This window comes from Mauremys mutica, chromosome 3 (genome assembly GCF_020497125.1).
Source record: "Mauremys mutica isolate MM-2020 ecotype Southern chromosome 3, ASM2049712v1, whole genome shotgun sequence".
In the NCBI taxonomy this organism is placed as follows: domain Eukaryota; kingdom Metazoa; phylum Chordata; order Testudines; family Geoemydidae; genus Mauremys; species Mauremys mutica.
In genome coordinates this window covers 9,289,630-9,866,345 of record NC_059074.1, presented here as the reverse complement: position 1 = coordinate 9,866,345, position 576,716 = coordinate 9,289,630, and the positions used below count along the sequence as shown (strand labels likewise).

General features: G+C 43.9%; 3 protein-coding genes and 1 long non-coding RNA gene across 14 annotated transcripts; 2 read left to right on the top strand and 2 right to left on the bottom strand.

Moving 5' to 3' along the window:
• The first annotated feature begins 32,812 nt into the window (after positions 1-32,812).
• On the top strand, positions 32,813-244,485 carry KIF13B (kinesin family member 13B). The gene is made up of 41 exons (XM_045010266.1): positions 32,813-32,857; positions 44,595-44,688; positions 116,287-116,299; positions 116,951-117,011; positions 122,071-122,163; positions 122,850-123,030; positions 123,520-123,607; positions 126,958-127,092; positions 131,740-131,852; positions 139,084-139,195; positions 148,910-149,122; positions 152,622-152,732; positions 158,634-158,768; positions 161,509-161,639; positions 162,742-162,828; positions 164,522-164,712; positions 165,490-165,700; positions 167,521-167,683; positions 171,847-171,993; positions 172,801-172,950; positions 173,537-173,665; positions 178,370-178,540; positions 181,759-181,916; positions 183,646-183,778; positions 184,984-185,130; positions 188,781-188,810; positions 190,334-190,433; positions 190,804-190,930; positions 192,537-192,592; positions 194,715-194,839; positions 201,990-202,166; positions 204,371-204,463; positions 206,579-206,731; positions 207,783-207,860; positions 208,577-208,630; positions 215,923-216,040; positions 217,253-217,386; positions 225,557-225,625; positions 234,633-234,695; positions 237,040-238,081; positions 241,138-244,485. The coding sequence occupies exons 1-41, from the start codon at positions 32,845-32,847 to the stop codon at positions 241,425-241,427; spliced, it is 5,889 nt and encodes a 1,962-aa protein (XP_044866201.1). The 5' UTR covers positions 32,813-32,844; the 3' UTR covers positions 241,428-244,485.
• Positions 244,486-278,287: 33,802 nt separating this feature from the next.
• On the bottom strand, positions 278,288-433,311 carry HMBOX1 (homeobox containing 1). 10 transcript variants are annotated; one of them, XM_045008504.1, is made up of 12 exons: positions 433,160-433,311; positions 401,204-401,308; positions 369,166-369,249; positions 342,967-343,446; positions 340,833-340,918; positions 332,111-332,221; positions 322,222-322,375; positions 286,590-286,672; positions 284,681-284,776; positions 283,358-283,452; positions 283,044-283,145; positions 278,289-279,693 (listed from the first exon to the last, which is right to left on the bottom strand). In XM_045008504.1, exons 3-12 carry the CDS (start codon positions 369,186-369,188, stop codon positions 279,556-279,558), a joined length of 1,368 nt encoding a protein of 455 aa, XP_044864439.1. In that variant the 5' UTR covers positions 369,189-369,249; positions 401,204-401,308; positions 433,160-433,311; the 3' UTR covers positions 278,289-279,555. The 10 variants fall into 10 exon arrangements, with proteins under 10 accessions (XP_044864442.1, XP_044864443.1, XP_044864444.1 ...); XM_045008507.1 differs by lacking the exon at positions 401,204-401,308 and having other exon boundaries at positions 278,288-279,693; positions 283,077-283,145; XM_045008508.1 differs by lacking the exon at positions 401,204-401,308 and having other exon boundaries at positions 278,288-279,693; positions 283,077-283,145; positions 283,358-283,449.
• A 306-nt stretch (positions 433,312-433,617) lies between these two features.
• INTS9 (integrator complex subunit 9) lies at positions 433,618-522,200 on the top strand. 2 transcript variants are annotated; one of them, XM_045011890.1, is made up of 17 exons: positions 433,618-433,758; positions 442,447-442,574; positions 450,392-450,452; positions 453,420-453,482; positions 460,494-460,633; positions 467,261-467,347; positions 472,548-472,668; positions 474,772-474,906; positions 482,076-482,187; positions 487,051-487,231; positions 489,355-489,415; positions 501,840-502,011; positions 504,953-505,077; positions 506,886-507,053; positions 518,233-518,331; positions 520,011-520,148; positions 521,727-522,200. In XM_045011890.1, the coding sequence occupies exons 1-17, from the start codon at positions 433,750-433,752 to the stop codon at positions 521,901-521,903; spliced, it is 1,977 nt and encodes a 658-aa protein (XP_044867825.1). In that variant the 5' UTR covers positions 433,618-433,749; the 3' UTR covers positions 521,904-522,200. The 2 variants fall into 2 exon arrangements, with proteins under 2 accessions (XP_044867825.1, XP_044867826.1); XM_045011891.1 differs by lacking the exon at positions 433,618-433,758 and adding an exon at positions 434,311-434,418.
• An 8,204-nt stretch (positions 522,201-530,404) lies between these two features.
• LOC123367186 lies at positions 530,405-534,703 on the bottom strand. Its single transcript, XR_006578343.1, has 3 exons — positions 534,687-534,703; positions 533,193-533,235; positions 530,405-530,544 (listed from the first exon to the last, which is right to left on the bottom strand). It is a non-coding gene; the product is annotated as an uncharacterized LOC123367186 (long non-coding RNA).
• Between the last annotated feature and the right edge of the window lie 42,013 nt (positions 534,704-576,716).

The window sequence follows — 576,716 nt, the reverse complement described above, 5'->3', positions numbered from 1 at the left end:
GAGCTAATATCTGGCTGGATAATCTCACTGTTAATAGGGATTTGCCTGGGTGAAGTTGCTCTACTGGTAATATCTAACATGGAGAAGACAGAAGAAATATGTGTGTTGGTGTGTGTGTGTGTGTGTAGTTTTCTGTGTCAATTTGTTCCACTGTTAGTGTGAACCTTAAAGTTATTTAATTTATTACAATAACACATAAAGCCTTTTAGAGCTGCAGACTTAGAAGAGGAAATTATGCACATAGGTTAATAACCTACAGCGATATGACCGAGAACTAAAATTAGACAAACACAGCAGAGTGATATGCTAAAGGTGGTCACATTATGGGGGTTCAAATCCAGACTGATGGGGGGTTGTGTCACCACTTCCCCTGCAACCCAGGGTGCTTTACAATACTTGGCTGCTGTAACTCTCTGCCTAGGATGCTCCTAGGCAGCCTACACAAGCATGCAGGTCAGGTCACACCCTGAATGGTGGACAATCCTGGCTCAGCAGATCTGACCCCAGCAGCAGACCAACTCTCAGACTTCCACCAGCCTTGGTTGCAAGGAGCCCAACACACTCAGTCCCGATTTTCCCCCCAAAATGTCCATTCTGAAGTGTCCAGCCCTCTCCTGGATAGCTCAACATAATAAGGTTCAATGATCCCGTAAAGAGTCAATATACACAGCACCTTATCATTTTAACTAGAGTTAATGCTCACTTTAGTTAAACAGCACTGCGTTGGCTCATAATAAAAAACAAACAATTTTATTAACAAAAGAACCTGGATTAAGTGGTTTAAGTATAAGAAAAGAAACAAAACATGCTCTGAACGGCTGAGACTTAACTTAAGCTACTGTCTGGGTTCAAGGTAAAATCTTATTAAGTGCTCCCAGCAAGATGACTCAAAATGACTGACCACACCTTTGGCGACGAGGACCTCTTCACAGAAGAACAAATGGCTGGCTTCCCTTGTGTCTCCAAGTGAAAGATCTTAGGGGCTCTCTTCTCCTTACTCTATAGTTCAGTTCTCAAAGACTCCAACCACCCCCACCACTTGGGCTGAAGGACTCATCTTTCTCAGCTTGCAAAAGCACTCCCCTCCTGCCTCTGTCCCATGATGGATGCCAAAGGTGGCTTCTGTCCTTCCTTGTTATAGCTCCCAAAGTTCAATGCCTTGCTGCAGGAGGCAGGAAGCTCTCCTGTGTGCTCAGCTTGCTGTCACCACCAGGAAGCTGGCCTCCCATGCTGTGGGCTTCCCATCCCCAGGCATGTAAATGGGGCGTCCATTGATTTGATTCTGCCATGCTTAATTTACACAGGAGACAGGTAAATAGCTGCCTCCCTCCTGTCTGAGTGGGAAATGCTCCTTCCTTGGTTTGGCCACACACTTTCAAACATAGTATCAATGAGTATTCATAATTCCACACATAGTGTTCATATGGACATTTCACAGTGATATTAATCACCAGCGTGTTACAGGCATTCATAAATAGAGTCCTGCGCGGATACAAATTTATACTGGCAGATGCGGATATCCGCAGACAGTAATCGGTATCAGTGGAACCGCAGGGCTCTCCAGGGAACTGCAGTGGCAAAAGGAGCCAAATGTGGGGCCGCCACTCCCAGAAGTCAGCACCCCGTTCCAGCAGCTCCTCCAGTGTGGCTGTGCTGCCCCCAGCCCCGTCCTCTGGGGCGGGCACCACGCTCACCAGGAGCTCCTGTGTTCATGCAGTGCACATGCCCCCAGACAGGAGATGCAAATAGCTGCGTGGAAGGGATGGGGGCAGGGCTGGGAGCGGTACAGCCGTGCCAGAGGAGCTGCTGGCTCCTGGGAACAGTGGCCCCACGTTCTGCTCCTTTCGCCGCTGGAGTTCCTGGGAGAGCCCTGTGGGTCCATGGATACCGATTTATATCTGCGGATATCCACATCTGCGGGTATACAATTGTATCCATTTAGGGTTCTATTAATAAAAGACCTTACAATATACAATAATATTGTATTCAATCAGTTGATTCAATTGCTTATTATGTGAGGTTTAGGCCCCCTGGTTTCTCTTCCCTTCTGGGGTGTTGCCACACTGCCCACCTTGTTAGCTTGCTGGCTTTGCTGATCTGATATATAAATACATTCCCATTGTCTTTCAAAGTGCTTTGGAAGTAACTCCCCTTGGAGAACCACATTCCTGTGTTTATGGTGGGGTAACTTCTCTTCGACTGACATTCAAACACATTAAGAATTTTAAGAATTATAATTTCAGTCAGTGGCCATAACTTTTCATCATTTGCTTGCTCCCACCTTACCAGTGAGATGCTCCGAGAGAACCTGTTTCAATACAGAAATAAAACCCCCTCCAACCACTAGGGTGATCAGATGACCCAATTTTATAGGGACAGCCCCAATATTCAGAGCTTTTTCTTATATAGGCGCCTATTACCCCCTCACTCCCATCCTGATTTTTCACGCTTGCTGTCTGGTCACCCTACCGACCACACACCCCTACTTACCACCTACCACCCTACACTGGAACCCCTGTGGGGTATCATCAAACAACTATAACCCATGCCCAATGGGGACCTCATCCTTAAAGAAATCTTTCCTGAACCTCCACTACTGGCCTTCAGACAGACAATCCCCCAACCTCTCCAAGCTCATCATCAGAAGCCAGCTCCCGCAGACCAGGATACACCAACTCAAAGCGGCATCAGACCCTGCCAGAACAGATGCAAAACCTGCAGCTCAGAAACATAATAAGGTTCATATTTCCCATATCTCCACTGCTACAATGATCAACACCCCCCCAAAAACACATCTTTCAAGATCCATGGGTGCTACACATGCCTATCACAACATGTGGCAGAGGCAACTTGTGGGAGGGTCCTGGGGGGGGTCAAATGTCCCCCCAGATTGGCCTGCCAGGGGCAGGGAGGGAGAAGGGCTCTGTCCTCCTCTCCCTGTGTTGCCCTCTCAGCATGTTTGGCCACTCTTCCTGGCAGCAAGGTGGGGAGCGGGATGAAGCCGCTTCTGCCTGAGAGAGCCTGGCTGGGAGGCAGGGGAGCCCACTCCCCACCCAGGACCTGCTGCCAGGGACAAGTGAGCCCGATGCTTGGCCACTATCACGGGCAGCCAAACCCAGGCAAGAAGCGGGCTGCTGTGGCCTCCCAGCCAGCAGGGCGAGGCAGGGGTCACTGGGCAGAGGATACGTGGGGCAATCATATGTCATCCTCTTTAGATTGAGCCCTCCCAGTATGGGGAGACACCAGTTGTCTATGATATATGGTGTACCTTATCCAGTGAATTAAATACCCCCAGAACAACTATGTGGGTGAAACAAGATCATCACTATGCTCTCAGATGAACTCAGGAAAATGATAAAAGACAAAAACACCTTGTCACCTGGGGGTGATCATTCTACATCTGATCTCTCAGTCCTCATCCTCAGAGCAAACCTGCCCTACACTTTCAAAAGACAAGCCTGGGAACTTAAATTCATAACTTTGCTAGACACTAAAAAGCATGGGTTTTAATAAAGGTTCTGGATTTATAGCTTATTACAACTATCTGTAACCCACAAATCCCTCTGCCTCCCCCATTTTGTTCTATGACTCCAGGGGTGTTATAGGGCCACTTCACCTTGAATGTTCCTTTCAGAATAACTACTCGTGGTCGACAATTTGTTCCACCTTGTATTTAGCCGTGACACTGAGTTCCTTTCCTAGACCTGAAGAAGAGCTCTGTGTAGCTCGAAAGCATGACTGTCTCATCAACTGAAGTCGCTCAATAAAAGATATTACCTCACCCACCTTGTCTCTCTAATATCGTGGGACTGACACGGCTACAGATACACTGCATATGACACCTACACACTGCATATGACACCTTTTAGATATAGATTCTAACAGTGAGTTGGGGTACACCAGGCTGGTCAGGCCAGCTGAAACTCGCTTCTAGAAATCAGAGTGCCTCTTGCTCTCATCCCTTGGGCTGTTCTTAATGTCACAAAGGCATATTACTAAAACTATGGCTGGGGATTTGTTCAAAATACCAGTCACATACTTTTCCTGGTCAAATATTTATAGATCATAGAATATCAGGGTTGGAAGGAACCTCAGGAGGTCATCAGGACCAATCCTCAAATGGCCAAATACTGTTGCCTATTCTATATATTTTTTGTTGCATTTCCTTCTCTCCTCCCCTCCCCTAATATTGAGATTTTACATAGCAAAGAACTAATATGGTCAAACATTACCAAGGAGAAGGCAAATGCTCTGCTCTAAAGAAAAAGTCTTTGTCGGCCTAACAAAAGACGGATAGGAACCAGGTATAGATTAATGTACAGGGCTACTACACCAATTGTGTTTTCTTAGCCCTGGTCTACACTGGGGAGGGGGGAATCAATCTAAGTTACGCAACTTCAGCTACGTGAATAATGTAGCTGAAGTCGATGTACTTAGATCGACTTACCGTGGTGTCTTCACCGCAGTGAGTCGACTGCTGCTGCTCCCCGGTCAACTCCGCCTGCGCCTCTCGCAGCGGTGGAGTACAGGAGTTGACGGGAGAACACTCAGGGGTCAATTTATCATGTCTAGACTAGACATGATAAATCGATTCCCACTGGATCAATCGCTGCCCGCCAATCTGGCGGGTAGTGAAGACATACCCTTAGGTTGGTGTGAAATTTACCTGTAATGTGGAAGTTCGAGGCAAGCCCTTCTCTGCTATTTGAGCACAGCACACGGGCTATGAAAAGGGACTGTAGGTAGAACCAGCTGTGGAGAGGTACCTGTTGATGCATCCTCTGTGTGCCATTGAAAGCATGCCCATGCTAGCCCTGCACTGATCAGTGCAGAAGACTGTTTGTTAGGGCTATGCAGAGGGCAGGCCAAGGGAGGAGCCACAGGCCTGGATCCAAGAAAACACATAAAAATGTGCCTTTAACTTTAACTACATACTAGCCTCATTGAAGTCACATTCTTAAAGTTAAGCATGTGCTTAAGTGCTTTGCTGGCTTTAGGCCTTACAAGGATTCATTGGCTCCACATTGGCTGGGCCTAATAATTAAACAGCCCATCTGACTTCAGCTAGGAGGGTCACCGATCCATCAGAGGGGAGCCTGGGCCCCGCACTCTTTAAAGGGCCAACCTTATCAAGTCAAACTTGGGTCTACAGAAATTTGTATTCAAAACTGAAGAGGTTCAGATAAGAATTTAATCTACAGGAGGTTACAGTTTAGTTGATTGATAGCTTTAGACTCGCAAAATGGAATTATTGTCTTAGGGCCTGATTCTGATCTCATGCTGCTTTTACACCAGTGAAACTCCAGTGACTTTTAATGGAGTTACTCCAAACTCAGACCTGAGTGGCTAAGAGTATAACCAGGCCCTGCAATGGGCCAATAGGCATATTTGTTGAAAGATACTATAAATGATTATATTATATTATTCTTCCTCATCTGATGCTTTGCCTTTAAAACAGGAACTGCTTTCAAACTGGAATTTTCAATAGGACTTTCCACCCCATGGTCTTTTAGGCCTTTATACTTTCTCCTTTTATTCAAGTTATTTAATTGGTAGTTCACAATAGAGCCAATTTGGCTTTTTTAAAGGTCCATGTAGCCCAGTATCCTGTCTTCTGACAGTGGCCAATGCCAGGTGCTTCAGAGGGAATGAACAGAACAGGTGATCATCGTGATCCATCCCCTGTCACCCATTTCCAGCTTCTGGCAAACAGAGGCTAGGGACACTATCCCTGCCCATCCTGGCTAATAGCCATTGATGGACCTAATCTCCATGAACTTATCTAGTTCTTTTTTGAACCATGTTATAGTCTTGGCCTTCACAACATCCTTTGAGCAGGGGGTTGGACTAGATGACCTCCTGAGGTCCCTTCCAACCCTGATAATCTATGATTCTATGACAGCCGGAACCACCTCGCCTGGGACAGACAAACTAGAGCCCCACCACCGAGGGCTGGGGGTCCGAGCCCCACCTCCCAAGCTCTGGCTTTGCTCCCTCACCTCTCAGTCCTTCACCAGGAGGCAGCCCAGGCTTGGGATCTCCTTCCCTCCTCTCCCCCAATCCCTGCCCAGGAGGTGGCGGTGGGGCTCTGGCTGTCAGCCTCGGGTGGCAGCAGCAGTGCAGAAGGAAGGGTGGCAATGGGGCGGTAAGTCTGCTGTGAACGGTGACCCTTACTTCTGTGCTGCTGCTGGCACAGCGCTGCCTTCAGAGCTGGGTGCCTGATGTGTACTTGTGTGGGAGGGAGCATGTGAAAAAGTACAGACACAAAGAAGGGGGGCACGAGAATACAAGTGTGAGGACCACTGCCATAGTGTATTGAAACAAAGAATTTTAAAAGCCACAATTGGATGTCCTGAGCCTGCAAAGGGCATTTGCACTGCGGGACATATATGACCACACAACATCCCATTGACTTCTATAAGACTTTGCCTGCCGGGATCCCTTTTTACTGTTGCTGTGTGTTTTCCTTCTGCCTTTTTCTCAGATTGGACACTAGTCAGAGGCGCTCCCGCACCTGTTTCAATCCTTTTGCAACCAGCTTCAAGGGCTAGATCCTGGACTGGACAGGGCACACCAGCCAGTCATTCACCTAGGAATATGGCCCCTAGTTTCTAGGACAGTGGCTCTCAAACTTTTTTACTGGTGACCCCTTTCACATAGCAAGCCTCTGAGTGCGACCCCCCTTATACACTTTTATATATTTAACACCATTGTAAATGCTGGAGGCAAAGCAGGGGTTGGGGTGGAGGCTGACAGTTTGTGACCCCCCCATGTAATAACCTCATGACCCCCTGAGGGGTCCCAACCCCCAGTTTGAGAATCCCTGTTCTAGGAAGTTATTATCAAAAAGGAAAAAGTTGTTTTTTCATTAAACACTTGAGGGGGGAAAGCCCTTGCCAGTGTCCTTTATACAAATAAAGCCAGAACCAGTGTCATGGTCTAAACATCACATTATGAAAGCTCGGAAACTTTTTGGCAGCCTTCCACTCTGCCATGTTAGGGAGGACACCAGACCTTGAATTCATTCCGGGAATACCAGTCAATGGGTCTGATGCTGCAGACCCTTATTAATGGAAAACTCTAACTGACCGCAAGATCAGGCCCCTGTCTTGGGTCTTGGCATATCACAGAGCTGGCAGCACTAATGGAAAGGGTGTCACCCCCCACCATTCTCAAAGCAACTTCTGCCAGATTTACAGAGCAGCAGCACTGATGGCAGCTTGGGAGGAAAAAGTGCCAAGACATCAATTAACAAGAGGCGTGTGTGGGGGAAGCATTGTGGGCACAGAATCAACACCGGGCCACTCAACTTGGTTAAAACGCCTGTGGGAGAAGAGGAATTTTTTTTTTTAAGTCAAAGTTTTATAATAATTTATTTGTCAGGCGTTTACCGTGTGATTGATACATTCACAACGAGAGAACAATTCCTGTAAAGGATCGGCTTTTAAGGCATGACAGAGGAGAACTCTGAAACGGTTTGGTGAAATGTAAGAGTCCAGTCCTTGGCCTCACCCAATCTCATTTAACAAGATGTGTGTGTGTGTGTGAGTGTGAGTGTATGTGCATGTAAAATCCAGGAGGCTGGTCATATGAGGGATCTGGAATGACAGTGCTGGTTAGCTGAGTGAAAGTTTGCCCTCCCACTCCCAGAAACACAACAGCCGTATACCAATCCAATCTCCTAGAACTGGAAGAGACCTTGAAAGGTCATCAAGTCCAGCCCCCTGCCTTCACTAGCAGGACCAATTTTTGCCCCAGATCCCTACGTAGTCCCCTCAAGGATTGAACTCACAACCCTGGGTTTAGCAGGCCAATGCTCAAACCACTGAGCTATCCCTCCCACCTACATTGGGGATAGGTGGTGTGACAGGGTGTATAGGCCCCATGCTGACCATGAAGATGTCAGAGGGGTTCTGGGGGCAGAACTAGTCTCACTGCTCTCGCCCTGTCAATCAGGTTGGGAGGAGGTCTTTAAAAGAGAGGAAACTGCAGTCAGCTGTTGGGGGAGTTGCTGTGGCTGCCATGGCCTCAGCTGGAGACTGCTGGAGTGACTCCTAGAGCCACAACGACATTGTGAGGATGTGAGGGAGATTCCCAAACCTGAACAATTCTTTTTAGGTGACAAATCTGAGGAACTGCCCCAGATTAAGGTGTCATTAGAGGAGATGTTGGAACAAATTGAGAAACTAACAGTAATAAGTCACCATGACCAGATGGTATTCATGCAAAAGTTCTGAAGGAACTCAAATCTGAAATTGCAGAACTACTGGACTGTGGTTTGTAACCCATCATTTAAATCAAATGATTGGAGGATAGCTAATGTGACACCAATTTTTAAAAAGGGCTCTAGAGGTGATCCCAGCAATTACAGGCCAGTAAGCCTGGCTTCAGTACTGGGCAAAGTGGTTGAAACTATAGTAAAGAACAAGATTGTCAGACACAGAGATGAACATAATTTGTTGGGGAAGAGTCAACTTGGTTTTAGTAAAGGGAAATCATGCCTCACCAATCTACTAGAATTCTTTGAGCGGGTCAACAAGCATGTGGATGAGGGGGATCCAGTGGATATAGTGTACTTAGATTTTCAGAAAGACTTTGACAAGGTCCCTCATCAAAGGCTCTTACACAAAGTAAGTTGTCATGGGATAAGAGGGAATGTCCTCTCATGAATCACTAACTGGTAGGAAACAAAGGGTAGGAATAAATGGTCAGTTTTCAGAATGGAGAGTGGTAAATAGTGGTGTCCCCCAGGGGTCTGTACTGGGCCCAGTCCTATTCATCATAATCATAAATGATCTAGAAAAAGGGGTAAACAGTGAGCTGGCAAAATTTGTAGATGATACAAAACTACTCAAGATAGTTAAGTCCCAAGCAGACTGCGAAGATCTACAAAAGGATCTCTCAAAACTGGGTGACTGGGCAACAAAATGGCAGATGAAATTCAATGTTGATAAATGCAAAGTAATGCACACTGGAAAACATAATCCCAACTATACATATAAAATGATGCGGCCTTAATTAGCAGTTACCACTCAAGAAAGAGCTCTTGAAGTCATTGTGGATAGGTCTCTGAAAACATCCACTCAATGTGCAGCTGCAGGCAAAAAAGCAAACAGAATATTGGGAATCATTAAGAAAGGGATAGATAATAAGCCTTTTCTCTTCTGTGTTGTTTTTTTCCAAATGACAGTATTAAGAACATTGCGTCTATATAAATCCATGCTACACCCACATCTTGAATACTGCGTGCAGATGTGGTCGCCCCTTCTCAAAAATGATATATTGGAATTGGAAAAGGTTCAGAAAAAGGCAACAAAAATGATTAGGGGTATGGAACAGCTTCCATATGAGGAGAGAGTAATAAGACTGGAACTTTTCAGCTTGGAAAACAGATGACTAAGGGGGGGATATAAAATCATGACTGGTGTGGAGAAAGTAAATAAGGAAGTATTATTTATTCCTTCAAATAACACACAAACTAGGGGTCACCAAATGACATTAATAAGTAGCAGGTTTAAAACAAATAAAAGGAAGTATTTTTTCATACAACATTCAGTCAACCTGTGGAACTACTTGTCAAAGGATGTTGTGAAGGCCAAGACTATAACATGGTTCAAAAAAGAATTAGATAAGTTCATGGAGGATAGGTCCATCAATGGCTATTAGTCAGGATGGGCAGGGATAGTGTCCCTAGCCTCTGTTTGCCAGAAGCTGGAAATGGGTGACAGGGGATGGATCACGATGATTACCTGTTCTGTTCATTCCCTCTGAAGCACCTGGCATTGGCCACTGTCAGAAGACAGGATACTGGGCTACATGGACCTTTAAAAAAGCCAAATTGGCTCTATTGTGAACTACCAATTAAATAACTTGAATAAAAGGAGAAAGTATAAAGGCCTAAAAGACCATGGGATGGAAAGTCCTATGAAAATTCCAGCTTGAAGGCAGTTCCTGTTTTAAAGGCAAAGCATTAGATGAGGAAGAATAATGTAATATAATCATTTATAGTATCTTTCAACAAATATGCCTATTGGCCCATTGCAGGGCCTGGTTATACTCTTAGCCACACAGGTATGAGTCTGGAGTAACTCCATTAAAAGTCACTGGAGTTTCACTGGTGTAAAAGCAGCATGAGATCAGAATCAGGCCCTAAGACAATAATTCCATTTTGTGAGTCTAAAGCTATCAATCAACTAAACTGTAACCTCCTGTAGATTAAATTCTTATCTGAACCTCTTCAGTTTGGAATACAAATTTCTGTAGACCCAAGTTTGACTTGATAAGGTTGGCCCTTTAAAGAGTGCGGGGCCCAGGCTCCCCTCTGATGGATCGGTGACCCTCCTAGCTGAAGTCAGATGGGCTGTTTAATTATTAGGCCCAACTGGGAAGTGGTCATGAGATGCTTACAAAAAGGGTTAAGTGGGGTGAATTGTGGAGAGGAGCTGCTGTTAGTTTGATCTCTCTCATCACACGAGTTGTCCTGATGTAGAAGGAGAGGGCTGAAGAGTGAAAGGGCCTCTGAGATCCACAAAACTGCTTTGATTGTGAGTTTTTTATTACCTTGTGAGTTTTTGTTTGAACTAATAAAAATGTGTCCTGGAAGAAAGGCCTGAAAGACTGGGTATGGTAGTGAGACCTTCATGGTCTGAGGAGACAGGCCAGCTGCCTACAACACATCAGTGAGATTCCAGGTGTGCTGTTCTAGCTCTAAAATAATGAGACAGACTTAATGTAAAGAGGGGGGTGTCCAGCTCTTCACTTGTGTAACTAGGAAGAGGAAATGACAAAGGGTAAACTTACAAACTAGTTTAAAAGCAGGAAAACCAATGAAGTAAGGAGCTTCTCTGTAATTTATTTTTATATATATATTAGGGCTGTTGATTAATTGCACTGTTAAACAATAGAATACCAATTGAAATTTATTCAACATTTTGGGTGTTTTTCTACATTTTCATATGTATTGCATTCTATGTTGTAATTGAAATCAAGGTGTATATTATTGTTTATTACAAATATTTGCAATGTAAAAATGATAAACAAAAGAAATAGTATTTTTCATTTCACTCATACAAGTACTGTAGTGCAATCTCTTTGTTGAGAAAGTACAACTTACAAATGTAGGGTTTTTTTGTTACATAACTTCACTCAAAAACAAAGCAATGTAAAACTTCAGAGCCTACAAGTCCACTCAGTCCTACTTCTTGTTCAGCCAATCGCTAAGACAAACAAATTTGTTTACATTTACAGGAGATAGTGCTGCCTGCTTCTTGTTTACAATGTCACCAGAAAGTGAGAACAGGCATTTGCATGGCACTTTTGTAGTTGGCATTGTAAGGTCTTTACGTGCCAGATATGCTAAACATTTGTATGCCCCTTCATGCTTTTGCCACCATTCCAGAGGACATGCTTCCATGCTGATGATGCTTGTTTAAAAAAAATGTATTAATTAAATTTGTGACTGAACTCCTTGGGGGAGAATTGTTTGTTCCCTGCTCTGTATTACCTGCCTTCTGCCATGTATTTCATGTTATAGCAGTCTTGGATGACCCAGCACATGTTCTTCATTTTAAGAACACTTTCACTGCAGATTTGACAAAATGCAAAGAAGGTACCAATGTGAGATTTTCAAAGATAGCTACAGCACTCGACCCAACGTTTAAGAATCTGAAGTGCCGTCCAAAATTTGAGCGGGACAAGGTATGGAGCATCCTTTCAGAAGTCTTAAAAGAGCAACACTCCGATGCGGAAACTACAGAACCCGAACCACCAAAAAAGAAAATCAACCTTCTGCTGGTGGCATCTGACTCAACTAATGAAAATGAACATGTCAGTCTGCACTGCTTTGGATTGTTATCAAGCACAACTCGTTATCAGCATGGACGCATGTCCTTGGAATGCTGGCTGAAACATGAAGGGACATAAATCATTAGCGCATCTGGCACGTAAATATCTTGAGATGCCGGCTACAACAGTGCCATGAGAACGCCTGTTCTCACTTTCAGGTGACATTGTAAACAAGAAGCAGACAGCATTATCTCCTGCAAATGTAAACAAACTTGTTTGTCTGAGCAATTGGCTGAACAAGAAGTAGGACTGAGTGGACATGCAGGCTCTAAAATTTTACATTGTTTTATTTTTAATGCAGTTTTTTTAACATAATTCTACATTAGTAAGTTCAACTTTCATGATAAAGAGATTACACTACAGTACTTGTATTAGGTGAATTGAAAAATACTATTTTTCTTTTGTTTTTTTTACAGTGCAAACACTTGTAATCAAAAATAAATATAAAGTGAGCACTGCACACTTTTTATTCTGTGTTGTAATGGAAATTAATATATTTGAAAATGTAGAAAACATCCAAAAACACACAATAGTATGTATATGTATGTATGTATACACTAGTGTAGATATGTTGCACCCTAGTGATACAAGGCTTGCACCCATGTAGATTATCCTGGTTTCAAACCAGTGTCAGCTATATCTGTGCAAGTCACTTTACATGCTGGAGCAGCGTGCCCCTTCTAGGGATTGCACTGGTACAGCACCAGTGTAGCTAGACCCAGGGGCGGCTCTAGCAATTTTGCTGCCCCAAGCACGGCGGCACACCGCGGGGGGCGCTCTGGCGGTCGCCAGTCCCGCGGCTCCGGTGGACTTCCTGCAGACGTGCCTGCGGAGGGTCCGCTGGTCCCGCGGCTCCAGCGGACCCTCCGCAGGCACGCCTGCGGGAGGTCCACCGGAGCCGCCTGCCACCCTCCCGGCGACAGGCAGAGCGCCCCCCGCGGCATGCCGCCCCAAGCACACGCTTGGCGCCCTGGGGTCTGGAGCTGGCCCTGGCTGGACCTGTATGTGCAAAAAAACAATGAACAAAAAACTACTGTAGAGACTCCCATAAGAGACTGAAAGGCAAAGCCAAACTGTTACATGGGATTTGTCCTGTGAGTAAAGTTAATTGTGTGTAAGTGTTTGCAAGATTAGGTCTTTAGGGCTTGCTTGTATCGGAAATCTTTACCTGTTATATCAGTGCAGTTAAACCACTAATTATACTGGTTTAACTCCCCATGTGGACACTCTTATTCTGGTATAAGAGTGGGGTTTTGGGGTTAGATTAAACCCCTTCCAAAGCAACAAACTATGTCAAAAAAGGCATTGGAATAAGGGTGTCAACACAGGGAGTTAAGTTGATATAACTCATCATTGGCAACCGGGTATCCAAATTGGATTATGGTATATGCGTAAGAGGTCTAATCAGTAGTAAACTATGTAGGTTCATATTCACACCTGAGTTTATAATGATATAACTTTCCTGTATAAACAAGCCCTTAGGTTGTAAACTCTTCAGGGTAGAGTCCTTGTTTGTTGTTCTGAAAGGTGCTAATGGCTGGCAGCAGCTGTCTAAATCAATGGCTACACTTGCTCATGTAGCACTCCGGGAGTTAAACCGCCCTTGGCGACAGCAGCAGGGAAAGCGCTGCTGTGTGTTCACACTGTGCTCCTTGTGACTGTGGAGCATGTCCACATTAGCAGCACTTGCAAGGCCACAGAGAGCAGTGCATTGTGGTAGCTATCCCAGCGTGCAAGTGGCTGCAGCGTGCTTTGGAAAGGGTTTGCAATGCGTAATGGGGAAGGCACAGCAACACATGTTGCAGGTTTCTCAATCCCATTGTTCCCTGGGCATCCTACTAGATTGCCAGCTGTTTTTCAAATGAGGGGGTGGGGAGTGTGACGGAGCGTGTTGTGTGTATGTGGGGGGAGAGACCGTGTGTGTTTTAGGGGCAGAGTGTGTCAGCATGCTATCATCTTGTAAGTTCAGACAGTGGCAGCGGGAAGGGAGAAGCCCAGCATCAGCCCTCACCACCCTGCCTCTCTCTGTCACTCACTCACACACACACACATGCATGCACAAACGCCTGCCTCTACAGCAGCAGCATTCCACAGTAATGGCTTGCTTTGTGTCCTGGGGCAGATAAGCATGCTGGCTGTCAGAAACAGAGCTTTGAAAGGGGATAGCAGCACGCTGGCAGCCAGTTCAAAACAATGACCAGAGTGGCCACTTGACTTCAGGGGATTATGGGATGCTTCCAGAGGCCAATCACAGCGCAGTAATGCAACACACTGACACCCCGGTGCTCCAGCCGGAGCACAGCAAGCTCTATGCTTCTCGTGGAGGTGGATTACCAGGCGCACTCCAGCTGCAGAGTCCAGGCGCTCTACGTGCCTTGCCACTGTGGACACCTCAGGAGTTAGGGCGCCCGGGGCCGATTTAATGCGTTCTAACTTGCACGTGTAGCCAAGCCCTAAGGCTAGGTCTACACAATAAACTTAAATCGATATAACTATGTTGCTCAGGGATGTAAAATCCACACCCCTAAGCGATTCAGCTACTCCTACCTAACCCCCAGTGTAGAAAGCACTACATCAACAGGGGAGCTTTTCCCCGCCAACATAGCTACTGCCCCGCAGAGGTGGATTAACTGCACCAATGAGAGAAGCTCTCCCGTCAGTGTAGTAGCATCTCCACTGAAGCACTAGTGGCACGGTTGTGCTACTGCACCGTGTTAAGTGTAGACCTGCCGTTAGATCCAAAGACAATCCCAAACCTTGTTAAAGCCAATGAGTGGGCCATGCACTCTTTCACACTCATCAGAAGGAGCACTCAAGCCCCTTTATGTAGTAAAAGCAATTGCAGACCACAGGGAAGGAGGCGAGGGACACGGGGCAAGTCAGAATTAAAATGGACCAAGAAGCTTCCCTGGTTCCAAATGCAGAGATTAGTTGCAGGCTGTAGGGCTGGGAGAGAAAAGCCAAAAGGAGGAGTTGTAAGGGTGAGTGTGAGAGGAAGCAGAGGGCCTGAGCTGCTTGGGCACAGAGCTTGCTAGAGTGGCAGACTCGCGGAAATTGAGGCAGAGAAACAGGGCTTCCTGTAGGTGTTTCTGATTGCACCAAGAACATTGCTGATTCATAGCACTGATTCCTCCCCACCCCCATCCTGATGGGAACAATGCTGCAATGCCCTGAATTTTGGCTAACAGTTAGACCAAACGGGCAACCTTTACTTAAGTGTTCAGAAAGCATCATGTACACAATCCTATATAAATAATAAACCTAGTACTGTCATTTATTTCTTCTGAAGTCCCACTGGGTATGCAATTAAGTTTGCAAAAATAAATGTCATTGTAATTCTTTTTTTAACAAACATTTGGTGTAGAGGGGAGACATGCAATCTCATTAAAGACATGCAAGGAGTGAAAGACTATACAAATAAAAAACATTTCAATCAGCCTATTTAGATCTTATATTTTACCGAGTATTAAATGGTTATAATGGAATAATAAGTGTGATCTTGATTGTAAGGGGTCTGCTATCCCCTAGATGGGATGTGTGTAACTTCTACTAGAGAAAATCTTTTATTTTTTTAAAAGCTACCAGTTTGTCAGATTTTTTTGTGTGAATCCCCACTAGTCTGATATTACACCAAAAAAGTCTGAGCTCCCCCTTCTGTCCAACAGCAGCAGTGCACGCAGAAGCACAGCTGGTATGATTTTTCAGAGGTGCTATGTACTCTCAACTTCTCCTGGTGTCAACAGAAAGGGGAGGGAGCTCAGCACCTCTGGAAAAACAAGGGCCATGTGTTCCCAAAGCTGTGCATCTCCTCACTAAGCACGTCAGGGATCCCAGGAAATAAAGAAAAGGCAGATGTGTTGGTTTCTGCTGCACTATAAAGATGGCAGCAAAGAACTTTTTTAAACGTCGTCCTGTAATAATTCCCTATTGAACAATATACAAAACCGTGGAAACTAAAAATGGAAGGGAAAAGATCTGGGATACTCTAAGGTCTGGTCCAACTCCTTCTAACTCTCGGTGGGAGCTGGGTCAAGCCCCTAGCCCATCCCTCAAGCTGTCTTTAGGAAAACGGGAGAAGGTGGGGAAACTTTGAAATTATTTAAAAGACAAAGCAGATGATAAGGGCAGAACGAGATCCAGTGGCTGGAAGCTAAAGTTTGACAAACTCAAACTGGAAATAAGGCACAATGTTTAAGAGTGAGAAATTAATCATTTACCAAGGGATGTGGTGAATTCACCATCACTCGAAGTCTTCACGTCAAGATTGGATGTCTTTCTGTAAAATGTGCTTTAGCTCAACCAGAAGTTATGGGTATGAAGCAGGAATCAGTGGGTGAAATTCTAGGCTGTGTTATAGAGCAGGTTGGACTAGATGATCGTAATGGTCTCTTCTGGATTTAGAACGGGGTGGGCAAACTACGGCCCGGATCCAGCCGATCAGCCCAGGGGCTGCAGAGACGTGGTGCCAGCCGCTTCCGGGAGCAGCGCGGGGCCAGGGCAGGCAGGGAGCCCTAGTGCACACCACTGCCATCCTGGAACTGCTCCAGGTAAGCGGTGCCGGGCCGGAGCCTGCACCCTGAACCTCTCCTGCACCGCAACCCCCTGCCCTGAGCCCCCTGCCGCACCCTGCCTGCACCCCAACCCTCTGCATCCCTCCTGCACCGCAACCCCCTGCCCTGAGCCCCCTGCCACACCCCACCCCCTAACCCCCTGCCCTGAGCCCCCTGCCACACCCCACCCCCTAACCCCCTGCCCTGAGCCCCCTGCCACACCCTGCCTGCACCCCAACCCTCTGCATCCCTCCTGCACCCCAACCCCCTACCCTGAGCCCCCTGCCACACCCTAACCCCCTACCCTGAGCCCCCTCCCGCACTCTGCACCCTCTCCTGCACCCCAACCCTGTTCCCTGAGCCCCTCGTACATCCCACACCCCCTCCTTTGCCCCAACCCCTTGCCCTGAGCCCCTTCCTGCACACCGCACCCCCTCCCACACCCCAACTCCCTGCCCCAGCCCTACATTCATGGCCCTGTATGCAATTTCCCCACCCAGATGTGGCCCTTGGGCCAAAAAGTTTGCCCACCCCTGCCTTAGAATCTATGGATCAGTTAAAATATTTTTCTGGCGCTAGGTGATTTATTAAGCAAAATCCTAGGAACACTTAACGTGCAGATAAACATTACTGACCAAGTTCAGCCCTCAGATACATGTGCACCATTCGTCATGAACTGAAATAACTTGTGGGGTAGTGGTGGCAGGGACTAGATAAAGTACTTGGCACACTACAGAGAGCAATCTTGCACTAGCCAAGCAGCGATGGACTAAGTAGGGGTTAAAAGCAGCTTTCAGTGAAGTCAGTAGGAAAAAATCACACTGACTTCAATATGAATTGGATCAGATCTTTGGGAACCTATTGGTAAAGTATGAGGCCTTTCTTGTTTATTTTTAAATATTTTTATAGCAGATTTAGTCATTCCAAAATGTCCTTTTCTAGCAATGATTCTACACTTGGGACGTGTACTCTCCAACCACTTATCCACTATTCGATGCTTCTGTGCTTCATCTCTTAGACCACAGACAATGGAGGCTGAAGATAATTCTGGAGGAAAGCTGATTATACAGTTGCTATTGGTTTCCCCAAACACCATCAAATTCAAAATTTACCAGAGGAAATACTTTTTCACACAATGGGTAATTAAACTGTGGAACTGATTGCCACAGGATTTCACTGAAACCAAGAATCCAGAGGGACTGGGAATTTACACAGTGAATACTAACAAAAAGAGTGTTGGAAGGGAGATAAAACCTCATGTTTGAGATCTGAAGCCATCTTCTAACATCTTCAAGGAGGGGGGGCAGATTATTCCACATGTGCTTACTGTGGAGTTCTTGTACCTTTCTTTGGAGCATCTGGTACTGGCCGCTATCAGATGGACCGCTGATCTGATCTAGTCTGGCGATTCCTATGTCCGTCACCGGAACTGGCTCTCTGGAGACATTCCTGCAGTACAAAAGGACAGGAAGGAGGTAAGTGCTAGACAAGTGGCATCGGAGAGTAGAGGCAATTCCCACTAAAATTGTGGTTTACATCTTCCTGAGTGTTGTGTATTTGGTTGTCATGGTTTTGTTGCTATGGCAACCGAGTTAGATTATTATGGGTTAGCTCAACCGGTTTCAACCGGCTGAGAAGCTCTCTGTAGATATGTAAATAAAATGGAGGTTTTGGTTAGCTGCCTGCTCTCTGGCCTCAAGTGATTGCTTCCTACACTGGCTGCCCCAAGGATATAACACTGGCGACGAGGATGGGATCCTGGTGCTGCTCCAGTAACAGAAGGAAGTAGAAGTTAAGGTAAAGACCAAACAAAGAAAAAAAGCTGCTTCTTTGCACTGACTGTGAAAGTGAAACTAAAAATCATGGCTACTCTGACCAGGCCCCTGGAGCCTTTTGATGAGAATACAGAGCAGTGGCATGTGTATACTGAGCGTTTTGAGCTTTTTTTTATTGCAAATGACATTACAGAAGCGAAGAAGGTGCCAATATTCTTAAGTGTTGTAGGGGCTAAAACCTACTCCCTGCTACACAGCTTACTACACCCTGTTAAGCCAGCAACTAAATCTTACAGTGACATTGTGGAAATCCTGGGGTCTCATTTCTCCCCAAAACCACTGGTAATTGCTGAAAGATATAGGTTCCACAAAAGAGACCAAAAGGAAGATGAAACAGTTGTACAATTTGTAGCCATTTTAAAAAAGCTAGCAGAACACTGTGAATTTAAAGAAATGTTACATGATGCCCTGCGTGACAGGTTAGTGTGTGGCCTGTACAGTGAAGCTATACGGAAGCGCCTACTGACAGAGGCTCAGCTTACCTTACAGAAGGCTGTTGATATTGCTGTCTCCATGGAACTGGCTACAAGGGAGGCACAATACATCGGTGCACCCCCTAGGGTGCAAAAAGTGTCACAAGAACCGACCCACAAAACTGTGCAGATTCAAGAATGTTACCGCTGTGGTAAGCCGGGTCACCAGGCATCAGAATGCTGGTGTAAGGACCTGGTGTGTCGACACTGTGGCAAAAAGGGACACATTGAGTGTGCCTGTAAACAAAAGAAAAAGAGGCCTGTGGTCTGGCCGACAAAAAGAGGAACCCTGCATACCCTAGAGCAGACCCAGGATGATCAAGGTGACACCTCATCGCAAGAGAAAGTGCCACTGCATGTTTTGTCTTTGGCAATGGGCTCACATGAATACTGGGTAACCCCGTTATTGGATGGCAAACGTATACGCATGGAACTGGACACCGGTGCAGCCGTCTCACTGATCTCCGAGACTGTGTATAAAGAAAAGCTACAGCATCTTCCGCTTAAGGCAACAAAAACTGTTCTGAAGACGTATACGGGAGAAGCTGTGCCTATGCTGGGCACTATTGATGTTAAGGTGGAGCTCAATGGACAGGTGGCTAAATTGCCACTGTTTGTGGTGAGAGGTAACTACCCAGCCTTAATGGGTAGGTCTTGGCTTGGGAAGATTCAACTGAACTGGGCAGAAGTGCACCGGTTGACTAAGGAAGAAACCAGTCTAACCCCTATACTAAGGAAACATGCTGCTGTTTTTGGAGATGATTTGGGAAGTATGAAGGGAATCACTGTGACATTGAACATTAAACCTGGCAGTCCACCAAAATATCTGAAAGCCCGAACTGTGCCATATGCCATCAGGCCAAAAGTTGAAGCAGACCTGGAGCGCCTGGTCACCAATGGAGTCCTAATACCAGTTACCCATAGCTCATGGGCCACTCCTATCGTTCCAATCGTGAAGAAAGATGGCTCTCTCCGGATTTGCGGTGATTTTAAAGTCACTGTCAACCCAGTGTTGTGTGCAGAGCAATACCCGCTTCCCCGCATTGATGACCTCTTCGCGGGCCTGGCTGGGGGACAAAAGTTCAGTAAGATTGATCTGAGTCAAGCATATTTACAGGTGCACGTCGATGAAAAGTCCCAAGAGCTGTTGACTATTGTGACTCATAAGGGGCTTTATCGATACTGTCGTCTACCCTTCGGAATAACATCTGCTCCCGCCCTGTTCCAGAGGGCTATGGATCAGATCTTGTGTGGCTTGTCAGGAGTTCAGTGCTATCTGGATGATATCCTGGTCACTGGAAGAAATGAAGAGGATCACTTAAAGAATTTAGAGGCTACCCTACAAAGACTGGAAGAGTATGGCCTACGAGTTCGCAAAGACAAGTGTGAATTCTTCAAGCCCTCTGTTGAATATTTGGGTCACATCATTGATTCTGCAGGTCTTCATAAGGCCCCTGCAAAAGTTAAAGCTATTGTGGAGGCTCCCCCACCTCGAAATGTAAGCCAGCTGTGCTCGTTTCTAGGACTCCTGAACTATTATGGAAAGTTCATCTCACAGTTAGCCACACTGCTAAAACCACTTCATGAGCTCCTTGGGCAGAACAAGGCCTGGAAGTGGACTGAAGCCTGTGATGTTGCGTTTAACAAAGCTAAGGATGCATTGCTAAATTCTGAAGTTCTAACGCACTTTGATCCATCCTTACCACTGCAATTGGCCTGCGATGCCTCCCCTTATGGAGTGGGAGCAGTCGTGTCACATATTATGCCTTCAGGAGAAGAGAGACCTATTGCTTTTGCTTCACGCACTCTAAGCAAAGCAGAAACTAACTACGCCCAAATCGAACGTGAGGCATTAGGAATTGTTTTTGGAATTCGGAAGTTTCATCAGTACCTGTTTGGGCGAAAATTTACTCTTCTCACAGACCATCGACCTCTGACATCAATTTTTGGACCTTACACAGGCATTCCCCCATTAGCTGCTAGTCGTATGCAACGTTGGGCATTGTTACTTTCAGCACACACATATGAAATCAAATATCGGAAATCCACTCTACACGGCAATGCAGATGGCCTCTCAAGGTTGCCTTTGCCGGTCAAACACCAAGATAGTGCCCACAAGGAAATCTTCTACTTTGAACAGGTAGAGAATACACCCATCACTGCTACTCAGATAAAGAAGGCAACTCGCGTTGACCCAGTATTGTCCCACGTTATGGACCTGGTGATGCATGGAACATCTCGACAAACCTCTCCGGTCTCATCCGACCTTGTTCCCTACATGTCCAAGCGGACGGAGTTATCGGTCCAATCTGGTTGTTTGTTGTGGGGGAGACGTGTCATTATTCCACCACCACTGAGATCACAGATGTTAGAACAGCTACATTCCGGTCACTGTGGAATAGTGCGCATGAAGGAAATTGCACGAAGCTATTTTTGGTGGCCTGGACTGGACAGCGCTATTGAAGAGAAGGCAAAAGCTTGTATGTCATGTCAGGGTGTGAGGAATGCACCCCAGTGGGCACCCCTACACCCATGGGACTGGCCTGAAAACCTGTGGCAACGTATTCATGTTGACTTTGCTGGCCCCCTTGAAGGAAGCATGTTCTTGGTGGCAATAGATGCCCATTCTAAATGGCCAGAAGTCTCTGTAATGCAGTCCACTTCTGCAGAGAGTACTATCCAAAAACTACGAGGACTCTTTAGTCGTTTTGGTCTGCCAGAACAACTTGTGAGCGACAACGGACCGCAGTTCGTTTCTCAGGAGTTTCAAAATTTTATGAAAGCAAATGGGATACACCACATCACGTCAGCACCATATCATCCGTCCACCAATGGATTAGCTGAAAGATTTGTGCAGACAATGAAAAACGCTTTGAAATCAGCAAGGGGACAACACTCCATTCAAAAGCGTCTGGATACCTTTTTACTTTCCTACAGAAACACACCTCATGCTACGACCCACGCATCTCCGGCCTTTCTAATGATGGGACGACAGCTGCGCACTTGCTTTGATCTGCTGAAACCTTCTGAACCCCGACAAATTGTGCAAAATCAGCAGCAATATCAAGTCATCAGACGGGCACCCAGAGCAAAAGACCGAACCTTTAGCCCGGGACAGCCAGTTTTGGCTCGGAATTATACTTCCAGAGCTAAATGGGTTCCGGCCACAGTCATCACTCAAACAGGACCTGTTTCCTACACAGTCCGGACTGCAGAGAATCTTACCTGGCGGCGACATGTAGATCAGCTGTTGCCAGGTCATGCCAGTCCTCAGGACCCATCTGCAGTTGAGGGGTCTGACTTCACCTCTTCTGGTGAGGGATCGAATCACGAGTCACCTGTTTCTGACTGTTCTCCTCCATTACCGCCGGCAGCTGAGATACCCCTTTGCCCAGCACGAGCTGATACCACCTCCTCACCTGTTCGTGCTGCGGACCCTGAGCCCCTAGTGCTTTCGGGTGCAATAACACCAGTAGTTCGCCGTAATCCACCTAGAGACAGAAGGCCTCCTCATCGGCTGGATCTTTAGCTAGGGCGAACCCACGGTTATGGGGCAAAATAATCCCCAGGGTTTAGCCGGGAATGGAGGCAGTCTACCCTCCTTCTCTAGTCTAGTGTGTGTTTTATTTAGGGGATGTTCTTATTAGGGGGGGAGGAATATGTTGTGTATTTGGTTGTCATGGTTTTGTTGCTATGGCAACCGAGTTAGATTATTATGGGTTAGCTCAACCGGTTTCAACCGGCTGAGAAGCTCTCTGTAGATATGTAAATAAAATGGAGGTTTTGGTTAGCTGCCTGCTCTCTGGCCTCAAGTGATTGCTTCCTACACTGGCTGCCCCAAGGATATAACACTGAGCCTAAATAAATATGAACTAATTCAGATAAGGGCTGAACAATATTAGAACTGGATCCCAAAGTAAATTGAAGTATAGTTGCTTGATACATAAAAATCATGCAGTGCCCACATCTGCACTAAGGATGTGTTTCTTGATGACTCTTTTCACAATACATCACATTTTTTGTGCCTCTGTTCTATATTATAGGCGTGTATATATATTTATTCCAGGAACTAAGCAGAAGAATAAATTGTCTAGGGAGGTTGTGGAATTTCCATCACTGGAGAGTTTTAAGAGCAGGTTAGACAAACACCTGTCAGGGATGGTCTAGAATTCAGGGGATCTCAAACAGTGGGTCGGGAACCCAACATGGGACAGGACCCCATTTTAATGGGGTCACCAGGGTTGATATTAGACTTGCTGGGGCCTGAAGTCTGAGCCTCCCTGCCCAGGGCCAGAGCCGAAGCCCGAGGTCTTCAGCCTGGGTGATGGGGCTCAGGTTACAGGCCCCCACCTAGGGCTGAAACCCTTGAGCTTCTACTTTGGTCCTCCACCCTGGATGGTGGGGCTTTGGCCCCGATATGGGGCGGTGAGGCTTGGGAAGGCTCAGGCTTCAGTCCCCACCTCCTGGGGTCATGTAGTAATTTTTCTTGTTAGAAGGGGGTCGCAATGCAACGAAGTTTGAGAATCCCTAGTCTAGATAATAATTAGTTCGCCATGAGTGCAGGGGACTGGACTAGATGACTTCTTGAGGTCCCTTCCAGTCATATGATTCTATGATTTATATTCAGCACATGATGGAAAGGATGATCTTGTGGTTAAGGAACAGGACAGAAAGCTTGTCTACAAGAACACTTAGTTCATGCCATGGAGTATGAATCAACCCCACACTAGCCTCCCTCGGATGAACTATCCGGGTGCACCCTGCTGACGTGTATTAACAGGTGGTTAATGCACTCTGAGGTATTCCTCTTTCAAAGAGGCCTAATCAAAGTGCATTAACGGACTGTGCACTGGACAGTTGGTCCAAGGCAGGCTCATGAGAAGGAGATTCACAGCCCTGCTTGCTGTGAACTAAATATTTGTGTAGACAAGGAGGACATGAGTTCTATTTCCAGCCCTGTTGGATATTTGCTCCATGACCCTAGGAGGAGTCATTTCCAATCGGAGCTTTCCACAATTCAGAGTTTTGGCTTTTCTCTGCTAATAACATACAATGAGGTGAAACTGTTAAAAGGGAAAAGTCATAGAACGACTAGAACCCAAACTCCCCATCCATACCCCTCTGAACTTTGTGACATTTTGGATCTGGATCCAGATTTAGTGTCTCCGTCCCATCTCTACTGAGCGTCAGGAACAACATTGTAGCAATAAAATGTATTTGGCTGTGGAATAGTCTCTCCAGGGAGGTGGCAGAAGCCTCATCACTTTAAAAGAGAGACTGGAAAAAGCAATACAAAGATATATTCTAAGGATAAATTTTGCACCAGGGGGTCGAGCTCAATGGTTTGAGCATTGGCCTGTTAAACCCAGGGTTGTGAGTTCAATCCTTGAGGAGGCCACTTAGGGATCTGGGGCAAAAAAAATTGGTCCTGCTAGTGAAGGCAGGGGGCTGGACTCGATGACCTTTCGAGGTCCCTTCCAGTTCTAGGAGATTGGTATATCTCTTTATATTACCTTAAGTGGGATGGACTAATGAGGTGAAGACAAGTGACTAGATGACCTTGTGACTCTGGCATCTACCCCAGCAGCACTATTCTTTGCCTCTCTGGCTAGGTCTAGTCCTGTGCAATGATAATTAGCTCCACCAGAGGTCAGTAGCTGACTTATTTTGCTCATTGTAATGTGGTTCCTTTTCTTTTTGGATACTTTGGAAATTAAATGAGAGAGAGCCAAATGTCTCACTCTTCCTATGCCAGGCGGTCCTATTTAGGAGGGACACCCATTTATTTTTTAATATTTATGCTTTCATAGTTTCTTAATGTTTAATATTACCACCCATCACCATCGTGTCTGAGCACATCACTTTGTCTCTCCAAAAAGGTCCCCCACTACTCCAAAGTATTTCAGTTAGACACGGTGGATTAAGCAAAACTCCCAGACGCAAACTCCACAAACTTCAGTGAGGGAGGGGATTGGGATTGGAACCAGGATCAAGATCTGAATTTCAGAGCAGGGCCATAGCTCTACAATGGGAGTTCAGATCTGGATCAGAACTAGGCTACGAACTCCTAATTCATTTCAATGGAATTAAAAAAAGAAAAGAAAAGTGTTCCTGTTTCTTCACTTCCTGCCCTCATCCCTAACTTCCCCTGTTTAACGCATCCAAATATTGGCAGGTACCTTATGGTAATATCAAGGATCAGTTACAGAAGAAATGTCATGGGGGCTGTTGATTTTTAGTAGCCAAGCTGCTTTATACCTTAGGAGATAGGGTAGGGCTGAGATGCCAGCTTCCAGGGGCTGCGTTGCCAACTCTTGTGATGTTTAGCATGAGTCTCGTGGTGTTAGGCATCTTTCTGAAAGCTGCAACTCCTGGAGTGATGTTACTACATGAGCATCTCAGCTATCATTTAAAAAATACAAAACAAAGTGATTTCTAGCCCTTATGGTTGTGGAGGAAAGCTAGAATATGTAAATCCTAAAGGCTTAAAAATCAGAAGGCAAATAAAAGGACCCAAAATGTATTGTCTTAAAGCCAGTCTCGTGACTTTTGGGAGCCTGACTCATGATTTTGAATGCTTCGGGTTGGCAGGACTGCAGGGGGTGTCTAAATAAACTTTTTTAAATGTCCAGTTAATGTATTAACAATTGACTCAAGGTAATTAACATGTTTGTAGAGGCTGGTTAATAATAATCAATTAACTCAATGTTAAGAATTGGGCATTCTTGGGGCATGTCCATACTGCAATTAAAAACCTGCAGCTGTTCCATGCCAGCTGACATGGGCTCACAGGGCTTGGGCTGCAGGCTATTTAATTGCAGTGTTGATTTTCAAAGGTTTAGGCTGCAGTTCTGGGATCCTGCCACCTCTTCGAGTCCTAGAGCCTTGGCCCCCGCTTGATCTCAGAGGTCTACGCTGTAATTAAACAGCCCCACAGCCCAAGCCCTGTGGGCCTGAGTCAGCTGGCATGGGCCAGCCATGGGTGTCTAATTGCAATGTAGACATACCCTTGGACAAGGCAAGGGGGGAACCTAGGGTTTACCGCTAACACAGGGTAAAACTACCACTGCCTTGTTCACCCTGGTAATTTACCATGTGTCAGTTATCATGTTAGCTAAAACATGATAAAAAACCCACCGTTTTGACTTATGAAGACAAGGCCCAGGTGTAGACAAGCCTAGTGAAGCCTCACTTAAGTACTGTAAGTGAAACCCTTTCTCCACTGAAGTCTAGGGAAAAACTTGCATTGATTTCCAGGGGGCCAAGATTTCACCCTGTGCATCCAACTTGCCTTCAGCACTTTGGGGAGTTACTTTGCATGGAGTTTAGACACAGGCCCCCACATTGGGTATGCCAACACTGCAATTAAAAACCCATGGCTGGCCTATCCCAGCTGACTTGGGCTTGCAGGGTTGGGCCTAGTGGGCTGCTGAACAGCAGTGCAGACATTTGGGCTCAGGCTGGAGCCCAGGCTCAGGTGGGCATGTATGCTGGCTGGGGTCATGAGTGTAATTTGGGTGACATGGGGGTGACATGCCCACCCAAACTGCAAGCCTTGGGAAGGCATGGAATTTCCCCCCTCCCCAACACGTGTGGCCTCATTGGCCTGGCTGGAGCTCCCCCCACCCACCAATATAGAAGCCAAATTACACCTGTGGCTATGATCCCTTTGCTCTTTGCCCTTTCACAGGGAAGCGAGGCAGAGCTCACTGGAGCCAGCCGTCCCAGAGCAGAAAGGTGGTGTTTATGTTACAAGGAAGGGAGGCAAATCCCCACCTGACTTTAAAAAAGTTTCCCCTCTCTATTACTTTGGTAAATATTCCCTGCCAAGCAAGGGAGCTGTCACTCTGGCCCGCAGCTACAAGGAGAGTCAGTTACCCTTTCCACTCCACCAGGAAACAAACCTAACACAGGCAGGGTTCAAATGAGAATCACCTTTCTCCCCTCCAGCAGTACCTTTGCTACTTATGTGAGTTCTGTTGCTGATGTAACCTCATGTGCCTAAAACAAGAGTAGATTTGTCCTTCTTTTGCTATAAGGTTTGTGGAAGATGTTTATTTTTCCTTAAAAGAAGCTAATAAAATGACAGTATTTAAAAACGGGAACAGAAAAGAAAACTGCAGGCACCAGAGACCTGAATTCACCCATGCTCCTCAGCCACTAGGTGTCAATCTTGTCTGCTGAGTTTGCTATTGGCCATTTTTAAACTCTGAATTTATTAATAAATTCTGTAACTTTACCAGGTGAAGGTAACATCAATGTTTTTAAGACTCTCCTAGGTCTGAATGTCAAACCACCAACCGTCTAAATGTAGTGGTGTTTGGCTCTAGTGTTTTAATCTAGCCCATTATTTGCTACATACGTGCAACATATTATTAATACAATATTATTATTAATTAATATAGAGGCAGCTGGAAAATTGAGATCTGGATTTGGACTTTGACCTTAACATCCCCTCCAAATCCTGAAGGTCTTTGAATCCAGTATTTTAGCTTGAGTCTATCTCTATTCTGCAAAAGAAACCCTGGCTCTTGCAAGTCATTCCTGCTCTGCTGATGTGAAACAATAATGTGATTCAGCAGATAAGGCTATAAAATATGCCAGTCTTTGGTGACAAGGGAATTCGTCTCTCACAGAAAACCAAGGGAATAAATGCTGCAAACTTTGGCATAATTTTAGAGAATCGCTCATTCACTTGTTCTATGTTTCAGTGGATGTCTTTGTGCTTTCTTCTTGTGTTTCCAGAATTGCAACTTTTTCTTGACTTCCCATCACATAATTTTCTGCTAATTCTGTTTTTTTACTGTCGTTCAAACATCTTTAAAGATACCAAATCCAATTTATCATCAAATGAATCAAATCAAAATTTCAAGCCTTTAATGGGAGAAAGAGAATAATTTCTAACAAAATCTGAGAAACCAGTTGTGTTGAATAAGAAAGGTTATCAGCAAATTGAACAGCTGATAAAAACAAAATAATTCTTGATCCATAAAGTAGAGACATTAAATCTAACTCATAAGGCCTCCTCCTGCAAACACTTAAATGTATCAACTACATGGGGGAATCTTAATACGTGCATATGCTCTAGTGGTAGGGTCCTGTATTGCTATTCAGAAGGATGGACTTGTATTAGAAGATAAAGGGCCCCAATTCTGCAATGGATCAAAAGAACCCCATTTCTGCAAAGAGTACCATCATACCAGAACCCTGGACCCATGCGGAGGCTTTAATGGGGCTCCATTTAGGTGCAGGGATCTACCTTCATGGTTCTTTTTGTAGGACTGAAGAGAAGAGTGAGGAGGGATTTGATAGCAGCCTTCAGTGACCTGAAGGGGGGTTCCAAAGAAGATGGAGCTAGGCTGTTCTCAGTGGTGGCAGATGACAGAACAAGGAACAATGGTCTCAAGTTGCAGTGGGGGAGGTCTAGGTTGGATATTAGGAAACACTATTTCACTAGGATGGTGGTGAAGCACTGGAATGGGTTACCTAGGGAGGTGGTGGAATCTCCATCTTTAGAGGTTTTAAGGCCTGGCTTGACAAAGCTCTGGCTGGGATGATTTAGTTGGCACTGGTCCTGCTTTGAGCAGGGGGTTGGACTAGATGACCTCCTGAGGTCTCTTCCAACCCTAATCGTCTATGATTCTATGACTGGAGTCCACATATGGATTTTGGGATTAATTCTGGATAATAATCCAAAATATAGGATTCTGTAATGCTCTGGATATACCCGCCTCAAAATTCCCAATGAGGACTTTGGAATAAACAAAGAAGGGTGTTCTACAGATAATCCATCTCAGTTTTTGCTCTGAACCCTGTGAACGCTGCAATATGAGTTCCGTTGTTTCTTTGTATTACCCATGAAATGAGAACGTGATCAATAAAGCTCTGCACTATGTATCTCCCTAGAGCGTCTCAGTGCCTTGATTCTACAAACCTCCCCATGACAGGGAACACAGGGAATGCTTCTCCAAAGCATACAAGAACCTCTTGAACCTGTAAACTTGTACAAATTGTCTCATTAAATTTCTGCTTGTGAATTGGCTAGAAATGTTGCTACAAGCTGACTTTTTTGCAGGACTTTGGTACATAAATACATAACAAACTTGTCTTCAAGAGATTTCAGGGCTTTAGAGTTATTTCCACTTGTTTGTCACAGAAAGATCAATTACAGTATATTTATATCGTCATATCTCCTTCAAATCAGACTGACGAATGAAAGGAAGATAAATTGCATATTAGAAGCTAACTTCAGAGTTGGTATAATTACCAGTGCACTATCCCAGGAACTGCATCGAAAGCCTATGACAATATTCACAGCATCCAGAAGTCTTATCTTATGAATGTTTTATAGTAGGTCTTTTGTTCTGACTAAAGGTTTGATCCTGAAGGATGCTGAGTACCCCCTGAGGAGTGCTGAAAGCCTTTAACTCCTGCTGATGTTGAAGGAAACTGATGAAGGGTGCTCTGTAGCTGGCAGGACTGGGCCCCTAATGCCGTTTAACAGTGTGTATGGCACCAACAAGATCCTCTGCTTTAGCTTTCCAAAGCCTGAATGATTTATGGACAGGAACTAGGTCTATAGCATATTAATAATTGATGCTGATCTTTTGATATGCGCTCTCACAAATGATGATGTGAGTTTAAAATAGGCCTGACGTTTTTTGGTTATATTTCCACTCTGGATGAGGACAGAAATCTGCAGTGTTTTCCACTGTGCAGTAAAATATAATTCTGTCCAATCAAAGAAGAGTGCTAGTCCCCTTTCATAATCATACAATGACTCTCTAAAAAATGAAGGCCTCTCCCTCCTTTTGAACAGATTGCTAGGATGGGTCCCAGGCAAATCTGCAGATATTCTCACCCCCATTCAGCATGGCTAGTGTGGATAAAGGGGGTCCTTGGTGGTGCTTCGATTGGCTCAAAACAACCATTGTAACTTTGTCCCTGTTAAAGCCATGGGTCATGTCTACACTACGGGCACAGTGCCACTGTAGTGCCCATAATGTGAATACTTCCACAAGCAATGGAAAGGGATTTTTCATCAATTGTAGGTAACCCACTTCCTTGAGTGGCAATAGCTAGAGCAACAGAAGAATTCTTCCATGACCTAGGCTCATCTGTACTGGGGGTTAGGTTGGCTTAACTTTGGTGCTCATGGGTGTGAATTTTTCACATCCTTGAGCAAGGTAGACCAGGCCGTGGACAGTCCAGTCACAGTGATTAAAGCAGCTTGTGATTAGGTGGCATAACAAGAGCAACTGGACTCTTTGACTTGGGTATGATAGTGTTGAAGACAGGAGCTAATTAAATGAATGGGAGGGGAAAGTAATGTCTTCCCCTCGTGGTTGTTTGTTACTTAATTACATTAATATTTAAATAGCTGGAGCTAATCCTTGAATCATTATAATGAATAGGGTGGGGAAGGAGTATAATTAACACATACTATTGTATAGTTACAGACAATTCTCTACAAGGTGAGGCTAAAAGGTTTGTCCTGGGTTATGTCTACACTATGAGTGCTACAGTAGTGTAAACACTTCCTACACTGGTGGAAGAGGTTTTTCTGTTGATGTAAGTAATCTACTTCTCCAAGAGGCAGTGGCTAGGTTGACAGAAATTATTTATCAGAGAATATCAGGGACCTCAGGAGGTCATCTAGTCCAACCCCCTGCTTAAGGGGAGAACTAATCCCCAGACAGATTTTTACCCCAGTTCCCTAAATGGCCCCTTCAAGGATTGAACTCACAACCCTGGGTTTAGCAGGCCAATACTCAAACCACTGAGAATAATTGTTCTATTGACTTAGCTGTGTCTACACTGGGGGTTAGGTCAAGCTAACTATGTCGCATAGGACACAATTTTTCACAGCCTTGAACAATGTAGCTAGGTCAACCTGCATTTTAAGGGTGGACCAGATTTAGATTAGGGAAATTCTCAGTGGTACTAGATTAGGGAAATTCTCACTGGAGTAACTACATTGATGTAACTGCACTAGTATAAACCCCTAGTGCAACTGATTGTTGTACAGCATGTCTACATTAGGGAAATTTTGACAGGTGCTACTGCATAGAATCATAGGACTGGAAGGGACCTCGAGAGGTCATCTAGTCCAGTCCCCTGCCCTCATGGCAGGACTAAGTATTATTTAGTAAATCTTGTAGTATAGCCAGGTCCGTTGTTTCACCCCTATCTCTAAGCAGCAGGCATATGCCAAAATATTATATATCTCCAAACTATTAATCCTCAAACTTTTCCATTTCCTATATATTCTTTATATCGGTGTACTTCTCCTTGGTACCTTTATATGAAGCTATTATACACCATTTATAAATCATTGGCTTCCCATGTTAAATGTTATAATAAAAAAAACCCTCATATTTGTATTTGTAAAGATTTTTATGGGAAAACTCAAACTTTGCAAACCTCTCAGAAAGATTCACTGGGATATTGCTGCCCCCAGATGGAGAATTTATTTTCTAAACAAATATGACTAGTAAAAAGAGCATACAGGAAGCACTTTATAGTCTATAATGTGCAGATTTCCTGGTGCTTGAAGGGAGTGAATATGAGGTGAAGCAGGGGAATACAGTGATATAAATAATTTATATTTTTACAATTGCATTTCCATAGTGAGTAGGGGCCCTAGTCATGGACTGGGAGCCTATTGGGCTAAGCACTGTACAAAAACAGAAGAAAAAGACAGTCCCTGCTCTAAGGAGCTTACAATCTAAGTATAAAACAAAAGACAACAGATGGATGTAGACAGACGGGGGAGTACAAGTAAACAATGAGACAGTATTGGTCAGTACAAGAGGTAGTGGTTTCTGCACAGCAACAGCCTAACCGTTGTCATGTTTTTGTAGGCATCACAGCAAAGGAGAGCACTGAGGAGCAATTTGAAGGTGGATGATCAGGTGGCTACATACTACAGCCATGGATCTCTAGCTTGAGGTGGGCAGTATGTATTATTATATAGCAAAACACAGGGAGGTGGCGTGACAGTCCAAAATCAGGTGTGCAGTCACCACCACACCACCTGGCCCTTCCAGAGCCAGGAACACCACTCAGCAGCAGTTCTGACGTTCTCCCAGTCTCTTGTATCAATCACTAGACTGAATGTGTTTTCCAGAGCTGGGAACAGAACACTGTCTATTTAGGTATGTGCTAATATGGCTCTGTTCTTGTCTGAGCTCTTCACAAGCTTTCAAAAATACAAATAAGTTGATCACTCTTTTTCCCCCTACTTCATCTTAGCCTGTAGGCAAAATAGCCTGATTAATTCAGAGGGGTTATTTCTTGCTTGTTTGTTTGAAGCGGGAGAGTTGTATGTGTCTGAAAAACTAATTGAGAAAATAAATTGAAGAAATTTTGGATTAATGCAGAAAATGGTATTGTTCTGATGTCCTGCTCCAACCAGTAGACTGTGCTCTCCCCCCAGAAGGAAGTACCAGTATTATCCATGTACTTTGAAGAAGGGTGACTTTCATTCTCCCTGGCATAGACAGGGAACTGAGATACAGAGGGGTGGAAAGGCTTGCCCAAGGTCAGTGCCAGAGCTAGGAATGGAGCACAGCTGCCCTGACATCTCTCCCCTGACCCTCACCACTGGAGCCCATGCCCTACACCCCGCCAAGCTAGAAATGGAACCCAGGAGTGCTGATGCCTCAGCTCCCCAGTTCCCTCTCCTAGAAATGAGGCCCTGCTCTGCCTGCTGCACCACACTAGCTCAGAGCTGGGCAGCCATGACCTCCCAACCCTCTCACATGTTACCCCACCAATCTGCCCAGAACCCGCTGGCTAGAGGGAGCCAGAAGGCAGGGGTCATCACCTAATAGGATCCCTGCCTGCTCAAGGGACTACATGTCCCAGCATGCAACGCTCTACGTTGAGTCACAGGGACCCGCGGGACTACGCTTCCCAGCACGCATCACGTCCTGCTGACCCGCGCGTGGCCCGCTGGGGGCTGTAGTCCCCTTCCCTCCCGCATGGAGTCCCGAGGCTCCTCCCTCCGCTTCCCCCTGCCGGCAGGGTGTCCCGTGCCTCCTTGGAAGACGGAAGCCGAGGAGGAGGGAGAGTCGGAGGAGCGGCGGCGGCGGCGGGATGGGTGACTCCAAAGTGAAGGTGGCGGTGCGGGTCCGTCCCATGAACAGGAGAGGTGAGTGCGGCCCGGCCCGGCCCGGCCCGGGGGGGGAGAGGGAGAGGGAGAGAAGTGGGAAGAGACACCGACCGACCCTGCTCCTCGCTGGGGGGGAGAGACACCGACACACACCCCCCGCCCCGAGTGGGGAGACACTGACCGCCCCCCCCCCGCCCCGAGTGGGGAGACACTGACCGCCCCCCCCCGCCCCGAGTGGGGAGACACCGACACACACCCCCCGCCCCGAGTGGGGAGACACCGACACACACACCCCGCCCCGAGTGGGGAGACACTGACCGACACCCCCCCCGCCCCGAGTGGGGAGACACTGACCGAGCCCCACCGCCCCGAGTGGGGAGAGAGACCGACAGACACCCTCCCCGCCTCGAGTGGGGACACTGACCGACACTGCTCCCTGCCCCTCGCTGAGGGGCGAGATGTTGACCGACAGCCTCCCCCATCTGAGGGGTGGAGGGGAGACATCGACCGACCCCCCGTCTTCTCTGCGGGGGGGGGGGGAAGACAGTGACCGGCCAGTGCCCCCCACACTCCCTTCGCTGAGGGGGGGGGAGAGAGATAGTGACTGGTCGACACCCCCTGGGGGGAGACACCCACCCACCCACTGGGGAGGGAGACACCGACCCTCCGTGTCCCCCACACATACCGATCGCTGATGGCGGAGTGACACCCCCGCCGACTGACACCCCACAACAAACACCGCTTGCTGGGGTGGGGAGAGAGGCCCACCTATCCCACCCCACTCCCTATAGGGCTGGGGAGAGCGGGAGATGGTGGAGTGACCCCCCCACTGCCCCCTGAAGAGAGAGGGTCACCCCTCGCTGAGGAAAGCCCGCACCGAGCCAAGCACTGTGTATGGGGGGGGGAGGGATTTACTGCCCTTCTCCCCCAGGGAGCCTGGCAGCAGGTAGCACCAGGGTGAGGGAGGAACAGACCGTGCTGTTGTGGAGGTTGAGTGGGGTTAAGCAGCCTCCACAGGGGAGGAGTTACCCCCCACCCGACTAATTCACGTTCCCCTTGTAACTACTCCACATTTCTATCCTTTATGATTCTCGTTCCTTCTAAGGTCTCCCCTTCATAATCTTCCTCCTTCCTCTCTTCCCCCACCTCTTGCACCCATTTGACAATGGGTCTCCTTCCTTGTCTCTTCACTTCCTTCCCACTCAGATTCCTTCCTTCCTTGTCCCCCCCCCTCATTCTCCCCCCCATCAGCTTTCCCTTCTCCCTTCCATGAAATGACTCCTCCCCCCACATGTGAGAGTGACCCAACGTGTCCCAGACTATGGGGACATGAGGATAAAAGTAGCTGGAAGAGGAAGGGTGAATCGATGGGGGAATTTTTAAAAATAATACACCCCATAGGCAAGTTTCAGTTACAGACTGGATATTTTTCTTTTCTTTTCTTTTACTTTTTTTTTGTTTTAAATGAGAAAAATTCAGTTGCTGCAGCTGGTTGAGAAACGAATTTACAAAAGGAAATATAGCATTTAAAAAAATCAGGAAATAAATTAAGGAAAAAATATACATGCACGCACAATTAGTATCTTAATACAACACTTCTGATGCATCTGAAACTTACTGTAGTGAACAATGAGGTAATGCCAAGTTTGTGTACTACTGAGGTAAATGAGGGTTGCCCCTCATAATGTTGCAATTGAGGTATGTGTTTTGCAGTCTTAAAGTCTGACTGTCTCAGGGATCATCCTCTGGTAACACTTTAAAAGTTGTTCTTGTGGTTTTATTTTTTTAACAAACCTAAAGGCTAGAGAGTGATTTTTAAAAACCTGTGTTGTAATTTGCATTTCATTTTTAGTAACATTAGTATGAATCTTGGGAGGTCTTTGGATGTGAAATGAGAAATAAGTGAATTCTGTTCGGGGTCATTGCTCGTGACCCCCAAAAGGAGACTTTAAAATATTATAAACCTGTTCCTAGTCAGACTGTAGACACTTAACCTTTGAAATATTCTTGATGTCTACATGCTGTTATTGTCTTTGAACTGTAAATTCCTCAGGGCAGGGAGCTTTCTGCTGTAGATCTATAAAGTGGCATATAAATCTATTTGTTACACTTCTAGGCATTGTATAAATACGTAGTAATAGGTTCTTTGCAGAAGTAGTACAAGGATCTCTGTGCTGAAAAGGTTACCATTTTATCTATTGTATTATTGGACCGATCAAGCTCCCATTATAGCTAATGGGAGTTGGATTGGGCCCCATATAAATAACTACATCTTCCTCCTTGCAAGACAGGTTTACCACACTAACTTCTTGCATTGAAGTGGGTGTTTGAGTAAACATTCATTGGTCCACTTATGTTGCTCATTTGTTGCATCTTGTCTCAGATTGCATCCCAATACTATAAACACTTATGTGTGTAATCTCATTGAGTTCTGTGGAACTACTCACATGAGTGAGGACCTGATAGTCTTCTGGGCAAGAACCATATCTTCGTTGTTGTGTATTTAGCAACTAACAATGAAACCCTGAACCTTTTTGGGGTGCTACCAAAGTATCTTCTTCTTCTTCTTCTTATTATTATTACTATTATTCACAGCTGTTTTCTTCAATTGACTAGGACTATGTTGGGGTGTCTTAGTTCCAATGTAGTTCATTTTACTAAGGAATATTCACAAGCTCTCAATTTCATCATGATGCCAATCTGTAACTCCAAGTGAAGTGACATTTACTTTTATGGTAGCTAGGGTGAGTGCTTTACTTTACTTTATAAAAGTGTGTGATGTGATCCAGTTAAATGTCAACTGCACCCATAAAAACAAATAAGGGAAATTTAATGGCAGACAATTTGAGCTCTTAAAATTTATTTTTACACTTCTGTCTTCAAGTTTATTTTTCATTCCAAATAGTATTGATAGATACACTAATGTTTGATTCATATATAAATCCTTTCAGTTATCTAGTGATGTACCATGCCTATATATTAGTGTAGAGGGATCTTAACTATAGCATACCTTTGTTTATCTTAACAACCACCTTATCTGGAAAAGATGGTTTAGTGATCTCTGCTTCAAATTTGAAGTACCTAGATTCTTTGGAACCATATGTTTAAATCTGTCATGTTAACTCAGACCTTCCTCTTTCCAAGGTAGATAAATTGAGTACCACCCAGCATGTTGAATGTAAGAACAAGGATTCTTGCGTCAGTTTGGATATTAAGGCCTTCTTTTCAAGAGAAGGAATTTTCCTTAGGGCTTGTCTACACTGGCAATTTACAGTGCTGCAACTTTCTTGCTCAGGGGTGTGAAAAAACACCCCCCTGAGCGCAGCGAGTTTCAGCGCTGTAAAGTGCCAGTGTAGACAGTGCACCAGCACTGGAAGCCATGCCCCTCATGGAGGTGGGTTTTTTTTAGAGCGCTGGGAGAGCTCTCTCACGGCGCTCTGCCGCAACCACACAAGCCACGTTAAAGCGCTGCCGTGGCAGTGTAGACTAGCCCTTAGTGTCCTTGCTGTATATTTTCTACTATTATGCAATGTCCTGTGCACCAACTTTTTGTTGCCCTGCACTTTGGAGGTGGTTGCATTTCCACTATGTTATGAATATATTGTTTGTGAAATGTTCTGGATGAAAGGTGCTACAGAAATATAAAAGATGTATCTGAGAATTGAAGTTTATTATGCATGATTAATCTTATTGTTATAGCATAACTAGTTTCACAAATGAAGTGGTAAATGTCACATCTTGATGACAGTATGTGAAGAACAATGAATTTTATTCTCCATTATCCTTTTAAAAGTGAATGGTTAGAGTATATTAATATTAAACTCTCATAGTATAAACAATAATAAACATGGGTATCACTGTGGAAAACTATGCAATGACACATAGATAAAGCATGTGGTTCTAGTTTGTTTCAGCTTGCTTAAAATATAATTGCATAACTGAGAAATGCTTGTAACACCTTGGGTGTGCTTAGCATTTACTCTCAAAGAGGTAAATAATTATGAGTTTGGCTCAGAATTTGTCACAGATATTTTTAGTATAAACTATGGACAGGTTTCAGGCAATAAACAAAAATTCAGGGAATCCCGTGACCTGCCCTTGATTTTTACTAAAAATATCCCTGACAAAATGGGGAGGGTGGAGGTTCCAGCTCCCAAAGGGGCTCTGGGGCCTGCCTACCCGCCACAGCTGGGCCGCTTCGGGGGGAGGGAGGGAGGGAACCTGCTGTCCGCAGGGGCTGGGAGCTCTGGGGTCCCTCTGCTGCCTGGCAGCTAGGAGCTGCTGGGGGCCTGCTGACAGCTGCAGCTGAGAGCTGCGGTGCTGCTTGCTGACAGTTCCAGCCCCAGGCAGAAAATGTCTCTGGAAGTCACAGATTCTGTAACTTCTGTGACCTCCTTGACGTAATCGTAGCCTTAATTCTGAGCAATCACTGTTGAGTCAAATGTGTATACTGCAAAGGAAAATAATTTGTTAAACTAAGTAAATGTACTCTTAAGCCTAGTTTTGTATGAGATTACCTTGCTGTTTTGGCTTTATGTTTACTTGATCATTTTGAAGTCAACAAATGATCAGATATAGTCAAAGAGTAAACTCTGCTAAAACTGGTTTCTGGTTAGCATGTTTATGGGAGAGTAAACGCCATTGCACTAAGATTTGAGTGTAACTTTAAAGCAGCCATTACTTCAATGAAGCAGAGAAGTTATGCAGTCTTGCACACTGTACTTCCACCAGAGTACTTGCTGGATCAGAAACTTTCCAGACTAATTAATTTACTTAAAATATTTGTGCAATGAACAGTATATGCAACAGCAGAAATCTCTGTAAAAAAGAATGCACTGCCACATGGAATGCCTTTATGAGGAACATTTGGCAGGCTTTCTTTTCTTGTATATCAGATTGAACAGCAGAAGACAAAAGGAACACTTCCGATGGGTTTTCAACAACTTGTCATTAATTCTCGTGATGCTCATGCACATATAGTACACATGCACATCTCTTTGATTTCTAACTTATCTAGCTGATGTGATCACAATACAGTATTGTGCTCTTCCTGATGCACTCATACATATTAAACAATCTATAATTACTGCAAACTGATAATTTTACGAATTGTTCTTACAGAATTATGTAACAGAGGAAACTTGAAAGAGGACTGTCTAGAAATAAAGGGATGTTAGGTTGAAGGAACATATCACCTTAAATCACACTGCTGTCTGTTTTAAATAACTGTTGTACAAGGAATGCCTACATTTGCTATAACTTTGCGCAGATTTTTTTCTTCTTACTTTGTGCAGTTGACAGTACTTTGTATATAATCATTTGGTTTTCCCTTTGTGTGGGCCTTTCACATAGCAAAGAAATAATGACTTTTCAGATTTTTCTAAAACAAAAGATGGCAGAGAGCATATGTGGTATCTGAAACTACTTTCAAATTTAAAAAGAAACCAAACTAATTTTTAAGATGATGGTGCTTCTTTAAAAATTTTTATTTTTTTTTTGTGTTATAAAACTTCAAAATTTAAAAAACAAATGCTTTCAAAACTCTTCACATTTAATGCTATTTAGATTTCTGCATTTTTTCAGCTTGGACAAACTTTAGTAAACAAAAATCTAACTTCACATTTAGGTTCTCATGCAGTAGCATAATAGACTCATAGACTTTAAGGTCAGAAGGGACCATTATGATCATCTAGTCCAGGGGTCTCAAACATGCGGCCCGAGGGCCGCATGCGGCCCGCGGAGCTCTTCCCTGCGGCCCGCGGAGCTCCCCAGGGGAGCTCCGCAGGGGCCCCCAAGAGAAAAGCGGAGGCTCCCGCCTCCGCCCCTCTCCTGGAGCCTCGGCGCATAGAGCGCCGAGTCTCCGTCCGAGCGCCTGAGCCCCGCCCCGATCCGAGCCGCGTGGGGAGGGGGCGGGGCTGGGAGCTCTGGGCTGAGCGCTGCGCTCGGCGTGGAGCTCCCAGCCCCGCCCCCTCACCACGCGGCTCTGAGCGGGACGGAGCTCAGGCCTCGCCGGAGACGCGCTCGGGTAAGGGGGGGGGGAAAGCGGGACCTGCCGGGGCCGGGGGAAGGGAAGCGGGACCCGCCGGGGCCGGGCCCGGACCCGGGCCCGGGCCGTGGGGGGGGGGGGAAGGGAAGCGAGACCCGCCGGGCCGGGGGGGGGGGGGGGGAAGCGGGACCCGCCGGGGCCGGGCCGGGGGAAGGGAAGCGGGACCCGCCGGGCCCGGGCCGTGGGGGGGGGGGGAGGGAAGCGAGACCCGCCGGGCCGGGGGGTGGGGGCGGGAAGCGGGACCCGCCGGGGCCGGGCTGGGGGGGGGGAAGGGAAGCGAGACCCGCCGGGGCCGGGCCGGGGGGCATGGGCGGCAGGTTATATACTTGTGTGGGGCCCAGGCCCCAGCAATATTCAGGGCTGGGCGCCCTGCTCCAGCAATAGTTGGAGCTGGGTCTCTTCCCGCCCCCCCACCCCCCCCGGTCCTGCCTGGATCGGCCCCGGCCACCGCAGGTGTCCCCCCGCCGCCGCGACCCTGCCTGGAGCAGGTCCCAGCCCCCTCCTGCCACCCCCCCTCCGCGTGTTCCCCCCCCCCCCTCTGCCGCGTTGTGTTGCGTCCCTGCCTGACAGAACGCAGCGCGCCTCTCCCCTGCCTGCTGCCCGGAGGGCTCCCAGCAGATTTGCTGTTTGCTGCCGCAGGGTCCTAGTGCCTGCCCTCCGCCAGTACTGGCAAGGCAGGCTGCCCTTACCCTGAGCCTCTCCAACCCCAAACCCTCAGCCCCAGCCAGAGCCCTCATTCCCCCCGCACCCTAATCCTCAGCCCCAGCCCTGAGCACCCCCACATCATGAACCCCTCATCCCCCTGCACCCTAATCCTCTGCCCCAGCCAGAGCCCTCATCCCCCCACACCCTAATCCTCTGCCCCAGCCCTGAGCGCCCCCACATCATGAACCCCTCATCCCCCCGCACCCTAATCCTCTGCCCCAGCCCTGAGCGCCCCCACATCATGAACCCCTCATCCACAGCCCTCACCCCACACTCCAAACCTCTTCCCTAGCCCTGAGCCCCCTCGCATCATGAACCCCTCATCCACAGCCCTCACCCCACAGCCCAACCCTCTTCCCTAGCCCTGAGCCCCCTCGCATCATGAACCCCTCATCCACAGCCCTCACCCCACAGCCCAACCCTCTTCCCTAGCCCTGAGCCCCCTCCTGCATCATGTACCCCTCACCCTCAGCCCCACAGCCCTCACCCCTGCACTCCCTCCTATCCCCAAACTCCGTCCCAAAGCCTGCACCCCCACCCCCTGCCGCAGCCTGGAGCCTGCATCGAGCACAGAGCCTGCATCCAGACCCCCTCCCCCACCCAAACTCCCTCCCAGAGCCTTAGGCAGTAAATCTAAGTGCGTGTTTTGTCCTTTGAGTGAGGTGCATTACTGAGTGTATATATTTATTAAAACTGCGCGCGCTTAGGGGAGGAGGTGGAGAAGAGACAGGGCAGGGGCGGGGCCTCATGGAAGGGGTGGATTGGGGGTGGGGCCAGGGGCAGCAAGGGGGCGTGTCAGTGATGCGGCCCTCGGGCCAATGCACTAGTCCTCATGCGGCCCTCGGGGTCATTTGAGTTTGAGACCCCTGATCTAGTCTGACCTCCTGCACAAAGCAGGCCATAGAATCTTACCCATCCACTTCTATAACAAACCCCTAACCTATGTCTGAGTTATTGAAGTCTTCAAATAATACCAAAACGTACAGTTGTAAACTCTGCAGAGTAATGTTAATCTGTTTTAAATTGGAAAAAAGAAATTCCACTGGCATTTAAAAAAAAAAAATCAGGTAAAACTTCTATTGGTCTCAAACTTTGTGAAAGCTTATTTTGAACTTATATATTTTGGGCCAAATTTGACCTAGCAATGTTGCATTTTTAAATAAAAGCTTTAGTTATTTATACAGTTAATACCATTTTCATGTTTCATAGTTTTCATACTTCAGTTATTCTGTATAAACCACATAAAATATACCTTTTAGTCATTATAGCCAACAGATTTAATAAAACTGAAATAGTTGTTTTAAAAGGCAACATAACTCCTCAATGTTGACCAACATTTTGATAAATTGCAGACATACAAGTTTTACTTTAGTATCGCACTTTTCCTTTAGAATTACCATAAAGCACTTCTTACAAACTGTATATTAGGATCACTTTGTCTACCATTGAACTATAGCCACCTCAGAGGTAGCTATTTAAAAATACCCCACATCAGTATCAGAAATTTCCACATATGCCTGATTTCTTGAGTCCCAGATCCAATCTATAAAATCCCCTGAAGGTTGTATCTGCCTTAGAACTGGTAAGTTAGGTGTGGGCCTAAAGTTGTATTTATCTACAAAATTTGAGGTGAAATTGGACATGCAGTTCCTTAATTTTCACCCTAAATAAAGAAGTAGAGTTTACATAACCCCACAAGCTCTTCGGGCTAGTCACAGGGCTAAAAGCATAAGGCCTGTGTATGGGATTTCTTATCAGACTCATAAGGGTTGCCAGGGGGTTGATGCACTTAGGTGAAGCCCCACTCCGATGCAGCTCCTCAGATCTTCAGGACCTGGGCTCTTCTTCTAATGATTTTAAGAAGATGAGTCTCCCCTTATGCACACCTTGGAGGAATCAAGAAAAAGGTCGGGAGAGAGGAAATGCCCACCATTTTCCTTCATGCCTCAGTTGCACAGTAAGAATTCATTCATTCAAATGAAGGTAACATACCAGCATGTATGAGTGGTGAGTGCACATTATCTAACAGTTATTCACATGACTTTGTTAAACACCTGATGCAAGTCCAAAAGGTAAATTTGGATACGTGGCAAAGATATTTTTGATTTCTTTTGTTTTCGGAGTAGATGTCCCAGTTCCCATGCTCTGCAGCTCTGAAATAGGCTTTTGTTACTCTATAGTAAATATTTTCCAAGATGATGAAACTGTGAAGTCTCAAATTCTCTAAAAGTAGTCATTACTGTATCCTGATAGTATTCTTCTGCCTTTAGTGAAACAAGTGGTTGTTGATTGTGCTTCATCCATTAATGCTGTATCTAGTCCCAGTAAATCTGGTAGCATTAATCAGTATTGCCAGCCCCAAGCAGTCAATCAAGAGTCAGTCTTTAAAAAATAATCATAAGATTGGTTTAAAAATCATGAGACTTAAAAAAATTAGCTTTTGCTCTTTGCATTCTGGTGTCTGAGCCTTCACATCCGTCATAGCACATAAGCTATTACATATTGTAAACAAAACACAATCAATGTAATATGAACGTGATCTACTTGAAGGCTAAATTCCAGCCACTCTTTTTTAGGGTTAAGGTGTAGGCTATCATATACGCAAGGTAGGTTGGATAGGTAGCCTTAATGCTCTTAATTTCTCCTTCCAACATATCAAATAATGTATAATTGTTTCTCGAGGTCCTGTTTGCCTGTCTAACACATACCAGTCTGTCTGCAGGATTTCTAGCATAGAGGGTGGTTTTACGATATCTTTGTAACTGTCAAAAGATAGTATCAGAGGGGTAGCCGTGTTAGTCTGGATCTGTAAAAGCAGCAAAGAATCCTGTGGCACCTTATAGACTAACTGACGTTTTGCAGCATGAGCTTTCGTGGGTGAATACCCACTTGCATCCGAAGAAGTGGGTATTCACCCACGAAAGCTCATGCTGCAAAACGTCAGTTAGTCTATAAGGTGCCACAGGATTCTTTGTCAAAAGATAGTGTGTATAATATGTGCTAAACCTGCTGGCAGGTTTTTTTTTCCTTCCTTTTTCCTGAGGACATGTGGTTTTGAGGAGCTATCCCATCTTCCTTACAAACTTGCTGAATGTACTTCCCAAACAGATCTCTCTAAATTTCACTGAGACCCTGAGCGGGTGGGGAGCCCCAAACAGGAAGCACTTCATTGCCCTTTAATCTCAGGGGCTAGAGGAGGACTATTGGCTCCAGACACAACATTGATAGACCTACTGTCCAAGGCTGGGTTGAACATAAGTCATCTCTTGTTCCACTTTGTGCTTTACACTAGAAATGTAAATATTTTTTGTAATTGTGAGGAATAAGCTGCTTATTAAAAATCTTGAAATGCAATTACTAGCCAACCAGACCAAGAAAATTTGGCATTTCATGGCTGGAGAGCATAAATATAAACTCAGTTAAACTGACAGTACTGTATAATAATGATAGGCAAACTGATTGTCAGTATGTGGAGGAAGGAGTCAAAACTAATATTAGAAGAGCTTCAGAAATTTGCCTGGTTGAAAATTTTTCAGAACAAAACTATCTCTCTGCTCTTTACTGGTGATTTATATAATGCATTCGACAGGAACAATTATATGGTTGGGTCACATTAGATTAATTGCAACTAGCGCTCTCCAAACGAATAAAATCTGGTTCTTGCACCCTTGCACCTTGGCTTTCTGTTTTGTGCTTATTCATAGGATGACAAAGACACAGGTCATTCTCACACACACATGCATAGGGTTGTTTTTAACCTTTTTTTGATAAGGTAAAAAACAAATCTATTCATAGATGGCTACATGGAAAATGAAAGAAACCTGCGTCTACTATGTTACTTGTGTAGTGCCCAGAAGTGCTAGGTGTTTCACAGAATGAAGTGAAACACATGGTCCTTGCCTCAAAGAGTTTACAGTCTGAATTTGAGATGTTATGCAAAGAGTGGAGGTGGAGATGAGGATTACAGTAAATATGTTTAGTCAGTTTAGGTATGAACACATCTTGGTGACTCAAATAAGGTTTTTTTAGCATGTAAAAGTGAGGATATTCTGTTCAGGTTCAGCTTTCATCATCTGAGCATCTGAGCATTTTTCAGAAGTGATTTAAGCAATATGATTAGTATCTGTCATGAATAAAGAATATATTGGCCTCAGGGGAGGGATAGCTCAGTGGTTTGAGCATTGGCCTGCTAAACCCAGGGTTGTGAGTTCAGTCCTTGAGGGGGCCACTTAGGGATCTGGGGCAAAAATCAGTACTTGGTCCTGCTAGCAAAGGCAGGGGGCTGGACTCCATAACCTTTCAAGGTCCCTTCCAGTTCTAGGAGATAGGTATATCTCCAATTATTAAATTAAATACTATTTACTCATTTGGGGCCTTGTAAAAGTGGGTTTTCTTATATACTGTCATAATATTGCTCCTATGTCACCCTATCGACAACTCCACCTGTTGGTTAGTAAGCGCTTCAGTCTTGCTTCACTTCTGCCAAAAACTTGTTTTAGTACTTGAGGTGGAGAGTATTCCCATACTCTCCTAACGGTTTTATTACCCGCACCAGCTGGCCTATTACTTCCAGGGATGTCACCCCTCTTGTCTCTAGTAGTTGGTCTGGAATCTGCTGGTGTCTCAGTGCTGGCAACTGGCACAAGATCTCTGTGTCACACCAGTGGATGAGTACGTAACTGGAAACTTGCCTCATACTAGGGCCAGCCTGCCCCCGAGTAGATATGCGGAACTGTGACAGCAGCAAGGAGAGCTGTCAAGATGGTACTATGCTAATGGTTACTTCCCTAAAATAAGTCTCGTATTGCCTTCAACAAAACTTAAACACTACTTTCATTTTGAAAAGAATAAATGCTTTTAAATCAGACTAAATCAATCACAATAGAATATCTCTGGCACTGAAGTTTAACACTAGTTCTCTTTTTATTGTGTGGCTAGTGGGGAGCTTGGTGGCTAGAGGAAGCAATGGTGCATAAAATCTGGTACATTAAGAATAGCATTTGACACTTTTTTATTTCTTTATAGAGTTTGATCTGCATACAAAATGTGTGGTGGATGTGGACACAAACAAGGTTATTCTTCACCCTGTAAACACCAATCTTGCAAAGGGAGATGCCAGGTAAGACTTTTAAACTAAGAAGCACTCGTCTACTACATTAGGTATGGACCTAGCAACTGGGAGAATTTGGTTTCGACATGTGACCTTGGGCACATTTCTTAAATTCTCCAATATAGTTACCCCCATCTTTAAAATGAGGCCAATAATGTGTATCCACCTCAGTAAGGTACTCTTGAGATCTACAGATTTCAGAGTAGCAGCCGTGTTAGTCTGTATCTGCAAAAAGGACAGGAGTACTTGTGGTACCTTAGAGACTAACAGATTTATTAGTCTCTAATGTGCCACAAGTACTCCTGTTCTTTTTGAGATCTATAGGTGATTCTAGAGTGAATACTTGCTCACCACCCTTCCCAGCTAATATTTCAACCCATAATGCCGTTAGTTACCTTTTCATTTATTCATTTCTGTACTCCTGTCTGGGTTGTTTTAGATGTGACAGCTGATTTCAGAGCAGGGCAAAGTCTCCCTCATTTTTGGAAGAAGGAAATTTGCTCATACTTTTTCATCCAACTCTGCTTGTCTGGTCAGTAAGGGAAAAAGGGCATGTAGGCATTTTGGAGAGCTCTATAGCTATAGTAGGTGCCTAGATATTGAGCGTATTAGATGCATTAGGAATCCTTAGCATGGAGATGACAGTTGAAGGCAGGGACTAACTTTTGTGTAGAAAATGTCCAAGAGACTGCAAATTTATTAACCCCTAAATGCCAAAGGTCCTGGTGATGTTTGAAAGAGGTGGGGAGTGACTAGCTTATTTGTTGTTTGCTCTCAGGAGAAGAAAGGAGAAACAGAAAACAAAGTGGGCTGAAAGAAAGAAGGGTGAAGTGTAGAGAGAGACCAGTGAAAATGTACTGAAAACAATACAGCAAAAGAGATGACATTATCCATTATTTAAAAAAAGAGCAAAACCAGGAGTTAGGAAGTATATTGATGCTAGGAAGGTAAGGAAAGAATAACAGGTGAGAATTGTAGTTCTTTACATTTCAAAAAACGTACTTAAAGTTGGTTGACAGTGTTAAATACAATGCATAACTACTTTTTTCTTAAAAAATTACAGTGGTTTTGGGAGTATAGTGGTACAGTAATTCATCCTGTCCAGTAGACTTAGTCTTTGGGCTAGATGAGGTCATGTAAACTTCTGAAGCCCTAAGTAGCATGTGGAAAAGTGAGGCAAGAGGAGATTAAGGAGACCCTATGCAAACTTCCATTGATGTCAATGAAAAGGCTTCTACTGAAGTCAGTGGAAGCTGGTTCAGGGCTTTTGTGACTTGCCTGAAGTCAAATAGGAAGTCTGGCAGAGCTAGGTATAGAACCCATATTATTTAGCTCATGACTCCAGTCCTCGGCTCTAGCCACAAGACCAACTAATTCTGTCTTGAAAGTTGTCTAAACTATTCATGTCACTGGTAGTGGGTAAGGAACATGTCGTTAAAATACCTGTTGTGGGTGGGGAATTCAGTCACGAGGTGGAAGTGCTTTCGCTTCCCTGGACTGAGTCAGCTCACTAAATAATGGGCAAAGTTCAAATTTGCTAGACTGTTATATTGGGATTACAGGGTGTGTATCCCCTGTGAAAGGAAAACTAGTATTCCTCCCACTTCTAAGTAAAGAGACTGAAGGCCTAAGTACAAAACTGAGAACCATATAATTGCAGCAAAGCCAGATGGAGGTTGTTGGTGTGGAACACAGTAGTTCATATTCATTGTTGGTTTTTTATGGATTACGTGGCTACCTCATCCCTGTCCTTTACCTGTGACATTGGCCAGTCTGTTTAAAGTTCTGCATTACACATCCCTCCATCCACAAATGTCAGAAAATCTGGTACTGTGGCCAAGTCAACAGGCAAGCATTTTCCATTTCCCAGTTTCCACAGTCTGTGAAATATTACTTTAGGGACAAATACAGTCCTGCATAACTGAAAAGGGTAGCAGAGAGTCAGAGAAATTTGTCTGTGGCACGATGGTTGAGGGAACATATCTGTATCTAGCAGATTTATACCAAAACATCTGCACTGTCCCTACATCCTCCCCACACAAATTCCTCGAGGCCAGGCCCATGAGTGTGTGGAAAATTCCTCACTGCTTTGTTCAAGTTTTAGGTAGAAGGTTTCAGGCAGTAACGAAAATTCAGTTGATAAGGTGTCCTAGTTTGGGGTAAGGGACCATGAAGTGAGGTTGTACGTGAACAAGGCAATTTATAAGTCAGTTATTAGTAACTCTTGGGATCCTTGTATTCTGTATTAAAGGAGGCTTTCTCCCCACTTGCCTTTCACCTGCATCACAAAATAATCAACTGTAGAGTTTGGAAGGTTTGACTCCCTGTTTTGTTTTATTTTTTATTTTATTTTAAGCGTTAAACAATCCAGCAAGTCAACTGTTCTGGCTGCTTTATGGCTTTACTTACGTATGACTGGATGTTCAGTGACTAATCTTTTAATAATACTCTAGATTTGTAAAGCAAAACTTCATACTTAGGAGTGTTGTTTAAAAGAAAATTTGAGACTCCTGAATTCTATTTCAACTCTTAATGGATATCTTGAAAACTTGGACTTTTAACATCTCTGTTTCTGGTTTTCCCCATCTGCAGGATGGATCTTGTATTTACCTACTTCATTAGAGCTGGTGAAAATTAATGAATGCTACTCAAATGATTTGAAAGCCTTAGACGAAGTGTGTCTGACTCTGTGTGTTTTTGAACAGGTTACACCTTGAAGACACTTATTACCCCTGCTAGCCTTCCTTAACCCAGGAGTGGTCTTACATGGGACAGAGAAATCTAGTCAGTTACTGTATTGAGTAGCCCTTATTATGGCTTTGCTGGTAGTGTCAGTAATCTGCTCATGTAAAGTAGATCAACTTCAAAATCTACAGAATAACCTCCAAGGTGGTATGCTACAGTACTGGCTCCAATCTTATTTTGGTTTTGGATGTGTTTTCTCCCTTGTAAAGAAGGAAGCTGTATTTTATTTATATATATATATATATATTCACACACCTGTTCCGTAACGCTCTCTGCAAAGGCCTACCAGGAACAACTTCTCTAAAGCTGCTGTCATAAAAAATGCTTTGCTATAGATCCTTAGAAGTTGATCTTCCGTCTCGCTCCTCCCATCTCCACACTTACTGCACTTCGTGAATACGCTACCTATGCCAACAGGAGAGTTTCTCCCATCAGCATAGGTACTCCACCTCCCTGAGTGGCAGTAGCTATGTCAACCGGAGAAGCCTTTCCATTGACATAGCCTACACTGCCTACACTGGGGTTAGGTTCACAAGCGCTGGCTTTTGTTTTTGATGGTGGATTCCCCACCCTCACCCCATCCTGCCACTTGGCCTCTTCCTGCTCCTGCTCTGCCCCCTCCCCCGAAACCCCCCCGCAAGTGTCTCTGCTGCTCGCTCCTCTCTGCCCTCTTCCCTGAGTGCCTCCCACCCACTGTTTGTTCCTTTCTGCCCCCTCCTGCCTTAAGGACGAATGACGGGAGAAGGGGGCAGAGAGGAGCAAACGGCCATGGCCTTGGGGGAAGAGGCACAGCACGGATGGGGCCCAAGGGGAAGAGGTCAAGCAGGGGCGGGGCCTCAGGGCGGAGTGTGGGCCAGGCAATGGGCCGGGGTGCTGAGCTCCTCCGATTTTTTTTCTGTGGGTGCTTGAGCCCTGGGGCACTCACAAAGTTGGCGTCTGTGGTTATGTTGATATAACTGTGTCGCCTGAAAATCCCACCCCTGAGCCATGTAGTTATACCAAGATAAAGTTCCTAGTGTAGACCAAGCCTAATTTTATTTTATGGAGCTGTTTGTGTTCTCTCTGTTGCAGAAGGTCAGGGCTCATATTTCCTCACCAACATAAAATTTTACAGTGCACTGCAAGCATTAGTCAAAAGTTTATTAGTTTTGTGGTTGGCATGGTGAGAGGGTGTGAATTCATTTTGATAAGGGTGAAAAGATAATATCTGCATAACAACTGGGATGTCTGTAAGAACTAAGTTTTTGAATAACCCATAAATAGATGGCACTTCCTGAAGCTTCTAAGTCTTCTTGATTCTAGACTTTTTTGTTTTGTTTTTTTGTTTAGAAAACATTATATTTAAAAAGACTGAGATTATTTTTTTTAAAAGGCTAGAAATTAACTACTTTTGACCAATTAGGGAAGGGGAGTTAAATTACAGGGCATAACTGTAATTGTGTGTAAATGATAAACCCTTGGTTAATTTGCATAGTGGTCAAACCCAGGGTTATGAACAAGGAAGGATGGTTGTAAATTACAGCACTTACTAAATCTGTCCAATAGAAGCCAGCGTTACAAAGAGTATTGTACTTTTTTTTTTACTATGTGCCTTTATTAAGCGCTAAAAGTACTTTCAGATACTATGCATGTTCTTCAGTTCCAGTCCCTATTTATGATTTTATAGTCACATAACTGTTTTCAAAATCCCCCCCTTCCCTATTATTGTATGACAGACTGACAAGCAAGGGACCTTCCAGGGTAAATTGTGCAACTGACTACTTTATGCATTTGATAATTTTTGTATATAAACAAAAACATACAAACAAAAATGATCTTTTGGCTATACTAATATTAGGTAAAAACTGTTCAGTTAGAAGTGTCGTTGACAGTGACCCTCAAATATCTAACAACCCTCAAATATCTAACACTGCTCTTAGTAATAATAAATAATTTAATTAATTAAAAAACCCTAAATCATGGTTGGTTTGTTTTTAGTGTTCAAAATGACAGCAGTGTCTGTTGCTAAGGAAACTGGGTTGCGTAAAGAATTTACACAATTTTCACTATCCCCTGAGGATTTTCAGAAAGCTGAAGATGGAATCAGCTGGCATCTTATTCAACTGAGATTTTTTTGCATCCTCAGTATACATGTTTGGAATTCATGGGTTATCTCCTTTGCTCACTTGATAAGCAACAGCCCAACCAATTATAAGCACGAACATTTTAGTGCCTTTATAGGATTCTTCAGCCACTCACCTTCCGCAGGTTTTTCTGAGGCAGATGTGGCAGCTCCTACTGAGACTTGAGCGGAAGATGGCAAACAATTATGGGCTACAACCTTTGCCAGTAGAGATTCTTAACAAGCTCTACTCTGAGAGTCATGGAGACATGGCAACTGGATCATTATGGCTACCGCTAACCACTGGGTAATATCCCTTAGGAGATAAATCTTATCTAGGTGAACTTGACAGGGTATTGAGAAAGCAGAACTAATTTCTATGGAGCTCAGCAAACAGCCTAGCTGTTCTAGAGCAGGGTGAGTTTTTCATAGACCGCAGTTTTGAAATGAGTGGCTGATTTAATAAGTTTGAGATGAAACAGTAGATAATCCAGTATGCTGAACTCTTCAACTCTTTCTCTGTGTTGGGACTGATTGTTTTTAATGAAGTTAAGAGCTCTTTGTTCCTGTTCCAGAAGAGAGGGAGATGGGGTTTTCCCCAGACCTGTTCTTTTCAGGTAATAAAGATGAGATAGTGTAAGAGATTGATGTATCAAAAGACATGGTGCTGGAAAATAATGATCTTTGAGTCCAGAGTACTAAGTAGCATACAACCAAGAGTTCTAAAGGGACTACAGAGTGAAGTGGCTGAACTGCTAACTAAAATATGCAATCTGTAGCATAGTAATTGATTTGAACTTGTCCACAGAATAGCAGATTAAGGAAAACTAGCTGATATAATATTATTTGGATTTTTAAAAAAAGCCTTTGGCAAAATCCCTTAAGAAACTAAGTAGTCAAGGGGTGAGAAGTAATCGCTGTTATAGGTTTAAAAACCAGCTAAGAGATGAGAGAGGAGGAATAAATGGTCAACTTTTTCCCATATTGAATATTGACATTGGGGTGCCCCCAGGACACTATTAGAACCAGAATTTTACTTTTATGAATTACCTGGAAAACACCTGAATAATGAGATGACAACATTTGCAAGTGAGAAGAAATTATTTAGGCTAGTCGTGACTAGAGAAAACTGAGGAACTCCAGAGGGACTTAATACATCTACGTGAACTAGGTAGCATGATGGCAGATGAAATTTTATGTTGACAAATGCAAAGTAATGTTGTACTCAGGGAAAAGGACCTGAGAAGTTCAATGAAAACATCTGATCGTTGTTTAACGTTGGTTTTAAAGGAGTGTGAATATAGTGCCATTGTATTTAAAAAAAAAAAACAGCAGTTCATCCTAGCATAAAATAATGAAGTCTTCAGTTCTGGTCACTCCATCTGAAAAACTGAGCAGAAACTGGAGATTTCCAGAGTTGGGATGCCAAAATGATTAGAGACGCATACACAAAGGTGAAAAATTGGGACTGTTTAGAGAGGAGATGGAATGATTTGTAAAATAATGAATGGTGCAGAAAAGGCAAAGGGTGACTTCTTATGTACTCTCATAATATAAGAACAAGAGGTCATTCAGTGAAGTATTAGAAAGGCAACACAATGCATAATTACTCTGTAGATCTCATTGCCACAATATATCACTAAAGCCTAAAGCTTAATAGGATTCATAAAAGGATTATCCATTTATATTGATGATGGGAACATACACAGTTACATTAAGTAGGATGACTTTCTTTTAGAAATCATATCAGCCTCATGATTCAGGGCATAAGCCGTGACCACTTGTTTCTTGAGGTTACGCAGAAGCTTCCTTTATTGGGCAGGTTCCATAACTATTCAGTATGTGGTTTCCTGAACTTTACTCTGAAGCATCTGGTACTGAACGTGGCCAGAGACTGAATATTGGACTAGATGGATCACTGGTCAGGTCTGGTCCTGCAATTCTTATGTTGCTATCTGACCTCAAGCCTGCTGGGGAAGGAAATGTTTCTATGCCTGAAGATGAAAAGAGAATAAGTTACAATTTACAGCCTTTTTCTTTCCCCTTTCCTCTCTGTTGCTAGCTCCTATTTTACTTTTGCTTGGGATGGCATCAATTCCCAATTGATGTTCTGTGGGTGTAGAAACAGAACTTGTTAGTTAATTGGCTCTGTGCACATCAGGATGCTGTTGAGGAATTTCTTGCCGTATGGATGAACGTTCATATTCACTTCTAAAGCTCCAATTGTGAGTGGAATTCATGAGTTACATATTCAGTTTAGTCTCACACTAAACAAGTCTTCATACTGTGTCTTGTAATATGAAAGCATCCACTAAGGAAGATGGAATGGACATAGCATTTATGGAAAAGTTCCAAAAAATCCTGGACTGTGACTGGTTGGCCTGTTGACAACGAGCTGAGGGGAAGCCTGCAGCTCACAAGATCCATATTGGTGTACTGAGGGTGTGGAAATACAGCTAACCAGTAATTCTAGTGAGCAAAAAGAGCCTTGTGAGACCGATGTTTCCTGTATGACTAGTATTGCCTGTGTAGCTCTGTTGCCTGAGTGTTTGAAAACAGTATTTAACAGATGTGTTCAGTAAGATCACCTGTAGATCTTTCTTATGAAATTCTTCCATGCAAACTCTTGCTGACTTTTATAGATCAACTTCCTAAGCAAGCTTAAAGTTTAGCTGTAAAATAGTTCCTCTAATCCAGGCCTTTGTCATTTAAAATTATGACTTAACTATTTGAATGGTTGCACAGATTTTTGGCAAAACCAATTACTTTTTAAGTCAGTTATTAGTAGGACTTATTGTATTACAAGGCATATTAGACCTAAATTACGTAGCATATTTCCTGATTTATGCAGTAGAGCTGAACTGTATTTTGTACTCAAAAGGGATCTTTAATTTTACTGAAATAATTCTCTGTGTGTGTGTGTGTTTATGTGTGTGTGTATGTGTATGTACACGCTCCTGAGATGCTTGGGCACTCTGCATGGCAGCTGACTACCCATCCTGCATGGAACTTAAGATGGGTAAGTGTGGGAACAGGCAGAGGTAGAAGGATTTGAAATACTATCTTGAGGACAGCAGAAGGAGGCTTCCAAGAGTATGCAGCTGCCATCTAAGACTCATAAACCACACAGAAGTGGAGGTTCCACTCTTATGTGGTTTAGGAGTTGATCAGCCTGGGGAGGTGGCTGCCATGTGAAACACCTACCACGTGCAGGACTTGGACGTTTAGGAGCTGTGCCAGAAAGGAAGGTGGCTGTTGTACAGAAAATGGTAGGTGTCTATACTAAGGAACTGGAAGGTGGCAGTAACATGAGAATTTTTGTGGATTTGTGATATGTGGATTAATGTAGCATCCTGGCAAAAATGCAAATATATTCAGCCATTTGGGAGGCTAAATAACTGCATAATGTCCAGGGCCTTAAGTATTAATTTATGAAACTAGACAAATATGGTCATCACATGACAGCCTATGAGCTGAAGAGCAGTGTCTGGTGTGAGAGACAAAACAAGGATTCAGAAATTCCTACAGTTGTCAAATGAAACCTACTATAGTTATTTTAATCTTTTTTTATTTTTAGAACAAAAAGTTGAAATGACATTTTAAATGTGTGACTGGAATAAGAATCTTTTGGTTCTGCATTTGAAAGACAACCAGTTTGGGACTGAGAATGTAATCAGGCTGTAAAATAGTTTCATACTAACTCAAGACTAAAAATGAAAATGCAGAATTTAATCAAAAACTCTTGCTATGGAGAAAATGTAATAAAGAGAACCTGTAACTATCCCTGCAGGCTTGTGTGCGTAATAGGGCTATAAAAAGAAACTGCTGTATTTTCTCAAGCAAAACATGAAATAAACTTAGTTAAAAATAAAATTTTACAATTATGTAAATGTCTAAAGGATAAATATGTTCTTCCCATCCCTCTTTCCTCTCCCCAGTTTGGCTCTTTGCTAGTCAATCTTCCCTTCATTGTGACCATCCAATTCAGAGCTATGAAAAGTTTTGTAAATTCTATACTGTGGACTATAATGTACGTGAAAACTGTTTTTAATTCAAGCCAGGTCTTGAGCACCTCTCAGCTCCCCTGTTTTCAGTGGGAGTTACAGGTGCTGAGCACCACTAAGAATGAGTTCTTGAATATGCCAGTTGTCTTCATGCAGCTCTGTAGCGTGTCACGAGCTATAGACTTTGTCACTGAGACTCACAAAGAAAATGGATTTTGAAGGCAGATTATAATAGGATAAGTTTGCAGTCTACAGTGGGAGGTAAAACAAGTTTCTTTTTAGTCTTGTTAATCTGGCAAAATCTATAATAACCTACGCTGTTTGCAAAGAAGGGAAGGGAAGGTGGCATCCATATGTGAACAATTATTGTCTGAGAAGTGCAAGCCCTACTCTGCATTTCAGATGTGTTTTTCTTTTTTTTTTTTTTACACTACTTTTCAGGATGTTATGGATATCATCAAACCACCTGTAATATGCCTGCAACCTTAAGTTCACCTTACATAAAGGTGTGTTTGTTTTTTACAGGATATGTAATACAGCTTCAAGTTATAGAATATCTTTTAACATTGTTGACCTACTTGCAAACTGTCTTCTGCTTTCTATGGCCTGGTGATGTTAGTTGTTAAGCAGCTTGCTGTTCAGGCAAACGTCTCTCAATAGTTGGAGAAGGTTTTTAATTGAGGAACAAGTCTACTTGTAGATGACATGCAAGAAGTATATCGTTCATAGGCCAGTCTCAGTGCAAATTGACAGTAGTAAAGATGAATCATCATTTGTGATTTACAAACAAACGAGTCTTTATATATGGCATACGACAGCTAGAAAAATCATCTACATGAAAATATTCAAATGGGAGTCAGGTTTTTATGTCAACATAGCAATTTACAAAGAACTGCCCACAACTCCCCCCCCGCCCTTTGGAAAAGTTAATCTACATCAAAAGCTTAGTATACCAGGTCATGGATTTCCTTTTAAGGCTGTAAATGTAATACAGATACAGTCATCTTGGTGTCTTAGCATGTTTTAATTTGCCATTTCCTTCAATAGTTTCATGTAATTAATATCACTGTCCTGAAGTCCAAGCAAAATGTGTGAAATTCTGCTTTCATTTGTCAGTTTGTTGCAGTGAAGATAAAGTACCTTTCAAGGAATCCACATTTCTAAATAAGAAAAGAATGAAGATGTTCCAGCTTGACTATGGAACAAGCTACTCTCTGGTAACTGTTTTCCAACCAGTTATGCACCCACCTTATAGTAGCTCCATCTAGGATATATTTCTGTTTTGTTTATGAGGAGGTCATGCGAGACGCTATCAAAAGTCTTACTACAGTCAAGATATACCACATCTGCCACTTCCCCCCCATCCACAAGACTTATTACCCTGTTGAGAGTGGTGGTCGCAATCCTCCCAGCCTTGGAGATACAGAGCTTCTCCTCCACCTTTGGGAGCAATTCCTCATCTCCTCTTGCAAGGGCAGCATAATGGTTCTCCATCATCACTGTGGTTGTTGTGTTAAGAGCGGGGTGGATCACTGCCTGCTACTAGAGGTAAGTAGCAGCCAGTGTCCTCCCTGTGACAAAGTTGCATCCTCCTCCCCCAGTGGTGCGAGAGCAGGCCTCTCTAGGTGGATATTTTCCTTAACCTTGGAGGTCTCCATATGACATGGGCACAGATGCTTATCAACCTAGCCACCTCCTCCTGTTGCTTTCCCACCTGCTTCCTGAGAGATTCCGCCAGCAGACTCCTTTCACATTGGATAGTCTCCCCAGCTTGGCTTTCTATGAAGTCAAATACAGGCCACAGTATCTGCAAATCCACATCTGGGTAGAGGCATCCATGGTCAGGTTCTCTGTCTGGATGCAGGTGCAGGTGGAGGAGACAGGAGCAGCACTGGCACTGGTTATGCGGCCTTTCCTAACCATAGTGATTATATTACGTCTCCCTCCTACAAACTTCCTCTCAAACTTCCCTGTTTGCTAGTTCCCTTCGGTCGCTTAGCCTCTGGCTTTTAATCCCTTCCCTTCTAGGTCAACCCTACCCACTTGTTAATCACACAGGTGATCATAAGGCTGATTGAGGATGACGAAGGGAACAAAGGCTCAAAAAATATCCAGACACGCAATCTCAACTGACACTGTGACTGTGACTTTAACCTAAAAGACAGAGAACCAAACAAGCTCACTCACCCCAAGATTAGTACTCACACCTTGCTCAGCAGGGAGTTGTTCTTCTCTCCCTCTCAAACTTCCCTGTATGCTAACATGACCAATAATTGTAGTTAAAGAAGCTTTGTGCATTCTTATGGGAGTTCATAGCTTTTTGGTGAGGAAGGACTGAAGTATACACATTGAAATATTGTATATAGTCTTCTAAATATTATTCTATACCTGCTGTGGAAAGGAAAGTGCCTATGATTGTTTTCTACGTGGTTTGTAGTCTCATTAAGGGATATTGAGTCAGAGATGAATTTCATATACACCTCTACCCCGTTATAATGCCACCCGATATAACACGAATTTGGATATAACGCGGTAAAGCCACGCTCCGGGGGAGCGGGGCTGTGCGCTTCGGGGGGGTGGGGCTGCGCGCTCCCGCGGATCAAATCAAGTTCGATATAATGCTGTTTAACCTATAACGTGGTAAGATTTTTTGGCTCCCGAGGACAGCGTTATGTTGAGGTAGAGGTGTATGTTAATGTAGTGGTGTCTTCATTGTTCTGAGGAATTTTAAACTCGGCACACAATATAATTTAGAATTTGTAACTCTTAATTTGAGGTGTTTGGAAGATTCCTGGGGAGGTAATAATTTTATAGCTCTCAAAAGTTAAATTGCCTCTTGCAATTTAATTTTTGATGTACTTAATTCTCCATTACATCCAGACAGCCCAAGTAAGGGTCATTGATCTGATTCTGCCGTCACTTACACAAATGTAAAATTGGTGGAAAACAGATTTGAGATCAGAACTGGGGACTTTTATTTCCAACCCTTAACTATATAGGGAAGATCTTAATTAATGGGAATCTTGAGTGGGTTAAGGTACTTTTCTTGGTTTTGTTGTTCTAGTTTTGTCAGTCAGGGCTTTGGAGCTGTGCTCCAGCTCCAGGCAAAAACCTGCAGCTCCACTGCTCCGGAGCTGCTCCACGCTCCGCTCCGGGCTCCGCTCCAAAGCCCTGTTGTCAATGACCCTTAGGCAAACAACAGAGGAAAAGACCATTTTCTCTCTTCCCTGCCTACATAATCCAGCATTTTATAGGTGTTTTTGTTGTTTTTTTATAAACTTGTTATACAGGAATGCAGTATCTGCTGTTAATTGTTCAAAAAGCAGCACCCTTCCCTCTGGGCTGGAATATCTGTCCTCACAGTAGAAAAAACAGTAAGGTTTGCCAGTTCATGGCACTCTTCTTTTTAAAGGGACACATTACAGTTTTTAAATTGATGGTTTAAAAACCTACTTTACCTGCTGCAACTGAGATTATTACAACTGAAAATTTGTAATCCAGGTTTTGTCGCTTTCATGTAGTTTTATTGGCATCCCTTCAGCATGGACAATAAAAACAGATTGCCCGTATTAGCTTTGTTTCTTGTGCATTAGTATTGTTTCTTGTGCATTGAGTAGTGGCACCAAATCTTATGTAAAGGGGGTCATATAAGGTGTCTAAGACCAGGTTATGGATTGCTGGTTATGATTATGCTGTCTATATGTATGTATCATTTTGTAGTTGAAGTTATGAGTATTGGCTCTATACTGTCTGTATTTCAAATTTGCTGTGCTTCTGGTTGACACCACAGACAAGTTGGCTAGCCTGCTAGTCTGCCTAGCCTGCTTGATGGCTCATTAAGGACCATCAGCTATACTATTGACCCATTGAGAGAAGGCAGATATGCCTTGTAACTCAGCAAAGTATGCAGGAACTTGCCCATGTGACTCCAGACTCCATTTTGCTGTAATTTTCCACAATAAGGACAAAGAGGTTCTTACACCTGGAAAAAAAACTATAAAAGGCTGATGCCTCATCTCCATCTGGTCTTCAGTCCTGCTTCTTACCTCTGGAGGGACTTTGCTACAAACGGAAGCTCTGAACAAAGGACTGATAACCCATCCCAGCGGGGGATGTACTCCAGAGACTTGATTTGAACCTGCAGTTTACTCCATCACTGCTACAAGCCTGAACTAAGAACTTTGCCATTACTGTATGTAACTGATTCCATTTAACCAATTCTAGCTCTCATCTATATCTTTTTCCTTTTATGAATAAACCTTTAGATTTTAGATTCTAAAGGATTGGTAACAGCGTGATTTGTGGGTAAGATCTGATTTGTATATTGACCTGGGCCTGGGGCTTGATTCTTTGGGATCGAGAGGACCTTTTTCTTTTATTGGGGTTGGTTTTCATAACCATTCATCCCCAGGACGAGTGGGACAGGTGGTGATACTGGAAAACTGGAGGGTCTAAGGAAATTGCTTGTGTAACTTGTGGTTAGCCAGTGGGATGAAACTAAAGTCCTCTTTGGCTGGCTGGTTTGGTTTGCCGAGGAAAACCCCAGCCTTGGGCTGTAACTGCCCTGTTTTAAGCAATTAGTCCTGAATTGACACTCAGTTGGGTCCCGCCAGAACTGGATCGTCACACCAATTTACTTAGCAGTCTTTAAAGTTCCCCCTCTAGTCACTTTGCTATTTGAATTCTAACAATGGGCGCAGTAGTGTCTGTTTTGGTGTCTCTCCTCAACATGCATATGCATGGTCTCCCTGCCATGCTTTCTCTGTTTACCTTTCTGCAGAAATAGCCCTATAGAAGTTTTCAGAACCATAAAGTGACCAGATTAGCAAAATGAAGAAAAAGTGGAACATCTGTCACTCACCTGTGATCAAAGGCAGAAAGGAGCTAAGAATTAGAGCTTTATAAATAAGCAAAAAAAAAAACACCCCAAACCCCACCCCTTTAGTTTATATAAACTACTCTTGGGGGAATACTGTACCACGGTGCAAGTGCAGAATTAATATCCCCTGCAGATTTTCCCCCCTCCTCCCCTGGCAGAATAATTGTTTCTGACAGGGAGGCAAAGGGAAGCTGCAATTACACATTTTTCCCACCAGCGGCTGATGTGGCACCAGAAGAGAGGGCAGCTGACTCATGGGCTGGAGTAGCCAGCTATGGAGAGGGAGGGGGCAGAGGCTGCCTTTGTCACAGTGCCCTGTCCATGGGGCCAGGTGAGGAGGCACGGGATAAGGGGACGGGGGTGTGGACAGAACAGGACACATGAGGCTGCAGGGGGGATCACACAGACTGGGGTTCAGAAGGGCTAGTGGAGGGGAGAGACCGACTTGGGCACAGGCATAGGAACTAGTGAGGTGACAATGTTGACCGGGGCTGAATGGGAGTGAGGGTCTGGGGCCACGTGGGGATGGGGGAAGAGGGTGCAGGGACATGGGGGCGAGGGGGTGGCTGAGTGTGGGTTCAGGGACACATGGAGATGGGCAGCTGTCTGGCTGAGTGAAGATGCAGAGATAGATGAGGATGTGGGGAGTGAGGGTGCAGGGCCACATAGGGACAGGGGCAGATACGCCTGGCTGAATGGGAGAGACTAGGTATCTGCCAGGGTGTGGCATTAGGGAGGCTCCCAAACTACCTAACAATCTCTCCACCTCCTCTTTTCCCCCTCCAAAAAAAAAAAAAAAACCCAACCAAACAAAAAAACCCCAAACCTTGTTCAATACTTCTGCCCACACCCAGCAACCCTCGAGGTTCACTCCCAGGCTCGTTCCCAGCAATTCTTCCCTCTTCCGCAGCTTCTCCGTTACCTGACTCCCCAAAGCATTTGCACTGCTTCTGAGGAGTGTGGGAAATACGTTTCTGTATTGTAGTTTAAAGGAATTATTACTCGAAGTTCTGTACTAATATTCCTAGTAAGGAATCTATTGGTCAACAAAACATTTTCTGAATCTTTTTTGTTGTCTGCATTGTTACAGACATACTTGTTGACAGGTATTTTGAAAGAGATTACAAAAAAATAATTGAAACTGTAATGATTATATTGTTGTTTTGACAAATAAAATATGCAGAATTTTAAAATATTGTGCGCAGAAGTTTTAATTTTTGGCACAACATTTTTAATTTGTTGGTGCAGAATTCCCCTGACAGTAATAAAGATTGATATACAGTACTTCCATTATTTAAAAAAATGTTTTGTAACATAGATTTCACAATAAAATTAATAATGTAATTAAAAATTCAGCCTAAAATAGAGTAATCCTATAATACAAAATACTAAATTACAATAAATTGGTCTTTCTCAACTCCCACTACTCTTCTCTCCTCCGTGCTCTTCCCCTTCCCGGTCAGGGCCCTGGGACCTCTTTCTGTCCACCCCATTGCCGCCACTGCCCAGGTTCCACTCTGCCAGCCTGGATGGTGCTAGCTTTTGCCTGGAAGTGCTGCTGGAGAGAATGGGTTCCCAGGGCCTGCAGCACTTGCACTACTAAGGAGGAGTGTGGGAAGCAGTTGAGTATAAAATGGAACATAAGGTGTTCTGTATTAAGCCTTCAGACTTCTGGAGAAAGATCGGGACTGTTCTGGGAGGACAGGATGGTCGTTCTACTGATTCACTGAAAATTATTACTGATGAAAAAGTAGCAGCCAAGAGCTGAGTGGTGAACTCCATCTAGCTTGGAACTCAAACTGCCAACAGCAAATAAGCTATATAGCTGACTCCAGAGTGGTGTCTTATGGCCTGTGCACTTTGACCCCAGTAGCAGTCATCTGCATGGTTTCCCTCTACAGAATGTCTTGTCTTTCTCCCTGCCCCTCACTCCAAAATATGAATTCCTTTGACCGTAATTTCCTGTCAATAGCCATTGCAGAAGTAATACTGTTAATTCTTAGCACTCTATACAAGAGCTGTGCCAAACTGATATGCTGTTAACTTTTCAGGGCTGTAAGGCACAAGTAGGTGTAGCACAGAAGACGCACATTACTGTATGCTGAATCATAGCTGCAATACGTCATGATAGTGCCTTGGGAGTAGGCAGAGGACAGCCCTTCATGACTCAACCTCCACTGACTGCAGCAGTAAATACAATAGAGTAGTCTCATGCTAACTACTAAGGGTATGTCTACACTACCCGCCGGATCGGCAGTCAGTGATCGATCCAGTGGGGATCGATTTATCGCAGCTAGTCTAGACACAATAAATCGACCCCTGAGCGCTCTCCCGTCAATTCCTGTACTCCAGCACCGCGAGAGGCGCAGGCAGAGTTGACAGGGGAGCGGAAGCAGTCGACTCAACCCGGTGAAGACACCACAGTAAGTCGAGCTAAGTACGTCGACTTCAGCTACGTGTAGACCAGGCTAAGGTGCTTAACTTGTGAAATCAGTTGCAAGGTGAAACTGATTAGGTTCACCAATAGTCTGACACATTTATTGATGTTTAATATCAGAGGGGTAGCCATGTTAGTCTGGATCTGTAAAAGCAGCAATGCTTCCGACGAAGTGGGTATTCACCCACGAAAGCTCATGCTCCAATACGTCTGTTAGTCTATAAGGTGCCACAGGACTCTTTGCTGCTTTTATTGATGTTTGTGATTTCTTGTGGAACTTTGAAATGAGAATATTTGACTACTTTTTGTAGTCTTTATTCTGGCTCTGTCTGTCTAATCTTATTTTTCTCCTTTTCCTCTTCTCCAGCTCTTGTTGCCGTTTCCCTTATGATACTTCACTGTTATCAGGTGGTCACTAGCCCACTCCAGAGGAATTTGCATACTAACAGGGAGTTCTTAGGACTTCTGTGCCGGATGTTCTGTTCACTAGAGTGGTCAGCTGGCTTTTTCCATCAGACTTTTTTTTTTTTTTAAGAACTACTTTCATGGGTATAATAAGCTCACCAGTTTCAATACTAGGCCATAGTAATATATATGCAACTCTGGTATTACAGCCTTTTCCTTTCCTTCCTCCCACCTCCTTCAGGTTCATCTTCAGAAGGGGAAGAAGTAAAATAGTTTTAAAGAAATATTTCACTCCCCTAAAATATAGATTGCTGTAAGTTTGATATGCAGGCGTGCTCAGAACTACATTTCTTTTGCACTTCAGTTTCTTTTCATTCTCCAGTTTGCCTGGAGTACACAGATATGAATGAAATTTTGGCTTCTTTATACAGTGAAGGCAGTAACCTTATTTGGAATTAAAATCTTTGGAAAACATTCTAGGGGTTAAGATGCAGTGAGTAACTAAGGGCTTCTGGACACTGGCACTTTACAGCGCTGCAACGTTCTCACTCAGGAGTGTGAAAAAACACTCCCCTGAGTGCTGCATGTTTCAGCACTGTAAAATGGCAGTGTAGACAGTGCCCTAGTGCTGGGAGCTATTCCCCTTGTGGAGGTGCCTTTTTTTTTTAAATAAAAACCCAGCACTATGCCACAACTACACAAGCCATGTTAAAGCGTTGCTAGTGAAGATGTGTCCTAAGTCTAGACTGTATTTAGCATAAACACTAACTAGAGGTCACTGTATTATTGTGTCCATAATTAACGTGCTTGCAGGAACGTGAGAGACAGATTAATCTGCAAGGTGGTAAGGAAGTCAGTACCCCTATTCTCTTATGAGTTAGGCTTATTAATAAACAAATCAAAATTCTGTATCATCTAGAAGAGATGTGAAAGAATGAATAATGGCCTTAAAGACGGATTTATAGAAAGCATTCCATATGTAAGGGATAGTGTCAATGAAAGCATGATGTTGAATAGAGATTAAGGTAAAGCAAAACTATTCAACTTCTAATTTAGATTACTTACAGTACAGTTCCTGAGGCAGTGTTGTCAAATGGTTGAGTAGACAATTAGAAGTTAGGAATTCCTGGATTCTGTTCCCACCTGTGTCTTAGACTTGCTGTGACCTCAAATTTGAAATTCTTCATTGACATGACAAGCTATAAAAGTCTTGCAAAAGTGATTACATTAACCCTGGGTTTGTCAGGCTTAATGTTTGGAAAAAGCCTGTAAGATCCTTAGTAAAAAGAGTTTTGGGGAAGCACATGTGTTGTGAAAAATGAAGCTTATTTTCTCATCACAAATTGGGCTTTAAGTTTGTGGTGCTTTAATGATTAATTTAGGGTGTTTGTGTCTCCAGACAAACAGCAACTAATTGCAATATAAATGCTCTTATGAAGTTGTTTACCGTCTTCCTCTGTATCTGCATTCAGAGACCTATAGAATATAATAAAAACAATTCAAAAGGACACCGTTTACTTAAATCAAATTGCTATTTGAAAGGCTAAACCTAATAAGATTACTAGGACTAGCTGAAAAATTAGTTGAAAAGCATGTATATTTAAAATATTCTGTTATAGTGAATTCAGTTTCTCTCATTTAAAAAAATCTTTTATAAAATGTATATTAACCCCTAGACGGCAACAAAAATCCCCCATTAAAACAATTTCTAAAGGAATTTAAAAAATAAAAACCTCACACTGTTATTTAGAGTGCTATCAGAAATTGATTATTTTTCATATTTAGTCAATTAAAAATACAGTACTATAACCACCATATAAAATTTAAAACAGATAAAAACAGTTTATGTATAGAAGATCTTTGTCTCTTTTAAAGAAAACCTATTACAGGTATATTATAGCTTGAATTTTGAGCAGCTGTGGAGTATTCTTATGTATGTCTTTGTAGCCTTTGTCGGTTTGTATTTAAGCTGTAACTGCATGTTTAATATTGTGGGAGAATTATAGCAACATTGTTTTGGATGGGGTTTTTGCCAATCCGGGACTCTCTATGCTTCTCTAAACTCCTGCTGTTTGAAATTATCGTGAGTGGCAGACCTGAAGGGAAGCCCATGAGGGTCTTAAACTAACCCCAAGGTGACTCTGCACAGTTGCCATGGTATTGTCTTTGACCAAGAAGAGTGTTGTCACTTGGCCACCTACTAAACACAAAGCAAACCTGTAATGGGTGATTACCTTGTAGCTTAATGTTGCTAACCCTTAAAAAGAAGACAGCTTGTAGCAGTTGTGAAGCAGAAAGTGATATCTGTTTTCAAAGGGGTTTGTGTGTTTGCACGGTATCCTGAGATTTACTCCAGAGAAACTTTTTTCCTCTCCCCAGTCCTCTCCTTTCCATTTCATCTGGATGGAATGCTGCATAAATATCATAAAGCAGACTGTTAGAACAAAACATTGTTTGTTTCTTTGCATTGCAGCTGTGCATAATTTGAAATTACTCATTCTGGAGGCATAGGATTTAGCAGATAGGTGCCAGATATTATAGGTGGCAGATGGCATTAATATTTTTGAGCTCAACTATTTTGTGCTGTAATTATTTCATACCTGCAGAAACTACTTTACTGGTGAATGAACTCAAAACAATGATGGCTCTGAGTCAGTGAATTGGTAGTGGGAGACTGAAAAAGTGCTTTCCTTTTCAATATGAATTTGCTGGTAGCATTAGTAGTGAGTACATCCAGTTCCTTGCACAAGAAAAAGCAACTTTGCAAACATGGTCTGTTTCAGATTGTAAACTGATGTGTTTGGGTTTAGAATTCTCAGTGTCATTGTCGGCGATCCCTCAAGGTCGAGGATGATCTCTTTCACGGGTTTTATTTTGTATGGGTCCTTTGGTGACTGAGGAGTTCGATCCTTGAGCCGCAGGCTCATTGGCAGATGTTGCAAGTGGTAGTGAAAGTCAGGGTTGGGCCATGATTGCTGTGTGACAGTCGTCTGTCCTTTCTTTTCTGGCATTTTTCTGTGACCAGGGCAAGGAGATTTTCCTCAAAAGTGGACCTTTCTTCTCTGACAAGTCTTCACCAGTTATTCCTATCTTGGGCTACCGTCTCCCAGTGTGTGGTGTCGATGCCACATCTCCTGATGTTTGTCTTGAAGAGGTCTTCAAAGCGTTTCTTTTGAGCTCCGTGTTTCCTTTCTCCTTTGGTGAGTTGGGTGTACAATTGTTTTGGTGAGGGTAGATCAGGTATGCACACACAGTGCCCACTCCACCTCAGCTGGTATTGGATAATCAGGGCCACAACACTGAAGATGTTGGCCTCTGTGAGGACACTGACATTAGTGTGGCGATCCTCCCACTTTATGTTGAGGATCATCTGAAGAAAGTGCTGGTGCTTGGTGTCTCAGGTTTTTCAGGTGTTTTCTATAGGTCACCCAAGTCTCATAGCCGTAGAGGAGAGTTGGGATTACTATTGCGTTATAAACTAAAAGTCTAGTGTGTGTTCTGATGTTGTGATTGTTGAACACTCACCTGGTGAGACAGTTTGCCAAAGGCAAGGCTGGCACAGCGGATTTTGTGCTGAATCTCGATGTCTATATCTGCCCTCTGTGAGAGATGGCTGCCAAGATAGGCAAAGTATTCTACGTTTTCCAGTTCTTCTTTGTTGAGGTAGATCTTCCTTTCTGGAGCTGATGATCGACTGGGAGCTGGCTGGTGGAGAACTTTTGTTTTGCCGTTGTTCAGCATTAGACCTAGGGTTTTGTAAGCTTCAGAGAAGCAATTAAGGGCTGTTTGTAAATCCTCCTTTGAGTGTGCAACTTCAGCACAATCATCTGCTTACTGGAGTTTGATTATTGTTGCCGATATTACCTTAGTTCTGGCACGGAGACGAGAAAGGTTGAAGAGGTTGCCATCAGTCCGATATTGGATGCCAGTGCCCTATGGTAGACAGTCTTGGGTTAGCGTTTTCATAGTTGCTAAGAAAATGGAGAAAAGAATGGGTGCTAGTACACAACCTTGTTTTATGCCAGTTCGGATGACAAAGGGCTCAGAGGTAGAGCCACTGCACAGGATGGAGGCAGTCATCTCATTGTGGAGTCATCTTACAATGATGGCAAATTAGCTTGGGCAGCCAAACTTTGACATGATTTTCCACAGAGCGTCATGGTTGACAGAGTCAAAGGCTTTGGTCAGATCGATAAAGGCCATATACACTCCTGGTGGTGTTCTTGACATTTTTGCTGGATCTGTCTGCCTGTTGGTGGTGCCATGTGATGGTCTGAAGCCACACTGGGACTCTGGAAGTACTCCCTCTGCAAGAAAGAGCAGGCGATTCAATAAGATTCTAGCAAGAATCTTCCCAGTGAGGGAGAGGGGGGTAATGCTTGATAGGGCCGACTGTGGCAACTAGCTCCCTTTTTGAAAATGGTGACAATGTTAGCGTTACGTAAATCAGCAGGGATTTCTTCGATGGGCCAGATTTTGAGGAGCAGCAAATTAAGCTTATTATTCAGTGTCTGTCCTGTCCTCCGTCTCTTCCCCCCCCCCCCATTTTCAGTTGTTGTCAGTAGCCTGGAGTTGATTGTTGTAGTCAGTCACAGGTGATTTTTGATTTAGAAGCTTTTGGTAGTGTTCCTTCCAGTGTTCTTTGTTGGATTCATTACCTTTAAGAAGGGTACTACCATCTTCAGATCTCAGATGAGGCCACATGAGCTTGGCCGTACAGGGTCTTTGTCTCAAAAAAAGCTCTGCATATCATGTCATACAACTCTCACTGTGTTGAGTTAATGCACCACACCGTCATGCTGGTCTTGTAAGATCAATATTTTTTTAGTGTGTAAACAGTATCCATTTTAGTAAACATTCAGATTCTTCCAAATGTTCAGAGTAGAACAGCTTTTGACATTAGAGTTAAAACAAAACAACCCCACAGCCCTGTCAAATAATCTAGTGCATAATTGTTCTTTAAGTATTTTCTCTAGTGCTTTCTCCAGTATGCTTTATTTGCAAATTTGTTTGCATGTATTAAATAAAGTTTTCAGTAATACAGAAACATAGTCATTTGTACATTCGTTATTTGACCCCAGAAAACAGGTGATCTGATGTTTCTCCTCTTGTATAATTGTGTGTGCATGTGTGGGAGGGAGGATTCTGAGCTGGCACATGTAAGGGAAGAGCTTGTTACAGAAAGTTTGCAAGCAAAATATCAAGTCTTCAAATTAAAAGGGACCTCTTTCGGCCCAATCTACCTTCCAAATTTAAATGTCAGGTAACCTGATTAAAAAACGTTTAAAATGTGCTGTTATAAGTGGGTTAATGGCTTGCATATGTAGCGTAACTATTGAATCTGGAAAGAGTTGCACACTTTACTTTTCTGTTACAGGTGGGATAGACTCATCTGCAAATAAGATGGTGATTATTTCTTATGGACTGTTGGGAGTGTTCAGTAAATTAGATTAGCACCTGCGAATGCTTTCTCTGGAGGAGTGTAGTCCAATGGTTATTACTTATTCAGTATATCAGGGGTGGCCAACCTGTGGCTCTGGAGCCGCATGCAGCTCTTCAGAAGTTAATATGCGGCTCCTTGTATAGACACCGACTCTGGGACTGGAGCTACAGGGGCCAACTTTCCAATGTGCCGGGGGTGCTCACTGCTCTGCCCCAGGTCCTGACCCCGCTCCACCCCTTCCCCCAAGGCTCCTGCCCCTTCCCCCTAGCCTGCCGTGCTCTCGCTCCTCCCCCTTTCCGCCCAGAGCCTCCTGCATGCCATGAAACAGCTGACTGCAGTGGGCAGGAGGAAGGGGGAGGTGCTGATCGGTGGGGCTGCCGGCGAGAGGAGGCACTGGGGGAGGGAGGGAGGAGCTGATGGGGGACTGCTGACATATTACTGTGGCTCTTTGGCAACGTATGTTGGTAAATTCTGGCTCCTTCTCAGGCGCAGGTTGGCCCCCCCTGCAGTACATGGTATGCCAGTTTTTAACTATGAAGGATCATCATTTAAAACAAAACAAAAACCCAACTCTTTCCTACCGAGCCAGATTAACCTTTTGTGGGCCCGGCGCCAAACATATTAGAGGCCCCCCCATGTGGGCAATGGAGCATGGCATAGGAAGGTTGGTCCCAGAGCGAGGAGCAGGCCAGGGGCAATGGGGCATGGAATGTCAGGCCAGCCCCGTTCAGCTCAGGCCAGCGCAAGGGCATTGTTTACAAACTGGCAGTCACCAGACGTGCACTGGCTAGCCAGGCCTTGTGCTGCCAGCATGCCCCTTTCCCTTGGGAGTAGGCCTGTGTTGTGCAACAGAGCCCCCCCGCCTAACACCCCCGACTCCCTATGCCCAATGCCTCCCGTACCTGCCATGCCCAGTGCCCACCCCCACAGATCCCCTTCCACAAATGCACAGTGCCCTGCACACCACCACACCTGCCCAGTGACCCCAGGCCTACAGCCCCACCACACCTGCCCAGTACCTCCCCAATTACACAGTGCCACACACAGACTCTCCACTAGCGCCTCCACACGCACAGATCTCCCCAACCCCTCAGTGCTCTTCCCCACAGTCCCATCACCACAACTACACAGCGCCCCACAGACCTCCCCACTGCCCAGCACCCTAACACACACACACACACACACACACACACACACACCCCTTCCCCACTGCCTAGCACCCCAAAACACACCTCCCCCAGGGCCCCCCACCCCCTCACAGCCCAGCACCCTACATACCCCCCCTCAGACCCACTCCTCCACACTCTGCACCCTGGCTGCACTCACTGGCCCTGGTGAGCCAGCACAGAGCATGGATTCCCCCTTCCCAGCACAGTGCTAGGGGACAGGACAGCTGAAGCTCAGGAGCACAGAGTGTCCACCTGGCGCTGGTGGTGCCCGCGGCAGAGAGGAGGCGTTTCCTTGCAAGGGTGTGGGGGGAGCTGCCGACTTCCCCAGCCCCCAGCTTCTGCAGAGGGGCAGGGAGAGGTGGGCCCCACCCCCGGGGAGCCTGAGATGGATGGTCACCGGCCCGGAGGCTCAGAGCGGCAGCGGCTCAGCTGGCCGGCTGCTGGCCGAGAGCAGTGAGCAGTTGACCTGGGAGAAGGGACCATGGGTGAGGAGGAGCTGGTGGGCGGGGCCGAGAGGTGGAGAGAAGCCCTGGGCTAGCTGGCCGAGAGGAGTGAGCGGTGGAGAGGGAGGGATCAGGGGGGTGGATTGGAGCCAGCAGCTTGGGGCGCAGCACAGGAGCAGCAGGCCAGGTCAGGCCGGGGCCCCCTTTGAGCATGGGCCCAGCGCCACTGTAAACCCAGTACTGCTTTCCTTCAGTAAGGCATGGTGTCCTACTCTTCTTCCTTTTCCTGTTAGTTTGTGGATCCCAAGCATCAAACTACTTCCAGTGTTGCTGTGCGGGTTTTTTTTTTCTTTTCTTTAACTACACTATGAAGGCTGCTATTGGGTGTTTTATGGAGGCCAGGGGAATACAGCTTGCAGTTTCGCTGAGAACAGGGTTTTTATCTGGCAGATCATCTTACTGCTACCAAGGCTGGTATTAAATACATTAGTGGCTTTGTGGTTTATAGCTAGCCATAGAGTGCTCTAGAACATTTTGGAATTGTGAGCTCAAATTGGTTTGTGAGCTGTTTTCAGTAGGTTTCTACTGACTCCAAACTTTATCCTCTTGATTGGGGGAGGAATTCTAGGCGTTCTGGCTGCAGCGATAACCCTTTAAATGTAATGGCGTTGTGAAAAATGCCTTTCAGACAACTTTTAGTAAGAATGTATCAATTATGCATTGTTTGTCTTAGTCATTGTGACATATATCGGTTGACATCCAGTGCTTACAGTTTAAAATGTCAAACAACTTGCAAAAGTTTGAGCCTACGCTGAAACAGCACAAACAATTCTGGGACATGGAATCAAAGGAGAGAGAAGCGGGTGTGTGACAGTACTCACAGCTTGCTGGTGTTCATCCACTAAGTCACATCACAGTTGTAAGTCTTCGAGCTCTATTTTTAAACTCCCTGAAAGGTTTATCTTGCCTCAAAATGTTCCTGGTTCTCCAGGGAATGCTACAACCACACTGTCCCCAAACAGTCCAACTTCAGTTACTTATCCTTCATATTGCTGTGGTCTGGGCAGAGCATGTTTCTCCTTGTGAACAAGGATCACTGCCAAGACTCAAAATGTTTCTTTTTAGAGGCCTACTTAGGCAGAACTGTCAACCTTTCCTTCCAAGATTTCACAGCTGGTAATTCCTCTAGCAGCATGACAGGTGCTTTTCCTCACTTCCAAAGAAGCTCAGCTCATTTTTCCTCTTACACGGGCATGGGAAGGGCATGACAAGTTAATACTGTAGTTACTTGTTGGGGTTTTCTGTACACTCATTGTTAAAGCTGCGAGTTTGTCATGGAAAGTCACGGATTCCGTGACTTTCTGTGACTTCTGCAGTGGCCGGTGCGCCTGGCTCAGGGGCAGCTCAGGCAGCCCCTGTGTCAGGCCCCCCAGTCTCAGGCCCCCACCTTCCCTCTAGCAGCAGAGTTTGGGTGTGGAAGGGGGCAGGGCTCTGGGTGGCGCTTACCTGGGGGGGCTTCCTGGAAGCGGGGACATCCCCCTCGCTCAGCTGCTAGGTGGAGGCGTGGCCAGGCAGCTCTGCATGCTGCCTTTGCCAAAAATGCTGACTTTGCAGCTCCCGTTGGCCCATTTTATTTATTTTGACCAATGAGTGAGCGTGACCTTCCTTATGACTATACAGTGAACCAACCCTGTAGATAGAGTGTGTGTATCATGAGTCAGTGCCTTGGAAGAACTTATGTACTGTTGTTTTTTTCAAGAAGGGTTAGTACAATGGATGTGGATTCATGCACTGATGCTGAACGCCCTATACAGGTGAAAAACAAGTCTTGGGTTGTGTGTGATTGACCAAGATTGCTTATTGCAATGGAAAACTTCTTTCTCAATTGCAGCTTGCTGTGATGGAACAGAAAGCTGAATTGGTATCAGTAGACATGCAGGTGATTGCAAACCATGCCATTGAGTGTTGCTTATCTGCTGTTATCGGTCACGGAAGAGAGACTATAAATAGGAGTGTATGAAGTTGGTAAGAATGGCAAGATTATCTTATTCTTCTTTCCCACCTTGTCTCATTTGCAGAGCAATACTGGTATCTTCCTATATATCATTACCTGGGACCTTATCAATTCCACGAAGAGGTTTTAATTCAGGATAATTGCCGCCATAATTTGAGATTCCCTTGAGGGGTTCCTGTTTCTTCACATATTGAAAATTACACTTTCAGTTTTCACAATAATAGGCTTCCAACATGCACTACTTTTTTCTAACAGTATATGTGATTGTATAGCCAAGTGGTTCCTAATAAGGTGTGGTAATTACCTAATGTTGGACTGATGTATGTCATCCCTCTTTTTTTAAAAGAAATTGGGTTCTGATTTTTATCACATGCCAAACAAATTCTGACTTTCTTTTGCTCTGATCTTGAAAAATGAGATTTCTCCACCACCATTCTCATTTCTGTATAGTAAAGAGTTCTTGAAAGCAGGACCATTGTCAAGTCTGAAAACTGATTGTCCTCATTCTTTGCTAGGAATTTTTGTTTCTTTCTGTGACTTGGCTTTTACAGTCGTAAATTACATTTGTTCCCATTAGCAACAGAGTTGTTGGTCATTCAACTTTAACAAAACAAAATATATTTTATAATTACTTTAGCTGGCTTATTCCTTGTATCTTAATTCATTTAACTGATTTTGTTAGTGTAGTGAGCTCATTACATAATGGTTAGGATGTCTGGAACAGCCTATAGTCAAATAAGTATCATCCTCTGCTTACAAACAAAAGGCCTTCTTTGTTGTGCCTAGATACCATGGTGACTTGTACCTTTATACATGTAGACTTGAGCTGTATTGTGACCATATGTGCATTTAAACTGTAGGTCCTTAAGGCAATTCATTCATTCATTCATTCATTCATTCATTCATTCATGCCCGTCACCCCAATCAGGGTATGGGCTGCCAACTACAGATCTCCAGAGTCCTTTATCCTGGGCCATTCGCTCTAGCTAGTTCCAGGTATAGCCCATTTTTTTGCTATCAGCCTGAAGGTCGCGTCGCCAGGTGTTTCTTGGACAGCCTCTTTTCCGCTTGCCTTGGGGTTCCACCGCAGTGCCTGTCTGGTGGTGATAGTTGGCTGCTTGCGTAGTGTATGTCCTATCCAGCCCCACCTTCTCCTTCTGATTTCTTCCTCTGCTGGGAGTTGACGGGTCCTCTCCAGGAGGTGGATGTTACTGATGGTGTCTGGCCTCCCAACCAATCAGTGCTCTCTGTGCCTGCTTGGACAACATGAAGCCTACTCCCTGTGTGTGGGGTGTGTCGCTCTCTTCATGTCCTGAATACAGCAACAGCTCTCCTGTCAACAGTCGTCTCTGTCCAGCTTGCGTCCATCTTGTCTCGCTAATGCCTAGTAGGGTCAGGTTGTTGATTCTCATCTCTGCTGCAACCTGCACCATCTTTCCTGACTCGTACATGGTCCTCACGTTCCATGTGCCGATGGTAATCCTCCTGGTTGCAAGAAGGGTAATCGGCTTTGTGGCTTCCTCACGGCTTTCACCACCCAGCATCATGCGTCTTCGAGTTGAAGACCCTTCTTTTTCCAGGCTAAAAGTCTCTGTTATCTCTATTGTTGGCGTTTCTGTAGCAAGTTGATTTTTTTACGGGGTGAAGTTGCTAGCCCCATGCCCAACCCTCCTCCTTTACCCTGACTTGGGACAGGCAGATGGCCCCAAAGTACCTCTCTGGTGGAGTTCCTTAAGGCAAGGGGTTCCATTATTTTGTGGATCATCCAACTTATTGTAAAGCATTCTGCACACCATGAAGTACTGCAGGCAGCTGTGGCACTATAAAGAATGCAGCCAGCCTCAAGAGTTGAATGGTGGGGAGAAAAAGATACAACAAGAATGAATGATTGAGAGTTTAAAGCCAGACAAATTCAAATTGGAAGTAAAGCACAAATTTGGAATAGTGAAGATGGAGAAATCTACTGGAGCAAACTACCAAGGGCATGGAGGATTCTCCATCTGTTATGTCTTGAAATCAAGACTGGATGCCTTTCTGGAAGATGTATACTTTAATGAAACACACATTATTGGACTGAATAGAGGGGCAACCAATTGAGATTTGGAACCCTGTGTTATACAGGAGATCAGACTAAATGATGGTCACTTCTGGCCTTAGAATGAGAGAGTGGGTATTCATTCATCCGGTACTTGGATATCAGCATGATGGGCGCAGTATAGTGATACATTTCAGTGGTAAAGGATATGATGATTTGATGCATTTTAGGAGATCTGGATTTGTCTTTATCTCCTGTTCTAGGTAATCTCATACTACTGCTTGACACAGTAGCATCTAAGTGCTACTTACACAGGCTACGCAAATGATTGAGTTTGGTAGCTTTTCTTATCTCCATTTGAGTTTATTCCAAAACCACTATACAGGCTCGCATGATTGTTAATGCAGGACTATAGGATTGATATGGGGAAGCTGTGAAGAATTGCACCATATCTATCTGCTCTAACCGTTAGCTCACTGTCATGAGCTTGAAAAATATAGTCTCTACCCCTCTACTACTACTTAATCTATTCCCACCGTTTATCTCCTGTTTCCAAACGTGCCTCCTTGTACCCTCAGATAGATAGTGCATAAGAGCCTGATCATGCTCCCATTGTAGTTAGTTGAAGTTCTGCCACTGGAAGCAGGAACAGGCCCAAAGTGACACACCGCAATCAGACCTTTGACAAAATTATGCTGGTAGCTGATAGCAATGGAAGGAGTCTTTCTTAAATGGGCAGAAGAAGCAGTGTGTTAGTGGACTGAGCACAGGGCCAGAAGTCAGGTCTCCTAAATTCTAATCAGGGCTGTACCACTGATTTGGGTGTGTGGCTTTGGGCAAGTTATTTAAAATCTGTTTACCCAGTCCAAAAAAAAAAAAGGCGGGGGATTGTATGGAGGTGCCTGGTGTCTTTTTTTCTTTTCTCTTGACAAACCCCAAACCCAAACTTAAATCCCATTGAAATCCAAATGCTTTTTTGTCATTCTGGCCTGAGAGTACAGCCTTCATTGAAAACGCAGGTGGTGCAGTAGCACTGCTAATTACTCGGCACTGTCAGTCAAGATGACTAGCACACTTCTCAATGCAATTATTGCCAAATCAAGGGCCTGATGTAGATTTTAATTGAATTGCTATGCACCTAGATACTGTAGTGATCTAAGATATTGAACACACCTAAGCAATAGACTTTACTCTTCAGTGTATCTAAATCGCACTTTAAACAAATTAACTACAGTAATCTTGAATACAGTTGCCTTTCTCTCAATTTTACCAAGATTTTGAAATGAAGCCTATTAAGAGCTTTGTAAAATCAGGGTTCCACTTCTACTTAGCAGGTGTGTTGTGAGGCTTAATGTATGTTCAGTGTTTTGAAAACTTAAAGCACTACGCAAAAAGCTGAGTAAGATAATAGGCTACCTTTAGGCCAGTGGTACTTCATTGTAAATTACTAGTAAATATATGTGGTTTCCAGGCTGAGGTCAACCCAGCTGGTTTACTCTACAATGAAAATGACATGTGTTGTTTGTATATGGAATTAAGCAATATCTGTATGTATACTTAATTGTGAATTCATTCATTGATATCCCAAATATGTACTGAGAGAGACTTCACACCTTAGCTGAAGGGGCTGTTTGTTGAATCTTTCACAAAGGCATCCTTTCTACCAAGTGTTTATAAGTCATTGGAGTCAAATAGGTGTTGAGCAAAAAATAATACTTTAAATATTTTGTCTAAAAACCCCATCCTCTTTGAGTGGATAGAGCAATGGACTGGGACTTAGTTCTATTGCTGACTGCCATTGGCTTGCCTGGTGACCTTAGACAAGTCACATCACTTCTCTGTGCCTTAATTTCCCCCTCAGTAAAATGAGGATAGCTGCCTCCTTTGGTAAAGTGTGTTAAGATCCATGAGCGAAAGGTATCAGGAGCTAGGTGATGTACTAATTTCTAATGAACTCTTTTAAAAAAAAAAAAAAAAAAAAAAAAGGAGGAAAAAAAAGAAAATCTCTTTGATGTTGTTGATGTTGACAGTCTTTCAAGCCAAATTTAATACATCATAGTTTTAAAACCCTTATCTTTTCCTTCCCCCTCTCCTGTGTGTGGTGTGTGTGTTTTATCCAGGGGTTTTTTTTTTGTTTTGTTTTTTCTTCCAGTTTTGGCACGGGATACAACTGATTTTTTGTTTTTTTGTTTGTTTTTAATGCTGTGCTTTGTTTGGAGCAGCAGTGTTTTCCATTAGTCCTGTGGAACAATTAATGGAAACTTGTGTGTTTGAATTGCACAGCCCAACTCTTCCTCTGGCAGCATTCAGTCATTAAATTGCTAATGTGAAAATTAAAGTTCAAGGGGAAAAAATAGTCGGGGGTGAGGAGGCAGGATGACTCTGCAGCACTCATTTTACTGCCCACGTTGTTGAGAACAATCATTTTCTGAACTTTTCTATTGGGGGGTGGGGGAAAATCTGATTAATTCTCCCCCCTATTCTTGAGGGCCTCAACTTCCAGTCTCACATCAGCTGTGCTAGTCTTGCATAAATGTTAATTTGTGGATTGTCTGTTTGGGAGTAAAATGCATGGCTGCTTTTCCTTTGGTTTAAAATTCTAGTTCTTACATAAGGTGCTAGATGAACATTGGAAACTGACATCCTCTCTCCGTGGACCCAGTAGAGCAGCAAAAGAGCTTCAAGTGCTAGTCCATATACATGTTCCACATTAGGAGGTTGAACCTCCAGTACGCTTGAGTTGGAAAATTTTCCAGTCAGCAATATCTAATCAGGATGGTGCATGTGCTCTTCTTGTCCTCGTGCATGTCGAATGCGTATAAAGGGCAGAATCAACCCACCACATCCAGTTCCTTCTCTACCACTTATGGTATATGTCAGAGCAAATCTCTCTTCTTCAGTGATTACTTAGATAGACATTTCAAGTATTTAGGTAGGTCTTCACCACCTTTAGAGAAGAAGGGCTCTTCTCTCTCCGTGGTTGTCAGTGGTGCCAGCTGCCATGGCTGACTTCAGCAGATTCCCAGTTTTTAAGAACTTCCTGTCCTGTTTGGGAGTAACAGCAAAGCACAAGCTGTCTGTTTAGCCTCAGTCAAGGACATGTCCCTGAGCACTCTGAAATGTGCAGGTCTTTCTCAAAACAGACCTGGTGCTTAAGGGAGGTGTGGCTGAGGGCTTTCCTTATGGAGCAGGTGATAGGGTCAGTCTCCGAACCAAGACTCCAGGTATATAGGCCCTTGGAAGACTGAAGGCTGTCGAACTGTGCCCCAGCTTCAATGTCCAAACTGGCTGAAGAGTGCCTCAGGTGGGCTCTTTCTTCATCTGGGTAGCATAGAGAGAGATTGGTTCTGACCTCGAGTCCTCAAAGGAGAAAAGGTGAAAATCACCCTTTCCAGATCTGACTTTGAGGCTGCATAAAGCCACCAGACAATCGGACATTAAAGGTACTTCAAAACTTAGAAAAAGTTCTCTGAGCACTGGATACCCACTGAGGTGGTACAGAATGTGCTACGCAAACTCATTATTTTACATTCACCAGTACTGGAATGCATAGTCACCTGCATAGGCTCTTGTTTGCCTTGCTTGCTTTTAAAGAAGCCAGATATAGAATTATGGATTAGACGTTAGATACTAAGTGATAAATGCCATAGAAATGAGGTATTTTAATGTGTCCCTGTAGACACGCCCCGGGGCAGACATCAGTATCAGCCACTCATCATAGGCAAAGGGGTTTGGACCTGCTGCCTTTGCCTACCTCTGGGCTACCCCTCTATAGCTCCAGTACCTGTCCTGGCCTTTATCAAGGCTGCAGCCTGGGGCTTTCCCGGCTGGAGCTCCCCAGCTCCTCTGCCTTTCCCCAGCCCTGCTCCACTCTAGGTACCTTGTCTCTAGCTTCTAAGCAGCCAGGCCCTTCTCCCTCTACAGGCAGAGGGAGACTGACTGGGCTTCTGGCTCACAGCCTCTTATAGGGGCCAGCTGGGCCTGATTGGGACCTGGCCACAGCTGAGACTGCTTTCCCCAATCAGCCCAGGCTTCTTGCCCCAGCCAGAGCCCTCTCCTGGGCTCTTTTAAGCCTCGAAGGGCTGGAGCAGGTAACCACCCCACTACAGTCCCATTGATGTAGGATCAAATGACATAACTGAACATACAACACCTGCTGCATAGACTTGTTTAGTCAGCTGCATGGGTGAATACTTAAGGATTTTATTTGCCATACTGTGCAGGTTATGGTAATTGGACATCTTGTCTATTTTGTCATCTTTGCTGCAGAACATTGATGGGTTTAAAGTAACATTGTCAAGTTAATTAGGGCACAAAATTGACTTACCTAAAAAGTTGTCACATATTATATGCTACCTTGTACCTCTGAATATTTCCTGATGTGGCATTAAAAAAAAAAATCAATGTTCCATTTGCATGTGTGTTCTTATTTGCACGTCATTCAAACATGAAATATTCCATGCATGTGGAATAGTGCAAGTGAAAGGCATTATGTAGGACCTACAAGAAGTTAATCGCACTTCAATAAGTGATATGGAAACCTCAGAGTAATCCTTGTTCTGTACAGTCATTTGATTTTGTTGGCTTTGGAAATACGTGATGACTTCCACTTGTGATGGAAAATATAGAAAACTATGTGAAACTGAATTTAACAAGGGAGTAGCAACCAGTTGGTCTCGGTTCAAGATATTGCGGGTTATGAATTCTGTTTTTAAATCCTGGTATTAATCTGCCTAATTTCTAGTCTGCAGTCCTTTCTAAAAATAATTCCATGTTTGCCCTTTCTTCTTTGTGTTTGATTTAAAAACCTCAATGAGCTCAGCTTGAATGGCATGGTGATTGTGAGACACAATTGCTCTCTGCAGTGACTTTGTCATCAAGGTTCTCCTTGATGCCCTTGTGAAGAGACTCTTTTGTTAACGGTGTGTGTATATGTGAGGAAGAGTAAACTAAGACATTTTGGTGGGTGAGAACTCTTATACTATAGATCCCCATATTGGAAGCACCTTTAATGAAAGACTGTTGTTGGATTTTATTTTCTTCTTGAGGCCATTTTGATGCTGAACACTTTAGGCTTAAAACTGGACCCGTGTTCAAAGTGAAACTGACACTTCTTTAAAGCAAATCACATTCTGCTGAAGCTCAAGTTTGATTAACTTTATTTTTAAGATCAGATGTTAGAAGTTGAGTGAAGTTCCCCTCATTCCCTTTTTCTCCTATGTGCTTTAACAGCCAGAACTTTATCAGCTATATTTAGCTCCTCCTTGTTGCTTGCTTTTTTGTGGAAGTCTGATAATATTTAACATGTATTAAGTGTTTTAATCAAAGTAGAAATCAGATTGCTTCAAGATGGGAGTGGGCTTGGGGCATAGAGGAGGACATCTCTTATTGCACCCGCGCTATATTCTTTGATGGCCTGAGTTGCTGGGAAGCATCTGTGAGCTAGTTGATCCTTTTGCAATATGAATGTCATCCTGGAGCTCTAGACGACTTGCATTGTCTGATCTCATTGCTTACCTCTATATTAGCTTTTTTCCTTCAGACTTTCCACTGTTTTATTACCACAGATTTAGCACCATTGTTAGCGGTGTAGTTGAAGCACTAGTGTAGACTCCTCTTTGTTTCTGTTGTTTTAAGTACCACGTCTTGTAACCCTTAACAGGTCTAGCTGATATAGCTGCTAAAATATATTTGTGTCCGTGTTACACTAGAGCTCCACCACTGCTAACAATGGTGCTAGCAATGGTGGGAAATCTGAAGAAAAATGCTAGTGTAGGCGAGGATGTTTAGGTGGCCTTTTAATTATGACATTTGCCTGGTACCTTACTCTTAATTTTCTTGTCCAAAATTCTTTCCAGTAATGATAGAACAAATGGAGAACAACATGCTAGTTTGCCAAGATCATCTTTGCAAGCTGACATAGTAGTTGAATTTCTATCCTGTAGAATGCAGAGGAAAGGGAGAACCAACTGTCAACTGTATTTTTGTTTGCTTGTTTTCTTTGTTCATGCTTATGCTTAGTCATAGAAAGTAGTCATATTCCTTCTCAGCCTTCTTTTTGCTACACTAAACAAGCCAAGCTCTTCTAATCTCCTCTCAAAAGATAGGCCCTCCACTCCTCTGATGATCCCAGTAGCTTTTTCTCAGCACCTGTACTAATTTAAATTTATTTTTCTTGAACATGCGTGACCAGAACTGTACACAGTATTCTAAATTGGGTCTTACCAGTTCTTTGTACAATGGTATTAATACTTCTGTCTCTACTAGAAATACCTTCCCTGATGTATCCTAGGGTCACGTTTTCTTTTTTCACAGCCGCATCACACTGGCTCAGTCATCCTGTGGTCAACCCACAAATGAAGTGGTCTCTCTCCTCCTCTGTCACTTCCAACTGATGAGCCCCCAGCTTGTAGCAGAAATTCTTCTTCTTAGACTGTGTGCATGACTTTGCACTTTGTTCTCTTGATTTTCACCCCATTTTTGTCACTTCTGTCTTTAATGTCAATCCAGATCTTTCTGTATAGTATTCTGATCCTTATCCACTTTACAATTCTTGTCCTAGTCCCCCATCTTATCCAATTTAATTAATAATTTCCCATGTGGTACCATGTCAAATGCTTCACTGAAGTTCAAGGGTATTAGATCTACTGCGTTCCCCTTATCTAAAAAAATCAGTTATTTTCTCAAAGCAGGAAATCAGATTAGTCAGGCATCATCTACTTTTGGTAAACATGTAGCATTACACCCTTTTATCATGTACCTGCATGAACTTAATTATTCTTTCCTTCACAATTTTGTTCTAAAGTCTTGCAAACTACTGAGGTCAGACTAATAGGTCTGTAATTGCCCTGATCACTCTCTTCTCCCCTTTCTTAAATATAGGTACAACATTAGCTATTCTCCAATCATCTGGTACTTCCCCTGAATAGATAATTCATGAAAAACCCTTGCTACCAAACTAGCAAGCTTATGTGTCAGTTCTTTCAGTAGTATAGTGTGGAAATTATCCAGTCCCCCCAATTTGAGTGCATTAAGCTCTTTGTTCTTCTTTGAGGAGTGTCCCTGTGAGCGCTCCACTTCAGGTGTTGGTGGATCCCTGTGCCTTTGACTGGAAAATTTCAGTAGCAGTCATCATTAAACCCCGTTCAGAAGTTAGACTTCATTGGGGCCCATCTTGACTCTCTGGAGAGTCATTGCCAACTAGTGCCAGAATGTCTTTACCAACTAACAGGTTCATCACTCTAACTAACCTCATTTCTTCATCACTGAACTGGTCACCCATATTGGCACGAACCTCCCTCCAACTATTAGCACATTTATGATACGACATGCATGTCTTCACATGTGCTGTCTTCAGGGCTGGACAAGAACTGTGTTACATACCACACAAACACAGCCTAAACAGACACCTTGCAATGCCTATCAAAATCAATCTCTACACTGGTGGACGCAACCCAAAACAATGTGTGCATGTCCCTTTCACCCAGACTCCCATCTTCAATAATAATCACAACTGATGTTTCCTTGATAGGCTGGGGAGCCCATCTGCAATACCACATGATTCAGGGCTGGTGGTCTTCTGAGACTATTACACATAAACTTCTTAAAACTGCATGCAGTTTGCAATGCATGCTTGCACTTCCTGCCACTGATCAGGAAAGAGAATATATGGGTAATGATGGACAGCATTGCCTGTATGTTTTATATAAACCAACAGGGAGGTGCACATTCACACTCCTTAGGCACTGAAGCCATGAAACTATGGAACTGGTGTATCTGGCACAATGTCAACATCTCAGCCTCGTACCTCCCAGGTCATCAAAATACTACAGCAGATATGCTGAGCAGAGAATTTTCCTAGGATTACAAATGGGACCTAAACAATGCGGTCCTACAAAACTTATTTAGACTTTGGGGTCACCTATCTATTGACTTCTTCGCAACATCCCAGAACTACAAATGCCCACAGTTCTGCTTGAGAGCAGGTTTGGTGCCCCAATCCCTGGGGGATGTCTTCCTCCTCAAATGGGATGCCCATCTGTTATACACATTCCCTCTGACCCCCTGTTATCGAGGCCGATACACAAAATATGTACTGACAGAGCCAAATTCGTATTGATAGCCCCAAAGTGTCTCAGACAGACTTGATACTTGTACCTATTGCTGATGGACACACGCAGTACTCCGTAATTACATACACTAGACATCAGCCATGCACTAGAGTTCTACCTCGACAGAACTAAGTCTTTCAGAAAATCTCTGAGGCTTTTCAGTTCCACTACAGAGCATTTTAAAGATTCCACTATCTCTACGCAAGAGACTATCTAAATGGATCTCTGGGTGCATCCACCTCTGTTATCAACAAAAGAACCTGCAACCCCCGCCAGGGATCAGAACTCACTCTACCAGATACTTTTCAACTTCAGTAGCCTTTCTAAACAACACATCAATCATGGACATATGTAGAGCAGCCACTTGGGCTTCCATACACTCGTTTACAAAACACTACACAATCAACCAGAGATCAAGATTGGATGTATTGCTAGGTCATAGTGTTATCACTTACATAGGCAACTCCGAAGCCCCTTCCATCCAATGTGGGGCACTGCTTGACAGTCACCTGAAGTGGCGCTCCTACAGGCACACTCCTCGAAAAAGAAGAGAACGTTACACACCCTCTGCAGTAACTGATATTCTTCAAGATGGGTGTCCCTGTGTGTGCTCCATTACTCACCCTTCTCTCCTCTACTTTGGTTCAATTTCGGAACTCTGTGGTAGAAAAAGAACTGAGGTGTGTCGGGTTGCACGTACTAGATAGGTGCCAACAACGGCATGAGACTGGGTCAGTGCATGCACGACCTGGATGGACACTTCTGCTGAAATTCTCTGATCAAAGATGCAGGGACATAACAACACCTGAAATGGAGCACTCACAGGGAGAACCATCTCGAAGAACTTCAGTTACTGCACAGGGTGAGTAACATTTTTTTTTTCCTTCCACCTCAGGTATGGCAACTTCCATTTCTTGACACTCATTTCCATCAGCCATCTCACCTTCATGCCCATGTTCCATATTATCATCCCGATTGAAAACTGAGGCAAAGTATTCAATGACTACTTGATTTATTCTGCTTTTTAAAAGGTACCAATATTGGGTCAGTGAGTACAGTTTTGAGTACAATTTGTTGCAATTCTGTAATTGCTATTGCATTCTGCACGGCATACATTACTCTATCAAGCAGGACAGGGAAGCACATTTGGTGCTGTTTTGACCTCTACCCTACATCACAAGGGAAAAGGGAGATCCTAATTTAGCCCAATCATCTGAGTCCGTTGCCATTTGCATGGAAAACTTGCACCTGTTAAAAAGGACATTTGCTTTGTGGCTCAGTGCACACAGCTGACTTTTATTATTAAAACAAAACAAAACTTTTGAAGCTAGTTTGTCTGATTTCATATTTCCAAACTGTAATTAAGCAATACACTTACTGCTGTTCATATAATCTTTCCACATATTTGACTGCATGTTCTCTTGTTAGAACAGGGAAGGGGTGTGTGTGTGTATCTCTCTATCTGTAGGTAAAATTCTTCTAGTATCTAACTTTTTTTCTTTTTCTGTGGCAGCCCCAGTGCTATGCCAATCAAACTATTAGCTACAGTAAATGCCAAATGACTAGTACGTTAACTGGTAGCACTCCTGGGTTTGTAGGTTTGTTTGATGTTCCTTTTGTGGGCTTTTATTTTTTTTTTGGTAGCTTTTTGTTAGGGTTTTTTTGTTAGCTAATCCAAACACTCTTAAAGAAAATTGCTCTAGCTTTGCTTGTACTTTTGACAGTGACAGTGCTTGTACTTTTTATAGACTGGACAGCTGACTTTCTTCCCCTGCCAGCACATGACCCTCTTTCCTGTTTTCACAGTTAACCTCTCTTCTGAAGGAGTGAAAACGTAGATTTTTTTTTTCATTTTTCAGGGAAACTTTTTTCTAAAAGAAACATGAATTGTCTCATCCATCTACATCTGTCTGAGTATAGTTATGATCAGAAATATGACTAGGTGAGAATTAAACCTATGAATTCTAGGGAGGGATAGCTCAGTGTTTGAGCATTGGCCTGCTAAACCCAGGATTGCGAGTTCAATCCTTGAGGGGGCCACTTAGGGATCTGGGGCAAAAATTGGTCCTGCTAGTGAAGGCAGCGGGCTGGACTCGGTGACCTTTCAAGGTCCCTCCAGTTCTAGGAGATTGGTATATCTCCAATTATTATTAATTCAACTGTTCTGCTCCCTGTATCTGTTAAGAATTGCACCTGCTGTCTTTCCCCACAAAAATAATTTTCTTTTCTGATTCGTGCATCACCAAAATTAACTACACTCCTTTTGCAAAATTTCTGACTGGTAGTGATGCAGGAGTCAGAAACAGAGCATCTCTGCTTTTGAATTCCAGACTGAGTTTGTTGGACTAGCACTTACAATTTGCGTGTGTGAAATTTTATCTTATGAACTATCAAATGTGATCCTGAGTAACCAAGACAACAAACATGGAAACTGATAATGGCATTTTTAGAGTGGCTTTTCAGAACAGAATTTTTGTGTGTGATTAGTGGATCGTGGTTTAATATCTATGATCACATTTCTAGCATACCACTAGCTATGCTACATGGTTGAGATGGGGTACAGACATGATTAGTCTGAAAGATTTCTGGAACTATCACCATATGGCGTGAATGTGGTGCCTAGGAATATTTTCATATGGCTAGAATAGATGCAATTTAATTCACCAAGAGGATTGACTTTTTTTTTCTTTTTTTTTTTAAGTGTTAAGCATTGGGGTAGAGGATGCATTTTTCATAAGCTAAGAATTTTTTTTACCATAATTCTGCACAAGGATAATTCAAAACTGTTTTTGTTTCTAACTGAAACTTGACAGAGATTTTCTTAAGTGCCTTTGCCATGTTTCAATTTGATTCACAATTAATAAAATTAATGCTTTCATTAGCGGTGTGCTGCTCATGTGCAATATAATTTTTCTTCTCAAAAATACTTTGAGATGCTATTTTCCAGATAACTACACATTGAAACAAACTCTTCTACATTTATTATTTGCTTGCAGTGCCATAGCACTGTTCTTACAGTACTTATTCAGTCACACTTTTGAATGTACAATAGAATGTCTTTGAATATGGGATCACTTGTGAATATGCAGTCAAACAGCGCAATGAATCACATCTAAAAGCAAGGACATTTTAAATGGAAGACTAATTTATTTGGTAGATGTGAGAAATTCAAAGTTGTGGTTTTTTTATAGATAGTGTAACGTGGCTCCCTTGGACCTACTGTGTATTAAAAGCTTAAATTTCAATACCATTTATATGAATGCAGCATACTATGTGTACAGCCTACGCTTGTGGAGTGAAAATATCCTCTCTATCAAGGACAGCTGGAACGAAGAAGTTATAAACTATTTAAGATCACCCTTGCATACACATTACCAAAATTGATGGTTCTTCAACATGGATAAGCTCCTACTGGATTTATGCTTTGAACTCTCATGTTGTCAAGGAAATTATTTTTGACCCCACAAAATATTAAACATCTCTCTGTGGTGCAAACCACATGTCACTGCAGCCAAGTGAATCAGAATAGCGAGAATTTAAATGAAGCCAGCTGACTTCTAGTACTATATATCCAGTGATGGGGGTTATAGTGTGAAACAATGAAACTGAGGCTGGAGCTGAGATTTAGTTCAAATTTTAGATCCAACTTCTCATTTAAATTCTCTTGAAAACCCAATTAGAGGTTTCAGGTTTCAAGGACTCATTTCTTACAAAGAGTGGCATGCCAAAAATATATCAAAACCCACACTGAAATGTTTGACTGCATCCTCCTCCATTTAACTTCATTAAAGGCAAAAACTTACCATTGCAATTGGTCCCACTTGGAGACTTTGATAATAGTACTCTAAAAACCTGCTTTAAGCTGCCCAATTAGATGCGAAAGTTATTGATAGCTATGAACAAGAGACTTCACCAAAATTAAGCTTTGCAATATGGCAGCTTGATTCCTTGGCTTGTTTTTTCTTTACTTACAAAGTTTTGTATTATTGTGAGCAAAAATGAGAGTTGTCTCTTCAGGAAATGTTATATTCTGTGGAGTTTAGTAAAGAGGCCATATGTGTAGTCCAAACAAAAAAGGTAACTCTTAAACTCAACTGGGGAGCTGGAAGGGATTCTTCTAGGTCACTTAGGCCATTCTCCAACCCCTGTTAAGACAGGATTAAGTGTACCTAGACTGTCTCTGACAGGTGTTTGTCTAATCCGTTTTTAAACCTCCAATGATGGTGATTCCATAACCTCCCAAAGTAGCCTGTTCCAGTGTCTAACTATCCTTGCAGTTAGGTTAGATATTAAGAAATTTTCTAAATGTCCTTGGCCGCAAATTAACCAGTTTAATTTTGTCTTCAGTGAACACAGAGAACAATTGATCACTATCCCCTTCATAACAGCCTTTTACATATTTCACAACTGTCATCATGTCCCTCAGCCTTCTTTTCGCTAAACCAGCCATGCCTAATTCTTTCAACCTTTCTTCATAGGTGATGTTTTTCTAAACATTTTATCACCTTTGTTGCTGTCCTTTGGACTCTCTCCAGTTTATCCACATTTTTCTTAAAGTGTGGTGCCCAAAACTGGTACAGTGATCCAGCTGAAGCCTCACCAGTGCCAAATAAAATCAAACTGTTACCTCCTATTTCTTCCTTATGACACACCAGTTAATACACCCTAAGTAACATTTGCCTTTTTTGCAACAGCATAACACTGACTCACATTCAATTTGTGATATATTATAATCTCTAAATCCTTTTCTGCTGCCCAGCCATCTCTTCCCATTTTGCATTTGTGCATGTGATTTTTTTTCTTCCTAAGTGAAATACCTTGCACTTCACTGAATTACATCTTGTTGATTTCAGATCATTTCTCCAATTTGTCAAAGTCCTTTTGAATTCTGATCCTGTCCTCCAAAGTGCTTGCAACCCCTCCCAGCTTGGTGTCATCTGCAGATTTTATAAGCATACTCTCTACTCCAGCATCCAAGTCATTAATGAAAATATTGAATAGTTCCAGACCCAGGACTCCACTTGATATCTCGTTCCAGTTTGATAGTGAATTATTGATAGCTACACTTTGAGTATAGTCTTTTAACCAGTTGAGCACCCACCTTATAATAATTTCATCTAGACTGTATTTTCCTAGTTTGTGAGAATGTCCTGGGGATTGTTACAAGCCTTACTAAAATCAAGATATCATGTCTACTGCTTCCCACTAGGGCAGTTACTCTGTCAAAGAAGAAATTTAATTTTTCCTCTGATTAACAAATGATTGTTCATTTTGTACAGTAACTTGGTTTTACAAAACAACCCCCCTCATTAAACATATGTTTAATAGGCACAAGATCTAGTTCAGATGGCCTGTATATGTTTGTATTGGGAAATAAACCATGTCTTGAGAAAGGAGTACAAATGCATATCTTAGTCCTATATATACTGGCTTGTGTTTTTAAATCTTATTAAAATTGGTTCATAGTTGGCAATCTGAACATGTGAAACGTGAGGTCTAGGATACTTCAGTGAAGGGTCAATTTATGGTCCACTTATAAATCCTTTGAAAATAAGTGTTTTGTAACTGAAACAGCACTACGTGTAGTCGTGTTTAATTTGATCACATAGTGCTGTTCATGATTAAGTTATTTGTAGGCACTGGTGCTGAAATAGTTCTGTGATTTGAGCGTATACAATGTAATCAGCACTCTACAAGTCAAATATTTGGTGCCGCAGATGATCTTTCAGAGGGATCGTTGAAGGACTTCTCATTTTTTAAAGGAGGGGTTTGAAAAGAGAAGGTGGTGTGATGTGTAAGAGACAGTTCGATGTGTAAGGAGCAGCATAAAATGTGAAGGTGTTATTTTGGGAAGGAGGCTTGAGAGGAGTATAGAGAGAAGAGTGGGAGCAGGAAGAAATTAAGAGTTGGCAGCTATTGTGTATTCATAGGCACTTAAAATCTGTTGTTGTGAAAGGCTATGCTGCTTGAACTGCCGGGGTTGTCCTTAATTCCTCTTGAAAAAGTGTTAATGACCTACCTCTACCAGAGACTTACAAGAAGGTGTTGGTGTAACTTCTCAACAAAACACCATTTCTCTAGAAGTCCAGCACCTGTTCTCTGTCAGTACTGCTCAGTAAACATCTGGTATAACGTTTATACATGAAAAAAGAACAGGAGTACTTGTGGCACCTTAGAGACTAACAAATTTATTTGAGCATAAGTTTTCGTGGGCTACAGCCTACTTCATCGGATGCATGCAGTGGAAAATACAGTAGACACACACACACACACACACACACACCATGAAACAATGGGTGTTATCATACACACTCTAACGAGAGTGATCAGTTAAGGTGAGCTATTTATACATGAACGTTTTAGTCAGGGACTCAAATCTACAACTTTCTAGCTGCATGGTGAGTATACCAGCAACTGTGCTATGTGAGTTCTTTCACAGAAGGCTGGAATTGTACCCTGCTTGCGAACTGTTAAAGAACAAGATGACCTACCCCATGGTGGAGCAGGCGCAGAGTCAGCAACAAGGAGTACACCATTGGCTGAAGCCCTGATGATGTTTGGCAGGAAAGAGAATGGGGTTTCATTTGACAATTTTAGACAAAATGGATACACATCACCTTGCTAAATAGCTGAAACCTACTGCCAGAGCTGTATCGTATCTTGGCTGATCAATTATTTCTTTGCTATGGGCAGTAGTCTTCAGAAGACGGTGTCATATTCAGCCAGAATTGATCATTGGCAGCTCAAGTTTGCCATTCGGGATATCCAGTGTAACTTTAGAACTGAAGTAATTTGTCGCCAAATACTCTTTACCTTGTCTACCTTACAGCTTCTGCTACCACTAGTTGAATTGCACGTGTATAGAAACATGCTTCCCAATTTTTATAGTATGAACAAGGCCCTAAATAGTTATAGTGTTAAACAGTTGTCAAATTTGTTTTTAGTTGGCTGCATTTCAGTGTGTGTGTGAGGGGGGGAGGTTGTATGTAAGTGTACAAAGAGCTTTGCAATAAGAGGTACAATATAAAAACAAGAATATCAAAATGAAGCTTTCTCCATTAAATGTTTTAAGTCTTTCTTATTACTTATTTCCCAAATGAGGGCTTGTTAAGTCCTAGGGGCAGCCGGTGTAGGAAGCAATCACTTGAGGCCAGAGAGCAGACAGCTAACCAAAACCTCCATTTTATTTACAGAAACAGAGAGCTCACTCAGCCGGTTGAAACCGGCTGAGCTATCCCTTAATAGTCTAACTCAGTTGCCATAGTAACAAAACCCATGACAACCAAATACACAACATATTCCTCCCCCCCTAATAAGAACCTCCCCTAAATAAAACACACACTAAACTAGAGAAGGAGGGTAGACTGCCTCCATTCCCGGCTAAACCCTGGGGATTATTTTGCCCCATAACCGTGGGTTCGCCCTAACTAAAGATGCAGCCGATGAGGAGGCCTTCTGTCTCTAGGTGGATTACGGCGAACTTCTGGTGTTGTTGCACCCGAAAGTACTAGGGGCTCAGGGTCCGCAGCACGAATAGGTGAGGAGGTGGTATCAGCTCGTGCTGGGCAAAGGGGTATCTCAGCTGCCGGCAGTAATGGAGGAGAACAGTCAGGAACAGGTGACTCATGATTCGGTGTCTCACCAGGAGGGGTGAAGTCAGACCCCTCAACTGCAGATGGGTCCTGAAGACTGGCATGACCTGGCAACAGCTGATCTACATGTCGCCGCCAGGTAAGATTCTCTGCAGTCCGGACTGTATAGGAAACAGGTCCTGTTTGAGTGATGACTGTGGCCGGGACCCATTTAGCTCTGGAAGTATAATTCCGAGCCAAAACTGGCCGCCCTGGGCTAAAGGTTCGGTCTTTTGCTCTGGGTGCCCGTCTGATTACTTGATATTGCTGCTGATGTTGCACAGTTTGTCTGGGTTCAGAAGGTTTCAGCAGATCAAAGCAAGTGCGCAGCTGTCCCATCAGAAAGGCTGGGGAAGCCTGGGTCGTAGCATGAGGTGTGTTTCTATAGGAAAGTAAGAAGGTATCCAGATGCTTTTGAATGGAGTGTTGTCCCTTTGCTGATTTCAAAGCGTTTTTCATTGTCTGCACAAATCTTTCAGCTAATCCGTTGGTGGACGGATGATATGGTGCTGACGTGATGTGGTGTATCCCATTTGCCTTCATAAAATTTTGAAACTCCTGAGAGACGAACTGCAGTCCGTTGTCGCTCACAAGTTCTGGCAGACCAAAACGACTAAAGAGTCCTCGTAGTTTTTGGATAGTACTCTCTGCAGTAGTGGACTGCATTATAGAGACTTCTGGCCATTTAGAATGGGCATCTACTGCCACCAAGAACATGCTTCCTTCAAGGGGGCCAGCAAAGTCAACGTGAATACGTTGCCACGGGTTTTCAGGCCAGTCCCATGGGTGTAGGGGTGTCCACTGGGGTGCATTTCTTACACTCTGACATGACATACAAGCTTTTGCCTTCTCTTCAATAGCGCTGTCCAGTCCAGGCCACCAAAAATAGCTTCGTGCAATTTCCTTCATGCGCACTATTCCACAGTGACCGGAATGTAGCTGTTCTAACATCTGTGATCTCAGGGGTGGTGGAATAATGACACGCCTCCCCCACAACAAACAACCAGATTGGACCGATAACTCCGTCCGCCTGGACATGTAGGGAACAAGGTCGGGTGAGACTGGAGAGGTTTGTCGAGATTTTCCATGCATCACCAGGTCCATAACTTGGGATAATACTGGGTCAACGCGGGTTGCCTTCTTTATCTGAGTAGCAGTGATGGGTGTATTCTCTACCTGTTCAAAGTAGAAGATTTCCTTTTGGGCACTATCTTGATGTTTGACCGGTAAAGGCAACCTTGAGAGGCCATCTGCATTGCCGTGCAGAGTGGATTTCCGATATTTGATTTCATATGTGTGTGCAGAAAGTATCAATGCCCAACGTTGCATATGACTAGCAGCTAATGGGGGAATGCCTGTGTAGGGTCCAAAAATTGATGTCAGAGGTCGATGGTCTGTAAGAAGAGTAAACTTTCGCCCAAACAGGTACTGATGAAACTTCCTAATTCCAAAAACAATTCCTAATGCCTCACGTTCGATTTGGGCGTAGTTAGTTTCTGCTTTGCTTAGAGTGCGTGAAGCAAAAGCAATAGGTCTTTCTTCTCCCGAAGGCATAATGTGTAACACGACCGCTCCCACTCCATAAGGGGAAGCATCGCAGGCCAATTGCAGGGGTAAGGATGGATCAAAGTGCGTTAGAACTTCAGAATTTAACAATGCATCCTTAGCTTTGTTAAATGCAACATCACAGGCTTCAGTCCACTTCCAGGCCTTGTTCTGCCCAAGGAGCTCATGAAGTGGTTTTAGCAGTGTGGCTAACTGTGAGATGAACTTTCCATAATAGTTCAGTAGTCCTAGAAATGAGCGTAGCTGGCTTACATTTCGAGGTGGGGGAGCCTCCACAATAGCTTTAACTTTTGCAGGGGCCTTATGAAGACCTGCAGAATCGATGATGTGTCCCAAATATTCAACAGAGGGCTTGAAGAATTCACACTTGTCTTTGCGAACTCGTAGGCCATACTCTTCCAGTCTTTGTAGGGTAGCCTCTAAATTCTTTAAGTGATCCTCTTCATTTCTTCCAGTGACCAGGATATCATCCAGATAGCACTGAACTCCTGACAAGCCACACAAGATCTGGTCCATAGCCCTCTGGAACAGGGCGGGAGCCGATGTGATTCCGAAGGGTAGGCGACAGTATCGATAAAGCCCCTTATGAGTCACAATAGTCAACAGCTCTTGGGACTTTTCATCGACGTGCATCTGTAAATATGCTTGACTCAGATCAATCTTACTGAACTTTTGTCCCCCAGCCAGGCCTGCGAAGAGGTCATCGATGCGGGGAAGCGGGTATTGCTCTGCACACAACACTGGGTTGACAGTGACTTTAAAATCACCGCAAATTCGGAGAGAGCCATCTTTCTTCACTATTGGAACGATAGGAGTGGCCCATGAGCTATGGGTAACTGGTATTAGGACTCCATTGGTGACCAGGCGCTCCAGGTCTGCTTCAACTTTTGGCCTGATGGCATATGGCACAGTTCGGGCTTTCAGATATTTTGGTGGACTGCCAGGTTTAATGTTCAATGTCACAGTGATTCCCTTCATACTTCCCAAATCATCTCCAAAAACAGCAGCATGTTTCCTTAGTATAGGGGTTAGACTGGTTTCTTCTTTAGTCATCCGGTGCACTTCTGCCCAGTTCAGCTGAATCTTCCCAAGCCAAGACCTACCCATTAAGGCTGGGTAGTCACCTCTCACCACAAACAGTGGCAATTTAGCCGCCTGTCCATTGAGCTCCACCTTAACATCAATAGTGCCCAACATGGGCACAGCTTCACCTGTATACGTCTTCAGAACAGTTTTTGTTGCCTTAAGCGGAAGATGCTGTAGCTTTTCCTTATACACAGTCTCAGGAACCAGCGAGACAGCTGCACCGGTGTCTAGTTCCATGCATATAGGTTTGCCCTCCAATAAGGGGGTTACCCAGTATTCATGTGAGCCCGCTGCCAAAGACAAAACATGCAGTGGCACTTCCTCTTGTGAGGAGGTGTCACCTTGATCATCCTGGGTCTGCTCTAGGGTATGCAAGGTTCCTCTTTTTGTTGGCCAGACCACAGGCCTCTTTTTCTTTTGTTTACAGGCATACTCAATGTGTCCCTTTTTGCCACAGTGTCGACACACCAGGTCCTTACACCAGCATTCCGATGCCTGGTGACCCGGCTTACCACAGCGGTAACATTCTTGACTCTGCACCGTTTTGTGGGTCAGTTCTTGTGACACTTTTTGCACCCTAGGGGATGCACCGATGTATTGTGCCTCCCTTGTAGCCAGTTCCATGGAGACAGCAATATCAACAGCCTTCTGTAATGTAAGCTGAGCCTCTGTCAGTAGGCGCTTCCGTATAGCTTCACTGCAGAGGCCACACACTAACCTGTCACGCAGGGCATCATTTAACATCTCTTTAAATTCACAGTGTTCTGCTAGCTTTTTTAAAATGGCTACAAATTGTACAACTGTTTCATCTTCCTTTTGGTCTCTTTTGTGGAACCTATATCTTTCAACAATTACCAGTGGTTTTGGGGAGAAATGAGACCCCAGGATTTCCACAATGTCACTGTAAGATTTAGTCTCAGGCTTAACAGGGTGTAGTAAGCTGCGTAGCAGAGAGTAGGTTTTAGCCCCTACAACAGTTAAGAATATTGGCACCTTCTTCGCTTCTGTAATGTCATTTGCAATACCAAAAAGCTCAAAACGCTCAGTATACACATGCCACTGCTCTGTATTCTCATCAAAAGGCTCCAGGGGCCTGGTCAGAGTAGCCATGATTTTTAGTTTCACTTTCACAGTCAGTGCAAACAAGCAGCTTTTTTTCTTTGTTTGGTCTTTACCTTGACTTCTACTTCCTTCTGTTACTGGAGCAGCACCGGAATCCCACCCTCGTCGCCAGTGTTATGTCCTAGGGGCAGCCGGTGTAGGAAGCAATCACTTGAGGCCAGAGAGCAGACAGCTAACCAAAACCTCCATTTTATTTACAGAAACAGAGAGCTCACTCAGCCGGTTGAAACCGGCTGAGCTATCCCTTAATAGTCTAACTCAGTTGCCATAGTAACAAAACCCATGACAACCAAATACACAACAGGGCTTTTAGTGAATTATAATGAACATAGGAGCATATATGATAACTACAGTGCTTCAGAATACTAAAGTTATGTAGTATGCTATTTTGAGTTGAGTATTTCAAAAAATTATTCAGATTTGAAAATAGCCACATGGTTAACTGTGGCTAGAGAGAGAATAACAGACGCTACTCAGGCAAGGGTTGATATTAGGAAATTACTTGATTCTAAGGCTACAAGAAAAGGCTAAGGTGGGATGGTGGTAAGTAAATCCATTTATTGGTGTCTGAATATCTGTGACCTCAAAGCAGAATTTTCAAAGCCTTTGTGATCCATCTCTAACATTGAGCAGTCAGCAGCTGAGCTTCCAGTGATCTGCCCTACATCATCCATCCATTTTTGTGCTCATTGTCCCCTATTACAATGACCTTCCACCATTCCTCCCATAGTAACTTTCTCAAGGTCATTTCCCTCTCTATGCCTAATGTGACCAAAATATGTTTGTTTGCGCCTGTTCATTTCTGATTGGAGAGTCTGCTTCTCTCCAATAATATTTCTAGCCCAGGCATTTGTCTCTTTGTCCATCAAGGAGATGTGTGAGAGTCTTCACCAGCACCACATTTCAAAAGCTTCAGTTTTCTTCTTGTCAGCAGCATTAACTTCCCATGATTGACATCCATAAATAGGTATTGAAAAAGTTAGGCTTTTTACCAGTCGCACTGTTGCACATTTCAAGATGCCATGTTTTTCCATGCATTCTTAAGGAAGGCTATAGCTAAGTGAGCCATCCCTAGTCGTCTTCCCATTTCTTTGGAACAGCCTCCTTGGTTGTGGCGTGTGGCTTAATGTGGCTTGTGTAGTCGAGGCAGAGCTCTCCCAGTGCTCTAAAAAACTCACCTGCACGAAGGGCGTAGCTACTAGTACTAGTGCACTGTCTACACTTGCACTTTACAGCGCTGAAACTTACGCTCGGGGGGGGTGTTTTTTCACACCCTTGAGCAAGAAAATTGCAGCACTGTAAATTGCCAGTGTAGACAAGCCCTAGAATGACAGCAATGGGAGGGTTTCTTCAATCACTGCAGTTAGTCCACCTTCCGGACAATGGAAGAATTCTTACGTCTGCCTAGTATTGTCTACACTGGAGTTTAGTTTGGCATGGCTACGTTTCTGAGGGGGGTGAATTTTCCACTTGCCTGGGAGACTTAGCTATGCCAGTGCAAGTTTTCAATGTAAACCAGCCCTTAGTAGTTGTAATGGGCCATAAAAAGTCCATGGTTTTTAGTGTCCAGCAGAGTTATGAATTTAAGGGTATGTCTACACTATGGGATTATTCCGATTTTACAGAAACCGGTTTTTTAAAACAGATTGTATAAAGTCGAGTGCACGCGGCCACACTAAGCACATTAATTCAGCAGTGTGCGTTCATGTACCAAGGCTAGCGTCGATTTCCAGAGCGTTGCACTGTGGGTAGCTATCCCATAGCTATCCCATTGTTCCCGCAGTCTCCCCCGCCCATTGGAATTCTGGGTTGAGATCCCAATGCATGATGGAGCAAAAACAGTGTCGCGGGTGATTCTGGGTAAATGTCGTCACTCAATCCTTCCTCCATGAAAGCAACGGCAGACAATCATTTCACGCCCTTTTTCCCTGGATTTCCCTGGCAGACGCCATAGCATGGCAACCATGGAGCCTGTTTTGCCTTTTGTCACTGTCACTGTATGTGTACTGGATGCTGCTGACAGACACGGTACTGCAGTGCTACCCAGCAGCATTCATTTGCCTTTGCAAGGTAGCAGAGACGTTTACCATCCCTATTGCACCGTCTGCCATTGTAAATTGGTGATGAGATGATGGTTATCAGTCATTTTGCACCGTTTGCATTTGGAAATTGGCGATGATGGTTATCAATCCTTTTGTACCGTCTGCTGCTGTCATAGGTGCTCCTGGCTGGCCTCGCTGAGGTCGGCCGGGGGCGCATGGACAAAAATGGGAATGACTCCCCGGGTCATTCCCTTCTTTGTTTTGTCTAAAAATAGTCAATTCTGCCTAGAATATGGGGCAAGTGTACTAGAGAACCAGAGAGCACAGCTGCTCCGGGTCAGAGCCCCAGAGATCCCGCAGAAATGATGAGCTGCATGCCATTCTAGGGGGTGCCCCTGTAACAACCCCACCCATTGCTTCCCTCCTCCCCCAACCCTCCTGGGCTACCGTGGCAGTGTCCCCCCATTTGTGTGATGAAGTAATAAAGAATGCAGGAATAAGAAACACTGACTTTTTAGTGAGATAAAATGAGGGGGAGGCAGCCTCCAGTTGCTATGATAGTCCAGGCAGTACAGAATCTTCTTTAGACATGAAAGGGGGGGGTGGGGCTGATGGAGCTCAGCCTCCAGCTGCTATGATGAGGACGGTTACCAAGCCTTCTGTACCGTCTGCCGGGAATGACCGGCATTTTTACCCAGGCGCCCCCAGCCGACCTCACCGAGGCCAGCCAGGAGCACTCACGGGCTGATGATGACGATGGATACCAATCATTTTGCACTGTCTGCCACCGGGAAGGGGATGCTGGTGTTCAGCGCTGCAGCACCCCGTCTACCAGCAGCATGCAGTAGACATAGGGTGACATTGAAAAAAGGCGAGAAACAATTTTTTTCCCTTTTCTTTCGGGGGTGGGGGGGAGGATGTAAATTGACAACATACACCCTGAAACACCCGGGAAAATGTTTTTGACCCTTCAGGCATTGGGAGCTCAGCCAAGAATGCAAATACTTTTCGGAGACTGCGGGGACTGTGGGATAGCTGGAGTCCTCAGTGCCCCCTCCCTCCCTCCATGAGCACCCATTTGATTCTTTGGCTTTCCGTTACGCTTCTCACGCAGCACTGTGCTGAGTCCCTGCTGTGGCCTATGTCTATCATAGCCTGGAGATTTTTTCAAATGCTTTGTCATTTCGTCTTCTGTAACGGAGCTCAGATAGAACAGATTTGTCTCTCCATACAGCGATCAGATCCAGTATCTCCTGTACGGTCCATGCTGGAGCTCTTTTTGGATTTGGGACTGCATCGCCACCCATGCTGATCAGAGCTCCATGCTGGGCAAACAGGAAATGAAATTCAGAAGTTCGCGGGGCTTTTCCTGTCTACCTGGCCAGTGCATCTGAGTTCAGATTGCTTTCCAGAGCGGTCACAATGGTGCACTGTGGGATACTGCCCGGAGGCCAATACCGTCGAATTGTGGCCACACTAACCCTAATCCGACATGGCAATACTGATTTCAGCGCTACTCCCCTCGTTGGGGAGGAGTACAGAAATCGGTTTAAAGAGCCCTTTATATCAATGTAAAGGGCTTCGTTGTGTGGACGGGTGCAGGGTTAAATCAGTTTAACGCTGCTAAATTCGGTTTAAACGCGTAGTGTAGACCAGACCTAAGTTCGCAGACTAGTCTTTTTTTGAAGGTGTGCAGGTTTCCTTTGAGAATGACTACTGAGAGCTCAGATATGGAATGAATGCTTGTGAGAAGTGTTCACTCACGGGCAATGGAGTGTTTTTTTCCTCGAATGAACTCACGCAGGGAAAAGTTGGAGGTTTTTTGAGCCCTTCAGGTACAAATTAAATTGTACATGTATTCTTGTAGCATGCATAGACAGGCTCTGTGTAGTAGTAGGCACATGAAGTTCATGTTCTTACATTACCTAATTTCTGGAGGGATAGGTTATTGAAACAAGAGCAAGCAGCAGGCACCATTACTGATAAATGTCATATTGAATACAGGATCCATAGCACAGTGCAAATGATGGATTCTTTATTATAGTAGCTAACATCTAAAATTGTTGTTTTGGAGTAGCAGGAGGAAATGGAAATGGAGTTTGTACCTGAAAATGGGTAATCTGTTTCAAATAATTGAACCCAAATTAATGTTTAAATATTTGCAGGGACAGGTTTTTTTCTTCTAAGCTCTGAACTCTGCTATACTAGTGCTTCTCAAACTTATTTAATTTCACCCCACTTCTTTGCGTCTGTAGTAGTTTATGCATCCCCCTTCTGCCACACAAGTACATATACCGATATATGCGGCGGCGGTGCTTCACTAGAATCAGTTTCAGCTTCTTTGGTTTTTTTACTCCTTTTTTTTTTCTGTTGCACAAATGATCCATTGAACAAAAGCAAAACTGCGATTGTGGTCCGTGCTTACAATTAAATGTGCGCACCACATCATAGCGAATGGATTAAAGTACAGATGGCAATGACTTTGTATAATGCTTTGCAAACTTAAGAGAAATCTTTCAGAATGCACGGTGCCATCTGAGGATCTGATGTTTCTGGAGGAATCAAAGTTGCTAGTTATTCACTGTGGTGGGTAAAGTGTGTGCAGTAATTTTTTTTTTTTTTTTTTACCCTCCAAAAGCTTCTCACAAGTCCCCCCCCAATACATGCCATGTCCCCCTGCAGGGTCCTGTTCCCCCGTTTGAGAACCTCTGTGCTCTACTACCCTTATATGTACCATTAAATGCTTGTGAGCCTGCCAAACCTTGCACCCACCCCCACCACCAACCACTGCTACCGCCGCACAACTCCTTCCTTTCTCTCCCACGCTTCATTTGCCAATGTGGCATCTTTAAGGGGCTTACCCTCCCGTTGACTCTTAAGCAGACCAGCTTGATTTGAGGGGCAGCTGGCCCTTTGCAATTTCTACCTGATATCTGAAGAATGATCTTGGGCTTAAAAGTATGCAATTTGAGTTAAGAGATCTGGGTTATATTCCTGGCTGTGCCACACAGTTTATTTTTTAAATGATATTTTCAGGGCCAAATCCTGCTTGCCTTTTGAGGGTGTCATATCTAATTTCAGTAGATCAACTTATGTGGGTAAGGTGAGAAGGATTTGGCGCCCACTCTGATGCCATATGGCATCAGAATTCTTTACCCACTCGAATCATGCTAGTCACAAAACAGATTTCTATGTTACATGATGATGCAAATATCTTGGTAATCAACAATGAAGGGAAAATAAAAACAGAAGCTGCATGGCACTTTAAAGTGAATTTAATGCACTTGCAGGTTGGGGTAAGCACATTTAATAAACATTGTGTTTGGAGGCTAAAGGGACTTATTAAATGGTGGCTGCTTTTTAAAATGCAAAATAGTTCGCCACAAGTCACTCAGTGTTACTAGATGTCTCTGTGTTCTGTTGGGTTATAGAGTCCTTGGTGTAGTTTCTAGAATAACTTTCCATGAATGCAAAAAGAGCAGGAGTACTTGTGGCGCCTTAGAGACTAACACATTTATTTGAGCATAAGCTTTCGTGGGCTACAGCCCACTTCATCGGCTGCATGCAGTGGAAAATACAGTAGGAAGATAGATAGATATAGATATATATAGATACACACACACACACAACATGAAACAATGGGTGTTACCATACACACTCTAACGAGAGTGATCAGTGAAGGTGGGCTATTACCAGCGGGAGAGAAAAAAACTTTTTGTAGTGGTAATCAAAATGGTCCATTTGCAGCAGTTGACAAGAAGGTGTGAGGAACGGGGTGGGAGGGGGGGAATAAACATGGGGAAATAGTTTTACTTTGTGTAATGACCCATCCACTCCCAGTCTTTATTTAAGCCTAATTTAATGGTGTCCATTTTGCAAATTAATTCCAATTCAGCAGTCTCTCGTTGGAGTCTGTTTTTTGAAGTTTTTTTGTTGTAATATTGCGACTTTTAGGTCTGTAATTGAGTGACCAGGGAGATTGAAGTGTTCTCCGACTGGTTTTTGAATGTTATAGTTCTTGATGTCTGATTTGTGTCCATTTATTCTTTTACGTAGAAACTGTCTGGTTTGGCCAATGTACATGGCAGTGGGACATTGCTGGCACATGATGGCATATATCACATTGGTAGATGTGCAGGTGAACAAGCCTCTGATAGTGTGGCTGATGTGATTAGGTCCTATGATGGTGTCCCCTGAACAGATATGTGGACAGAGTTGGCAATGGGCTTTGTTGCAAGGATAGGTTCCTGGGTTAGTGTTTTTGTTGTGTGGTCTGTGGTTGCTGGTGAGTATTTGCTTCAGGTTGGGGGCTATCAGTAAGCAAGGACTGGACTGTCTCCCAAGATCTGTGAGAGTGAGGGATAGTCTTTCAGGATAGGTTGTAGATCCTTGATGATGCACTGGAGAGGTTTTAGTGCTGAAGGTGACGGCTAGTGGTGTTCTGTTACTTTCTTTGTTGGGTCTGTCCTGTAGTAGGTGACTTCTGGGTACTCTTCTGGCACTATCAATCTGTTTCTTTACTTCAGCGGGTGGGTATTGTAGTTGTAAGAATGCTTGATAGAGATCTTTAGGTGTTTGTCTCTGTCTGAGGGGTTGGAGCTAATGCAATTGTATTGTAGAGCTTGACGGTAGACAACGGATCGTGTGGTGTGGTCTGGATGAAAGCTGGAGGCATGTAGGTAAGTATAGCGGTCAGTAGGTTTCCGGTATAGTGTGGTGCTTGTGACCATTGCTTATTAGCACTGTAGAGTCCAGGAAGTGGATCTCTTGTGTGGACTGGTCCAGGCTGAGGTTGATGGTGGGGTGGAAATTGTTGAAATCATGGTGGAATTCCTCAAGGGCTTCTTTTCCATGGGTCCAGATGATGAAGATGTCATCAGTGTAGCGCAAGTAGAGCAGGGGCGTTAGGGGGCGAGAGCTGAGGAAGCGTTGTTCTAAGTCAGCCATAAAAATGTTGGCATACTGTGGGGCCATGCAGGTACCCATAGTAGTGCCACTGATTTGAAGGTATACGTTGTCCCCAAATGTGAAATAGTTATAGTTAAAGTCACAAAGTTCTGCCCCCAGGTTTGCCATGACATTATCGGGGATACTGTTCCTGATGGCTTGTAGTCCATCTTTGTGTGGAATGTTGATGTAGAGGGCTTCTACATCCATAGTGCCTAGGATGGTGTTTTCAGGAAGATCACCAATGGGTTGTAGTTTCCTCAGGAAGTCAGTGATGTCTCGAAGATAGGTGGGAGTGCTGGTAGCGTTGGGCCTGAGGAGAGAGTCCACATAGCCAGACAATCCTGCCGTCAGGGTGCCAATGCCTGAGATGATGGGGCGTCCAGGATTTCCAGTTTACGGATCTTGGGTAGCGCAGAGAATACCCCTGGTCGGGATACTAGGGGTGTGTCTGTGCGGATTTGTTCTTGTGCTTTTTCAGGAAGTTTCTTGAGCAGATGATATAGGGTTTTTTTAAATGAATGCGTACTTCATTTGAGAATGAAAAGGTTGTTGTCTGCTTAATAAGCCTTGTGCATGTGTTTGCTAGCAGTTTTCTTTTCGCTTTCTTTTGAATGGCTGTTGCTCTTTATCCTGGACTAGTTTTCTCATTTCTTTGAAGTGAATTGGTGCTCAAACAGATTTCTCTTTCTCGTGTCGCTATAGTGTATTTTAAGGGAGGAAAATACAGAGAGAGTAGTTAGGAAACCACTCCCTCCACCCCAAAAAACAACAACAACAACAAACTGTTTTAGCTAATGTGGTTTTTACCTTAAATGTGAAAGGGTATACCGTAAAGTGTTTTCAAAAACTATTATCAAGACAGTTAAAATGGGAAACTATTTTAAAAAATCTGTTCTTAAAAATGGTTTTCTCACACACTCTCCTCTTTGTATTGTGTTTATAGGGCTTAATTAAAATAAATCAGTCATGGAATAAGAGGGAAGGTTCTCTCATGGATTGGTAACTGGTTAAAAGATAGGAAACAAAGGGTAGGAATAGTCAGGTTTCAGAATAGAGAGAGGTAAATAGTGGTGTCCCCCAGGGGTCTGTTCTGGGCCCAGTCCTATTCAACATATTCATAAATGATCTGGAAAAAGCAGTAAACAGTGGGGTGGAAAAATTTGCAGAAGATACAACACTGCTCAAGATAGTTAAGTCCCTGGCAGACTGAAAAGAGCTACAAAAGGATCTCTCAAAACTGACTGGGCAACAAAATGGCAGATGAAATTCAATGTTGATAAATCCAAAGTAATGCACGTTGGAAAACGTAATCCCAACTATACATATAAAAGTTAAGGGGTCTAAATTAGCTGTTACTACTCAAAAAAGAGATCTTGGAGTGATTGTGGATAGTTCTCTGACAACATCCACTCAATGTGCAGCGGCAGTCAAAAAAGCAAACATATATAATCATGACTGGTGTGGAGAAAGTAAATAAGGAAGTGTTATTTACTCCTTCTCATAACACAAGAACTAGGGGCCACCAAATGAAATTAAAAGGCAGCAGGTTTAAAACAAACAAAAGAAAGTCTTTTTTTCACACAACACGCAGTTAACCTGTGGAACTCTTATTGCCAGAAGATGTTCTGAAGGCCAAGACTATAACAGGCTTCAAAAAAAAACAACTAGATAAATTCATGGAGGATAGGTCCATCAGTGGCTATTAGCCAGAATGGGCAGGGATGGTGTCCCTAGCCTCTGTTTGCCAGAAGCTGGGAGTGGGCGACAGGGGATGTATCATTTGATTATCTGTTCTGTTCATTCGCTCTAGAGCACCTAGGATTGGCCACTGTTGGAAGACAGGATACTGGGCTAGATGGACATAAGAACATAAGAAAGGCCGTACCGGGTCAGACCAAAGGTCCATCTAGCCCAGTATCTGTCTACCGACAGTGGCCAATGCCAGGTGCCCCTGAGGGAGTGAACCTAACAGGCAATGATCAAGTGATCTCTCTCCTGCCATCCATCTCCATCCTCTGACGAGCAGAGGCTAGGGACACCATTCTTACCCATCCTGGCTAATAGCCATTTATGGACTTAGCCACCATGAATTTATCCAGTCCCCTTTTAAACATTGTTATAGTCCTAGCCTTCACAACCTCCTCAGGTAAGGAGTTCCACAAGTTGACTGTGCGCTGCGTGAAGAAGAACTTCCTTTTATTTGTTTTAAACCTGCTGCCTATTAATTTCATTTGGTGACCCCTAGTTCTTATATTATGGGAATAAGTAAATAACTTTTCCTTATCCACTTTCTCAACATCACTCATGATTTTATATACCTCTATCATGTCCCCCCTTAGTCTTCTCTTTTCCAAACTGAAGAGTCCTAGCCTCTTTAATCTTTCCTCATATGGGACCCTCTCTAAACCCCTAATCATTTTAGTTGCTCTTTTCTGAACCTTTTCTAGTGCTAGAATATCTTTTTTGAGGTGAGGAGTCCACATCTGTACACAGTATTCGAGATGTGGGCGTACCATGGATTTATATAAGGGCAATAATATATTCTCAGTCTTATTCTCTATCCCCTTTTTAATGATTCCTAACATCCTGTTTGCTTTTTTGACCGCCTCTGCACACTGCGTGGACATCTTCAGAGAACTATCCACGATAACTCCAAGATCTTTTTCCTGACTCGTTGTAGCTAAATTAGCCCCCATCATGTTGTATGTATAGTTGGGGTTATTTTTTCCAATGTGCATTACTTTACATTTATTTACATTACTTTACATTTACACAATAGCAGATCTTAAGGTGGCCATCCTGCAGCAAAAAAACTTCAGGACCAGACTTCAAAGAGAAACTGCTGAGCTCCAGTTCATCTGCAAATTTGACACCATCAGCTCAGGATTAAACAAAGACTGTGAATGGCTTGCCAATTACAGAACCAGTTTCTCCTCCCTTGGTTTTCACACCTCAACTGCTAGAACAGGGCCCCATCCTCCCTGATTGATCTAACCTCGTTATCTCTAGCTTGCTTCTTGCTTGCATATATAAACCTGCCCCTGGAAATTTCCACCACTTGCATCTGAAGAAGTGGGTATTCACCCACGAAAGCTCATGCTGCAAAACGTCTGTTAGTCTATAAGGTGTCACAGGATTCTTTGTTGCTTTTACAGATCCAGACTAACACGGCTACCCCTCTGATACTTTACATTTATCCACATTAAATTTCATTTGCCATTTTGTTGCCCAATCACTTAGTTTTGTGAGATCTTTTTGAAGTTCTTCACAATCTGCTTTGGTCTTAACTATCTTGAGTAGTTTAGTATCATCTGCAAACTTTGCCACCTCACTGTTTACCCCTTTCTCCAGATCATTTATGAATAAATTGAATAGGATTGGTCCTAGGACTGACCCTTGGGGAACACCACTAGTTACCCCTCTCCATTCTGAGAATTTACCATTAATTCCTACCCTTTGTTCCCTGTCCATTAACCAGTTCTCAATCCATGAAAGGACCTTTCCTTTTATCCCATGACAGCTTAATTTACGTAAGAGCCTTTGGTGAGGGACCTTGTCAAAGGCTTTCTGGAAATCTAAGTACACTATGTCCACCGGATCCCCCTTGTCCACATGTTTGTTGACCCCTTCAAAGAACTCTAATAGATTAGTAAGACACGATTTCCCTTTACAGAAACCATGTTGACTATTGCTCAAGAGTTTATGTTTTTCTATGTGTCTGACAATTTTATTCTTTACTATTGTTTCAACCTTTGGTCTGACCCAGTACGGCCATTCTTATGTAATTGGCCTGAACTAGACTAATCTGGCTGTTGCTTCTAAATTCAAAATGATCATTGCGCACCTCCCTCTGCTACTTCACCCACCAATAAGTTCTCCTTAAAAGCTTCACAGCCGTAGTGAGAGCGGGAGGAAGGGTGTGGGGGAACATTGTGCAAACAGTTAAAGGAGTCTTCATTAGGATAATTGCGACCTGTGAATTCATTTGGCAGTAGCAGGTGTGGAAGTGGTAGTGCAGATTTGGCCTGGGTGTTTCCTGCCACTGTCCTTTATAGTGGTTTAAAAGCTCTTGAATCCTGTCTGCCTTACAGCACTGCAACTAGTGGAGTTGCAGTGGTGATGAACTATGAGCCTGTTTTCTTATTACAGACTTTGCTCAACTGGAACTTCATTCTACAACTGGAATGTGAAAGTCAGAGTAACATTCAGAGGAAGGTTACAGAGCAGTCCTGAGCCTTCAGTTGAATTTAGGCTTCCATTGTAACAAACAATTGAACAGGTTTCATACACAGAATCCAAAGTTACTGTAATTTCTTAACCAAAAGTCTAAATTTATCAGTAGTATAAAGCACTGTTCATCCGTTGACTTGCTTAAAGTTACACAAAGGATGCACTTAGCCTCTGGTAACTATAGCAGTGAAGGAGAAAAAAAGATGTTTGACAAACAAAAGTGTGAAAGGTGTTTACTGTTCACGTTTTAAAATAATTTTCTACTAGAATTGCTCATATACAAACCATAGGGGTTTTTGAAGTCTGTCTCTTATAAAACGTAGCCTTCACTCTTTCTGTACAAGTTGCAGAAGTGATTCATGAGTAGTTCATGCAGGGAGGAAGTGTAACCCACACCTCTGCTGGATGTGGTGCTCTGTACCATGTAGTGGCGCTGAGACCACTTAGAGATTAATGAGTTTGCTACAGCCCTAGCTAACAGCCATGTGGCTTTTAGCTCATGCAGCAGAGGCTCATGCACTGAATGCACTAAGCTCCAGAGGCCCCAGGTTCAATCTTGCCCGCTGATGACCAGGGGCTGTTGGTGTTACAGAAGCATGGTCTGTTGGTGAAAACAGGATCTTAATTGGGAGATCTGGGTTTTTTTCTGGTCCTGTTATTTATTCCTTGTGACCTGCAGAAAATGAGGGGTAGAGGTTAAGTTCCCCAGTTTGTAAAGTGAGGATACAGCCTGATGTTTCCTGGGGGTATCTAGGGTTCTGAGGCACCTCGGTACCACCTGGCCTTGGAGTGAGGAAGCCTTGTCTGTGCTTGCCATGGGTCAGCTCCCCAATTCCACTGGCAACACAAATGCTCCCCTTTCAGCCTATGCAGGCTTTGCTGTCCCTCTGGAGGTTAGTGACCTCTGAGCGTCCCCCTGGAATGTCTAGTCCCTATACCACTAGACACTCAGAGTATTCATAGATTCACTTCTCCCAAAGGAACAGTACACCCCAGCTTACTAGATGTGGCTCAGTTCATTGCTCTGCTTAACCCTTAGCACTTAAGAGCAGTTGAGACAGTGAAAGTAAATGAAAGTTTATTTAACAAAATGTAGAAATTCAAGTGATAGCAAGCAGAAATACTGGAAACAAATGGTTACATATAAAATAAAGTCATAACATGCGTTTTAGAACCTAGACTTAACTAATTACTGTCTTGTCTTGTAGGGGAAGCTCACTTAAAATCCTTTCAGCATATTACAGCCAGGCTTCCATTCATGAGACAAGCCACACTTTCAGCTTGCTTCTTCCTCTGTGGAAAAGATTCAGGGTGCTTTTGTAATCCCAGTTATACTCCCCAAACCATTCTTTACTTGGAAACAGGATGCCCCCTACTGGCTATTTTTTCCTGCGTGCCTCTTGTCTGTTTCGCAGCTCAGACTGTAGATAGGCCTCCATTGTGAAGCAGATAACAGATACGTGATCAGCCCAGATACATGACGGATAAGCATCTCTTCCATCTTAACTTCACCGGAGCATGTTTATCAGCTTCTGGTGACCTGCCATAACTCACATACTTTAAGAACATAATTATCAATACAGATACATAATTCCTTAAACATTATCCGTACAAAGAACAGGAGTACTTGTGGCACCTTAGAGACTAACAAATTTGTTAGTCTCTAAGGTGCCACAAGTACTCCTGTTCTTTTTGCGGATACAGACTAACACGGCTGCTACTCTGAAACCTGTCATTATCAGTACATACATTTCTCAGTTATTATGATGACCAGTGGGCTCTTGTATCAGAGGGGTAGCCGTGTTAGTCTGGATCTGTAAAAGCAGCAAAGAGTCTTGTGGCACCTCATAGACTAACAGACGTATTGGAGCATGAGCTTTCGTGGATGAATACCCACTTCGTCAGATGCATGTGAATGGGTTCTTGGGTCTTTTGAAGAGACGTCACATGCCACCCTTTGGTAAATTTAATATGCATATATCAGACCCAGGGGATTCCTGCAAAATTCTATGACACCATGTGCCCTCTGCCAAGAAGGTCTTGAGTCACACCTGGCTCTTTAATAATAATAATAATAATTATTATTATTATTAATTTATTTATTATAAAAGACAAGTTATTTGAATGAAGAGTGTTATATAAATGTATTTTACTAGGAAATAATCCAGTCACAGGAAAGACATTAAGCACTATATTCTGATGTCAAAAACAAAAAATACCATTTACTTTCTTAGGAAGAAGGGAGAAAGGCATAAAACAAGTTATTTTAAAGCAGTGTCAGTGGGTGCAGGCTTCTGATGTTGAACAGTGAAAGAAGTAAAAACATGTTGCCTGACTTCGTGACCTGCTAATCTTTCCTTCCATTCTTTCTGATTTGGCAATGAATGAAAAACACTGCCTTGCTTAGGCCTGGGCCATGCATTATTTTGTACCGGTATAACTATTTTGTTTAATGTGAATGTTTTTAATGGAACTAGGTATACTGGTACAACTGCTAGCATGAATGGTTATGTTGGTATAAATGTGCTATATAACAATATAATTTATTCCTCTTCCGTTACATGAATAAGTTATATTGGTGTAAGCATCTCTATACTTGTATAACGATCTACACTAGGAGGGTTCTACTGCTTTAACTATGCCAGTATAGTTAGTAGTGCAACTTTTGTGTGTAGACAAAGCCTTATTTTTCCTCCTTAATGATTTTTCAGTGATGGTTCTTGTGGTCTACTTTTTTGTGGTATTGTTCTGCAATTTAGGCCTATGTGCCAGTGTGGCTTTTGTAGGTGGTTAAATGGTTGCTTTAATTTAAACTAATTGCTTTATATTTTAGTGAGCAGTTATACAATTACATTATAGATCACTCTGGGTTAAATCCTGTATATTAAGGTTTTTTTTTCCCAAGATACCATTACTTCACCAGTATTGGACTCTCTAACCCATCGCTTTGAATTACTTTTTATGCTGATTTCATGTATTGTGCACTAAGGAACTATAGTAGTTGGTGGTGTATTGAGAGATTGTCAGATTCCTCCAGCATTTCCCTTTTGTTCTCATCCCCACAAAAGTCTCGTGCTGTTGCTTTTGGAGCTGATCATTGCTGCTGGTGGGTTGGCTAAAGGACATCACTTCTGAGTAAAGTAATCTTTGCAATTGTCCCAGAGGCAGAGTACACTGTTTGTGCCAAGACCCATGCCTGGGACCTTTTCATTGCCATGTGGAGCCCTGTCTACATATGAGATTTCATACATGTGTTTTTAAAAATGTTAGTCACATCAATATTTATGGAAATTTGGGATAATTCACATTAAAACTGTAAATTTGGATTGGTGCTCTGAGGCAGTGGCTCTGAACCTTTCCAAGCTACTATATCCCTTTCAGGAGTCTGATTTGTCTGGTGTACCCCCAAGTTTCACCTCACTTAAAAATTACTTGCTTACAAAATCAAACATAAAAATACATAAGTGTCACAGCACACTGTTGCTAACAAATTACTTACTTTCTCATTTTTACCATATAATTATAAAATAAATCAACTGGAATATAAATATTGTACTTACATTTCAATCAAGTATAGAGCAGTATAAACAAGTCATTGTCTATATGAACATTTAGTTTGTACTGACTTTGCTAGCGTTTTTTATGTTGCCTGTTGTAAAAATAGGCAAATATCCAGATTAGTTGATGTACCCCCAAGGGTATGCATACCTCTGGTTGAGAACCACTGCTCTGCGGCATAGCAGTACACCAGCATCTAAATGTCTACTGACAAAAGGATAACATTTTAATCCTTTTGTCATAACACAAGCTTTATGGGATACTCCAAGAGCTCAAATGTGACGAGGGACTAAGCAGATTACACCATACTGAGACTAATAATTCAGAAAATGTATCTTCAACCAGATAATACTAAAAGCCCACAAAACTGCTCTTCTACATCTGACTTTGAAAAATGAACTAGCAGAAATTAGTCCTCAGTAGAAACTAAGTAACTTCAAATTATGCTTGGAATGCATTGCAGTTATTAAGGAATTTAAGTAACAGTGATTTCTTTTGTTTTTGCTAGCTAAACAGTTTTAGGATTTGAACTGCATATAAACTTTCACATTTACTCTGGCTTTTTTGCTTTAAAGAGCATATTTAGTTCTAAAAAGGAAAACTTTGCCAAGCTTATGAGAAAAAAAAAATCTCCCAAAATGTTCAATATTAACATGAAGTGATATGTGGGAGGGAGTGTAGTCTAGGGTACTGATAGCCAGGATTCTGTGTAATGCTATTGTGCCTTAGTTTACGTACATGTAAGGAGGAGGAAAGTTTATAAAAATTGAAACCTAGCAACCCCTTTAAAGCACTTTGCAGTCCTCTGAAATGTGCTAGGAAATAAGTGTTAAATGTGGTAGGCTACAGAAACCTAAAGTGAACAGAGTTTCCTTAGTGGACACTTCCTATCTCAGGCATATCTTGCTGCAGTTAGATGCAGCACTAGTTGTATACCTTAAGTACCATGAAGAAACAAGAGGAAAAATCATCTTAATGAAATCCTCTTATATATGCTGGGCATAGCCAAAATATCTTCTTAGTAAGCCAATATATTTTCTTGGGGTAAATGGTTTTGAAAGATTTGGAGAAATCGTTTAACCTGATCTGTTGCTTGCTTTCCATTTAAGCCTGGAAACAGAGTCTGCAGCTGGTGTCTAGACCATGAAGTTTCGACATGAGAATGTATCCTCTCTCTGTTGGGACTTCTAAACATCGTGTACACTTTTTTCTGAACTTCATCTGTTGATTACTCAGAGTAAGAAAGGGCAGAGTGAACTTAATCTTGGTACCAGATGGGCCGGATAAAAAGATCTGCTTGAGATGGAGTACAACCAGCTCATTTATCTCAAGTCAGTGCGAGGGCTTCTCTTATACAGGCTGTGGCTGCATCCTTGTCCAGCACAGCTCAAGCTATCTGCATGCTTTGTGATGGGGCATCGCTAGTGATGTTCAGTAGGCTCCTGGATACCTTACCTGCTTTTTGTAAGTGGGAAGCCTCTGTAGTATATAGTGATGGTGAAATATAAACGTAAACCCCACAAATCCATTGTCATACCCCTCAGTGAAGTACCTGCAAAAAACAGTTCAGTAAAGTTTTGCCACTAATGTTCTAAAGGTGTAGGATCCATTTCTTAATGTCAATAGAAGAAAAACTGACTTGAACCAAGCTGCACTAATCCTTTAGCATTTGGATTTCTGTAGGGGTGACCCTAAGCTTCTCCCCAGTACTGCCCAAGGAAACATCTTTGGCCAGTATCCAAGCTTGAAATTCACCTTTTCAAGCTGAAATGCTTCTTAGGTCCACAGAAGATCCTTTCCCTTCACCTTTGGACCCACAGTCCCTCAATCTGGGCTTTATTTAGTCATTCCCTCCCTTATAGTTCTAGATTAGCTCTGCTTGCTGTCCTTTCCTGGAAGGTGGCATTCCCAGTTTCCTTTTCACTGGCTTTGAGAATTAATGATCTGGATGATGGGATGAATTGCACCCTCAGCAAGTTCACATATGACACTAAACTGGGGGGAGAGGTGGATATGTTGGAGGGTAGGGATAGGGCCCAGATTGACCTAGACAAATTGGAGGATTGGGACAAAAGAAATCTGATGAGGTTCAACAAGGACAAGTGCAGAGTCCTGCACTTAGGACAGAAGAATCCCATGCACTGCTACAGGCTGGGGACCGACTGTCTAAGCAGCAGTTCTGCAGAGAACGACGTGGGGATTACAGTGGAGGAGAAGCTGGATATGAATCAGCAGTGTGCCCTTGTTGCCAAGAAGGCTAACGGCATATTGGGCTGCACTGTTAGGAGTATTGCCAGCAGATCGTGGGCAGTGATTATTCTCCTCTATTTGGCACTCATGAGGCCACATCTGGAGTATTGCATCCAGTTTTGAGCCTCCAACTACAGAAAGGATGTGGACAAACTGGAGAGAGTCCAGCGGAGGGCAATGAAAATATTTAGGGGTTTGGGGGCACATGACTTATGAGAGGCTGAAGGAACTGGGCTTATTTAGTCTTGAGAAGAGTGAGGGGGGATTTGATAGCAGCCTTCAGCTACCTGAAGGGGGGTTCCAAAGAAGATGGAGCTCGGCTGTTCTCAGTGGAGGCAGATGACAGAACAAGGAGCAATGGTCTCAAGTTGCAGTGGGAGAGGTCTAGATTGGATATTAGGAAAAACTATTTCACTAGGAGGGTGGTGAAGCACTGGAATGGGTTACCTAGGGAGGTGGTGGAATCTCCATCCTTAGAGGTTTTTAAGGCCCAGCTTGACAAAGCCCAGGCTGGGATGATTTAGCTGGGGTTGGTCCTGCTTTGAGTAGGGAGTTGGACTAGATGACCTCCTGAGGTCCCTTCCAACCCTAATCTTCTATGATTCGTGGCCTTTGCTATGCCTTTTTTCCTAAGCTTCTATCAAGATAAGGTGGACCTATGTACCTGACTTAGTCTTCTGCTTAAAGTGGTTATCCACAGGTCCAAAGACTTACAGGAAGACCAAGCTGCTGTTTGGGAATGCAAAGCAAAGGTCAGCAACATCTAGGTTCATGCTGAAGACTGAGACAGCCTTGCCCAATGAAAATCAACTCATTCCACAAAAGCTTTTTTTTTTTTTTTTTTTTTTTATTAAAAAGGGAAATTTACTCAAGATGGCCTTCATAAACAGCCACCATGTGTTCCCTGTATAACTTCTCAAGCCATTGCAGACTCAATGGCACAGGCTTAGCTTGATATAGATTTGGCTTCGTGGCACTTATGCAAGTAGTTATAGAATCCCTTTTCTTGCCCTGGAGCACCACACAACTTATTTTCTGTCTTCCTAGATATAGCTATTTATAAGGTATTCTGTTGACAGAGACTACTGAGAGCATCCACATGACTGAAAAGGGGTCTTACTTTCTACAAGAAAGAGAGGCTAATTTTAACCAGGTCCTGACATACTTCTCTTGAGGTAGTGGAGGTGGATTAGGTGTTGGAAAGATTGATAATAGGAATTGCTTGTAATTTGTGTGGGCTTTTTCTCCATTTTATGTTTGTCATGTGATTTGCTCTTCTCCTCCCACCCCCCTATCTTGACTCACTAATTGTTACTGTAGCTTAACTTTGGAACAACTTTTACAAATTTGCCTGAATGACTAAATGCTCTGATTCCATACATTCAAGCACTTTGATACTTTGGTGTCACTAAGTATCAGCAACAGATTGGAAACGGATCCACTTGTAGTCTGAATGTTGCATTCAGCACTTGTTTAGGAAGTGGCCTAAAGAAAAAAGAAAAGGAATGTGATTTTAAGATGGAGCAAAAATAACTTTTAAAATGTCACTGCTGGTGTCAGGTTAAGTAGGTGTAAACATTAAACATGATTTAATTTTCTGAGATTCGTGATTTTAATGAATGGGAATAAGAAATGCAGGAATCTAATCTCATAGGCATATACTCTGACCCCCAATGTTGAAAACTAGGGTCTCTTTTGATTTGATACTTAGTGTGCTAAATATCTGTGTAACCTGCCTTCTCTCATTTCTAGTGAGAATAGGTGCATGTGGGTCAAGAATCATGTATGGTGCAAGGGTTTTAGGTTCAAAATAAATGATTACGCAGGGCTGCATATCTTTTGTCATTCTCAAACACCATACAGATTCCCCTACCTACAGTATATAAAACTAGTAATAAACAAAACTGGTTTAACAGTATATTTAACATAAATGGGTATGGAGTTGCTAGGATTTAGTTAAAGATATAAGGAATTTGTGTAGCATATTCACCGAGCTGTAGCATTCTCACTCTAAAGTCACTCCTATGCAGAGCAGTTACTAATACCTAAAAGTAAATGTGAAAAAAACCCTCTGCTTATCAATTTGAGACGACCTGGACTATCTAAGGTACATTTCACTGTTTTATGTATAAGCACAATAGCACCTGATCACCACTCCGTTGCGCAAAGGTTTTGAATCCCAATGCATTGAAGTCGATAATCTGTGAATTCAGGTTTTTTTGCTCACCATATGGTCCTCATGACAGTGCGCGCCAACCTCATTTTATGCAATGATTCAGCCCATCTAATGCAGGAAGACAAAAAACTCTTTTGATCTTTATTCACTGCAGAGCTAGCCTGTGTGCCTGGAGCGTCCCCATAGCAAAGTCCAAGCCATGTTACTGTATCCTTGCAGTTTCTGCACTTGGCTGTGAGAGTCTAGGGGCATAGCCAATGGTTGTTTGTGCTGAGACGCTGTTGGTTTTTTCTCCAGTCGATTATGTTAGTTGCAGGAGAACTTGTTGGTCCTCCAGGAGAAAGGGCATTGGAGGATTATCAGCACCAGAGTGATTTTTTTTGTTTGTTTTTGTTTTGCCTGTCTCTTCACTGCAAAATATCTGGTTCTAGCCATAGCTGAAGTGGAGCTTATGCTCTAACCTATCCCCCCAAGCTGAGTAAGCTAGCCCAGGCTTAAAGCGCTCCAAACCTGGATCGGATGTTTTCTATGTGCATGGTGGGGGTGGGAGACGGGGATTGGTTGGGGGAGGTTGTGCTAAAACCTGCGTAAGAGCCCGAGTTAACATTGTAATGTAGGCCTATCCTTGCTTATGCTTCAACAACATTGCAACTGATACTATCTGCAAATTTAGCTGTGAAACTTGTTTGACTGCTCTTATGTCTCTTCCTGCTCTGCTGCATGTGTACTCTGCCACTGCAGCATTGGGTATCTTAAAGCTACGCACCACAAACAAATATTTAATTTAAAACAGAGATATAGAGATAAGGGTTTATAGCTGTATAGATTTCTCTGTGGTAGAGTGTGGTGTGACACAGTATAATACAAGAATGCAAAGCAAGTTTGTAAATGAATAGGCTTCTTAAAATAGTTAATTATGTGTCTTATGAGTGGAGCAACATGGCAGGAGCAAAGAAAAGGTCCAGTCATGAAGACAATCTTGAAGGGAGGATAGGGAATTCAGTGAGTGTACAAAAAAAAGTTGGAGTGCTCAGCTGCAGGAAAGTATGGCAACGTGCACAGAGGGGTATAGAAAACTAAAAATGTGTTGGGTTTTTTGGGGTTTTTTTTAAGGGAAATAATTCCATGAGTTCTGGTAACTGCATAAACAGCTCAAACTATGCTCTAAGCAGTGACTTCCCTTTCAAGAGTCTGATTTGACTTGTGTACTCCCAAGTTTTACCTCACTTAAAAACTACTTGCTTATAAAATCAGACATAGAAATACAAGTGTCCCAGCACACTATTACTGAAAAATTGCTGATTTTCTCATTTTACCATATAATTATAAAATACATCAATGGGAATATAAATATTGTACTTATATTTCAGCGTATAGTATATAGAGCAGAATAGACAAGTCATTGACTTCATGAAATTTTAGTTTGTACTGACTTTGCTAGTGCTTTTTATGTAACTAGGCAAATATCTAGGGGAGTTGTACATGTACCCTTGGTTGAGAACCACTGCTCTAGAGGTCTGAAGTCCACAGAGCCAGGGCTAAAATTATGGCTCCAAACTTTGGTTTCTTTTTTATACCAATCTCCTAGAACTGGAAGGGACCTTGAAAGGCCATTGAGTCCAGCCCCCTGCCTTCTCTAGCAGGACCAAGTACTGATTTTGCCCCAGATCCCTAAGTGGCCCCGTCTAGGATTGAGCTCACAACCCTGGATTTAGCAGGCCAGTGCTCAGACCACTGAGCTATCCCTCCCACTTTTGTATACTGTGAATGCAGTATACTATGTTCCTATGAGCCGTTCTCAGTAGGTAGTGAATTATGCTTTATGTTCTTTGATTTAGGTCTTCTCTTTATGTACAGTCAGATTAACAGTAACTGAGGCTACAAACATTACAGGATATAATGTGCATATGCATATCTCTAAAGAGAACAAGGTGATTATTTAGTATCAAGCCTTTAGTCCATATTAAGCTTGATGTTTTATGCAGCCTAGTGTAATCCCGGTTCTGAAAACTACAGATGTGGTGTATGACTTCTGAGATTATATCATTATTGCTACTTTAATCCAAACACTGAATAATATGTGCTCCAGCAAGGCCTGAAAGTTTAAGTACGATGTGATAACATAATCCTGCTTTGAAATTCAAGACAGGATAAAACAAACATAAATGCTTCTGGGTTTACGGTAGAGTCATTTCTTCTCATAAATTCAAACTCAGTGTTCAGATTTGCAAAGAAGGTGAGAATTTTTGGGTGGCACCCTTTAGAAACCCATTATGCCTTTAGTGTAAATAAGAGTTCCTGCAAAAGCCTATGAGGAACCTCCAGTAAAATAGCATACACATTTTAGAGGCCAGAGAGCAGAACTGTAAATGTGCTTTGTTTACTTTTGAACATTCAAAAATCTGATATGAGGATCCTAGAGGATCACTCCCCATAACTTTATACCCTCTCTCTGGTCTTGAATCAGTTTGTCCTATGTCAGGCTCCCCTATCTCTGACCAACTGAAGAGTGATATAGGATAAGTGCCACTATCTACCTGTGGGTCTGATCATGCTTCCTGTGATGAACTCTGTATCCAAGTTTTGATTTTTGTTTGGCAGACAAACTGTTACTGCTCTCTTGCGTTATCTTGTTTTTGGTGCATATTCTGCTGTAGCAAGAGTGAGTAACTCTCTTGACTTGAACATGCGCCAACCTGCCAGAAGGGTCACACTCTGACTCTGCTCCTGACCCAAGGCTGCTGTCATTACTGTTTGGTCGGAACAAATGCTAATATTTGATCTGAACCAGAGCCAGATAGAAAAGTTTTTCTCCGTGATGGACTGATAAGCAAACCTTCATTCTTTGAGGCAGACCCAGTGACACAAAAATAACCATGAATCTAGATTAGCTTCCCGGCCCAAATTGACCAGTAAGAAATATATCTTATTCTCATCTCATTACCCTTCTCTTCCCTGCCAAAAGAAATAAATGTGATGTGTCAGAACAGCTTTCTGATTTCATTTGTAAGGTTCTGGAGAGGAGGAGGCTGGTTGTTTCCAAAGTCATGTATTTTCTATACTTCTCAAGTCTTCTGTATGGTGGGTTGTGGGTGGGGGGAGAGTCCTTAAATTGATGCCAGTCTACATATTTACATTTTTTAATCTGATGTTCTTATTTACTGTATTGAATAATATGGTACGATGTTTTCTGAATTGACCAACCTTCTTGAAAACATTTATACCATCGTTTCTCCCCTGGAGAAAAGTGCCAAGAAGAGTCACACTGGATCTTGCTGTTGTGTATAAAGCCCTTAACCTAGGTCTGAGACACTCGGGAGAGTGCTCCTTTTCTCTACTCACCCTTTCAAGGCAACCTAGATTGGCTAGGTTGTTGATGGATTCTTGAGACTGAGATCAGAACTGGGTATGGGTAAAAGCTACCTTTGGTTCATGGACAGAGGCTGTGTCTATACTTAAACCTGTACAGCACTTCAGTGTAGACGCTCACTACAGTGATGGGAGGGGTTCTCCTGTCACTGTAGAAGCAGCAAAGAATCCTGTGGCACCTTATAGACTAACAGACGTTTTGCAGCATGAGCTTTCGTGGGTGAATACCCACTTCTTCGGATGCAAGCAGTGGAAATTTCCAGGGGCTGCCCCTGGAAATTTCCACTGCTTGCATCCGAAGAAGTGGGTATTCACCCACGAAAGCTCATGCTGCAAAACATCTGTTAGTCTATAAGGTGCCACAGGATTCTTTGCTGCTTCTACAGAACCAGACTAACACGGCTACCCCTCTGATACCTGTCACTGTAGTTAATCCACCTCCCTGAGAGGCAGTAGCTAGGTTGACAGAAGATTTCCTAGTGCTGTCTACATTGCGGATTATGTCAAAATAGCTATGTCTTTCGGGTGTGGATTTTTCACACACTTGAGAGACATAGCTATGCCAATATATGTTTTCAGTGTAGACCAGTCCAGAGTCTGTGCAATTCCTTCTTAGTCTGTCTGCTAGACTTCATTTGCAACTATTTTCACGGCTTACTAAAAGGCACTTCTGTTTGGGTATTTATAATTAAGGCCCTACCAATTTCATGACTGTGAAAAACATGTCACAGACCGTGAAATAAGTCCTTTCCTGTGAAATCTGATCTCCCCATGATTCTGGGGACTCCTAGCTGCTAGTCCAGGCTGGGCTGAGGAGGGACAGGACTTGTTCTTCTCCTGCACGGTCTCTCTTGGTGGGGAGATCAGACATACCTCCAGAGGCAGCACAGAAGTGAGGGTGGTAGACCCTCACTTCTGTGCTGCAGCAGCCCTGGAACTGGGCTTGGGGCTCCCGCGCCCCCCACCCCACCCCACCGCTCCTGCTGTGGCTCAGGGCGCCTGGTCACGGGGCTTCTGACCCCTGCGGCTCCCGGAGTCCCCATGTGCTAATCCACCACTGGCTAGGGCTAGCAGCTAGGAGTCCCTGGCTGGGGTGCTCACAGCTACACGGGCAGATCGGCTTCACATCCATCTCTGCAAGCCTCCTCCTGCTGCAGGAACCTTCGGGGCTGCTGCGCAGCTGTGAAGGCATCTCAGAACTGAGGATGCAATCCCAGGAACCCCCTATAACAGCTTTGTGACTTCCCCTCCCTGCCACCATGATCACCTTTTGGGTCGGACCCCCATGGTTACAACATCGTGATAGTTCAGATCCAAACAGCTGAAATAGTGAAATTGACAAAATTTAAAACCCTCTGAATGTGAAATTGACCAAAAATGGACCTTGAATTTGGTAGGGCCCTACTTGTGACCATATTGTCCCCATCCCTATTTGTACTATCATAGTGCCTACTAGCCCTAGTTATTGACAAGCACCCTATTGTGCTAGATATGTCCTGAGAGACTTCTGCCCCGTTTTGTTGGTATGGTTGGCTCCTTTAAGAATTAAGCTTCGTTTAATTTGAATTTTTTTTTTTGAAGTTAGGTTACTGTGGAAAATATCCCAGATGCTGCTTTTCGAAAGGGTGCTTCATAAGCTTTAGTTCCTATATTTGAAAGTGATTTTGAACTTGAAGCTGAAAGGGGAGTTATGGGGAAAGTTGAAGTTTCTAGTTAATATGTAATCTTCAATTTCATATTTAATTGGTTGTATTATAATTAACTGTATTTTTGTCTGTTTTTTTTCTTACATGTGCCCCTTCTCATTTGTCCCCTCATGATGATTCCTCTGGGAACTGCAGGAGCCAGCCAAAGGTAAGTTTTTGATTTCATTTTAAACCAGTGTTGTGAAAAGCTGTGGTATATTACTTGTTCAGCCTTTAAATATCCAAATATTTACTATCTTTTTAAAAAGTGCAGTTGATCAGCTGTAGTTTCTCAAAAGAAAAACAAAAAAACTCCAAACCACACATTCCTCAAAGAATCTCCTTGCTGCAGAAGACCATTGTATATGTCTAGCCAAAAAATGAGTCTCAGAAACAAGTGAGAGCATAGTTGCGTATTAGGCATTGAGGACTGTGAATGAATGGGCTGCTTGTTTTAAAGCATTTTCTGGTCTCTGCATTAGAGCAAACTCATTGCTGCTGACTTGTGTTCCCTTCATTTTTTGCATTCTATATGCAGATGCCTCTTATCTCCTTTTCCCACCTTTAAAAATGTAGTTTATTGGCATGTTTATATAATCATGACTTATTGTTTTAAACAACTTGTAAATGGGATTGATAGAATAAACCATATAAAAATTACAGTAAAGTAAATTAGCTTGAATTTGATTAAGCACAAAAATAGAAAGCAAATAAAGGTGTATACATCAGCTAACCATCACTAACAAAATAAGGATAAATTTTTTGGTTTGTTTTGACTATAGTTTTTTATAAGATGTCCTGTTGGTTTGTTTTACTACAGGTGTTTGCTTATGATCACTGTTTCTGGTCTTTGGATGAATCTGTAAAAGAAAAATATGCAGGTAATATTTACTGTAGTTTTGTGATTGCACTCTATTTACATGACAGCTATGAAAAGGAAAGTATCTAACTTCTGTTCCCGGAAAGATAATGCAGCAAATAATTAAGAAATCAGTTTGCAAACACCTAGAAGATAATGAGGTGATAAGGAACAGTCAGCATGGATTTGTCAAGAACAAATCATGTCAAACCAATCTGATAGCTTTCTTTGACAGGGTAACAAGCTTTGTGGATGGGGGGAAAGCGGTAGATGTGGTATATCTTGACTTTAGTGAGGCTTTTGATACTGTCTTGCATGACCTTCTCATAAACAAACTAGGGAAATACAACCTAGATGGAGCTACTGTAAGGTGGGTGCATAACTGGTTGGAAAATTGTTCCAAGAGAGTAGTTATCATTGGTTCACAGTCATGCTGGAGGGGCATAATGAGTGGGGTCCCTCAGGGATCGGTTCTGGGTCCAGTTCTATTCAATATCTTCATCAGTGATTTAAATAATGACAGAGAGAGTACACTTATAAAATTTGCGGATGATACCAAACTGGGAGGGGTTGCAAGTGCTTTGGAGGATAGGATTAAAATTCAAAATGATCTGGACAAACTGGAGAAATGATCTGAAGTAAGTAGGATGAAATTCAATAAGGACAAATGCAAAGTACTCCACTTAGGAAGGAGCAATCAGTTGCACACATACAAAATCGGAAATGACTGCCTAGAAAGGAGTACTGTGGAAAGGGGTCTGGGGCTCATAGTGGATCATAAGCTACATATGAGTCAACAATGTAACGTTGTTGCAAAAAAAGCAAACCTCATTCTGGGATTTATTAGCAGGAGTATTGTAAGCAAGATACGAGACGTAATTCTTCTGCTGTACTCTGCGCTGATTAGGCCTCAACTGGAGTGTTGTGTCTAGTTCTCAGTGCCACATTTCAAGAAAGAAGTGGACAAATTGGAGAAAGTCCAGAGAAGTGCAACAAAAATGATTAAAGATCTAGAAAACATGACCTATGAGGGAAGATTGAAAAAATTGGGTTTGTTTAGTCTGGAGAAGAGACGACTAAGAGGGGACAGGGTAACAGTTTTCAAGTACATAAAAGGTTGTTACAAGGAGGAGGGAGAAAAATTGTTGTTCTTAACCTCTGAGGATTGGACAAGAAGCAATGGACTTAAACTTCAGCAAGGGCGGTTTAGGTTGGACATTAGGAAAAACTTCCTAATTGTCAGGGTGGTTAAGCACTGGAATAAATTGACTAGAAAGGTTGTGGAATCTCCATCACTGGGGATTTTTAAGAGCAGGTTGGACAAACATCTGTCAGGGATGGTCTAGATAATACTTAATCCTGCCTTGAGTGCAAGGGACTGGACTAGATGATCTCTCAAGGTCCCTTCCACTTCTGTGATGCTATGAAAATTACAATCCTGTATTTGGTAAAGGGAAAAGACCATATGGCATGGGGGGAGGGATAGCTCAGTGGTTTGAGCATTGGCCTGCTAAACCCAGGGTTGTGAGTTCAATCCTTGAGGGGGCCACTTAGGGATCTGGGGCAAAAATTGGTCCTGCTAGTGAAGGCAGGGGGCTGGACTTGATGACCTTTCAAGGTCCCTTCCAGTTCTAGGAGATTGGTATATCTCCAATTATTATTATTATTATTATTATATTTAAAACCTTTTCTCTATGTGATTGCCCATTGTCAAGAGAGAAGGCAAAGTCTTAAAACTGCTACCTTAATCCTTCCTTCTTTCTAGTCAAACATAATATTTAGAGTAGTGGCAGCCAATAAACATGCATTACAATCTATATACAAAAAAAACCAGGAGTACTTGTGGCACCTTAAAGACTAACAAATTTATTGTAGCATGAGCTTTCGTGAGCTAAAGCTCACTTCACGAAAGCTCATGCTACAATAAATTTGTTAGTCTTTAAGGTGCCACAAGTACTCCTGTTTTTTTTGCGGATACAGACTAACACGGCTGCTACTCTGAAATCTATATACAGTATAGGTAATTGATGAATGTAACTAATTTGCCGTTTTGATTCATACAGATATCTCCATTAAAATACTTAATCCAGATATATGAATTAAAAGATTTCTATTCCTATTTCTGTCCATAATTTGAGGATCAATGCCAAAGTTCACCTTTGTGGTAAAGCTTGCCCCCACTCAGGCCAGTTCAGCAACACACGAGTAATTTCACTGTAGTACCTTTCAGAATTGGGACCTAATTCTTTAGTGGTTTAGGTTGCAGTGGTTTAAAAGGTCCAATCCTGCTCCCACTGAAGTCAGTGTGAGTTTTATTGATCTGAATGGGAGCAAGACCAGTCTTGTACACCCAAACATAGGCCCTGATCCTACAGTTCAGTGCTGTATGTGAAGAAAAGCCCTTAGATGCTTTTGAAAATTTTACCCATAGTCTGTAGTCAGGCAAAATTCCTATTAAGTTCAAATGGAATCTTCTGTGTGTGATTGAAGAGCAGGCCTTAAATTTATAGCAGTACAGTATAACTAAATTCATGGACTACTTTGGTCATTGAGTGAAAGAAATTTTTCAGGAAAGGGGAAACTTTTTGAGGGAAGAGTTCTGAATATTTGATGTATGATTTAAAGTATCTTGCCATCTGCCTGTGTGTTGCATAATTATCAGAATGACACATTCGTTGACAGGATAACATGACTTGTGGATGGGGGGAAGCAGTAGATGTGATACATCTCGAATTTAGTAAGGTTTTTGATAACTGTCTCACACGACCTTCTCGTAAACAAACTAGGGCAGCGTAGCATAGGTGGACAACTGATTGCAAAATTGTACTCAAGAGAAGTTCCTCAGTGGGTTCATAGTAGAGCTGGAAGAGCATATCGAGTGGGGGGCATCTCAGGGATCTGTCCTGGTTCCAGTTCTATTCAATATCTTCCAAAATGATTTGGATAATGGCATCGAGAGTACCCTTACAAAGTTTGCACATGATACCAAGCTGGGAGGGATTGCAAATATTTTGGAGAACAGGATTAGGCTTCAAAACGGATCTTGACAAATTGGAGAAATGGTCTGAAATAAATAGGATGAAATTCAATAAGGACAAATGCAAAGTACTGCACTTATGAAGGACGAATCAGTTGCACAAATACAAAATGGGAAATGACTGCCTAGGAAGGAGGACTGCAGAAAAGGATATGGGGGCTATATATGAATCATCAGCATAATACTGTTATAAAAAACGTATCATTTTGGAATGTATTATCAGTAGTGTTGAAAGCAAGACGCAGGAATTCTTTCCACTCTACTCAGCACTGACCAGGCTTCAACTAGAGCAGGGGTAGGCAACCTATGGCACGGGTGCCAAAGGCGGCACGTGAGCTGATTTTTAGTGGCACTCACACTGCCCGGGTCCTGGCCACCGGTCCGGGGGACGCTGCATTTTAATTTAATTTTAAATGAAGCTTCTTAAACATTTTAAAAGCCTTATTTACTTTACATACAACAATAGTTTAGTTATATATTATAGACTTATAGAAAGAGACCTTCTGAAAACGTTAAAAATGTATTACTGGCACGCGGAACCTTAAATTAGAGTGAATAAATGAAGACTCGGCACAGCACTTCTGAAAGGTTGCTGACCCCTGAACTAGAGCATCGTGTCCCATTCCGGGCACCACATTTTGGGAAAGATGTGGAGAAAGTCAAGAGGAGAGCAACAAAAATGATTTAAGGTGTAGAAAACATGACCTATGAGGAAAAATTGAAAAAATTGGGCTTGTTTAGTCTGGAGAAGAGACGACTGAGGGGGTACATAACAGTCTTCAAGTAGGTAAAAGGCTGTTATAAACAGGAAGGTGATAAGTTGTTCTCTTTAACCACTGATGGCAGGACAAGAAGTAATGAGCTTAAATTGCAGCAAGGGAGATTTAGGTTAGCCATTAGGAAAAACTTCCTAACTGTAAGAGTAATTAAGCATTGGATTAAACTACCTGGGGAGATTGTGGAATCTCCATCATTGGAGGCAAGTATCAGAGGGGTAGCTGTGTTAGTCTGGATCTGTAAAAGCAGCAAAGAGCCCTGTGGCACCTTATAGACTAACAGACGTTTTGGAGCATGAGCTTTCGTGGGTGAATACCCACTTTGTCGGATGCATCTGACGAAGTGGGTATTCACCCACAAAAGCTCATGCTCCAAAACGTCTGTTAGTCTATAAGGTGCCACAGGACTCTTTGCTGCTTTTACATCATTGGAGGGTTTATTAACAGGTTAGACAAACACCTCTCGGAGTGGTCTGAGTAATACTTTGCCCTGCCTCAGTGCAGAGGACTGAATTAATTGACTCTATCGAGGTCCCTTCCAGTCGTACATTTCTATGATTCTGTGATTCGCTGTATTACTGCTTTAAACAAAATCAAATTGACAAACGTTCCCCCACTCTAGTTGGAAAAGAGGCAAGCAAAAATTTTAAGGGTGGCTAGGTGTTACAGTAGAAAAACTATCCTATATTTTGCTGATCCGCATGCCTTATACTGTAATTCTCTCCAACATAATTACACTCTCTTCTCTGCAAAGATTTAATAACAGTGTAATGGCAAAGTCTATTACTATATTTTCACTTATTTTACAGAATACTGTAAAGTACACTTCCTAGTAGACCATAAAGTATTACCTTAAATTTAAAATTAAACTGCAGTTGTCAAAATAAATGAATAAGGTACATTTTGTGGGTCTTTCTTTGTTTTGCTGATGCACAAAATTCTGTGATTGTCAATAGATGGTAGTTGAGGTTCTAGTGGGCCTGTGGATTGCTAATATTGTGTTAATAGAAAACACAGATACAGAACCAGTTTCTAGCTTAATTTGTAGCACTATAAATCAGGAGTAACACCACAGACTTCAGTGTAGTTGTTCTAGATTTATATCCATTGTCCCTCTCTCAAACACCCTACTATCTAATTGAGATACACTATGAAAGATGTAAATCTTTCATACAGTTAGTTCTTTTCGCCTGATTTGGAGTCTGAAGGGCATGACTGTAAAAGCAGTTGTTTTTTTCCCTGAACGTCAGCTTTTATTTTATTTTTAGGTCAAGATGTTGTTTTCAAGTGCCTTGGAGAGAATATTCTTCAGAATGCCTTTGAGGGCTACAACGCATGTATCTTTGCCTATGGACAGACTGGTAAGTCGTTGCAGAGTGTAAAAAGTGCTGTTGATGAGAAACGTATTGTGACAGAAATAATTGTTCTTGGGCTAGATTTTGACATGGGAAAAACCTAGCCATGTAGATAAGATGTGGGCTTTTTTCTGTTTGTTTTGTTAGGGGGCTGAGGTGAGAAGGCATTTTGGAATAACATTGCTAATTTCTGGTGCCCTGCTACCCTGCTTTCCCACGCTGTGGATAAGTGTCTCCTGAATGTTCTGTGTTCATGACTGTCCTTGGGTTTGTTGTATTTTTACATTCTGTAATGGAAGATCCCTGACTCTGCATTTAGATAGTCATTGCTCATCATTTTTTAATTTGATAAACAAAGATGACTTGGCTTGTTCAGTTGGCTTACTTGCACTGTGTAGGTATGAAACTCAGGTAGGCATTAAATTGACGTCCATGATAAGGATGCATCTCTCTAAGTGCTTTCAATCAATTTAAGTAGCTTGGCTTTTCCTTTTCAGCTTGATTTAATAAGTAGGCCGCCCTTTTTACTTTGTCCTTTAATTGGTGTCTTGGTTCCTTTATATATAGAAAATTGTGTTTAAAGAATATTCAGTGAAAAGTTCCAAACCATTCTTTGCCCTTTACTTCCCCCTTATTCCCATCACCTAAAAAAATTGGTTGTAAAAACACTAACACTAGTTTCAAATGCACAGGGTCTGGAAAATCTTATACAATGATGGGTACAGCCGACCAGCCTGGATTAATCCCGAGACTCTGCAGTGGTCTCTTTGAAAGAGCACAGAAAGAGGAAAACGAAGAACAGAGTTTCAAAGTGGAAGTTTCCTACATGGAGATTTACAATGAGAAAGTTAGAGATCTCCTTGACCCCAAAGGGTAAGCAGTATACATATAGCGGATGCTTGACCTCGGACAATGTAACATGATCTTGTTTCCATGAGCTAAGGCTGTCTTCCTACCTTGCCCTAATGGACTCCCTCTCAGGCATCCTATCAGGGTACAAGACTTATCCCTGTTATGGGATAGTGTTGTCTTCCTTCTGCCCCTTAGACCCCCCCACAAATAGCTGCTATATTATTATTTAAAGCCCAATATGTGCCAAACACTGACTCTCATGCGCACATTGATTTTCATGAAGTGAGGTATGGGGAAATGCCAACACTGTATGTATGGACAGGTGGGTTTTTTGTCTAGTGCACTATAACACTAAACCATTCCTGCTTTGAATACTAGAAGGTCTCGTCATCTTGTCTATTGCTTTGAATGGTAAGTTGATACAAATTGTGGTTTTACTAAAAACCTTATTGTACTTGGATAGCTGCACTTTTATAAGTACAAATCTTTTTTCTTTTTTTTTTTAAACAGAAGCCGTCAGTCATTAAAAGTTAGAGAGCACAACGTCTTTGGTCCTTATGTAGATGGACTATCTAAACTGGCTGTCGCCAGCTACAAGGTAAGGGACAATTTTAGGGACGGAATAGATCTTGAAACTGGTAATTCTTATAGTTGCTGCTCAAGTGTTGTTTATAGTAGCGAGATTATTTTTATATTATGTTTCTGTAATTAAGGGATTAAGAGAGAATATGCTTAAAGAAATCCTTTATGAAAGTCCTAAACATGTGAGTACCGCTCTTACCACCTAACATTGGGAAGAGAAAAAAAAAGGAAGTGGGAGATTTACAAGGCTGGTTTAATAGTTCTTCCTTACTGCAACCTTAACTTGTAGTCTCAGTAACCTAGGCTATACAAACAAATTCCAGGGCCTGCTGGTGGGCCTCCCTCTGGAGCTCCAACGCCCTCCTGTGGTCAGCCTCTCTGGCTTGTTGCTTCTCCATGTCTTTCTTGTGGTTAGCTGTTTGACTGGTACTCATGTCTTTGTGCTTTCTGGTGCTGGCCACACCCCTCTGCAGTCAGTGAATTTACTGGGTTGCTTGCTTCAGTTCCTAACCCTGTCTATCCTGGACTAAACAAGGAGAAATCAAATCTATTGTTTTGCAAATTGTGTTCTGCGGGAGTGACTGTTCACAGCCACTGACTGTGCTTTTGACCGAGAAAGAAAAAAAAAATTTCCCCCCCTCTCTTCAAGAGTAAGACAAACTGGTTTAACCAGTGTCTCTCGCCTTTGCTAAGTAGCTCTCAGTATGGGGTCTCCTATAACAAAGCCTTGCCAGAAAACCTAATTCCCTCCAGCCAACCTTGCTGAAGATGCCTTCTAACAATACCAGTTAGAAACTGAATACTTCTACCCCCCTCTCTTCACAGCACTAACCAAACCGGTCTAGCAAGTGCCTGTAGCAATTCCAAGTACCTCTCAGTAGGGGGTGTCTTCTAACAAAAGCCTTGTTAGAAAACCTAATTTCCTCCAGCCAACCTAGCTGAAGATTTCTTCCAACCCTGAAAACTGCTTCAAAACTCCCTTTGGTAGAAAAGCCTTGCCTCTGTATGGCTCTCAGGTTCGTCACCGCTGCCAACCATGTCATAGGTCTCACTCCCACTTGGAGCTGTTGGGTTCACAAGGTGGGGACCTGCATGGATCCTTCTAAACTTAAATCCTAGTTTAGATCTGGTAAAAGCTGCCACCACCCAATAATGTACGTGTATTGGGACACAGTCCTTCCCCAAAATCCCTGGGGATCCCGAGCCCCAAATCCATGGAGTTCTTACACCTAGGAGAAATAAACCATTCCCCCCCTGCTTCCTCCCCCCTCCCTTTTCCTAGGAGAGATACCGGGATCCAACTACAGAGGGATGCCTCCCTCCTCCCCTTTCCCTGAGAATCCACCCAAGGAAAGATCAACCAAGTCCTTAACAGAAAAGATTTATTAAAGAATAAAAAGAAAGTAACTATCTCTGTAATACCAAAATGAAAAAATACACAGGGTCTAAACTTATTAATCTCTGGAGAGAATCCCCCCTCCTTTCTTTCTCAGTAAAAGCAATAACAGTACAGCATTAAAGAAATTCTATAGCAAACACACAATTACAAATGTAGAAATCAAATTATAAGACTAATCCGCCTTTCTAATTAATACTCACTATTGGATAGTAGGAACTACTCCAGGAGAACTTGGAGACATGTCTGGCCTCTCTTAGATCCAAAAAGAGAACACTCTAACAAAGAACACAGACAAAGGCTTCCCTCCACAGAGATTTGAAATTATCTTGTCTCTGATTGGTCCTCTGGTCAGGTGTTTCTCAGGTTACTGAGCTTGTTAACCCTTTACAGGTAAAAGAGACCTTAACCCTTAACTATCTGTTTATGACACCACCTAACATTGAGAAGAGAAAAAAAAAGGAAATGGGAGATTTACAAGGCTGGTTTAATAGTTCTTCCTTACTGCAACCTTAACTTGTAGTCTCAGTAACCTAGGCTATACAAACAAAAACAGTTTGGACATGTAACAGGCTCACAGGGAAGGTTGGTGCATTGCCTTTGCTGGAGAAAGTAAAGACCAGATACCCAGCTATGTGCTTTGAGGGTTGATTAGGTCATTTCATCTCTCTGTGCCTCCATTTCCTCAGATGGGAACACAGGATTAACTAGTTAGTATTTGTAAAGCACTTAAGATCCTTGGATGGAATGTACTAAATAAAGGAAGAGTATTATTAATAATCATGTAGCAACCCTATGTTCAACCTAAGTAATTCAGATTCTAAGGATTGTGCAGCACAATGTCTTCATGAAGCTATTTGATATGCTGTCAGAAAAGCTAGTAAATATAAGATGGAATTACAAAACTCTTATGCCTCTAAGCAGACACATTTGCAATACAGAGGTTGGTTCATGAGTACTGTTATGAGCACCCTGTTAATTCTTCCAGTCCTTACTACTGGTTTCTATAAATAAAATTATTTCATGTACATTTTTCATACACACTACACAGCAGTCTTGCAAAATTCCACACACACAGCGCAGGAAAGCATTGTGGTTTTGTTTTGCTTTTTCCTTCCCCAGCATCATCCTGCTAAAGGTTGGGTGAATAGATTTTGTGTAGGGGCAGAAAGTCTGTGACCATTTTGTAAGATTGACATACAACATGCAGCTCCTATGCCTCAGGGTGTCTCTGAGGCCACTGATGAATTGTGGCATTCTAGGGCTTCCCAAGCTTTTGTCCAGGAGAGAAACATCATAACCTGTTCTGTTGATTGTTTTGCTTTTATAAAATTTAAGGTTCTAGGCATGAATTAAAAATGCATGTTAATGAAAAGCTCAAACTACTGAGTGAGCTAAAATGCTGCAGTATTGGGGGGAGGGATAGCTCAGTGGTTTGAGCATTGGCCTGCTAAACCCAGGGTTGTGAGTTCAATCTTTGAGGGGGCCACTTAGTGATCTGGGGCAAAAATCTGTCTGGGGATTGATCCTGCAAAGCAGGGAGTTGGACAATATAACCTCCTGAGATATCTTCCAACCCTGATGTTCTATGATTTCACAAATGAAATGCCATTTTACTTTGTTCATTGCAGTAAATTAATGTTTTGTTCAGCCAGCCAGCCAATAAAAAGGAATACTGTATCCCCCACCTTGAGACCCAAATAAAGTTAATGGATAACATACAAATAGTGATGTTGTTTAAATTGCGTTAGGCTCAGTGACTGTTTACTGCTTACTCTTGAACTTAAAATAGCACAATATTGTGATTTAATCTTTAGATACTTTAAAAAAAAATCAAACCCAGGGAGAAAGTTGTCTATTTTACATTTAACAAAATTATTTTTACTATCTATTGAAGTAGTTTAGTGAAAGCAATGTTTGTGCAGATAGTGCCTAGTACATATTATTAAAGGCCTTACGATTTTATTTAGGACATAGAGTCTTTGATGTCAGAGGGTAACAAATCTCGAACAGTGGCTGCAACCAATATGAATGAAGAGAGCAGTCGGTCACATGCAGTCTTCAAGATCACCCTCACACACACACTGTATGATGTACAATCAGGGGTAAGTAATAGTGGGAGATTTGCAGGTAGAGACTTTGACCTCTGATGTCTAATCCAAGCTACAGATTCTAATCATGGCTTTTGTAATGTTTCAATAGACTGCTGTGTTTGTGCACATGTGTAATGAAGCTAGGTTTTTGTAGATGTTTTGATGGACGTGTAAGATTGAAATCTGGCTTTTGAAATGCAATGATACAAGGGTGCAAGCCCAAAGCTGCAGTAGATTTAATGAGGATTCCTCAATCCTAATATCTGAAGCAATAAAACATGTATTTTAAAACAAAAGTTTGTAATATAGATTTGGGGGCTAGATGGAAAGTAAAACTTCTGCAAAACTGACTCAGTATCCTCCAGATCCCTCCTTAAAGCACCTTTGCCACGGTGCCTATAAAAAGCTTGACAATGGTCAGGCTGCTGACGTGCTGAAACCAGTGCCTATCACACTAACCAGTATTGTCTGTTTTCTTGTACTCGCCTATTGGTCAGTCTGTATCCATCTGTTGCCTCTTTTCTTATATTTAGATTGTAATCTCTTTGGGCACAGACTCTTGTTTTGTGCTGTTTGTACTGCACCTAACACAGTGGGGTCCTGTTCCATGACTGGGGCTCCTAAGTGCTACAGTAATACTAGGGTAATAATAATAATGTGGGAGGGTGGGAAACTGAAGTGTTGGAAGAGTGTTTGAATGTAAAACTGGCTTTGTCCTTTACGAGAAAATATTTGATGGAGATATTTTGTGATGGTAGACTTCAGAATGAAGAAACCTTTGTGCAGGTATGAAGATTTCAGGTTGTAACTTTTTCATGGACTATTTCCAAATGTATGTTTGCTAAAAATGTTACAAAGATTTCACCTTCTCAGTCAGGAGTACTTTCTTTCCTTTAATTTTGTTTACCTGTTTTTGATGAGAAAAGTATTTACTTTTCCGTTTTCTTAACCTCGGCAACCTAGCAGTGACGGCATAACAAATTTAACTTGAAAATACAAAAATTTGAGAGAACTTCTGCAGACAAACTTAAAACAAGTTTGATTAATCTTATTAAGCTACATTTGTCTTTTTCCTGTTAGCCATGTGGTAAGCCTGTGGCCTTTCTAAAGGCAAAGCTAAAAATGATCAGGTAACCAGTCTTGAGACAAAAGGAGTTGTGAAGCTTATCAGTCCCTAGGAGTCAGTAAAATAATCAGATGTAGGAATAGAGAGCATACTGACCAAATTTTCAGATAACACAAAGCTGGAGGTGAGGGGGTTGCAAACACTTGAGATGATAGAACAAAAATTCAAAGGGATCTTGATAAATTGGAGAACTGGGCTATAGACGACAAAATGAAATCCAGCAAAGACAAATGTAAGGTGCTACACTTAAGAAAAAACAAATGCACAAATACAGAATGGGGGATAACTGACCTGGCATCTGCCCTGCAGAGAAGTATCTGGGAGTTGTGGTTGATCAGAACTTCAACATGAGTCAACATGCTGCTGCTGCAAAAAAAACCCCAAACCAAATGCAATTGTGGGTTGCATTAACAGAGACATAGGATGCAAATCACAGGAAGTGATAGTACTGCTGAGTAGACCTCAGCTGTACTACTGTGTCCAATTTTGGTCACCGCTGTATAGAAAGGATGTAGAGAAACTGGAAAGGATACAGAGGTGAACGACAAAGATGGAATGCAATCTGTATGAGCAAAGACTGAAGGAACTGGGTATGCTTAGTTTGGAAAAGAGGAGATTAAGAGGGATATGATAGCGATCTTCAAATACCTGAAAAGCTGCCATAAAATAGATGGAGAAAAATTGTTCTCTCTTGCCCCAGAGGACAGGCCAAGAGGCAATGGGTTCAAACTACAGCATTAGCAGATTTAGATTACAGCTCAGGAAAAATGTCCTCACTGTAAGAACAGTAGGACAATGGAGCAAACTGCCTAGGGAAGTCGTGGAAGGGTCTTCACTGGAGATTTTTCAAGAAGAGGCTGGATAGCCATCTGTCATGGTTTGTTTAGACACAAGAAGTCCTGCATCTTGGCAGAGGGTTAGACTAGATGACACTTTTGGTCCCTTCTAACTCTATGGTTCTATGATTCTATGAAAAGTGAACAATGTAATGCCAGCTGAGCATCCAACATCACTGGTCAAATTTCCCCCTCACTTTGAGGAGAGTGTGGAAAAACAAATTATACTGAATGTAGAATTAACATAAAGCATTTAGCTTAAATGAGTTTTATTCTTTGGTTTCACACACACCCCCAATTCGCATCCCTCTGTCCCCCCAGATATGGGAGTGCTTGGGGTCTGGGACAAGGCAGGAAATAGGTCTTTTCCGCTTGTGCTCTGTTTGCAGTCCCCATGGTTAATGGCTGAACAAGGAAGAACCAGAAAAAAAACCAAAAACTACTAATCACGTTCTGTATTTTTTTGTTGATTAAGCTATTTTGGGTTTTAAATAAGGGTTTTGTCCCTCTCAGCTCCACTGCTTTTATCTGATTCCCTTGATGAAATTTGAATTCTGGCCACATTTTACCAGTTTGTTGTGGAAATATGTCACAGATTCAGTGTTATGACTCCACTGCTTTATCTAATATGGGTTCGTGTGTGTGTGTGTGTGTGTGTGTGTTCACGTCACCTGCATAATTTAGTGAGATTTTGTCTGCCTTATATTTGCTGACTGTTGAGTGCCTAAAAGTGGTATTCATCTGAATAGCTGATCTATACAGTAGGGTTTTCCCCCAAAGTGCTCTCCAACTCCTGTTCTCCATTTCCTTATTTCCCTCTCCTCACATCCTTAATCTTTTTCTTATTGTCTAACCATTTTCTCTTTTTCATTCTTTAACTCCCCTCATCCCCACCCACCATGCTCTATTTCTCTCTCAATTCTATCTCCCCCCGCCCCCCAGCCTCCAGATCACTCTCTTTGCTATGTCACATTCCCTACAATGCTGTACTTTTCATGGTTCTCTAGTTTTTCTGTTGCTACGTTGCATTTCTGGTTTCTTTGATGCTTCTGGTTAGGCTTGGCCCAAGATAGTTGTTTTGCTTTCCTCTTTCCCTTCTTGTCCTCCAGTTACCACCCTGCTGACTATGCAGCTATATGAATTTCTGGAACACTGGGCTTCTGGCCTGGCTTTTTTTTCTGCTGTCTTCAGGTTGTGAAATTAGATGATCCAACATGCCACTGTGCTATGAGATAGAAGAGCAGCGTGCTTGGAGACAGTTTCATTTTCAAAAGTACCTATATTCCAGTGGAAAAAAATAATCTAATTGATTTTTTTTCCAATGAGACACAAGTACTTTTGAAAATGTAATTATACTCTTAGCATTTGCATACTATGGTTTTGGGAGCTAAGAAAAAGCTTAAGATACTTATTAATTTAAGAGAAGTCCAAATCCCAGGTTGAATGTTTGAAAAATTTATTTTTGGTCCAGCTATAACTGGCAAGAGTAACAAGAATTTATGATAAAACTTCTATTGGGTTAAAGTTGAGAGTTGAAAGTTTTTTAATCAGCTTGAAATTCCTTCTTTAAGGAGAAGGTCTTTGGAGAGGACGCGAGAAACCTTCCCTGTCATCTTAGTATTTTTGTAAATATCTGCCCTTTATAAAATGTGGGATTATTACATACTTCCTGCTTTGCTCATTCTTATTTTCAGAGTGATGGAATCTGAACACTGGACTGGGAATCAGTGTCAAAACTGAGGGGCTGTTTATGCTACAAGCACTACAGCAGCACAGCCATGGTACTATAGCTACGTTGCTGTAGTGTGTGGGTTATTTATGTCACTGTAGTAAATCCACCTTCTTAAGAGGCAGTAGCTAGGTTGCTGGAAAAATTCATTTGTCAACCTAAAGGTGTCTATAGCAGGACTAAAGTCAGCCTGTCTATATCTCTCAAGGGTAAGAATTTTTCACACCTCTGACTGGCATAGCTAAGTCATTCTAAGGTTTAAGTGTACAGCAGACCTGAGATTGGCATTCAGGAGTCCCTGACTCCCACTGTCGCTTTGGACAAGCAACAGTTTTCTCATCTTGAAAATAGGAATCAAAGTTAGAGATGTTGCCCCCGATTAGATTGAGCATCCTGATCTGTGACTCCTGGTCCATTGCCTGTGTTCCCTCTTCCCACTCTTCTTGCTTTATACCTGTCTGATACTGGCTGCATTCCTCCTTTCTGGTACTTAGGTGTCCAGCTAGTGGTCTTGGAGTTCTTGATGCATCCCACATTACCACTTTTGAGGCAGCAACTAAAGTAATAGAAAGATTATTTTTTATTCAAAACGCTATGTTTTAATGTTCAGTACTTGTTATAATATTTATTTTAAAATCCTGTGGCACCTTATAGACTAACAGACGTTTTGGAGCATGAGCTTTCGTGGGTGACTTGCATCCGACGAAGTGGGCATTCACCCACGAAAGCTCATGCTCCAATATGTCTGTTAGTCTATAAGGTGCCACAGGATTCTTTGCTGCTTTTACAGATCCAGACTAACACGGCTACCCCTCTGATACTTATTTTAAAATGTGTCAGATAAAAGGTCGGAAGTAATGAATAGAACCTGCATTCTTATTTGAAAACGTGGCAAACTGTGAAACTTAACTAGAAGTTTGAGTGAGTAAAATCTTTTAACAGTAACTCTTCTCTTGTCCATTCCTCAGACATCGGGTGAGAAAGTGGGCAAGCTGAGTCTGGTGGACTTAGCAGGCAGCGAAAGGGCAACTAAGACTGGTGCTGCAGGTGACAGGCTGAAGGAAGGAAGCAACATTAACAAGTAAGGCTTTTAATGATTTTTCTGGCTGCTGTTTTTGTTAAAATAGGCAATAAAGGAAAGCTACATCAAACTTCTAATGCACTGTTTAATCAATAAGATTTCTGCAAGGTACTTGTAACCAGTTCAGGCTTTTCTGAGGTAGTTTTGTATTTCAGTGTTATTTCTATAGGAATTCTCAAGTGATCTGTGCACATTTTAAGTATTTAAGATGTGTTTTATGCTGGTTTATACTCCCTGCAACAGTTATGCATGTAATTTGTGTTGCAAGGACATGATTATAAAGGCTGAAAACTTTTTATTTTATGAGTTTCTCACATATAAAATTGATACATTGCTAAGCAATGTAGCTTGTGTTGGAAGAGAATATTAGTGGAAATGCCACTGGCTAACTTTTTTTTTTTTATAGCTGCTTTTTTGGAAAAGCAGGGTCTTGCCTTACTTCTGACACTCCTGCACTTGCAGTTATCTTCATGAATAGAGACTAATAATTATGGCAAATTGATGTGTACAAAAAGGGGACTAGATGGAGGCCACCAAACTAAATTTCATTTGTCTGAAGTGGGTGTTGGATGGGCAAGGGCTGTTACTGCTTTAGGTATTTGTTACACTGAAGATGTAGCTACTAATCAGATAAACATTAATTCTGTGAACCTGAGATAAAGTTACACAACTGAAATGACAATGGTTGGAAGGCTTTTGTTCTTCTTTGAGTGATTACACATGCATTCCACTCTTGGTGTGTGCCATGAGCACAATGGTCAGAAATTTTCCCCTTGGCAGTACCCATCAGACCAGCTCAAGTGCCCTCTGCTGCCACACAGCACCACATGCACCCTCGATAATCTGTATGTTATTCCCTGATAACCAGAAACTTCTATGCTTAAACTGTGTGCCATTCACTTTGGTTTTTTAACATTATCTTAATAAAAGGCAAAGCCACTCCTGGCCCCCCTCAGTTCCTTCTTGCTGCCCATGACAGTTGTTAGAATCTGGTCTTGCTTTAGCAAGTTCTCGGTGTGTTTTTCTTGTATATAGTTACCTAGTTACATAGTTCTTGGTGTGTGTTAGTGATAGATAAGTTTGTTTAGTATCCGTTAGTTTTTTCTCAGTCCCCCAATTTTGGGGTTCCGTTTGTCAGTACCAAGGAATTCCTCAGTCCCAGGCTTCAGGCCCTGTCTTTCTTACTCAAAGCTGATGCCTACAAGCAAGCTGCGCTCTAGTTGTTTAAAGTGTTTTGGTGAGACTCACGTTAGGGATCTGTGCCAGATTGAAAAGGACTTCAAGCCAAGAACCAAAAGAGATGGAGAGGCCAGGCTGAAGTATCTTTTGATGGAGGCTGCTCTGAGCACACCTTCAGAGTCTTCTCGGTCAGAGAGGGTACTGAGCACTTTGGCATGTGTGAGCAGTACATCTCCATTGCTGACTGAGTCCTGGCACCGCTCATCCTTGTGGGTGCCCAGGAAGAAACAGAAGCCTTCCAAAGACATTGCTGGGAGAGGTAGATCTCTGATCCCTAAGTCTGCCAAGAGACGGGGCAAAGTGATGAATAGAGTGCAATCAAAATCGAAGCACTCCTCCACTCACTTTTTGGATAAAATGACACCATTGATTCAGGCATTGAGGCAAACAACATTGAGTCCAGGGCCCAGAGCGGCACATTTATCATCTGCAGCATCAACTTAGTCTCTTGTGTACTGGTCAGTGACTGTTCCAGTACCATCCATGCCAGAGGCATTTGCAGCTGCAAGGAACTTGTTGAGCTTATCGGCACTGCTGTCCCCAGTGGGGCAGGAGATCTCTCCTACAGTATAGGTAGACTGTTCAGCATCAGCCTCTTCAATGCAGCACTCGGTATCAAATCAACCTCCCATGTCCCTAAGCTATCATCTGCCTTTACCATCCAGAGGGAAGCCAGTGATGATGGCTTCTCTTTGTTCTTCTCTGGACTCTTGGCAGCAATCTCCAGCACCAACTGAAGTGGCCCCTCCATGGTCAGGAGATGCCGATTCTTCTTACTTGGAGGTTGGCTCTTATGTCTCTCAGCCACAGTGTGTGGCTCGCCGCTCCTCTCCTATACTTTACCAGCGAGGATACTGTGGAACAACTATCAGAGGGGGCCCAGCCTTAACCTGTGCTAGCTTCCTCCCATCCCCCACACATACCCCATTAAGCAGTTCCTCGGGAGTGTCTTTGCCCCCTCCTGATGACTACAGGGCTCTCCAAGGGATCCTAAAATGGGTGTTCTCAGCATTGGACATTCAAGTAGAGGAGGTTAAGGAGTTTTCTCACTGCATCATTGACATTCTGGCCCCAGCTATGCCATCTCAGGTGGCACTACCAATCGATAAGGGGATTTTAGCATCCATCAAGGCTCTAGAACATAAGAATGGCCATACTAGGTCAGACCAAAGGTCCATCTAATCCAGTATCCTGTCTTCCGACAATGGCTAATGCTAGGTGCTTCAGAGGGAATGAACAGAACAGGTAATCAAGTGATCCATCCCCTGTCGCCCGTTCTCAGCTTCTGGCAAACAGAGGCTAGGGACACCATCCCTGGCCATCCTGACTAATAGCCATTGATGGACCTATCCTCCATGAACTCTATCATATCCTCTCCCCCCCGTTCCCACTTAGGCCTGGGCTACACTAGACTTCGAAGTATCTTGGTTCGACTTACCTGGCCGTCCTCAGGGCAGCAAGTCGACTGCCGCAGCTCCCCTGTCGACTCTGCTTGCTCCTCCTGTCGAGGTGGAGTACACGCATTGATTAGCGGATTGATTTATCGTGTCCAGACGAGACGCAATAAATCAATCCCCGATACATCGAACAATCCGGCGGGTAGTGTAGACGTACCCTTAGTCATCTCTTTTCCAAGCTGAAAAGTCCCAGGCTTATTAATCTCTCCTCATATGGAAGTTGTTCCATATGCCTAATCATTTTTGTTGCCCTTTTCTGTATCTTTTCCAATTCCAATATATCTTTTTTGAGATGGGGTGACCACATCTGCATGCAGAATTCAAGATGTGGGCGTACCATGGGTTTATATAGAGGCAATATGATATTTTCAGTTTTATTAACTATCCCTTAATGATTCCCAACATTCTGTTTGCTTTTTTGACTGCTGCTGCACATTGAGGGGATGTTTTCAGAGAACTATCCACAATGACTTCAAGATCTCTTTCTTGCATGGTAACAGCTAATTCAGACCCCATCATTGTGGCTGTGGCAACTCCCTCCCACATCAAAACCAGTGGGAAGGAGCTTAGATATTATGTTCCCTCACAAGGCTTTGAGCATTTTTATTCCTACCCCTTTCTGGGATCACTCATTCTCTCGGCTGCCAAAGAGAGGGAAGTCATGGGACTGCAGGCCGCTATCCCTACGCCAAAGGGTGCCAAAAAGCTGGACTTGTTTGGTAGAAAAATTTATTCTGTGGTAAGTGTACAGCTTTGAATTGCCATCCAGCAGGCCTTATTGGGCGATATGACTTTAACATCTGAGATGTTGTCCTGAAATTTATGGAAAAGTGTCTGAGGACACTAAACAGGAGTTCCTTTCACAGGTGGATGAAGGGAAGTTAGTGGCAAAAATGTTGCTTCAGGCTGGTTTGGATGTCGCTAACTTGGCTGGTAAGACCATGGCCTCTGCCACAGCCGTGCTCGTGGTTACAGTCTTCAGGGCCCCAGGAAGCTCAGCAGGTTCATCCCTCTTTTCAGCTCAGACGGATTATATACTTCACAGCTTAAAGGACTCAAGGGCAACTCTGAAGTCATTGGTCATGTATACTCTTGCCCCTTCGAGAAAGCACTTTTGTCCTCAGCAGTCCCGCAAATACCCATTCTTGCACCTCACCAGTACCTGTTGAGGAAAAAGAGTAGGAATTATAGGTGCAGGCCAACTCCTTCCCCTCCAGTTCCTCCTGGTCCCTCTAGGTGCCCTGGGGGTACTAAGCAACCATTCTTATAATTCAATTGAGGATGTCAGATGAGTCTTCCTGATTCTAGTCTCTCTTTCCCTTTTGTTTGCAAACCATCTCTTCTGTTTCTTCAGTGCGTGGTCCCAAATTACTTCAGACCAATTGGTCTTATGTACCATGGAAGTAGGGTACACTCTGCAGTTTTTCTTTCCGTATTCAAGGACCACTCTCACTAGGTGCTCCTCCTTCAGGAGGTTCAAACTCTCATCTGGGTGGTAGCCATAGAAGAGGTTCCTCAATGTCACAGAGGAACAGGGATTTCATCCTGCTATTTTATAATACTGAAAGCAAAGGGATGTCTCAGGCCAACTTTAGAACCACATCAGCTCAACAGATATCTAAAAAAAATAATTTTGTATTATGTCACTAGCTTCCATTTTCCCCCTCTCTGTATCCTGGAGACTGCTATGCTACCCTCGACTTAAATGATGCCTGTTTCCATTTGAGGATTTATCAAGACCATAGTAAGTATGTCAGATTCTTGGTAAACCAATTTTGCTACCAGTGCTGCCTTTCGGCCTGTTGGCAGCTCCCTGGATTTTCACAAAATGTATGGGACTGGTAGCTGCCTTCCTGGGAAAGTTAGGAGTATAAATCTATCCCTATCTGGACTACTGGCTTGCGAGAGGCCATTTCAGGATTCAGGTACTGTAATTCTTATCCAGTCAAATTGTAAGGCACTGGGACTGTTGAGCGACTCAGAAAAGTCTGTCCTCTCACTCGTTCAGAGGATAGAGTTTATAGGGGCTGAACTGGATGCGCACACACCAAGAGTGGAATGGATATGTGCAACACATCTCCAAGAACAACAGTTACAGAACAGATAAGTAAGCTGCTTCTTCGGGTAGTGTCCCTATGGGTGCTCCACTGTAGGTGTGCCTGCGTCCTTGCACTGTTGATCAGACAATTTTGGTAGCCATCTGTCCCACCCATGCATGCATTGCTCCTCACCTGCCACGAAGCTAGCCAGCATGTGTGAGCAATCCCTCTGCAGTTCCTTCTGAACAGCCCCTGGCAAGAGATAGAGCTTCAGCTGTCCATTCATGGATCTTTAAATCCCTTTAGATTTGCTCATTTTAGCTTCCCTTGAAGCTTTCTTTCATTGTTATTTCATTTGTATTTTTGTTTGGCCATGTCTAAAAAAGTAGTAGTAGTAAGAGTTTGCTTCCCACCAACCCTGGTGGGGGTGAACCCCTGGACAAGGGTGTGCCCGGCTCCCCGGGCTTCAAAAAGTGCCTCAGTTGCATGGAATCTATCCCAGTGACCGATGGACACTCGCAGTGTGTTCGCTGCCTGGGAGAAAAGCACATTCCACAAAAGTGTGGCTTGTGCTGGCAGCTGAAGCCTAGGCCCAGGAAAGACAGGGAGTTAATTCTCAAACTCCTGCTCATGGAGTCAGCCTTTCAACCTTTGAGTCCCTGCAGGAACTCTCACCACAACCCTCTACATCGAAGGGAGCTGAGCCTAGAGAGATAAGCCACTCACACAAGGCCTCTAAGAGAAGGTCTGTGAGTCCCCGTAGCGAGCCCTGATGGAGCTGAAAACTATTTCCAGCTTCATTAGTATCATTGGTACCAACAGCACCAAAGTCATCTAAAACTGGTACCCAGGGTACAAGCAGTACCATATGACAGAGAAATTTGACTGCCCAAAGACCCAATAGGCATGGGCAAAGAAGCATCGGTACTGCAGGGGCATGAAAAATATAGAAGATCCGCCCTGGGGAAGGCTTCATCGGTACGGATATCAGCACCAGTACCGACTCCGGTGCATCTGGCATCAATGGACTTTGTGGCCAAGTCCACAGCTCCAACTCCATCGGTGCAAGCCTCTCTGCACTAACAACTATCGGCAGTACCGATGCCATCTGCACCACTGGCTTTCCAGTGCACGACAGATCTTTCAGTGTGCAATACACCTGACTCACCCCTACTCAGTATCAGGGCCCCAATACCAAGTTTTCCCAGAGACCTGGACCCACTGACATCTCCCTGCCGTGCGCTGCTTTTCTCATCATCAGAGTCAGAAAGTGAGTGAGAAAACGTGGGTTCCCGCCACTCTTCTCACCTGGGGTTCAATTTTACTATGAGCATCAGGCATATCATCCACCCAATCCACAGCCTCCCTGGTTTGGTCAGCCATGGTACCAACCAGACAAGACAGTGATGCCCCCTGTGCCATCAGTGGCTGATTTCACATTATTCCAGGGCCTGGCACAATGGGTGGCAGAAGCCCTACAAATACCTTTGCAGGAGAATACCAAATCTTACCACAATCTGGTGAACATTTTACATTCCTCCTCCTCCTCCAGAGTGGCCCTCCCTATTATTGAGGCATTCCTGGATCCTGCCAAAGTCATATAGAAGACCCCTGCATCTGTCCAGCCAATATGCAAGCAGGCAGACAAAAAGTATTACGTGCTAGCAAAGAACACAGAATTTCTCTTTTCCCATCCGCCTCCTAATTCCATCATTTTGGATGCAGTTAACTGTAGGGGCTGCCAGCACCAGTTCAGATCCACCCCTTATGACCGGGTGGACTGGAAATGTTTGGATCTGTTCGTCAGGAAGCCATATTTATCAGCTATTCTCCAGTTCCGTGTAGCAAACTACCAAGTCTTATTGGCAAAATATGACTACCAAAACTACACGAAACTCAGTGCCTTTATTGAGCAACTGCCTGATTCTCACAAAGAACAATTCAAGGCAATAGTCAGTGAGGGCCAGCTGTTGGCTAAAGTGTCCCCCCAATCCACGCAAGATGCAGCTGACACCGTGGCGCACTCGATTTCTGTGGCCATTGTGATGAGACATGCTTTGTGGTTTTACTTGTCTGGCTTCCCTGAAGAGGTCCAAACTATCGTGGAACGACCTTGCTTTTGAAGGGACAAGTTATTTGCTGAGAAGACTGACGCATCCATTCACACGTTGAAGGATTCTAGGGCAACTCTTTGGTCCCTTGGGATCTGTACTCCTGAGGAGGGATTTCCCACACATGCTGGCTAGCCTTGTGGCAAGTGAGGAATAGTGCATGGCAAGCGGGATAGACTGCTACCAAAGTTCTCCGATCAACAGCACAGGGACGCAGACACACCTACAGCGAAATGTCCATAGGGGGGCACATCTTGAAGAACCATAGTTACTGCACAAGGTGAGTAACTTCTTCAGTTTATTTGGGCATCCATCACATTTAAAAGGGCTTTTTGGATTATAGATCTCTTCACTTGTTCATGGGTTGGTTACTTTCTCCATGCAGGTCCCTTACAACTCTGGGGCTGGTTATTTCTGCTCTAGCGGATCAGGCTGCTGGCAAGAACAAGAACAAATTTGTTCCATATCGTGATTCTGTGCTCACTTGGTTACTTAAGGTAAGTGAACTTCTCATACATCTTTGGAGTGGGTGGCATGAGGACAGAGAGAGAGAAGAATTTTTCCTTCGGAACGTGTAAAATACAATTGTTCCATCATCTAACCCTAGTTTTATATACAGCAGCCTCATCTTTGAAGAATTAGAAGGGTATTAGCCATTAGAGTCTCTACAGGATACATTCTATCTCCTGTGCTTATTGGGAAAAAAGTATAGGCCAAAAGTATAGGGCATATTTTTTTAAGTGATCTAATAAGTATTTCGGTCCAGCTTTTTGAATCAACTCACTAACAGCTACACTTAGAACTCTGGGGCTGATTTAGCCTCGACCATCTCCTTATGACCTAAGTTTACCCAATGCCATGGGTGACACGATTAACTTCAGAGATTTTAGATAAGATGTTTAGCCCTTTGCGTCAACTCAGCAGAGGTGTATTCACAAAACATATCCCAGTCTGCAGTCCAATTGGAGTCATATTGTCATGCTTATGTGAAATGAGCAGTTATGGAGTCAGTTTCTATACTGCAGATCATTCTGATTTGAAGTTTACTGTTGCAAAAAGAAACTAGGAGGACTTTAAATGAAGCTCACTGATATCTAAATGTTTTGTTTTGTTTTTTTTTGCTCCTGCTGCCTCCTTTTATATATAGTGGTTATAAAAGGACCGTAAGCTGTGGTTAACCAAAAAGAGAGTAGTTTGGGCAGTGACTGGGTAGTTTCACTTAAAGAAAATCCTGTTTTCTCCTGGTCTTTGAATATGCTACCTTTAGAGCTACCTGTTTGCTTTCATATCTAAAGCCAAAGAGGCAAGTGCTTTCCTTATAATGAGATGGATTTTCCCTACATTGGTACTGATTGAGTGACTGACAGGCAGATTGGCTAGGTTTTAAAATAACTGCATTATAGAGGTGCAGACCCAATAGGGGCATCAGGACTAGGGTATCCCATAATGTTTATTACATTTTTTTTTCTGTTTTTCCACATCAAAATTGTGAAGTTCAAAATGTTGCTATCAGACTTAGTTATGAATCTTGGCAAGCTGGTATCTCTTCCTTCCTTACCTTTGTCCTCTGCTTCCTTGATATCAAGAGGTAATTATGATATTTATTGGTATAAAGAAATAAGCTGGAAAAGAAACAGATTTCTTCAGACCCGCAACCATTTATGTCAGCTCTATTACCCGGTGATTGCTAAAGCTAGATTCTATCCTTTTGTAGACTGCACCCAGCCTAACCACCTGCACATTATCCCTAGGTGATCTCTTTAAACATAATGTGATGTGAATCCTCCATTCCCATAGTTTACTTACAAGTGTAAAAAAAAAAAAGTGAACTGCAGGATATAGAGATACTTAAAACGCTTAAACCTTTTCCTATAATGAAATTTGGAGAGAAAACAAACACAAACCCACCCCCCAATAGTTGACCTTCAGTGCAGTTCATTACCTCTTGGGCTAGATACTGTAGGGAAATAAAAGGTCAACTGATGTAGCCTCTTAGCACTATGAGTCTTGATTTTCCCAGTAGTTACCTTTAACAAACCTTCCCACAATATTGTTTTGTAATAGTTAACATTGGGAAATTCAGTTAACAAGCGGCAAAGAGTTCTGTGGCACCTTATAGACTAACAAACGTATTGGAGCATGAGCTTTCGTGGGTGAATACCCACTTCGTGGGATGTAAGTTAACCTTGTAGATACGAAGATTTTAAACATCACATACTGCGGTGATGAAGCTGTATAAAAGTTTGAATAGAATAGCAGAGGTGATGAATTTTATTTTTCTTTTCACAATGCTGCCCCACACAACACTTTTTATCTATGCTAAAATATAGCCTTGCCTTTATATTCACTGTCTTGAAGTTTGTTGAAACAAATATACTTTGCTTCTCTGCAGTGTTGTAATCAACTATGCTTGGTTTGTTTCAGTTTACTGCCATAGTGACACCTATGTATGGGTAACAGAATCTGAGGAAGCAGAAATAGAAACCTTTTCAGAGGCTTTCCCATGTTGGTGTTAGAATTAGTTATGCGGATCCTTTTCTAAACATAATCCAGCAAATAGATTGAAATTCATGTTTAGCACCTGCCCGATACATTGTAGCAAAGATGGCAATGGCATGCATGGTGAGTGCAAGCTCAGAAACAGTTTTGTTATGCCTTTCTCCAAGCAACTCATTTCCTTTGTCCTGTTCATGTTCAGCCATGTTAAAATCCTAACAAAGGCTTAATTTGAAAAACAAGCTAATTTAAGTGAAACTCAAGAACAAAATTTTTAACTAATACCTAGTGAAAAAGATAATTTGATCATATTAAAAGAGTGCTCAAATTAAAAATTCATCAATTAAAGATATCCAAGCTTGTTTTTAAACTCTTTAAGCATTTGGGGATTGTTATTATACAATGTGCCTCTCCTTTTCAATGTGGTGCAGTAGAGAGAATGTATTCTAGGATACTAGGAGTACTTAGGAATAATCTATATTTTAGAACAGTGGTTTTCAACCTATTTTCATTTGTGGACCCCTAGAACATTTAGAATGGAGATGCAGATCCCTTTGGAAATCTTAGAACTAGTCTGTGGACCTCCAGGGATCTGTGGACCACAGGTTGGAAGCCACTGTTGTAGAGCAAATTTGAATAACCATTGACATAATCAAGACTTTGTATTGCAAGATGGGCCATCTACTAGCTTTACTACTTGTATGTTGCCTGTGTCCTCTTTTCATCTATTTTCCTGTCCTGGTCTTTTTATCTTGGATTCTAAACTCTTCAGAGCAGGGACCATACGCCTCTATCTTCGGAAAGCTCCTTGTCTATTGTGGGCACTACTGGAAACAAACTTTAATAACAATGCCAGTTGCAGCTTCTGGGTTCTGTACCCAGTTGTGTGACCTTGGGCAAGTCCATTCAGTATTTCTGTGCCCGTCTTCCCCATTGTAAAACAGATATAACAACAGTTATTTATGTCACAGGAATGTTGTGAATCTCAGAACCAGGCCCTTCATGTTTATAACTTACTTGAAGATCCTTGGATAACAGATGGTAGGGGAACAATTCTGTTCACATTGAAGCCATTAGGAGCAGCACCAGAACCTAAATGCCAGTGAGAACTTGGTCGAAAATAATAACCAATCTTTTTACCAACTTATCAGGCTTTTGGTGTGTTTTATCAATTATACATTTATATTTACCCTGCCTTCTGTATGGGTGTTCTGCAGTTTGAGGCACATTAAAATGAAAAAATATATCAGCTGAGAACAGTTCTAGTTCTAGGTGTTGGTTAGGAAAGTAATGTCTAAATTTTCACATTCCAATAGTGTGCTCACAATAATTTTAGTGCCGACACATAGTTGGCTGGTTTTAGTCTTTTTTTTCCTTAGTTATTTCCATTCTGTTCTTGTCTCTGCCATACTAAGCCCCCCATCTTTTGCAAACTTACTCTTTTACATTATGAGAGTCTACCTTATACTCCATTCACCCTTCCCACCGTGCAATAAAGGAACCAGTGCCATTATACAACAGAGAATTATTTATACAAATAATTTGGATGCCCTCGAGCTGGGCATGAGCAGCCAACACAGTAATGGAGGGACCATTAGAAAATGAATAATGGATAGGTTATGAACCATGGTGGCGTATCACTAATAGCAAGCCCAGCCTCTGATGGAGAAGAGTTCCGATTTAGTGGTTTTAGTATAAGCTCTGCTTTGGAGCTAATTGATGCAATGGAAATTTTCAAAGTGTAAACTATGAACATTTTCTGTGGATTCCAAAAAGTGTCTGATTTTGGACATACTGTATATACAAACCTGGGATCATTTGCCAGTTGCTTCAAGTTTTTTAAAGTGTTTGGGAGAGGAAAAAAAGTCCCTGGCTTAAGGAAAAAAAACCCACATTGAACATGACCAGTTCACGCTGGATCCCATATAGTCTTCAATGGCTGCGATGTGAGTACATTGCTATTTTACTTGGAGTGGGCCCTGCAAGACAAAGTAATTTGCAGACATGTAGGGATGGGACAAAAAGTGTATTTCCCATAAGCTAGTGGTATTTATTCTGTGAATTTAAACACGTTGAGGATTGTTATGGAAAGCTTCAATGCGTTCTCCTGAATGAAATGATTAGACAAATAGTTTTAATGATGCCCAGTGGCAATCTTTGACCTACATTTCATGGATTACTTAAGATTAGAGCTCGTTGGGAATTTTCCATTAGAATGATTTTCTGATAGGAAAATATAGTTTCCACAAAATTTAAATTGTCCATGAGAAAATTAAAATAAATATTTCATTTTCAGATCAGTTCCACCCAAACTGGAATATTTAGTTTTTATTTTACAGATCTGAAATATTATATTTCTGACAAGTTCAACAAAACATTAGACTGCATTTCTCTATCAGGGCATTGCCTTATGGGAATTGTAGTTCAGGCCCCCATTCTATTATATGGGCCAGGCTCCTGGAGGACTACATCTCCTATAATGCAATCCAGATTTCCCTCTGACTGATCTGTGTGGTGGGTCATGGAAGTCCCATGTAGAAGTATTTGCCACCATCACAAATAAAACCAGTTATACCGTTAAACTCTAGGGCTCTGTCTACAGTACAACAGTGCATTTAGCTGTTAATATAAAAGAAATGGTTTGTAAAAAAAAAAAAATGTTGTTCAGAAAAGGGCAACAAAAATGATTAGGGGTCTGGAACAGCTTCCATATGAGGAGAGATTAATAAGACTGGGACTTTTCAGCTTGGAGAAGAGACTACTAAGGGGGGGATATGATAGAGGTCTATAAAATCATGACTAGTGTGGAGAAAATAAATAAGGATGTGTTATTTGCTCCTTCTCATAACACGAACTAGGGGGTCACCAAATGAAATTAATAGCCAGCAGATTTAAAACAAACAAAAGAGTATTTTTTCACACAACGTACAATCAACCTGTGGAACTCCTTGCAGGAGGACGTTGTGAAGGCCAAGACTATAACAGGGTTAAAAAAGGAACTAGATAAGTTCATGGAGGATAGGTCCATCAATGGCTTTTAGCCAGGTTGGGCAGGGATGGTGTCCCTAGCCTCTGTTTGCCAGAAGCTGGGACTGGGCAACAGGGGAGGGGTCACTTGATAATTAGGTGTTCTTTTCATTCCCTTTGGGGCACCTGGCATTAGCAACTGTCAGTAGACAGAATACTGGGCTTAATGGATCTTTGGTCTGACACAGTATGGCCGTTCTTATGTCCTCCTCCTTGTTCGGCCAATCGCTAAGACAAGTTTGTTTACATTTATGAGAGATAATGCTGCCTGCTTCTTACTTACAATGTCACCTGAAATTGTAAATTGCACTTTCATGGTAGAGAGTATACTACAGTACTTGTATGAGGTGAATAAAGTTAAATTGGTATTCTGTTGTTTAACAGTGTGGTTAAAACTGATTAATCGCGACTATTTTTTTAATCTCATGATTTAATTGCAATTATTTTCTTCAGTCCTTAACAGCCCTAATTAAATCATTTTATACGTCAGTTTAAATGCAACCACCTTTTCAATTCCTATGACTTAAAATATTCGCCTTCTGTGAATACTGAAGTGGATAATATTGCACTAGCTAAGGAGGGGGTGGACAATCTGATTTAGTGGGTCATGTTCATATTGAATATCTGTAGTAAACTGGAAGAAAGCCTTAGCAATTGAAACCAGCAAAATGGCCACTGAATCCTCAAAATTATTTCATTTTGTAACTGGCCCATAACTGATTGTGGGTTGTGTGGTATTACATTTAACTTAGTGCTGCACATGCCGTGTTGGTTACATTTACACAAAGGCAGGGGTTCTCAACCTCAGGATCAAGACCACCCTGTCCTTCCTATCTTGCAGGATAAGAGAGGAGCACCAATATGTAAAAAGGGTCACAGAATGGAATAGATGAAGAACTATTGCACTAAAAGGTTTTTTCCCTTTGGCTCAGAGAATATGGATATAGGACCTCAATAACTGTAGCTCCTAGGTGGGGTTATCTTTGACACCTTTTAAAGTGATGTCCACTTTTTGAGGAACGCCTTCGTTTTTCTTTTGTGGCATGATTTTCCTTTTTGGAAGATCTATTCCTGTTGTGTTAAACAGTTTAGATTCCATTCTGAGTGTAGCAAATTCAAGCTACAACTTGCTGTATTTTAAAAAAAAAAAAAATCTTGACCAATTTGTCATACAAAGGTTTAAGTGCAACATTTTTTATCTTTTTTGTTTGTTTGTTTTTAAACAGCCTTAAGCTATTTACCTTCTAGGACAAATATTTTGTTTGGTATTTTTACAAAGCCTTCTGTATTGAACAAGCATTTATTAGCCTGCTCTCCAATTTGCTGATTAAAATGATGCACAGTAATATACTGTTTTCTTGCTGGTGTAACTTTTGTTGCAAACATTTTATAGCTGTCTGCTTCTGTATCCTATATGGGCTCATCATAGATGTTCTTGTTAGAGGAGGACACCCCACCAATGAGTTTAACTAGAACACAGCGCTAAGGCCAGAAAAGCAGACATGAGAATGGATAAATTGCATCATCTCCTGCCTGTCGCATCATATCCATTGACTCAAAGTTTAATTTCTGTGGATGGCAGGAGATGCTGCTGGTTTGCTTCACTGGAGTTGTCCCAGTGATAGGAAGCAGCTTTAAATACTAGTAGAACAGTTTTGAAAAGCTGCTTAATCAGCAGTTCTTGCTATATTGGCTTATGCCTCATTTAGAGCTGGGTTGCATTAGTCTCTCATGATCTCTTTTCCCACCCCCTCCCCACCCCCAAAAATGGAGTAATAGCCATTTTGTGCCACTGCAACATGCTTCCTGCATCAAGGGACCTCTACCAGAGCTTGCTGATGTAAACAACTACTGAATGTAACCTACAAAATACACAGATTGGATGAGGTCCTACGTTTCTGTCTTAAATAGTCCCTGACAATCATCCCTGGCATGCAGTTGCTGATGTGAGGTTTCCAGATACATTAGAATTACTTTTTTTAAATCTACACTCAGTATTTGTAAAAGTTGCCAGACTATTTGTGTCAAGTATCAGAGGGGTAGCCGTGTTAGATCAATCAGGGAGGATGAGGCCCTGATCTAGCAGTTGAAGTGTGAAAACCAAGGGAGGAGAAACTGGTTCTGTAATTGGCAAGCCATTCACAGTCTTTGTTTAGTCCTGAGCTGATGGTGTCAAATTTGCAGATGAACTGGAGCTCAGCAGTTTCTCTTTGACTGTAGTCTTGAGAATGCTTGGTGGAGATTTTCTAGGTGTTGGTCTCTGTCTGCGGGGTTAGAGCAGATACGGTTGTACCTCAGTGCTTGGCTGTAGACAATGGATCTTGTGGTGTGTCCGGGATGGAAGCTGGAGGCATGAAGGTAGGCATAGCGGTCGGTAGGTTTTCGGTATAGGGTGGTGTTGATGTGACCATCACTTATTTGCACCGTGGTGTCTAGGAAGTGGACCTCCCGTGTAGATTGGTCCAGGCTGAGGTTGATGGAGGGGTGAAAGCTGTTGAAATCGTGGTGGAATTTTTCCAGAGTCTCCTTCCCATGGGTCCAGATGATGAAGATGTCATCGATGTAGCGTAGGTAGAGAAGGGGCGTGAGTGGACGGGAGCTGAGGAAGCGTTGTTCCCAGGTCGGCCATAAAAATATTGGCAATATTGTGGGGCCATACGGGTGCCCCATAGCGGTGCCACTGATCTGGAGATATATATTGTCAGCAAATTTTAAATAGTTTGTGTGTGAGGATAAAGCCACAGAGCTCAGCAACCAGGTGTGCTGTGGCATCATCAGGGATACTGTTCCTGACAGCTTGTATTCCATCAGTGTGTGGGATGTTTGTGTAGAGAGCCTCTACATCCATGGTGGCCAGGATGGTGTTTTCTGGAAGGTCACCAATGCATTGTATGTTTTTCCTCAGGAAATCAGTGTGTCACGGAGATAGCTGGGAGTGCTGGTAGCATAGGGTCTGAGTAGAGAGAGTCTACATATCCAGACAGTCCTTCAGTGAGAGTTCCAATGCCCGAGATGATGGGGTATCCAGGATTTCCGGGTTTGTGGAATCTTGGGTAGTAGATAGAATAACCCTGTTCGGGCTCTAAGGGTATGTTGATTAGTTCTGGTGTTAGTGTAGGGAGTGTCCTGAGTAGATGGTGCAGTTTCTTAGTGTATTCCTCAGTGGGATCTGAGGGAAGTAGCCTGTAAAATTTAGTATTGGAGAGTTGTCTGGCGGCCTTCTTTTGGTAGTCAGACCTGTTCATGATGACAACAGCACCTCCTTTATCAGCCTCTTTTGATTATAATGTCAGGATGGTTTCTGAGGCTGTGGATGGCATTGCGGTCTGCACGACTTAGGTTGTGAGGCAAGCGATGTTGTTTTTCAACAATTTCTGCCTGTGCACGTCGGCGGAAGCATTCAATGTATAGGTCCAGACTGTCATTTCGACCCTCAGGAGGAGTCCATGTGGAGTTCTTCTTCTTGTGCTGTTGGTGGGAGGGTAACTGTGTATCCATGCGCTGTTCAGTGTTGTCCTGAAAGAATTCTTTGAGTCGGAGACGGCGAAAGTAGGCTTCCAGATCACCGCAGAACTGTATCATATTGGGGGGGGTGGCAGGGCAGAAAAAGAGTCCCCGAGATAGGACAGACTGTTCTTCTGGGCTGAGTGTGTGGTTGGATAGATTGTGTGGTTGGATAGATAGATTTCAATCTATCCAACCACACACTCAGCCCAGAAGAACAGTCTGTCCTATCTCGGGTTTCTCAGTTTCTCCTCCCTTGGTTTTCACACTTCAACTTCTAGAACAGGGCCTCATCCTCCCTGATTGATCTAAACTCGTTATCTCTAGCTTGCTTCTTGCTTGCTTATATATACCTGCCCCAGGAAATTTCCACCACTTGCATCCGAAGAAGTGGGTATTCACCCACGAAAGCTCATGCTGCAAAACGTCTGTTAGTCTATAAGGTCTATAAGGTGCTTTTACAGACTATTTGTGAACATGGAATAGTAGACAGATCTCACTAAAACAATAAAAGTCCCATGCCCTCAGATGAGTGGAGGCCACTGATACCCCGAGATGAACTTGGCAGCTCTGAAGATAAGTCCTCTGTGTCAACCATAGAACAAATACAGCACAGATAACAACCATGCAACTTTCCCTCACCCTTGGTCAGGAGGGACTGCATCTAGGGACAAGAAAGTAGCTTAGCCTCCATGATACAGTCCTTGGCCAGTCTGTTTAGATGGACAATGATGCTGTCAGCAATTACAGGCCTGACTTTTCAGAAATCTCAATCAGATTGGCTTAATCTACCTGAAAGATGTGGTCTCTCTCTCCTTCCTGTCCTCTCTTGCTTCATTCTGCTTTAACACTGACACTCTGGACCAGTGAGGAAGGCTCATGAGTGCCTGAAAGAGAATATTCACAAGTGGCTTTTTTCCTGGGGGAGGCACTCAGATATTATAGAGAGAGGTACCAATAGAAGACCTAAAGAGGCCACCAACCCAGTATACATAGGCCACCAAATAGCCTTCAGATGCAAACAACTTTTAGTTACTACCTACATGGACTGGAGTTGAACTGGTGGGCTTGGGGTGAAAGGCTCTCTCATTACCACTCCCCTCCTTTATTATTTGGTGATCTTTTTAAAAAAAACAAATGAACAAAAAATCCTGCCTGAATTTTTTTCCTTTGCTCTCCTACAGGACAGCCTTGGTGGTAACAGCAAGACTGCTATGGTGGCAACAGTCAGCCCAGCAGCAGATAACTACGATGAGACCCTTTCCACATTGAGGTATGCAGACCGGGCCAAGAACATAGTTAATCATGCCGTGGTGAATGAAGACCCCAATGCCCGCATCATCCGAGAACTCCGAGAAGAGGTGGAGAAGCTCCGAGAACAGCTCACCAAAGCAGAGGTACAGTATACTAGCTGTTCAAGGCTCCTTTGGGGGGTGTTCTTCATGCTGCTGCAATCCTGTGAAGACACTGATTGGATATTTTGTCTGGGCTTGAAGATAAACATCAGTAAGGCAATACTAGACGGTATTTATGGGAAAAATCCACTTAATCTTTCTTCACCTCAGCTTTCTTCCTCTCCCCATTTTTCCTCGTATCCATATGAGGCTGTGCTGAGTGTTGACTAGTGGGGATGGTAATGTGAGAGGCAAGCTTCCCCTGGAATGTTTCATTGAGTGGTCACATTGTAGTGTCCGAGCTTAGGCAGAGATCATACAGATAGAACTAAGGACACAGACATGTGCTTGCTATTGGGAGGGCTTTACCTAACTACCCAGGAATACAGCAGAATTACAACACTTTCTTCAAGATGTAAATATATTCACATGACTTCTGTTTACCTTACAACTTTCAAAAACATTTAACAATATTTATTATGAATGTATCCCCTATTTCAGGTTTTGAAGACAAGATACTTGTGATTAATTTGTGCCTCAAACTGAAGCATGCAGGAGCATGATCTAATGGTTAGAAAACAGAGCTAGGAGTTAGGGTAGTTTTTCGGTTCTCTTCCCAGAACCTCCAAAGAAGTTGTTGTGATTATGGCCCCAGCCAAGTTATTTAGTCTGTCTGTTTCTCATTCTGGAAAATTGGGATAATAACCCTTCTCTGATGGAAGTAGTATGGGGCTCAATGGTTGAGGCTTTCAAAAGTAACTAATGATTTTTTTGGTGCTTCAGTGTTGGGGTGTTTAAGTTGAGACACGTGAACTTGCTGAGCATCGCCCCACCCCCTGTGAAAATTAATCCCTTTTAAGGTATCTCAAGCCAGGCACCCAAAATCAGTAGTCACTCTTGAGAACAAAAACAAACACCAACAAAAAACGCACACATGCCAAAATTTTCAAATCTTTGGAGATCCTTTGAGAAGTACTATGTGTTTATTTTAAGGTTTTGTTTTCATTTTCTAGCTGGTTGTTGATAGAAAGGGATTAGTGCCCAAATAATGGAAGCCAGCTCTCTAAAACAATGTAATATAAGTGATGATTCCTTTCCTGTGTGTTAAATCCTACCCCCACCATCGTCTCAATGGAATTGACACAAAAGACAAAAATGCTATACAGCTTGTAGCTAAAAATCTGCACTGTAAAGATCATAAGCTGTATTGTATCCTCTCTTCCCCTCCAGCTTATTGCATTTGTATATGACCTATTTATCTTCATAAAATAATCGCTTACACATATTTCTAAAAAAAAAAAAAAATGTTTAGTGACCCATATGGACAGTTGCAGAATTACATTCTGAAGTTCCCGTCTAAATTTAGACCTTACAGTGTATTTTTCCTCTTGGCGTCAGTGTCTCTCACTTTCTCTCTCAAATAGCTGTAAGCAGAGCAATATCTGACGCTTTCATTTTTTAGTGGACAATAAGATTCATTCCTCTCTTTTGATCTTTTTATTTTATCTATACTAGTTGAGTCAAGTTAACCTAACTCTTCTGGAACTAATTCCAAAACGTGGTACGGTGTCTACACTATGTCTACCAACATTTCTGTGCTGATCTTGGAAACTAAACAACCAACTAATTCAGACTCTCTGGGGATGCGCCTGCTTTCCTACATTCTGGTTTTGGTCCTGTGTATCTGAGAGTTTTGTATTTTGTTCTAATAAATATGCAATGTTGTGTCACCTGCGTGTCAAAATAAGGTTAATAATGCTTAGCGCTAATTTTATACATCTCATGCACATACGCTATCCAAACAGCAACCAAAAAATCCTCCTTGTGTACATATAATTGATCTCCAAGCTGATGGAGAAGCAGACACAGATGTTAAGTGATTTGTCTAAGATCATGTGAAATAACCAAAGCAGATTTAGAAGCTGAAAATAACTTATTTCCAACTTTGTGCTTTGCTCACTAGATCCCATTGCCTTTGCTTAATTAATACTTCATTAGAATTAGGCATATTAGACCTTTGTTCTAGAGACTGCACTGGCTTCCCTTTCCTTCGCGGATAAAATCTGTGCCATTGGTTTATGAGCTATGAATTCCTTATGATTTAGATATATAAAAGGTGGCCTTTCTGCAGGCTTTATCTGGACAGTTGATCTGCTGAGATGCTCCAGCTGACAGTCCCTAGACTACTATATCTGGGGGCTGGGGAAACTCCAGTACAGAGGAGGAACCTACACTCTTAGCTCTTGCTTCTGCTCTTGGTCAAAGAGATCTGGAGTCTGTTCAAGGCATGCAGTGAAGTCTCTGTGCTTACCTTGGATTCTTCTTGAAGGAATTATGGTTGTGGGTTAGGAAGTTGGTCCAATGAGGAGCTATGTTTCACAGAATCATAGAAATGAAAGGTCAGAAGTGACCTCGAGAAGTCATCTAGTCCAGACCCCTCTGCTGAGGCAGGACTAAGTATACCTAAAGCATCCCTGACAGGTGCTTGTCTAACCTGTTCTTAAAAACCTCCAATGATGGGGATTCCACAACCTTGCTTGGAAACCTATTCCAGTGCTTAATTATCCTTATAGTTAGAAAGCTTTTCCTAATATCTAACCTAAATCTCCCTTGCTTGCATTGATTGACATTGTGTAAACACCAAGTGGTTGACAGTATTTTCATTTTGTAAATGGAAATGATACACAAATAAGCATAAATTATTATAACAAATCTACTTCCTATCGAAGATAGTATAAGAAGAATACCCCAGTACTAGTACTGGTGGACATTACATATGATACAGAAACATCAGCCCTATGCCAATCTCATGGGGAAAATATCTATCCACTTGCCTCCTTGAATAAGCATGAGGCTCTCACTCGGTCATGAAGGCCAACTAACTTGATGAATTGACAATGGGATAGAATTCCAGTGTTAAGCATTAAGTTAGGATCACCCTGCCTGCAGCTTTGCAAAATACAAACAGCAGTGTTTCAGCTGTCTGAGTGATCCATGTGGAGAAAAGTGATCTCTTAGGAGCCGAACCCCGGACCATGCAAAAACAAATCTCTGCAATAATGACCATGTTAATAATCATTGGGACCCTAACTGCCCTTTTGTGGGGAAAATCATTGAGAAAGTGATGGCAGGCCAACCCCAGCATTTCTGACAGTCTCTCTGATTCTTTTAGATACCAACCAGTGAGGCTTCGGAATTGAACATGGCAACAAAATGGGCTTAGTATATGGTTGATCTCTTCATGGCAATGGAAAGACTTATTGTAATTGATTTACATTAGGACAGATAAACTCTCTCTTTTGAGGGTTTGTATTTGGAACTAGCAGTACATGAGAGAAGTGGTGGTGATAAGTGATTTGGTTAATCGAGGGAGATGAATTCTTTCTGCGGTAGGAGTGTGGGTTAAGTTTCCTTTATTGACCTGTCAAATTGATGTCTAATCAATATGGATAATCTAGGCTCTAATATCAAGGAATTCAGTGTCTTGTTTTTGCATTTACAGGCGATGAAATCACCAGAACTAAAGGATCGGTTGGAGGAATCTGAGAAATTGATCCAGGAAATGACTGTCACCTGGGAAGAGAAATTAAGAAAAACAGAGGAGATAGCACAGGTTTGCATTTTCTTTGATTTTGGCAGTTAGGAAGAAAATCTTATTACTTAGTTCCTTTGTTTATCTCTTCGTAATAGTTGTCATGATAGCCCTTCACGTTTATGGGTAAGTAGGCCAAGTTCATTGCCCTTTTAAAGGGCTGCTGCTTAATTCCTGGGATAGCAGGTTACATCACAGATTACTGCTCTGGGGACAATAATAAACCTTCAAACTCTATGTAAATTGAGAGATTGCGTTGAAAAAATCCGTGGATGTAGAGGATTAGAGGGTTTTTATACCTTTCAGACAGTGAAATCGTTGACTGTGATTAAAGATAGAGTGTGACTGCATTAAATACAGGGTTATGTGCTGAATACCTCAAAAACAAAGTTAAGGAGCATTCAGAATATTAAAAAATAATTGTACTTGTCTTTTTTCCTTTTTGTAACTTCAAAATCCCCCTGTATGCTCAATACTGCTCTTATCCCTGATGTTTAGAGCATTCGGCACATAACAGCAAACAATAAAGTTGAAAGTTTGTGCAGTTCACCATGACGCTTTCCATCCTTACCAAACAAGTGTTGATGTAAGCACTTGCACTGAAAAACCTATTGAAAGCTCATGTAGATAGCATATTAAATAGTGAGAAAATATAACCCTGTGGTACAAAAGTGCTGTTGTGGGTGACGTGATCAGAAACAAGGTTAGCCTCAGACCTCTTGAAAGAAATGTTATTTACCTTTTTTTCTTTCTGCTCCTAAATTCTTGACCTGTTATAACATGTTTACAGAGCTGAGATCTTCAAGAGCCTTATCATAGTTTCTGGAAAAAAAAGTGAAATGTTGGCAGTGAAAGAATAAGAACTAGTGCTTGTGCAATGCTAAGTTTAAAAGGTTTAATTGTTAAGCTGTGTCAAGTGGAGTGATTTATTTTTGGTCTTGTGGCTTATGTCCAACCTGCATTTTAAAGTGGGGGAAAATGTAAATGTGCAAAACCTCACTTCCATATCAAACCTTCTACTGACTATCTTGGTTTGCTAAAGACGAATACTTTCGCTTTTGCTGCATCAAGTCTTTTAATTGTAAAGTCTTAAGGTTTTTTTTTTTCTAATGCTATCTTATGGTAAAACCATGTTTTCAACTGCTGGAATTCTTTTGTAAAATGGTGTGAGGTTTTTTGTTTGTCTCATTTTTTATTAGAAATAAAGTGTTAGCTTATCAGGTTATTTAATACAAACTTTACATCTTCACCTACCGTAATATTTCTTTCACATCAGGAAGCATTAATAATATAAATGTACATCTCCAAGAACAGAGATGATTCAATACAATGGAACTTTCGAGAATCCACCTTGTCCTTTCTAGGAGCATGAGGGAAGGAAATATTAAAAATCCCCAATATCAGATACAAAAGCGCAGGGTTGAAAAGAAAAGCAGCGAGCTGTGGTGATGAGGAAAAAAAAGTTATCAAAGCATTACGGGCAACTAAATAAATGTCCATTCTCTCAAAACTTTAGAAGCGTACAATAGGAAAAGCACAAGTTATAAAAATTACTTAGACAAGTTAGATGGCTGCAAGTCACCAGATTCTGTTGTAATATCTTAGAATATTCAAGGACCTGACTGAGGAGATATCTGAGACATTAGCAATTATCTTTGAAAAGTCATGGAAGATTGGAGAGATTCCAGAGGACTGGAAAAGGGCAAATATAGTGCACATATATAAAAAGAGGAATAAGGACAACCCAGGAATTACAGACTAGTCAGCTTAATTTCAGTACCCACAAAATGGAGCAATAATTAAGCAATCAATTTGTGAACACCTAGAAGATAATAAGGTGATAAGTAACAGTCAGCATGGATTTGTCAAGAACAAATTGTGTCAAACCAACATAATATCTTTCCTTGACAGGGTAGCAAGCTTTGTTGATAACGGGGAAGTGGTAGATGAGGTATATCTTGACTTTAGCAAGGCTTTTGATACTGTCTCACATGACTTCTCATAAACAAACTAGGTAAATGCAACCTAGATGGAGCTACTACAAGGTGCATAACTAGTTGGAAAACCATTCCCAGGAGAGTAGTTATCAGTGGTTCACAATCAAGCTGGAAGGGCATATCCCTTCCCTTCGGGGGGAGGGATAGCTCAGTGGTTTGAGCATTGGCCTGCTAAACCTAGGGTTGTGAGTTCAATCCTTGAGGAGGCCATTTGGGGGAACTGAGGTAAAAATCTGGGGATTGGTCCTGTTTTGAGCAGGGGGTTGGACTAGATGACTTCCTGAGGTCCTTTCCAACTCTAAGATTCTGTGATCAAGTGGGGTCCTGCAGGGATTGGTTCTGTTCAATATCTTCATCAATGATTTAGAAAATAGCACAGAAAGTACACACATAAAGTTTTCCATAGATTCTAGGACTGGAAGGGACCTTGAGAGGTCATCGAGTCCAGTCCCCTGCCCTCATGGCAGGACCAAATACTGTCTAGACCATCCCTGATAGACATTTATCTAACCTACTCTTAAATATCTCCAGAGATGGAGATTCCACAACCTCCCTAGGCAATTTATTCCAGTGTTTAACCATCCTGACAGTTAGGAACTTTTTCCTAATGTCCAACCTAAACCTCCCTTGCTGCAGTTTAAGCCCACTGCTTCTTGTTCTATCCTTAGAGGCTAAGGTGAACAAGTGTTCTCCCTCCTCCTGATGACACCCTTTTAGATACCTGAAAACTGCTATCATGTCCCCTCTGTCTTCTCTTTTCCAAACTAAACAAACCCAATACTTTCAGCCTTGCTTCACAGGTCATGTTCTCAAGACCTTTAATCATTCTCGTTGCTCTTCTCGGACCCTCTCCAGTTTCTCCACATCTTTCTTGAAATGCGGTGCCCAGAACTGGTCACAATACTCCAGTTGAGGCCTAACCAGCGCAGAGTAGAGTGGAAGAGTGACTTCTCGTGTCTTGCTTCCAACACACCTGTTAATGCATCCCAGAATCATGTTTGCTTTTTTTTTTTTTTTTTTTTTGCAACAGCATCACACTGTTGACTCATATTTAGCTTGTGGTCCACTATAACCCCTAGATCCCTTTCTGCCGTACTCCTTCCTAGACAGTCTCTTCCCATTCTGTATGTGTGAAACTGATTGTTCCTTCCTAAGTGGAGCACTTTGCATTTGTCTTTGTTAAACTTCATCCTGTTTACCTCAGACCATTTCTCCAATTTGTCCAGATCATTTTGAATTGTGACCCTGTCCTCCAAAGCAGTTGCAATCCCTCCCAGTTTGGTATCATCTGCAAACTTAAGCGTACTTTCTATGCCAATATCTTAAGTCGTTGATGAAGATATTGAACAAAGCCGGTCCCAAAACAGACCCTTGCGGAACCCCACTTGTTATACCTTTCCAGCAGGATTGGGAACCATTAATAACTACTCTCTGAGTACGGTTATCCAGCCAGTTATGCATCGACCTTATACTAGCCCCATCTAAGTTGTATTTGCCTAGTTTATCGATAAGAATATCATGTGTGACCATATCAAATGCCTTACTAAAGTCTAGGTGTACCACATCCACTGCTTCTCCTTTATCCACAAGACTCGTTATCCTATCAAAGAAAGCTTTTTTTTGCGGACAATTTACGGACAATACCAACCTGGGTGGGGTTACAAGTGCTTTGGAGGATAGGATTAATACTCAAAATTATCTGGACAAACTGGAGTAATGGTCTGAAGTAAACAGGATGAAATTTAACAAGGACAAAGTACTCCTTAAGAAGGAACAATCAGTTGCACACCTACAAAATGGGAAATGACCGACTAGGAAGGAGTACTGTGGAAAGGGGTCTGGGGCTCATAGTGGATCATAAACTAACTATGAGTCAACAGTGTAACACTGTTGCAAAAAAAAAAAAACCCCCAAAACATCATTCTGGGATGTATTAACAGGAGCATTGTAAGCAGGACACAAGAAGTAATTCTTATGCACTGATTAGGCCTCAACTGGAGTATTATGTCTAGTTCTGGGTGCCACATTTCAGGAAAGATGAGGACAAATTGGAGAAATTCCAGATAAGAGCAACAAAAATTATTAAAGGTGTAGAAAGCATGACTTGTGAGGGAAGATTGAAAAAATTGGATTTGTTTAGTCCGGAGAAGAAAAGACTGAGAGGGAACATTACAGTTTTCAAGTACATAAAAGGTTGTTACAAGGAGGAGGGAGAAAAATTGTTCTCCTTAACCTCTGAGGAATGGACAAGAAGCAATGGGCTTAAATTGCAGCAAGGGCGGTTTAGGCTGGACATTAGGAAAAACTTCCTAACTGTCAGGATAGTTAAGCACTGGAATAAATTGCCTAGGGAGGTTGTGGAATCTGTGATTAGAGATTTTTAAGGGCAGGTTAGACAAAAACCTGACAGGGATGGTCTAGATAATACTTAGTCCAGCCCTGAGTGCTGGGGACTAGACTAGATGACTTTATGAGGTCCCTTCTGGTCCTATGATTCTATGATTGTTTGTTATACTATTGACGATTTTAGTTTAATTTTTTCCCTGGGCCTATGCACGTAATTTTTTTTGCATAATACAGAAACTCTGGCTCTCATATTTTTTTAAAGAAAATCTTGCATGATTCAGACCAGGAATCAACCCTTTCTTTGGCCTATGGGTCCTGTGTCTACCAATAGGTTATAGAGAACGACAGCCTTGAGTTTATAGAATGGAACTGAGTGAGGAAATCGTGATTTTAATCATGGTTCTGCCGTGGACTTCTTGTACAAGTTACTTAACCCTTCTATTTCTCAATTGCCCCTCTGCTTAAAAAAAAAAAAAAGGTAGGGGGATTACTTCTTTTGCTCACATGAGGCAAGACTATAACAGTTCTAAAAAGAACTAGATAAGTTCACGGAGGATAGGTCCATCAATAGCTATTTACCCAGGATGGGCAGGGATGGTGTCCCTAGCTTCAGTTTGCCAGAAGCTGAGAATGGGCGACAGGGGATGGATCATTTGATAATTAGCTGGGGCACCTGGCATTGGCCATTGTTGGAAGACAGGATACTGGGCTAGATGGACCTTTGGTCTGACCCAGTATGTCTGTACTTACGTTTTTATGAGCATTGTGAGACAACTCTGGGAAATGATTTGTATTACGGTGGTGGGGAATTCTCTCCTTTGCAATCCTAGCTTTAGTAGATGATGGACCCTCACCCGATCCTCAGTTTTCTGTTTAATTTCTGAGCTAGGTGGTGGTATTAACCAAACTGTGGCCATTCTTTTAGAAAAGGATGGCAAGATAGAAAGATATCTGTCCACTACAAAGCCAAAAATGTTTGGGTGAAGAGTGGAATACTGGGAGAAAAACTTTTAACATTTCCCTGTAAAAGATGTACACTTTTAATAAAGTACTGCTTTGTTGTTGCACTCTAAGAAGTCAGTTGATGAGAATAATATACCATCTTAAATGCTACTGTTTTTGTTTAGCAGGAAATCTTTCCTGCATTACTTAAATAGAATGTCAATTCTTTTGGTGTTCAGTTTCTATGGGACAAAGATGAACAGAGTTTGACTTGGCAAGGATTTGCCTGAATTTGTTGCCTCCTAGCTAAGAATGGGAAACAAAAGGCTGTAGAGATGGCTTCGTGTTGCTCTTTCACTATTTCAAGGAGGCTATATTGAAGCCCAGGCAGATCTACAGTGTGATCCTCACAACTATACTCGTCTTTCGCTAACAAGTTGTAACCCTCTGAGACTATAGGGTTCCAACATGCAGTGGCAAGAGGCCCATCAAAATTAGTTTCCTGGATACCTTGTTTAATCTAATAAATTGCTGCCTGTTATGTTGGTTTGATTTCTTAGCAGGTAGTAATGTGTACTGTGGTGTATCTGTTTCTTAAACATCTTAAACATTAATATTTTGGAGGTTTCTCTTACAGGAGCGGCAGAAACAACTGGAAAGTCTTGGCATATCTCTTCAGTCTTCTGGAATCAAAGTTGGGGATAACAAGTGCTTCCTCGTTAATTTGAATGCAGATCCTGCTCTCAATGAACTTCTGGTCTACTACTTAAAGGTGAAATAACACTTTGTTTCAGCATGTTTAAGTGGATCATTTAACCCTGTGAAAATGCATATGGGTAGAGTTTTCTTTATGAGAAACAGACTACAGAGGCATTGTTTAGTGTCCAGTGGTTAGCAAAAATGGCACAAATACAGCTTTTTTTTAATTGCAGGTCATCTTTACTGTTACAGAGAACCAGAAAGCAGTGTAAATGTGTCTTAGTAGCAATTTGTATCTTTAGAAATTTTCCCTTTTACAAGCAGGTTTCTGGTCTTTACAGCTGTCTTTGTGTAGCTTTACTCAGAAAAGTGATTATGCAAAAATGGTATCTTACTAAATCAATTTGCTTTTCCATGTATGTTCACAGTTATATCTACTGACTTCTAAAATGAGTTTTTACTTCTTTTACCACTGCAGAATCAATATGGCTCTGGGGAGAGAGTTGGGTTCTGTTGCCATGCAACTTCCGATTGTAGAATTCCATATTATTGGTGATGGGTGCAAAAGAATGAACCCAGCTTAAGTCTTGGATTCTGGGCTAGTTTGTGAATTGAGCAGGTTTGATCTGGAGGCAGAGTGACAAAACTGCAGCATAGATTCCATTTAAGTCACTCTTCAGAGTAGAGCAGCAATTTAATATTAAGTTCAAGTGCCAAAGTTCTCACATTGTTGGTTGTTAATGATTTCCCTCCCACTGAAGTGGAATACAGTAATTTGTCTCGAGGCAGCCACATGATTAGCATTTGGGCTAAAAGTGGTTTTGTGCTGCCTCTCTTAGGAGATGTATCTTATCTTCTTTTTAGATCAGTCATTGTATATCACAGAGCAAACCGCTACCCAAAGAATTAAAACAGAAGAAAAAACCCTTATTCATCACTGCCCCTTATAACCCTTAATAAACAACAAAAGAGCTGATTCAGGATTTTTGGAGAGGAGTCAAAGCATTTCCAGACACCTTGTATGTAGGAGTCTGGCTTCTGATTCATACTGCTAAGTCAGCCTCAACTCTGACAGCTATTGAGACTGTGGTGATTTCTTTGTTGCTTAATGTGAATACATAACAAGAATACATTAGTGACAAAGCACATTCAGAAGGATGACCTCAGTCCATGTACAAAATGCACTCATTGTTATGTGGTGTAGGATAGGGAAACTAGTAAAAATAATACTCAATGTTCTTGCAATTCCCTTTCAGATAGAACCAGAACTATCTATCCTAGAGTTGTATTTTGCTTCTCATTACTGTTACAGTCACTAAAAATCAAATTTAGAAGCCATGTAATGCTCGACTCCTCCCATTTTGGGGTAAAAATCTCAGCCTAGACTGCGGTTTGTGTTTGGGTTATTTTTTAGATTTTTTTTAGATTTTTTTTTTATTTCGGATTGATTTGTTTCAGACTTTCTTTTTGGGTAATTTCGGATTTCTGAGTAGAATGGGGTTTCCGTTTTGTGTCATTCTTGTGGAGAAAAGGCTTTTTCAAAGAGGAAAGTTTTTGCAGAATTTCTTGAAGATGATCAGAATTTGGATCCACCAGATCTCAAAGCCAACTCCCTTTTGTCCGACTAGCAGTCATCTTCGACCTCTTTTGTGTTGAGCCATTTGAGCTCTGCAAGAGCTGGGTAGCACTGTCTGGAGCAGGGGTTCTCAAACTGGGGGTCTCGACCCCTCAGGAGGTCGTTAGGTTATTATGTGGGAGGGTCACGAGCTGTCAGCCTCCACCCCAAACCCTGCTTTCCTCCAGCATTTATAATGGTGTTAAATATATAAAAAAGTGTTTTTAATTTATAAAGGGGATCGCACTCAGAGGCTTGTTATGTGAAAGGGGTCACCAGTACAAAAGTTTGAGAATCACTGGTGTAGAGCTCCCTTTGGTTGATGGAGAGCTCTATTCTAGGGTGTAAAGAGAAGCTGTGCCCAATTGTTCTGGGTATTCCACATGTAGACTTGCGGCATACTGTAAGTGGTCTGTATGCTACCGTTATCTGTTCTTAACTAGTAGTCCCTTGTTAGCCTCTTACCATTGCTACTGTCACTTCTTTACATTGAAGATACGTCTACCTGCTGCCAAAAGAAGCTTGCAGTGTAGAGTACACATCCGTGTAGGTGCCCTAGCAGGGATATAAGTAACATTGCAGCTGGTGAGGCATGGCTTAGGCAAGTAAAGAAACATCTGAAGGGTGGAGGTAAGTAAGTAGGGGAAGACTCTGGTAGCGGGGCAGGGCTCTCCCAGCTCCCTATTGCTGGAGCCTTTCCCTGCCGCAGAAAAAAACTCTGTCAGGGGAGGCAGCAAGGAAAGGCTTAGCCATTCCTGTCAGCCTCTCCACTGCCAGAGCCTTTCCCAGGCAACTGTAGCTACACACTGAAGTGTGGATGCAGCTTGCTTTCCACTGCAGCATGTAGCTACATGCTGCTGCTGGTGTGTAGTGTAGTGTAGATGTAGCTCAGCATAGTACTTCTCAGTTGCTAAAGGATTCCAGAGTGTGGGCCTTGTTCACTCTTTGACATGAAGGTTTAGTTCAATCTAAAATTTGTTATTAATGTCTCTTATAAATCAGTTCAATTCCATTTCTCTAATTGTTTCTAGTTATGTCTCCTTCCCCTTTTTTAAAAATTACTAAGTAGCTTTCAAAACTTCAATAATTAATGTCCAAAAGGTAGGATGTAATAGTGTGAGGTGTGCACGCACTATAGAGTAATCAGAGGGAAATTTCTGCTGCCTGTTGCTTACATCTGAATTTGATTCTTCCACAGGAGCACACATTAATAGGGTCAGATGACTCCCAAGATATCCAGTTATGTGGAATGGGAATTCTTCCTGAACACTGTATTATAGAAATAACATCAGAAGGACAGGTTATGCTAACACCCCAGAAAAATACTAGGTAATGTTATAAAATATTGTAAAGTCAGTTCCATAACTTTAATTTTAGTAAATATATTAGCATGAATGGTGCATGAAGATGATTTCTAAATAAGCTTAATCTCAAGATAAAATGCTACTTGGCTTCTGTTTAGATTTTAATTAGCTTGCTGTGTTCCCCATGAACAGCTCTGTCAGTGCACCGCATTCCTAATATATAGTATCCTTGCTCTTCCAGTTCTGGGTCTTTCTGGATTAGATTTCAAACAGAATATCTGGTGTATGTGTGTCTTTTTTTTCTTAATGATGATACAGAAGTAAATTATAGTTTCAGCAAACACATGCTAACTTATTTGCACTTGTCTAAATTTAGCTGTGAGTGTCAAGATTTAAACTAATCTTCTGTAAACACTGTTCATATGTGAAATTTTATTGAAGCCCTTGCTATGTTATCCGATTAAGTAACGGTGCTTGGAAAGTAAATGCTATGTTCTAACGAACCACAAAATGCCATGCACCTTTGGGGTCTCTAACAAAAGCTTAATGTTCCATATAATTTGGTGATGAACACGTAATGGGCATGAAATTCCTGTACTTTCTCAAGGTTCAGTATGTGCAGGCCTAGGAGCATGGACTATTTTAGAAATCAGCAGTATAAAAGTACAGTTTTTGTCAGTATGAACCATAACACTGGAGTTGATGATGTCTCCAGTAAACCATACATATAGCCAAGATCTTCAACATTTTCTTTACGTGGTGTACCTTTATTCTCTCTGTATTTCTAAACAATGTAAAAATAGCTGTGTTTGCTTCCAATAGGCTATATTCAAAGCTGTACACTTTTTTAGGCCCAATAGATTTGTTTTCAATAATGCTCTTCAAGTACAGTCTGTGTTAAAAAATACTAAATATTATGGAGCTTAAATGAGAGTTTAAATCAGTTCAGGGATTGGTGAAACAGTGCCAAGTTACAGGAGACATGCTTGCATATTAATTTGTAATCCTCAAACCTGCTTTCCTTCCCCAAACTAATTGAGAGAATGAAACAAACTATTCTTTCCCTACAAAAAATAAAACCTATCTGGATGTATTTGTATTAGCTTTTCTTCTTTTTTTTCTCACAGAACATTTGTAAATGGTTCTGCTGTTGTGAGTCCTACACAGCTACACCATGGAGACAGAATACTGTGGGGAAACAACCACTTCTTCAGGTATAAAAGGTCTTAATTCAGTTATGAGCTTGAGCCAGTTTTGCTTTAGCTTCAAGCACAAAGAATAATTATGGGCCTCTACCCGAGCTCTCAAGATGCAGATGGACCATCTGCTGCCCGTTCTATGGGTTTGTAGAGGCAATGCTGTCTAGAGGATGTTTTTGAATGACCAGTGTCATAGCCGCTGTGCACAGTCTTGGCTTGGTTGTATTGTGCTGAGGATGATTTTAATTTATGTATTTCCAGGAGGTTGTGGCCCATTTTGATGTGGACCATGCTACCGTCATTAGCACCTTTGTCATCTCCAGATTAGATTATTACAGTGCACTGTATTTGGGGCTACAGTTTACATTTTTCTTAAAGCTGAGGTTGGTGTGGAATTTTGAAGCATCCTTGGCAAACAGTATGTCTCGTGAGCATATAACGCTGATCTGCAGTGTCTGCCTCTTGGTTTCTGGATGGAGTTTAAAGTGATTGACTTTGACTTATCATTTTCTAAGTGACATGGGACGTACCTACCCAAAAGAGCACCATGCTTTGTGGCATATTGCTGCAGTTCTGGTCATTGGAGACCCTCAGAATGGAGTTCCCTCTGTCTGAAAAAAGAAAAGTGATGATTGCTGGCAGGTGTTCTCTGGGAAGGGCCTCTCATCTTTGTAACTCGCTCTCCACCCTTGGTCTGAAATGGCCCAACTCTTTTGACCTGTAGGGCATGCTGTAAAACCAAATTATTCTCCTTCCCTTTTGGAAAGGGGGAGGCTTGTGAAAGGGGAAGAAGAGGGAGATAACTTCAGTGTCACCAGACAGTTTGCTGGTTAATGAAATTGATGGGGTTGTAAATTATATCTGTATTTTTAAATGCTGTCAGAGGTGCCTAGGGCCATAGATAATCAGTGGATTATCAGATGAACACAGGCTCCCAGTTTGACACTGTGGCCAAAAGAGCTAATGTGATCCTGGATACATAAACAAGGAAATCTTGAGCAGGAGTAGAGAGATTATATTGCTTCTATATATGGCACTGGTGAAACTGCTGCTGGAATACTGTATCCAGTTCTAGTGCCCACACTTCAAGAAGGATGTTGATAAATTGGAGAGGGTTCAGAGAAGAGCCATGAGAATAATTAAAGGATTGGAAAAACATGCCTTATATAGTTATAGACTCAAGGATCTCGGTCTATTTAGCTAAGAAAGATGAGGTTAAGGAGTGACTTGATTACAGTCTATAAGTATTTACATAGGGAACAAATATTTAATATGGGCTCATCAGTCTAGCAGAGAAAGGTGTAACATGGATGTTTTTTAAAAATATGTGTTCTTGGAATTATTTGGGGTAAATTCTCTGGCCTGTGTTATATAGGAGGTCAGTGTAGAGGATCACAATGGTCGCTTCTGGCTTTAGAATCTTTGAATAGATAGGTGTCCATCTGGTATAAATGGCTGTATCTGAAGGAGAGGAGAGAGGGGATGTTGCACTTCCAGTGTGATGTAGTGGTCCTGGTTAGGGTGCTTTGAAACCTTTATTTTGACTCTATTGAGGAAGGCACCACCTTCATCCACACAATATTTTAAAAGGAAAATCTATGGATTGTGGATTTTACAAGAATCTTGTAAAAGCAACACTTTTATTACTGAGGCAGGGGATAAAAATTGTTTGTTTGTTAGACTGCTTTTCCCCCCTCTTTTTTTAAAGATTGAGTTTGCCAAAAAAGAAAAAGAAAGTAGAGCATGAGGATGAAGAGCAAGACAATTCTATGGGGTGCAGCAACAGTGTTGAGCAGCTAGATATAGATGGAGACAGTTCCAGTGAAGTGTCCAGTGAAATGAACTTCAGCTATGAATATGCCCAAATGGAAGTTATCATGAAGGCACTCAGTGGCAATGGTAAGAGGCAACAGATATATTAAGAATACAAGCAGGGAATAGGATTACATCCTGAGTACCTTGTAACTCAGGAATCATTTTCCTTTATAGCTTCCTACTGAATACACTTTCTTCTGTTAGTCACTTTGCCCTTGAAGGGGGAAAAAAACTACAAAACTTGTTAGAATTCACAGTTTCTGTTCAGGCGAGACCCAGAACTAGAACATTGGGGATATCATGGTCTAACATTGAGGTATTTGAGCAGAGCTGAGTACTGTCTGATCCTGCAACTGACTTTGAAGTCAAGTTTTTTGGTTTCAGTAGCCTAATATAGCTGCCAAAGGTGTCCCACTTTGCAAAGGTGAGGGGAATTGATTCAACCTGACCGTGTCCATCTCTAACTTCCATTAGGTCACCTACCTATCCCTCTCTGATTTCTAATGCTAAACCATAGAACAAAACACTTGGTTTATTATACTTTGACAAAATATAATAGTCCATCTCTTCTAGTTATTTTTCACCTTTAGAGTATACTTTATCCATTGAGCTGAGAGCTTTACAAAGGCGGAGAACTAGCAGTATCCCTGTTTTATCGATGAGGACTGAGCCATAGAAAAGTAGTAACTTGTTCAAGATCATGTGATAAATTCACGGCAGAGCCAGGAATACAGTCCAGGTCCCCTTAGTCCCAAACTCTGTGCCCTGTTCAGTGGATCACTGCTTCCCTCTGATAGCTCTGCACACAGAGAGTGTCCAAACATTTCACTACTAGCTTCTTTATTTTCAACACCTGTTTAGACCCGATGCAGTCAATCTTGCAGAGCGTGGAACAGCAGTACGAAGAGGAGAAGCAATCTGCACTGGAGCGGCAGAGATTAATGTATGAGCATGAACTAGAGCAGTTGCGAAGGCGGCTGTCTCCAGAGAAACAACACTTCCGCAGCATGGACAAGTTCTCCTCTCACTCGCCCAGTGCTCAGCAGCGCATACGCCAGTGGGCAGAAGAGAGGTGGGTGATGAGAACATACAGCATTTCTCAAGCAGTGGTGGTCAGGCATGAGGTCCTCTAATGCCAGTGAAGTCTCTTATAGATTTAAGATACATTTGACTACAACACATGTCCTTGGCTCCCCAGAAGAGCCCTGCAGAGAAGCAACAATGTTGTGGGGATACCATCAGCCAAGAGGAAATGTCAGTGTAAGGATTATCAGACCACGCAGTTTGTTCCAATAAATCCTCGAAAATAAAGGTGGAAAAGAACTATTTTGTCACCTTATCTAGTTATGTGGGAATGCTACCTACAGTGTATTCTCAAATGGCTCATCCATTTTAATTTTAAGTGAAGAATAGGAGATGGGGGAAGTTTATGGACTCCTCTCTAAACTATAGCACAGGGTTGGCCAATCTTATTGACCTTCCAAGCCACATAGGATAATCTTCAGAAACTTGAGTTCTGGGTCATGCCGGCTGGGGCTCAGGGCTTCAACCCTGCAGCGGGGTGGTGGGGCTAGAGGCTTCTGTCCCTTGCGAGAGGGGGATATCGGGGCTTCTGCTCTGCCGGAGGTGCCTGCCTGGGCTTGAGGCTTTGCAGCTGAAGCCCCGAGCCCTGACAGGCACTTCCTGTGGGGTTGAAGTCCCGAGCTCTCGCAGAATCCCTGAGCTCCTCCTCCACAGTCTGGTAGGTGGAAATTGGGGGGAGCATGGGGAACTCTGTGAGCTTCACTTTAACTGTAAAAGAGCCATATGCAGCTTGCGAGCCATGGTTTGACCATCCCTGCTATAGCAACAGTTATCCCAAGAGTGTCCACCCTGGAAGCAACTCCTTTCAGAGGCTGCAAACCTACCCTTACAGCCACTGCATTTCTTCCACTCATGTTCAAATATCTGACCTGAGCAGTCCTACGGTAGAGAGTGGAATAGCACTAGATGAAGGGGGGATTGTCCCACAGTCCCTGCAAGAGTTGGTCGCTGGCTCTAGTAATTCATTTTAGGTCCATGAGGGGGATCCTCCTGCCCCTTCCTAGAAAATTAGAGTGAAGGTGCTCAGGACTTCTGCCTCCTGTCATAACAGAATCACTGACAGTGTTTCTGACAGTAACAGCAGCCTTATGGTGAAAGTGGTGCTTTGCCTAAAGCAGAGAGTGAGGCGGAAGACACTGAATATAGTAGTAATTAAAACACACACACAGGCACAACCCAAAAAACCAATAATTCACTGTTAAACTGCCAAAGAAACATTTTTTGAAAAAATAAGTATTGTAATGAAGGATGGAGCATTTCATCTCTAGGCCACAGGTTCAAATCCAGCCCAGATCAGTTGTGACCATCTCATAATATTTTGGTGGCTTGTGTAGAAGGACTTTGGTGTCAGCATATATCCCTGTGAAGAGTTTTCAGTATCACAGTAGGCACTAATTGTTGCACTCTTCTCAGAGAACAAATGTTGACTGGATCATGGAGACTGAATTATCCTTTCATCTTAACGCAGTTCTTACACTTCTGGGTGGGAAAGGTGTGGAATAGCTCACACAGATGCTGCCTGTTCTATGGATACAGGGTCTCTAGACTTGGCAGCCTGGCAACTTTTGTATTCACTAAATTCATATAAATTTCAAATATCTTTTTTTCAAAAAGACCAAGTTAGTGTTTAACTAATCTTTCTATTTTAAAATCCGTTTCTTTGGATATTGATTCCTATGAATACGCTACCTACATGGTAGTGATCAGCCAGATGGTCCTTTTGTGTTCTACTGCAAATCTAGTTGAAAGTTTCCTCACTAAAACAATTTATTGATTGTCCTCTTCTTTTTTTTTCCCCCTCTTTAAAAGAGAAGAAATGTTGAACCACAGCCTGAGGAAGCTGAGAGCGCAAATTGTTAAAGCTAATTTGTATGTGAGAGAAGCCAGTTTAATCTCAGAGGAATTGGACAAGAGCACGGAGTATAAAGTCACTCTGCAGATCCCAGCTTCAAGCCTTAATGCTAACAGAAAGGTGAGGCAGCAGCTCACTGAGCTTAACCATTGTTCAGTAAAGGGTTGCCTCGTGGAGCACTTCACACTGTGATCCAATGGCTCTAATGATCCAGATAATTTGCCAACATGTTCACATTTGTGAATGGTGATGTTGGAAGAGCATGTGGCGTGTTTATTGTATCTGATAACATGAAAGTATGGAAATATGCCAGTTTATGGACATGTGATGTGGTGCAAGTTTAACATCAGTTTCTACAGCAATGTTGCCAGAGTTTAAAAACACCAAGGATCAGTTCTTAAAAACAATGAAACATGCTCTTAAGTTTGCCTGCTAACCATGGTCATTTGACCCAACTGCCAGTAATAGGGGAGTCCCTCCATGTTAATCCCATTACGTTGTGATCACCTGATATAATGGCCATAAAAGTAACATTTCCTTTTTGTGGCTGTTCATGAAAAGCTTTATTGTGCGGTTACATTTCACATAAGATGACAAAAGCCAAGAAATCCAAAGGTATCATTTAAAATTTCAATTTATACCTCTACCCCGATATAACGCGACCCAATATTACGCGGGTTCGCATACAATGCGGTAAAGCTCTGACACACTGCTCTGTGTCCGAGCAGTGGGCGGTCAGGGGCTCCCCCTCAGGGTCTGGGAGGCAGGAGCTGTGGGGTGGTACTTTTGGGGGCCCCGCAGTCCCAGAGTGGCCCTGGGGATTAGCTGGGGGCCGGGAGCAGTCCGCTCTGCTTCCTTTGCCTCAGCCCCAGCCGTGTCGCTCGGGGGAGGGGGATTGGGGGAAGGGATCCCCCCTGCACTCACCGGCAGCAGCAGAAGCGGAGCAGCCCGGCCCCAGCCCGCTCCACTCTGCCCCTTCCCGCTGCAGGTGAGTATGGGGGCTGTCCTTTGTCTATAAAAATAATCTTTCAATAGGCTTAAAAATACAAAGGAAACTTTAATTTCTTTTTTATTGTTAACAGCTAGACTTTGTATTGCACGTTATTGGAAAAATGTGACCTCTCCTCCCAGGGAACTGTGGTATAATAAAATATGGACTGTCCTTGTAATAGTAGAATTTTTACACCAAGCATGTACACAAGAGAAGCACCGAAAAGAGCATGGTATTGAAAAATGTGCTTACTCTTCTTAGCAAACTCAGAGGAGGACAGCTTCCCAGTCAGCAAGCCATAATCTTTAGCCAGGTTCTTTGAATACTAACCTGATCCTGAATAAAAAAACGTACGCTGTAGTAGAAAACAATAGCCCCATCCTCACTAATTATTTAGATGTAATAATGAATAAGTAATGTAGATATATTAGAAAAGAATAGCACAAGCATTTAGGAACAAAAGGAGAGAGGATAAGGCACAAATTGAGTTGCATGTTGCAGGGGACATAAAAGGCAATAAGAAGAGGCTTTATAAGTACATTAAGAGCAAGAGAGACGCTATGAAAATGTCGGTTCCCTACTTAGTGAAGAAGGAGAGCTAATAACTGACTGAGCTAATAACCGATTGATCCTGCTTTGAGCTGGGGGTTAGACTAGATGACCTCCCTTCCAACTCTGATATTCTATGATCAGGAAGGTTGAGGTGTTTAATGCGCGGTTTGCTTCAGTTTTCACTAAAAAGGTTAATGGTGGCCAGATACTCAACCCAAGTAATATTAACAACAAGGGGGGAAGGAACATAAACCAAAATAGGGAAAGAACAGGTTAAAGAATATTTAGATAAGCTAGGTGTAGTCAAGTTGGCAATGCCTGGTGAAATTTTTTCTAGGGTACTTAAGGAACTAGCTGAAGCAATCTCAGAACTGTTAGCAGTGATCTTCAAGAATGGATGGAACAGTGAGGTCCCAAAGGACTGGAGAAGGGCAAATGTAGTATCTATCTATGAAAAGTGGAACAAAGAGGACCCTGGGAAATTATCAACCTAACTTTGATACCTGGACCTTAACAAATCATTAAACAGTTTGTAAGCACCTAAAGGATAATAGTGTTATAAGGAATAGCTAACATGGATTTGTCAAGAACAAATTATGCCAAACCAACCTAATTTCCTTCTTTGACAGTGTTATTTGCCTAGTGGATAGCGGGGAAGCAACAGATGTGATATATCTTGATTTGAGTAAGGCTTTTGAGACAGTCCCACATGAAAGTCTCATAAGCAAACTCGGGAAATATGGTCTAGATGAAGTTCCTATAGGGTGGGACCACAACTGTCTGAAAGACCGTGCTCAGATTATTTATCAATGGTGTGTTGTCAAACTGGGAGAATTTTTATCTAGTGAGGTCTCACAGGAGCCATTCCTAGGTCCAGTACTAGTCAATATTTTCATCAATGGCTTGGATAATGTAAAAAGTATGCTTATAAAATTTGCAAGCTGGAAGGTTTACAAGCACTTTTGGAGGACAGGATTAGAATTGAACATGACTGTCACAAATTGAAGAATTGGTCTGAAACAAGATGAAATTCAATAAAGACAAGTGCAAAGTTTTCACTTACGAAGGAAAAATCAAATGCACATCTACAAAATGGGGAATAACTGGCTATGTGGTAAGGATTGGAGGGTTATAGTGGGTCACAAATTGAATATGAGTCAATAGTATGGTGCAGTTTCAAAAAAGGCTAATATTATTCTGGGTTGTATTAGCAGGAGTGTTGTTTGTAAGATCCAGCAGGCAATTGTCCTGCTCTGCTCGACACTGGTAAGGCTCAGCTGGAGTGCTGTGTCCAGTTCGAGTGCCACACTTTAGCAAAGATATGGACAAATTGGAGAGAGAGTTCAAAGGAGAGCAACAAAATGATAAAAGGTTTAGAAAACCTGTGAGGAAAGGTTTAAAAAAAAACAAAAAACTAGTCATGTTTAGTCTTGAGAAAAGAAGATGGTGGGAGGAAGCAGACCTGATCAGTCTTCAGATATGTTAAGGGCTGCTATAAAGAGAACTATGATCAGTTTTCCATGTCCCCTGAAGGTAGGACAAGAAGTAATAGGTTTAATCTGCAACAAAGGAGATATAGGTTAGATATGACAAAAAACTTACAAACCATAAGGGTAGTTCAGTTCTGGAATAGGCTTCCAAGTGAGGTTGTGGAATCCCCGTCATTGGAGGTTTTTAAGAACAGGTTAGAACAGTGGTTCTGAAGCTTATTTGATCACGCCCCACTTCTTTGTGTCTGTAATAGTTTACTCTCTCCCTCCCACCACACAAGTATATATACATTACAAAAGAAATCAACATACAACTCTCACTACCTATTAAAAACAGTAAGGCGGGCATTGATTCGAACAGAGACAACGATCCATTGTAATAAGAGCAAAAGCAAAACTGTGATTGCTTACAATTAAAAACTTACAATTAAATGTGCACACCACGTTGTAGCAAACGGATTAACGTACAGATGGCAACGACTTTGTATAATGCTGTGAAAGTTTAACAGATCCATCAAAATGGACAGCGCCATCTGAGGACCTGATGTGTCTGGAGGAATCAGCTTTGCTAGCAATTCATTGCTGTGGGTAAAATGTGCACAGTACGTTTTTTTGTTCGTTTTCCCCCGCCCCAAAGCTTCTCTCTCATTACACACGCACACTCTTTCTCTCACGCACCCAGGGTCCTCTCCTCATTTTGAGAACCTCTGGGTTAAAATACCTATTAGGGATGGTGTAGGTTTGCTTGGTCCTGCCTCAGGACAGGTGGAGGGACTTAATGACTTCTCAAGGGACCTTTCAGCCCTACATTTTTATGATTCTATGTTAAACATTTTATTGTAATTTTGCCTTAATAAAAAGTTATAAGGAAATAAATAAAAGGAAGGAAATGATTAAGCAACTGCATGTGTTTGGACACTGTTGGTGGAAATAATCTTACTTTGAATTTACAGCTTCTTTCATTTGAGGCTCTTTATGAAATACTTAAATATTCATCCTTGAAACACTTTTTTGTAAAAGAAGGGATCTATGAAATCTCTGCCATTGTTACTGGGATAAAATGTGACCGTTTAATAGGACATGGCCATGCTATGTTGACAGTTGGACTTGGATTCTACTACTTCAAATTTGTCTGCTTAAACGAGAGGGGTTTTTTAATAAAAAAGTTACTTTCTGTTTAACTGTGTTCCAGTTGTCATGACATGGATTCCTTACTCAGGCCGCCTTCTCTAATTGTTTTGTTTCTGCAGCGAGGTGCAGTTCTCAGTGAGCCTGCTGTTCAGGTGAGAAGGAAAGGGAAAGGCAAACAGATCTGGTCACTGGAGAAATTGGAAAACCGGCTGATAGATATGAGGGATCTTTATCAAGAGTGGCAGAAGCGCGAGGAGGATGACCCAGTAAGTAAGAATGGGGGAGAGAGACCAGTAATGTGGTGATAAAATTAAGTGCCTGTTATGTTTTTAAAACAAAAAAAGGATGGGAAACTATTGGCTGAGGAGAGGGTTGGCAAAAAGATGCCAGTTATCTTGAAACCTTGTTTATTTCTAATATTGAACAGAGACTCTGTTCTTTAATATTTCATTAACCTGCTGTATCTTATCACTTTCATATTTCTTTCCTCTTGTGGTTTGACAGTGGATCCTAGAAGGAATAGGATTACGAGGAGAGAAACTAAGTCGAGAGAACAAGGGTTGTGCTCCTGGTCAACTTTTTGAATGGTGTGAATTTAAAATGGTTAATATAACCTGGCTGAAGATAGGCCGCAAATTTATCTTACCGTAAGCCCTGGTCTACGCTACAAAATTACTTTGATATAACTACATTGCTCAGAGGTGTGACTAATCCACACCCCTGAACGAGATAGTTAAACCAACCCTATGCACCAGTGTAGAAGCACTATGTTGGTGAGCACATAGCTACTGCTTTTTGTGGAGGTGGAGTTATTAAATCTATGGGAGAGCTCTCTCCCTTAGTGTCGTCACCAGACGTAGTACAGCAGCACAGCTACAGATTTGTACTGTAGACTTGCCCTGACAGTTACCATGATTGTTCGGACCACTCTGATCAATTTTCATTTCTTGCCTATGTCAGACACTCTAGAAGAAGAGAACAAAAACCTGTGACGCCTCACCAGTTCATCGGTGCTGTGAAAATGACATTCTATTATAAACTTAGTTTTTACATTATTTTGAATTTGATTCAAGTTAACTAGGTCTTACTTCAAGCGAGCTGATCCATTCTATGATGAACAAGAAAACCATAGTCTCATCGGAGTGGCCAATGTTTTTCTTGAGTCCCTGTTTTATGATGTGAAGCTGCAATATGCTGTCCCTATCATCAATCAGAAGGGAGAGGTTTGTCATTCCTATACATCGTACTTTTTAGCTGTTTAATGGAAGTCATTAGGGCTTTTCAGTATTGCACGAAAGGTGTTCCCCAGCCACCGGCACATGCTGCTAATGATATTTCAGGATCGAGTGGCTAGTCCTTTACCTTCTCCCTCTGGTATCTTAATGATGCACCTGTGTGTTACTTGGGCAGCTACAGACTCCAGTCTCATAATAATGATGGATATGAAGTCATGTAAGCTCCAGTTCCAGGTAGAGCATAAATGAGTGTGAGGCAACTGGGTACAGCCAAAGTAATGCCTTGCTAATGGTAATGCTCAGAGGTCCCAGTTGGGATTGAGGCTCCACTGTGGTAGGTTCTGTACAAGCTCATAGGAAGGCTGTCCTTTCCCCAAAGAGCTTGCAGTCTAAAACAAGATAAGTGAATGGGACAAAACAATAGAAGGGGAGTGGAGAAGGGAGGAAGAGGTCCCATGATGACAGATTAGGTATGCTTATAACATAGCAGTGCACTAGCATGGCTACCTGAAAAGGTTAGAAACCATTGTCTGGCGGCACCTGATAATCTTTCCCACCCACCCTTTTTCATTAGGTGTCAGGTCGTCTTCATGTCGAAGTGGTGCGAGTGAGTGGAGCGATTGGGGAGAGAATCGTAGGAGGTGATGATAGCACAGACTGTTCAAGAGAGAACGACATACAGGAGAACAAACTAGTTTGCATGGTGAGTTCTAGATGCATGCAATAAAAGCTATTGTCACATCCTCAATATTGAGCCAACTTCTTCCTTTCTGATACTACCCAAGTGTAAAAAACGTGATTAAATGTTTGTGGTGCATTAGCTTCCATGTTGGTGATAAATTACACTGTATATCCTTTTGTTTACCACCTATGTTCAGTTATACTATCATTATCCTACCTCGTGAATTGTTCAGTTTGTGCAGCTTATTTGAAAGAATCTTGGTGTTTCAAGATTTAAAGAAAACAAATAGCTATGAATGCTCAGTGATGTGTGCAGTCTAGTATGCTGGTTGTATTTTTCATGAGCTTGCTTAATGCCCTGGGGTTCATAATTGGCCCTGAAATATCTCTGTCTTTTCTCTTCTCAAAGAATTTCATTTTCGGAATGGTGGAAATAATGCAAGAAGACTGATCTTGTGACCCTTTGGTCCCATAATGGCATTTTTCTGGTCCCTGTGGCATTTATTAAAAAGGAAAACAAAAAAACAAAGATTTACCCTCAAACATTTTTATCAGCCTTATTTGGGGCCCTAATAAAACCAAATGTGTAGTCTTCTTCTTATATTCAACTGAAAAAAGATTTTGAGTCAAATAACCCGGGTCTCTCGCATATATATATGGGAAAGGTGGGGAGGGCGGGGGGACTTGTTCTCTTGTGCGTGGTCGAGGTGGGACAGGAGGGAAAGCATGGTGGATGCCAGAAGAGGGAGCTAAGTAGGCAACAGCTCTAAATGGTGTCTGTGTGCAAATGAAAGGCACTGGTGGCCACTAGCATGTCATGATACACACAAATTACATGATCCAGAAATTAGGAAGCTACAATTATATAGGGGGGAGGGATAGCTCAGTGGTTTGAGCATTGGCCTGCTAAATCCAGGGTTATGAGTTCAATCCTTGAGGGGGCCACTTAGGGATCTGGGGCAAAAATCAGTACTTGGTCCTGCTAGTGAAGGCAGGGGGGCTGGACTCAATGACCTTTCAAGATCCCTTCCAGTTCTAGGAGATTGTATATCTCCAATTATTATTATTATTGTTAATTATCTAGAAAATCCTAATTCAGTTGAACTTAGTTCTACTAGTAAAAAGGGAAACTTACTTTGCAAAATATTACAACCTGTTTAAAATAATGGATTGTACATTTAGAACAGAATATGAATTTGAAGTTAAGGTTCCACTGGGCCTTGGTAAAACATGCAAAACACTTCAAGAGAGGTGGCAGTTTTTCAGAGAGACATTACTAAGGGCACAAGAGCAAACTCTCCCACTGCGTAGGAAAAAAAGAAAGTATCGCAAGAGACCACCCTGGCTTAACCAGGAGATCTTCAATGATCTGAAACTAAAAAAGGAACCCTACAAAAAGTAGAAACTAGGTCAAATTATAAAGAATGAATATAAACAAATAACATAAGTTTGTAGGGACAAAATTAGAAAGTCTAAGGCACAAAATGAGACTAAATTAGCTAGAGACATAAAGGGTAACAAGAAAACATTCTATAAATACATTACAAGCAAGAGGAAGACCAAGGACAGAGTAGGCCCATTACGTAGTGAAGGGGGGAAAACAATAACAGAAAATGTGGAAATGGCAGAAGTGTTAAATGACTTTTTTGTTTCAGTTTTCACCAAGAAGGTTAGTAGCAGTTGAACATCTAACATAAAATTAGATATCTTCAAATCGCCAGGATGGGATGAAATCCATCTTAGAATACTTAAGGAGCTGACTGAGTGTGGTATTTGAGCCATTAGCGATTATCTTTGAAAAGTCATGGATGATGGGGAGATTCCAGAGGACTAGAAAAGGGTAAATATAATGCCCATCTATAAAAAGAGGAATAAGGACAACCCGGGAATTACTGACCTGTCAGCTTAACGTCAGTACCCGGAAAGACAAGGGAGCAAATAATTAAGCAATCAGTTTGCAAATACCCGGAGGATAATAAGGTGAAAAGTAATAGTCAACATGGATTTGTCAAGAACAATCAAACCAACTTGATAGCTTTCTTTGACAGGGTAATAAGCCTTGTGGATAGGGGGGAAGCGGTAGATGTGGTATATCTTAACTTTAGTAAGGCTTTTGATACTGTCTCACATGACCTTCTCATAAACAAACTAGTAAAATACAACCTAGATGGGGCTACTATAAGGTGAGTGCATAACTGGTTGGAAAAGCCTTCCCAGAGAGTAGTTATCAGTGGTTCACAGTCATGCTGGAAGTGCCTAACAAGTGGGGTCCCACAGGGATCAGTTTTGTTTTGTTCAATATCTTAATCAATGATTTGGATAATGGCATAGAGAGTACACTTATAAAGTTTGCGGACAGTACCAAGATGGGAGGGGAATGCAAGTGCTTTGGACGATAGGATTATAATTCAAAATGATCTGGACAAACTGGAGAAATGGTCTGAAGTAAATAGGATGAAATTCAATAAGGACAAATGCAAAGTACTCCACTTAGGAAAGAACAATCAGTGCACACCTACAAAATGGAAAATAACTGCCTAGGAAGGAGTACTGCAGAAAGGGATCTGGGGCTTATAGTAGATCACAAGCTAAATATGAGTCAACAGTGTAACACTATTGCAAAAAACCAAACCTCATTCTGGGGTATATTAGCAAGTAATTCTTCCGCTCTACCTCACACTGATTAGGCCTCAACTGGAGTATTGTATCTAGAAATTATGATCTATGAGGAAAGATTAGAAAAAAATGGGTTTGTTTAATCTGGAGAAGAGAAGACTGAGAGGGGACATCATAACAATTTTCAAGTACATAAAAGGTTGTTACAAGGAGGAAGGGGGAAAATTGTTCTCCTTAACCTCTGATGATAGGTCAAGAAGCAATAGTCTTAAATTGCAGCAAGGGCGGTTTAGGCTGAACATTAGGAAAAACTTCCTAGCTGTCAGAGTAGTTAAGCACTGGAATAAATTGCCTAGGGAAGTTGTGGAATCTCAGTCATTAGAGATTTTTAAGGGCAGGTTAGACAAACACCTGACAGGGATGGTCTAGATCAGTGGTTCCCAAACTGGGGTTCACAAAATGTTACGGGGGTCCTCGGGGGGGGGGGAATTCCCTAATGGCGGACAGGGCTGTCCATAGGGACTCTGAACAGCACGGGGCCAGCAGCCCGGATCCTTGGGGACTTCCAGGAGCTAAGCAGATCAAAGCAAGCGTCTCTATCACACCGAGGAGATTTCAACTTCAAAACTCCTAATACAAAATAGAAAAGGAGGTGGATATTTTTTGCTGTTTTTAATATTAAATAGGCTGCTAGTGTTGTTTTTAAATTATTATGAAGAAGAAGTTTAAGCTTTGTTGTAACGTTCATTGTTTGCCTGGACTGCTCAAGACCTGAATGCTTGTGTAGGAGGAACTCTTTGAGTTGGCTTCTTAAATACTTTCATGCTGTTTCACATCTGATACTCCTTGATGAAACATAGGAGCCAGAGGTGCCAGTACAGGGGGGAGATGAGGGTCACGTGCTGCCCCCGCGGGTCCCTCTCTTTTTTTTCCAGCAGCCCCCGCGGGCCCCCTCACTTTTCCGGCAGTGCCCCCCAGGCCCCGGGGTGCAGAGGGGCTTTGCCCCGTGTTGCTTTTTTCTACTGACGCCTCTGATAGGAGCCTTGTCTTGTAACAGCTTTAATCAAAAGTGATGCAAGCTACAAAAGTGAGATCTTGGAAGAGTGTTGCCATTTTCATAATGTAATAAAAATACTGTAATGGTGATAATAAATAGTGTGTAATAAGCATGTCATACAAACAAATTTTATATTTCCAAGTTCACTGCTTTTATAATTTATGCTGAGGTAAGGGAGAAAATCCCTGAAAATATTTATTTTTAGGAAGAGGTTCACGAGACTTGACATTCTAGTGAAAGGGGTTTGCGGGTTGTTAAAGTTTGGGAACCACTGGTCTAGATAATACTTAGTCCTGCCTTGAGTGCAGGGGAGTGGACTAGATGACCTCTGGCGGTCCCTTCCAGTCCTATGAGTATATGAGTTCTTGGGTGGGCATGGCTTTTCACTTTATGCTGTTCCTAGCATCCTACAAGCAGTTGTGCTGGAACAATTTGTATTGTAGGGGGGCTGAGAGCCATTGAACCACACTGTAAACCATGTATAATGGAAACCATTTCAGGCCAGGGGGTATGGCAGCACCTCCAGCACCAGGGCCGGCTCCAGGAACCAGCTAAAGAAGCAGGTGCTTGGGGCGGCCAATACCAAGGGGTGGCCCTCCGGCCGCTATTGGGGCGGGTCCCTCAGTCCCTCTTGGAGCGAAGGATCTGCTGCCGAATTTCTGCCGAATTGCTGTCCAGCACCCCCAGTTCTAGCACCCATACCTACAGATAGGGCAAGAATTACTTGAACAGGATGTTTGTAGAACAAAGGAAGTTTTCAGATAACCCATAGCATTCTTTTTTACTCCCAAAAGTCAGTTGTTCAATGACACCTAGTGGTGACTTCCAGCTGGTTCAGCCAAAGCATTTTATTTGCAAATATTTCAAGGCAGACAAGTCTTCTTTTGTTAAGATTTTTGTGTCAAAGTAACTGTTTAATAATTTTTAGCCTCCAGTTGAGCAAGAAGATGTTCTTTTAACAAACTGGCTTTCTTTTGTGTTATGCTTGACTGTTTCAATTAAAATTGTTTACTCATTTAAAACGTGCTTTTCTCTGCTTTTTCCTTCCTCTAGATTAAAATACTTCAGGCTACCGGTTTGCCTCAGCATCTTTCTAACTTTGTGTTCTGCAAATACACCTTCTGGGATCAACTGGAGCCAGTTACGGTTGCCCCTGAGATGGACCCCTCTTTATCCCCCATCAGCAAGGAGCCGCAGTGCATGGTTGTCTTCGATCACTGCAATGTAATTTTTGTTTTATTTATGATTGCAGTTGCAGACAGGCAGAGCAAGATAGTTAAATTAGTCTGCCACTGGCCTAGATACTAAACTTTGTATCATTACACTAGAACCTCCCAGTTACGAATACCTCAGGAATGGCGGTTGTTTGTAATCCTGAAATGTTCGTAATTCTGAACAAAACATTAGTGGTGTTCTTTCAAAAGGTAACAGCTGAACATTGACTTTAATACAGCTTTGAAACTTGATTATGCAGAAGAAAAATGCTGCTTTTTACCATCTTAATTTAAGTGAAACAAGAAAAAATAGGTTTCTTTACCTTGTCAGATTTTTTTTTAAACTTTCCCTTTATATTTTTAGTACTTTACATTTAACACAGTATTGGACTGTATTTGCTTTTTTTTCTCTCTGCTGCTGCCTGATTGCATACTTCTGGTTCCAAATGAGGTGTGTGACAGATCGGTTAGTTCGTAACTCTGAGATTATACTGTATAGTCATTTCTAGTAACTTAATACAGTCACTGAATTTGTAGTCTTTCACTTGCAAGCTGTTTTTATAAGCACTGTTTACCAAAACCATCATATAGAATAAAATGAACTAGTAATAAAGAAAAATGGAAGAGACTGTATGAGAGATGTGCAAGTAGTCAGACTACATGATTATGGTGGTCTCTTCTGGCCTTAGGCTTTCGTGGGTGAATACCCACTTAGTCAGACCCTGCAGAGCCAGCCGGCATCCCCGGACCCTTGCTATGTGGGGCCGTCCGGCGACCCTGATCCCGCTGCGCAGGCCTTGGCGGCCTTTAGCACACAGCTGGGCCGCAGCTGTGTGTTAATTGGACCGCATGCGGGCTGCGGGTTGAAAACCGCTGGGCAAGTCAGATAATTGCTCTGCCTGACTTCTGCATCTAAAAAATAGGGGTAATAACGCTTCCTTTCTCACACCTTCTTTGTTTTATTAATTTAGATTTTAAGCTCTTGGGGTCAGGGACTGTTTTACTACATGTACGTGTAGCGTCTAGTACAATAGGCTCCAACCTCTTCTGTAGGTTCTAGGTGCCTCCCTAGGTGCTACTGTAATACAAATAGTTTGACCAGGGAAAGCACTAGTAATAATTGGAGATATACCAATCTCCTTGAACTGGAAGGGACCTTGAAAGGTCATCTAGTCCAGCCCCCTGCCTTCACTAGCAGGACCAATTTTTGCCCCAGATCCCTAAGTGGCCCCCTCAAGGATTGAACTCACAACCTTGGGTTTAGTAGGCCAATGCTCAAACCACTGAGCTATCCCACCCCCCTGCCAAGTATTCATTTTTACCATATGCAGAAACTGAATGTAATTTGCAGGTAGAAGTAGGTACAAAAATCAGGATACATCAGCCTAGTGCTTCTGAGTGGAGAACCTTAAATGCCAGTGTCAAAAGCCTTTGATTTAGGCAAAAAAGCAGTCAATGAAATAATAGACTTGGATGAATGGGATTATGTAGCTTGTCTGATCTAGAGTTCAATGTATAGAGTGTATCAAACTAGTTAAATAGTCAAACTGGGAAAGAGCCCTCGTGTACTAAGTGCTTCGCCATAAATATCTCCATTGATGAACTCCTTTGTGAGAAGAGAGTAGCATGCAGAGTGAAAGCAAAAAGTCACCTCCAGAACTGTGGGTATAATGGGGGGTTATTAATATAGAAGGAATGTATGGGCCCAAAGAGTTAAAGGTGTTAACATGACCCTGTAACTGTCAACAGTAAGCAGTTTTAAACAAGTTTTGGGGATTGGTATTCAGAGACCTCAGCCTACTTAATACCTTGGCAAACACATAATTAAAAATCCTTTTAACCTTTTATTGAAGGTACAGTGGGGGAGGGAAAATGGTTAAAGCATTTGAAATGTTAAGTATTAAATAAGGCTTTAATCTTAACATCTCCTGTTCGCTGTCCCTTTAGTTGGAGAGAGTTCTCAAATAACCCCCACCATGTTTGATAAGTCTCTTAGTTGGTAACTGTCCTTTTAAGGGAAAAGAGAAGTTAGTTGAGATGTCATTGCTGTTAAATCCAATCCTGTTTCCTAAAAGAGGAAGGGGGGGAGGGAGAGCTCAGTGGTTTGAGCATTGGCCTGCTAAACCCAGGGTTGTGAGTTCAATCCTTGAGGAGGCCACTTAGGGATCTGGGGCAAAAATTGGTCCTGCTAGTGAAGGCAGGGGGCTGGACTCGATGACCTTTCGAGGTCCCTTCCAGTTCTAGGAGATTGGTATATCTCCAATTATTATATTATACACAACAAGACAGCAGACACGCACAAGGAGAAAGAAAAGAACAGCAAAGATAGAAAATGCAACTTCTTCCTCACTTGCAACCTCTCTGCTGGAAAAACATAGGCACAGCACACGATCTTATCAGCCACTCTAAGACCTGGCAATCTTGTATCAGCACTGGGCTATTTAGGGCATTGCATTTAGCTGCCCTTCTGGTAACAGGCTTATGGCAAAGTATGCAGTCTTGGCCGGCTAAGACAGACTCTTATTAGACAGAAGAAAAAAAGAAAGAGAGGAAAGAGAAGTAATAAGGTAGAGAAGAAAAAGAATACATTGTGGGGGAGAGGGAGGAGACAATATCTCATATCCCATGTGGTGTTTGGGGTGTAGCTGGACCTGGTGGGTATGGCAGTGTCATCTGGGGCCCTCTCTCTGACCCAGACCGGTCAAGACATCTTTCAGGATTAGGATGATGAAGGCATAGTGGTGTCACTCTGAACCCTAGGGTTCAGAGGAAACAGAGTGGGCAGCAGTTATGATGCTGAAGCTTGCTCCTTCCCCTTCTCTTCTCTTCCAGTCAGCCAGCATTGCAGTAGCTAGCTTTTCCTTCTAGCCTCTTTTTGAGGACCCTAAAGGGACTAGTGGGCGGAACAGCCTATCCCCTCATTCTCATTGTTCACCAATTGGTCTGTTGACTTCTGGTTGCACGCTTTTCTTGCTTACAAGTCAGGACCTTAGCACGGTCCTTGATTTATATCAGGAGGCCTTTTTGTTTGGACTGATGCCATGTTTCTGTTGCCCTTATGCACCTTTTTCCATCAGCATTTATTGTTGAAGGTTGTGATGTTTTGTGAACTTTCACTGACTTCTCACAGTTGAGCTCACAATTAGGGTAAATGTGTAGGTCCAACTATCACAATAGTTAACAACTTATTCTTTTTAATGTTTCACTAGTTTTGTCATTTCCACATAGGAGTTTTCGGTAAATATTTCTGAAGACTTCATGGAGCATCTTTACGAAGGGGCTTTGGCAATTGAAGTGTACGGGCACAAGCAAATTGATCCTCGCAAAAATTCAGCCGTGTGGGATTTGGGAATAATTCAAGCCAAAACGCGAAGCCTTCGTGACAGGTAACTGCAGGCAGCAAACTCCTCCCACACAGTTTTAAAATCCAGCCTCCCAGGCACAGTATATTTTTCTGGATTCTAGAGTGGGTTAGAGACCAGCAGTCAAATCCTGGGTTAAGTAAAAATGAATCTGATGTTTGGGTCTTTGTAACCCTCTGTGCTCATTGCAAAACCACCACACAGGTTGGTAATGTAGGTAAAAATTATTGATAAATGCTCATTCATATTGTTTATAGTTTTGATTAAAAGAAGAAAAACCTGAAGAATAAGACTGGATGATATCATATTATTTAGGCAACACCATATGTGTGTGTATGGTTCTTTGCAAAGAAACAAACCATAGTGGGGCTGATTTAACTGTAACTTTGAAATCAATAGACAGGAGCATTTCTTTGGTTACGTACCGATGTACTGGAGATCAGTCCATGCCATGAAGCGTTTACAATCTAAGGACCTGCTCCTACTTTCACTGGAGACAATTGTGGTTTTGCCATTGACTTTAGTGGCAACAGAATAGGATTGTAAGTTAAGACATGGCACGGGATGGTAACAAACACTGGGAAAAATAAGGAGAAGGGAGAATCGACAAGGGTGTTACAGAATTTCCTACTTCCAAAATTCAAGCTGATGGGACGAGCCCTTTTGCACGTTGCCCTGTTCTTGATTTTTAATGGGGGCAATTAACAAAGTCTTTGTAAGCTGCCCCATTTAGTTTTGAGAGATGTTCTTGATGGACAGGAGACCATCCCTCCTGACTAGCGTCACAGTTTCAGAGCAAATGTTTTTTAGTTATAAAGCAAAAACTTAAATATTACCTTATAGCATATGATAAAGAAATTATAAGTGAGATTAATGTATGCTGCAATTTCCATGCATTTCATTTCATAAAGTCTAAACCAGTGGTTCTCAACCTATTTACCACTGTGGGCCCCTGTGTGTTACGTGGGCCGCATCCACACTATGTATACTATCTGTGTAGCCCTGAGGATGTCACTTGGGCCGCAGCTGTGTGCTGATTGGGCCGCAAGTGAGCCACGAGTTGAGAACCATTGGTCTAAATCCAGTACCCATCTTTACTAACACACAGGTGAAACAAAATGGTTTCCAGCAATTAATTTGTCAGTGCTGGGCTGAGGTCTAGAGCCGTGGCAAGAGCTGGCACCTGGTCTGCCAGTGTCACACATGGGTCTTGCAGAATAAGTTTGTTCTTTTCAGTTTAGGGTTTTCAAAGAAGGGAGGACTAATTTTATAGGCTTTGTGGAAGAAGTGCATTTTAGGGGTAAACTTGAAGGAAGAGAGGATGGTAGTGATGGAGAAAGTCAGGATAGGGGGCCACATGAAACCAGAATAACCTTAATTCGGTAATGCTGGTTCAATAGCACTGAAGTCAATGGGATTGGATGGGTATAACAGAGAACAGAATTTGACCTTGATGTTTAATTGGCACTCGTTTGATATCAAACCAGTATGAAGAGGTCTTGTGTCTACAAAAGTTTTAGGCCAAAGTGTCATCGCTAGTTGTTAGCTCAGAAGGAGCAATGGGTAACTAAAAATCTTTTCCAGGCATAAATTACACTTGAAAAGTATCTCCCCTTCCCCTGCCTGCGACCTTTGCAAATATTGAGCAGTCATGTAGCTTGGCTCAGCAATTAAAAAAAAAAAAAAAAAGAGTGAGAGAGAGAGAAGGGGGAAAAAACGTAAATTGTGAAATGGTATTTGGTATGTTTTCCAGATGGAGTGAGGTAACCCGAAAAGTGGAGCTCTGGGTTCAGATTCTGGAACTTAATGAGAACGGGGAGTACTGTCCAGTTGAGGTGATTCCCGCCAAGGACATAAATACTGGTGGCATCTTTCAGCTCAGACAGGTAAGATGGCAACTGCAGGAGTCATCTGTGAAAAGAGACCAGCTTTAACATTCTGAAGGAAGCAGGGAATCTTGTATGTTGTACTGGTTCATGGAATTTTAATAGTGGGCTTATGACAAAGGAGCCATCAAACTCAGGCCCAGTATTCAATCAGCTTTAAAGCAGTTACAGTCTAGAGGGAAATGCATTGGATACCTTCTATATTTTGTGTAGGTATTTAGAGACCCTTAGCATACTAAGGTCCTCTATTACCCATCAGACAGGCATAGTGTGGGTAACAGCAGCAGAAGCTTTCTCCACACTGCTCTGCCAGTGTGTTTCAGCCCTTACCCGGAGGGGACCATGGATGCTGGAGGATAGGTCATTCTCAATTGTCTACTTAGTGTTTTGGCCACTGTGCTGAGACTGTAAACTGAGGAACCAGTTGACAGGATACTTGTTTAAAGATATGGATACCTGGAAACTGGACTGGACCAAATTCTCAAATCAGACTCCTCTCACACAGGATGTAGAACAGCCATCAGAAAACTACTTTTAGTTACTATCAACCCAGGCAGAACTTGATTGAAAACCTGATGCTAAAGTTCCCGTTATCTTACTACTAATCCTCTTAGCCAGCTACTCTCCCTTTCTCTGGTTCCTGCACAGTTAATATTTTAAAATATAGTCCACTGGTCAGAGAACTCTATAAAATTAGTATCTGTTAAATACATATTGTACCTCCTGAACTCCCAAACTACTATGATTTCCTATTCTGCACTGTTCCTAGAGCTGTGCTGACAACCTCAGTGGTGAGGGTTTACAATCAGGGAATCCAGTCCCACAAAAAGTTAATTTCAGCTTCAGTAACATTTGCTAAGTTACATTCTCTCCCCTCAAGTGTACAAAGTCAAAACAGATGGGGGGGAAATCCTATTTTCAGTGGTTTTGAGTATTTTTTTTAAACCTTTGAAAAGCTTTCATCAAAAGCAAATTGTTGGGCTCACTGAATGTCCCACGTTTTCTTGTGGATTTAGACCTTGCACCAGAGTGGTAGTTCAACATAACCAATGTCATGTCTCACATTAAAGCTTGCAGTTTCTATGTAGTGAACAATCACCAGATTCATATTGACTATATATAAAGCCACCACCAGTAGAGGTCTCTCTGTCACTAAGTTTTCACCATTCAAGACTTTTATTTCTTCAAATTGTTCCCTTGTGAAGGGGCAGTCACGGCGAATCCAGGCCGAAGTGAAGTCGGTGCAGGAATCTGGGACCTTGCCTCTAATGGAAGAAGCCCTACTATCTGTTGGAGTTGGCTGTGTTCAAATAAGGCATGTCAAGTCACAAAAAGTTCATGAGACTCATCAGGTAAGATCCTGTCTCATTAAAAGATCTTTAGCGGGAAGGAAAAATGATAATTCAGAGGCTTGCGGATACACCTGGAAAGCTCTTTTGGGACAAATTTGCTTCTGGAGCAACTCCACTGGCTGTAAATTACCCTACTCTGTGTGAAACAGTGACTTCTAAACACTGTTTTGACAATACTCTTCCAGTTAATATATTTAGCGGGTAAATCTAGATTCTGACTTGCTCTAGGAAATGCTACCCAAAAAACCTTTCCTCAGTATTCTTGCCGGCAACTTAAAGAAATATGGGCTGGATGAATAGACTATAAGGTGGATAGAAAGCTGGCTAGATCATCAGGCTCAATGGGTAGTGAGCAATGGCTCCATGTCTAGTTGGCAGCCGGTATCAAGCAGAGTGCCCCAAGGGTCAGTCCTGGGGCTGGTTTTGTTCAGTATCTTCATTAATGATCTGAAGGATGGTGTGGAGTGTACCCTGAGCAAGTTTGCAGATGACACTAAACTGGGAGGAGTGGTAAATATGCTGGAGGGTAGGGTTAGGATACAGAGGGACCTAGACAAATTAGAGGATTGGGCCAAAAGAAATCTGATGAGGTTCAACAAGGACAAGTGCAGAGTCCTGCACTTAGGATGGAAGAATCTCATGCACTGCTACAGACTAGGGACCGAGTGGCTAGGCAGCAGTTCTGCAGAAAAGGACCTAGGGGTTGCAGTGGACAAGAAGCTGGATATAAGAACAGCTGTACTGGGTCAGACCAAAGGTCCATCTAGCCCAGTATCCTGTATACTGACAGTGGCCAATGCCAGGTGTCTCAGATGGAGTGAACCTAACAGGTGTAATGATCAAGTGATCTCTCTCCTACCGTCCATCTCCACCCTCTGACAAACAGAGTCAAGAGTGAGTCAGCAGTGTGCCCTTGTTGCCAAGAAAGCTAATGGCATATTGGGCTGTATAAGTAGGAGCATTGCCAGCAGATCGAGGAACGTGATCATTCCCCTCTATTTGGCATTGATGAGGACTCATCTGGAGAATGAGGGGGGATTTGATAGCTACTTTCAACTACCTGAAAGGGGGTTCCAAAGAGGATGGATCTAGACTGTTCTCAGTGGTACCTGATGACAGAACAAGGAGTAATGGTCTCAAGTTGCAGTGCGGGAGGTTTAGGTTGGATATAAGGAAAAACTTTTTCACTAGGAGGGTTGTGAAGCCCTGGAATGGGTTACCTAGGGAGGTGGTGGAATCTCCTTCCTTAGAGGTTTTTAAGGTCAGGCTTGACAAAGCCCTGGCTGGGATGATTTAGTTGGAGTTGGTCCTGCTTTGAGCAGGGGGTTGGACTAGATGACCTCCTGAGGTCCCTTCCAACTCTGAGATTCTATGATTCTATTATAAGGACTTCCACTTTAAGAAGAATGAGAGTTGCAATACTAACACACACTTTCGCTTTACCCTCTTCCTCCTCTTTATTTAAAAAAAACTCTACTAAATGAATACAAACATAAACACTCTTCTTGAAAAGGGGTTATACACCCCAAAAAGGTAGAAAAGCCAGACTCTCCATGAAGTCTGCTAGGAGCTTTCTTTTTGGTAATTGATTTTACTTAACATAACATAAGAACATAAGAAAGGCCGTACCGGGTCAGACCAAAGGTCCATCTAGCCCAGTATCTGTCTACCGACAGTGGCCAATGCCAGGTGCCCCTGAGGGAGTGAACCTAACAGGCAATGATCAAGTGATCTCTCTCCTGCCATCCATCTCCATCCTCTGACGAACAGAGGCTAGGGACACCATTCTTACCCATCCTGGCTAATAGCCATTTATGGACTTAGCCACCATGAATTTATCCAGTCCCCTTTTAAACATTGTTATAGTCCTAGCCTTCACAACCTCCTCAGGTAAGGAGTTCCACAAGTTGACTGTGCGCTGCGTGAAGAAGAACTTCCTTTTATTTGTTTTAAACCTGCTGCCTACTTGGAAGACAGTTGGATACAACAGCGATGGGCAGCAGTATCAAACCCTAAGAAATTATAATGTGTCAGTGGGGATTGTACTTAAATAATGGCTAATGTGATTTTGGAAAAGTTTTAAAATTTAAAGGAGCAAAACTTCAGTTATTTATTTTTAGTTTTAGGAGAGCAGAGACGTATGTTGCTTTTGCATTTTAAAATCACCCTAACGCCCCTTGTCATCGGTTAGAAGTTCAGTGTGGGTGGGGATGAATGAAATGGGCTTGTGACATAGCAGCTGCCTCAGTTTCCCCACTTTGGTTGAATGTCTCTTCACAGTGGTCCTCCAGCTCCCAGCATGGTTGGTTGACTTAATGGTTTGGCTAAACTTTATGGAAGGAGAGTCTTCTTTCACGTCTTCGTCCCATAACTAAACTGAGCAAGCTCTCAAATCTATCTCAAAGCTCAGCGCTGGGGTGGCAGCTAACAAGGCAGGGGTGGACTGAGCCCAACTCCCTTAAAAGGCCACTCCATCCTGTGACCAGGCCTTAAGGCTTTTCGTTTTACAATTTTTTTGAAAGCTATAATCCACAAAATTAAATAAGCTTTTTTATTAAAGTGACATAACCATCTACTTTGAACCTCTAGGTTCTTGTTCTCCATATCTGCAACTCTAATTTATTTATCTTTCATTTGTATCAAATTTTCCAAAGACCTTGAACTTAAGAAAATGTATGCCTTTTTCATTTTAACTTTCACTTACCTAAAATTTGCTTTTATTACTTAACTCATCACTGGAGTTCCCCTTTATCCCTTAAGTAGCTAGATAAATATTTACTCAATGAGACTGTAAGTATAGGAATGAATTTCCAAAAAATTTTTGGAAATCCTTTGCTTTCTTTCTTTCTTCTTCATTCAGTGAATGGTGCTTTGTGTCTCACTCCTGATTGGCATCGTGATGATACTTTCTAGCAAGGGGCCCAGTTTGATGTAGGTCATTTTGATGAAAGGTTCTGTGTCCCATCAGAAAGGACTGAAAATCAAGGTGTCAGAGCTTTTGTGTGGTGACCACTAATGTGACTTTTGTTTTAACTTTTGGTTTAAGAATGGGTTTAATATGTTAACATTTTCCCCCACTAAATGGCTTGCCTTAAAACTAATCTTTTGTCAAACGTTGGTTTCCCATGCTTGCTATAACAATTCCTGCCTCTTACTAATAAGACAGTAGGTTCTTCCTCTAGTCCTATCATGTATCCATCAGAATGGATAGATTGCAAGTTCCTTTTCACTGTAATTATTCATTCTTATTTAAACCACTCAAATGTTTTGGCAGTCACTTCTTGGCAATTAGATGTAGTGATTAGAATCCTTTATTACTGGAGCTTTCCTTTAATTGCTATGTAAACTATGAAAATACATTCCAGTTGTTTATACTAAGTGATATAAATCTTCCATTACAATACTCTTCCAAACAAGATTTATAAAGGAAAAATAAATAGTGGGTGCAAGTGGCACTGCTATCCACTATTAATACTGTGAAACTGGTCTACCAGTATCTGTCCCCAGTGTACTACATTGCTAGACATTTTAATCAGAATTACACATACCGCTGGTAATATTTTAACCATAAATACTGCTTTTGCACTTAATGTATTTTCTAGTATAAAAGTGTTTTATGAATGACTTAGATTTGTTTTTGTTTTGCCTAGGAAGGAGAGGATGATATGGACAGTTATCAGGTAAATAGAGCAACATTTATCTTACTTCAAATATAAATATTTGTAGGTCAGATTGCCTGGTCTAATTTTCAGTATTAGATAGACATCAACATTGTATATCCCACTGTATGAGGCATGAATATCTAAACAGTCGCTGTCCCGAACACTGTAAAATCTTACACAAATTTTTACACTATATAATATCTGACCCAGAATTAAGAGGCATTTTTCTCTCTGAAAGAATGGGACACATTAATGTACGTTTCCTGAACAAGGCATAGTTCCTTTTATCTTCTCTGCTCTGTGTCATGCTTCCCCTCTGTATCTACAGCCTGTGAATTAGGATTGGCTGTGCTCAGAGCAGTCATGGGTATAATGTTTAAAATGCATAGAAGCAAAATAATTCACACTATTTTATGTTATGAACATGGTTTATATTGGACCTGGGAATAAAATATTGGCTAGTGATCAAAATGTGCCTACTAGTCAGGACAGGGATTCTATTCCTAGGACCACCACTCACTGTGACTTTGGGCTAGGTATTTAACCTCTGTTTTCTCTCTCACACACGAAAATGGAGATTTTTTTAAACTTCACAGAGTTATTGGTGTGGCATAATATTTGTGATACATTGTCATTAAAAGTACACAAAAGTAGGCAAAAAACACCTCATGCTCATTGTTGCTGTTACCAGTAGTATAAGCCTATAAGGATAGCAACAAGAGATCCTGTGTTTAATTTTGTCTTTGGAGGGCTGGAGATGCATTTCTACAAGACTATAGATGTTCAAAACCATGCAGGTTACGGTTTGCTTCAGTCCTTTTCTCTTGATTGATTAAATGCCTAACAAAGGAGAAGAAATATTTAAGGAAGTCTTAGGGGGATGGTACAATGAAGAATAATAGAATCAAATTAGGCAAGGGGGAATTCACATATAATGTCAGGAACAATATCTTACCAAAAATAGCATGGCCCCAGTCCGGCATTATCATCTGTGCAGCAGCCCACCCATAATGCAGGATTGGATCCTTAGACTAGAAACTGTGTAAGACAGACTGGTTCTTACTATGTGTTTGTAAAGCACTTAGCACAGATGGAGGCTCTAATCCTGATTGTACTTTCCAGGCCCTGTCACAGTATTAGTGTTAACAATAAAGTGATGCTGTGGGACAGTCTAAATCCTGTAAATTTCCTATTTCCACGTTAATGTTGCCTAAATGAGTAGTAGGGAATATAAAATAACTGGAGAGAGAGATTTGCCAGATCAAGTCAAGACTTGCAAGGATGTGACTGAATGTGAGGATGTGGATGTGACTGAATGTGAGGAACAATCCTGTAATAAAGGAGAATAATGGGTAGACTAGATGATTTAATGGAGATCTTTTTCATATCTCATTTCTATAGTCCCCAGGGCACTAATTCAGGGGGGAAAGTGGCCAAAAATAAAAAGTACGAGCAGATGGATTGAAAGCTACATATATTTACAAATCGGAAACACTGGTGTTGTTGGATCAGGACTTACACAGCTTTCTTCATTTACATAGGACAGGGATTTGGAGAGACTGCGTCGGAAATGGCTGAACGCATTGACTAAACGTCAGGAATACCTAGATCAACAGCTGCAAAAACTCGACAGCAAACCTGGTAGGTGAAGCATTATTGGTAGTGGGAGGAGTGAGAGTGTATGTCGGTGTTTTTGTTTTTGTAATGTGTGTGAAATTAAGTAGCCAGGGGAAGGAACAGCTGAATCTTTGAAATCGTCAGTTTGGGGAGAATAATGAGAACAAGATTCTGACATGCACTCAAGTCACAAATAGAGAGCTCTATAGAGAAAATCTGTGTATACTTAGAGTAATAGGTGTTTTTATTGAAACTGCCAGCAGGGTGACTAGATGAGGTGGGTTTTTTTTTATAAAGTCAGTGGCCCACTAACATGTGGGTTGAGACCACCAATATGCATCACAAAGATAGCATTTTTTCATTGCATCTTGTTCTGACTATCCTACTTTTCCAGATAAAACAGAAGATGATACAGATCGGGAGGCACAACTGTTAGAAATGAGGCTCACCCTTACTGAAGAAAGGAATGCTGTAATGGTTCCTTCTGCTGGCAGTGGGATCCCTGGAGCTCCAGCAGAGTGGTATGAATGTTACTATATGCCACAGTGAATATAAAAAAGATGGGCAGCCTGTTCCTGGCTTGGATTGCTGCCATTTTCTGCGCCACCAAATGTGGATTATGTACGTCATATGACAAAAGTGGTTAAATTATGAGTGTTAGTGTGAATTAATTTCTTGGTCTCAATAACTGAAACCCAGAAACACTCTTTAGTAAATGATACTGTTATTGACCAAAATGTAAATATGACTTTTGAAAAAAAAAAATTATTACCACTGCACTTAGCATTAAAAAAAAATTAGTTAATATGTTATTATGTAGTTCCTTCACTTAAAAGGCTGCTCTGTCATAATAAAACTCCATCTGCAGGAGCCTTGTGTGCTTCTGGTTTAAGCATAGAGTCTGTTTAGTCAGCAGGTGTTGCACATAATTTTCTAAATATTAAAACCAATAAATTACACCGGACTGCGATTGCAATACTATAGCAGCTGTGGGTAACAACTGCAGTAAGGGATGCAAATCAGTTTCTATTCTAAGCCACTGTATTCACTTGCTTCTAACTTGGGATGAAGTTTTTTGTGCTTGGTCTCTGCTTTGGAGGAAAAGCTGATCAGCATTTGAGTTGTTTGGGGAGGGAGCATGGTAGTGAAGAAGGGAGCACAAGATATATTGTGCAGAGTGTGTGGAAAACCTCTAACCACACTTGCTGACTGGACCCTGTTTGTTTGTTTTTTAAGTTGAACTTTGTTAAAACTAATGCTTTTGAAGCATAGGAAAGTCCTCACTCCTTACTGAGGACTTCTTGTATGCTATCTTTTCAAATATTCACAGCTTTTTAACTTGAAACATGCACAGCAGAAAACAGTGTAGTTGTAAGATACATACTTCAGAAGAAATGTATTGTGAATGCATGTTCATCTAGGGAAATGTGCAAAGGCTGATTCAAGTAACTTACTAACTTTTTTCTAATTTTTTTCCTTACAAAATCTTTCTAAAATGCATTATAAAAAATAGGAAATTAAAGGGATAATATAGAATAAAGCATTAAGGTTGCGCCTTTAAATCACAACATATCAGGAAGTTTAAAAGTTAAAAATATAAACACCTGTGTTAATTTGGACATGCTGCACATATGTACTATTTCCTATTCCTATTTTTATTTGTGGGTGTTTAACAACCAGCATAATAGTTGTGCAATGTGGGAGAGTTAACTTTGCTTTTGGAACTTAATATTTGCATTTCCTGACTTTTCACGACTAACCGTCCAACCTTCAGTCGCATTACTAATGCAGAGGTTTTTGCATTAATACATGGACATGTCAGTGTAAATAAAGAAACTTTAAATTTGCTATTAGCAGTTTAGAGGCAAGAAAACATTTCTGAAAGCAGAGGTCAAATAATGTAATAATTTGTGAGGGAGCTAGTGTAAAAGAAGTACCAATTTAGTTTGAGTCCCTCTGTATCTGCAAGAGTAAATTAAAATAAAGCCATTTGCCAAGGTTATTGGCTTGACCTACAATCGCAGCTGTGCAGAATGTATTATACTGTTGGCTTGTATCTTAAGGTACGTGTGCTGGATAAATCTGCTTCAGTTTAAATGCCACCATTGTCAATATCTTATGTTTTAGGACTCCAGTGCCTGGTATGGAAACCCATATTCCAGTTGTTTTCCTTGACTTAAATGGTAAGAGAGGACAGAGAGCATTTGAAATAAACTTTGTCTAGCCAATAACATTATAGGAACTAAGAAGCAAACTAATAAAATGAAGAAATTCTTTGAGTGGCAGGTTTATTAATGTGAAAGGACTATTAGAATTACATTTATTTCATCCAACTATATTGTTTAATGCTCCAGAATACACAGCAATTACATACAGAATGAACAATACATTTTTATCCTCCTTATGTTTTGCAGCCCTTAAATAAGGGAAAAGACAGGAAGAAGGGAGGTATAAAATAACCAAGGGAATAAAACTTAGAAGCTAACAATAAAAGCCAGTTGTAAATGCGGAATAATCATTCAGAAAGAATGGTTCTAGTGGAGTCCCACAGGGATCTGTTCTTGGCCGGTGCTCTTCAATATCTTTATCAAAGATCTGGAAAAAAATTGCTGATAAAGTTTGCATATGACGCAAATGGGTGGAATGGTAAGTGAGGGTAGGTTAGTTATGCAGATTGATCTTTATCACTTGGTATACTGGGCTCACTTGCCTTTTAATACATCCAGATACAAGATCATACATATAGGGACAAGGAATGCAGGCCACACCTACAGAACGGGGGACTGTATCCTGGAAAATAGTGACTCTGAACAGGACGTAAAGGTCCTAGTGGATAACCAGTGGAACATGAGCTGCTAGTGTGATGATGTGGCTAAGAGGGACTAACGTCGTCCTTGGATGTGTAAGCATCAAATAAGAGTACAGAGGTGGTGTTATCGCTATATACAGCATTGCTGTGACCATTAGTGTTATACCATGTCCAGTTGGGGTGTCCACACTTTAAAAAGGATAATGACAGATTTTGTAAGGGTTCAGAAAACAATTACCAGAATGATTCTGGGAAAACTTTCTTATAGTGAGAGACTTCAGAAGCTCAGACTATTAGCTTGCCAGAGAGAATGTTAGGAAGTTACTTGATCATGGTCTGTAGGTACATGGGAAGATTTATGATTGTAGGGAGCTCTTTAGTTTAGCTGGCAAAGGTAGGAAAAGATCCAGTGGCTGGAAGCTGAAGCTTGATAAACTCAAGACTATAAATATGGCACCGGATTTTTATTTTTTTGAGAGGAATTAACCATTGTAACCACTTACCAAGGATGTAGTGGATTCTCTATCATGTGCAGTTTTAAAATCAACATTGGATGTCTTTCTAAAAGATGTATGGTCTAGGTCAACCAAAAGTTATGGGGCTTGCTACAGGAATTATTGGATGAAATGATCTGGCCTTTGTTATGCAGAAAGTCATATTAGATTATCATAATTGTCCTTTCTAGCTGAAAATCAATGCAAATAAAATTGTGCTGGGATTTCGAAGGGAGTTGGGCACATAGCTCTTCGGTTTCTTTGAAAATCCCAGCCTAGATGAATAGTAGACTCAAGGAATTCACCAGCTGAGAAGTGTCTGATAAGGGATGTAAAGAAGGAGGGAGATAAACTGTTTCAAATATATAATATAATTGAATAAATGTAAGTGTGCTTTGATATTGGCGCTGGTAAGTACTAGAATGACTACCTAAGCTGAGGCCCTGCTCACATGACCACAGTTCAGTGACTGACCACATGTAGCTTGACCAGAATTGTGTTTGAGAGCACTTTTCCAACATACGTTGGCTGTTAGCCCAAGCAACACAGGAACACATTGTTTTTTAAATTGTTCCAGCTGAAACTGCTATAGAGTCCTTGCCCTAGATAGCCCACACTGAAGTTCTAAACAAGGGTGTGACACAATTTGTAACCACATTAGCTGTGGATGCAAGTAATGTAACTGCTTTTCTGTAACCAAGTCTATAACGATTTCAAACACTGCCACAAGTCCAAGGGTAGGAAGGACCTCATATAGCTTCATACCAAAGGCTCCCAAACTACAAGCACACTCCCTGTACAGTGCAACACAGCAGTTTCAGGCAAGGTGTAAAGGATACCCTATTGAAATGAAACTATGGTGGAATTTTACTTAGGCAGAAAATAATTGTCCAAACTGCCATTTGGCCAGTACACAAAAATTAATGCCGCTACTCTTGTGCTGTTTTGAATGGAGTACAGTTCTTGTTTCTTTTAACGTTTTTGAGTCTTCTGTGCTCCTAGCGGATGACTTTAGCTCTCAAGATAACCTTGATGACCCAGAACCTGGTGGATGGGATGCTACTCTCACCGGGGAAGAGGAAGAGGAATTCTTTGAATTGCAGATTGTGAAACACCATGAGAGTGAGGTAAGCAAATGCATAGCCCAGAATGCTTAAGATCAGGAGTCTTCTCATCTCTTTAACCTCTTCTTAACAGGGCTTGTCTACAGAGCGAGTTATTCCAGAATAACTATTCCATTTCCAGAGTGGATTAAGATCATTCACAATAAGGCACACTCTTATTCTAAAATAAAAGCGTTCACACATGGAGTTAATCTGTTTTTAATTCATACCATACCTAAATCTGGATTAGTTTTCATGTGTAGGCAAACTCTTACCTAGACATCCCAGGAGTGCATCTAGACTGACATATCAAGTATACAGCTCTTGTACTTCCTAAGGCTGATTGTTTTTAAATTGTTCTCTAGGAATGGAACTTTATTATATTCCCCCCCAAAAAAACTACATTAAAGTGGAGTTGCAGTTGTTTGGGTGCCTTAACTGTGCTTTTCCATTTCTCAACATGTTTTGATTTTTTTTCAGTGTAACCTTAACTTTGAATTTATTGGTTTTGGGATAATTGCAACATTCCTCTAACTACCTTTTTTTTTTAAACTTTAAATTACTGGCACAGTGAAACCCCGCTATAACGGGATGTTTGGGGTCCAAAAAATTCCATTGCGATAAATGCAGGGTCGTGGTATAGTGGGGTTTCAAGCTGGTCAGTTTAAGTCAGCGGTCCCCAACACGGTGCATTGATGTGCGCCGCCTAGTGCCCCTAGTGCCTACTGCCCAGCAAGGGAGAGAAGCCGCAGCCCCGCACTTGCCGGGGACAGAGAACTCCAAGGCTGCGGGCGCCGGTACTCTGTCCCCGGCAGGCACGGGGCCACAGCTCCTCTTGAAGCCAGAGAGAAGCCGCGGCCCCGTGCCTGTCGGGGACAGAGAGCACCGGCGCCTGCAGCCTCGGAGTTCTGTCCCTGGCAGGTGCTGGGCCGCACAGTGAGCACCGGCGCCCACAGCCTTGAAGTTCTCTGTCCCCGGCAGGCGCGGGGCCGCAGTTTCTCTCCCCTGCTGGGCACTAGGCGGGGGCACATCAATGTCCCGGCGGGCGCCATGGCGTTGCGGACCACTGGTATTAGGCCTTAAAGGGGAGCCAACTTATGATCGCGTTATATGTGATTTCGCGTTATGGCAGGGAGCGTTATTGCGAGATTTGACTGTACGTACTCTAAACTTTAACTCCAACTTAACACAGTTGTTTTTGTCTGGGAATTTCCTCAGACTTCTAAAATTATTAAAAATTTTCTGCATGCACTTTAAACAAGAAACCCAAAGAGAGTGCTACCATGTGATATTTCTAATTATTTGAAGATATGTAGTATCAACTTTCAATAATTTTATTTTTATTTTATGAGCAGAGAAATTCCTTCTTTTCCCTCAAGCCTAATAGGATTTCTGTATTTTACGAATAACTTTAACACTGTTCAGGCAAAATATTTCTCAGCTATCAAGCAAAAAATGGGTGTTTTTTAAGTGAAGTATACTGAAATTTGTCTTCCAAAGACTCACGTAATCAGTTCTGCTCTTTCTGGAGTGTTTTCATCATTAGCAAGATTGAATGGTCCTGTCCTCTTAAAATGTATAGTCCAGAAATCTAGGAGGTTTGTAGCTCTTTTTCAAAGAGAAATGGCCTTGAGTTTTAAAGAAGTCTCAATTCTTCTTTGGATGCTGGTCCCTATGTGTGTTCGACACTTGGGTGCACATGTGCCTGACTCCATACATTCTAACAAGCAGTGTCGGTTGCTGCATGTGCCTGACTCCATACATTCTAACAAGCAATGTCAGGTGCGCATTAATTCTCCTTGTGCTCCAGACCAAGGGCATAAGAGGCAGTACTGACCGACACCTCTCCAGTTCCTCCTTACCCATCGCAGATTTCTCCAACTTTTCTCTTTGGTAGCCTGTAACTAGATATTGTAAATAGTTTTATAGTAGTTTAGTTAGTTAGTACAGCTTGTTCTTTCCTCATACCAAAGACACTATCCCTGAGATCTGGGGCTATGCCCAGAGCCTCAGGGTTCAAGAACTGTCTCTTGCAGTCACTCCTTCTCTGTGAGCACTGATCACCAACACTGTCTCTACTACTTGGGTAAGTTTCACATTCCGGCAAAGTGCAGCATCTGTTGCTTGTTTCCACCACAACCATGTGAAGCTCATGACCTTCACTTAAGGAAACACCTTATGAAGAAGGCAATGAGACCTCACTCTGATCCAGGCCACGGAGACACCCACACATGCTGTACATTGGCTCCATCAGATGAGCAGTGCCCCCGACATAAGCCTAGAAGCGGAGTCTACAGATTCTAAGCCCAAGGACTCTTCTTCCACGGCTTTCCATAGGAGTAGAGGGCACTCTCATAGTTGCAAGGACAGGCCCCTGTCCAGGTGGGTTCATAAGATATTCCTCCCAAAGCCCATCAAGGCTGGGTGAGCCTTCGTGGATCCTATAGGTCCAGGATTTTGGAGGTCAAAGTGTGCAAGAAAAAGGATCTGTGTCTGGATCTGGCTTTGAAAAACAAGGACTGACATCGGTTGGTTCCGTCCAGAAGTGCTGCAACTAACTCTTCATTAATACCAGCCCTCCCTTCAGAGGACAACCCAACTACAGTTTCCTGGGACATGTCACAACCAATGGTTCTGACCATTGGAATACCCAAAATGCCAGGACATACAGACACCTACACAATACCAGAGGATATATTCCTCCCTTACCCTCAGCCTCCTCTCTCCAGCCCAGTCCTCCAGAGGAAAATTGCTTTACAGGAGGACAAAACTGTTTTGGTGACACAAAAACCATCCCCTCTCTAACCCATAGGCAGGAGCATCTACCCTCATATACTGTCCACCTCACCAATGAGGAGAGAGCAGTTCTCAGACTCAGATAAGTCAGGCACCCCAGCCAGTCCATCTCCTCCTAGATATCTGAGCCCTGATAGGGAGTCGAGGAGACCTGGATGTCATCCTCCTAGATATTACTTCCCTAGGAACCACTGGTATCCAGTGCTGTGAGGTCTCCCCCATCTGATTGATCCCTCCTTTTGGCTTTATTGGAGCCCGTGTAAACTCTGTGGCAGACCCCCCAGATCCATCCAAGAGTCATACAACACCTCTCCTCAACACCCACCAGATCTGTCATAGTATGAGGAGGAGGAGGACACTGATTCGGATCCATGGGCACCAATGGGAATCTCATCCTAGCTCCAAATGAAGCTGTCACTCCATCCTCACCATCTCTGCTGGACTACCATAGGCATACCAGGAGCTACTGCAGAGGATAGCCAATGGCCTCCATATAATACTGGAGGAGATCCATGATTTCCAATACCATCTTCAAGATATTCTGTAGGCTGCAGGTCCAAGCAAGATGATGCTATCATGGAGCCAGCCATAGTGGTCTGGCATACCTCCACCTCATGAGTCCCCATGCCTAAGAGGGCTGAGAGATACTATTTTGTTCCCTGCCAAAGAAGCTGTATGTCTTTTTTCTCCCACCCAGCACTCAAATCCCTGGTGGTACAGGCAGCCACAAAGAGAGCAAGGTTACAACATCCCAAGACCAATCCAGCTCACAAGGGCTTAAAGAGGTTGGACTCCAGGCTGGCTGACTTTAAGGACAAGCTTCCCCCTGAGGACAGAGACCAATTTCAGTCTTTGATAGAGGAAGGCAAGTTGTTGGCAAAGGCATTTCTTCTAGATGCAGTGGATGCTGCAGAGGCTTGACCACTGGCATAGTTGTGAAGCATGAGTCTTGGCTTCACTCTTCAGGGCACCCCAAGGAGGTCCAGAACGCCATACAGGACCTGCCTTTTGACAGGCTAAATTTGTTTAATGGAGAGCGAATGAGTCCCTATACTTGCTGAAAGACTTTCGGTCAACGCTACACTCCGTGGGAATTTACACTCCAGCCCTGAGGAGATAACACCAGAGGCAGATGTATAGGCCAAGACCCAACCTCTCCACAGACATTATACCACCCACATCCAACCACATCCCCCGTAAACATCAGGCTTCAGAGACATCAATTTTCAGCTACCATAATCTCTGCCTACTCTCAGCCACCAGTTAAGGGCTACTTTTGACCTCAGTTGATATCCTTCACTGCTATTGATGCCACCTACCTTTACTCACTTTATCTTTGGGGGCCATCTCTCACTTTTCACCCACAATTGGGACTCTATCACGACTGAGAATTGGGTCCTAGGATTTGTCCATTAAGGATATTCCACAGAGTTTCTCTCTTCCTCCCCACAAATCCCTTTCCTGATCCCCTTCAGGGACCACTCTCATGAGGTGATTCTTAAACAGGAGGCGGACTCCCCCCCTCCAACAAGGGGCAATAGAATGAGTGCCATCTTAGTATCAAGAAAGTTCCTTTGGTTTCTAGTGGATCTGGAACATTTCCAGTTCATAATCCTTCCCGTAAGACTAGCAACAGCACCCAGAGTATTCATGAAGGTCTTCTCTGTGGTTGCAGCCCAAATGAGATGTCAGGGTACACAGTTTTCCCGTATCTTAACAACTGGCTCTTAGCAGGTGGCCCCACCAAGATGTCAGATCGGCATCTTTGTTCCTGCTCCATCTTCTAGCAGCGCTGGATGTCTGTGCGAAAAAAGAAAAGTCCGTTTTATCACCCACACAGACAATAAAGTTTGTCAGAGCAGTCTCTATTTCAGCAAGAGCTTTCCTCTCCCGAGAAAGATTTCAGTTAATGAGCAATCTGATAGCACAGATTACCAAGGACTATGGTCAAAGTATGCCTTTCTCTTCTGGACACATGGTCTTGTGCACTTACGTGACACCATTCACCAGACTTCATCTACAATGCCAACAGGTCTGGCTTTGGTTGGTCTACTCACCAGATGAGGATCGCACCAACACCAGAGTGACCGTTCCCATCAGGATCATTGCCTGTCTTACCTGGTGGTTGAATCCAGAACAAGTGATAGTAGAAATCCCCTTCAGCGCTCCTGCCCCCAGTCCGCTTTTCTAACAGATTCGTCCCTTATGGGTTAGAGTCCTCACATGAACAACCACACTGTAAAAGGTCCCTGGACCCCACAAGAGGCCAGACTGCACATCAGTCTACTGGAACTGAGGGCAGTCTGCTAAATCTGCTTATACATTTACTTCTATATCCAAGTAACATCAGACAACAGCAACATGGTCTTTTACATAAACAAACAGGGCAAAGCAAGATCTCTTCCTAGAAGCAGTCAGACTTTGGATTGGTACATCAGAAACCACATCACCATCCAAGCCACATACCTTCCAAGTGCTCAAAACTCTTTAGCAGACAGACTGAGCAAACATTTCTCTGCAGACCCTGTGTGGGGAACACCTCAGTTGGGATGTGAAGGGATCCCAGTGAACAGGAAATTTCCCCTGTACTGCTCCAGAGGAGCTACGAGTCACTACCACAGGTCTTGAGAAAGATCCATCACAACAGTGCCAGAGTTGTTCTTGTAGCACCTAATTGGCCCAGACAGTTTTGGTTCCCAGAACTCTTGAGAATGTCAGTCCCTCCTCCTATCAGGATCCACCCCTTTTCAGATCTCCTTACCCAGGAAGAAGGCAGAATCAGACCCTGCAATCCAGAACCACTCCACCTCATGGCCTGGTGTTTGTATGGGCATCAGAACTAGAACGCTTTTGCTCAGCACCGCTCAAAGTAGGAATGCTACCTAACTAAATGGAGATGCTTCTCTACCTTGGCTCAGCATAATCAGCCTTCTCCTAGCTTCATAGATGTCCCCGTTGTTTTAGATTCTCCTGTTTTTTAAAAAAAACAACCTCAGGTCTTTCTATTAGCTCACTGCAGGTTCATCTTGCAGCGATCAGTGTCTTCCTTCCTCCAGTAGATGGACATTCCATTTTCACTCACTCAGTGACAGTGAGATTCATGAAAAGGCTAGTCAGGATTTTTCCGCTAGTGGTCAAACCTACACCTCAGTGGGGCCACAATCTTGTCCTGTCTACGCTCACCAGACCCCCATTAGAACGCTTGGCAACATGCCCTATGTCCTACTTGTCCATGAAAGTGGAATTTTTAGTTGCTGTTTCCTCAGCAAAAAGGTTGTGGAAGATGGGAATCCTCATGGCAGACCCACCCTATACTGTTTCTCACAAGGAAAAAGGTCTCTTTTCACCGCCATCCTAAATTCCTGCCCAGTTATTTCTGAATTCCATGTCAACCAAGCCATCCACTTATCTGTTTTCTTCCTGAAACTCCATGCCTCTGCTGAAGAGAGCAGCCTTCATTCCCTCAATGTCGGACATGCCTTGGCATTCTACCTGAAAAGGACCAAACCTATCAGAAAATCACCAAGGCTATTTCTCGTCATAGCAGAAAGGTTGCAAGGACAAGCTCTATCCTCTCAGAGAGTCTAGGTGGATTTCTGGGGGAAACATCGAGTTCTACCAATTAACGTATATCCTTCCAACTGATGGGGTAAGGGCACAATCCATGAGAGCACAAGATGCTGCTACAGCATCTCTGCAAGAAGTACTGATACTGGACATATGTAGAATGGCTACCTGGAGTTCCATTCACACACATACAAAACATTTTGTACACTAGTTCAAGCGGGTACAACAGTGGGAACTACAGTAATTCAAGCATCTTTGCTGCCAGCATGCTTGCACCCTCCTCAGTCTGAATACTCCTAGTCAGTCACCCATGTGTGGAACAATCAGAGGGACCAGCACTCCAAGAATTGGAGGTCACTTACCTGTAACTGGATGTTCTTTCAGATGTGTGGTCCATATCAATATCCCCCTCCATCCCCTTTGCTTCGGATCCTACTGGATTCACAGTAAGAAGAACTGGACAGGCGTCAGCCCACGCTGTCTCTTATGCCCTGGGTCTGGAGCATAAGGAGAGCTGCTGCACATGTGTGAGCCAATGGACACTGCTTGTTAGAATTTACAGACTCAAGCGCATGATGTGCATGCACACCTACATGTGGAATACAGATAGGGACCACAGATCTCCAAGAACTTGCACTTACAGGTAAATAACCTCCATTTTTAAACTCAGATATCTTTGTTGGTAGACCAGTGTTGATTGTAAAATGATCTCTTATAAAACAGATGTTTGTTTTTTACCAGTTCTAGGTGAACTGGACATTTTTTGAGTTAAAATGTATGTATTAGAGGAGATGCTTTTTTTTCTTTGCAGGTGAAAGTAGAAGCCTCCTGGGATTCCACAGTCCATAACTGCCTTCAGCTCAGTAAAGGAACAGCAACAGATGAAAGGGTTTTCCTTATTGTGAGAGTGACAGTCCAGCTCAGCCATCCTGCAGAAATGCAGCTAGTGCTACGCAAACGTATCTGCGTTAATGTCTACGGGAGACAGGTACATCTTTTAAAACCCTCCAGTGAGTTTTATCTCCCTGTCAAAGTGATGAGAGACCTGAGGCAAAGACCTTTTGACTTGCTTGACACCAGAGTTCAGTAATTCCTGGCCCCCAGTCCTATGCTCAGACTCTTAGTCTGTGCCTCACTTCACTGCAGCATTTTAACACTGGCGTGCCCCTTTTTTTTTGGTGGATTTGATAGGTTACCAACATCGGGTTGAGATGGAGGTGCGTATTTTTAAATGTTTTATGGGAGCTGTGTGTTTGTAATTCTGAGCCTGACAGGTGTCCCTTGAGGAAAAATGAAATTAACAGTGGCCTTCTAAAAAGAGTCTTTAAACAAACGCTTAGCCAGAAGCATCTATAGAACAAAAAGAAATTATAGACTTATAGAAAGAGACCTTCTAAAAATGTTAAAATGTGTTACTGGCATGCAAAACCTTAAATCAGAGTGAATAAATGAGGACTCGGCACAGCACTTCTGAAAGGTTGCCGACCCCTGGTCTATAATATATAACTAAATGATGGTTGTATGTAAAGTATATAAGGTTTTGAAAATGTTTAAGAAGCTTCATTTAAAATTAAATTAAAATGCAGAGCCCCCCGGACCAGTGGCCAGGACCCAGGCAGTTTGAGTGCCACTGAAAATCAGCTCGCGGGCCGCCTTTGGCACCCATGCCATAGGTTGCCTCCTCTGAACTAGAGGCTTCACGCTGCTAATAGTCTGTGTGATAACTTCAGTGTCTTGGAAGATTATTTGATTATTTTTTTTCATAGCTTTTGTGTGATGCTGCTGAATACTGGAGAGAATTTTTGTTTCAATATAATTAATCTGTATTAAAAGTATTAATCTGGTGAATATTCTCTCTAATCCCAATCATTTAACATTGGCTGGAGTTTAGTAGGTGTTATCCTCATGGCCAGGAGCTCGTTTTGTAGATTAGTGAAATTTGTCTAATTTGCCTATGTATCCTAAGTGAAACTTGAATTATGTTTTTCCCGTCAGTAATGTTCACTACATCTGTTTCTGGATACTGACCTCTCTCCCAGTCTGAGACATTTAGGGGTATGCTAGCAGCAGTTGTGGTACACGTTGCCCTCTGTAGCTTTTCAGAACGAGAGTCCCACTTGACCTTTTATTTTCTCCATTTGGCCTGTTCTGCCATGATGGAAGGTGCAGGGGGAGGAACAAATGGAAGGCAGGAGCTCAATGAATGGTCCCATTCAGGGAATGATCCCTGAAAATCTTCATTCCTTGATGAAGATGGTGGGAGCAGGGAGAATTCTGCTCAACACTGCTCCAAAATTTGGCTTTCCATGCCGGTGACAGTATCAGATAAGGCGGGGGTGCTGAGCTGCTCCTCTGTTGGCACTACAGGAGGCAGAGTCTGGAGTGAGGCCAGAAGGGGCATGGCCAACCTCCAGGCAGAGAGCCCTGTGGACACAACTGAGCTGCTGATAGTATTTGGAGGAAGAGAGGCACAGCACTAGATGTCTGGCTAGGTGTGAAGTCATTCCCAGAAAGGAAACAGTGAAGCAAATTTTCCATTATCTAGAACTGGGGGAAACCCATTTCACAGAAATCATTTGCAGGCTCCATTTATCATACAGATTGTACTGAGTCTCCAACAAGGCTGATTTCAACCACAAGCTGAGTCTATTTGCCAACACAAAAATTCAGCCTTCTCACAAGGTTTTTTTTAATCCCCGGTGATAACCTTTCCAGGCTGTTCAGACTCAGCAGCATCTTTCAATGACTCATCTCTGCATTAATTCAAGAATCCAATTCTTAACACTGCACAGTGCCAAGTCAGCATAAACAATGACCATGCCCTCTTAAATCATTCTTCATAACGATCTCTTTGGTCAAGAATTTAATGTCTGTACATGTCAATATTCAAGAAAAGTCACCCTGGGCTCTCCCAAAAAAAAAAATTGGCTGGTTCTAGATTTTGTTTTCTAGTTAAGAGGTCATCTTGCTGTGTACAAAGATAATCCCCTTTTTATGTCTGTAATGAAGACAGAAATAACTGATTTTTGTTTTCATTTGGACTAAAGTCCTTTGAATGCTGCCTGCTTGTTTTGTCTGTTCTGTTATTTGCCATATACAAACATTTGCTTATGTTGAAAATGTTATTTTAAAATACCTTTTAAAAAAAAACTGAAACAACCATTTTTTTCCCTTTTCCTTCTTCCTCTCTAGGGTTTTGCACAGAGCTTCCTGAGAAGAATGTCTCCCCGAAGTTCCATTCCTGGCTGTGGAGTCACCTTTGAGATAGTCTCTAATATTCCAGAGGTGAATAACTAGGAATTGAAAATATCTGAAACTGTCAAAGGGTCACCAACTTCTTGAAATCTCACATCTGTTTGAATATTCATTGCCTGTTGTAGCTACAACTAATAACTAAGATTCCTAGAACAGAAAGAGATTAGACAAATTGGTTTTTTTTCCACGTTGCGTATTTGGCAGCAATCTGCATTGTTTACCCTGTTTAGTCAGTTTTCCCTCCGTGTTTGTGTGGGTCTTTCATACAGCAATGGGGAAGAGAAATATTGTAAGAAACCTTGTCTTGGGACTTGGGAGCAAGTTTGGTACCTGATTACTTTTACATTTTTTTTAATAGAATCTAAATTTCAAGTTGAGGCTTTCCCTTAATAAATAATGCCTTGCTTTTTAACCCTTCAAGCACTGAGCCTTATCATACATTCCTTCATTGCCTCCACTCTTGCCTTCGTTCAGTCAAAACAGATACCCAGTAACAGCCTCCAAGAAAGCATTGCGAGAGACAGACACCCCTCACACCCGAAGTGCGTCTGAAGCTGTAGTCTCTGTTTTGTCAACTTCCTTCGTTTTATTTCCCTTCATATGATAGCTTAGTATGTTGTAGGGAGCAGGCAAAGACCCAAACGTGGCTCACTTTAGTGTTATAAAATGTCTGAAGACAGACATTTTACTCCTGGGGGAATTCTGTGCACAATATATAAAAATTCTGCATATTTTACTTGTCAAAATAACACAATATAATCATGCCAGTTTCAATTATTTTGGTAATTTATTTCAAAATACCTGTCAGCAAGTATGTCTGTAACAATACAGAAAACAAAAAAGATTAAGGAAATGATTTTGACAAATAGATTTCTTACTAGGCATATTAGTACAGAACTTTGAATAATAATTCATTTAAACTACAATACAGAATTGTATTTCCCACCCCTCAGAAGCAATGCAAAGGGTTGGGAGAGTCAGGGGTAATGGAGGAGCTGAGGGAGAGGGAAGTAATTGCTGGGAAAGAGCCCGGGAGTGAACCTGGAGGGTTGTGACGTGTGGGTGGGAGAAGTATGGAACAGGTTTTTGTGGAGGGAGGGATTGTTAGGGAGTTGGGGAGCTTTTCCCATGCAGACCCTGGCTGACCTCAACCTCTCTCATTTAATCAGGCACATCTGTCCCAATCTCTGTTTGTCCTGCACCCCAACTTCCTGCTATACCCATGTGGCTCTGCACCTTCACTCAGCCAGGCATGGCTGCCACATCCCCATGAGGCAGTGCACTCCCTCACCCTTGTCCCCAAGTGGCCCTGCAGCCCCACTCCCACTCAGTGTTGTCACACTACTAGCTCCTGTGTCCCTGCCCCAGTTTGTCATTCTCTCCCCCCCTCCCCCCAACTAGCCCTTCTGAACTCCAGTCAGGGTGACCACCACCCCCAGCAGCTCTGGGTGCCCTGCTCTGTTCCCCCCGCCCCATCCCATGCCTCCTCACCTGGCCCTACAGGCAGGGTATTGTGAGGTAGGCAGCCTCTGCCCCCTCCCTCTCCATGGCTGGCTGCTCCAGCATGTGAGTCAGCTGCCCTCTCTTCTGGCACCACATTAGCCCCTGGCGAGCAAAAGGTATAATTGCAGCATGACCCCTCTTGTGGCTTCCCTTCACCCCTCGAGACCCCATCAGAGTCAATTATTCTGCAGGGAGAAAAATATCTGTGAGAGATGTTAATGCTGTGCTTGCGCAGTGGTGCAGAATTCCCCCACGAATAGCATTTACATTGCTTGATGGTGATATCTCCCCATGAAACTCTGCTGACAAGAAAAGAGAACCATAACTGCATTTACAGCTGAAGGGTTGGACTCATCAAAAACAATAGAAGGACTCATCTAGCTTCTATGTTGCAGGAGCTCCTAAAAAGTCTTTGTTGGGGATTCCTGCACATGCTGCAGAAGTAGGTTCATTTCTTATCTAATTTAGGGGAAGATTCAATGTTGAATCAACATCATCCATTTTTTCAAAGCCTTCCTGTGGTCTGTACAGGAAAGAGATGTACTGTTTTTTGGTTGGTTGGCTGTATTTTGGGTTGTTTGGGGTTTTTTTAATTGGAAATATTTCCTTTAAACTAGGCAGCCTTTCTTTCCTTCTTCCCAGGATGCTCAGGGAGCTGAGGAGCGGGAAGCACTAGCAAGGATGGCAGCTAATGTTGAAAACGCAGCTTCAGCTGACTCAGAAGCCTATATTGAAAAGTACCTGCGGAGTGTGCTGGCAGTGGAGAACATTCTCACCCTGGATCGTCTTCGCCAGGTGTCTCTCTTTTTCCAATGCCAGAGTTGACATCAATAAATATACTGACTGAGAACACTGTTGTGATAGAAATCTTTTTAGAAGTGCATGCAATGGCTTGATAAACAAGAGGGTCACTTCAGTATATGGCTCAGCTCTTCAGAGTGTCCTGTGACAGACGTCCAAGGAAGAAAGTGCAGGAAGCTCTTTAGTTACTCCTAAATTGTATGCAGTACAGGTGGGATTGAAGGCTTGATATCAGTTTCACTGTTCATTCTGGGTTTCTCTGTGTGTTTTAAAACACACTGTGCACTGCCGGAATTGTATTTCAAAAAAGATCGTTTTGTGTGGAGTTGACTTTAAAATTAAACCCAGAGTTTCAGAAAGCAAGTTTTCTGAAGTGATTATGAAACCTTGTGTCATCTTGTACATACTATGCACTGGAGTAACCAAGCCTGTTTTATCAATAAGTGAGACATTGATTAGGTTAATCGTAAGTATTGTAACTTGATCTGTTTACCAGGAAAAACGCAGGAGAGGGACACATTTATGGAAAATTGTATTTCTGGGTATAAGTTTTATGCAAGCAAGAGGGATAAAGTTATCTAAAACAAATCTGAGCATGTGCTTGCCCCCTATAAATTAACAAGAAAGTGTGCTGCACTCTTAAGTATTGAAAGCAAGTTCTCTGTCAAATATAATTACATTCAAGGATTAAAATAAGAGCTCAGCTAGGAAAAGGAGTCTCACTGTTCACATCTGTTAGAGATATAGCCCTCTCTTAGATTCAGGGCTATAGATGCTCAGTGACCTTCTAAAGATTATATAAAATTCTAGCCTACCACTGAGCAAACAGTTACTAGTGGACCAAACTTGCCCACTCCCTGTAGACTTCCTACTATCAGCATACGATATGAGACATTAAAAATTAAATTATGAAGTCTCCTTTCTTCTATGGTGCATTAGGGCTATATAGAAATATTTTCATGTACTGTATATGCAAAATTTCACTTGGATCACGGTTTAGATGCTTGTAAAGTGTTTCTGTCCTGATGTCTTGACTGGTCTGCAGGAGGTTGCGGTGAAAGAGCAGTTAACGGGGAAAGGAAAACTTAACAGGAGGAGTCTGAGCTCTCCCAATGTCAATCGGGTAAGTATGCCACAGTTGCATCGATAGATCCATGAGGAGGGCAGACCATACAACTGACAGGGCCTTAAGCTATCCAGATGGGAGAATAAAACAATGAGTTGCCTCTGGTCTGATCCCCCAATTGCACCATTGGTGGTGGGGGAGATAAGCCAGCACGTGAATTCCTGAGCAGAGACAAAACCCAGAAATTTCCATATCCTGATCACATAGGCTAGTGTTCTAAACACCCAGACCTATGCAGACTATGTAAAAATAGCCATGTGACATGTACTTCTGTACACACTATTCTTTTGTGAAACATGGAAGGTTTTTCATCCAATTATCAAGTTAATATTTTGTGCTTACAACTTTTTGTCTGAAGATCTCAAGGCATGTTATAAATACTAATACTAATGAATTAAGCCTCATACATGCCTGAGTTGTAGAAATTATATTTTCTGTTTAACACATGAAGGAACTGAGACCGAGATTTTGACTTGACCAAAATCACACAGTAAATCTCTGGCAGAGCTAGAGATTGAACCTAAGGGTCCAATCAGTGGAAATTCTGCCATAGACTTCAGTGGGGACAGCATTTTACCCTAAACTGCTTGACTCCCAGTTTGTGCTATAACTGCAAGGCCATCTTTCCTGCTTTTATGTATTTTCAAGACACATTTATTAGAAGTACTTAACATTTTGCAGAAACTACTCTGTTTTTACTTTAATCATTTCAGATATCTGGAAGCCGTCAAGATTTAGCTCCCCCATACAACCTTGGCAGTCACAAGGTAAATATTTAAAGCAATTTGTGGCCTTTGGAGAGACGATTAGGGAGAATCTCCTCTTCCTTTTTGTGGTGTGTGGCCCCAGAATCAATCCCATCACTGACTATAAAAAAATATCATCGGGACATGGTTCAAAAGTAATCTTGTTTAAAGATTAAAGAATTACTTTTGAGAGACTTTGCAAGGCCTAGCTAGACGACAGGGCCTTCCCATGACCTGCACAGTTTGAGTGTGTGCATAAATATATATATGCATATGGAGAATAGGGGGTGAGAAAGGAGTTTTAATGCAATGGTATGAAGAAATCGAGTTTTCATATACGGTCTAGTGTCGATAGTTAAATATCTGTTCCATGTAGGAAATGCTAAAACATCTGCAAGTAATGAATTGCTTATAGCCACATCCATAGAAATGTCCCACAGTTTCTCATTAAAATACTGTACTTCATTTAAGCATTGACAGAAAAATTCATTATCTGAATTTTTACTGTTTTTTGTTTCCCACTCCCTCCCCCTCATGATATCCCACATTGCATGCTTCAGAGTCCAAAGGTCCCAGCAGAGGTAACAAATGCATTAGGTCCACCTAATGAGTGAGATAAAATTATTATCCCACTATAGTTACTATATTGTTCTTACTTTAAATTCCTTTGCTTTAAAATATTTCTGCTTTGAAAATACAGCCATTATGCCTCATTTTCATAAGAACGGCCATACTGGTCTCTCTAGTGCGCAGTGCCCAGTACTTCAGAGGGAATGAACCAAACATGATAATTATCGAGTGATCCATCCCCTGTCATCCACTCCCAGAGCATGGGATTGCATCTCTGACCATCTTGGCGAATAGCCATTGATGGACCTATTCTCCATGAATTTATCTAGTTCTTTTTTGAACCTAGTTATGGCCTTCACAGCATCTCCTGGCAACAAATTCCACAGTTTGGCTGTGTTTTGTGCCTTTTCTTTTAAACCTGTCACCTATTAATTTCATTGGATCACCCCTAGTTCTTGTGTTATGAGAAGGAATAACACTCTCCATACCATTTATGATTTTATAGACCTCTGTCATATTCCTGTCTTAGTCATCTCTTTTCCAAGCTGAAAATTCCCAGTCTTTTTAATCTCTCCTCATACAGAAGCTGTTCCATACCCTTAATCATTTTTGTTGACCTTCTCTGTACCTTTTCCAATTCTAATATATCTCTTTCGAGATGGGGTGACCAGAACTGTATGCAGTATTCATGGTGTGGGCATACCATGAATTTATATAGTGGCATTATGATATTTATTGTCTTCTTATCTATCTCTTTCCTAATGGTTCCTAACACTCTGTTTGACTGCCACTTCACACTGAGCAATGTTTTCAGAGAACTATCCACAATGACTCCAGGAGCTTTCTTGAGTAGTAACAGCTAATTTAGATCCCATCACTTTGTATGTGTAGTTGGGATTATGTTTTCCAATGTGCTTTACTTTGCATTTATCAACATTATTTGTATGGGCCATTTTGTTGCCTAGTCACCCAGTTTTGTGAGATCCCTTTGTACAGTAACTGTTTGCTGCCTGTTTTGGGCTTAGCTATCTTGAGTAATTGTGTATCGTCTGCAAATTTTGCCACCTCACTGTTTACCCATTTTTCCAGATCTTTTAAGAATATGTTGAACAGCACAAGTCCCAGGACAGATCTTTGGGGGACCCTGCCATTTATCTCTCTCCATTGTGAAAACTAACTTTTTATTCCTACCCTTTATTTCCTGTCTTTTAACCAGTTATTGATCTATGAGAGGATCTTCCCTCTTATCCCATGACAGCTTACCTTGCTTAAGAGTCATTGGTGAGGGACTTTATCAAAGTCCTTCTGAAAAGTCCAAGTACACTATATCCGCTGGCTCACCCTTTTGTACGTGTTTGTTGACCCCCTCAAGATAGATTGGTGAGGCATGATTTCCCTTTAAAAAAGCCATCTAGACTCTTCGCCAACAAATTATGTTCATCTGTGTGTTCATGCTACACTGATGCCAATGAGTAACTCCATTGAAAACAACAGTGTTATATCAACATGAAACTGTTGCAACTGAGCCTGTTGGATGCATCTTTCTTTTTATGTTGTCACAAAGCTCCAGCTGTTCAGGAACAGCTGTTTCATAGTTTCCTAGAAATGTGTAACTTGTGGCATGGTGAAGTGATCCACAGGCCTCTTCTTACTAGTTGAAACTAACTAGATGGGCATGAAACAAGCAAATGTGTTACAATCCTGTAATGGCAGCTGGGCAATGAATTAGAAGACATCACAGGTCTTTTCTACATCTAACCTCTGAGATTCTGTAAGGTTTCCATGGAATAGTCTTTCATTGTTTAGTATCCAGATGGCTCGCTCTCCCCCACCCTCACTCACTTTCATTGGGCTGGGGTAGGGGCTTGGGGTGCAGGAGGGGGTGCGGGCTCTGGGGTGGGGCCAGGGATGAGGGGTTTGGGGTGCAGGAGGGGGATCCAGGTTGGGGGGGGAGCTCGAGGCTGGGGTTTGTGTGTGAGGGCTCTGGGCTAGGCCTGGGGATGAGGACTTTGAGATGCAGGGGGTGTGTTCAGGGCTGGGGCAGTGGGTTGGGGCGCAGGCTTACCTGGGGCAGTTCTTGGTCAGCGGGGGAGGCCTAAGGCAGTCTGCCTGCCTGTCCTGACACCGCGTTGCACATACCCCAGAAGTAGCGAGCAGATCCGCCACTAGCAGGTGGGGGGACAAGAGGTTCCACGTGCTGCTTTCGCCTCCCATAGTCACTGCCCAGCCAATGGGAGTTCAGAGCTGGTGCTTGGGGCGGGGTCAGTGTGTGGAGGCCCATCCCGCCGCCCCCCCCCGCCTAGCAGCCAGACCTGCTGGCCGCTTCTGGGGCGGAGTGTGGAGCCAGGACAGGTAGGGACTAGCCTGCTTTAGCACTGGTGACCGAACCTTAAACAGCCCAGTCAGCGGTGCTGACCGGAGCTGCCAGGGTCCCTTTTCGACCAGGTGTTCCAGTCAAAAAACAGACACGTGTGGTCTTCATATTTTTTTAACGATGCATCATAGAATTAAACCATCCAGTCGAGATAGGGAGGAGGGAGACACCACTGTCCTAACATCAAAAGACAATAGTTACTCCAGCTTTATACCCTGATAACAGAGCTGCATTTGGTCCCATCTCTGTCTTTGAGTTACATCTGCTTACTTTAGAGAGGACAAGCCAATTTTCTACTACAGAGCTGATATGGTTTTGGAGGGAGAGAGGAATTCTATTATAGCTTACACATCAATACAAGTGCCAGATGAGTTATGATTTTAGAATCTTTCACTGGCGATATAAGATACATCTGGATTTTTAGATCCCAAGTCACTTGCACCAGCTGTTAACTCTGGGGCTTTTTGTCTTGTAAATTGAGCAAATTGGATATGGAGTCAATGAGAGGGACCAAATATGGAGTCTGATCCATTTTACAGTCATTCCTCTGACTATAACCACACAGTGATAAAATTCTTTACAAGTAGGTCCGAAAATATGTTGTTAATGATATCCATTCTATCCTGGTCATGTCTGTCTCCCTTTGAAATCTGTGGGAAGCTGCTGCCTATGTTGTATCTCAAAGGCGTGTGAGAAGGCAGGGCCACTTGAGCCTAAACCCCAGTTGGCACCAGTGATAGTTCTCTAGATTGTATCAAAGTAGATCAGTGCAGATTAGTGCGCTCTCCTATTTATTACAGCAGACAGGGATAGGAATGGGGCTATGGTAGTATTTAAAAACAGTGACTACTTTTTCGTCAAGTTCTTTCTGAAAGCCTTGGATAGATGAGACACTAAGGCTTTCATTTCTGTAGTCTAGTGGCAGCATTTTAATAGCCTGCCAACTGGGAAAAATAGCTGAGGCTGGTGAAGCCTAGAGAAGATTTTTAGGGAATGATAACTCCTGTGCACATTGAGGCTGACTCCAAATAAGCTTCTTAGGATTCTTTCTGGAGGATAGAGTGCTACATTGTCAAGTACAGCAAAGAAGAAAGCAAGCAATGGGAAAATATTCCAGAAATCAATGGGACATTTTAGAAACAACCTTGTATCAAAACATGGCAGGGAAATGTGTTCTTCCAGTGGCCATTTTTGATTTGCTAAATTAAGTCCATTGACTGGTGTTTAGTCATTTGGCAGTGACCATTGTGACAGGGTCAGGCCAGATGGATACAGGAGAATGTTAGAAGGCAGATATATTAGTCCCAGGTTAAGTAGATCCCTTTTCCCTGGGTAGGGTAACAGGGGCAGTTCCAGAAGCAGGAACTTGCTGGAACCAATTAAGGCAGGCAGGCTAATTAGAACACCTGGAGCCAAATAAGAAGAAACTGCTAGAATCAATTAGGACAGGCTGGCTAATCAGGGCTCCTGAGTTTAAAAAGGACCTCACTTCAGTTTGTAGTGTGCCTGCGAGGATCTGGGAGCAAGAGGCACTAGGAGCTGAGAGTGGGAAGGCATATTTCTGGAGGATTGAAGAGTACCAGCATTATCAGACACCAGGAGAAAGGTCCTGTGGTGAGGATAAAGAAGGTGTTGGGAGGAGGCCATGTGGAAGTAGCCCAGGGAGTTGTAGCTGTCGCGCAGCTGTTCCAGGAGGCACTCTAGCCAGTACACAGGGCCCTGGGCTGGAACCCAGAGTAGACGGCGGGCCCGGGTTCCCCCCAAACCTCCCAACTCCTGATCAGACACAGGAGAAATTGACCTGGACTGTGGGTTCTACCAGAGGGGAAGGTCTCTGGGCTGTTCCCTGACCCACATGGTGAATCTCTGAGGTGAACAAATCTGCCAGTAAGCACAGGACCCACCAAGATAGAGGAGGAACTTTGTCACACCATGTACTGTGTACATGGAGCTACAGCTCCTTCAGACAAAGGATGTATAAGCACTTTTCCCTTCGCCTGCCACCGTTCTTGATGGAAACTAAAGTTTCATGGCCCTGAGTCTAACCAGTTGGCATTAGTTACAAATTTAGATGTTTGTCAGTAAATGTACAAAACAAGTGAGAGCCATGTCTAATAAACATACATGAAACTTGGAAACTGCATCAAGTTAATATATAATATACTCTTGCTTTTTTTTCTGTCCATGGTACAAATCTCTAAATAGCTTTTGGTCACTGAACACGTTTATATTCATATTGTATAGGTCTTTTGCCGTTCATTGACAGCTGATCATTCTTTTCCCCCCTCCTTTTACCTCTGTACTCTTTGGGGAATATTATTTGGTCCCTTGGGTTCTGTTATCCACTCTATACTGATCTGTTCTGTTGGCAATACACCTCTTAACTCTGACCATTAGAGTTAGCTCCACCTGCCACTAGAATATCTCCTCTTGGATGGCTTGCTGGCACCTCAAAGTCAGTGGGTCATAGTAGTCCTGATTAATCTTGCCTCGTGTCCAAAACCGACAAATCAATGAAGGGCACTTTTGACCCAGGGAATCCTGAGTTGAAAGATGATTCAGCTATTCATAAACTGCATTTGACCAATGCTCTGATGAGTTGTCCCTGGTACCTATGTCTCCATAGCTACCAAAAGGCCTCAGACCTTGTCTAGAGGTAGCAAATGATCAGTACAGACCTCCATGGGTCAGTCAGTTGCTCCTGCTGACTGGCAGAAATGAGCACTATTCTAAGACCCAAACATAGGATCAATCACCTTTCCTGGTACCATCAAAGCACAGTTCCTTCTTCAAAGCCTGACCTGCAAGCTGGATCAGTTCTACTGCCTGATGCATGCTCTTTGGCACAGGCACCATGGCAACTGAGCTCTGGCATCAACCTTTCTCTATTGGTACCAGCTACCTCGTTACCATCTTCACTGATGATGTTCTCACTGGTGTGAGAGATGAGACCCTCACTGGCCTTGATCTCTATGGTACCCCTTTCCTCAGTAGCACCTTCTTCAGTACTGTCTGTATTTACAATTTCTAGAGACCTAGCTATCATGCCTGAACTAAAATCTCCTCTTAATTAAATAAATTAGCCCCAACATCTCACATTAAGTCATGATCTACTAGGGCCCAAGCAACCTCACTGGCATACTTGAGGAATATTTCTGTATCAAAAATTTGCAGGGCTGTCAGAGGCTCAGTGCGTATTGTTATTCAGCACTCTTTGTTACAGATACCAGTTCTGGTGTCCAGTTTGGTAAGGTGGTCCTGCAATCTTTATTTAAGTAGGACTCCAAGCTCCCACCTCCTTAGGGCGATAAATGCTAGCTGATCACGTAGGGTGGGATTTATGTGGACAAAAACTTGAAAAAAAATGGTCACTTATGGTAACTGTGGGTGTTTGAGATTTTGTATCCACGTGGATTCCACAACCTGTCCTCCTTTCCCACTACTGTGGAGTCTTTTAGCTTTGGGGGTTCTGTATTGGCAAAGGAACTGAAGCAGTTGGGCCTGCTCCACCATTTATGCTTGGGGGGGCGGGTGCACACAAGTCTGTGGTGAGCTGACATCATACCAAAGTGCACATAGGGTGCATGCAACCCTAAATGGGATCCAGGTGAACAGAACTTCTCTAAGAACACTTACTGTACAGCAAGTCATCTTTCCCCTTCAACGTCTTCCTTCCTTTAGTGCAAGCCCTCTCTAGATCCTGCCACTTAGTATCTCCACATTTATCCCCATCTGCAATGCTAAAACACTAACCCGTTCTCTAATTACTTCTCTCCTTGACTGCTGGGTATCGGCCATAATCCAGTTTCTTTTTCTTCCATCTCTCTTCCTTTCAGCATATAGAACACAACAAGCCAAGGTCATCTTCATTTCTTGTGATCTTATCTCCTGTCATACTACTTGAACCTATGCACTACATTCCCTTCAGCCCAAAGATCAAGCCTGTCCACATCCATCTGTTCTCATTATCTCCTGCTCTCCCTCCCTTTCATGCAAACTTCAGTCTTGAATGCTACTTTAGAAGGCCACAAAGTCTTCCTAGATTTTTGGGTTAAAAGGTGCCAGTATGATCATCTAGTCAGACCTATGCATAATGATAGAATTTCACTCAGTGATTCTTGCAATTAGCCCTCAGTGGTTGTAAGCGGACAAAGGGGTCTGTCAGCATCAATGGGAGCTGACGATGCCCAGCATCTTGTGAGATTGGGCATTCAATTCAACCGAAAACATTTTGGAGCATGGGTTCTGTCCTTAGTTTTGCACATTCTGCATACTGCGAAGCGTTGCACATGCTGGCATGCTGTATAAGTATTAGCAGACTCCTACTCTGCACAATACTTTTGAAAATATAAACTTACTTTTCTTCTAGGGTCGATGGGAGAGCCAGCAAGATATATCCCAAATTTCAACACATTCTGGTAGTGGGATGACCCCATCTCATACATCTTTGTCAGGCTCTGCTCAGCAAAACCATTCCAATGATCCAGGTAACAGCTTTCCCAAAGCTAAATCTGCTATGGTAAAAGTTTAGAGTGAAATATTCTATTTGGAACTGCAGGAGAAAAGGGGGTGGAGGTAGTCCCTCTGGATGGACAGTTGGAATTTTTTTTTTAAAGAATATCTATTGAGTTCTACCATTGTGTTCTGTACCGTGCAAACACACACTGAGCATCAGGAAGAACTTGACATTCACTGTCCTGAGTATCTGCCTTAACCGTTGTCTTTCTTTACTTTGCTATGGGGAAACTGCAGCTCTGCAAACCCTGGCTGGTATGCAAAGTGTTCAGTGGTGCCCACTGTTTGTGAAGACGCTGTCCTTGCCTCCAGAAGCTTAAATTCTTAAATAACAGACAAAGCAATTCAGACGCATAGTAATATACCATATGTTATGCAAGTAAAATTGCAAAGGCTGCAAAGCTACCAATGTATTAGAAAATAACGAAGAAAGTGCAGATTGGGGTGGATATTTTGCATATAGAGCCCAATGTGTAATGGAAGAGTGCAGTGATAAAGTTGTCTGTTTTTATGCATCCGATGAAGTGGGCTGTAGCCCACAAAAGCTTATGCTGAAATAAATTTGTTAGTCTCTAAGGTGCCACAAGTATGCCTGTTCTTTTTATGTACTGGTTATAACTAGTGTTTCTCAAGGGGGATGAGGGCAGAGTGACAGCAGTAGAGTAAAGGAACAGGTGTGAGCTGGGAGAGCTGCATGACCCTGGTTATGTACCGATACAGTCAAGATTACTTAATTCTAATCCATGTTGCTATTTCTAGGGTGTGATTTAGTAATCAAGTAACCTTGTTAAAGTTTTGCACTTGCATAGTGATATTTTATCATCTGTGTTGCTTGTTTCTGGATTTTTAAATTCTACTACTGCAATTCTTAAAGCATTTAGTGTTTCCAAATCCTTGTAGGCATATTAAGCCTTGGCATCCTATGTGAGAGAGGGAGCTCTTACCCCTGTTTTACAGAAGGGCAAACTGAGCCTCAGAGAGTTTGTGACTTGCTCAAGATCACACGTTAATTCAGTGGAAGAGCTGGAACTAGGAACAGGAGTCCTGACAGGTCCTTTGTTGTTCTGACCTCTAGTCAACTCCCTCCCTAGGGCTGATTACAACATTCGAAAGTTCATAGATGTTCTGTTGTGAAAGAACTGAAGCTGTTGATTACACTTTTTTAAAAAAAACTTTGTTGACAGGACTCAGTAGCCTGGCTGCCTCCTACCTGAATCCAGTAAAATCCTTCGTGCCTCAGATGCCAAAGCTGCTTAAGTCTCTCTTTCCTGCTAGAGATGAGAAAAAGGGCAGGCAGACCTCTCCTCTTGCCCAGCAGGTAAAAAAAAAAAAATCTCTCTCTCTCTCTCTCTCTCTCTCGGTGAGCACTGTTATAATAACTTGCTGGCAGAAAGCTGTTTGGTATGTTGCTGCAGGGCAAACCAAGCTTTTAGTCATAGTAAAAAGCTTATATGATAAGTATTCAGAGATAGTGGAGCTGTTTTAACTTATTGATACTCTCAGCCCACTTGGCTTTTTAAAAGTGCCAAGTGCGCTACTAATGTGATTTATGATAATACCACTTGCAGCAACAATAGTAAAATTTATGAAGTGCACTTAGTGTTGTTTCTATATTGCCAAGTGGAAAATGTAATTCTATTTTTAATTCCTGATTTCATTTCCCATCACCCACCCTTTAGCACCTTTTCCCTCTGACTTGTGCAATGTACTTGGAGCAGTAGTTTTTATTTCTATCCCAGTCTGTTCCACAGGCCAGAGATGCAACTCATCTTTTTCATATGCTGTGTAAGTCTCCACCTGTTCCAGATTCAGCCCTTGTGCTCCAGGTAGCAACCAATGCAGTCAAATATCAGAAAACATTATCCTTTACTTTAGATAGAGACAGACTTGTTGAAAATGAGATCTTCAACTTTATAGGCATTATCTTATTTTATATAAATAGCTGGAGTTGTTTTTAAAAAAAAAAAGCCTCTTCATTGTGTGTGACTCATGTAGTATGAGAGACTTTGCAGGAGTGAAAAGAATAGAGTTCCATGTATTTATTTTAAACAAAAACCTGGAGCCAGGTCTTCAGTTGCTATAAATCAGTGAAGCTCAGTTTGGCCTATGGTCTGTTAGGGTACTTCTATAATGCAAAAAAAATTAATCCATGGTAGCGAGACTCAGAGCCCAGATCTACAGACTCAGGCTCATGTTACAGCACTGAAAATAGCTGTGTAGACGTTCCACCTCAGGTCTGAGACCCACCGTACTTATCGGGATTCAGAATCTGAGTTCCAGCCCAAGCAGGAATATTTTCATGGCTATTTTAGCACTGTAGCATGAAACCCGCAAGACTGAGTCCATAGACTCAGGTTCTGAGACTCCCTGATACAGGGTTGGTTTGTTTTGTTTTTCGGTGTATACATACCCTGAAGTTGGAGGGCTCTGTTGTCCTCTCGGATTTGGTGCTTCAGGCTTAAACTCTCAGATAGCTTAGAACTCCAAATTTAGGTTTAGTTTGAAAATATGCATGGACAGGTAGTGAGAGTGTGTGAAAAGACGTATACTAGAGAGACAAGGTGGGTGAGGTAATATCTTCTATTACCTCGCCCACTTTGTCTCTAATATCCTGGGACAGACACAGTTACAATGACACTGCGTACGCACACTTTCAGAAATGTTTTCATGAATTTTGTTTAACTTCCATGAAAAGCTTTTTGTGGTAGGGATTCAAACATTCCTGAGAAATGGAAAATCAGAAAGTGAAATTAACCACATTCTTCTCTTTGTTCAAGCCAAGAGAAATACAGCAAGGAAGTGAAGAGCATAAATGGTGGAAAAATACATTAAAATATTAAATATTCTTTCTGTTTTAACAATCTTAGATGATACAAACACAGATAAGGATGTCTTTAAAAAATAACCTTTTTAATGAGAATGTTCCTTTAAGCAGTCACATTGCATAATATGTCTTTTCTGCCTAAAATAATGAAAACAAATAAAAAAAACGTATTTTACTCCCAGTTTTTATCCTAATAATAATGTTTCACCTGTACACTACCTTTCATCCAAGAGTGTCGAAGTGCTTTACAACAGCCGTGGCAAGGAGATAACCATTCTAACCTCAGTTTGTTTACCTGTCTGTAAAATGGGGATATAATAAAACTTAGAGGGCCAAATTTTTAAAAGTATTTTAGGTGCCTAAAAATGTAAATAGGTTCCTATTGAGATTTGTAAAGATGCCTAAGGGCTTGTACGCTCGGGGGCACTCAGGAACGTTAATCTGAGTTAACTAAAAGAGTGAATTTTAAATGGGTTAAACGCTCTTAAATCCCTGTGTGGACATTCTCATCCAGAATTAAAGATAAAATAGCTAAATTAAACTAAACTGAATTAAGGTCACTTTAATTCTCAATGAGAGTGTATACACAGTTCAACGAATCCGCTTAAAATTCACACCTTTAATTAATTTGGATTAATTTTCGAGCTTGTCCCTGGTTAAACAAGCCTTAAGTGAATTGCCGGAAGTTGCACTGAATCAATGGCAGAGTCAGAATTAGAACTCCGAAGTCCCAATTTCCTAACCCCTACTCAAGTTTCTTGTCTGCACTCCCTCCTACAGATCAAGATCAGTTGGTTACATTATTTGTTTGAAGTAGTTTTTTTTAACTATAAAGCCAGCAGTTTAAAGAAGCTTTGCCTTTAAATTATAGCCTAATAGAAGAGCTCAGATACCCCAGTGATGGGCGCAGCACAGGGACTTGAATGTGAGAAAATATTATTTCTGACTATAAAAATAAATAAAATGCTAATGCATAAATAGGAATGTACAGAGTTTCTAACGTTTGGTTATATTGGAGAGCAACCCAAGATTTTCCAAGACCATTGGATCAATATAATAAAATGAAATGATAAAATTAATACAAGCTTAATGCTTTTAGTTTTCTTAATGTAACAAATCAGCTGCATTACAAAGTCAGGTCACCTGCTGTCCATAAGAAACATACGTATATTCTTCATTGCTCTATCAGTAAATGAACTGAGCTTCCTAATCCCCATTGGGAACCGCAATACATAGAAGAAAAAGCAGTAACTGAAGTAGAGCTATAGAGCTAGCTTCCTCCTGTATTGCACCAACAGATAAATATCAACTGTTGGAGTAAGACTTGTTTTTGAAAACGTAAATGATATTGTGACTCGCATGATCTTACTTGCACTTCATTTGTTATGGGCCTGATATGAACATGGTCTCCTGGGTTAAATGCAGGCTGAAGGAATGTAAACCAAAGGCATTAGTGATAAATGGCAGTGTATTGAGCAGGAGGTGCTACAGGGATCAGTGTCAGGTGTTCAGCTGGAAGCCCTTTTTAATCTGCCAGAGGCAAATGGTAAATTTGCTAACTCCTGCAGATGTTACTGAAGTGGGAGGTGTTGCACATTCCACCAAATACTAAAACACAATAAAAAGGATATGGCCAGGGAATAAAATTATACTGAACCTAGAAAAATACCAGCTGGTGCAGTGGCAGGACAAAACTCTGATGTCCAATGGCAAGGAAGATCATGGAAATGGTGTAATGCCAGCGGTGGTAGCAAATGGCCAACTAGAAAATATTGCTTTAAAAAAAAAAAGGCAAAGTGAAATTCTGCTGGCACTTGCAAAGGAATTTCATCACTTAAAATGATGCATCTGAAGAAGTGTTTTTTTACCAACGAAAGCTTATGCCCAAATAAATCTGTTAGTCTTTAAGGTGCCACCAGACTCCTTCTTGTTTTTGTGGATACAGACTAACACGGCTACCTCCGATACATCCCTTAAAAGGGAACTGATGGGCTTCTTTCTGGTACAGAGTGCACCTTGAATATTGCGTGCAGTGAATAGGGTGCCCCTTAGGTGCCGTATAAATACACAATTATTATTATCAGAAAGCAATCAACAAATTGGAGAGAATTAGAGAAGAGCAACAAAAATGACTAAAAGGCTGGAGGGATTGATTTACGAGGGAAGAGTAAAATATCTAAACCAGATTAGCTTCACTAAAGGAAAAATAAAGGGTAAAGATCTGATACGTCTACAAGCATTTGAATGTAAATAATGAAGAGGGAGACTGGTTGCTTAGGAGAGTTCTGGGGGATATAAATAGAAGATGAGAGATGAAATTAAGCAAAGGGAAACTTCAGAAATTTTTGTTAATACTAATTGAAAAGTGAGATCTATTAGACAATAGAGTCTAATAGATTCTGAAAGGAAGTGGAAGGCCTTATCTCAAAAATCCAAATCAGTGCACAGACATTAACAAGAAATTGCTTTCAATTACTTGGACATGTGACAGCTTGCACCTTTGTGACACAATATGCCAAGTCATGCCTTGATATTTCCTGGACTGGCTAAGGATAGTTTATACCCTGAACAAACACAACCTGAAGAAGCTGGTGTCAGTCCCTTATCAAGTATGAGACTCCTAAGGGGTGGAAAGGCCTACAGAATGTTTGTGCAGGTGTTCCATTCATCCAGGTCTTCCCAACCATCATCATAATGACAGCTGCATCTCCGGTAGGTGGGGAGTTCATTTAGGGATCCATACCATTCAGGGTACAGTTACACATCAACCTCCTGGAGGTGAAGGCAGTAAGGAATGCCTGTATCCACTTCCATCCATTAGTCCGCAACAAATCCACAAAAATCATGACAATGTAGTCTGCATGTTCTATATCAGTTGGCAGGGGGAATGAGATACTCCTCTTTGTGCTGAAGCAGTGAGGCTATGGAATTGGTGTATAGCCAACCACGTCCTAATTTCAGCAGCCTGCTTCCTGGGCTTACAAAACACTAAAGCCAATGACCTCAGCAGGCACCTCTTCCAGGACTACGAATGGGAGTTCGACTCCCAGATTCTCAATCACATTTTCATGACTTGGGGAATTCCAAAAGTGGATCTCTTTGCCACAGTTACGAACAGGAAGTGCAAACTATTTTGCTTGAAAGGGGGTTTGGGCCCTCACTCACTGGGAGATGCTTTCCTCATTTGTGGATGAGAGGCCTTCTGTATGCATTTCTTCCAGTGGCCCTAAGATTGAAAGTGGTAAAGAAGATCAAGCAAGACAAAGCTAAGATCATAGTAATAGTTCAAATGTGGCCCAGACAACCCTGCTACTCTTCCTGGTGTGTCCAGCTACGAGTCTTTCCTCCATTTCTAACCTTCCCGCCGCCCCCAAGATACCAGTCAGACTCTCTGTCCCAACCTGGGAATTCTTCACCTCCGGGCTTGTTTAATGAATGGTTCACAAGAATAGAGATTTCCTGTTCTGCAGAGGTATAGCAGATGTTATTAAATAGTAGGAAAAGATCTATGCATCATACTTACTTGCAGAAATGGAAAAGATTTCACCACTGGTGTGATCAGTGACATCTGTTGTCCGTTCATTCTTCACTTTCTGCTGCCCTTGAATATCTCCTGGAATTAGTCAGAATTATCTATGAGTTCTGTCAGGGTTCGCTTGGTGGTTCTCACAGTCTTTCATTCCCCAATTGAGGGATTCTCAGTGTTTGCTCATTCACCATGACAAAATTCATTATGGGATTGAGGAACCTTTATCCTTACATCAGAGAACCCACTCCTGTATGAGATTTAAACTTCATACTCAAATTTTCTTATGAAATCCCCTTTCAAATCTATTCCCTTCTTCATCTAGCCATGAAAATGGCTTTCTTGGTGGCCATCACTTCTGCTCGAAGAGTTGGGGAAATGGGATCTTTATTATTGAATCCTCTCTTTACAGCAGGGGTCGGCAACCTTTCAGAAGTGCTGTGCCGAGTCTTCATTTCTTCACTCTAATTTAAGGTTTCATGTGCCAATAATACATTTTAACATTTTTAGAAGGTCTCTTTCTATAAGTCTATAATATATAACTAAACTAGTGTTGTATGTAAAGTAAATAAGTTTTTAAAAACGTTTAAGAAACTTCATTTAAAATTAAATAAAAATGCAGAGCCCCCCCGGACCGTTGGCCAGGACCCGGGCAGTGTGAGTGCCACTGAAAATCAGCCCGCGTGCCGCCTTTAGCACACGTGCCATAGGTTGCCTACCCCTGATTTACAGTGTCTTTGAAAGGTGGTCTCATCACATTCACATCTTAAACTTCTACCTAAGGTATTGTTTGAATTTCATATCAATCAAGTCATCCATCTCCCAGTTTTCTTCCTGAAACTGCACCAGAGCGGGGAGGATGCTGCCTTGCATACCCTAGGCATCAGGTGGGTGTTGGCCTTTTATTTGAGCAGAACCGGATCATTTAAAAAAGTCTCCAAGACTGTTTGTGTCAATAGCTGACAGATCCAAATGTCCACAGTCTCCATGTAGAGACTTGCCAGATGGATTTCAGGGTGTATTATTTCTTCTTAGGAATATGCCAGTTTCCCTCTTCTTAGAGTGTTAGCCCATTCCATGAGGTGTGTCTCTGCCTCGTTCACATTGTTGAGATCTGCAAGGCTGCAACTTGGTCTTCAGTACATACATTTTCCAAGTGCCACGCAGTGGTTCATTCTTCCTGGTCAATACTTCTCTTCAGTATTGGACTTGACTCTGAAGCTCCTTCCTCCTGTTGAGGATACTGCTCTGAAGTCAGCTGAAGAGAAGCACCCTTAGGGACACTACTCAAAGGAGGAGAGGTTACTCATTCTGTGCAATAATTGGAGTTCTTCAAGATGGGGGGGGAGGGATAGCTCAGTGGTTTGAGCATTGGCCTGTTAAACCCAGGGTTGTGAGTTCAATCCTTGAGGAGGCCACTTAGGGATCTGGGGCAAAAATTGGTCCTGCTAGTGAAGGCAGGGGGCTGGACTAGATGACCTTTCAAGGTCCCTTCCAGTTCTAGGAGATTGGTATATCTCCAATTATTACCTTTATGAGTGTCCCTCCATTTTGTTTTGGAGTTTTCTCTACAGAACTCTTTGGTGGAGAAGGAACTGAGGTCAGTTTGCCTGTACAGCCCTATATGTCCTTAGTGCAGAACACCACGGTGTGTAGGGCATGTGCGCAGGCCAAATGGCCACTACTACCAAAAATCTCCGATCAAAGGTGCCTGGGGTATAAGCATAATTGAAGTGGAGCACCCATCTCAAACTCCAGTTACTGCACAAGGTGAGTACCTCTCCGTCGCCATGACTAAGCAGGCTTCAGAGGGTGGATAAGTGTTTGTTCCCAAAGCTCAACATATTTTCTTTGGATGAAGCCATAATTTGAAAAGCTCTAATACTAATCTACAGCAAAAACAGAAGTTTTTGAGTACTTGTTCTGAAAATTATCAAAAATTATCTTAACAGTAGATTCTTATTTCCTCCATATGCTTTTGCTTAAGTAGGCATCTGCCTTAAAGTAAGATACGTTTTTGTATGTGTTCCCTTAGCAAGATGGTCTCTTACAGTTCCATTTTTTGTTTGTAATCAGTAGCTCTCTGGGTTCCAGAAACGCAAAGACATTACAGTGAAGCTGGTGGCAGCTGACAAAATTGCAGTCTTTGACCTTCTGATGCAAGTTTAGTAACTAATCTGGAGAATAATGAACCGCAATTAATGAAATCTGCTCTCGTATTCAAGTGTGTTTCTCAGACAGCACATAAAATAATTGAAAGAACTTCCTGCTCTCTAATTAGTTAGATTGAATTAATTTGGCATAATAGGATTCTTCATGTAACTAGCAGATCAGCTTCCGATGAAGCTGTTTATATACCTAAAAGATTGGCTGCTGATGAACCTGTTTATATACTTTTAAGTTAGAAAATACACATTCTCTCTGACTAATCTGGTGCCTTTAAATTAATTGCCAGTATTTTGTAAATTAAAAAGCGGCTATATTCTTTAACCATTTGTGATTACTTGACTCTCTCTTTACTTTCCATTGTTCATTCTTAAAACAAGTTAGTGATGCCACGTGCAGAATTTATGGCTTTTTCCAGTCTTATTGTTGATGGGGAGAATTAATTATTTTAAACTCCACATGTGTGGAGGAGGAAGGGATGGGGGTTGCATCTTTCTAGTTTCTAGCTATATATATGCTTAGTTATATTATGTGCATGCAGTTGAAGCTTTATTTCTTTATTAGCGTATTGTTGATTCCATAGTCTGAACAAGACAGATTTATTCTTCGTCTTGTGACCGTTTTGGTCTCTCTGAACTGCTCATGTAATGGCATTTTATGGTATCATTGTGTGTTGATATTTACAATGTATATATCAAAGTGCAGTCCATACCTTTTATCATTGCAGTAGCAAAAGCAGACTCCTCAGACCAGTGTGAACTTATTCAATGGTTTTTAAATATTTATGAAGACTCATTTCTTGCTCTCTCTAGATACTAATATGAGGGGGGCCATAGAAGTATCTGAGTGCCTAGGTGAATAGATTTTTGTTAACATATTGCTGAAATAAACTTATTTTTGTGTCAGAAGAATCTCTTGTCTGAGTTTCTGTATTCTAATGTCATAATTCATTGCTGTCTGGTTGTGTTCCAGAAATGCAGCGATATGGCACAGGAGAGGAGGGCAGCTAACAAAATTGTTGTCTTTGACCTTCTGACACAGGTTTAGTAACTAATCTAGAAAATAATGAACTGCAATTAATGAAACCCACCCAGAGAGGCTTTCTCTGGCATACATACAATTATTTATGTAGTGCCATAGATGTGCATGATGCTTAGCATGATTAAAAGGAATTCTGTCCCCTAATCAAATATAAATAATTTGACATCATAGAATCCTTTTTTAAACATATGTCTGAAAGGCTTTTTTCAGGGTTTCTAATAATAATTTGTGTGCTTTAATCAGCACAGCTCAACAGATCCTTCATGGCCAACTGAGCTAATATGCATCTAATTCTTGTTGACTGAGTTGTTAAGGCTTCAGTTTCTTGCCTAATTCAGCTTCCCATATCATCCTTTTAAATACAATTTTAATTAGAATGATTATGTAAAGCTAATTTTTAAAGCAAACTAGTAAAACTCAAAAAATCTGAAACTTTTAAAAATCCTGTTACAAATTACCCTTTTAATCTTTCTGCTTGGAATTGGGAATGAAATAAATTAATTGCGCAAGAAACAATGTATATTTAATGTAGCACTAAATACATGTGTGTAGCTCATGAAAGTAAATCTTAGGTTCTCAAACTGACTAATTTACATGTAATGAAATTATTATTGCATGTTATACCCTAGTAAAGAATTTTGCAGTAGCTTTTTTGAAATGGCTGTGTGAATGTAGTACTGTCAGACTGACTATCCTTGCAGCTGAAGTCCATCCCCCTCTTCAGAGAAGGTGCAGCATAGGCAACAGCAATGGAAACTCCCTGATTAATGCCCTGTTAGTGTGCTTTAAACTATGACCTCAAGGGCCAACCTCTAAATTGGAGGGTAATTCTAGGATCTCTGGCCCAATCAGTCCTTGCCTTCTCTTCTGATACAGTGAGTAGGCAAACAAGTGCCTATCATGGTGGAAGGTTTTGTGATACGATCACCTGCCTGCTGGGATCTGGTGTTCTCAGTCCAACTCACTTCACGTAGGTCTACAAACCTTGCAGAATCAAGCCCCAGATTAATAGTAAAATCTGGAGCACTCAAGCCTCAGTCCAGCAAAGCACATAAGTATCTGTTTAACAGGTCTACTTGTGTGCTTAAAGTTAACTTCAGTGGTGCTAATCACATGCTTAAAACTAAGCATTTTAGGATTTAATCCAGTGATCTAGAGTTGAAAGGTTTCAGAGTAGCAGCCGTGTTAGTCTGTATCTGCAAAAAGAACAGGAGTATTTGTGGCACCTTAGAGACTAACAAATTTATTTGAGCATAAGCTTATTTATGCTCAAATAAATTTGTTAGTCTCTAAGGTGCCACAAGTACTCCTGTTCTTTTTTCTAGAGTTGAAAAGCTCTGTTTTTCATTACCAGTCCCCAAAGCCATCCTATCTCCTTTCAAACAACTTTTTAAAGAAGTGACTTAATATTTCTTTTTATCATTGTAAATCTCTTAATTGTTAGAATTCATCTGATATTTAAATGTATGAACTAGAGAACTGTTTAATAGGACATATATAGTAGATTTTTCTAGGTCACAATATAGTGATTGGCTACCCAGCTGTGAAGTCTCTAAATGTCCTATTATTTATTTTTATTTATTATTTATATTTTTAACATTAATAACTCTTTTTATAAAATCTAAACCAAATTGTGTTTAGCAACTCTTATTGTGAACCTGTTACCAAACTGGGTGCTTCGACATTCTCTTTCGGTCCAGGTTTGTCAATTCATTGCAGATCATATGCCAGAAATTATCTCTCTGGGAGGCCTGAATGAATAGACCAAGGACCAAATTCTGCCTCTCAGATGTATGTGCAGCCACTTTTTACTTCAGTGGGAACTATGCTCATGCATTTGAATACAGAATGTGGCGCTGGATGCAGAACCCTATATTTCATCCATGTGTGTCTTTTCACAAACACAAGTTGTTATAACAAATTGCATTAATACTTATTTCCCCCAACTAACTTGACTACAGTTCATAACAAATATTTGTTTTAATACCTTTACTACCTGACGAGAGTAAAAAGCATCTTGCCTATCTGTTTCCTGTCAACAGCAAAGTTGGTTAAGTGCCACTTTTTATAATTGCTTTTTTGTTCCATACTTCTTTTAACGTTGTCTGGCAAAGGTATCTTAAGAGTTTTTGTGTGTGTCATGCTTTCAGGAGGAGAATGGTATTTTAGCAGTTGATGAGGAATGATTAAAGTATAACCGTTTTATTTCTTTTGTTGTTTGATATCAACAAGGCTTTTACATTTTATGGGTTTACATGCTGTAAGACTGAAGGTTTTTGATAAAATACAGGAAAGTGTGGGGTTTTCTGGTTTTGTTTTTTTTTGAAGGCCAGGTGAATAATGCTAAAAATAAAGGAACTGGGAAATATCAAAATAAGAAAACTATTTAAGATCATTGTGATCACTTCTATAGCATTTTTTGTCTATAGACCTCAAAGCACTTTCCAAAAGAGGATAGTATAACATCTGTATTTTATAGATGGGGAAACTGAGGCAGAGGTTGTGACACATGGGGTCACTGCCAGATAGAGAACAGACTGCCTGTCTGTTGGAACACGCTGCCTCTCCAAGACCCTAAATCGCTAGCAGTACTTGTGTAGATTTATAATTGTAACTCCCAGTGGTAAGCCCTATGCTCTAGTAAATACTTCAAAGGTTAAGCCAGGAATGAGGAGGGAAAAATGATGCCATTCTCCCTAGCTGCTCCTGCTTGAGATGCCACTCACAGTAGATTGTAAGGAATAGAGATGTTAAATATGATTACTAGTCTTCTGGTGGGTTCCCCAGATTTGGCTTCCCCCTCAGAGAGGTTCAGATGCAGACAGTCTCCAGCAGAAGGAGCAGCAGTTGCCATTAAAGCCAGGGAGGGGGCTACCTGGCCTCTCACCAATCAGACCAGGCCCTGCTGTTGTGGAGGAGACCGAGCTTGGTTGGGGGAGAGGAGGGTTTAGGTGCCCTGCTGGGCTTTTCCGGATTGGGTCCTCCTTGGTGAGGCTCAGATGACTTCCTGGGCTTTACTCCTTGGCTTTTTAGTTCCAGGGATCAGGTTGGTGGGTGGAGAGGAGAGACTCTCCTAAATGCCACCATATTTATGACACCAAAATGAGCCATTGCTCACCATAAAAAGTGCAGTTTTTATGCATAATTTAAAGATAGTCCCTTTCCTTTTTAATATGCCTTGATCAGAAGTGAAACACTTAACAATGACAACAATTAAATAATCATTACTTCATAGAGATGAATGGGAGTAGTTCTCACTTCTTCGAGTGATGATCCCTATTGTATTTCACTGAGGGTTTACATATGCACACCATGCGTTCAGAGCTGGAGATTTTTCAAGTAGTAGTCTCCACTGGTCCACTCATGTGCCCTTGCCTTACCTCATGGTTTTGTCCAAAGTGATAAAGGGCGGGACAGACCAACCACGTCACCAGTTCCTTCTCACCGCCTCATGGTCCAGATCAAAACTACCACTGTCCTCTTGTGTGTCACACACCTTTTAAAAAGAGTTTAGTTATACAGTATATAGTCTTAGTAGTCCTATGCTGTTTTACTGTGTTAGTAGTTATTTGGAGTAGAATTAGGACTTTGGGGGAATCTGTTTCCGGGTAAACACCCAACACACATACATATGGTTACTGGACTATGCTGAAGACCCTAGGCTTTAAAATCTGTGCCTCCTTCCCGTGTTCCTCTTTGGTCAGCGATAAACATCAATGCTGTTTGGGAGAAGCCCACATTTCATCTTGGTGAAGCATCTGCCAGTCCTTCCCTAGCCATACCTGAGAAGAGCGGGCTTTCTGCTTCAAGAAGCATCTCATGGAAGTCACCATAAGACCTCATTTGGATCGAGGCTGGGACTCCCCTGTACATCACCTGATACAGCCAGGATTAACGCTGCTGGCTATGGAGACTGAGTCTGGCTCTGTCAGTACCACCGCTATGGACCCCATGTCGGGGCCTAGTCTGGAGGTAAGGAAGCATGCACATAAACATGGCAGTAAGTCTTCCTCCAAACCAAAGAAATTGGATGTTTTTTTCCACAAGCACCAGCCACAGGGAAGCAGCGCACTCAGAGATGCATAAACATGACAAGAATCCGCACAAACCAGCAGATCTGTTCGTACCGAGCCCAACACACCGTCAATGTCGGCCCCCTTTAAGGCACGGGATCCGCCCACTCTGGGAAATTCCACCACTCTGGTGCCAGTTCCCACTATAGAAAGAGTACCATTAAGGCCAGGGAAATCAGGAAGGGCTCCAGAGCCCCAGGAACTGTTTGCTGTGGGAGAGCCAAGATTTCCATGCCTTCTGCTACCATTCACCTCTAGGGAGGCCAGATCTCCCACCCAGGACATGCCACAGTGAAGACACCCTTCACCACATCCTCCAATGGTCTACATTGGGGTGGCCAAACTTTTTGCCCCGAGGGCCACATCTGGGTAGGGAAGTTGTATGGTGGGCCATGAATGCTTAAGAAATTGGGAGGTGGGGTTCAGGTGGGGGTGTGGGCTCTGGGGTGGGGCCAGAAATGAGGAGTTCAGGGTGCAGGAGAGGGCTCCAGGATGGGGCAGGGGGGTAGGGTGAGGGCTCTGGCTGGGGGGGGTAGGCTCTGGGGTGGGGCTGGGTATGAGGGGTTGGGGGTGCAGGAGGGAGCTCCAGTCTGGGACCAAGGGGTTTGGAGAGTGGGAGGGGGATCAGGGCTGGGCAGGGGGTTGAGGCACAGGAGGGGTCGGGGTGCAGGCTCCGGGGGTGCTTACCTCAAGCAGCTCCTGGAAGCAGCAGCATGTCCCTCCTTGGGCTCCTACGTGGAGGCGCAGCCAGGCGGCTCTGCGCACTGTGCTATCCCTGAAGCTCCCATTGCCCTTGGTTCCCAGCCAATGGGAGCTGCGGCAGCGGCGCTTGGGGCAGGGGCAGCGTGCGGAGCCCCCTGGCTGCCCATATGTGTAGGAGCTGGAGGAAGGACATGCCGCTGCTTCCAGGAGCCGCACAGAGTCATGGCACGCGCAGAGTGGGGCAAACCTCGACCCCGTTCCCTGGCTGGAGCGCTGGAGCGGGTGCTCGAGGCCCAGATTAAAACATCAGAAGGGTCAGATGCAGCTCCCGGGCCATCGTTTGCCCACCCCTGGTCTACATGCTTCCTCTGGCTTCAATAGTACTGTTGATGGAACCAGTGTCCGAATTTTCCTATTCGGGATTCAGATGAAGTGCAGGGGCTGCCCATCCCTTACTGCCACTATGAGTACCCGAAGAGGCCATCCACTTCGTGGCAATATCCTCCACTCCAACCACAGAGGATCCACTGGTTCCCTATGCCCTGGGGCCCACCGCAGCACCTTCCAAATCTGTCATGCTGGCCCCTTTTCTGGACTCTGGCCCCAATACCCACCCTCAGAACTCACCCATTCTGTGAGGGAGACTTTTCCTCTCTCCCTGTCTAGAGCACCCTCAAGTAGACGCTCCGAGCCAATCATGGAGGAGGAACCACTGAATCCGGTTCCAGAAGCACAGCTGGAGCAGGACTGTTTTTTGTCGTCCTCACCAGATGCTGCAGAGACTTCGTCTAACCTCTCACCCCGGATGACTTTCAGCAATTCCAAGATCTCCTGTGAAGGGTGGGAGGTGAACTTCACCTCCCCCTGGAGGAGGTACAAGACACAAAACATCAACTCCTGCACATCCTTCACTCATCAGTACCAGCTTGCTCTGCCAGTCAACAATGCCATCCTCCAACCAGCTCAAACAATTTGACATACTCTGGCCACATGTGCACCTACCCCCAAGGGGGCAGAAAAGAAATACTATGTACCAGCTAAGGGGTCTGAATTTCTTTTTTCACTCCACACCCCAATTCCCTTGTGGTACAGGCTGTGACGGAGCGGTCCAAACAGCAGCTCCCACACTCCACTCCGGTGGATTAGAGCTTCTGGGATACAAATCTTCTCCTCAGCTAGCCTCCAGTTCAGGATTTCGAATTATCAAGCATTGCTTGCCATATACAACTTTCTGAACTACAGCAAACTGGAGGACTTTGCTGAAGAACTACCTCAACAAGATGGGGTCCAGTTCCAGTCAATCTTGGAGGAAGGCATACTGGTGGCAAGGACAGTGTTTCAATCAGTTGTAGACAAAGCAGACACTTCCTCGTGCTCGATGGCTACGAGCATTGTCATGCGGAGGGAATCGTGGCTTCATTCCTCTGGTTTGCCCAGGAGGTACAAAATACCATTGGGGACCTCCCTTTTGATGAATTCCATCTTTTTAATCAGAAAACGGATGATTCTCTCCACACCCTCAAGGATTCAAGAGCCACAGTTTCTTCGCTGGGTATATACACACCTGCACCCAAGCGTAAATTCTATCACCCACCATCCACACAGCAGTACAGGACTTCCCAGCTTTTCCATCAAAGGCCTCACGAACCACCACACAAGCACCAGAAGACCCAATGATATCGTCCTCCAGGTGTGCCTTCACAGCCTTCCTCATCACACACATGCATGTGGTTTACGGCTCTCGATATGCAGAACACCTATTTTCACATAGACATTGATCTGACCCACACATCGTTCCTGAGGCTCACAGTAGGCCCTTAGCATTTTCAATACAGGGTCCTGCCATTTGGACTCACCATTGCTCCAAAGGTCTTCACCAAAGTTCTCACTGTTATGGTGACCCACCTCAGATATTACGGGATTCTTGTATTCACACTGGCTGCTAGCAGTGTGATCCAGGGACAAAACCCAGATCTTGACCTCCATGTTGCTCAGACTCTGTTCCTCCCTCGGAGTCAGCATAAATGTTGAACAATCAGATTTGGACCCCACACAGCCCCTGGGCCTCCATCAACTCAGTTACAGCACAAACTTACCTACCAAGGGACAGATTCTAGTCTCTGCAAGAACTCGTCACCCGTGGAGCCAACAGTCCTCCTGTCCCAGCCAGGATTTGCCTCTCTCTCCTGGGCCACATGGCCTCATGCACATACATCACCACCTTCACCTTTGCTGCCTCCAGATGTGGCTTCAGAGAGTTTACTCACCCATGCAACATGCCATGAACCTTATGCTGACAGTTTCCCCCCAAGGTACTCTCATCCCTCCAGTGATGGATGGACCCACGACAGATCTGTGTGGGGATCCCTTTTCTCCTATCCTCCCCGGACAGAATGATCATCACTGACTTGTCCCTGGAACAGTGGAGGAGCGCACATGGGAAAGCATATATGACAGTTGAACATGGACCCCGCGGGAATCCAGGATGCACATCAGCATTCTGGAGCTCCCAGCTGTAAGGAAGGCATTCCAAGCATTTCTCCCATCTGTTCTCATTATGTTCTTACATAGGACAATGCTATTGGACCATTTAGAGCACTGGATGAGGTACGGGCCACCCAATACCCCAAGAGAACCTGCTTCAATACAGAAGTAAAATCCCCTCTGACCACAAACCTCTAGTTGCCAGCTATCACCCCACTCTGGAACCCATATGGGGTATCATCAAACAGGTACAACCCACACTCAGTGGGGACCCCAGCCTGAAATAATTTTTTCCTGAACCCCTCTTCTGGCCTTCAAACAACCTCCCAACCTCTCTAAGCTCATCAGAAGCAAGCTCCCCACAGACCAGGACACACCAAGTCAAAGCAGCACCAGATCCTGCCAGAAAAACAGATGCAAAACCTGCAGACCATATCTCCACTGCTACAATGATCAACACCCCCCACAATACATGTTTCAAGATCCATAGGTCCTGCACATGCCTATCGCCACACGTGGTGTACCTCATCCAGTGCGCTAAATGCCCCCAGAGCAACTGTGTCGGGGGAACCAAACAATTACTATGCTCTCGAATGAGCTCACAGGAAAATAAGACACAGACACCACATCACCTGTAGATGAACACTTTTCACAAAGTGATTACTCTGAATCTGACCCCATGAGTCCTCATCTTCAAAGGAAACCTGCACAACACTTTCAAAAGATGAACCTGAGAGCTTAAATTTATTACTCTGCTAGACAGTACAAATCATGGACTAAACAGACACTGGATTTATGGCATTTTACAATAATCTGTAACCCATTAACACACACCCTGCCACCAAACTGGCACCCCCCCGCACCCTACTTTCCTCCCTATGACTAGAGGGATGTTAACATCACCTTGAATGGACCCTTGAAATATGTGTTAACTACTTATGTTAAACATTCTGTTCAAATGTTCTGTTTAGCAGTGACATTTTGTTAGTTTCCCAGACCTGAAGGAGAGCTCTGTGTAAGCTTGAAAGCCTCTCTCTCTCTCTCTCTCTCTCTCTCTCTAAACAACAGAAGTTGGTCCAATAAAAGAGAGAACCTCACCCACTTTGCACATATTTTTCAGTTTAGCATCCTGCATGTTGTAAGTTATGGTGCCTCTTTTCAAAATGAACTTCTGTGGATGTAGTTTCTTACAGACAGAGAGAGCACACAGTGTTGAAAATCTTGTAAGACTCGTGTTGTAGATGGGGAGAATATTTTGGCAGGGGACATAAGTAGGTTGAAATCTCTAATGAATTTTGGCCACTTCTAATAGCGAATCTGTCTGCTTGTTCAGTGATGTCAGCTGAAGTAGCATAGGCAACTCCTCTTCCTTTTACTTCCAACCGTGATCTGTTCAATGGTCAGCCTGGCAGAGAAACAGCTGTTCTGTGGCCACACCACAAAAATCTTTTTTATTTACACTTTAAAACCTTGCCCTATGTAGTTCTCTCTGTTGCGTGTGTGTGGAAATGCAGGGACGTTCTCGTTACCTGGGTTAAGACAACATTCATTTGTCCCCTCTTGGTATAGCGTGGGTCAGCAGAGTCCATTTTAAAAAAAAGCAAAGCCCAGTTTGTCACTAAAGACCATTTGTTATCTCAGAATTTTAAATACATATTTTAAAGGTTTTCCTCTTCAGTTAAACCAGTTCAGCAATATTTAATCCTATAAGTGAATAATGCTGCTTTTTTTTTCTCCCTATCCTGCAGCCTGTCCCACGAATTATGGTTCAGTCTGCCAGCATTGATGCCAGTGCTACAAAGTTAAAACAGGTAGGCACACTACATTGTCCACAATATCTTGTGACTGGAAACCAATGGAAACAGCAACAGTGCTATATGCAATGGCTACTGCTGGCATCGTTACATCAAACCTCTTCCATTTTTATTGTTGCTTCGCTTAGACAATTAACTATAATGTAGGTTGGAATGGGTTTTTTATGTCCCGCTAAATTCTCCTCTTATGTTGCTTGTTACACTTCTATATTTGAAAACCTTGCTAATCATATGATTGCATTAGCAGGTAAGTATCTGAAGTTTAGCTGCCTGCTGCTTTAAAAAGCAAAGTGCTGGACTGGGGTGCTTTCTATAAACAGAATATATCCCTTATTCTGAACGTTTAATTTGATTCTCAGTTTTACATTTCATTCTAATTCATGTTATCGACATGAAAAAGACTAGCACTTACCTGCAGAGAAAACACTCTTATGATCTCCCACAGTTCAGCAGAATTTCAAACTTATGAGTAGCAGATCAGTTTTCTCCTATTGTGCTTATATTGTCTTAACAAAATGTGTGTTAAAGCTTATGTAAAAGGGAAAACCCAAGGAAATGATAGAGCTTCTAAATCTACAGTACAGCACCCTTCCCTATAAAAGAGCTAAAAATATATTTTAATTGACCATAACGTTTTCAGAAACTTTTCTGTAGTACATTTCACTCAGCAGTAGAAGGTTAGCCTTTGATTCTAACGCACCAGTAATTCAATCAAATTCCGCTTTCTCTAAATGCCACTTATATTTCCTTTAGAACAGTCTCCTCAAGGGAGAGCGAAAGTCCCATCACTTGGGACACTTAAAACTAGATTGAGCAAAGCACTAGAAAATATCTTGAAAAGAAACAAAAAGAAAAAAGGTGAGTGAGACAATGTCATAGGTCTCTAGATTATGAAAGGAATTTTTAAAAAATCTTGGCTTGCAGATTGAAAAAGAAATTAATTTGCTTACAGAAAGCTACCCACTACGCTCAGTCAGCATATGGCTTATGAAATCTTTTGTTGGAACTCCCCTTTCCCCATGGCACACCTTGATGGATGATTGATGGATCATGCCTATCACAACATGTGGTACACCTTATCCAGTGCACTAAATGCCCCAATAGCAACTATGTGGGTGAAACCAGACAATTGCTATGCTCTTGAATGAACTCACACAGGAAAATGATAAAAGGCAAAAACAACACATCACCTGTGGTGAACACTTAGATCACTCTATATCTGACCTATCAGCCCTCATCCTGAAAGGAAACCTGCACAACTCTTTCAAAAGAGGAGCTTGGGAGCTTAAATTCATTACTCTGCTAGATAGTACGAGTCATGGACTGAACAGAGACACTGTATTTATGGCTTATTAGAAAAATCTGTAAACCAGTAACCCTCTCTTTTTTGTCCTATGACTGCAGAGGTATTAACGGGCCACTGTACCTTGAATAGTCCTTTACAACATTTGCTAACTACTTATGCCAAACAATGTGTTTCACTTTGTATTTTGCTGTGATGCTGGGAGTACCTGTCCCAGACCTGAAGAAGAGCTTAGTTGGCTCCAGAGCTTGTCTCATCAACAGAAGTTGATCTAATAAAACATATTACATCACTCACTTTGTCTCTCTAAATCTGAAAACTCAAGGTAACTTTCCACTCCAATGGATACCAATTTAGAACAGAAAACAAAAATAAACACAGGTGAGTTAGTAGATAGAATATGTACAAGTTTGCCTTCCTCATTCACCCCTCCCCCCCCCCCGACAAAGATTTAAAGACATCCTAATCTTTTAGAGTACATTTGCTGGCAAAAGATATTGATCCATCCTATATAGTAAACTGTACAGCCAAGAAATACATCACTAAAATGGGCTGTTAATCTCGGTGGTGCAGTTAATTTCATACTCTGAAAGTATGTGGTGGTGGCACTACTGAGAGGGGAATGGCATTTGGAATCGGGGATATAAATGACAGTTTACTTAGAAATGCATGATTTATCAATCCTGAGTTAAGCCAGATAACTGTAAGAGACTTATAGATCATGGCTGTTTCACATTTCAAATAAATCCTGACGTTCAAAAGGCAAATGACCATTCCTGTGATATAAATAATCTTTCAGTAAATATTGGGGAACATATTTCTTTTGCTGGACACTATTTTTTTATTAATGGAAGAAATGCACTGATAATCCCACCAGGTTTGTAAAACTGGCTATAAATCAACAAGCACCCGTCCAGCTCTGCAAATGTGCAGGGATTTGGATAAAGCTGAGATTTAGATAGTTCCAGAAGGCCATATGTCAGCATTATCAGCCCAGATGTTTTGAATACCATAACCCCATACTTGTCATCTTTTCAGATTAACCAAGAAGGGGGGAAAGAACCATTTGAAATGGCCAGGCAATCTACAGAGGCAGAAAAGAACCAAGAGAAGATGCCCAAAGTGCCTTCGCAGCAGCATACCGCAGACATTCAGGCACAGGACTCCCAAGAGGGGCCTCCAAGCCCCCTGAGTGAAGCCTCAAGTGGTTACTTTTCTCACAGTGTTTCAACAGCGACTCTGTCTGAAGCGCTCACTCCATGGAACGAAGCGATTGTTCAGACAGGTGGTCAAACATCTACAGTGAGCAACATCTCCCCACCCACCCCAGCTGTTCAGGTAACTTCTGCTACTGACGTTTCAATGCAGACAGAGTGCGCTTCAGAGGGCTACCCTGCTGTTAAAAGAGACAATCAAGCTGCTTCTGACCTCAGCACTGCCCATGTGAGACCTAAGGACAGCAGCGACGTGAATGGTAACGAGCATCTAAAGTCCAAGTCCTTTGTCCCCCCTGTGACTCAGAGTGAAGAACTAGATGTTGCCTCTATAGCCATTGATGCAAAAAGCGACGTTTCTACCTCCATCCCAAAGAAGGAGCTGCTGACCAAACAGCTAATGGCTTCAACAGCTGGAGAGTCCGTGGGACAAGCTGCCAGGAAAAAGGACCACACAAAGCCCACCTCTGCTTCAGAATCAAGAGCTCCCAAACCACAGCCCGTCCTCTTGTCGCAGCCCAGCGCTACAGCCTCTCCATTCAAAATCCAAAAAGTCAGGACATCTGAGCTCAAATCTTTTACATGCATGCTGGGGGGAGATTCTGGGTGCTCTTCAAGCCCAGAGGAAGAGGAGAGAGAAAAGAACCGGGTGACTGCACAAGGGTTGAGCCATAATGGTGCAGAGACAGCTGATGAAAAACTGGAAGCGGCTTCTGATTCTGAAGATGCCAATGAAATCCCAGAATGGCTAAAAGAGGGAGAATATGTCACTGTTGGTACAAATAAGACAGGCACAATTAGATATGTTGGCCCCACTGACTTTCAAGAGGGAACATGGGTTGGTGTGGAACTCGATTTGCCTTCAGGTAAGATATGCTCTGTGGCAGGTTGCAATGTGATAAATACTAAACCACTCTTGATATCCATTCATAACAGGCAGATTACGTACGACACCTGGGAGGGCTCATGATTGGGGAAAATGTTTCAGGCTATGTAGATTAGATGTTCAAGAAAAAAAAATCACCTTGATTACTGGAATCTCCTTCAGTCTGTCTCTAACTAACATGTGTCTGCCCAGAGTGCCTCTGCCAGTGTAGACTGTATCTGATCTCATCGCATAGCCCCCTCTCCTCAATAATGTACTGGTTTCTTGTGTCCTGATGAATCATTCAAACTGCTAATCCTCACCTTCCCCTGCAAATCCCAATACTAACAATCTACAAGTATATAAACGTGTAAACCTCAAGGAAAGAGGAATTTTCTGGGGAGGACCAGAGTGGGTGCAACAGGAGTCATGGAATGCAAATGAGGAAAGGAAAATTTGGACTAAATAGAAGACGAGATGAACATTAAACTGTTGGATAATCTCCCCCAAGCTGTTTAAAACTGGACCACAAAAGCACACAAGAGATATATACGTGTGTGTGTGTATGTGTATGTATATGTGTGTGTATATATGTATGTATATATATATACATACACGTGTGTGTGTGTGTGTGTGTATTATAAACATGTAGTAATCATGCACTGAGCACCAGGGAATAGACTCGATCATTGAATGGGGGAAGAGGAGGGGTGTTCGATTTCCAATCTGAAAAAGTGCCGATCAGTCAGGAGTAGCAATGTCAGACCTCCAGAGATGCTGCTGGTGATGCAAGCTTCTCTGTGAAGAGGAAAAGATGCTGCTTCTGCTGGAGGCCTGTTAATATGTGTAGGTCCCAAGCAGTTCTCAGTGTGCTGAGGATGTGGAACAGAGACATGGTGGCCCCAGCATGAGTGGTCTGAAAAAAATGAGATAAAGGTACAAGATAGGGGATTGGCGGGCAGACCATTCTATGCTAAGGCCCCAAACCTTTAGAATTTGCTTCCTCCTCAGCTCCATAACAGCCCAAGTTTATTAGCCTTCAAGGTGCACCGTTTTTCCTTTGCCCAAGAGGAGATGGATATTGACTAGGATGAGTGATGTTGATCTAGTCTATCTGGGTATTAAAAGGGGTCAATATTTATTGTCATTGGGTTAACTTGATCTGGGAGAACTGACAACCATGTTTGTTTAGTCTAATTTTTTAACGTTTATTAAGGGCACCGCATAGGTGCTCTTTTTATAGATTGTAAACATACAAATAAACGTGTAGAATTGGTGTTACCGGTAGGCCACCTCCACCTCTGTCCTATTTGATCTCTCCTTGCAAATTACACACTTTCATCTTTTGCCAGTCATGGGAATAGTGGACCCTCACCATGCCTTTGTCCACGAAGAGAGGAGTATCTAGATTCCAGAACTTTAGCCTCCATGTGGTTGCCTTGGTGCCTTCTCCTATGAGACTAGACTGGGTGACGCTGCCCTCTCTCATCTCACAAGACACACAGCAGGTCTTTCAATAAAACAATGCTTATTAAAAAGAAGAGGATTCCAAATAAAATATTTGTCTGAACATACCTGGATTTATGCTTGGTAAAAACTAAACTAGATACAGCGTTCTCGGCTTAAGTTTTACAGAAAAGACACACACAGCTTACATGTCCCAAAGAGCAATCTGTGGTTCTGACTTCTGTCAGAGTTCCAGCCCCAACTCTCAGTTATAAGAGTCCATGTGCCTCCGTTTTTCCAGCTTCAATACCAAATGCTAGGGAGTTAACTTATTTCCCCTGCTCTCAAGCAATCTCTCATCTTCTTGAAGCTCTTGTACATTGGGGGAGGGGTAGCTCAGTGGTTTGAGCATTGGCCTGTTAAACCCAGGGTTGTGAGTTCAATCCTTGAGGGGGCCACTTAGGGATCTGGGGCAAAAATCAGTACTTGGTCCTGCTAGTGAAGGCAGGGGGCTGGATTCAATGACCTTTTCAGGGTCCCTTCCAGTTCTAGGCGATAGGTATATCTCCTATTATTATTACTTTACACATGGCTGGTGATTGTCTGCCACAATTTCAGGGGAAAAGATTGTTTTGATTGCCCTATCCCCTATATGTGGAGGAAATTTCATCTCATGTCTCCCATCTGTTGGAGTGTAGTTTACTTCTAAAGTAAATTCACCTCTCTGTTAAAATTTAATTTAAGAAATAGGAACAGAGGTTCATATCTTGTCACAGTAAACTGTGGATTGAGCAGAATGCTGTATCCTCCACCTCATGGGATTTCAGCACCCACAGTACAGGTACCCACCAGCAGCCAAGTGATCTGGCACTAGGATGAGGGGAAACTGTGAAAACAAAAGGGTGAAGCATGTGCTATGTAAAGATGCTTCTGATGATCCAGGATAGTTCTTGGCAAATGGAACCTATTGGTTTACAAAGATAACAGTGATTATCCAGGTGTCTGGAACAGAGCATTTTGGAGCTGCATTGCAATGCCCTGTGTAGTGGAGAGATTGAAATGGAGAGGGTGCATATGGCATCAGCAATAATAAAATCCAATAGCCTGGTGTTTAGAGGTGCTAAGGTGTACGGTACCTACAGCTTCTTTTGACTTCCGTCTATCATGGAGTCTGAAAATCAGGCCACAATATGTAGGTTTTTTCCCTCCTCCCAGATGTTTTATTTATCTCTAGATTATGCTTGTGTTGCTGCACAGAATATTTAAACATCTGGGCTAATTTTAAAGAATTTCTTTCAATAGATGGTGGAAGGTAGAAAAAGGCTAATGGGCCCATTCAGTTCCATACTGATTATCTCCAGAAAATTGCCACCCGGCATTCACTTCTACCTGGTTTCAGGAGTTTGGTGTGTTGGCTCATAACTCAGTTTTATTGGGTGTGCCATGGATTGACGGTCAATTTATGGAATCCTTTCTGATCACTGCTATAATGGCATACAGATGACTCCAGTGATTCTCTAAAATGAGAGGTCGTCATAAGTAAATATATGCACAAGGGCGAATTTCCTTTTGTAGCATCTTTTTTTTTCTTTTTTTTTTTTCTTGTTAAAGGTAAGAATGATGGTTCCATTGGGGGAAGGCAGTACTTCAAATGCAACCCAGGCTATGGGCTCCTCGTGAAACCAAACAGAGTGAAAAAAGCCACCGGAGCAGCAAGACGGCGGAGCGCTGGGCTTAGGTTGCAAGGGGGAGCTACGCCCGAGAACCGGAAGAGCAACAATTTCTCAGGCTCAGCCTCCAACCTGACATCACTGACAGCCCTAGCCAAAATGGAAGGATCTGCTCTCCAACCCGAGAAGATCCAGAAGAATGCAGAGAACAGGAAATCTTGGGCTAACTGAAAGAGGCTTACAGGCCCCACAAGCTGGTTCGAAAATAGCTTGTGAAGCTGTCACCGAAGTGGATGTGCTTGCAACGTTAAACCAACCTGGTAAACTTAGCTCTGGCAAACACTAAAGGAGGGGTTTTTCTCTACTTTTGTTGCTGACATGTTATATCTTTGCCTTGTCATGGTGATGGATCTGTGTGTTTAGGCTCCTGACACAAATTGGGACACTTCATTGTGTGGCTTATTTCAAATAGTGAAGGTTGTGGGAGGGGGTTTAATGGTGCTGTTTTAAGTCATTCACAGAATGAACAGCCAGATTGGTGATTCAAAGTATCGTATGAGTTTCCAGCAGCTGCGAAAAATTAACTGGAGCGATTTCCCGACCCACAACATCTATACTTCCCTAAACAAGGTTGGCAGTTCTGTAAACATCAAAATGCAGCATGCAAGGCTCCATCCTTTTGGAAAAGCTGTGTCTGTATCAGGCAATAATGAGAAACGGATACAGTTATAAAGAAGAAAGAAGTTACATTGCGAAGGAAACAGAACAAAAATAATCAACTTGGTTACATGACCTGGAACCAGTGCCTATCTTGAATAATGTTTGTGTCTTTCTACTCTTATTGAAATCAATGGGATTCTACCCTATCAGTGGCTTTTGATCCCTGTTTTTTAAAGGCATATTCAAATTTAGTTAACCCACTAAATAGATTATAGTTATTTTAACAGGACATAGACTCTGTTCACCTTCCTTTCCTCCCTGGACACACTGTGGAATATTGCTCTCGTTGTTTCTTTAGTTTGTCTTCAGGATTTTTGCAAAGATATCAGTGTTCTCTAAAGTGCTACAGTATTTATAACAGCTTTTTCCAGTTATCTCTGTACTGCCTGTTGGTGATGTACTCACAAAGAAAGATGTGGGCACCATGCACAACCTTCACTGGCATTTGCATTTCACCAGGTTTCGTAAAGTGAAGGCCTGTTGTTCCCATACTGAATGATCCAGTTGTATTTATTTTTATTTATTGTTTTAAAAAATATGAAATACTTGCACTTCACAATCGCCCACTGCCTGCCATTGCACAGAGGCGCTCTATTTAGCGTCCTACTGAATAGCCTCCCTTTTGGAAAGGCTCCTGCCTAGCCAGCAAAACCCTCTTGAGATGGCTCCTAAAATCACTTTATTGGAACCGTTGCACATTCTTCCTCAAAACTAACATTTTTCTGGAGGGTGGGAGAACTGGGCTGGCTTTTGTTGTTTTTAAACTTGATTTTATCTTTGGTGACCTTCACTAGTTTTTAATTTCCTGTGGCATGTATAGATATTTTCTAACAAATTACGTAAAGAGAAAAATAAGAATTGTACAGTATATACAGAGCTTCTTATACTTTGTTTAGTAAACATTGAGGGACTAGAAATTTTGAGCAATGGATGTTTATAATCTATGTGAGGAACATTCAGGATGCTAAGTTAATGGTTAAAACTTAATATGTATCCAGCCTCTCTCCATGCTGCACAGATGTGTCTAAGTGCCTTAGCCATCTGGTTCAGGTATCCAAGGGAAACATACATTGTCATCAAAGTAAACTTTAAAGGAGGTAGGGACGCTTAGTGCAGGAGATAATTATGCTGATTGACTGTAATTAATATCAATTTATGCAGAAGGAATAAAAATTAAAATAGAAACTAATCAGTAGTTGGAATAAAATTTGGAATGGGTCAGAATACAGCATTCTAAATACTGCCAAGCATTAGTACATTCCTGTCAGCATTGTATAGTTCTGCTCTTTTCTAAGTTTTCATAAAGGAATTTAAATGTACAGGCAGGTTTTTAAGATTTTCATAAACGTCCTACTTTTTTCTTCCCCTGCACAAAGCTGCAACACGGGTTGTCGGAGAGGGGTTTGCCACCCACTAGACCAGTGTTGGAAAACTTTTTATATTTCTCTCCTTTCAAGCCTGAAAACATGGGGAAATTAGCAACAAAGACTGGAGAAGCTAAATCCTGAATTTAATGTTAGGAATAACTGTTTTTCATAAACATGCGACCTGCAACAACAGAATTTATTTTATTAAGCAATGAGATAGTACACTCTAACCAATGTAACTTCTCATAATGCTGCCTGGCATTATAAAACTCTCTCAAATATTTTTTTCCAAATGAGCTTCACTTTTATTCTTCCAATATGGGTACAGATGGCTGGCTACTGTGAAGCATCGTCTTGACTTAGCTTTTATTAATCTCATCATTTCATTTATTGAATTTGGGAAAATCCTAACTTGTCCTTTTTATTGGTCCCTTATTTGGAGCATACAGTGTTGTGAATGGTAGATCCGTGTTTTCTATCAATCCTCTATTAATCCCCTTTTCTCTTGCACCATCATATCCTTACCGACAGGGTCTGTCTCTGTGAAGATTTTATATGTTAAATGATTGATCTTCACAGATTTGATCCTGTACTTTCACTAGTATTTGGGGACCAAGCAAAGGGAAGCTGGGTGAATATTTCATTATTTATTTTACCTAGTCTGCATTCTTTTTTGGCCACGTTCACATTGTGATTCTGATTGTGTAAACACTTCAGCTTGTGAGTGATATTACTGAAGTGTTTGAAGGATCAGGGTCTAGGGTAGAAACTTTGCCACCCACTAGAGCTTTGGCCTGGTAACCCTAACCTGTATGAACAGGATATTTTTCCTAATCGTGTTACAAAACTAGGCTACAAAATATCAGTACAGTTATACAATAGCATAATTTGGCTAGCGAGAAAGAAATTTTGCTAGCACTGTGTGCTTTAAACATAGCGGTTGCTAGTATATATTCAGCCTACTTTGGACAAGGCCTTACACCAGTTTTAGGAATGCCCAGAGAGCTCTCCTTAGCAATTCATCTTGAATAAGGAAGCTGTGTTTTAGCGACAGAACTCTGAGACTTCAGTAGATGGTTAGGATGAAATCCTGGCTCCATTGAAGTCAGTAGTCAAACATCCATTGACTTCAGTGGACCCAGGATTTCACCCATAGATATTTTTTTGTATATAAAGGCAGCAAAGAATCCTGTAGCACCTTATAGACTAACAGACGTTTTGCAACATGAGCTTTCGTGGGTGAATACCCACTTCGTCGGATGCAAGGTGCCACAGGATTCTTTGCTGCCTTTACAGATCCAGACTAACACGGCTACCCCTCTGATACTTTTTGTATTTAGATAGATATAGATCTATCTTCACCACACTGATCAGGGCCGGCTTTAGGCCGATTCGCTTGATTCCCAGGAATCGGGCCCCGTGCCTTAGGCGCCTTTTTAATTTTTTTTTCTTTACTCACCCGGCAGCAGTCCGCTCTGGGGTCTTCGGCGGCATTTCGGTGGCGGGGAGGAGGTCTGCTCTGGGGGTTTTCGGCGGCGGGGGGGTCCTTCAGTGCCACGGAAGACCCGGCGTGGACCCCCGCCGCCCAAGTGCCGCCGAAGCCCCAGACCACCGCCGGGTATTCAAATCGGCCCACAGTTAATAAAGCCGGCCCACTGATGTTTGAAATTTTCAATTCCACTCCAGTCCCTACCCCCCGCCCAAAATTTAATCCAGCTGAGCTTTTTCCTACCTAGATCATTTCTATCTTACTACTGCTGGTTATAAGCTCTTTTAAAAAAAAAAATCAAGGAGAGGATCTTACCAGAAGCTCTCAAACTCCATTATCCTCCTCCTGTTGACATTCCTCAAGCAGACTTTGTCCTAATGTTAGTTTCTAAATCTCATTATAGTGAATACAGTTTTTTACTCAAAGGAGTTTGAGGTCAGTGCTCTGTCCATCCTCACGTTGGCCAAGCATACCCTAAAAAAATAATGAAAGCAATAAAAAAAACCTTATTAAATTGTGCTGGAACAGTTCGTAGTTGAGGCTGGTTGCATTAAATAACTTTATGCACATTTTTTGCAAGACTTTCATGCACTTTACACAGGAAAAAAGGTATGGCTCCTGCATTAAACATCTGTAGCAAATATTTGCTGTCATGTATCTACTACATTTTTAAGTTTTCTTTTTAAGTCCAATAGGTCTGTTTTGAATGATTCTGGGCTTCTAGAAATCGTAAAGCATATTTAAGATTTCAAAGAGAATTGAAAATGTAATGGTCTAAATGTGTGGTAACCACTAGATAAATCCTTTTATTTGCACATGGTACAATGTTTTATGCGGTTGAAATGTGTTGTGTTTGTCCCAGGTCAGCCATAAGAATCCTTGTGTTTTTTAAAACAAAGCCAAGACTTTCTACTATGTTATTTAGAAGATATCAGAGCTCAGCTGTCCCATGGTGTCTTGACTTTTTCCTTGTTGAAATATCACCTTTGGCTTCTTCAGCGCCTTGATTCACACTAATTGTAATACATGTTCTGTTAGTAGGAAAGTGAATGAAGATAAGTTTGTGTTCAGTAGTGTAGCCACAGAGTCCTTAAGAGCAGGTAGAATTTGTCAGTGACTCAGAACTGGGTTGTATCCCATTCTATACCTGCTGCTCATCAGGAAACAAATGCACTCAGTCGCTGACTTTAAAATGTTCAACACCTTTTTCTTTTGTGTTATGTATGAATCAAGAATCCAGCTTGGGTTATTACATATCAGACAGGCAAATTTATATGAAATAAAAACTTTGTGTGATGGGTTCATTGGGGGCTGGGAAAAGCTTCCGTGGGATCTTGTGTTGCCATTACACTGGTACTGTTAGTTCTTTGCACAAAATATATATTTAAACAGTGCCTTATCTTTGCATCAGTCTTTACCCAATCCAGTGGGGGGACTGGTTTTATACTAGCCTGAAGCATTTGTGTGTAGCTTTTCAGTAATTTAAAATGACAGTTTAAAGTAAATGTGTAGGTTATTCACACTATAGGATGCAAACGGCTTGATCAACTGTGATTACAAACAAGAAGTGTCTTGCTCCAGTCTGTTTTTTCCTTATTCATCTTTTTGTTCTCTAAACTTCCGCTCCTGCTACATGCATTTGGTTCTGCTGTCCACCTTGCTCAAACCCACACACCTCTCCAAAGAAAACCTCTGATATCATTGACTGACTAAATACAAGCTGATTGGAGCCAGTGACACAAATACAACTTCCTTCTGTGCTTTGGGGGTGACTCTGAAGCTAGCAGCTACCCACTCCTAATTTCTCACTTGTAGAGTCACTGAGTCTGATTCTAGCAGCTGCTACCTGTTCAGACCACAACATCATTGAGAGGTTCTGATCTGAGTCTGGTGCTGGATCATCCAACACTGTGTGCCAGTTGGGTCTCTGACATCACAGCCATGCACCAACTTCCACTGGTGCATAACTGAGACCTCTCTAAGGCCAGGTCTATACTAGGAACACTTTGCCTGAATAAGTATATTGGTCTGCTGTCTTGGCAAAGTGCTCCTAGCATGGACACAGCTTCTACTAGCAAAACTACACGTCTGCTTCTCCCCGGGCAGAACAAGCTATACTAGCATGAGCACAGAATTGGCAGTGTGACTGCATCTACACTAAGGGCTTTTGCCAGCGCGGCTATGTGGATCAAGGGTCAACATAACTAGACTTCTGCTATTGTAGCCGTCACCTAAGAGTACTCCCTGCACCCATCATGTTAAACAGATGAAGAAAATATACTGGGGTAAACTGGATTACTGAGACAGGCAAGGGGGAGAGGGAGTTGAAGCACCTGTGGGAAGTGAAAAGAGATTGGGATGTTGGAGGTGTGTTAAGTGTAAGGGTATGTTACTCTACCTGCCACATCAGCGGGCAGCGATCGATCCAGCAGGGGTTGATTTATCGCATCTAGTCTAGACGCAATAAATTGACCCCCGAGCGCTCTCCCATCGACTCCTGTACTCCACCGCGAGAGGCGCAGGCAGAGTCGACGGGGAGTGGCAGCAGTCGACTCACTGAGGTGAAGACACCAAGGTGAGTAGGTCTAAGTACGTCAACTTCAGCTACGTTATTCACGTAGCTGAAGTTGCGTAACTAAGGGTATGTCTACACTTACCGTCCGGGTCGACGCGGTGAGTTCAACTTCTCGGAGTTCGAACTATTTCGTCTGATCTAGACGCGATAGTTCGAACTCCGGAAGCGCCGCGGTCGACTCCGGTACTCCACCACTGCAAACGGCGGTGGTGGAGTCGACGGGGGAGCCGCGGAGTTCGACCCCGCCGCGTCTGGACGGGTGAGTAGTTCGAATTAGGGTACTTCGAATTCAGCTACGCTATTCACGTAGCTGAATTTGCGTACCCTAATTCGAACCCCCTTTTTAGTGTAGACCAGGCCTTAGATCCATTCCCCCCCCCAGTGTAGACCAAGTCTAAGCCACTCACTTCCTTTCCCCCTTCCCCAACAAGTGCCAAGCTGCTCTTTCAGCCTCTAGGCCTTGTGACTAAAGTTGCTCTCAACTCCCATCCTATTCTGGCTTAAGACTCCATTGGTACCTGTTTAAATATTCCAAATCTAGCTCTTATAATGAAGTGGATGAAAGTGGCTGTCGGGCCACAAACTGCTGAAAAGGCAGGGGTGGAGAGGGCTCCCCATGACTAGGGGAAACCTAGAAAAAATACTATAAATATCCAAATACTAGGGAAAGTTCATTTTACAGCCATTTCCCCACTATTTTCTCTTATCCTTTGATTGGTGGCATTTTTTTTCCTTAATAGAATACATTGTATGACACCCCTTCCCGCTGCTGACTTTTAAGGAGGTAATACATGCATCTTACTCTCAGCAATAACGGTCAGGTTATGAATTAGTGGGCTGCTGCTCCACTTCAAGGGTGGCTGACGACATTCTGTCTTCAGTATGGTTTCAGTCCTGTCCTTCCAACACACCCAAGGCATGTGCCAGTAGCTGACTAATGTAAACCATGGTCTGGCTTGTTACAGTCAAAGTACCTTTTGCTTTATCATCAACACTAACCTTTGAAATGTCTTGGGAGAGCCTTTTGAAATTTGTCTTTCTGTTGATTTTTGTAAATGCAGTGTGTCTGTATATAAAGAGTGGCTATTTAGACTGGATTAAGTGTTGATCGATATACTTTAAATGAGCTGAAATCCAAAGATACTTTGTAATGAACTGTAAAGTTTTTAATTTTGTTGTACAATACTAAATGACTGTAATATTGTATCATACATGCAATGCGACCTGCAGTATCTAAATAAACACCTTCTCTAGAGCTGAGAAGTCTCTGCTATTTTTTTGGAAGTAACCATCAAAGAGTTTGAAAGCCACAAATCTAGAATGTATTTAGCTATTTAGATTTATACACATCAATTAAAAAGGACACCTATTCCTTCCTCTAGGTGCATCTTTGAACTTCTTATGGCTACATATTTTAGAATTGCCAAGATATCAGCTATTTTCAGACCACCTTATAAATGTTAAACCTTGCAAAACCTCATGAGCGTATAAGGCCCATTTTACAGATGGGAAAACTGAGACACCGAAGGCCTGATTCTGCAAAGCTGATGTTTTAAGTGCTTTCCTGAATTGGGCCATTAAGTGACCTACGTAAGTTAACAGAGCAAGTGAATGAATAAAGATGAGACACTGTCAAAATGTCAGCTCTCACCCATGATGCCAGCCTCCATCACCACTTGTTAAATTTTCAAACCACCTTCGTGCTTGGGAGAACTCCCAGTAAACATCCACAAAGCTACCTCTTTGTCCTTCTTCAATTCCCACCTTAAAACTCTCCTTTGCCATGATGCCTACAATAACTTGACAGACGTTAAGCTGCTGGTGTGGTGACAGGCAGTGATCTATCATGCTCACCCGTAATGTTTCCTTGTACTCCCCAGTCTCTGTCTCCATCTATTGTCTTATACTTAGGTTGTGAACTCTTTGGAGCAGGAACTCTCTTTTGTTCTGTCTTTTTAGACAATGGTGTCCTGGCCCATGAGTAGGGCTTTTAGGTGCTATTGGAATACAAATAATGGAACCCAGAAATTCTCACTCCAAGTCCCCTGGATTTAACCCCTAGACACGGGGCTTAATCCACAAAGAGATTTAGGCACCTATCTGCCATTTTAGATGCTTAAATGCAACATTTAGGCACTACTGAGATCCTCAAAAATCCCACTCAGCCACTGCCTAACCTGGTAGGCAACTAAAATCCCAAGCCGCCTAAGTGTGGGTGGACATGTGCAAAAAGTGCCTACGTCTTGACGCTGCTAAGCTGCATGTTTAGCTTGCCTAAGCCGTGGCAGGATTCTCAAACTAGGCATCCCTTGCCTATCCCACCTAAGGGCCCCAGCTGGCGCAGGCCATGTACAAAAGAGAGCTGGGGGCAATCAGATCGGAATTGTTGGGGGCGAGGAGGAATCAGACTATCCCATGGCTGAGGGGTTAGGGCCTCACTTGGGAGATGGGAGACCTGGGTTCAAGTCCCTGCTCCAAATCAGGCAGAGGGGGGATTTGAAAACAGGTCTCCGAAGTTCATAGATTCCAAGGCCAAAAGGGACCCCAGTGATTATCCAGTCTGACCTCCTGTATAGCACAGGCCATGGTGCCATAACTGCTGGGATATTGGCTATAACGGGGTGGGCATCTCTGCTTTTTCTTGAGAAAGGGCTGACCTGGTTTAGGCACCTAACTCCAAGAGAGAGTTCATGGCTGAGAATCCCAAGGAGCGACAGGCACCTCCCTCTGGCCCAGAGTTTTTAGCTGCATAAGCCACACCCCTCTCCACATTTCTTACTGGCTAGGCCAGTGGCTCTCAACCAGGTGTACGCGTACCCTGGGGGTACACAAAGGTCTTCCAGGGGGTACATCAGGTCATTAGATATTTGCCTGGTTTTACAACAGGCTACATCAAAAGCACTAGCGAAGTCAATACAAACTAAAATTTCATACAGACGATGACATGCTTATACTGCTCTATATACTCTACACTGGAGTGAAAGGACAATATTTTTAATCCAATTGGTTTACTTTATAATTACATGGTGATAGGGTGCCTAAAGGTTAGATATGGCAATGATTAAATGTATCCTCTCCCAAAGGGGCTGTGTGCATTTAGAAATATCTCCTGGTTCACAGCTGAAATCACCAGCCATTAAGTGCCTTTTAACAGAAAACTAAAGAGAATAAATGAGAAAATTGTTTCAGAACTTTTGGAGACTGTTCAGGTTGAGTCGGACATAACCTCTGGGTTAAATGGCAGAGATGTGCTCAAACCAAGCCGTTAATTAAAACCAGTCTGTCTGTGCTGCTTACACACACTAATGCTAACAAGCTTGTTAGGAGTGGTGTTTGAATCTGAAAATACAGAACAGCAGAAATGCTAGGGTGCCTCAGAATAATGGAAGCCACAGCAAAGTATAAGGAGTGATGATCCTATTTCACTCTCTGGACCACCGAAGCAATGGGAAATTCCAATCTTGGACCTAAAATTACCCCATTCTGTGCAGTGTGTTTGACTCGGAAATGGAGTCCAGGCAAACAGACAAGACAGCTGGGATATTAAGGTGCAGGACTGTTTCCCAGCTCCCCAAATAAAAGCATCAGATAACTTTTTTGGAGGGTGTCAGTAGGTGCCTTTCTCCCGGCTTTGTATCTGAACCTTTTACATTATCCTTCATCATCTCACTACTTGGAAATGAATTCCTCTGTGGGGTGAGTGCTGGCTTGCTTTGCTGCTATTTGGTCTGACCTTGTGCAAGATTTGTTACTAATCTGTCTTTGCATTTGCCTGACTGGTGTGTGGGAGGAGAGGAGAAGGGTGGTGGTTTGTTTTATATTTGGGTTTTATTATAGAGAATGTAAATGATTTTCAATATCCATCTTTTATAGCTGGATCAATGGGATTATTTTAATTGAACTAAAAGTCAGCACGTTTAAAACTGGTAAGGACGTTTTGCACAAACTTTATATTTTCCTGCTACTGAGGAGCCTCGGTCATGAACCAGAATCCCATTGTTCTAGGCACTGTACAAAGACCGGGGGGAGGGGCCGGAAGATGGGCCCTGCCCTGAAGAGCTTCCAAGCTATAATCAGAATAATCTGATCTAACTATATCTGCATTTCACCTCTGGGGCCACTAAGGCACAGGAGTGAAGTGGCTTGTCCCAACTAATGCAGCAAGTCTGTAGCAGAGGGCGCATCTGTCCGGTCTTGTGCTTTATCCACACGCCCTTCCTGTTACCTTACCAGTGGAATTCACCGTCACAAGACACTGCTGAGATACAGTACAGCAGGCTTTGCAAAATCATTAGACATTTACATGAGTAAATCCATAGGGTAACTACAGGTACTTTTCATCCAGTTAGATTTATACAGAGAATAAAGGGGCGCCTCTCCAAGGCTCTAGCCACAAAAACAAACCAAATTAAACTTCCTGCAGAACATTGCGTTCTCCCCCCCTCCCCAAATCTGGCTCTTCTCAAAGGCCACCTCTGAAGCGGCCTGTGTCAATGGACGTGTCTTGCCGTGGACTCTGGAGGTCAGTAGGCTTCAGTCTATTTTGGATTAGAGGGGAAGCCGATTCCAGAGTGATGAGCCCCTCACAGACAACACTACTCCCAGCCCTCTTCTTTGTCAATTGCGGTGCTCAGTGCCTCTATTGATTGCAGCTGTGGCAGCAGAGAAGAGGCAATTGTGCAAGAAGCCTGGTTTCACGATCTTTGTGGCTTTATAGGTTAAAACTAGCTCTTTAAATTCAATCCAGAAACCAAGAAGTAGCCAGCCCAGTAGCTGAAATTTCATAGACTAGAATCTCAGAGTTGGAAGGGACCTGAGGAGGTCATGTAGTCCCACCCCCTGTTCAAAGCAGGACCAAGCCCTAACTAAATCCCCCAAGGGCCCTATAAGGATTGAGCTCACAACCCTGGGTTTAGCAGGCTACTGCTCAAACCACTGAGCTATCCCTCCCTGCTAGTTTATAGCTCGGGCTGCACCTTAGGTCAATGTGAAGCATTTTGCAATAACCAAGTCCTTAGGCGACAAAAGCATGAATCACAGAAGTAAGGTCCCTACAGCTACAAGAAATGGTCACAATTTCCTGCCCAGGCACAGAGGGTGAATAGCTTTCCTGGACACTGCAGCTATATGGTCATCCAGCAGCACTTAGGGATCCAACACATCACTGCAGTGTCAAACAGGAGTAACGAGGGAACACACCTCACTCAGAGAGGGAATTTTCAGCCTTGCTTCCCCCAGCCTACCAGGCTTTACAAAGATTGAACTCCAGCCAGCTATTCATCCATGTCCCAGTCTCCTTCAAACACTGGGTATTACATGGGCCACAGCAGTAGCTGGATCCAAAGTGCTAGCCACTCCTATCTTCTCACGAGCTCTCCTAGCAGCCCTACAGGTACAAATTAATATGGGATCTCAGTCCTAAAGTTTTAGCACATAAATCGGGGCAGGGTTAGGAATAGTTTTATTTTACAGTCATGTTCATGCAAAATTGTCTGCTTAAACCCCTCTGTTCTGGTGGACTAGGACGGTGTTTGTCTTTTGAGGTGTGACCTCCTGTTTTGAGTGCAACCCACTGCAAACCTTGAGCTGCACCAGAGTTTTAAGAACTGAGTGAAGGTGCCCATGAGTCACGATGAATCTTAATGGAGGCTCCTTTATATTCATAAAGAGCTGTTTGCAGACATAAGCACTGCCAAATAATGACACACATTTGGCAGCCTGGATGTGGCCTACTTTGAATGAATTGAGAATCTTATATTGTAGACCTGATCCATCTCCATGGCAGAAAACTTCCCTCTCCCCCTCCGTAGACAGCTGCTGCCTTGCAAGTCAATGAGCTCCATTTAGAGAAAGCATCAAATGTGTCTGCTGAGCAACTGCAAATCTGATTTGAGTCTCAAAGGAATTAAGCCCTTGACAGAGCTGCACATTTGACCAGTGGTGGCAACTGGGCCTGTTTTGCTGTCGTTGGGTGACAGGGACCACGGTGAGCACTAGTGCAAATGTCTCCCCTCTCTTTGTGCTCGGTCAGACATGGCCAGTGGGTGTTCGCTGTGCCTTGTGAAGGTGGATTTGAACATCGCATGCCTTCAAGTGCTGGTACTGGAGTGACCAGTTGTTCATTACTCAGCAGCTTTAAGCTGGATGTTTAATAGCTATCTATATGTAAAGGAATAAGCTAGATCAGTGATTCTCAACCTTTTCAGATGGGTGATGCCATATTCAAAGTCACAAATCTTACATTTTTTAGTCTGACTTTAATAATAAACATAGCGGATAATGCTAATCCTGTGCTTAATACAGATGCTGTTACCACCTTTGACCTCACAAACTTGGAAGGTTTTGGCCTCCCTGATGTTATCCTGAACATTTGGCTTTAGAATTATTTTTTAAAAAAAAGTCAATGTTCTTATTTGCTTTGTCACCCCCGCAGGGCTGTGACCCATCAGCTGAGCAACACCGACCTAAATTAAGCTGGAACTAGTCCCATCTCACTTCTGGGTAGCAATTGTTACAGTGATTCCATTAGAGCAAACAACCTGCAACACCACCACTGATTCCAACTGCAAAATTTTGGTACGGAGGACTGATCCTCCACAGTCCCATCCCCCACAAAAATATCCCCCCGGACCTCAGTGACTTCTCAGCCTGGGTCTGCAAACAATGCGGGCACGAGCTCTAATAGTGTCTTCTTGACAACCGTGACTTTGCAACAAACCCATTTTACCGAATGAAAACGAATTACCCTTGATGAAATCAGTTTGCAGGCAGGGCCCACAGAAAATGCTTTAATTGCTGGTGCTGCCTCTGGAGTGGTGGGTGACAACTCGTTTAGACCAATGCAAGGTTAGAATCCAAGTGGAGATGTTCCCTACTGCTCACTTGCTTTGCGGGAGGGGCTGGCTCCCTGAGCGATTGCATCTGCAGTGAGAGGGTAGCATAACCCTGGTCCTCCGATCTTAGCCTGGTTTCCCTCTATTTTCATCCACCAGAGCAATTCTTCATCAACAAGCTTTGGCCAGAGGCCTCTCTCCGCTATTGCTGTAGCTAAGGGCTTAGCTACACTTACCGGGAGTTGTAGCTACGGTGCTGCCAATACGCCACCATGACCCCAGAGTGTAGCTGCATCCTATAGCAATGAAGGAGACACACTGTAGGAAAACCACCTCCGCAAGCAACAGCAGCGAGGTTGGTGGAAGCATTTGTTTGTCAGCCAAGCTGTGTCTCCAGCCGAGGTTAGGTCAGCGTAGCTACGGCCTGGGGCTGAGCCTGGATTTCTCATAAGCCTGTGTGCCACCGCTATGGTGACCTAAATGCTACGTATGGCCCAGGCCATGACTATTCTGTCGCTATTGTACTCTGCAATCACCTATAATGCTTCCTCTTTGCCTCGCCACTGCCTTCGGTGACCAATTTCCACAAAAAGGACCTCCCCCTTCCCCAGAACATACGTGATACTTTTCAATTTAATGGGCATTACAGACAGTTGGGGCTCTGGGGGGGGGGGGCACCATTGCCCCTCCAAGCCTATGGCAAAGTCCACCATGCAGGTGTTATGGTGCCATCTCCCAGGGAGCAAGGAGGCAAAGGCAGTGAATTAAGGGCAGCACCAACACTGACAACTTGAGCAGCCTGGAGCTCCCAAAATGCACAGACGGGATACGCCAGGCAGCAACTTTCCACTGTTGATTATCACCCTGCCCCAGACCCCCTAAGGAAAAGTCTAACTACCCACGGCTGTAGCATGTCGCCCCATAAGCTGAGGTACTGTTATCGAAGAGGCCGTTTGCTCACATTTTCAAAGGCCTGGGCTACACTGCAGCGCTAGGTCGCCGTAAGGCAGCTTATGCCGCCCTAACCCTGTAAGCGTCTACACTAAAATGTAGCGCAGTGTGGACGTGTAAAACCCATTCAATTACTGTGGTGGCTGTACAACGGTGTAACATAGGGTGACTTGATGGTGTAATGGAGCCTTACCCTAAGTGCCTGTTTGTTAACTTCGCCCGTTCGAAGGGGCGCGTGCACTGACGGGCTCTTTCTCCTTCAGAAAGCATCGTCTCTTCACGCCGGGTGCGGGGAAAGCCTCAGGAAACCTGTGGGCTCATTTGCACGGACGTCCCAAATCATTTCGGGAGGAATCATGCAACGGCCAGCAGAGGATATGGGCGGGAAGACTAGGTCTAGGGAGCTCAACATGCACAGCTGGGGGACGGGGATGGGCAGATGGACGGACACAAAAAATCCACACACACCCCCAATCACCCCGTGCTGCGGAGGGGGCGTGCAGCAGAGGAAGGCACAGAGAGACCCAGAGGGACACTTGCCGATTGATGGGGCAGGCAGGGTAACGAACCCACAGTTAGAAATGGAAACTTTTAATGACCCACTAGAGCAGCTGAACTCCTAAAGCAGGGCAGTAAACTGGCGGGAACCTGTCGCTGCGGTGGGGGTGGGGCAGAGACGTACACCGAGAGCCAAATCAATTAAGCTGCTGGGCAGCAATGTGGGTGGGGGGGACTCTAGCCCCCCCCGATTGGGGGATGTGTGTGTGTCACAGTCACCGTGATCCTCCGAGGCGGAGCCAAGCAGCCACGCCTGTCGCACACCAACACCGGCTCGCCCAGCGCCTCCATTCCCAGCTGGATGTGAGCACTGAGGCCCAGGTTTGTTGGCGAGACACAAAGAGTAGCCGGGCGCACGGCTCGGGGCTGGAGGAAGGCAGGCCAGGTGCCAAGGCACAGTCCACAGGCAGGGGGGCTGCCCTTTGGTCTCAATTTCCCCCCCCCCTGGGGGGGGCAGGGGTGACTGGAGCCAGGGCCACCATAAGCCATTTTCTGACCTGGGTGGGAGGGCCCCACCCCATCTCCCTTGGTGAGCAGGCTGCCTCACACTTCCCTTGGTGCCAGCTGGGGGGAGACGTCAGCCCCCCCCTTGCCATAGCAGAGCCACATTGTAAATGAAAGCAGAGCAGCTACTGTCACTGTGTGACTGCACTCACTGTGCCCATAGGCAGAGTGTGGCCATGGTTTAATCTGGCCTTCCGTGGTTGGGTAAGAGAGCCATCCCTGTCAGCTGAGTGCCAGCCTCCCATTTTAAAGCCCACCAAAACCAATCAAGGGTGTTTTATTTCTGGCTGCTGGGGCGGGGGGGGGGGCATAGCAGACAGCAGAGGTGGGCTAGCAGCATGCCGATTGGGCTGTAGGTTAGTTACCACCATATCTCTCTCTCACACACACCCCCACCCCCCACAGCAGTTTCCCCCGGTTTATGCAAAACTGGCCCTTTGAGGGAAAGTTTACATAGAAAAACCAAACTTTTTAGGCAGCGAAAGGTCTTGGACATATATTTTCCATTTTCACTTGTCAACAGTTTCTCTTGCAACGGTGTTTAATGTTGCAGAATGCCTCATTTTGTTTTGTTTTTTAAGCAGCGCACATTATGCCTGCAGCTTTCACCAACCCTTCAGAAAGCCATTTAGCAAAGGAGATGTTTATTAGCAGTGTCTTGCAATCAGTACACGAAGAGTGCAGCTTGTTTTAACAGCCTCTTTGCTTTAATGGTATCGCCTCTGAAAAAAATCTTCTCCCACAATGCAAGATTCGTTTGAAGTGCATCGACTTTGTTCCGAGGCGCTTTTCCTGGAGGTGATTATATCATGTCCTTCTACTATAACCATGCTTGATGTTATGGTCTGCAGCCAAAGCAATTCTTAAAAGCCATTGAACACGTGAGCCATTAAAAAAAAAAACCCCAACTTTTTCTCCCATCTTTCCTGGAAGACACACACTCTCTCCCTCCTGGACTTAACTCTTTTTTAAAAACCTTTTATTACAGAGTCATAACTCTGTGTGAATTGTGTCCCTTTGACCAACTATTTCAACAGGTGAGTGGAGACAGCACCACAAACTTTGAGCTAGAGCCCAGTACAGAAGAAGGATGGTTTTGTAGTTAAGCTGCTGGCCTGAAGAATCTGGATTCAGTTCCTGGTTCTACCACCAATTTCCTTGTATGATGCTGGGCAAGTTGCTTCGGGCCAGCTTCCAGGTCTCAGCACCTGCCATTGGGACTTAGAGTGACCAGATAGCAAGTGTGAAAAATCGGGACAGGGCGAGGGGTAATAGGCGCCCATATAAAAAAAAGCTCCAAATATCGGGACTGTCCCTATAAAATCGGGACAGCTGGTCGCCCTATTGGGACTAGATTTTCCAGAAGAGCGCAGCGGGCTGGGCACTGACCTCTTTTGAAAATCTGAACCTGTTGTGGGTGTTAAGCCCTTCTGAAAACTCCAGCATTAACCGTTATCTCAGTTCCCCATCCGGAAAGTGGGGACTATTATATTAATACCTCCATAGGCCCAGTCTGTTTAGTGTATCTTCTGAGCAGGGATTGTCGCTTAATATATATATATGAACAATGCCTAACACAAAGGCTTCAACCTCTGACGGGGTCTCTAGAAACCGCTGTAACAAGACTAAACACTTGATTCCTATTTTTATTAATATTATGCCCACTTAAACATCCATGGAATAGGGAATGAGCCCCTCGGTGCTCCCATGAGACTTGAGTATTTTGTTTCTTCTTGCTTTGACATAATACTGGTGGGAGATGCTATCCCAGCAACTGAAGCCATGTTGCCAGGTATGTCGTATTTTTACTCACGTTGTAGGGAAAAGCTACTTGTAAAGGTACTAAATTAGTGAAGAGAGGGGTTCAACCTGCACACACCAGGGCTGACTTGGTCTTTGTTCTGTTTCTTAGCTTTTATTTTTTAAATCACTATTAAAAATAGAAAATGGAACACCAATGAATTCTTATTACTTTAATGTAGCTACGTTCACATATAATTGGAGATATACCTCTCTTCTAGAACTGGAAGGGACCTTGAAAGGTCATTGAGTCCAGCCCCTTGCCTTCACCAGCAGGACCAAGTACTGATTTTTGCCCCAGATGGCCCCCTCAAGGACTGAATTCACAACACCCTGGGTTTAGCAGGCCAATGCTCAAACCACTGAGCTATGTACCAGGATTAAAATAATGGTGGTGTTGGGCTCTTTAATATGAAAGTTCTTGCTTACCCCAATTTTCTAACTGCCTGTTTTACAAACGCCACCTGGGATCTGCAAACCGAGCAGGGTTCTAAAGACAGGCTATTACCAGAACTTTGCTGTCTAGTCTGTTGTTGATTCCTAGGGCAGAATAGGATCTACTGAGCTCTTCCATACCTGCATGCTGAATACAGAGTAAAAACACTTGTGGGTCAGGTGGCTATGAAGAACATGGCACGATTTTTACATCATTGTTTCTCTTAATGTGCTCTCACTTAAAGGCTGCTGTTGAGGGTAGGTATTGATTAAATGAGAATTAAACCCAGAAAACATTTCAGCTTAAAAAACCCACATTATTTAATGACCAGACAATGACTGTTTTGCTCACTTTAACTAATAGGTGCAAAGAGCAAGTGGTTACAAAGGGCCACTCTACCATCGTAGCTGCCTGGCAATGGCAAATGTAAGGTGCCAGCCATGGCTGTTGTGCTGGCGATTGCTGCTGGATGTCAGCAAGTGCATCTCTCATCTATGGGCAAGCACAGACCATGCTGAAGCTGGTGGGCATGCTAGCCACGGCTCATTCAGGGTAAGCAGAAGAAACAATTCAGTTCCTTTACAGAGTAGGATAAGTGACATGCTAGAAGCCACTGCTCAAGACACTTGAACATGTGGGACAGACCTGAGCAAGAACTAGGGTGACCAAATGTCCCCATTTTATAGGAACAGTCCCGATTTTTGGGTCTTTTTCTTATATAGTCTCCTTTTACCCCCGTCCCGATTTTTCACACTTGCTCTCTGGTCATCCTAGCAAGAACTCACAGAGTAAAAGGGTTCAGAGTGGTAGCCGTGTTAGTCTGTATCAGCAAAAAGAATGAGCAGTGCTTATGGCACCTTAGAGACTAACAAATTTATTTGAGTATAAGCTTTTGTGGGCTAAAACCCACTTCATCAGATGCATGGAGTGGAAAACACACACACAGAGAACATGAAAAAATGGGGGTTGCCATAGCAACTCTAATGAGACTAATCGATTAAAAGATGGGCTATTATCAGCAGGAGAAAAAAAAACTTTTGTGGTGATAATCAGGATGGCCCATTTCCAACAGTTGACAAAAAGATGTGGGGGAAAATTAGCAAGGGAAAATAGTTTTTAGTTTGTGCAATGACTCATCCACTCCCAGTCTTTATTCAAGCCTAATTTAATGGTGTCCAGTTTGCAAATTAATTCCAGTCCTGCAGTTTCTCATTGGAGTCTGAAGTTTTTTTTGTTGAATAATTGCAACTTTTAGGTCTGTAATTGAGTGACCAGGGAGGTTAATGTTATGATTTTTGACGTCTGATTTGTGTCCATTTAAAAGGGGTTTCCCTGGGACTGATTGAAAAGGCCGTGGGCTGAGTGTTGATTGAATTGCAGCAACGTGCCTGTGTCAGAACACAAACCAATCAGAAATCCAGAGCATGGTAGCATGGCCTTCAGCGGGAACAGCGTTGTTGAGGCACAGGACTGGCTGGAAAGCAGGCTTGGATTTCTGACCAACAAAGCTGCCCTCCTGTTTCAACAGTGTTAGGGAACCAGGACTTCATGTACATTCTTTGTAAATAAACAGGATTGCACCACAAAAATACCTGCCTCATAGCATCAGTTTCTTTTCCTAAAAGAAACAACCCGGCAAGGCCTTGAATTTCAGCTAACCCCTCAGGTCAGAGGGCAACACCTGGTGTCACCAAAGACAGGAGGTGGCTGCATTGTGCATATTGCCTTTTCATTACTTTGGTGCAAGAGCATTCTTCTCTGCAGCTCCTGCCATCTCGAACAGCTGCTTGATTTTCCACCCTCTTATGGTTGTTAACTCTCTTTTCTGTATCTGAGATGCACAAGGCCAGACAGTTTGCACAAAGCAGTTTCTATCGTTATTACTGCTAGGAAAAACAAACAGTTGTAAAGAAACCTTTTATAGAATCATAGAACTGCAGGACTGGAAGGGACCTCAAGAGGTAATCTAATCCTTCCTCCACGTTGAGGCAGGACCAAGTAACCTTAGGCCATCCTGACAGGTGTTTGTCTAACCTGTTCTTAAAAACCTCTAGTGACGGGGATTCTACAACCTCCTGTGGAAGTCTATTCCATGGCTTCACTGTCCTTATCATTGGAAAGTTTTCCTTAATATCTAACTTAACTCTTGCTTGTTGCAGATGAAGCCAATCACCCCTTGTCCTACCATCAGTGGACAGGGAGAACAACTGACCACCACCCTCTTAATAACAGCCCTCAACATATTTGAATACTGTTACCAGGTCCCCTTCAGCCTTCTTTTCTCAAGACTAAATTAGGGTGACCAGATGTCCCAATTTTATAGGGACAGTCGCGATTTCTGGATCTTTTTTTTTGTATACAGGCTCCTATTACCGCCCCCACCCTGTCCCAATTTTTCACACTTGCTGTCTGGTCACCCTAGACTAAACATACCCAGGTTTTTTTTTAAATCTTTACTCATAGGTCAGTCAAGGTTTTCATTTTCCTTGTATCATGCTTGTTGCTGTCATCTAGACTCTCTCCAGTTTGCTCATATCTTAAGGACACTCCTCTTAATACACCCCAGAATATTAGCTTTTTTCACAGCTGCATAGCATTGTTGACTTGTATTCACTTGATGACCCACTAGACCACCTATATCCTTTTCAGCAGTACGACCGCCTAGCCCGTTATTCCCCCTTTTGTAGTTGTGCATTTGATTTTTCCTTCCTAAGTGAAGAACTTTGCACTTCTCCTGAGTTTCATCTTGTTGCTTTCAGACCCATTCTCTAATTTCTCAAGGTCATTTTTAATTCTATTCCTGCCCTCCCAAGTGTTAGCAACCCCTCCCAGCTTGGTGTCACCTGCAAATTTTATAAGCATCCTCTCCTCTCCATTATCCAAGTCATTTCCGAAATATTGACCAGTACCAGACCCGGGCCAAACCTATGTGGCACCACACTAGATATGATCTCCCAGTTTGACAGGGAACCATTTATGCCTTCTCCGAGTATGGTCTTTCAACCAGTTGTGCAGTCACTGTATAGTAATTGAATCTAGACCACATTTTCCTAGTTTGCTTATGGGAATATCATGAGGGATGTGTCAATAGCCTCACTAAAATCAAGATATATCATATCTACAGCTTTTCACCCATCCATAGGCCATTAACTTTGTCAAGGAATTAATTTAGGTTGGTTTGGCATGATTTGTTGTTGACAAATTCATGTTGGCTACTATTTATAATCCCATTACAATCTAGGGGCTTACAAATTGACTACATTTGTTTGAGTGTTTTTCCAGATACCAAAGTTGGGTTGACTGGTCTATAATTTCCCAGAGTATTCTTTGTTTCCCTGTTTAAAGATTGGAGAAAGGCTAACATAGCACCTGTCATCCTGGACCACACATGTCCTCCATGAATTCTCAAACATAATCGCTAACGGTCCCAAAATTCTTTCAGCTAGTTCCTTAAGTACCCTAGTGTGAATTTCATCAGGCCCTGGGGAATTGAATAAATCTAACTTATCTAAATATGCTCTAACCTGTTCTTTCCCTATTTTGGCTTGTGTTCCTTTCACCTTGTTGTTAATATTGTGTTAAGCATCTGATCATAATGAACCTTTTTAGTGAAGACTGAAGTAAAATAGGTTGTGTTCAGAGCCTCTTGATCTTTAACATCCAGGCAGTTATTACACAATAGCAATTCACAAAAAGAATTACAGCAAAAAACCTGTCTTTGTTCAGTTATACATTTTTATTCTCTAATAGGTACAATACTAAAATAAACACAAATTAAAAAAAAGTTTTATTAAAACAAAACTGTACAAAAAAGCAGTTATACTACATTTTAATTACAGAACAGTCTACTGTCCAAAAGGCACTAATCCAGAATAGGAGATACAATGATACAGGACTCATTTTAACTATTTTAATCAATACAATAGAGCACTTGTTTCTCTGTCCATTCACATACAGAAACAAGGACTTTTGCTACAGTCATTACACATTGTTATAAATATGAGCCCTACGTATAAAGATGCAGTATCATTCTCCTTGTGGAAGAACTAATTCCAAAATGAAATGTTACTTTTTAAAAAATATATAAGGGGCACAAAGGAAAAACCTAATAATACTTTGCACTTTTATTGTGCCTTCCATCTAAGGATTTCAAAGCACTTTACAAAAGTTATGTAAGTATTATTATCCCCATTTTGCAAATGGAGAAACTGAGGCACAGAAAGATTTGTCTGAAGGCCACACAATAAAGTCTGTGGCAGAACTGGAATTAGAACCCAGATCAACTGACTCCTAGACCTGTCCTTTAGCAACAAGACCACACGTCCCCTTCCATACGTCCTGCATGCTGTTTTATCTAGCTCTGCTTTGACATTTCAGTCTCCCTGTACAGCAATCAATGTCACACTTTATAAATAACCTTCCCACCACACCCAAAAGGGAAAGAATGTTTTTCCTTTTAAACTGTAGCTGACAAATTCAAAACAATGAAAATCACGGGAGCACACTCCTGCAGTGTACTGGAGATATTCAGCAATTCTTAAAAGCAGCTTTCAGAATATTATTTCCGTGTTGCAAGTGTATCAAGCGATAAATGAAGGTTTGGGGCCCTCATTTACTAAGAGGTACTACAGTATCCTTTCAGCAAGAGTCCAAAACATCTTACACTAGGGCAACGGTAGTGTTTGGGGTGATTAATGGAACAGTTAGTAATTTTCTTTTTTTAAGGTAAAGTGGAGGGAGTTCCCACATACGAGGTTACACACATGCCTTCCACGGGAGCAAGAATACACTACAGCAGCACGTGCCAACGGACAGCAAAGACGGGCTCTCTCTGAGGTCCCATGTGGCCCATTCCTCAGATTACTATTTGGTGTTCCTGTCTGAGGTTCATTCGCTTGTGGTGTAAGATTTTATTTCTCTAATTTTTTGAGCCTGAAAACAACTTCCTAACAGAAGGATCCTCTCATTGGTCATCTTCCCTTCCAATCCTGCACTATTTGGTTCTCAAATACTTCAGGCTGAGGACTACCAGGACAGATTCAATGGCCGTCCATGGAACATGGTTGGAGGACTTCTGCTTGGAAAGCTCTCAATCCCTGCTAGATTCCACAACATTTACCGACTCCATTGGGAGTAATGGCACAATGAGATTCCGTCCCAGGCATAGTCTCTTCCTACAGCATTTCTCATAGCCACTGTGGAGTATGGACCCTTTAATCTGGCCATGTAGCCCTTGTTCAATAATTGACTTAGGCATATTGCAGGGGATGACGACACTGCCTGCATTACCAAATGCTTTCAGTGCTGAACGGATTTAAAATATCTGATAATATCTACTTGGTGGGAGAGAGATACTGCAGCTTTTAAACAGTGTCATACACAGATAAAGACAAAGACAGGCATCTGGATGTTAACAAAAATAAGTAACAAAGAAACATGATTAAACAAAATCTCTTCTCACATCATCCTATACTACATCCTCCTTCTGCTTAGCAGAAAATTGTACGTACACAAAAATACAAATACACAATTTTGTAGAACAGTCTGATTTTAATATATTTATATATATTTATATTTATATGAGTGGCAGGTTAGTTCATTATATAGAGCATTTTGCACTTTTGGCTCATATGCAACAAGGCTTATAAATTCAGCTTTAGCTTTCATTCAGGTTTTTATAGCTTTTTGAACAATTGTTTTCACATTTAAAGCAGCATCCAATTTGCAATAGGAGTTGGTGTCTACAGGTTATTCGGGGGGAGGGAGAATATACATTCCAGTGTGTGCGCTAATGCTAACGTAAAAAAGACCGTGGCTGTAGGACAACAGGACACCATGTTTACCTCTTGAGGTAGGCTGAACACCTACAGCAGACGAGACACGTGTGATTTCCACCAGGGGAATACGGTGTAGGAATCAAATATGCTAATGAGAGATGAAGGGATCTAGAAATTAACAGGGAAACACACACACAAAAGAAACTTGTCGGCGGGCTTATATCGAACAAAAAGGAAGTAGCTCATCTTATGCATTTGGTGGACACATGAAGTAATTGTAGGTGACTGCCAGCCATCCAACGCACACACGATTACAACAACAGTCATGCTCGCTTGCCGTTTTGTTAACACAGCTGCAAGGTTGATTTAATGCTCCACTCCCGCCCTGAGTCAAAGTTGCACTGGGACAGAATTAAGATGCAGAGAATTCGGAAATGAAGAAGGTAATTCCCTAGCACTTTGCTAGTTTTTGCACATTCAAATCCAGTCAAACTAAAGGAAAAAACACACTTTTTTGGGGGGGCCTCTGATACTGTTCCATTGGGTTTTTTCCCCCTTGTAGGTTTGCAACGCTCACCTATTACATTCACCTCTTTTCAGTTACAGTCATGGTAATTGACAATCTGTTTTTAAGGAAAAAAAAAGACATCTAGACATCAGGATGACAGTACAATGTCAAACAGTCTGTGTGTTATAACGCCACAAATACTTTATTTTCATTAGTACCACTGCAATAGATTCTCCTTTGATCACTGCTTTATCAACACCCATTGTGATCCTACAAGTTGTCTGTCTGTCTTCTGCAGCATAGATCGACTCATAGCTATCTTTGTCAATAATAATTGCCCATAGCTTCCCAATTCATTATTAAATTGCCAAAGTGAAAAAAAATTGTGTCATCAATGAAAAATAAAGCATCTACATATGGGTGACTCCCATTTTCTGAATCCTTAAGTGGTACCAATAAATCCTAACAGTGCGGTTTTGTTATCTGACTTGTATTTAGTATGGTCACAAAAAATAAGACGTCTCCTTTCATGTGATTTTTTTTAAACCGGCATTTCAGATACTTTTTTTTTTTAATCCATATAAAATTCTCAGAGATGTTTACAAAATTATAACAACCTGTGAACGGTTAAATGATTTTGATAAAACGTTGAGCAGCTGTCACTATTATAAACTTAGACATAATTGAGAACATAGAAGGAACCTGTCTCTTTGATTTTAAGAGAGGTGATTACATATGCACATTTGTCACTCCTACCCAGGATCTCAGAGTATGGTTACCCAGATATGAGTGATCAATATACACACAGTCACGTGTATCCAGAATCCTGGAGGCAGTTTCCTATCATTTAGAAACAAACTTAATTCTACTCATGGCTCTTTGTTTCCAAATCAGAGATTATAAAGATTTGACTGAGAAACAGAAAATTCCTAAGAAGTTCTCTACGTACGGGGGGGAAGGACAAGGGGAAGGCAGAATGAGAAAGCAATGAGGATTTCTTTCCAGCCTGATTCTGCAGTTATTCCAGGCTCTGGATTCCCACTGAAGCCAATGGGAATTTTGCATGTGGAAGGACTGCAGGGAGGGGTCTTTCTCAGGGGGGAAATGAGGCCTCCGGCTCACTCTACAGTCCTGTTATTCACTTAGGCACTTTTTAAATTGACACTCCAGAACAGGTACTGCACACACTTCATACTTACTGGGCACTCATGAGGAGCCTTGGGAAGATCATAAAGGTCCAGAGGGAGACAGCCAAGGCAATCTGTCAAGGAAAATAACACTTCCAGGCATGCAACTGACTTGAACGTGTCCCGCTTAGATAGAACTACTGTTCAAACTAAACCTACTTTCAATCTGTTAGCCCTGTATTAGCTTTAAGGTAAAAGCCTTTCCTGTATTGGTTCAGTGGGCTTGCGATATTCCGCCATGCTGCCATCTGACTCCCAACGAGGCTTCACAGCCTCCCAGCCTACGATGCAAGCAGTGGGCTCAGCACTTCCATTGGGAGTGCTCCCCAATCACCCAGTAGCAACCTAGGAGAGTGTGTTGTTGATAGGCTTCACAATGACACTGCTAACGTGATAGCTGGATTTAAAAGGAGTGTGAGTGTAGTCCTGCTCGTCCAGTTTGCAGCCCAAAGAACAATGAAACAGGCAACTGCTACTCTCAGAAAATGAAGCTGAGCTCTGAGCTCAGACAAACTAGAAAGAGGTAGAATCTCCTGTTAAGAGTAAATCACAAGATAGTTCGGGAATTTGAACATCAGTCGAGAAATAAAGAGACACTTCAATGGATAACAGTCGAGGTTGGGAAGCCAAACATTTGAACCGAATTTTTGTACCTTCTATCAATCGGCATCCCCCCCACCTCCGAAAACCCCAAAGCCACCCCGACTGCAAAGACGGACAGCAGCCCTAGAACCTGGGAGAGGCAAGGATCAGAATCACTATCAAGTCTCTGCAGATCTATTGTATCCTGTTCACAGCTCAGGCATCACAAGGATGGGCAATAGCAAACGAGTGTGCAAACCAAACCATTGGTAACTAGTGTAAGAGTTTCAAGCTTCAAGTATGAAAAGGAACAAAACCAAATGAAAATAACACCCTGGAAGTGACCTTTAGCCATGGTCCAAAACTTAGCACTGAGTTATTTCATTCAGGAGGTCACTAGTGAAGAACCTACTGTGAACTGCCTGAATTGATGTGGTTTGGTTTTCTTTTTTATGGTCAGAGGGTTGACTCTACAGATTTATACTTCAGCATGGACAACGTATCTGGCCTTCAACTAGGCATCTGATACAGCAACATTTGATGAGGGAAAGTCTAACAATAGACTTGGACGGAAGTACTATTAAACAGATAAAAAACTGACTAACAGATACTGCTCAAAGATCTGAGTGCAATACAGTGCCCGTCCCAGAAACGGAGACGGCAGGGAGGAACCAGATAAGAAGAGAGTAAGACTACAGGGGTGGGGGGAAGGGTGCAGCAAGCAGTAAGTCAATTCTAACACAAGAAGTTAAGCGAGGTAAAGCAAGACTTCCACAAGTATCAGGAGATGGTACAAGACCAGAGAGGCAGCTCTCTCATTAATCAATGAAGGTGGTGATGTACCAGATCATTCAAAAGGACTGAGCTCCTGAGCTGCTTTTTGCAAATTGCATTTTAAATCAGAAAGATACAGGACAAGTTAGGAAGCAATAAACACCTTGTAAATAGAGATTCTAGGAAAAGATGACATGATATGGAAAAACAGAACATATACAGAAATCAGCAAATATGCAAGATTGGCATCCCCTGGGAATCTGTAATGATTACCACCACCTTCACCAAAACGAAAAAAGTTAGTAAAGTTATGGAAAAGAGAGGGAGATTCGAGAGAACAGATGGGGCAAAACAATGATATGATGATCAACAACACTCTTCTCCAGCTTGTTTGCCATCCACAGAGTTAAATAATATAACATATAATTTAAAAAAGAATTCCTGTACACTGAGTATCACAGCAATGACTACCATGATTTACACAAAGAACTAATCATACCAGACAAACCTGAGTACTTTAACTGCATGCTAGACATGCCTAATTAATTTGTTGGAAGGACTGCAGTAGGCGTCACATACCCGTAACTTCAAATATTTGATAGTGTCACACTGGATCTTTACTGGCACTCCAGGCCCAATTCTGCTCTTGCGAGCAGACTGACCGGATGATCGAAGAGGTGACTTCCAAGTCTAGATGACTGAATATCTATGATATAGAATTATAATTTAGCAGGTCAGGCAGAAGTTTGCAATGGCACCCTGTACCTATCAGTATTAAGTCCTATGTTGTTAAGAGTCATCAACACCTATAGGGATCAAGAGACGAACAAAAACACAGATGATCTGGGGAACCAGAGAGAGACTGTTTAAAAACTAATAAAAAGGAGATCACATTTAGGGTTATTCTTCTCCAAATTTACTACTTTATCTAAGCATCAAAACTAAAATGGAAGAAAAATGGTTATTGACTAACAATGTTAAAAAACCTGGGTTTGTTGGCAAACAGAAAACTAGAATTGATTTCACAATATATTGAAACAACAAAAATCCAGTAACCACACTGGGTTGTACATGTCTTGCATTTCTGAAGATGAGGGAGATGGAAATTTAGTGCATGTAGGATTCAATCATTTTCTCTTCTCTTTTAGTGGTTTAATACTCTCTTACAAAGTAGCTGGACTTTTGCAGCATCAGGCCAAATTTTGACTTTGCCAGAGTAAATCCAGAGCAGCTCCATTGAAATTTGGCCCATTACAGCCATTGCTATCTGTAATGTAAACCAACCCTGTCACTACTTTGCACTTGGAGAAAACCTACATCTTAAAAAGAAGGTAATTCAAAATGTGCTAAAGAAGATCTGATTCAATGTTGATTTCAAAGATATGGTCACAACATGCAAAGGCAATGCCTCACACCCTCTCCTTAATGAGGTGATATTTCAGATCCATGGCTCTGGTTAGCACTAGAGTGGTGTTTACAATACCGTTGCTACAGTCCTGTCAAACTGATAGCAGCAACTTTATCAGCAGACTTAAATAATAAGCATCTCCAATGTCAAATATGCCTTGTGGAATGTAACATGTACCTATCAGGATATATTGGATGCAGAAGATTAGTCAATGACTTATTTTCCATTATCACTTTTGCTCTGCTTGAATGATTCAATGGATAATTTTATAAGTAAATGTATTTTTAAAAAATCTTGAATGCTGTCAAAACAGAGATCAGAAAGCCAAAGTTATCCTCTTAAAGACACACTAATTATAAATGTATGTTAGTTATGCTACGTTTTGTGTCTTGTCGTGACATGGAAGACTTGAGTCAGGCAAGTCAGGAAAGAATCTAGGTAGTCTAGCAAACAATAGCAGTAAAATTAATGCCTAAAGTCTTGTACACATTATGATTCCCCACCAAAAAATGTCCTGACATTCCTTAGTGCCAGTACAGCATCACTGGAGATGGTGATGTCGAGTGAACTAGCATAAACAGATTTTTAGCCATCCTGTCAGGTAGGCCTGCTCTGAACAGCACTGGACAATCCGCCAGATTTATAAAGATATTTAGGCACCTAAGGAAACAGAAAGGTATCTACTGGGATTTACAAGAGTGCCTAAGCTTCTTAGGCAAATCCCGCTAGACCCCTGTCTGTATCTTGAAGTGCCTTTGTAAATCTGGTCCAATGTGATTAAAATACCAGGGTGGCACTGGTGACAACAATGGTGAGAAACGTTAGTGGGGTGGCAATGCAACATAGTCCCAGCCCAGCGGTACTCAAGATCCATCCCTAGATAATGTTTCTCTTTATCAACTCCAAAAAGCACAATGGGGGAGTGTTTGTCTCGCCTTGTGATGACACAAAGCTGGGAGGTATTGCTAACACAGAGAAGGACCGGGATATCATACAGGAAGATCTGGATGACCTTGTAAACTGGAGTAACAGTAATAGAATGAAATTTAATAGTGAAAAGTGCAAGGTCATGCATTTAGGGATTAATAACAAGAACTACTGTTATAAGCTGGGGACACATCAGTTGAAGTAACAGAGGAGAAGGACTTCGGAGTATTGGTTGATCACAGGATGACTATGAGCCGCCAGTGTGATATGGCCGTTAAAAAAGCTAATGCGGTCTTGGGATGCATCAGGCGAGGTATTTCCAGTAAAGATAAGGAGGTGTTAGTACCATTGTACAAGGCACTGGTGAGACCTCATCTGGAATAGTGTGTGCAGTTCTGGTCTCCTATGTTTAAAAAGGATGAATTCAAACTGGAACAGGTACAGAGAAGGGCTACTAGGATGATCCGAGGAATGGAAAACCTGTCATATGAAAGGAGATTCAAAGAGCTTGGCTTATTTAGCCTAACCAAAAGAAGGCTGAGGGGAGATATGATTGCTCTTTATAAATATATCAGAGGGATAAATATCAGGGAGGGAGAGGAATTATTTAAGCTTAGTACCAATGTGGACACAAGAACAAATGGATATAAACTGGACATTAGGAAGTTTAGACTTGAAATTTGACGGTTTCTAACCATCAGAGGAGTGAAGTTCTGGAACAGCCTTCCAAGGGGAGTAGTGGGGGCAAAAGACATATCTGGCTTCAAGACTAAGCTTGATAAGTTTATGGAGGGGATGGTATGATGGGATAGCCTAATTTTGGCAATTAATTGATATTTGATTATTAGCTGGTAAATATGCCCAATGGTCTGGGATGGGATGTTAGATGGGGTGGGATCTGAGTTACTACAGAGAATTCTTTCCTAGGTGCAGACTGGTGAGTCTTGCCCACATGCTCAGGGTTTAACTGATCACCATATTTGGGGTTGGGAAGGAATTTTCCTCCGGGGAAGATTGGCAGAGGCCCTAGAGGTCTTTCGCATTCCTCTGCAGCGTGGGGCACGGGTCACTTGCTGGAGGAGTCTCTGCACCTTGAGGTCTTTAAACCATGATTTGAGGACTTCAATAACTCAGACATAGGTTAGGGGTTTGTTACAGGAGTGGGTGGGTGAGATTCTGTGGCCTGAATTGTGCAGGAGGTCAGACTAGATTATTATAATGGTCCCTTCTGATCTTAAAGTCTATGAGTCTAAGTGTTTGACAGTATCCAGTGAGAACTTATGCAGTGACTTTGACATCAGCTTGGGTCACCACTATATATTCAGCTCGATTATGTGGTAGAACAGCAAGTGGAGGACAACTGAATTACTGTTTGACATTAGGATCTATTTTGATATTTGAGGTATAACATGAGCTAACTCATATCACTTCTCCATGTTACAACAATAGGCAGTCTAAGTGACATGCAGCTCAAAACTTGATGACAACTGCTGACAACATTCCCAGAATGAGATAATACAACAAGATTACTTAAGAGCATGAGCATCTAAGAGCTAGTTAGACTGTCTAGACCAGGGGTTGGACAACAATACAAGCAGTATATTGCAATGACAGATTCAGGATGAAAGCAATGCCAGTATTAAGGTGTGAAATAAACTGGGTTCTCTAGGTTTCTAGTGATCCTTCATTCAGGAAATGGAAAATAATTAAGCCATTGCATGCATTTTTTTTATTTTGTTTTTGCAACCCAATGAGAAGCTATACGGATATGGCCAGGATAAAAGAAAGAGAAAGAAGCTTTGCATAGAAAACTAATCCCGGTTTTTGTCCAGCATTATAAGGAACAGGCCATTATTTTAGTTTACTAAGCAGGGCCGGCTCCAGGCACCAGCCCAGCAAGCAGGTGCTTGGGGCAGCCAACGGAGAGGGGCGGCACGTCCGGCTCTTCGGCGGCGGGTCCCTCACTCCCTCTTGGAGAGAAGGACCAGCCGCTGAATTGCCGCCGAAGACTGAAGCGGCGGCGGTAGAGCCGATCGCGATTGCGCCTTTTTTTTTTTTTTTTTTTGCTGCTTGGGGCGGCAAAAACCCTGGAGCCGGCCCTGTTACTGAGCTGCTGTTCCAAACATTGTTGAGCGCACTGGTACTAAAGGAAATTAGGGAATGGAAGAGCTGCTGTTTTCAATCACATACAAGGACAGAAATCCTTTTAATTACAACCATGCCAATCTACATCTTCCTGAAGCAGCTAATTACATGTCAGGTGGACACCCAGTCATTCAAAACTGCCATTACACTTTTATGTATTCATTCTACCCACCCAATTACCATGGCTACAGTTTGAAAAGATTGAACAGAACCTTCATCTGATCACAACACATCAGTATGAATTTGAGAGTGAATTACAACAGAGCACACCAGCTTACATTAAAAAGATAGAGACTGAAAATGGAAGAGAGAGCATTTTGCCAGATCATCTGAGTAGGAGATGTACTATATGTACACAAACATCAAAGATCCATTATACAGCTCACGGGGGCTCAATGGCATTAACGCACTCACACCTACTTGTAGCATCTAAACCCCTGGCCTGAGTGCTTCAATGATTACTGGAAAGAACAGCAGAGAGAAAAGCTGTGTATTATCCATGGATTATTATTGTTCAGACGGATGAAAACAAACTCAACTGCCAATCTTGAAAAGAGGCACAAAAGGGAATAGCCATTTTTCTCTCTAAACCCACTTCTCCATTTGTCAGCATGGTTTAGCCCTTAGATACTATAGCAATGAGCACTCTAAGAACATTCTAGTTAGACTGGGTAAGAGAAATCCTGAAGAAACCAAATATATTTGGTTATTTTTCCTCATTAACACAAATTAGAGTACGACATGTATTTCCACACAAGAGGATGACAGAGAAGACGCTGAAGGACTATAATCCCATTGATAATACCTTTTTTTGCTGTGTAGAACACGAAGTTTAAAACACTGTCACATCTGCTAAAGTCCTTAGATGACCAAATTCAATCCTCTACTGCTTTTCTCTCAAGAGAGAAAAATAAATTTGGTTTATCTGAAATTCTAATTTGTAGCTGCCACCTCTTTTTTCATTAACATGAAATATCTTTAATTGGACAATTTAGCTACTGTAAATTAGACCATGGTAAATGAAACTAAGAGACAGGGGTTTCTGGTCATGCTTTTCAGTTTGCCAAATCTGTGTTGGCCAACAACTGATTCAAAATCCTGAGTAAATATCCTAGCTATTAAAAAAAGCACAGAAAGGAATGCTTTATTTGGAAATACCTCTGCAACCCAGCTCCTTGGTACTCCTGATCAGTGCACTCGCCTTCCGTTCAAGGGAATGATGAGGAGTTTGTCTTGGCTCAGCAAAACTGCAAAAGTTAGCTGGTGTCTACGCAGCCCCAATGAATTCATCAGGAGGGCATTAAAAAACAGAAAAAGTCCTATACCCACAATAATGAATACATTTTGGTTGTGACATATAACTCATTTTTCAACACAGACCCACGTCAAGAGCAAAACTGCTAAACCAAATTAAAAAATTATTACCTAAAAATGTGTGAAGATTGTAAGCAAACAATATTGTTAATGAAAAAAAATTGCACTGAAAAAAAAAATTGCAACAGCTACTGGGAAATTAAGCCCTTTACTAAATATGAGCAAGGGAGTTTTTTCTGATGAGAAACCCAAAGTTTCTTGGTCATAATCTCACAAACTGTGACCTGAAGGAAGAGATAAATTACTTAGCTGATGAATAGTAAGCAATACTAAATTCACAATGTCCTGGTTAGGGGCAAGAAACGTACTTTCTAACAAACATCACACCCATCAGAAATGAACTGACATGAGGAAATTAGATGGGGCATTTTCCTCCATTCAAAACCCACCAGGGCAAACACCGTCATAGTGACCAGTTCCTGGGGTTCAAACCTAATATAACTTAAGAGACTCAAACCAGATCTTGGACACAAATACTTATGAACTTAAGGGAGAAAGATGGGAATCTACACTTGGATCTCAATTCAAGCTACAACGGGAATCAAAATCCTGGATTAAATAGTTAGGGGCAGTGTTATTATATGCATTCAAAATCCACACACCAATTTTGCAAGTCTGACCCATGTGTACAATAAAAGACGCTTTAAGAATGATGTGGACAAACTGGAGAGATCTAGAATACAGCAACAAAAATAACAAGAGGTTCAGAAAACCTGATCTCTGAGGAAAGATTTAAAAAATGTGCCCATCTAGTCATGAGAAAAGTTGTCTGAGTGGGGACCGGAAAACAGTCTTCAAGTTTCACCTTGTCCAATGAAGGTAAGACAAGAAGTAATGGGCTTAATCTGTAGCAAGGGAGAGTTAGGTTAGATATTAGGAAAATCTTTCCCGCTGTAAGGATAGTTATATACTGGAACAGGTTACCAAGGCAGGCTGTGGAATCTCAGTCACTGGAGGTTTTTAAAAACAGGTGAGAGAAACACCTTTCGGGGTGGTCGAGGTATACTTGGGTACTGCCTCCGTATGGGGCAAGGGATTCTAAAGATCCCTTCCAGCCCTAGATTTCTATGATTCTGTGACTGTAGCCAGCCAGCCAGTGGAATCCTGCTGCAAATACCAGACAGCTCTGTGTGACAAGACTAATTTGATTGCACGAGGTAAACCAGAGTGATGAGAGAAAAGTACTCTAATAGAGAAGCTGAAAATCTTAGTGAAATATTGAGTGTCCCTTTAAGACAGCAAGACAAAAAGATTTTGACCAGTTCAGATACGAGCTGACCATGTACCATTCTACTTCTATAAAACTGCCGCACTACTGGGAGTATGCCTACACTGCAAAGTAAATTCAGGGCTTGGGTTTGAGCAGCTATGCTCATTTGTAACCCAAGATTAGGAATTGTTGAACCCTGACTCCCAACCTGGCGCTTCAGTGTCTACACTGTATTATGTGGGCCCGAGTCCAACCACCCATATCCCAGACTCCCTACTGCCCTCCCATAATGTGTCTGCTCTCATCCTTTGCTTGGGTGCAGTGTGGGAAAACATGATTGTTCTCCAGACTTGACTGTCCAGAGGACAAAAAGTTGGCCTGTGGGATGGTGGGATACTTTTCTCAGACTCCCAGGGCACAAATCCAGTGGGACTGCAGCTACACTACAAAGCAATCGGGCTTGACCCCCTCGGTCCCAGTTTGACTCAGGCTAGGACCCCCCCCCACCATAGGGTCGTGGGTCCAAACTCTGGATTCGAGTGATGTGTATGTAGACAGAAGGAGGGCAAGGCTTGAGCCTGAATTTGAATCCTGGGCTTACAGTGTAGACATATCCTGTGATTTTACTAGCTTTACATGAGGAGTAAAATAGCAAAAATCTTGCCAGCCTACATACGAAAGTGATACTTATAGATAATCTCATTAGCTATGCCAAACCTAAAAGATTCCCAGCCACAATAGCGAGATGGTAGAAAGTCCAGTCAATGTATGCTAAAACCCTTCCCAAAAACCGTCCATCCACCTACATAGATAGCCTGGGTGTTATGAAAACACTGAGCCATTAAACTCCACTATAGTCAATGGAATAAAATAGAGTTATTGAGGAATTCAATGAAGACTCACATAAGCATAATAGGTCACCACTGCAATTTATATTACAGATAGGTCTGAACTAAAACTATGAATCTAAATACCCCCCAGTTTTGGAAAGCTGGATCCAGACTTTGCAGACGAGGCCTATCTCTTATAGGAGAATATTTTAAGTAGGTAAAAATAAAACCAACCAACAAACCAACGCGACTCACAATCATGCTAGGTCAACACAGCGTTGCTAGAAAACACGGGTCAAAGTTAGAAACTCCCTTCTTGGTAAGAACACATTTATTGGAGCAGTGAAACTGTTGTAACACCTCCAGGTACTTCAAAGATGTCTCTGTATCACCAGGGCATCAAAGAAAAATGCCGTCCGCCTGCCGCTGTGTTAACTTATTATCCAAGGCATCCGTTGCAAAATATTTGGACATCGGTACCAAATTTAAATGAATATATTACACATAACAGTCCAGGAAAAGACACGGCCCGAACTACATGAGCAAAGAAAAAGGGGAGTTAAAGAAAAGAGGAGCAACGAAATAGCCAAAGATGAACAAATCGGCGGAGAAAGGCCTGATGCAGAGTCAGGAGCCAGCCACAGGAAAACTCTGGGGAACGTCCTCAGAGAAGGGAACTCCATGGATGGAGCCCTGTACTGCACTGCACTCCCACAAGCTCCAATAATATCTAGGGATAGATACCAAGGACAACCCAGCCAACCTCTCCTGCTCTGGAGGATGGCAAAAAAATGCTGGCTAAAGTATTATGAGCCATGAGATAACAATCTGGATTGAATTTGTTGATGTTAGCAGCAGCCTGGAAGGAAGGAATCATCGATTCTTCAAACTGCATCCATGGAAGGAGTCGGTAACCATCCTGTAACCAATTCAGCTTTCAGATCAATTTCGAGCAGAACCCAAGTGGGAGTGCTGCACAGTAATTTAGCCTGAAGGTGATGAATGTATGAATGTCCGTAACAAGGTCTGAACTGCAGCACTGCAGAGAAAAACCTGATTTGACAGAAAATGCAGAGATGGAAATAGCCTCAGAAGGACTGGCTCAGCTTGTTGAGGGAGTGACCCAGAGCAAACCTTAATTTCCAGTGTTGTCTACCAGCATTGTCCTCGCCCTGAACGACAAGGCTGCAGAAGCCGTTCCAAAATGTCTTGAAAAGGTTTCCCTCAACGCGGTAGCCAGGAGTTATCTAATGAGAGCCTAGACCGGCTACCCCTCATCAAAATAAGTGTGTGTCAATCAAGAAACAGTCCACAGCGGGCTCAGGAGGGAGCTAGACAGCTCAGTGTCATCAGGATATTGAGGATGGCTAAGGTCATACTCCTTGATCATATCTTCTGGGGGCCGTACAGAGACCAAACAGAATGCAGATGAAGGGAGATGAACAGAACTATGTAGCACCTGGCTCGCTTAAGGCATTTCTTACCTACTGAATCAGCCTATGGTCTTCCTCTGGTGGGGCGAAGGCTGCTGCTTACCAGCAAGCTGCAATTTAGGACAGAAGAGCCACTGATCGCTAATTATACACAAGTTGTTCATCTGCTTATTCTTTTTGATGTGTTATGGGACACAGGAGCTGTAAGTCTGTGCTAGACAGAGTGAAGGCCAGATTCTCTCCTATACAGTGTTTAAATCCATTCTTTTTATGGAGTTATTTCAAATTTACACCAGTGCAGCAGAGATCAGGATCTGGCCTTTACTGTATTGGTGTTAATCTTCCTTCATTCTCTAAATAGATGTTTGTTTCAAAGAATGACTTTTAAGGTAAAAATGTAAGCAATATTTATTGTGTAGGTGCAGCTGTCTATCAGTTTGATTCGATTCTTTAAAATGGAACAGCTAGAACAAACTCTGGTGGCAAACCAGCATAAAGAGGTCATTGATTATTAAAATCTCCTGACAAGAAACCACCACGATTTATTGCAAGCTCTGTGTGTGACTGTAGTATGAATAAGTAGGTAAAATTCCACTGAAGCTACAGTTTGCTTGATCATCCTGCGGTGCAAAAACATCACCCTCCCCCCCCTTTGCTCGCTAGTACCGAAAGAGTCTCACTCACACACACACACACACACACACACCAAGAAAGAACACTGCAATGTGACTGAACCAATTTCGTTCTTTCCTGAGTCTATCCTGACGCTATTCATGAATTTGCCTACTCAAGACATACAATAAAACAGAAAAAGACAGCTCCATTCTGCTTCAGTGATCTACTGCTAAAGAAAGCACATACATTTTCCAATGAAATCCATAAATGAACGACAGGGCCAAGCCCTGCCTATATATCTTCAAAGTCACAGGGGCAAAGATGTGCCAACTCTGTGCCCTCTGTAAGCACAGAATCTCCCACATCTACCTAAACAGCTTTCAGCAGATTAGCAGACATAAACATGATCTAGTTAGTCTTTACCTTCAGGGGGTTTAAGGCTGGCTACAACCTGCTGATGTGCCACAATTTGGTCTCTTTCTTTCTTTCTTTCTTTCTTTTTCTAAGTGCTGGCAATTATATCTGATGGTTTCAAGTTGCAAACATCTTGCAAAGCTGGGGGAGGAGGAGATGGGAAGGAATAAAACAAAAACAAGTCATAGTAACTTCCCTTCACCTTTAAAAACGAACAAAAGACAAAGGAAAGCCATGCTTCAAAACTAAGCCATCTTCCCTCTGAAACTATTTCCATACAGCAGGGAGGATAAAATGGAATGCAGTGGAAATGCTATGTAAATGCATTAATTTTTTCAAAGATATAATGCAGCCTAGCACGTCTCTAACGCATCCCGTGCTGCTTCCAGTGAACAGTTTCCTCTTACCGGCAGCGACATATCACTTTTATCAGGATGCCAGAGATCACTTTCACACAATGCCAGCAGATGTAATTTTCTTAGATGCATACACAGTTCATCATTTAGATACTAGATGACAAGGTGATCACAGGGTGACTCTGTAATGCAAGTTTGTCGTTTGGTATTTTGAATTCTCAAATGATTAAAAAAAAAGATTTATCAAATATAAATATCTTTAAGAAAAAAGTAACAAAAGTGCTACATATGATCAAGGAAAAACAATTCCGTTAGTTTCTGCTACTTAAAGTAGGTTTGCTTTACAAATATTACCACATCCATTATCAATATGGCTTCCCGTTATTAATTAAATTGTCTGTAGCAGTACAGCTTTCTGACACCATAACAAGGACAGAGTAAAGAGAACACAAAAGCATTACACCCTATATCTCAAGGAGGAGATCTTCCTGCCTTTTAAGAAGTGTTCATATTTGGGTGCATATTTATGCCATGTTGATAACTAGCAGAAACTAGATACCAACGTCCTCCAATAACCTTTCAGGCCTGTTAGGATTGCAGGCAGTAGTTACACAGACTTGTACAAACTCACCCATTTATTATCTTAATCCCTTTTTCGAAAACATTGCTTTTGAGAGGGGCTGGAGGGGGAAAAGGTGAGAGGAAGAACAAAAGGTAACGCAACTTCTATGAGAGATTGATCGAGTCTAGACCTCTTCAGAGCAGGCACTGCTAGATGTGCCAAATAATGAATAGTGGTTTTGAGAAGTGGACTGCCGTCCATTAGACATTCAGCTCATTTTTCATGTGATCCCAGGCTGGGCTTCTATCATGGTCCCAGAGGCAGAAGGCAGTATTTTATCCACTAAGCCATGCAGCTTGTGAGAGTAGAGGATGTCTGTGTTGAATATGTGAGCATCAACCGAAATGTGTGAATATGTTTCCCATGGACATTCTCAGCGCAGTACCCAAAAGAAGTATATCAAGTCACTGTGTGACCAGTGAGGCACGGCTTATTGCAGCTGGAAATCACTCATTCCCATGCTGAAGTGGGGTTTCTAGTGTTCTTTTTACTCTCTGTTGATACTCCCAATATGGTGTCCATCGACCCTGTGCCTCTACCTCAGCTTCCATCCTTTCAGTCTTGGAGAAGGAAAAGCGTACAGACTAGTTTTACATGATGTCTAAGGGTATCCAAGATTTGAAATGTGGCCTAAGACTTGGAACTGAGGACTCTCTAAAATACCTGGAAGCACTTTCTTGGAATGCTAAGACAAAGCAGCAAGATTTTCGAGCCACTGGGGCTGGGAGAGGGAGGTTGGTTGGTTGACTGATTATTTACTGGGAATTAATACTGAGAGAGTATATGCAAAGGCTGAGGGCACCATGCCATCTTCACAGAACAAGACCCTAACAGCTAACTGACGTACAAGAAACTGCAAAGTTATACTGTAAGAAGAACACATATTAAGGACCGAGGAAAGTCTGCTAAGGTGCTACGTCTAAAACTAAGTTACTTCTTGCTTTGACCCTCCCCCTTCTTTGTATCAGTCGTCGTCTAGGGCCTCTGTCTTGATTTCGTTGGTTCCTTGCCGGGCCAATGCCAAGATGGTGTGGTTTACTGCTGCCATTTCCACGGCTAATGAAATGGGATCTTGGTGGTCACTATGGCTAGTGCTGTCATCCTGTGTATGCAGAAAGGAAAAAGATGAAGCGTTGTTAATTAGTGAGCATTCAGTCTGAGCGAAAGAGTTTTTAAAGTGAGCAGTGAACTAAGGGCCGCAAATTACACTTTTGCTAACTGGGTAGGGTTGAAAAGAAACACGGACTCCCTTTAAGAAAATGTCATTCACTGGGCAAACACAGGTTCATTGAAATGGGCAGGGCCGGGCGTGGAGATTCACGTTTATTTTCAATACATAAAAACGGGCTAATGGCGAGCGTAGTGCAGAATATATTAAAGGATAAGATAAGAGTGATTTTGTGTAAAATAGAAGTGACACATACATACATATGTTCTATTTTATATCGGGATACATCTATAGACAATTCAGCACTAAGCCAGCTGCTGAAAATGTCCCAGACAGATAAAAAAGGTGGTGAAATGACCTCATGCAGGAACTACCACAGCAGATCACACTGTCTAGCCAGCCATCCTGCTACATGCCACATCTCATTTAATTAAATAGTGAAAACCTGTGGGTTATACTGCTGCCTGCACTGCAACCTCAAATAGATCTGGAGGCTGTCACCATATTTTCCTATGCGTCTTTTTTCTAAACACTGAAAAGAAGCCTCTTAATTTTAACAGGACAACAGTTTAATTGTTCAGGATGCGTGGCTGCTGTGAAGTACGAAGAATATGGGGAAAATCCACTGCTATGGGCCTGCAATGAAGATTTTTCTCAGCACTGAAATGTTTTAAGATCAATGAAGGAAAAGGATTTCATTCCACATACACACTGAAGTGTGCAGTTTTCTGAGCCTACATTAGAGTGGGGGCATGGTTTGAATATAGGTGTAACTCTGACACCCTTTGGTGGCTTGTTTCAGTGGGGTCAAACCTGGGACACGTTGATCTTAATGCACGAGCTTCTACTGCCTGAGCTAAAAAACACTTTTCAGATAGCCAAGGTTGTAGCAGGCTCCTCAATCTCTAGCTGGCCTAGCCACCACTAGAGGGGGACAGAGTGCCATGCCAAGCAGCCACCGCTTACACAGGGATACGTAGGGCCCTATCAAATTCAGGGTCCGTTTTGGTCAATTTCATGGTCATATGATTTTAAAAATCATAAATTTCATGATTTCAGCCATTTAAATCATAAATTTCATGATTTCAGCCATTTAAATCATAAATTTCATGGTGCTGTAATTGTAGGGGTCCTGACTCAAAAAGGAGTTCGGGGGGATCGCAAGGTTATTGTGGGGGGGGTTGCGGTATTGCTTCCCTTACTTGTGCGCTGCTGCTGCTGGCGGCATTGCCCTTCAGAGCTGGGTAGCTGGAGAGCAGCGGCTGCTGGCTGGGAGCCCAGCTCTGAAGGCAGAGCCGCCGCCAGCAGCAGCGCAGAAGGAAGGATGGCACGGTATGGTATTACCACCCTTACTTCTGTGCTGCTGCTGGCAGGGCGCCACTTTCAGAGCTGGGCGCCTGGCCAACAGCCCCCGCTCTCTGGCCACCCAGCTCTGAAGGCAGCGCAGAAGTAAGGGTGGCAACACCATGACCCCCCTAAAATAATCTTGCGACGCCCCTGCAACTCCCTTTTGGGTCAGGACCCCCAATTTCAGCAACACTGGTCTCCCCTGTGAAATCTGTATTAGTATAAGGTAAAAGCACACAAAAAAACAGATTTCATGGTCTGTGATGTGTTTTTCATGGCCATGAATTTGGTAGGGTCCTAGGAATAAGTCATAGTCATAGAATTTAAGGCCAGAAGGGAACGCCAAATTCTCTATTCTGACCTCCTGTACATCACTGACCACTACCACCACCCAGTACCCGCACACTAAACCCAACCAAGTTCTAATCCTAAATCTAAAAACCAACTCTTTCTGGGATCTTGGGCAAAGCAAGCGGCAGCTTCCCCCTTTCTGAACTGGGGGTAAAAATACTTACTTACCTTACAGAGGTCTTGGGAGAATTAGTTAATATTTTTACAGCATTTTATAGAGCAAAAATGCTAAGTATTTTTGTCATTATTACATCAGGCCCATGATGATGAATTTGCAACAATATCATTTCTAAATCAAGATGGCAGGTGGTGATTGCTGGTGGGACAGAAATGCCGGTTTTCAGTAAACTCCTGAGGCTGTTTAACAGAATCTCTTAATTTGCCATGAATTTTGGGCCAGATGTTCAAAACCCTGCATGCACATCAGAATTTTTGAATACCTGACCCTAAAAGTCAATTAAGTGAACTATGAGAAAGTGTAAAAAACCCAAAATCCCTCTGAAGTTGTATTAACTTTATGTTATTAACTTTAATGGTAATTGGATAAACTTTATGTTTTCAAGTTTTCTGGAGTCTGAATGATACTCTGAAACACAGATTTTATGGTTTTAACGGCTGAATGGGTATTAAATGGTCATCAGCACAGCTTTCCACAGTAATGCATTTAACTTTTAATGCCTAATTATCCTTTACAGTGGAGTCTGGGCTAGATCATTGAGAACTGCAACGTCTAAGGACTCTGAACAGAGAATTTTGATGCAATTAAGCAAATTAAGCAAAAAAAAATCTTTCCAAAAATATGTTGGATAATACAAAAATACAGAAAGAAAGAAATGGTTTGGAATTCTAAACAATGCATCTGCTAACCCATCAATTCCTCTATCTGACAGGCATGCAATTAAATGTGCTTGGCTGCAGTTTCAAAATATATCACACCAATTATTTAGGAGATTCTGACCTTGCACAGCCATACGGAGCAGAGCTCCACCAATTACTTCCAGAGATGGTCTCTAAAAGGATCTTTGTCCTCCACCAAAGAAATAGCAGCAGCTCTAAGGATGGTGGAAACAGAGCAGGCATACCAGCACCTCTCACCCAATCAATGTCCCACTGGACTTGGGCTGAGCCTACTAGGGTCGCTACTCCAGGACACTGGGCTTCCAGTAACCAGGAAATGAGATCTCCTACTTCCTTCCAGGGATGGCCTATTAAGAAAACCCCAACAAAACCCAGACACCTGGGTGTAGCAGCATGAACACAAGGAGCAAAGGTAGCAGAACTGTTCAGCAAGGCCAATGATGTCAAGTGAATCTATCCAAAATGGACTTAGTCACCACTGACTCTGCAGGGGAAGATGGAGAAGGGGAGGTGGGATGAGAACATGGGTGCCTGATGTCACAGGGAAGCATGTTTGTGCCCAACACACTGCAGAAATGGTTAAAGATCTGTACGTCCTTTCTTGAAGGTTAACCACTGTACCAGTGCCAGAGATAAGGAGAGCTTGAATTATAGATGGTGCGTAGCTTGAGTTAACACTGTCCTAGCATTTTTCAAACATTGTGTGTTGTGTGAATGGTGTCACTTGCTTGTTTGGAGCAGATCCTCCTGTCTTCTTCTACCTTCTCTGCTTCTCTGCCTCCCTCTGAACATCTTCCCTCCTCCTCCCCATTGCGTACTTGCCAAGTGTCCTGTTGTATGACAATAAATCCAAGTGGGTGAATACTTGTTTCTCACACATTCAATAGGGGAGCTGTGCTCTTCCACTTTCCCCATTAAAATTACATGAAAGAAAAAAAAAAGAAGGAAGTCTGACTCATGAGAGGTACAAGGCCCCATGACGCTGAAGTGTCACATGCGGGGTCTCCCATCTGGGGCCACGCAGCTCAGCTCAGATTCTTACCTGCTCTGAATAGTCATTCCCATCGACGTCATCGCTATTGGAATGGCCTCCTGGACTCTGTACATCTATGCCATGGCTCTCCAGGATTGCTGCTTCTTCGAAAAAAGCAAATGGATCCCTAAATTATCTGATGCATTACCGGAATTAAAGACCATCCATATTTTAGGCATTTAAAACAAGTGGACTAGCAAGGTCAACTCTTGACCTCCTCCTCTCAACTATCCACAATTTGGGTGGGTGTTAAGTGTTCACTTCTGTTGCCCCCCCCCCCCAAAACTGTTTCCATTCTCAATGTCTAATAGTCAAACTTTCCTTCTTCCCCATCTAGTCTACAACGGACAGAGTCTCCCTTGTGCATGCAGTGTGTCTGCAGCCGTGTCGGTCCCAGGATACGAGAGAGACAAGGTGAGCCAGGTAACATCTTTTACTGGACCAATTTCTGTTGGGGAGGGAGATAAGGTTTCAAACTACACAGAGCTCTTCTTCAGGTCTGAAGCTCGAAACCTTGGCTAGTCTGCAGAACGCAACACAGCTGAGTTTGTGAGCTGTGTCCTATTCCAGCTTGCGCACGGTCAACAGAATTGTTTACTAGGTTCCAGTCAGTTATGGCTCTGCAAACCCACTGAAGGCAATAAGGTGGCCCCGGGGTAACTGAAGGAAGAATTTAGCCTGCAGAATCCTTGGTACTGGTGATGGTATCTGAGATGTAAAGAACCCATCTTGACTTTCAGATCTCAGCGGAATCTTACAGGGTTGGCAGTAAGAAAAAACACCACCATTTTGACTTGTAAAATGAGTACATTTGAGTTAGACATTACTGAGGCAAGAAACTTGCACACAAAGACCCCTTTTTAAAAAAATCGCTTCCCCTCTCCCCCTGGCACTTTTCAGAGTAGAACTGCATTTTAAAGGTTTTAAACTCAGTACATTTTGAATTTCCCCTATCCCCAGTGCAGAAATCACTGCTTCTCTTGTTTCATTTGGGACATCCAATGGGACTGGGCCAATAATTTGGTGTTAGGGAAATATGAATCCTTCGATATTGATCAGATTCAGACTTAAAACAGAAATTAGGTCCTCTGGTGACATCCGATCACTGAATCATTTTTCCTGCCCTACTACTGACATTTGTAAACCGAGTCCAAGATGATAGTTTAGAAACGTTGAGAGGGTGAAAGATTTATTTTTAAAAGTGCTTTAACTGACTATTAAAAATGCTTAGAGCTTCTAGCCATTTGCATTAATAGAATTCAATCTTATGCTCGCCAGTTCCCTGGAGCTGGCCCTTCAGGTTGTCTGAAAGCAGGTTCTCTGATACATTACCGATATTGGCTCTTCTCTTGATTTCCTTTCTCCGGTTGGCAAACCAGTTGTACACTTTAAGGGAGGTAACTCGCTCCAAATCTGACAACTTTTTGCCTGTGAAAATATACAGTAGAAAGCACAGTTGTTTACAGGGTTTCACCGGCACTTTGCACATATAAGATCAGCAGATCCCTGCCATGTGATAAACCCTTGAAACTTAGAGCAGACAGCATTAGAGAGTGGAACTACCTAAGAACAGTTCACAAATGAAACTCAGGGCTTTTCTTTGCAACTACAGCCAGCTCAGTCCTAAACTGTGATAGAGAGCAAAGCTGCTCTTCCAATTCAGGAGACCAGGAGTCAATTCACAGCTCTGCCACAGAATTTGTGTGTGACCTTGGGCAAGTCACTTCACTTCTCCGTGCCTCAATTCTCCATAGTAAAATGGGGATAATACTTTCCCACCTCATAGGGATAATGAGAAGCTAATTTGGTTACTGTGTCGGAGGCGCACAGGTAGTAACTGCCATAGAAAAGCTAGTAAACATTAATGAGAGGTGAGATATGGGGATAGCAGAGAGAAGATCTATTAGTAGTAACAACAACTTATATAACACTTTTCATCAGCTGATCTCAAAGTGCTTTAGAAAGGGGTTGCTATCATTATCTCCATTTTACAGATGGGGAAACAGAGACATGGAGCAGGGAAATGACTTGCCCAGGGTCACCCAGCAGGTCAGTGACAGAGCTGGGAATGGAACCCCAGTCCAGTGCTCTGTCCACTAGACTAGACTGCCTCCCTGCTAAGTTATAGTCAATAATGCTAACATTTTCCCATATGTTAGGACGTTTCGTCCTAGCTTTTCTTTATTTCGCCTTTGGGTTTATTACTTTTAATTCCTGTAAACAAAAGTTGCAGAATGTGTTCTCTGCAAGGTTTGGGTATGTTCTACTATTTCAACTAAGCAAAGGCAGGTGAAGGGCCAGCTCCAGGGAACTGCTTCAAACTTGGCATTATTACACCAGATACCCACACTCCAAGCCCTGGTAGGATTTCTCATCTCCTACCCTCACAGGAGCAGGAAGAACTGAGAAGATGCTGGTGGGGGGGAGAGGAAATGAGATCCCACAACATACACAATCTACAAGGGAGACTCATGTCTAGAAGCTACAGCGAAGCTTGGACGTCAGGAGACCAGGGCTCCCTACTTTGCCAAGGATACACCATGCGATCGTAGGCAATTCACAACCTCTCTGTGGCTACATTTCTCCATCCTTAAAATGAGATCAGTAACAACAATAATGCCACATACCCACTTTTGTAGAGTAGGGTGACCAGACGTCCCGATAAAATCCCCCTTGTCCCGACCGATGATTGGTCGGGACGCAACTTGTCTCGATATTTCACACTCCGTTTTTTGTTGGTTTTTTTGCTCTGCTGGCAACACCCCCCGCCCAAAAAAATGTGTCCCGATATCAGTATTTTCTTCCTCTCACCTGGTCACCCTATTGTACAGGGCTTTGAGATCCTCAGATAAGAAGTGCACATATTTGTAAAAGCAACTAAAAATAATTGGCTTTAAAGAATGCAAATCTCTGAAATGCATTCCCTTTCCTATGGATACCCTACATGACCCTGTATATATGAAATGTTTTGATGCTGAACTTCACCTCTAGATCTCTACTATTTTAATTAGTAGAAATGTATCTTTCAGACATACGTGTTTGGGTCTGAGGCCCTCATGTTCATCCAAGTACAGCAGCTTGAGTGACACGATCCATATAGCGCTCTAGGAAATACTTCCTACTGGTTGAGAGCACTAAATTGTTAGTAACAGCCATAAAATGAGAGTTGCTGAATTTAGCAGGAGATGTTGAAATCTAATTGCAGACTCCTTTGAAAAGAACAGTGCGATCAAGTCCTTACCTGGCTTCTGTATAACTGCATTACAGGCATTTGCAATTTCTTCTCTCTTTGCCTCATCAGGATATTGATTCTCATTGAAGTAACTGCAGAAAAAAAACGTTTTTCAGAAATCAAAGCAGGAATGCACCAAAACAGCTTCACTAAAAGGTGTCAAGGGCTAGTAAATGCACCGGTCTTAAAGGGACAATATAGATATATTACGTTTTATGTTGAACAGTATGTGCATGTTTATGTATTACATGTGAACACACAGTTCCCCTTTAAAACCTTCTCAATGGCCTTAGATAACCAAATGTCACTGCCGCACTTGCGCCATTCCCTATAGCAAGTGAGTAGGTATAAGAAAATAGAAAATGCTGCAAATACCAAAGATACTATTGCAAAGTGAAACACTCCTGGTAGGAAACCCCACAGTTAGTACTGAGGCACCTCGGCTCCTTTAATTAAGAACGTAAGAATGGCCGTACTGGGTCAGACCAAAGGTCCATCTAGCCCAGTGTCCTGTCTTTCGACAGTGGCCAGTGCCAGGTACCCCAAAGAGAATGAGCAGAACAGGTAATCATCAAGTGATCCATCCCCATTACATGATAACATACTATTTTTTCCACATGACTCTGTCTCATTCAGTGCATAATGTTCAATATTTATGTTGATTCTCGGGGTTCAGTAAGCATCTCCTATTTTCTCATTCACTATATGCCTACCTCCCCACTGACCACCAAAATCTTCACATTTTACCAGGAAACACATAACTACAGCTGTTTTGAGTCATTACTGTGGGATAACATAGTGGTTTTCTTACAAGGGGTCTGCGAGTGCAGAACTATATAGTAATACTCTAAGAACTATGGATTAACTCTAGAGTGCACTTTTAAAATTGTATATTTTATTTAATAATTGTAAACTTACTATGGGATAAGAGATTATTTTAATTGTAACATTTTAGTGCTATAGATTTTGATAATTATCATTTTACTATACCTATAGTTTTGCTATAAAAATTATAATTTTACTATTAGAAATATTTTCCTTAGCTGTAACAAACTCAAACAAATTGATTTAAAACCTCTGAGCCCAATCAAACTCAAAGTCAATGGTGCCGATTCAGACCCTATATGCAGGGATCACTTCATTTCTTTTCAGTTTGCCTCGTAGGAATAGATTTGTAGGGGTTATTTTACAAAAGTAAAGGTCAGAATTACAAAAGTTCCTTAGTCAACTTGGTAATGGACTCTTACAATTGTTGCTGTGTATTTAAGGGAACAAATTTTGCTTTTTATTTTTATCAAGAGACCGCATAGCAGTGGACTCATGAGACATGCATGCGTGCACCCCGCCACCCCATCTCTGTGTGTATCTACTCCCAGCATAACTTTAGATAGTTGATATATCCTTCTTTTTCAGCTAAAAGATGCTATATAGAAATAAATGGATGAAACCAATTTAGGTTATCTTGCTGTTAAAAGCATGATTTTGTTCCTTGTAATATTCTGTTTCCAAGCTACCTTTGAATAACTGTAGTTAACAGTGCTCCCACTATTTCGCTTTGGAGATTATTCCACAGTTAAATCACCCTTATTTGTAAGTAAATTTTCGTAAATGTCCAGCCTGAATTTTCTTTTCTTGCATTCCATCCTGCTATTCACCCCGTAATTTGCAGTTACAGCTATATGTACAATCAGAATCCTGCTTGTGGGTTGCTATTCATTGATTAAGAGAAATTGCTCATTAGCACAGCTAGAAGCGCTGTTAATGTGCATCCATTTGATCTGCTTGCTTAGAGAGCAACTGCAACCATTGAAATTACATTTTTAAGTGAGGGGCAGAATATAGAAATTAGTGATTTGGGTACTAAATACTCTCTCTCACACACACACCCCCATCCTTCCTCTTCTAGGTTTCTTGTTGAGTGTGTCTGTTACGAACTAAGACCCAGGTCTACATAGGCATCTAAATCCCAAACACAGGGGCACAACTCCTAGTTTTAGGCTCCACCAAGATTCACAGAACTCCTGTTTGGCGGCCACCTAATCCTGTAGGCACCTAAACCTCACTCAGTGCCTACATTTTTGCTGCGAGTCTCCTAGGCGTCTATGTTTCTGCATCTAGAGATGCGCACTGTTGCCTCAACTCTAGGCCAGCAGTTCCCCAACTAGGGGGCATGACCTCAAGTTGAGTTGCGCCATCAGCAGATGGGGTTGTGGCAATCCCGAGTGTGCAGACGCCATTTTGCTCCACACAGAGTGACCCTGCAAGTATCGTGCATGCAAGGCCAGGCTGTGCAGAGGATGACATTTGGTAATGGCATCCTCCATGCTGCCTGGGCTCGCGGGAGGCTGAAAACAGGGTCATGCAAGCAGAAAGTTCAGGAACTGCTGCTGTAGGTGTACGAATGCCTATTTCCTGCCTAAGCCCCAGTGTGACCCACAAGGCATGGGAAGACAGGCTTTGCCCACCTCTCTTGCCTGCGGGACCTGATCCGGTAGATGAGCTCTGAGCATGCCCTTCGGACTGGGTTCCATTCAAAATCTGGCCAGAGGAGGAGACAGCAGTGGTGGCCCCATCATAACACTTAGCCCAGTGCACTCAGCTGCAATGTGGGACACCCACGTTCAATGCCCCCCTCTGCCTGCTGCAGAGAAAAGGATTTAAACAGGGGTCTCCAACCTCTGAGGTGAGTGCCCTAATCACTGGACTATGGGATACGCTCCTGTGGTTCTCCCTCAATCTCCCCCGTTGAACTTGTTCTACTTGGGATAAACCAGAGTCACTGGAGCAGGGGGACCAGACTCAGGTCTCCTCAGTCCCAGGAGAGGGCTTCTAACCACTAGGATACAGTGACATTCTCCCTCTCTCTGCCCCGATGTCTATTTAGGTATTTATCCAAAGTGAAACAGTTTCAGCAGGAGACACAAAGTGACCCGCATCAGAATAGCCCGGTGGTTAGGGTGCTTTATTCAGAGGTAGGATTTGAACCCCTTCTCCCCAGAAGGGAAAATTAAACCCAGGTCTCCTACATCCCAAGGGAGTTCTTTAACCACTGGGCTAAACGTGATATGGGAGGCATCACTGCCGCTTCCTCCCATTTTGGATTGAGTTAGGCGCCTGCCTAGCTCATTCTCACAAGAAACTGCTTAGGCACCTAAGTCACCTGGCTCCGGAAGAGGGGCTCCAGGCTGTGGATTGCAAGCAGAGATAGGGACCTCTCTGCAGCCCGGATTTAGGCACCGAACTTCGTCAGAGGGGCGGGGCTTAAGAGACACCCATCTTGTCTGCATGCAGCTAGCTTAGGCGGGGAGCCACCTAAGGTGCTGGCTTTTGTGGATCCCATTCTTAGAGCACCCATCTCTCTCCATTCATTGTCCAGGGAGCCCAGCTCAGGTCTGTAGATCCCATTGCAATGCTGAGTGTTGCAACTCTGAACTCCCTTTGAGGAGCCGGACTTAAATCCTGAGAAACGACGCACATCTATAATCCATACTATGCCTGATGCCATTCTGTCTTAAACCAGGGGAAGTTTGGCCACTGACTTCAAAGGAAGCAGACTTGGGCCCATTGATTTCAATGGGAGTTGCTGGTGCTCAGCACCTCTCAAAATTCTACGCAGGAAGCAGCAGGGACACTCCTAGAAGCATCAGCAAAGGCTGCAGGGCTTTATTTGATTTGGCATTATTCCCAAGCCTGGAATCAATGTAATTTTCATTCTCTGAAACATACCATCCCTTGGATATACAGTACCATGGAATATTCAGCACAGAACTGTCCTCCCTTACAAATTCTTGTTTGCAGGGATTGTGTTTTGTACAGGACTTTCTTGGAAAAGGGAATAACAAGGAAACAAAGCGTAAAGAAATGTATAATAAACTGTGTTAGACAAATGTATATTTAATAATGTCAGAGAAGTAGATATTATATATTCAAGAGTGTAATAAGAAAATGTAAAAAATTTGCTGCTTCCTGTAAATATCTTGCTGACACAGCTCTCAAAACACTGGTAAAACACCTTCAAAGGCTATAGGTCTGTGTCTCACCTACAGTCGATTTTTGGTCGGTGTAGATAACAGGGCCAAGCACACATGACAAATATGTGATTTATTAGCCAGCTGCAGCTCTCCTTAGTAAGACAGACTAGGGAGGAAGGATACTGACTGGACAGGACTAGCCAACCAAGGCCACAGGATGCAGACAAGTATGAATAAGACAACTGTTTTAAGAAATAATGGAATACGTGAAAGCAATAAAAAGACAGATAAGGAGGTACCAATCAGAGTTTTAGCAGGATAAATAAAAATGGATGAGTTAGAAGGATTTGGGGTTAGTTATTATATGTGTATGAAATATATTTCGTATCGGATGGTTATAAATAAGGTAGTTTTAATAATGTCTCGTAACATCAAGCAGACACACAAGGTATAAAGGACGTGTGTACAACAAAGCGGACTGGAGGAGGAGGAGGAGCCAAGCAGGACCCCATCAGATAGACCAGCGTGGACCTGATGACGACAAAAACAGCCTACCCATACCCCAGTCCCTTCCAGCTCTAGGAGATTGGTATATCTCCAATTATTACCTTTTTTTATTTTTTATTACCAGGACTGATTGTTACTCTATCCTGCTCTATCTGTTTTACTTATGCTTGATTAAGCTGGTGATATATTGTCCTGAAATTCTCTTATTAAAGCTTTAAACTAGCTAGGCTTAGTAACTGGGGTGGAAAAACACCCCCCTGAATGACAAAAGTTTTAATGACAAAAAGCACTGGGGTGGACAGCGCTTCATTGGCAGGAGCCATTCTCCTGTCGACAAAGCTACGGCCCCTCGTTGGGGGTGGTTTTATTGTGTTGCCGGGAGAGCTCTCTCCTGGTGACAAAGCGCGGCTACACTGCTTACCCTACAATGGCCCAGCCGCGCCGCTGTAAGGTGCACAGTGTAGACATAGTGTAGACGCTGGGAGTTGCAACTCCTAACTGCTGCCTAGAGGAATTCACAGCTGTGAGTTAGGCCCCCAGGGTCCCTGTGCAAAGCATGGAAAGAGATAGGTGCCTAGGCAAGAGATTCACGGAAGCCAAGACACTGAGCGGGGAGCTGCTGAAGTCCCACCCCTCAAAAGGAGTTAGGAGCCTGACTAGAGAGGGAGAATCCCGAGCAGAGGCACCTAAGCCAGCTCTTCCTTATGAAAAATTGTGATGGTTCTACCACTGCATCACTGATACCAAATAGCCCAGTGGTTAGAGCACTCATCTGAGATGTGGGAAACCTAGGTTGAAATCCCCACTCTGCCTGATGTAGTGCAGGACCTTGAACCCAGCTTCTGCACCTCACTGGTGAGTACACTAACCAGTGAGGTATAGGCTACTGCGGCGTGGGGCTCGCTCAATCTTTCCTGTTGAAGTACACCTCTACCCCGATATAACGCGACCTGATATAATACAAATTCGGATATAACGCGGTAAAGCAGCGCTCCGGCGGATCAAAGCAAGTTTGATATAACGCGGTTTCACCTATAACATGGTAAGATTTTTTGGCTCCCGAGGACAGCGTTATATCTGGGTAGAGGTGTATAAGGGACTGCAATCTATGCACTAAACACTAGGCTACAGTCACTCGCTCTCCAGCCCAATGTCTACGTAAGGCTCTGCTCCAACACTGATTGGGGATTTGAACCTTGGTCTCCCATATCCCAGGTGAGTGCTCCATCCACTGGGCTATTGGGTGTAAGGGAGACAGCGTTACCACCATCCTCTTTCCTGTTCCTCGTGGATTGGGCGTGCTCAGAGCATGCCTACAGGATCAGTGAGACAGGTGGGGGAAAGTCTAGTTTGAGAAACTCACCAGGGCTTAGGCATGAGCTAGGTGCCAAGTTGTTCAGCAGTGTCAGGAATTAGCCGGCAGTCCGCATGTACATCTGCAGAAATTTAGGTGGCTACGGGACTTTAGATGCCTCCAGGGTTAGGCGACAGCTGAATGGGGGTGGTTTGTGAATGCCAGTGATGCCAAAATGTTAGACGTTAATGCTGAAAGGGGCAGTTAAGTATCTAATCCCCCTTGGGAATCTAGTCCAAAGATTAATTCTGCAAATCTGCCCCACACAGCTGTATTAGGTTTCCTGTGAAAACTCTATTTCATTTACAGATACTTGCCAGAAATCTACAATACATAAAACAAACCCGTGAGAGAGAGAGAGAGAAAAATTGTCATGTACTAAAATCATAAGGTGACAGCCTGATGTCGTACTCCTGTACGGGCTGGATGATCCACAACCCTGTACCTGGTGGATGATGCCCAAGCTTACTAAAGAAACGCAGCCAAAAGCAGATGTAAAAATGCAGGAAAAGCTCTGCATCTGAGAAACAGGGAGACAAATTAATAAAGAGAAGAAAATGGAGACGCCAGTAGCGAGCCTCTCATTCAGCATATAGCTACGTGCTACACTGAATGTACTACGAACAAGCTGCAGGCTACCATATGCTCTGGCTGGCTCCAATGCCTTGGAAAGGGAACAATGCTTGCTACCCGTAACACAATTCCAGTTCAATATTTTGTGATGACTGCGAGCAGGCTCCTTTGGTCAAGCTAACCCTTTTCACAACATGATGATGAAATGACATGCCAATAGCAAAGTTTCACAGCAGACGCACAGAATGTGGTGAGGGTGGTCGCATTAAGGAGATGTTAGGAGTGACTCCTCAGTTAGGATTGTTGAGATTTAAGTTTAAAGCAGAACTAGAACCCTTCTGCTTCACACTTAAATGGACAAATTCACTCTCAGATCTGGCACAATAACCACAGGTGGTTTGCATTAGTAGAGAGCACTTCTCTCGCCCTCTGTCCATAGCCCCTTCTAGCTCAAACCCTATGTGGCATCTGAATTCCCCCACTCACCCATCAAGTCCTCTAATAGCCTGGTACAACTCCATTCCTGCCCCTCCTATTAATTCAACTCACATTTTCCTCCACATCCAGTTTCCTGGACAGCTCCCCACATCAACATTCACAGTGCCCAATGTTCCCTCTCCCCCACCATATTCAGCTTTTATACTTTGATAGGACAATTCTGTCAGCTACTCCGGGCAGAGCAGACTGAAATTTTCCTGTCTAAAAGACGAAGATCTCAGAAAGTTACAAGCAACGAAAAACAGGTTAGAATGGAAAATTTTATGCAACCTTAACTGTAAAACCCACACTCCCACTATACTAACCTACACTCTTGTAACATCTTTCATGCAAAGATCTTAAAGTGGTTTATAAATATTGTATGGTTGTATGCCACATCTACACCCTTTTCCACTTCTTTCGGGGCCCCAATCTCCTCTGGCCATAATAATGGTGATACCATGATACAAAACAAAACAACTAAGGGCTTGCATACAAGGTGCAAAAGGACTATGTTACCACACAGTAGGTCAGGCCTGCACAACTTGTAAAGCGGCGAGGGCCATACTACTCCAAAGAAAACAGCTGAGGGCCGAACCCCCCCGGCCCCACCGAACCCGCCCCCAGCGCCGCCCACCCCACCGAAACACAACCCCCTCAGCACCGCCCGCCCAGCCCCCCTGAAACAACCCCCACCAAGCACCGCCCGCCCCGCAGAAACAAACTCTCCTTCTCCAGCGCTGTCCCGCCGAAACAGCAGTATTGAAGCTTAGTAATATGTTATAGCGGGCCCCTAAGGTAGTATAATTATGGTAAAAGAAAAATGTCTTTTTGCTAGAAGTAGAATAAGATCTTCCTCCTGCTTTGTAATCAGTTGCCCTGTTGAATGACTGAGGTGTGACTGAGGAAGGCAGCACCTCCAGACAGCTGCAACCCGTGGAGAGGGGATGGGAGCCAGACCACATCAGAAGAACAGGTCAGCCACCGACTCACCACTCGCCACCTCAGCCCCCCACCGGCTAACCTGCCCCCCCCGCCACTGCCCACCTGCTCGCCTCCTCAGCCCTCCTCCCCCCCCGCCACCGGCTCACCTGCCCCCCCCCGCCACTGCCCACCTGCTCGCCTCCTCAGCCCTCCTCCCCCCCCGCCACCGGCTCACCTGCCCCCCCCGCCACTGCCCACCTGCTCGCCTCCTCAGCCCCTCTCCACCCCCGCCGCCAGCTCTCCTGCCCCCCCGCCACTGCCCACCTGCTCGCCTCCTCAGCCCTCCTCCCCCGCCGCCGGCTCACCTGCCCCCCGCCACTGCCCAGCTGCTCGGCTCCTCAGCCCCCCCCCCCCGCCGCCGGCTCACCTGCCCCCCCGCCACTGCCCACCTGCTCGCCTCCTCAGCCCTCCCCCCCCCCCACCGGCTCACCTGCCCCCCCCGCCACTGCCCACCTGCTCGCCTCCTCAGCCCTTCTCCACCCCCGCCGCCAGCTCTCCTGCCCCCCCGCCACTGCCCACCTGCTCGCCTCCTCAGCCCTCCTCCCCCGCCGCCAGCTCACCTGCTCGCCTCCTCAGCCCTCCTCCCCCGCCACCGGCTCACCTGCCCCCCGCCAGTGCCCGCCCGCTCGCCTCCTCAGCCCCCCACCCCCACCACCGGCTCACCTGCCCCCCGCCACTGCCCACCTGCTCGCCTCCTCAGCCCTCCTCCCCCGCCGCCGGCTCACCTGCCCCCTGCCAGTGCCCACCTGCTCGCCTCCTCAGCCTCCCACCCCCACCACCGGCTCACCTGCCCCCCGCCACTGCCCACCTGCTCACCTCCTCAGCCCTCCTCCCCCGCCGCCGGCTCACCTGCCCCCCGCCAGTGCCCACCTGCTCGCCTCCTCAGCCCCCCACCCCCACCACTGGCTCACCTGCCCCCCGCCACTGCCCACCTGCTCGCCTCCTCAGCCCTCCTCCCCCGCCGCCGGCTCACCTGCCCCCCGCCACTGCCCACCTGCTCGCCTCCTCAGCCCCCTACCCCCACCACCGGCTCACCTGCCCCCCGCCACTGCCCACCTGCTCGCCTCCTCAGCCCTCCTCCCCCGCCGCCGGCTCACCTGCCCCCCCGCCACTGCCCGCCCGCTCGCCTCCTCAGCCCCCCCCCCCCACCCCCGGCTCACCTGCCCCCCGCCACTGCCCTCATGCTCGCCTCCTCAGCCCTCCTCCCCCGCTGCCGGCTCACCTGCCCCCCCCGCCACTGCCCGCCCGCTCGCCTCCTCAGCCATCCTCCCACACCGCCAGCTCACCTGCCCCCCGCCACTGCCCTCCCGCTCGCCTCCTCAGCCCTCCTCCCCCGCCGCCGGCTCACCTGCCCCCCGCCACTGCCCACCCGCTCGCCTCCTCAGCCCCCCACCCCCGCCAGCTCACCTGCCCCCCCCCACTGCCCGCCTGCTCGCCTCCTCAGCCCTCCTCCCCCGCCGCCGGCTCACCTGCCCCCCGCCAGTGCCCGCCCGCTCGCCTCCTCAGCCCTCCTCCCCCGCCACCGGCTCACCTGCCCCCCGCCAGTGCCCGCCCGCTCGCCTCCTCAGACCCGTACTCCCCGGCTCACCTACCCCCCCGCTTGCCTTCTCAGCGCCCCCCTCCCCGGCTCGCATACTCACCCCCCGCCACTGCCTGCCGGTTTGCCTCCTCAGCCTCCCACCCGCCTGGCCAGTGATGAGCTGCCAAAAATCTTAACAACCGGTTCCCCCCACAAGGGGGTCATGGCCCGCCCCCACCCCCCTGGGCCCCTGGCCCATCCAACCCCCTGCGTTCCTTTATGCCCCCCGCGGGACCTCTGCCCCATCCACCTCCCTTCCCTGTCCCCTGATTGCCCCCGCCACCCCATCCAACCCCTCCTCTCCTTCCTGATGGCCCCCCTGGGACTCCTGCCCCATCCAACCACCCCTTATCCCTTCCACCCCCGTTCCCTGCCCCTGACTGCCCCTGGAACCCCTGCCCCTAGCTCCGCCTCGCTGGGCCTGAGCGTGATGCTGCCGCTTGCTTCTCTGCCCTCCCCAGCTTCCCGCGCAAACAGCTGATTCGCGGGAAACGGGGGGGGGGGATGGGGGGAAGAGTTCAGGGGAGGTGGTGAAGGTGGAGCAGCGGTGAACTGGGGCCAGCCGCCGGCTCACCTGCCCCCCCCCCACTGCCGCCTGCTCGCTTTCTCAGGCCCCCTCCCTCCCTCACCGCTTGCCTACTCACCCCCCCCACCTCCCGCGGGCCGCACAGTGAGCCGACGCAGGCTGCACGTTGCGCAGGCACGCACTAGGTACTTTTTCAGAGCACGCCAGCAGGATCTACATGGGGCAATTACAATCCAATACATTAGAATACTCTTGAAATCACATCCCCCTAGTTCGCTGCTGGTGCCATGTAGAAAACGCCTACAAGCCTCCCAGTATCTCTGTAAGGTAGGTAAGTGTTATTATGTATATTTCAAAGATGGGAAAACTGAAGGACAAAGACATTAAAGAATTTGCCACTGGCCACACAGTAAGTCAGTGGCAGAGCTATGAACAGAACCCAGGAGCACCCTGTTGTTACCACCATCCATTCTCCCTGCCACAGCCCAGAAAAGAACCCAGGAGTCCTCATTTCTGGTTCCCTGTTCTAATCATTAGAGTACATTCTCCCCCAAAGAAAGGGATAGAACCATAAATCCTGAATTCTAGTTCACAGCTCTAACCACAAGACAATATTCCATTCACAATACTGGAAGAAAGCTTGCTAGATTGTCGGGCTCAACGGGTAGTGATCAATGGCTCCATGTCTAGTTGGCAGCCGGGTTCAAGCCGAGTGCCCCAAGAGTTGGTCCTAGGGCCAGTTTTGTTCAATATCTTCATTAATGATCTGGAGGATGGCGTGGACTGCACCCTCAGCAAGTTTTCAGATGACACTAAACTGGGAGGAGTGGAAGATACACTGGAGGGTAGGGATAGTATACAAAGGTACCTAGAGAAATTAGAGGATTGGACCAAAAGAAATCTGATGAGATTCAACAAGAACAAGTGCAGAGTCCTGCACTTAGGATGGAAGAATCCCATTCACTGCTACAGACTAGGGACTGAATGGCTAGGAAGCAGTTTTGCAGAAAAGGACCTAGGGGTTCCAGTGGATGAGAAGCTGGATACGAATCAACAGTGTGCCCTTGTTGCCAAGAAGGCTAATGGCATTTTGGGCTGTATAAGTAGGGGCATTGCCAGCAGATCGAGGGATGTGATCATTCCCCTCTATACGACATTGGTGAGGCCTCCTCTGGAGTACTGTGTCCAGTTTTGGGCCCCACACTACAAGAAGGGTGTGGAAAAATTGGAAAGAGCCCAGCGGAGGGCAACAAAAATGATTAGGGGGCTGAAGCACATGACTTATGAGGAGAGGCTGAGGGAACTGAGATTGTTTAGTCTTCAGAAGAGAAGAATGAGGCGGGATTTGATAGCTGCTTTCAACTACCTGAAAGGGGGTTCCAAAGAGGATGGATCTAGACTGTTCTCAGTGGTACCTGATGACAGAACAAGGAGTAATGGTCTCAAGTTGCAGTAGGGGAGGTTTAGGTTGGATATTAGGAAAAACTTTTTCATTAGGAGGGTGGTGAAGCACTGGAATGGGTTACGTAGGGAGGTGATGGAATCTCCTTCCTTAGAGGTTTTTAAGGTCAGGCTTGACAAAGCGCTGGCTGGGATGATTTAGTTGGGAATTGGTCCTGCTTTGAGCAGGGGGTTAGTCTAGATGACCTCCTGAGGTCCCTTCCAACCCTGATATTGTATGATTTTATGATTCTAAGTTCCCTAAAACTTCAGGAGAAAAGCCATGAAGCAAACTTAGAAGATAAGAAAAATAGTGATTAAGCAGGCACAACTAAATCCTGCAAAGGCATTCTGCTTTCTAGACAAAGGGCAGCTGTCAGCTGAGTAATCACTGAACACCTTCACCGAAGAAACCAAATGATCTCTTTTGCAGAGAATGACAGTAAAGAATTAAAATGAAAAGTGGCCAAATAATTTACATGAAATGAGAATCCATAAGATGGGAAAGAATGGAGATATCCTTGAAGCAGTTTCATTTCAATAACACTGAAGTCTAGAAAAATTGCAGATTCAGAGAAAACCTCTCTTTCAGGGATAATGTGCCTAGGACAATGACAGTCAGAGACTCCATCTCAGCCAGGGTTCTGTAATGTACATTTACCTGTCTCCACCAAAGTGCCCCTATCTGAATTCCTGCAATAGCTGCCAACCTTTTTGCTCAACTGTAGAGTTTAGTTTTCCGGGCCAAGATCTTATATACGCCAAATAATGCCCTCAGACTCCCATTCTGTTGTGATCCCACTGATCCACAGTGGGAGTTTTATTGCTCCACATCCCATTGTTGGCAAGACAAGGGTTTGAAGTAACCTAAGCTCCTGAGCAGCGTAAGGATGGGCAGCGCTGGGGCATCATCACTGGGGCTAGGAGAGTGGGTCTAGCGTATTAGTTTTAAAAGCCTGAAACATTAATACTACCAAACAGACCCATGGCTTGGAACCATTAGTACAGGGTGCCACTCTAGCAGCCTGGGATTCAGGATACCTAATCATTTCCATGTGTATAGTCAATGCAGTTCTATTTGTCAAGGAAGCTTTTGAGCTGTGAAATATTCCATCTTCTGTGGGGTTCTCTGGGTACTTGCTGGAGCCTGAACAGTGCCCTGTGTTATAGCCACCATCTGTCCAGGGGAGAGACAGAGGAAGTGACAACCCATCAACACCAGTTCCCATTTGGTTACTGCTGATGAATATAAATTGCCTATGCCACAAGGGGCTGTGTTCATGCTCCTGCAGTCCTCCTGCTTCCAGACACATACTCTTTTTTCAAGGCCCCTGAGTTGTGTTTAGTAGCCGTAGGCTGCCACTAATTTAAGCTCCGTGTTTACTCTGTTTGAAAACCATATCACACACTGCTTTCCAAACAAGTGCAGAAGTTCTGCCAGCTGCTTCGACTGAATTGCCTATTTTATCCCTCTTGTTAGTATATTTATCAAGATGGCAGGTGTCTGGCTAGGACTACACTGCCGCTTATGTCGGTATAACTTATGTCGCTCAGGGATGTGAATAAGCCATCCCCGGTGAGCGACATAAGTTACACCGACCTAAGCGCTGGTGTGGACAGCGCTATGTTGGCGGGAGAGCTTCTCCTGCTGACATAGCTACTGCCGCTTGTTGGGCATGAAGAGATTAAACAGCTTACCCAAGGTCATATAGGTAGTCTGTGGCAGAGTAGGGACTCAAACCTAGATCTCCTGAATCCCCATCAAGTGCTTTAACCACACAACCATAGTTCCTTTTGCCAATATCTATCAAATGTGCAGTACTGTTTATTTAGTATTAAAGACCATTTCTCTCTTCATTACTCAATTTTGCAGTTGAGGTGAGTAAGATGCTACCAATCTTGAGATTTTAACCAAATGAGGACTACAGTATTCCTGTGGGCCGCTCCTAGACTATGGCTTCCACACAGAGAAATATTTGGTAATTAAAGCTATCTTAGGGTTTTCTACTTCTGTCTGCAACTGCAGGATCTATGCATTTAGCTACAAGTCTTCGTAGATTTAAAGGCCAGGACTATTACGATCATCTAGTCTGACGTCTTGCATAACCCAGGCCAAATAACCTCATCAAGCCCATATCTTCTGGCTGAGCTAGAGTGGTCTTCTAGAAAGAGACCTCCGGTCTTGATTTAAATTCTTCAAGAGATGGACAATCCACCGCATTCCTAGATAATTTGTTGCAGTGGTTAATTAACCTTGCTGTTTAAAAAATTTGCATTGGTCTAGCTTCAGCTTTCAAGCATTGATTTTCTTATGCCTTATTCAGCGATACTAAAGAGACATCATCAGACATCTCATCCCCATGCAGGGACTTGTAAACCGCGATAAAGCCATCTCTTAACTTTCTCTTGGATAAACTAAATATATTGAGCTTCTTGAGTGTCTCACTATAAGAGCATATTTTCCAGGTCTCAGAAAGTTCTTGTAGCTCTTTTCATGGAAGGAATGAGTATAGGTGCAGGTTATTTAGAACACTAGGTAAAATAGTCATTACATTTTAAAATACTTTAATATATTGTGGCAAAGTTCCTCCTCTCCTCTAGTAGGTCCTGCGCTTATTGGTGGATTTCCTCCCCTCAGTGGTCTTCTCCTTGGATGAAACCCACAGTCTGGATCAACTCCTATGTCTGATTAGGAGTAGCGAGGCTTGGGGGGAACCCGGGCCCGCCCTTTACCCTGGAGCAACTGCCATTTTGGTTCCCATGGTACTAGGGATTTGCTTAGCCTGGGGCTAACATACCTGTTCCTGAGTACTTTCCTGTAGCCATCCGGCCTTGCTCCATCACATATCCCCCCCCTCTGCTCAACACCATAGGGTTGGGCAACTTGGGACGCCAGGCAGTGTGCTCGTGAAAGACCATCAGCGTTGCCGTGGTGGCATCCAGCCTTATGCGGAACTGGAATGGTTGGAGGGATAAGAACCACCTGGTGACCCTTGCATTCTTCTCCCTATTTCTCTGCATCCATTGAAGGGGTGCATGGTCCGTCACAAGAGTAAACCGTTGGCCTAAGAGATAATAATGCAGTGTCTCCATGGCCCATTTGACAGCAAGGCATTCTCTCTCGACTACTGCATACTTCCGTTCTCGTGGGAGCAGCTTTCTGCTTAGGTAGAGAATCGGGTGTTCTTCATCTCCAATCATTTGAGACAGAACTGCCCCCAACCCCACCTCAGAGGCATCTGTCTGTAAAATAAATTCCTTGGTAAAGTCCGGAGCTATGAGTACGGGGTCATTACAGAGGGCTGTCCGAAGGTCTACAAACGCCCCTTCTGCAGCGTCGGTCCACTTCACCATGTCTGGACCTCGAGCCTTCACCAGATCCGTTAGAGGACTTGCCCTACTGGCGAAGTGGGGAATAAACCGTCGGTAGTAGCCTACCACGCCTAGGAATGCAGGGACCTGCTTCTTTCGGGTCGGCCGGGGCCAGTTTTGAATCGCTTCTAGTTTATTAGTTTGGGGCTTCACTATACCTCTTCCTACAATATATCCCAGGTACCTAGCCTCTGCTAGTCCTATGGCACACTTAGCAGGATTAGCAGTGAGGCCAGCCCGCCTTAAGGTGCGTAGCACTGCCTCAACTTTCTCCAAGTGGGTTCCCCAGTCTGGTGTATGGATGATGACATCATCTAGGTATGCAGCTGCATAACTAGTATGGGGGCGCAGCAGCTTATCCATGAGGTGCTGGAGTGTGGCTGGGGCCCCATGTAACCCAAAAGGGAGGACAGTGTACTGGAATAGCCCGTCAGGGGTGGAGAACGCTGTCTTTTCTTTAGCTTCTTTGGTCAGGGGAATCTGCCAATACCCTTTTGTCAGATCCAGTGTAGTCAAGAAACGGGCGCTACCCAGTCGGTCAACCAGTTCGTCGATGCGTGGTATGGGGTATGCATCAAACTGGGATACTTCATTCAGTCGGCGAAAGTCATTACAGAATCTTGTGGTACCATCCAGTTTGGGCACTAGAACAATTGGACTGCACCACTGACTGTGGGATTCTTCGATAACGCCTAATTCTAACATTTTCTTTACTTCGGCCTTGATTTCTTCTCTTTTGGCTGCTGGGATTCGGTAGGGTCTCAGTGTTATTTTGGCTCCGGGGATCGTGCGGATATGGTGATAGATCTCAGTCGTCCACCCTGGTTTTGTAGAGAATACATCTCGGTTACGATTAATCATGTCGGCTGCCTCGATCTTTTGGATTGGCGTCAAGTTGGGTGATATCTTCACTTGCTCATGTACGTTATCCTCCAGGGGAAGAGTCTCCCGGGTGACTAAGCATGCCTCTCGGTCCTGCCAAGGTTTTAGAAGATTGATGTGGTAAATTTGCTCCGGTTTCCTGCGGCCTGGCTGCCATACCTTATAGTTTACCTCTCCCACGGCTTCAATCACTTCATAGGGTCCCTGCCACTGGGCCAACAGCTTGCTTTCTGCTGTGGGCACAAGGACCATTACTCGATCCCCTGGTTGGAACCGTCGAAGCTTTGCTTGGTGGTTATAATGGGTCCGTTGGGTCTCCTGAACTTTTTCCAAGTGTTCTCGTACAATGGGTGTAACTTGGTCTATCCGATCCCTCATCTGTAGTACATGCTCAACTATGTTCCTTCCGGGATTTGGCTCCTCTTCCCAGGCTTCTCTGGCTATATCCAATATGCCTCGGGGGTGGCGCCCATATAGTAGTTCGAATGGAGAGAAGCCTGTGGAGGCTTGTGGAACTTCCCGGATGGCAAACATGAGGTAAGGCAATAGGGTATCCCAGTCTTTCCCATCCCGGCTTACCACTTTTCTGATCATGGCCTTGAGGGTCCTATTGAACCTTTCCACAAGGCCGTCTGTTTGTGGGTGATATACAGAGGTCCGTAGGGCTTGTACATGGAGCAACGAACAGAGATCTTTCATCAACTTAGACACGAAAGGTGTCCCTTGATCAGTCAGCATGTCCTTGGGTAGCCCAACCCGGGAAAATATCTGTACTAGCTCCTTAGCTATTGTCTTGGAAGCTGTGTTGCGTAGGGGGACAGCTTCCGGGTATTGGGTTGCATAGTCTAGTACAACCAGCACATGTTGGTGGCCCCGAGCTGTCTTCTCTAGGGGCCCAATCAGATCCATGGCTATGCGTTCAAGTGGTACCTCTATTATTGGAAGAGGTATCAAAGGGGCCCGTAAGTGTGGGTGAGGGCTATGTAGCTGACACTCTGGACAAGAGGTGCAGTATCGCCTGACATCTTCATGTACTCCTGGCCAGAAGAACCTCCGCAGGATCCTGGCCTGGGTTTTCTCTACCCCTAAGTGTCCTCCAAACAGGTGACTGTGGGCGAGGTTCAATATGGCTTTTTGATGTTTTCGGGGCACCAGAAGTTGATGCATCTCCTGCTCCTGCATTTGCACCACACGGTACAGGAGATCTTTCTTCACTATAAAGTAGGGTACTGGACCTCGGACCTTCCCTTCCACTGCTATCCCATCTATCTCAGCCACCTCTTTCCTGACGTTATCATATCTGGGGTCCTCTGCCTGGTCCCGTCTGAATGTCTCTCTCCCAGGACTACCCTGCCTGAGCTCCCAGGAGCCGGCTTCTGCTTCTTCCAATGGCCTGTCACCATCATGGCTGGGGCCAGCCTCTGGCTCACCTTCCGTGTTGGTAGTTTCTCTGTTGGCTGCTCGTGCCCATCTGCCTACTAGCGCAGACTTCTGGCCCTGGGTCAGGAACTGGGTTCCCAAAGCCTTCGCGGCCCTCCTTTCTTTTTTTGTCTTCCGGGCCTTTTGGGGGGCTGAGAATAGATCCTGAGAAAACTCAGAAAACACGGGGGGTTGACATTCTCCCAATGATGAGTCGCTGCCAACAGGGTCTCCACTTCCCTGCAGCCTCTCAGGGGGTAGTAAATTATCAAACCCTGGATAGTCTCTCCCAATAACTACAGGATATGGGAGTTTAGGAACAACGCCCACTGTCACCTCAATGGGGTTCCCCTGAACCTCTATCTCCACTGGGATGGTGGGGTATTGGCTCATGGCCCCATGCACACATGTCACTGCTACACGTTTGGCTTGTAGCAGCTGGCTATTTTTTACCAGCTTACCCGATATAAGGGTGATAGCACTCCCTGAGTCCACCAGTGCTGTAGTCTCTGTTCCATTTATCTTCACTGGCCTGGTGTAGTTATGTGGGGCTAATGCAATGCCCGCAAGGTCAATAAGGGAGCATGGGACCTCCCAATCCCCCAAGTTGCATTGCATAGGCTCTTTGGTGCTGGGACACTGTGCTGCTATGTGTCCCCACTCCCCACATGCATAACATCTATAACTATTTCTAGTCAGTCTCCCATCATGTGGCCTAGGGGGTTTAGTCCCATGGTTTCCTCCACTCAGGCCAATCCCTTCCTTCAGGAGTCTCTGCTGGTTTTCAGCCCCCCTCTTCCTCCACCTAGGACTCCCCAGGGGTTTGGCTGTCCCTCCTTCCCGGGTTGGGGTTGGGGGTTTGCTATGGAAGGGGCTTTCCTTGCGTAGTTGGGTCAATTCTCTGGCTGTCATGCGTCTTTCTACCAGCGTGATCATCTCATCATAGGTGCACGGATCGTTCTGGCCTACCCATTTGCGGAGATCTGGTGGCAGTGCCCTCGTGTACCGGTCGATGACCAGAACCTCCAGTACCTCTTCCGGACTCCGGGATTCTGTTTGCAACCATTTTCGTGCGAGATGGATGAGGTCATATAATTGGGACCGTGGGGTTTTGTCTTCCCGGTACCTCCACTCATGATACCGCTGGGCCCGTACTGCGGATGTTACCCCAGATCTGGCCAAGATTTCTGCCTTCAGCTGGGAGTAGTCTGCTGCAGCTTCTTCAGGCAGATCATGGTAGGCCTTCTGGGCCTCCCCACACAGGAATGGGGCAAGGATGCCAGACCACTGATCTCGAGGCCAGGCCTCCCGTAGGGCTGTCCTCTCAAAGGCCAGAAGGTATGCCTCTACATCATCTTCCCTTGTCATTTTCTGCAGCCAATGGTTAGCCCGTATGAGCCGTGTCTCATCATGCCCATGGTTCATTTCTGCAAGGGTCTTTACCTGGCTTACCAGTTCCTGCAACATAGCTCGGTCTTGAACAGCTTGGTCCATCAGCAGGCGGTTAGTTTCTTGCTGCAGCCATACTGCTTCTTGCTGGGCAGCTGCCTGGACACGGGTAGCCTCCTGCTGGGCCGCCGTGGCTTGTATCAGTGCCCGTACTACATCATCCATTGTGGTAACAAATTGTAACCCCCCCCCCTTTTTTTGTTTTTGTTTCTTTGTTTTTGTTTTTTGTCCTTCTTCCGCCGCGCTGTGCACACCAAAGATCCCACTCCTGACACCAATTGTGGCAAAGTTCCTCCTCTCCTCTAGTAGGTCCTGCGCTTACTGGCGGATTTCCTCCCCTCAGTGGTCTTCTCCTTGGATGAAACCCACAGTCTGGATCACCTCCTCCTATGTCTGATTAGGAGTAGTGAGGCTTGGGGGGAACCCGGGCCCGCCCTCTACTCCGGGTTCCAGCCCAGGGCCCTGTGAATTGCAGCAGTCTCTATAGTGCTACTTGTAACTGCTGCTTGACCGCTACAGCTCCCTGGGCTACTTCCCCATAGCCTCCTTCAAACACCTTTCTTATCCTCACCATAGGATCCTCCTGGTGTCTGATACTGCTTGATCGTTTGGTGTTTCCTCAATCCTCCAGTAGTACACCCTCTCAGTTCTTAGTTCCTTGTGTCTCTGGCTCCCAGCTCCTCATACGCCCTTCCTTCCTCTGGCTCCTCCTCCTTGACTGGAGTGAGCTCCCCTTTTTATACCAGGTGCCCTGATTAGCCTGCCCTGATTGGCTGCAGGTGCTCCAATCAATGTAGCTCTCTCCGGTGCCTTCTGGAAAGTTCTTAATTGGCCCCAGGTGCCCTGATTAGCCTGCCCTGATTGGCTGCAGGTGCTCCAATCAATGTAGCTCTCTCCGGTGCCTTCTAGAAAGTTCTTAATTGGCCCCAGGTGCCTTAATTACCCTGGAGCAACTGCCATTTTGGTTCCCATGGTACTAGGGATTTGCTTAGCCTGGGGCTAACATACCTGTTCCTGAGTACTTTCCTGTAGCCATCCGGCCTTGCTCCATCACAATATATATTTTTATAAAATTTTAATAGATATAAATGGAATGAATTTCACAAGATTTAAAAAAATATTTACCATAATTTTACAATTTCCTTTACTATACGTAAGTGTTTGGATCTCCCAGAAGAAACAGTAATTTACAAAATGCTTCCCAGCATGCATATAGTTTGATACTGTAGATTAGGCACAGGTAATGTATCTCCTACATGAGAAAGCAGAGACTTTCAAAGCTACTATAAGACTAATTGTATTTTTTTAATATATTTTTCTCCTCAGTAATCTGACAGCAGTTTCAAGCACAGCAAAGTTCTATCAAACTATTAAAATGATCTCAAAACGTGTTCGTTTAAAAACTGAATTTTCCTTACAATAGCTTTGAAAGTCTCATACCTTCAGAGGGTGATCTTCACTTCCTAATCTATAGCATCAGATTGTCAAAATAACTTCTCTCTAATTGTTAATTAGTCTTTATATAGCGAAGACATTTAATTTTTAAAGGTATAATTTATTCTTCCTGTTAATTGAATATGGAGATCAGAATATTTTTGATAACATACAGAAATTTTCTGCTCAACAGAAAGATGTTCAGTTATTAAACATTTGAAACAGAGAGGTCCTTCCTGGTTAAAACACCTTGAAGGCACTGAATGCAGACAGTGGTTAAAATTGTTGAGAGAGGCCCCTGACCTAACTGTGTTGCTGTCTCCTAGAACAAATATGTATAGAACCATTGACAGACAAAAAGAGAAGAAGGACAGGAAATTTTTTTAGCTTGCAAGTAGATAAAACACCAAGACTTGATAAAGTGTGAATTATACAGTAATAATTCACAACTTGCTGGGGCGATACACCTTGAAAGCTGTGCCTAACAATGCACCTAAGTATGAATCATTATAGCTTGTCTTAGTGCTTTATTTACTTGACATATGTTACTTAGCATCAGAACTATACACCACAGATATTCATGCACCTTGATATTAACTCCTTTGTGCATAAGCTTCTCTTGCAAAGATTTAGTAGGGTGATAAGTGGGACCTTTATATAGACGCCCATCAAACAAGGAACTCGTTCAAAACTTTAAACCTTGTGCAAGTGTTACTAAACTACCCCCAAATATAGTTATGCAGCTATATTGCCTTGTGCAGTGGATTACTTAGGGCATGGCTACCCTTTCAGATGTAGAGCGCTGTGAGTTAAACCAGCCCTCGGAGAGCGCAGTAGGTAAAGTGCTGCAGTGTGTTCACACTGTCAGATTCAAGCGCACTGGCATGGCCACACTAGCAGCTCTTGCAACACCACAGAGAGCAGTGCATTGTGGTAACTATCCCAGCATGCAACTGGCTGCAATGTGCTTTTCAAATGGGGGTGGGGTGGAATGTGACAAGGAGTGTGTTGTGTGAGGGGAGAGAGTGGGTTTTTGGGGTCTGAGAGCATGTTGCCTGGTAAGTTCAGACAGCAGCAGACCCCTTCTTCCCCCCACCTCTCTCTCTCTCTCTCTCTCTCACACACACACACTTCCATAGTAATGGTTTCTTTGTCCCAGAGCAGATAAGCATGCCAGTTGTCAGAAACAGAGCTTTGAAAGGGCATACCCACATTCCTGCAGCCGATTCCAAAACAACGACAAGAGTGGCCACTTGACTTAAGGGGATTATGGGACATATCCGGAGGCCAATCAGAGCACAGTAATGCAACACCTTGTTCACACTGATGCCCGGGCGTTTTAGCCCGGGCGCAGCAAGCTCTATGCTTCTCATGGAGGTGGATTACCAGGAGCGCTCCAGCCGCAGAGTCCAGGCACTCTACGTGCCTTGCCATTGTGGACAGGTCGTGAGTTAGAGTGCCAGGGGCTGCTTTAATGTGCTCTAACTGGCAAGTGTAGCCAAGCCCTTAGTTCTCACAAATTCAGTTCTTGGACAGGGAACTTCCAAGGAACATCTAGGTGCTGCTGAAAGGGGTGTTGCCAATTCAGCAATGGCACCCTTCCTGTTGAAACAGAGCACCACCAAAGTCTAGTGGGTATTCTGCTGCTGGAGGCATCATCCTGCAGAGATGTATGGTAAAACTGAGGTCCTGACCACTTGTGATCATTAAAGGTTTCATTTTGTCAGAGCAGCGAATGCAAGTTTTCAGGGCTTGATTGGATACTATAGTAAAGAGTAACAAAGTGGATTACTTGTCTTAAACCTCATTCAAAGCTCTTGCAAAAAGTGCCAGGGGATCTTTAATGACAAGACACGTTTTATGTTGCATCTGAAACACAGTCTTTCCAGCAGCACAGCACAGCCCTGCTTTCAAAACTGCGTAGGGGCATAAAGTTCTGTACTGAGTCAGGAGTTCTGTATTGCCAATTACAAGTGTTTAAAAACAAGGAACCAAAAATCATTGTGAAAACAGGGGGGTTATTTTTATTTGCCTTCTGGGTTTTGAGCATTTAGGGTTCACTGGGGTCACATTTCTCCGGCTCTCTCTGCAACCTTGAGGGCTAGAAACTTGCTTTAAAAAAAAAAAAAGAAAGAAAGAAAGAAAAAGAAAAAAGAACGCAAGCTGAGATGCTCACCTAATCACATACCTCCAGGGTTTAAGAGTTTAAGAAAAATACTAAATATAGTGAGATTCATGATAAAAATCACGAGAGCTGTCAACACAGAGTGCGCTATTGCTGAATTACCAGCACTCGTTCCCCAGTGTCCTAGGTTTCCCTTTGCCGTTTCCAAGTACTGACCTGACCCAGCCCTGCTTAGCTTGGAGAGCTTAAGCAATCGCAGTCTGAAGGTAAAGCTGCAGGTCAGATAACACCTGGAAGTCATTAATGGATTATATATAGGCTCAAAAGACCAGTTCAGGCCACTTCTTATGTGCTGCCGCGTAAAGGTGCTTGGCAAAATGCAGGATTAAATTCTCTAGTTGGACTGTAACAGCAACCCCTTGTTTATGCGTAACGTATGTTAAAGCTATCGCTTGTACTACCCCCATGGGCAGGAGATAAACACTCTTATAGTCTGCATTTGTATTAACCTTTTACTTACAAAAACGAGACATCTGAAAAAGATGGGGGCGCTCAGAGTAATAACGTTACTTAATATAAAATCCTGTAATAATACTTTGCACTTCTAAGGCACCTTCCGTCTTAGGGTCACAAAGCCCTTTGGTCACATTAAAGATGATCACTCCCCACCAACTTTCTCAGATAGGTGTGTATTGTTAGACCAATTTTTCAGATAGAGAAACTGAGCAGTTAAGGGGCGTGCACACAGGAAATCATCAGCAGTGAAACCACGAACATGACACTGCTCCTGAGCTCCAAATCACAGGATTTCTCTTTCTTCCTAGACCTCCGCCCTGCTCCCCATACTCAATTCAACAGAAAAGCCAAGACTCTTGAGAGCATCTATTCTTCCCTCCAGCATTCACAACCCACACTACCGAGAGTGGTGCTGCCAACAAGAAACTGATCAGCTGATTAAGGGAAGATTCTGGAGTACTGGGGAGTGGGAGCGGGTGTGTGCGCTCACTTTACTCGTATGTTGTGTAGCCCCACTGCCCTATTGTCGTCCTCTTTGTTGTGTAGAAAATAAGCTTTTGGTGTTTGTGCAGCCCCCTTGCATAAGGTGCATGCTGCTGGAAACAAATTTAAAAATGTAACAAATTTAGAAATAGCAACAAAGAATCCTGTGGCACCTTATAGACTAACAGACGTTTTGCAGCATGAGCTTTCGTGGGTGAATACCCACTTCTTCAGATGCAAGTCTTGCATCTGAAGAAGTGGGTATTCACCCACGAAAGCTCATGCTGCAAAACGTCTGTTAGTCTATAAGGTGCCACAGGATTCTTTGTTGCTTTTACAGATCCAGACTAACACGGCTACCCCTCTGATACTTGAAATTTAGAAATGTAACAAAACGTGGGGGGTTACACAGGTGCCATCAGATGAGGGAAAATAGGCCCCCTTTGTAAACCCAGCAGCCGTATAAGACTTAAAATGGAAGAAGAAAGCCCCACTGACACGCTGCATATAAAGCTCATAGGATACTCCAATGCAGCATCCTTTTGTCTCCCCGTTTAAAGTACTCCAATGCCTGACAGAGCTTACATAAATACATGATACAACCTCTCCAAAGAGTTTTAATCAGGAACTTAATTTCCCAATTTCTCCTGCTAATAACTCCAAATGTTGCTTGGACAAATATCTTGCATCTGCTGCTAGATAGTTTGTTTCCTTTGGTGTGGGTTTGGGACTCTATTCAAAGACTAGGTTGCAGGAAAGCTAGTTTCTAGGAGAGGAATGGTATGAGAACCGAATGAACCCAAGTGATGTACTGAGTTACATTCCACTGCCACGCATCTAACTGCTGACAATAAGATGCACCAGAACTGAAGGTGACAAGATGCTAACCTGCTTGCTAATTCCTTTACAGTTATTTCTAGAACACACACGAGGTTAATTTTTTAATCCATTTAAGCAAGGTTTGCCCTGAAGCTAATACCCTGTGCAGAGCTGGGTGATTTCACTGAGAAGCAGAGATCTCCCTAGACGAACTTGGACTCTACACGACTCTACTTTGTAGGTCAGAGTTGATAAGTTCTCTCGGAGAAGTCTAAGCAGGTTGGAAAGGAGCCCAGAGGTGAAAGTTAAACCAAAGCAGTTTTTTGAACAGTAGTATTTGCTGTTCTCTAGGATATAAAGGTACCACCGCATTGCTGGAAAGCACTGAATTCTTCAGCATTCTGCTCACAGAACACAATGAAAATATACAGGAGTACTAAAGAGCAACCAAAAACGTACCACCTTTAAAAAGAGGTGCTGAGGAGAACCAGGGAATTCCATCTGAGTGAGCCTTACCTAAATTAATAGAAACAGTAGCTGAAAGATCATCATAAAATATCTAGACTGAATGTGATATGCTAGGGACACGTTAGCAAAGCTACTGTGAAGGAACCCAACCTCTTAGAATTCATGCTAAGGGATAAAGGAGACTGGTACATCTAATTTATTTGGACTTTCAGATAGGCCTTTGATACGACCCCTTACAAGGGGTATTAAAGAAACTAAGTAGCCGCTGGGTAAGAAGATTCTGTCAGATTAAAACTGGTTAGGAGAGCTGTAGAAAGAAGTGGACATCAGCCGAACATTATACACTAGGTTATTTACCTGCGAAACTAGCTTTAACTCCACCACAAAGACAGTGGCTCCCGAGAGCTGCAACGATCACCAAGTGCATGATTTTACAAAAATGGAAGCGTAGGCTCATACCCAGAATAGAGCAGCGGTATTTGAACCTGTCTGTGTTCACAGCCAAAGAAAGACTAGCTTATCCCTGTAGAGAGCCATTATAATAGATACATTTCTAGACACGTTTAGATAAAGAACTTTGAGATGGTTCAAAGACCCAGTTGGGTTTGGTCCTGCTTTGAGCAGGGGGTTGGACTAGATGACCTCCTGAGGTCCCTTCCAACCCTGAGATTCTATGATTCTATGACCCAATTCCTCTTTTTCCCTATCCCTTGGTCCCCTCCTTCCCTTAGTCATGTATGTCTTCCCCGATTTTATTACTGTTACCGAGCAGGTTATGTCTATGTGGTATTGTCCAGTTTTGCACCTTTGACAAGTTGTATAACTGCACAATTGCATAATTCTACTGGAGACCCTGTGATGCATGCAGTACTGGAAACAAGCACCAAAAGGCAAATGACTTACACCTTGTATCTTTCATTGTCTGTTTCTTTATGAAAATATAAAATGAATCACAAATCCAACCAACCACACCTGGTTAAGAGGTTTAAAAAAGGGTCAATTTTCAGCATAGAAGGATGTTAGTAAAGAGGTACAGTTCCATACCATTATTATTAATGATTTCCACAAGGCTGAGGCCCCACTGTGCTAGGCTCTCTACAAAGATATAGTAAATGCAGGGTCGGCTCCAGGCACCAGCTTATCAAGCAGGTGCTTGGGGCGGCAACTCCGGAGCAGGGTGGCATTTTCAGGTATTTGGTGGCAATTCGGTGGAGGGTCCCTCACTCCGCTCGGAGCGAAGGACCTCCTGCTGAATTGCCGCAGATCGTGATCGCAGCCTTTTTTTTTTTTTTTTTGGCTGCTTGGGGCGGCAAAACCCCTGGAGCCGGCCCTGAGTAAATGACATTCCTTGCCCCAAAGAGCTTTAGTCTAAAAGGACCGGTGTTATTTATTACATTATTAATATCCTGGATCTAAAAGAGGGAGACTGAAAAGTCTGCAGAAAGAAAATTATTTAAATTACACAAGAATAGTGATTGTTGGGACTGGGATATTAAAGGGATTGTTGGGAACTTTCAAAGGACTTAAAAATTCAAAATGACTGAATTTCAACTGTCACATTTGCCCAATGTAGATAAATGCAGGATAATGCACGTTGGAAGGAGCAATTTTCAACTACTTTGGTGCATTGACCAGTTCTAAATTAACCGTAAGCTACCCAGAAACAAGACCTACGTAATCACTGTGCATAGCTCAAAACATACACTCAGTCAATCTACATGAGTGGCCAACAAAGCAAAAAGAAGTCAGGTTGTTTTAGGAAATGTTAGAGAATAATCCTGAAAACATTTTCATATCGCTATAAATTGAAAACATGCCCTCCCTTGGCATACTGCAATTGGTTCTGGCTGGCTCCTCTTTACCCACATGGGGTCTCAAACAGAACATAGCAGAAATGAGAAAGGTCCATAAAGGGGCAATGAACATTATTAGAGGCATGGAAAGACTTCTGATAGCAGAAGAGATATGGGATTCTTTAGTTCAGCAAGGAAATAAATAAAGTGACCCGATAGTCATATATAAAACAAATGAAACAGAGCAGGTAAATGAGGTGCTCCGTTATATCCTCTCTCAGTATGCAAAGGGCTTGGCAGTGAAATTTTAAAAAAGCAACAAATTTAAAACTGATAAAAAGGGAAATTCTTTATTCTTTTTGTAATTAGCCTGTGGTTCTCACAAAGTACTCTAAAGAACTTAGATTTAAGAAGAATTAGATATTTATATGAATAAGAAGAATACCCACACCTACCCTAGTCAGGATAAAAATTCATGCTGAATATCAATTTTTACCCATAGCAGTATAATCACCCAAAATGTCTATTTTGGGGGGAATAGGAGGGAAAGGGGTGGGGCTACAACTTCCTCTAAGCAGCCGATCAATGTAAAACACAGATGGATTTTTGATCTGATCTGCTATAGCAATGCCAGTGCTGCTAGGACAGGACTCTCTTCTTAAGGTCTCATCTGAAATCATAGATTTCCTGCTTCTCACCTGCATGAGCAGGACGGAAGAATACTAAAGTGCCTGGACTAGTACTGGAAAAAGATGGGAGATTAGCTATGGGGAGCTTCCCATTTTAAAATGTATTGTTATAGGATCAGGTAATGCTGCTGTCATTCAGATTGTTACAAAAAGTGTTACCAGCAGTTAGCTACAAGGATATTATATATATATATATATATATATATTTCCATAAAACAGAGAAAATTAAGTTACAAAAGGCTCCAAAACTCCCCCCAAAAGAGAAATAACCCATTAGGTTCAAAATCTTACAAGACTGCATTGCCTGATGAGCTGTTTGAACGTACATTTTAGTATGTATTATATTTTACTGTGTGCAATATGATTGGAAACCCTGGGATTTGCTCATTACTGATTAGAACAGAAAGCTAATTGCATAGTATACAAGTCTAAAATGGAACATGCTCGATATAATCCAAAATAAGGAAGGCACTCTCTAGCAAGGATCACACAGCTGCTCTTGCATACAGCGGTGACCCCGAGCCCAAGCACTTGAACTTTTAAGTAGTAAAAAGCCCTTGCTGATGTGTCTAAACTGTGACATGTCCTTTTATTCAATATGTTATATAGGTGCCTGCCCTGGAGGATCTCAATAGCACTTCCCAAGTATGAACAGCAAATAATAAATTAGTCAGCCATTCCTTCCACAGGCCTCAAAGCACGTAATGAAATGAGCCTCTGACTGGGCTTGATCCTACAGAACTTCAAAAGATGCAAGTTAACAGCAAGTCTGGAGGATCCCTCAGTTGACTTCAATGGGAGTTATGGGCCCATGGCATCTTGCAGGAGGTATTCACCCTTCTCTGTATCCTGGTTATGCAGATAATTATTTTAGAGATAGGGAAAGCCAGGCCCAGAGGGGTTCCGTGACTCACCCAAGATCACACCATAAGACAGTGGCCGAAGTCTGACTGTCTGCAGGCCCCAGTTCTAGCCACTTGCTCATGCTGCTTCTCCAAAATGAAGCTGAGGAACACAAGTGGAATTTCTGAGCCAACTAGTGACATCTGTGATACTGACAAGAGACATGCGTCTGACCAAGTGGGTATTCACCCACGAAAGCTTATGCTCCAATACGTCTGTTAGTCTATAAGGTGCCACAGGACTCTGTCGCTATTGACAAGAGAGCGATGTTCTGTCTCTACCAGTATGTGAAGAGACTGAAAACCAGTTCCTTCCTGCTCCTTTGCCAGGCTGGGAAGGGAGGAACAAGCAGAGCCCTAAATTTAGATTCCTCTTGAACACTAGACAGGAAACAGGGTACGTCTACACTGCCCTGCAGTTTGTGTGATGGGGGGTGCAAATCGCAGAGCGCACCAAAGGGCTGCATTGCAACTCCTCCATGTGGATGCTGCAGGCATGAACTAAAAGGTTCCTACTTTGCATTAGTGTAATCCTCTTTAAACAGGATTACATTAATGGTTCCTAGTTCTCACTAACGTAATCCTGTTTGAAGAGGATTACATTAATGTGAACTAGGAACCTTTTAGTTCATGCCTGCAGTGTCCACATGGGGGTGTTACAGCGCCGCACTTTGGTCCGCACTGCTATTCACACCCTTGTCACCCGATCTGCAGAGCAGTGTCAACAAGCCCTTAGATCCCCTGTGGGACCAATATCAGGGTTCTGCAACAAACCATAACTCAGGGGATAAAATTAACAAAGGGAATTTTCCTATTTCACAAGCTAATAGATATCTTTCTCCCAAGGGAAGCGGTGGGAGCCCAATGCTCTGGACAGTGACAGTAATAATGCTCATAAGCAGAATAATTTTTTTAATAATGAGCATCAGGGCAGACATCACTCACTCCTCACCATGGGACTCAAGCTTGCTTATTCTGCACGCCAGCAGATCCTGGGCACACTGCAGAAGGTGCTGCAGTAGTCATGCCATGCAGCCAGTGCACAAAGCAACGGTGACTGCTTTTGGAGGGAAGTTGGTACAGTCCTCTTTAGCCAGTGGGATGGTCATTGTGACATGAGGCCACTCCAGGTGAGCAGAATGGGTAAGAGGGGTGGGGACTATTGAGGCTTAGTTATTTTTGATTGTTGGTACCTTCCCTAATATGTATGTGGGTTCATCTACACTCCAGTCAAAGGTGTGACTGCAGCATGTGTGGACATACCCAAGCTAGCTTTGATTTAGGGAGCTGAAACAACAACAACAGGGGAGCCACAGCAGCACGAGCTGTACAACCCTGCCTGAGACCCTGGGGATGCACTTGAGTGGTTAGCTCATGCTGCTGCAGCTTCACCGCTATTGTTATTTGAGCTAGCTTGGGTATGTCTGTGTGGTACAGTCATACCTGTGACTGAAGTGTAGTGTAGACACGCCCTGTATGAGTCTCCCAGGCATACAGCTCAAATCCCTTCTTCTGCTTCCTCATCAAGTATAAACTCCTCATCCTCATCTCCATCCCCCTCTTCCACTCTCTGCTTTACACTCCTTTCATGCAGTCCCTGTAAGCCTGGAAAGGCATACTTATGTTTACTGAAAGTCAGGCTTTCTCCCTTCCCCACTGTAATGTAGAAATAATGAGGGGGGGACGGGACAGGAAAGAGGGAAGAACAAAATAACCCAAAGCAGAACGATGAAGCTACCTAGACCATCCCTCTGCCACTGATGGGCTGTCCCTGCAATTTTTTTATTTTTATGGGGGGGGGGGAAGGGAGAGGAGGCAGCCGTGTGTGGAAGAATGAGCAATGGTTGCAGCGTCAGGAAGTCTAATCCCAGCTCTATTGCCAATTCACTTTGTGGCCTTGAACAAGTCGTTTCACACTTGACTCAGTTTCCTATCTGTAAAATGGGGATACTATTTACCTACATCTCTGAAGGGCTGTGAAGATTAATTAGTTAATGTTTGTGCAGTGCTTTGAACTTGTACATGCCAAGTACTTTTTAATGTCTAGACTGATTTAACCAGATCCTAGTCTAGGTCTTTGTCTAGTATAGGTTGATTTAACTATATCCTTAAAGAAAGACAGCATATAAAGAATAAAGCCAACGCAGAAATAAAACCCAAAACCGAAAACCTCAAAACCTTATTACTTAGCAATCCATAAATAAATAGTGCCATACACACATTAATTGCATCGCTCAATTAATATAATAAAATAAATAATAATAATAATAATAAATGGAGATATACCTATCTCCTAGAACTGGAAGGGACCTTGAAAGATCATTGAGTCCAGCCCCATCTTCACTAGCAGGACCAAGTACTGATTTTTGCCCCAGATCCCTAAGTGGCCCCCTCAAGGTTTGAACTCACAACCCTGGGTTTAGCAGGCCAATGCTCAAACAAGCATGTTCCCACTTCATAGAATGGCTGTCAAAAGAAAACACTGCCCCTCCAAACCGACAATGGAATGCATACTTGTGTAAAGGAGGTCGTTTTGAAAAGGCCTCTACAGAATGCCTTGAAATGGGTATGCCCTCCCAAGCTGATTCGGCTGCCACCACTAGATGGCACAGCATTAATGAAAAGCCTGCAAAAGGAGGGAAACTGAGTTCTGATGTATATAATTAGAGGGAAAAGCACAGTCGTGTTAAAAAAAAGCAGAAATGGTTTCATTTATTATATATATCCATATCCCTCAGGGAATTTTCAGTCTGACAGTTCTAATGAGAGAGGCTGAAAAAAACAAGGGTGATTTTGACACTGTGGAAAGAATCTTTGGGACTAGATGTAATAGAGGAAAAACACAAACCTGCACAAGAAACAGACTTTCACGCCTAACCTCAGGTTCCAACCAAAACGATTACTATAATCTTAGCTTTGTTCCCAAAAGGAGGGTGAACCATACACCACCACCACACATAAAACTCAGCATATTTCATGAGCAGCCGGCTAGAGAAGAGAACGTTCCCTGCAGGTCAAGGTTGATATCACTGGCAAGGCAGCATGAGGGAGCTCGCATTGCAGTTGTCTGAACCACACCTCGTTTGCAGTTAAATATAGAACTTCACTTTCCGGAACTATTGCTCCTCTTAACCTTCAGAGCATAAATATTCAGAAAGAAATTTAAAGAAAAAAAAAAGAAAGAAAGACCTTCTAAATCTATTGTCCGAAACCCAAGCCTAACAGCTAATCAACTGTCCTGGGAGAAATTCCAAAAAGCAGCAAAGACAGGAGAATTGAATTATAGAACCCACAAGCAGCATTCTGGAAATCCAGAATAAACTCATTAGACCCTTTGATACACATGCACTGTATATAACAGCTTGAAAGTACACGCACAGGGCCTGATTCTGATCTCACATAAACCAGTTTGACACCAAGTGTACCTCCACAAGAATTACAGCTGATCTACACAAATCAAAACCAGGAACGCTGCCAATTGAAACTATCACGTTCCTTATGCAGTTCAAGAGCCATATCCAGAGTGGTGCTGAACACCCATGACACCCATTCAATGCAGCAGTGGTACTAAATATGTGATTGCAAGATCCTTTGTATACACCGAAACAAACAAGCAAAAGGGGTGTGGAAGGGACAGTTCTGGGTGTGTCTTTGATGAAATTGATAAACATGGCATGTCGGCCGATCCTCATAATTCAACTATACTATGCATCTGTGACCAAAGACACATTTATCTTTGGCACAGCAGTCGGCGCTCACTTTAACTGTGCAAAAGCAACTTCACACTGTCATTCCTGGGGCAAATGGAGATGATGCATTTGGTTAAGGGGACACACCGGGTCACTGGAGCCATGATGCACTTTTTAAAAAAGCATGTCTTGCCCTTGGCCATGAATTGGATATCCTAGCCCACAGCAGAGTTAACTCAAACAAAGAGTGTACAGGAGAACAAAAACTGCACAGTAATGCTCATACAAATATCACATGTAAAGATAAAAGCATCCAAGAAGAGCCCACTTAAAAGCAGCCACTATGTGCTCAATTGGACACACGAACAGCACTTTAGTGTTCTCCATGAGTGGCACATCAGAACTACTGGGTGCTATGAGGACACAAAACAATGGAACATGTGTCTAATCGGGTATGGAAAATCCTTTGGTCTACTGAATTGGGCCAACTGCCTCCACTAGCAGCCAAATCCTAGAGATGAAGAAGCAAACCACCAGTGTAAAGCAACTAGATCATTGTGCAATCTTATACGCTATAAACAGAAGCAGAAAAATCCCTTCCTGTTCCCAGTGATGATCAGCACTGGCCAGGCATCAGGAAACCTTCTTGTGTAAGCATGTATTATGAGTCATAAAATTGGTGGGCCCAGGACTGTGGTAACACGTAAGTGTATCCTGTATGCAACATCCCTGGGCTCCTACTCAGGTGTCTCCCTCGCTTTAGGCAATTTATTTGCACATATCAGTGATTAGTATTTATTTACAAAAAACCCTTGCTGCACTGCAGCAGCGCCTAGAGTCAGGATCAGGGCACCATTGCAGTACACACTGTATAACCACACAGCAAAAGACAATCCCTGCCCCGAAGAGCTTACAATCAGAGACAAGATGCAAGGAATGAGTGTGGCAAACCAAGGAAAGAAGGTGCGGAAGGAGGGGAAAACAGCAGTGAAAACAAGATCAAGTGGTTACCTAGGTATCCTACTGCACAAGCTGGTGGTTTCTGATAGTTTAAACAAGGGGTAGGAAACCTATGGCACACGTTCCGCCTTTGGCTGATTTTCAGTGGCACTCACACTGCCTGGGTCCTGGCCACCGGTCCAGGAGGCTCTGCACTTTAATTTAACTTTAAATGAAGCTTCTTAAACATTTTAAAAACCTTATTTACTTTACATTCAACAATAGTTTAGTTATATATTGTAGACTTATAGAAAGAGAGCTTCTAAAAACTTTAACATGTTTTACTGGCACTCAAAACCTTAAATCAGAGTGAATAAATGAAGACTTGGCACACCACTTCTGAAAGGTTGCCGACCCCTGCTTTAAACAAACCAATTTTGACATTTTTTCTAATGCACAAAATCTGTCCCTCCCTTACTGAGGTACAGCCGAACCATTATAGACTGACTTCTTGTAGGGGTCGGAGCGGAGGTGAGTCTTGAGGAGGGATCTGAAGGAGAAGAGGGTAGTGTTTAGCATTGTCCGTTTGTTCTGTGTTTGTACAGTGCCTAGCACAATGGCATCTTGGTGCACAGTTAGGGCTCCTGGGTGCTACAGTCATACAAAACAAAACATAATAATCATTGTATGGAGGGAGAGACATGTTTCCTTGCCCCAAAGAGCTTCAATTCTAAATCAGAGAGACCATACAGTACAGACACAGTGAATTAAAGGTCCAAGTCTCAAAGTGGTGCAGAATTGCAATACTTTGCTGTCACTTCCCAAATATCACCTTGCAGAGGGGACACTTGGTTCTAAAAGTACTTCACAACTTTTTGTTTTAATGCTAAACCTCTGACCCATTATATTTAAGGGACAAAGTAAGGAAAGGGGAAGAGAAAGGAAGAGGAAAACACCATTGGGGTGACTCTCCTACGGGTCTCACACTATACTAACTACTTGCCTAGTTAGTGCAAACCCCGCTGAAGGTAGGGTGACCAGACAGCAAGTGTGAAAAATCGGGACGGGGCTGGGGGGTAATAGGAGCCTATATAAAACAAAGCCCCAAATATTAGGACTATCCCTATAAAATCAGGACAGCTGGTCACCCTAGCTGAAGGCTATGGGACTCTGCACTGATGCAAGACTCTGCACTATCAGCTTCCAGTAAAGGATGGGGCCTTCCATTACACAGACTCTTCAGGGCAGGCACAGGTTTATCATTTAAGAGAAGCATTTATGAGGAACAGATTTAACAAACCACAGATAGACACTGGTGGAGTGTCAAGAGAAGACCTGGAGACAATTGCTATTTACTGACCCCAAGACTGCAAAGCCTCACTCCTGTGGATTATCTCATTACTTCACCCAGACCATCCCTGTGAGTAAAACACGTTTGCTTGAGGAAGGGTGGCAGCATTGGGCCCCAAAAGTATTTAACATTTGTGGTCTCAGCATCAGGCTGTCTCCTGCTACCAGCTCCCTGTTACGTGACAGAGCCCAGTGTCTGAGTGAAGGAAAGGAGAAGTGCTTTATACAGTGGAAGTGCACTCACAAATAGAGAGCACATATTTCAGAACCTGCAAGTGGCTGAGAGCCTCCATCTCCCCAGATTTCTTTAGGAGCTGAAAGTGCTGATCCCCTCCTAGAGGTGCACAACCACTTCGCAGGATCAGGCTCTTGCTATGTCAGAGTTAGGAGGCAGGCATCAACGCGCATTGGAGAGAATAAAGCCCTATGTGAATTTTTGAACGCCATATAGTTTGGAGGCATGATTGTGGCCCTCACCAAGTGATCTGCTGGGTGTGCAAATGCCATCAATGCTATAGTGATGAATAGCTTGAATAGTTTGATTATTGCCGGTGCACTAGGCACTTCAGCTGCCTTTATGAAAAGGAGCTGAACCGCTCCTTATTGCAACATCTCCATAAGATACGTATCCTATTCTACTCCCCGGGGATGAGCTGGAAGATGGCATGAAAAGCACCTACAGCTTTTGACTTTCATGGTCTATGTAATCTCTTGTGCTTACAGGTTAAAATTCTGGGGTGTTTAATATTTTATTATTTACAATCCCTTAATCTTCCCTATGTTCTAGAACACGTCTAGCAGGAAAATACTACACACAACAGCCCAAATGCCGCAGAGTAGACAGGCTTGGATATGGAGGTATTTGTCCAAACCCAGCAACATCTGCAGGATCTTTTGTGCCCTAACTGCAGATCCTCTTCTCAAAAGGGTTTGGGCCTGTTGCTGTATGGAGCTTCCAGATTCTCCTCTGGCTGTCAGCACAAGGTACTCACAGCCAAGTGCATTACCAGGGACTAGCTTAATGCCCGGTGCACCCCACACTCCAAAGTTGGAAGAACACTGAATGAGGGGAAAATATTGCCTCCCAGCAATTTAGCCTTTACAAGGAATAAGACTTACCCCTACACATGGTCACTCTGTACACGCTGGGCCTTTCCCAGCTGCCAATTTAGGCACTAGAGAGATTCTGAAGTGAGCAGAGGGCAAAGGCAAAGCGTGCAGGAAGCAGGCAGACCTTGCTAGGAGAGTGCTTAATTTCTGCAAGGCTGAGGAGTTGGGAGTTCTAACGACCGCTTGCTACTCTGCTTATGTACTTGAATGGATCTACCTTGCCCTGTACTGTTCCCTGCCAACATCTAGGGCTGTAACAGGCTTCTGGGCAGGGAATTTGTTACTTATCAGGCAAAGCTCTCTTACACAGTACTGTAAATGGACAGGGTGCTGTACAAATGCCAGCATAAACTAGGATATTCGTTTTATCTGTTTGAGGTAGGATCTGCAAAATGGAACGAGCTGCACAATACAAAGCAAAGATCCCATCTAGACAGAGTCTGAATTAGCTTGAATGAAAGCTCCCTGGAAAGCTAAGGAAGAGCTGAATAACAAAGACCTGGAAGAATCCACAAACTGAACCAAGGGCAAGGCCTCCCGAGAGCTATGAAGAATGTTCAGCATGATCAAGAGGACTATGGCACGTAAATGCTTTACATGAAATGGGGTGTAATACTTCCTCCTAGTTTTCTGAAGGAAAAAACATGTCTAAGTAGCTAATTGGCTTGCACGCTGCTGAAGCACACTCACGATAAAGCAGTTGTTACTCATCAGAGCAGGGACAAATAGTATCTCAATCTACTTCCATTTAATGCACATCAAGGCCTTGGCAACCCCAAGGAGATACATACCTTTCCATAACTGCCAGGCACTCCTTTCTCCATGTGAACCGACTGCCTCGCCGTAGTCTGAAGGTCCCAGAGGTAGCTGTGACTGGGGGAGGTGTCTGTCTCCATTCTGGCTCTTCTATTGGGATTGGAGCAGGTCTCATACTTAACGTAGCCCCTAAAAACAAGAATAAATACTGTGTTTCCTAATGGATTGTAAATCTTGCTTCTCTTCTCAGTCCTGCTAATAAAGAAACAACTGAATGGGGAAGCCATTTAAGCCAAAGATAAAACACTACCAAACAAACACATTAAAGACACATAAGGCCAGATTGTGTCCTCACATAGGCAAGAATCAGCAGTTACCTGTTGAAATCAATAGAGTTAAACTGGTCTAAGTCAGAGGAGAATCAAGCATGGAGTCTTCATTATGCCCACTTTGGAAGAGGCGATTTGCCCTCATCAAGATGACCAGCTTCATATAGAATGTCTGAGCTACGCTCAGCTGGGACCCATTCCGGCTTTGCTTTGTGTTCTTGTCATGAACATAAGAATGGCAATAGCGAGTCAGAACAAAGGTCCATCTAGCCCAGTATCCTGACTTCTGACAGTATACTGAAGTTAGGCTTACCAGCCTGTAATTACTGAGATTGCCTCTGGGGCCTTTTTTAAAGATTGGCGTCACATTAGCTATCCTCCCGTCATGTGGTACAGAAGCTGATTTAAATGATAAGTCACATACCACAGTTAGTTCTGCAATTTCACATGTGAGTTCCTTCAGAACTCTTGGGTGATACCATCTGGTCCTGGTGACTTATTACTGGTTAATTTATCAATTTCTTCCAAAACCTTCTCTAATGACATCTCAATCTGGGACAGTTCCTCAGATTTGTCACCTAAAAAGAAGGACTCAGGTTTGGGAATCTCCCTCACATCCTCAGTCGTGAAGACCGATGCAAACAATTAATTTAGTTTCTCCACAATGGTAGGGTAACCAGACGTCTCGTTTTTAAAGGGACAGTCCTGTATTTAAGCTCTCCTGCAGGCGTCCAGACTTTTTCTTAAAAATGGGCAAATTGTCCTGTATTTTCGGTCATCTTCTCCTCAGTACTGATGGGGGACGGGGGGTGTCCTACTGAAGGGGTCCTGCTGCTGGCCGGATGCCTACTTGCCAGCCAACGGCCCACCAGCCGTGAGTGGGGGGGGTCCAATGGCCAACAATGGAGGTGGGTGTGCAACGCTGGTGGCGGGGTGAAGATGCAGTGCACGAGCCTGGCCGCTCCCCCTGCTGGTCTGCCAGCACAGCTCCCACTGCATGCTGGCTCTCGGGCAGCAGGGCCCTGCCCCATTTCTGGCCGGCACTGGCTGCACGCTGCAGCGGCTCGTGTGTGTGGGTAGGCGCCAGGCGGCGGCCAGTTATATGTCACCTCTGCTGCCCACCTATTGGCCCTTTATGTGCTCCCTGTCCTCTCCCTGCTTTGCCCCCGCCCAGCTCCGCTGCTCCACCACATCACCCCCCGCGGAGGGCATCCCACGCCCAGCTGTGGGGAGAACCAGCCTCTGCTCGGAGCGCTCAGCTCACCAACAGCCTGGACGGCAGGCTCCTTCCTTCCCCCACTGCCTCTGGCTGGGCCGGCACCCTGGGAAAGCCCAAGATCCTCCGGCCCGAGACGCTGGCCAGGAGGAGCCGAGCCCTGCATGTGCCAAAGCCCCACATAGTGCTTCCTTCCCTCCCTCCTCACCCGCCAGGAAGCAGCTCCTGTCCCTTTCCTCCCGCAGTGCTGAAAGGATGCTGCTGGCTACGTTCCGGGGTGAACCCTGGCAGAAATCTGGGTAGTGGTGGCATGTGACCTTGCCCCTCCCCCCCTCCAGCCCCTCCGTGTTGCCTCGGGAAGACATGGCACGAGGTACCAGGGGAGATGGGTCTGTCCCGGGGGCCCAGCCAGACATGGAGGGCAGAGAGCACCAGGCAGGGTCAGTCGGTCACCCCCCGTGTGAGAGAGGTGTATGGGAGTGTGTGTGGATAGGGGTGTGTTTGTCACCCCTCCCTGTGTGAATCCTAAAAACTTAAAAGATAAGAAGATAAATAAAATCATCCAGCTACACGGTATTTCTTTTTAACTGGGGCTCAGTCAACTTGATGTTAATTTGAATGTTTGTTCTGCATAGTTCTGATTGATGTTGAACTCACTTGAATTCCAGTAATTTTACCAGGTGTCCCGTATTCAGAATATGGAAATATGGTCACCCTATGCAATGGCCTTATCCCCCTTGACTGCTCCTTTAGCATCTCTATCATCTAGTGGCTCCATTGGTTATTTAGCAGGCTTCCTGCTTCTGATGTATCTTAAAAAAAATTATGCCATTACTTTTTCAGTCTTTGGTTACATGTTCTTCAAATTCTTTTTTGGCCTTCCTAATTTTATCTGTACACTTGACTTGCCAGAGTTTATGCTCCTTTCTAGTTTCCTCAATAGGATTTAACTTCCACTTTGTAAAGGATGCCTTTTTGTGTCTCTCTGCTGCTTTTACTTTGCTGGCACTCTTTTGGTTCTCGCACTATGTTTTTTAATTTGGTATACATACGTAATTTGGGCCTCTATTATGGTGTCTTTAAAAAGTTTCCATGCAGCTTGCAAGGATTTCACTTTTGGTACGGTGGATTTTAATTTCTGTTTAACTACATTTTTGTGTAGTTCCCCTTTCTGAAATTAAATGCTACCATGGTGGGCTGCTTTGGTGTTTCCCCACAACAGGGATATTAAATTGTATTATGTTATGGTCACTATTAGCAAGCCATTCACCTATATTCACCTCTTTGACCAGATCCTGTGCTCCATTTAGGACTAAATCAAGAATTGCCTCTCCTCTTGTGAGTTCCAGGACTAGCTGCTCCAAGAAGCAGTCATTTAAGCTGTCAGGAAACTTTATCTCTGCATCCCGTCCCGAGGTGACATGTACCAAGTCAATATGGGGATAAGTTGAAATCTCCCATTACTATTGAGTTTTTTTATTTTTATAGCCTCTCTAATCTCCCTGAGCATTTCACAGTCACTATCAGCATCCTGGTCAGGTGTCCGTAATAGATCCCTACTGCTATATTCTTATTACTCAAGCATGGAATTACTATCCATGGAGATTCTATGGTACAGTTTGGTTCATTTAAGATTTTTACTTCATTTGACTCTACACTTTTTTCCCCACATATAGTGCCCCTCCCCGACCAGGTCTGTCCTTTTGATATATTTTGTACCCTGGTATTACTGATTATCCTCATCCACTAAGTACATCAATATCCTCATTTAATACGAGGCACTCTAGTTCACCCATCTTATTATTTAGACTTCTAGCATTGGTATATAAGCACTTAAAAATGGTCACTTTTTAGCTGTCTGCCAGTATGTAATAGAGTGAAGGGGGTGAAGAACCTCACATGGCTTAACCCTAGCAATGCTTTCCCTACATACTGTTAATGAGTGGAGAACCCATTACCAGCTTTGGCTGTATCAGTTGCCCAATGGCTATTTTCCTTACTGAGGATTAGCACTCTGAGAAGGGTGGGAGTCTCTTGAAGAGTTAAAACTTTCTCCTGGGTAAGTCAGTAGTAAGTAAAGCACATCCCTGTTAGTCTTGCGCACACGGGGGCAGTGTCTGGGGAAGTTCCCTCGGCCCTACATGCAGTAGCGCTGTCTTCCCCCCTCACTCTATGCTGTAGTTTATTCCTGTGCAAAATATTTACCCAATTAAATGTAACAACATTAGCTGGTTGCACCATCATTTCAAAGTAGGATTTTGGCCAACTTTTACCAATGTTGGTGCATGAATTTGTACATTCTAATGTTTCAGAAAAGTATCTGACGGACACAGCCCTTCAAACACAGAATTAATGGGTCAGCAAGAGTAGGCAAAAGCTAGTCCCCCTCTCCTCCCCCATCCCCCAGTCTTACCAACAAACCTCCCCCTGACCAGGAGCTGGGAGAGCAGAGGCTCTCTCCACCTGCTCATAAGCAGGCAATTGGTTAGCAGTGCTCTCTCAGAAATCAGATAAAAATGAAAGTGGGCATTTCAGTGATGCTTAGCATCAAGGTAACAGCTGCAGAGTAATGATATTATGTTTCTTAGGTAAAGGAGGAAAAAAATGAATACTTTTTTTAGAGCATAAATCTGCTTCCATGTAAATCAGGCGTTGATGTATTTACTTACTGAGTATAAAATGCCTTTTTGTTTTTTGTTTTGGGTAGTGATAGCCTTGGTGGGTCAATTCACCCATTTCTCTTTTCCATGGGGCAGTATCAGTAAGAGCAGTTGGCAGACACTGGAGAAATGTTTTGAGAACTGGGGATGAATATAGGCCACCACCTCAACACATGCACATGAGATCCGGCACAAGGAAAACCACACAGGAGCATCAGGTGCTTGGATCTCAACTGGTGACAGGGGAAGTGCTGTTCAGCATAAGAACTGCTGGCATGATCTTTGGTGACAGAATCTGAGAAAGTTTCTCCTCTGAGCCCTTTGGTCACTTGTTCTTTTAACCTGCTGCCTCAAAGCATCACTCTGATGTTCTGCCCACCCAGCTCTGCTTCTATAGTTTCTCTAAAACAAAGGCACAGCATGTTCCATACTAAGGGCCAGATTCTTCAATTATACCAATGCACCTCAGCATGCAGATCTAGTTTACCTGTACAGTTATGGGTGTATACAAAAGCCTATGACAGATCACAAGATCTGGCCCTAAAACCAGCAGATTTTTAAAAGAAGGGATACTGCTATGGTTTTGGCTGAGCAGAGCCACAAAGTTGGGAAGCAATTAAGTAAAAGCTCTGAGAACTGTGCCTTGGTATATGCATCAAAAGGTGAGGAACTCTGTGCATGAAGGGAGATAAATTGTGTGGGATAAAGTGTGGGGAAGGCCTATTCATAGAGCATATAGGATTAGCATCTCCTACCGTCATCCAATGCCAGATGTGACCTTGCAATGAAATGGATGGGACTAACTGGTTCCCTGGAAGGACCACATCTAGGTACCAGGGAGGAGTTCAGACTCCATCACCCTTTCAGTGTTTGGCCTCTGTGCTGAAATTGCCAGCTAGGTTACCAGTTTATTTGTTGTTCCCTTTCCCCTAATCGCCATCTTCTTGTGTGTCTGTCCTTAGATTGAGAACTCCTGGAGGCAGGGACCATGTCCTCTTTCCACAGAGTTTAAAACCAGAAAGAACAACTGGATCATTGATTCTGACTGCCTGTAAATTTCACCCTGATGCCCTTATGCTGAGCCCAATGACCTTAGTTAGATTAAAGAATTTCAGTCCTCAAGAGACTAAACTATTCCATGCCACTGGCAGAGAACAGGAGAGACCAATGTGTCACTAATGTCTGGGGTTCCAGCAACAGTAAGGAATTGATTAGGTGAGAGATGCCCAGATGATCCTAGCAGGCGATCTATGCCCTATGCTGCAGAGAAAGGCAAAATGCCCTTAAGGTTCCTGACAATCTGACCTGGGGGAAATATCCTTCCTGAGCCCAAATTTGGTGATCAGTTTGGTGATTTGAAACTGCAACCTAGACTCCCTGCAATTTAACAGACAAGCCTATCATTTAGGTACAAGCTCTTCAGCGCAGGGATCTGTTTTCTGTGAAACACTTAGCACACTTGATGCACTATTAAAGAACAATCATACCATCGCCGCCCAAATACAAAGCTCCTGGGATAGCCAGCATCTTACTTTTTCCATAAGCTTTTCTTTTAGAGCCAGACAAGGGCTCCCGTGGCATTAAAATTATGGAAAATGCTACATGTTGCTGGCAACTGCCTCTCTTCAACCTGGCAGCACACACAGCCTTGTCCAAGACGACTATTACTGCCTTCCTACTAATTAATTGGCAGGAAGAAAAAAAAAAAAAGCTTAAACGTGGGCAATCAGACCCCACATTGTAGTCTTAACACACCATTTCTACAGCCTGCCCGGCTCTGTCACAGCCCAGACAGAGAGAAAGTGCCAAGGTTGCTAAGCCATGAACATCTCACATTGCCCCCTGCTCCCAGCCAATCTATTAAGGCCAACCTTAATTTTTTAATTTCAAAACATGGGCATGGGAAGATTTGTTAGAACAATGCAAGACTTCACTGATGCAGTAATGCTTAAATTTGATTCCAAAACACATTTATGAAGTACCAAACAGGTGCTCAGCTCTCCGCAAAACATGACATGGTCCCTTCCCCCAAAATGCCCCATCTCAATAAAAAAGTATCACTGTTAATTAGATTAAATGGAAGACATTCCAATGTCAACTGATCTTAATATTTTGCACTGATTATTTCTTTACACAAAATCTGCCTTCACCCTGATCTGCAACTGCTTCCATAAAGAAAAACACAAGCGCTAACACATAAAATGACCTGTCAGTCTTGCAGCATTATCATTAACTCCAATGTCCTCTTCTCCAGAAAACCACTTATCATCAAGTTGGAAGCAAGATTATTATATATAGTAGGAACAATACGGCCCTATTATTGCATCAGAGTTAAAACATTTCCCATAACTATTTTTATTTCATAACAAACTAGTTTATCTGAGGCTGTCTGAACAACAGTAACAAGCAAAGACAATAGAAAGATGTAGAGACTATCCATGGAGAAAAACTGAACAGCAAAGAACACATACCAAAGGCCAGACAAAGGTGGGAGCCAACAAAACTTTTGGAGGAGGTGAGCCCGCTTATGTATTAATAGCGGCAAACATTACAAAATCTTCTTGTTCTAAGGCTTCAGAACACAAAATTGCTAGATTAGCAGATGCAGGACTGTATGCGAGTGATTTACAGCATAACCCACCTATGCAGCACTGCTATATAACTAAAAAGAAGAAAAAAGAAGTGTCTCATTTTTTGCTGTATTTCTGTTCTGTCTCTGTCTTACAGTAGCATCTAGAGAGACTATCATCATGTTGGTGCTGTACACAAATACAGTAAGAGACAGTCCCTTCCCTGAAAAGCGTACAGTCTAGATAGACAAGTCAGACAAAGGAAGTATTATCCCCACTTTACAGATGGGAATGGAAGCACAGAGGGTTTAAATGACTTGCTCAAGGTCACACAGCAAGTGTGAAAGCCAGGGACTGAGCCCACATCTCTTGAGTCCAGTGTCTTAACCACAAAACCATCCTTCCTCTTGAGGTCCCAGGTTGATTTTATCTACCTTCCTGGCCCTTCAAAACTGTTCCTGTTCTACGGGAAGCAAGTGTCTTTTTCAATGTTACTCAGCTGAATTCAGCCTAAGAGATTCCAAAAAGGGACAGGTTCGTAGATATAAATTTACCTAAATAAGAATTAAACTGAGAAAGAGAAAGTAGCTCCCATGCCCCACTGTCACCAAAGAACCCCCAATTCCCAATGTGACACCACAGCTCAGAGTAAACGAGTCCCGGAAGGGAAATGAACACAGTTGTCTTTCCAGCTGATGGCATTGTAGGGGAGACAGGAAGAAAAACAGACAAAACAAAGCAAGCCTCTCTGTAGAAAGTTAGAAAACGGAAAAGGTACATGCTGATAATTTAATTTTGTGAGTTCTTCGGAAAAAGGGCTGTGTTTTACTGAATGGTCGTACAGCACCAAGCACAACGTAAGTTTCTTCAGGCAAGAACAATATCTCTGTCTATATGACGTATTCACCATTAGCACTCAACCAATACATATTAATTATCCACTGGCTGGCCGGTCTGGACTGCAATACAATCGGTTGCATGGCAACAGCTCAAAACAGCGGATTGTCCTAAAAAAAATTAAAAAATCCCCTCGAGTGGAAAATTCGAACAGCTATGGAAAAACAAAAAGGTTTTTCCAAGTCTCTCTCAGTAAATTGAATGTTCTGTTGGTCCTAAAGGGAATTTAAAGGCATCAGTGCAATCCCTTGGCATAGATAAGTGTCACTTTGTCTTTACAGTACTTGAAAAGGCTGTGTAAGGTCCCTTATGAAAAACCAAAATTAAAAAAACCCCAGTCAGCGGCTGTTCAAGAAAATCTCTCCCATGCCAATACAAAAAGAAAAGAAAAGAAAAAAAAAACCCCAGACAAGTCCTCAGCCAGTCAGACAGTGAAGCAGAACTTTAGAGTTTAACCTCAATTCATTTTTTCTCATCAGAAATCAGTTCTGAGGAGTGAAGAGACACATAGGAACATATGGAGGAGGAAGGTGTCACTGCTGAGTTCAACAAGGACTCTCTTAGCATGGCCCAGAACACTCTCTCCCAAACAACCCCAGGCAATACTAGCAGAAGGATCCATAAGGTTATAGGAAACAAATGTAAGCAGCAGTTTCAATCTTCAGGAGAGGCCGTATCCTGTTTCTCAGCTCTTTCCAAAAGCTCCAGTCCTCTTTTCCTGTCAGTTTTTGGCCCATATCTTGTGTCAAAGGGGAATTTCTGGGAACTATTCCATGGGGTTGAACCTGAGAATCTGAAGGCAGCTGATGCTAAAACTTGTTCCCAGTAACCCTACAGATCCTTAGACAGTGCCAATTGCAACATCAACAGGGATTGTAAAATTGGTGTTCCTCACTGATCACAGCAACCTGTCAGCACCTCCCTCCCCTGGGCACATTCACTCTCTGAACAGCATTTCCAGATGCTTGAGAGAGAGGACAAAACTCAGAACTGTGTGTCTGAACCTAGCTGACCTTAAATTAAAGTATTCCTGCACCAATTAATGTATGAAGCCTCTTTATGTGCGGTTTACACACACAGCACTGGTTTTCAGAATCTGGTTTTACTGGTGGGACTTAACAGAACTCAGACTTTTGGAGCAAAGTGAACTCAGACAGACACTGAGTTCTGATTCCCTTTAAATCAATTACATTTCAAAGGGAAGACCGATGGCACAGGGTGGGTATAAGCAGGCTTCAGATTAAACAAAGGAAAACTGAGGCTGAATAGTATCAAGGTGGCAGCCAAGGACTGTGGGATTGTCTGTCACAAGAGAGTAGTGGAAGCCTGGGTCAAGCAAGAAACTACAAGGAAGAGTCCTGCAAGGGGACAGACTAGATGATAACTTCACAAGTAACACTTCCATCCCTTATTTCTGTGATTTTCTACACCCACAATTTAGTTAGAGCAATGGAGAACTTTACTTTTCCTCTTTATATCTGAACTCTCTCTTGATTTTTCAGAGGAGAAGCAAGCAGGCTTTGCAAGACAAATCTTGACACCATCATATCCCAACCACAGGTTCTGGGCATGATCCAAAACCCATGGAAGTCCACTGAAAGACTGGATCTGTAAAAAGCGACAAAGAGTCCTGTGGCACCTCATAGACTAACAGACGTATTGGAGCATAAGCTTTCATGGGTGATACGAAAACTTATGCTCCAATACGTCTGTTAGTCTATAAGTGCCACAGGACTCTGTCGCTTTTTACTGAAAGACTGCCGTTGATTTAAGGGGCTCTGGATCAGGTCCTTAAACCTCCTGTTGTTAGTTTATATGACACAGCTATTTTCAGTGCCATGGCATGTTTAAAGTTCCCTTCTCTTGATCCAACAGGGCTTATCTTTTATTTATACTGAGAGACTGAGTGTAAATTTAAAGCCAGCTGATCACACCTCCAACAAGACTTCATATCCCCACACTTTCAGAGGGTGTGAAAATGAGCCAAGCAACCAAGAAACAGGCCACAGCTGAACAGCTGGAGAGGCAGTGCTCTGGGTCCTTGCTGCAACCAAGAGTTTACGCTTAAAAACAGTTCTGTTCACAAGTAGGCTTAGCCCCATTCCTCCCCCTTTCCAAAAAGTAACTCAGTTACGGGATGCCACCTCTTGGAAGACGCTTCAGTTCAGCAAGGTGAAGTGAACAATCAGTGCCACTCGCAAACATGACCCAGGGATTATTTCAGAGGTAAAACCTTAGGTTGTTTTGTTTACCAGGGTTCGTCTTCTCAAGCTGGTACCATCTGTAAAATGCCCTTTTCTTTTGTTCACTCAGGTCTGACCCCTGCTGCAACAGCCAATGAGAGATCCGGCTCTGGCTGATACCTACAAGAAAGAAAGAGAGAGAGAGAGAGAGAGCGCGCTTTTGTTCTATTTAAATTTTGAACGGATCCAGTGCTAGTGAAAGGTACTGGCCCAGAAACTGAAAGCTAATATTTTATACATAGAAAAGGTACACGTTTCAAGCTTCCCGCACAGCGTCCCACCAGTGTGCCTCAACTTTTGTCCTTTATTATTTTTGACCTGACTCAGCCTCCATACCCACAGCAGGCAGCATAGTCCAGCAGTTAGTGGAAAGTTCACCAGACTTTGGAGTGAGGAGATTGGGGTTTTATTCCTAGCTTGGCCACTGACTCTCACAACATGACTTTGAGGAAATCATAACATCGTGGTGCCTCAGTTTACCCTCCATAAAATGGGAATATTGGTACTTACCCGTCATAGTAAAGTGCTTCGAGATCTACAGACGAAGAAGGTTATTAAAGGGATTATGATGATAAAATGTTTGCAGTGCATGTAGAGCTTGACAATAAGGTGAAAATAGAACAGCAGTTTGAGATATACAGATATTAGTCCAACAGAAAATGAAGTCATTCACCTACCAAGTCATATCTCACAGGCCAGAAACAAAACCAAACCAAGCTGTCAGATGATAAACCGCTTCCAAACACTATTTACCTGAGCTGGATTAGACCCTGTGACCTAGAGGTGAAAAGTTCCATCTCTCTAAGAGAAATTTAAATCAGACTTGCATAAAAATAGTAAGAGGAGAAAATTTTCCAGAAGCTGAATATTTTTTTTTCCAGCGTGAAGTGGAATGCAGGATCAACGTCGGCATTCCATCCATAACACTGAAGGACAAATTAATAAGGACACAAACCAAAACTAACCAGTTTCACAAGTATAGAAACAGGACTCAAAAACTACTCGGATGAGAATCACATACTCATTGGTGATCACCACAAGCTATTCCTTATAATTCAGTGTTCAAATGGCTGAAGCAGAAGACTAACAGAAAGGGCAAAGGAAATGCCAAGGGTGCATTCTCAACAAGGCTGTTCAGCCATTAGAAAGGGTTAACAACATACAAACTCTTTTGGGGATTAAAGTCCTAGGAGGTGCTCACAGTAACAATATATTGCTAAACACCACCTGTGCCAACACCTGTTCAGAGTTATAATACACAACACGAAGATTGCTTTTCATGAGGTAATCACACCTTCCTCGCCCATCTTGTGATCTCATGATCATATTTAACTTACAAGAAATAGGTCCCTGGAGTCTTACATTTTTTCTAATAAGGGATTTTTTCCTAACATGTATTTTTGAGTTAAACAAAGATACTAGTAGCGTTTCAGAATGATTCAAAATCTCAGGGGAGTCCAACTAGCCTGCATTATATATAATTCTGGAGCTACTAAATTTCATTTGTCCTGCAGGAAAAGGGTGGGTTTGGTTTTTTAAACAGGAACTCCTTTGTGTTCAACAGAAATCCTTGTGCAAGGATGCGGGAGAGAAATTGAAGGCTCCATGAATATATTCTGACTGGCTTGCTGCAGGCAGGACTGTATGCTTTTATTGTATATCCATTTTGTATTCCCAACCAGCCTCTCTCAGGGACTGCCTCTGCCCTCTCTATCAAAGATGGTGCAAAAAGCGGAGACAGTCCCACTTAGTCATCCCCAAGGTTGAAATCGTGTCAGCTGGAAGCATGTGCTCAGTAAAGGGACCTGGTTCTGAAACCTGTGTCCTTTGGTGTTCCATCACAGTCCGTATCAGGCCGCTTTTTGAGCACAGTGCTACATGACTTAAGCGTGTGGCCTCTCAGTTGTGGTTTCTCAGCTGGATGAGTTTTGTCTGTTGCTGGGTGAGGGTAGCATTAGTTTATTATCTGGTTTCTAAGTACTGTGGTCTGCCTTTAATTATATAATAAAAATATTGTGTGTACAGCTCTTTGGTAACAAAGTAGGACATAAAAGCAAAGTATCAGATACTACAGTTATGGATACAGAACATATTTTCATAATAATACATTCGGGCATCCACGCTTTGCCTGAGAGGTTGCACTGGCAACTTGCTACACTTGTTTTGTATAAAATAGTACAGATTGCAGCTACCTAATACACTAGTGCTGCCTGCAAACGTTAATGGTAACCTGGTCCAGTGGGTGAAGCAAAGGAGTGAGAGCCAGGACATTGGGATTCTATTCCCAGCTTCACTACTGACTCATTGTGGTCTTTGGTACGTCACTCTGCAGTCAACCCCTTTCTGTAAAACAGAGCTTTGTACGGGATCTTGAAATGCACAGATCAGAACAGTGCTCTTCCACAAATTCTATGCACACTACTGCAGGTTCCAACATGACATGCTCTGTAATGACTACTGCATCCCAGGACCTGCACTTCAGAATGCTGTGGGCTGCATCTCATCTATATCAATACACTAATTCCAGGTAATCACTTCTGTTGAGAATCAGACCCTTTTCTCGCTGTCCACACAGCTAAAATTCTTGTTCAGGCCTCATATCCCAGTCTTTGTGGTTTCCCCAACACCCACATCACCCTCAACCCTCCCATCTCCAGCCCATACAAAATGCAGCTGCTAAGATCATCTTCCTTGCTCACTGTTTCGATCAGTCAACTTTCTGAGTTCTCCATAGGTTCCCCTTTTACTACCGCATCACTTTCAAACTTCTTGTGATCACTTTCCTCCCCAATTCGTCATCTCTCTTTGTCAGTTCAGATCGGATGCTCTCTGGGGCAAATATTGTCGTTTCCAGTTAGAAAAATGCTAGCACATTTTGGATGCTAATGCAAATTAAATAACACTTTGTATTTATTAAATGCTAACTAAGGCTACTGGGAATTATTTCCTCTGTGAAATACACAAATTTGACTTGTCAGTTTTTATTATTTGTATCATGATCAAGTCTAGAGGCCCCAACACTGTATATACTACACAAAGCAAGAGATGATTTCTGCCTCAAAGACCTTGCTGCCTAAATAGACAAGTGTTATTATACCCATTTTACAGTTGGGAAACCGAGGCAGGCAGAGTGTGACTTGCCCAACATCACACACAAAGTGAGTGACAGAGCCAGGAATTGAACCTAGATATCTTGAGTCCCAATGTAGGGCCTTATCCACAACTCCATCCTTCTGTGATTTATTTTTAATGACCCTCGTAGCAAAAACAAATAACAAAAAAGATTATTTGATTGTGATACAGTTTTTAGTTCCTAAAAATTTGGTTTTATACAGTGGACTCACCAGAGCACTGGGAAAGGGATGTTTCTCAATCCAACACCAGTATCATCCAGTTACATAGCTTCTAATACTGCTATTTCAGGAAATGACACTGGCAGGAAAAAACTGCTGCCAAAGGCAAATTCATGAAGGTAATTATCTGGAGCATCTAATATCCGGCTGTCTGGAAAAAATCTCTCAGACCGACCCATGGCTCATGAGGAAGACCTAGGTCCTTTGGTTTCTGAGCCAACAAGCCAGAAGTACTGTACATCATGATGAGGGCACTCAGCTTTGTCACAGAAAACTCCGGGGGGAGAGGCAGTCACAAAAGAGCCATGGCAAATTTTGATAAGTTTGACATTTTAATGAATATTTGTCACTTGCCTGCAATTCTGTCCCCATTCCTGCTCCTCTCCATGCTCTCACTTTGCCCCTGCCCTTTCTTTCTGACAGGTTTTTTCCCAGACACACTCCCCATGGCAGGTTCCAGTTCAGAGATGATGATGATGATAACCCAGAGGTTTTTCCCTAGACTGCACTGCTCCTTGGGCCACGTCCCGCAAGCAGATGATCTGTGAGAAAATTTCCCTCCCACATGACAAAGAGGCAGCAAAAACCAACACCAGGAGGAGACAGGCAGAGAAACTCGCTACTCTAGTGTGTTCAGTGCGTACCTGCTCACAACCCTGGAGACTGCTGCTCACACAATCCCCTAATAACAGTTTTTCCCCTTCCTCTCACAGATGGGTGCGTTCATCCTCTATGGCTGTAATTTTTATTTTTTTTTAATGTCCTTTGCAAAAATAGTATATAGAAGCACCAGGAAACTATGGGATTTGGACAGTGCTTAATTTGTAATGAAAGAGGTGCCGGGGCTCAAACAATTAGGTGCCGAGACTCAAGCAATTTTTTTACTTTCATAACTGACACAGCAAGCCCAGAGATGCCGGGGCTATGAACTGCCAAGCCTAGAGGTGCCGGGGCTCAGCTCTGGCAAGCACAGGCACAAATTAAGCACTGGTTTTGGAGGAGAACTGACTGATTTTATGCCTCTATTCTTGTGTTTATAATAACGAATCCTGGATTTGTAAAATACGTGCCTGCAAAGAACATCGATCAACTTTGTACGTTAGCAAGGTTTGATTGGAGGAAAGGTGCAAAGATCAAAATCATGTTAAAATAAATTCTCACCTGTGTCACCACCACCATCAAATATTTTAAAAACCTGTTTCTCACCATTTATGCTGATCGATAACTTTTTCAATTCCATTCAGTGTGACAATGGAACTACTCTAATCAGTTTCATTTTCTTCATACTTGGTTTTGCTATGTGCGCTATTCCATGTTGCTGTGTTTGGCTTTCCAACACTGCATGGATGATGATTATTTGTGCTAGATTCTGTACATACCATAAGAGATGGTTCTGTTCTCAAGAGCTTATAGTCTAAATAGTCAAGACAGAGAAAGGGTGGGACAGGGATGAGCCACACAAGTAGAATGAACAGAATGATTGTTGACAAACATGTTAGGAAAAAACCCTTTTCGTTATATATTTTTGAAATATATCTGTCAGGGACAGTACTTGGTCCTGCTGTGAAGGCAGGGGACTGGACTCGATGACCTTTCAAGGTCCCATCGAGTTCTATGAGACAGGTAGAGCTCCATATTAAACATATTAACTGAGAGGATGGCTGGGTGGCTAGGCCACTAGCCTAGGATGTAGGAGACCTGGGTTCAAGTCCTTGCTCAACCACAGACTGCCTGTGTGACTTTGGGTAAGTTACTTAGCCTCTTTGTCCCATAGTTCCCCATCTATACAATGGGGATACTAGCAGCACCCGGCATCAGGGGTGTTGTGAGCACAAATACATTAATAATCTGTGAGGTGCTCAGATACTTTTATGGCCCCTTCATTAAATATATACATAACACATGTATTAGGTTTCATAAACCTACACTTAAACTCTGACCCCACCCCAAACCCCCCCAAATTCACACCCTACATCAGGGTCCTAAATTCATTGGCAGCTTCCTTTAACAAGTGCAGAAAAACACTCTTTGCCCTACTGCAAGGGATCTCAAACTTTTTTTTTCTGGGATCTCCTTTGAAAACATTTCAGGCTGTGACGACCCTCCCATACCATGTCATCCTGATTTCTGCACTGCTGATGGTGGCAGTGTAACCGTCAGAGCTGGGTGCCTGGCCAGCAGCCGCCACTCTCGCAACCCCCCCTACAATAGTCTTGTGACTCCGTCTTGGGTCAGGACCCCCAGTTTGCCCTAGGACCTATAACCACTTAGTTCAGGGGCAAATTTTCAGTGCTTATCACAACAGATTTCATACGTACCCCTCTTCGTTATTGTTAATGGGGATCTGGCATCTCACTCATGGCATGCAATGCTGAAAACCTACCCTTGAAGGGAGTAAAGCTGCAACTAGGTTAAAGGAGTTTCAAACAACAAGATGGGAAATTCAGCAGGAACTATTATTAGCTCCTGTTTATACTGTCATTTTTCTTATCAGTAGAAGATTATTTATACAGCTCCCAACCCAGGAGCTTCTTGTTTATCTTATTACTGAAACCATTAAAGAAAGTTACTATAAAAAGCAGCTTCTGTATTTAGTACAAGCGCTAGTAAACGTTCTGCTGGGTTTTGCTCCTTATCAATCGTTTCTTTATTTCCTAGTCACCATTTCATAATTTCCTTTGCCATTTTTCACTCTGTTCTCTTCTGACACTACAGAAGACTTCACTGTGTGCCTTCCGCATTTACTACTCCATGTCAGTTTTATTATTTGATCACTTCATAAATTTATGGACATTAAAAAACAAAACAAAACTAAGTAGGGGGACTATGGTTCAGCTTGAAAGGCCTACATTGTACTACCTCAACAACGGAATTCAACATTCAGCTACAATTATATATGTTTTCTCTCCCCTCCTTCTCCCCCCTTTGCCGGCGATGGAGAAATAAAAGGAAAAAGTCATCGCTTGCTACTGCAGATGCATAGTAAACAGTGTATTTTTTTTTTGTATTGTGCCTTTTGTACGAACTCTATCCCAAAACACTTCACAAAAATTAAACAGGATCCCAACAAGGGCAGTTGGGATCAAGGGTTAGAGCAAATCTGAGGTTGGGAGAAGTGGAGGATGCAGTCAGGTTCCTTGGCAGAGTCAACACCAAAGGTCAGAGTCCAAGTGAAGTTTCAGGGTACGGGTGAGGAGGCAAAGTCCAAGGCAAGCCAAGGTCAGAGCAGGGAGCAGAAATTATTATGGCAACTGCAGAAGATCCACACTGTTGCCTGGATACTTCCTGGAATGCCCCTTGGGTCTATATAGGGTGGGGAGCCAATGAGGAACCATGAGGCTGCGGCTTGTCAGACCCCTTGGGATGGGACTGCCCATGGTCTGTGTCCACAGCAGGATGTTGGGCCATAGAACACAAGCTGGTTACAGCTGCTGCTGAGTAGCATCATGGAGATATTTGCAGCATGGCAGGTCTACAGACCTGGGCTATAGACCTATTGAGGGGTGTGTCTTACAAATAGCTGAAGTAGAGGTAAGATTAGGCAAGGGAAAAGGAGGTTTTCAGAGGAGATTTTAAATGGGATGGAGGAAGACAGGAAAATAGTCCCAAATGGCAGAAGATTGAGCAGAGAAGACTCTCGCATCAAGAACAGTAACATTATGTGACGAGATGGGGAAGAAAAAAAGGGGGCCTATTGCTGGCAAGTAGAAGGAGATAAAGAGTCACAGCCTCAGCTGGTGCAAATAAATTTACAGCAGCTATGCTGAGTTACATGAGCATAGGTCAAGTTACTAGGTCAAGATCTGTGATTTGAAATTGACACATACACCACGCAGCTAACAGTCACTCACTCATGTGCTCACCCCTAACAACCCAATTGTAGAATACCCTTTTTAGAGAGACGGGGGAGTTAAAAGTTTATACCTGGAACCCTGAAGCAATGTCCTTCAATAGAGCTGCACTGTCCATGTTAGCATTTTCTTTAAAGGCCTAACCGACTGGCAATGCCTGCAGGTAAAGCTTTAGGGGAGGGGTTCATACATGAGGAAGGCTTTTTTTGGTCAAATAGGGATTTATAACAAGAGGGCCAGAAATATCTCTAATTTTGGAAAGATCCAAGGAATGCATCTTGTTTCTTTTCCTTTCCTTGCAGCATCTGCCTTTGTAAACTGAGAGTGGGTGCACCAAAGAGGTGGCACACTGCCCAAGCATTTGTTCGCTCTCTCTTCACATTTGTTCACTCTCTCTTCAGATGGAAAAGAGCTAGAATACCATCCAGGCCATCTTCCCATCAGTGCAGGATCATTTCCTACAAGGCCATTTTCTAGAACTTCTCTTCTCACAACAGTTTGGCACTTCCAGTCACGGGGGGGAGGGGTAGCTCAGTGGTTTGAGCAGTGGCCTGCTAAACCCAGCGTTGTGAGTTCAATCCTTGAGAGGGCCATTTAGGGATCTAGGGCAAAAATCTGTGAGGGACAATACTTGGTCCTGCTAGTGAAGGCAAGGGACTGGATTCTATGACCTTTCAAAGTCCCTTCCAGCTCTATGAGACAGGGTATAGCTCCATACAACTATTATTAGTCATATTTTCTTTCTTAATTAGCTGACTATTTCAAGACTTCTATTTAGGCATGGTTCTAAAAAAATAAATAAATAAAGGTCAGGAAGAGTAAGTTGTGTTTTGTCTTCAGTTTTACTTCTGATTCTGCTACCAACTCTTTGTATGGCCTTGGCCAAGCCACTTAAACCTCTCTGCAAAGAATCAATCTACATTTGTACAGTGCTTTGCAAACAGAGTGTTGTGTGGAGATCTAAATAGTTCTACTGAGGTCTGCTCACTCATCCCTAATCCCAATGGAGAAAAAGAGGGAAAGAGGAAGAAATATGGTACTTTCCCTTTTGAAACAAGGTTAGAGTTAATATGGCCACTCCCTCACCCCTCACATCTGCCTTTTATTATTATTAGCGACTCAAGGACAAGTGGACAAACTCTCACAATCAATCTGCTAAGTGCACTGGTGCCAGCCATGGATACATTCCCAGGTATATACTTGGGTATATACATTTGCCACATGTAGTAGCGTAACTTCAGAATTAAAGAAAACTGTTTTAGTTTTAAGATAGGAACTCTGTGCTTATTGCAATGCTGTAAAATAAAAGCTGCTAGCAAAAGCCACACAAAAAAAAGTGATTCACTTGGGAAGTTCTATGATGTGCGGGACAATGGGTCTTAAATCAAAGGCATACATTATCATGACTAAGCTGACAGATCTGCACTGCAATGCAGAAAGCTGAGCAATATTCCAACATCTGCACTAGCACACACAGGCAGCTAGACACAGGACCCAAAATGAATAAAGGGCTCTTCAAGCTCTTACCTGTTACCTGTGCAACAACTGCTTGGGAAATCCTCCGATTGGCAAGAAAGGCTTTGATTTCCTCCTTTATCACGCTGCTGTCCCTCCTACCAAAACAAAACAACAACAAAACGAGAGAGACAGACAGGCCAAAGGGCACTCTGAAGATGTAAAATGGTTTTGTTTCCTTTGCTTAAGGGTGAGGGCCTCTGCCTTGGGGGGGGGGAGGGGAGGGGGGAGGTGAAACAGGCAAAATAGCTCACCAGTGGACACTTCTTTTAATGAGTGTCATGTTTGATCAAAGCATCCCATCAGGCGGATGGATGACTCATAGCCTATATAATTCATACTAGGTGTAGGGCTGCCACATGGAATGTACAAAGTTTCATTACACAGGGATGAATAAATCTCTCACACCAGCATTAAAACTCAGTCGTAAAATGAAGCACAAAAAATAAAAGATAGCAGGGTCTGCATGGTTAGCTCCACAAATGAGGATATCGACAAGCCCTCTAGAACATTTCAAACAACGGGGCTGAAGGAAGGAAAAGAGATTTTGCAACCTCCACCCCAACAACCTCCCTTGCCCCCAAAAGCATGGTGCGTGGGTGCACTGAATGAAGGAATACCCATCAGCGTTATATCCCTAGTTTTTCTGGAAGGATTATTTTTAAAAAAGTGTGGAGAGATGGTATAGAAGGGACTGAATAATTATGCTAAGAGGGAAAGAGTTTACTGGTTTCATAGGGGTTGTAATGTGCAGCTAGCTTAAACTGCAGTAAACAAATGCCTGCGCCTATGAAATTCAGAATCAGTTTTGTTTGGCTTTTAAAAATCAGGTAGGATTTATTCCTGGGTAACACATTTTTTCTTTAGCTTTTTCTGGGCAGGGTTCGGTGATCAAAACTGTAATGTGAACAGCCTAGACTCGGAAAGTGAGAGTAAAACACAAAAACTGCGGGTTCATCATCTCTTCTATGCCCAACCCTCACCCTCCACACAAGAAAACATGGGACATTTCAACTTGAACAAGCACCAAACACTATCTGTGGAATCATGTTCATGAACCCCCAATTCGACAACAGGTAGATTTCAGCAAAAGGAGCGCCTGCCTACTGCTACACTCAACTCTTTCAGATTCCCCACTACGCTGCGCCCAAGAGCATAACTAACCACCTCCTTTGTGTTCTTCCCACTCATTTCTGAGCCTCCTTGACCTGCCACCACATCTTCACTCAGTCCCTCCTTAAAACTCAAGTCCTCCAGGGGTCTGCAAGCCCCAGTCCAATATTTGCCAAGTATACATGAGAAAACATACCACTCCAAAACAACCAATAAATCATAAAATACAAAAAAACCACAACAGAATTTAAAAGACACATGCTAAATTTCCCCATTCATTCTGTCTCTTCCTGGAGCCAATTTTCCATCTCTCATCTGATACACTATTAAGATCATGGATTCTTAACTTTGGAGTAACAATCCCCCTAACCTTTCCCATACTGCTAAATGGAAGGGGTATCCTGTCTAACAAGGAAGAAGCCCCTCAAAGGGAAAAAAAGATGACCACTGATCTTGACTGTAAGCTCTCCATAGATGAAACATGCCTTTTCGTAATTGTTTTTATTTCAGTGCTGCCATTCTTGGCCCTACATAACACACAAATAGAGGCAGTCCTGCCCCAAGGAGCTTACTATCCAAAAGGCAGATCAGACATGATATACTGCAAGTTCTTCAGGAAGGCATTAACAGAGCCATTTCCCTCTTCTCCCATACAACACTGGGAAAGAGAAGGCATTGGACTGACAAGAGCCAGTGGTAGAGAATCTCATAGGAGAGGAGGGCTGTTTCCAAGGGATTTGAATGTGGTGAGGATGGAAACAGTGCACTGAGATGAGAAAGTCAATCCAGGCTTTGGAAAAAAATAAGATTGAAGAGGGATCTGTGATGTAGCCCAGGACAAATGTGCACAGGGCTCTGAAAGGGAGGGTGGCCAACGGAGGACAAACAAGGGGATAATTATCTAAGGCACCTCTCACACTATTGACACTACAAAAAACCACTAAAGTACCCCCCGCCCCGCCCCTGAGATGCAGTTCTCCTCTTAAAGGGTTCGTCAGGCTGATTTACTGAACCTTCTACAAGTTTTACTAACCTCATCAATTCTTCCACTTTGTCATCTACGTCCAAGTCCTCTTCAGAGGCTTCAAAACTGTACGACCTTTGAGCCAAGCTGTTTGCAAGTGGATAGCGAGTGGGTGACATCTTCCCATTGAACGCTGACAACCTCTCGTTACTCTCCCTCCCATTCTGATTAGTAGTGCAAGGCTGTGGGGAGGTGTCGTAACTGTTGCTAGGTGACGGGGACATCCCAGAATGCTGAGTCTGTGTAGAAGCTGTGGCTGTAGAGGAAGATGCTGGGACATTATTGGTACTGTTGCCATAGGAACCGCCTCCATAGCTAGACCGTCTTCCAAACTTGTCACTATGCTCTTGATCGAGACGGTCCAAGGTTTCCAAGGCGTGCAGGATTTCGTGTCTGGTCATTCCAGTACGTCTCAGGCGCTGAAGCAGATCTATCTGCTCTATAGTAAACCTGGGTTCATCTGTGTAGTGAGACATGGTTTCCAGCAGCCTAAAAATAAGGTGAAATGTGAAAGCAAACAGTTTAGTGCAAAAGCTATCTATGGGACATGAACAGCACCTCAGGTATGGCACTTAACAGAAGACAATAGGCCTGATTCTGGTCTCATTTACACCAGTGTAAATCATGCAAGTGAGAGGGCAAGCAGGCCCAATGGGTGGAATCCCTCACCCATTGAACTCGACGGCAAAGCTCCCATTAACTTCAGGTTGATTGTTTGCTTCTGGTAAAGGATAACTTTGCACAGTTTTCAGATAATATCTCACTCTCTTACTTCAAATCCCGCCCAACATACCTTTGGATTACTTTCCCACCCCCAGCTCCCTTTTCTGCTCTCTTATTTTCAATAAACATGCCTTATGGAATGACAACAGTTGCTCCATAATTAAGGCTGCAACTGAGATTCCGTTATATGCCTAATTTTGCCCAACCGCCAAATCCCCCAGCAAAGTCCCATTGGTAGAGCCCTGCGTTGATACAAAATTTATATCCACATCTTATCCGCAAACATGGTCTGTGGATATAAAGTAGATAGCCGCAGATTTGCAGGGTTCTACCCATTGGTCTCGAAACTCACAGGTTAGCACTTGGCCAGAGGTACAATTTTTTTAGAAACCTTCAGTGATTCAGAAACGGGTTCATGAGTTATGATTCCCTAATGTCAGAAGTGTGATGAGTTCAAGTAGTCTTAACTTTCTTGAAGGAAGGAGAGAGCTAAAACCCAGTTTCTTGAACTTCCCTAATTGAAATCTAGTGCCCCGCAGCACCAATGTTTAGTTGATTGAAGTTCGATTTCAGAAGTTGTTAACTTTTGAATCTGGAATATTGCCATGGATCACCAGACCTGACAAGCAGAGTGCAGCATGTCAAATTACTGTTAGAGACCTGAGCTCTTTCATTTAAAGAAACAAGGCCCCAGCCTTGTTCTTTGTAAAGGCAGATCTCATGTGTAATCACTAGGGAGGCTTGTCAAAAAAAAACTTTTTTCCTCCTAAACTTCGAAAAATGGTGGACAATATCCTAAGGCTTGCTGGGTACTCCCCCTTCCTGGCAGGCCTCGGCAGATCCATGGGAAATGCCATACGACCCCTTAAACTTTCTCCTCTCAAGTCTCCTTACCACAGATCTTCTAAAGTCTGCAGGAAGCAGGGGTCCTTCTCTCAGCCATCAGAAGATCTTGGAGGTGGCAGCCGGAGGTCAGAGGGCAGCATGAGAGTGGGGAAAAATTATGGGGGCATTCTCCCCTTCCTGTGGTCCTACAGAGTCGGTGGGAGGGGAGAAGCAATGGGAAACTCTCTGAAGCTCATTGGAGTGGTGGGAGAGAGAGCTGACAACATACTAAGTGTGTGTGGGGAGCCCTAAGGAGCATATTAAAACCAGTGGGGGAACGGAGCCACGATGAGAATCCCAAGCCTTTACAGGATTGGGGCTGCCTGCCCCAACAACCCTGCACCCCCAATGAACTCAGTGTTTACGTCTCTCTCTGTGCTGGGCCAAAGGCATACAGAAGCTGCCGTGGCATGGCAGTGCCCAGCCCTGACTACTGCTGGGGTTGGTGTGGATAAAGGGGGGGGTCCTTTCTGGGCAGTCACACCCCAAGCTGGAGTTCTGTGACCTGGGGGAGAGAGATGGGCCATGCTAGAGCTATGCTGCCATACCATGATGCTGATACAGGGTGCATGGGTCCCTTTAAAAAGGGTTTTGCCCTTGTAGATGGAATCCCAGGGTAGAGAGGGAGGGGCACTGAAGCAGAACCTCCCGCCTCCAGTCCTGCACTGCTCCTCACAACTGGAGAAGTGGCTATGGCTGCGTTCTTCAAAATGATTAAATGAACTAATGTGCATTTTTCTTCAGAAGTCTACAAGTGTGTATGTCCTCACAACTGCTCCCCATTGTTGCTGCCACTAGAGGAGAGATGGGTGGGTAGGGGGAGGAGGATTCACGGAGACTCATGCCCCCTCCAGGTGACGCTCCCAACGCTGCTCTCCTGCTGCCACTGGCAGTGTATCACTCCCATGAGAGTCTGACTTTTATGGCTGATTAGTATTAATTTCTCCAATAAGGATTATTTTAAATTTGAAAAAAACTGGCTCCCAACTATATGCAGAGTGTAACAGTCAGTGTAGAAATCTAATAACTGAATGGAATTGCAAACAATTAAGAGATGGAAGCCAGCTCCCAGATCATTTAGCTCAGTTCTGAGGGAAAATGAAATTATACATACTGTAGGGAATATCCTTCTCTGAATTCCATTCCGTTTGTTTGTCTTTCTATTACCAAGGTGCCCTGAACTGTACACAGTGTTCTAGTGGTTGTCCAGTAATTTGTCTATACTGCCAAACAAAGGTGGGTTCTTAACTCAGGTTTGCTAATTCGAGTTAAAAATAGGAGAGAAAACATAGCAACTCCAATTTTAACTTGGGTTAGCAACTTGAATTCAACCTCAAGCTTTAACTCAAGCTGCTAACCTAAGTTGCCATGTCTTCACTGCTATTTTAACTGGAGTCAGCTACTGAAGGTTAGCTAACCTCTCTTAAGAACACACAGTAAGGGTACGATCGATCTATCAGGGATCGATTTATCACGTCTTGTATAGACGCGATAAATCAATCCCCGAACACGCTCCCCGTCGACTCCAGAACTCCACCAGGGCAAGAGGCGGAAGCGGAGTCAACGGGGGAGCCATGGCCGTCGATCCCACGCCGTGAGGACGGGAGGTAAGTCGATCTAAGATATGTCGACTTCAGCTACGCTATTCTCGTAGTTGAAATTGCATATCTTAGACTGACACCCCCCTGCTCCCCAGTGTAGACCAGGCTAAGGCTATGTCTACACTTAAACTGCTACAGTGGCGCAGCTGCAGCTATGCTGCTCTACTGCTTCAGTGCAGACACTCACTACAGTAACGGGAGGTTTCTCTTGTCACTATAGTTAATCCACCTCCCTGAGACGCAGTAGCTTAGTTGACAAAAGAATTCTTCTGTTGACCTAACCTTATCTACACTGGGGGTTAGGTCAGCTTAACTACGTCACTCAAAGGGGATGGATATTTCACACCCCTGGCCTAAGTATTGTATCATGTACCTACCAACCCTTGGGTTGGTTCACAGCACTTTCCAGTTTAATAACATCTACAGATTTAGGCCAGGATCCTAAAATGCATTACACCCACACAGAGCCCCAGTGACTTCATGGGCTCTGGCAGGACTGGGGCCTTAATATGCTCGTTTCCTCAAGCTGGAATTTACATCTTCCAGTTCCAATGTAGACACACCCAAAGACTGGCACTATACCAGGCAAGAGAAACATTCGCCACAGCCTGCAAGGAGCCAGTCGGCTTTTGGTTTATCCAGTTTTCCTTTCCCAGCTCTCCATCACTTCTCAAAAAGGACCGTCAACAATTCTGCAAGTTTAAAGGCAATAAAAAGGTAATAATTGGAGATATACCAATCGCCTAGAACTGGAAGGGACCTTGAAAGGTCATCGAGTCCAACCCCCTGCCTTCACTAGCAGGACCAATTTTTGCCCCAGATCCCTAAGTGGCCCCCTCAAGGATTGAACTCACAACCCTGGGTTTAGCAGGCCAATGCTCAAACCACTGAGCTATCCCTCCCCTCCCTTGTTAATTAATTGTCTTAAGCTCATGCTCACATGCTTTAAATTGTGAGTCAGACACCCAAAAACCATGAGCCAAGAGGTTGGTTTTTTTTAAATAATATACATGAAAGACTTTTTATTTGCTTTGTGGATTTTGAATGGCAGGTCACATTTTCAAGATCTTCTACTCAACCATGAGGACTACAAACTTGATTTTGTTTTTAAATGAAAGATGAGCTTCTCACATATCCAAATGCAAGAGCTGGGACTTCAAGAAAAATACCACATAATGTGAGACTGACAATAAAAGTCACAAGAGTTGGCAACACTAGAACACGTTCAATGTTACCAAGCATCCATGGCATTTTAAAGAATAACTATACTGAGTTTTTAGTACAGTTGTTTTAACAATGTCTTAGTTACTTTCTAGTTCTTCATACCTCCTTTTTCATTTTCCTTGTTAAAGACCAATTGACAAAGCAGTGAAGCAAACCAGCCACTTTAGAATAATTAATTTCATCCACCTCATTAATTAATGGACATTCTCTAGTACTTTATCTCCACATACGTTTGTATGAGCCTTTTATTCTCCTTAACCCCTTTGGCTAACATTAATTCAATTTGCTTTGTTTAGTGCCCTCTTTTTCCTGCAAGATTTAACTAACTGTGAAAGGATCGGCAAGCAAAATTAAGGTGGGGGGGGGGATGGAGGAGAAAGGACTGCAGGTACCCTGCGCGAGTGATGGCTATGATGTGCTAAGGCTGTCAAACTTTACTGCCTATATAACAAAATATCTGCAACCATTGCAGATCTTGTGCTGTAATCATGTACGGTATCCTCTGATCAGTTACCAAAAACCAGCCTGATGTAAAATACTAGTGAAACATGGTGTATGTCAGTTTTGAACCAAACCATTTAAAACCACAGGACCTATTTTGGCCATGTTTACTTAGATGCCAAATAGGAAAAAAAAAATCTAAAATGCCAAGTATATTTGTATTTTGTATGTGGAGGCCCAATCCTCAGCTGATGCAAGGGGGCAGAGCTCCACTGGCGGGCCCATGGTATCTAAATATTTATAATGCACCTAAGATAGACAAGGTGAGTGAGGTAATATCTTCTATTGAACCACATTCTGATAGTGAAAGAGAAAAGCTTTCGAGCTATACAGAGCTCTTCTTCAGATCTTGACCACAGCATCCCTATGGATAGAAATTCCATGCTTAAACAATAAGAGTATAGAAGTAGGAATATACTACCGACCACCTGACCAGCATGGTGATGGTGATCGTGAAATGCTCAGGGAGATTAGAGAGGCTACAAAAAACAGAAAACCCAATAATAATGGGGGATTTCAACTATCCCCATATTGACAGGGAACAAGTGACCTCAGGATTGAATCCAGAGATAAAATTTCTAGACGCCATTAATGACTTCTTGGAGCACATAGTCCAGGGACCCACAAGGGGAGAAGCAATTCTTGATTTAGTCCTAAGTGGAGCACAAGATCTTGTCCAAGAGGTGAATATAGCTGAACTGCTCAGTAATAGCAACCAATGTGATTAAATTCAACATCCTTATGGCGTAGGGTGGGAGGGGAGTGGAGCGCATTCCAAAGAAACCCAACACGGTAGCATTTAAGATAAAAAAGGGGAAATACACAAAAATGAGGAAGCTAGTTAAATGGAAATTAAAAGGAACAGTCACAAGAGTGAAATGCCTGCAAGCTGCATGGAAACTTTTTAAAAACACCATAACATAGGCTCAAACTATATGTCTACCCCAAATTTAAGGAAAAAAAATGTAAAAAGGACAGAAAAAAATGTCACCATGGCTAACAGAATAAAAGACATGGTGAGAGACAAAAATACGTCTTCAAAAATAGGAAGTCAAATCCTACTGAGGAAAATAGAAAGGAACAAACTCTGGCAAGTCAAATGTATAAGTATAATTAGTCAGGGCAAAAAAGAATTTGAAGAGCAGCTAGCAAAAGCCATAAAAACTAATAGATTTTTTTTAAAGTACATCAGAAGCAGAAAGCTTCCAAACAATCAGTGAGACCACTAGATGATGGAGGTGCTAAAGGAGCACTCAAGGAAGACCAGGCCATTGTGGAGAAGCTAAATCAATTCTTTGAATCAGCGATCAGGGAGATTCCCACACCTAAGCCATTCTTCTTAGGTGACAAATCTGCAGAATTCTCTGAAGTGATCAACTAACATGTGGACAAGAGTGATCACTGGATAGAGTGTACTTGGACTTTTTCTGAACGCCTTTGACAAGATTCCTCACCAAAGGCTCTTAAGCAAAGTTAGCAGTCATGGGATAAGAGGGAAGGTCCTCTCGTGGATCAGTTACTACTACTACTAGATATATCTACCCTAGCACTTTTGTTGGTAAAACTGTCAGTCAGAGGTGTGAAAAAAACCACACACCCCTGACTGACTTAAGTCAGACTGACAGAAGTGCTGGTGTGTACAGCACTATGTCAGCAGGAGACACTCTCCCACCAACATAGCTACTGCTGCTCATTGGGAGTGGTTTAATGATGTCACAAGAACCAGGGGTCACACAATGAAATGAATAGGCAGCAGGTTTAAAACAAACATAAGGAAGTACGTCTTCATAGAATGCACAGTGAACTGTGGAACTCATTGCCAGGGAATGCTGTGAAGGCCAAAAATATAACTGGGGACAAAAAGGAATTAGATAAGTTCATAGAGAGTAGATCCATCAATGGCTATTGGCCAAGATAGTCAGGGACAAAGCCCATGCTCTAGGTCAGCGATTCTCAAACCAAAGTGGGTTGGGACCGCATTTTAATGGGGTCGCCAAAGTTGGAGTTAGACATACTGTGGCCCGAGGCAAAAGCCCAAGCCACACTCCTCGGAGGCCGAGGCCAAAGACCAAGGGCTTCAGCCCTGGGTGGTGGGGCTCAGGTTACAGGCCCCTGGCTTGGGGCTGAAGCCCTTGGGCTTCAGCTTTGGCCCACCTGGGGCAGCGGGACTCAGGCAGGCTTAGGTTTCAGTCCCTGCTCCAGGGGTTGTGTAGTAATTTTTGTTGTCAGAAGGGGGTCGCGGTGCACTGAAGTTTGAGAACGCCAGCTCTAGGTGCACCTAAGCGTCTGACTGTCAGAAGCTGGGACTGGACGACAGGGGATGGATTACTTGATGAATAGCCCTGTTCTGTTCATTCACCATGAAGCATCTGGCACCAGCCACTGTCAGAAGACAGAATACTGGGCTAGATGGACCTTCGATCTGACCCAGTATGGCCGTTCTTATCTTCTTATCCCAACCAAAAAGGTGCAGAAGGAAGACATGCCACCTCTGCAGCATCGTTCTCTTGGGCCCAGTCCTGACAAAGCCACTCCGTGAATTCAGGCTGTGTTGGTAGGATAGCTGCTCTCCATACCCTCTCTCTGCCCCCTCTGGCCCTCTCTGTAGTTTTAAATTCTCCCCCTTTACAGGTTGGAAACCTCCTTGAGGGACCAGCCGACTGAGTGTGGTCCCCCCAGAATTAACTTCTCCTGAGGGAACCCCAGAGCCAGCTGGACTCTAGCCTCTGAGACTCTGCTGACTGAGGAGGTGGAATGCTTGGCCAGATCCAGGTAACTCTGTCCTGTTGTGACAATTTGGCCTACAAATATACCTGAATTGTGAGCTCAGCTGCAAGGAGTATGTCAACGTTCATAAAATGTTACATTAATCTGTAACAACAAATGTGGATGGGAAAAATACAAAACGGAGATGGAATAACTGAATGAGTCTAAACAAAAAGGCCAAGCTAATATGATTCAAGGACTGTGTTTAAGTCATGCTTGTTAAAAACAGGAGATATGAAGCCAGAAGTTAATGAACCAAAATTGGTATATCAGATATTAGGCCTAATTAGAAGGCAAGATAATGACGGGATGTCCTACTTCACCCATCATTCCCTTTTTGGGTCCTTAAAAGAAAGATCTGGTGGGGACAGTATACAAAAAGAGAGACTAAAAGAACAGACAGAGGCTACTGGAGCGAGCTTCACCATCATGGCTGCCACCTTTACTGTTTTCTGGGACACTGGGCCTAACATCATCCTGTTCCTAAGAAATGTCCTGGCCAGAATGGGCCAGAGAGAGAAAGAGAGAGAGGGATCCAAATGACATTGTCACCCCTACCAGATCCAACTAAAACCCAAATATCATCTGGGATGACAGTTATTATCATTCTTAATACATCTAAGACTTCCAAACAAGTGGGCTTTTCCTTTTAAGGGTATGTCTACACTACGGGATTATTCCGATTTTACATAAACCGGTTTTGTAAAACAGATTGTATGAAGTCGAGTGCACGCGGCCACACTAAGCACGTTAATTCGGCGGTGTGCGTCCATGTACCGAGGCTAGTGTCAATTTCTGGAGCGTTGCACTGTGGGTAGCTATCCCATAGTTCCCGCAGTCTCCCCCGCCCATTGGAATTCTGGGTTGAGATCCCAATGCAAAAACAGTGTCGCGGGTGATTCTGGGTAAATGTCGTCACTCAATCCTTCCTCCGTGAAGGCAACGGCAAACAATCATTTCGTGCCCTTTTTCCCTGGATTGGGAGCTCAGCCAAGAATGCAAATGCTTTTCGGAGACTGGGGGATAGCTGGAGTCCTCAGTACCCCTCCCTCCCTCCATGAGCGTCCATTTGATTCTTTGGCTTTCCGTTACGCTTGAGACACAGCACTGTTCGCGGGGCTTTTCCTGTCTACCTGGCCAGTGCATCCGAGTTCAGATTGCTTTCCAGAGCGGTCACAATGGTGCACTGTGGGATATCACCCGGAGGCCAATACCGTCGATTTGCAGCCACACTAACCCTAATCCGACATGGCAATACCGACTTCAGCGCTACTCCTCTTGTCGGGGAGGAGTACAGAAATCGGTTTAAAGAGCCCTTTATATCGATATAAAGGGCCTCGTTGTTTGGACGGGTGCAGGGTTAAATCGGTTTAACACTGCTAAATTCAGTTTAAACATGTAGTGTAGACCGGGCCTAAGACTGGACTTAACAGCAGCAGCAGCAACATCTCTAGCCTCTCTCAACTACCTTCATCTATTTTCCCCAGAAGGACAGTTACTACCATCTTTGATACCATCGAAGAGACTGTCAAGCAACAGGGAGGGGCTCCTTTTAAAAACTCCAGCTGAAGGGAAAGGGAACCAGGGATGGTTAAAATGAAAGCCTGGTTTAATACTTTACATTTCACCTTCTTTAACTGTTTTATCTTTTCTGTATCTTTAATAAAAGGTTAAAAGGATTTTTAATGGTGTGTTTGCTGTAGTGCTATGCAGGCTGAGGTCTCTATATACCAAGCCCTGGACCTCATTTAACACTGTTTAATGTTAGACAGTGACAGGGTTATGTTAATGCCTTTGGCCCATTTATTCCATCTGAATCAATACAACAGCCCCCACTTCCATGCCCCGATAGAAGAAACTGCAAGTCTAAACATAACATTTTCCTGCCCTTGAAGAACTGCAGGGTCTCAACACGTGGATGAGACGATATTGTAGGCAGGAGGGGTTTAGATTTATTAGGAACTGGGGAGCCTTTCGGGAAAGGTTTTTAAGGTCAGGCTTGACAAAGCCCTGGCTGGGATGATCTAGTTGGGTTTGGTCCTGCTTTGAGCAGGGGGTTGGACTAGATGACCTCCTGAGGTCCCTTCCAACCCTGAGATTCTATGTTTCTATGAAAGGGGGAGCCTGTACAGGAAGGATGGGCTCTGCCTAAACCAAAATAGAACCAGACTAGTGGCACAAACTTAAAAAGGTTGCAGAGCAATTTTTAAATTAAGGGCTGGGGGAAAGACGACAGGTACGGAGGAGCACGTGGTTCGGATACAGACACCCCTTAGGGGAGGATCTATTTATGGAGATTCTCTATATCCTAGTAACAAGGAGAGGATGGAAAATGATAAAATATGGGTAGGACCTGATGAGAAACAGTCAAATGAAAAAGAATCCCACTGAATTACATCACATAATGGCTGACAACTAAAAGGTGATTTTTTTTAAGTGCTTACATACAAATGCTAGAAGTCTAAATAAGAAGATGGGTGAACTGCAGTGCCTCGTATTAAATGAGGATATTGATATACTAGGCATCACTGAAACTTGGCGGAATGAGGATAATCAATGGGACACGGTAATACCACGGTAAAAAATATATCGGAAGGCCAGAACAGGTCGTGCTGGTGGCGGAGTGGCACTATATGTGAAAGAAAGTAGAGATAAATGAAGTAAAAATCTTAAATGATCCAAACTGTACCAGAGAATCTCTATGGATAGTAATTCCAAGCTTGCATAATAAGAACATAGCAATAGGGATATGCTACCAACCACCTGACCAGGATGCTGATAGTGACTGTGAAATCCTCAGGGAGATTAGAGAGGCTATAAAAATAAAAAAACCTCAATAATAATGGGGGATTTCAACTATCTCCATATTGACTTGGTACATGTCACCTCAGGACGGGATGCAGAGATAAATTTTCTTGACAGTTTAAATGACTGCTTCTTGGAGCAGCTAGTCCTGGAACTTACAAGAAGAGAGGCAATTCTTGATTTAGTCCTAAATTGAGCACAGGATCTGGTCCAAGAGGTGAATATAGCTGAATCGCTTGGTACTAGTGACCATAACATAATAAAATTTAACATTCCTGTTGTGGGGAAACACCAAAGCAGCCCACCATGGTAGCAGTTAATTTTAGAAAGGGGAACTACACAAAAATGAGGAGGTTAGTTAAACAGAAATTAAAAGGTACAGCGCCCAAAGTGAAATCCCTGCAAGCTTCATGAAAACTTTTTAAAGACATGATAATAGAGGTTCAACTTAAATGTATACCCCCAAATTAAAAATATACTAAGAGGACAAAAAGAGTGCCACCATGTCTGAACAACGAAGTAAACGAAGCAATTACAGGCAAAAAGATATTCTTTAAAAAGTGAAAGTTAAATCCTACTGAGGAAAATAGAAAGGAGCGTAAACTCTGGTAAGTGAAGTGTAAAAATATAATTAGGAAGGCACAAAAAGATTTTGAAGAACAGCTAGCCAAAGACTCAAAAAGTAAGATACATGAGAAGCAGGAAGCTGCTAAACAACCAGTGCGGTCACTGGACGATTGAGATGCTAAATATCAGAGGGGTAGCCGTGTTAGTCTGGTTCTGTAGAAGCAGCAAAGAATCCTGTGGCACCTTATAGACTAACAGATGTTTTTGCAGCATGAGCTTTCGTGGGTGAATACCCACTTCTTCGGATTCACCCACGAAAGCTCATGCTGCAAAAACATCTGTTAGTCTATAAGGTGCCACAGGATTCTTTGCTGAGATGCTAAAGTAGCACTCAATGATGATAAGGCCATTGCGGAGAAACTAAATGAATTCTTTGCACTGGTCTTCACGGCTGAGGATGTGAGGGAGATTCCCCGATCTGAGCCGTTCTTTTTAGGTGACAAATGTGAGGAACTGTCCCAGGTAGAGGAATCATTAGAGGAAGTTTTGGAACAAACTGATAAATTAAATAGTAATAAGTCACCAGGACCAGATGGGATTCATCTGAGATTTCTGAAGGAATTCAAATGTGAAATTATAAAACTACTAACTGTGGTATGTAACTTATCATTTAACTCAGCTTCTGTACCAGATGACTGGAGGACAGCTAATACAATGGGTCCAGAGGCGATCCCGGCAATTACCGGCCGGCAAGTCTAACTTCAGTACGAGGCAAATTGGTTGAAACTATAGTAAAAAACAGAATTATCAGACACATAGATGAACATAATTTGTTGGGAAAGAGTCAACATCATTTTTGTAAAGGGAAATCATGCTTCACCAATCTATTAGAATTCTTGGAGGGGGGTCAACAAGCTTGTGGACAAGGGTCATCCAGTGGATATAGCGTACTTAGATTTTCAGAAAGCCTTTGACAGATTCCCTCACCAAAGCCTCTTAAGCAAAGTAAGCTGTCATGGGATAAGAGGGGAGGCCCTTTCATGGATTGGTAACTGGTTAAAAGATACAGGAGTACTTGTGGCACCTTAAAGACTAACAAATTTATTGTAGCATGAGCTTTCGTGAGCTAAAGCTCACTTCTTCGGATGCATAGAATGGAACACACAGACAGGAGATATTTATACATACAGAGAACATGAAAAGGTGGAAGTATGCATACCAACAGGCAGAGTCTAATCAATTGAGATGAGCTATCGTTAGCAGGAGGAAAAAAACAACAACAAAAAAAACTTTTTGAAGTGATAATTAAGATGGCCCATAGAAGGTGTGAGGAGAACTTAACATAGGGAAATAGATTCAATTGGTGTAATGACCCAACCATTCCCAGTCTTTATTTAGACCACAGTTAATGGTATCTAGTTTGCATATTAATTCAAGTTCAGCAGTCTCTCTTTGGAGTCTGTTTTTGAAGTTTTTTTGTTGCAAAATTGCCACCTTCAAGTCTGTCACTGAGTGGTTAGGAAGGTTGAAGTGTTCTCCCACTGGTTTTTGAATGTTATGATTCCTGATGTCAGATTTGTGTCCATTTATTCTTTTGCGTAGAGACTGTCCGGTTTGGCCAATGTACATGGCAGAGGGGCATTGCTGGCACATGATGGCATATATCACGTTGGTAGATGTGCAGGTGTACGAGCCCCTGATGGTGTGTCTGATGTGATTAGGTCCTGTGATGGTGTCACTTGAATGGATATGTGGACAGAGCTGGCATCGGGCTTTATTGCAAGGATAGGTTCCTGGGTTAGTGTTTATGTTGTATGGTGTGCGGTTGCTGGTGAGTATTTGCTTCAGGTTGGGAGGCTGTCTATAAGCAAGGACTGGCCTGTCTCCCAAGATCTGTGAGAGTGAGGGATCATCTTTAAGGATAGGTTGTAAATCTTTGATGATGCGCTGGAGAGGTTTTAGTTGGGGGCTGTAGGTGATGGCTAGTGGTGTTCTGTTATTTTCTTTTTTAGGCCTGTCCTGTAGTAGGTGGCTTCTGGGTACTCTTCTGGCTCTGTCAATCTGTTTTTTCACTTCAGCAGGTGGGTATTGTAGGTTTAAGAATGCTTGATAGAGATCTTGTAGGTGTTTATCTCTGTCCGAGGGATTGGAGCAAATACGGTTGTATCTTAGAGCTTGGCTGTAGACAATGGATCGTGTGGTGTGTCCGGGATGGAAGCTGGAGGCATGTAAGTAAGTATAGCGGTCAGTGGGTTTCCGGTATAGGGTGGTATTTATGTGACCATCGTTTATTAGCACAGTAGTGTCTAGGAAATGGACCGCTTGTGTGGATTGGTCTAGGCTGAGGTTGATGGTGGGATGGAAATTGTTAAAATCTCGGTGGAATTCCTCGAGGGCTTCTTTTCCATGAGTCCAGATGATGAAGATGTCATCAATGTAGCGCAAGTAGAGTAGGGGTGTTAGGGAACGAGAGTTAAGGAAGCGTTGTTCTAAGTCAGCCATAAAGGTGTTGGCATACTGAGGGGCCATGCGGGTACCCATAGCAGTGCCACTGACTTGAAGATATATATTGTCCCCAAATGTGAAATAGTTGTGGGTGAGGACAAAGTCACAAAGTTCAGCCACCAGGTTAGCCGTGATATTATCGGGGATACTGTTCCTGATGGCTTGTAGTCCATCTTCGTGTGGAATGTTAGTGTAGAGGGCTTCCACATCCATAGTGGCCAGAATGGTGTTTTCTGGAAGATCATTGATGGATTGTAGTTTCCTCAGGAAGTCAGTGGTGTCTCGAAGATAGCTGGGAGTGCTGGTAGCATAGGGCCTGAGGAGAGAGTCCACATAGCCAGACAATCCTGCTGTTAAAGTACCAATGCTTGAGATGATGGGGCGTCCAGGATTTCCAGGTTTATGGATCTTGGGTAGCAAATAGAATACACCTGGTCGGGGTTCCAGGCATGTGTCTGTATAGATCTGTTCCTGTGCTTTCTCAGGGAGTTTTTTGAGCAGATGGTGTAGTTTCTTTTGGTAATCATCAGTGGGATCAGAGGGTAATGGCTTGTAGAATGTGGAGTTAGAGAGTTGTCTGGCAGCCTCTTGTTCATATTCCGACCTATTCATGATGACGACAGCACCTCCTTTGTCAGCCTGTTTGATTATGATGTCAGAGTTGTTTTTGAGGTTGTTGATGGCATTGTGTTCAGCACGGCTTAGGTTATGGGGCAAGTGATGTTGCTTTTCCACAATTTCAGCCCGTGCACGGTGACGGAAGCAATCTATGTAGAAGTCTAGTCTGTTGTTCCGACCCTCTGGAGGAGTCCATGCAGAATCCTTTTTATTATAGCGGTGGTAGGAAGGATTCTGTGGGTTAGTATGTAGTTCAGAGGTGTGTTGGAAGTATTCTTTGAGTCGGAGACGGCGAAAGTAGGATTCTAGGTCACCGCAAAACTGTATCATATTCGTGGATCTGGAAGGACAAAAGGAGAGTCCCCGAGATAGGATAGATTCTTCTGCTGGGCTAAGAGAATAGCTGGAAAGATTAACAATATTGTTGGGTGGGTTAAGGGAGCTATTGTTGTGGCTCCTTGTGATAGGAAACAAAGGGTAGGAATAAATGGTCAGTTTTCAGAATGGAGAGAGATAAATAGTGGTGTCCCCCAGGGATCTATACTGTGACCAGCACTGTTTAACATATTCATAAATGATCTGGAAAAGGGGGTAAACCGCGAGGTGGCAAAATTTGCAGATGATACAAAACTATGCAAGATAGTTAAGTCCAAAGCAGTCTGTGAAGACTTACAAAGGGACCTCACAAAACTGGGTGACTGGGCAAGAAAGTGGCAGATGAAATTCAATGCTGATAAATACAAAGTAATGCACATTGGAAAACATAATCCCAATTCTACATATAAAATGATGGCATCTAAATTAGGTGTTACCACTCAAGAAAGAGATCTTGGAGTCATTGTGGATAGTTCTCTGAAAACATTCACTCAATGTGCAGCGACAGTAAAAAAAGCTAACAATGTTCGGAATCATTAGGAAATGGATAGATAATAAGACAGAAAATATCATATTGCCTCTATATAAACCCATGGTACTCCCAAATCGTGAATACTGCCTGCAGATGTGGTCGCCCCATCTCAAAAAAGATATATTGGAATTGGAAAAGGTTCACAAAAGAGCAAATAAAATGATTAGGCATATGGAACAACTTCCATATGAGGAGAGATTAATAAGACTGGGACTTTTCAGCTTGAAAAAGAGATGACTAAGGGGGGGATAATAGAGGTCTATAAAGTCATGACTGGTGTGGAGAAGGTAAATAAGGAAGTGTTATTTACTCCTTCTCATAACACAAGAACTAGGGATCACCAAATGAAATTAATAGGCAGCAGGTTTAAAACAAACAAAAGGCAGTATTTCTTCACACAACACACAGTGGAACTTTTTACCAGAGGCTGTTGTGAAGGCCAAGACTATAACAGGGTTCAAAAAAGAACTAGATAAGTTCATGGAGGATAGGCCCATCAATGGCTATTGGCCAGGATGGGCAGGGATGCAAAACCATGCTCTGAAGAGTCCCTAGCCTGTGTTTGCCAGAAGCTGGGAATGAGCGACGGGGGAGGGATCACTTGATAACGACTTGTTCTGTTCGTTCCCTCTGAAGCACCTGGCATTGGCCACTGTCAGAAGACAGGATACTGGGGCTAGATGGACCACTGGTCTGACCCAGTATGGCCATTCTTATGTTCATCACGAATGTGCCCCACCAAGGAGCACGACTTTGCCCACCTGGACAGAAGAATATCTTTATCCACCACTGAAGTTCTAGATGGCAGAATGCAGCAGATGTTTAACAGCTCAGAGGAACCCTAAAAAACAAGTGTAGGGCAGCAACAGAATAAGAACTTCATGTCCTATTGAAATTGCATGATACTGTGACATTGAGCCAGAAAGGGTTAAGCAATTAGGAAGGTTAAATGACCTAAATTCAACCTTTAGAGACATATTAGAAAAGCATGTGAATGGTAATTAGGGCCATTTCATGTTAAATAGACTAGAGCTTTGATATGCAAACCTGAATTGTTAGAGAATTGGGGGTAATACTAATTGTGTTTATTTATATCTTGCTAGACATTAACCATGTGAACAGACGGTTCCTGTCTGTTGCTATCTCTATTATTCAGAGATCAAAAGGGAATATTACCATTTAGATGAAGCTTGGGTGTAATAATATCATTGTCTATATTTCTCTCTGAAGTTTGTAGTAAACCGTCTATGAACTGCTTAATGGATAATTACCGTATGCTGATGAATGCAACTAGTTACCTGTGTATGTACAGAAAATAGGTGATTCTACTTCAAAGCCACAATGCTCCACCCAAGGACTGCATGCTGTCAAGAGGCTGCCAGTGAACTATAAAAATAAATCCTGTATCGCAAATCTGCTTAAGCTTCATCAGGAGAAGTTTGAGTCGCAAGACTGATGTCCCCAGCTCCAGTCTGGGTCACCCTGATATTGGACTATAACCTATGGAACTAATTTTGAAAGAACTTTTTGCAACTCTGAAGCTCACCATCTCTGCTACGAAACTAACCTAAGAACTTTATTCGTATCTGTATGTATAATGATCTTTTAACCAATACTCTCCCCCTTTTCTTTTAAAATAAATTTTAGTTTAGTTAATAAGAATTGGCTCTACGCATGTATTTGGGTAAGATCTGAAATATTAATTGACCTGGTGGGTAATGTGTCCGATCCTTTGGGATTGGTAGAACTTATATGAAGAACAAGATTTTCAGTAATCCTCCTCATCATTTTTGGCTTGACTGTCTGGGTGGAAACCCAAGGCTGGACTGTTTCAAGGGAACTGTGTTTCTGGCTTCTGAGTAACCAGTAAGGTATTGTAGAAGCTGTTTCGTTGGCTTGGGGAATTTAAGTATTAGAATAACCACCAGTTTTGGGGATTGTCTGCCCCATTCTTTGCAGTTTGCCCCGATTGAGCAATCTCAGTGTGGACTCCCCTTGGACCCTGGTCACAGATACGTCTAATGGAATTTAATTATTCAAATGGGAATCAGGCCAGAACACCAGGGCTAATATCCCTATTTTTGAGAGAAGCTTTGGGCTCCTTAATGGCCACAAGTTGTCATGTTTCTCTATCCTGCCTGCTGACATGAATGTGATGTACACTGGCCATCACTAAAGAGATTTCTTTCTGCAGGTCTTCTGGGCCTGGCAATCTCCATTAAAATGCATTGCTCTACCCCACAAGCTCTGAAAGACTCATGAGATTGCAGAAATGGCTGCGCTTTTTGATGCAAAGCACTATACACATTTGATATGATGGTTAGACATCTAGATATGGGCTGAAGCCAAAACGTTGAGAACTAGATCCTCAACTTGGATGATTTTTGAATCACACTTCTAATAAACTCATGTCAATTGTGACCTGCAAGATGCGAACATGTTCAGATACACATCAGCAATGTACAGTATAAACTGCTGTGTCGCAGGTAATAGCATTACTGCTCATCCCATTAAGCATGTCATCTACACTCCTAATTTTGTTTTATAAAAAGATCATTTGCAACAGATTACTGTTTTTTGGGTGCTACTAAATATGACCTTGTCCCTTGACTTTAACATATGATTTGTCTTCCCTCTTTAAAATTACATTTACCAGTGAGTTATGACCCTTTCAACCATAAAAATGGTAACAGTATTCTCTGGATAATGTCTATCCGGCACAAAGCTGATAAATGGTAACTACAGAGAGGTTTAAATCAACACAGAGTTGCTTGCAGTTTGTTGCTGATATAAACTTCTTAATCACAGAGTTTTTATTCTGTGTTTGTGAATTTTGTGCTGATGAGAAATGCTGACCTTGCAGCCTTGGTGACTATTTCTCTATCCACAAAACAGATACAGTGCACACAGCAGCTGTACAAGCTTCCCTCACACCGCCCCCATAACATACAGTTAAGTCTCCCTTGAATCTTAGGCCTCTTTGATGAGACCACCAGCAAGAGTATCACTTGCTACCAATTATGGTGGTGCTTTTTATGCAGTTTATTTGTCCAGTTTGACTGAGACCAAATAACTCATTTCACACAGGCTAACTGGCTGAGCTAATAATTTAATGTCATAACCAATTCAGGCTGGATTTCGACCAATGTCTTTGACGTGAAAGTCTATTCTGCCTTCAGCCATCCAGGCTGTCAATGTTTTAGCCTCTCCATATATACACGGTGTACATTATGCCCAATTTATACTATATAAAATGTTTTTCTCCTAAGACATTTTTATATATGTCCCCAGTCATCAAGAAGAGGCTTCAACCTTCTAGTCTCTTCATTTTCTCCCCTCCCTTTTCTGCCTTTCATCTTTCGTGGTTTACTAGTGCAGCTCATCCCTGCAGAGACCTCAAGCAAGAGAGCTGCCTTTAAAGCTACGATCACTCCACACAACGGCCAGCATGGAACACACGGTGAATAGTGTAACTAGCTTCCCTTAGTTTGGTAGTGCCCACTACTACCAGCTCCAAGAGACAGAGACTTCAAGGGTGTTTCCCATCCACCTGTAGGTAAGAGAGGCCTTAGGAATAAGTTAAGTTGCGACACACACGGCACAACATTGTAAGGGGCATTAGAACTAGAACCATTAATATGCCAGTTCTAGACCGTTCTTCAAAAACTATCAAGTTTTCTGCTCACGCTGTTGCCTCTTCACAAGGGTATGCCATTTTTGTCTTAGCTATGCACAGCAGGCAGCTGTCTCTCTGACAAATCCCAGAAATGTCCCAGAATCCTTTGTGATATATTAAGGCCATGTGTACACTGACAGGTAGATCAGCTCTGCTGCAATCTTGCAGCGGTGTCAATGTAGCGGGTCTGGTGAAGACCCGCTAAGTCGATGGCAGAGCGCTCTCCCACGGACTCCAGTTCTCCAAGAAGACTAAGTCAGTGGGAGAGTGCTCCCGTCGGCACAGCGCAGTGCAGACACCACGTTAAGTTGACCTAAGCTATGTTGTCTTCAGTTACGTTATTCATGTAACTGAAGTAGCGTAACTTAGGTCGACTTACCGTGGTAGTCAAGACAAGGCCTCAGTAATGCCACCTTTGAAGCTACAGTCAGTGCTACGAATGCTGGGTTGCAATTAAGTACTAAGGACATGAGTCTCTTCTCTGTAACACTTATAGATTCATAGATTGTAGGGCTGGAAGGGACCTCGAGAGATCATTGAGTCCAGTCCCCTGCCCTCATGGCAGGACCAAATACTCTCTAGATCATCCCTGATAGACATTTAAAGCAATGTAAAGCAATAGTATCTCCAGCTACTTCAATGGAGTTTTACCAGTGTACAAGAGAAAAATCAGGCCTTAAAAGTGCTCATCGTGTCAATAAATACAGAGCCATCCCTACATGTAAGATAGCATAATTAGCTTTTACAGCTGAATGCCTTAGTTCTGATTTTCAAAGAGGACTCCACTCCAATTCATCCTGATCCACAAACATAAATGCAACACTTCTAATGACTGCTCTAGTCCTAAGGAAACAAAACCTAAGACTTCCAAGGAGTGAAATCAGACTAACTGATCTACCAAGTTTAAGCATTGCTGATTCTGTTTATGAATGCAAAACACTGTCTTATGAATGCAGAACACTGCCATATGCTTTCCATCAAAATGGTGACAGTTAATAAGAGCAGTCTGAAACTTCTGAAAATAAATCCAATGTAATCAAATACTCACCGCTACACAAATCAGAGAACACAGGCTGAGAGCGGAATATCAACTATCAGCACATCACTCCTTTAGGGAGTCCTCTGGTTTCTGAACTAGCTTTAAAACAAAAAAACAAAACAAAACAGCCCCTCATTCTGGTTCTCTCTGTAAACTATCATTCCATTTAGTCTTTGGAATTCTCTACAGCTGATCAATTGTAGTCCAGTGGATAGCAGCTGGTTGGTATTAAGCAGACCTGAGCTCCAGTCCTGGTTTTACCATTGACACTCCCATGTCACCTTGGGCAAGTGACTTAAGCCCTGCAGCAGTTTCCTCTCTGTAAAATGAGGATAATAATGTTTGCCCACCTTTGTAAAGCTCTTTGAGATCTACCATACAGATAAAAAACACTACATAAAAGCTGATTATTTTCATAATCAAAGTCTTACAAAAATGTTTACCTCTGACTGAGCACAGGATTAGGATCCTGTAGTTCCTGAGTTCTACTACCAGCTCTGACATCTACTCCGCTCTGCAGTTTGAGATAGAGACATAGGGTATGTTTACTCTACAAGTGCTATGGTGGCACAGCTGCAGCTATGCTGCTATAGGATAGACACTTGCTACAGCGATGAAAGGGGGTTTTTACATCACTGTAAAATCCTCAAGAATTTTTCCATTGACCTAGTCGTGTCTATACCAGAGCTTAGGTGTGTTTAACTACAGCTCTAGGAGTTTTCACACCTGAGAGACATAGCTAGGTCAACCTAGGTTTTTGGTGTAGCCCAGGTTTTAATCTCTCTGCTCCTCAAGTTCTCCATCTGTAAAATCAGGGCTACTATCATTGCTGCCTCACAGCAGTGTGGTAGAAATTAAAGAGGTTGGCTCTAGGGCAGACTCCACTATTTCTTTGCTGTGCCTGATAGGAGGACTACTGCACACAGGGAAGGACTATGAATGAACTCCCCCAGGAACTAAGGATGTCACAAACCTTACCACCTTCCACTCCAAGTGCAAGGCGCATTTATTTGACCTTGCCTTCTCTAACACAAATACAGAACAATGTGTACATTTTAAAAAAAATCCTACCAAAACAAGACGCTCTACTGCATACACTTCTCCCCCTGGGGAGAGGCCAAGACAACAAACGACAGGTGACAGATGTGAGCCATGTCCCTTAATGCAGTGCTGAAAAGCACTCAGGGTATCTCTATACAGCAGCTAGGAGTGTGCTTCCAAGTGCAGGTAGACAGACATGCATTAGCTCTGCTCGAGCTAGTGCTCTAAAAACAGCAGTGTGGCTGCAGCAACATGGATGGGAGGCGGCTTGGGCTAGTTGTTTTTTTTAAGAATATCAGGGTTGGAAGGGACCTCAGGCAGTCATCTAGTCCAACCCCCTGCTCAAAGCAGGACCAATCCCCTGACAGATTTTTACCCCAGATCCCTAAATGGTCTCCTCAAGGATTGAGCTCACAACCCTGGGTTTAGCAGGCCAATGCTCAAACCACTGAGCTATCCCTATAATCCTGCCTGACCTCCTGGTTATGTACTCAGGTGGCCAGCCTGAGTAGCTGTGGCCACACTGTCATTTTTAGCATGCTAGCTCCATCAGAGCTTGCACTTGTCTGTCTACCTGTGCAGGTAGGCACCCTCTCAGCTGTTGTGTAGACATACCCTCTGATACTACAGTGATCAGCATGGTGTAAGAACCTACATAGAATAGAATGACAACTACAGAGTCCTGACGAAGAGAGGGTGGTCCAGCCTCTGAGAAAAAGGTAAAAGAGGAGTTCTTTCACTGAGGCGCCAAAGCCTAAAGGCTTGCCACAAAGGGGAGGACTTTTGTGCCTGGTGAGGGCTGGAAAGATCTCGAGGCCTGTGGCAGTGGATGACAGGACTCATGTTTTTACAGGGGGGCTCTCTCACTTCAGTGCACCAACGCAATAGGAAATGAGTCTCAGTGGCAGGGAAACCGAGGCACGGTCCCATCTAGATGCCTGACCGGTATGTTGCACTTTTACAATTGTCACAGCTTAAGGTCTAGCTGTGTTGCTGTTCCCTTTCAGTCTGAGTTCATCCCTCTTGCCTTCTTTACCTGTCTCAGGATGGAATCTCGCAATTCTTCTGCTCTATCTTAGGTCCTTACATGGCCCCCATTACTGCAGTGCTTAAGCATCTCAGAACCTTTTATGTATCCATCTTCACAGCACCCCGTGAGGTAGGGAAGTGCTATTCTCCCCATTTTACAGATGGGGAACTGGGACAAAGGATAGACTTGGTCATACAGGAAGTCTGTGGTGGAGCAGAGATTTTAAGACCAGGACCAGAGTACACGCTGCCTGGTATAAATCAACTCCTTATCACCCTGCAGGTCCGGCTGGGTTTCAGCCACTTGCAATTCCTCCCTTGGGAAACCTGTGACCAGTGACAACCGATGTTCTTAAAACTGAGTATTTTTACTCAGTGGCTGGAAAAAAGCATCCGAGAAATAAAGGAGTTTAAAACAACCTACGTACATATTTAGACTCATGTAATCTTACCCTTCACTGCAAGGTAAGGCCTTGTCTACACTAGAAGGAGTTTGCCAGTCGAGCTATATCAGTATAGATATAGCAGGAAACCCTGCAACTGTAGACACAGTTTATACCAGAAGCAGGGCCGCCCAGAGGATTCAGTGGGCCTGGGGCAGGGCTGGGTCTTCGGCGGCAATTCAGTGGCGAGTCCCTCTCAGAGGGAAGGACCCGCTGCCGAATTGCCGCCGAAGAATGAAGTGGTGGCGGTACAGCAGCCTAAGTGCCGCCGATTGCGGCTTTTTCTTTTTTTTTTCCCGCCACTTGCAGCGCTTGTACTCACCGGGGGTGCTCCGAGGCTTCGGCAGCACTTCAGCGGCGGGTCCTTCACTTGTTCCGAGTCTTTCGCTGCACTGAAGGACCCGTTGCCGAAGACCCGGAGCAAGTGAAAGGCCTACTGCCGAAGTGCCGCTGAAAACCCGGAGCGGCTCGCGGGGCTCCTGTGGGGCCTGGGCAAATTGCCCCATTTGCCCCCGCCCCACCTGCGCAGGCCTGACCAGAAGTGTGTGCTTTTGCCAGCATAGCTTATATCAGTTCCCCGAACAAAAGCTATACTGGCAAAAGCACTTTTTTGCTGACATAATTGTGTCTACACTAGACTTCCTGCCAGTATAAAAATATCATTAACAAAAAAATCACAACCCTAAACAACATTACTATACCAACAAAAGTTTGTAATGTAAACCAGGCCTGAGTTAGACAGGCTTGCCTATTAAATTACAGGAACAGATCAGAAGCAGTTTACAGTCTTCTAGCAAGCCCAGATCTTTCTGTGACCCACACTGGTCACCACTCAGAGCATGCCCTGCTCTTCTGTGAGAGGAAGAGGGTCTCTGGGCTTGTCAGCACATGGAGACATTGTTATTCCTGAATAACTTCATTTGTAGACAAGCCCTAAACCTGGTTCTCTTTGACCCAGACCATTCAACCTGTTTTCTTCCTTTCAGCAGGAGCATCTGTCAGGGCTTATCCAGGAGAATGCACCCCTGATGCCTGCTCCATTGTTTGGGTAGTTAGACCCATTAGTCTCAATGGCTTGTAATCACTGGCCTGGAGACCATGCCTCCCCTGAGAGTGAGGGTGTTCAAACTGTCCAATCCCATCAGACGCCAAGCATATAATCACCACATTTTGGGATACAGACCAAAACATGCAATTAATATAGATACTTATGGTCATATTCCATCACATGCCCTGTGAGGTAAGTAGATAATTCACCCCACTGTACAGATGGGGAAACTGATACAGGGAATTTATTTACTTTAGGTCACAGAGGGAATCAGCTTCAGAGCTGTGATCTGATTCTTCAAGCTCTCAAGTCTTGTACATCTCTAAAATTCTGCCGTAGATTTGTATTAGATTTTAAGAGCCCTTTAGGTTGACGGAATGGAGTTGGTTGTGTGGACGCAGTCATTTTAAAATCGACCTAACACAGCTAAATTCAACCTAACCCCGTAGTGTAGACCAGGCCTTTGGTTCTTTTGAAGAACTCTTTCCTGCTCTGATCAAGAATTGCAAAATGAACCTCATTTCTGGGAGCCTTTGCAGTAGACTTGATACTGTTACCTCCTCCCCGCCTCTTTTTTTTAAATTTTTTTAATTTTTAAAAATAGGCTTCACATATGGCCGCACATGAAGAGGATTCATGATTTCACAACTGGTCCCATATGGATGGTAGGTTTGCACCACTATTGTTTTATGGCCCTTCATTTTCTTCGTCTCCGTCACTTATTTGTTAAACCTATTCAGCCCTTTAAATAATCTATAGTTTAGTCTGGAAAAAAATTTTCAACTTGACACACCATTTATGTGAGTGTTTCCCCTCCATTCTAATATTCTTCCTCTAATCCTCAGCTGAAAAGCTGCCACCTCTGGGGTGGAAGATAGCAGCTGTTTCATAGTACACAGCAACATTCCACAAAAATTCTGGAAAGCCACCGAAGAACACAGTATCCAACTAAAATTGTACAGAGAATTTAGAGAGGCAGAATGTAACTGAAATTAGGCCAGGACAGCAGAGCCAATAGTCTAAATCTACAAACCAGGCATTAAAATTGTGTGAAGAGTCTGATTCAGAGTTAAGGCTGACAGGCTGGGCTGTCCTTGTGCCTACACACAGCACAGGTGATAGCTCAGGGTATGTCTACACTGCAGTTAAAAACCTAGTTCATGCCAGCTGACTTGGGCTCACAGGGGCTCAGGCTAAGAGGCTGTTTAGTTGCAGTGCAGATGTTCAGGCTCGGGACCCTCCTAACCTGCAGGGTCCTGGAGCCTGGGCTGCAGTGTAAGCCTGAACATCTATACTGTAATTAAACAGCCCCAACAAGCCCGAGTCAGCTGGCACAGGCCAGTCACAGGTTTTCAACTGCAGTGTAGACATACCCTAAGTTCACCAGTCATTCTGCAGCCTGTAACATACAGGTGTAACAGAGGGAGTAGAGGGCAGCGCTGACATTACCTCCAAACTTCTTTCCTGGTATGAATTAAATCTTTAAAATTTTTAAATGGTGTCTCTAACCAATACTGAAATAAATCTGAAATATTTCCAGCTATGGTAAAAGAAGATGGGTGTGGCTGAAAAGACCGGTAATATAATAAGAAGCCTTTCACTTCTAAATTACTGGTTCAAATCCAGAAGCAACTAAGTCTCAGAGTTCTCTCCAGGGGCCTTTTTGAAACATGGTGGTGGTTTAGTCGACAGGTGGCCACAGCACAAAAACCATCTCAACTGTTACCCTTGCCATGAGCCTCAGCGTAGATATTTGTGGCATTGGTATTACACAGACAGATCTGAGTCCTAGAGGTGGTTCTTCCAGCACAGAATTGAGCACGTTCACAGAAAATGCTTGCAGTCCTGCTTCTTGCTACCTGTTCTGTGAACAGAGGAGTTCACTTTCCAGTGTCAGGCAATCTGGCACATTTCCTAAACTCTAAATCCAGTGGCTCATTTACTGTGTGCCACTGGGAGTGGGAGGTTGTGATGGTGAAAATCATACATAAGCATATAAGCTAGAAGGCCTAACTGAAAGCCCAGATTTAAAGACACCTGAATTCTGAGGTGTTTTGAATTCACACCCAAAGCTTTTCAGCTTGAGTTAAACAAAAGCAAAACAAAGATATAGAGCAGCATAGGGATACATGCATTTATATTGCTTTTACAATTATCTTTAAAAACCCTAAGACAACAAGAAAAAAATAGAGGAGATATTCCAACTTAAACTGGTGCAACCAATTATTTCCACTCTAATGGACACTGCCTTAGGCTTTTTGTTCTTATATATCACCACTCATATAGCCTCTGTATCCCCTTCTACTAACTCACAGGAAGGATGTTAAACCTTCTTGAGAGCATTGATGTTTAACCATTACGTCCGGGAGATGAGAGACGATTTCCAGCGTTTAATGGTATTGCTGTATGGTTCACCTCCAAGTTTCTAAGGCCATGTCCACACTACAGAGCCTATGTGGGCATAGCTATCCTGGCAAAGCCCCCTAGTATAGATGCAGCTTACACTGACAGAGGGAGTTTTTCTGGCAGTGTAGGAACACCTCCTCCCTGAATATTAACTGTGCCGATAGAAGCACTCTTCTGTTGGCATAGCTGCGTTAATACTGAGTTTTTTATTGGCCTAGCTATATTGGCCAAGGGTGTGTTTTTTTCACACACCCCAACTGACATAGCTATGTCAGATTACATTTTAAGTGTAGCCCAACTCTAAAAGTTACAAGCATTTGTCTCCTGATCACAGCTATGACCATTCCTCTGTTTTCTTTACATTGAATTACAGAAACGTAAACTTTTGAACTTTCCGGGAGTGACTTCTTGTTGCTGTACTTACACTACTGGAAAGGTTCTGAGCATACTTTACATGAGGAGGGCAAGTCAGAAAGCCTCTCAGGGGTCTTCAGCGTTATTTACCATTCTGTAACAGACAAGTTAGAGAAAAAATACCATTAAAATTTGCTCAAAATGTAAAGGCATTTTCATTTTTATTATCTATCTGATAACAGAACTTGGATACCACCGTGATGTGCAGCTTTATAAAAGCCTAGCCAGGCAGAAAGACACACATTAAAATAATCTGAACCCACCATTTTGAGAGAAGAAAACAGGGACCACACTCTTAAATACGATAAATTAGGGAAAATCCCCCTCAGCCATCCTTGAATCTCCCATACAATCTTTCAATATCTTGTTGTATTCCAAGTACAGCTAGGACCCCAGACTCATCCCATTGACATTAATCAGAGCTTCACCATTGATTTCAATTGTCCCTTAGTACATAATTCTTCACATTTAAACACCATACACATTACAACGATTCACGTTACAATTTGATGTTTATAGGCACCAAAAAGATGACCAGCCAAATACTCTCTGCATCAATATAGGCATATTTTAAAATTGGAAATGTTAAGTCTCATTACTATCATGGTAATATGTGACAAATACATCTCCATATATATAATCAAACATACCCATCAATGTACATAGAACTCTACCGAGAACGGTGGCATCTGGTTCTATAACCATGGGTCTCCAGTCTAAGAAATCCAGACTACAATAGAGTCTCTATGGCCATGGGTAAAAATAATCCGTGCCTCCATTTACTACTCTGTAAAATGATGCTAGTCACAATTACTTATCTTCCTTCCAGGGATGTATAAGGATTAGTTAATGTCTGCAAAAAGCTCTGAAGATAAGTGCTAAATATTATGAAAAAAGGTGACCTAATAACGCTTTCTTTAGCTACCATTTCTAGTGACTTGCTCCCCAAGGTGGCATGAGCTGGAAGCACTGCAAAGACAGAACTATCATCCATTTGAGACGAGGCAGGCAGGACATACTCAGGCAGACTACAGAGAGAGTTACTTGTATTATAGAATACTTCATTCAGTCTGGGGCAGACCACTCTAGCATTGCATTCCTATAACATGCGTGATTGGAACTAGAATAATCAATGGAAAAGCCCTAGAATACAGAGGAACCCAGATGGCACCACACAAGCTTACAGAACAGCATGAATAAAAGCTCAACTGTTGCCACAATAAGAGGCAATATTTTATCCCCTCAGTCCTATTATCATGGATTTAGGGGGAGAGAAAGGGTGCAGTTCATCTTCCCTGTGCTGAGTTTGGATCTTCCATTAAGATCAAGTGGTCAGATCCTGCCCAATTTGGGGACTGCAAGGGATGAGCATTGGTGGACACTGGTCCTGCTATCCTCTTTTCTATTTGTTCCAAAAAAATTGTACTTTGCAAATTTGCAGTCATGATACTGTGTTGAACGCACTGAAGGATGGGGAAAGACAGATTCATGTGTGCACCAGAGTCAGCCTTCCTCTCCTCCACCCAAATCTCCCTTTCCAAATATTGTTATACAGTAAGCTCCTCTTGTTAAATCTCTCAACTGCATTAAAAACGTTTTCCCTCAGCTAAAGTCATAAAAGCAATGAGATCATATTGTTGACCAACTGCCAAATTTCAGCTTTGAAAACCAAAGGAGTTTCTGTGTTAAACAGAAACAAAACATAGTCACATCTTAAAATATATACAAACTTTCTGAAGGGCAGAAGGTCTAATTATAGCGAGTTCAGGACTCTAGCTCTGATGCTTGATCCTAGGCCAAAAGCAAGGAAGAAGCAGTTAGAGTTAAAGACGATCACTAGAGTTAAAGACGATCACTTTTCATCGCCACAAAACAGAATTTTAAAAACTGAAGTGGGAGCTAGGTGAGTTATGAGGAACCAAAGAAGAGAAGGCTGCAGTGACTTAGGTGAAAGATGACCAAAACACTGACAAGGATTTTAGTGGTGGTAATGGAAAAGAAAGGATGCTATAGATTTCTGACATGTTATATATAAAGAATTGGAAACAACTGGATGCAAGTAGAGAAGGGAGGAGAAGGAGGAAACATCCAAAAAGGGCAAGAAGCTTGTGGGCCCGGGTGATGGTTAGGATAGTAGAATTTCAACAGAGATGAAGAGAAAAGGCTTTGGGAGGAAATATGAGAAATTCAGTTTTTCCACGTTAAAGGCTGGGGTGGATGTGGGATGTTCACATAGCAAACAGTCAAATCTCAGATGGAACAGCAGGGCAGATTTGGGGTCCTTAGGGTAGCCACAGTAGCTGAAATTGTGAAAGTAGATGAAGTTAAACAGGAAAAAAAGAGGAGGGGAAACTAGTGACTCCTCCCACTAACATAGGGGCAGTGCCAACAGCCTCTGGAGACGGGTACAACTGATCTTCCTTGGCCAAAAGAAAAGTTGGTCTAATGTTGATCAGGGAAAAATAGCAAAGGGCCTTCTCAAGAGACTCTCTGATTTGACTAACCCTAAGAAGAGAAACAATGAAAACATGCGTCTGACGAAGTGGGTATTCACCCACGAAAGCTCATGCTCCAATACTTCTGTTAGTCTATAAGGTGCCACAGGACTCTTTGTCGCTTTTTAATGAAAACATAAAATCATAGAAATGTAGCGCTGGAAAGGACCTCAAGAGGTTATCTAGTCCAGCCTCCTGCACTGAGGCAGGAACAAGTACAGTAAAAGCTGTTTTATCCAGCACGTTGGGAGAATGGGGGTGTCGATAAGTGAAAAATACCGGTTAACTAAGAGGGAGAGAGTTTGGGTGCTGGAGAGGGCTCAGGGCAGGGGGTTGGGGCTGGAGGGGGATGAGATGCCAGATCCGGGGGGCGCTCACCTCGGGTGGTTCCCCACAAGCAGCGACTTGTCCCAGCTGCTCCTAGGCAGAGGCATGACAGGCAGCTCTGCACGCTGCCCCCGCCCCGACCACTGGCTCCGGAGCTCCCATTGGACAGGAACCACCTAGGAGCAGCCGCGACAGGTCACCACTTGTGGGGAGCTGCCCGAGGTGACTGCCCCCCAGATCCGGCACCCTGCACCCCCTCCCACGCCCCAACCTGCAGCCCTCAGCCCGTCCTCCCCCGCACCCAAACTTCCTCCCAGAGCCTGCGCTCCGCACCCCCTCCTGCACCCCAACCCCCTGCTGGCCCCGTGCCAACCAGACTATAAACCGGACTTCCAATAAAGATTAGAAATGCTGGTTTAGAGAGCTTTCTGGTTGGTGAAGTGCCCAATAAAACAGCTTTTACTGTATACGTAGACCACTGCTGACTGGTGTTTGTCTAACCTGTTCTTAAAACCCTCCAATAAGGGGGATTCCACAACGTCCCTTGGAAGCCTATTCCAGAGCCCAACTACCCTTATGATTAGAAAGCTTTCCTAATATATAACCTAAACCTCCCTTGCTGCAGATTACGACCATTACTTCTTGTCCTACCTTCAGTGAGCATGGAGAACGATTGATCACCACCTTCTTTATAAAAGCCTTTAACATATTTGAAGACTATCAGGTCCACCTTCACTCCTCTCTTCTCAAGACTCAACATACATGTTTTTTAACCTTTCCTCATAGGTCAGGTATTCTAAACCTTTTGTCATTTTTGTTGCTCTCCTTTGGACTCTCTCCAATTTGTCCACATCTTTTCTAAAGTGTGACACCCAAAACCGGACCCAGTACTCCAGCTGACGCCCCACCAGTGCCAAATGGAACAGGACAATTATCTCCCGAGTCTCACATACGACTCCTGTTAATAAGCCCCTGTCTTTTTCACAACTCCATCACATTGTTGGCTCATATTCCATTTGAGACTCACTATAATCCCCAGATCCTTTGCAGCAGTACTACTGCCTTGTCAGTTATTCCGTGTCTTGTATTTGATTTTTCCTTCCTACGTGTAGTACTTTGCACTTGTCTTAATTGAATTTCAATTTATTGCATTTTGAATTCTAGTCCTGTCTTCCAAAGTGTTTGCAACCTTTCCTAGCTTGGTGTCACTCACCAATTTTACAAGCACTCTCTCCTCACTGTTACTTAAGTCCTCAATGTAAATATGGAATAGTACCAGACCCAAGACAGACCCCTGAACGACTCTACTGCATACATCCTCCCAGTTTAATAGTGAACCATTGATAACTGCTGTTGAGTACAGTTTTTCAACCAGTTATGCACCCACTTTATGGTAATTTCATCGAGACCATATTTCCCTAGATTTTAGCCAGGTCATTCTGCCTACATAACATGACTACAGCCATCAACAAACTTCTACAATGGTGTATCAATGCCCCCTTCCTTTTATTATACACCAACATGCTGAGTCAGCCTTAATCACAGCAGCAACAGCAGGTGCCATTGTAATCTATAGATGATACGCAAGTAAAAACTCACAAACCTTTGCCCTCTTAATATCATTAATTAAATAAATTACCTGTTAATAATACAGGGAAAACATACAACAACTCCCTTTCCTAGTAGGGACAATATAAAAAAAATTCAGTATTAATATGGATGTCATGTCCACAATTGTAGAATTGAATGTAATGAACAATCCAGTTCCCAGCCTAAGTTACTGTAAAGGCATCTTAAATTTACAATGATGAGTCTTCATGGCAATCTGTTTTTCAGATATTAAAAATCTCATTTTCTCTGCGCCAAGGACAAGTGGATGTCTGAAGCACTGGAGTATCAACTTTGCATTTGTCTCAGTTGACATGATATCTTTCTCATTTTAGTTCAGATTTTCTAATATGTTCTTGGGAACCACTTCAGTTTTCTTCATTTCTCACTATGTGCAATTAGATGTTTTGAAGTACAGCTCGCCCTGATCCACAACTACTGGCAAAAGCAAGGAGGAAGTTTCTTGGTTAAGATCTCACTGATAGCACTTTATTTGGAAAAGAGATTAATTTTTCCTCTTTTCATTTCTTTTTTTTGAGTGAGTCAGGCTTTGTATTTTGTACATTACTTTGTATTTCTCTAGTACCTTCCATCTGAAGATCTTAAAAAGTCTTTACAAACAATGAATTAAAAGTCTTCTTGCACCCGAGAGGTAGGAAATCTTGTCTTTATTTTCTAGAAGGTGACTCAAGCACAGAAAGGTTAAGTTGCTGGCTTACAGCCACATAACATAATACCATTGGTTGAATGTGTGCTGCATCTGCCCCAGTGGATGGTCCATTAAAAACCTACTACTGCTACCAGATAATGGAATTGCTCCGCTAGTTCAAACGGTGGAGGTCTGTGCTATGGTGCTGAAGGGCCTAATTCCAAACCTTGCTGATGACCCCATGGAGGAAGGTTGTTAAATCAGCATGGGCCAATTTCAGCCCTGGTGTAATTCCATTGTCTTTAAAAAAAATAAGTTGTACAAAGGCTGAATTTGTGCCAGGGTCAAACTCACCAGACCTGTGCCCTGATCATGAAACAATCCTTCCTCTCAAAAGTAACAGACAGACCTACAAATTGAACTCCTCTAATTATCCATGGAGTTTAAGCCCAGCAGGGACCATTAGATGAACTAGTTTGGCAATCTGTATATCATGGGCCGTCACAATTCAAGCAATGACCTCTGTATTGAGCCCAATAATTTGCATTTCACTAAAGCATAATCTGTGTTTGGTGAAAGAATCTCTCTTCCAAAAAGGCAGCCAGTCTTGATCTGAAGTCATGTTCAGATGAAGAATCCACCACTTCCCTTGGCAGTTTGCTCCAATGGTTAATCACCCTGCTACAAATTTATGCCTAATTTCTAATTTAAATTTGTCTGGGGTCAGCTTTCAGCCACTGGTTCTTGTTATGCCTTTCTGTGCTATAATAAAGAGCCCTTTTATTCCTAGGAGAGGTCCAGACTAATGTTTAAATAGGGCTTTGACAACTACAAGTGCTGTATTTATTTAAAAACGTATTTTAAGACGTGACCATCTGGAGCTATTGGTGCATGTACAAAAATAGTACTAGTATCCAAAATATGAAATCTTCCCTTCCAAACCTAATCTAGGACTCTTTCGCTAGTCATTACAGTCCATTCACCCACTTTCCCAGAATAACCCTCTGAACAAAAGATAAGCTCTGCAACATGACCTGAATGAAGGTGCATAAATCTGGGTTCTGGGAAGCAAGTTCCAGAGCTGAGGAGCCTTCACTAAAAATTCCCTGCCTCTCAACTCCTCTCAGTGGTTCTTGACCCTTTTGGGCTCAGGACCCATTTGTAAACCTTGGGGGCCTGTCACAACCCAATAAATAGTTTTAGTGCAAAAACCATCTGTCTTACTAAGTATTTCTTACCCGTGATATATAATATACAAATTAACGTAGTAAGTACTAAATAAGTGCACGGTGCATACCATAGTGGTGGCTTCTCAGGCTCCTCTCCTGAGGGGCTGGCTGGGCTGGGCTCCTCGCTCCCGGCATTGCGGCTTCCAGGGTTGCAGCACTGCTAAGGTTTGGCCTTAGCATTTGAGCAAGTGGTGTTGCCATCTGGTGTATGGAATCCAGTATCACTTGCTCAAATTTGGCCCATCTGGCCCCCTGCCATCATCACGGAGGGGCAGCTGGGCCAAACCTGCATAGTGCTGCAGCCCCATGTACCAACAGCCAGAGTGGGAAGCTGAGACCAGCCAGCCCCACGAGCTACTGCTGCAGGGCAAGTGCAGGGAAAGGGAGAGCCCTGCAACCACTGCCAGGGCCTTCCACCCACCTAGGGGCAAAGACCCAGCTCCCACAAGGTCTTCCCAACACCTTGGAGGCAGGATCTAACCCCTCTCTCCCAGGCCTCCCATACAACCCATTGACACATTCTGGAGACCCAATTTTGGGTTGAGAAACCCTGGTCTAAATCACTTGAGCACTGATAGTCCTCCAGCACCTTCCCACAATCCCACCTTTGTGCCCAAAAGCACAGACAAGTTCTCCCACAGTTCTCTGGAAAAGAACCGTAGAGCTGCTCAGCTTCTTATAGCTCAAAAGAACCATGGGATGTGCCCCCAGAAGTCCTAGCGACACAGTGAGAATGCAGGAACTTGGCTATAGCTTTGCAGGGTAGCTGTTCACACCCAGGGTAGGGTAACTCAGGTGCTCAAAGAGTTAGACCAGTGTGCCCATCACCCAAGCTACCCTTATAATTAATACATACCCTCAGACACGTTCCAGTGGGGGAGTCTCCTCCTGAAAGGGGAGTCTCAATGGCTCATTCAGTTCTTAGCCTCTTTCTTGAGATTGCCAGCTAGTACTGACTACCCTGGAGTTCTGTGATATGAGCACTTGTACCCTAAGAATTAGAATTACCTGTATTAGAGTAGCACTTAGAGGCTCTAATTGAGATCAGGGCCTTATTGTGTTTGGCACACAACCTAAGAGACAGCCTCTGTCCTGCAGAGACAAGCAAGGATGGGAAGGGAAAAAGATGCACAGCGGAGTGAAGTGATGTGCTTGAGAAAGCTGGGAAAAAGAACCAGGGTCTCCCAACTCCCAGTCTAGTGTCCTATCCACAGACTAGACAACAACACTTCTTGCTAAGACTAGACTGAAATCCTTCCACTCATTTCACACATGGCACACAGAATGGATGGTTAGCAAACAGTGATCAGATTATTTTGTATTAAACACAGGCAGGATGCCCAGAGCTATACAAGAAAAGACAATCTCAGTCTCAAGAAGTTTATCATCTGAAAAGATAAATTAAGCAAACTGGAAAACTAAAGGAAAATTCTATATAAAGCATTTTGCAAAAAATCTGTAAACTGCATTGGGTAATGACAAAGATTTTTGTTGAAATCCTTTAGATCAGAAAACCCAGCGTCAGCTGTGTGAACGTAATACAAATGTTGATAAAAGCCAAAATTGCAGAACATTTGGAAATGCATAATTTAATAGAAGACAACCAGTACGGCTTCATAAAAGGAAGGTCATGCCTGACAAATCTGCTGAAATCCTTTTTATTATACGACCAAATTGTTAGGTTAGACATGAGTGAAACAGTGGATATACGTTATCAGGATCTCAGGAAAGTATCTGATTTTGTACCACTCAGACTGATTTACAAAGTCATAAAGCTTTATCCAGGCAAGAGGTATTGAAATGGAGTAAAGAACATTTTAAGGATAGGATGCAAAGAGTGCCCATGAGCCTCAACAGTCTGCAGCAATGAGGCAGAAAGGTCAGTAAATCATTTGTTTACCTTGGTAAATGAACTCTGAGGAGAGTAAAACTTCAGTTTAGCTCAGGGGTGGGCAAACTGCGGCCCCTGGGCCAGATGTGGCCCACCAGCCATTTTAATCCAGCCTTCAAGCTCCCGCTGGGGAGCGAGGGCTGGAGCTTGTCCCGTTCTGGTGCTCCAGGCAGGGAGCAGGCTCGGGGGCCGCTCCATGAGGCTCCCAGAAGCAGCAGCATGGCTCCCCTCTGGCTCCTACATGTAGGGGTAGCCAGGCGGCTCTGCTCTGCACACTGCCCCCGCATCTCCCATTGGCCGGGAACCAGAGCCAATGGGAGTGGCAGGGGTGGTGCCTGTGGATGTGCAGAAGCACCTGGCCGTGCCTCCGCGTAGGAGCTGAAGAAGGGACATGCCGCTGTTTCTGGGAGCTGATTGATGTAAGCACCACCCGGATCTTACACCACGTCACCCCTCCCCCACGCCCCATACCCCTGCCCCAGCCCTGATCCCCCTCCCTCCCTCCAAACCCCTTGGTCCCAGCCCGGAGCAGCCTCCAGCACCCCATACCCCTCATCCCCAGCCCCTCCCCCGCCAGAGCCCTCACCGCCACCCCGGAGCCCCCTCCCTGAGCTCTTCATTTCTGGCCCCATCCCGGATCCCGCACCCCCAACCAGAGCCCTCACCCCCCCACACACCCCAACCTCAATCTTGTGAGTATTCGTGGCCCGCCATACAATTTCTATTCCCAGATGTGGCTCTAGGGCCAAGAAGTTTTCCCACCTCTGGTTTAGCTCCTACAGAGGCAGAGAGCACCAGAAACCCAGGTCTGGGGCTAGAGCTGCAAGAAAAGCATATCAGAGGCTGGGAGAAGGAGGGAGACGGTACATTTAGAACCAATAAAAGGGACTTGTGAAGTGTCAAGCCAATCTGTGGAATTCCCTGTTGCCAGAACTGATCAGTGAAAAACCACAGTGGTTGGATGTATGGATTAATTTTAAAGAGGATTCAATAATTTTATGATCATTAATAAAACCTGGAGCTACGTACACTGTGATGATATGGGTAATTAAACTGGAAGTTTTGGGGAATAAGCTGATAGACTGAGAGGGTCAGGAAGGAGGAATTCCTTCTGTCCTTAATCACAGGAACAGCTTTGCAAGTAAGGTAAGGACACACCAGGTGGTATGGGCTCTTCCTGTTCCTGAAATATCGAATGCTGGCCACTTCCTGAGACAGACTGTTGGATTAGACAGACCTATGATCTGACCCTGAATGTGGAAAGGAGTGACCAAAAGTCCCCAATCATCTAACCAGGTTTGGTAGCCTACGTGAAATCAGTTTGGTGGTTCTCAGTCTTGCTTTCAGTGCACAATTTTCCACATGACAAATTATCACCACAATTAGCCTTCTCAGAAGATTGGCCATGGATTAAAGAAACCTGCAAACAACAGTCTTATCTAGAGGTGATCCTGTCAGGTCAGAGTTGAGATTCATTTCTGGAAGGCAGTGTAAGAGTTTTTAAAATTCTAATATTACCTTTTCTAAGATCCTCGTCAGTGAAGTATTAGTGCCTCACAACCATTAGTGAATGAATTCTCATAACAGCCTCATGAGATACAGAAATATTACAAGTATCAGAGGGGTAGCTGTATTAGTCTGGATCTGTAAAAGCAGCAAGGAATCCTGTGACACCTTATAGACTAACAGATGTTTTGGAGCATGAGCTTTCGTGGGTGAATACCCACTTCGTCACTTGCATCCGACGAAGTGGGTATTCACCCATGAAAGCTCATGCTCCAAAACGTCTGTTAGTCTATAAGGTGCCACAGAAATATTACAGATGAGGAACCGAAGTACAGAGAGATCAAGTGATTTGCCCATGGTCAGCTGTGGTAGAGCTGGAAACAGAAGACAGCTCCTGAGTCCAAATGTAATGCTTTAACCATAAGACTATGCTGCTGTGCTATCTGTGAGTAGAGGATTTCAATCTCTAAGGCTGTCAGAGCCAGCAGCTTTCATGAGCACTAAAATTCACTTTGAAAAAAATTCAGTTAAAAAAGTTATAGAAGAACGGGTGGTTCCTATGTCACAAAAACTCTTCAATGCACACAGGAATCCTTCATCTTACTGCTCTGCACTGCACCTTTAAATATTCTTCTACATAAAGGTATGATATGCAAGACCAAAAGAATAACTGAGAAACAGTAATTCATAACAGATCAACTGTGCTTTATCTACACAGATTCTGCTTTCATAAAGGCATGGGGGGGGAGGGGAGTACATTTTTATTGTTTTCTGAAGCTTAAAATAACCAGAAAGTGTCTAAAAAAAAATAATCAAAGGTGTTCCATGGAACAGCCAAAAAAACCTCTCAATGAGCATTTCAGAAAGACAGTACTTTGTTGAAGATGGACTTACAGATCTAAAGAGAACCATGGTCAGCGTTTAACTGCTATATTGGCCTACTTTGAAACCGGTATAGTTTAAATGGGAAATATCCTCCAGAATGTGTGCCTATGTATATGATTATGGCTGTCACTACTGTTATTGCAGCCATTATTTACTGCATTTTCAGGTGCCTTTTTTTTTTTTTTTTTTTAGTTTTCCCATATCTATATGTATTGCAAGTAAATTTAGACGCTAACTGAGGTGGTTTAAAATTTTTTGAGGGGATTTGTTAAATGGAAAAACAAAGGAAAGGCGGGAGGACACTGAAGGCAAGCAAGTGATGAATAGGGAAAGCAACGTGAAGGGCGAGTAGAAGCTGAGATGAACAGGTGACGGACCAGGTTGGAACAAACAGCTCATCAGCAGAGGAGAATGTCCAGAGTTAAAACTGTAGAAAGCAGTCGGATGACAACATGCTGCAAATACTTGGTGTTTGCCACCAACTGAGTTTTTAGCTAGCTCTGCCCTTGAACATCTGTCTTCTAGATGCAAGCAGGTGCTTTACCTGCTGCAGCTGCTTTCGAGCTGATATGGAGATGTTTACACTACAGGGACTATAGCAGCATATAGCTACAGTGCCATAGTTATGTCGGCATAATCCCATAGTGCAGAGGCAGCCTACAGCAATGGAAGGGATTTTTCCATTGCTGTGGGAACACCACCATCCCACCTGACAATAACTAGGCCAACAGAAGTACTTTCTGTCGACCTAGCTGCGTCTACGGCAGAGTTCGGCTGGTACAGCTACGGAACTTAGGGGTGTGCACTTTTCACAGGCCTGACCAACACAGCTATGTAAACACACATTTTAAGTATAGACCAGGCCTTAGTCTTCATGCAAGTATCAATTTCTGGGGAAGGAAACTTTGCCAGCTTTTTAGCTAGCCAAGTTTTGATTGCAGCAAGGAGAGGTGTACATCTAAACAGCCCTTTGGTGATAAAAAAACAGCGAACTGAAAGGTTTCCGAGTGTGCTCATTGGTTTCGACAAATTTGGCAGATTCTTCCTGAAAGTTCGCCCTCATCCTCATCCCATTTCATGACATAATTAGAAATTCTTTTTTGACTGGCATCACCAGTTCATAGGCTATTTTACACTAGCAAACGGCTTAGCATTAGTTCCCCACTGGTGTAGCTTCACCTCCTCCCCCTTCCACCCCCCCCCCAAGAAAAAAAAAAGTGGGAGCTGTCATGTCGACACACCTCAAGCATTTTTACCACACTGGTGAATGCTGGCTAAGAAGCTTGCCACTGGAGAAAAGGCATAAGACTACTGCTATAATCCAGCAAGCTTCTATCATTTTGATTGCAAAGATAGCGATCTGAATCCAAAAGTGATGGGTGACTACTCTCCTGCTAGCCTAGCCTTTCAGCAACGTGCCTCAAGAAGAACAGCATAGCCAAAGAGGTTCAACTGCCCCTTCACCCCCAAAGCCTTTCAAGTGAGGAGAGGTTTCAAAGCTGAATTAAGCATGGTACTGGTGAGCATAGGCTATTTCTTTTCCAAATACAAGTTAGTGCAAAAATCTCTGTCAATGCAATACTAAGGTTGCACAGTTAACATTAAGTGTCAGGAAATGCAAACATTAAGTTTTCTACGTCACTGTTAATTGGCCTTTTTATATACACAGTATTGGTAACCCAAAAAGTTTAAAACCATGAGACAGACCCCACACAAAAGTCATGGGATTTGATTTAAAATCACAAGGGTTTTTTTTTAAATGCATCAGGCTTCAGGGTCTGATTTCTAATTTTTCAAGTCTTAGACAAGCCTCCTGCCTTCCATTGTGTGTACACACATGATTCAGGATGAAAACTCATCCTGAAACACACAATGCGCACACCTAAAACTGAGGGGTTTTTTCCCCTTCCTTTTTACATAGACTCAATTTTTGGCCCTCCTACCAACTCTGCTAATATCCATCTTCTCTACCTGTCTGATCCTCTCCATATGGGTTGAAATGAGAGCCTAGCACCTCTGAAGATTCATCTATGCACATTTGAGAGCTCAAAATGTGGTATTTAGTTACTGAACATAGGTATCCATATTCGGGACTTAGATCTCATAGAGGAGCTGGGTGCATATACAATCAATCCATCATTTGATGTGATACACACACACACACACACACAAAAACGCTCCTCTAGCTAGTCTGCAACAGGCAATTATCTAATAAACAATTTTTCACAAAGTTCTGCACATTCTTCCTGACTGATGATTCTATTGGCAACAGAGACAGAGAGAGACATTCTTTTTCCATGGTTTAAGAGTATTATCCAAAATGGTGACTTAGATAAAGGGACACTTCCAACTTCATTTATATTACCTTATGTCTTCAGAAGATTCTTTTTATCCGGATGATCGTGTTTGGCTACTTTTGTCAACTACATAAATCTTTGACCCTCTCTGCAATGGTATAGGAACTATGTCTGCTGAACTGGTTTTAGACTCAGTTTAAACATGGTTCAGCAAGACACTGAAGACAGGAATGAACCACATGTGATAGATGTCAGTCACATCACTTAATGAACTACTGGTAGGTGCTCTGACATGACATCGGTATAAGAATCTTACATTGAGCAGAATAGGGCAGGCAGTGCTTAAAAAGTTTGTTTGGAGGCTGTGTTCTAAGTCTGTTTCAGTTTCCAAATTTGTGAAATACATTGCAGTCCTGTCCACAATGGCTGGCAAAGATATTTTTAAAGTATAACTGGTGGCGCAGAGCAATCTTGCTGACTCCACCCAGCAGTCAGAGTAGGTGGATCTCATTAGCTTCAGTAGAAAACATAAGAGGCAGGGTCTCTCTAGCCAAAAGACAGAGTAGAAAAGACAAGAGATTACTACAGGAAGATATCTAATAATCCTTGTCAAGAGGAAGCTGATGGGGTACCTTAAGGTAAATACAATTCTGCCTAAGGGTTATTACTTTAATAATAATAATCTCTGACACAAGTAACTTTGGACAATATCGTATTCTGTGTATATACTGTGTTAATAACAGGGTGTGGATGCCACCCATTTACAGAGAGTTAACCTGAACTAGCTTGAAAACTGTGCAAGTTAATAGGGGAGATAATGGCTCTGATTAGCCTTGGCCTCAAGCTCTAATGCCTTGTCTACATAGAAAGTTATACTGCTTTAATTATACTTGTTTAGTTAAACCACTACAACCTCCCTCCCCATGTTACTTCTGGGGGAATTCTGCACCACTGCACAGTGTAGAATTTGCACAGAAATAACGTTCTGCGCAGAATTTCATGTTTTCCCTGCAGAATTGTGGCTGCAGAGCTGTAGCTTCTTAAATGTAGACAAGCGACCACTTCCCTGAGAGGCAGTAGCTAGGTTGACAGAATTCTCCCGTCAACCTAGCGCTGGGGTTAGGTTGCTCAGGGGTGTGGATTTTAGGCCCTAGATCAGCAAGGTCCCAGTGTTGCCAAATCCCACAATTTTAATCATGAGCCTTTTGGGGATTGGTCCTGCTTTGAGCAGGGGGTTGGACTAGATGACGTTCTGAGGTCCCTTCCAGCCCTAATCTTCTATGATTCTATGATATATTGTGTTAAAGCCCCAGCTTTAAGTTTCCCTAAAACCTCAAACCACAAAAAACCAAAACCCCCAAATATATAAAAAAATATGATTTTTAAGCAGGTTTAATGATTTTAAGACCTTACTCGTGAATTTTGTATGTTTGGGGTTGGCAATCTGGATTTAATGGCAATCTGAATTGAATTTAATGGAACTACTCATGCTTAAGGACTGGGACTATAGGGGCTGTTCTACACACAAAATTTCCTCTGGTTTAACTAAATTCATTTTTTTAAATTGATTTAGTCAAACCAGAAAAACCTGGAAACTGATGTAAACAGATTTAAGTGATTTCCAAACAGGATTTGCTCTGGTTTAACTTGATTTTAGTAAATATAATGCAAGTTTTATGTGTAGGCCAGCCCAAAGGCCATCAAAAACTATCAAATGCCTTGACTTGTTCTAATTATACAAGCTCTATTTTAAAAGTATATATAACAGATGCTACACTCAGCTAAGTTTTCTGCAAGACGGAATTGCCTTGGTACAGTTTATGAGACCCTCTGTTCCAGGAAACAGAGCTCACGGACATCTTATAAACAAACAACACTAGAAAATACTTTGACTTTACATCACTGATTTCTGCTTCAATGGGAAACTGACATTACAAATCCATGAAATCTGCTACCCCTTAGAAGATGGGCAATAATATACAAATGTACATAAATGGATTAGCCTGATTCTCTAAACATCAGTGATCTGTCTTGTATGATTTTTCACTCTATCTTTTCACACCATTTTTGATTTCTGAAATGTGTGGGATGTTTTCACAAATTCACATTCACTTTCCACTAACACATAAGAAGCTGAACTTGAAATAATAGGAAGATACCAGACCACAAAGTAAACCCGATTTCCAGTCAGTGTTACAGATACACTCATAAATTAACACTAAGTACTCCATTAACTCAGAGTCCTCATGCTTGTGCAGAACTTGCCAAATCACTTCTGGTGTCTGACCTTCCTCTCCATCTCCCAGGTGGGGTTGCCCTAACAGACGAAGGATGCCAAAGCTGTAGGCGCTGGTTGTCTAAGGCTTTGTCTTTTCACTGCTAAAATAAGGTGTGTTTTTACCACAGGATAATTAACATGCAATAGCTATCCTGCTGTAAAATGTTAATGGAGACAGGCATTTGCAGTTTTCACAGCAAGGCAGCTAGGCAAATTCAACACTATACCCCTGCCTATGGGTGACCTCCGGGTACAAATTAAATGTGCCTCTTCCCCACCAGGATTTTACAATGGGGTAACTAGAGCATGTTAGGTTTCAGAGTAGTAGCCGTGTTAGTCTGTATCCGCAAAAAGAACAGGAGTACTTGTGGCACCTTAGAGACTAACATTTATTGTAGCATAAGCTTTCGTGGGCTACAGCTCACTTCATCAGATGCATGTTAGTTATCTCACAAAAAAAACACCCTCCTTTTTTAGCAGTGAAGAGCCTAAGGCTGTCTTCACTGCTAAAAAATGCATTTGAGGTTTCCACATCAAGATCTTGATGTAAAATCCAGGGGAGACAAGACACAACTAGTTTTATTTTGATGTAACTAGTCAAGGTAAAAACCACCTGTGCCTTGTCCCCTTTAGGAGTTTACATCAAGATAGCTATCTTGATGTTAAAACAAAAACAAAAGCCACACAACCCCCCCCCTTCCCCCCCCCCCCCTCAGGGAAGACATAGGCAAAGGCTAGGTTTGGACTCATGTTTTCAACTGTAGAAACTTTTAAAGTCATCAGGAGCTGGTCGCTGACTCATTCCTAGCATTTAATGTATCAGGTTGCTGTGGGTTGTGTTAATCCCATTATAAGTATTCAACCTTTTAATCTGTTTAATGGAAAATTAACCCGGAAAGTTGCAACCTTCTTTATCATACAATGTGCACTCTAAATGACAAGTCAATTATGCAGCATTTTCCTCCTTAATATTTGTAACTTTTAAAAACAGGCTCCAAATTTAGCCCCATCCACCCCAAGCTACTTCAACGTTATCATCCTCTCAACAGAGAAAGGCCAAGAGCTGGCCAACCTGAGACACTTTTAAAGGGGTCTGATGTTTCAAAAAGTGCCTAGCACCGACCCTCTACATATTAGGCTACTTTAAGGTGTCTCATTGTTGGCTGCACTCAAAATTATTAATTACTTCTGAAAATCCTGGCCAAAATGTGCTTCTACAATACTGTAATAGGGAAAACTCCTTACACTGCTGCTCAACTTAATCATGGTTGGTAACGTAATCCTACTATACCACATTAGGATTAGTGGTCATTCACTGCCTTTGGATACAATGATATTTTACACTCTTATACCATCTTCTGTTCCAAGATCTAAAAGCAATTTACAAAAATAAATAAATCCTCAGCAAACTCATGCAAGCTGGAGTATGGTTCTGGACCCTCAAGCTTCCACCGACCCTGCAGGGTGAATTCTACTGAATTACAATGAGCTCCCAATGACAAAACCCCTGTCTTCATGCAGCGCAGGTGGCGTTTCCATGCCCCAAGGCTCTAAGAAGCATCTCTTCCTTACAAAAAGAAATATGGAAACCACAAGACCATGTTCTACTCAATGGAAATCTTTCAAAAAATTCTCATCAGCACTAATTGATTAGCCGTAAGTAGGACCCTACCAAATTCACAACTGAAAAACACCTCATGGACCGTGAAAGCTGGTCTTTTGTGAGCTTTTACCCTCTACTATACAGATTTCACGGGGGAGATCAGCGTTTCTCACTGCCTTCAGAGCTGGGTGGCCGAAAGTGGTGGCTGTTGGCTGGATGCCCAGCTCTGAAGGCAGCGCCCCACCAGCAGCGCAGAAGTAAGGGTGGCAATACCATACCATCCTAGCTCTGAAGGCAGAGCCGCCGCAAGCACCGGTACAGAAGGATAGCATGGTATGGTATTGCCACCCTTACTTCGGCGCTGCTGCCTGCAGAGCTGGGCGGCTGGAGAGTGGTGGCTGCTTAGTAAGGACCCAGATCTGCAAGCAGCAGCCCTCCCCCCACTCCAGCCCTGAGCCCCTCCCTCACCCCAAACCCATCATCCCAAGCTCTATTGGGTCGTGGGCATCAACAATTTTCTGCAACTGGGTCACCAGAAAAAAAGTTTGAAAGCCACTGCATTATGGTACTTCAGCAAAGTTATTGCCTACGGAATCAGACCACTGGCCCACATACTACAATATCCCACATCTCAGTGATGTTAAAACTTTCTACCACTGTTCCCCACTTATCAAAGCATATGAGCTCAACCCTACGTTCATGTGCTAGACGCAGTATTATTTCATACCAGCTATTTAATAAAATAATACCTCAGTGATGTATACAAACACCATTCCACACCAATGTCCCTAACTGCTGCTTATCTAGTACCAGGAACTTGTTTCTTCCCATCTTACATTTGACCATAAGAACAGCCATACTAGGCCAGACCAAAGATGCATCTAGCTCAGTAGCCTGTCGTCTGACAGTGGCCAATGCCAGGTGCCCCAAAGGGAATGAACAGAAGAGATAATCATCAAGTGATCCATCCCCGTCACCCATTCCCAGCTTCTGGCAAACAGAGGCATGAGACTCTTCAGAGCATAGTTTTGCATCCCTGCCCATCCTGGCTAATAGCCATTGATGGACCTGTCCTCCATGAACTTACTTAGTTCTTTTTTTAACCCTGTTATAGTCTTAGTCTTCACAACATTCTCTGGCAAAGAGTTCCACAAGTTGACTGTGTGCAGAAATACTGCCATTTGTTTGTTTTAAACCTGCTGCCTATTATTTTCATTTGGTGACCCCTAGTTCTTATGTTAGAAGAAGGAGTAAATAACACTTTTCATTTTATATGTATAGTTGAGATTATGCTTTCCAATGTGCATTACTTTGCATTTATCATCATTGAATTTCATCTGCCATTTTGTTGCCCAGTCACCCAGTTTTGTGAGGTCCCTTTGTAACTCTTCACAGACTGCTTTGGACTTAACTATCTTGCGTAGTTTTGCCACCTCGCCATCTATGCCTTTTTCCAGATCATTTATGAATATGTTAAACAGTGCTGGTCACAGTACAGGTCCCTGGGGGACACCACTATACACCTCTCTCCGTTCTGAAAACTGACTATTTATTCCTTTTCTTTGTTTCCTATCTTTTAACCAGTTACCAATCCATGAGAGGACCTCTCCTCTTATCCCATGACAGCTTACTTTGCTTAAGAGGCTTTGGTGAGGGAACTTGTCAAAGGCTTTCTGAAAATCTAAGTACACTAAATCCACTGGATCACCCCTGTCCACATGCTTGGTGGTCACCTGAAACAGTTCTAATAGATTGGTGAGGCATGATTTCCCTTTACAAAAACCATGTTGACTCTTGTCCAACAAGTTATGTTCATCTCTGTGTCTGATAATTCTGTTCTTTACTATAGTTTCAACCAGTCTGCCCGGTACCGAAGTCAGGCTTACAGGCCTGTAATTGCCGGGATCACCCCTGGAGCCCTTTTTAAAATTGGCGTCACATTAGCTATCCTCTAGACATTTGGTACAGAGGCCAATTTAAATGATAGGTTACAAACTACAGTTGGTAGTTCTGCAATTTCACATTTGAGTTCCTTCAGAACTCTTGGGTTAATACCATCTGGTCCTGGTGACTTTTTACTGTTTCATTTATCAATTTGTTCCAAAACCTCCTCTAATAATACCTCAATCTGGGACAATTCCTCAGATTTGCCATCTAAAAAGAATGGCTCAGGTTTGGGAATCTCCCTCACATCCTCAGCAGTGAAGACCAATGAAAAGAATTCATTTAGTTTCTCCGCAATGGCCTTATCCTTGAGTGCTCCTTTAGCATCTTGATCATCCAGTGACCCCCACTGGTTGTTTAGCAGGTTTCCTGCTTTTATTGTACTTAAAAAAAAATTGCTATTACTTTTTGACTCTTTGGCTAGCTGTTCTTCACATTCTTTTTTGGCCTTCCTAATTGTATTTTTACACTTCGTTTGTCAGTGTTTATGCTCCTTTCTATTTTTCTCACTAGGATTTAACTTCCACTTTTTAAAGCATGCCATTTTTGTGCTTCCTTTACTTTGTTGTTTAGCCATGGTGGCATTTTTTTTTTCTTTTTTTGATTCTCTTACTATGTTTCTTAATTTGGGATATAAATGTAAGCTGAGCCTCTTTTATGGTGTCTTTAAAAAGTTTCCATGCAGCTTACAGGGATTTCACTTTTGGCACCGTACCTTTTCATTTCTGTTTAACTAACTTCCTCATTTTTGTGTATTCCCCTTTTCTCAAATTAAATGCTACAGTGCTGCTGTGCTGTTTTCCCCACCACAGGGATGTTAAATTTAATTATATTATGGTCACTACTACCAAGTGGTCCAGCTATCTTCACCTCTTGGACCAGATCCTGTGCTCAATTTAGGACTAAATCAGGAATTGCCTCTCCTCTGGTGGGTTCCAGGACTAGCTGCTCCAAGAAGCAGTCATTTAAGGTGTCAAGAAACTATTTCTGCATCCCATCCTGAGGTGACATGTACCCAGTCTATATGGGGATGGTTGAAATTCCCCATTTATTACTGAGTTTGTTATTTTTATGGCCTCTCTACTCTCCCTGAGCATTTCACAGTCACTATCACCATCCTGGTCAGGTGGTTGGTAATGTCTCTCTACTGCTATGTTCTTATTATTAGAGCATGGAATTACTATCCATAGAGATTCTATGGTACAGTGTGGTTCATTTAAGATTTTTATTTCATTTTGCTCCTACGCTGTCTTTCATATATTGTGGCACTTCCCCACCAGCATGACCTGTTCTGTCCTTCCAATATATTTTGTAGCCTGACATTACTGTGTCCCATTGTTTATCCTTATTCCATCAAGTTTCTGTGATGCCTATTATACCAATATCCTCATTTAATACGAGGCACTCTAGTTCACCCGTCTTATTATTTAGACTTCTAGCATTTGTATATAAGCATTTTAAAAACGTGTCACTTTTTAGCTATCTGCCATTACATGATGTAATTGAATGGGACTCTTTCATTTGACTTTCTCATCAGATCCTACCCATATTTTATCCTCTTCTCCTTACTAGGATATACAGAATCTCCATTAATAGATCCTCCCTTGAGGGAAGACTCCGTCTGAACCATGTGCTCCTCTGCACCTGTCTGCTTTCCCCCACCCCTTAGTTTAAAAACTGCTCTACAACCTTTTCAATTTTAAGTGACAGCAATCTGTTTCCATTGTGGTTTAGATGGAGCCCATCCTTCCTATAAAGGGTCCCCTTTTCCCAAGTTTCCCCAGCTCCTAATCAATCTAAACCACTCCTCCCTACATCGTCTCATCCATGCATTAAGACCCTGCAGTTCTGCCTGTCTAACTGGCCCAGCGCATGGAACTGGAAGCATTTCAGAAAATGCTACCATAGAATCACAGAACTGGAAGGGACATCTAGAGGTCATCTAGTCCACTCCCCTGCACTCAAGGTAGGACTAAGTATTATCTAGACCATCCCTGACAGTGTTTGTCCAACCTGCTCTTAAAAATCCCCAATGATGGAGATTCCACAACCTCCCTAGGCAATTTACTCCAGTGCTTAACCACTCTGACAGTTAGGAAGTTCTTCCTAATGTCCAACCTAAACTGCCCTTGCTGCAATTTAAGCCCATTGCTTCCTGTCCTATCCTCAGAGGTTAAGAACAACAATTTTTCTCCCTCCTCCTTGTAACAACAGTTTTCAAGTATATAAAAGGTTATGTCCCCTCTCAGTCTTCTCTTCTCCAGACTAAACAAACCCAATTTTTTCAATCTTCCCTCATAGGTCATGTTTTCTAGACCTTTAATCATTTTTGTTGCTCTTCTCAGGACTTTCTCCAGTTTGTTCACATCTTTCCTAAAATGTGGTGCCCAGAACTGGACACAATACTCCAGTTGAGGCCTAATCAGCGTGGAGTAGAGTGGAAGAATTACTTCTCATGTCTTGTTTACAATACTCCTGCTAATACATCCCAGAATGAGGTTTGTTTTTTTGCAACAGTTTTACACTGTTGACTCATATTTAGCTTGTGATCCACTATGAACCCTAGATCCCTTTCCGCAGTACTCCTTCCTAGGCAGTCATTTCCCATTTTGTACATGTGGAACTGATTGCTCCTTCCTAAGTGGAGTACTTTGCATTTGTCCTTATTGAATTTCAGCCTATTTACTTCAGATCATTTCTCCAGTTTGTCCAGATCATTTTGAATTTTAATCCTATCCTCCAAAGCACTTGCAACCCCTCCCAGCTTGGTATCGTCCGCAAACTTTATAAATGTACTCTCTATGCCATTATCTAAATCACTGATGAAGATATTGAACAGAACCGATCCCTGAGGGACCCCACTCCTTATGCCCTTCCAGTTTGACTGTGAACCACTGATAACTACTCTCTGGGAACGATTTTCCAACCAGTTATGCACACACCTTATAGTAGCTCCATCTAGGTTGTATTTCCCTAGTTTGTTTATGAGAAGGTCATGCGAGGCAGTTATCAAAAGCCTTGCTAAAGTCAAGATATACCACATCTACCGCTTCCCCCCTATCCACAAGGCTTGTTACCCTGTAAAAGAAAGCTACCAGGTTGGTTTGACGCAATTTGTTCTTGACAAATCCATGTTGACTGTTACTTATCACCTCATTATCTTCTAGATGTTTGCAAAATGATTTCTTAATTATTTGCCCCATGGATTTCAATCTCTTACCTAGTAGCCTAAATTTGGTCTCCAGGACCTCTCTCCTATCCTACACTAGGTCATTGGTACCCCACAGATGCCAAGTTTTGTGCAGTTCTACGTGTAACATTTTTCATCAGTGAGAAAGTCACTGGTTTCCCCTTCAGGCATAAGTGTGGGAGAGAGGCACTGTTGCCTAGTGGATAGAGCAGTGAACTGGCACTCAGGAGACCTGCGTTCTATTCCCAATCTGCTGCCGTCCCGCTGGGTGACCTTGGGTAACTCATTTCACCTCTCTGTGTCTCAGTTTCTCCATATGTAAAATGGGTATAATGATTCTGACCTCTTTTGTAAAGTGCTTTGAAGTCTATTTGATGACATGCACTACCTAAGAGCTAGGTATTATCATCTCACACCCCAGAAGAAAGGGGATGCGGGGTTGGGGACAGGAAGAGAAGGTAGTTGAAGGGCAGAAGTGATGCAGGTACAGGGTATTGGAGAGAATGGACACAGAAAGCCAGTGGTTGGGAGGGAGGAAAAGCCTGGGCCAATGGGGGGTGCCGGGAATTGTTGGGGAGCCATGGAAGCCTGAAGTCTTGGGTAGGATGATCAGTTCTGCCTCCTATTACCCCACCAAGCTTCTGTCCCTCTGGCCTATTCCCTACATCTCTCTGTTGGCATGGCCCTGGTACCGCTTTCTCCTCCACAGCAAACTCCATTCTGGCTAGATGCCAGCAGAAAAGCACACAGTCTCTCTGTCCTATGTGCCAACACTACAGTGGCTCCCACTGGTTAGAAGGAGTCATTGCAGGGGAAACCCTGCTCTACTCTTCAGTCCAGCTTGTGTGTGCTGGAACAGAATAAGGGATCCTCTCAGAGGATACCAGGCAATTATTTTTAGATTATAAATTTAAGATAATAAAAGGTTGCAGGCCTCGCCCACACACTGTCCAGGCTTCACAGCTTGGAAGAGCTGGCTGTCAGACAGTATCCAGCACCAGAGGAAATGTAAGAAACCCCATACTGTGTAATAATGGACTAATACCAGCGCACAAGGAATCTACTTTCTAATCTTAATCAGTGGCTGACTTATGTCGTGAAGTATGGTGTGATATCCTCAGCATTTAAAGACTGTACCACATCTATTGTGGATTAGCCATATATGTGCTGAACTGTTTCTGAATCACACTAAGCTCTTGGGCTCATTGAGATCTAGTGGCAACTCTTTGGGCCAATTATGTTTTGTGTGTAATAACCATGTGTTTCAAATGTGCTGGCTTTCAACTTTATTTAGTGTCTACTATTTCTTGTATTATGAAACAGAGTAAATAGAAGTTCTCAGTTTGCCTTCTTTATTCCATTCGTTATTTTATGTACTCCTATCACATCCCTTATTTGCCTTTTTATGCTACTCTGTCCTAATGACATGCAAAATATTTAGTCCATTTATATCAACATTCAATTTCTGTTTTGCATCCAGATCTGAGAGGTTTTTGTTTTTTTCCTGACTAGAATCATAATCTAACCTAGTATTTGTTCGGATATTAGTGCCCCAGGATGTAGCAACAGGCTTTTCTGGTGTAACAGAAGGACAAACATACCTCCCTAATGTACTGTTCTGTTAAAAAAAAGTGAAAGGATAAGAAAAACAGTACACATTGTATTTACATGGTGGGACACACGATTTATGAGAGGCTGAGGGAACTGGGCTTATTTAGTCTGCAGAAGAGAAGAGTGAGGGGGGATTTGATAACATCCTTCAACTACCTGAAGGGGGGTTCCAAAGAGGATGGAGCTCAGCTGTTCTCAGTGGTGACAGATGACAGAACAAGAACCAATGGTCTCAAGTTGCAGAGGGGGAGGTGTAGGTTGGATATTAGGAAACACTATTTCACTAGGAGGGTGGTGAAGCACTGGAATGGGTTACCTGCGGAGGTGGTAGAATCTTCATCATTAGAGGTTTTTAAGGCCAGGCTTGACAAAGCCCTGGCTGGGATGATTTAGTTGGGAATTGGTCCTGCTTTGAGCAGGGGGTTGGACTAGATACCTCCTGAGGTCTCTTCCAACCCTGATATTCTATGATTCTATGATCCAGCAAATGTTATCTAATAAAGATAATAGAAAATAAGTGCAGACTTGTTACCTCCTGCCCATTCTTGTTCCATAGTTGACTGTACCTGCCCCAAAGTTCTCATTTAAAAACCCCACCACACCCAAAACTGGCAGCTCTTCAACAGGACGTTTTGTATAATGATCTCTAGAGACACTAAATGGCAGAATCTTTAAAAGTGTTTTGTTGTTTTTATTACAGGAACATAATGTCCCCTTTAGTCTAGCACCTGGATTTAAAAATAAAATTGACCAAGCCAGTTCAATTGCTGTCTTAAAAAGGGACACACGGTGTAACCTTTTGCATGTTTTTTTTTTACCTTTGCTGTTAACATATTTTAGAAAATAAAACTTTAATGATATTTCGCCACTTATAAACTGGCTTACTTGTGGCATTTCCCTCAGCTTGGACACTGAAACTAGACTGAGATCAACATCCACTGAAAAGAAAAGTTTAAGTAAAAAATTAAGAAAATATTCCTAGTAGGTTTTGCATAGCCTTTACATCCCCTCATTCCCCAAGATGCAAACTTGGGGGCAAAGTTAGTTTCCAATCCCTTTATGGGTCAACATAAAAATCATGTTTCAGTGGTATGAATTTATATTGCAAAGTTTGCAAAATACTTTCTTTCAATAAAAATGTTCCTTCGTTGATGCTTGTAATCACACTTGGGCTGCTAAAATATTTATACATTGTGCATTCTGCAGTAAACTTTTCATTTAGGTAAAACTACAGCTAGATTTACGGCTGACAGTGGCTCTTACAGTGATATCTTCTAGCAAACAAGAAAATACGCTGATAAAGCAAACAAGTTTTCACAGGATTCCTCCACCCCATCCGTTGTCCTAATACAGGAGAACACTTCAACCTCCCTGGCCACACCATAGCAGATCTTAAGGTGGCCATCCTGCAGCAAAAAAAACTTCAGGACCAGACTTCAAAGAGAAACTGCTGAGCTTCAGTTCATCTGCAAATTTGACACCATCAGCTCAGGATTAAACAAAGACTGTGAATGGCTAGCCAACTACAAAACCAGTTTCTCCTCCCTTGGTTTTCACACCTCAGCTGCTAGAAGAGGGCCTCATCCTCCCTGATTGAATTAATCTCGTTATCTCTAGCCTGCTTCTTGCTTGCTTATATATACCTACCCCTGGAGATTTCCACTACATGCATCCGACGAAGTGGGTATTCACCCACGAAAGCTCATGCTGCAAAACCTCTGTTAGTCTATAAGGTGCCACAAGACTCTTTGCTCCTTTTACAGATACAGACTAACACGGCTACCCCTCTGATACTAATACAGGAGAGGGCCCTTGATCTAAACTGGACTGACGCAGCTTTCATGGCATGAGGTTTCTCTGCGCTGATCACTGAGCAGGAGACTGAAGTGGCAGTTAAGAAAAAGTTTCTCTTTAATGAAAACAAAGCCCCCACTGCCTTTACCAGAACAAAAAGTTCCCTGAAGCCAACTGATCTGTACTTCATGCTCTTTGAAAGCATGATCCTCCCGTCAGTGTTCCTTGGGCCACTTCAACCTTCTCTATAAAAGAGGTAGTTTTCTGGTTCACAGATCTCTCTTCATCCCCACCCTCAATAAGCACAATCTTCCCAGTACTCAGGCTCTTTACTTGAACTCTTTCAAACCACTCTATTACTGCCCCCAGTTCTTCTGTGACACCTTCTAAATTGTTCACTGAATTGTTCCAGGACATTTCTAATCTGAGGCCATGTCTACACTAGAGACCTTACAGCTGTACCGATGCAGCTGTGAGATCTCCCACATAGCTGCTCTATGCTGATGAGAGAGAGCTCTCACATTCACCGAATTAAACCATGAGCAACAAATGGCAGTAGCTATGTCGGTAGTAGAGTGTCCACACTAGCGCTTTTGTCAGTGTAACTTATGTCACTACGGGCAATTTTTTTTCACACTCCTGAGCAACATAAATTATGCCAACAAAAAGTACTAGTGTAGACATAATTTTAGTTTCCCTGTGATCTCATTCTACTCCATCATCTACCTTCCCCCCCATCCATAAAAACACATCATAAAAAAGTATAACACGGCAATATTTGAGAAGGGGGGAAGAGAAAGAGGGCTGAAAATGTTAGGGAAAGTAATGTCTTACTGAGAACTTGTAAATAAAATTGAACAATGAATGAGGGGAGGAATTATCCAGGATTTATATAGTGCTTGACATGTGTAACAATAACAGATTCATGAAAGTGAAAATAGAGTAAAAATTTACACTCTTCACATAGTATACAAAGAGGAAGATAGAGTGAAAACTAGATTTTAAAAATGCAAACACTGAGGCAACAATGCAAAGTTAATAATATAACGGCCATTTGGGTTTAACTATAAAAGTTTTAAGCTTAAAAAAGCCATAACTTCAAGACTGATAAAGTGTTACGATTACAGATGTAAACATGTCGTTCCGTAAAGCTCTTGGTTGCAATGCTAGCCCCGATCCTGCAACACTTACATGTCAGAGTAGTGCCACTGGATTCAACAGGATTACTCATGCACTTCAATGTTTGCAGGATCAGAGCCTAGAATTACATTTCTTAGGCAGAAAGTGGGCGGGGGGGGAGGAATGGGGGGAAATCAACGCCTTAAGAAGCTAATAAGCCGTAACTCCTCTGATTTAGATTAAAGTCAAATGCTGGAAACCAAAGTGGGGGATTAGAACCAAAACTCTGTTTCCCAACTCAATATACTAAAATGAAAATGATTAATTATACCAAATAATCTTTGAATTTATAATTTATTATTGTTAAACAGAACTGGACAGAGCACATGCAGGAGCAGGAGAAAAAGACAAACCAAGTAAACCAAATAAAACTCGGACCATATTAAATCCACTGTTGATTTCCTCCAATTCTACTCCTGTTCTTTACTGAATCAAACATCTTGGCCCAAATAAACAGGACATTGTGATGACTTGGGGAATCTGTCTAGGCACAATTTATGAATTCTAGTTTGACATTCTGTATACTGTTAACTGCAGTTTGACTGTAAAACTAGTCTGGCTAGAAGGCTAACAATGGAGGGGCATTAAACTTTGATAGTCTTCTATTCAAATGGATGCCGCCTTGGGCAAAGGTCACCAGACCAAGAAAACTAGTCCAGACAAGTAGGCTGGTAACTATGGCTATGTCTACACTACGGACCTTACAGTGGTACAGCTGCACCACTGTAAGGTCTCCGGTGTAGCCGCACTATGCTGGCAGGAGAGAGTTCTCCCACTGGCATAATTAAACTACCCGCAACGAGCAGTGGTGGCTATGTCGGTGGGAGACACTCTAAGCCCGAAAAACACTCTAGAGTGGTCAGGAAATTGAGGCAGGGAAGGGAGTTGGTGTTTTTTGTTTTTACCTCTATTTGAATAAATCTTGCGCTATATAAAGAATAGTTTGAAAAACCCCTGTGTCATGTACCTCAACTATCATGTGTCCCTGCAGAGGTAAATGATAAACCAGAGATCCTACAAGGCTGGAACTCTGGGAAAGGATGTGCTTAAGCTGCAGAGGTGCCCAGGTAGCAGCACTGGTCCTGGGGGCCTAAAGCAGCTGAACCACAAGGTCTCACTTCAAGGAAGGGATAAGAAACAGAGTCTGTGCCTAGGAAGCGTGACAGAGAGACCAGAGAAAGACAGTGCTAGTGTCTTCCCAGACCAAGGGACGCTTAGGAGCACATGGGTCCAGTGTGGTGGGACCCTGATGAGTGTCCAGCTGGAAGAGTTTGCCAGACAGCCACATTCTAGATGTAAAAGCACTGCAGTCAGTCCTTAGGTATGGCAAATCTCCTTGTCCACAGCAAAGTGCTCAGTTCTCTCTATCAGTGAGTGTGAACAGGAGACACCCCCTGGGAACATCCATAGTCAAGATTAATTATCCAAGAAAGGAGCTGCTGTTCTTACAATCTTGTTTTCAAATCGTTTCAGCAGAGTTGTTTTAGGGGGTAAACAAAACTAATATTCTGAGAGCAGGAAAACTGAGGTAGATGGGACAGTGCAGATCGTTTACTCATATCTCATGCCTTGAGAAATTAATTCCTCAATATACTCAGGAAATCCAAGCAGCCATAAATCGGAGCCTAGATTTGTTTCAAACAATTTTTTTTCCCTCTGAAGCATTATTTTTTTTGGCCACCAATGGGCAAGGAATTGCATCCTGCTCAGATGCTACGTTTTCAAGATCTGTACCCTGAGTTTTTACTCCCAGAAATTTGGACAAAGCTTTCTACCTTGGTTTCAGTAATGTTCAAAGAATGCCTTACCACATCACAATTTCTATGCCCCACGTCCAATTCTGGGGCAACTGCAGACTTTCAAACCAGCAGCCCTACAGTCCATCCAAGATCTACTGTGTCGGCAATAAGGGGATGTAGTGCTGACATCCTTAGCATGTCCCAGGTGAGGTTTAAAGAAGGAGAAGGTGGCCTGTTTTTAATTTACAAGCTTAAAGTAGCAGGCAGGACCCAGCTGAACACTGTTCGTCTCCTGCCCATGCATGCATGTCCTTCAACAGTATTTCTGGACAGAAAGGATTTAAATATCTCTTTTCCTAGTAGCTTTCTGCAGTGCTGAATGCAGAGCAGATCGAAATTAATTTTAAAAAAATCAAAATCTGATTAAAATTGGAGTTAAATACTTATTTCCCTTTTTTAAAATAAATCTACTTAAAATTAAATATGAAATTATGACAATCTATATTAAGGGCTAAATTTATTATAATCTGTTAACCGTCTAAATAAAAAATATTCAAGCAGTTTATTCAAGAAGTTTGAGGCTGAAGTTTTAAAGTAAGTCAGACACTGCAAACCACTGAACTGGCAGATGTCATTGGCTAAGCACCAGCAACTAGAGTCTATTGAACTGCTAATCATCTTTGGAAAGCTGTAGCCTCTTTTGTAGGTGCAGATAATATTTTCTTCATTTCAGTTTATTCATCTATTGTAGTTCAATTCAATGACCTCAGCCTTTCCTTATTTACAAGGAGAGGCTGAGGGAACTGGGCTTATTTAGTCTGCAGAAGAGAGGAGTGAGGGGGGATTTGATAGCAGCCTTCAACTACCTGAAGAGGGGTTCAAAAGAGGATGGAGCTTGGCTGTTCTCAGTGGTGGCAGATGACAGAACAAGAACGTACGTACGTACGTGTGAGAGAGAGAGATTAGGAAACACTATTTCACTAGGAGGGTGGTGAAGGACTGGAATGGGTTACCTAGGGAGGTGGTGGAATCTCCATCCTTAGAGGTTTTTAAGGCCTGGCTTGACAAAGCTCTGGCTGGGATGATTTAGGTGGTGTTGGTCCTGCTTTGAGCAGGGGATTGGACTGGACCTCCTGAGGTCTCTTCCAACCCTAATCTTCTATGATTCTATGACTGGTTGATTCAAAGCGGAGAAACAAATTGTTTTCCTCTGCCAATCAATCAATAAAAACAGATGTGTGAACAAGATCAACTAGTTCTAAAACCTTGAGGAACATGGTGACCAGAAACATTCAATTCACAAACTACAGGAAATACTTCCTTTGTTTAATAAATGAGTTAGTTTTAAATGCAAAACATATTTTGAAATACTTATGGTTATGTATCGAACACATTTAAGGCTGTTTTACTGAATAAAAAAAACAAATTTTAAAATGCTGTTTTGTGCATTTTAATTTAATTCCAGTTTCCATCAAAATCTACTCTGACACAAATCCCAAGTAAAAAACCATAATAATCTAGTAAATAAAGAGTCATTCACCATTTTCTAACATATTAAAAGTACAAATTAATCTGAATCTGAATAAATGTTAAGCCATACACTTATTTAAGCAGTTATACTGAAAGTGCATACTCCTAGTTACAATTTAGTACTACATTTTGCTATCAGCCAGTGAAAAATAAACATTTCTTTAGGAGAATAAAATACTAGAAATGCAAAACGATTAAAAAATTGATGGTTTTCATCAAGGTTTCCTGCTTGCTGATTTAAATCATGAATTAAACCTGTGATTTATATCCCTCATTTAAATCAATCCACCCTGCTGCAGTTAACTTGGGAGATCACTACAAAGCCACACTCACGTGTGTCCACTTAACTGCATCCACAACAGTGCTGTACTCAGGTGTGTCAAACACTAGACCTTCTAGGGTCATATCCCATGGTTCTTGGTGCTGCAGCAAGCTGAGCCACTCTGATTCTTTCCCAGTGAATTGTGGAAAAACTTGTCTGTCCTTCTGTCCATCCATTGAAAAATGGATGGTTGTAGTGGTCCATCGGGCTCTGGCTTGGACGGAGGCCACTGTCTCACAACATCAGGCAACAAAAGACAGTCAATTAGAAGTCTATGGCTCTGGCCCTCTGGGCGGGCAGAGCAGAGAGCAGGCTTTTACCTAAGCCAGGATGGGCAGGGATGGTGTCCCTAGCCTGTTTGCCAGCAGGGCCAGCTCCAGGCACCAGCTAAGGAAGCAGGTGCTTGGGGCGGCCAATACAAAGGAGCGGCATTCCATCCGCTATGGGGGCGGCATGTCCAGGTCTTCGGCGGCGGGTCCCTCTCTTCCTCTTTGAGCTGCCACCGAAGTGCCGCCAAAGAGGAAGAGAGGGGGTGAAGGACATACCACCAAACTGCCGCCGAAGAATGGAGCGCCACGATTGAGCTGCTGCTGAAGGGCCACTGATCGGCCTTCCCCCCGCCCCACCCCCCCGCCAATTAGGGTGGCAGAAAACCTGGAGCTGGCCTGTTTGCTAGAAACTGGGAATGGGTGACAGGGGATGGATCACTTGATGATTACCTGTTCTGTTGACTCCTTCTGGGGCACCTGGCATTGGCCACTGTTGAAAGACAGGATACTGGGCTAGATGGACCTTTGGTCTGACACAGTATAGCCATTCTTATGGTCTTATGTTCTTATATGTTCTAAGCCTCCTGGCTGAGGCAGCCAGCAAACACAATCTAGGGCCCTGCAGCCTTCTGGCTGGGGCAAGCCAAAACCACACGCCTTCTGGCCAAGGAGGAGGTCAGTTTCCACTCCTGGGGTGGGGATGGCAGGAATGGGTAAGGGACCCAAGTGCACTCTATTCCACCGGGTCCCAGCCTAGGGCCCTAATAGTGGCAGATGGTTCCACCACCGCTGAAAACACACTGACTTGCTCCCTGGCAGCAAAACCAGGCTAATGGTTTCCTTGAACTACTTCCTACAGAGTCTGGGTGCAGAGATGGGTCCCACCATCTCTTCGGGGTACGCAGCTGATGGCAGTTCTGGCAACTCCTCTCCATGGTTGGTCTTCTCCGGGGGCAGGGCACTGCACAGCGCCGTTTCAGCTCTAGAGTGCTGCAGCAGGCTGGAGACATTTGCCACCTTCCATGGCTCTGGCCCAACTGAGCTGCAGAACCTGCCTTTTATACTTCCTCCACGCCAACTCTGCTTCCAGCATGGGCACAGGCAGGGCTCCGCCCACCGGGGAGTGTAGTGGTCCTTTGGGCTCACTACAATGGGCTACCAGCCTGAGTGTAACCAGCACTGGGATTTTAGCCTATAACCCAGGATGGGCCAGCTATCTGGGGTGTAAGACACCCCCACACTTGGGTCAGAGGTTTGTGTGAGGATGAGAGCCAGGTTCACTCCACACTGAAGACATTCCCTAACTGGCCATTTGTACATGTAATGGTCTTCCATAAGGACCAATCTTGTATTCCTTACTCAGGTAGAATGTCCATTATTTTTGACAACAAAGCCTTTTTGACCAGAACAAAACATGTTTCACAGAAAAATCTCCTTTTTGTAAAATTTTTCAAATATTTATGAAATATTATTAAAATTTCATTTTTCCAGTTCAGATTTTGGTTTAAAAAAAAAAGCAGTTTTTGAAAACCAAAATTCACTGATCAAAGTAAGTAGAAAGTGTTCATGGGAAATGTAGAAATATAACCTACTTTTAAAAAAAAAGTTTCCCAAGGAAGTTATTTAGCCTTTTTTTTTTTTTTTGACCAGCTAATCTTCAAAAAGTCTGGATTAAAACTCTTGTGGCAGGAACTGTACTTGCCTCTGTTTTGTAGAGAACCACGCAGAGTGAGCATTCAGCAAATAGATGTAAGCTGTTTTGAGCAAGCTACCAATTCTGCCCTGGACATTGCAAAACTGGTTGTCCCTATATTGGGAGGAAACAAATGGAACATGTAAGTGGTCTGCCAAAAAGAGCTCCAAGAAGGCGCAAATGTCAATATAAATTGGGCCATTTTCATAACACTACAAACAGTTATTTTTCTCTCCTGCTGACAACAGCTCACCTTAATGGATCACTCTCCTTACAATGTGTATGGTAACACCCATTGTTTCATGGGTGTGTGTGTGTGTGTGTGTGTGTGTGTGTGTGTGTGTGTAAAAAGTATCTTCCTACTGTATTTTCCACTTCATGCATCTGATGAAGTGAGCTGTAGCACACAAAAGCTTATGCTACAATAAATTTGTTAGTCTCTAAGGTGCCACAAGTACTCCTGTTCTTTTTGCGGATACAGACTTACACAGCTGCTACTCTGAAATGTAAATTGTGTTTCAAATTAACTAATGTTTTAATTAGAACGAAGGGTAAGAACAAGACAGTAAACACTATTTTACACTGCATCTAGTGCTACGCCGGGACATTAAGAGTAACAGTCAGCATGAATTACTGAAGGTCTTTATGAACCTTAAGCTTCCAAAAACCTACCCAGCAAATATCCAGACAAGCAGAACTAGTCGATGAATAACCTGGGGCCAAATAGGCAGGCACACATTTGAGAAAGTGGTTTTAAAAAACAAAGAAAGAGCCAGTGACATGTAATCATTTCATTCATATGTGGTGTTAAATACAGAGCTGATTATACTGTAAAGTCCTACAGTTTGTATGCACTAGGAGTGAGCCCTGTTTGATAACATGGGACACCCAACAGGTTTTGAAGATGGCTGTCCTGCTGGCATGCACAGGGCCAGTGGCGTTTAGCATGTTAATTATACAACAGCACAAGTGTGCTTGGGACTCTAAAGAGCAGAGATAATTATAAACTTGTCTACACAACAGTTGCAAGGATTAAACTAAACCAGTTAAACGATTCAGTTCAAATCTGTCCAGCCTTCTGTGAACACTCTGAAATAACTTTAAGAGCACCTTACCTTGATTTAGCTTAAGATAACTCCTTATTGATTTAATCAAACGTGTCTCCCCCTAGGAAGGTATAGCCCTGAGCACAATGAGGACTCAGCAACAATTGGGATTGCGATCTAAGTACAAAGTACTATCTCCCCAGCGTTCCTAGACACTGCAAGGACCGTATCCATTCCTAGAGAAATATGCAATTCAGCTAGACCAATTCAGTGCAGTTTCTTTCTGCTTGTATCAGTGTCTTCTCCTCCTCTCTGTCCCCCCACTACACATGAGTCTGAACTTTTCATGAGTTTAAACTTAATCCAGACTTGATGTCTCTGTCTGAAACTTTTAATCAAAGCTCTGACCTGCGAACTACTCCTGACACCTCCCCCCTCCCAATAAGTAGCCATATCCTCCTTTGTCTTTTCTAATTTACATTTTAACCTGTTTTATCCCGTAGAATCTTAATTGATTATGCATGACCATTATGATCTGTTAATCACTTTGTTTACTTCTGTGTATAAACATTGATGCTCACCCCTAATAAACTTGCCACACTTACTCCGAAGCTTTGCTCTTAAGCTAAGGATGGTGTGAGCCCGTTGATCAACGAATTATTGTCTGGTCTCTGACAGTTTTCTGAGCCCTATACCAACTCCGCACAAACTCGGGTGCTGGAGAGGTGAGTAGGACTTGCTTTTTACCTAACAATTTGGGGGCTCGTCCGGGATTCCTTCTGGTGCGGTGCCTCTGTCCAGTGGTCAGACCACTCATATACGAATTGGCAGGCGCCACGGGAGATTTCTCCCAGCCAATTCAATATTGACGGGTCGTGTACTGGACAGCAGGATAAACGCCAGTTGGAGGGCTCCTGTCAGACACCATGGGTCAAGGGACTAGCGTGCCTCTTGAGAGTCCGCTGGGGATTGTAAATAAGTTATGGAATGAAGGGAAACTCCCAGTACAGACAGGAATGTCTAGGAGGAAGTTGTACACACTGTGTGTAAGGAATTGGACTGGGTATACCGCGGTATTGGCCGACCCGGAGATGAGGTGGCCTTCGTATGGCTCTTTCGAACAGGCTGCCTTAAGAGGAGTAAGGAGCCAGATCGAAAAAGACCATCCGGGACAGTTATGTTACTGGTTTTGTTGGGACACAGCAGCAGAGCTGTGGAAATCTTTAAAAATTATGGCAGTCAGGTATTCTTCCGGGAGTGAACCCCCTCCATGTTATTTCGATGAAGGGTGTAAACCACGGCGTGTTTTAACTCGTCAGTTGGTCCCCACTGCACCTGCCCCTATTCCTCCGCAAGGGGACTCTCTCCAGAGTGCAGAGGGGAATCTGCAGGACTCCAAATTGGAATCTCTGCAGAGGGATAAGGAGGAATTGGAGGGGCACACCTCGGAAGGAGTTTTGCATGGGAGAAAGAAAGGGAAAGTAGTAAAAAGAAAGAGAAAAAGGAAGAATATAAGTTGATGGCTTTAGCTTTTCGCGGTGGTATTCGAGGCAGAAGCCGTGGCCGTGGCAGGGAATTTCAGGGTGCTCGGGGAAGAGGGTCCTGGCAACCCCAGCCATCAGGAAATTGTTTTCAGTGCGGACAGCCCGGTCACTTTAAACGTGAATGCCCCTGGGGACGCCCAGAGGGTCCGGTCGCATCCGCAGATACTTACACCAGGGACGAATACACCGCTGCACCACCAGCCCAGCCCGTTCCTCAGGCCTGGATCAACTACGGGCAACAGCAGCAGCTGCAGCAAACTCAGCCTTCTCAATGACGGTACCCCGGGGGCGAAGGCAAACAATGTGATGGTCTTATTTCCTTAATGTCTTTAGCCGGCTCTTTCCTCACTTTCTCCCCTCCCAGCAAAGAGCCTCATCTAACCCTTTCAGTCCAGGGACTGCCTGTCTGTTTCCTCATTGATACTGGAGCTACTTTCTCTCTTTTAAATCATGCCCCCTCTCCCTGGCTATCCTCTGAGGTTAAAACTGCAACTGGGGTGGAAGGCAACCCACAGTCTCTGGGACTCACTTTGCCTCTAAATGTTATTTATGCTGATAAATGTTTTTTCTCACCGTTTTCTTTTTTCCCCAGCTTGTCCGATCCCTTTGATGGGCCGGGATTTACTCTGTAAGCTTGAGGCTACTTTAACCTGCACTCCTGAAGGGGTAGGATTATTGATAACAGTGTTAGGAGATTCGGCCCCAGCTCAGGGTAATTGGAAACCCCCCCCCTCTCTCCCCTGACCTCACTGACTTGCCTTTAACCCTCTGGGGAATTTCTGACACTAATGTTGGCCTGCTCCTTTCGGCAGAGCCAGTAAGGATTCAAGTGAAGCCCTCCTTAGCCCCCCCATCAGTCCCCCAATACCCCCTGTCGCTGGAAGCCCGGAAAGGCATCCGCCCCATTGTCAAGGAATTCATTGCACAAAAGCTAGTCCGCCCTCAGCGCACTCCCTGTAATACCCCTATACTGCCTGTCAAAAAGCCTCCTAAAAAGGACGGAGACCCTATTCGTTGGCGCTTTGTACAGAATCTACGGGTTATTAATAACTATGTGGTCCCTCTTCATGCAGTAGTTCCTGATCCAGCTACTATCATCAGCCAAATCCCCTGGGATGCTGAGTGGTTCACTGTTATTGACTTAAAATCAGCCTTTTTCAGCATTCCTGTGCACCCAGACTCTCAATATCTCTTTGGTTTCACCTGGGAGGGACAAAGTTATGTCTGGCAACGACTTCCTCAAGGCTACAGAGACAGCCCCACGATTTTCAGCCAATGCCTACGCCACGACTTGGAAGGCTTCACCAGTCCGCAGGGATCCACGTTAGTCCTATACGTAGATGACATCCTACTAGGTAACCGCGAAGAAGCTGCCCTCCGCATCGATGGTAAGGCACTTTTATTATACCTACACACCAGAGGCCACAAGGTAGACCCTAACAAGATTCAGTGGGTCTCACAAAAGGTTCGATATCTGGGTTTCCTGTTAACCCCAGAGGGGAGACAAATGGACCCAGCCCGCATAAAGACTATCCAAAACTGCCCTCTGCCAAACACCAAGAAACAACTTCGAGGTTTCTTAGGATTAATTGGCTTCTGTCGACCTTGGTTGCCGTCCTGCGGGAAGTTGAGCAAACCACTCCACCGACTCACTGCTAACCTTGCTCCTGACCCTTTGCAGTGGTCCCCAGACACGATCCAAGCCTTTCAGTTACTCAAGGACAGTGTGGCCTCCTCCATGTCTCTCCGCCCCCCCAATTACAGCAAACCCTTTCACCTTTTTGTCCACAAGAGGGGCGGAATTGCTAGTGGCGTCCTTACCCAGCTGAGCGGGCCCCACCATTTCCCGCTTGCTTTTTACTCCCAGCAGATCGACCCTGTCGCTCAGGGAACCCCATCCTGCACCCGGACTCTGGCAGCAGCTGCCCTGCTGATCACAAAGGCAAAGAGCCTGACCCTGGGTCATTTTACCACGGTTTGGACCTCTCATGCCTTGTCAGCCCTTCTGCGTAGGGGCACGACCCAAGTCTTTTCGCCCCATCGTCAGCAGCAGCTAGAGGCCGAACTCCTAGAAAACACTAACCTAATTTTTAAAAGGTGTGGGCCCCTTAATCCAGCTACCTTGCTTCCTGACCTGCCAGTCCTCCAGGATCAGCACAATTGTGTGAAAGTAGTTCATAGCATCTTACAAATAAAAAACAACCTGTTTGACGTGCCACTGGACAACCCTGATTGCATCCTCTTCTCGGACAAAAGCTCCTTCTATGTTGATGGCAAGCGTTTCACCGGTTATGCAGTCACCTCTGAATGGGACATTCAAGAGGCCGCCTCACTGCCAGGCAACTGGGGAGCCCAAGCCGCCGAACTCTATGCCCTGGCCCGAGCTTGCCAGTTGGCCGCTGGTAAGACCGTTACCATTTTTACTGATAGCAAGTATGCTTTTACCCGTTTTGGCATCCCTCTCATACTTGATTCACATCGCGGACCCCACTTTACTGGTAATGTCCTTGGCCGTTTAGAACAAGCACTGGGCATTTCACACTCCTTTCATACACCCTACCACCCCCAGTCTAGCGGGAAAGTTGAGCGTATGAATAGGGAGCTTAAGCTTACATTGGCTAAATACTGTCAGGAAACAGGGTTAAAGTGGCCTCAGGTACTTCCCTTGGTCCTGTTTCACCTTCGCACTCGCCCAACCCGTGTATTGGAATTATCCCCCTTTTAACTGCTCTATGGACACCCCCCTTTCAAAGGCGGGGCGCTACCACGTGCTGATGTTTCACTATTGGGAGGGGATCATATGACCGCGTGCCAGTTTCTCTCCCTACAGGCTCGCCTCCGTACCCTTTGGAAAGCGATCCACCCGTTCCAACCAGGGGACTTCGTCTGGGCCAAAAAGTTCGTTCGTGGCGACGCCCTCCAGCCGAGGTTTACTGGACCCCATCAGGTTCTTTTAACAACCCAGACTGCAGTGTTCCTGGAAGGACGCAAATCCTGGATCCACCACTCCCACGTCAAGCCAGCCGTAGAGGACCACAGTGACGAACCAGCAGCTCTTGCCACCACTGAGGATACTGCCTCTAACCAGTGGACCAGCTTACCTCTTTCAGACATCAGACTTAAATTGACTCAAAAAAATAAGAGGACCTTTTATTCTGACAACTGTATGTTTTTTATTATGCCTTTTTATTTTATTTTCTGCTTATAAAAAATGCTGTGTTTTTGTAAACAACACCTACCCTGACACTTTTCAACGTACCAAACATCTAAGGGAAATGGCTAAGAACTACTCCTCTGGCCAGCCACCTTATGATTGGTGGGGAGCCTTATGAAATTGGCTGCCTGGATTTGGGTGGGTTAAAAAACTCTTGGTGGGTGTTGTTGGGGCCATAGTAATCCTTATAATACTGTGTTGCTGCATCCAGTGTGTCCCCTCCCTCATAAACTCATGTGGGTCAGTTTATTCTTTTCCTACTTCAGCCAAAGGCCTTACTCTCTTCGAGTTGGCCCAGGCTAAAATTGCCAAGCGGCCCTTGGCTCCTTAAAATGGGGTGTAGCGTTTGGTAAATAATTATCCCAAAGCTACAAATGGAGGAATGTTGAGTCTGAACTTTTCATGAGTTTAAACTTAATCCAGACTTGATGTCTCTGTCTGAAACTTTTAATCAAAGCTCTGACCTGCGAACTACTCCTGACACCTCCCCCCTCCCAATAAGTAGCCATATCCTCCTTTGTCTTTTCTAATTTACATTTTAACCTGTTTTATCCCGTAGAATCTTAATTGATTATGCATGACCATTATGATCTGTTAATCACTTTGTTTACTTCTGTGTATAAACATTAATGCTCACCCCTAATAAACTTGCCACACTTACTCCGAAGCTTTGCTCTTAAGCTAAGGATGGTGTGAGCCCGTTGATCAACGAATTATTGTCTGGTCTCTGACAGTTTTCTGAGCCCTATACCAACTCCGCACAAACTCGGGTGCTGGAGAGGTGAGTAGAACTTGCTTTTTACCTAACACTAGACACTGCAAGGACCGTATCCATTCCTAGAGAAATATGCAATTCAGCTAGACCAATTCAGTGCAGTTTCTTTCTGCTTGTATCAGTGTCTTCTCCTCCTCTCTGTCCCCCCACTACACATCCCGTTGTCTTCTTGCCTCTCCCCTTCTGTTTGGTTATTGGTGGAGGGAGCAGAAGGGATTCTCTCATCCCCCATCAACTGAAAAACTTTTAGATAAGAATTTGATATGGGATCAAAGTCAACAGAAGGACATATTTAAACATATACACACACACACACACACACATATGTTAATCACTTTCCGCCTCCAAAGCACTTTGCGAGCACCACTAAGAGGCATGCAAAATATTTTATAGATGGGAGAGCCTGATGCAGAGAGAGTCAGGTAATTAACAAATTGCTCTGGGTATCTACTGGGTTTCCAGGAAACGGGTCGGGCGAAGCCCGGCCCATGCTAACGGATCCCCCCCCCAGCCTAAGGGGAGGTTCCACAGGGCCTCAGAAACCCACTAATTGCGGGGGTAGGGAGAGAGCAGTCTAGGCCTGGGGTTCTCAACCTTTTTCTTTCTGAGGCCCCCCAAACATGCTATAAAAACTCCATGGCCCACCAGTGCCACAATAACTGGTTTTCTGCATATAAAAGCCAGGGCCGGTGTTAAGGGGTAGCAAGCAGGGCAATTGCCCAGTGCCCCATGCCACAAGGGGCACCGTGAAGCTCAGTTGCTCAGGCTTCTGTTTCAGCCCTAGGTAGCGGGACTCAGGGTCCCACGCTTCAGCCACATGCAGTGGGACTTTGGCTTTCTGCCCTGGTCCCCACCAAGTCTAACACTGGTCCTGCTCGCCGCCCTCCAGGGGGCCCCGGACTCCTGGTTGAGAACCACTAATATACACCAGTGTCAGTGAATAAATAAAGTGTCTTGTCCAAGGTTATATAGTGTGTCATGGTCAGAGATGGATAAGATTCCAGGGCTTTCTAATTCCTGGACCTGTGATCTGACCATACCTCCCTAACTCTTGTGTAAATACTTACACAGTTTTCACAGCAGTGAGTTTAACTGGTTTTGCCATCTACACAATGTGTATGAAGACCATTGCATTTACAGTCACGCTTGCTTTGCTTAGGATGGAAACTCCTGCTCATGAGTTGGTAAATACAGATAAAGTTATCTATTACTTTGTTTAAATGTAAGCAATCATGCAATATAAGGCCATCATTCCACTGAGTGAAAAAGCATGAGAGTATCCTCAGGTAATGTAATTATTACAGAGTCACAAAAATAGTCTTAGCTTGTGTCCTGACCCTAACACAAAGAGCACGGCCTTACAGAGCTCACAATTTCCCCTGGTGAAACAACTTTATAAGAGGGGAATAAACAGAAAACATACTAATGTGCAGAAACTAATGGTTTTAGTTTCAAGTGATTGGAACCTATCCTTAAACCAGGCTGATTAATCCTTTCTAAGGGCTTGTCTTCACTACCGGGTAAGTCACCTAAGTTATGCTACTCCAGGTACGTGAATAATGCAGTCGGAGTTGACGTAGCTGAGGTCGACTTACCCTGGTGTCTTCACGGCGCTGAGTCGATGGGAGATGCTCTCTGATCGACTTCCCTTACTCTTCTCGGAGAGCTGGAGTACCGGGGTCAACTGGAGAGCACTCTGCCATCGATTGAGTGGGTCTTCGCTGCATCTATTTCAGCAGCATCAATCTCCTTGTAGTGGAGACCAATGCTAACATCTAGCAGCTTTTGGGAATGTGTCTATTTTTTTTCTTTGTGACAGAAAGTAACATCAAACCTCAGCATTGTTGGAATGCTCAGCGCTCTAGGATAACGAAGTTCCTACCTGAAGGAACTTAGGATCCAAGGGCCAAATTATACCCTTACTTGTATGCACAACTCCCGCCAATTGCAAAGGGAACTGCTCACATATCTGAGGGCAGGAACTGGCCCTTAGTTGGAGAGAGAATACAGTTCAGAAGTGGAATACACAGGATGAACAAGAATTGGCAAGTACAACCTGAATCTGCTGCAGATACCTCAATACTGAAACCCCAACTGTGCAAAAATCATGAGATTGGCTGGGCTACCTTCCTCCCTGTTCTGTTGGAACATTTAGGGTTCATATTTTCAAGCTATTCTACGCAACAATGAGGGCTAGAAACTTTTTTCAAATGAAAGCTGAGATTCTCTGTAATATCCTGAGACTCCAACAGCGGGAGTTTTGAGACCACAAATATCACGTGACTCATGACAAAATCAAAGTACCTTACCTTTTTTGTTACTGTTTACGTTTCTTTGGGGAAGGCCAGAGGCTGGGGCCATAATCAAAAAGACTTTATGGAAGAAATTTATCTCTAGGAAAGATTTGACTACATGGGGTTTTAGTGGGTGTTGTGCTGAGGGGCCTCATTCAGGGATCAGGGATGTAGCGTTCTAGGCACTGAACAAAACAACTGTCCCTTCTCTGGAGAGCTTACAGTCGAAAGCCTTCATCATGGGACTATTCATGGTGGTAAAGTAAAGCACATGTGTAAGTGTATGCAGAATTCAGGCCTAAGATAGCCAGTCCTTCAATGCAAAAGAAGTGGGAAATCCAGTATATGGGGAAACACAGAAGAACATACAAAGACCAGAATGAAATATAGTTAAGAGAACTCATAGGATTACAACAAGGAAACAGAGATAAGTACTGGACCTCAGGAGGGCTGCTACTTCTCATAAAACTTAGTTCAGAGATAAGGAAAGACTACAGCAGGCCACGCCATTAAAATCAATTTATAAGAACAAGAGCCTGATTTTGCAGGATCTTGGTTCCACCTACACAAAGCAAGAGTCGACCTCTAGTTCCTCAAACACGAATTCACACACAAGAACATGGAAGCCACAATTTTGTATCTTGCAAAGCCCAATATACATAGTAAAAAATATTTGGGTTTGTTTTTATCATAAGTTATCCAGCAAGCTATTGATACTACAATGATAGGAAAGAAATCCTTAGACAGAGACATCAGCAATGAACTTGCAGACATGCTATTAGGGATACAGGAAGAGTGGAAAGGACCTACTGGGTCGAGACCAGTCCCCTCTTATCACAGGCAATCCAACCATATAATCCTGTTAATAAATTTATTACACTCAATCTTAAAATCTGATAAACTTCTTGCCTCCACTAGTCCTACTGGGAGGTTGTTCCAGAGCCTCATTCCATTTATGATTAGAAACCTGATTTCCAGCCTAAATTTATTCATGACCAGTTTATATCCATTTGTGCTTGTGCCATATTGTCTTTCAGTTTAGACACCTCTATTTTGAGAGGCTAAACAAGCCACACTCTTTTAGGGTAAGTCTACAATGCAATTAAAAACCTGCGGCTGGCCCATGCCAGTTGACTTGGGCTCAAGAGGCTTGAGCTAAGGGGCTGTCTAACTCCGGTGTAGACATTCAGGCTTGGGCTGAAGTCCAGGCTCTAGGACCCTGTGAGGTGGGACAGTCCCAGAGCTTGAGCTGCAGTTGGAGCCTGAATTAAGCAGCCCCTTAGCCTGAGCCAGCTGCAGGTGTCTAATTGCAGCGTAGACTTACCCACAGTCTCCTACCATTAAATAGGCCTGGACCATCCTAGTAACCCTTCTCTGCATGTGTTCCAGTTTGAATTCATCATCCTTGAACATGGGTAACCACAGCTGTACACAGCATTCCAGTATTACCCGTGCCTTCAACAAGGTGTTAATACTTTCCGCTCTACTTGAAATACCTCACCAGATACATTGTAAGAACTCATGTTGTGAAGAAAAGCTATTTCTGATGGTCACTTGTTAAAATTGTGGCATATACATCTCCTTGTTAAAGTTAGTGGTTTTCCCCATGTAAGTCTATTAGTCATTTAACTTCTCTAGCGTCCCTTTTCCCGCCCTCACCAAAATGGGGGCAGGGGGAGGAATGGACCATTAGAACTATTTTGGGAGCTTCTCTCCTGCTAGAATAGACATTGCTATGTTTAGACACTACTGTTCTCTCTTGTTTATAACCCTCAAAAGGAGGATGTCAATCTTTTTTCTACTGAAACTGTTAAACCAAAAGTTAAAAAAATGAATCTCTTCCAATCTCTAAAAAGACACACAAAAGCTACCACTTAAAGTGCAAAGGGACAATGAAACACAAGCCTTACAAAAAAGGCAGGAAGCAAGAGAACATCTGGAGGAAAACATTAACCCCTGCATTTTCAGTTGCACAGGAGTCCAGCTGCACAACTCACAGAAGCTTTATTGGAAGAGGTGTGTCCTAATCCCAATATGTGAGTGCCTTATTTACAAGGACCTGCTCATGTGTTTATACAGAAACATCCTACATAAAACAAAGGTTTAGTAATATTGCCATTTGGAAGGGGTGGGAAAGCTCTCCCCAGAATCTGAGACTATCCAGAGGATAGCTAGATATAGAAACCTTGAATTTCAGTGTTCAGAACCTTATGAGATTTCCATTACTTATAAAACACCCTTCTGGGGTGGAAAATAATCCCCAAATATAGATATTCACTGGGAGGGAGATAGCTGGAAAGCAGCTGTGCTGACAGAACCCCAAGGGTGTTAGTGGTCTCTTCTGAGTACATTTCCCAGACCTGAAGAATGTCACGGCTAACCTATTATTGAAGCTGACTGTGGCTTCCAGGAAGTTGATGCTAGTGTGGGAGATTTCTAGAGAGAGTTTACTGGATGGGTGGTTGAATTTGTGATGGAAATCTATGAGGGAGTTTAGGTTGATTGTCCAGAGGATGAAAGTATCATTGATGTATCTCAGGTATAGTACGGGTTTCGTGGCTTTGGCTACAACAACACTGCATAGAACAAGTTGGATGAAATTTAGAGAAAAGATACAAAATGTTATTAGGTGGCTGAAGATTCATTTAGGGCCCAATTCTGCCTTCCTTACAGGCACGCAACTCCCATTATTGTCAGTGGGAGTTGCACTGCTAAGTGAGAGCAGAATTGGTCCCTAAATACAGAGAGCTTGGCTAAACAATGACTCAGGAAGCATCTGATAGCCATCTGCAAGTATTTGAAAGATATAAATACACTAAGGAAGGAGAGGAATTATCCATTCAGCCCTTAGCCTGTTTGCTGTGACTGGTGCTAGTTAGTGGCAAAAAAACAAGTAAAAAAAAACAACCAAAAAACCAACCAAGGCTGAAACAAAGGGTTGAAATAAGGATGTCAAAAGAAATAATGATAGTGATTTTTTTGTGAGGCGGACACTTGTTCACTAGAATGGGCCTGAGATATTCACTTGCTCTGTAGTAGCAACAACATTCACGCCTTGCCTATTATCAAAATTACATCCATTTAAAAGGTGTGATTGTGAACCAATTTAGCTGAAGAGGTACACAACACAGTGTGGACACAATTCAATTTAAAACAGGCTTGTATCCATATAACTTAATTCGGTAAGGAATCCGATTTTCAAGTGGTCTAAAGTTAAACCATTTCAATTCTGCAAACAGGCAAGACCTCTGTGACTACAAGCCAAGGCCATCTTGGAGCAGTGACTACGGCATAGTCTATACTACAAAGTGAGGTCCATGTAAATTGCCTTGCGTCAGCCTAGTTGTGCATGTGTCTACACTTAAATTTGTCTCCCACGAATGTAAATGCCCCATTACAGTGACACAGTAATTCCACCTCCTCAAGCAGTGTTGAGCCATGGTCAATGTACTGAAGTCAACATAGCATGAATGTAGACACCGTTACCTATGTCAACCCTAACAGTCCTCCAGCAGCTGTTCCACAATGCCCAACACTCACCACTCTGGTCACAACTGTGAACTCCATTACTCCAGGGTCACAAAGACCAGCAGCATCTCTCAACCCCACCCCCTTAAAACTCCATGTATTTTCCTGATTGTACAGCTCAGCAAACATACGTAGCAGCTCTCCACAGTTGTGTGCAACGGCAAAGCCCACCATGCTGGCTACATGCTCCAGACGCATTCTGGCATGGAGCAGACGGGAGATATTGGATTTCCTGGGCCTGTGGGGAGAAGAGGGTGTGCAGACTCTGCTAGGGACCAGCCACAGAAATCTGGATATCTCTGAGCAGGTCGCACGGGGGGTTGCAGGAGAAGGGGCATAACAGGGATCAACAGCAGTTCCACAGTAAAAGTGAAGGAACTGAGACAGGTGTACCAGAAGGCCAGAGGGGACAACAATCAATCCAGTGCCAAGCTGCAGACCTGCTGCTTTTACAAAGAGCTGCATGCCATACTTGGCAGAGACTCCACCATCAGCCCCACACACCACTGTAGATACCTCTGAGAAGCCCAAGACACAGACCCACGGTGTGAACAGTGAGGAAAAGGAGGAGCTGAAGGAGAAGGAGGAGGAGGATTGGGGACATGCAGCATGCTGGATCCCCCCAGTTGCAAGCCAGGACCTGTTTGAGACTCCACCGCAGTCCAGTCAGTTCTAGCTGTCAAGCACAGGTGAGCCTGATGCAGGGGAAGGAACCTTGGGTAAGTAAGTAATTGTATTTCCCATTACAATGACGTACTGACTTAACAGGACATAGCTACTGACTTCATTAATTTGCCTGTAGCAGTACAACAAAGAGAAGTGGCATTGTCATCTGATTTTCACTCCCCTCTAGAGTTAGGCAAGGAGGCCATGAAGAGCAGTTGGTTTACGTACACAGGGATGTTCCTTGAATCCTCCTGAGAGATCTCTATGAAACTTTCATGTAGGTACTCTGATGTCTTCTCCTGAAGGTTTCTAGGGATGGCAGCCTTATTTCTTCCTCCGTAGTAGGATACTTTCCCATGCCACTTAGTGATAACACGGTAGGCACCATTGCAGTAAACAGGTTAGCAGCATACAGACCTGGGCAGCTTTAGGACACCACCAGCAGCCATGCTCTCAGTGCCTGTGTTACCTCAGAAGTGAGATATCAGCTAAAAATCACCACCACCAGTAGGAAATGGTGCCAACATTCAGTGCCACTGCCCTGTACTCAGTTTCAGGCAACTGAGTAATTCCCTCACTCCAGGTGGGCCATTCTCACCATGGCCAGTGCTGTGAGTGGTGCTGTGCACAAACACACTGAAACAGAAGTGACAATAAGCATGTCTTGTTTAAAACTTCGGGCATGCAAGGGAAAGGAGTTCTGAACCTTAACTTCCTTTTTCTGTTGTGACTATACTGACAATGGTACCTCTGTATTTTATCTGTAGCTGCTATGCCTGTGCCAGAGCCAGATACGGAGGAGAAAGAGGAGGACTTGGGATGACATGTTCAAGGAGATCCTGCAAGCCAGTGCTGCATCAGATTGTGAATAAGAGGGGCTTATGGGTGAATACTGCAGACTATAGGGAGAAGTAAAGAATAAACAGGAGAATGGCCCAGGAATCCCAGCAGGAAAAAGACAGGGAGATGCACCAGAACATAACAGGGCTTCTCTGGCAGCAAACACTGATGCTGCAGACTCTTATGGACATACAGGTTCAACAATCACAGGCTCACTCACCTCCATTTTAGCACCTCCATACACGCATGCGGTGGAAACATGGAGAACCAACAAGAAGATAGAAAGTCGGCTTTGGGGTTTTGAAGGAAGGTGTCTTAGGCGAATTCTTAACATACACTGGCCGCAGCGTATCACCAATGTTGAAGTGAGCCAATTAACGGGCATTAACAACATAGTGGATGAAGCCAAACAACGAAGATGGAGATGGTTGGGGCATGTGTTGAGAATGGGTGCTGATAGACACCCTCATATTGCCCTACAATGGACACCACAAGGAAGAAGGAGGAGAGGTAGACCATTGGGGACGTGGCGAAGGACCATTGAAGAGGAAATGAAAGGTATGGGAATGAAGTGGGATGAAATTTGCTGCCTCGCTCAAGAACGAAATGAATGGAGGAGAATGGTTGACGCCTTATGCTCCACTGGGAGTGAATAAGAGGAAGAAGAATACACACACACCCATAACATTCCACGTGGCACCAGGGGTCACATCCCTGCCCCTACCACTCCATCCCAGGGGACATTAAGGACAACCACAGCTTCACATACAGCAACCATGGCTCTCAGAGGTCAGTGTATGAGTAACCAAAATGGACATGAACGTTCTTTCCCCTTGTTAAGTTTTGTTCCATTGATTTATTACATTTGTGATGTGTTTACTTTTAAGTTGCACAGATTTTTTTTTACATTGGTTTTGTTACTGAATAAAATTACATTTTTTGGAAAATAATTAATCTGTATTAGTTCCCAACAGAATGCATAGCGGTATCGAAACCACACACTTACTTGTTACTGTACAGCGTGACACAACTCATAGGATCAGTAACAAACAGTATACTAAACAGAAATGTACAGCAAGCACCACAGAATTAGTAAGTGCATTGACAGTGTTACATTCATAGATGTACACCAAGCACCATACAATTCCTAGCAGGCCCCCAAACTGACAAGCCATGGAGAGCACGGTCCACCACAACACATTACTGTGGGTCACTATTAAAGTATTCTTTCAAGGCCTCTGTTAAGGTTCCTCCCCCACTCTGAACTTTAGGGTACAGATGTGGGGACCTGCATGGACACTTCTAAGCTTAATTACTAGCTTAGATCTGGTAACACTGCCACCATCCAGAAATTTTAGTGTCTGTATCACTTTCTGTCCCCCGAAAACCTTCCCCTCCCTGGGCAGCCTTGAGAGGCTTTTTTCACCAAGTTCCTGGTGAACACCGATCCAACCCCTTGGATCTTAACACAAGGAGAATTTAACCATTCCCCCTCCCTTCCCCCACCAATTCCTGGTGAGTCCAGATCCAATCCCCTTGGATCACAAGGAAAAAATTAATTAGGTTCTTAAAAAGAAAGCTTTTAATTAAAGAAAGAAAGGTAAAAATTCTCTCTGTAAAATCAGGATGGAAAATACTTTACAGGGTAATTAGATTTAAAGAGCCCAGAGAAACCCCCTCTGGCCTTAGGTTCAAAGTTACAGCAAACAGAGGTAAAATCCTCTCAGCAAAAAGGAACATTTACAAGTTGAGAAAACAAAAATAAGACTAACACGCCTTGCGTGGCTATTACTTACAAGTTTGAAACATGAGAAACTGATTCAGAAAGATTTGGAGAGCCTGGATTGATGTCTGGTCCCTCTTAGTCCCAAGAGCGAACAACCCCCAAACAAAGAGCACAAACAAAATACTTCCCTCCACCAAGATTTGAAAGTATCTTGTCCCCTTATTGGTCCTCTGGTCAGGTGTCAGCCAGGTTTACTGAGCTTCTTAACCCTTTACAGGTAAAAGAGACATCCGACGAAGTGGGTATTCACCCACGAAAGCTCATGCTCCAAAACATCTGTTAGTCTATAAGGTGCCACAAGACTCTTTGCTGTATTAACCCTTAACTATCTGTTTATGACAGCCTCTCTTTGACATATAGCTCCATGTTGAGCTCTTCTAATAGTCCTTGTGTTTGGCTGTTCAAACTCAGCAGACAGCCGCTCCATCTTCACCCAAGCGGCAACTTCTCCCCCTTTGCCTCACAGATATTATGCAGAGAACATCCAGCAGCTGTAACCACTAGGATATTTTTCTCACAGAGATCCATTCTTGTGAGTGAACAATGACAATGCTGTCATTCACCACCTGCTGAGCAGTAGCTAAATGTTTCTTTGGTTCTGTTGAGGTGTCCAATGTACAGCTTCAAAAGTCAAGGGAGCAAGGGTGGATCCTCCAGGATCACTGCTGCCGTTTCAACATCATCAATAGTAATACGCTGGTTGGGAAAAAAAAGTCCTTGCTAGCAGCTTTCTGAACAGTCCTGCAAGATCCACTAGTGCTTACAGGAGTAAGAAATGCCCTCAGGAGTAAGAAATGTAACAACTAAACAGGCAGGCTGCTAATGTTCCCATTGTTAGTTAACTGTTCCCATTCTTAGTCAATTAAGGCTCCTTTACCTTGCCAGAGTGGTCTCAAGGAGCCTTATTGTAAATGACAGTAACAGAATCCTCTGCTAGGACAGGCCCAACAAAGAAAGTAACACAAGGCCACTAGCCATCACCTTCAGCCTCCAACTAAAACCTCTCCAGCGCATCATCAAGGATCGATCCCTCACTCTCACAGATCTTGGGAGACAGGCCAGTCCTTGCTTACAGACAATCTCCAAACCTGAAGCAAACACTTACCAGCAACCACACACCACACAACAAAAACACTAACCCAAGAACCTATCCTTGCAACAAAGCCCGTCGCCAACTCTGTCCACATGTCTATTCAGGAGATACCATCATAGGACCTAATCACATCAGCCACACCATCTATCAATGTGATATATGCCATCATGTGCCAGCAATGCCCCTCTGCCATGTACATTGGCCAAACCAGACAGTCTCTACGGAAAAGAATAAATGGACACAGATCAGACGTCAAGAATTAGAACATTCAAAAACCAGTCGGAGAACACATCAATCTCCCTGGTCACTCGATTACAGACCTAAAAGTCACAAAATTACAACAAAAAAACTTCAAAAACAGACTCCAACGAGAAACTGCTGAAGTGGAATTAATTTGCAAATTGGACACCATCAAACTAGGCTTGAATAAAGACTGGGAGTGGATGGGCCATTACACAAACTAAAACTATTTCCCCATGTTTATTTCCTCCCCCCTATAGTTCCTTACATCTCCTTGTCAATTGCTGGAAATGGGCCATTTTCATTACCACTACAAACAGTTCTTTTTCTCTCCTGCTGATAATAGCTCACCTTAACAGATCACTCTCCTTATAGTGTGTATGGTAACACCCATTGTTTCATGTTCTCTGTGTATAAATATATCTTCCTACTGTATTTTCCACTACATGCATCCGATGAAGTGGGGCTGTAGCCTGCGAAAGCTCATGCTCAGATAAATGTGTTAGTCTCTAAGGTGCCACAAGTACTCCTGTTCTTCTTTCAGCTAGGAAAGTCTCTGTGTCTTCTCGCTTTTTTTCGTGTGCCAGAGTGGCACAATGGGGTTAGATTACAGCTCAGGATATATTTTACTTACCCATTTAAAAAAACAAACAAACGCAGGACAATGATTAGCAAAACTGCATGACTGTCTTGTGTGAAAGTCTGACCAATTTAAAGCGACATTCTACTTTACAGAACACCAAACACCAAAACAAAAGTAATGTAATTTCAATGAAAATCCAGGATTATAACTGGAATGCAGGGTCTTGGTTACCAAGTATTTGTAACTTAACTTTCATGTGTTTAGGAAACGCTGAGCAGTGATTGTAATTTTTTCCCCCCTGTATGGTAGTTTAAATAAATTACCAAAAGAAGTGAAACTGGTGTGATTATATTGCATTATTTTGACAAATAAAATATACAGAATTTTTCAGAATTTGGCATTTTTTGGCACAGAATTCCCACAGGAGTAATAATCATAGAAAAGTAGCCCATTCTGTCAATATACTCTGGAGCAAGGTGGGCCGGTGCCATAATAAGGGTGCTATCTATTGCTCCACTGTAGTTCAGGAACTCTACTGTTGCAAATCCATTCACTGCGTCTACATAGGTCAGCTACACTGGTATAAGCTAATGTGTTAATTTAAACCGACAGTCATATTGATATCACTTCCCCATGTGGACTTGCTTACTGCGGAATAATAATGTCCATATAGGGCGTTACACCAGCACTGGTGTATCTCAAAAAAAAAAACAACAACTTTCCCATCCAAACGAGTCCTTATGAGTTGTGAACAAGATCACAAATTATGCTTTTATTAGTTTTATTAGTCCACAGCGGGCTTTGTTTTTAAACACGCTGCCGAGAGCACAGTCAGGTATGGGAGAGGATTGATGGAATGGAGGCCAGCGTTAAAAACACACTTTTCTGATAATCTTCTAAGTTAGATTTATAAAAAGAGGAAATTAAGGTTGTGCTGTGTACAGGGTTTGGGCCTGGAGTCCATGCACTGAGGTTGGCATGAGAGAAGGAGTGTGGTCGCTTGTTGGAAACGAGAGCATCAAGTTGCACCAAGCAGGTAGAGTATTTTATTTTATCGTTGTTATTTATTCTTTGTATTGCAGTTGTACCTAGGAGTCTTAGTCGTGGAACAAGACCTTATTTACACAGTGCCCAAGAGGGCATAGTGGCACCTAAAATCCACTGCAGGAGAGTTTCATAGGCTTGTGCAGGAAATACAGTGTTTAGAACTGACACCTCCAGCCCCTTCCCTCTCCCTCCACATAAAATCATATTTGCAGCTAAACTGTGGTACTGGCCATCACAGTTACAACCAAGCTAAGGCACTGATCCTGCAGTCCTTCCTCAGGTACAACTCTCACTGAAGAAAGATTGGAGGATCAAGCTCTTTATTAATTAGGCACAGAATAACATTTACTATGCTGGTGACTAGCAGGCCAGGTTTGGGGATTTTTGAGGGTGGGGGGTTAGGGAGGGTGAAATAATTTTCCAGCACCCTCTTTGAAACTAGCAATTTGCTGAACACAAGATACCCAACTTCTTGTTTAGAAAGGCAGTAACAGCACAAGAAGAAGGGACACATAAAGCAAAACCTCTTTAGTCCATTACTGCTCTAAACAAAAAAAAAAAGCAGTAAATTGTTTTGTCAAATAATTGGAGGAAGGGTCAAGGCCTCATGTGAAAGGTGGATTTTAAAAGTCACTCAGATGCAAAAAGAATTAAATAAATTCAATGAAAGGACCTAGAACTCTGTAAGCTACAGGGTCACAATAAATACATACATAAATAACCTTCTTCATTTTGGTCCCAGTCCATCTCCTGTTAAAACAATGGAAAGAACTTCCATTGGCTTTAATATTAGCAATATCTTGTTCTAAGGGCTCGTTCCTGAGAGGTCTTGAACTTTAATGGGAGTTGCAGGTATTCAGCTCTTCTTGGGATAAGCTCTTCAATACCAAAACTGACTTGAAACATGCAAGAGTCTTCATTGCATGATGCTTCTTTTCTTTTGAACACCATAAATTGGTACTTGCTGCTGCTAGGTCCGTTTTGTAAAGAAACATGCACATTTTTAACCATGGAAAAGTTATTTTTTGGCTTGGAGATGGTAAAATATCTTATTTTGCATTTTAGGACTAGATTAGCACCTAGCAAGCAATCAACTGAGTGAGAGGCACAGAAAATAGTGAATGATGCATTTATTTTCTAAAGGATAATTAATTTTTTACTTTATGATTTGTGTCAAGCTGCATTTAGATGGAAATTGGAATTCAGGTAAAAATGAACAAAAATTGCATTTTAAAATGGCTTTTTAATAGTTAAATAATATGCCTTAAATGTGCTGGGTATCTAAGGAAAAAAAGGTTTATCAAAATATCTTTTGCATTTAAAATTCACTGATTTATTAAACAAAGAAAGTATTATCTCTAGTCAGTGAATTGAAGTGATTGACATGGTGACCAGAAACATTCAAGGTTTTAAAACTAGTAGATCTCACACCTAATTTTTATTCATAGATTTGAAAAGGAAAAAAAACAACAAGTTTTTGTATTTTTTCAACTCTCAGTGGGTTCCTCAATTTTGAATGAACTAGTCATTGAACCGAGCTAGCTGAATAAAATCAAATTGAGAAAATGTTCTCTCTGCACCTGCAGAAGAGGCTACTACTGTCAAAAGTTGGTTTAGCACTTCATCAAACCGGGTTCCAGCTGCTTAGCTGCCAGTAACTTCCACCAGTTCAGTGGTTTGACTTTCCTTAAAACTAACAGCAAATACATGCTGCTTGAATATTTATTTAATTTAAATAATTTTAAATAGGCTATGGTAAATTGAGGCTTTAACATTGGTTGTCACTTTCCAAATACATTTTTCTTTTTAAAAAGATGCCTATTTAATGTGAATCTTTAAAATGTGCGGGGGGTTTTATATCATTGATTTTATCCATCCTGAGTTCTATGTACCACAGTAAGAGCAGACCCTGTAACTGTAAGGAGTGGATGGAGCTGGCTCCCTTATGGGTTTTCTTTTTGGCTAGCTCAACCAACGGGCCATTTTTAATCTCTTTATCAAAGATGATACAAGTGCATTCATTTGCTATTTAATGTGTGGTTTCGGCAAATTGGATTGCCAAAGTCTTCTAGCAAGTTGCCAGCGTGGCCCTAGGTAATGCAGAGCTTGGGTGCTTCCGGCCTTAGTGGGACAAGTACAGGGAGTTGAATGCCTTCTTGGAGCAGCACTAAGGGTATGTCTACAATACAATATAGGGGCATAGCTTACAGCCCTGAAGTTGTGCTGCTTTAGCACTGCAGTGTAGCCACTGCCACTTGCTACAATGATGGAAAGGGGTGCGCCGTTGCAGTCTCCAGGAATATATCCAACCAAAATTGGCAACCCTAAGAAAGAAACGTTCCAATGACCTAGTGGTGTCTATACTGGGACTTAGGTGGGCTTAACTATGTCTCTCCGGGGTGTTGATTTTTCCCACTCCTGAGTGACATGACTAGTTTAACCTAAGTTTTAGGTGTAGACCAAGCCTTAGCCTTCATTTGCAAAGACAAATATTATTAATCAAGACAGTTTATTTAGATTGTAAACTCTGTGGGGCAGGGACTCTCTTACTATGTTCTGTTCAGCACCTAGCACAACGGGTCCTGACCGTGGTCAGAGCCTCTAGGCATTACTGGAATACAAACAACAAATATTAGGAATTGCATCTGCAATTTATAATCAAAATATAAACTGAGTGAGCATGCGAATAATTGAACCCCAAAAGGGACTGGATCCTGCTTCACAACTTCCCCCACCCCAAGGCTCATGTATTACCTAAACAGCTGTTTTAGCATGTGGGATCTCTTTCCTTAGCACTGCAATACTACAGGAAAAAGCCACGTTTAATGTAATCAAGCTCTACATTACAGCCACATGGAAGCAGTTTCAGTCAATAAACAACCCCCGCAAGAAGACAGCAGAGCAGCAGAAAAATCAGATATCAATTTAGCCAGGATACAGAAGAGTCACTGGCTGAGCTCAGAGGCTTTTGTTATAAACGTATTTCAAAACTGGGTGCTGCTGCACGGGATGTAGTCTCCACTGCCCCTTTTAGTCTTCCGCAGCTCAGCGAGCCCAAATTGTGGCAGTGAACCCAGCTCTGCGCCTTCTTCTATGTTATTCTCATCCATACTTGGAACAGCCTCCTACATTCTGTGCATCAAATGCTGTCCCTTTATCACCTTCAAATCTCTCCTCAAAAACCACTTCTACAAAGTGTTTCTTTCTTGATTGCTGTATCTAGTCCCCTTGCAGAAGAACCACTGTCCCATGCACTGTATCTGCTGAAGTTACATGGTTAGATCTTTGAAGCAAGGACATTGGCTTTATACACATTTGATAAACCACTTCAAACATCTACCTGTTGGTGTTTTAATAAAAAAGAAAAACTGCCTTCCAACAATGGCATCAAAGCCAGGCTCAAGACTAGACTCCAGTTCTCATACATGAGTGTGCACCAGTGGAATGTCTCCAGGGGAAAACCAGCTCCATCACTCCTGCCATGTTTCACTCAAGTCAATTCCTACAGTGGGTGTAGGGTCTAGCTCAGGGGTAGGCAACCTATGGCACACGTGCTGAAGGTGGCACATGAGCTGATTTTCAGTGGCACTCATGCTGCCCGGGTCCTGGCCACTGGTCCAGGGGGCTCTGCATTTTAATTTAATTTTAAGTGAAGCTTCTTAAACATTTTAAAAGCCTTATTTAATTTACATATAACAATGGTTTAGTTCTATATTATAGATTTATAGAAAGAGACCTTCCAAAAACGTTAAAATGTATTACTGGCACGCGAAACCTTAAATTAGAGTGAATAAATGAAGACTCGGCACACCACTTCTGAAAGGTTGCCGACCCCTGGTCCAGCTGAAGGAGACGTGGGTGTACTTGCCTGGTCACAGCCATGACCAGGAAGGATTCTGAACCAATAATTAGTTTGGGGTGGGAAAGAGAAGATGCATGGCAAACATACTTTCATTGCAAAATCTGACTCCTCAGATTTGCTGGTGGTAAGAGGTGTATTACTAGGAATAAAACAGAATTTACTTGAGTGTGACCAAGGAGTGACAACAACATTTATCAGAATTATATCCATGAAATGAACCGAAAGATAATTCATGGTCCTCCTCAAAAGCAACTACTTGTAAAGATTAGACTGCATTACCCCACAGAACTGGAGACCAATCTGGCAGGAGACAGATAACAAACAGAAAGCTTTTTGGACACTTGGAGACTGGGCCATTCCTCTTACTAAGAGAAATACATGACTCAAAGCATGAGCAGCTAGAAGAGTTATAAATGCAGATGAGTTCTTATTGGCAGAGGGAACCAGGGCTACTGTGAACTCCAGAAGCATAATGAAGAAACTTTTATCTATTTTTTATCTTGCCTTTGTAATTTTGATAGGAAGTTCAGCTGGATTTTTTATAAGATCCTTAAAAAACCTGAAGAATTGGTTGATCCTTTTAACGTAAGGAAGACCTTTATTCTAGTGCAAAAGAGGAAGTGGTGGTTGCCGTTATATCCAAAAAATAGCAAACACTGCATTACTGAAGCAGACATTTGTTGGACAGGACATAAAATCAATGCCCTGGTATCTTGTCATTAAAGATACCCTTGTACTTTGTGGTAGTAGGCGAGGATGAGAGTGATCTTTGTGCAGAACCTCAAGGCAATTCCACCTGCACAACCCTCATAATGCAGGGCAGAAGTCACCTATTAACTGCCTGACTTTAGGAATAAACTTCCTTTATGGGCAGGTTATTACATAGTTGTCCACTGTGCAGCTTCTTGCAGCTTCCTCTGAAACATATGGTAGCGATCAGCGTCAGAGATGGGACACTGGACTAGACAGGCCATTGGTCTGATCTCATATGGCCACTCTTATCCCAGCTTTACAGATGAAGAAGCTAAAGAGCTGGGAGTAAGCTCATGTTGTTCCCGGGTCTCAGTCTGGTACTCAGACCACTAGACACACTGCCTTTCTAATAAGCATAATAAATCACTATGCTAAAAGTACACAGTGAATATGGTGAATTACTACTAATTGCAAAGTCTGGGGGCACCACAGCCCCATGCAGCACAGGGATTAAAGACTGCTGATCGACTGAGAAATTTGTTCCGATTTCCTCACCTGTGGCATAAGAATCAATTAGCTTAAGAAACTGGTTCTTGTCTTATGTAAATAAAGTTATGTCGTCATTTATCTCACCAGCCTCTAGATATTTCAGTTTTGTTTATAACCATGCTATTAACATGCACTTCTAACACACTGTTCATCAATGGATCTCAAAGCACTTTACAAACACAAAGCCTCCCAAAAGCCCTGACACAGAGAGGTTAAGTGACTTGCCCCAGATCACAAAGCAAGTTAACACAGCCAAGAATTAGAGTTGTGTCCTTACCACTAGGTACAACTTTCTTCCTCAATATCTGACTATTGTTTACATGTTAGACCTACTGCATGCTGTGAACACCACTACCCCAATTATAAAACTCTGCCAATATAGCCAGAAAGAGACTGCTAGCAAAAGGTAGAAGCTGTGATCACAGAAGCTACATCTCAGCTGTGCTATCCTGTAAAGAGCTGAATAAATATTCATAGCAGGGGCAGCACTGACAATTCAAGAATGAGCTAAGTGCCTTCTGCTTGGATTACTATCACAGTACTACCGGCAAAGCAAGGAGCAGACTCAGTGCTTGCTTCAGAGCTCAAAACAACTGGGCAGCTCAAAATGCAGAAAGTGGCCATGTGCTACACCTCCTAATTTACAGAATGTAGGCTCTTCAAAGCAACAAAATCAGCTGTTCAGCAGGATTATTTTTAAATCCCCAGAAGAGGACTTTTACTGTTCTGTTTCAAAAGTAATTGTTTTATTCGCGGACACAAAGAAGAATTCACTGAAGTTATAACTCGCATTTCTTTTAGAAAAAAGGAAAAAAGGCAGTTTTGCTATTGAATTAACAGTAAATGAACTTTAACCAACTCAAGGGATTTAGAGAAAGGGAGATTCATCCGCTGCATAGTCACGGCCAAGCATAATGGATTTATCTTGTGTACGTGGGTTTTAATTGCATGCACTTCTTCAGTCAGTTGGCAGTTTCAGTGTCACCTCAACAACACTGGATAGGTTTCATATACATTTCATGTCTCAGCTACAAGAGGAGAAGGATGTTATTCCTGGCCGCTTCCATGCATGAGGAAATATTAAATAAATAAAACTTAGCCTCTGTAGACTGCAGACAGTAGAGGGCAACATGTTAGGATATTTTTTATTAGGTCTGACAACAATATTCCATCCACAAGAGGGCAGTACCTCAGAGGAAGGATTCCCCAACAGCATACACACGTGCTGGTAGGTAGGTGTGTGGTCAACCATACAACAAACTCAGTGAGAGTGAGATGAATCTAAATCATATCTGATGAATGGCTAAGCCTATTAATAAGTTATTGTCTAGTAATGGCAACAAACCCAGCATAAATCAAGAAAGTAAACATACATACAAAAACCTTATAAGAGAAATGTTTAAGTAACTGACCTTCCATCCATTTTTACTGCATGGACATGGTAAAGATGAACCAGAACACACTTGGTCAAAAGCACTGCACTACAACAGTTCTGGGTTTTAAGGGCTCTCCGCTTTAAATTTACCTTTACGGTGCAGCCTTGACTAAAAACTAGGGGTTGGGGAAATCTGCCCGAAAATGTATTTGAGCAAAATAATCGTTGGCTTGTAATTCTGAAAAAATACTAATTGTTCAAGCTTAGAATATTTGCATTATACAAAAATAATGGAATAAGATGCTGAAATAAAATGCATGGCAACACAAACAAGAACAGGAGTACCTGTGGCACTCTAGAGACTAACAAGCACACTCTTGGAGTAGATTTAGAACCTAGCACAGGTAAAAACTCCTACTGAAATCAGTAGGAAGAGGAAGATACAGGAAGAGGGAACTGGGCCTTAAGTGGTCATCTGAGAAGTTACACGTATGGTGGTTTTGGCATAGTAAGAAAAGGAGAATTTTGACAGACCTGAAAAAGAATGAATTAAAGAGGATTAACGAGGTTGAGAAATGTCAAGACGCTGAAGTCAACAGAAGCAGTAGGTGCTCAGCATCGTAAAGGATCAGACCATAAACTCCTTACAGATTAAAAAATAAAAGAACATTGACAGACCACAGATGCAAATTAAGCATGGGACAGGTCTAAGGGGACTCGTATTTCCAATTGCCAGTGACAGTATATAAACTTGGGCAAGTCCCTTAGCCTCTGAGACTCAGTTTCTTTATCTACGAAGTGCATCTCAGGGGGGAAGGATAGCTCAGTGTTTTGAGCCCTGGCCTGCTAAACCCAGGGTTATGAGTTCAATCCTTGAGGGGGCCATTTAGGGAACTGGGGTAAAAATGTATCTGGGGATGGTCCTGCTTTGAGCAGGGGGTTGGACTAGATGACCTCCTGAGGTCCCTTCCAACCCTAATATTCTAAGATCTACAGACAAAAGTGCAAAGAATTACTTTATCATGGAGTGGATAATAAGAAGGACAGTGTCTCAGCAATAATGAATCAAATATGAAATGTAAGAGCCATATAGTACCAATGCTGCCTACAAGCTATCGCCATAAATCAATCATTCTGATTAGTATCAGAGAGGTAGCCGTGTTAGTCTGCTTCTGTAAAAGCAGCAAAGAATCCTGTGGCACCTTATAGACTAACAGACGTTTTGCAGCATGAGCTTTCGTGGGTGAATGCCCACTTCGTCTGATTAGGTTAGGCTTTATGATGCAATAATACCTATAAGAAGCAGTTTCACAACTGTGAAATGAGCACTTTGCTCAGTAGCATATTATGAAGTATGTCTGCATTAACTATGGGATTTTGGTCAACTTGTGATTGAAATTTGTGTTTCAAATGACACAATAAACAAAAAGTATTTCAGCACATCCTCATTTTAAGGCTAGGTATGTTAAAGTCTTCTCAATAATCATTTCTGGCCACAAACTAACCCTGTGTAAATGCCCTTATTGAAAAACCAAACAAGCCTAGATTCAAGAGAGAGCAGATTTTCAACCTAGTATATCTCCTTAGCAACTTTTTTTTTTTTAGCAGACACAACATAAAAATAAATGTGTCTTTCACAGTTACAAGATGAAATTTTCAGTTGGCCAGATACTAGGGAACTAATTTTCCACTTTTTGTTGTTGTTGTCGTAGATGATACCACTGCCTCAGTCTGAAAACATTTTATGTGCTAACCTGCAACAAAGACCAGTTTGCAACTTCCCTCCAAAAGAGTCTCACTATGTTTAATTTAAATTAAAGGTTCACTTGCTAGAGTCTGTTTCCGGTTAGTAACAGGTCAGGGAACTTCTGTTTGGATGAAGCTTTCCAATCTACTATTTTCAAGATCCAACTGAAAAATAAAAGTAACTGCCACCTTCGGGTTAAAAAGTCTGAAAGAAAGAAAAGAATCTGTAGGCAGTATTTTAAAATTTGGTAGCTAGCCAAGTAACTCAGAGATCAAGAAACAGTCTGGTGATTAAAGCACTGGAGTGAGACTCTGGAGATCACAGTTCATTTCCCAGTTTTGTCACTGACTCCATGTCTGATCTTGGGCCAGTCACTCTCTTTTGGCCTCACAGTTCACTGTCTGTAAAATGGGAACAACATTTCCTTTTTTACACCCCATCTATCTTGTATGCTTGGATCCAAAACCTGCAAGCACTTATACACACACTTAACTTTAAGCATGTGACTAGGGTACCTGGATTCATAAAGTTAAACATGTTTACAGAATCTAGGCCTTCTAAGCTCTTAGGAGCAGAGATTATCTCATAATATGTGCATATGCAGCACCTAGCAATACAGGACCTGATCTCAGCCGGGATTTCTAGGTGCTACTGGACTAAAATAGTAAGAATAATAAATTATATATAATAGGGATCTGGAAAATGTAACGGATTACCAAACAACTTTAGAGAAGAGATTTAAAAAATAAACAATTTTAAAATAACCCCTCCTCGTCACCTTGTAAAACTCCATCCAAAATCATACGTGTCTCATTTAAAAAAAAAAATCAGATCCAAGCGATCTGCTATATTTTAAGTGTTAATAAATCACTAATATATTTAACATTATTGGTAACATACAAGATTAAAGCAAAAGATAATATTGTCAGCACAGGCCTAAGTAAGGGCCCAGTCTTGAAAAGCTGCAAAGTGGACTCCTGTGCATGGCTGATGCTCCAATAAATCAATGTAAAGTGAAACTGACTTCATTGATTTTAAAGCATCCAAAAATGTAGAATAAACCAACGGTATAAAGTTATTGATAATAAGGGTAAAGGCATATGTTCCTTTGGAATAGGGTTTTTAAGTTGACAGCATCCTTTAAAATGGTTGACCTCAAAACCTAAACTTCGCAGAAGGTGAAGAATATGCTCATAATAGGTCCTGACCCTGTAATCAGAACCCCTCTGGGCTCAACACAGGCACAGGAGCCTGTGTGCATCAATACCACTGCAGGCATGACAAGTTGCTTGGTTTAAATCCAAACCCACTGCCATCCCACACAAGCTACTATTATCTGCCTGTTTGTTGGTGTAAGTGTCATCAGAAATACCTGTTTATGAAAGAGAGGTAATGTTATAAGTTAAACTGATTCCCATATCGTTTAAAATTTCATTCATTTTTGCCTGTCTGGAGTCCTCCCCTCTACCCCAGAATCGCGCACTGAAGGCCCAAACAACATAAAACTTCCATGGACTTCAGTGGAAGCAGACCGGCCTCAACAGCTCAGAATGGAACAAGTACATTTTACTACGGACCTTTGCATTTATTCAATGTAAAGAAAAAACAAAGCCACAATATTTCCCTAGCTCCTGATCTGAAGGCAGAGAATCTCCAAGTTCCCCCATAAATTTATGAATGTGCTACTTCTTATGACTACAAAATAATACTTCATAAAACACTAACGGCACTTTCAAAACACTGGCCAGACATTTATTCACAACACCCCTCTGAAGGAGACTAGTAAGCATTCCTATTTTACAGAAAGGGAAACTGAGACAGATAAGCTAGTTGGGGCAGGCACTGGCTATTCAACGCTCTGTAGAGTGCGGAGTTCAATGAGATCTCATTCTTGGTTGGCCTCTAGCCCCAAATTATAATAGATAGTACAGCGATAGATGTTTTAGAAAGGCCCAACAGATGAAAATGACTTGCCCATAACTGCACAAGAAGTAAATAGCAGAGATAAGGCCTGATCTAGACAAGATTTTTTTGAAATCCTCCCACCGTTCTTCCGGCAACTGTGCAGCTTCTAGCACTACTATAAAATGGCTGGTGGCCTGCACTCCACAATTGTGGCGACCTGCTCTGAACAGAGTTAGATGACACAGTGGTAAAAATGCTGATGCCTGGTCTGTGCCAGAGGAATACTAGGAATAGACACAGCAGCGTAAAACATAAATTCCTTGTTCCTAGTCCCATGCTCAGCCCACTAATAAATTCTGTCAACCCTACAAAAAGGCTGTGCCTGTCACACAGTTAAATATGAAGAATCTTTGCATAAGAGAAAATGGACAGTGTTCCCACATGCAAGCCCATCAATTTACAGATAGATCAAGTATAATCCTGCCACCTCAGAAATTCCAGCACTCCTAGAACATAGAGAGATGGCAAATAATTTTCACAACCAAAGAGACAAAGTCTGTCTGAACTTAAAGAAGCTCCAGCCGTGTGTATGTAATGTGCTGCCTGTCCCCCAACCCTTTCCTTAGGGATTTGGCTCAGAAACAGATAACGCAGCAAAGAGGGAGTGTCAAAAACCACAAAGAAATAAAGTTTACTGCCTGCTGTTGCAGAATTGTGTCCTAGCATCATCTTAAAACAATGGAAGGGAAAAAAAAACATGTTAGTGAGATGAATTCACATACACCTACTCCCCACTACTCCAGACATTCCTATTGGCATGGCATAGTGGTAAACAAATATAGATGCAGTTCCTACTAATGAGGCAGGGAACAGCGAGGCCAAAGAAAATGCAATCATCTCAGAGGGGAAAAAAACTGCACAGGACTCCTCCTCTCCCATCTATGGAGGAAATCAGATGCCAGCTGCACCATCCCAGGAAGGAAGCAGAGAGAGGCTCCTGCACCTGATGAGCCCTGCAGAAACAAGCTAGTGATATCATGGTATCCAGACAGCCACTCCAGGGTTTTGCAAGCTGAGTTGACTGCCTAGCACAAGCCATTTATATAACACAACTTTTTGTGTAGCATCATTCATGCAAATTGTATCCTCTTCATCAGTTTACCCGCTCTGATTTCTGAGTCGGGGCACACAGCCAGTACCTAGCAGACTTGCTGTTCCCAAATCAGTGTCCTAGCCATTAAATTTAAAACCCACCATTTTCAGTCCATATGCATTTAGCACTCGAAGCCACTGCCTCCCTGCTGCCAGTGTCACTTGAACTCCAGAATAAACCGAGTACATAGGACTTCACAGACAGGGAAGTGGCAACGCTCATCATACTTCCTCTTCCCCTCCCACCCCAAAAGGCATCCTCTCCTTCCCCTATTTGAAAGGGGTGGAGGAAATAAGACACATGATCAAAAGATTTTTCAAAACTAATGCAAAAATGGTTTCCAAAGAGAGCACCCTGCAGACACATTTAGAGGCACTTTAACCACCCCTTCCCATACACCAAAACCCACCACCCAAAACTGAGGAGCAAGAGCCCAGCTCAGTCCATCTTGCTGTATGTATATTTACACCTCAAAGAAAACCATCCTGCCCATTTTTTTTCAACTCCACAGCAAGCAAAAACTAAACACAGAATGTACACACCCAGCAGAATTCCCGACTGCCTTCTCCAGCCTCACTCTTTTTTAGGCAGTTTTGGGGTCACACAGTGGCATTCAAAGGAATGTTCCAGGTACAAATATAAAAGCAATTTTAACACCCTCCCTCCACCTCAAAACCTGAGCCTCTTCTTAAAAGTAAAAACAAAATAAACACTACACCCATGCTCTTCTCTCATACATTCAAGGAGCCTCCTTCCTATGTTTCCCCCCTGCCCTCCAGCGTTAAACACAGCAGCTACAACATCCCCTTAGGGTTCTCACCTGTCTCTTCCTCATCATGCATGCTCTCTCCTCTGTATCAAGCTGATTTGTTTTGGGAGCAAGCTCTCACTAGTGTCTTGGACATACAATCATAAAAGCACTGTACCATCCCCCCCTACACCCACCCACATCAACCTACCAACACAGAATCTCTCCTCTTAACAAGGACCCTCCCTCTCCCAAGTGATTTCACAGGCACTTTATTTGCTTCAAAGGTATCTTCCCTATCCTCCTCACCATAGGTCAGTATAAAATTCCCTGGCCAGAAACAACAACCTCCTCTTCTTTCACCATAATTCATACCACACACATTCTGTGTCTCAAGAACATAATCTAGGTTTTACTAGTGCACCCATCACCATAGTATCCCAACACTGGACAAGGCACCTCCCTTCTTCTCTAATCCCCCTCTACCCAGCCCTACGTTCAACTCCCTTGCAAAACTACCACAGTCTGCAGAATACCCCAACACACCCCAGCCCACTGGCAGCAGAAGCTGTCCCCGTCCTCCTCCTCTTTACCCATCCCCTATTTCAAGCAGTGCAAGTGGCCACACAAACCTCAGATACCCCAAACCCACCAGAACAGAGTCTAACCTGGTGCAAGCCCCCTCCTTAGACACACCATTGCTCTCACACAGTTTTGTGCTTCAAGCATACAAGGAGCCACCATCCCTCCCCATCCCAGCGTCAAACTCCTCAGCAAAACCCAACCCAACCTAAGGGGATTCCTTCCCCTCACCACCCATCTGCTCTCCCCCACCCAAAAAACAAACAAACAAAAACATTTAATGTCACTCTCAGCTTGTATTTCAAGGAAAGCAAGAAGCCAATCCCTGCCCTTAACAAAACCACCGTGTTAAACTCCCTCCAGCAAAAAAACCCAACCCTGTCTAGGGGACACTTCCCTGCCCCCACTTCAAGGATACAAGGAGCCACCCAAATCCCTTGTATTAAACTCTCCCAGCAAAATCCAGCACAGGCTAACGGGACCTCCCCCTCCACTTCCCCCAAACCCAGCACTGGGCAAGGGGACTCCCCCACCCCCAAATCCACCGCACACAACCTGTGCTCAAGGAAGCTCCCCGGACCCCAGGGTTAAACTCCCCAAGCCAGACCCAGCACAAGCTCAGGGGACCCGCCCCCCATCCCTCCTGCCCGCCCCCCCCAACGAAAGCACACGATCCCCCGCCCAGTAACACTCACCTCTGGATCCTGGTCACTCCTCCACCTCACCATGTAACAGCACCAGTGCGGGGATCCCCAGCCCCAGTGTGAAGGGGAGAATAATGGGGGTGCAGAGGGAGGGGAGCAATGGGGGGTGAAAATCCCTCAGCTTCCAATCCCCCCTCCCCGGCCCCCCCAAGAGAAATTCCCCCCTCCCCCTGCTCTTTTTTTTTTTGGCTCAATCACACCAGCCTGACTGTCTTTGTCTGTCGGGCAAGCGCCATGTTGATATCAACATCCAAGCTCCCACCTGCCGCCGCTGTGAGACCCTGGGACTTGTAGTTCCCCCCTCCCCTGGGTGAAGGGGAGAGCCGAGGCCCGAGGACTACAACTCCCAGCATGCCCCTCCGGAACGGCACGCCAATGGAGAGCGGGGCTCGGGCGAGGAGGGGACTACAACTCCCAGGATGCCCCTGGGGAAGAGGCGGCTGGGCATGACTTCATCCTAGGCAGAAGGCGGCGGCGGGCGGAGAGGGAAGCGGACTACAAGTCCCATGATGCTCTGGGCGGCGGAGCCTGGCCAGGAAGCGGGAGGATGGTTACAGTAAATAGCGCCGGCCGGGTAAAGCATGAAGCTGGTGAGTCTGTGGAGTGGGTGTCTGCGTGTGGGGCTGGGGGGAAGGGTTCCCCCCACTCGTGCTGGGGGGAGGGGGATCCTGCCCCTGGGGTTCAGGCCTGGCCACCTCGGAGAGTTCACTGAGCACTGGGGGGGGTTAAACCTCAGCCCTGCCCCTTGCTGGAGCGCGGGGGTCGCCTTCCTCCCCACAGCTGGGGAAACTGAGGCCCTGCGAGGGGCAGAGCTGCGCTCAGCCCTGCGGTGGAAGCGCCGGGGGAGGAGCATCCAAACACTGAGCCGGGTTCTGCAGCACATGGGAAGGCAAAGCACCCTGCCATGCAGAGCTGCCCTGGGGAGTCTAGAGGCTCTGCTTCTGACAGTGACTCGAGACTCCATGGGAAAGGCTGGGAGAGCTGCAGGGGGAGGGAGGGAGGGGCTGATGTTGACGGTAGAGTAGGGGATACTTCTGAAGGGGTATCACACAAGCAAAGACCTCTCTGCATGTGACAAGGGGTGGCCCACACACTGCAATTCCTTGTCTGAAAGTCGGAAAAGCTGAGTCACCTCCAGGATTTGTGAACTCAAATTCTGAGTTCTTTAACTTGGAGCGCTATGGCCTTTAAAAGTGGAGCTCTCTGAAAATACTTTGGTTTACTTTGAAGAAGGCTTTGCCATAGGGAAGGTGTGTATTGTAATAGAGCACAGGCTTCTGGGTTGGAGCTCCTGGGGTCAGTCTCCATCTCTGGCTTGTTTTGTGACTTTGGGCAGATCGCTTACCTTCGCTATGGCTTAACTTCCCTCTGTAAAATGAGCTTAAGAGGTAGGTAGCTTCAGGTTCCGATCCTACACACAGTTACATACGCGTTTACTTGGTCCTGCCTCAGGACAGGGGCCTGGACTTGATGACTTCTTCTCGAGGCTCTTTCAGCCCTACATTTCTGTGATTCAATGTGCTTAACTTTATGTGAGTAGTCCAATGGGACTGCTCATGTAAACTTAAGCACATGCATAAGTGTTTGTAGGAGTGGGGCATGGTAGGAAGGATATGAAATCTAAGTGTTTGCAAAATGCACTGAAATAATTAGTTTGTATGTGCATAGTGCTTTTCACTTAACTTACTTTAGTGAGCCACCATGTACTGAGCTCAAAGAACAATTTTGTGGTCAGAAACAAAGACTCTATTGTGGGGGGCGGGAGTGCAAATGGGCTGAAATGAGTATAAAATATTTTGAGGCCAAGGTGGTAGTAGGCCAATAGCTTAAGGTCCTAGCTCTTTCTCTTGGGTATCTGTCTTGGGTCACAAGTGAAATCCAGGGTTTTTGGCAATTTCATCCTGGTCTCCCATTTATATGTTTTAAATTTGGAAGAACAAGACCAAAAACAATAGGCACCAGTCCCAAGCAGTGGGCTCCTGCTCCAAAGCCTAGTGAAGACAATGGAAAGACAGCCACTGATTTTAATGGGCTTTCATTCAGGCTCTTGCTGCTGCTGACAACTATAAAGGCAAATCCAACAGCAAACTCCACCATATATCTATATCTATCTATCTATCTATCTATCTATATATATACAGCCCATAACTAGCATGTAACTGTAACATTAGAGCACTGCTGCACAATCTGCACTGGTTTCTGTGTGGAACTTGAGATGTTGGGTTTTAACCTACAAGTCCCTGAATGGCTTGGGGCCTGGTTACCTGTGAGATTGCCTCTCTCCCACACCAAGCTGCCACATGTGAAGTCAGCAGCAGAGGCACTCATACTAGCGATACCTCAACGTAAATAAGTAGGGACCTAACAAATTCATGGTCCAATTTCAGAGCCATAGGATTTAAAAAATTGTAAATTTCATGATTTCAGATATTTAAATGTGAAACTTCACATTGTTGTAACTGTAGGGCTCCTGACACAAAAGCGGGTTGTGGGGAGAGGGGGTCACAAGGTTTTTGTAGCCGGGTCGTAGTATTGCCACCCTTATTTCTGTGCTGTTGCTGAAGGGACACTGCCTTCAGAGCTGGGTGCCTGGCCAGCAGCTGCCACTTTCCGGCCATCCAGCTCTAAAAGCAGCGCAGAAGTATGGGTGGCAATACCAAACCCCCCCTACAATAACCGTGCAACCCCCTTTTGGGTCAGTAAAAGCAGCAAAGAGTCTTGTGGCACCTTATAGACTAACAGACGTTTTGGAGCATGAGCTTTCGTGGGTGAATACCCACTTCGTCAGATGCATTGCAGGACCTCCAGTTTGAGAACTGCTGGTCTCCCCTGTGAAATATGTATAATACCTGTATAGGGTAAAAATACACAAAAGACCAGATTTCACAGGGGGAGACCAGCTTTCATGGTCTATGATGCTTTTTTCATGGCCGTGAATTTGGTAGGGCCCTATAAATAAGACAGTGGAGCATCCGTTGTGAGGAGTCCTTGGATTTGGGAACTTGCTCCTTGCCTTGATCTGCCAGAGTCCAGATGTGTTAACTTTCCAGCCACTTTTCAAAGCCTGTCTCTTTCTTCTCTAAAGTTGTTGAAGAGATCATGGGCTGAGGTGGATATATTTATGGACAAACTTTGGTTCGTGAGTTATGACCATTAATTAATGGGACAGACACCAAGAGCACTTGGGGTGCCTGTAGTTGTATTTTTAGAAAACTTAAAAATAGATAAATAGCAAACTGGACCCACTAATTGGACAGGCCCAAGAACACAACGGGTGGGGTATGTTGCAGGTCTGTTTTAATGAGCTTTAAGCAATAATAACTGTTATAATCTCATAATAACCGTTTGAATGTCAACACAGTACAACTTAAATTATTTGAAAGTCATACAAGACATTGAATAAGTCATAAAGGAAAAAAACGGGGTGGGGAGTTTTCCATGGATCCAAGAGATTTCGGGGACATCATCATCATGTTCCTATTACACCTCCTGGCGTTTAGGGCAGTGACAAAGCTCCTCCACTCCTGTCTGTTTCTGGCAAGTCTTTCAGTGGTTCCCCAGCTGTGTCCCAGGTTTTTCAGCTCGGCTTCCACAGCTCTTCGCCATGTTGTTTTTGGGCAGCCTCATTTTTGCTCGCCTTCAGGTGTCCATATTAGTACTACTCTGGTGATGGAATCAGTTTCCATCCGAAGCACATGACTGATTCATCTCCAATGCCTTCTGGCAACGATGGTGCTCAGATCCTCTTGGCTGCACTGTGTCAATAGATCTTGGTTTGAGACTGTTCTGGGCCAAAAGATACAGAGGATTTTTCTGAGGAAGGTTGTATGGAATGAAGACAGTTTGGACATGTCATACCTTCTCATTCCCCAGCATTCTGCACTATAAAGTAGTGTTGAAAGTACGCAGCTCTGATAAATCTTGAGTTTGGTTTTGGTGTTGTATTTTGATGATTTCCAGACTGTATTTAAGCTCCTGAAGGTGTTCCTGGTTTTATTGATTTTGTTCCGGACGTCCTGGCTTATTCCACCGTCCTGGCTGATGGTGCTGCCCAAGTATGTGAATGTTTCTACATTGGTGAGAACATAATCCTCTATCTGTACTGGGGGTGGTGAGGCAATATTAAAGGTCATGATATCTGTCTTATTGCGTTTGATTTTCAGTCCAATTTGCTGGCTGTGAATGCATTGAGTCAAGTTGTTTTTTCTTGTATATAGTGTTGGGTATGTGATAGGAGAACAACATCATCTGCGAAGTCCAGGTGTTCAAGAGATGAGAAGAGTGTCCATTTAATGCCTCTTGGCATGTCTTTTGTTGTACGCTGCATTACCCAGTCGATGGCAATGTTGAAGAGGATTGCAAACATGACACACTCCTGACCTACTCCTGTTTTGACTTCAAAATTGAGTTCACTGCTCAACACTGCATGTAAAGTTTGAAATAGAAGCTTTTGATGACGTTGATTATATGGAAAGGAATTCCATATGCCCACAGAATGCGCCATAGACTGGTCCTGTGAATGCTATCAAAAACCTTCTCAAAGTCTATGAAATGTATGTAGAGTTGCCGTTGCCATTCTAGGCACTGTTCTATTATGTTTCGTAGAATGAAGATGTGGTCTGTTCATTCACGCCCTTTCTGAAAACCAGCTTGCTGTTTTCTGAGAACGCTATCAACTGCCTCCGATATACGCCGGACTATAATCTTACACAATACTTTGCTTGGCACAGATAAAAGTGTGATACCACACCAGTTATTACAATCACTAAGAGTTCCTTTCTTTGGTATCTTCACTATAACCCCATTGGTCCACTCATCTGGCACTTTTTCCCTTTCCCAGTCTGACGTATATAGAGGGGCCAGGATAGATGCTGCTAATTTAGGATTTACCTTGAACAATTCTGCATTCAAATTATGCTTGCCAGGAGCTTTCCCATTTGTTAAGGATTAGATGTTTGAATGATCTCTTCCTTAGTTGTGGTGTCTGTGTTGATATCAAGATCTTCTTCTGCCTCCTGGATGTTTGCTTCATCTTTAGGTGGCTCCCTGTTCAGCAATTCTTTGAAATGCTCTGTCCAGTGCATTTCTTGTTCTTTTTCAGTTGTTAGAAGGTGTCCTCTTTTGTTCCTGATGAGTGTTTGTTGGTGTCTGCAGTTTACCACTGATAAGCCATGTCATTTTGTAGACAGTTCATTGTTCACCACGAGCAGCTGCATCCTCTGCTTGTGTTCCCAGACTATCAATATGCCAATTGTCCGTTCTCACAAGGCATTTGACCTCCCAGTGTGCCTTGCTATACTGCTTGTGGTATTTGTCCTTTAGCTTCTGCGATTTTGTGTCTAAAACTTTTTTTCTTCAGGGCTCGTCTGGTTTCTATGGCGTTCCATGTTGTGTGTGTAATTCACTTCTTCCTTCTCTTCTGCCTATAGCCTAGACAGGCTTCACTGCTCTGTTTATAAATTGCTGTTACTTTGTCCCACTTCTTGTTGATCTCCTCATCTGTGTTCCCCTCCTCTTCATCAAGGTCTGCAAGTGCTTGAAACCTGTTCTTTAACTGCAAAACGAAGGCTTTCTGTATTTCAAGGGACGTTAGCTTGTCAATATCATAACGTCTATATCCCTTGTTTGGCAGAACCACACTTCTCAGTTTTAGCTTGATGGAGGCTGTCACAAGGTGGTGGTCACTGCCAACATGTGAACCCCTTCTCACGTTCACATCTGTCAGTGAGCGTCGCCATTTGCCATTGATCGTGATATGGTCGATCTGGTTCTTATCTCTGCCATTTGGAGAACACCATGTTAGCTTGTGAATTTCACGATGTTCAAATAGGGTTCTGCGGATGAGAAGGTCATTGATATTCCGGACGTCAACAAGCCTTTCTCCGTTTTCATTCATAGTGCCACACCCATGTCTTCCCATTGCTCTGTCGTTGTTTGTGTTGTCCCTACCGACCTTGGCATTCAGGTCTCCCATGACGATAGTTAGGTCATGGTGTGGTACTCTCTCTAACTCTGCCTGCAGTGTAAGGTTGTCCTTTACTTCTTCATCACTGTCATTTGTCGGAGCATAACACTGAATCAGGGTGATATTAGAATGTTTCCCTTTCAGTCTGGCTCTCATAAATCTGCTGCTGATGGATTTCCATTCAAGCAGGGAATGCTCCACTCCCTTCTTCATAAGGCCGGCAACACCCTCATGGTCCATCATCCCATCCAGAAAACAGCAAAGTTTCTCCCGAGACTGTTGTTAATCTTCCTGATCCTGTCCATCTGCTCTCGCTGACACCCAGGATGTGTAAGCTGTAGCGTCTCATCTCTGCTGTAACCTGAGCTAGCTTCCCTGCTTTGTATATTGTCCATACGTTCCAAAAACCAAGTTTTGTCTTGGTGTTGATCTAGGGTAGATTTGATTTAAATCACTAGTCAGGAAGACTCAATTTTGTCATGGGTTTTCTACATAAAAGTGCATTCTTGTTGGTTGTTATAACCTTAATACATATTCTTCACAACTCAGAGATAGATGTAGGTTTCATTTTAGAAGGTACACGCTATACTTTTTTTAACAATGATTTACTTTGAAAACTTTTCAGATTAGTTTTACAGCTATGTCAGAAAATGAAAGATTGGTTATTTCATTTACCAAAGGTAATTTAAGCAGATATTTATGAAGTCATTGGGAGGTGAACTATCTCCAGTTCAACAGATTAATCATTAATATTTGGAGGATTTTCTTGCCGTGCTGTATTAGGAGGAGAACATCACCAGACAACTACAAAAGCTGTTTCTCCTCCCTTGGTGTTCACACCTCAACTGCTAGAAGAGGGCTTCATCCTCCCTGATTGAACTAACCTCGTTATCTCTAGCCTGATTCTTGCTTGCATATTTATACCTGCCTCTGGAAATTTCCACTACATGCATCCGATGAAGTGGGTATTCACTCACGAAAGCTCATGCTCCAATACATCTGTTAGTCTATAAGGTGCCACAGGACTCTTTGCTGCTTTTACAGATCCAAATTAACACAGCTACCCCTCTGATACCTGATCACCACACAGATGTTTAAATTGTTTTATTTAACTAAAACAACAACATTAAGTAGTCTGGATTTTTTCTTCAACAGCAAACATATAGTATTTTAACAAAACAAGCATATGTCCATCACTTCTCACATTTATCTCCAGACTTCTTCTCCTTTTCCAGATCTATTCCGCCCCCAACAATCTTCTATTCATTGAACTTTTTGAAACTTTGCACTTTTAGAGAGAGAGGTAAGGGATTAACTCTGTGTACATGAATTTGCAGAGGGACAATAGAGTTGAGGTCTGTTAATTCTCACCTCTATATATAATTTATTTATTTAAAAACATTTTTGCTCTTAATAAGAATGTTACCTCTGGATTCACAAATCCACAGTTTGAGAACTGCAAAACTAAGCAACTCTGATGGCATCTTCTAGACTGAACACTGAGTCCCACTGGGTAGATAGAAAGATTAACCCAGGGCCGGCTCCAGGCACCAGTTTAGCAAGCAGGTGCTTGGGGCGGCCACTCCGGAAAGGGGCAGCACGTCCAGGTATTTGGTGGCAATTCGACGGAGGGTCCCTCGCTCCCGCTCGGAGCCAAGGACCTCCTGCTGAATTGCCGCAGATTGCGATCATGGCTTTTTTTTTTTTTTTTTTTGGCTGCTTGGGGCGGCAAAACCCCTGGATTAACCTATAAATAATCGATACAGAAGCCTGTGGAATCCCATAAGAATGGGTCCCTAATCCATGAACTGTTGGAACTCATTTACAAAACTTTTCTTAAACATTACATGAATATATTGGCTCATACTATAGAATTAGAATTTATAATCCCTATTCTATGATGAAATACATTATATTTTAGTTATAACTATCTTTAGATAGGTTTTTTCCTCAAAAAGAATTTTATCAAAAAAAATCCTATTTAAATCGAAAAAATCCATTTATTTTTTTTAATTAAAAAAAATTGATTTTTATCCACCCTGTGTTAAGCACGTCAGGGCCATAACCCTGTTCTAATAACAAGGGAGTTTTGAACACTGAAGGTTGTAGTGTACCCATTTAAAAATACTTAATTGCTGAATTTTTAACAGCTTTGTTTAATTAGGGTCTTCAGAAAATTGTCTGTTTTCCCACATCTCCTCCCACTTGTTGGATCTGTGGCAGCAGTTACATACGATTTCAGTAATGTAAAGACTTTTATGTGAGTGCTTAATTTTACACCCAGGAATAGCTCTATTGACTTAGTGGACGTTGTTCATATACTATAGGCCCCAAAACTGCAAGGACATCTCTTAAAGCGGTGCTGACAGAAGGCAGAATTTAAAGGGATGCTGTTGAATAACTTAGGTTTTTCAATTTAAAATTAAAACTTAAGCAATTACAAATCTAATAAGGAAAATGTTGTCTTGATTTTTCAATTTAATTAAAAACAGCTTCTTTAGGGGTGGGTGTAAACATTCTCCTCAGGAGTTTTAACCCAAACATTGTGGGCCTGTGCTAATGTGTGGGATCGGAGCTAGAAAGTAAAATTGACTAATCTACCTTATTCACTAAAGAGAGTAAAATGAAATAAATGATTACAAAATAAACGTAGCTTTTAAAACCAGTTTTTAATCAATTTAGTTTTTTAAATGTCTGTGAAGAGCTTTGAATATATAAAGTGATTATTGTCATACTTAATTTTAAATAGTGCCGCACGAGAGGCTATGCTACCAGAAGGGATGTCTTTGAGATGTAAAAACAAAATCTTGACCACTTGAGGTCATTACAGATCCCAAGTAGGAGAGCAGATGCCCTCATGTCCTGGCTGCCTTCTAGTTTGAGCAATTATATTACCCCTCCGGTTTCAATCATATGCCATATTCTTCACTTCATGGCTTATACTGTTCCACAGTGTTGCTGTGCATTTTCAAATATTTGCCACTTTCCATACTAGAGGTGACTGCTTCTCAGCTGAGACTGAAGTGACCTCACTGATATGTAATTTATGTCTTGGCTTGTTAAGTTTGCAAAGCATTTAGGATTCTTCATGACAGAGGAGGTTATATAAATGTAACTTGTGCTGTCCATCTCTGGTGTCTTTGTTCAAAAGCAGGTGGCACACTCAGAGCTGCTGCTTATGCAGGCTACATTTATACAACTTTTCCCTTGCAGGGTTGTTTGAAAGAAGCCTCATGTGGCCCCTTAAGGACCCCTTTTCAGCTTGTCCATTGTTATAGTTGATTCTTGACTAATTCTAGTTTTCTTCTTTCAGTACTGCTTGTCGGGGCATCCAACCTTGCCATGCAATGTGCTCAAGTTCAAATCCACCACTATCATGTTAGACTGCGGACTGGATATGACATCTACCCTCAATTTCCTCCCGCTGCCACTGGTTCAGAGGTATGGTCGGACTGCAGCCTGAAAGCTCTCTAGCCCAGCTCTTCCTAGGCTGAACTAGGAGTGCTTTTCTTAAAATGGCACCTGGAGCGAGAAAGGGTACAAATAAGCATTATCGTCTGATATCATATATAGACCTGCTCACTTAAGCATTCCCTTTATCAAAATAATGTCCTTTGGCTCGGTAGACAGAAGACATTTTATCAATTTATTGATTGGCTTTTCCAGATAATTTATTCTAAGCTTCAGTAAAGTATTGCTGCAACTGCTTAGTGCAAGTGAGGTCGCATATCTGTCATCTTTCTGGCTTCTTCATGCAAGATGAGATAAATGGGTAACTGATCTGGAGTGCATGGAATCCCAGCAAATGCTGTTTAACCACCTTCTCCTCCAGCTCTTCTTCAGAGTCTGAACTAATGCAAATAAAAATAACACTTAGCACTTTTCACCTGTAGATTTGAAAGCATAAGCATTATTATCATAATTTTTTAACAGGTGGGGATAGAAATGGATTAACAATGAGGTAATGTGACTTGTCCAGGATCCCACAGTGAGTGTTTAGTAGAGACAAAAACATAATTTAGATCCCCAAACTCCCACTTCTGTGCTCTACCCCATGACTAGTCCATGCTTCCTCGTGGTATAAATGAAGTTAAGCCCTTTGCTATGGTGGCTTACTTCTTACGTAAGGTTGAACAAGTTGCCAGAATGGTAGGTGGGGAGGAAAGGGATATGTTTAACTCTATGGTGACTAGAGGCTAATAAGAGTTTTAATTAAAATTATATAGGCCCCTGTCATAGGTCTCACCCCCACTTGGAGCTGTTGGGTTCACAAGATGGGGACCTGCATGGATCCTTCTAAACTTAAATCCTAGTTTAGATCTGGTAAAAGCTGCCACCACCCAATAATGTACGGGTATTGGGACACAGTCCTTCCCCCAAAATCCTTGGGGATCCCAAGAGCCCCAAATCCATGGAGTTCTTACACCTAGGAGAAATAAACCATTCCCCCTTTCTTCTCTCCCCCCTCCCTTTTCCTAGGAGAGATACCGGGATCCAACTACAGAGGGATGCCTCCCTCCTCCCCTTTCCCTGAGAATACCCAAGGAAAGATCAACCAAGTCCAAAGATTAGATTTTATTAAAGAAAGAAAAAAGTACACTATCTCCGTATTACCAGGATGCAAAAATACAGGGTCTAAACTTATCCATCTCTGGAGAGAATCCCCCCTCCTTTCTTTCTCAGTAAAAGCAATAACAGTACAGAAGTAAAGAAATTCTATAGCAAACACACAATTGCAAATGTAGAAATCAAATTATAAGACTAATCCGCCTTTCTAATTAATACTCACTATTGGATAGTAGGAACTACTATCGTGATCATGAGCTAATTCGTTTCAAAATAAATGAGAGGATAATCAATATTGCATCTGAGACTAGGGTTTACGATTTCAAAAGGGCTAACTTTACTAAACTAAGGCGACTAGTTAGGGAAGTGGACTGGACTAACATATTTAGGGATCTAAAGGCAGATGACGCCTGGGGTTACTTCAGGTTGAAGTTGCAGGAGATGTCAGAGGCATGTATCCCGAGAAAGGGAAAACGGCTCGTAGGTAGCGGTTTTAGACCGAGCTGGATGAGCAAGCGTCTCAGAGGGGTCATTAAGAAAAAACAGAAAGCGTACCAGGACTGGAAAATGGGAGGGATCAGCAAAGAAACCTACCTTATTGAGGTCAGAGGGTGTAGGGAAGCAGTGAGAAAAGCAAAGCGACGGGTGGAGATGGACCTAGCGAAGGGGATTAAAACCAATAGCAAAAGGTTTTTTAGCCATATAAATAGGAAGAAAACCAAGAAAGAAGAAGTGGGTCCGCTTAAAACTTTGAACGGAGTGGAGATTAGGGATAATCTTGGAATGGCACAATATCTGAACGAATATTTTGCCTCGGTCTTCAATGAGGCTAATGAAGGGCTAAGGAATAGTGATAGAGGGACCGATGGGAATGAGGATATGGGGGTAGACATTACGGTATCGGAGGTGGAAGCCAAACTTGAACAGCTTAACGGAAGTAAATCGGGGGGCCCGGATAATCTTCATCCTAGAATATTAAGGGAATTAGCGAGTGATATTGCTAGCCCGTTAGCGATGATTTTTAATAAATCTCTAAATTCGGGGATTGTACCATTGGACTGGAGATTAGCTAATGTAGTTCCTATATTCAAGAAGGGGAAAAAAAGTGACCCGGGTAACTACAGGCCTGTTAGTTTAACATCTGTAGTATGCAAAGTCATGGAAAAAATTTTAAAAGATAGAGTAGTTACGGAGCAGGAGGCCGATGGCAACTGGGATAGTTTACAGCATGGATTTACGAAAGGTAGATCGTGCCAAACCAACCTGATCTCCTTCTTTGAGAAAGTAACAGATTTTTTAGACAAGGGAAATGCGGTGGATCTAATATATCTGGATTTCAGTAAGGCGTTTGATACGGTACCGCATGAGGAATTACTGGTTAAATTGGAAAAGATGGGGATCGAAATGAAAATCCAGAGGTGGATAAGGAGCTGGTTAAAGGGCAGACTGCAGAGGGTAGTATTGAAGGGGGAACTGTCAGGTTGGAGGGGGGTTACTAGTGGAGTTCCTCAAGGTTCGGTTTTGGGTCCGATTTTATTCAATCTATTTATTGCTGACCTGGGAACCAAGAGTAGGAGTGGGCTGATAAAGTTTGCGGACGACACCAAGTTGGGAGGTATTGCCAATTCGGAAAAGGATCGGGATATCCTCCAGGGAGATTTGGATGACCTTGTAAACTGGAGTATTAGTAACAGGATGAAATTCAATAGCGAGAAGTGTAAGGTTATGCATTTAGGGATGACTAACAAGAATTTTAGTTATAAGCTAGGTACGCACCAGTTGCAAGTAACGGAGGAGGAGAAGGACCTAGGAGTCCTGGTTGATCGTAGGATGACTATGAGCAGGCAATGTGATGTGGCCGTTAAGAAAGCAAATGCGGTCTTGGGATGCATTAGGCGAGGTATTTCTAGTAGGGATAAGGAGGTGCTAGTCCCGTTATATAAGGCGTTGGTGAGACCTCATCTGGAGTATTGTGTGCAGTTTTGGTCTCCCATGTTTAAGAAGGATGAATTCAAACTGGAACGGGTACAAAGAAGGGCCACTAGAATGGTCCGAGGAATGGAAGGCCTGTCGTATGAAAGGAGACTTGAGGAGCTCGGTTTGTTTTCCCTAACCAAAAGAAGGATAAGAGGAGATATGATTGCACTCTTTAAATATATCAGAGGGATAAATACCAGGGAAGGAGAGGAATTATTTCAGCTCAGTGCTAATGTGGACACGAGGACAAACGGATATAAATTGTCAGTTAGGAAATTTAGGCTTGAAATTAGACGAAGGTTTCTAACTATCAGGGGAGTGCAATACTGGAACAGCCTACCGAGGGAAACAGTGGGGCCGAAGGACCTCCATGACTTCAAGACTAAGCTAGATAAGTTTATGGAGGAGATGGTATGATAGGATACCGGGCTTACTCAATAGGTTAATTAAGTGCCACACTGGTAAATAGTACAATGGGTCAATGATATGATATTCTTAACCTTTTTCCAGAGGGTATGGCTGGAGAGTCTTGCCCGCATGCTCGGGGTTCAGCTGACCGCCATATTTGGGGTCGGGAAGGAATTTTCCTCCAGGGTAGATTGGCTGTGGCCCTGGAGGTTTTTCGCCTTCCTCCGAAGCATGGGGCAGGGGTCGCTTGCTAAAGGAGTGGGGGGATCGGCTAATGTGGCCTGCATCTTGCAGGAGGTCAGACTAGATGATCATAATGGTCCCTTCTGATCTTGGATTCTATGATTCTATGATTCTAACTACTCCAGGAGAACTTGGAGACATGTCTGGCCTCTCTTAGATCCAAAAAGAGAACGAACAATCCAACAAAGAACACAGACAAAGGCTTCCCTCCACAGAGATTTGAAATTATCCTGTCCCTTGATTGGTCCTCTGGTCAGGTGTTTCTCAGGTTACTGAGCTTGTTAACCCTTTCCAGGTAAAAGAGACCTTAACCCTGATCTGTTTATTTATGACAGCCCCTTTGAATGCCTTGGCCCACAACCTTCGTCACCATGGCAGGTGGATGCTGTAGTTTTGACTCTGTTCTAATACCCTCAGGTGTCTAGGGGCTGGACTGGAGGTTATCATGGGGGTGTGAGAGCAATCTTATTGATTAAATGGAGTAGAGCAATTGCCCAACATGCTGCCTTGGAGGGGAAAAAACAGAACCACATAAGCATCGTTCTGCCAGGGCCTGTAGCTCAACCTCTGCTTTATTGAAGGCAATTGATAGGAACTAAAAGAATCCACATGGATACCTGAGCTTTGTCCAGCACCAAAATGAGATGAGCGCTATCTACATACCTGCAGAGGGCCACAACTAGATTTTTTTTTTTTAAAGGATCCATGAAGTCTGAGGACTCCAGGTCCACACCTGCTTTCCAAAAACTTCCCCAAAACAGGAAACTTAGAGCAGTAGTTGACATTATCTGTGCCAAGAAGGAACTTCTTCAGCAAAGGCCTAACAGTTGCTTTAGGCATGCTAGCATCAGTGCTCCTTGAGGCGATGGTGACTACCTCCACCAGTAGCAGATCCAGTGCCTCCTTGTTTGATTTAACCTGTTGTGAGTGACTACATTGCAGGTCATAGTCCCAAATTCCCCAAGAATCTCCAGAACTGCTGAACAAAACTGACTCAATTTCAATAAAGAAAGATGTCAGATTTGACCCTCGCCTGACCCAACAGAACCAACTAATCAGATTCAGAGACAGTCTTGTCTGTAAGGTATTTGAAAAGCCCTTGCAGCAAGAAATGTACCGAGCATGTGCATTTGAAGGGCTCGGCCAGCTTTGGGAAGATAACTAATCTCCTCAGCACTCTGTGAAAGGGATGAGTTGTGGCAGTGAAAGTCAGGATCTTGAGAGGGGCTGGGTCTGAGGAGTCCTGTTCTATCTATGGTATTACTTTGGTAACTGGGACCCTATAATCTGAGCACCTCCCAGTTTTTAATATATTTATCATCACAACATCCCTGTGAGGTAGGTCGGGGCTATTATCTGTAAAATGGGGATAGGGAACTGAGGCATGAAGGGTACAGCTATGTTGTAGCCGGGGTGAGCAAATGGCAGCTCATGTAGATGTACCCTTGTTAGCTGTACTCTAGCTAGCTTGCTAAAAATAGAAGTGAATTTGAACCCAGGTTTCTCAAGTTCTAGGTTTGTGCCCTAACCACTGGGCCATCTTTCCTCTTTTCCTTGGGCTCTGCTAAAATGAGGCTCGCCTCATACCTTTGCTTTAGACTTCCAGTGAGGGAAGCCCTGTCTTGTTTCGCCCGATGAAAAGTGTGAAGAACATTCTTCACACTTTTCTGTTCTACCACAAAGCTGTTTAGACTCCATCTAGTCCTGCAAAGGCCTTCCCTGCTCTCAGCAGCCTGTTACACCACCATTCATGCATATAGCATGCGTTTGATGAGTTGGCTAAAGAACATTATAGATGGCACGAAAGGCACTGGAAACAGGTGTATCAGGTGAAGTTCTCTCTCTTACAACAAAGTCAAATGCAAAGAGATAAAAGTGAACACACAGAAGGCACTTAACCTTTCCTTTCTAGCAGAGAGATAAGCTTGCTCACGTTATTTATGTGACAGTTCTAACTAGTTTCGATTAATCAATCACTCCATCACAATGTCAAGAATGATGTAGGAGGGAATTGTGCTTCTAGGAAAGAGTCCTCTTTGCCCCATGTCTCTAAATCCACCACCACTCAAACCCAAGACCTAGCTTTTTATTTTGCTACCAAAGCCAAATGTCTTGGTATCCTCTTTGACTCCAGACGCTCCGTCTCATCTCTCCCTTGTTTAAATTTTTTCACCTCTAGCGTATCACATACACTTGTTCTTGCTTCATTCCTGCCTTTCCCTTAGTTTTTTTAACCCAATCTTACTTTCTCAAAGTGAGCTTCTTTGAATTCCTGTGTCTCTAGATTGCTATGTTATTCGAGGAAACGGGCTCATTTCACCTCAGAGCACTTACTGGCTGCTTGTACATTTCCAAACTAATTCAACTTTGCCCTCCCAGTTTTCAAAATGGGATTGACTTCACCTGGCTTCACCCTCTCATGCCACAGCTCTAATCTTATTTTATCCCCCGTCTTCACTCCTGCAGTCTTAATCTCCTCTGTGTCCCGCTCCTTGTGATATTCCATAGTGTGTGCTGGGGTCAATTGCACTTTTGCTTGTGCTGCTCTACATAAGAATGGTCTGACCCATTACGGCCAATGTCCATCTAGCCCAGTATCCTGTCTTCCGACAGTGGCCAATGCCAGGTGCCCCAGAGGGAATTAACAGAACAGACAATCATCAAGTGATCCATCCCCTGTCGCCCATTCCCAGCTTCTGACAAACAGAGGCTCGGGACACCATCCCTGCCCATCCTGGCTAATAGCCATTGATGGACCTGTCCTCCATACATTAATCTAGTTCTTTTTTGAGCCCTGTTATAGTCTTCGCCTTCACAACATCCTCTGGCAAAGAGTTCCACAGGTTGACTGTGCACTGTGTGAAGAAATACTTCCTTTTGTTTGTGTTAAACCTGCTGCCTACTAATTTCATTTGGTGACCCCTAGTTCTTGTGTTATGAGAAGGAGTAAATAACACTTATTTACTTTCTCCACACCAGTCATGATTTTATAGACCTTTATCATACCCCCCCTTTAGCCGTCTCTTTTCCAAGCTGAAAAGTCCCAGTCTTATTAATCTCTCCTCATATGGCAGCTCTGTAAGCTTGGAAATCCTTCCTCCCTCTGAGCCATTGAATCACTTCCTCTTCTGAGGTACTGAGCCCCTGTGAATCTCTCTGCAGTCAATGGAATTTGCAGGAGCTGCTAGCCTCTCAGGATCTCTCCCAGAATCTGAAGTTAACACAGCCCCAGTACACTGTTGCTGCAATGGCCAGTCACAGAAGAGCTGAATAACCTTCCCCCTGTTTCTGGGTTTGTGAGAAAACCTTAAATCTGGGCAGACAAAAGTTTGCAGCTCAGTTACAGGCCCTCAGAAGATGTTACACTGGAGGTTTTGATACTCTCTTAACTATAGTAGCATAACAAGTGATGCTCTCATGCGGCCTGTAAACACTTTGTTGGGATGTCATCCTCAAGGATTGTTTCAGTCTTAAAAATAAAATCACACCCACATGTGTAGCTTAGTAGTATCCGAGCTTCCAATCTGAAACATGGGTTCAAATACCATCAAGGTTGACTCGCACCTTCTTGCTTCCGACACAGGGAAATATGTTGCTATACATTTATATTTTGTGTGGCTCTTTGGGTGAGACCTAAAACAAGGTTTAATTTCTTTGTGGATATAAAGATCCTTTGGCATGCTCCCCTCCCTCCTCTCACCCTCAAATGTGTGCCATAATTATGATATTTTTTAAAAGTAATTCCTGTGAATACTTACATAATTTCATTTTATTTATCTATTTTATTTTGGGTGACCAGATGTCCCGATTTTATAGGGGAAGTCCCGATATTTGGGGCTTTTTCTTATATAGGCACCTATTACCCCACACCCCCATCCCAATTTTTCACATTTGCTATCTGGTCACCCTAATTTTATTGAACTTGTTAGTTCCTTGAGTCAGGGTTTGTCTATTTCCTGTACAGCACCAAGTATAAGGTCAGTGCTTAACCAAAAAATGAAGTGAATTATACCATTATTGATGATGACTTAATACTTTGCAAATATTTTTTTTTCCCCTTGCAGTCCCAGGCTGTCCAAACTCCCCGGCTGGGTTTTAAAAGATGGAAACACTTTCCTAGACAAGGTAACTTAACAGAGCTTTTGAATTTCCTTGTCGTACAAGAAGTCACCTGATGTGGCTGGAGCTGTACTACTGTAACGATATTTCTGTGCTGCTTCCTTGCGTATATTTATATGAATGTCATTAGCAAAATGTTTTGTTGCAATATCCGAACAGTGGTTCTGTGGTTTTCAGTCTTTAGAGGTAACAGTTTTTAAGGGTAATTTTAAAGTGCAGAAGTAGTGTGTGTAACTGTTTAACTTTGTCTTATTTCATGGGGTTTCATATTTTAGACCTTGTCATTCTGTTGTGCCTTCTATCAGAGAATGTCAAAGCTCTTTACTAACACTAATGAATTAAGCCTTGTAACCCACTTGTGATGTAGATGAGTATCCCTGTTTTTAGATGGTGCACTAGAGAAGCTAAATGATTTGCCCATGGTCACATCAGAAGTCTGTGGCAGGGTAGAGACTAGAATCAAGGGGTGAAATCTTGGCTATGTTGAAGTCAGTGGGAGTTTGCCATTAAACTAAGTGGGGCAGAATTTCACTCCTGGACTCCTCTAATTCCAAGGCCTGGAATTTATCCAATTTACCCTGACTTCACTTGAGGAATGTGATCTTTTTGCCTCTTGCATCCTTACCCAGTACAAAAATTTCACAATTGGAATTCAGATCTGTTGATCTGAGGCACAGCAGAATCCAGCTTACTCTCCCACAGCTGAAACAGGCATAAACTCGTTTAATGTTTGTAAAGTAGGCAGATGCAGGTTAAATACACATGGGCAACACTATTAATTGTTCCTTTTTCTGACTTCATGCGTACCTTAAATCAGAACCTTAATAATAGGCACGTAGAATTGTAGAGGTGGGAAAAGATTGATGGGGAAATGAAACTCACAGATTAAGGGTCTGATTTTCTTCTGTTTGAAATCAATGGGAGCTGTGGATGCTCAGTACCGCTGTAAGTAAGAGCCTAAGTAACTTGTGCACAATGAGTTGGGAGAACTGGGAGTAGACCCATTTGTCCTAATTCCTAGCGTTGTGTCCTGGACCACACTGCCTTCCAGAACAAATGCCCATCTGAATGTCTATCACAACCAACTGCTCACGCATCTCTTCTTTACCATAGATACTGTATCCTGTCCAAAGAACCCGCAGACCTGATGTCACATCAGTGCCCTGTACAGTGTATGATTTGCTGTAGTTCCATTGGCATTGTATTTGTTCAGAAGATTCTTCAAACCAACTAACCATTGGTTCTTCAAACCAATGCAGTGTCAGAGCGAGGTCACATTTTATTAATTCAAAGGCAGCATCTCCTACTCTTGCTTTGACCACTGTAACTGCTTTGAATGACAAATACTCTTACTGATGCTGGAAAAGAAGGGAGTGAGGGTCAAAGGAGGGTATTTTGTCATGTAAGGTGGACATATACCCTCTTGTAGCATTATTCTGGATGCAGTTATAAAACCTATTTAAATCCAGGAGAGACATTGAAATTCACCCTGATCTAGTTTTAATCATTCTTAACTCCCTCAAGATGAGGTTAGGAGACTTCTGTCATTAGATGTAATTGCTCATTTTTTATTAGTTTTCAAGTGCACCAAAACTATTAAGAATTAGAACTGAAGACTGAATCTCATTCCAAAGCTGGCTGAAACCGTTCGTTTTGGGACAATAAACAGAGGTGTTTTAAGAGGAGGTGGTCTGTGGATGACTTGCAAGATGTTACTAGGATCAAGTTTGAGGTCACTTTTGTTTACCTTGCACATGTGATTTTTTTTGTTTACCTTGAAGCTTGTGATTTTTTCATTTGGCTAAACTTTCAGATGTTGCTGTCTTGGACTGGCGGGGAGAGCAGGAAAAATAGAGCAATAGAGATCAAAGGGGATGAAATCTAACAGGAAATGCAACACAAAGCCTAGATCAAGAAAAGATGTTGGATAAAATGCTTCAAACATATGAGCTAAAGGCCAGATCCTGATGCCATTAATGCTGGACTGGGGTCCAAATCTGTAAAATGTTTTAATGAGCCTGTAAGCTGGTAAGCAGCCTTTCCAGGCACGCAAGGAAAAACAAATCACAACAAGAAGTCGCTTCACATCCTGTTCTTTGGGGCTTGCTTTATTTCCAAATGACAAAACTCGGAACCAGAGTAAACCTACTTGTACTGCTAGGAAATACCCACCCAAGGCATTTCCAGCTTCAGCCAGCTGAAAAGGAAGAGGACCCCCTGCTATGATAGCTGCCTTTGCACCACCTTTACCTCTCCTTTCATAAACCCCATTGTGATTAGCAATGAACCCCTTGCAGGCTGGAGCTCCTTCAGTGTTTGTTACAGTGCCTCATTCAAACCAACGTTCCAATCCCCTGAAGTACTGAACAGCCTCATCTCCCATTGAAAGCAACCCTTGCAAAACCCCCTTTCCAGAAAAGAGTGGTTAGAACTGAAAATAAACGATTAAAGCAGGGGTTGGCCACCTCTGGCAGGCGGCTCGCCAGGGTAAGCACCCTGGCAGGCCGGGCCAGTTTGTTTACCTGCTGTGTTGGCAGGTTTGGCCGATCACGGCTCCCACTGGCCGCGGTTCACTGTTCCAGGCCAATGGGGGTGGCGGGAAGCTGCGGCCAGCACATCCCGTGCCGCTTCCCGTCACCCCCCCATTGGTCTGGGACGGCGAACCGCGGCCAGTGGGAGCCGCGGTCAGCCAAACCTGCCAACGCGGCAGGTAAACAAACTGGCCCGGCCCGCCAGGGTGCTTGCCCGGCCCGCCAGGGTGCTTACCCTGGCGAGCCGCCTGCCAGAGGTTGCCGACCCCTGGATTAAAGTAATAAAAAGCTGGAAGTGAGCTGTTGTAATGAAAAGCCAGCAATGGATCTGAAGAGGTAAAATCCACCATGTTGGAGGGAAGTCTTAATTTGTATAGCTTTGAGTTTTAAAAGCTGCTTTTATGTCATCTCTTCTTGCCTATTAATATCCTTTTCCTTATAGGAACTAAAGGAATGTTCTGGCCATGTGTTTGTAGACTCTGCACCTGAATTCTGTTTGCCAGAGGTGAGTTTCATTGGAACCCTAATGCAGAAATAGTATTCCATTCAAGTATCTCGTGACACTTTTTTTTTTTTAACTTCTGAGATAATAAGTCACCTCTGATATTTGTGACACTGCAGAAAGGATAGAAACAGCCTTACTAGACCATTATTTTAGGAGATTGGTGCAAGATAACTCAAGAGAGAATTAACATCTGACGGTAGGATACAAAGACACTTACAGAAGCTACATTGGCATTTGAAGCCTCATAAAAAAGGGCAATAGGATACAGCAAACCTGTATATGACAGTGAATACATGTTCAGACATACATAACTGTGACTGAAGCAAAGAGAAGTTACTTCTCTCTAACCATAGCAGCTTTCATGATGTGGCCTAACTGAACTCTTTTGGGTAGCCTGCAGTCTGGTTAAGCCTCACTCTTGTTCCATTAGAAGTTCCTTCACTTGATTTAAGTTTCCTGTGTTCTTGAAGTATAAAGATAGGATTAGCTCTGGGCTGACTTTTCCAGGCCTTTTGACTGTGAGAGCCCTGGTCTCCAAACAGACTACTTCAACTTGCTTGGGTCATCTTCCGGTTTTTGACATCAATGTCCCTGGCCTACTGATTCCCTGAAGTGCACCCCTTGCAGCTTCTGATGCGTCAATTGCTAAAAGCAAGTTGGTGGTTGGTGCAGATTTTGACAAGCCATGTCATCAACTTTGTGTGGGGACGCTGCTTGCTACCTCAGACATGCAGGAACATTCCCCTGCTTCAAGGACCAGAATGCTTGGCAGTTACTGTCCCTTTTTTTTTTTTTAAACACCCAAACAAACCACCTTATGGATGGTGATGCAGAAGGCAGTGGCTGTTCAACTCCAGGTGTCCTTGGCACCAATGTCCTACGTAGACTTAGTTTCCAGCCTTCCTTTGGAGTTGAGACCATACTTGTCAGGGTCACAAATGATCAGCTGCTCATTTTAGATGTAGGTCAGCCGGCTTTTCTGATGATACTGCTGGACTGGAATAAACCCGGCTGTGCAGCTGTCTGGTGACTGACAGGGAGTTGTAGCTTTGGTGAGTAAGTGCTGTTGCCAGTGTATCTGATGCTCCTTAGTCATAAGTGGAAGACGATAGTGACACCATTTTAGGGATTTTATAGGCAGCTTCTGCTGAGATGCTTCACTGTCTCTCAAGGTTCTCAACAAGTATGAAGCCTTACTGGTGTAGTGTTGGTGATACGGAACTATATATCTCTTGCCTTGCAAACTCTCCCCTTTGGTAGAATGCTTGGGTGATATTGCCAGCTGAATGTATCAAGCTATGACATCCTTGGTCCCAGTAAAGCAGAAGTCTTGCTTGTGGTTAGATCACAAGAGGAAGCTCTCTCTCCTTCCATGCTCTCACTTTTGAGGGGACTTCTGCTGAGGCAGCAAGTTTTAGGTATCACTTCTGCTTACAACTTCCGACAGCCCTGTGTTGGCTGTGGAGCAAAAGCGTTCACTCTCCTAGTGAAGTCTGTGCCTTTATTTTGTCCCACAGTGACAAATCTGACCACAGGAATATCCTTTTTGTGAGGCTGCTCTGCCACTTGTTCAGAACACTGCACGCTTGCTTTGTTGGTTTGCCCAACCATGATTGCATTATGTGCACCTGTAACAGGACTCAACCCCTACTAGGGCACCGTCTGGCAGTGGTACAGGCATGTCCTGTGTCTGTTTCCTCCACATTCCCCAGAGCCGATCAAATTGCTCATCTCCCCCACAGATCAAACCGACAGCCATCTCACCCACACAGAAATAGAATAGTATGAAAAGTTAAAATGCAGCAGTCCTCCATCCGTACACCACGGTGGCCTTCTCCACCTGACAGTCAACATGCACTCTGTTCACTAGTTCCTCTGCTTCCCTGTCTGAGGTCCTCCACCTCTGGTAATTCTCTGTGCTGCTTGCAACTCTTCTTCTGCAACCTACATCTCAGGTTTTCTGTGAGAGGACGCCCTGCAATGTTTTGCTCCCCAGGCCCTTCGCCTATGAGTCCTACCCCTGCTCATTGCAGTGGAGGAGGTTTGGGTTGGTTTTTAGGAAAAACTTTTCCACTAGGAGGGTGGTGAAACATTGGAATGGGTTACCTAGGGAGGTGGTGGAATCTCCTTCCTTAGAGGTTTTTAAGGTCAGGCTTGACAAATCCCTGGCTGGGATGATTTAGTTGGGGATTGGTCCTGCTTTGAGCAGGGGGTTGGACTAGATGACTTCCTGAGGTCCCTTCCAACCCTGATATTCTATGATTCATTGGAACCTCCCTCCAGGATCAAGCCTTTTGTTTCTGGGCGCAGCCTGCTCTGACTCAGCTGGTTCTCCCACATTACCTAGGGCAGTGGTTCCCAAACCTTTTTTTTTTTTTTTTCTTCCCCACGGACCACTTGAAAATTGCTGAGAGTCTTGGTGGACCACTTAATGATCTTTCCAAATGTTGTTTGTACTGTTAGCTAATGATTGTAAAGCGCTTTGGATAAAAATGCTATATTTAAAAAAAGTTAATAATAGCAAAGAGTATTTCGTGTGGGTATTCAACCACGAAAGCTCATGCTCCAATATGTCTGTTAGTCTATAAGGTGCCACAGGACTTTTTGCTGCTTATACAGATCCAGACTAACACAGCTGCCCCTCTGATACTTTATTATTATTAAATTTTTTTGCTCTACAAATAAAAACATACAACTCATATTTGAATATCAGTAGTCATTCCCCTGCCATGGCAGCCACCGATCTGGGCTGGGAAGGAGGGGGCTGTCTCTCCTTCTCTCCCCCGCCATGGCAGCCACTGGGCTGGGAAGAAGGGGGGTTTCTCCTTCTCTCTCCCGCCATGGCAGCCCCTGAGCTGGGCTGGGAAGGGGTTCTCTTCCCAGCAGCCGCAGCCATGCAGCTGAAGAAAGTTGCCTCTTTTCTCTGTCCACCGCAGCCTCGGATGTCCCAAATTCCCCCTACTCCCTCTTCTCACCCTCCTGCCCTCCCCCCCACCTCCTATTTTCCCAAAGGCCACCACCTCACCTTACATGTGCATCTTCTCCAGGCTCCAGGCACCTAAATAGTGGAGCCAACCCTGTGCGGCTCCACTAATCAGTTGGGTGGCCCTTCATTCTCTCATGTGCGGCTGCCCAGGCACGCACCTTAGAAGGAACTATCCACAGGCAACCTGAATGGAGCTCATGGACCACAGTTTGAGAACCTCTGACCTAGGGGGTCTCTGGACAAGCCTTCTGCCTGGCAGGTTTCTCATTTCTGGCCAGTTCTCTCCACTTGTGCTCATCTCATTTGTTCTCTTTCTGCCCCAGCAGCTCTGACCTACTGCTCTCTCAGATCTCGTGCAGCTCCCTCTGAGCAACTCACCAGATTCCTGCTTCTCCTTTTCTCAACTGGGCTCTGTGTCTTTATAGAGGGCATCTGCTCTCTATCAGGCCCTGTTGGGAGACAACTAACTATTCACAGGTGAACTAGACCCATTTCCCCCTTAAAGGGGCCAGTCTCCCTGTGACAGCACTCTACATTCTTTGACTGGCTACATATTAAATGATTCATTGACTTTCATCTGGGCCAGTTGATTAATCTCAGTTAACTCACGCAATCAACTCAAAAAATTAATTGCAATTAAAAAAACTAATTGCAATTAATCTCACTGTTAAACAATAGAATACCAGTTGAAATTGATTAATTATTTTTGGATGTTTTTCTACATTTTCAAATATATCAATTTCAATTACAACACAGAATACAAAGTTTAGAGCGCTCACTTTATATTTTTTAGTACAAATATTTGCATTGTAAAAATGATAAAAGGAATAGTATTTTTCAGTTCGCCTCATATAAGTACTGTAGTGCAATCACTTTGTCATGAAAGTGCAACTTACAAATGTAGGGTTTTTTGTTACATAACCGCATTCAAAAATAAAACGATGTAAAACTTTAGAGCCTACAAGTCCACTCAGTCCTTCTTCTTGTTCAGCCAGTTGCTAAAAGAAACAAGTTTGTTTACATTTATGGGAGATACTGCTGCCCACTTCTTAATTACAATGTCATCTGAAAGTGAGAACAGGTGTTCGCATGGCACTGTTATACCTGGTGTCCCAAGATATTTACGTGCCAGATGAGCTAAAGATTCATATGTCTCTACATGCTTCAGCCATTGTTCCAGAGGACATGCTTCCATGCTGATGACACTCATTTAAAAAATAATGCGTTAATTAAATTTGTGACTGAACTCCTTGGGGAAGAATTGTATGTCTCCTGCTCTGTTTTACCCGCATTCTGCCATATATTTCATGTTATAGCTGTCTCAGATGATGACCAGCACGTGTTGTTTGTTAAGAACACTTTCACTGCAAATTTGGCAAAATGCAAAGACAATACCAATGTGAAATTTCTAAAGATAACTACAGAATTCATCCCAAGATTTAAGAATTTTAAGTGCCTTCCAAAATCCGAGAGGGATGAGGTGTGGAGCATGAGCATGCGTCGGTCTGCACTGCTTTAGATCATTATCGAGCAGAACCCGTCATCAGCATGGACGCATGTCCCCTGGAATGATGATTGAAGCATGAAGAGACATATGAATCTTTAGTGCATCTGGCATGTAAATATTTTGAGATGCCGGCTACAACAGTGCCATGCAAATGCCTGTGCTCACTTCCAGGTGACATTGTAAACAAGAAGCAGGCAGCATTATCTTTTGCAAATGTAAACAATCTTTTTTGTCTGAGCAATTGGCTGAACAAGAAGTAGGACTGATTGGACTTGTAGGCTCTAAAGTGTTACATTGTTTTATTTTTGAATGCAGTTATGTAACAAAAAAATCTACATTCTTAAGTTGCACTTTCATGACAAAGAGAGTGCACGACAGTACTTGTATTAGGTGAATTGAAAAATACTATTTCTTTTGTTTTTTACAGTGTAAATATTTGTAATAAAAATAAATATTAAGTGAGCATTTTACACTTTGTGTTCTGTGTTGTAATTGAAATCAATATTTGAAAACCTAGAAAACATCCCAAAATATTTAAATGGTATTCTGTTATTAACAGTACGATTAATCATGATTCATTTTTTTAATCGCTTGACAGCCCTATTTTAAAGCCTTTAATTTTGTATAAGCTGTATATGTGTGTATGTGTGTATATATGTATATGTGTGTATATATATATTTGAGACCTCTTTATTAGACTGGATCTCTGCACTCAGACACTTCCTACCTTTTAAGGATCACACACTAACGACTTGGCAGGAGAGCAGGCTTTTACTATTGTGGGCCATAGGGTACAACATTCACTCCCCTTGGGCAACTGTCTGAGTCTCTCCCATGTTTAAAAACCAACTTTGTATTTCATAGGTGTTTTTTAACAGGAGCTCCATGGTGCATGCTTTCTCCTCCTTTTCATTTATTTTCTTTGTTGCACCCCTTTGATTTATATACAGAATATTCCTAATGTGGTGAGCAGCTGAAGCACTGGGGCTCTACGGTTGGTCCTTTAGGTTCCCCATCTTCCTCTTCCTTTCTGATGAGTCTCCAGGTTGGATCCATGTGCAGCATTGAAGTTCACTTCTCATTCAGTTTTGTATGATCTAAACTGCCATTGAGCTTGGGCTCCCCCACGCAAGACAGGGTTTGAGAAAAGCACAAAATCCATGGAGGATTAGATTCATAGAAGAAACAGGCCCTAGATGCTGCAGTAGAAGCCTTAGTTAGGTATAATGGTGTGTCCAGTTCTGGGTGCCACCCTGTGGGAAAGATGTGGACAAATTGGAGAGACTCCAGAGGAGAGCAACAAAAATGGTAAAAGGTTTGTAAAACCTGACCTAGGCGGAAAGGTTTAAAAAAAAACAGGCATGTTTCATCTTGAGAGAAGATGACCTGAGGTGGGACCTGATAAGCCTTCAGTTATATTAAGAACTGTTATCAGTTGTTCTCCATGTCCATGAGGGTAGGACAAGAAGGAATGGGCTTAATCTGCAGCAAGGGAGAGTTAGGTTAGATATTAGGGGAAAACTTTCTAACTCTAATAGTAGTTAAGCTCTGGAATAGGCTTCCAAGGGAGGTTGTGGAGATTAAGTGCAGGTTGGACAAACACCTGTCAGGGATGTTCTAGGTTTACATGGCCCTGCCTCAGCACAGGGAACTGGACTTGATGACTTCTTTAGCTCCCTTCCAACCCTACATTTTTATGATTCTGTCCAGCAAGGTTAGAAAGATAAACAGATCATGTGTGTTCTGTATCCCGAGATGGTTCTTCCTGCTTTTATTCCCTCTGCCCATTCTTTGCCTCATTGAGTTGCACTTTGAAGATACGCTTGGAACTTCACTCATGATCATGGGCTGAAAGCATGAGAGCTAGAGATCTGAGATCAGAAATTTGTCACTAGAACACTAGGGTCAGGCTTCTGGAAAGTTGTGACCTACTTTTCGTCCATTTTATTCCGATCGATGGACCAAGCCTTGTAATGGGATAATCTGTGCTTGATAACTGTTGAATCCCATTAGCTGCTCAATAATAACTGTTCATCTAGTCTACTATGCTGTTTCCAGCAGTGGGCAATGCCAACTAGCTGCTGGAGAGGAAAATGCAAGAAACCCCATAATAGGTGGCTGTGGGATAGTCCTATGGTGATTGGGTGAAATGTTCACTCACGTTAATGGACACGTACTAATTGTGTAATGAGAAGTAATATTACATGTGCATTTATTGCAACCATCAATACTCAAGGGTCTGTGCTAACCGTCAATTTCAACATCTAAGACAGACAAATCAAAGACTGGATGTCCTGAGCAACCCAAAGGAGAGGGTAACTTAGAGGTTTTTAAAAAATATTAACTCATGGAAAATCTTAACTGTCCCCACAGACATTATGTGCCCCTGTTTTAATGGTTAAATGTTCATCAGGTTACAATGAAAAGTGTGTAAATACTTGAAAAACAAGTTTGCGTTAGTTTCCCAAACCGTGTGTGCAAAGATTACAGGTCACTTGTCTTTCCCTTCTATTTTCAGACCGAGCTGCTAGACCTGTCTACGGTAGATGTCATCCTGATCTCAAACTATCACTGTATGATGGCACTGCCCTACATCACAGAGTATACTGGATTCACTGGAACGGTGTATGCCACTGAGCCCACTGTACAGATTGGCAGGTAAAAAGCCCTTTAATATTCTCTAATCTAGGGCTCCCCAACGTGGTGCCCGCGGGTGCCATGGCGCCCATGGGGGCATCTAAATGCGCCCGCGTCCTGGCCGACGGTCAAGCATCCGCCGAAATGCCACCGAGAGGCGTCGCCGCCGAAATGCCACCGAATTTCGGCGGATGCTCGACCGCCGCTACGGTCCTTCATCTGGCGCCTGCCAGATGAAAAGGTTGGGGACCACTGCTCTAATCCTTCCCCTTCACTACGAAGGAAAAGGTGTAAAGGACAGTGTGGGTAGAGGTGTGGCATCTTATGTTCCTAAGAGGCTTTCAGGCAATAGTTGAAAGTTAGCCAAGTCTTTACAGCTGAAAATGTATTGACTCAGGCCTTGTCTACACTACAGGACTATTTCGAATCTACTTAATTCGAATTTGTGGATTCGACCTTAATAAGTCGAATTTGTATATCCATACTAAATACACAAATTCGAACTTCTGAGTCCACATTCACGGGGCCAGCTTCGACTTTGGAAGCGGTGCACTGTGGGAAGCTATCCCACAGTTCCCGCACTCCCCGCTGCCCATTGGAATTGTGGGATTTCCCCCCAATGCATGCTGGGGGGAAAAATGTGTCGTCATTGAACCGTCAATCCCGCCCTCCCTCTCTTCCTTGAAAGCGCCGGCGGGAAATCTGTTCGCGCCCTTCTCTGGTCGGTTACAGCGCGGACGCCACAGCACTGTGAGCATGGAGCCCGCTGCGATCATCGCTGCACTTATGGCCGTTGTCAACTCCTCGCACGTTATCGTCCACCTCTTCCACAGTCAGATGCTGAGAAACCGGGCGAGGAGGCTCCGGCAGCACGGTGAGGAGAGTGGCGCAGACCTCTCACAAAGCAGGGTACGCCGGGCAGTGGAGATCATGGTGGCAATGGGTCAAGTTCATGGTGTGGAACGGCGATTCTGGGCCCGGGAAACAAGCACAGACTGGTGGGACCGCATAGTGCTGCAGGTCTGGGATGACACAGAGTGGCTGCGAAACTTCAGGATGCGTAAGGGCACTTTCCTTGAACTGTGTGACTTGCTGTCCCCTGCCCTGAAGCGCCAGGACACAAGGATGCGAGCAGCCCTGAGTGTGCAGAAGCGAGTGGCCATAGCCCTCTGGAAACTTGCCACGCCAGACAGCTACCGGTCAGTAGCGAACCACTTTGGCGTGGGCAAATCTACCGTGGGGATTGCTGTCATTCAAGTAGCCCACGCAATCGTTGAGCAACTGCTCTCAAAGGTAGTGACTGTCGGAAATGTCCAGGTCATCATAGATGGCTTCGCCGCGATGGGATTCCCAAACTGCGGTGGGGCTATAGATGGGACTCACATCCCTATCCTGGCACCAGCCCACCAGGCCAGCGAGTACATTAACCGAAAGGGCTACTTTTCAATGGTGCTGCAAGCTGTGGTGGACCATAGGGGACGTTTTACCAACATCAACGTCGGGTGGGCGGGCAAGGTTCATGACGCGCGTGTGTTCAGGAACTCTGGTCTGTTTAGACGCCTCCAGGCAGGCACTTTCTTCCCGGACCACAAAATAACGGTTGGGGATGTGCAGATGCCTACAGTGATCCTCGGGGACCCGGCCTACCCGCTAATGCCCTGGCTCATGAAGCCCTATACAGGCGCCTTGGACACTGAAAAGGAACTCTTCAACTACCGGCTGAGCAAGTGCAGAATGGTGGTGGAGTGTGCTTTCGGACGTCTCAAGGGGAGATGGCGGAGCTTACTGACTCGCTCTGACATCAGCGAAAAGAATATCCCCGTAGTTATTGCTGCTTGCTGTGTGCTCCACAATCTCTGTGAGAGCAAGGGCGAGACCTTTTTGGCCGCTTGGGAGGTTGAGGCAAATCGCCTGGCTGCTGTTTACGATCAGCCAGACACCCGTGCTGAGAGAATATCCCAGCGGGAAGCGATATGCATTAGGGAGGCTTTGAAAGCGAGTTTCCTCGCAGAGCAGGGTAACCTGTGACTGTCCACTTGATTTTAAGAGAGCCTGATCATAAACCAAGTTTTCCCCACTTCCCAAGGACGTTTTAAAACTAAGGACATGTTTTAGTAATTAATAATAAATCTTTCGTTGACTTTGCATTTCTGTTTCTTCGTTGAAACATGGAAGCATTCTGTGCTGGTTAAGGTGTGCACTGATGGGTGGGTTTGCAGGAAGGGGCGAGGGGTGCCGTCCTTGGATAGGGGTTACCATGACGGCTGTGGGTTTGGGCGTTGGAAGGGGTGAGGGGTGTGGGGGAAGGGTGAGTATCTGCCCCTGGATGAGGTCTCTTTTTGGGGCTCGGGGCACCGGGGAGGATCGTGACTACGGTCCAAATGCATGTGAAGGGAAGCCTGCCTTTACATTCGGGGATGTCAGGCACCAGGACCCTACACATCAAGGAAAGACCCGGGGCAGCATACACCACACAGACTGTCCCTGGTGCCTAGTGACTGCAGTCTGTGTGTGCCCTGCAGTTGACCCTGCCCCCAAGTCTGTACCCTGGTAATGTGGGCTATGCACTGCAATTAAAAATCCCCCCCCACACACACAAAGTCTTCTGACACGAGAAACGTGACGGAAACAGAGAGTAACAGCAAACCGCTTTTAATAATGTTATACACAGTGGGGGGTTGAAACTTGGATTTGGGACTGGGTGATCCTGTAAGGGAAGAACTTCTACAGATTTACAGCGCGAGAGGTGTCTTGTACATTAGCGCTCTGCTGCGGTGCAGTGACAGTTCTCACGGCCCCTACCGCCCCTCCTTCTTGTCACTTTGGGTGAGGGGGGGACAGGACTTCTTGGCGTTGGAGGGCGGTTGCAGATGCACTGCAGGGGGGCTCTCTCCTCCTGCCTGCGGTCTTGCAGAACATCTACAAGGCGCCGGAGCGTGTCCGTTTGCTCCCTCATTAGACCAAGCAGCGTTTGAGTCGCCTGCTGGTCTTCCTGCCGCCACCTATCCTCCCGTTCCAGGTGTGTGCGATGCTGCTGACACAGGCTCTCCCTCGACTGTCTCTGCTCTGCCGCCTCCGCTCTGGAGCTGGCCATCAGTTCCTGGAACATGTCGTCCCTTGTCTTTTTCTTTCGGCGTCTAATCTGAGCCAGCCTCTGCGAGGGGGATGGCGGGGCAGTCCGTGAAGGAGCCGAAGCTGTGTGATGCGAAAAAGTAGGTGATTTCCTTGAACAAATACATGTTTGCCAACAGTAAACACAGTCTAGTCATTTTCAGTTAAGAAGACCAAACAGGGAACCAAGTCTCAGGAGATCTCGGAACTAGTCCGAGATTTCGGACTACGCTCTCATTGGCGGCGCGATTGCACTGGATAGCGCACAAGCGAGGAGAGACAGCTGCATCCCTCTTGCACAAAGTCCTGGTAAGCCTTACAGTACAGACTGCTTATCAGATAGTGCTTAGCTGTGCTCTCCTGCTGGAGGCAATGTGCAAAGCAGAAAAGATGAGCGTTATGCGGCATCTCCCGCCAGTGACCGCGAAAGACCCCTGTATGCTTTTCCTCTGAGTCCTGGAACACGTGGCTGTTAAGCGAGGGTCATTCTTATGCAAAGTAAAACTCTGTTAAGCGAGGGTCATTCTTATGCAAAGTAAAACTCTGTTAAGCGAGGGTCATTCTTATGCAAAGTAAAAGTCTACCATGCACAATAGTAACAGTACACTAATTCCACTAATTAGATGCAGCACTTCCACAACGACATCACCCTGAGGCGTGTCAGGCGCACACAGAGAGAGCGGATGCTAACAGAAGCCCTGCACAGACCAGGACCATACGCTGCCATGCTCGTAGAGGCGATGGTCCCCCTCTACCTGAGGATGGCATGGCGCGGAAGAGTGTGCTTCAACGGAGCACCCAATAAAGCACCTCTCCCAAGAAACCTCTTGCTGAGGCTTTTCCAGCTGCTCTCTGAGAGCTTTTTTGAAATATCCCCAGAGGACTATTGCTCCATTGCTGTTTGTGTAGACCTGCTGTTTGTTTAGTTTCATATTTAAAAATGTTTATATAGTATTTCTATTTTTTATATAAATCCCTGTTTCTTAAAAAAATAAATGTTTCCCTGTTTGTAGCACTTACCGCCTGATCCTTCCCCTGATTCCGAGTCCTGGTTAACGGGCGGGGACGGTTGGTAGGGGATCTCTGTGAGGGTGATGAAGAGATCCTGGCTGTCAGGGAAAGCGGGAGTGGGTTCGATGTCGCCTGCGCCGTCCTCTAAAGACCCTTCCTCATCTTCCCCATCGGCGAACAGGGAGGGGGAACTGTCCCGGTACACTATTCCGTCCTCGGAGTCCACCGTCACTGGTGGGGCACTGGTGGCAGACCCACCTAGAATGGCATGCAGTGCCTCGTAGAAGCGGCATGTCTGGGGCTGGGCTCCGGAGCGTCCGTTTGCCGCTCTGACTTTTTGATACCCTTGTCTTAGGTCCTTCACTTTCACGCGGCACTGCATCGCATCCCGGCTGTATCCTTTGTCTTTCATGGCTTTAGAGACCTTCTCGAAGGTCTTCGCGTTCCGCTTGTTGGAGCGCAGCTCCGAGAGCACAGACTCCTCGCCCCACACAGCGATCAGATCCTGGACTTCCCGGTCAGTCCATGCTGGGGACCTCTTTCTATTCTGGGATTGCCCGGACTCCTCTGCTGGAGAGCTCTGCATCGTTGCAGGTGCTGCGGAGCTCGCCCCGATGTGCAACCAGAACGTCAGATTCAAACCGCCCAGACAGGAAAATGAATTCAAATTTTCGCGGGTCATTTCCTGTGTGGCTGGCCAGAGAATCCAAGCTCGGACTGCTGTCCAGAGCGTCAACAGAGTGGTGCACTGTGGGATAGCTCCCGGAGCTGCTAAGTTCGATTAGCATCCACACCAAGCCTAATTCGAGCTAGCAAGTGCGAATTTAGCGTTACTCCACCTGCCGGGGTGGAGTACCAAATTCGAACTAAAGAGCCCTCTAGTTCGAATTAAATGGCTTCCTGGTGTGGACGGTTGAGCGGTTAGTTCGAATTAACGCTGATAAATTCGAATTAAAGTCCTAGTGTAGACCAGGCCTCAGTGTTTTCCAAGCTCTGTGGCTGGCCCTGCTGTGAGTGCTGTGTGTGGACTCGGGGCAATAGTGCACCCAAAACAGGGCAGCTCCAGTAGACCCATTGTGACTTGCAGCAGTATAAATCCAGTATTGCTGACCTCAAGTCTTCAAAAAGCATGATGTTTAGGCTTTGAAAATCATGAGATTTTAAAAAACCCAATAAACTAGAGGGTTTTTTGTTTGCCTCCTGGTTTTTGGGCCTTTGGATGTGTCACATTTGCAAGCTTTGCTCCACAACCATGAGGATAAGAAACTTGCTTATTTTAAAATGAAAACTCAGTCTCCCATAATCACATGACTCCAGTTGCTGAGGCTTTAAGGGAAAACAAAAGTCAAATATTATGAGACTCAAGATAAAATTGCAAGACGTGGCAACACTGTAAAGGTTACTGCAGAGCCCAGTTTTGCAGCCCTTACTTACCCCAGTAGTCTTGTTGACTTCAGTGGATTCATCCATGCAAGTAACGGTTGCTGGATTGAAACTGTTTAATGTATGCAGTGTAGTTGTAGCTGGGTTGTTCCCAGAATATTTGTGAGACATGAAGGGTGAGGTAATATCTTTTATTGGACCAACTTCTCTTTGTGAGAGAGGCGAGCTTTGGAGCCACACAGAGCTCTTCTTCAGGTCTGGGAAAGATGCTCACAACAAAATGCAAAGTGGCACAGATTAGCGTAACTAACTATTACTAAATAATCTGTTCCAACCCTGGTGTTTGCTAAGCACAGAATGGAAATAACATGGCAAATATTAAAAAGTAACAGGCTGCAGTCTTCTCCAGTCTCTGTCGTCATGTAAAATATATATGTATATTCTGGGAAACGTCCTCCTACAGCTTTTCTTCATAAAGGAAGGCATATATAAATTTTTGAGATCTGAATGGTTAGTTCAAATGTAGTATCACTCTAATACCTGATACAGCCTCTATCTTGAAGACTGCATCCTGAAGTTGCAGGAGATAAGACTTAACACTAACATTGCACTTGACCTCTTCAAAGTGCTGGGCAGATATCAGCTAATGGGTCTTTTCCATCTCTAACTTGTATGATCGTATGATGAACGTGTTGTAACACTAGCCTGTATTCTAGAACACATCACCCAACCATAAGCCTATGTGATCATGATGGTCCCTTCTGACCCTAACATCTATGAGCCTAACGGGAGAGAAATATGGTAATGTCCATTGTCCTTCCATTTTTTCAGATGAGCCAAAAGTCTGTGGGCAGGTCCTCAGCTGGCATAATCTAGCATTGTTCCGTTGACTTCAATGAAGCAATATTGATTTATACAATCTGAAATTTCTGACCCTGGAAGTCTGGAATGGTGTGGCTTTTTTCTTGTTTTAGCCTATAAGGAAGAGAGGATTAAAAAAAAAAAACCATACCCCATCCTATGAATTTTTATGCAGTATGTTAGTAGCTAATGCAGTGACTGTCATTGTAATGAAATATTCTAATTTCATGCAATGAGAATTTGTGGTGTTTTTGTGTAATGGTAGTAATGGTTCCTTTGCAGACTTCTCATGGAAGAGCTGGTGAATTTTATTGAACGTGTGCCAAAGGCTCAGTCTGCTTCCTTGTGGAAGAATAAGGAAGTGCAGCGGTAAGGAACAACTTGTTTTTTAACTACAGTGGATGTCAAACGTTCACTGGAATGATGATTCAGTTGCTGGACTTGCAGTCTTTAATATAACCAGAAAAAGAGTCCTCAAACAAATGTAGATATTGTTTCTCTTCTGATATTTTGCATGCTGGTGTCTTTTTCCAAACAACTAGCCAAATTAATTCTTAGGAAAATGTGTGCCTAATACACGAAGGCCTGATTCTGCTCTCACACTAGTTTAATTCCATTGACTTTACAGAAGTGACTCCTGATGTAAACTGGTGTAAATGAGAGTAGGCTTGAACTGTTATCCATGCATCTCTAATGTGCCCTTCATCCTGGTATCCAGATTTTGTATGAATAGTTAAGAGTAGCATCATTTCTGTCAGGGCTGGCAATTTCTGGTGGAAAAACTAGTTTAGGATAGGGCACAGGTAAATACAGATTTAAACCAGGAAACTGGGCAAAATAATAGCATCAGGGTTCAGGAAGCGTAGAACAAATCTTTTCAAACTGTATACATCTATTCAGAGCTGAGGAACAGGCTCGGCCTAACTACTGCATCAAAGTTGGTCTTCTACAGAATGCTGCATGGCCAGATGGACCTGGACTGGCAGTCTGCAACTCTGCGTGCTTCTGGCTGCTTAATGCTTCAAGCCTACAACTCCACATTAGGGTCATTTTCATATAATCAAATGGGTTTTTTTCCTTTTGTTTATATAATATTGAAAACTGAAATCAGTCGTGATGTATAACTTCCTTGGTGTTGTGTGCATTTTAGTTTGAGAAATATCAATGTTCACTATGATAATTACATGTTAGTATTACACCTACTGCAGTTGTCCTTTATTCGTACAAGCTTAAGTTAGTCCACTGCCTTATGTAACCACAATTTGAATATGTAACTAAAATCAAGCGTAATGTGTACTTTAATGAAACAGTTTTAAAAATAGGAAATGCCTTAAATTGGGGCTAACTAGCTTTTTCTAAGGCAATAAAAACCATGATTTTACCTAGTAAAAACCACCTTTGGTAAATACCATGCCATCCTTGATTTTAGAAGTTCAGTTCTATAGCAGGGTCATTCTTGGCGGTCATATTCCAGGAGAAATGCTGTCTACCCATCTGCAGTAGCAGTATCTATTTCAGAAAGGGTTACACCAAGAGATGAGCCTTGCATTGTTGGCCTGACCCAACACCCATAGAAGCCAATGGGTCTTTTAATTGGTTTTGTTGGAGTTAGAACAGGCTCTAAAGAGGGCAAGACGTGGGTTCATTCTGCTCTCCACTGTTTTTCAGCCTGGGAACTGTCTGCCATGGTTTCAGCCTGGGAACTGTCTGCCATGCTCTCTGTCAGCTGCACCTGTGGTAGCGGGGTGCTGATGAGGATGGCGATGGAGCCAGAGGCAGTCCCTGAGCTAGGTAGGACCTAGCCTATTGAACTGGCTAGAGAACCTGTGTACAGCATGGAATACAGTGTGATGAGCTGTAGCCAGCAGTCTTAACTAGAAGACAAGCTGCTACTAATTCCTGCAGCCTCCAAAGGGATGATGTCTAAAGCTTATCTCAGGCCCAAATACTTTGTAGGGGAGGGCAGAGGAAATGGGTAGAATAACCTTCTGCCAGCATGGTATTGAAGAGTAACCAGTAAATAAACTCAGCAGAATTTGATTTTTTTTTAAATAATTTTGATTTGATTTTTCAAGCATTTTTTTTCTGTTTTTATCAGTTTAAACGTTCGTAGTTGTGGGAAATGATGGGGAGTCAGACAAGAATTATTTAATGATAGTAAATATTGAGAATCAGAAAGTTAAAGCTCTGTGACCATTAAACCACAAATTGTCAACATCACAGTCAAAATATTGTAAGTAAATAGCTTTAAACTCTAGTAAGAGCTCAAGCAACATTTTTCTTTCTTTGCCTAACTGTACATTTCAGTTATTATCAGATATTTGTGTGTGCGCACAGGTATGGTGAAATTGACATTTACAGATAAAAATCTAATCCTTCCAAGCCTATCAGGAACCTTACAATGCATCAGTAGCAATATAAGTGATCACTACTCTATGACTAGCCTGATGGATCAGTGGTTTCCGGTACTTAATTTGAATGGGGGACTGAGACCAACAATTCTGGGTTCTATTCCTGGCTCTTTCAGTCACTGACTGATGCTGGGCAAGCCTCTTAGCTCAATTTTACAGAGGCAGAGAGAGGTTAATCACCTTCTAAGGGTGTTGTGGGCTTAATTAATGTTTGCAAAGTGCTTTGAGATTCTAGGTGACAAGTGTCATGTAAGTGTAAATGAAGCTGATTATTATAGCATTTAAGCTAACATCCACTAGTCCACAAATTAATACCTGATTAATAATACGCTCAGGGTAAAAATGGCATCAGTTATGTAAGAGGATCCTATCCTTGTTGTTGAATTTCAAAGTTTTAGAAGTACCTGGTGGCTGCTGCTGGAACAGAATACTTATTACTTTCGAGTCTGTAACTTTTTAAAAATTTTCACCCTGATCAATCACCATTATTACTTTACAGCTCAGCTCATTTCACGCGGAATAGTTAGTATGAAACACAAAGTATTATCTTCATGAAAGCGCTGAAGCAATTTAAATGCCAATACTGTAAAAAATAAGTGCCTTATAGTGGGGGGCACTTTTCCATTACCAGATTCAGCATGAACTAATTACTTAGCAAGTTTTATTACCAGTAGTTTTGATTTTAACTGAATAGGCGTTTGAAGGTGCTATAGAAGCTCAACCTTCATATTGACTCTGATCCCGCTAAGTCCTGGTATTGTGGGTGCTCAACATGCCTATTTTCCAGTGTAGTCATTAGTAGAGGCTAGGCACAATTCACTTCTGGAACTCATTGTTGCAAGATATGATTGAAGCTAAGAGCTGAGCAGGATTCAGGAAAGTATCATTTTATGTAATGAGAACATTGAGAGTTGCATTTGTAATGAGTTAATAAACCCAAACATCTGGAAGCAAAATAGACTCTCACACTTCAGACTCTAATTAAGGGGTATTAGAAAATTTCCCCAAACTTTCCCCAAAGGCAGGTTATTCCACAATTACTCATTTAATAGTTTCCTCTAAAGTACTTGGAACTGGCCATTGTCAGAATAATGGACAAGATGGGCCAGTGGGCTGACCTGATATGGCAAGTCCTCCCTTCCTCCAGCTGGAAACAAGCCGGGTAAACATTAGGCATGGTCCTCTGTACTGAGCAGGATTGTCATATTTTACAGATGCGGGAAACTGAGGCACGGGCGTTAAGTTAGTTGCCCAAGGCTGGGCCAGGGCAAAGTTAAGAACAAAGTCCAGAAGTTCAGCTGCTGGAGTTCTCATAAGGACCATTAGAATGTGCTACCTCCCATTACCTTGGTCTTATCCGCACAGAGGTTTTACCAACTGCCCCTTCATCCACCCAAATATGTCTGACAGCCATGAGAGGGCACAGTGGGGTGACCATGAGGAATACATAAAGCTGAATGCCATCAGCATATAAGTCGTGTTTCAGCCCATAACCCTTACAGTTTCTTCTGGCAACCTCATACACAAGCTGAAAAACAGGGTAGTGGTCTAAAACTGCAGAATCCTGGCAGGGGCACTTCTGAAGAGCAAATGCCAATCACCGCCTTAACACGTCATTCTAGGAGTGAACTTGACCCCCGAAGAGTGGTTCTGCCCTTCCTGCTGGGGATTTTAACATAGTTGATCTTCAGAGACTGAGAATTATGTCCAAGGATGCTAGAAACTTACCTTTGTCAGCAAGGCGGACCCCCATTTTGTCTATTGTAAGGAGACCATTCTGGGAAGAATAGGCATATTGTGGCATTCAACAGTAAATAGCTTCTCATGGCAGGTACAAGACACTTCATTGAAACTATTGCCTATAGATCTTGGACTCCTATCTGCATTGTCTCGCCCCCTGTTGTTTTATGATTTCCCAAAAGAGGCCTCAGACACTTCATTTGCCTCCTTAACCCTTTTCCTTTCAGCCAGCGTGCACTGGAATTGCAGTCATTGCGGTAGGCATGCATGATGGTCTTGGCAAGAGCTGGCCTTAATCCTTTCTTCAGTATGTTAAATTATGGAGAAGTTCTCTGAACTAGTAGACATAACAATAAATTAAATTCCTTTAAGCAAATTGATCAAAGAAACTTGACCAATTTTCATAAATCATGGGAAACTGGTTTGAATTAGCCTTTGATTTAGCATTAGTTTAATATACCAAAAAACCTATTCTTCTTCCGTGTTTTGGCAGCCTCTGCCTTGGTTCATGTTGCTAAAGAAGATTTATTTCCCTGAAGTTAGCCACCCCTCTTACAGGCTGTGACACTACAGTTCACATCTTCCCCTGACAATGCTGGCCAACTAACTTGCAAAAAAAAATAAAATATATGCAATGTATGAAAAATAGAATGGATGAAGTTTTCTGTGGTGTGAAAACTCAATATTTCCGTCCATGGATGTCAAAGTGCTTTGCAACATCAATTAATTTATCCTTGCAAATTCCCTCTGGATAAAAGTATTGTTTCCATCTTACTAATGGGGAAACATGTGACCTAGGGCCTCTGAGTCCCAAAGTTTGCAGCAGAGCTGGGAATAGGCGTAGGGTCCCCAGATTCTGGGTCCTGTGCTTTACTCACAAGACGAGGCGAGGTGGCAGTGGCAGTGGCCTGTCCCTGCTTCTCATTAGCCAAGAACAGCGGCGGCTCCAGGCACCAGCACTCCAAGCGCGTGCCTGGGGTGGCAAGCCACGGGGGGGCGCTCTGCCGGTCACTGCGAGGGCGGCAGTCAGGCAGCCTTCGGCGGCTTGCCTGCGGAGGGTCCGCTGGTCCCGCGGCTTCGGCGGCAATTCAGCAGCGGGTACACTGAATCCGTGGGACCAGCAGGCCTCCCGCAGGCAAGCCACTGAATCCGCGGGACCAGGGACCTCCCACAGGCAAGCCGCCAAAGGCAGCCTGGCCTGCCGTGCTTGGGGCGGCAAAAAAGCTAGAGCCGCCCCTGGCCAGGAAAACCTCCCAGCTCAACCTTCCCCTCACCCTGGGAACTGGCCGGTCCCCAGAGTGCGAAACAACATGGAATGAGTTCTAGGAGCTGAAACACTCCAAAGACCAATAGAAATAAAAGTCTAGGAGCCCAGCAGGAAATCCTGAGAATGCCCAGATCCCATTTGATCTTTACAGGCTGCTGCCTGCCCCTCTGAAAGATGCAGTGGAGGTGTCTACGTGGAGGAGGTGTTACACCATGCCCGAAGTGAACGCTGCACTCAGCAAGATCCAGCTGGTGGGATATTCTCAGAAAATTGTGAGTATCGATACAGCTAATGTCAGGCAAACAAAAGCAACCTTTTCCCCCTTCTCTTTTGTCTTTGTAGGAATCTTCGAGCGCCCTCATTTTCCTATGCTCGGCACCCATTCTGGATGCTGTGTGGGGGCTGGTCACGCTAGCCTGGAGGGTGGGACAGGATTCCATTCAGTGCCCCACATCACGACCCCACCTGCCTTGTGAGGAAGATTCCCCTTTGGCAGAGACAAAGCCAGCTATCTGGATTCCTCAGGGGAGGCTAGTTTTAACTTAAAGCTGAGATACATAAAATTAAAGCTGGCCCAGTGGGAGGTGGGGGTGTCTTCTGAATTAGCATATCCTCTGGGTTCCCTGGCCATATCCACAGCCAGTACATCTCACTTCTGGGAATCTGCTGAATGTCTCTGCCTCCACTTTTCCACCTCCTCCCGTCCCCCAGTTAACTGGAGTTTGTGAACACTTTGCACTGGGGCACCCCACCCTCTCTGCACACTTCTCCTTTGGGGGCCCTTTGCTGGGGTTTTCTGTGCCGTAAGCAAGTGCACATCCTAGAATGAATTAAACCCAACAATTCAATAGCCTACCTTTAGGATAAGGCAGCGGTCACCTACCCGTAGATCGCGATTGACTAGTCGGTCGTGGAGCCTCTGCCAGTTGATCGCAGTCTCCAGCCACTAAAAGTCCCAGTGGCACAGTGGGGCTAAGGCAGGTTCCCTGCCTGCCCAGGCCCCATGCCACTCCCGCAAGCAGGCGGCACGTCCCTACTTGGGGATAGGGGGGGCGATGGGGTCTCCGTGCGTTGCTCCTGCCTGTAGGCACAGCCCCCGCAGCTCCCATTGGCCGGGAGCTTTGTATAGCAACTAGATAAAGATACATTGAGATATACCTATTTCATAGAACTGGAAGGGACCCCGAAGGGTCGAGTCCAATCCCCTGCCTTCACTAGCAGAACCAAGTACTGATTTTGCCCCAGATCTCTAAGTGGCCCCCTCAAGGATTGCACTCACAACCCTGGGTTTAGCAGGCCAATGCTCAAACCACTGAGCTCTCCCTCCCCCCTAGGGAGGGCTTAGATTTGAATCAGTAAACATTAATAGTAATTCACCATTATTTTGACTCCTACATCACAAATGTTGAATCAATCATTTACTTTATTCATTTTATGTGCCTGTGAATCTGAGGCCCTGGATTGTAAACTGTTTGGGAGAGGGACCATGTCTTTACCTGTTTTGTGAGGCATCTAGTATGTGTTTGGATGCTTAAAATATATATATATTGCAAGATTCATCCTCTTAGCTTTGTAGCCACAAGGTAAATCATGGTGGTCATAACTGCCTATTTTCCCAGTAACGCATCACTGCATACAGACAAAAAACATAAGCTTTGTAGAACAAGAGGAAAGGAAACAACTAGATAAAAGAGCACTGCTAAGTAGTTTACACTCAGGGTATGTCTACACTTACTGGGGATTGATGCTGCAGCGATTGATCTACTGGGGGTCGATTTAGTGGGTCTAGTGAAGACCTGCTAAATCAACCGCAGATCGTTTTCCCATCAACTCCGGTTCTCCACCAGAACGAGAAGGATAAGGTAAGTCGACAGATCCAGCACGGTGTAGACACCGCAATAAGTCGACCTAAGCTACGTTGACTCCAGCTACATTATTCACGTAGCTGGAGTTGCGTTACTTAGGTCGACTTAACCCCATAGTGTAGACCTGCCCTCAGAATTTAGGCTATTTTTGCGTGTTTGTAGAAGGAGAGGCTGTTCCAAAACCATCTATGGAGAATAGTTTCAATAGAAATAGTCTTGTGGGGGGAGAGGAGGAGTGAGTTTGTCTTTAAATATAAAACCTTCTCCTGCTATCTTCCCCATCCAAACAGAAGTCTTGCACTAGTGCAGGAGGGGGTGAAATTGTTTCACCTGGGCACTAAAAAAAGTAAAACTCTAAATTATTGAGTTTTTTAAAAAAAAAATCCTCTACTCATCTAATTGCTAACCACAGTGTTGTTAATAATTATTTATAATAAGATCTCATCAGTGCTCTAATTTGTGTCTGTTTGTTCTCTTCAGTTTATTTCTCTCAACCTGTTTTTTCCCCAGGAGCTGTTTGGTGCTGTGCAGGTTACTCCTCTCAGTTCCGGCTATGCACTTGGAAGCTCCAACTGGATTATACAATCACATTATGAAAAGGTGTCCTATGTTTCGGGGTCCTCGCTGCTCACAACACACCCGCAGGTACAAACACTCTCTTGAAATTTGATAGAACGATTCCATTTCCGGAGGTGGGGAAGTGAATTTGGGGCTCAATAAACAGGGGCCCTCACTTCACTGGGGTCGGGTCTGATGGCAGCAGGCACCTTGTAAAAGTTTCCCCATCTAAGCTGTACTAATGCCCTACATTTGTAATCAGCCAGACGTCCTGGTTAGCATTAAGCAAAGACTGCCACTCTGTTAAGCGGATGAGCATCCTCTAGGTAGTAAGGTGAGATGACTAAACTCTTTGTTACCAGTGATCAAATTTTAACCCAATCTCCAGAAGTAAAAGTCTGCTGCTCTAATTTAAAGGGCCATGTTAACTCTAGAACTTTCCTCTTTAAATACAGCATTGCTTAATAAAAAACCTGTATAGACTCTAAAGACAGTTCACAGGCTGCTTCTGTATCACTTCTGAAAGGTCCTTGCTTTGAAGGAATGATGGCTAACTGGATGCCAGCCTTTCCCCCCTGCTCTGCTAAGGGTAAAGTCTGTATAATGCTGTACATGTAATTTCCAGTAAATTAATTCTCTCAGAATCCATAAATTTTTAGTGGAAAGAATGGCTGGGAGTTCACAGTACTAAGTTGTCACTTTCAATAGTTAAAAGAGAAGTATTAGCAGGAGGTTTTAATAAAATAATTTAAAAAGGTTAGGTTCATTATCAGTAAGTAACCTTGTCCCAAGGAGAGTATCCTCTATAATCTCTGCTGTTGAGTATTGTGCATGCAAAAGCTTGACAGGTAATTTTCATGGTCCCTTTATAATGCAGCTGTATTTACAATAGATAACATATTGGAGTCTCTAAATCCCCATCCTTTTTCTCCAGACTGTCTTGGGTTATGATCTTTCTTGTTTTCAAAGTGAGGCAGGGTTGATTCTTGACATGTTGAAGACCTCCATGGGAAAATCTTGGTGCTGTAGGAAGTAGTTTGGGTAATTCAGTAGATGTTGCTCTTCTTTCTTAAAAACAACGAGGAGTACTTGTGGCACCTTAGAGACTAACACATTTTTGGGGCATAAGCTTTCGTGGGCTAAGACTCACTTCATCGGATGCATGCAGTGGAAAATATAGTAGGAAGATATACCAACTATAACAAGACTGATCAATTAAGGTGCTGATAATCCTGCTGAGAATAGGCCACCTTAATTGATTAGTCTCATTATAGTTGATCTGGCAACACCCAGTGTGTCTGTGTGTCTGTGTGTGTCTGTCTGTCTGTCTGTCTGTCTTCCTACTGTATTTTCCACATGGCTACCACTCTGAAACCTGTCGTCTTTCTCAGTTAGTACTGAACTAACACCCAGTAGTGTCAGGAGGCCCAGTGCTGCTACAAGCACCATCTATTAAGCCATAACTTTCCATGCTTCATTTCCATCCAAAGGTATGTTCTCTTTTTGTTGGAAACTTTGGGCAAAATCCCTTCATCTGCTCTTCAATTCTGAGTGTGTCTTTGAGGAGGAGGTGGCAGCATGTGAGAAAGTGTGAAGGTGCCTGTTTTGAAAATATAACAAGTGGGCAAAGGAGGCTGGCTTTACTGACTGACTGAAGGCAGGAGTTGATATCTTGATAATGAATGAGAGACCATAGGTAGGGTGTGGGAAGGCCATGAAGGGCCTTGAAAGTGAAGAAAACTAACTTATATTTGATGTGGTAGAGAAGGAGAGTGCAAATAAAGGGTTGCACTGGTCAAAAGTGATAGAGTAGGAAATAGAATTGATATGAATGGGGCAAGATTGTATCTTTCAAAGCCAGAAAAAAGGATGTTGTCATAGTGGAGACGTGAGATGAGAGTCTTAGTTTTGTGTATGAAGAGGAAAGGCTGTACCTTAGAAATGTTATGCAAAAAAAAAAATGGCAAAGACTTAGACATAGCCTGGGTGTGAGGAACTAGAGGGAAGTCTTCGTTGAAGAGGAAGCCCAGGTTGTGGGCTTGAGTGGCAGATGGGATGATGGTGCTGTATGCAGTGGTCGAGAAAGGAAGTAGCAGGAGGGCAGGAGAGAAGATGAGCTTGAACTGACAGCTAGCCCCACATGAGGAGATGTCGCAGAGATTTTAGTTTGGACAGAAGAGACTGGACTAGCGAGGTGATCTGTGAATCACCTGCATAGAGGTGATAGTTGAATTTATTTGTGGATGAGATTGCCCAGAGATAAAGTGGAAAGGGAGTGTTAGCAGGATGCTCCCCTGGCTTTGGAATTAGTCTGCAGAATTCACTTGAGTCATTTCACTGGGTAGGGAGTGAGACCAAAGCCAATTTCTGGCTCCCTTGTCCTACGCTTTTTATGTTTTCTCTTAAACACACACCTCTCACATTAATGTTTAAGCTTATTCAGCTAAGATTTAAAACAGTGGTTCCCGAACTTTAACAACCTGTGAACCCCTTTCACTAACACGTCAAGTCTCATGAACCCCCTCCTAAAAATGAATATTTCCAGGGATTTTCTCCTTTATCTGAGTATAATTAATAAAAGCAGTGATCTTGAAATATAATATTTGGTTTTATGACATACTTATTACACACTATTATTAATTATTTATCATTACAGTATCTTTATTATATTATGAAAACGGCAACACTCTTCCAAGATCTCACTTTCATAGCTTGTATCACTTTGAATAAGCCTATTATAAGACAAGGCTCCTATGTTTCCTCAAGGAGTATCAGATGTGAAACAGCATGAAGGGATTTAAGAAGCCAACTCAAAGAGTTCCTCCTACACATGCATTCAGGTCTTGAGCAGTTCAGGCAAACAGTGCACATTACAACAAAGCTTAAACTTGTTCTTCGTAATAATTTAAAAACAACGCTAGCAGCCTATTTAATATTAAAAACAGCAAAAAAAATCCACCTCCCTTTCCATTTCTTATAAGGAGTCTTGAAGGTTAAATCTCCTCAGTGTGATAGATAAGCTTGCTTTCATCTGCTTAGCTCTTGGAAGTCCAGAGGCTCCAGGCTGCTGGCCCAATGCTGCCCAGGGTCCCTAAGGACAGCTCTGTCCGCCATTAGGGAATTTTTTCCTGAGAACTCCATGAAACATTTCGTGAACCCCAGTTTGGGAACCACTGATTTTAAAACAAAGCAAGAAAACAATGTTAAGAGCCATGTTGCATGTCCTATGTATTTGTGGTGTTTATTTAGCAAGGAAGACGTATTATTTTCTTTTTCAGTCTTTCTTGCTGTAACTGTGTACCACAAATATACGGGATGTGTAACATGCCCAGATTAACATTGCTATAGGACTAGTAACCCTTTCAATTCTTAATTCCTTTCAGCTGTGCAACCTTAATAGTCCATCAGGAGTCTTTGTCTTAGTTTTTTATATTGCCCTTTAAAATTTACCTGATTTACAACATTATTGACATAGCAGCAGCCAATGATCTCCATTCTGGTCCACTGTTCCATTGCGTTAATAGTGTTTGTGTTCCTGGATGTATCTCCTTTCATGGATAAAATATAGCTGTTTTTCCTTCACCCTGTTACGCCGTGATCTTCCTTAGAATTGGGCGGAGTATAGCACACTTGACTTCCTTACAGAACATAAGGGCATTGATGAAGAGAAACTGCAACGAGCAAGTCAGGTTGAAATATAGTGCAGTGATGCAAGTTAATCTGTTGTCTAGCCACGTTAACTGAACATTTTGTGGATATACCATGGTTTTCGTGCAGGCTGCTGGGGAGTATTACAAGTGTCTTCTGTGCACGTAATCAGTCTTTCAAGACTTATCCTTGATCCATATTGCCCTGTACATTTGCCTCTGCCTCTCTCAGAAGCGTAGCCTTCTCAGGTCACTGTAGCTTTCTGATGGGTTCCTTTTGTATATAGTGCTAATAGGCCAGATCGAGTAGGAGGTCTTATATGAGGTACTTAAAGCACTTTCATGGGAAGTACCATGGTGGTCAGCTAGATTCCATTCGTGACTGCTCCATATAGAGTTGCAAAGTTTTAAAAGGATTTATTTGATGAGATCTGCGCCGGACACACACTATGGCTTTTGCTCTTCACTCTTATGTTCTGACAGAGGGTTCCCATTGAAGACATTGCCTAGATGCTTATTGGCAGCAGAAACATATGGAATTGCCTACTGGCGCCAAAGTGGAGACCTTGTGGTGACAGTGTGGATAGGAGTGTCACTAAAAGCCTTTTAAAGACCTATTGTTTACATTAACCTGAAGAATCAATGCAAGCCCTCTCAGTGCAGTAGAAGCTGAAATTACGGGTATCTAATATAGCATAATCGTTATGTACATTATCACTGGCAGACTCAGTATTTATTTTACCGCATTATTGGTGCTTCTGGGTATGTGCATTACATTTGTCACAGGCATACGACACATATTCATGGACTCAGAGATGGTCTTCTATGAGCCTGGCCCTGTGAGGTGCTGAGCACCCTCAACTCCCATTGAAGACAATGGGCAAAATTCATCAGTGAGATCAAGGGCTGGTGTGACGATCTTTGCACTGCCTCCACGCTACACCGGGAGCATGGGAATTGTGCCAGGGTCCTGTAGTTTCTCAGAAGGAGTCTCTGCATCGGCCTTGCATAGGCTGGTGCAAAAACCTGTGCTGGGGGTAGGCCAGGGGAGAAGCCAGGGATCCACATGTGAGAATCCATGGCCCTAAAACACCAGACAAGGGGTGCACAGGGGCTGCAGCTGTTATTCCATGCTAAAAGTTTCAGTGGTAGCTGTGAGAGAATTGCAATGCGGTCCCCAAGGCTGGGGCCAGAGTTCCTTTCTGTAGCCCAACTATTCCATAGCTGCAGTGTCCAATTGCTCAGCCCTGGAGGGAGAAGTGAATTTCTCCCAGTCAGAAGCAGCAAAGAGTCCTGTGTCACCTTATAGACTAACAGATGTATTAGAGCATGAGCTTTCGTGAGTGAATACCCACTTCGTCGGATGCATGTCAGAAGTTTACCATTTCAGTCTGTGTATTGGGGATACATGTATTCCATACTAGCACCCATTACATATAATCTCTGATCTTAGACTCTGTATAATTAAGGTGGGGGTGTTGGGGGGAAGAGAGTTTATTGCCCTCCTAATTTAATTTAATGCTGCTGAAATGTCAGATGATTAGCCCTAGAGAATGAAGTCCTCTAAGCACAGCACAATGCAAGCTGTCCTTATGCTGCCCTGCCAATGTGTCTCAACCCTGACCTAGAGGGACTGTCTCTACAGGTGGAAGTTTCCACTCCATTTTCATGGCCCATTTCGTCTTTGGCGCCTCCTGTGAGCCAGCAAAGGGGCCAATTGTGGTGGTGATTTTCTGTGGTGTAAGCCTGTGTCCGTTAGGAGCTGGACGTAGCGTGGCGTGTGTGTGGACAAGATGTCACCCGCCACTGCAGCCAGTAGGATCAGACACCTGCCTGCTTTATCCATGCATAGTGGATCCAGTTTGATTTGTACTTTGTGGTTGTACGGGATCAGTGCAATTCTGTGCACACAATGAATCAGGACTGCACACCACTTTGAAGACACCCATTACATTGAAGCCATCTTTTATTTTAAGCCCGATAGCCTCTAGCACAAGCTGCAAAGACACATGAATTAAGAATGGAGATCCTATAACACTATTTTGATTGAATCATGGGAGGGGGGTTTAATGTTGAAAGGAGTGGCGATGTAGAGGGTAGTTTTCTTCATTAGTTTGACTGTAGTGTTGCACCGCAGATGCTGTAGTTAAGTTTGTGATGCGGTTTCTGTACAACTCTTCATCATTTAGTTTTATTTTGTCAACTGTATGTAACTTTGGGGTTTAAATGTAATTTTTTTTTGTTGACATTTAATTTTTTTAAATGCACCAGTCACAGCTTTCTAGGTGCATTAATAAAAATCCTAATGGGTCACAAAAATCCGTGATAATTGTCCCATCCTACATCTCCCTGCCCCCACCACCAACACCTCTACAAATGCCTGGACAAGTAAATGAGACTAAAAGTGTGTCTTGAAATTGGCTAACTCTAGCTCTGCCACCGGGGCAGTGGGGCTGGCTCTACATTTAAGGACCCTGTACTGAGAATACCCTGACTCCAGCTCCCCCATGTAAGAAATCTGCAGCTTCTATCTCAAGGATCCCAGGAGAGAGGGAGGTTCCCGAGACCCAAGCAATACGTGTTTTTATAGATCAAAGCTAAGACCTTGAATTGCACTTGAAACCTAGTTGGAAGCCAGTGCAGTCTGTGGAGCTCAGGGGTAATACGCTTCCTGCGTTACATCTTCAGAAATTTCTAGTGTTAACATTTCAGCCATGCTGTCAGCTCCTAAGGCCGCAAGATGATTCATCTGTTGAGGATGCTACTTTCAGAGGGGGCTAGTACCAACTCAGTAATATGACTTTTCTTGGAAGATACAGACATGGCTATACAAGAGTGAGGGGGAATTGGATAGCAGCCTTCAACTACCTGAAGGGGGGTTCCAAATAGGATGGAGCTCAGCTGTTCTCAGTGGTGGCAGATGACAGAACAAGGAGCAATGGTCTCAAGTTGCTGTGTGGGAGGTCTAGGTTGGACATTAGGAAACAGTATTTCACTAGGCGGGTGGTGAAGTACTGGAATGGGTTACCTAGGGAGATGGTGGAATCTCCATCCATAGAGGTTTTTAACAGGGGCGGCTCTAGCCATTTCGCCGCCCCAAGCACGGCGGCACGCCACGGGGGGGTCCTCTGCCGGTCGCCGGTCCCGCGACCGGTCCGGAGCCACGGGACCAGCAGACCCTCCGCAGGCACACCTGCGGGAGGTCCACCGGAGCCACCTGCCGCCCTCCCGGCGACCGGCAGAGCACACCCCGTGGCATGCCGTCCCAAGCACACGCTTTTGGCTTGCTGGGTCCTGGAGCCACCCCTGGTTTTAAGGCCTGGCTTGGCAAAGCCCTGGCTGGGATGATTTAGTTGGGGTTGGTCCTGCTTTGAACAGGGAGTGGATTAGATGACCTCCTGAGGTCTCTTCCAACCCTAATCTATGATTCTAAGATGCTGGCTAGCTTTTGTTGCATCTCCACAGATGCAGGATGGTCGGAAGTTAACTTGTTCCATAATCTCTGCAGTGCTGTGTTGTTACTTTATTACCAATCCTCCTTTTACTGTAAAACAGGGAACACCTGTGCTGTGACTGTTACTGAATTTACTTCACTTCATTCTTTTTCAGGCCATGGACCAGGCTTCTCTTAAAAACAGCGATGTTCTCATTCTGACGGGGCTTACCCAGATTCCCACCGCTAACCCAGACGGCATGGTGGGGGAGTTCTGCAGTAACCTGGGTAGGTCACTATTGTAAGAAGCACTTTGCTTATTTTATAATCTTATTCATTGCTTTTGGTGGGAAATAATTTGGTGATTCCCGGAACTGGATAAGTTGCCTGACTGTATCTTCTGGCATAAAACTAGCTGTTTAGATTTTACGATGTGCTCCTGATGTCATTAATAAAGTGCCTTAAGAGACACGGGTTGTACCTGAGATGTTTTGGAATGGAGCAGGTTTAATGAGATTTAATCATCTGCTGCTCTTGGTTTGCTAAGTATGCAGCCTCGCTGCCAACCGACTACGTGTTGCCTAGGTTTTGAATAGACCCCCCAGCTGAAATATTGCTTTTTCCTTCCTGTATCTCACCCAGTGTAAAATCCTTGTGCACCATTTTTGTGCCTTTCTGTTTCTTTTCTTACACCTGACTTACAAATATATCAGAAGCAAACTGCACAATCTTCTTTATTTTTTATTTTATATATATTTATAGGCCACAGAAATATAAAACCTAATCACAAGCTTTCACAGCCGCAAAAGCTGCTAATTGCAAGCTGTAACATCAGAGTGTGAGTTGCAGCATTTCCCAGCCTGTTTGAAATGTGACATCTGACTTTTTTTCCCCTCTCTTCTCCCTCCTACCCCATCCCTTCCAGTGGTTACTCCTCTGTCCTCATGGTTTCTCCTCACAGATGTTCTGCTGCTTCTGCCTGTTCTTCTAGCAAACACCTTTATTGTAAACTATATATTTTGAAGGCAGTCAGGGTTGTAACAAAAATCACAGCTTCACTCTTGTATAGTGAGGAACTCAAAGGGCTAGAAACCTAAATAAACTAAGCCTCATGGCACCATAGTTAGGTAAACAAGTATTATTAGCCCCATTTTACAGTTGGGCAAGTTAGGTGAGTTGCCCAAGGTCACAAAGGAAGCCTGTGGCAGAGTTGGGAACAGAACCCAGGAATCTTGGCTCCTGCTTGCCAACTCCTTCTGACAAAAGCAGTAGATAGTAAATTCTCATCCATGCATAAATTCAAGCGCAAAATCACTAGATGGATGTTCCCTCCCACTTTAAAGATTCTCTTTAAATCCCAATGTGGGGATATAATTCTAGTTAGAGGGCAAATTGTTGACCAAGGGATTTGCTGGATTCTCCATGAAGTTTTTACATCAAGATCAGATGTCTTTCTAAAAGATATATATGCTTCCATTCAACCATAGGACATTGGCCTTGCTATGGGAATTACTGGATGAAATTCTATGGCTTGTGTTACACGGGGTCAAATTAGATGATCATAATGGTCACTGAGCATTAAAATCTGTGAATTGCTTGCATTTTGTTATGCAATAAAGTGGACACACATTTTATTCCTTTTCCAATATCCTAAAATAACAGCATGTTTGTGACTATTAACATGTAGCTAAGATCAGGAGTGTAACTGCAAAAGCTTCACCTTCAGCTCAGTTTTCATTTGCATCACAGCACTCTGTGGCTTAGACACCCAACCCCCATTATTAGGGTCACATGCATAATTCCCCACCCTGAGCTTATCTTCCAAGTCATATTAGTTTACTGACAAACCACTTTTTACAGTGCTCCGCGCTGCTGCACCGATTCATTGCAGCTATGAAAGATGGACTTGTATTTGCATTGCCTTGGGCATCATCAGCAAAATGTTCAGACTCTCTCTGGGTGTGTTTTTATTCAGATGCCAACTTGACCTTGCACCAGCAGCTGTTAGAAATTCAAGTATCTTGTTCTGAGTTGTAAATTCAACCAATTTGTTGTGGAGTTACTGAACGAGATTAAATTTGAAATGCCAAAATTATAATAATATATTAAATTTTCAGTACATCGTCAAGATAAATTGGGCTCAAAACTCTGCTTTCCGATACACACATCCACTTATTGACATCTGTAGAAGTCACCCTGGTGTATCTGAGAGCAGATTTGTGTGTTACGGAGAGTCATGGATTAGGGTCCAGTTCTGTAGGCATGTAACTGACACTGTGCAAACAAATGATGTGTTGAACCAACATCTGGACAGAAAGAACCAACAATGTTTATGCAAACCACTGCAGGGTCTCCAGCTAACCTGTTTAATGATCTGTCATGCCCTCTGCATCTCATAATGTAATATTCAAAGAGCTGCAACTCAAAGACAGCAGTCTGGCACAGTTTTTTGACTGAAGTTTTTCGTAGGAAAATGCCAGTTTGTCACAAACTGAAATTTTTCATGGGAACGTATCTGGGTTGATGACACTTCCAGGAAGGTTTTTTGGGTGCAGGATGGAATTTCAAAGAGCCTCACCCTAGAATAACCGGTAGCTATGAGGGCGTCCCAAGGTCAAGTCCCTGGTCTGCCAGATTTGGAATAGGAACTTGAACCTGGGTCTCTCACATCCCAGGAGAGGGCTCTAATTCCTGGGCTTTTGACTGTTCTGGGGTGGGGATGTCTTGCTGTTTTTGCAAAAAATGCCCCAAATTCTTGGTTTCCTCCCAGTGTGAAATGGGAAACTTTTTTAAATCTCAAATTTGTTGTAGGATGAGAAAAATGTTTCCTGTCCAGCTGTAGTGTGTACAGAACAATGCATTTGTGAAGACTGTCAGGTGGTCTGGATTAGGTCAACACAGTGTCAGTGTAGACACCGCGTTGCTTATGTCAACTGTTACTGGCCTCACAATGCCCCACACTGGCAATACAAATGCTCCTCCTGACAACGTGCACCGCTGACACAAGGAGCCAAGTGTGCACGCACACAAGCGACTTAATAACTGCAGTGGCTGTATGCCGACATAAGTTAGGTCAACACAATTCTGTAGTGTAGACATGGCCTCCGACTCCAGGAGACCAGCCCAGCCAGACAAGAGACTTGGTTTTGTGGTATTGGGAGCTCTGCACCAGGGTCCTGATGTGAGGACTTTCTGAACAAGTTATTGTAATTGCTCCTGACTTAGAACCTTATTAAAATGGGACATGCTATTTTGTTAATGGTGGGGGAGGGGGGGATTCTCCTTACCCTGGTCTGTTAAAGCAAACCTGTTGCCACCCCAGTCAGGGGATGCAAAGGCAGGACACACTGACAGTGCCATGCCAGCCCACAGGGGCATTAGCCACACCTTTTTACAGAGCCTGTTAAGCTTCTTCAAAAGCTTCTGCCAAATCCTGGCATAATCCTGTCCCTGGTTTAAATCTCTCCTCAAGCTGAGTGTGCCATTGTCCTTCCTGTTTAAATTGGGAAGAATGGAAGGCAGTGTCATCCAATCCTGATGTCAAGGGCTAGGTGTGAGGAGTTCTGGGCTCCAGCACTTCTTGCCTATAGTCACCCAGTTCCTTAGGTTGAGATTGCATTTCTACAGCATCATCCCGCAGGAGGTCAAAGCACTTGCTAACATTTAAGTCTCACAACGCTCCTGTGAGGCAGACAAGTATAAATTCCTCATCTGGAAAATGGGCATAGGGGGAGGTACAAGGAGTTAAGATTTTCGAAGCCAGCTGGGAGAAATGTAAGATTAAATCCTCTAGCTGGTTTTAAAAACAAAGGACGATTCTTTTTATTCATTGTTATCATATGACCCAGGAGAGGACAGTAACCCCAGTCCTCTTCTTGACCTTCACTGATGTGTAATGCAGCTCTAATAAATACCGGGAAAGGCCTCTCTGACCCATTGTCAAAAACAGTATGTAGTAAACGCATCTCCTGTTTGAAGTTGGGCACCTAGGCACGTAGTGGCTTTCTCAAAAACTCCCATATGCTTCTTTAGGCACCTAAATACCCCTAATGTGCTAGATCTTTGCCCATCTGAGTTTGTCAACAAATTGAAGTCACGGACATAATTATAGCAAGATTTAATATATGCATTTCCAGCTTTCACAGGTTTTTGTTTAATGCTTTGATGCATAATATTACTGCTGCTGCATTTCAATTAACGTCGGTAGATGGGTTTTGCCCCATGGCCACAGAAGAAATCCCAGTTCGGCAACGATTTCTCATCAAGATTGACAACGGAGAAATGCTTTGTCATAAGGTGCTACAGCAGTTGTGTAGCTGCATGCAGCCAGATAAATAAAATGTTTCTCCTGGGCTTCCTTACAGCGCCATACTCAGATTGTCTGACGAAGTGGTTATTCACCCATGAAAGCTTATGCTCCAATACTTCTGTTAGTCTATAAAGTGCCACAGGGCTCTTTGTCGCTTTATACTCAGATTGCACAGGAAAAGTATTTTTATTTTCCACTTGTTCTCTGCCTGCCCATGACTTATACAGCTGACACCTTTTGCAGCTGCTCCTGTTGTGTTGAAGGAATTTAGAGGCATTTGCAACTTTAGAAAAGAAAATCTCTTCATGTTTGGGGTGGCTGGGTCAGGTTTGAAAGAACTAGACTTTCTAACCACAAATTAAAATCCTCAGCCATTTATCTGAAATAGCAAAATTGAGTACAAAACAATTTACAAGGTATGGGATCTTTCAGATGAGACCGAAGAACAGCTGTTCTGCATGGACACAAGTAGATTTATAGAGTGTTTTTTATGTCAGGTCTGTCTTTGGTCAGTTTCCTCTGTCAAAATTTCTCCTCTTGTGTACTGGCGCAGCACTGCCCTCTACTGGATGGAGTGTCAGACAGGCTTAAGTGTGTATCATAGGTCCCATGGCTAACAGAAGCTCCTTGTGCTTTTCGAGGATGAGGGTCTGATTTTGTCTCCCTTAAGGCTGTGAAGTCTTGAGGGGTCAGAAATCTCTCTACACACATCACTCACTCTGTTAAGCAACATGTTGTGCACCAGTTATCTAGATAGCTGCTTCCCTTTGCCCTGTGGAGCTTATTGGGATGAAAAGCACTTTTTGAAACCTGTTAATTCTCCCGTCTCTTTTTCCCTCAAGCTATGACTGTCCGGAATGGAGGAAACGTCCTGGTTCCATGTTATCCTTCTGGAGTGATATATGACCTGCTGGAGTGTCTGTATCAGTACATCGACTCTGCAGGACTCTCCAATGTCCCCTTTTACTTCATCTCACCTGTTGCCAACAGCTCCCTGGAGTTCTCCCAGATCTTTGCCGAGTGGTAGGTGTTAGTGGGCTACTCTGTCAGACTGGAGTTCAATGTACACATTACAGTAAAGGTGTGCAGAGTGAGCGCTGATAGCTGCAGATTCTGTCTACTTGGAACATTCGGGATATACCCGACATAGGAATTATGTACGTGCCTTTTCAGTTGCAGGAATAGGTGTGCATGGGTGTTCTGTAATTAGAGTGGCATTAGGTCCAGTAGTATGTATGTTGAATCTGTTTTTAAACAGATTCAACATACATATGTGTTTGGCACTGGCACTCAGAGCCACTGAGTAAACGATGCACTTGCTCAGAGTGACTTTCAGATGCATTTTTCTTGCCCGTTGTGAGTCTCACTCAATGCTCCAAGGAGCATACACAGTCCAACTACATAAGCTGGTGAGGTTTTTTTTATATTCCTAACTCAGATGAGCCATAGAACTGCGGGCCTGACCACTTGTGATGATTATGTATTTGTTAAGCAATAAGAAGATCCTGTACAACACAAATAAGCTAATCCATGCCTCAGAGATCTTTTGATCTGGAAGACAGAAAAACAAGGTGCTGGGAGAAAAACTGGGAGAAACTGAGATGAGTGAATTCTTCTGGAAGTATTTGGATAAGGAAAGGATAAAATCTGATGGATTAAGAGGCCATGCTACTTTAAGCAAGAGTAGGGAAATCTAGTTTTTGGGCCCTAACCAAATTTCAGTGTAGGTATTCTCAATTATACCCATTGAATAGTACTTCACTTAAACAGCTGCTGTATTTTATTTGACTGGTGGCTGTACTTTAGTAGTGAATTAAGTGATTCCTTTATACATAGTTTGAATCAAGGTGTTATAAAATTTCAAAACTGGTTAGTACTTTTTTTTTTTTTAACAAGTACAGTGGTGTGGCAGCACAAAGCATAGCATGCAAGTGGAAATCGTATTTTGTCAATTACATCTAGTTTGCAGAATTCAGACACTTAATAGTTTACTGAAATTCTAGAATATTTATTATTTGAGACCAGTTTAAAACATACTTCAATCCTACTTGTACGGTAATTTATCTTCAAAAGTCAGTAGAGACACTACTAATCCTCAGACATTTTTACAAGGTAAAATATTTACCTTGTTCACGGAAAACCAAGGCAGAGGTTGTGACTTCTCTAAAACCACAGATGGATTTGGGGTTAGAACTGAGGAATTCCTGTCTGACAATCCCATGATAGTGTGCTAGACCAAGGGCTTTGTCCACACTTTGACCTAGGTTAAAACACTCTACAGTGTGTGGCTGGCTAGTGCACATTACATCCATCTGGACAAGCCCCAAACTGCTTAATTTTTTGGTGCAGTGAGGATTTTTCTCAGAGTTTTTTAGACCTAGTTTTGTTGCTGTATAATAAAAATTAAGGATGTATCATGCTGGTAGGATTCCTTTGCTGGATTGCCTAGGACAAGTCACCAAAGTAATGTTACTATATTATACAATTGCATCATCGCCGTCCTAGACCACTGCCAGATCTGCTCTTTTATTCTACCTCCCAAGTCGGAATGAATCAAATGATCTTGCTGAAGTCCGTCAATAGCTTGTAATATCTAATTTGTGAAAGGAATGCTTGACGCAAAATAGCCGATGCCAGTGAACATCAAGGAGGGATGAGAGAAGCCGTTTGCTAGCCTTATACCCACAATAATGAAATGTATACAGGGGGACTAGTTTACAGCAAATGGAAGGGTGAAATCTTTAACACGGTTGAAAGCTTTGAATAGGTTTTTTTGTGAAGGTTATTGGGGTTTGCAGGATATTGAATGAGAATTGGTGAGGTCCTACTGTATGTAAGATGTCAGTGAATGCTGAGTAACATATCCATTTTCACAGGCAAGAGGACTCTATTTATTATCAAATGGTTCTAAAGCAATTTCAGCTCTGTACTGACATACACCTTCTTTAGATCATCATAACCCACCCACCCAGGCATCTTCTCTTTCTTTTGTTGTTTCCAGTCCCCCTGTTAAAGTGGGAGGCTTTGTGCTGCAGGTCACGAAAGTGCAATGACTGTCCAGAAAATCTTAACAGTAGATGGCAGCAGATACTACAGTATGTTTTTCTGCATGTCTCTAACCCAGGTTTTTTCCCCTCCTTTTAAAGGCTGTGTCATAATAAACAGACGAAGGTGTATCTCCCGGAACCTCCCTTTCCTCACGCCGAGGTAAGCAAATACGGAGGCACCATGTGTGATCAGTGCCAAGATTAGGTGGCTTCTTAAAAGCCAGAGCTCCACGAGCCCATTCTCTTTCTGTGACTAATGCTTTTGGATCTGTGAAATAGTCCTTTTGACCATTGGTCACCCAATTGGCTTTCATTCCATTATTTATGAAAATAGTTTTTGGGGAGGGAGATGTCAGAATGTCCCATTAACCCTGCCATTATTATTGTAAGCCTGATGAAAAGGTTACTACGCAATATCCACTCCTCCATTTTACCTGCCTTCATGGAAAGGGGGTCTGATATCGACACGTGTGTTTGCCCTTATCGAACTCTGAGTAGAAATATGCTCTTTGTTCAAACCAAGCCACGAATTTCAAAGTGCATAGAGACTAAACCTTGCTGTTGGGGATGAAGCTACCTCCCTACTCGAAATGGGCACTCATGTTGTCTAGAGTTAAGAAACTATTAATCCTCTATTTCAAGATGCCTTATCAATATACAAGGAGCTTAAATCATAAGTGCTCAGTGTTGTCTGCTATTTGCAAAGGAGTGTCCTGGGTGAGCACGTTGCTGAAGCAAGTAAGATTGCTTGACTGCTGGCCCTTTGGGGTCCTTGCAGAATCAAGATGTGCATCTCGGGAGCAAAACTTAAATAGATGTGGCACAACTTCTGCCTTCAAAGAGACTTTTATATAGAATCCATGTATTGAAGGGAACCAATATACACCTCTACCCCACTATAACGCTGTCCTCAGGAGCCAAAAAATCTTACCGTGTTATAGATGAAACCGCTTTATATCGAACTGGCTTTGATCCGCCGGAGTGCGCAGCCCCGGCCCCCCAGAGTGCTGCTTTACCGCGTTATATCCAAATTCGTGTTATATTGGGTCGCGTTATATCGGGGTAGAGGTGTATCTCCACTTAGAGTAAACGGGAGGCACAGGGGTGAGGACTGAGGAGTGTAGATAGAGGTGGCTTTCTGAGAGAAGACGGTTACATTTTCAGAGGAGCCTCTATCTATCTTGTATCTGAGATTGAGCAATTTTGCACATGCACATTTTGTAGGCTGGCTTGTGTATATACATTCCATCATTTGTGCTCAAAAACATTTGTAAATGCTTTCATGTGCATAGCTGCAGTCACATAGGTGGAGGCCTCAGATTAAATGTCTTGACCAACACCATGGTCTTTTGCTCTGAGGGGTTTGACCAGTGACCCATCCTTGGAGATGGGTTGGAAATCTCCACTGTCTACCACCTGTATACCTTGCTTTGAGGGCCTGGTAGGTTCCTGTGATATGGATATTGATCTTAATGGTGTTTATAAACTCTTTCACTGTCCGACGTTAGGTAGGTTCAGAGTTATTTTAAACAGGGGCCTTGGTTTTACTTGGTTACTTGGCATATGCACAAAAACATTTATTCAGATTAAAAGTTTATTAATTAAACACAAGAAGGAACACGAAATTAAAGCAGACCTTTATATTGAAGCTGTGATTGAGTGATTACGCAAAACAAATGTAGACTTTAATCATGCTTTTGACTTTCTCCTTTTGGAGGCAAAATATCAGTCTTATTTTTGGAACAACCTTTCTTTGGTGAAAAAGACAGGATTAATTTTTGATGTGTAGAGAGCATTTACTTATCCTGTTCCTAACAGACACAAGGTGGAGAAGGGACAATAGAAAATATGGGTGAAATATGGCTTTTGTTGATGGTTTTTGAAACGCTGGACTGCTGGTTAGCAATGAGTGAACGCTTTTGGCTGGCAAGTCAGCCACAACACCTGCTGCTTGGATCCTGGCTTATGATCTGGTCAGGGAGTCATCGGATTGGATCTTTTCTTCTTAAAGAAGGCAGGCTTGTATGAATACAGTATAGTTGACTTCGGGATTCGCTGAAAAGCCAAGAGAGTGAGAAAGGGGCTAAAAGGAATGAAAGAGGGGCAGAAAATAACACCACAAGGGCAGGGAAATGATGCAGGATTTTATGTGCCTCTGCAGTGCTGGCAGTCACAGATCCCCACCGATGGGCTGAGGATTGACTGTCCTGATAATGTGATGACTTTCAGCACTCACAGGTGAAAACAAAATTCCTTGAACACGATTAAGGCCAGCCCGCCAGCCTTGCTCTCAGAAAGAAAGTCCTTTACATGAGCTGAAATGAGTGGCAGTTCAGGGGGATGGGCTGGGCTGGGATGCAAGGTGGGTGGGGAGATGAGTGGGAGAACTGATCTGAACAAGGCTTTTCCAAAGTCTCTCTTTAAGAAACCCAAAAGGGGGAAAAATGGGCATCCTTCTTCATTGCCCACATTATTTTGTCCAGCAATTAGGCCTCATAGGTGTCACACCAATTCTGGTCTATTAACTTCTGATTCCACATCTATTTTTTTTACCAAGCTTAATTTCAACAGTCCTTGGATTATATCAGTGTGGCCTTCTTGGTTTAAACCAGGGGTTCTCAAACTTGGGGTCACAACCCCTCAGGGTCGTGAAGTTATTATCTGGGGGGTCGTGAGCTGTCAGCCTCCACCCCAAACCCCAATTCACCTCCAGCATTTATAATAGTGTTAAATATAAAAAAAGTGTTTTTAATTTATAAGTGGGGGGGGGGCCGCATTCAGAGGCTTGCTGTGTGAAAGGGGTCACCACTAGAAAAGTTTGAGAAACACTGGTTCAAACTAATCTGGCTTCTTTATCTGATTCTCTTGCACTTGTTACAACATTGTGTTGTAACTAACTTGACCTGTTTTTCTTGGTTATTGTATCAACTTATGAACTTTGACATACTTCTTATATCTGAGTTTGCAATAGGGCTACACTTTGTAGGCCCAATAGTCACAATGTTCCCACTGAATAGGAGTAAGATCTGGTCCCTAGTGTTCATTCTTTCCAGGTGCTGAACTATATTTCAAGCAGGGTATGCCGTGAATCAAGAATAATGGAAACGTCCACAGGTAACACCCACACACGGTTCTTAAAAACTTACCCTAGTGAATCAGGTTCCAAAGCCTAGTCTCAGAGTGCAAGACACTCCAGCCATACTTCCTAATTTACCCTGCATCTCTCTGCTTTCCAAAATGTCCTTGTTGGTCCCTAGCACGTCTCTGAAGTGCCTTCTGTTTCTCTGTATGCTCCCTTCCTACCACCTACCAAAGGTTTTAAGGCTTCGCAACTTTTTTTCCACAACACCCAATAAACCGCTTGGTGAAAAAACATCCACCATCAAAGGGTGGATTAATTAAGCAGTCTGTCATGACGGGTGTGTGTGTTTATGCTGTGTTAACTGCATCCTCTGATTTTAGTGGAGCGTCTTTAATTCCCTGGGCGGCCTGTTGATAATCAGATACCTCCAAACTATTTTACTGCTGTTAAAAAAATTTGTCAGCTCCATGTGTAGATTAAGTTAATTACTCTGATATCTAAAAATTGTGAGATACAGTTAGAATATTTCCAGTGTTAAGATTAGAGATTGATCTAGCCCCTGAGCTAAAAATTCTTTGTCTGCAGCCTAGACTGTCAGTTTCACTGGCTTTTAATATAAAATACCTTTCTCCTCTCACCCACAAAAGAAAGTAAAATCACCCTGGGGACAGTGGTGAGGATATGTTACAGCTAAAACAGTGCCTTTATTCCAGGAATTACTATAAACAGCAACAACTGAATTCCAAACTGTTATCTTAACACCACAACGTATAAAGATGCTGTAGCACTATCTAGTAAAATCTCAGGTAATTCACTTCAACACAGGATGATTCTGGAGCTGGGAATAATTTATACCCCTGATCCAGTCCGTTTAAGTCAATAGAAAGATTTACTACAGTGGGCTTTGCATCAGGCTTCTGATGGTAAATGAGGGAATGCTCTAACTGGGACTGTTACAGGTATAGACAGGCCATTGCTTTGTTCTGTGCCTACCACTCTGGGATCCTGGTTCATGACTAAGGCTCCTAGGCACTATGGTAATAAAAATAATGCATAAGGACAAACAGTATAGTGAGCACTGCTGATTCCACCGTAATGTCCTCTAACACAGATGAGGGGTTTGTAGCTGCAACTGGTGTGTGCACTGGGGATTTGAACTGGCCTCTGCTGGCCCCTGGTGATGGAATCAAGGCTCTAATGGGTCTCTTCATTGCTAATTCCTGTCGTTTACTGACCACTTTGCAAATACAGGTTTTAAAGTGGTGACAAGGGCTCAGGCACATTGAAAACTTGGCCCATAGAAAAAGGTGCATGATGAGTCTGCTAGTCCATCTGGGGCAGAAGTTTTCAAACTGAGACGTGCCCCCGTTCATGGGAGTGAGCAGCAATGCCAGGCAGCTTGGGCCAGCCTCATGCCACCTCCACCCCCTGACTCGCCTCTTTTTTTATCTGAGGTGGGGGGGGGGGCATGGGGCAACCAAAAATTGTAACTCAAAGTGGGGGATGGGAGCTCAGCTCAAAAAGTTTGAAAATCGCTGATCTAGGGCTTCTGGTAAGGTCAGAAATGACTGGAGTGAGGTGCACTTCAGGAGAACACACAGATCAGATTTATAGCCCCCAAGTTTGCTTCCTTTTATTTTATAAAATACATGGATCCAACTTTATTTAAAAAAAGCAGTAAACACCTATAACCCACCCCGCAACGCACTACCACATCCCAGTGCAGGCTCCAGTGCTCTCCACTGTGCATTTGTTTACTCTTAGCATTTGGGTAGCTTTCAGAGAGGCAATTGTCTGCTACTACCCTGATTGGTTCCCTGAGCTGCAATGCAATCCTTATTGTGCTCCCATATCCACTGATGGTTTAATATTACCATGCTGGGTAAAAGGGGTGGAGGTGTATCTGGTTTGGTTTGGGTTTTTTTCCTTTTGGGAAATGTAGAAGCTAGACTGAAAAAGGAAAAAACTCTGGTAATTGAGACAGTGTGTAAGTATCTGTGCAAGGTATTTATATGGCCTCTGTGAGGTAGGAAAGTATTAGTGTTCCCATTGTACAGAGTGGGAATCAGAGGCTAAGTGACTTGCCCAAGGTCATAGAGGCAGTACCTGTGGTGGAGCAGGGACTTGAACCCAGTTCTCCCATGTTCTAGATTAGAGTCCTAACCACTAGACCACCCTTCCTCTGTGTGTGTGTGCGCACACGCAGATACATAATTTCTTTTTAAATCCATGAACCAATCATTTCATGGGAAGGGGACTGTTCAATGGGAACTTCAAGGGCACTGTTAATGAGTATCAGAAACATGAATTAAATTATCACTTGTATGAAAACAGTATTTAGATAGGACTCTTTCTGATAGAATAATTGTGTGGTGCTTTTTTCAATGGTAGGTTTATCGCATTTGAACAGAGATCAGCTGATGAGCTCAGAGCATCTTTGGGAGAACAGAGTAAGAGAAATTACTCAAATACGCATGTTAGTTATTTAGATGAGCAGCAGCAATGTGCTTGGTGCTGTATGCCAGCGTAGGAGGGCAGTCCTGGAAACTGATGCCCTCTAGCCACAAAACAAATACAGTATGGGCAGCAGAGTCCAGTCTGCTCCTGAAACTGGATGTTCCCATTACCCAGATAAATGTCCAGTTCTTCTTTTATTTTATTTTCTGTCATTCTAAGCTTCTATCTTTGGGGGCAATACCTTGGGGGCAATGAGTTACCCAGGTGGTTTATGCACAGTGTGAAAAGTATTTATTTCCTTGTATCAGTTGCTAATGTGTCGCCTTTAACATTTCCCTGCTTGACTGTCCCATTACTCTTATTATATGAGAAGGTAAATAGAAGTACCTGACTTGCCTTCTCTACCATTCATACACCTCGGCCCTCTCCCCTCTTCTGTCTCCTCTGTAAACTAAGCCTTCCCAATCTGCTCAGTCTCTCCAAGACTCTCGTCACCGGTCTCTGAACCCCCTTATTTCTGCTATATCCTTTGTGAGATGGGATGACACAAAATGGACATGGAATTCTACCCCTCAGAGCACCCTAAACACTTCCTCTCCCTCCTTGTTGTTGATGCCTTTCACCTAATTGTAGATATATAGTATGTCTCCTACCCTTGATCATTACATAGAATTTGTTGTTCTCCTGGAAAGTGCTGTTTCCTAATGTCACTGAATTGATTGTACAAGGAATCCCACTCTTCCACTATTGCAGGCCAGAAACATAGGCTAAGATTTTCAAAGTGACCTAGTAATAAAATTAATGGAAATTGGATGCTCAAATGCCTTGAGCAGCTTTGAAAATTTCTGCTGTTTTTCTTTTACTGGAGCAGCAGTTAAATGGGAAAGATTTTAAGTGAGTTTCTCCAGAATGGCTGGGTCTGCAAGTCTCTGCTGCAAGAAAGTTAGTATCTGCCAGTAGGATTTTAGTGGACACTGCAGCCAGTAATTTCTCAAGAGGAAGAACAGAGGTATGGGAAGGGCAATATGATGGGAAAACATTCAAAAATGGTTGACCGATATCTGGACAGTTCTCGCCACTGTTCATACAGCTGCACCAGTTCTGTTTTCACAAGCAGTTTTTGTGACTGGAAGGGCTAAGAGCTTGTACTGAGGCAACTTTAGAAGCATCTACCAAGTTAAAAACAAAATGTAACAAATATTTTGAGTTTAGGGGATTGGTAAAGAGAGAAGGATGGAGTCTTTTACCTCTAGGACGCTGCTTTGACTCTAAGGGCTTGACTATACATGAAAATTAATCTGGAATAAGGTAGGGTGTGAGTTTAAAGCAGATGAATCATTCTTGCTTTAACTTTGTGTGGATGCTCTTATCCTGAAATAGGAGTGCCTTACTCCAAACTAGCTTAATTCACTGCCAAGGAGAAATGGCTAGAAAATAGGCTATTGTCTTTTGACTGCAAGTAGCTGGGGTGGAAGTAATTTGGATTGTTTGCTACGGAAAAACTAGCACTCTCTGGCTTGATCTTTGTTTCCTTCCTTCATCTACTGGCTCCAGCTCACCATATTCAAAGCAATAAATACCAGGAATTAAGTGACGCTTCCACAGCAAAAGGCCTCTGTTAGAGGTGGCCTATAGAGGGGACAAGGAAGGTGAAGTAACACATGAATCACTCCCTCCCTCCTTGATAAAATAGAGGCCTAGCTATCAGAATTTTTGGATGCAGAACACACACAAAATAAATGGCAATAAATTTTGGCTTTGCTGAACAAAGGATACACAATGGTTACATAGATTTATCCAGTTTATAGTAGCAGTTACTGACCCTGTAAATCACGTCTACTGCGTTAACGGGAAGCATAGCCATTTGGGATTTAAAAAAAAACACACAACAAAAAACTCACCATAGTTTAGGTTCAATACACTTTACTGTCTCTTATCTCTTAAGCTTTCAGTCAATAAAGAATCTTTCCACAGAAAGAGAGGTCCTAAATGTTTCATGTTTCTGAAAGCTAAAGCTTCAAGACACAATTTTGGAGATACAGATTGGATAAGCACCACCCAATGCTGCTGACCCTGGCTTGTAGCAGATGGTGCCGTTTTTAACATGGTTTGGTAATCATTGCTCTGCTTCTCTATATTGAAGAGACAATGTGGGTGAGGTAATATCTTTTTTTATTAGACCAACTTTTGTTGGAGAAAGAGACAAGCTTTCAAGCTTACAGGAGCTCTTCCGTCTAAGTGAAAAAGGTTGTTTCTTTCTCCAGCTGAAGTTGGTCCAAAAAAAGATATTACCTCACTCACCTTGTCTCTCTAATATCCCGGGACCAACATGGCTAGAAGTGCACTGCAAAGAATTCTCTTATCGTAGACATTTTCAAATGTGTTCATGGAGCCCATTTCCTGTTCAGATCTCAAAGATGTTTATAAATATTCACCAATTAAATCCCCTTAATACACTGGTGAGGTAGAGAAGTATTTGTTGTTAAGCCCATTTTACAGATTTAATTTTCTGCCTTTTTTTTTTTGAGGGGGGGTGTTTGTAACTAGAATGGATCATTCCAGACATTATCAAGCAACCAGGTGTTTCTCATGTGTGTGAGGTCTCTAATGTTTTTATGTATGGCCAGCAATCATACTACCTCGGGTCATGGCTTCATCAGATATTTAATATATGGAGATATACCTATCTCATAGAACTGGAAGGGACCCTGAAAGGTCATGGAGTCCAGCCCCCTGCCTTCACTAGCAGGACCAAGTACTGATTTTGCACCAGATCCCTAGTGGCCCCCTCAAGGATTGAGCTCACAACCCTGGGTTTAGCAGGCCAGTGCTCAAACCACTGAGCTCTCTCTCCCCTTCCCCCCGATATCACAACTGGGAGCAGGCCTGGTCAGTAACTTGTTGGGACCTCCATGAAACACACCATGCTGCAAGGAATAGTGGTGGGGATTCAGTAAGTAGCATCTTCTTGAATCAGTTCTGAATGAATGCCCCCATACTTGATGATGACCTGTTCTGTTCATTCCCTGAGAGCAGCTGACATTGACCACTGTCGGAAGACAGGATACTAGACTAGATGGACCATTGGTCTGATCCAGTATGGCCGTTCTTATGTACTGTGCTGGAGGATACAGTGGCGCTGGAGGTATAAAACCAAGGCCCAAGACATTTGTTATCATTTAAAGAATCTCTGGCGCTCATGATAAGCACAAGAAGCTGCTTTGAAGGTGCTCAGAGGCTTGGAAGGTGGATTAGTGAGCAGGGTGCAGGTGAGATGGCCAGAGTTGCACAACAAATTAAATGATCACATGATCTTGGACAATATAGAACTTGCGTACATTTATAAAGATACATTTTACAGTGCATCACATGTCTATGAATCTAAACATATGCAGATAAAATAAGTCAGGTCTTTGATCATCTTCTGACTTAATGGTCCCCCCAATGCTTAGCAAAACTTTGAGTGCTGTGTGTAAAATGTTATATTAGAATGGGAGATTGTGGATCTGTGTACTAGTAGAGTGATTTGGGATCTTTGGAAGAAAGGTATTCTATAATTGCCAGTCATAGGATTGTCAGTAATTATTGCAATTTTCCTGGAGCCTTTTCCTGGTTCTGTGGCACATCACACATCCACTTTGGTTTCCAGAGTATAAATTCCCCACGTACTCCACTGAAACAAGATTTACAACTTCAGGTTTAGGATTTTGACATAGCTCTGACATGTGCTGCAGTTAGCTTTTGGAACTGTTTCCCTTCTAGGATCGATTAGATTCCTATCATTTACAGGATAAAACATGTTTTGCCTATTGTCTGCTAAGCCGCTCTGCAGCCAGCTCTTATTACTGGAGGCAACATTTAGATTCTAAATATTGCACTCCAGATGCTTCAATCAGAAATCTTTACCAGCCTTAATTATAGGAGTGTTTGCAAGACTGAGTGCATATTAACTGCCACAACAGTCATTGGATACATATTTAAATTTTCCATTTAAAAGCTGAATTGGAATTCGATATTATTGTCAAGTTGCAGGAGGTGGGGTGCCTCAGACTTCCATGTTGTAAAGACGTAGAGAAAGTCATAAGCCCTTTATGATGATGTGGTTAATTCTCTGTGATCCAAGAGCCCAAGTGGTAAATCTAATGGACGGGCCTGCATGAAGTTTCCATCTTGTACATCAGACCCCAAAGGTAGTGCTGCCAATCAAACCCTGCTTGTGATCCATTTCTGGGCTGGAGTGTAGTTTTACATTGCCTGTGCAGCAGCAGGCAGGCAAACCAATGGCCAAACACATCAAAGACAAACCAATGGCCAAACACATCAAAGACAACCTTTTAGAAGAAGCTGAAAAGGAGAGAAGGTGGAAGTGAGAGAAGAGGAGAAAGTACTTATTTGTCCAATGTGTAGCAAGGCTTCTTTCATAACCTGGAATTGAGGGCAAGTTTCGGTGTTTCATATTCCAGTGTCAGTATTGCATTGACTACAGCAGGGGTAGGCAACCTATGGCACGCATGCCAAAGGCGGCACACGGGCTGATTTTCGGTGGCACTCACACTGCCCGGGTCCTGGCCACTGGTTGGGGGGGGCTCTGCATTTTAATTTAATTTTACATTAAGCTTCTTAAATGTTTTAAAACCCTTATTTACTTTACATACAACAATAGTTTAGTTATATATTATAGACTTATAGAAAGAGACCACCTAAAAAGGTTAAAATGTATGACTGGCACGCGGAACCTTAAATCAGAGTGAAGAAATGAAGACTCGGCACAGCACTTCTGAAAGGTTGCCGACCCCTGGACTACAGGGACCTGTAGTGGTTTAGCCTGCCCAATTGCAAACAGTGTTCATTGCTGCTGAACTTGGGTAACAACCTGCATATACGATACCTCCAGAACTTGTGGGTGGATGGTGGTTTTTATTTCTTGTTCAGATCCTGTGTACCCCATAAATGTTGTTGTTTTACAGCAGAGGCATTCATGTTTCTTAGCAGTACAGAAACGGGATCAGTGCTGCCCCAAGAAACTTAGAATCTGAGTTAACATAACACGGCAAGAGATGATAGATAAATAAAAGGGAGCAGAGCTCTGGAAAGGCAAGAGTTACAGCAGTGAAAGACCACGAGATGCTTATTTTAACGCACTCTTCCTCTGGGTTTCTCTTCTAAAATTGAATGTAGTACAATGGAGACCGGTGTCCAGAATGAAGGTCTCTGGCTATAAGTCATGGTATGCAAGTTGGTGTGTATAGTGCCATTCACTCACAAGCAGGATTGTGCAGGGTTTCTGTAGAATAGCACAGATGCTTTTCGAAACACATTGCTTGAGCCTGTGTTGCAAATTCCTACAGCCTGAATGACTGCTACACTTGGCAGCAGACAGCACTGTGTGTTCAGGGGGGTTAAATTAAGAGCCCCAGTTCTTTTATATACTGACTGGCAGGGAAAGAAAAATCACTCCGTTTCCTTTGACTTTATTGATGTATTTAAAATGTTTCATTTTCTCAATTTCTTAAACCATGGACTATATATGAAACAATTTATTCAGATAGCAGTTTCCTCAATTCAGAAAGTCAAGATGCTCAGAGACTATGGTGATGGAGCATATAAGTACTGAGAGAATCTAATCAGATTGTGTCCGGAGGATACATTTATTTATTAAATCCAGGCTCCTCCCAACACTCTGGGCAAGTTGGATCCTCATTTTACAGAAACCAGAGGCAGAGGAAATAAAGCAAAGCTCTACTCTGAAAAGTGGCTTCATAAACTTTGCACTATCTTACTAAGGGGATCTGCCCCTTGTGTGTATTCAGTCATAGCTGGCTGACCTTAGGGAAAAAATGTAATTTTTACTGCATTTCTTTTAGTCTGGCAGAGCCAACCTAGCTAAGAGAGGGCAAGCTGGAGTCTGTTCCTTCTTGTGGCTCATCAGAAGAGGTTTCCTGTGATTTGAATCTGTTACATCTAAATCCAGTAGTGACAGATGTTGCTCAGGGCAGAATTTCTCAGCATTAACATGACCTGCAAAGAACCCATGTTAACTCTTGGATCCCATAGTGTGTTCAGTGAGACAGCAGCTAGAAAGAGCAGCTTTTTACCGGTAAACTGAAGATACTTTACTCTGGAAATCATTGAGAAGTACTACATGGGGAACCTCTGCAGAGCCACCTTTCAGAATAGTATTACAGGAAGTCAGGAGCATAACTCTGAAGTTCCCAGGTCCAGTCCTGTGCTCAGCTCTCCAGACCACACCTCCCTCAGAATGTTTACTGCAACAGTGACTCAATGAGCTCAAGTCTTATGGAATATATGGGAGTGAGCCGTGTATGTTGTGTTGTGAGCAAGACACGAGAAGTCACTCTTCCGCTCTACTCTGTGCTGGTTAGGCCTCAACTGGAATATTGTGTCCAGTTCTGGGCACTGCATTTCAAGAAAGATATGGAGAAATTGGAGAGGGTCCAGAGAAGAGCAACAAGAATGATTAAAGGTCTTGAGAACATGACCTATGAAGGAAGGCTGAAAGAATTGGGTTTGTTTAGTTTGGAAAAGAGAAGACTGAGAGGGGACATGATAGCAGTTTTCAGGGATCTAAAAGAATGTCATAAGGAGGAAGGAGAAAACTTGTTCATCTTAGCCTCTAAGGATAGAACAAGAAGCAATGGGCTTAAACTGCAGCAAGGGAGGTTTAGGTTGGACATTAGGAAAAAGTTCCTAACTGTCAGGGTGGTTAAACACTGGAATAAACTGCCTAGGGAGGCTGTGGAATCTCCATCTCTGGAGATATTTAAGAGTAGGTTAGATAAATGTCTATCAGGGATGGTCTAGATGGTATTTGGTCCTGCCATGAGGGCAGGGGACTGGACTCGATGACCTCTCGAGGTCCCTTCCAGTCCTAGAATCTATGAATATATTATAAATAACCAGCTATATTCTCTGTGTGTGTGTGTGTGTGTGTGTACACACACACACAGACATACACAATAATATAATAATAGCCGAGCGTAGATGTGCAAAAAGTTGGTAAAGTCTCATTATTATTTTATTTCAGCTCATTCAGACAAACAAACTGAAGCACTATCCCAGTATCCATGGAGACTTCAGCAATGATTTCAAACAGCCGTGCGTTGTGTTCACTGGACATCCCTCCCTCAGGTTTGGGGATGTGGTGCACTTTATGGAGCTGTGGGGAAAATCTAGCCTTAACACGGTTATATTTACAGGTAAGTGAAGTGCTGTTCACAGTATAGAACTGATAATGTGTCATACGTTGTTGTTGGACCAGATTCCGAGGGCCTCCCTCGTTCCCCAATTTGATGACTTCAGTAGGAGCTTGTTCAAGTAAGGCTCTCAGGATTGACATTGACAAATAATTTATACTGCATTTCATTCCTGTTAGCCCTGTGGAGTTGATTCTTGCCCTGCATAGCCAGTCCTTGCCTTTTGTAAGCAAGATCTTTGTATGTTCTGCAGTAAAATGCCTACAAGAGATCGGCTCTTGGATGATGAGCAGTTGGCTCAAGCTGAGCCCTGCCAAGGCAGAAGCGATGCTGATTGGAAAAGGGAAATGCTTTGATGAGCTGGCCAAGACTTTGTCTCCAACTTCCATCAAAAGCATACAGCCCTTTTTCATCAAAGGGGGCACAAAACCTCAGGCTCCTCTTAGACTTCTTGCTACTCTGGGATGAACAGGTGGACTCGGTTTCCAAAATTCCTCCCTTTACCTCTAGCTTGCTAGGAAACTTCATTCCTGCTTTCTGGCCAGGGACCTAGCCACAGTGATCTATGAGTTGTCACCTCCAGGCTGGATTACTTTAGCTGACTGTATCTGAAGCTGAATGTGAAGATGATACACAGGTTCCAGCTGGTCCAAAACGGGGCGGCCTACTGTCTCCCAGGCTCAGGCACTGAGAGCAAGCCTTTGCTCAAGTCCTCCACATTCCCCTTGTCAGTTTCCGATGCCAGTTCAAGGCCTTGGTCCTAATTTTCAAAGCAATTAATGGATCAAGCTCCTGCCGTGTCAAAGGCTGATTGTGATCTATGAACTACTGGGACCGGTGCATTCCTCTGTGACAATGCAAATCCCAGAGCCCAGGACAAAGCACATGAGAGCTGGGAAGGAAACATCCTCTAAGGAGATCAATCTTCCAGAGGTGATCAGAGTTTGACCATCATTAGGAAATGTTGCAAAGCCTTCCTCCTTGAGAAAGCCGTTCCACCATCCCTGCCCCAAGCAGAGTTCTGGCCCTCTACTGGGAAAAGTGCTAGAGACTCCGCTTTTTTCTCTGGAAGGTGCCCTGATACTATGGTGAGGAGACAGCTCTGTAGACGGTCACGTGCATCCCCATTGGAAAGGCAGGGTATAGTCCCCCTATTAAACAGACGCTACATTTTGTCACTAATAAAAGGCAGAAGAGGCCTATTTGCAAGCAAAGCATGAGCCCTGTGGAGTGACTGGCTGTGGATTTTTGTACCATACTCCCGTGTTATCTGGGTAGTCACTCCATCATTAGCTGCTTTAGCTCTGATTCCAATAGCTGGCAACACTGCCATATAGCAGCACACCGCTTTGGAAATACCAAACCTCACTCCTTAATTTGGGGCCAGGTTCTGATGTCCTCACGTTGATTAGTACCTTACTCCACAAGTAGTCCCATGGAAATCAATGCAAGTACTCGTGCAGTAAGGTATTACCCAACATGAGCAAGGGTAGCAGAATCTGGCCCTTACTGAGAAGGTGTTTCATTCTGAGCCTTCCTGCAAGGAGAAGCAATTGTCCCATCAGATATAAAATGTAGTCGTTTTGAGATCTGAATGAAATAGAGCAGGTTCTCGTATTTATATAGCTGCTTCACAATGCTATTAGGAGACCCTAAAGCTGGTGGCCAAAGCTTAGTGCGAGTGAGCGTCGGCACTGACCCAGCCTACGTGAGACCTCCTGAGATATGCAGCATTGCATCCATTGTGGTTTCTTATAGTGAGTTTAGTTCAGTCAGGATGTCATTGACAGCCCTGCGAAGATCAGCCTATTCTCCAAACACAGGGGTAAGACAGTGAGGGAGCAAGCTTTTCCACATCCTTCCCCCAGCGGGCCCTCGGGTGAAATTGAGGCACAACCCAGCATTGTGCCTCACTGCCAGATTTCCTCCCCTACTTCTCCACAGGTGGAGGAAGTAATCCACAAGAGTTGGGTGTGTGTTTGTTTGGGTTTTTATCACCATGTCTCCTAACTCTGTTCTGAATCGTACTTACACTTCCACAGTTGTTACCCAGGTGGAAAACTATAGTCTGAATTTTACTAGCGTAGACAAGACCTAGGAGTGTGATGGAAGTTTGTGGAAAGTTTCTGACTCTCTTTAAGTACATGCCCAACAAGGATGCCAGTTAGTACCAGCCATTGTGGGTTTAGTGAGGAAGCACCAATCCCCTAGAAACTCATCTGAGGTCACTACCAAAAATCATATAAGCTGCAGAACAGCCATCTGATGACAGCAGCTTTCAGTCACTACCACCTGTGCTAGAATGCACTGATAGCATGGAGGTAAAAAAGGTGAATATCCTATTCTATTGAGTGCTGTCCTGAGTTATCCTGTTCTCTACAGATCCTCTAGGATTATGGTAGAATATTTATTGAATAGTTCCTTATTCTTCCATGAATCTAATACTGACACCCAGCCTAAACTAAAAGGAATAATTATGAGGAAAATGGTGAAAATGTATTTGCTGAAGGTGACACTTATGCAAAATCATCTTGAAATATGAAGTGTTTGTGTTGGATTTTTGTCAGGCTGAGAAACCAGGCCACTCAGGTGGGTTTGTGATACTGAAAATGGTAAATTGTGCTTTTTTTTTTTTTTAGGATCTGATTAAAACTAAGAGATGCTGTTTTTGTCTTGATTAAATTTGTTATAGAAAAATCAGGCAATAATGCTTTCAGATGAAATGGTGCTGCTCTGTTGCTTGATTGAGCTAAGACTAATTGTGGGCATAATTTTCATCAAATTAACTGAAAATAACTAGGGGGAAAAAAGAAAAACCCATAAGTGAATTAACATTGCCAAACGACAGCTTGTCTAGACTAGGACATGGTAATAGGGAGAGGAATTGGGCAATCTTTGTTCTTGAGACATCAAATATCTTCTGCACTTTTTTTTCCTCTCCCAGAGCCTGACTTTTCTTATCTGGATGCACTGGCTCCTTATCAACCTCTGGCTATGAAATGCGTTTACTGCCCCATCGACACGAGACTGAATTTTATTCAGGTGTCCAAGTTACTCAAAGAAGTCCAGGTAATGAAATCTCTCTTGCTTTCCCTTTATATTTATACACCTACACCCACCCACCTAATGGATACTTTCACTGTGGATGATCTTTATATTAAAGAAATGACTCTTTCTGTTTTCTTGTTTTGCCAAGTCTCTAGAAGAGAGCACACAGCATATGCCTCCTCTTCTAATAGCCTGCACTGAAATGTGTACAAAATGGCCACCAGTCTCCAGACAGTGGACTTAAACATTTAATGGCTCACTATGCAAAGTAGCAGTAGGTGTGTAGCATAAAACATCACGCATTTCCAGGATTGAGCCTCTTAGCAGTTTATAAATGCAATCATTTTTCCCTTTGAATCTTTCCTGCTTGTTTAAATATGCCCTGGATGTGTGTGATAAGTATTTATGGCCCAGAAGTGCAAAGTGTGCTGGGTTCCCTCAGCTTCATCAACTTCAGTTAACTCCACCATTGCCTGGTCCCTCAGGCCTATAATCACAGCCTCCTCTTTGATACGGATACTGCACTTTCTGGGCATTCACATCCAGGCCATATCCAAATGCTGCTGCTTCCTTTTTTCTCTCCGGCCAGACTGCCAGAGCTCTTCTTCAGACTGACATCTCCCACCTTGGCTACCACAGTCTCCTCTTCAGTCTTCCCGGCATCCACCTCACCTTACCCCACCCCTTTCTATTCAAAACGCTGCTGCTAAAATTTTCTTCCTGGCTCATCCCATCAGTCATGTTACCCCCCACCCCTCCTCCTGTTGGGTTCTTCAGTTGGCTCCCTCTTCACCACATCCAACACACATGATAGTGTGAGAGGCTGTGAAAGAATCATCTCTTCACATTGTGAGCTTCCCCCTTCACTCTGTGAATGATGGCAGATTCCATTGTTCGCTTCCCATGTTGCCCTCCTCTGATCAGTTCTCACAGACGCTGCCTTGTCCATCAGACCCACGCCTCTACCATGACCCCTCTAGTAAACAGCCTATTAGTGATCTGTTAATATATCTAGTTTAAAAAAAATCTATGAAGCCTCCAAATGGTCCGTTTGGCTAATATATGCAACCATATATTCCTCCTCCTGTCACCTTTGTCTTCTCACCCTCCACTCCCTTGTATTCTACACCCACCTAAGGTGACCAGATGTTAAGGGGAAAATATCAGGACCGTCGCGGGTGGGGCAGAGGAGGGAGACTTCAGCAGCAATTCGGTGGAGAGTCCTTCAGTCCGGACAGTCTTCGGCGGTATTTCGGCGGTGGGTAATAAACCTTGCCACCAAAATACCGCCGAATACTGTCAGCGACTGAAGGACACTCCGCCAAATTGCCACAGAAGACCAGGAAACAAAATATCGGGACAAATGGCGACCTGACCGTACTCTGGTCGGGACGCGGTCAGGACGCAGGACAAACTCCTCAAAATCGGGACAGTCCCGATTTTATTGGGCCATCTGGTCACCCTACACCCACCTGTGGCATTTTGTCCCTATTTCGAGTGAAAGCTTTTTGGGACTGTCTTCAGTTTTGTACAGTACCTTGCATAACTATTGACATTTATTTGTATTCAAATGCTGCCTCGGGACACCAGTCAGGGTCTGTTGTGCTAGGCGGTGTACAACACATAACATAACAGACTGTCCCGGTCCTGAACCACTTACTCCAATCCTGATTAAGGGCATCTGGATGCTGCTGGAACACAACTAATGTACAACCATGTTACAAACCTTATAATTGCAGTGTCGGTACTTGCATTATATACACCTCCTAAGGCAGTGCACATTGACAGTTGGACGTCTGTCTTCACCACCGTCTTCTCGTCTCTTCTAGCCTCTCCATGTGGTTTGTCCAGAGCAGTACACCCAGCCTCCACCCACCCAATCCCATCGCACAGACCTGATGATAGATTGCCAGCCGCCGGCAATGTCCTACCGCAGAGCAGAGGTGCTGACTCTCCCGTTCAAGCGGCGCTACGAGAAGATTGAAATCATGCCAGAAGTGAGTGACAAAAGGAAAACAGCATGGTGGCCCCTTGCTAACGCCACATTAGTCCTGATGCTCTGTGTCTGTAGTCTCTTCAAACAGAAAGGTGTTGCACATGTGACTTCTATTGCATATGACGGTGCAAAGCACTTCCCACTAAGCAGAAGGCTAGAATGAGAGGTGCTCCTGAGAGGGTGTTCACAGTGTGAATATATTAAGGTTGACGGAATTGCTGTGGGAAAGCTAAAAATGTTGATTATCCTTTGCAAGCACGTCACACGTCAAAGCACGTCACACATATGTTAATCCTCTGTGGATACCAGTGAGGTTGCCAAATACAGTCCCCATTTAAAAGATGGGTAAACTGAGGCACTGAGAAGCCAAATGATTTGCCCAAGGTCTGACAGTGAGTCCGAGAGAGAGCTGGGAATTGACAGTCAGAGCTACTGGCTTCTGTCTCCTGCACCACTAACTAGAAAAACCCTCTCCTTCTCTTGTGAAAGCGTGTTAAGGCACGCTAGCAAATGGCTTAGAATTATAGACTATTGGGGTTGGAAGGGACCTCAGGAGATCATCTAGTCCAACCCCCTGCTCAAAGCAGGACCAATCCCCTTATTTAGTGTTAACAAATGATGATTCAGTAAACTGTCTTAGAGTCCAATAAATTAATTGGTTGCTTGTAACCATCTGACATAGGCTCATACACTTTAAGGCCAGAAGGGATCATCATGATCAGCTAGTCTGACCTCCTGCACATCGCAGGCCACAAAACCTCACCCACCCACTCCTGTAATAGGCCCATATCCTCTGGCAGAGTTGCTGAAATCCTCAAATCATGATTTAAAGCCTTCACGTTACAGAGAATCTGCCATTTACACTAGTTCAAACTGGCCGGTGACTCCTGCCCCACACTAGAGGAAGGCAGCCCCCTCTGCCCCCAGACTCTAAGGTCTCTGTGAATCTGACCTGGGTGAAAATTCCTTGTTGACCCCAGTCATGGCAAACAGTTAAACCCTGACCATGTGGGCAAGACCCAGCAGCCGGAAGAATTCTCTGTAGAGCCCCCGCAGTCAGTGACCCATTTCCCCTGTTGAAGATATTTGCTAATAGCAGTCCCAGAAGGGCCATACGCCATTGTAAGGTAATCTCATCAGACCATTCCCTCCATAACCTTATCCAGCTCAGTCCTGAGACAAGGTAGGTTTTTTCCCCTCCATTACTACCCTGGGGAGGCTGTTCCAGATCTTCACTCTTCTGATGGTTAGAAACCTTTGTCTAATTTCAGGCCTACATTTATTGAGGGCCAGTTTGTTCTTATGCCAACATTGGCCCTTAACTTAAATAACTCCTCTCCCTCCCTGGTGTTTATCCCTCTGCTGTACTTATTGAGAGCAGTCATATCTCCCCTCATCATTTGTTTTGTTAGGCTAAACAAGCCAAGCTCTTTAAGCCTCCTTTTGTAAGGACAAACACAAAGCACTACACTTAGGAAGGGAATAATCTGTTGCACAAATACAAAATGGGAAATGACTGCCTAGAAAGGGATACTGCAGAAAAGGATCTGGCGGTTATAGTAGATCACAAACTAAATGCGAGTCAATGAAATACAGTTGGAAAAACCAGTGAACATCATTCTGGGATGTTTTAGCAGAAGTGTTGTTAGCAAAACATGAGAAGTAATTAATTATGCTGCTCTACTCAGCACTGATAAGGCCTCAGTTGGAGCAGTGTCCCATTCTAGGCACCATGCTTCGGGAAAGATTGGACAAATTGGAGAAAGTCCAAAGGACAGCAACAGAAATGATTAAAGGCCAACATGACCTACGAGGAAAGATTGAAAAAATTGGGTTTGTTTAGTGTGGAGAAGAGAAGAGTGATGGGGGACAAAAGTCTTCAAGTATGTCAAAGTTTGTTATAAAGAGGAGGAGGATAAATTATTCTCCTTATCCAATGAGGATAGGACAAGGAGTAACAGGCTTAAATAGCAGCAAGATAGATTTAAGTTAGACATTAGGAAAAACTTGCTGTCAATGTAGTAGTGGAACAAATTACCTAAGGAGGTTGTGGAATCTCTGTGATTGGAGGTTTTTAAGAACAGGTTAGATAAACACTTCGTCAGAGATGGTCTAAATAATATTAGTCCTGTCTCAGTGCAGGGGACTGGAATAGATGACCTATCAAGGGTCCCTTCCAGTCCGACATTTCTGTGAGTCTCCATTCCTCTGATCATCCTAGAAGACCTTCTCTGCAACTGTTGCATTTGAAGTTATCTTTCGTAAACAGGGGAGACCAGAATTGCGCACACAGTATTCCAGATGAATACTATTTATGCCTGTCACATTGATTAATAATGTATTAATCCTATAAACTATGCACAAACGTACTCTTAATATTAAGTGACCTGTATTCTAACAGACATGATGTTAAAATATTTTGACAATACAATCAGCACAGATGTGTCTGTGGATCAAAGGTGAGGCTGTTTACAAGCAGACTGTATACCCCATGGAAACGGATAAAAAAAAAATCTGTTTTTCATTGGAGGAAAAACAATACCCTTAGTGTTGACACAGGATGCAGAGCTACATGAGGAGCTGTACCTGAGTAACAAACTGCAGTAAGCCAAGCTCCTACCACCACCACATCATCTGTATCCAATTTGTGCCTGAATTCAGTTTTGTGAGGACGCAACCACCTGCTGAGATTATCCCTGGAGTTGAGGATGGGTTTTAATTGAAAAATATACTCTCAGATGCAACGTCACTGTGGCATGTGGATTTGTTGGAGCCATTTGCATATTTATTGGATCCTGTTAAAGCTAGGGCTAGTAAAAGGTGACATATGTTGAGAGTTGTGACCAAAACAAATCTTGTGTTAGCAGGGTGATATTCACCCCTTATGCAGAGAGCCAGATCAAGAGCATTTAAATTCTACTGTCAAGTTCTGGGGCTTCCCTTCAAGCCTGAGGGTTTGAGTGGTACCTATTTCTTGGCCTGGCTCTGCTCTGGGGCAATATCACCTGTCTCTGAAAACAGCGAGGCTAACAGCAGAGGAAATCCTGCAAAAAACGTTATTCAGACATTCTTGTATTCTAAATACATTCCTTTCAGAAAGAGGAAGGATGGCCCACTGGTTAGGGCACTGGCCTGGTACTTGGGAGACAAATGTTGACGTCTCTGCTCTACCACAGACTTCCTGGGTCAACTTGGGCAAGTCACTTAGTGTCTCTGTGCCTCAGTTCCCCCTCTGTACAACGTGGGTAATAGCACTGCACTCCCTAACAGGAATGTTGGGAAGATGAATACACTAAAGCTTGTGAGGCTCTCAGATATTCTGCTGATGGAGTCCAGATGACTGTGTGTCAGAGAGAGAGATGCCAGCTGTGTTTGTTTTCCTCTAATATGCTCGCCCACAGGCTTATTGGCAAGAATATTTGCAGACACCGCCATTTTTCTTTTCCAGCAAATACCACTAGTTGTAAAACTTCTAGTCACACCAGAAACCTAATTCAAAGCTATTTGTCCATTCAGGGCATGGAAACGTCCTCTGTGACTAATCGGAACACCCTGAGTTTTAAAGCATGGCTGCCAAATGCTTGAAGCCAACTCCTCGTCAGTGCTGAAGCTGAAATAGGTTCATGTGAAACATCTGTCGTAGTTTTGAAACACGCCTGGCTTCTGGGAAGCCTGATTCTTTGCAGAATATTTGTAAACAGAAAAGAGCCAATGGGATGGATTAATTGGTTTTTATGAATAGTTCACCCAGTCTGGGGTCCAAATAGGAACCCAGAGAGAGTTCTGGAAAGGACCTCCTAGAGCATCGAGTCTGTTACCTGGCACTTGTGTGGTACCACAGCCTGTGCAGTATATTTCTCACACTGTGCAGCTGACCTCCCTGAGAAGGATCCAGCCTCTTCAGTGAGACTCTCCGACCAGCCATGTGAAAAATAGTGAGGAGAGGAAGAAGGGGAATTGAAATGATTGAGCTAGTGTCAGACAAAGTACCAACAAAACTCACCCCCTTTTTGGCGGCCTCAACCGAGACCAAGAAACTGAATGGGCCATGGAGACTGAATTCCCAACATATCCCTAGAGCTGGTCCCTCCAGGTCAGGTGGGAAGTACACTTGGGGTGGGATGTGATGAAGCTTGCTCTGTTGACCGTTAACCAGTGGAGAGAGGGCTTCAGTCTCCAGAGGAAAGATAGCCTATGGGCTAAGGTGCTAGGTGGGAATTGGGAGATCTGGCGTCTATACCTCCCGCTGCCACAACTTGGGGCTTTCTATGCAGTTTTTGTAGTGCTTTAACTGTACCTGTTTAGAAATTAGTATAGTTTGAGGTACAACTCCTCAAGGGGTACCACTGTAAAAGAGCTTTTACTGGTATAGTTGTGTCCACATGAGGGAAGGAGGGGGGTGAGAGAGAGAGATTTAACTATATTGGTATAAAATCACACCCCAGGATACCACAGTGGTGAACTTGATAGAAAACCCTACTAATAAAGGGCTGTCAATAGGGCATCCTTCACCAGCACTGAAATGTTAAGAGAAAATGGCATAGAAAAGATTTTGTTCATTCTCTAAATGAACGTAATGCTGGTGAAAGGTGCTGAATTGGCAGTGCTAAAGACTGAATTCTCTGGCCACCCACACAAGTGCCTCTGCTGAGGGAGTTAACTTTCTCCCCCTGCACTGCCAACATACCTCCAGGACGACCCAGCACAACCACATGGAAAACGAATTCTGTCTTCCTGGTCCACGCAGTCTGTGATCTTTGAGTCTCTCAATAAGGATGGATGCCAGTTGGCGCTAATCACAACTCAGGCTATGCAAATCCCTGACATCTTTAAGAGTGTAATCTCTCCTTCTCCGTATCGTCAGCCATGCCCTCTAGTACAACTGATCTTTAGGGATCATTATAATCTTCAAAGACCTGGGAGGAGGGGAAATTGCATGCTATGTTTCACCCCCACTCCTCCCCCCACTTCACTTAACATCCCAGAGAACTGCCCCCACTCCACCTTTTGGGAGTTGTCATAGCCCCCTGCTGTTATGATCCCGGAGAAAAGACCAGTGTGTTGCTCCTTTGTTGTGCAGAGGAGTCATTAGTACTTGGTGTGGAAAGGTTTTCCCCTTGCACAGATGAATTACCGATTTCAGCCAGGGTTTATGCCGGCTTCCCAGCCATGTGGAAGATTTCAGTGTCAGAAGGTGCCTGCAACATTCCCATCTTCAGGGACGGCCATTCGGGGTCAAAATCACACCAACAGTGGTCCCTGTATGGTGGAAAATCTCAAGCGACGGTGTAAGTGGCAACACCACCTGCTTGTCTGGCGGTGAATACCACCACCCTGTGTTGTGTGGGGGCTGGACTGCCAGAGGGAGGGGTATTGTACAGCTCTCTGCATCAACATTGTGAACCCAGCCTGTTATCTTTCAAAACACAACTTAAACCAGAGGACAAACACTAAAACCTGCTCTGGAAAGCACCAGCGTGTAAGTGTCTGTCAGCCATTTCCCTTTTTCTCTAGTACATTAACTTCCACAGACTTTCAAACTGTACAAAGAGGTGTGTCCAGATTTGTCTCCTGATTCTTCAACTCTCTTGTTAAAAGTGAAAAACCCATGAGTCGTCATGGTCCCAGTAGCAACAGAACGGCTTCGGTGATGTGTGTGATGAAAGGAGGCTTTCTGTTAAAACCGCTTTCCTCCACATCCCCACCCAAAAAAATCTTCTCTAACCTTTCTAGGGTCAGATTCTGGTCTCTTACACAGGTGTGAATCCAGGGCGGTCAGTGGCGTTACTGTGCATTGAGATCACTGTGACAGAGAGGAAAATCTTGCCCAGTAAGACTTTTAGATGTTAATGGGATTTACACTTAGTACAGCCTTTGTTCAGCGAGTGTTTGACTCTCCAGTGGCACAAGGCTAGGGCTGGCTCTCCGGAGTATTATGGAAGCATTTTTGCCTTGTTTAACTAATCTGTTCCTTTGAGCGTCTGCATGTCACTTTAAAAAGGCAGCTTACTGGAAATTGGTTAGGCATTGTCTGTTCACAGGAGAATGGAAAACATCTTCTGGAGCAAACAGAGACATTTGAACAGTAGCCTTTGAGCAAACAGTGAGACTCCAGTTTAATTACAATTTGAACGATGATGCCTATCGCATGATTTCGGCAGCAGGCTAATTGAACGAGGGCTGTTTTGTTTTTAAAATCTTCTTCTCTTGTAAAGCTCATTGGGGAAAGGACCGGTGCTGCTGTATGTGTGTGCAGCTTCTAGCACAATGGGGCTCTGGCCTTGGTTGGGGGGCCTCTAGCAGCGCCCCAGCCCTAGATGAACTCCCCTTCCTGGGGACTCAGCAGGCTGCTGGGTGGTCCCACCACACTGGACCCATTTGCTCTGAAGTGTCCCTTGGTCTGGGTGGCTCAAGCTGTACTCTTCCTTGGTTCCCTTTTCCTTCGGAGAGAGAGAGTGAGATCAGTAAGGTGCGGCCTGTCTCAGACCTTGCTCCACTGAATCTTATCCCTTCTGGCTAAACCTTCCTGTGTGCTCTCTTGTTTAGACCAAGGCCTGTTCCACTTGCAGAAGATGGGATAAAAGGGGAAGGTACTGGATTGAAATTCACCACTCACCGGCGGGGTCTAACAAATCTTTTTATAGAGGGAAAACACTAGGAAGTAATGATCAGTTTCTCACAAGTGGGAAGCACCTCTGGACACTCTCACTGTAGTCCCCTCCAGCACTGGACAGGAGACAGCTTCAGCTGATAACTTTTTGTTCTCTCTCTTTATACCTATGCATTAGTCTTTCATTTCTGTTAACTCCCTTCCCCGGTCAGACCAGGTATCCTGCTCATCCCAACCAGTTTCTTCTAGCTATGTGCTTACTTTTATCATGTTTGTGGGAAAGACAGAAGTTAATCTGTGATGTCTTACAGCACAGCATAAAGTCACGTGTAAAACTGTTAAATCACAGCAGGCTTCTGTCAGGCCTAACCAAACCTTCACTATCAACAGAAGTGAAGTTGCCTATAAATGTAGGCATAACCAATCAGGGAGGGTGCTAATTTTATATGGATTCACCTTCTAGGTTAGAAGGCTGTGTGAAGCATGTCTTGTGCACGGCCTGGCCTGGGGAGTATCTTGGCCCTGTGCTTATCTAAACTCAGGAGCTACAGTTCTGGCACTTGATGGGTGGGTGGGGAAATGGAAATGATTGGCCAGTAACTAGCTTAAAAATTTACTACAAAAGACTCATTTTATCCTCAGTCATTGTACAGCCCCTCGTTGCCTTCAGTGGGATTCTGCCTGTGAACTGAAGGTAATGCATGGCCTGAACTGAAGTCCAATGACCGTTTTACCTGAGAAAGGACTAGGTCAAGATTTAGGATTTGACCCTCAGCCTGCATGTACCTTTATCGTCCATGCCAACAACTGTAGCTGGCCATCAGCAGTGTTTGGTATGCCAGATCCTGTTCAGTTGTGGGAAATACAATCCAAAGCGAGAGATTTGGCAGCAGTGTTTGCTAAGAAGTCACTTACGCTACAAGGACTTACACTGCCATCTACGTGCAAAAATCACAGTAGTGACACTTCCAAAAACAAATCTCTCTGCAATTCTCCTAGTTCGCGGGGCTGCACTCTGGCTCGACACTAGCAATCTTACTCTTTTAGGGGTTGATTCTTTATGGTAAAAATTAAAATGGAAACAGACCAAAAGAGAAAAGTAAAGAGTGTGAAACTAAAAGAGCAGCAAGCCACACTCAAACGTGCCACCTCCCAATCTAAAGGTTGATGACATTATTCCCAGGTGCTACACTAGTATTGATTCTTCCCAGGCCTCCGGCAATAGGAACATGGAAGGAAATCAGAACACTACCAATGTTTTCATGTTAGTAACACCACGCAAATGCTCATCTGTGTGTAGGAGGCTGACCAGTGTAATGCTAGTGCTCAGTGTTTGTGTGTGTTTTTCCATGGCTTCCACAATGCTAGTCCATGGCGCTAGGGTTGAAGTAATGACTGGGAGGTAGAACTTTCCTTCTTGTTCGATCGTTGGATGTGACGTAATAACCTTCAGTTTGGGTCATTGAGCTTCCATACTAAGGGTACGTCCATACTACCCGCCCGGGTCGGCGGGTAGCGATCGACTTCTCGGAGTTCGATATATCGCGTCTCATCTAGACGCGATATATCGAACTCCGAACGTGCTCCCGTCGACTCCGGAACTCCACCACCGCGAACGGTGGTGGCGGAGTCGACGGGGGAGCCGCGGACTTCGATCCCGCAGCGTCTGGACGGGTGAGTAGTTCGAACTAAGGTAGTTCGAGTTCAGCTACGCTATTCGCGTAGCTGAACTTGCGTACCTTAGTTCAACACCCCCCCCCCCCCAGTGTAGACCAGGCCTAAGAATCAGCCAACTCTCGATCAATGGAAGATGAGCCAGTATCATAGAGAAGTAAAAGTGAATGGCTACTGCAGAGCGTCGTTGACTGTTAATGGCTCAAGTGTTGCGATTTGCTGTCCCCGCGTGTTTAATACTCAATAGAGGGGAATAGCAGAGTGCTGCAGTGACAGAAGAGGCACTCTTAGAACTTTCATACAAGGCAGCTCCTTTGATTTAAGAATCTCTTCCTTTACAATAGTTGTCACTTTTCATTGTGTTCTTTGTTAGAGCCAGTTCTGTATTGATTCCAGAGTGCAAAGGGGCAGGGAGAGAAAGTGCCTTCGATCCCTTCAGAGTGCAATGCGTTACACCGCTGCAAGCATAGCTATTTTTAGCTCTGAGGCCAGATCTGAAGCTGTGGCTGCCAACATACGGCTTTTCTTTTACATTTTGCTACTGAGGCCTATATGTGTGTCTATTACTTTCCAGTGGAAAACATCGATCTGTCCCTTTTTAAGCCGGTGTTCTCAAATTTGTTCATAGGATGGGCTGCCTCTTAATAGTGACACTGGGTAAGATTTTCAGAAATGTTTAACGTTGGCCTAAATGCTTCCATTGAAGCCAGTGGTAAAACTCCCATTGCTTCACTGGGAGTGGGGTCAGGCCAAGGCTGAGTGCTTTTGGAAATCCCACACATCGCTTCTGTTCAAAATTGTATGGATCATGGCCTCTACCACTTGCAATGACATAACATCCTTGCAGCAATTGCTTCCATAGGAAAGTATATAGTACCCACCTCCTTGCACTGTGGGGAGGTGGCATGGTATAGTGGTTTAAGACAGTCCCCTGCTCTTATTCCAAACTCTGCCATGGACTTGCTGTGTGATCTCTAGCAAGGCATTGATTAACCCCTCTGGGCCTGGACTGGGAATAATCCCCATCTCTGTGAAATGCTGTTTTTCATGCATGTGAACAGTGTGGTAGCGGCAAGACCGCTTGTGTTCCCTTGCTATCAGTGTACCGGAGATGCTTGGCTATAGAGGCCCGACTTTCTAACGAGCTCTGTTCCCACTTAGGCATGGAAATGAGTGGCTGGAGTTTCAAGGGAGCTCGGCACCCTAGATGCTAAGTCCTTCTCAAAATCTGGCCCCAGTCATGGATGCCGAGCAGAGGACTAGGCTCAGATGAGAGAAATCTAGTGGAGGTTCTGTCCACGGCAGGCTGACGTGATATCGCGTGGGATATGGGGGTTACTACTATGGGGAAATAGTGAAGTCAATCCCTGCCCCTTCCAGTGAATGGTCATGCTTACCTGTTGTTACCTCATTTCACCATCTGGAGTCCCAACAGCTTCTGAATCCTGAGAACGCTACTAGCCATCTTGGGCTGGCTAGTTTGCAGCCCTTTTCCATCAGATTCAGGAGCTCCCATCCATCCCTTTGGTACCTCCACATTGGATGACTGCAGTGCCCTCTGCTGGGGCTACCCTTGAAGACTAAGTGGAAAAGTCAGCGGATGCAGCATATAAATCCTCATTCACTTTGTGCTGTTTGTGGCAGGGACCCTATCATATCTGTGCTCCAAGAACGGCGTTGGCTTCCAGTTCACTCGTGCAGGTCAAGGTGTTTAGTTCTGATCTCCTACGTACATTTACGGCTTGGGTCCGGCGTACCTCTTTTTATCTGCCTGGCTCACCAGCATGTGACATTCAAGATGCTTGTGCTCACAGGTCCTGGATTTGTATGTTTAGAGGCTGCTGGCCAATCCCCCAACTCAGGAATTAATTTCCCCAACCACCTTGGTCTGGCAGGTCCTGGGTCTGCCTGCCCACTCTGCAAGGCCTGTCAGTTTGCTCAGACTTCCCCTGCAGAGATGTGCTGAGTTTTAGATGGCATGGGGACATCTCTTTAGACAGTGACAGTAAGTTTTATATGAATATCAATCTGTAGGTGATATTAGCATTACAGATGGGATGGGTCATAGAATCATAGATTATTAGGGTTGGAAGGGACCTCAGGAGGTCATCTAGTCCAACCCCCTGCTCAAAGCAGGACCAATCCCCAAATCCCTAAATGGCCCCCTCAAGGATTGAACTCACAACCCTGGGTTTAGCAGGCCAATGCTCAAACCACTAAGCTATCCCTCGCACCTGGGGCCAGAGACATGTTGATCATATTTAAAAAATTGATGTTTACCATGAATGAGAAAGTTTAACAGTCTGTGACTAAAGAGAAAGGCCAGCGGGAGGCTAGAGTGGGTGACTGAAATTTGCTCCTCATGTCACTTCCTAGTTGCCCACCTTCTGCAAACCTCCGCATCCACAATGCTGACCAGGGAGCATTTACTGCCACATCCTCCCTCCAAAAACTAGTGGGCAATGCGTATTTAAAAGGGATGCTGTTGACTGAAATTCAGACCCAATCTAGAGGTTGAGTGAAAACAAAAAGCAAAACAAGCATTTACATGCAATTTAACAAGCTGGTTCCAAACAAATTCAGCTTCCCCTCCAGACTCTGTGGTCCAGACAAAAAATTAGGTGTCTCTTTAACTCTCCATTTCATAAAAGTTGCCCCTGGATACCGAAAACCCACTTCTGAGAGCGATACAAAAGTCAATAGCACTGAGCCGCAGAAGAGGAGAGAGACGAGGAGGGGGGATGCCAGGTAGGAGTGCTCTGTCACTGCGCCCTGGTCTGTGTTTACAGTTCATTAGTTCGTGTTAAAAACATCAGGCTGCCAATTTAAATCGCAGCTGGCTTGGTTGGAATTTAGAGATTATCACTTGCTAAACAAAATCCTTTGTTTGCTTCAGCTTGCAGATTCGCTGGTGCCCTTGGAGATTAAACCTGGCATTTCCTTAGCAACCGTTTCTGCTGTGCTGCATACTAAAGACAACAAGCATGTGCTTCAGGTACGGTATGATGGGGATCGGAGGGAACTCTCCATACACAGGGCAGCCCTGGCATCTGGGTCCCAGCTCTTCCCATGTGGCAACCCCTTCAACTAGCACCTGTGCCCACACTGCAGCAGATGCGGTCAGATGCTCTCTCCTAGTGCGCATGAGCCAGGCTGGACTCCTGGATGAATCGGATGCGGAACTGAAAGTGAGCTGCTTCTAAATCTCTGTGCGCCTAGTGGAGATAAAAGGAGCAGAGGGATTATTCATAAGGAAAGGCCACAAATCACATTAGTGTCTGTCCCTAGTACAAGTACTTGTATCATTCAGTCTTTCACAGTGGATGGTCATGGAGTAGAAGGTAGACAGCCTTAAAACACTGCAGGGGGACCCCTGTCCCCTAAGTGAATGAACCACCACACTGGGGTTAGACCAGGGGTAGGCAACCTATGGCACGCGTGCCGAAGGCGGCACGCAAGCTGATTTTCAGTGGCACTCCCACTGCCCGGGTCCTGGCCACTGGTCCAGGGGGCCTCTGCATTTTAATTTAATTTTAAATGAAGCTTCTTAAACATTTTAAAAACCTTATTTACTTTACATACAACAATAGTTTAGTTATATGTTATAGACTTATAGAAAGAGACCTTCTAAAAAAACATTAAACTGTATTACCGGCATGCGAAACCTTAAATCCGAGTGAATAAATGAAGACTCAGCACAGCACTTCTGCAAGGTTGCCGACCCCTGGGTTAGACTGTGAACTGAGGTTCTCCAATGCTCAGCTGGGGAGAGAATCCTTCCCCATTCTGGCTTACAAGAGTAGCAGTTCTGCAGCTGCCACAGCACTGCTTTGTAGGGGGAGGCAATGTCTAAATCAATGAAAGCCAAGCCCTAGCTCTTCGCAGAGAACCTTTGCTGCCCTCCTGAGCTCCTCCTGCTCATAAAGGAGCTGGGGCTTGTGGGCTGCTCTTCTCCCCCTCCGAGCCTGAGAAAAGATCAGCAGCTCAGGGGCTACCCTGCTTCCTCCTCCGTTCCTGGGAAAGGGGCAGTGGCGCTTGGGCTGCTCCGCTCCCTTCCTCCCCGCCAGAGAAGGAGCCGGAAGCTTCCCAGCATGACTCGGCGTACTTCCCTGGGCAAACTTCCTAACTGCTCCAGAGAATGCTTTTCCAGGGCCTGCCCATGCAAAATCCCTCCCTGTAGGTTGACTTTTGTGATACCAGTGAGAAGCGAGTTACTGACACCGTTAACACCCAGAACCCCCAACAACTAGTTCCTCACTCGGGATTTGCCAGTGCAGCCTGACTTGTGTGTGTGTCTTCTAGGTTCGTCAGGGTGGGCACGGCCTCGTTTTGTCTTGTACAGCACTTGAACAGAGACTGTTGTAGGTGCTAAATCAATAATAATGGTCTAAACCTTGAGGCCTGAATCTGCAAGAGCAAGTGCTCAGCACGCTCCTTTAAGGTGCCTCAAGATGGGCACCCAAAATTGGTAATTGCTTTGAAGATCCTGGCCCGCCAGTGATGGTGGGGCAGTGGAATCCAGGGTCAGTTTCCTTGTCTTCCCTTCAGAGCTACAACACCCCCTCTCAGCTGTCAGGGTAAGAGTCTGCCCCTCCCCACCACCTCTCACCTCAGGTTACTAATGCTGTAATTAGCTTTTCAGCTGCTCTGTTTACTGTGCATTCTTGCCTTTAGCCCCCTCCAAAACCCGCACAGCCCCCAGCCAGCAAGAAGAGAAAGCGGGTGAGTGACGACGCGCCAGAATGCAAACCTTTAAAGCCGTTGCTGAGTGGCTCCATTCCCATGGACCAGTTCGTGCAGACACTGGAGAAGGTAATAACATTGTTTCCTGTAGCATGGAGGTTCAAGGGGACTTTCCCAGAGCCCAGAAAGCCAGTGTGGAGCAGGAAAGGGTGGTCCAAAGGGATATAAAAAGACTGAACAGGGTGAAGGGAAGAGATAATAGATATCCTGAATATGGGGGTGAGGGTTCTGCTGTCTGCGAAGTATCTTCCCAAGGAAAGCAATGGAAGCCCCATTTTATCTGTCATTTTAAAACTATGTTGGACAAATAACTGCAGGATGCCACTGTGAGGAGCCATCCTGCTCTCTCATGGGTGGGGAGGCTCGATGGCCTGTCGAGTCTCATTTTGCTCTTCTTTTACTGTTCAAATACCTTTGCCCCCCACCAAAATTTAAAACTTTTCTGAACTCCAGCTTTGTGCTCCGGGCACCTCAGTAATGGTGTCTAGCCATGGGAGTTGGGCATAGCATCACGTAGCCCCAGAAGGGATCCCCGCTAACACAGTGCTTGTTAAACTGACAACCTTAAATAATGCAGGAAGCCTCCCAACAAATTAACCTTCCTTCCTCTCTCTTTCTCCATCGCAATGCGTGTTCTAGATCATCCACTGGTTTCTGAGGTGTGGAAGGGGAAAAAAACTATCAAATGAACTAAGGAGCAATTAAAGTTACTGCATTGATGGAGCACTTCATGTCCTCCTTGGCTCCACTCCTGAAAGAGCCAGGTGTTTAGCTGGTGGAGGAGGGGAGAGGTTGTTTATGGTGAGAACAGAACAGAGCTGCACTGGTAGGGAAGGGAGCAATGTCTAGGGGTTAGAACAGAGTACTAGAAGTCAGAGTTTTATTCCTATACCTGCAACTGACCTGGTGTGTCATCCTAAGCAAGTCACTTCGGCCAAAAGTTTCAAAAGGGCCAATTAACTTAGGGTGCCTCTGTTTTTGGAGGATGTCTTGCGATACCTAGAGGGCCTGATTCTCTCCCTTCCCCCTGCTGGAGGTGCTGAGCTCCCACAACTGCATTTGAAGTCAAGAACATGGACATGAAGTCCACCGCTGAAGGTCAAGCCCAGCTGTCTAAAGTTGGGCACCCAAAATGAGTTGCCATTTCTGCACATTTTGGCTTTAACCTTCCTGTACCACAGTTTCCCCATCTATATAATGGGTATAATACTTCAGCTATAGCTACACTGTGCTTTCATCAGTAAATTGTTGCCAGTCAGGAGTGTGAAAAAATACTCCAACAAAAGTTTTACTGACTAAAAGCCCCAGTGTGGATAGCGCTTTGTCAGTGGGAGACTCTGTCCTGCCAACGAAGTTACCGCCCTTTCTTGGAGGTGGTTTTATTTTGTCGGCAGGAGGTGGCACAGCTGTGCTTCTGTAAGGTGCACAGCGTAGACATAGCCTCAGTGTTTATCATAGGAATTTCAGTAGGCTTATAACTAATGCTTACAAAGCAGTTTGCTACTTACAGCAGCTTTCGGTCCTCCTTCTTCTTGGTGTTACAGAATTTGAGTGCAGAGCTGTGTCTTTTATGGCCCTTAAAGCCTCCCACCCCCAAATATTTCATTCTAAATGTGAGTGCTCTTTCTCCCCGATCCCCATCTGCAGCATGGTTTCAGTGATGTGAAGGTAGAGGACACAGCAAAGGGACACATTGTGCTCTTGCAAGAGGCAGAAACCCTCATTCAGATAGAAGAGGATTCAACACACATCATCTGCGACAATGACGAAACGCTCCGGGTCAAGCTGCGGGACCTGGTTCTCAAATTCCTTCAGAAATTCTAGCGCTTCCCCGACGGAGATCCAGCCTCTCCGGAACAAGGAAAGCAAAGCAGGCCTGTGAGACGACAAAACTCCAGAGCAAATGTAGCAGCTTCCCCTGGGGGAGACGCAGAGAGCACCTCTCTGATTTCATAAAGAGCCAGAAAACTTCTCCCGCGTGAGGAAAAGGGGGGAGTATTTTACATATAATTAATTTTAACCAACTTTTTGCAACCTGTCAAACCAATTCCCTTGCTGTAAATTTGGGTTTCGAGCCTCTCGGTAAGAATTGCAAAATAAAACACATGCTGTATGTTTTCATCCAGGTGAAAATGCTACCTAGAAACAAACAGCGGTCCCAGGTTACCCTGAACACCATGGACCCTGATCATCTGCCTGAAAAAGCTCATTGCAGAAGTCTGCCCATGTGGCACTCGTTACTGAACGGGGGGTGGAAGGGGAAGGGTGTAAGTTAGTTACTTTTTACCATATGTGCTGTCTGTTTCCTTTTGCTCCGATTGGCCAGTTAAACCAGGCAGTTTTATTTTCTGATCTTTTCTGCGTTTGCACCATGCTGCAGTCACGTTTTCATTCCCCGCATGGGGTGAGGCAGGGGGATATTTATCATCACTTGAGGCCAATTTAAAAAAAAAATGGGTGCCTAAAACTAGTCTCTTGGGTTTGAAGTTAGGCATTTAAAGAAGTACCCTGATTGCCCCTCCGCCTTAAAAGGTCAGTGCCCGCAGCAGCTCATGGTGAAGTCGCTTGTAGTTCAGAGAAGTTGAGCTCCTTTGACCATCAAGGTGCTTATTTGGGTGCCTAAATATGGACTTAACAGCATAACTTTAGATGTTCCCAGGCACAAAAGGAAGTTAGGACTCCGCTCCCATTGTGCTTAACTCTTGTTTGGTCCTTCTGAAAACCTCCCCCGTCAGCCTTAATTTTCAGAAATCTTGGCCTGAAATTCTAACAATCACTTGACCGATTCCATTCATATCAGGGTTTATGAAACTTCTCCCTCCTGCGTGTGGGGGTCTAAACTCAATTAATAGTGCCACGTTTGAAAGCAGCCAATGTATCACATTTCACACCATTGTTTTCTAACAGGATTTTGTATCTCCTTGGAGTTCAGAAAACCATAGGAAGAATGCCAAAGCAGGGGCAGATTCTGTGGTTTGTCAAAGCACGTGCTTGCCCATACCACATTTTGTGCAGGTGTGCGTGCGTGTGTACGTACATACACTTGGAAAATACAATGGCCTGTAGGAGATGAAAGCAGTACAGAGCAGCTCCATAATAAAAAGTATTTATTTATGCTAGTGCAGCTTCCAAATTGCATTTTCTACCCTTTAGATTCATGTTTGATGGGCTGGAGAGGCTCCCGCAGCTACACCTTTGCTGGGTGCATGTCAGGGCATGTGACAAATAGTGTTATTAAGGTGATAAAAACTGGTTCCAGTAACATTAATCCTAATAAGAGTTTACAACATGTGCAGCAGTTCGGCTTCTTTATCATCCATCTAAAATGGGATAAAAGAACTGGATGTATTTCACCTTGTAATTAAATCTCCCAAAAAGATTATTCTTTACACACAAAGGCTGTGTGATAAACTCATCCGAGTCGGAGAGGAAAGGGAGGGAGGGAGAGTGTGTGGGGAATACGTGAGTCCTTGAAAATGTCTGTCATCTGGGTAACTACACTGGCTCCAGTGTTGAGCCTGAGTTCCAGGGTTATGTTTGAGACTAATTTGCATTGATAATAGCAGGAGACTTTAAGGAGCTGGATTCTCAAAGTTGAAGCTTTGCATTAGTGCTTGCTGAGTCAGCCTGGCGGGAGTGTCCCCAAATCAGCTGCCAGCCGGCAGACAGGCCAGCCAGATATTAGTTTCTCCTTGTCACTGCCTCTACTGTGAGTGATTTAGTGTGAGGAAATTAAACTCAAGGGCCTGCCGTGTAATCCCTCAAGGAACCGCCTGGGAGTTCAGGAGCAATAGCAGAGCGCAGTAATTAGCAATACGGGGATGTTATTTTGGGTCCTGCTGTCACCATGACTAAGTGCAAGTGGTGAAGGAAATTGGTTTGCTGGGTGACGTAGATCTTAAAAATCCTGCTCAGTGTTGTGCTGGCGTCCACTGACTAGAATGTACTTTGCGCACTGTGAAATTGCTCAGTGTGTCTTTTAATTACAGCTGTGTCATGCTTTGCTCTGGAACTGGGTTCCAATCCCCATTGTAGGAGCTAGTGTGGAAGGGAGCATGCTTGGGGGAAGGAAGGGGCCTATTCCTGATGCCAAGTGATCTGAGGGCTGATGAGCAGAGTCTGGGTACTTGCAACTCCCATTGGTGTCAGTTAGAGTTCTGGGTGCTCAGTTACTTTGACTTTTCTTGTGCATCCATTTCACCACCTGCAACTCGGGGATCACGATACCCAGCTTTTGGTAAAGCGCTTTGAGGACTGTGGATTCAAGGTGCGGTTGGTTCACGGTGTTATCCTTCTCCTGTTGTGTAATGAGGGGAAGGGAAGTCGTGTTTGCTGAAACACAGGACTGGGATCTGGCTAATCTTGCAGACTGGAGGGAAATAGTTCCCTAATCAAGTCATCTGCTTGAGGGAATTGTATGGCCTTGGTTATGCAAAACATCAGCCTCCATCCCCACGGACGCTTCTGGCCTTAAAGTCCACAATGCTGGGGGCAGTTCCAGACTCTGCCACAGAGTGGGCGATGTTGTCCCTGCAAGGCCCCAGGGATCCTTCCCTCCTCCCCCACCCTGCCTCCTTGCTTAAGGCATGAGAACTGCATCATATGTCTCCAAACAGAAGAGCCTGCTATTAAACTAGACCAGGGATTGGGAAATCACCTGTATCCACCATGGAGTTCAATTTCCCTTCAGACTCCCAAGCGTTCTTAAAAACAACGAGGAGTCCTTGTGGCACCCTAGAGACTAACACGTTTATTTGGGCATAAGCTTTCGTGGGCTACAGCCCACTTCATCAGATGCATGGAGTGGAAAATACAGTAAGCAGGTATAAATATACAGCACATGAAAAGACGGGAGTTGCCTTACCAAGTGGGGGGTCAGTGCTAACGAGGCCAATTCAGTTAGGGTGGATGTGGTCCATTCCCAACAGTTGACAAGAAGGGATGAGTATCAACAGAGGGAAAATTACTCCTGAATAAAGACTGGGAGTGGCTGGGTCACTACAAAAATAATTTTCCCTCTGTTAAGGCAACTCCCATCTTTTCATATGCTGTATATTTATACCAGCCTATTGTATTTTCCACTCCATGCATCTGATGAAGTGGGTTCTAGCCCACAAAAGCTTATGCCCAAATAAATGTGTTAGTCTCTAAGGTGCCACAAGGACTGCTCATTGTTTTTACTGATACAGACTAACTCGCTACCCCTCTGAAACCAAGCATTCTTAATTTTGAGGGTGGGAGGAACTGGAATTCAAAGATGCAATATTTTCTATAAAAACATTGTATGTTAGCAGGGGCCCAAGGCTGGACACATGTATTAACCTACACTGATTATGCCATGACCTTGAAAATAATTTTCTCCTGGGGTTCTGAACACTTCTCTGGGTACAATGCCACCGTGAGATGAAATCCTGCTGTTTGCAAGATGATTTTTCTGTGCCAGTGGCAGCGCTCCACGGCAGGTCTACACTACAGCCCTCTATCTGGCTCAGGGCTTTGCTACCGCTCTCAGGGAGGTGGATTAACTACACCAAATGGAGAAGCTCTCCCATCCACATAGTCGTGTCTTCACTAAAGCACTACAGCTGCACCCCTCTGTGAAGACAAGCCTTCCGGTGTAGGAGTAGCTTGAGACAACACCACTGGGAATCCTGGCTACTGAGATGCTGAGGCCTCCCCTTGAGCAGCTTGAGGTCATCAGAAAGGGTTGGTTGTAATTGGACTAGTTTATCAAATACGCTGAAGTTGACCCCGGTTTAAAAAGGCAAGTGGCGGTAAAAGCAGCAGAGGTTTGAGGGAGCCAGGTGAAGCCTAAGCAGCTGGAAGCCTCTGGTTCAGTGTAGGCTGAGGCAGGGAGGAGCGCTGAAGGCGACGTCTTTGGGCAGGCTGGTGAAGCCAGACTATTCCCAGAGCTGCAAACGCAGCAGTTGATGAAACTTAGAGGTTGTCAACTACTGTTTTCCTGAAAGACCATCACTTCCTGTGGGTTCTGACGACAGAAGGAATCCTAACTGCTGTCATCCAATCCACCTCCCTATTAGGGCAGCGGGGCCGGTTAGGTGTTGATCCATGCGAAATGGCACAGGCAGCCTATCTACATTTCTATGTAGCTACCATCACCCTAAAAAACTGTCCCACCGCCTAATCTGACACCACAGCAAGAAGCTTTTCCTGCTATCCAGTCTAATTCCTGTCCTTGTTTTATCCTGTTGTTCCCTGCTGTACCTATATCTGTCACCTTAGATAATTTCTCCCCTTCCTTCATTTTAACCCCTTTCAGCCAGTGACAGGCTGTTCCCCTGCCTCCACCCCCACAGCCAAGTTGCCACTCACTTTGGTAAATCTGGATAACTATTTTAATCTCAGTGTGATCCTTCCAGAACAGTAGCACGTGAGAATTCAAAACTTACCTACTTGGACATGTGCAGGGGTCCAAAGCACTGCTCTTGCAGGGAGTTGCAAAGGCCCAGCAAAGGCATTTAGACCGTTTAAAAAGGCTACACATCCAAAACTGAAAAAGCGTGTGCACGTGGTAGGCAAATGTTGGGACATAACCACTGCTGAAAGGAAGGGGCCTTGTGCTACAAGGTCTCATGGGGAGAGGGGTAAAAAGAGGAGACTGATGGTTCTGTAATTCCAGGAGCAACGAGTATAAACCGATGTGGAGCTTCTAGCACGCGTACCCGCCTACATGAAGTGGTGTATAGACTCCAGATGGGGCCCAGGCCCAAAGTCAGCCATGTTACCTGAGCTGGTACTAAGGGAACAATGTTTCGACGTGGCTGTGCCCAAAAGCTCTACTGGCTAAGACTGAAGCAGTTGTAAGAGACGTGAATTTTCCCTCACAGCAAGCTGGACTTGGGCATTTTAGGTCTTCCGGAACTGACTCCACAGAAACAATGTTCACATAATTGGGGGGGGCGGGGGAAGAAGGGTGGCAAGTGAACGTAGTCCCGCTATGCCTACTTGGTTAAAGGGAGCGAGGGTGTATCCTTGTGGACAGAGCACTGGACTGGGACTCAGGAGACCCGGCATCTATTCCAGGTCCTGCTGGGTGACCTTGCCTGTCACATCACTTCTCTGTGCTTTTATTTCCCCATCTGTAACATGGTTTCTGCTTCACCCTGAACAGTTAGATGGCTGTTAATGCCCTGCTCCTTGCATTCTTCGTAAAATGCTTTGCACTCTACTGCTGAGAAGTGCTATGTAAGAGCAGGGTGTACATATGTAATTAAGTGTAGTATTAAGGATGGGCATGAAGGCGAGTTAGGAAATGCCAAAAGGGGAGGTTCGGATCATAAAAATACTTATCAAGCATGAAGTTTAGGGGAGATAGGTCCCTGTTGACTGGCCTGCTGGATGTTTCCTTTAGTATCAGTGGGTTTGATGAAGCAGCTGTGAAAGGACTAAGATAGGGCCCTTACTAACAGTACAGATGTTACCCCTTCTGCAGGTTTGCATCAGAGCTACTGAATAGAACCAGAGGGTGAGAAAGGACAGCAAGGATCATCTAGTCTAGCCCCCTGCCAAGATGCAGCATGTGTTGTGTCTAAACCATTCAAGACAGATGCTATCCAGCCGCCTTCTGAAAACCCTCCAGTGAAGGAGCTTCCACAACCTCCCCAGGTGTCTGTTCCATTGTCCTACTGCTCTCAGAGTGAGGAAGTTTTTCCTGAGATTTAATCTAAATCTGCTATGCTGTAGTTTGAACCCACTGCCCCTTGTCCTGCCCCCTGTGGCAAAAGAGAACAATGTCCCTCCATCTTTTTTATGGCAGCCTTTCAAGTAGTTGAAGATCACTATCATGTTCCCCCCCGCCCCCTTAATATCAACTTTTCCAAATGACATCTACCCATTTCCTTCAGCTGTTGCTCGTTCAACTTGCATTCCATCATAGAATATCCGGGTTGGATGGGACCTCAGACGGTCATCTAGTCCAAACCCAAACGTCCCTTGGATCATCTTTGTCACTCGCCTCTGGAGCCTTTCCAGTTGCTCCACATCCTTTCTATATGTTGGTGACCAAAATTAGACACAGTTCTCCAGCTGAGGCCTGACCAGCGCCGAGTAGAGCTGAATAGTTAGCTAGTGCAATACAAGATTGAGTTTCTAGGTTAGCACAGCAGGTGCCTCTGGACTTGGTGGGTTGCCTTGTGATGCATTGCCTTTTGTGTGAAAAAGTGTCCAAGACCAAGTGATGCAGGGGGAAAGAGGGAGCTTTGGGAGCCTTCCACCATCTAGACCAGTACGTGTGTTTGAGAGAAGCACAGTGAAGGATAGGCTGGTTGAGAATCTGGATGCAGAATGGGTTGCTGGAGTTCTGAAAGGGCTAGACTGCATCTGAATCATGAGCTGCTTCTTGCTTTGCCATTGAATTGCCCTGGGTGATTCATTAGATACAGAATTGCGTGTCAATTCAGTCCTTCACTGCTAAAGAACTAACCTACCACACCCCACTCCCTCCAGCCCATTTTTCTCTTTCACTCAGGACATGTGGAAAACGACCTCAAAAGGTGGCCACCTGCCTTCCAGAGGAGAGTTTTATTAACTTTCATGTAGCTTCCCTCCTCCAAGGGAGAGAGGAGGTAGTTGAGAAGCCCAGTGTTGGTTAGAAGCAAAGCACCTCCTCCCCACACACACAAAATGGAGAGTGCATGTACCTTTTAGAAGAGTATCTCACGCAGCTGGAGGAAAGAGCATGTTAATGGTGTGCTTAGGACCAGGTGAAGGCAGAGCTGTCTGCACACTCAGCATGCAGGGGATGGGCCTTCTTTTGCCAAGTCTGCATTCAGACAGAGCAAACAGGTAAGAAAAAATATTCCTCTCTTTTTGTCAGTATTTACCTAGGCTTCCGTCTTTATTTATTTATTTCACAGGCCTGGTTCATTCTAACCCACCCCTCTAAATCGGGCAAACATGGGGTTAACTATTCCTCAACCAGCCCTAACAGCTGGGTGGGATAGTCTAGCCTTGCCGATTGTCTCCAAAGGCGGCTATGCAGCCTCTTCTGACAGTTTATCCCAGCAGCTGAGCTGTTCGTGGAGCCGTGTCTGTCTGTCTAGTGCTGGTGTTTGTAAAACAGTCAACTCCACCTTCTGCGTGCCCAGAGATAGAAAGTTGTCTTTAATATTAAACCTCAGTTTTTCCTGCTGTAGCATAAGGCTGTTCTTGCCTGTTCCACCTTTGCTGGCTAATAAAAACACAACTGGATCCCTTCCCTCTTTCTAACCTTTGGGCTCGAGCTAGGGTGACCAGATAGCAACCGTGGAAAAAAAGGGGACAGAGGGTGGGGGGTAATAGGTGCCTATATAAGAAAAAGTCCCAAAAACCGGGACTATCCCTTTAAAAACAAGACAGCTGGTCACCCTAGCTCTAGCCCACCCGTTTCAAATAGCATTTCCCCTCTAACGTCAGCAGCGACCACTGAGAACTGACCCACGGGGCCCTGTTCTGGTCACTGCTCGGGCTGTCAGGTTAACTTCATGGAAGCCCTCGACGTGGAGAGGGTCTGTGCTCAGCTGTTGGGATCAAGGAGACGCGGAGTCAAGAGGTTTGTTAAGCAGGCGTCCCGAGCTCTCTTGAGCTGGGTTTTTATTAGTAATTAGAACAAAGAGCATGAGATCACAGTTACTTGTAACATATTGATTGGTTCACCCATAGCCATCTCCCTTTGTGCAATATATCATAATTGGTGAAGGGACTACGTAAGCTATTGGAGGGGCTACGTGCACTATTGCCTAGTCTGTGCTTAATCAATAACCTGAGCATTGCTTTACCTTAAGCCAGGAGTAAATGTAATAAACATGTGTGTGGTTTGCCAGCACAGCATGTTTCACTACACCTCCCCCTTTTTGTTTTTAAGCAATTTGCAGGCATAATTTTAGCACCTCCCCCACCGCCCTCTGCTCCGTTAAGCAGAAGGTACTTTGGTTTAAAGTCTTTGCAAATACCTCCCATATATTAAGATGAACCCCCCCAGTCATTATTGGCCCCCCTTCCGTAGGGACAGTAGTTAAACTGAAAATAATTATTGTTAACAAAAGTACAGAATTGGCATTTAAGGAGGCTATTAATGCCATCATATAGTTTTCTGCCGTTTTCTCTTGTCCTGTTTTTTCCAACAGTTGTTTAGCCTGATTAGCTAGGTTCTTTACTTGGCCCCATGTGACAGGTGCATTTCGTTGGCCCCCTCGTTTTCGGCCCGTTGTTACTTTTCCTTGTTCATTATATAAGTGTATGTTGAAGTCAGGGATGGGGTTGCTCAGTCCCTGATGCCACGCCATCCTTGTATGGTCGAACGTATCGTGCAGGTACCCAGCGCGGGCCGCTTGGTGTTGATACAGCTGCGTAACCGCGCCCCCAGGTGATTAGTGGCACAGGTTCGCTCCACTCCGGGCCAGGTAGCTGACGATAGGTTACCTTTGGAGCAGGAAGAACTTCGGTCGTCTGATAATGCCGTTGTGCCCTGGTGAAAAATTGAGAATTGAAAGGTAATAGATTTAAATGATTGAGTGTAAACAGTACTTGAGCCAGCCATTCTTCCTTTTCTGTCAGGCTGCCGGGGACAATTCCCCCTTTTTGTTTTTGCCGCAGGAGGGCAGTTTTTAATGTGCGATTAGCTCGTTCTACAATGGCTTGTCCTTGGGAATTGTATGGGATGCCAAAGGTATGCGTGATTCCCCATCGCGTGCAGAACGCTGCCATCGCTGAAGAGCAATAGGCTGGGCCGTTGTCAGTTTTTAAAGCTGATGGCTTTCCCATCACTGCAAAGGAACGAATGAGGTGATTACAGACGTGTTTGGCTTTTTCCCCTTTTTGTGGCGTTGCCCATAAATAGCCAGAATAAGTGTCTATGACTACATGCAAATAGGACCAGGGAGCTAATGGTGGGAACCGAGTGACGTCCATTTGCCACAATTGGTTTGCACCTAGCCCCCGAGGATTTACCCCGATAGCGGGTCCTGTGAGGTTTCCAGTACACTCAGGGCACTGCTGAATAATCGCTTGTGCATCAGATAGTGGTATGGAAAATTGCTTGGCCAATGCCCTAGCATTTTGGTGATGTAAGGAGTGACTTTCCATAGGAGAGCAGGGGAAAGCCTTTAAGGCGTTATCAGCATAGGCATTGCCTTGTGAGATTTCTCCGGGGAAAGGCTGATGACTTCTAACATGTGCGATAAAAATAGATGTCGTCGGTGACGTAATATCAGTTGTAGGGAAAGAAATAAACCAAGCAAATTATTATCCAAAGATGCAGTAACACAACTAGAAGCAATATTACTAACAACATGGGCAGCATACAAACTGTCTGTTATGAGGTTAACTGGATGATCAGAAAATGTGTTAAAGGCAAGAATTAACGCAGCTAGCTCCGCACGCTGAGGAGAGCGTTGCGGTAAGGTAAACTGGGATTTCCACTGGTCATTTTTCTTCCAAGCAACCACCCCTCTGGAGGGGCCACCATCGGTGAAAATGGTAAGAGCTTCTGTTATGGGAACGGGAGATACCAAGTAGAATACTTTCAGTGGAATATGCTGAGCAACTTGGAGACGAGGATCCTTGGGAGTATGGTAAGTTACGGACCCAACATAATTGGCTAGGGCTATTTGCACCTCCTCCGAGTGGATACATGCAACTTCCCAGGTGGCGATGGGGATGGGGATAATAATGTTTACTAAATCCATGGCAAACAAGTTTAGTGCTCGATTGCGTCCTTTAGTGATTAATTGAGCAAACATTCCAGACAATGGGACGAGTGTGTTTTTGTGTGTGTGTGGTAAATACATCCACTCGAGGATAAATTCTCTCTCACTTGTATGTTGAAGTAATGCCCCCATGAATTGCTTAGTGTCCCCAAGAATGATTAAGGATGGGGGCACGTCAGGTACTGCTCTATCTACCCACCTTTCTGCCATGGCTTCGTTGACCTTATGCACTACCTCCCGTTGTTCGTTTGTTAGTGATATTATGTCTCCCGGTTGCTTTCCTAATTTTAGGGCATTAAACAGTGGAGTTAGCATAGAAGTGGGAATCTTGTAATACGGTCTTATCCAATTTATGGATCCCAGAATTTGCTGTAGTACTACATATGTTAATTTGTTTGGCAAGGTAAGTTTTGGAAGTATGGGCATGGAGTATGCTGCAAGCATTTTATGACCTAAATATTGAAAAGGTTCGGATTCCTGTATTTTCCGGGGCTACTACCAGACCCGATTGACTTAAGATATCCGTTAACTCACTTTTCCATGTGGTGGGTAGGGGCCTACCGGCTATTAAGATATCATCCATATAATGGTATACAAGTAGCTTTTTGAACTTATTTCTGAAAGGTTGAAGAGCAGTGTTTACAAAATACTGACACATGGTAGGGCTATTTAACATGCCCTGGGGTAACACTTTCCAATGATAACGTGTTGTGGGTTGGGCATTGTTCAGGACTGGCACTGTGAATGCAAAATACTTTCTATCCTTTTCCTGTAACGGTATTGTAAAGAAACAATCCTTTAAATCAATTATTGCCACCTGGTAGTCATAAGGGATTAAATTTGGATTGGGGAGGCCACACTGCAGGGGGCCCATTGGTTCTAGTATTTTATTAATTTCCCTCAAATCGTGAAGGAGCCTCCATTTTCCTGATTTTTTCTTAATTACAAAAACAGGAGTATTGTACGGGCTTGTAGTATGCTCAATGTGTCCATCTTTTAATTGTTGCTCAACTAATTGCTGCAAAGCTTCTAATTTTTCTTTAGGTAATGGCCATTGTTCTACCCAGACTGGTTTATCAGTTTTCCACTGTAACGGAAGAGCCTGAGGCTTACTCATCTTCCAAAACCAGTTTTGCCCCTATCTGTTCTAACAAATCTCTTCCCCAAATGTTAAACTGTAAAGGCAATATGCAGGGTTGAATATATGCTATTATGGGACCTTGTTCCTGGGATTTTACCGGTAACCATTGAGAGCTCTTTTTAGATGCTTGGCTTCCTCCTACCCCAAATACCGCAGGGGCTATCTCAGAGGGCCATTTAGGTTCCCAATCCTTTTCAGCTATGACAGAAACATCCGCCCCTGTGTCCAACAAACCGGTCAGCCACTTACCTTGGAGGTTATACTTACGTTGAGGTTTGTGCAGGGATATTCGGTGTACCAACGCCGCCACCTGTGGGTGAAAGGAAGAGTCGCTGTCGCCTTCAGTACGGGTTGATCCAAAGCCTCCTGTACGTGTTACCTGTGATTTTTCTCCAGGGAGCTCATATGGCAACAGTATCATTTGTGCCCAGGAGTCCCCTCGTCTTAAAGTAAAAGGCAGGTGACTCCAATACTGAACATATATTTTTCCCTGATAATCAGCATCAATCACTCCTGGAACTACCATAATTCCTTGTTTGCTTGCTGATGACCGAGGGAGTATAATGCCCACCGTCCCTTCAGGAAGGGGCCCTTTTAATTGAGTAGGCATTAAAAGAACTTCCCCCGGTAAGAATGAGGATTTTTCTTCTTGATTATACAAGTCTATCCCAGCACTGCCGGTCGTTGCCGGTTGCGCTGTAGTCAATTCTTCCGCCCCCATTGTTTTTCCAGGGCCCGGGGAGGGCCCGGTTATTGGTTTCCCTGCCCCAGTCCTGATCGACATTGATTTGCCCAATGATACCCCTTGTTGCATTTAGGACATTTTTTGGAGGGCCTACCCCCTTCCTGGGGTCTTCCTTTATGTGCTCCCCCTCCGGGTGCCCTACACTGGCTTTTAAAGTGACCCGGTTTTTTGCAATTAAAACAATTTCCCGTGGGTTTATTACCTTGTCTTATAGCCCCCGCCAAAAGAGCCATAGCATGGGTTTGACTACCGACATCCGCGCAAGCCTGAATCATGTCTGCTAAAGTGTATGAGGGGCGATGTATTATAGATTGCAGTACCTTCTTGCAATCAGCAGTGGCAGCTGGGGTTGAGTATCCCACAGCAGCTAACCTAAACTCACTGTCCCACACCATATACTGGGCGGGGGTCAGCACCATACGAAATAAGTCTTTCCAATCTTGTGGAGCCATAATGTAGCCATTTCCAATTCCTTCTAAGATGCCTGCCACGAAATTAGACCTGATGCCTGTCTCTGTGATAGCTTTTCTCACCTCCCTCAGTACTGTATACGGTAGCGCCGTCCACTCTCTGGCGGCATTGCCCTGTGCATCGACTCCTGCCGCTATAGGCATTAGCATGGGCAACTCTCCCTCCCACTGATGTTCGTCCTCCAACGCAGGCGCTGGTGGTAGCACCCGCGGGTACGGAGGCGGTGTTGTCAGCGCGAGAAGCGGGGCGGCAGTGAGAGACGCCTGTGGCCCCAGTTTTCCCACTGCCTCAGTACAGCGCTGCCACATGAGCAGGTGCTGTACTGCTGCTCTCGGTGTCTCAAAGAGCTGTGTTCCTATCTTTTGCCAATCTGCTTGCTGCAGGGACCCCTCTTCGGGATACCAGGGGCATTGGCATTCTATTTCCTTAACAAAATCCTCTACATGCCGCAGCGTAACCGCTGGGCAACCGCTCCCCTCAATGAGCTTAAATAATTCCTTAGCATGAGCCTTTTGTGGCACTGATAAATCGCTCCCCATACTCACGAGTGGCTGTTTCCAGCGGGTGCACCTAGACTATTCCAGTCGGATGAGCAGGGGTCCTCGGGATCTGGTGAATCACGTCGGGGTCACCAGATGTTGGGATCAAGGAGACGCGGAGTCAAGAGGTTTGTTAAGCAGGCGTCCCGAGCTCTCTTGAGCTGGGTTTTTATTAGTAATTAGAACAAAGAGCATGAGATCACAGTTACTTGTAACATATTGATTGGTTCACCCATAGCCATCTCCCTTTGTGCAATATATCATAATTGGTGAAGGGACTACGTAAGCTATTGGAGGGGCTACGTGCACTATTGCCTAGTCTGTGCTTAATCAATAACCTGAGCATTGCTTTACCTTAAGCCAGGAGTAAATGTAATAAACATGTGTGTGGTTTGCCAGCACAGCATGTTTCACTACACTCAGCTCCAGGGAGAAAGGAAGCTCAGCACCACACCATGCTGAGCCAACTTCTGGGGCATTGGTGGCTGAACTGTCTTGTCAATCCAACATGGAATGGAAGGGTTGAGTGATAGACTGTGCAGGACTGAACACACTGAGGATGCTAAAAGAATAGGCCCAAGAAGGAGCCACGTGGAGGTGGCCGAACCATGGGACTAGAGAGTCAGTTTCTCTGTATTGGGCCAATGCAGAACCGGTCCCAGCGGCAAGACAGAGCCAGCCACCCCACCATACCAACAGCCTGGTGTTAAGGGCCCTCGTGTAGGTTGTGGGAGACCTTGCTGTGCCTGATAGGGAGCAGGGACTTGTACCTAGCTAAGTGCCCTAAACACTGGGCTACTAGCTATTCTGGGGTGTCTCTCCCTCTTCTGGGAGGAAAGGGCTGACCTAGCCCCTCTCCCGAACCAGGAACACAACCAAATATCAAAACAAGGCAACTTAACACTCAGTATGATAAAGACTGCCCCCTGGTGGAGCTATCTGATCAATGAAGGGAAATTTTAATGACGTGTTTGAAAATAGTAACAAAATATAGCCTCCTAACACCCGCGAATCCACAGCGTCTGCCCTCAGTGTAGGTTTTTGTGTTGGTCTGCCCACTCAAGGATGGGTTTCTGCCATCCAAAAATAATCTCATAGGGAAAGTAATGGATAGAATCATAGAATCCTATGACTGGAAGGGACCTCGAGAGGTTGAATGCTGTTGAGTCCAGTTGAGTGCTGGCTGATGTTATATGCAAAGATGATAAAAGGTGTCTTCAGAGCCCACCCTCAGTGGTCTTTACTGACTGACTAAGATCACACACGGAGCCAGTGGAGCAATTTACTCTTTCTGCTCCCTCACTGTTCACAGGGCGAGAACAATGACCCTCACCTTGGTTACCTGGAGTTGTCAGCAAACATCATGTAATAACCCTGAGGCAAATTTCTTCCCCTCATCTGTGCAGGTGCAAAGTGGTTTGCCAAACTGCAACACAACATATTAAAATCAATGCAGCTATAATTGTCTCAGCCCTCAGCTGTGCCTCCCTTGTGAGACGAGGCCTCCCAGGTGTTTCTGGGAGTGTGCCTTTCGGTCAGTCGGTATGAACTCCCAAGGCTTACTCAATTGGGGCATTTGCCTGATAGGAGTTCTGCCTCACCTTGCTAGCATTTCTTATTTTGTGGCTCCTGAACAGAAAGTACGCAGTCAACATCTGCAGCCATGTCCAGACAAAAAGGCTGTTGGATCCCTGGCTAAGTGTTTTCATATCCCAGGAGGCCTGCTGCTTCATTTGACACTCCAGAACGGTTCTCTCTATACTTGCTGGCAAGACAGTCCTGTTACCCTCATATACCAGGAAGCTGGTAGCTGGATCAACGGGTAGTTATCCCAGACCTGCATAGAACTTCCCCAGTCGATCTGTTGGCACACTGAACATAACTCAGCATCCTTAGACTGTTCTTGCCATGTTTTGCCGCAGGACAAGGCTGAGTCTATTCTCACTATCCTCATGGTGCATGTATATTCAGAAATGTGAATCCATATCCACTGGTGTCCTTCTGGATTGTGCTTTGTAAGAAGCCATGTCAGGGCACTGTGGTCTGGATACATTGCGAATGCCATACTTAGTAAATATGGACAATAGGCTTTGAGGACCCCCTACACTGGCCAGACACTCCATAGCCATATATTTATTTTCCCTCTCGAGTTTGGGACTTCCACAAGCCACTGGTCCGTGCTTACTGAGGCTCATCAATTTGTTCAAGTGCAAATCCTACAGCAATGTTTGAGGCATTACAGGTTACCGTGAATGAATGGGATGGATCTGAGAATTTGAGTACAACATAGCTTAGAAGTCCTTTTTTCAGTGACTCAAAAGCTTTTTGGTGTTCCTCTGTCCAGACAAAGTCACTCTTAGTTAGCTGGAATAATAGTGGTGCCAACTTTGCAAGATGTTGTACAAATCTCCCAGAGAATCTGCAAAGGCCCACAAATGGCTGTGTCTCCCCTAGGATTGTAGGAGCCTTCCAGTTCTTCATAATGTTCAATTTCTGGGGCTCCAACCCATCCTCACTGTCCCAGGAAGGTGAGCCAGGAAATAAAGGTCAGTTTGTGACAAGCTGCAAGTTTAAACCCTGATTCCTTAAAAAGCTTCAGAATCCCTTCTAGTCCTATCAGGTGTTCTTCCCATGTTCTCTGGAAACAAGTTACCTAAGTATGGGCAGAGTCTTCATTTCTCAAAAGTTGGGTTAGATCATTTACTACCCACTTAAATATCCCTGGGCATTCATGAGTCCAAAAAGCATTCTGTGGAATTGAAATAACCTATTGCAGTTTTTTTCCTCTATTCTCAGGTGCCACTTTTAGTCTGATGGTATCCAGATACCAAATCAAAGAAAACTACTAAAATAATTTTCTCATGATATTTTATCCAGGGTGTCTGCTAGGTGTGGAAGTGGGTAACTATCTTGAACTGTCTAATTTAATTAAGTCTCTTGCAGTCAAGGCATATTCTCAAGTCTCTGCAGAGTTTGTTTTTCCCCACAATTTCAATTGGGGATGCCAGAAGTGACGTAGATTGTACAATTAGGCCATCCTCCAGCATATGATTTATCTGCTTTTTCACTGCTCCCCTATAAACCGGGGGGGTTGCTTCACAGGTACACGCTCTGGCTTCAGCACAAGCTGATGTTGCACCCGATCATAGCTCCCAAACACTTCATCATTCCTGGAGTACACATTAGCATACCCTAAGGGCAGCTGTTCTAATTGCATCTGTTCATTGCCTTGACAGATCCATCCATACACCTTAAAGCTGAGCTCTCACTGGGCTGCCTCATAGCTCTGGCCCTCTGAGAGGCTTTGAGACACCCACTGTACTGGACACTGTCCCCCATGGTCTGATTTTTCACTAATGGAACTTCCTGGTTACTCACATGACTTGCTCTTACCCAGAACTCACCCCTTAGCAAAACTCTGTTTCAGGCTAGATCACACACCAAGCCTGACTGAATATTAGTAGCTCCTCATGCCTCTGCAGGTTTACTGCAGCAGTCTTTTAGCCTTAGGGGTATTACTGCATGAAGATTGTTTAGTCTGGAGAAGAGAAGGCGGAGAGGGGACATAACAGTGTTCAAGTACCTAAAAGGTTGTGACAAGGAAAAGGGAGACAAATTGTTCTCTTTAACCTCCGAGGATAGGACAAGAAACAATGGGCTTCAATTGCAGCAAGGGCGATTTAGGTTTGACATTAGGATTCAACTGTCAGGGTAGATAAGCACTAGAGTAAATTGCCTAGGGAGGTTGTGGAATCTCCATCATTGGAGATGTTTAAGGGCAGGTTAGATAAATGACTATCCGGGATGGTCTAGACGGTATTTGGTCCTGCCATGAGTGCAGGGGACTGGACTAGATGACCTCTCGAGGTCCCTTCTAAACCTATGGTTCTATGACCTGGCTTCAGCACAACTTTATTCCAAGTCACCACAGGGGGCAGTTCCTTTCCCCCAACAAGTAGGCATAGTAGAGGCACCTCTAAGGTCTCAAGTGTTGGTCCCCAGCATCCATACTTCCTCCTACTCTCATCCAGCGGGGATATCTGAATATTGTCCAGGGGTCTGTTAACACCCAAGGAGTTCTTATGATGCCCTTGGATGAAATCCATTCCCAGTACAACAGCAGTAGAAATATTGGCCACCACACTAGAAGTCCATTGAGCATGCAGAAGCCCCAAGTTCAGTGGGAGCTGGATTTCTCCTGTTGTCTGCTGTGGCTGATGATTTAACTCCCGCAGTACAAATTTTCTTCCCCTTTAGTACAGGATGTTCATCACGGATCAGAATTATTTCAGTTCCCAACTCCAACAGCATTGTGGTTTTCCAGATATCAGTGTCTTCACACAGATAGTAACAGGTATCTGGGCAGATCGCCATATGGGCTGTTCCATTAGTTGCTGATGGTTGTCCTACCCCATCAGCAACTTCTAGTTTTCCTGATGTGGCTTGGCTTGGGCAATTCCATCTCCAATGGCCTTTGCCTCTGCATTATCTGCAAGTGTCATTGGGCCTGGGCCCAACCTGGGAAACACATTCTCTGATCTGACCCACAGGACACCTGTGAATCGCTGTACCTGGGCCACCTCCAGTTTTTTAGCCTCTTCCCTAGCAATCATTTCTTGAAGTGCTGCATCTGGTATAAAGGGGTCACTCTGGAGCTGGGAATTAGCAGCGGATACGTTTAAGGACACCATTTCTGCTTCCACATATGTAACTCTGCAGATAACATGGCCCACAGGTTTATCCAGTGTGTTATCTTCCTTCACCAGCAGGTTATGCAGTTCCCCTGTCAAACCATTTTTAAACTGACTTTTCAGACAGGATTCTCTCATGGCTTGCCATTGAGCATAGTCCTCTCTCGCTCTTGTTACTTGCAGATGTGCTGCACCAGGTTCTGCTTCACTCAAGCCATCTCCTGGCCTGGGTGGCACAGGGAAAGCCCTGTAAAAAAAAAATCTCAGTGCACACAAAAAACTAGACAGGTATTCTCCATCCTGAGGCCTCCTGCCCTGCCATTCCTTCCAGTCATTCAAAAAGGCCAATGCCCCCTCCCCACGCCCATGGCGCTCATATCAGTGTTTGCTTAGCTGGCCGTAAGAGCCACCAGCCTCACTTTAAAGCTGTTGGTAAACAAGGCTTTGGCATCACCATCCAAAGACACGTCTAGATACTGTGCTGCTTTCTCATCAACCCACTTCTTCACAGAGAGCAACAGCTCAAAGTCAGCCAAATACACAGGTTCCCATCTCCTCTGCACGACCAGCAGTGGTGCCAATTCAGATATTTCTTGGGGGGAGGAGGGGAAATGCTGGTTCCCTCCCCCCCCCCCAAAGGGACCCCCATTCCAGTCCCCACTAGTTCCCCTCCTCTTCCCACTCAGGGACGCCAGGTCTCCCTCGGCCGGGGAGTCGCCCCTCACTCTTACCACACAGTGCAGGAGCCGGTGCTGCCAGGAGCTGAGTTCTTGGCAGACCCCCCTGCACTCTGCCATACAAGAACAGATTCCCCATGAGCCAGATTGCAGCTGCATCTGGCCCAGCTGCATTTCCATCTGGCTGGAAGGACAGCAGAGCCAAATTGGAGGGGTTAAGACGCTGTGTACACGGTCTGTACGGAGGAGCAGCAGGTCAAATGTCAGTGGCATTGTGACCACACAGCCGGAGAATGCTCCAGGCAGCCATACTGATTTAGTACAGGACAGCTGCTCAAAAGTGGCTGGGCCATGCCCCCCACCAGGAGCTCTGCAGCTGATAGAACTCTGAGCAAGTGCAAAAGCCTTGAGGGTGGAGGGTTCTTCCTTCCCATAATCGGCACCACTGATGACCAGTACATTTCTACTCAGGCAAGAGTGCTTTGGCCATCTTCTGCCACCAGCTGTAACAGTCGCTTATAGATGTCAAAGGCATGATTGGAACAGTGCAAGTAACAACCCAGCACACTCAGGCAGGACTTAACTCCCACCTAGACCCACCCAGACAACATTACAGTACCGTTGTGACTCTGGCCATTACTGATAAGTCACTTTAACTAGTGAAGAAGAAGGAGGAGAAGGAAAAGGAGGAGAGAGAGAGTACTTTAACAGCACAGTTAATTGGTTTTATAGTTCCCAGAAGATGAAAAATCCTCACCTTGGTTGCAGCGTGTGTGGCAGTCTGTCTACGCTGCACCTCATGCCGGTCACTGGAGACACTTAGGCACCCTGAAAAGGCTAGTGGGATGCAGACATGTAGCATGGGCCCAAATGGCTCCACCACCACCTTTCAGAGCCACATCAGACAGCGCCTCTTCTGCCTCCACCAAGCAGCGCTTGAGAATGAAACGCAAACGTAGCCACTGTTCCACGTTGGATCCTTTTCAAACAGCCAATTTGCAGGGCTGCTCCTTGCAACCTCACAAGTAATTACTTTCCAGTACTCCCCTGGTCCTGCGCTCGCCAGAGAGCCTGTAGTGCAAACCACCAGATGGGCCACTGGGTCAAAAACTAATGAACAAAAAGTGAAAATGAGCTTTTCGCACTTGAGCAGGCTTTATGAGGGAGATGATCATGGATGGGTAGAACAATATTATGGTTGCTTTCCATTTATATTAGCCTTAAAGAACAGCTGGACCAATTCATTCAATTTCATTTTTTCTTAAGTCAGACACGGTACTGCCAGAGATTTCTCATGCTTCCCCTGCAGGCCCTGAGAGAGCGGACTGTGTCACAAAGTAGAAAAAGCAGAATGCAGAGAGAATTTCAGGGGAAATCAAGAGCTCCTAAAATTGTGTGGGGAAAGTAAAATACTTGAGTGGAAACAGATCCCTTCACAGATGAGGAAGGGGGGAATGAAATTAATTACTATTCAAAAACAGCGGCAAGACCGATCTCTTCTGAGCTCTGTCTGTACCAAGAAACATTAAGTCACTCAAAGAAGTAATTAAGACTCGTTAAGTAGTTACTGATACAGACCAGGTAAGGGCAGAGTTGAAAAATGGGAATATCCAGGAAGGTGCAGCATCATTAAGGGAGCTCTATAACCAGGACCGGCTCCAGCTTTTTTGCCACCCCAAGTGGCGAAGAGGGGGAAAAAAAAAAAAAAGAGAAAGCCGCGATCGGTGGCAATTTGGTGGCAGTTCTGCCACGCCGCTTCATTCTTCGGCAGCAATTCAGCAGGCGGTCCTCCCCTCCGAGAGGGACTGAGGGACCCGCCGCCGAATTGCCGCTGAAGACCCGGACGTGCCGCCCCTTTCCATTGGCTGCCCCAAGCACCTGCTTCCTGCGCTGGTGCCTGGAGCTGGCTATAACCAACATAGGGTGCCACTGAATGGATTGTGAAGGCCTCACTCAGAACCAGGAGCACTCAAGGAAAAGACACAGTTGTCCACAGGGCTGCTCCAAATGACAGCGCCCAGACAGACACCCAGAGGGGAGCGTTCCCTGGACCGGGCCTGCAGCTGTGCAATTCACAGCTAATGCAGCTCAGGCCCGGTTAGCCACTGGGCCCAATTAAGTAGCAACATACAGCTGTCTATGCTCAACAAGGCCATCCTTCCCCTAGCAGATCTGCCCGCCACGTGACTCAGCTGTGAATACTGGAGGGGAAACTGCTACTGGTCTTTAGACAGCCCAGGGCATCCCTGATTCACGGCTACCTTGGCCCCTTCACATGCCAAGGACGAGAGGAGCTTCAATTCAATATTTCTCCGTATCTCTGAGGGAGGAGAGGATCCAGCCAGGAGGGGGAACCAGCCCACCATTCCCTGACTATGGGGGTGACCAGGAAAGGCAGGGTGTCCCCCAGCCTACCCATCACTGCTGGCCCTTAACGCCAGCTGGGGGAGCACAGAGTCCCTCAGGCTGGGTCTGTTAGGGCTGTGTAAGGGAGTGGACTCACCCCTGCAGTGCCTCCTGCTGGTCGTCCATGGGAATTAGCAATTCCAGTGTCCTGGAGCGCCCCCTGCAGGCTGGTGATCTGCCTTACCACTGGCCCCCGTGTCCCTCCCAGGATCCCAGTGCCCCTTTCTCTGGGTTGCTGCCCCCCTGGCAGTACCCCCACACTCTGGGTCTCCCCACCCAGGGGAACCCCCACCCACTAACCCCATCTCACCTCAGTGTAAGGCTACTGCCAGTCACCATCTAGCCCCACTCCCTGGGGCAGACTGCAGTATACGCCACTCACCACAGACCAGGTTGGGTCGGACCTGCTGCCTCTCTCAGCTAGGCCCACAGCCTGGGGCTTTCCTAGGCCAGAGCTCCCCAGCTCCACTCCCTGTACCCTGCTCAGCTCCCTAGCAGCCAGGCCCTTTTCTCTCTACAAGCAGAGAGAGACTCCTGAGCTTCTGGCTGCCCTGGCCTTCTTATAAGGCCCAGTTAGTCTGTTTGGGGGGGTGGCCCCAGCTGCAGCCACTTCCCCCAATCAGCCAGGGCTTAGCTCCCTTCCCCAGCCCCAGCCCTCTGCAGGGCTTTTCCAACCCCTTCAGGGCTGGAGCGGGTGCTCACCCAGCTACAGGCGGGCTGGACCTTGACGCCTTTGAGGAGCAGTGGGCACGGTCCGGGGTTCTCTGCTCGGTGTCCCCATCAGGCTCCCTTCTTTTGACCACACTCCTGTCCCTGTTCTTTCATTAGTTGTCCCCCGAAATCAGTTGGGTTTCAGGTCCTGTAGATCCTCCCCTTAGGCTGGGGAGGGATCCTTTAGCAGTGAGCGGGCTTCCGCCCACCCACTTCCCAGAACCCAGTAGGTACAGGCTGGCTAGGACATCTCTGGCCAGCCACTCTTCCAGTCCTTGGATGAGGTGGGGGATGGTCCAGTAAGAGGGAGGCCCCAGCTCCATTGAATAGACAGCACCGTGGTAACAGGTCCTTTCCTCCCCTCACACACACACAGCCCCTTCGCTCCAGCGCACCCAATGAAAGGGAGCAGTGCACTGGGGAGGAGAGAGGTTCCAAGCTTGACATCTACTAGGCACAGGCTCCCCTTTACCATCTCTGCACTGGGAGGACCTCGGAAACAGGAGCCATTGGAGGAGGGCAAGGGCCAGGGCTGCAGGATCTCTGAGACATGTGCCTGTTCCCCTCTCCCCCTACCCCTCCTACTTCCCAAATTGAAGTCTGTTGCAGAACTGTTGGCTTCACGGGAACCAGGATCTGGTTTTTCATGAGAACACCCCAGCTCCCCTGAGATGTCTCCTCAGTGAAAGGATGCACAGTGCCTCTCCCATTCTGTGTTAGATTGAAACCGTCTTTTGTCTTTATTCATAGGGCAGGGTTGATAGATCCCTGGCTGTTGTAATGCTCTTGTGTTCCCGCCAAGCTGTTGTGCTTGTTGTCTCTGATGGCTTTCCATTGAGAGTCTTGGCATGGAGCAAGAGTGGACAATTGAGCCTGGCATTACTTCTCCTGCTACACAAGGAGGGGTGACAACTCCCTCCTACCTGAATGGGCCATCACCAAGGCATATCATTCCCAGACAACTACCGTTTACTAGACTTTTAAGATAAATACATTATTCCCATCCTTACACAGTACCCGTACATGTGTCTGGCAATGATTATGACTCTTGACCAGTTACGAGCTTCTGTAGCTACCTTACAGGCTATGCTTTATGGATAAATAGCCTGCACGAGATGTTTGGTGTAGTGAGTTTGTCAGGTCTGAGGCGGGAGTTGTTGGCAGCGAGCCAGGACGTTTGCCAGGGAGCCTCTGTGACACTGGAAAATGAACCAAAAGAGTTGAGAGACTTGTCCAGTGTCACACGGTGCGTTCACACCAAAGTAGGTATTAAAACGCCAGAGGTCCTACCTGCCAGCCCTGCCCTCTAATCACTAGACCGTAGGTCAAATTCAGCACTGTTATAAAGGGGCATCACCCCACTGAGGTCAAGCAATTAACACCAGTGCCCAGGGCTGTGTTAGGCCCCATGCTCTGATCCCTTCCTTACGCCATAGAAAGTGATTAGATCACTTTGGCCACAGATTTACTAAATTAAGCATTAAAAACATTTTAACATTGATTTTTTTTCATTGTGTCAATAGCAAAATCTCTTTACGGTGGAAGCTTAAAACTAGCTACTTAACATAACAGGGACCTGAGCTAGGAGAAGAATGTAAAGTGAAAGCATTGCCAAATGCTTAGGAAAAATAATGTAATGCAAACGTGGTTAATTTGATTCAGCACATCATTTTGCTCAAAGGAAAAAAAATCACTGAGTTTCTGCTAAAAATCTCAGGAAAGCAGATTTGGATTCATGGAAACAGTGGAACATTTGAGTTAAGCTTTTACACATTCACACACATTATGTACAGTCTGCCAGATTAATGGCACACAAGACATACAGATAATGAAGCAATTTTATTGCTGGAGGCCGGGTGGCCTGTGGGTAAGGCACTAGCTCAATTCTCAGCTCTGCCATGGGCTTCCAGTGTGCCCTTGGGCAAGACATTTAACCTCTGTGCCTCAGTTCCCCATCTGTACAATAATAATAATTATTTCTTTAGATTGTAGACAGGGATTGTCTTTTACTTGGGGTTTACAGTACCTGATCCAGTGGGGCCCTGCTGGGGTCTGCAGGTGTTACTGTCCTACATAGAGGGCTTTGGGATGTACGGCCACTGGGAGGCATTCATGGACAGAGGACTGTTCTCTCGGGATAGACTTCACCTTAGTAGGGAGGGAAATAGACTTCTAGGATGGAGACTGGCACAACTGATTAAGAGATCTTTAAACTAGGATTGCGGGGAGATGGTTGGGAGATGTCCAGGTAATCTCCACACCGGATTTTAACATTGATAGGGAAGAAAACAAAATAAGAGAGGATACAGCCTTGGGCAGAAGACTGGATATAAGGAGGAAGGGTACTGTAGATACCAGTCTAATAGGTGATACTGGCGGTAGAATGTCTGGGCCTAATCGGGTAAAGAATGTGAGTGAAGCCGAACAGCAAGAATTAAGATGTTTGTACACCAATGCGAGGAGCCTAGGTAACAAAATGGAGGAACTAGAATTACTCATCCAGGAAGTGAAACTGGATATTATAGCTGTTAGGGAAAGATGACCCCCCCCACAGGCCTCAGGCCTACTTTGGCTAAGCTATAAAATTTTAGAGCAATAGCTAGGCTTGTTTTTCTGTACAAAGGGCATGCGGGGGCAGAAAGATGTGGTCAGGGCCCCAAAAAGAGGAACTGAAGCTGGGAACAGAGGAACCTAGGGATAGACCCGAACATGCCAAGTTGCGATAGTTGCCCTTGCATAACCAAACCGCAAGAACAGGGTGTTAGAACAGTCAAACCACCAACTTGACAATAACAGGAGAAACCCTAAATGGAAAAAGCAATTGATCAGCTTGAGCATGATTAGCATTTTATCCCAAATAAGGTAGTAATAGTGTGTAATAAGCGTGTTACGTTTTGTGGTTTTAACCTTTATAAGCTTGATAAAATTTGTAAAGAGCAGAGCACTTTGCCCCTTGCATGGGGCCAGGCTGTCTCTCCCCGCATATATGCTTGTATGAAAAATAAAGGAGCCTCAGGCCGTCTGATCTAAAATCAACCATATGGTCAATTTTCCACAACATAGCGATAACAGAAACATGGTGGAATAGTAGTCATGACTGGAGTACAGGTATTGAAGGCTATGTGCTGTTTAGGAAAGACAGAAATAAAGGCAAAGGTGGTGGAGTAGCATTGTATATCGATGATGTGGTAGACTGTAAAGACATAAGAAGGGATGGAATCAGGGCCAGCTCCAGGCACCAGCACAGGAAGCAGGTGCCTGGGGTGGCCAACGGAAAGGGGCGGCACGTCCAGCTCTTCAGCGGCAATTCGGCGGCGGGTCCCTCAGTCCCTCTTGGAAGGAAGGGCCTGCTGCCAAATTGCCACCAAAGGATGAAGCAGCGGCGGTAGAAGTGCCGATCGCGGCTTTTTTTCCCCGCCGCTTGGGGCGGCAAAACCACTGGAGCCGGCCCTGACTAGAAATCAGGGGAGCTCATTCAGACCCTGCTTGCACAAGAATTAACATTTTATAAGAAAGCCGTTTGATAATTTAAAACCCAAATACTTACTTTGGCAGTTTTCCTTTCACTCACTCCCCCGCGACACCCCCCCAAATTGTGCTCTGTGTGTGTTCGTTCTCCCTTATGGCTGAAATACTTTGATCATATTTAGTAAGGCTCTTCCGTCTGGCTAGGTATTCACTGCAGCCTCTGCATGGGAAGGGAAGGACCTGAGACAGTCTCCGTAAGAAGAACTCAACGAATTCTGGCATTTGATCTAATTTTTTTATTACTATTATTAAATTTCTTAGTGGATTAAAATGAATGTTCACAATTCTCTTTACCTCATAGGCACAACAGTGAGTTCTGTCTTTTATTAATTGCCTGGCTAATAAGCATTCGTTTCTCTCTGACTGATCTTCATATTTACTATTCCCAGTTTATAAATTGCTGTCAGCCTGGAGTGAGCCTTCACGGGGTGGCTGCATTCCAGCAGTAAGCACTGATTGTTATGCTTTTCTAATTTCCGTTTTCCCTCTTTGGTGCCATTTGTTTTAACCGGCAGGTAAAAACCTGCATTGCCCAAGTGTTTTTTATAAGAATACGAGAGGCATTTAGTGCAAGTAGTATTGGTTATTTGTACTGATTAGAACCTAGGAACCTGAGTCATGGACCAGGACCGCCTTGTGCTGACACAGAACAAAGAAGCTCCCTGCCCCAAGCAGCTTACAATCTAAGTCAAATGCAGATGGCCATTCTTTGCTACAGGAAGCGGGACTCTAAGGTTGCTATTGAGGCAGAGGAACTCTTGACGAATTTTACACGTTGTAATTTACATGGTCTTTTAAGCAGCACGGTGCGTTCGAGAGCTAACGTGCGCCACTGAGCTCTTGCACGAAGCAGGGGTGTCTCCCTATGTACTGATGAAAGCAGAAGAGCAAGAGGAGGCAGGGGATCCTGTACAGATGGAAGAGACCCTGCATGCAAGGGCTGGGGCCATACAGCTGCACTGGAGGAGCTGCAGGAGTGGGGTCGCTGGGCGGCCCCACGGTTCTGCTCCTTTCGTCGCTCTGGTTCCAAAGGTGCAGCAGGAGGAGGACAGAGCCCCTCCCTCCCCAGGTAAGGGATGGGTGGATCATGTGGAGGGGACGGGCAAAGCATGGGGGCCCTGGGCTGGGGGCGGGCGAGGAGGAGTCACGTGGAGGATCACGTGAGGAGGTCACATGTCCCCTCCCCTCCCCCGGGGGCTCCCCATACCAGTAAGAAATGGATTCCACTTGCCCCATTGTCTTCAGGGCACAGCAACAAGGCTTTAGCCAACTCAGGGAGTTGGTAGGTAAGGGCCCATGGGAAGCCAGTCTAAGGGGAAAAACAGTTCAAGAGAGTTGGCAGTTTTCCCAAGAGACGTTATCAAGGGCACAAGAGCAAAATATCGCACCGCATAGGAAAGATAGGAAATGTGGCCGGAGACCACCCTGGCTTAACCAGCAGGTCTTCAGTCATCTGAGCCTCAAAAATGAGTCCTACAAAAAGTGGAAGCTGAGTCAAATTACAAAAGATGAACATAAACAAATAACACAAGTATGTAGGGACAAAATTAGAAAGGCCAAGGCATCAAACGAGATTAAACTAGCTAGAGACATAAAGGGTAACATGAAAACATTCTACAAATACATTAGAAGCAAGGGGAAGACCAAGGACAGGGTAGGCCCATCACTCAATGAGGAGTGGGGACAATAACAGAAAATGTGGAAATGGCAGAAGTGCTAAATGACGTCTTTGTTTCAGTTTTCACCAACAAGGTGAGTAGCCTACTACATCTGCCACTTCCCTTGGTCATTTATTCCCATGGTTAATCACCGTCACTGTTACAAATGTATGCCTAGAGGGTACCTGGGAGAAAGATGGCAGCCTAGTCCCAGACCGCTTCTCTCCCCAAATATTAATTCATCTCTAATCAGTACTTTCCTAGCAAATTGACAATACGTTTTTGTCATAAAAGTTTAAATTAATTCTCTGACTAAACTTCCAGTGGAGGGGAGGGAGAATGAGAGGCCTACAACCAGCCATCTAAGCAGCTGAAGAGGATGCCTACAAGGCCACAGCAGATCCTAGCCCAGAATATCCCGGCACTGAAAGAGTTCCTCCCAGATTAGAGTCTAGCTCAAAAGATATTTGTGGCCTCTCTAAAGACATATGTGATATAAAACCCTGAATGATCCACTTTGGGAAACAAGCTACAAATGGCTGCCATTGAAACCAGTGATTTTAAGAAGAAACTGCCTCCTTAAAATTTAAAACTAGACAAACTGGAAGAGAAACAGAATAACTTAGAAAATGGATCTCAACAAAACCACCTTTGCCTTTTGGGTAGTGCTGAGGGTCTAAAGGAGAAGAAGAATATCAGCTTTCTCCAGAAGATGCTTCCTGATGTATTTGAATGGGATCCCCAGTTTCCCCCATTACATACTGACAGAGCTCACCGAATGCCTGATGCCAGAAGGCGGGAGTCTCACAAGTCCAGACTTACCGGTATTATTGTCTTCAAGTTGCTGAAGTTCAATGATAAAATAATGTTAATGAATGTTAATGAATGCTGCCAGAAAAGCTGAAACCCTGATGTACAAAGGCCATAACATTTCTTTTTCCTGACTGTACCATAGGATCTCTATGGCTAGAAACCTCATGCTTGGCTAATAAGAGTATAGCAGGAAGACTATACTATCGACCACCTGACCAGGATGGTGATTATAGCAGAACCACTCAGAAATAGTGACCATAATGTAATTACATTTAACATCCCTCTGGTGGGGAAAATACCAAAGAAGCTCACCACGGTAGCATTTATCTTCAAAAAGGGTAAATACGCAAAAATGAGGAAGCTCGTTAAACAAATTAAAAGGAACAGTCACAAGGGTGACATGCCTGTAAGCTGGATAGAAACTATTTTAAAGCACCACAAGAGAGGGTCAAACTAAATGTATACCCCAAAGAAAACAAAACAGGAGGAGGACCAAAAAAATGCCCCGATGGCCTAACACCGTAAAAGAGGCGGTTGGAGGTAAAAAGGCAGTCTCTAATCATTGGCAATTCAATCCTACTGAACAAAATAGAAAGGAACAGAAACTCTGGCAAGCTGCAAATATCCCATTTCTTTCCATTGGTTCTAGACTAAATCAAGAATTGCATCTCCCTGGGTGGGTTGCAAGACAAACTGCTCCCCAATCTTGCTGTGCTTAGACGCCTCTCCCATATCTCCAAAGCGATGGTGGTAGCAAAGGGAAAACTTCCCTGGCCAGGAATTGAACTCAGGCCATGGCAATGAGAGCACTGAATTCTGACCACTAGACAGAGAGTGGCCAAAAGCAGGGCTGGCTCCAGGCACCAGCGCAGCAAGTAGGTGCTTGGGGTGGCCAATGGAAAGGGGCGGCACGTCGGGCTCTTCGGCGGCAATTTGGCGGCGGGTCCCTCAGTCCTTCTCAGAGGGAAGGGCCTGCTGCCAAAGAACGAATCGGCGGCAGTGGAGTTGCCGCTGAATTGCTGCCGATTGCGGCTTTCCCCCCCTCCCCCTGCCACTTGGGGCGGCAAAAACGCTGGAACCGGCCCTGGCCAAAAGTGCCCTCTGCACGCAGGCTTGAGACCAGCTAGGCACATGTTGTCAGGGCGGCAGGGTGAGGAGTCACCAGAGGACAGTTTAAAGGCCCTTTCAGAGCAGGCCCTGGAGGATGGACTTTGAAAGGAAGGACGGGGGGAAGGAGGGAGAAGGAGAAAAGAAAGAGGCTCTTGAAAAGGAGAAACATGAAACTCAAATACAGTGGCCACAGCACAAAAGCAGCCTCCAGGAACCAGCCTTTTCTGACCAGGAATCGAACCCAGCCCCAGTGCTGAAAACACCCAAACTTGGCCACTAGACCATCAGGTAGAAGCAACAGCAAAACAGCAGGCAGCTTCTGCTCGCATGTGTGGTCCTGCTCCCAAGCAGACAAGCCTTGCAAACCTCAGCAGAGGAACCTGTGCACTCCAGCTAACTGCAGGGGATGGTCAGCCAGGAGGGGGCAAGGGCCATGGCAAAAAGCCTCAGCCACCTTCTCTGAGGTTCAAATTCAGGACTTCCAGATTATGAGACTGACGCGCTGCTTGCTGCGCTAAGAAAGCCCCTTGGCAAAGCCCTTGCAGCTGCAAGCTCCCTTCTCACTGCCACCTCACAGCGCACTTCACTTCAGCCGCAGGACAACCTGTGACATCACCTGCCTGAAGGCACAAACAGCCCACTGGAGACCCCGGAGCTGGCCCCTCAAGGGAACAGCCAAACTGGCTCAAAGGGGTGCCCCTCCTGCTGCAGGAACCTCTCTTCCGACAGTGGCCTTTGCCAGAGCCGCCCCAGGGAACAAAGAGAAAAGGGCCTTTTTGACTGAGTCGTCCCCTGTCGTCCACTTCTGGCAGCTGGAGGTCTCAGGACCCGCAGAGCATGGCCTCACGGCCCTGACCGCCTTCGCTAACAGCCATTGATGGACTGGTCCTCCATGAGCTTCTCTCCTTTTTGGAACCACCCCCTTATGCTTTTGGCCTTCGCTCCGCATAGCCCATGGCAACCAGTTCCACAGGTTGCCTGGGCCTTGTGGGAAGTAGGACCTCCTTTTCTTTGCTGTAAACCTTCCCTAGGCCCTTCCTCTGTGCCTTTCAGATCATCGCCCCCCCTCACTCGTCTCTTCTCTAAGCTGAATTGCCCCAGGCTTTTGAATCTCTCCTCCTGTGGAAGCTGTTCCACCCCCTCGTCGCTTGTGTTGCTCTTCTCCCTCCCTTTTCCAGCTGGGATCTGTGTTGTGGGAGACGGGGCTACCAGAACGGCATTCGTGCTTTGGGCACACCAGGGACTGACTTACGATTGTCTCTCTTTTATTATCTATCCTTGTCCTAATACTGCCTAACATTCTCTTAGCCATTTCCACGGCTGCTGCCCATCAAGCAGATGTTTTCAGAGCAGTAGTCACCATGACTCCAAAATCTCTTCCTTGAGTGGGAACAGCTAATTTAGACCCCATTATTAACCGGGAGGTGTGCCAGGAGTCTCGCTTCAGCCCTGTCAGAGGCACACTGGTACTCACGGCTTCTGTCCCACGCAGGGGCAAGAGACTTCACTCCTGACATGCCTCCCACATGGTTGGACCCTGAGTCCTGGCAAGGCTGAAGCCCCGAGTCCTGGTGCGCCCCGAGGTCTAGTGAAAAGCCTCTGGTGGGCCAGATTTGGACCGTGGGCCACATATTGACTACCCCTGGTTTAGACACAACAAATCCTGCATGTTGGCAGGGGCTTAGACTAGATGACCCTTGTGGTCCCTTTTAATCCTAGGATTCTATGATTTGGCTCAGTGCAACATGACAGCTCACATCAAGGAGAGAAAAGAAGGGGGGGGAGGAGTTACTAGCAGCCAGCATGGGTGGCCCAGCTCTGACGGCACTGCAAAACTTACCCCCAGAAAAGAGATGGAGTTATCTGCAGGGGTGCCATTTAGGGAGGAAGGTGGGAGCACCTCCCACCCCCTCAAGTTTCAAACACTACACACATCTAATCGCAGTTAGATTAGAATCACAGTTAAAGTTGCCCCCGCTCCAAAAACTCTGAAATGGGGCTTCTATCCAGATCTGGTCCAAGCCCTGGACACATGGTGTGGAGTTAGCCATCTGTCTGAGCTGGCCAGGGCAGGCTCAGTGCTAGAACAAGAAGGAAGAAACCTCACCTGAACTGGCAGAGAACCTGTGGAGACTTGTGTTCCTGGCATACCAGATATCACCAGGGCCTTCCAGGATGAAAGGGTGACGGAGCTATTCAAAGATGCACGGCTGGGCTTGGATCTGCAGATCATGATCAGTGACAGGATACTGGGCTAGATGGACCTTTGGTCTGACCCAGACTGGCCGTTCTTATGTCAAGGGGGGAGGGTGCTCAGCACTTAAGTCACTTAGCCCTGACCAGACACCAAGTCTTACTAGGGTTTTAAACATGACTGTGCATGCAGGCAAGATGGGCCAAGGCCTGTTTACAAATACATGAGCCGGCCACGATGAGCCCGATGGTGGCGCTAACACATCTGAAAACACGTCCATTTTTCCTTGTCTCGATAGACGTGTCCTCGGGATGCAACTTGACAGGAGTGACCTGGCGACCGTTCACCATTCCGCACCCTCATCGCACAGACAAATTGGTTCTGTGCCCATCAGTCACTCAGCGTAATGGAAACGAAGCAATAGGCACAGGACCCTGGCACAGGCTCGGCGGCTCTTGTTTTGAATAGGATCCCTGTCCTGCCAACCCCTCTGCAGTTCTGGGGTGACAGCCGCAGGCAACATTCAGCCTAATGACATTGTTGCCTAGATAAGAGCGCCCGTCTGAGAAACCGCGCATGCAGGCACACGCTCCTGCTGCTGCTCGCTCAGCGGGAGGCCAAAAACCAATCGGGTGCTGAAAATGGGGTGATCACGTCAAGGTGTTTACTAACCAAAAGGGCCCGATCCTGGGAGGCACTGCGCACCCTCCAATCTCAGCCAAGGCAGAGGATGCAGGTGTCAGCACCTTCATTTTCTTTTCTAAACCTCTCTAATGCACGGTCGAAACCTGCCCAGCTGACAAAGGAATAGCATTTGGGAGCAGCCAGGTTAACAAGTGTTCATTGAGAAGAGAAGGGAAAGGAGTCAAGGTTCTACTCCCAGCTTGTCTACTGATTTCCTATTTGACCTTATCATAGAGTATCAGGGTTGGAAGGGACCGCAGGAGGTATCTAGTCCAACCCGCTGCTCAGAGCAGGACCAATCCCCACACAGATTTTTGCCCCAGATCCCTAAATGGCCCCCTCTGGGATTGAACTCAGAACCCTGGGTTTAGCAGGCCAATGCTCAAACCACTGAGCTATCCCTTGCCCTCTGAACCAAGTCCCATAACTGCTCTGTTTCTCCTATGAGTAAAATGGGGAGGAAATTACTTATCCATTCACATAGAGGCTTAACTAGTGTCTGTCAATCACGTGGCACCATCGTCATAAAATGATGCTTCTGTCTGATACATATTAACACCTAGGTGTCCCCTCTCAGCCCCTTGAGTGGCATGGAGAGCCCCCTATTCTATCCTGTCACTGGCAGCATTGGGAAACACACACAGAGTGCGGGGGGTAATGAGGGTTAAATAAAACAGTGACAGAAGGCTGGATGCTCATTCTTCAGGCTGTCGGGGACATTCCTGTGGGCGTACGTGGGGTATGTCTACCTAGTGTGTCTCTGGGGCTAAAAATAGCTGCATAGATGCTGGGCCGCAGGCTGGAGCCTGAGCTCCAAAACCTGGCAAGCAGGGTGGGTCTCAGAGCCCAGTTTCCACCCCACACTCTGAGGCTCGCTGCCATGGGTCTTTTTTGGCTGTGTAGACGTGCCCTCAGGGGCTCCAATTCGGATCATGGGCTCCACATATTTGGGGTTGTACACAGACTCAGCCATGGCCCCTGCTCTGACGAACTTACAATTGAAAAAGGACAAAATGAGCTAACTCAGAGCTGGGGGAAGGGACCCAACCAGAGAAGCCAGGAGGATGGCAGGAACGCGTCCTGTTAGCGCCACTTATCTGTCATTTAGTTAATTGTTGCCCTCACCTATTCCAGGGTTTACTGTTCCTATTACAGGACCACTGGAAGCCCCAGCTGAGCTCAGAGCACTAGTGGGCCAGGTGCACACAGCCCCGCAGAGCTCACACCCTGCACAGACAAGGCAGACACAGAAGTGAAGTGACCTGCTGAAGGTTACCCAGCCAATCAATGGCCGAGCCAGGAACGGGAGCCAGACCCCCTGACTCCCACATGCTCTCCTCTGGAAACGCTGGCTCTCAATGCTACCATCACCTCCTTTGGGAGACCAGGCCAAAGGCCTAGCCAGAAAGGAAGAACGGATGTTCGGTGAAGGTGCTGCACTGGAACGCCAAAGGTCTGGGATCCCTTCCTGGCTTGGCTATCGGCTTCCCTGGCTTGAGCAAGTCACTTAGGCCCAGATTCTCAAAAGACAGTTAGGTTCCTGACTTCCACTGAAATCAATGGGAGTTAGGGGCCTAAATACCCTCATAGACTTAGGCCCTAGTGGGTTTTTCAGAAGCATCTATTTCCCCCTGAAATCCCACTAGGGGCCTATCTGCATCTATAGGCACCGAAATACATTAACCCCTCCCCTCCCCTTAGTCTCTCAGTGCCTCCGATGGGTGAGGCAGGCTGGTACCCTTGGCAGAATGGCGTCGATGTCCCAATAGCCGGCCTCAGGACCTGACTAGGAAAGGAGAATAGGGACCATCTCTTACAAGATGTAAGCACCATCTGCACAGTGCCTGGCACAATGGGAGCCGCTATCTGGATTGGGACTGCTGGGTGTTCCTGTAGTGCAGATGATAAATCATCCTCATGATTCTCATGGATGGGAAGGGTTTCCTGGTAACACCACCTGTATTTTTCATTTTCTTAATTTCACAGCCCTTGCAGGCCACCTTAGTCTTTTTAGACCTAAAACTATAACACTTTACCCCCGTGTGCACTGAAATTCCAGCTGCCACTTCAAAGGAGAACCCCCCGGTGTATTTACAGCTCACCCAAGATGCCCAGTGCCACCTGACAATCCCTCGAGGGTGGAAATCCTCAGACAAATTGTTGCAATGCTCCGGGCGCGGCTCATTAACAGAGCGGAAAAGCCACAGCCTGATTTCCAACACCAGAGGGACACCGCTCGTGCAACCTCTTCACTGGGACCTGTTGCCATTTAGAGTGACCTTTTGTTTCAGCCCATTTAATTTAACCAATTTGCTATCCAATTGATAGACCTGCCACAAAAGAAGCTGAGCTTGTTACAGGAAGATTAGCAAGTGGCTGAAGTCCCCAAGGAGCTCCTGCTTCCACTGTGAAGAATTTCCTAAATGTAAATGCTGTTACAGTTCTCTCTCCCTAAGGATACCGTCTACCTTACACTGTACTAGGCTTTGTCTGGATCTAGGGTGACCAGATGTCCCGATTTTATAGGGACAGTCCTGATATTTGCGGCTTTTTCTTATATAGGCTCCTATTACCCCGCCCCACACACACACACACCCTCTGTCCCGATTTTTCACACTTGCTTTCTGGTCACCCTATCTGGATCACAAACATGCTTTGGGTCCTTGGAAAGATAACAAGGTGGGGTTTGTTTGTTTGTTTGTTTTAAATTTAAACTTTTCACAAGGTTAGTTTTACAACATTAACTGTCAGAAACACAAGGAACAATTTCAGCTAAATTGGTTTTTATCAAGGAATGTGTCAGCTGAAATGGAAAATTGAGGGCACTCTTTATTGTGTCGGTGGGGAGAGAAAACATTGTTTTCTCCTAGCAGGAGAGAATGAATTACATGGATTCTATTTTTAAGAGTCTTTCATTCCTTTCTCTTCGCCCCCACTGCCCCTGCCAAACTCCCAGCCCACAGTACTGAACAGTCACACCGGGAAAGAAAAACCTCACACTGAACTAGTAACTGTGACATTATGGCTCATATCACCAAGGTCATGTGAGTTACAGCTGTAAAAATTATTTGACACAAAAGGGAGCTTTACCTGATGAAGAAGATTATAGTGGTTACAGATGGAAAAGTCACATTAAAACGGAGTCTGTCACCCTGCAAGGTCAGCGGAGGATGTACTGGATATTCAACGGATACTAACAATCTTGGCATAAACTCAGCCTGTGGCAACACTGTGTTCATTTCTCCAATGCAAATAGGCCACTAGATCGCAGGCCCGGGCCCCCAGGGTTACCCTTCACTACAGCAAGGCGTGAGGGCGCAGTGTGTTCTACTATCAAGAGACCGTGGCGTCCACTAGACCTGGGTTCCATTTCTGGTTCTGCCGCTGTCCTCAGGCATAGCACATCACCTGTTTCTCCTCCCACCATTTCCCTTGTCTGTTTCGAGTGTAAACTCTTTGGGGCAGAGACTGTCTCTGACTATGTGGCTGCACAGGTGCCTAGGCACTACCCAGCTTCTGCTTTGGGGGTGTTATTTTCAGCAGCTTTTGCATTCTATATTGATGTCCAAAAATCAGGGTATTTCAGGGCTGGCTTTGTATATACACATTTGTTTCAAACAGCACTATGTTCATGCGCACTGGAGAAGCTTTAGTGCACACCAGCAGGATCAAGACGGACCAATTCCTGTGCAACACGTTAGCATGGTTTAGAAATCACACCCCCTGTTGTCTGCATGATTGCTGGGTGCAGGCAAGCCCTTCGATACAAGCCAGGGAGCCCGGACATCGCCTAGAGAAACAAACCGCACGGGGACGTAGACGAGGACAACACAAATCGAGTAACCCTTTCCAGCGTTTTTCTAGTGTTTATGGATAAACACTCTTTTTTTTTAAATTGGGAGGGTTTTATCAGTGTTTATCAGTTAAAACCTAAAACCAGAAGTCCTGCATATAAGCTACTTAGCTGTTGGTAAGAAGAGGTCCTCCAGCTGCTAGGTATACCCTGGAGCTGAGTGAGGATAGCTCTTCTAACTTTTAATTTTAAAAATTAACCCTCCAGCCCCCCAAAGCCATCACACTCCTTCCACTGTGCAGGTCCTAGTAGAAATGGGGGGAGGCGGAAGCCGGAAACAGGGAATGCAAAACTATTTGTTTCTCTCCTCTCTCCTCCTTTCAAAGCTCCCCAGAGTACTAGATCCCTTCTCTTTCCTCCCACGGCACAGCAGCCTGGCTGTCCTTGGCCGAGCACAGCGGTGAGCTGATTTTCAGAGGAGCTGTTTGGGGCCGGGCAGTTACTTTGTTATCAGAATTCACTCTGCGATTGAGAACCTATTGCAGGGAGTTCACACAACAGGAAACACCTTCATTGGGACTAGAGGGGCCCTGAACTGCTGCTGAAAGAACTAGCCGGGCCCTTTGGATCAGGTCCAAAGCCTGCTTAGCCCAGATCCACAGGGATCTCGCCCCCAGTGAAATCAGAGAGAATCGGGCACCTAAGTACCAGGCCCCATTGACTCTGGTGAGTTTTGAAGCAGTTTTCAACTTCTTCTGGTACAGATTCAATCTGCCTCCCCAGCCTCCTCCCTCATCTGCTTCTGATACAGGGTGACCAGAGGTCCCAGTTTTATAGGCACAGTCCTGGTATTCGTGGTTTTGTCTTATATAGGCTCCTATTACCCCCGCCCCATTTTTCATACTTGCTATCTGGTCACCCGATTCTATTATCTCCCTTTGCCAAATACCTCCCCCTCCCAGCCTGTTTACACAACGGGCACAGGGATTCACTGAAAAAAACACCCATGGTTGTGCACTGCTGGGCACTCTCATTCAACAGCTGCACCGCAGCAGCACCTACGGGCCTCAGCCAGGTCGGCGTCACGTTGTGCTAGGCACCAAACAAACATGCAGCAAGCAGCAGTCCCTGCATTGCTGCACAAATGGGGTGTTCCCACCCGGCAGCCGGCCTCCCTTCTAAGTCCTCTCGTAGGGCCGCCAACTTTCTGACCACACAAAACTGAACACCCAAGCTCCACCCCTTCTCGGAGCCCCTGCCCCGCTCACTACATCCCCCGTCCCTCCGTCGCTCGCTCTCCCCCACCTTCACTCACCAGCTCATTTTCACTGGGCTGGGCAGGGGCCCTTTTCGACTGGGTGATCGGTCGAAAACTGGACACCTGGCAACCCTACGGCTCGGTCAGACTTTATTTTGTAGTTCGGCGGCCGGGCAATTGCTGACAGTTGGTAAGAAGCTGAAGTCACTGGAAAGGAAGTTCTGCTTCGTCTGGCCATATAAACAGCGCGTGAGGTTGGAATAGACAGAAACTGCGGGGGGAGGGGAGAAGATGAATCCAGATGCCCAGTGATTTCCAAAGCAAACAGACTTTGCACGGTGCCAGTTGCGAATCATATGAGCCACTAGAATGAAGAGTCAAGAAAGAATCTCTTGCCACCACCGTGGCTTCAGAAGCAAACTCAGAGTTAGCTTCGCTCGCTGCAATTGCCTGGACTTCCCTATGCCCATTTGCTGTAGCGGGGAAGAGTTCGGACTGACAAAGTGCCAAGGGCTTCTTTGTATGGCATGTCCCACTTCGGAGACAGAAACAATACAAGCAGCCAGGCGTAGCAAAGCCGGCCACGCTCCAACAGTCACGTGGCAGTGGAACGTAGCCCAGAGGAAATGAATGGGGCTACATGCCTCAGCTGCTGCATGGCTAGGAATCGGGTTGCTTTTTAGAGGGGATGGAGAAAACGAAAACGTGCTACATCAGATACTGGAGCAATTGTTTGGCAAGGGAGGGATCAAGATTTGGGCTACCGGCGGCAGGGTCAGCCACGGACATTTAAACGGCACAAGAATGTTGTTTGGAAAGAGAAACAAGGCAAATGTGTCGCTCCATATGCCAGCAGGAGGGACGTTAAACTGACTAGGTTTGCTATGTATCAGAGGGGGAGCCGTGTTAGTCTGGATCTGTAAAAGCAGCAAAGAGCCCTGTGGCACCTTATAGACTAACAGACATATTGGAGCATGAGCTTTCCTGGGTGAATGCATCCGACGAAGTGGGTATTCACCCACGAAAGCTCATGCTCCAAAACGTCTGTTAGTCTATAAGGTGCCACAGGGCTCTTTGCTGGGTTTGCTATTTCCATCTCCTTGTCTAGCTCCTTGCCAGCACAGGACGGCACTTGGCAGGATATTCTTCAGGGCTTGGTCCAATGCCGTTTTGAACCTCTCAAGCAATGGAGCTTTCGCTGTCCCCTTGGGAGACAATTCTACTGCCTGCAGCTCTCATGGGGGTTGGATAGTTTTCCTGCCATCCAACCCATTCTCCCCCACCCTCTTGATTCATTCCATCACTCGTAAGTGGACAAAACGAAAGATGACCTCTGCCTCCTGGAAGTTTACATCCTTCCAATACATGAGGAACTGTAATATTGGATCAGACTGGGGGTTCATCTAGTCTGCCATCTTGCCTCTGATATTAGCCAGTTCTCAATGCTTCTGAGGAAGGTGTAAAAAATCCCACAGTCAACAGTTATGGAATAATCTCCACATCAGGGAATTTCCTTCTTAGTACCCTCAGTTACAGGTTAATTTATGCCAGGAAGCATGAGGGTTTATCACCTCCAATTTTTCTTAGCCTTATCCATTGTTACAGTGTAGTCTCATTAGGGCTATCAAGCAATTAAATTTTTTTATCGCACAATTTAAAAACTTAATCACGATTAATCACACAATTAATCGCATTGTTAAACAATAATAGACTACCATTTATTTAAATATTTTTGGATGATATTTTCTACATTTTCAAATATATTGATTTCAATTACAACACAGAATACAAAGTGTACAGTGCTCACTTTATATTTATTTTTTATTATAAATAGTTTCACTGTAAAAAACAAGAGAGAGTATTTTTCAGTTCACCTAATACAAGTACTGTAGTGCAATCTATCATGAAAGTTGAACTTAAAAAAAATCTGCATTCAAAAATAAAACAATATAAAACTTTAGAGCCTACAAGTCCAATCAGTCCTACTTCTTGTTCAGCCAATCGCTCAGACAAACAAATTTGTTTACATTTGCAGGAGATAATGCTGCCTGCTTCTTGTTTACAATGTCACCTGAAAGTGAGAATAGGCATTTGCATGGCACTGTTGTAGCCAGTATCCAGGGCCAGCTCCAGGCACCAGCTCAGCAAGCAGGTGCTTGGGGCAGCCAAGGGGAAGGGGTGGCATGTTGGACTCTTCGGTGGCAATTCGGCAGCAGGTCCCTCGGTCCCTCTCAAAGGAAAGGACCTGCTGCCGAAGAAGAAAGCGGCGCAGTGGAGCAGGCGCTGATTGTGGCTTTTTTTTTTCCCACCACTTGGGGTGGCAAAAACCCTGGAGCCGGCCCTGCCGGTATCGCAAGATATTTACATGCCAGATGCAGTAAAGATTCATATATCCCTTACCAACACATGTTCATTTTCATTATCTGAGCAGACGGTTGATTTTCTTTTTTGGTCATTCAGGTTCTGTAGTTTCTGCATCAGAGTGTTGCTCTTTTAAGACTTCTGAAAGCATGCTCCACACCTCATCCCTCTCAGATTTTGGAAGACACTTCAGATTCTTAAATTTTGGGGTGAGTGCCGTAGCTATCTTTAGAAATTTCACATTGGTACCTTCTTTGCCTTTTGTCAAATTTGCACTGAAAGTGTTCTTAAAACAAACAACACGTGCTGGTCATCATCCAAGGCTGCTATAACATGAAATATATGGCAGAAAGAGGGTAAAACAGAGCAGGAGACATACAATTCTCCCCCAAGGAGTTCAAGGACAAATTTAATTAACGCATTATTTTTTTAACGAGCGTATTCAGCATGGAAGCAGGTCTTCTGGAATGATGGCTGAAGCATGAAGAGGCATATGAATCTTTAGTGCATCTGGCATGTAAATATTTTGCGACGCTGGCTACAACAGTGACATGCGAATGCCTGTGCTCACTTTCAGGTGACATTGTAATTAAAAAGCGGGCAGCATTATCTGCCAGAAATGTAAACAAACTTGTTTCTCTTAGCGATTGGCTGAACAAGAAGTAGGACTAAGTGGACTTGTAGACTAAAGTTTTACATTGTTTTGATTTTGAGTGCAGTTATGTAACAAAAAAACTACATTTGTAAGTTGCACTTTCATGAAAGAGAGGTTGTATGAGGTGAATTGAAAAATACTTGTATGAGGTGAATTGAAAAATAAGGTGCCACAAGGACTCCTTGTTGTTGTTTTTTAACTATTTCTTTTATCATTTTTCCAGTGTAAATATTTGTAATAAAAAAAAATTAAGTGAGTGCTGTACACTTTGTATTCTGTGTTGTAATTGAAATCGATATATTTGAAAATGTAGACAAACCATCCAAAATATGTAATACATTTCAATTGGTATTCTATTGTGTATCTGTGCGATTAATTTTTTAAATCACAATTAACTTTTTTGAGTTAATCGCGTGAGTTAACTGTGATTAATCAACAGCCCTAATTCTCATTAACCACACAAATGTTTAATCCTTTTTCTGAATCCTACTCAGCTCTTGGCTTCAATGTATCTAGTGGCAATGAGTTCCACAGGTAAGATTTTTTAAAGTAACAAATATCTGCTTTTATAATTTTTAAGATTATTGCCTTACAGTTTCAGTGGATGTTTCCTTGTCCTCATATTATGAGAGGGTAAATTAAGCACCTGGATTTGCCTTCTCTTTACAATTCATTATTCCATTTACATCTATCATCTCTTATTTGTTACCCCTCTAAACTAAACAGTCCAAATCTCCTTCAAATTTTTCCTCACATAGAAATCTCCCCAGGCCTCTAATCTTTTTCTAGCTCATCTCTGTCCCCTTATATTTCTGCTACATTCTCTTTGACATTAGGTGACCAGAACTGAACACTGTATTCTTGCTCGGGGGGTACCCTGATTTACATTATGGCCTTGTAATATTTGCAGTATTTTCTATCCCCTTCTTTATGCATTCTAAAATTCTCTTTGCTGTTTTGCACACTGAGCAGATGTGTTAATTGAACTATCAAAAAGCCCAGCCAGCTCTTTCCGCTGTGCGTTTGCAGTTAATGTAGAACTGTATCGCCATTACCAACCCAAACCATGAATCAGGCCCCAGATAAATGACAGCTAGGTATGTAACTTATTATGCTTGTATTATCCAAGCTCTCTGTTTAGTTCTTTTATTCTCTAGCAGGTGCAGCATGGACCGAGTGGCAGGCTGGGAGCCAGGGAATCCTGAGTTCTATCCTGACATCAACTGGTTGCATAGCCTTGGACAAATCACTTCTTCCTAGATCTGCAAAGATGTTCAGGTGCCTGACCCCTATTGACTTTAATGGAGGTTAGATGCCTAAATACCTTGGAGAAAATACTTAACCTTTCTCTAGCTCCGTTTCCTTAAAGTGGAGACAATTTCTATTTACCTAACTCACAAAGAAGGTTTAGTTAATGGCGAGTGAGGCTTTCTGCAAATACCAGGCTGTCTGCATAAGCCAGTCCCTCCAACCCTGAACCAATTAGGGGCTCGTCTCCACATTCCCTCCAGCACGTGACTATGCTCCAGTTGTCAATGGTGTCACTCACCCCCTCCCCCCTTTTGGGATGCAGCTACTGGAGAAGCCGAGAACTTTATGCAATGTGCTAGGCGTAGCCTCACCACTGCCATGCAGAAGGAAGATCGTGTTTCTGGACACTGCTCATTGAGGCGCTGCAGCAAGTGACAGCAGATTCCTGCATAATCAGGAGCCGCCACCACCACGGCTTGAGAATCCCACTCACCCGTGGAGAGTAGGTTCTGTTCCAGGAGTTAGTCTCAGGGTGGGAGAAAGACCTCCCCCCACACACACATCAGGTGGGGGAGAGGTAGAATAGCAGAGACTTACCCAACAGTCTGGAGTCTCTGGAGCAGGAGGGGAGAGAAAGCTCTCCCCTTTCCCACACCCAGATTGGTCAGGCATCAAGGTGGCTAAGTAAATAGACCTAGTTCTGTGCCCTAATGGTAGCCAAAGCCAAGGTCTGATGGACCAGAGAGGGGCAGGGAGTTCCGCAGGCAGGGTCCCTCCACTGAAAACATGTGGCCCGAAGTTTCAGCCCAGAGCCTGCTGGCAAAAAGCTCCCCAAGTGGTCTGAACAGTAGCAATAGGGCAGCGGGGAGAAACGGTCTCTAAAGACTTGACCCTGTTTGCACTGACATTTGTGGGAGGGTTAGCATCAACTGCAGCGGGAGCAGGTGCTCAGTTAGCTGGTAACTAAACCAGTCGTGGCTTTAGAAAGTGCATCGCGTGCCGTGGAAGATACGACATTGCTGGCGGCCAGGCAGAATCCTCCAACATATTTAAAATCCGTTCCTTACCGTTGGTCAAGCCTGACGCAGGCAAAGCTGCCATCAACTTCATTGGGAGTCACAGGTGCTCCTCACCTCTGACTATCAGGCCATTTCTATTTAGGTGCTCAAACACTGACTTCAGTGCCTCGCTTTAGCCACAAACGTATGAAAAACACTGTTGCATTTTGGAATTTACTTTCCTTTTAGTGCATTTGTCTCTCCTCTTCCCTCTATCTGGGCACTGTGACGTGTGTGTGTGTGTGTGTGGGTGTGTGGGTGTCTATTTAATATTTCACTAAGGGCATCTCATCTAAACCTGTAGCTTTAATTTTTAATGGCTTCCTGCCCAAAGGCAAGAAAACAATCCTACCCCTGCACATCTCCGGCAGGACAAAAAAACCATCTCACAATTAGCTACACACAGGGTTACAGCACTGTTCCATGCTGCAAATTGCAATGACATTGCTGGGAGCAGAGGCATGCTAGTTCAGTTCTAAGTGAGGATCAAACAGGGAGGCAGGAATATAAGAAACCCCAGAAATGGGACTAGACCATTGGGGTCCCAGCGTAGCAGCTTCCCTATTTTCTTTTCCTTCCGATCAATCTCCTCACTCTGTGTTTATGAAATTTAGCTCATCATCGCTGGCACTTGCCATTGCCCCAGTGGGAAACTTGTTCTTTATTTTGTATCTGTCCTTTGTACAAATTGCTTCTCTCTGCAGGGAAGGTTCATCACCAGTCGCAACTCCAGAGGTTGTTGCTGTGGCGTCCCTGCTGCTTGTGCTTTGCTGGGTTTTTTTTTAGTGTTTAATAGAAACGTGACAGGGGAGCAGCTTGCACTGCTCAGCAGCCCCGCGCCTACGATTATTATTATTCCCACTCCATAAAGCAATTGTTGCTTTTCTAAGTCAGTGCTGCAGAACCGACGCCTATCCATTAGGAGGAGACTGCATGATCCAGCAACTGGCAGGCGATGATTTCAAAACTTCAGGGGAACAAGCCTGGTGAAAAGGAGGTCAGACCACACCCACCCTCTCTCTCTCTCTCTTTTCAACTTGCTTAAAGCAAACCTAAGAAATGGGTGTGTTAAAATTAACACGGCCACCTTGGAACAAATTCAGCCCTTACTTATTCCCAGTGTGAACTCGCTGACTCAGATCCATTGATTTATTACACTCCTAGCACCAACAGCGTGCAGTGCGCTTTACGTACACGGAGGAAGACGACCTCGGCCCTAAAGAGGGTACAGTTGAGAGAATCTAGACCTCAGTGTGGTTTGCAAGGGTGGAGATTAGCCTTGGACGTGTCCTCCTCTTTAGAGTTAACCGAGTTGATCTCATCTCACCCAATGACAGTGACCCCTTAGTTCCCCACCTGGGCACGCAGCTCTTCACTGTAACATTCACGCATAGCTGGCCCCACAGATATTGATGAGCAATGTTTGGAAAGTGAACTGGGCCCTACAGCACTAGCTAGTGGCCTAAGCCTACCTGTCAGAAGCCAGTACAGAATCCCCAACCTGCAGGGCTCTGGTTTGAACCCCACAACGGCGATTCCTGTAATAGAAAGGGGGCAGGTCTGCCCACCCCGGGCTCTGGTTAAGAGTTGCTGATGTGTGGTGCAGCTGGGCAGTAAATCCAGTTATATGTAAACATTCTGTGTTAGTCACGCCTGGCGCTTTTGTCCATTTGGTGCAGCCAGACTCCTCTGTGCAGGCCTGGAGCCCTGAGTTGTGTTCAAATGCATCCGTTTATCCCCAAACCCCACAGCCTGTCGTGCTGGCCAGTATCGCCTCACTGGTTCCCTGCACTTCCCCATCTGTCTGTTCTTAGCCATCTGCTGCCTCTTGCCGCATCCTCAGACTGCAAGCTCCCTGGGGCAGGGACCAGCTCTTTGTTGTGGGGGAGAACAGCACCCAGGACAGGGTGGGCCTGGCCCCTGACCGGAGCTCCTAGGTGCTATGGCAATACATATAAAACAACAACAAAAAGAAGGGATAATTGCATTGATTTTTTTTCAGTGCTAAAATACCTCCAGAGCAGTAAATTCCACAGAGAGTGGCACATGTGCAATAGGCCAGTAGCCAGCTCAGTGTAATTAGAAGATCTGCCAAACCAGTGACCCCTTCCTCCTCCTTCAGCAAGTTCAATCCAAACGATCACAACAGATTTACCAGCGGAGGAAATTGCTTCCAACAGTTCCCAGCTTCCAAACAGCAGGCAGGGTGGGCGACACCCAGCTAACCAGTGCAGTGGCAGGTGTTTCATTTGCTCTAACCCAGTTTAGTGTGTTGCCCAAAGTCCCTTTACAAACAGCACTTTGCCCACAACTTCAGCCATTTCTTGGGTGGAACATGGCAAGCATTTAACACCTGCACCTCTGTGCTGCAGCCTACTACATACAGCAACCACGCTCACCCCATTTCTCAGAGTGTAACGGTAACCCACACAGCTCCTGGGTGTGTATCTGTCCCATCTAGTGACATTGAGAGACCACTTAAAGAGAGATTAACGAGTCTGCTCTGCAGCCTTAGCTAAAGGCCATGTGGCTTTTAGCTCATGCAGTAGAGGCTCATGCATTTAGCTCCAGAGGTCCCAGGTTTGCTCTTGACAACTGGGGTCTGTTGGCGTTACATAGCAGGATGTTTTATTTGATATTACAGCAAAATATGCAGGTCTGCTCTGCGAGGTGATCAGAGACCGTTCTGGGCTACAGGAAATTATGCTCTTGACTGAGGGCTCCCTTAGGCAGTCCTTTCTTAAAAGCACAGTATTAGTATCCGAATGACCACAGAGCTACCCCACAGTGCTGCATCCAATTAAAACCGCAGAGAGCGTTCAGATAAGAAATACACCATTATTTAAAATGGAAACTGGCCAGGACATCAGGGTCAATAACCTGGTCTTGCCAAAATAACCACCATGAGATGGTTCATGAGCTCCAGCACTAGACACCGGCTTGCCTGCCTTCCCTCCCGCAGCCTGGAGAGCACAAGGAGGCGTTCATGCCTGAACAGAGGGTGCAGCAATTACTGCGGCATGCTGGGGAGGTCCAGAGGCAGAACAAAAAATGGATCTATTTGAACTAGATTTCGTTGCTATTGAACAAGCTGCCTTCAAGCGGGGTATCTATGGGGATCTTACTAAAGGCAAGTCAATGGCCATAACGGAGAGCCCCAGCGGCCTCCCCTGGACACTCCTAAAATAGACCCCAACTGGCCTGGTTTCTTAAGGTTCGCAGAATATCTGGAATTGGAGTCCTGGTGCTAGGCTCTGCAGAGAGATTTCTTCTCCCCGCCGTTGGCTTTTTTTTTCCTTTTCCATGGGGACTTTGGCTCTGAGCAAGGGTGGAGGTTAACAAAGGGAGTAAGTCCTACCTCTTGCAATTCTTATCCACTGTGACCATCCGTACCCCTGTATTCACCCCTTGCACACTATTGTAAAGCTCTTTGTACAATGTATGCTGAGTGAGAAACTTATAATTTGCTGGTCATGATTGTCCCAGTAAAATGCGTGTGACCACAATGTATGGAAAGTTATGAGATTCCACTGGCTGGTGTCACTAAAATGTGTTCTCTAAGTCTGGGGAGTGGCCGCACCAATTCCTCTGAGACCAAGGGCAAGCTGACACCTCAGCCAGGTGTAAACAAGGCCAATGGGCCACCACCTGCTAAACGGCTGGCCATTCTTTTGCCCAGACCCACTTTCCTGCCAAAAATCTACATCTTAGCCAAGAACCAGGAAGGGGTTCCCGTCCATAGACTTGCCTCCTGAATCCCAGCTGGAAATATTTCTCAAAGGGAGAACAGGGTTATAAAAAGGAGGGGGAAGACCCCCCCAAAAGACCCCTCCCTTTCTCTCTGCCCATGGCATTCATGGTACCTGAAGGATGAAGGAAGCAGGCTGCCCTGCGGGAGGGATCCTGACATAAAGAACTTCAGTCAGTGAGAGAGCTGCAAGGCGGTGAAAAAGCCGTGCTTTGAATTTAACATGGTTATGCTGGGCATCAGGGGCGTTTTAGCTGCATTTTTCTGGTAACCGTTTCTGACTTTTATGCCTCCTGATTTGGACTCACTTAAAAGCTCTGTGTAGTTAACAAACTTGTTTTATTGTTTTATCTAATCCAGTGCATCTGGGGAACCTCCATTTGGGGTAACAAGATCTGTGCTTATTATTTCCATTGATGAAAGAACGGATCTATACACATTTGTATTGTCCAGGAGAGGGCTGGGCAGTACAGCACATACAGCTCTGGGGGAACATCTAGGACAGTGTGTTGGTCACCCAGCAGCGTAATTCAGACTAGTGAGAGCCAGTGTGAAGCTGGCCGGCTACAGCTTATCAGGGGAGGGATAGCTCAGTGGTTTGAGCATTGGCCTGCTAATCCCAGGGTTGTGAGTTCAATCCTTGAGGGGACTACTTAGGGATCTGGGGCAAAAATTGGTCCTGCTAGTGAAGGCAGGGGGCTGGACTCAATGACCTTTCAAGGTCCCTTCCAGTTCTAGGAGATTGGTATATCTCCAATTATTATTAGCTCACAGATAGACAGAGCTGGGAGCAACTTACATGCTGGAGGCTACTGCAGCAAGGCAGTGCTAAGGGGGCTGGGGTGACCCAGCTATTCATTAGTCTAGGCTGTACTTTGGGTATGTCACAGCCCACCCAGGCCTCAATCCTGCTCCCACTGAAGTCAACGGGAGCTTTGCCATCGATTTCAATAGAAGCAAACCCCAAGTCACAGCATTGACTTACCATACATGCAGCTCCCTGTGGCTGAGAGCGGGCTAGGCTCTGCAGGGCTGGCGTCCTGCTCTTGTGCTGAGTGATGCCTCTCACGGCTTTCTCCCTGCAGGCCTGGCTCCAAACTCACCAGTCCTTCTCCCTGAGAGGGGGTCAGGGTATTTCCTCCCCAACTTCCCCACTGGCCGGCAGGGAAACCGAGGCCCTTCCTCTCCTCTGGGGTCCAGTCCGACGACCCAGGGCCGCCCAGAGGGGGGCAAGTGGGGCAATTTGCCCCATGCCCCGTAGGGGCCCCCTGGCCAAGAATCTCTTCCCTGGCTACTTACCCGGTGGTGGTCCAGGTCCTCGGTGGCACTTTGGCGGCAGGTCCTTCAGTGCCGCCGCAGACTCGGAGCGAGTGAAGGACCCGCCCCTGCCGCAGACTCGGAGCACCGCCCGGTGAGTACAAGCGCCACAGCGGGTGGCGTCTTTTTTATGTCCGCTCCCCCACTTTGCCCCAGGCCCCCTGAATCCTCTGGGCGGCCCTGCGGCGACCTTATGGCAAGCAGCTAAGGCCTGCTCCCTCGGACTCCTCACCGCCGCTCTGGACTTCTTCTTGCTACCTTGGGTTTCCTTCAGGCCTGTCCAGCTGGGGGGTAAGCCCCAGGGCGAGCGCTATCTCTCACGGCCCTTCCTTCACACCCCGTTAGAGAGGGACTGCAGGGTTCTTCCGCTGTCTCCCGGCACCCACAGGGCCTGCGTTCTATGGGCCCCATGGAAAGGCCTCAAAGCCAGCCCAGCAGCACCAGTGGCTGAGCCAGGGGGGCACTCAGAAGAAGGGGCCTGAGCTACCTGCCCAGCTGCCCCCGATCTGAGTGGCGTGACCCATACACGAGGTCAGTGGGGATGGAGGCGAGTAGCACTGCAAGCCCATGGGCCAGGTATGGTGGTGGTACAGCAGGTATTTCTCTCCTATGTGGAGGGCTTCACCCCCGGACTCCCAAGTATCGGGGACTCTGCCCCATACAGCCCTGTGCGGGGCTTCACTCCCCTCCCCCCAAAAACCATTTTTACAAACCTGGCACCGATGCCTGCAGCCTCCTCCTCCACTTTGCTTCCTCCCTTGGTACTCACCACCCGGCTGGGCTTCGTCTTCGCCTAGGCCCAGGCCGCCCTCCAGGTGCAACCAGGTGCTTTAACTGTGCTCACTAGCTCCAGTTCACCCAGGCCCCATCCCGCAAGGTGCGCAGCCCCCTCCCTTCCCATTGGCGTCACTGGGAGCGAAGGGCGCTCAGCATCGAGCCAGGTCAGGCCCTTGAGGCTACCAAGCAGATTTCTCCCCTCGTTGCCTGTATTTAATCACAGCTTTTAAAATAATGTTTCGAAGAGGTGGCCTGCAGCAGCTGGGATGGCAGCTCCCGTGTGCTCCCCCACCACTCTCCCCGCTACGGCCATTGCTTCTTTGGTGTGTTGAAAGGAACAGTCCATAGGTACCAGGGCTGTTCCTTTAGCCTGGGCCGCTGGCACAAATCTGGCACGCAGCCCCACCAGGATTTGGTGTTCCCAAGCTCCACTGAGCACGTGGCCAGGGAACGGGCGCTGGGGCATTGGTCTGAAGGCTGGATTCCAAGGGGCCGAAAGCTCCCATTGAAGTCAATGAGCCTGATCACGCAGCCCAGTCAAATCAATTGCAAACCTAGACTTCAGTGGGGTGGGATCGGGCTCCATGTGCTGTGAGGGTGCCCAGCACCCTGCAGGGTCAGGCTCCAAGGCACAGGTATGGGGCTGCTGGCACCAGGAGGGAGGGTGGCTTCAAAGCAAAGAGGTCACCAGCTGGGGCAGATGAAGCGTAATTCTGGCTTGGTGGCTCAGAACAGCAGCTCAGCTTCGCTGGCCCCGCTCCAAGCCTCAGCTTGCACCCCCCATCACCCAACATGTGGCATTACCCCCGGTGCACTCGCTCAGCTCCTCTCGACCAGCCCTCCGGCTCACTGAGCCCTAATGAATCAGGGCCCAGGCTTCACTTTGAGTTCTGTGGGGCCGTGCCCGTTGTGTCATCACCTTTCAGGAGAGATGCCTGGGATGCCGTGTGGGAGAAGGCGTGAGAGTCACCCACTCGACGTACTGCAGGAAATAACCTTTTAAATTAGCACTTCCCTTCCTACAAACACACTCAGAATCGGTGCTGAAGGAGCCCGGATTGCCACACTGAGCAGATCAAGTTGGCAGGTGCCACACTTTAGACACAGACACATTAGCCACTGTCGTCATCCCAGTGTCAGCCAGAGCATGGTGTGGGTCGCTGTGAAACCAGGAGGCCTCTGTTTTCCATGTACTGTGCTTGTAAATGTCTAAGTACTCCAGCCTGCAGAGAGCACAGCTACTGTGGTTGTCACCTGACAGTGCAACGGCTGCTCTGGGCAGATGGAAAAACATTCAGAAGGGAGCGTAACCTTGTTCCCGAACTGTGCCTGAGTCCTGGCCCAGTACACCCCGACACAAGCCTTTCCCTTCAGCCACCCAAAAGTACTTCGGTCTTGGCTAATCTCCTGAGTTTGGCAAGGTTATTGGTCCTGAACTGCAAACATCCCTCTTCTACCTCCACTGGAAAAGCCTGGTTAGTGACAGAACCATGCTGGTTTTGTTGCAGATACAAAATCCTTTATTTCCCCCTATTTCGCACAGACACAGCAGCAGGACAATCTTGAGTCCAAATCGTGGACATTGCTTCAACCTTCCTCACAGAGAAACCAGGGTAGATTCCCGCTTCATGGCCCTGTCAGTCAGTCTTGGTTTGGTCTTTTGGCCGAGGCCTAAACCAAAGGAAGCTAATTGTAGTGGAGTCTTTTGCAATCAGGGCACCTGCCGCTACGATTCACATCACACCCGTCACTGCAGAGCCCCCAGGAGAGCATTTTCAGTCACTGCTGGCTCAATTTCCATCGGTGATTCAGACATGAAAGGCATTACAGCTCCTTACCTACCTTCTGAGCCATCAAGAGCCACCTGTTGGCCCCGTCATTCTATGGCCTCACAGATACCGTGGATGGTGTGAGGCTTGTGCTATGACTCATCCTCGAACCCCTCCAGCCGGCAAACAAACCAGTGTGCCCAGGCTAGGAACAGGCATGTAGGAACGGGCTTTGCTATGAATGGAAAGATTGAGACACAGGCTCCAGGCCTCCCCTGCCTGTAGTGCACAGAAGCAGCTGACTGGCTGGCAGGCCGTTCTAGGGCCTGGGGTGAGAAATGGGGTGGAGCGAGAGCGGTAATACCATTGGAGGAACAGATGGACAGTTGGGCAGGTAGTGACACGCTAGTTCTCCCATGCAGCAGCTGCTGCTGCCTCCCCGCATCGCCACCTCTGAGTCACAGATCCTGCGGCGCAGCGCCCGCGGGCTCCGAGAACACAGCCCGGCTTCACAGATTCCCCCGGGCCTTGCAGCCAGTGCCAGAAAGCTGCCTAGCTTTCCACTCGCTTCCAGACAGCTGCACCCGTAACCAGTAGCTCCACTCCTCCCCCAACCACATGCCTCTCCCCCTCCCATGTCCCGGAGAACTTCCCAGACGAAACGGACTCCCAGCTCCAGCACCTGCTGCTCCCGCTCCCAGAGGATTTCCAGACCAGTCGCAGAATCCAGGGGGTGAAATCCTGGCTCTCTTGAAGCCAATGGGAGCTTTGCCATTGACCTCACTGGGGCCAGGGCTCCCCCCGGCTGTCCATACACTCGGTCAGTGGTTCCAGCAGGCGCTAGGGAACCAGAATGCCTGTATTCTCTCCCCAGCTCCAGCACCGGCTCCTGGGTGACCTCGGACAGGTCACTTGGTCTCTCTGGGCCTTAGCCTCCCCACCTGTAACGCGAGGATAATTGCGCCTAAGCCTGGCTTGCAAAGCACACTGTGATCGGGGGTGAAAGGTGCCAGGAGGGCAGAGCACTGCTCCCCCCCACACCATGGAAACCCTGAGCACAACAAAACGGTGTTTTAGAATGGCTGCTGCTCTGCATTGCTGCCCCGCTCCACTGGCAAAGCCAGGGGATGGGCAGAGAGGGGAAGACACCAGTGAACCTACCCAGAGCCTTGGCTTTGGATAGCCAAGAGGACTGTTTGGGGGAGGGGGCAGAAAGAGCACAGCAGCTCGGGGCAGGTCCATGCCCTGCTCCCGCCACGCCAGGGAAGGCGGAGGGATGCAGAGCCGGTGGAGCTGCCCAGCCCCCAGGAATGGGGAGGTGGTGAGCAGGGAGAGCTGCTGCAGCTGCCCCCCAGGTCTGTGCGTGTACCTGTGAAGGGCCACAGGAGCTGCACAGGTGAGGCTTGCGGGAGGGAGAACTGGGGGGCAGAATAGTTGGGGGGGGATGGGCAGAATGTTTGTGGAGCTGAGGCCAGCACATGTAGGGGCTGTGGGGGCAGAGGTTAGGGCAGGGGGTTACTAGTGCTTGAAGTGGCCTGAAAGAGAGTGTGTGGGGCTACCATCACTCCCAGATCTGCTCACTCCCCTTCCCAGCAACTGTCCCCCACATCGATCCAGTCCTCCCAATCCCCACATCAATTGTCATCCCCCCCCCTGCCCCAGTTCTGCCCTCAAGCCTCACCTCTGCTGCTCCTGGGTTTCTTCACCCTTCTCCCCTCCCTGGGGAGATCCCCAGGGGGCAATCAACCTCCAGAGAAAGCCATGATCCTACATCCCTGCCCTGAGCTCCCCCCCCAGCACTGGAGACTGTCCAGCCATCCCGCCAGCTCTCAGCGGCACGCGGGCAGGAGCCGGCTGGCAGCGCCATGGCATTTATACTCCTTTGTGGTTACAGCTGGAACGCTGAGGGCCGGGGCAAGGGAGACACTGACACGATGACGCCCGTGATCTAAAATCCCCTGAACTCAGGAGATAGCCCCAGCCAGGTTGGAGTTTTACCCTCGGCCAAGCTGCGAAGGGGCGATCGTCCCACTAACAATAAATAAATAATACACCAAGCGGTTCTCTAGCACTCTCCAGCGGCAGGCGTTCAAGTGCTTTACAAAGGAGGTCAGCACCATGATCCTCATTTTACAAATAGGAAACTCAGGCCCAGGAAGCTGACATAACTGGCCCAGGGTTAGCTAGACACACACCTAGGAGTTAGGATACTGACCCAGCCATATACACCATGTTCCCTAGTCCTCTACCCCACAATACCCCTCCCACACAAGCTCCTCCCACCTCTGGTGTCAGGTGGGAGGGTGGGAACAGCAGGTTCAGGAGACGGCTCTTCTCCTCCTCGATGGGAGGAGCGTGGAAGGTGGCGTGTGCCTCTGCCGTGTGTCTGTCTGTCTCTCTCAGAGATGGAAGAGAAGCGCCTCTCCTCACTCACGTCTGAGGCCCACAGGGCTGTACAGCTGCAGCAATTGTCATGGGCCCAGCCCAGCCCACCTAATAGCTCCCTGCCCAGATCCATCCAGCTCCCAGCTTTTAGCCCGAAGCTCTAACGCTGTGTGTGTGTGCGCACGCGCTCCCTTTCTGAACCCACTGCTGCTTTCCCTCCATCGCACACATGCTCCCGTCACCTCTCCTGGCTCGGAGCTGACAGCACAAAAGCTGTATCGTGACAGGAGAGGGTACAGCAGAAAATGTCTACAAGGGACAGCATGATGCGAAGCACCTGCCTCTGCTGTCTGGCTCCATCCCTCCTGCTCCACGGTCAGGGGGCAGGCTGGGGACTCACCAGGACAGTCGTGCGCTGAGTTCCTGCCCTGCAAAAGCCCTGAACGCAGAATGACGTCTCTGCTACAGAGACTAGAGATAATTGCTCTACCCTGGTTTGGCTTTCTAATGGTCTGCACACCGGCCTTCCCACTACACGCACGTCTCTATGGGAGCACAGGTCAAGCAAGCCCCTGAGTGATGGTGCAATAGCCATTGGGTGTTCTTTCTTGCAAGGCTGACCCTCCCAAGCCCTGTAATAGGTGCCCAGATTGGTCGGTTTGGGGCAGATGTTGCCCCTGGTGAGTAGAAGTGAGCCATTTGGGTTTCCCCCTTACCTGCAGCTCCCTGAGTGCCTGTCCTTCTGCCCACTGGTCCTTCGCAATCAGTGAGCAAGACGTGCAAACACTCTCAAGTTAAACTCTCCGTTTATTTGATCCTTTTACAAAATCCAACATATGAATATTGTGCTCGTGTCAGGGGGGCTTTTTCTTCCTTTTTTTTAAAAAATATTTTACAACCATTTAAAACCTGATGCTCACAGAGCAGTTAACACAAACACGGGGTGGAGGGGAGAGCTGTGAGGACCATGGGAGTTAACCAAAAAGATGATATAGTAACAATATACAGTCAGTTGGATTCCACTGAAGTAGAAGATGCTATTTACAGTGAACATATACAGCAACACACGTGACACGAGAAAGACCTTACTTTACCACCAGGGCACCCTCTGGCCCAAATGGCCACTCCAATGTTAAGGAGCAGAGAGAGAGGGACTGCATTGCTTATGGCCCAACCAGGGGAGAAGTGGTGGATGAGTGCGATGGAGTATCATCCTGCCAGTAGATGCTGGAGATGTGCTGGCTTTGGACTGCCTGTGCCTCAATCACTAACCATGCTTGATGAGAAATTTGCTTTGCCTGAAATATAACAAGGCAGCTGACTGACTAATTCTGACTCCCTCACCCATCCTGTTAGCAGCTGTTGGAATACAGGTTGCAGTAAGTTGGCAGAGTGACGCTCGCCCTGATGTAATTAGCCTTGCACTGCCTGGCCAGCAGGCCTCATGCTGCACCCCCTGCTCAGTCCGCAAAAGCCAAACGGCTGCTGATCTCACCGTATGCTGCTCTGCAGGTGAAAAGGCACCACCAACTCGTATGGCACTGACCAGTACCAATGGTCGGCGTTAGGGAGACGTTTACAACCATTCCTGGCCTGCGTAGCTGGGGTGAGTTTGTTGCAATAGTTGCTGAAACCAAGCTGCAAGGCTTACAGTGGTCAATGGACAGAGTGGCAAGGTGAACAAGTGGGACCCAATTCACCCGGGGAGTTACAGAGGGATGGTCCATTACCTGTGGAAGGAGATACAGCCACCGCAGCCTGTAGTCTCTTCCTTTCACACCTGGCTGTGTAGAACCACAATAAACCAGACCAAAACCACCCCCATAGCTGGGAGCACAACTGCAACAGCCTTGTAACGAGATACTAATGATCTCCTCCATTTGAGAGGGAAAGAGCATTTGCGACACTGATGAAGGATGGGGGAATGGGACTGAGGTGAGGAAGGCCCAGAACAGTTTGGTTTTCAACCTTTAATTTATACATTTGACTGGTTTAAAAAAAAAACCCAAAAAACAGATGGAAATAAACATCCAGAAAAAACCCCCAACACACACAGTTTTAGATTTTGAGCTGCCAGAATTCCTGTTCTAAGGCTTCAGCTTGCAAGAGCAGCACAGCTGCTTGTCATGAAAAACGACCAGGTTGCTGGCTCAGCGTGTCAAATGGCAGCCGTGCCTCCTGGCTGGTGGATCTGGTAATACCAGCAATGTAGTAATAACATTTTAAAAACCTCCACCAGCAATGCAAACAGATCAATGCCACACCCATCTTTGATTATTACACACTTCTTCAAGCTTGGTATATTTCGGCCTGGAAAATAATAAAATCACTGGAATAATAAAATCGCCCCAAAGATTTTGAAAATAATTTGATCACAAGTTTTTTTTTAATATATATATATATATTTATATTTTACAATTTTTGTTATAAAGTGCAATCCACAGTCTGCATTCGTCTCCATTTCAAATTCTTGCTTGTTTCCTGCGGGGTTGTGTAAGGGAGAGACGTGAGGGAGTGAACTACATCTTCGTGGGATGGAAGAGGAACTACATCCTACACAAGCACCTATGCTGCTGCCAACAGCATCTTCTTTAGGTCCAACCTCACGAGAGGAGAATTAACGAAGACACCAGCAGAAAGGTTTGCGATTCCTTTCAGGGCGCAGAAGACTTGTCTGTAGGGAGGGTATTCAGGATCATTCCTGCCAAGGAGTCCGGTACATTTGCTAACAGTCTTGTGCTACTTCTGCACCATGAGGGAGCAGAAAGATGATGCCACAGGCTCCTTCATGGTCTATCAATGGCCACTGGTTGCATTTTTAAGGACTGTTACCGTTCAAAGGGTTTGTATCGATAGCCTGATACTTTTGTGGCTAAAAACAAATTCAAAAAAAAAATCGATCTTGTTTCATTACACTCCCTGGTGCTGGGAAACATGGAGATAGATACAAAGTGACACGTCCTCTCCTCTCCTGGGAAACAGGAGCATTGCACTTAGCAGCACGTCAGGACGGGTAGCAGTTACCTGAGCAGTAGATGGGGAGTTTTCACCATGGGGCTCACATTTTCTGCAGGGTTCACATGACCAATCAGCTGAAATACAGCCATGTGCAGCCGATCCTGTACCTGTCAAGTAAATGTCCTGGAGACTTGATGTAAGCTACTGAAAATGAGATATGTGGCTATAGTGCTC

Coding starts and splice junctions, on each gene's coding strand:
- INTS9 (XM_045011890.1), top strand. Junction 460,634..467,260: donor CCCACTGTACAGATTGGCAG/GTAAAAAGCCCT, acceptor GTTCCTTTGCAG/ACTTCTCATGGAAGAGCTGG. Junction 487,232..489,354: donor TCCCAGATCTTTGCCGAGTG/GTAGGTGTTAGT, acceptor CTCCTTTTAAAG/GCTGTGTCATAATAAACAGA.
- KIF13B (XM_045010266.1), top strand. Junction 123,608..126,957: donor TGGCTGTCGCCAGCTACAAG/GTAAGGGACAAT, acceptor GATTTTATTTAG/GACATAGAGTCTTTGATGTC. Junction 164,713..165,489: donor GAAGGCACTCAGTGGCAATG/GTAAGAGGCAAC, acceptor ACACCTGTTTAG/ACCCGATGCAGTCAATCTTG.
- HMBOX1 (XM_045008504.1), bottom strand. CDS start 369,188: ATGCTCAGAACCTTTCCAGTAGT. Junction 322,376..332,110: donor GCTTGAGAAGACGAACCCTG/GTAAACAAAACA, acceptor TCTTGTTTTTAG/GGGCTACGTTAAGTATGAGA. Junction 286,673..322,221: donor TGCCTGGCAGTTATGGAAAG/GTATGTATCTCC, acceptor TTTTTTCTGCAG/TTACTTCAATGAGAATCAAT.